This window comes from Phyllobates terribilis, unplaced genomic scaffold (assembly GCF_046119375.1).
Source record: "Phyllobates terribilis strain yellow unplaced genomic scaffold, ASM4611937v1 Scaffold_1__5_contigs__length_1240528914, whole genome shotgun sequence".
NCBI lineage: Eukaryota > Metazoa > Chordata > Amphibia > Anura > Dendrobatidae > Phyllobates > Phyllobates terribilis.
Genome location: NW_027362761.1, coordinates 110,063,882 through 110,640,597, shown reverse-complemented (window position 1 = coordinate 110,640,597; position 576,716 = coordinate 110,063,882). Strand labels below are relative to the sequence as shown.

The 576,716-nt window shown below is 44.5% G+C and overlaps 1 protein-coding gene across 4 annotated transcripts; it reads left to right on the top strand.

The window, feature by feature from the left end:
- Positions 1 to 126,173: 126,173 nt before the first annotated feature.
- SLC24A2 (solute carrier family 24 member 2) lies at positions 126,174 to 569,720 on the top strand. 4 transcript variants are annotated; one of them, XM_073665915.1, is made up of 12 exons: positions 126,174 to 126,319; positions 185,784 to 186,860; positions 335,617 to 335,739; positions 392,378 to 392,407; positions 393,816 to 393,924; positions 451,840 to 451,890; positions 530,080 to 530,178; positions 531,516 to 531,634; positions 533,427 to 533,570; positions 545,316 to 545,405; positions 568,003 to 568,169; positions 568,278 to 569,720. In XM_073665915.1, exons 2-12 carry the CDS (start codon positions 185,931 to 185,933, stop codon positions 568,525 to 568,527), a joined length of 2,112 nt encoding a protein of 703 aa, XP_073522016.1. In that variant the 5' UTR covers positions 126,174 to 126,319; positions 185,784 to 185,930; the 3' UTR covers positions 568,528 to 569,720. The 4 variants fall into 4 exon arrangements, with proteins under 4 accessions (XP_073522016.1, XP_073522035.1, XP_073522027.1 ...); XM_073665926.1 differs by lacking the exon at positions 126,174 to 126,319 and adding an exon at positions 126,705 to 126,935 and having other exon boundaries at positions 185,784 to 186,833; XM_073665907.1 differs by lacking the exon at positions 126,174 to 126,319 and adding an exon at positions 126,714 to 126,935.
- Positions 569,721 to 576,716: the final 6,996 nt, after the last annotated feature.

The window sequence follows — 576,716 nt, the reverse complement described above, 5'->3', positions numbered from 1 at the left end:
GCCAGACAAAAGTATTGGCACCCTCAGCCTAATACTTGGTTGCACAACCTTTAGCCAAAATAACTGCGAACAACCGCTTCCGCTAACCATTAATGAGTTTCTTACAATGCTCTGCTGGAATTGTAGACCATTCTTCTTTGGCAAACTGCTCCAGGTCCCTGATATTTGAAGGGTGCCTTCTCCAAACTGCCATTTTGAGATCTCTCCACAGGTGTTCTATGGGATTCAAGTCTGGACTCATTGCTGGCCACCTTAGAAGTCTCCAGTGCTTTCTCTCAAACCATTTTATAGTGCTTTTGAAAGTGTGTTTTGGGTCATAGTCCTGCTGGAAGACCCATGACATCTGAGCGAGACCCAGCTTTCTCACCCTGGGCCCTACATTATGCTGCAAAATTTGTTGGTAGTCTTCAGACTTCATAATGCCATGCACACGGTTAATTAGTCCAGTGCCAGAGGCAGCAAAGCAACCCCAAAACATCAGGGAACCTCCGCCATGTTTGACTGTAGGGACCGAGTTCTTTTCTTAGAATGCCTCTTTTTTTTTCCTGTACACTCTATGTTGATGCTTTTTCCCAAAAAGCTCTACTTTTGTCTCATCTGACCAGAGAACATTCTTCCAAAACGTTTTAGGCTTTCTCAGGTAAGTTTTGGCAAACTCCAGCCTGCCTTTTTTATGTCTCGGGGTAAGAAGTGGGGTCTTCCTGGGTATCCTACCATACAGTCCCTTTTCATTCAGACTCCGACGGATAGTATGGGTTGACACTGTTGTACCCTCGGACTGCAGGGCAGCTTGAACTTGTTTGGATGTTAGTCGAGGTTCTTTATCCACCATCCGCACAATCTTGCGTTGAAATCTCTCGTCAATTTATCTTTTCCGTCCACATCTAGGGAGGTTAGCCACAGTTCCATGGGCTTTAAACATCTTGATGACACTGCGCACAGAAGACACAGGAACATTCAGGTCTCTGGAGATGGACTTGTAGCCTTGAGATTGCTCATGCTTCCTCACAATTTAGTTTCTCAAGTCCTCAGACGGTTCTTTGGTCTTCTTTCTTTTCTCCATGCTCAATGTGGTACACACAAGGACACAGGACAGAGGTTGAGTCAACTTTAATCCATGTTAACTGGCTGCAAGTGTGATTTAGTTATTGCCAACACCTGTTAGGTGCCACAGGTAAGTTACAGATGCTGTTAATTACACGAATTAGAGAAGCATCACATGATTTTTCAAACAGTGCCAATACTTTTGTCCACCCCCTTTTTTAGGTTTGGTATGGAATTGTATCCAATTTGGCTTTAGGACAATTCTTTTTGTGTTTTTCCATTGAAGACAAATTAAATGAAGATAATAATACCAAAGAATTTGTGATTGCAATCATTTTCAGGAAGAAACTGAGTATTATCTGACAGAATTGCAGGGGTGCCAATACTTTTGGCCACCACTGTACATATATATTTACATATATATGTACATATACACTGTGTTCCAAATTATTATGCAAATAATATTTTCTCAGATTTTCCCAAATTACCTATACGAATTGCAGTCATTGTAATTTTCCAGTCAAATAACTATTACAGTACAATTGAAAGGTTTTTGTACAAACTGCCTATGATAACAGTATATTTTTTAAAAAATAAAACACCCAAACTGCACTCAAAATGCATGTTCCAAATTATTATGCACAGCAGAGTTTTCAACCTTTTCTTTTTAATAAAGAACAAAAAAATGGTAATTTTTGAAATTATAAGCATTAGCAGGTTATTACAAACTGAAATCAAACAGTTTTCAACTTTATTCTAGGTGATGTTACATTTGCACATAGGACCCCTTGTTCGAAAGGAGCTTCTGAACTCTCTCGTCCATTAAATTTGTCAGGTTTTGGATGGTTTCTGCTTCAATTGTTTTGCATGAGGACAGAATACCCTCCCAGAGCTGTTGCTTAGATGTGAACTGCCTCCAGCCATCATAGACACTCCTTTTGATGATGCTCCAGAGGTTCTCAATGGGGTTGAGGTCAGGGGAGCATGGGGGCCACACCATAAGTTTGTCCCCTTTTATGCCCATAGCAGCCAGAGATGCAGATGTGTTATGTGCAGCATGAGACGGTGCATTATCATGCATGAAAATGATCTTGCTGCGGAATGCACGGTTCTTCTTCTTGAACCATGGCAAGAAGTGCTGTTTGAGAAACTCAACATACATTATGGAGTTCATGGATCCTAAAGGGGCCAACAATCTCTCTCCCCATGATTCCAGCCCAAAACATTACTCCACCTCCTCCTTGTTGGCGCCGTAGCCGTGTTTGCATGGGGTGTCCATCAACCAGCCATCCTCCACTCCATCCATTTGGACCATCGAGCGTTGCACGGCACTCATCGGTGAACAAAACAGTTTTGAAGTCAGTCTTCATGTATTGTTTGGCCCACTGGAGCCATTTCTGCTTGTGTGCAGTGGATAGAGGAGGTCGACAGGATGGCTTACGCACAGCTGCAAACCTCTGAAGGACCCTGCATCTTGTTGTTCGGGGGACATTGGAGGCACCAGCAGCTTCAAAAACTTGTCTGCTGCTATGACAAGGCTTTTTTGCCGCTGCTCTTTTAACCTGACGTAATTGCCTGTAGGAAAGAGTCCTCAATTTCCCCTTATCAGCACGCACACGTGTGTACTGTGAATCAGCTACATACTTCTTGATTGTGCGATGATCAGGATGAAGTGTCTTGGCAATGTTGATTGTAGTCATGCTTTCCCTAAACACTCCACAATTTGTTGCTTCTCAGCAGCCGACACATCCTTTTTCTTTCCCATTTTGCTAGAAAATGTAGGCTGCTTAATAATGTGGGACAGCCTTCTTAAGTAGTCTTGCCTTTCATTGGACACACCTGCCAAACTAATTAGCACAGGTGTATGCAATTGCTTACAGTGATATAAAGAGCCCTGACATATATCACCATCAATGAGTCTAACTGACAAACAAAAAAATTCTTACCTTATCACTCCTAAACACTTTTTGCATAATAATTTGGAACACAGTGTACAGTACAGACCAAAAGTTTGGACACACCTCATTTTAAGATTTTTCTGTATTTTCATGACTATGAAAATTGTACATTCACACTGAAGGCATCAAAACTATGAATTAACACATGTGGAATTATATGCTTAACAAAAAAGTGTGAAACAACTGAAAATATGACTTATATTCTAGGTTCTTCAAAGTAGCCACCTTTTGCTTTGATGACTGCTTTGCACACTCTTGGCATTCTCTTGATGAGCTAAACCCATCTACTGTTTGAAGAAGTCTGGCTAAGGCTATGTGCACACAAACCGATTTTGATGTGTTTTCGTGGCGGTTTTTCCGCGATAATATTATACCTGTGGATTTGCTGCGTTTCAATTAAAGCCAATGGGCGCGAACTCGCGCCGGAAACACGGTGCGGGAGGTACCCGGGTCGGGAGAGGAGGACAACTACTCCTCTCATCTGACCGCTGCTCCCGCTGATAACAGCAAGAGAGGCGTGGCTGGGGGGAGAAGTAGTCTGCTCTGCCCAGCCCGCGTGCCCACAGTTAAAAAAAAAATTCAATTAAAAATAAAAAACAACTTATACTCACCTGTCCGGCGCCCCCCTCCCCGGTGTCCTCCTGGTCCCCGTCGGCGATCTGATGCTCCCGGCAGTGGTTTAGCTCCCAGCAGTGTACTGAGCTGCCAAGACCTGCAGTCACGTGAGTGATCAGCTGATCGGTCACGTGACCTCACCATGGGAACATTCTCAAGAACATTCCCATGGTGGTAAGTTTACCGGGACTGATCAGCTGATCTTCAGCTGATGAACCCCAGTGACCTCCTGCACAGCAATGTATACTGACAGGGGTGATTTTACACCCCTGTCAGTATATAGTGCTGTCTTCTACAGCAGTGACATCAGTGATTGTTGATGTCACTGCTGTAGAAGTGACCCAGATCACCGAGGGACAATCGTTGGCAGTACATGGACTGCGCCATTGACGGCGGACAGGTGAGGGATTTGGTTGTTTGTTATTTTACATTTTTTTCAGTAGATCGATGGCTTCACAGACAGAGGGTAATAAAAAAAATTGTAGAACCGTGTGTTTTTTATTTCATTAAAATACGTTATTCTGCCCATGTCTTTTATTGAAAAAGCGGCGACGATTTTACTATGCGGTTAGTAATGGGGCACTTTATAGACGCCCTCCATTACTAACCCCAACTCCATTACCCCACTCGCCACCACTACAGGGCAGTGGGAAGAGCGGAGGCTAAGCGCCAGATTTGGCGTATCTTATGGATGCACCCTTTCTAGGACTGTTGAGGGGTGATATCATTAGCCGTGGAGGGGGCTAGTATTCATGGACCCTTTCCTGGCTATTAATATCAGCCCGCAGCTGTCTGTTTAGCCTTTTCTGGTTAGATTTTATAAGGGGACCCTACATCAATTTTTTTCTGGGGTCCCACTGTAATCTAGCCAGTAAAGGCTGAACAAACAGCTGTGGGATGATATTAATAGCCAGGGAAAATTGTTGGCTAATAGCCCCTTTCCCGGCTACTAATATCAGCACCCAGCAGTCGGCTTTCCCTCTGCTGGTTATAAAAATTACACGTGAGCCCATGCCATTTTTTTTTTTAATTTTAGGCTCTGTGCTCATGATCCGGACGTAGCAGTGCTTTGGATGCATATTTTTTGCAGCGTCCAAAACGTGTGTTTACTGAACCATGCGGATTTACTGCATTCAATACATTCTAGTGGTCAAATTTCTGTTGCGGATACTAGCGACTCCGCAAGAGAATTTGACATGCTGCGGTCCTGAAAGGAACGCTGCATGTCAGTGTCTACAGGTGATTCGCAGCCTCTGATGCAGTGTACATGGGATTTTTAGAGATCCCATCCACTATACTGTAACATCTGGACACTGCGGATTTGACGCTTTATAAACATGCAACATCAAACCTGCAGCGGCTCCTGATCGTGGCCACGAACCCAAACTCACCCACAGCATGTCAAATTCTGTAGCAGACACACTAGTCTCTGCTGCAGATTTTGACCGATTGGAGTGTCATTATATGCGGTGGATTCACATGTATTGACAACAAAAGTGCGGATTAGAACACCACGTTTTGAAAGCAGCAAAAATATGCTGCATCCAAAGCGCTGCTGAGTGCTGATCGGGGGGACATAGCGGCTAACGAAACAGCTGTGAGCTGTTCATTATAGCCAGGAACCATGTTTGCAAATGGCACCTTCCTAGGCTAAAAATAGCAGCTCATAGCTGCCGCATAAATTACATGAATGTAAATGCTAATGAAGATTGGGTGTATGGGACTAGCTGACACCTAGCTCTTTTGTTTGGTTATGACAAGGTGTCAATCAGACCTTTTCATGACCAAACCTAATTAAAGTAAAGTAAAGAGTTAAATAAACACACAGACACAGAACGAACACTTTATTTGAAATACAACAGACACATTCTTTAATCATTTAAATTAACCAATATACTCATCCCAGTTCTGATGGTAATCCAAGGGTTTAAGCAATGTGCCACCAAATAACTTTATTTGGCTCCAAAAAGCATTCATTGATGTACAAAAACGCTTCAAAAAATGCTTCTAAAACCGCATCAAAAAACGAATCAAAAGCACTTCAAAATCACGTGGTTTTTCAGCATTGTTTTTCCTGCCAAGGAGATCCAGAAACACTCAGGAAATTTCTGTTTCAAATCCTGATCGTGCGCACATAGCCTTAAAGTGGTCATATGGAAGAACTGTGGTAAAAATCATACTATCGACATGAAACAGGGCCAAGTGACTGAACTATGCACAAAAACATAGGAACTGGGGTGCAGACAAATGGCAGAAGCTGCTCTGGACTAGTAAGTAAAAAATTTAAATATTTGGCTGAATGAAAAGGCAGTTTGGGCAGCACGGTGGCTCAGTGGTTAGCACTGTTGCTTTGCAGTGCTGGGGTCCTGGGTTCAAATACCACCAAGGACAACATCTGCAAATAGTTTGTACTCCCTGTGTTTCTGTTGGTTTTCCCCGAGTACTCCGGTTTCCTCCAAAGCCATACGCCATACTTATAGAGGATTTAGATTGTATGAGCCCCACTTGGAAAAGTGATGTGAATATCTATAAAGCGCTGCGGAATATGATGGCGCTAAATAAGCATCGCATAATAAATAAATAATGTTAGCAAAGAGCAGTACAATAATGAGTGTCTGCAAGCAACAGTGATGCATAGTGGAGGCTCCTTGGTAGTTTGGGGCAGCATTTCAGGAAATTGAGTTAGGAATTTGATCAAGATTAATGGATTAATGATGTCTTCAATACTAAAACATACAGGCAGATACTTTTCTATGATAAAGGAGTCTGATTGGCTCCAAATTTATTCTGCAGCAGGATAATGACTCCAAGCATATATCCAATATCATAAAGAACTATCTTCAGCATAAAGTCCTGGAAGTGATGATATTTCTCTCACAGAGCCCTGATCTCAACATCATTGACTCTGTCTGAAGAGGCAGAAGGATTTGCGCAAGTATCCATCTACAGAAGATCAGTAGTTAGGTCTCCTAGAAGAATTTAAGTTTTGATGCTGCTTTGAAAGCAAAACGTGGTCACATAAAATCCTGACGTGATTTAGATTTCTCTATTTCTCTCATTTTGCAATTTGTTAATTGATAAAAAATAAACTATTGACACTTCTATTTTTGAAAGCATTCTTATTCTGCAGCATTTTTCACATCTGCCTATAACTTTTGCACAATACTGTAGGTATATAATGACATGGAAATCAATGCAACAAATTAATAATCATCATTGCATTTTACTGCTATATCATTTTTTTTATCTATTATGTTGCCACACATAGGCTCATACTGTTGCAGCAGAAATCTGGCGTTACTTAGGTGCAACTTGATGGTCTAATATAAGTCAACTAACAAATGGGATTGAAAAAGTATGTAATTTATAGCAAGGTGAGACTGTAAGCTTGCGAGCAGGGCCCTCACTCCTTTCGATATGAGATATGTTTATTCTGTATTCTGTATTGTTTGTATAAGTCCCCACTAAAATTTGTTAAGTCCTGCGGAATATGTTGGCGCTATAAAAATAAAAATTATTATTATTATTGTATCACATGGCGATAAATGAGTTTAAAGGGGTTTTCCCCACGAAAAAAATAACATTTTAATAATAGCTCTTGGAATATTAATAATTTTCACAATTGTGGAAAATTGTGATTGCACAGATGAAACATTTAATTTAACACATCCAATTGTAGAACTGATTATTACAAGATGTTTTAATTAAAATTCACTATGTTCGTGGGACGACCCCTTAAGTTCTCAGCACAGAATTATATTTTCCAGAATATTAAGACTCGTAGAGCAAGCAATTATAACATATAGTAACAGAGTGTAAGGCAAGGCCCACACCTACAGTCATGAGAAATAATAAACTTTCCTTACAGCAATTGTTTTCTTTAGAAATTTCTGCAAAACTAATCATGTAAAGAAATTTAAAAATGGTAAAGTTATCACTGTTAAACGTGTAATGTGTAAGCTGTGTTTACGATGTGTTTTCTTTCACATAACGCGCTAGAACACAATGTTTTCTGAAAAACATTGCAAATGCATCATGTGATGCATCTAAGAGTTCAGCTTCACCAATTAACCAAGGATATTGAGAAAAAGGGGGATCCATTGAGGTAAGGTTTCCTGTTTTCCCCACAAATTGATTTCTCTTTATGTTGACATACAGGTCTTATAATCATTTCAAGATGTAAATAACAGTACATTACACAATTTAAAAAGCTTTTTCTTTACATAATTTATGAAACAGTTTTGTGGAAATTTCTAAATGGAAACAATTGCTGTAAGAAGATTGAGAAACAGTTTCCGCAATCAGGTTTAGACCAGTTCTTATCTTAATTATATTCTACTGCAATGAACTATAAAATCATGTCTTGTACTGGCAAAAATCATTACACAATTTTAGCGTAAAATTAAAATAGAAATGCAAAACTAGTTCTTAGTCAATGCAGTATTAAAAGTTTAAATTGGCATAAACTCTTTTATTCAAAGACTAATTTTGCACGTACATGTTCCCACAAAACTAACTTAACATTAATATACTGTAATTTATGCAGTAAAAGACAACTCTGAATCTTGTTTAAATAATCTTTTGCCATTTGTGTCTACAGCTCTTATAAATACTGCAAACACCCTGCAAAGTCTGACCCTAATTGAAATTCAACAAAAGTTGACACCTTACATTAACCTGTTTTCACCTTTATGACCAGGCCAAATTTTACAATTCTGACCACTGTCACTTTATGTGGTAATAACCACATCTCTACTTTACATCAGCACAATTTTTTAAACATATTTTTTTTGTTAGGAAGCTAAAAGAGTTAAAAGTTGACCAGCGATTTCTCATTTTTACAACAAAATTTACAAAACCATTTTTTTAAGGAATCACATCACCTTGAACCAACAGGTGGTTCACAGAATTTTACAACGTTGATTTGTGAAAATGAAAAAATATATATTTTTCACCAAAAATATTGTTTTAGTCCCAATTTTTTTATTTTCACAAGATAGGAGGAGAAAATAAAACCCAAAATTTGTTGTGCAATTTCTCCTGAGTACGTTGATACCCTGTATGTGGTCAAAAATGACTTTTGAGGCACAGTGCAAAGCTCAGAAGGGAAGAAGCACCATATTGGAGTTCAGATTTTGCTGGACTTTTTTTAGGGTGCCATGTCACATTGGCAGAGTGCCTAAGGTGCCAGAATAGCAGAACCCCCATAAGTTACCCCATTTTACAAACTACACCTCTCAATGAATTCATCTAGAGGTGAAATGATCATATTGACACCACAGGTGTGTCACATCATTTTATACTATTGAGCAGTGAAGAAAAATTATTACATTTTTACCAACAAAATTTAGTTTTAGCCCCAGATTTTACATTTTCACACTGGGAAATGGGTAAAAATGGCACCAGAAATTGTCACACAATTTCTGCTAAATGTAGAAATCCCCTATATGGGGCTGTACAGTACTGCTTAGCCATACGATTACACTCGGGAGGGACGGAGCGCTATTTGCCTCCTGGAGAGCAGATTTTCCTAGAATAGTTTGCAAAATCCATATGCAGAGCCCATAAGTGCTAGAAGAGCAGAATCCCCCCTCAAGTGACCCCGTTTTTTTAATTATACCCCTTTGGGAATTTATCTACAGGTGTAGTGACGATTTTGACTCCATGGGTGTTTTCCAGAAACAAGTAGCAGTGGATACTGCTGAGTGAAAATGGCAAATTGCCATTGTAGTGCTCAGAACGTTATGCCAAGCTTGTGCTTCTGGAGACATGCACCGGTAAATTAGGCGGGCTCTCATTACTACAGAAATACCAAATATGTGGATGCTAAATATGGTTTAGGCACACTGGGGCTCATAGCGGAGGGGGGCATTTGGATTTGGGAGCACTGAATTTGCTGGATTTCTTTTGGGGGGGGGTATGGAGTCATTTTAATTTTCCAGAACCTTTGTACTACGAGTGACATGGAAGCCTCCTATATTTCCATTAACAGATGATGGACCTGAGTGGGGACTTGCTTTTTTTGTGGATTGAGTCTATAACTGGAGTTGTGGGGGTCAGCCCTAGCGTGCCCATAGCCTGTGTGTATCTGGACTGGAGAGCAGGGAAAGAATTTAGGGAAGTGGGTGTATCAGACACTACCAATACAAATGTGTTGCTAGGCATGGATCTGGGCAGGATGGTATCCCACTATGTCCCTGCCTTGCAAATGGATGTCACGGAGAAGGTGAAAGCCACTGACCCACCTGAGAGCCTGTGTGATGCAGGAAAACGTACAGATGTGCAGGAACGTACTTATGTGGCAGCTGTGACTTGTTGCCAGGCTGCTGCTCAGACTCAACCCCAAGGATTATAAAGAAAAAACTGCCCGAGCAGGAGGGCCCTACTATGGCCCAGGAGCCTCCCCACATGGCAGACCTTCTGAGGTCCCCAGTAGCAGACTCAACATCTAACCAGGGTCTGGCATTCCCGCTAGGCCCGGCCCTACAGAATGGTAGTCAGAGCTTCCAGAAAGCCCTGCTAACAGATGCCAGTCTGGAGAAGCTCAGATGCCTTGCAGACCAACCCCCTGCTGGGTTTGACAAGGCAGAAAAATACTGGGACCAGGGAAGGCTGTATAAACAGTCCCTCCACCATGGCACAACAGAGCACTGGGACTGTGAGAAGCATCTGGTTGTCCCCTATCCATTCCGGGAACAGTTATTAAGAATTGCTCATGAAATCCCTCTCGTTTGGCACCTTGGAGTACAAAAGACTGAAGTCCATTTGACACATAACTTTTATTGGCCTAATATGGGGACGGACATAGCCAATTACTGTCGACCTTCCACAAATTGTCAAAAAGTTGGAAAGACTGGGAACATCCAAAAAGCCCCATTGATACCACTACCAGTGATTGATGAGCCTTTCCAACAAGTGGCTGCAGATATAATAGGGCCTCTTGCAATGGCTAGCCGCTCTGGCAAACGCTTCATTCTCACAGTTGTCAACTGTGCTACGCGATATCCAGAAGCAGTGGTACTGTCCTCCATACGAGCCGATAAAGTGACCGATGCACTACTGACTGTGTTTTCTCGTGTGAGATTCCCCATGGAGATGTTAACTGATTGGGGCACCCAATTCATGTCTAATCTGATGGAAAGTTTCTGCAAGAAAATACAAGTACAGTATCTTGTAGCCAGCCCCAATCATCCTCAGACCAATGGGTTATGTGAATGTTTTAATGGAGCTCTAAAACAAATGCTCAAGATGCTGGTAGAGACTGAAGGGAGAGACTGGGAATATTACCTCCCTCATCTCTTGTTTGCATACCAAGAGGTACCTCAGGTCTCTACAGGATTCTCCACTTTTGAAATTGTTTATGGGAGAAGGCTCAGGGGGCCTATTGATTTAATTAAGGACTGCTGGGAGGGTGACCCTAAAACTCCAGGAGTCTCTGTGGTGGAATATGTACTGAAACTCTGGGAGAGAATGCAGAAACTGAGCAACCTGGCTCATGAGAATGTGATCAAGGCCCAAATGAACCAGAAGGTCTGGTATGACCGTAATGCCAGACTGAGGGCCTATTAGTAGGGCCAGAAGGTTTAGGTGTTGGTTCCTATGTTGCAGAACAAATTACAGGCCGCATGGAAGGGACTGTATATAAGCGTTTAAATGATGTTAACTATATTGTGACCTTGGATGAACAGAGCATCAGAAAATTTCTCACATGAATATGTTGAAAGCCCATCACGACAGAGAGGCTTGTGTCTTACCAGTCTGCAGCATGCCTGAGGAGGGGGAGGGTGACCTTCTGCTAGACTTGGGGGCTGGGACTCAGTGTATGGAGTCAATGGAGTCGGCAAAGATTAACTCTGAGCTATCGCACAATCAGAAGTCAGAGCTACTTGGGGTGCTCAGGGAATCCATAGAAGTCTTCACAGGGAAGCCTGGGAGGACTCATTTAGCAAGTCACCATGTAGACACTGGTACTCATTCCCCTGAAAGGCAATCGGCATATCAGATATCAGCGGAGGTGAAAATAAACATGAAGGGACAGATAGAGGAGATGCTGGGCCTTGGTGTAATACAAAAATCCCAGCGTGCCTGGGCCTCACCTGTAGTTTTTGTCCTGAAAAAAGACCATACCACCCAGTTTTGCATAGATTACAGGAAATTAAATATACTTACAACATTTGATGCCTACCACATGCTGAGGATAGAGGAGCTGTTAGAACAGCTGGCTAGTGCGTCTTACCTGACCATTATGGACTTAAATAGGGGATTTTGGCAGATACCCATGACAAAAGAGGCACAAGAGAGGTCTGCCTTTTTTAACACTATTTGGTCTGTTTGAGTTATTGGTGATGCCATTTGGTATGAAAAATGCCCCTACCATCTTCCACAAGATAGAAACCATCACAGCCCGTCCTACCCCACAAACCAAGAAGCAGGTAATGTACTTTCTGGGTATGGCCAGCTATTATAGGAAGTTTGTGCCAAGCTACAGTTATCTGGTTAAGCCGTTACATGACCTGACAAAGAAGAAGCTTCACCAAATTATTTCCTGGACTTCTCAATGTGAGGAATCCCTTGGTGCCCTAAAATAAGCATTGGCTAGTTCACCCGTTCTTCAGGCCCCAGATTTCATTCGCAGTTTTGTGGTGCAGACTGATGCCAGCACTTATGGGCTATGTGCAGTTCTCAGCCAGGTGAACCAGCAAGGTGAAGAGCACTCAATTCTCTACCTGAGCAGGAAACTCCTGCCCAAAGAGATTGCTTATGCCACAATTGAAAAGGAGTGTTTAGTCATTGTGTGGGCTCTGCAAAAACTATAGCCATACCTCTATGGGTGCAACTTCACCGTGATCACAGACTCTGGCTCAACAGAGTGGTAGGGGATAATGGGAAAGTGTTCAGATGGAGCCTGATCTTGCAGCAATATGATTTTACAATTCAACATAAGAAAGGAATTGATCATGGCAATGCTGATGGTTTATCTTACCAAGGGGGGGCCAGAAGTGGATATGTGCTAGGTAGCTGATGAGTAAGTCAAACTCCCAAGCACGTTCAAAAGGGGGGAGGTGTGAAGGAAATATATACAGTAATTGTAAGGGAAACTATAATGTCAGTAAAATAACTAGTTAAGGCTGCATCCAAATGATTGTCTCTACACAAAGAATATAACTTCTGTCTACTCTTATTGCAGGAGCTCAGAACCACAGGGGGGGACTCCTGGGTGAATACTGAGAGGTGTCAAACTTGTTTCCTGGATCCTGAGCTTCGAAGGAGCTAGCAGATGGTTTGTAACTGGGCAGAATATTGACTGTATAGAGAGGGGGGGGAGACACAGGATATTTGAAATGCCACAACTTAGTCCATTGTCCATTCACAAACATAAACTTATAAATGGGCCAATCCGGGTTATCCTGAAAATATGAGTCTATGGTCAGGACTATAAAAAGCAGGGTGGCACAATAAGAAGTTGTTCACATGTGAGGGCTGCGTATGCTGGTGTGATCGATAATTCATTTCTCCTTCCCTCAAGGAAACTGAAGATAACTGTAGACGGAAACGTTTAGGTATTTCTGTTATTTCTCCCTTTTTATTTTATAACTGTTTCGTATATTTGTCTGTCGTTTTATTTTTATCTTTTTATATATTTTATTGTAAGCACTGTATACTTTTATATTAAAGCTTAAAATCTTTAATAAGTTTGATTCTTGTATGCTCTAAAGAATCCATTGGCTTTCAGAGATTGTGTGACCTTTGATTGTCTGACAGTAATATTTTAGAGACAAACCCCTGTATGTTTGATGAGTGGTGGCAGCAGCAGCGTTAAAAAATCAAGATGTGCTGAATGTGTTGAGGTGTGATGCTCACTTTATAGCCTAAAACGGAGGTTGAGAGCTGGATTGAGTGAGAGGAGATAAATTAACTCTTGCAGGCGCACCCCACTTCACGTGTTGAGAAGTGTGTACATGACTTTTTGTTTGGAACATTTTGGATCACATTTATCCTGCAGTTTATGCTGAGCACTTACTTTGGGGTTTCCATCTTAATCTCAGAGTGACATGATTCAGATAAAACCTCAGAGGGATCCATTCACTTATAATGAAGCAGCAAAGTTACTCTGGACTAGTGTTGAGCCACCCCCGTAGTGTTCGAGTTCGGTTCGGTTCGTCGAACACCCGTGTGTTCGCCGAACTGTTCGTCGAACTGTTCGTCGAACACCTTCGAACACCGTTAAAACCAATGGCAGGCAAACAAAAACACATAGAAACACATAGAAAACACCTTCAAAGGTGTCCAAAAGCTGACAAACTGCTCAGAAGACACAACTAACACATGGAAAAGTGACAAGTACATATAGTCATGCGAAAAGAAAAGAGGTGGAGGAGTAAAAGGAGGGGGAGACACAGATATAGGCATGTCATGCCCTTCTAAAATCCAAAAAGTGAGAAGCCGACAAGTTCAGTCCGCTCCTGCCCGTGCCACCTCCGCGTCGCCGGGTTTGTGCCAGAGCCGCGGTGAACCCTGACGGCCAGCCCCCCTCTCCCAATACTGGTGCCTGTCCGCTGGTGGGTCGAGCGAGCCCCCCTGTGGTGGAGGCAGCTCTAAGCTTTTTAATTTAAATTGTCTCTCTAATTTGAATGAATACACTTTAAATCCATTTACAAGGATCTATTGGAGGGCAAGTCTCATGCCAGCAGCCGCGTAATTCCAGCTCCAGTAGCGTCCACTAAAGCTGCTGCAGTTAAAAAGCTTTTATAAGGATCGAGCTCGGCTGTCCACCGCAAGGCATCCTACTGCCAGTCCCAACCCCTATGCCTTGGGGCGCCTCCTGATGCTCTTCACTGAGTATCCCGTGGTCCCGGAGCATTTCCTTTGAAAAAATTAAGTGTCCAAACTACAGGTGGTGTAGCTTGCTTAACAGCCGGGATAATCCGCTGACTAGCAGACACTGCTACTAGGCACAAAGTATTTCCTGGGCTAGATGCAGTTAAAAATTTGTAATTAGATACTCTCGTTGGATGCTGAGAAAGCATTCCATAGAGTCTCCTGGCACGCCATATATGATTCTCTTAAAAAGCTTGGGGTAGGGGTCTAGGGGACCCTTTTATAGCTAAAATCACGGCCCTGTATCGCAATACGTCACCTAGGCTGAAGATAAATGGAACTGTAGCACCCTGAGGGCTCGGTTGCTACAGAGGTATTGCACCTCACACAGAGGTGTGATATCTCACTCTCAGGTAAGGATGTAGTGTGGATCAGGACCTGACACCTGCATGCATTACACCACATTGCCGTGGGGCAGGGCGACCAATATGCCCCTGAGATGGGCACGACAGTCCCTGTCCCTGGCTGGAATGGGGGGAGGGAACACTGAGGAAGGGGAACCCTGTAGTGCAGGAGCAGGGAGGAAGCAGTTCCTGGGTGCATTGAGAAGGGAGTATAAAAGGTGGGCACCATCTTAGTTCAGTGCAGAGAAGTCTGAGCAGAAGTGGCAGGGAGCAGGGGCTCTGCATGAGCTCTGCTCCGGAGGCGGGCCTAGTAACAGAGGCCCAGGCCTGGAAGAGGGAGAAGGAAGGAAGAGGAGCGGAGAAGGCTCCAGGAATGAGGAACGAAGGGATCCCAGGGGTGCGGACGGGCGAGTCGCCACGGCACGCCCGAATCCACCTGCGTGGAGGGGTCAGGCCAAAGGGAGAGACCGGTCCCCGAAACTAGTGGAGGCAGGAAACGACCCTCAGCTAGACACAGGAGGCTGTGACATTTTATGTGGCGCAGCCCCTCGCTACACCCGCTAGGAAGGCACCACATAGGGTCAGGGAAACTGGCGCCAAGTTTACCAAGAGGAGGCCCGAGGCAGCCGGACAGAAGGGTTGGTAAGAAAGGCCAGACAAAGGACACACAAAGGGGGTACTGTGAAGTGCTCCAAAGTTATCTGGGAGTTGTCTGAGCTCCTCACCTGGTGAGCACAGTACGACGTGGGCAGCCGTTACCTGCAGACGTGGTCTGGATAATAAGAACTGTGAGTAAAGGCCCTGGACTGCATCACTGACTCCGTGTCGTTACTGCTGCTGCCCTGCACCATCACCCCCATCCTCCGCATACACTGCCCTGAGGCTATACTCCTCCCGTGGGGAGTTATGCTCTGCTGCACCCACAACACCAGCCTCAGCGGTCTGCCCTGGAGCGGCGGTTCACTCTGACCGCAATCCACGGGTGGCGTAGTCGGACATTTAAACATCAAAACCACATAAATAGTTCCGCCACTGGTTTGACCGCCCTGAGCCACGGAACCGGGTCGCCGCCACGGAGACTACAACCACCAGCATCCACCAAAAAGGGTCCGGCTCCGGGTGTCCCAAGGCCCAGGGGGCGCGTCAGAACATTTTCATCACCTTTCACAATCACCAATGGGACAAGGCAGGGATGTTCTCTGTCCCCTCTCTTATACATCCTAGTGAGGGAGCACCTGCTCTCATCAATTCGCCATAACCCCAATATTAGGTGGATTGAGGTGGGAGGCACCGAGTACAAGTGCTCTCTATTTGCTGATGATGTCCTAGTATATATCACTCAATCACATATATCCATCCATGCTGTTATGGCTGAAATAGATCACTTTGTTACATGGTCAAATTTTAAAATCAATGCAGCGAAGTCTGAGGCCCTCGATGTCTCCCTCCCCAAATCCATATAGGATTCCATCCAGTCCAACTTTCCCTTTGCCTGGCCCTCACAGGGTATCAAATACTTAGGAATTCCTATTCATAGAGACCTCTCCCATCTATGTTATCTTAATTTTGGGCCCTTTATTGAACAACTCCATACAGACCACGGTTGGCAAGTTAGAACTGTAAGATTCACTACGTGAACCACTGGTGTTTTGTGGAAAAGCACATGTACACTGTGTTCCAAATTATTATGCAAAAAGTGTTTAGGAGTGATAAGGGAAGAATTTGTTTGTTTGTCAGTTAAACTCATTGATGGTGATGTGTGTCAGGGCTCTTTATATCACTGTAAGCAATTGCAGACACCTGTGCTAATTAGTTTGGCAGGTGTGTCCAATGAAAGGCAAGACTACTTAAGAAGGCTGTCTCACATTATTAAGCAGCCTACATTTTCTGCCAAAATGGGAAAGAAAAAGGATGTGTCGGCTGCTGAGAAGCAACAAATTGTGGAGTGTTTAGGTCAAGGCATGACTACAATCAACATTGTGCGATGATCAGGATGAAGTGTCTTGGCAATCAAGAAGTATGTAGCTGATTCACAGTACACACGTGTGCGTGCTGATAAGGGCAAATTGAGGACTCTTTCCTACAGGCAATTACGTCAGGTTGAAAGAGCAGCGGCAAAAAAGCCTTGTCATAGCAGCAGACAAGTTTTTGAAGCTGCTGGTGCCTCCAACGTCCCCCGAACAACAAGATGCAGGGTCCTTCAGAGGTTTGCAGCTGTGCATACGCCATCCTGTCGACCTCCTCTATCCACTTCACACAAGCAGAAACGGCTCCAGTGGGCCAAACATTACATGAAGACTGATTTCAAAACTGTTTTGTTCACGGATGAGTGCCGTGCAGCGCTCGATGGTCCAGATGGATGGAGTGGAGGATGGCTGGTTGATGGACACCCCACGCAAACACGGCTACAGCGCCAACAAGGAGGAGGTGGAGTAATGTTTTGGGCTGGAATCATGGGGAGAGAGATTGTCGGCCCCTTTAGGATCCCTGAAGGCGCTAAAGATGAACTCCATAATGTATGTGGATTTTCTCAAACAGCACTTCCTGCCATGGTTCAAGAAGAAGAACCGTGTATTTCACAGCAAGATCATTTTTTTGCATGATAATGCACCATCTCATGCTGCACATAAAACATCTGCATCTCTGGCTGATATGGGCATAAAAGGGGACAAACTTATGGTGTGACCCCCATGCTCCCCTGACCTCTACCCCATTCAGAACCTTTGGAGCATCATTAAAAGGAGTGTCTATGATGGCGGGAGGCAGTTCACATCTAAGCAACAGCTCTGGGAGGGTATTCTGTCCTCATGCAAAACAATTGAAGCAGAAACCATCCAAAACCTGACAAATTCAATGGACGAGAGAGTTCAGAAGCTCCTTTCGAACAAGGGGTCCTATGTGAAAATGTAACATCACCTAGAATAAAGTTTTGAGTTGAAAACTGTTTGATTTCAGTTTCTAACAACCTGCTAATGCTTATAATTTCAAAAATGACCATTTTTTTGGTCTTTATTAAAATGAAAAGGTTGATCGAAAAGTTTGGGGGATCTAAGAGTGTGGCAACCCAGTAGTCATGATTACTTCGAATTCTGACAATATGAGGGTCATGCTGCAGGTAGTGCAGCAAGAAGGCACTTATGTGTCTTGCGCATCTCGGAGCCCCAAAATTATTTTCCGGGCTAGATGCAGCTAAAAATTATTACTAATTTTAAATCTGGTGAAGCTTTAATATAGATGGCCTAATAGGATTAGTGCTGCACACTGCTACAAAGCCCAAATTATTTTCCAGTCAAGATACAGATAAACATGATTAGTAATTTTAAATCTGGTGGAGCTTATTATAGATGGCCTAATAGAATCAGTGCTGCACACTGCTACAAAGCCCAAATTATTTTCCAGCCAAGATACAGATAAACATGATTAGTAATTTGAAAGCTTAAAACGGTTGGTAGGGTGATTTTAACCAATCATCAAGCTTTTACTCTCCCCAGGATGACACAGGGGTAGAAAAGTCGTTTCGGATCCATGATTTGTTCATCTTTATGAACGTGAGTCTGTCTACATTATCAGTGGAGAGCTGCGTGCGCTTATCTGTCAGCACACCACCAGCAGCGCTGAACACACGTTCAGACAGAACGCTGGCTGCGGGGCATGACAAGATCTCCAAGGCGTAAGTGGCTAGCTCCGGCCATTTATCCAGATTGGAAGCCCAAAAAGAGCAAGGGTCCAGTGACACAGTCATGGCTTCAATGTTTACTTGGAGATACATCTGTACCATCGTCTCTAGGCGTTGACTATGTGTCAGACTTCTTGTCTCCTGTGGCCTTGCAAAGGATGGGCTAAAAAAGTGGTGAAATGATTCCGCAAAATTGATGTTACCAGCAGATACTGTGGTTCTGTTACGGTTTGAGTGCTGAACACTTGACGGTCCCACGGTTGGCAAGTTGGAACTGTGAGATTCACTACGTGCACCACTGGTATTTTGTGGAAAAGCACATGTAAGATTCTGCAACAGTCTCTGCTGATACTACTGCATGCGTGCATCCCTTTCTATGGCAGGAATAATTTCTGCAAATTTACTTTTGTACCGGGGATCTAACAGTGTGGCAACCCAGTAGTCAGGATTATTTCTAATTCTCACAATTCGAGGGTCATGTTGCAGGTAGTGCAGCAAGAAGGCACTCATGTGTGTTGCGCATCCAGGAGCACCAAGTCCCTGTTGTGTTGGTGGCGAGGTAACAATCATGCTTCCTTCCTCTGTCCTCTCCCCCCAACCTCGCACAACAGAAATGTGATCAAGGTCTCCCTCATCTGATGAGTCTTCCATCAGTTCGTCCTCCACTTCTTCCTGGGCTCCTGCACCTTCCTCACTAGTTTGGCTGCTACCATGCGCCCTAGTAAAACCATCTCCCCCACCCTCACATGCCTGCCGCCTTGGTGCTGCCGACCGTCTGGACCTTGCAGATGTTAGCCCTTCCGCATACAACTCCTCCTCCTCTACTTCCTCCACCTCCTCTTGTGCCACCACCTGACTCCGAATTCTGTTTAACATGTGCTCCAGCATGTAAATCACCGGAATAGTCATGCTGATAATGGCATCGTCAGCACTAAACATCTTCGTCGCCATTTCAAAACTGTGCAGAAGGGTGCATAGGTCCCTGATCTGAGCCAACTCCTCCAGCGTGATTTGCCCCACCTCTGGATCTCGTTGGCCCAGGCTATACGTCAGAACGTATTGCACCAGGGCTTGTCGGTGCTGCCACAGTCGCTGCAACATGTGCAGAGTTGAATTCCACCGGGTAGGCACATCGCATTTTAGCCGGTGAAGTGGCAGGCCCAACGACTTCTGTAGAGATGTAAGTCGCTGAGCTGCGGGATGCGAACGGCGGAAGTGAGCACACAGCGACCGTGCCCTCTGCAGAAGGCCATCTAGTCTGGGATAGTGGGCTAAAAATTGCTGGACAACCAGGTTCAACACGTGAGCCATACAAGGCACGTGTGTGACATTGCCCCGGCGAAGGGCCGCACCCAGGTTTGCAGCATTGTCGCACACGGCCTTCCCTGGTTTCAGGTCCAGTGGAGACAACCATTCATGAAATTGGTTCTCCAGAGCTGACCACAACTCCTCAGCTGTGTGACTCACATTTCCCAGACATTTCAATGTAAAAACCGCCTGATGACGTTGAGCCCTACTGCCAGCATAGTAAGGAGGTGTGCAGGATCCCTTCTGCACAGTTAGAAAGCTTGTGGCATGACCAGACAGGCTTTGGGTGCAGGTGGAAGACCGAGAGGAGGTTGAGGAGGCAGAAGCAGTGGAGGAACTTTGACATAAAGAGGATTGACGCACAACTCGTGGGGACGGCAAGACTTGGACAGCAGCCCCTTATCCTGCTGTCACCATAGTTACCCAGTGCCCAGTCAGCGACATGTCACGCCCCTGTCCATGCCTACTCGTCCAAGTGTCTGTGGTGAAATGCACCCTGTCACACACAGAGTTTCCCAAAGAAGCGGTGATGTTGTGTGCGACATGCTGGTGGAGCGCAGGCACACCTTTCTTTGAGAAGTAGTGCCGACTGGGCATCTGGTACTGGGGCACTGTGACGGACATAAGGTCTCGAAAATCCTCTGTGTCCACCAGGCGGAAAGGCAGCATTTCTGTAGCCAAGAGCTTGCAGATGGTGAAATTCAACCTCTTAGCTTTCTCATGGCTAGGAGGAAATGGTCTTTTACTTGTCCACATCTGAGGGACCGAGGGCTGGCTATTGTGCTTAGACGGGTTGATAAGGGTGTCCCCGGCAAACTGCCGGTCTGTGAGGAAGATGCAGGCGGACATGTTAGGTTGCCTTGATCCAAAGGTGGTGCTATCGATGTCGGACAGCGCTCAACACCAGCTGGTGTTACCACCTCCAAAGAAAATGATGACCTGCCAATCACGCTGGCTGTTGCGGGTAAAGAGGTGGCAGGTCTGCGCCCCAAAACAGGTGTGACTGCTGTCCCCCCAGTCACAGAGGATGAAGAGGCCGCGGATGCACAAGATATGGCAGACGGTGGTTGGCCCGGCCGGCTAGGCCGCATTGTAGCACACTGAGCTTCCCACTGCAACTTATGCTTCATGTCCATGTGCCGGTTCATGCATGAAGTACTCAAACTATGTATTTTTTGGCCTCTACTTAGCTTTTGCTGACAAATGTTACAGATAACACGAGTTGGGTCATCTTTATCGATCTGAAAAAATGCCCAGGCTATGCAAGGCTTAGCACCCATGCGACCTGAAGAGCCACCACGACTTGTGGTGAGAGGCAGAGTTGTGTTTGAGGATGCAGTTGTTGACGTGCTTCCAGTACTACGTCTCTGTCCAGGAAGGCGCAACCTGACCTCGTCGTCACTAGCATCTTCCTCCACCTCCTCTGCTGACCTCATCTCTTGGCTGACTGTGGGTTGACAGTAAGTGGGATCTCCAACCTCATCATCATCACCCTGTGCGTTATCACACCCGTCGTCCTCAGAGCCAACCTGTTCCTGCCCTGACAAAAAACTAAAGTTGTCGCTCCAATCAGGTATTTGAGTCTTATCATCGTCTTCCTCATTGTCTCCACCAACAGGAGTTACAGTTTGGGAATGAGGGTCTACATTATGGTCAGAACCTTCTGCGTCTGGTCCTGGATCCGACTCATAAAGATTCTGGGCATCAGTGCAGATCATTTCCTCGTCTGGATTCACAGAAGCGCTGGAGTCGACCTCTGATTCCCAGGCTATAGTATGAGTAAACAGCTCTGCAGACTCAACCATCTGTTCTACCTCATACTCAGACGGGCAGCTGGAGATTTGGGAGCTGTGAGGAAGCAAGTGAGATTGGGGTGACACCTTTGAGGACTGGAGTATTTGTGATGTTGAAGTTGATGTGGAGGAGAGCCCACTTAAAGGAGCACTTGATATCCGTTGAAGCACCTGCTGTTTTTGTGCCTCATCTGGAATTTGTAGCGATTGGCGTGGCCGTAAGAAAGGGATCTTATCACATTGTCCGCTAAAAGAAGTAGACATTTTAGTTTGGCTGGAAGATGGTCTTTCTTCTGCAGATGTTACTGTTGCTTTAACACCTACCCCACGGACACAACCTTTTTTCCCCTTCCCAACACGCCTATTCCCCTTTCCACCAGCAGCAGGCCTTTTTCCACTCATTTTGGTGGTTAACTAATTCACAACTCTGGAGTTGTTTGCACAAAAAAACAATGGATGGGAACCGAGCAGAGCTGAGTGGCCAAACTGTGGTATTAGGCCAAAACTATTGGCTGGGTTAGATGCAGAAAAAAATTATATTCAATTTGCAACCTGATGGAGGTCAGTATAGATGGACTAATAGAACAAGTACCACACACAGCTAGAAGCCCAAATATTTTTTCAGAGGTAGATGCAGAATTTTTTTTTATTCAGTTTGCAAAGTGATGAAGGTCTGTATAGATGGATTAATAGAACAAGTCCCACACACAGCTACAAGCCCAATATTTTTTCAGAGGTAGATGCAGAAAAAAAATATATTCAGTTTGCAACCTGATGGAGGTCAGTATAGATGGACTAATACAACAAGTCCCACACACAGCTAGAAGCCCAATATTTTTTCAGAGGTAGATGCAGAAAAAAATATATTCAGTTTGCAACCTGATGGAGGTCTGTATAGATGGATTAATAGAACAAGTCCCACACACAGCTAGAAGCCCAATATTTTTTCAGAGGTAGATGCATAAAAAAATATATTCAGTTTGCAACCTGATGGAGGTCAGTATAGATGGACTAATACAACAAGTCCCACACACAGCTAGAAGCCCAATATTTTTTCAGAGGTAGATGCAGAAAAAAATATATTCAGTTTGCAACCTGATGGAGGTCAGTATAGATGGAGTAATAGAACAAGTCCCACACACAGCTAGAAGCCCAAATATTTTTTCAGAGGTAGATGCAGATAAAAATTATTTTTAATTTGCAACCTGATGGAGGTCAGTATAGATGGACTAATAGAGAAAGTGTTATGTTCTGCTACCAGAGCTAAGGAAAGAGAGGAAATCTGTCCCTACGATAGAATTCAGCTGAATCCCTACGATGTAACAGGGAACCTGATCCTGCGATCAGACCTGCTAAAGTCCTAAGCTAGTCTGTACGGAGACCTATAGATGTGGGGAAGGAATCCCTACAAGTACTAAGGACTGGGAGGAAAATGGGACACCTCCTAACAGAAATAGTAGCAGACAGACAAACAAACAAAATATATAGAACACTGAGGTCAGTAGACCAAGCAAACTAACAGAGTTAGATACAGAGCACAGGCTAGCTAGAAAGTAGTTATACAATGAAGTCCAGCAAAGCCAGAAGGGCGGAGCAGGATTAAATAGGCCAACAAGGTCATGTGACCAGCAAAGGAAAAAACCTAAGAGCAAGGTTCTAACAGTACCCCCCCTTCTAAGAGGATCCTCCGGATCCCCTAGGACCAGGCTTATCAGGAAATCTCCTGTGAAACGCTCTGATAAGTCTGGACGCGGAAACATCATCTGACCTCACCCAAGAGTTATCCTCGGGTCCGAAACCTTTCCAGGCCACCTCTATACCGTCTAGAGTTAAGGATGCGAGAAATTTCATATTCCCCGTCCTCCACCACCGGAGGAACAGAGGCAGAGGTGTCACCATCCGACACAACAGCTTTTTTTAACAGAGAGACATGAAATACCGGATTAATTCTCCAGGAGGTAGGAACCTCCAACCTAACAGCAGATTGGTTGACAACCTGAAGCACCTTAAAGGGCCCTACAAACTTGGGACCCAATTTCTTAGAAGGAATCCTCAACCGCAGATTCCTAGAGGACAACCAAACCATGTCACCAACAGCGAACAAAACCTCCTGTCGTTTCCTATCAAAGTAGTCTTTAGATTTTCTGTTGGCCTCCTGAAGATTACCACGCACATCCGTCCAAACTCTCTCCAAATCACCGGAAAAATTCTCCTCCTCAGGCACGGCAGATCCCAACTTGGAGAACGACCCAAACGACGGATGTCTCCCAGAACAACAAAAAAAAGGCGAACAACCAGCAGAAGAAGATGTATGATTGTTCAGAGCAAATTCAGCAAGTGGCAGAAACTCAGACCACCCCTCTTGATTGTCTGCCACAAAACAACGCAAGAACTGCTCAACATCCTGGTTTTTCCTTTCTGTCTGGCCATTAGATTCAGGATGATATCCGGACGAGAACGACAGATGAACTCCCAACCTGTCACAAAAGGCACGCCAAAAACGAGCCACGAACTGAGGACCCCTATCAGAAACAATGTCAGTAGGAACGCCATGAAGTCTGACAATTTCCTTGACAAAGGCCTTAGCGAGAGTTTTAGCGCAGGGCAGTTTGACGAAGGGAACCAAGTGACACATCTTGCTAAAACGGTCCACGACCACCCAGATGACAGTAAAACCCTCAGAGGGGGGAAGGTCAGTTATAAAGTCCATAGCCAAATGTGTCCAAGGAGCACTGGGAACCTCCAAAGGACAAAGCAACCCCGCAGCAGGAGTATGTGAGGACTTAGATCTAGCACATATAGTACATTGACGCACCCACTTAATGACTTCCTTCTGCCATCCAGGCCACCAAAAACTGCGACCCACCAGTCTCTTGGTCTCAGAAATTCCGGGATGACCTGCCAACCGAGATTCGTGACACTCAACAAACAAATCTCTCCTAAAGGTCCCAGGCACAAACAACCTCCCATGAGGAGTGTTAGATGGGGCATTCTCCTGTGCTTTAAGAATCTCATCTTCCAAAACGGAGTCCAAAGCAGCTATCACAACACCTTCTTGTAAAATGTTCTCCTCTTTCTCAGCACCGACTATGGGAGAAAAACTGCGAGACAAGGCATCCGCCTTAACATTCTTAGTACCAGGGATGTAAGTAACGGAGAAATTAAACCGCGAGAAAAACAGTGCCCACCTAGCCTGACGGGCATTCAGGCGCTTGGCAGCATCCAGATATATCAGATTTTTATGATCCGTAAGAACCTGAACGGGAAATTCCGCACCTTCCAAGAAGTGGCGCCAGTGTTCAAATGCGAGTTTAATAGCCAATAATTCCCGATTACCAATATCGTAATTCAGTTCAGTCTCCGAAAATTTTTTTGAAAAAAAGGCACAGGGATGTAATCCATCCCCGTTATCCTGAGACAATACTGCGCCAACCCCCACAGAGGAAGCATCAACCTCAACCAAAAACGGCTTAGTCACATCAGGCTGCATAAGGATGGGAGCAGAGGTGAACCTCTCCTTGAGATACACAAAAGCTTCAATGGCCTCAGAAGACCACTGAACCGCATCAGCACCTTTCCTGGTGAGATCGGTCAGAGGTTTGACAATACTAGAAATTTTTTTTATGAATTTTCTGTAATAATTGGCGAAACCTAAAAACCTCTGTATCGATTTCAAACCAATAGGCCTAGGCCATTCCTGTACAGCTTGAACTTTAACCGGGTCCATCTCAAAACCTTCGCTGGAGATAATGTAACCCAAAAAACTAATTCTCTGTACAGCGAACTCACATTTCTCCAGCTTAGCAAAAAGCGAATTGTCCATTAACAATTGTAATACCTCACGTACGCTCCGCCAATGAGACTCCAGATCCGGCGAATAAATCAAAATGTCATCCAAATACACAACCACATTTTTGCCGATCAAAGGTCTAAGGATGTCATTAATAAGATTCTGAAAAAATGCAGGAGCATTAGTAAGACCAAAAGGCATAACCAGATTCTCAAAATGACCCACAGGAGTGTTAAAAGCAGTCTTCCATTCGTCACCCTCCTTCATGCGCAACAGATTGTATGCCCCCTTAAGGTCAATTTTAGAGAACCACTTGGCCCCCATTAACTGGTTAAACAGATCAGGAATCAATGGCAGTGGGTAAGGATTGCGTACAGTAATTTTGTTAATCTCACGAAAATCCAGACAAGGACGTAAACCGCCGTCCTTTTTTTTTACAAAAAAAAATCCAACCGCCACAGGAGACTTAGAGGGCCTAATGTGACCGGCGGCCAAACTTGTCTGTATGTATTCATCCAAAGCCTTCCTCTCAGGAATAGTAAGGTTAAATAAACGACTTTTAGGAAGAGTCGCTCCAGGGACAAATTCAATAGAACAATCATAGTCTCTATGGGGAGGCAAAACCTGCGATTCCTTCTCGGAAAAAACTCTCCAAAAATCCTGAATAGGAACAGGCAATTCTCCCCTATCCAAAGCTGCAATACGCCCGTTACAACACTTGTCATAACATTTATGGCTCCAGGATTTAATTTCATTGGTAGACCAATCCAGTACAGGATTGTGAAATTTTAACCAGGGCAATCCCAATATTACTGGAGAAGGCAAGTTATTCAAAACTACCAAATCCAATTTCTCATGGTGAACACCATTAATAGTGAGAGGAAATTGACAGACCTTGAGAGTAATATTCTTCAAAGGGGAACCATCCACAGAAACCACAGCAATGGGGGATGATAAAGGTTCGGGTTTTAAATTGAGTCTTTCCAAGAATCCCCCATCAATTACATTCAGAGTAGATCCACAATCAACAAACACCCGAAATTCCATTAATTTTTCCTGAGCAATCGTGGAAGCAGCTAAAAATACACCCTTGGAATTTAAACAGGCAATACGGGCATGACTGACCATTTTTTTTTCTTTCTTCATACGAAGCTCACAGCCTTTAATCAAATGACCAGATTTTCCGCAATAGAAACACAAGCCTTCAGAAAATCGACGGTCTTTTTCTTGAGAGCGAGGTGCCACCGATCCAATCTCCATCGATTCACCACTGTTAGTACACACATTCTCATAACCAGAAACTGACATAGCAGAGGATTTGCTCTCATTAACCCTTGCACGCAGTCTCCTATCCACCCGTATAGCTAATTGCATAGCCTGTTGCAAATCTTCAGGTGTAGGATAAGCAATTAGCAGGTCTTTAACCCTTTCATTGAGCCCAGCAAGAAATAGACTTTTCAGAGCAGAATCGTTCCACCCTGTTTGAGTAGACCAACGACGGAAATGAGTACAATATTTTTCCACATTACCTGATCCCTGTCTCAAACGTCTTAACTCAGTCTCAGCTGATGCGACACGGTCAGGATCATCATATAATAGTCCCAAAGCAGAAAAAAAACTATCCACTGATCTGAAGCATGTATCACTAGGTTGCAAAGAAAAGGCCCACTCCTGAGGCTCTTTGCGCAAAAGTGACATTATGAACCCTATGCGCTGGGATTCATCCCCAGAGGACTTGGGTCTCAAACGATAATACAATAAGCAAGCATTTTTAAATGAAAAAAATTCTCGGTGTTCACCAAAAAATAAATCCGGCAAACATACCTTAGGCTCCAAGAAATGTGCTCCAGGACAGTTACTCACGTGCTGACGGAGCTCGGTCACCTCCAGAGAGAGTCCCTGCAGGCGATGAGCCAAATCCTGAACCGACACCATGATGGAACAGAAAAATCTTTCCTTAGAGAATTTGCAGGCTGGACTTACTGTTATGTTCTGCTACCAGAGCTAAGGAAAGAGAGGAAATCTGTCCCTACGATAGAACTCAGCTGAATCCCTACGATGTAACAGGGAACCTGATCCTGCGATCAGACCTGCTAAAGTCCTAAGCTAGTCTGTACGGAGACCTATAGATGTGGGGAAGGAATCCCTACAAGTACTAAGGACTGGGAGGAAAATGGGACACCTCCTAACAGAAATAGTAGCAGACAGACAAACAAACAAAATATATAGAACACTGAGGTCCGTAGACCAAGCAAACTAACAGAGTTAGATACAGAGCACAGGCTAGCTAGAAAGTAGTTATACAATGAAGTCCAGCAAAGCCAGAAGGGCGGAGCAGGATTAAATAGCCCAACAAGGTCATGTGACCAGCAAAGGAAAAAACCTAAGAGCAAGGTTCTAACAGAAAGTCCCACACACTGCTAGAAGGCCAAATATTTTTTCAGAGCTAGATGCAGATAAAAATTATATTCAATTTGCAACCTGATGGAGGTCAGTATAGATGGACTAATAGAGAAAGTCCCACACACTGCTAGAAGGCCAAATATTTTTTCAGAGCTAGATGCAGATAAAAATTATATTCAATTTGCAACCTGATGGAGGTCAGTATAATTGGACTAATAGAACAAGTTCCACACACAGCTAGAAGCCCAAATATTTTTTCAGAGGTACTGTAGATGCAGATAAAAATTATTTTTAATTTGCAACCTGATGGAGGTCAGTATAGATGGACTAATAGAGAAAGTCCCACACACTGCTAGAAGGCCAAATATTTTTTCAGAGCTAGATGCAGAAAAAAATTATATTCAGTTTGCAACCTGATGGAGGTCAGTATAGATGGACTGATAGAGAAAGTCCCACACACTGCTAGAAGGCCACATATTTTTCAGAGGTAGATGCAGAAAAAAATATATTCAGTTTGCAACCTGATGGAGGTCTGTATAGATGGATTAATAGAACAAGTCCCACACACAGCTAGAAGCCCAATATTTTTTCAGAGGTAGATGCAGAAAAAAATATATTCAGTTTGCAACCTGATGGAGGTCAGTATAGATGGACTAATACAACAAGTCCCACACACAGCTAGAAGCCCAATATTTTTTCAGAGGTAGATGCAGAAAAAAATATATTCAGTTTGCAACCTGATGGAGGTCTGTATAGATGGATTAATAGAACAAGTCCCACACACAGCTAGAAGCCCAATATTTTTTCAGAGGTAGATGCAGAAAAAAATATATTCAGTTTGCAACCTGATGGAGGTCAGTATAGATGGACTAATACAACAAGTCCCACACACAGCTAGAAGCCCAATATTTTTTCAGAGGTAGATGCAGAAAAAAATATATTCAGTTTGCAACCTGATGGAGGTCAGTATAGATGGACTAATACAACAAGTCCCACACACAGCTAGAAGCCCAATATTTTTTCAGAGCTAGATGCAGAAAAAAATTATATTCAATTTGCAACCTGATGGAGGTCAGTATAGATGGACTAATAGAATGATGCTATGCCCAAAAGATTTTACTTCACTAGGTGCAGTAAAAAAATTGGTATTCTATACACAGGTGGTATATCTTGCAACACAGATAGGCTACTCCACTGACTAACACACTCTGCAATAGGCCAAAAAGGATTAGCTTTGCTAGGTTCAGCCAAATGCTGTGAAAAAAACCTGCACAGCACTGGCACAGACCTGCCTGGCAAAAACTGATAGGAACTGATGTAACCTAGTCCTGAAAAGGACTCCAATTACAATTAGTCTTTACTCCCACAATCTATCTATTTAAGAGCACAGACCTGCCTGATAAAAGTCGTAGGAAATGCTGTAACCTAGTCCTTAAAAGGACTGCAATCACAACTATTCCCTATTCCCAAGCTATCTGTAGATTTGTGCGAAAATTGGCTTGAAATTAACAAGGTATAGCGCACACAGCAACAGCGGTGCCGTCTAACACGCAGCTGCAGCAGTGAGAAAATGGTGGCGACGGGGAAAATGGCTTGGTCTTATAGGGCAAGGACATGTGACATACACTGCCAATGACACATGCCCTTGCTTGTGTGAAAAAAAGCACTTCGCTCCGTGTGTGCGCTGCTGATAGGCTGACAGATTGCACCTCCCCACTGTAAATGCGGGAAAGAGAAAAAAAAAATGGAGATCTTCATTGTTCCTGCAGAGATCCATCCCCTGCCCCTCCCCCCACCCCGCTGTACACTCAAACTGCGTATTAACATTAATTTTCATCATTACTGAGAAAAAATCCAGTTATGATTTTGGTGCACGAACAGTTATCGAACATAACCTCGAACAGCCGAATTTTGCTCAAATTGTTCGTGTTCGCCGAACGGCTCGAACACCGCCCAAAACAGCTCGAATTTGAGATTGGGGAACAGTTCGAGTAGAACAACGCTCATCTCTACTCTGGACTCCGTCTGGCCTTTGTTCAGCGGTGTCCTTCTTTTCCGAAGTGCACAAAACTGTGGTGGACTGCGCTTTATGCATGCCTAGAAAGACGGACACCGCCAGATCATAGGACAGATGGCGTCCACAGTGCCTCCATCTGCCTCATTATAGGCAATCTTCTGCAGGGAGTTCTGTCCGAATCACGTATTTCAGAGAGTTACATGGAAACCCCGGTGTAAGCGTTCAGCATAGAGCATAGGATAAATGGGAACTTTGGGAGGCAGAAAGAAAAATCAACAGCAGATGAAGAATTGGTTTTATTTATTTTTTACGCCGTTACTCGTACGGTATAAGTGATTAGATGACTTTATTCTTCAGGTCGCTGCGATTAGAGCAATACCAGATTTATATTGTTTTTGTATGTTATGCTGCTGTCATACACTAAGGGCTCTTTCACACGTCCGTTTAGAGTATGTGTGGTGTCCGTTTCCACACGTACCGGAGACACTGACACACGTAGACCCATTCAAATGAATGGGCCTGTGCACATCAGTGTGTTTTCAAGTACTGCACGTCCATGGATGAAACACACTGAAACACTGACATGTCCGTTTTTTACCAGCAGCATGGGCAGCAAAATGTCCCACACACGTGCACACTGATGACACATGGATGATATCCATGTGTCATCCGTGTGACACGTACCAGTGTCTGGGAATCAGCAGTACTGTTTGAGCTGTTCCCAAGCCCCGGGTGCTGCAGGCATCTGTCATCATTGTCCCCTGCTGGCACTACGATCAGCACTAGCAGGGGACAATGTTGACAGTTGTATTCTGTCTCCGCTGTGTCCAGCAAGTGTAATATAAGAATAAAATAAAAAACATTATACTCACCTTTACACCTAATTTCCTGAAGCCATTGTCCCCTGTAAAAAATTAAAAATAAAAAACAACTATAATACTCACCTTTCCGATATACTGTTCCACGCTGTAATCCATCTGACCGACAATTCTGCATCAGCGTCTGCAGTGGCTTGAGGCGACCGCACACGCTGAAGAGCAGAGGAGAATGACTTGCTGCAGCAAGCATGTCCCTGAACTGCGCTGAGCTCAGTGAGTGACAGGACACATTTCATCTTCAGACAGGTGAGTATATGGATTTTTTTATTTTATTCTTATTTTTACACTAGGAGACAGCGGGAGCAGAATACTACTCTCAACATTGTCCCCAGCTGGCAATGATCACAGTGCAAGCAGGGGACAATGATGAGGGCAGCGCAGCGTTCAGCACCTGACGCTTGGGAACAGCACTGATTCCTAGGTGCCGTTACGTGTGATAGTGATGCGGCACACAGGTGGCACACAGTTGCCACACGTATGCCACATGTATCATACACACGGACACACGTACACACGGACAGGGATATCTCCTGTACTGTATTTTTCAGTACCAAAAATATCCGGACGTGTGAAAGAGGCCTAAAAGACTCTTTATTGCAAAACAAGTGAAAGAATCTGAATGATGTCAACACAGCCAATATGAAATTTACCTCGTCATTTGGTGGATCTTTCCTTAATTTTCTGGATGTAGAGATTTCCATCATAAATAGTAATATTTATACCAAAGTTTTTAAAAAACCTACAGCTTTTTGGCAAGGGATTACCCAGGTCGGGAATTGGATGCTGCTTTGGAGAGAGCAAAACAATTCTCTCAAATGACTTGCTCTATAAGAAAAAAACTAAGACTAATTATATGAATAGACTAATTTTTCATTTTAAACACAGTCCTCTTAATAACACTATCCGCAAAGCCATATATAACAACTGACACCTAATGGAGACAGACAAAGATTTAACAGAAACCGCTATGAATAAACCGCTTATTTCATATAAAAGATGCCACAATTTAGGTGACATAGTTAGTACACATAGACTAACAAATAAATCTAAAAATTGGTTACGAGATTTCAGACCAAAAGGAAACTTTAAATGTGGATCATGCTCTTTTTGCGACATCCATTTGACTACTAATCCATTACGCATTGGCCCTATTAACCATTTTGTTAAAGATTTTATTTCCTGTAGATCTAGATTTATTGTGCATGTGATGTTTTGTCCCTGTGGTTTCTTTTATATTGGAAAGACAATTCGCCAATATTGAGACACAGAAAGGTTCTCAAAGATTAATATCACATATGATTAATCATCACGGTGCAAATCCTAAACTTCTAAAATTTGCTGGGATTGAACAAGTAAATTTTCCTTCAAAAGGTGGTAACCATAATAAATTGCTCCTGCAAAAAGAAGCTAAATGGATTGCTAATGGTCCTTGGGGATTAAATGACGGTTCAGATTTCGGCATGTCTTTATGAATATGTAAATTTTGTTTTTAACATGTGACTTAGGCTGGTAGCCACCTATTTAAGGAAGTGATGTAGTGTCAATTACCTGGACCTGTGGAAGCGCTTGATTAAGCACGAAACAGCTGTCGTCCGTCCTCCTCCTCCCCGCACTCCCTGCACGCCATTATTTTTATATGGATATGAAATAAAGGATTATTTCTTTTAATGGTACGGCGAGTGCAGCTTTTCTTTTTTTCTCCATCTTTATTTCAAAAACTATCACCATATTTTGAGAGCTATAATTTTTCCATATTTGGCCGACAGAGTCATATGACTGCTTGTTTTTTGCGGGACGAGTTGAGGTTTTTATTGGTATCATTTTAAGGCAAATTACATTTTTTGATCGCTTTCTAACCCCATTTTTGGCAGGCAGAATGAACAAAAATCAGCAATTTAAGAATTTTTGGGGGGTAATTTTTATGCCGTTCTGCGTGTCGTAAAAATTGATAAGGCAGCTTTATTTTTCAGGTCAGTATGATTACAGTGATAGCACATTTATATAGTTTTTTTATGTTTTGGCGCTTTTACACAATAAAAACTATTTTCAAGAAAAAATAATTATTTTTGCATTGCTTTATTCTGAGAGCTATAACTTTTTTATTTTCCGCTGATGGAGCCGTATGGTGGCTTGTTTTTTTGCAGGACAAGATGTCGTTTTCAGAGATACCATTTTTATTTACATTTGTCTTTTTGATCGTGTTTTATTCCACTTTTTGTTCAGCGGTATGATAATAAAGCATCGTTGGGACAGTTTTATAGGTCAGGTCATTTCAGATACGTCGATACCAAATATGTGTACTTTTATTTCATAAAAACATTTATTTATGGATATAATATACAGTACAGACCAAAAGTTTGGACACACCTTCTCATTTAAGGATTTTTCTGGATTTTCATGACTATGAAAATCGTACATTCGCACTGAAGGCATCAAAACTGTGAATTAACACATGTGGAATTATATACTTAACAAAAAAGTGTGAAACAACTGAAAATATGTCTTATATTCTAGGTTCTTCAAAGTAGCCACCTTTTGCTTTGATGACTGCTTTGCACATTCTTGGCATTCTCTTGATGAGCTTCAAGAGGTAGTCACCGGAAATGGTTTTCACTTCACATGTGTGCCCTGTCAGGTTTAATAAGTGGGATTTCTTGCCTTATAAATGGGGTTGGGACCATCAGTTGTGCTGTGCAGAAGTCAGGTGGATACACAGCTGATAGTCCTACTGAATACACTGTTAGAATTTGTATTATGGCAAGAAAAAAGCAGCTAAGTAAAGAAAAACGAGTGGCCATCATTACTTTAAGAAATGAACGTCAGTCAGTGCGAAAAATTGGGCAAACTTTGAAAGTGTCCCCAAGTGCAGTTGCAAAAACCATCAAGCGCTACAAAGAAACTGGCTCACATGAGGACCGCCCCAGGAAAGGAAGACCAAGAGTCACCTCTGCTTCTAAGGATAAGTTTATCCGAGTCACCAGCCTCAGAAATCGCAGGTTAACAGCAGCTCAGATTAGAGACCAGGTCAATGCCACACAGAGTTCTAGCAGCAGACACATCTTTTCAACAACTGTTAAGAGGAGACTTTGTGCAGCAGGCCTACATGGTAAAATAGCTGCTAGGAAACCACTGCTAAGGACAGGCAGCAAGCAGAAGAGACTTGTTTGGGCTAAAGAATACAAGGAATGGACATTAGACCAGTGGAAATCTGTGCTTTGGTCTGATGAGTCCAAATTTGAGATCTTTGGTTCCAACCACCGTGTCTTTGTGCGACGCAGAAAAGGTGAATGGATGGACTCTACATGCCTGGTTCCCACCGTGAAGCATGGAGGAGGGGGTGTGATGGTGTGGGGTGCTTTGCTGGTGACACTGTTGGGGATTTATTCAAAATTGAAGGCATACTGAACCAGTATGGCTACCACAGCATCTTGCAGCGGCATGCTATTCCATCCGGTTTGCGTTTAGTTGGACCATCATTTATTTTTCAACAGGACAATGACCCCAAACACCTCCAGGCTGTGTAAGGGCTATTTGACCAAGAGAGAGAGTGATGGGGTGGGCTCCACAGTCACCAGACCTGAACCCAATCGAGATGGTTTGGGGTGAGCTGGACCACAGAGTGAAGGCAAAAGGGCGAACAAGTGCTAAGCATCTCTGGGAACTCCTTCACGATTGTTGGAAGACCATTTCCGGTGACTACCTCTTGAAGCTCATCAAGAGAATGCCAAGAGTGTGCAAAGCAGTCATCAAAGCAAAAGCTGCCTACTTTGAAGAACCTTGAATATACTGTAAGACATATTTTCAGTTGTTTCACACTTTTTGTTAACTATATAATTCCACATGTATTAATTCATAGTTTTGATGCCTTCAGTGTGAATGTACAATTTTCATAGTCATGAAAATACAGAAAAATCTTTAAATGAGAAGGTGTGTCCAAACTTTTGGTCTGTACTGTATATATATTTTTATTACTATTATTTTGTAATTTATTTTTAGATTTTTACAAAAAAAATTATTATTTTTTTAAACTTTTTTACTTAGTCCCTTTATGGGAATTTCACTTTTTTCACTTTGATCACTTATAAAGCATTGCAATGCACGAGCATTGCAATGCTTTATAAACTGTAAGTTATGCACTGACATACAAGCTTGTTACACCATGCTCTGAGCATGGTGTAACAAGCTTGCTAGCTCTGGTGACCCGGATGTCGTAATGATGACATCGGGTCACCATGGCAACAATCGGCCCCTTGAAATGACGTTGCGGGGGTGCTGATTGGAGGGCAGAGGGAGTACTTCCCAATCATGACGCATATATACTTCAGATGATGGAAAGGGTTAAAGATATTGTCCGGCCTAAGGTTCTATGTGACTGCAGTCTTGTGAATCCTCTACCACAAGAAACTTTTTTATTTTTTCATCGATGGAGCTGTGTGAGAGGTCGTTTTCTGCATGCCGAGTTGATGTTTTAATCAATAACCTTTTGAGCTACATATGTCATTATTGATCACTTTTTATTGCATTTTTGGAGGGAAACTACAGTGACTGAAATCTGGCATTTTTATTTTTCTTCAGTTTTTCGGCAGTCAACGTATTATTTAAACAATTTCATATTTTGATATATCGAACTTTTATGGACGTCGTGATATCAATTATGTTTATTATTATTTTGTATTTCTTTATTTTAAAACTGGGGAAAAGGAGATGATTTAAACTTGTTTTTTTCTTATTTTTCTTTAGTTTTAGATTTTTCTTATTTGTTTAATATTTCTTTTAAACTTTTTTTATTGGTTACTTTATTTTTTTAGTCTTTAACCTGTTAATTGTTTGATCATTTGTACTATATAGGGCAATACAACAATATTGTAGAATACAGTATAAATCATGACCTACTTTTAAGGTCAGGCTGTAGCTAAGCTTCAGAGGAGCACCAATATGATGTCAACAGGAGTCTGCAGCAGTCTGCTATGATAACACATCGGCTCCGTTTTATTGTGTCTTGTGGGGTATTCATTGGCGTTGACGCTAGATAATGCCACAGTCAGATTGACAACAGCATTTAAATAGTTAAACTCAGCAATCTTGCCTAGGGCTAATTGCTTCTGTTATGAGCAGATGCCTGCTATTTATTAACCCCTTCATGTACGTCATATGTTGTGTCAATGCCTTTGATGCGGGCTCGCAAGTAGAGCCTGCATCTTTCCCAGCAGATGATGGCTGATTTTATCAGCCATCATGTGCTTTAACAGCCACAGGTTGAGTGGAGTGGAGCCCACAGCTGTTAACCTTTTAAATGCTGCTGTCAATCTCTGACAGCAGCATTTAACACGCACTGGCAGGGGGGCGGGTCATTCCACATACCCATCAATGCGTCCGAGCCGAGATCTTGGGGTGTTGATAGGTTGTCATGACAGCTGGGGGTCTCCTGATTACCCCTCTGCCTGTCATCACAGTACTCCTGTGAAAGCCAGCCTGTAGCTGACGCTCATAGGAGATTGTGATTTTAGCTATATATAGCAGTGCTCATGCTATAGCGCTATAGTGATCAAGCGATCACAGCTTCAAGTCCCCTAAGGGGACTATTAAATACAGTAAAAAATTGAGGTGGTCACAGCAGGTGACGGCAGAGCCTCCAGGTAGGCTAGCAGGCAGGTAGCAGGCGGACGCTCCCAGGTGAGCGGGTAAGAGTCTCTGGACAGGCAGGTGGTCACAGCACGTGACGGCAGAGCCTCCAGGTAGGCTAGCAGGCAGGTAGCAGATGAGCGCTCCCAGGTGAGCGGGTAAGAGTCTCTGGACAGGCAGGTGGTCACAGCACGTGACGGTAGAGCCTCCAGGTAGGCTAGCAGGCAGGTAGCAGATGAGCGCTCCCAGGTGAGCGGGCAATCAGATCCATAGACAGACTGGCAGGGCTGGTAGGCAGACTGTCGGACCGCAGGAATGCAAGTAGATAGACAAGTAACAGGGAGGTATCAAGCAGGATTCTGGCAGGTAACTGGCAGGTATCTGGTAACGGGACCTGAGGGCTGAAGCAGAGTGATAAGCTATGCAACAACATTGCTCGGGCACCTCCATTTTGGAGGAGGTGCCTTATATATGGTGAGGTCCTCCGGCCATTGGCCGGGGACTCCTTAGGACGGCGCGCGCGGCCCCTTTAAGAGAGGGGGAGCACGCGCGCGCCCTAAGCACAGTGGCCGGGAAGCAGCGCGCGCTGCCAGCAGAGCGGGAGGAAGACGCCGGGCACGGAGCGGAGAGGTGAGGGGAACAGCGTCCCTGCCTAGCAGGAGGCAGGGACGCCGATGCTACAGTACCCCCCCCTTTAGGCCCCCCCTTTTTTAGGCCAGACAGAAATTTATCAAGGATGAGAGGGGCATGGATGTTCTCCCGGGGCTCCCACGTTCTCTCCTCAGGACCAAACCCCTTCCAATCCACTAGAAAAAAGGTCTTTCCTCTTACCCTTTTGGTGGCCAGAATGTTCTCTACCTCAAACTCGTTTTCAGCGGAAACCGGAGCAGGAGGCGTACCTGTAGACTTGGAAAAAGAGTTAAGTACCACGGGTTTGAGGAGAGATACATGGAAGGAGTTAGGGATCCGCAAGTTGGCCGGGAGTTTCAATTTATAGGCCACTGGGTTGATTTGTTTGATAACTTCCAGTGGGCCGATGAACCGAGGCCCTAACTTGTAGGAAGGAATCTTGAGCCGGACATACTTGGACGAGAGCCAGACTTTATCTCCAGGACGGAATTGTGGAGGATCCAGGCGTTTTTTGTCAGCGTGTCTTTTCATCCGCTCGGACGACTGAAGGAGTGCGGATCGGGTACTCTCTCAAATGGAGGAGAATTTGCTAACGAGAGATTCTGAAGCCGGATTGTCCACCGAGGTGGAGACGGGAAATGGGATCCGAGGATGCTGACCGAAGACTACAAAAAACGGGGATTTGGAGGAAGATTCGCTCTCGTGATTATTGTAAGAGAACTCGGCCCATGGTAGGAGATCCACCCAGTCCGAATGGTGGGCATTAACGAAGTGCCGGAGGTAACTGATCAGGATCTGATTGATCCGCTCCACTTGACCATTGGACTGTGGGTGGTAGGCGGAGGAGAAGTCCAGGGTGACGTCCAGCAGCTTACATGTGGCTCTCCAGAAGCGTGAGGTGAACTGAACCCCACGATCCGACACGATGTGGAGGGGCAGGCCATGGAGACGGAAGATGTGGCGGATAAAGTCTTTAGCCAGCTCGGGAGCAGACGGGAGGCCCGGCAGGGGAATGAAGTGAGCCATCTTGGAAAAGCAGTCAGCGACCACCCAAATAACCGCACAACCGGCAGAGACAGGGAGATCCGTTATAAAGTCCATAGCTATATGCTGCCACGGGGCAGCAGGTACTGGAAGAGGAAGGAGGAGACCGGCTGGCAGATGTCTCGGAACCTTGTTGCGGGCGCAGGACACACAGGCTGAAACAAAGTCTATTATGTCCTTGTGCAGGGTAGGCCACCAGTAATGCCGGGTAATAAGCTGGAGGGTCTTTTTCTGACCGGCGTGGCCAGCTAGCTTAGACGAGTGACCCCAGTGTAGGATCTTCTTCCGATCAGGTACTGTTACGAACGTCTTACCGGGAGGGAGACGATTTAGATTCACGGGGGCCACCTGCATTACTCTAGCGGGATCAATGATGTGCTTAGGCTCCTCCTCTAGATCAGACACCAGGAAGGATCGGGACAAGGCGTCAGCTTTGATGTTTTTGTCTGCCGGGCGAAAATGAAGAACGAAATCAAAGCGGGCAAAAAACAAGGACCACCGGGCTTGGCGCGGGTTAAGTCTCTGGGCGCTCTGGAGGTAAGCCAAGTTCTTGTGGTCTGTGTAAATAATTACCGGGTGAAGAGCCCCCTCGAGCAGGTAACGCCACTCCTCCAGTGCCAGCTTAATGGCCAATAACTCTCGGTCTCCTATAGAATAATTGCGCTCAGAAGGGGAGAAGAGTTTGGAGAAGAAGCCGCAAGTTACCATTCTTCCGGAAGACGACTTTTGGGTAAGTACCGCTCCGGCTCCAGAGGAGGAGGCGTCCACTTCCAGGAAGAATTGTTTGTTGCCGTCCGGACGATGCAGCACCGGGGCGGAAGAGAAAGCCTGTTTTAAGGAAAGAAAGGCCTCCTCTGCTTCGGGCGGCCATTCTCTGGGATTAGTGCCCTTACGGGTGAGCGCAGAGATTGGGGCAGTCTGGGAATAGAAGTGCGGTATGAAGAGGCGGTAGTAGTTAGCGAAGCCCAGGAACTGCTGAATAGCCTTCAACCCCTCTGGTCGGGGCCACTTCTGGATGGCAGACAGTTTCTCAGGATCCATTCGTAGGCCGGTCTGAGAGATTATGTAGCCCAGAAATGGAAGCGAGGTCTGCTCAAAGAGGCACTTCTCATATTTAGCGTAGAGGTGGTTCTGCCTGAGCCTGAGCAGGACCTGACGAACGTCCCTCCGGTGAGTGAGAAGATCCGGAGAGAAGACCAAGATGTCATCCAGGTACACCACCACGCAGGAGTAGAGAAGGTCACGGAAGATGTCATTGACCAACTCTTGAAAGACGGCGGGAGCGTTACAGAGACCGAAGGGCATTACCAGGTATTCAAAGTGGCCTTCCCGGGTGTTGAATGCCGTCTTCCATTCATCCCCCTGACGGATACGGACCAGGTTGTACGGCTTGGTGAAGATTCTAGCCCCCCTCAGATGGTCAAATAATTCCGGAATGAGCGGAAGGGGGTATTTATTCTTCACCGTGATCTGTTTAAGGCCTCTATAGTCTATACAGGGACGGAGTGAGCCGTCCTTCTTTTTGATGAAGAAGAAGCCTGCTCCCGCCGGGGAGGTTGATTTCCGGATAAATCCCCGGGCCAGCTTCTCCTCAATATATTCAGACATGTACCGGGTCTCAGCAGCGGACAAAGGGTAAATACGCCCACGGGGAGGAGTAGCGCCGGGCATCAGGTCGATTGGGCAGTCGTATGGTCTATGAGGGGCTAATGTCTCTGCCTCCTTTTTATTAAAGACGTCCGCATAAGACCAATAGGAAACCGGAAGACCAGGTAGATTGGCTGGGGTAGGAGAAGGACGGACAGGATGGACGGGAACTAAACAAGTCTTATGGCAGTCCTGTCCCCAGCGAAGGACTTCTCCGGTCTGCCAATCAAGCACGGGTGCATGTTTCTGAAGCCAAGGTAGGCCTAGCAAGAGGGCGTGAGAGAGTCCAGGCAGAACATGAAAGAAGATGCTCTCTGAGTGCAGCATTCCAACCTGCAGGGTTATGGATTCGGTGATGAGTTGGATGGGATGTGGTAAGAGGCCCCCATCTACGGCAGCGACAGACAAGGGTACAGCTAGAGGTTTGGTGGGAATGCGGTATTTCTCTACCAGGGACTGAGAAATGAGATTTCCGGCAGTTGGGCTAGTTCAAAATAACGGTTCTCCCCGCAGATGATAGAGACCGACAGCAACAGAGATGGAGAGGGTTTACTCTTTTCTAGGACGACCTCTCTGAGCGATCCTAGACACAGGCGTTTCCCGACCTCTCCGGGCAGGAACGGATCCGGTGCTCCTTACTGCCACAGTAGAAGCAGCTCCCCTCGGCTCGGCGTAACTCTTGACGGGTCTTGACCATCTTGGTCTGGTCGACCTGCATAGGCTCGGGTGAGTGCGCCTGGGGAGTAACAGGAGAAGTGATGGGTTTCTGGAAGGTAGGGGCTAGACGTGGAAACCTCCTCTCACGGGTGACCTCTTTGGCGCGCTCCTGGAACTGGATGTCTATCCGGGTGGCAAGAGTTATTAAGTCGTCGAGAGTGGTAGGAATGTCCCGACCGGCGAGTTCATCTTTAATACGGCCGGACAGACCCTCCCAAAAGACAGACACCAGGGCGTCGTTATCCCAGGCCAGCTCCGAAGCAAGGGTACGGAACCGTATGGCATATTGGCCCACGGTGAGATTTCCTTGACGGAGGCGTAGCAGAGATGATGCGGATGAGGTCTTCCGTCCTGGTTCGTCGAAGACTTTCCGGAAAGCCGTGAGAAAGGCTGGCAGGTTGGACACCAGGGGGTCTCCTCTCTCCCATAGAGGATTTAGCCAAGCCAGTGCCTCTCCCGTGAGATGGGACATGATGAAGGCTAGTTTGGCTCGGTCGGTGGAAAACTGGTGTGCCAACAGTTCAAAGTGCAGAGTGCACTGGTTAATGAAGCCCCGTGCCTGGCTGGGATCTCCGCCAAAAAGAGGAGGAGCGGAGAGGCGGGGACCGGGAAGAGATGCCATGGTGTTGATGGGCTGCGGCGGTGCCGGGGTAGTAAGTGTGCGTGTGGAGGCAGCTCCCGAAGAGGTAGACAATGTGTCCAAGCGGGAGTTAACACTACGCAGATGACTCAGGATGGACTCCTGTTGGGACCTCTGACGGGAAAGTTCATGACACAAGTCCGAGAGCGAGGGAGCTTGGGTGCCACCGGGTTCCATGGCCCGAGCAAACTGTAACGGGTCTGGGAGGTGGAACCTCTGAGCAACGATACAAAGGAGCAGTCCTTGTAAGGAAGCGGGTGGCTCCCAGGGTAGGCGGGCAGGTAGTCACGGCAAGTGACGGGGACAGTCTCTGGGTAGAAGGGCAGGAGGTCACGGCAAGTGACGGGGACAGTCTCTGGGTAGAAGGGCAGGAGGTCACGGCAAGTGACGGGGACAGTCTCTGGGTAGAAGGGCAGGAGGTCACGGCAAGTGACGGGAACAGTTTCTTGACAGGCGGGTGGTCACGGCAAGTGACGGCTAAGCCTCCAGATAGGCTAGCAGGCGGGTAGCAGGTGGACGCTCCCAGGTGAGCGGGCAAGAGTCTCTGGATAGGCAGGTGGTCACAGCAAGTGATGGCTAAGCCTCCAGGTAGACTAGCAGGCAGGTAGCAGGTGGACGCTCCCAGGTGAGCGGGCAAGAGTCTCTGGACAGGCAGGTGGTCACAGCAGGTGACGGCAGAGCCTCCAGGTAGGCTAGCAGGCAGGTAGCAGGCGGACGCTCCCAGGTGAGCGGGTAAGAGTCTCTGGACAGGCAGGTGGTCACAGCACGTGACGGCAGAGCCTCCAGGTAGGCTAGCAGGCAGGTAGCAGGCGGACGCTCCCAGGTGAGCGGGTAAGAGTCTCTGGACAGGCAGGTGGTCACAGCACGTGACGGCAGAGCCTCCAGGTAGGCTAGCAGGCAGGTAGCAGATGAGCGCTCCCAGGTGAGCGGGCAATCAGATCCATAGACAGACTGGCAGGGCTGGTAGGCAGACTGTCGGACCGCAGGAATGCAAGTAGATAGACAAGTAACAGGCAGGTATCAAGCAGGATTCTGGCAGGTAACTGGCAGGTATCTGGTAACGGGACCTGAGGGCTGAAGCAGAGTGATAAGCTATGCAACAACATTGCTCGGGCACCTCCATTTTGGAGGAGGTGCCTTATATATGGTGAGGTCCTCCGGCCATTGGCCGGGGACTCCTTAGGACGGCGCGCGCGGCCCCTTTAAGAGAGGGGGAGCGCGCGCGCGTGCGCCCCCTAAGCACAGTGGCCTGGAAGCAGCGCGCGCTGCCAGCAGAGCGGGAGGAAGACGCCGGGCACGGAGCGGAGAGGTGAGGGGAACAGCGTCCCTGCCTAGCAGGAGGCAGGGACGCCGACGCTACAGTAACTGACCGAATAGGGCAGGAGGACATGCAGAGGGAGGAGAGCAGCACACAGGGGGAGGGAGGCAGAGCATCCCAACAGGCAGGAAGAAGCAGTGTGGTGGCCGAAGAAAGAAGGCAGGCAACCTTTCCCCGTAACACCAACACGAAGGAAGTTGCCAGTCCAACTGTTAGGTCTTCCCGAGTCTGGTTATTTTTTAAAGACTGCCGATAACCGCAAAAAGGCCATTTGCACCACCTGCCAGGCCAGCATCAGCAGGGATGGCAAAACGACCAGCCTGACCACCACCAGCATGATCAAGCACATGGCAGCAAAATACCCGACTTTGTGGGCCAGACCCCAGGGTCCAGGAAGTGTCTGCGGGTGGCACCACTGCTTCTTCCGCTGTTGTGCATGCAAACCAGTCCCTTGTTCATGGTCCATGTGAAGATGCCTCCTGACCTGCACCTGTCATTGCACACTCTCAAGTAGCAGCATCAGCAAGCACGTCCACGTCCATGTCCCAGCGCAGCGTTCAGTTGTCCATACCCCAGTCGTTGGAACGCAAGCACAAATACGCAGCCAACGCCCCACAGGCCACACTACTAAATTCCCACATTTCGCTACTGCTTGCGCTAGAAATTTTGCCTTTTAGGCTCGTGGAGAAGGAAGCATTCCGCAACCTGATGGCGGCGGCCGTTCCTCGGTACTCGGACCCTAGCTGCCACTTTTTCTCCTGGTGTGCCGTCCCCGCATTACACAAGCACATGTCCCAAAACATTAGCCGTGCCCTCAACAACACAGTTACCGGGAAAGTCCACCTAACCACGGACACGTGGACAAGTGCTTGTGGGCAGGGACGGTACATCTCGCTGACGGCACACTGGGTTAATAAAGTGGAAGCCGGGACCCAGTCGGACCTTGGGACGGAACACGTCCTCCCAATGCCAAGGATCGCAGACCCTAGGTCAATAAGGGTTACCCCCACAGTCTACAGCTCCTGCACCTCATCCTCCTCAGCCTCCTCCTCCTCTTCAGCCTCCATCTCCGAAATGACCACATCAGTCACAAGCTGGAAGAACTGCAGCACTGCCTCGGCCAAGCGGCAACAGGCTGTGTTGAAGCTAATATGCTTAGGTGACAAACCGCACAATGCTGAAGAGTTGTGGACAGCTCTGAAAGTGCAAGCAGATCTGTGGCTTACACCGCTGAACCTACAGCCAGGCATGGTCATGTGTGACAATGGCTGGAACCTGGTGGCGGCTCTGAGACGAGGCGAACTCACACATGTACCATGCCTGGCCCATGTGCTTAACCTCGTGGTTCAGCGATTTCTCAAATCCTACCTGGAGCTGCCAGATCTGCTTGTCAAAGTACGCCGCCTGTGTGCCCATTTTAGAAAGTCAGCTACAGCTTCTGCCGACCTTGCTGTGCTTCAGCAGCATTGGAAGCTTCCGGCTCATAGACTGGTGTGTGATGTCCACACCAGTTGTAACTCTAGAGTGCAGACGTTGGGAAGGATTTGTGAGCAGAAGAGGGCAGTTGTTGAGTACCAGCATCAACAAGGTTGTCGGTATTCAGTTCAGACTCCACACATAAGACCTCAGGAATTGACATGGATGTCAGACATATGTACCATCCTCCAAAACTTTGAGGACTCCACCAAGATGGTGAGCGGCGATGACGCCATAATTAGCGTCACCATCCCGCTTCTCTGTCTTCTGAAACGCTCTCTGCTCACAATCAAAGAGGATGCATTGCAGGCGGAGCACGATGAGATGGAGCAAGGAACCATACAGGGTGATTACACACAGCTAGTGATGAGCGAGCATGCTCGCTATTGCTCGGTGCTCGCCCGAGCATCTCACTGCTCGAGATGCTCGGCGCTCGCCGAGTATTTCCGGGTTGCTCGGGCGGGAACTCGGGTCCCCTCCCTGCATGTTTGGCCCTCTTTAGAGAGCCAATTAACATGCAGGGATTGCCTGCCATGCACTGTAATGCCGTAGCCATGTTGGTTGTGGGCATTACAGTGATTGGCTGGCCGCACAGCGTCATCAGGTCTATATCAGACCTGGCGCCGCCATGCTCGTCACAGTCACTCCGGATCAGACAGTGTAGGGAGAGCTGCTGCTGTGTCAGGGACAGATTTGCTTGTGTATTAGGTAGTGTAGGGAGAAAAACCGTACATTACACATACGCATCTTAACAAACAGTCCTTCGGAGGACTAATCCATCTGCAGAGATATCAGGCAGGCAGGGTGTATAGGCAGGCAGTGTATATGGCAGATTGCAGTGCATATAGCACAAGAGGCTCCATTCCAATTCTGCCTTCTGCTGCTGTTAGATATATTTTTATACAAAGGCCCAGATCTCAGGGGCCAGGAATACTTTTCTTTGGATCTTAATCCACATTATTTGCTTAAAAAGCAATCCAGAGAACACCATTTTTTCTGCGCCATTTGCTTGCTGGCACTGCAGAATACAGCCAGGTTCTCCATCACACGGATCACGTATAAGTTCGTTCCAAACTCAGTCATTTATAGTGAGCGTGGAAGATACTGTCCTCCATTTAAAATGAGCAAGGCACGTGGCAAGGGACGGGGAACTGGACGTGATGGTAATGGTGCATGCAGAGGCCGAGGACAAGGCCGTGGGCAAGATGAAATTGTGCCACAACAAACACCCACATCTTCTCGCCTGACCTTCCTGTCCCAATTTCTAGGGGAGTGCAGCACACCACTATTGAACCCAGAGCAGTGTCAAAAGGTTGTTGGTTAGATAGCGGATAATGCTTCTAGTCACTTAGCCACCACCACCACCACCCTGTCTTCCACACGGTCAAGTCTCAGTAGCCGTGAGTCTGGACCGCATATTCCTCACCCTGATCATCCTTCTGCCCACCATGCCGAGTACCCAGAGACAACTGATCCCACACTTGGACACTCTGAAGAGCTGTTCACTTTTCCATTTATAGATTCGGGCTTCTCGCCCGGTCCACTTGAAGTGGGGCAAGAGGAGATTGCGTGCAGCGATGCCCAAATATTTGAGCTGCCACGGTCACACGAAGGCGACGGTGGTAAAGTGTCACAAGAGGTGGATGATGATGAGACACAATATCAAGAAAGTCAGGAGGAGGACCAGGGTGCGGAAGTGGAAGATGAGGTGGTGGATGATATAGTAACTGACCCAACCTGGCAGGAGGACATGCAGAGCGAGGACAGCAGCACACAGGGGGAGGGAGGCAGTACACCCCAACAGGCAGGAAGAAGCAGTGTAGTGGCCGCAGACAGAAGGCAGGCAACTGTTCCCATTAACACCAACACAAAGGAACTTGCCAGTACAACTGTTAGGTGTTCCGGAGTCTGGTTGCTTTTTAAAGACTCTGCCGATAACCCCAAAAAGGCCATTTGTACCACCTGCCAGGCCAGCATCAGCAGGGGTGGCAAAACTACCAGCCTGACCACCACAAGCATGATCAGGCACATGGCAGCAAAGCACCCGACCCTGTGGGCCGAAACCCAGGATGCAGGAACAGTGTCTGCGGTTGGCACCATTGCTTCTTCCGCTGTTGTGCATGCAAGCCAATCCCCTGTCCATAGTGCATGCGAAGACGCCCCCTGCCCTGCACCTGTCATTGCACACTCTCAAGTAGCAGCATCAGGAAGCACGTCCATGTCCTTGTCCCAGAGCAGCGTTCAGTTGTCCACACCCCAGTCCTTGGAACGTAAGCGCAAATATGCAGCCAATGCCCCACAGGCCACACTACTAAATTATCACATTTCACGACTGCTTGCGCTCAAAATGTTGCCTTTTAGGCTCGTGGAGACGGAAGCATTCCGCAACCTGATGGCGGCGGCCATCCCTCGGTACTCGGTCCCCAGCCGCCGGTGTGCCGTCCCCGCATTACACAAGCACGTGTCCCAAAACATTAGCCGTGCTCTCAACAACGCAGTTACCGGTAAAGTCCACCTAACCATGGACACGTGGACAAGTGCTTGTGGGCAGGGACGGTACATCTCACTGACGGCACACTGGGTTAACATAGTGGAAGCCGGGACCCAGTCGGACTTTGGGACGGAACACGTCCTCCCGACGCCAAGGTTTGCGGGCCCTAGGTCAATCAGGGTTGCCCCCACGGTCTACAGCTCCTGCACCTCATACTCCTCAGCCCCCTCTTCAGCCTCAATCTCCGAAATGACCACATCAGTCACAAGCTGGAAGCACTGCAGCACTGCCTTGGCCAAGCGGCAACAGGTTGTGCTGAAGCTAATATGCTTAGCTGAAAAACCACACAATGCTGAAGAGTGATGGACAGCTCTGAAAGAGCAGGCAGATCTGTGGCTCACACCGCTGAACCTACAGCCAGGCATGGTCATGTGTGACAATGGCCGGAACCTGGTGGCGGTTCTGAGGCGAGGCGAGCTCACACACGTACCATGCCTGGCCCATGTGCTTAACCTCGTGGTTCAGCGGTTTCTCAAATCCTACTCGGAGCTGCCGGGTCTGCTTATTAAAGTACGCCGCCTGTGTGCCCATTTTAGAAAGAGAGGTTAAGGCTTCAGACTGGTGTGTGATGTCCCCACACGTTGGAATTCTACACTGCAGATGTTGGGAAGGATTTGTGAGCAGAAGAGGGCAGTTGTTGAGTACCAGCATCAATAAGGTTGTCGGTATTCAGTTCAGACTCCACACATAAGACCTCAGGAATAAACATGGATGTCAGACATATGTATCATCCTCCAAAACTTTGAGGACTCCACCAACATGGTGAGCGGCGATGACGCCATAATTAGCGTCACCATCCCGCTTCTCTGTCTTGTGAAACGCTCTCTGCTCACAATCAAAGAGGCTGCATTGCAGGCGGAGCACGATGAGATGGAGCAAGGAACCATACAGGGTAATTACACACAGCCAAGCCTCATCTCATCCCAACGTGGATTGGGTGACAATGAGGAAGAGGAGGAGGAGGAGGAAGGACAGAAGCTAGTTTCATGCAATATAGACTGTACTACCTGCACAGCTGTCATACTGTCTGTTCAGCGTGGATGGCCAGAGGACAGAGAGGAGGAGGAGGACGAGGAGGAGGAGAGCATGGTCAGTCATCCTCTTGGTGAGGACACTGAAGTCTTGCCTGTTAGTAGTCTGGCACGCATGGCTGAGTTTATGTTACGCTGCCTTTCCCATGACCCTCACGTTCTCAAAATTTTGGGTGACAGTCATTACTGGTTGGTGACACTTCTAGACCCACGCTACAAGGAGAACTTTATATCTCTTATTCCTGAGGCGGACAGGTCTACAAAAATGGGGCAGTACCAGAAGGCCCTTATTGCGAAACTATTAAAGAAATTCCCATCTGAAAACGCTGGCGGCAGAGGGCATACTTCGTTGGACAACCAAGGAGTACAGGTGAGAGAGACACAACTTCAATCCAGCAGAGGCAGGGGAACACTGTCAAAGTTCTGGGAGAGTTTTCTCAGACCCTCCCATCGCAAAGGGCCTGAGGCGCGGGGTACTCTCACAAGGAGTGCAAAGTTTGGGAAGATGCTGAGGGAGTACCCTGCTGACCGTACCAACGTCCTCCGTGATTCCGCTGTGCCTTATAATTATTGGGTATCCAAGCTGGATACGTGGAATGAACTGGCTCTCTACGCCTTGGAGGTCCTGGCCTGCCCTGCCCCCAGCGTTTTATCAGAGCGGGTTTTTAGTGCCGCTGGTGGAATTATAACTGATAAGCGCATCCGCCTGTCAACTGAAAATGCACAAGGGCTGGATTGGGCCAGACTTATCAACACCACCGAATGATAGCAGCGTAACATAAACTCAAATCCAGTGTCTTTTCTTGGGAGGTGTATTCACAAGCACCTTTTCACACCCACACATGGATATACGCTTCCAGATTTTGGCTACTTGCTCTTGTCCTCCTCATTCTCCTCATCCTCCACCACTATATCACCGGGGTGACCGTGGTCCGTGATGCAACACCCACATAATTTTTTTAAAGGGTGTTTATGATGCCCGTAAAAAAAATTTTTTATACAGTATGTTCATGTATACCGCCCAGGGGTAAATGTTTGTCAGCCCATACACTTAGTGCATGGGCATTACAAGTTTAGGAGGCCCACTCCTTTCTAATGGGAACATTTTTTTATGAGGCCCTCCTCCACGTCTCTTCCAAGGGTCATTGAAGTGCCTCCAAATTTTTGGCAGCCCTTGCATTCACTGCATAGGCCAACACTATGGGAAACTCTCTCCTTTCTAATGGGAATTTGTCATTACTGTGGCCCTGCTCTCTGTGTCTTTAAATTCTTAGTGGGGTTTTTCCCAAATGTTGGCAGCCCTTGCAGTCACAGCATGGGCATTACCACCCGCTCCTTTATAATGGGAACATTTTTTTTGCTGAGACCCTCCTCTATGTCTCTTCAAAGGAGTATTGGGTTGCTTCCAAATTTTTGGCAGCCCTTGCAGTCACTGGATACGCAATAACAGTATAGGAGTCCCACTTGTTAATAATGGGAACAACAAAGCATAGCCGGCTGATGGCTCTCTAACAATAGCGAGGGCCGACTGCTGGCCTTTTAAGAATAGTAAGGGTCATCTGATGTCCGTATAAAAATAGGCTTTATGACTTTCAGAGTCCCTCCATCATAAATAAAACAGGATGTGTCTGATGATGTGTCACACACCACTTATCCATGTACTTACATACATGTTTATTAAACAACATGTATGTAAGTACATGGATAAGAATGAAGTGATTAACCAGAGTCAGCATGGGTTTGTAACTAACAAGTCATGTCAGACTAACTTAATTTCCTTCTATGACAGAATCACTGACTGGGTGGATCAGGGAAATGCTGTAGATATAGTATATCTTGACTTCAGCAAAGCATTTGACAAAGTATCTCACACCATCCTTATTGAAAAAATGACCAAGTATGCAATGGACCAGGCAACTGTTAGGTGGATTCATAACTGGCTTAGTGATCGGACTCAAAGGGTGGTTGTAAATGGCTTCACATCCAGCTGGATGAATGTCTCAAGTGGGGTACCACAGGGCTCCGTCCTGGGACCTGTATTGTTCAACATCTTTATCAATGATTTAGATGAAGGAATTGAGGGTAAACTGATTAAATTTGCTGATGACACAAAGCTAGGAGGGATAGCTAATACTAGAGAAGAGAGAGAGAGGATTCAAAAAGACCTAAATAAACTGGAGCAGTGGGCAGCAACCAACAGAATGGTTTTTAACAGGGAAAAATGCAAAGTACTACATCTGGGCAATAAAAATGAAAAAAGCATATACAGAATGGGAGGAATAGAGCTAAGCAACAGTACATGTGAAAAAGACTTAGGTATACTAATAGATCATAGACTGAACATGAGTCAACAGTGTGATGCAGCAGCAAAAAAGGCAAATACAATTCTGGGATGTATTAACAGAAGCATACAGTCTAGATCACGTGAAGTCATTATCGGTCTTTACTCCTCTTTGGTCAGACCTCATCTGGAATACTGTGTACAGTTTTGGGCACCACATTTTAAAAAAGACATAGACAAACTGGAGCAAGTTCAGAGAAGAGCGACCAGAATGGTGACTGGTCTGCAAACCATGTCCTATGAGGAACGGTTGCAGGATTTGGGAATGTTTAGCTTGCAAAAAAGAAGACTGAGAGGAGACTTAATAGCTGTCTACAAATATGTCAAGGGCTGTCACATTGTAGAAGGATCATCTTTATTCTCATTTGCACAAGGAAAGACTAGAAGCAATGGGATGAAACTAAATGGGAGGAGACACAGATTAGATATTAGAAAAAACTTTTTGACAGTTAGGGTGATTAATGAGTGGAACAGGCTGCCACGAGAGGTGGTGAGTTCCCCTTCAATGGACGTCTTCAAACAGAGGCTGGACAGACATCTGTCTGAGATGATTTAGTGAATCCTGCTTTGAGCAGGGGGTTGGACCAGATGACCCAGGAGGTCCCCTCCAACTCTACCATTCTATGATTCTATGATTGCCAGATAAGGTTGTAAAATGTTAAAATGACATTTCCTGGTGAATGCATTTGTCTTAAAAAATAACGTAAAAAAAACAAAACAATAGGATCTTTCTTTAGTATAAAAAACAGCGTCACCAATTTAACCTTAAAGTAATCACATTGTTCAGCTCATGCACCTCCTCCTCCATCTCCGAAATGACAACATCAGTCACAAGCTGACAGCACTGCAGAACTGCCTTGGCCAAGCGGCAACAGGCTGTGCTGAAGATAACATGCTTAATGCTTAATTGACAAACCGCCCAGCGCTGCAGAGTTGTTGAAAGCTGTAACACAGCAGCCTTATCTGTGGCTCTCACAGCTGAACATACAGCCAGGCATGGTCGTGTGTGACAATAAGCGGAACCTGGTGACGGAGAAATGACAGCAGGGGTAGATACGGTTTCCCTCTATGCCAGTCCTTTCACCAAGCTAAAGAAGATGGCTGTGGTGAAATACAACTCCCACTGAGAATCTGTTTCAGATTGAAAAGCACCAGAGGATTTGATTCTGAGGGATAACCTTTCTCACCCGCTCAAGAGCCCCATAGCATCTGCAAAGGTAGCGCTATCATGAACTCTCCTGAGGTAGAAGCCAAGGCACACCAAAGGATTCTCTGGTGGGACCGTTCAACCCTGCCGAGAAGCAGTCCTTGCTAAGAAAAGTGTGTGGGAAGGTTCCCGGACACTCTATTTTTACTGAGGAGGAAACACACGCAAACACGGGGAGAACATACAAAGTCCTTGCAGATGTTGTCCTTGCTGGGATTTGAACCCAGGATCCCAGCGCTGCAAGGCTTCAGTGCTAACCACTGATCCAATGTGCTGCTGTTCACCCTCTAATATCTAACAGGCTGGAGAAACTTGCACCTACTGCCACTCTATCTTCAGCTTCTTTGTGAGAAAATGTATTTGGGCAGCCACTCAGTCTACCAAATAAAATTCCTGAGAAGGAAATTGGTGATGGCTTCACTACTGGTACTGGGGGCAGTGCTAATACCATGGCGTTGTACCATAGTTTACTGGAAATATTCCAGGCTGGTAGGAGGCAAGCAAATTCATACAGAAAAGTACCAGCAGTAATGTTCAGGCCACATTTCAAGTGCAAGCAGCTCTAGAGGACTTCCTGGGAGAAATGACACGCAGGGTAGATACGGTTTCCCTCTATGCCAGTCCTTTCACCGAGCTAAATACAACTCTCAGCAAAAAGAGTTGTGGACAGGCTCCGTACCGTCTCTGGCCACATTCACCTGTCCACGTGTTTGTGGTTAGGCGGTCCTTCCCAGTAAGTGCACTGGGGAGGGCACGGGTAATGTTGTGGGACCCGTGCTTGTGGAATACGGAGACGATACCGGGAAATATAGTGGCGGCTGGGGACAGAGTATGGACACCCAGCCGCCGCCGGCATGAGGTTGCGAAATGCTTCCGCCTCCACGAGCTTAAAAGGCCATACTTCAAGTGCAAAGAGCTGCCCAGAAATCTGGCAGTTTAGTGTTGCGGTCTGTGGGTGGGTGGCTGGTTGCATACTTGCACTTGCATTCCAAGTAACAGAAAACTAAGCAGATGGTGGCCTCTATCATCATCATGGCCTCACCTCGGCACTATGAACTCTCTTGAAGGAGAAGCCAGGGCCTGCCTGAGGAGTCCCCGGTTCTCTGGTGGGCCCGTCCAACCCTGCGCAAAGAAAGATGTGTGTGTGTCAAAGCACCACCGACAAGTGCGAGTTGATGTTGGACGGGCTGCCATTGCTTCTGCAACAAGCTCAATTACAGGACTTCCTGGGAGAAATGACACGCAGAGTAGATACGGTTTCCCTCTATGCCAGTCCTTTCACCGAGCTAAATACAACTCTCAGCACAAAAAGTTGTGGACTGGCTCCGTACCGTCCCTGGCCACATTCACATGTCCACGTGTTTGTGGTTAGGCGGTCCTTCCTAGTAAGTGCACTGGGGAGGGCACGGGTAATGTTGTGGGACCCGTGCTTGTGGAAGGCAGAGGTGATACCGGGAAATATAGTTGCAGCTGGGGACCGAGTATGGACACCCGGCCGCTGCCGGCATGAGGTTATGAAAAGCTTCCGCCTCCACGAGCCTAAAAGGCCACATTTCAACTGCAAGCAGCTGTCAAAAATTTGGCAGTATAGTATTGCAGCCTGTTGGTGGGTGGGTGGCTGCCTGCATACTTGCACTTGCATTCCAAAGAATGGGGTAGGGACAACTAAACGCTGCATTGGGACAAGGACGTGGACGGCGATTGTTGCAAGTCTGCAATGACAGGTGCATGGCGGGAGGCATCTTCGCATGCGCCAAGGATCACTTATGATGGGCAGTGACCTGGGAGTCAGAGATGCTTTCAGGGGTCTTCCCCATGCTGTTCCCATGCCTTTTCAGCACTGTATGCATGTGTCTGATGATGTGTCACACACCACATGGCCAGATAAGGTTGTAAAATGTTAAAATGACATTTCCCAGTGAATGCATTTGTCTTGGTTGAAAGCAATGCAAAAGTGCAAAAACACATAAAAAATGCTAAGTGTGAACATAGCCCAAGGTGTGGAGGAGTATTTTTGGTTTTGGTTATTTATTTTGCCTTATGTACAAGTCATTACCCTGGAAAGGATGTTCCTTAACATATTTCCCAGGAAAATCCATTTTTGTTTCGTTTTTGTATGTTTTATTGTGAGTCCGTAAAAGTGGCGTAATACTCTGACCACGCTGCTGACAGCAGTGATCTGGGAGTCAGAGATGCTTCCAGGGGTCTTCCCCATGCTGTTCCCATGTCATTTGAGCACTGTTCCCATCGATTTGGGCAATTTTTAGGCCCTCTGCAGACCACCGGGGGAGCCGCCTGAAAAATGCTCGAGTTTCCCATAGACTTACATTGGGCTCATTGCTCGGGTCGAGCACTCGAGTATTCCAATTTGCTCGACCCGAGCAACGAGTACCCGAGCATTTTAGTGCCCGCTCATCACTACACACAGCCCAGCCTGAGGACAGAGAGGAGGAGGAGAGCATGGTCACTCGTCCTCTTGGTGAGGACACAGAAGTCTTGCCTGTTAGCAGTCTGGCATGCATGGCTGAGTTTATGTTACGCTGTCTTTCCCATGACCCTTGCATTCTCAAAAGTGTCATTACTAGTTGATGACACTTGTAGACACACGCTACAAGGAGAACTTTATATCTTTTATTCCTGGGGCGGGTAGGTCCACAAAAATGGGGCAGTACCAGAAGGCCCTTGTTGCGGAACTATTACAAAAATTCCCATCTGAAAACGCTGGCGGCAGAGGTCATAGTTCGTTGGACAACCAAGGACTACAGGCGAGAGAGACACAACTTCAATCCAGCAGAGGCAGGGGAACACTGTCAAAGTTCTGTGATAATTTTCTCAGCCCCTCCCATCGCACAAGCTCTGAAACGCGTGGTACTCTCACAAGGAGTGCAAAGTTTGGGAAGATGCTGAGGGAGTGCCTTGCCGACCGTACCAACATCCTCCGTGATTCCTCTGTGCCTTATAATTATTGGGTATCCAAGGTGGATACATGGAATGAACTGGCTCTCTATGCCTTGGAGGTCCTGCCCTGCCCTGCCGCTAGCGTTTTATCAGAGCGGGTTTTTAGTGCCGCTGGTGGAATTATAACTGATAAGCGCATCCGCCTGTCAACTGAAAATGCTGACAGGCCTACTCTTATAAAAATTAACAAGTGCTGGATTGGGCCAGACTTCTCAACACCACCGAATGATAGCAGTGTAACATAAACTCAAAGCCAGTGTCTTTTTTTGGGAGGTATATTCCCATGAATCTTTTCACACCCACACATGGGTATACGCTTCCTGATTTTGGCTATTCGCTCTTGTCCTCTTCCTTCTTCTCATCCTCCATCACCATATCACCAGGGTGACCGTGGTCCGTGATCCAACACCCACATAATTTTTTTAAAGGGTGTTTATGATGCCTGTAAAAAAATTTTTTTAGACAGTATGTTCATGTATACCCCCCAGGGGTAAATGTTTGCCAGCCCATACACTTAGTGCATGGGCATTACAAGTATAGGACACCCGCTCCTTTCTAATGGGAACATTTTTTATGATGCCCTCTAAGTCTCTTCCTAAGGGCATTGGAGTACCTCCCAATTTTTGGCAGCCCTTGCATTCACTGCATAGACCAACACTATGGGAGACCAACTTCCTAATAATGGGAATATTTTTTCATGAGGCCCTGTACGTCTCTTCCATGGGGCATTGGAGTGCCTTCCAAATTTTGGCAGCCCTTGCATTCACTGCATGGGCCAACACTATGGGAGACCCTCTCCTTGCTAATGGGAATTTGTCGTTACTGTGGCCCTACTCTATGTGTCTTTAAATTCTTAGTGGGATTTTCCCTAAATTTGGTCAGCCGTTGGACTCACTGCATACCCTATAACTGTATAGCACACCTGCTCCTTTCTAATGGGAACATGTCGTACTCGTTACTGTGGCTCTGCTCTATGTGTCTTTAAATTCTGAGTGGCGTTTTTCTTAAATTTGGTCAGCCGTTGGACTCACTGCATACCCTATAACTGTATAGCAGACTCTCTCCTTTCTAATGGGAACATGTCATACTCGTTATTGTGGCCCTGCTCTATGTGTCTTTAACCCCTTAAGCCCCGCGGGTGGTTTGCACGTTAATGACAGGGCCAATTTTTACAATTCTGACCACTGTCACTTTATGAGGTAATTACTCTGGAACGCTTCAACGGATCCCCCTGATTCTGAGACTGTTTTTTCGTGACATATTGTACTTCATGATTGTGGAAAAATTTCTTCGATATCACTTGCGTTTATTTGTGAAAAAAACGGAAATTTGGCAAAAATTTTGAAAATTTTGCAATTTTCAAAATTTGAATTTTTAAGCCCTGAAATCAGAGCGATATGTCACACAAAAGAGTTAATAAATAACATTTCCCACATGTCTACTTTACATCAGCACAATTTTGGAACCAAAATTTTTTTTTGTTAGGGAGCTATAAGGGTTAAAAGTTGACCAGCGATTTCTCATTTTTCCAACAAAATTTACAAAACCATTTTTTTAGGGACCACATCATATTTGAAGTGACTTGGAGAGGTCTTTTTGACAGAAAATACCCAAAAGTGACACCATTCTAAAAACTGCACCCCTCAAGGTACTCAAAACCACATTCAAGAACTTTATTAACCCTTCAGGTGCTTCACAGGAATTTTTTGAATGTGGAAGAAAAAAATGAACATTTAACTTTTTTCACAAAAATGTTACTTTAGACCCAATTTTTTTTATTTTCACAGGGGTAACAAGAAAAAATGGACCCCAAAATTTGTTGTGCAATTTCCCCTGGGCACGCAGATACCCAATATTTGGGGAAAAAACACTGTTTGGGTGCACAGCAGGGCTCGGAAGGAAAGGAGCGCCATTTGACTTTTTGATTGTAAAATTTGCTTGAATAATTAGCGGATACCATGTTGTATTTAGAGAGTCCCTGTGTGTCCAAACATTGGAGCTCCCCCACAAGTGACCCCATTTTGGAAACTAGACCCCCCAAGGCACCTTTATAGATGCATAGTGAGCACTTGGAACCCCCAGGTGCTTCACAAATTGATTCGTAAAAATGAAAAAGTGAAAAAAAAAACACTTTTTCATTTTTACGAATCAATTTGTGAAGCACCTAGGGGTTCCAAGTGCTCACTATGCATCTAGATAGGTGCCTTGGGGGGTCTAGTTTCCAAAATGGGGTCACTTGTGGGGGAGCTCCAATGTTTGGGCACACAGGGACTCTCTAAATGCAACATGGCATTCGCTAACAAATTGAATGGAAAATCGGCTCAAATTGTTAGCGGACACCACATTGCGTTTGGAGAGCCCCTCTGTGCCCAAACTTTGGAGCTCCCCCACAAGTGACCCCATTTTGGAAACTAGACCCCCCAAGGCACCTTTCTAGATGCATAGTGAGCACTTGGAACCCCCAGGTGCTTCACAAATTGATTCGTAAAAATGAAAAAGTGAAAAAAAAAACACTTTTTCATTTTTACGAATCAATTTGTGAAGCACCTAGGGGTTCCAAGTGCTCACTATGCATCTAGATAGGTGCCTTGGGGGGTCTAGTTTCCAAAATGGGGTCACTTGTGGGGGAGCTCCAATGTTTGGGCACACAGGGACTCTCTAAATGCAACATGGTATCCGCTAACAAATTGAATGGAAAATCGGCTCAAATTGTTAGCGGACACCACATTGCGTTTGGAGAGCCCCTCTGTGCCCAAACTTTGGAGCTCCCCCACAAGTGACCCCATTTTGGAAACTAGACCCCCCAAGGCACCTTTCTAGATGCATAGTGAGCACTTGGAACCCCCAGGTGCTTCACAAATTGATTCATAAAAATTAAAAAGTGGTTTTTTTTTTCACTTTTTCATTTTTACGAATCAATTTGTGAAGCACCTGGGGGTTCCAAGTGCTCACTATGCATCTAGATAGGTGCCTTGGGGGGTCTAGTTTCCAAAATGTGGACACTTGTGGGGGAGCTCCAATGTTTGGGCACACAGGGACTCTCTAAATGCAACATGGTATCCGCTAACAAATTGAATGGAAAATCGGCTCAAATTGTTAGCGGACACCACATTGCGTTTGGAGAGCCCCTCTGTGCCCAAACTTTGGAGCTCCCCCACAAGTGACCCCATTTTGGAAACTAGACCCCCCAAGGCACCTTTCTAGATGCATAGTGAGCACTTGGAACCCCCAGGTGCTTCACAAATTGATTCGTAAAAATGAAAAAGTGAAAAAAAAAACACTTTTTCATTTTTATGAATCAATTTGTGAAACACCTGGGGTTCCAAGTGCTCACTATGCATCTAGATAGGTGCCTTGGGGGGTCTAGTTTCCAAAATGGGGTCACTTGTGTGGGAGCTCCAATGTTTGGGCACACAGGGACTCTCCAAATGCAACATGATATCCGCTAACAAATTGAGCCGACAATTTGTTAGCGGATATCATGTTGCATTTGGAGAGTCCCTGTGTGCCCAAACATTGGAGCTCCCCCACAAGTGACCCCATTTTGGAAACTAGACCCCCAAGGCACCTATCTAGATTCATAGTGAGCACTTGGAACCCCAGGTGCTTCACAAATTGATTCATAAAAATGAAAAAGTGGTTTTTTTTTCACTTTTTCATTTTTACGAATCAATTTGTGAAGCACCTGGGGGTTCCAAGTGCTCACTATGCATCTAGATAGGTGCCTTGGGGGGTCTAGTTTCCAAAATGGGGTCACTTGTGGGGGAGCTCCAATGTTTGGGCACACAGGGACTCTCTAAATGCAACATGGTATCCGCTAACAAATTGAATGGAAAATCGGCTCAAATTGTTAGCGGACACCACATTGCGTTTGGAGAGCCCCTCTGTGCCCAAACTTTGGAGCTCCCGCACAAGTGACCCCATTTTGGAAACTAGACCCCCCAATGCACCTTTCTAGATGCATAGTGAGCACTTGGAACCCCCAGATGCTTCACAAATTGATTCGTAAAAATGAAAAAGTGAAAAAAAAAACACTTTTTCATTTTTATGAATCAATTTGTGAAACACCTGGGGTTCCAAGTGCTCACTATGCATCTAGATAGGTGCCTTGGGGGGTCTAGTTTCCAAAATGGGGTCACTTGTGGGGGAGCTCCAATGTTTGGGCACACAGGGACTCTCCAAATGCAACATGATATCCGCTAACAAATTGAGCCGACAATTTGTTAGTGGATATCATGTTGCATTTGGAGAGTCCCTGTGTGCCCAAACATTGGAGCTCCCCCACAAGTGACCCCATTTTGGAAACTAGACCCCCCAAGGCACCTATCTAGATTCATAGTGAGCACTTGGAACCCCAGGTGCTTCACAAATTGATTCATAAAAATGAAAAAGTTTTTTTTTTCACTTTTTCATTTTTACGAATCAATTTGTGAAGCACCTGGGGGTTCCAAGTGCTCACTATGCATCTAGATAGGTGCCTTGGGGGGTCTAGTTTCCAAAATGGGGTCACTTGTGGGGGAGCTCCAATGTTTGGGCACACAGGGGCTCTCCAAACGCAACATGGCGTCCGCTAACAATTTGAGCCGATTTTCCATTCAATTTGTTAGCGGACACCATGTCGCGTTTGGAGAGCCCGTGATGTGCCTAAACAGTGGAGCTCCCCCACAAGTGTCCCCATTTTGGAAACTATACCCCTCAAGGATTTTATTAAGGTGTATAGTGAACATTTTGAACCCAGAGGTACGGCACAGAATTTGTTTACATTAGATCATCATATTGAATAAGTTGTCATTATTCTTGAGCGCAAGTGCTCGCTACTTGAGTTTGCATCGGGTACTCAGGTATGCACCATGTACAGCGTGTGCTCGAGTGACATGCTCGAGTCCCTGCTCCGCATGTTTCACGGTTATTAGACACCCAAAAAAAAAAAACATGCGGGGATCGCTCGTGCATGGCAGGCAATCCCCGTAAAGTTTTTTGGCCGCGAAGCATATGGGGCAGAGACTCGAGCATGTCACTCAAATACCCACGATACTCAATGCATACCAGAGCACCCGATGCAAACTCAAGTAGCGAGCACTTGCTCTCAACACTAGTCGCCATATCGTCATCTTTTTTTCTTACTTTTGAAAAAAATCCCAACCCCAGCCCTAACCCTAGCACAACCCTAGCCCTAGCACAACCCTAGCCCTAGCACAACCCTAGCCCCAGCACAACCCTAGCCCCAGCACAACCCTAGCCTCAGCACAACCCTAGCCCCAGCACAACCCTAGCCCAATCCTAACCCAAGAGTTTATTTTTGACGCCGTTCCTTGTGCGGTATAAGTGATTAGACGACTTTATTCTTCGGGTCGGTGTGATTACAGCAATGCCAGAATCATATGGGGTTTTTATGACTGACAGCTGTCACACACTAAAAGACGCATTTTTTGTAAAATCTAGTTTTTGCATCGCCATATTTTGAGAGCTATAATTTTTCCAGATTTTGGCAGACAGTCATGTGATGGCTCGTTTTTTGCGGGATAACTTGACGTTGTTATTGGTGCCATTTTCAGGCACGTGACATTTTTTGATCGCTTTCTATTCCGATTTTTGGGAGGCAGAATAAACAAAAACCAACAATTCAGGAATTGTTTTTTTTTTTTTTTTTATTCTGTTCCGCGTGTGGTAAAATTGATGAGGTAGCTTTATTCTTCGGGTCAGTAAGTTTACAGCGGTACCACATTTGTATCATTTTTCTATGTTTTGGCGCTTATACACAATAAAAGCTATTTTATAGAAAAAAATATTTTTTAGCATCGCTTTATTCTGAGAGCTATAACTTTTTGATTTTTCGGCTGATGGAGCTGTATGGCAGCTTGTTTTTTGCGGGACAAGATGACGTTTTCAGCGGTATCATTTTTATTTATATGCGTCTTTTTGATCGCGTGTTATTCCACTTTTTGTTTGGCGGTATGGTGATAAAGCATTGTTTTTTGCTTCGTTTTTTTTTTTTTTTTTTTACCGTGTTCACTGAAGGGGTTAACTAGTGGGACAGTTTTATAGGTCAGGTTGTTCCGGACGCGGCGATACCAAATATGTGTACTTTTATTGTTTTTTTTTTTTTTTTTTTATAATAATATTTATTGATGGGTACATTATATTTTTATTTTTGGTGTATTATTTTTTTTAGTTTTTTATAATATTTTTGCACATTTTTTTTTTTCCACTTTCACACAGTTTATACACTTTATTACTTTGTCCCACTCTGGGACTTTCACTTTTTTTTTCTGATCGCCTGCATGGCACAGGAATGAAGCACCATCCCTATGCCATGAAGGCTGTCAGAAGTGCACAGTGTGAAGATTGCTTGGAGATGCACTGCGCATGCCCAAGCAATCTTCCTGCACTCTGGTGACCCGGATGTTGTCATGACGACATCGGGTCGTCATGGCAACACCCGGGAAGCCTTTGCAGACTGCGCTGGAAGCCGGAAGAGGAGGTGAGTATCGCCGATCACCTCCCCTTGCCCCCGCAATGCCGCGATCGACTTCGATCGCAGCATCGCGGGGGTTAATGTGCTGGGAGCGGTGCAGGACCGCTCCCTGCACATAGTACCGGGTGTCAGCTGTGACAATCAGCTGACACCCGGCGGCGATCGCGCCCGCACAGCCTGTGTGCGTGCGCGATCGCCATGACGTACTAATACGGGTCTGGCTCTTAAGTCCCAGGGCACAGACGTGTATTAGTACGTCAGATGTTATTAAGGGGTTAAATTCTTAGTCGGGTTTTTCCTAAATTTGGTCAGCCGTTGGACTCACTACATACTCTATAACTGTATAGCAGACTCTCTCCTTTCTAATGGGAACATGTCGTACTCGTTACTGTGGCCCTGCTCTATGTGTCTTTAAATTCTTAGTGGGCTTTTCCCCAAATTTTGGCAGCCCTTGCAGTCACAGCATGGGCATTACCACTATAGGAGACCCGCTCCTTTCTAATGGGAACATGTCGTACTCGTTACTGTGGCCCTGCTCTATGTGTCTTTAAATTCTTAGTGGGGTTTTTCCTAAATTTGGACAGCCGTTGGACTCACTGCATACCCTATAACTGTATGGCACACCCGCTGCTTTCTAATGGGAACATGTCGTACTCGTTACTGTGGCCCTGCTCTATGTGTCTTTAAATTCTTAGTGGGGTTTTCCCAAATTTTGGCAGCCCTTGCAGTCACAGCATGGGCATTACCACTATAGGAGACCCGCTTCTTCATAATGGGAACATTTTTTTTACTGAGACCCTCCTCTATGATCTCTTCAAAGGGGTATTGTGTTGCGTACGAATTTTTGGCAGCCCTTGCAGTCACTGCATACGCAATAACAGTATAGGAGAGCCATTCGTTAATAATGGGAACAACAAAGCATAGCCAGCTGATGGCTCTCTAACAATAGCGAGGGCCGACTGCTGGCCTTTTGAGAATAGTAAGGGCCGCCTGATGGCCCAATAAAAATAGGCTTTGTGACTTTCAGAGTCCCTCTATCATAAAGGTCCTGCACCTCCTCCTCCATCTCCGAAATGACCACATCAGTCACAAGCTGAAAGCACTGCAGCACTGCCTTGGCCAAGCGGCAACAGGCTGTGCTGAAGATAACATGCTTAATACTTAGGTGACAAACCGCCCAGAGTTGTTGAAAGCTGTAACACAGCAGCCTGATCTGAACATACAGCCAGGCATGGTCGTGTGTGACTATGGGCGGAACCTGGTGACGGAGAAATGACAGCCGGAGTAGATACGGTTTCCCTCTATGCCAGTCCTTTCACCGAGATAAAGAATATGGCTGTGGTGAAATATAACTCAGCAAAAAAACTGGCTCCGTACCGTCCCTGGCCACATTCACTTGACCACGTGTTTGTGGTTAGGCGGTCCTTCCCAGTAAGTGCACTGGGGATAGCACGGTTAATGTTGTGGGACCCGTGCTTGTGGAAGGCGGAGAAGATACCGGGAGAAATAGTGGCGGCTGGGGACCAAGTATGGACACCCGGCCGTCGCTGGCATGAGGTTGTGAAAAGCTTCCGCCTCCACGAGCCTAAAAGGCCACATTTCAAGTGAAAGCAGCTTTAGAGGACTTCCTGGGAGAAATGACAGCTGGAGTTGATATGGTTTCCCAAGTCCTTTCACCAAGCTAAAGAATATGGCTGTGGTGAAATACAACTCAGCAAAAAAAGCTGTGGACTGGCTCCATACCGTCCCTGGCCACATTCACTTGAACATGTGTTTATGGTAAGGCGGTCCTTCCCAGTAAGTGCACTGGGGAGGACACGGTAATGTTGTGGGACCTGTGCTTGTGGAAGGCGGAGATGACACCCGAGACAAATAGTGGCGGCTGGGGACCGAGTATGGATACCCGGTCGCCGCCGCCATAAGATTGTGGACAGCTTCTGCCTCCACGAGCCTAAAAGGCCACATTTCAAGTGCAAGCAGCTGTCAAAAGTTTGGCAGTATAGTATTGCAGCCTGTGGGTGGGTGGGTGGCTGGCAGCATGCTTATGCTTGCATTCCAAGGAATGGGGTATGGACAAGTGAACGCTGCACTGGGACAAGGACGTGGACTGTGATTGTTGCAAGTCTGCAACGACAGGTGCATGGCGGGAGGCATCTTCGCATGCGCCAAGGATCACTTATGATGGGCAGTGACCTGGGAGTCAGAGATGCTTTCAGGGGTCTTCCCCATGCTGTTCCCATGCCTTTTCAGCACTGTATGCATGTGTCTGATGATGTGTCACGCACCACATGGCCAGATAAGGTTGTAAAATGTTAAAATGACATTTCCCAGTGAATGCATTTGTCTTGGTTGAAAGCAATGCAAAAGTGCAAAAACACATCAAAAATGCTAAGTGTGAACATAGCCCAAGGTGTGGAGGAGTATTTTTGGTTTTGCTTATTTATTTTGCTTTATGTACAAGTCATTACCCTGGAAAGGATGTTCCTTAACATATTTTCCAGGAAAATCCCTTTTGGATTAGTTTTCGTATGTTTTATTGTGAGTCCGTAAAAGTGGCGTAATACCTGTGACAACATTGTTGACAGCAGTGACCTGGGAGTCAGAAATGCTTCCAGGGGTCTTCCCCATGCTGTTCCCATTTGAGCACTGTTCCCATCGATTTGGGCAATTTTTAGGCTTTCTGCAGACCGGCGAGGGGAGCCGCCTGAAAATGTTTGAATTTCCCATAGACTAACATTGGGCTCGTTGCTCGGATCGAGCACCCGAGTATTCCAATTTGATCGACCCGAGCAACGAGTACTAGAGAATTTTAGTGCTCGCTCATCACTAATAAAGACACATATGCATGTTTTTCTCAATATCTGACATGAAATCATAATAATCTTTTCCCGTTTTAGGTCAATTAGGATTACCATAATTTTTAATATTTGCCAAATGCCAGAATAATGAGAGAGAATGCTTTAAGGCATTTTTATTACTTACTGCAAAGTCAAAAGTTTACATACATTTCATTAGTATTTGGTACCATTGCCCTTAAACTGAATGACTTGGGTCAAACGTTTGGAATATCCTTCCACAAGCTTCTAACAATAGTTGGCTGGAATTTGGGCCCATTCCTCCTGACAAAACTGGTGTAACTGATCCAGGTTTGTAGGTCGCCTTGTTCGCACCTGCCTTTTCAGATTTGCCCATAAATTTTCAATAGGATTGAGATCAGGGCTTTGTGATGGTCACTCCAAAACATTGTGTTTGTTATCCTTAAGCCACTTTGTTACCATTTTGGCAGTATGCTTTGGGTTATTGTCCATTTGGAAGACCTATTTCCGCCCAAGCTTCCTGGCTGATGTCTTGAGATGTTGCTTCAGTATTGCCACATAATCTTCTTTTCTCATGATGCTATCTATTTTGTGAAGTGCACCAGTCACTTCTGCAGCAAAACAACCCCACAACATGATGCTGCCACCCCCGTGTTTCACAGTTGGTATGGTGTTCTTAGGCTTCCAAGCTTCTCCCTTTTTTCTCCAAACGTAACAATGGTCATTATGCCCAAAAAGTTACATTTTAGTTTCATCAGACCACAGGACATGTCTCCAAAAATTAAGGTCTTTGTTCCTGTGTGTATTTGCAAACATCAATCTGGCTTTTTATATTTCTTTTGGAGTAATGGCTTCTTCCTGGCAGAGTGGCCTTTCAGCCATGTTGGTACAGTACTCGTTTCACTGTGGATATTGACACAGTCTTACCAGCTTCCGCCATCATCTTCACAAAGTCTTTTGCTTTTGTCCTTGGGTTGATATGCACATGTCAGACCAAAGCACGTTCATCTCTGGGACACAAAACCCGTCTTCTTCCTGAGTGGCATGATGGCTGGACATTCCTATCTTGTTTTAACTTGAGTATAATTGTTTGTACACGCTATGTGAGCGCTGCCCATGGCGTCCTGGGTTATCGCCGGCCGGCCGATGCATTCTTAGCCTCCCGGCTCCGGCTATCGAGTGCCGCAGAGCGCATGCGCCGACAGACATCCAGTCTGATGGCACCATCGCAACTGTCTATAGCTCATGCGCTGCCTTCAGCCTGGATCCCTTCACCGAGCTCAAACTTCTCGGAATTCAAGCGCCAGCCAGCAAACACCGCCGGTAACTTTATCTGTGTCAGAGACTGCACTTCTAATGTAATGTCTTCTTTCTATATATAGATACATGATGGCACAGTCACATGCATCATCATGTATCTATATAAAGAAAGACATAAACAGTACAGACCAAAAGTTTGGACACACCTTCTCATTTAAAGATTTTTCTGTATTTTCATGACTTTGAAAATTGTACATTCACACTGAAGGCATCAAAACTATGAATTAACACATGTGGAATTATATACTTAACAAAAAAGTGTGAAACAACAGAAAATATGTCTTATATTCTAGGTTCTTCAAAGTAGCCATATTTTGCTTTTATGACTGCTTTGCACACTCTTGGCATTCTCTTGATGAGCTTCAAGAGGTAGTCACCGGAAATGGTTTTCACTTCACTGGTGTGCCCTGTCAGGTTTAATAAGTGGGATTTCTTGCCTTATAAATGGGGTTGGGACCATCAGTTGTGTTGTGCAGAAGTCAGGTGGATACACAGCTGATAGTCCTACTGAATAGACTGTTAGAATTTGTATTATGGCAAGAAAAAAGCAGCTAAGTAAAGAAAAACAAGTGGCCATTATTACTTTAAGAAATGAAGGTCAGTCAGTGCGAAAAATTGGGAAAACTTTGAATGTGTCCCCAAGTGCAGTTGCAAAAAACATCAAGAGCTACAAAGAAACTGGCTCACATGAGGACCGCCCCAGGAAAGGAAGACCAAGAGTCACCTCTGCTTCTGAGGATAAGTTTATCCGAGTCATCAGCCTCAGAAATCGCAGGTTAACAGCAGCTCAGATTAGAGACCTGGTCAATGCCACACAGAGTTCTAGCAGCAGACACATCTCTATGTAGCATCGGCGTCTCTGCCTCCTTCTAGGCAGAGACGCCGTCCCTCTCACCTTCCTGTTCAGCGCGGCGTCCTCCTGCACTCCTTCCCTCGCTGCTGCCGGCGCACGCTCCTTCCCGGGCACTGTGCTTAGGGTGTGTGCGCGTTCCCCCTCTCTTAAAGGGGCCGCGCGCGTCGTCCTAAGGGGTCCCCGGCCAATTGCCGGAGGACTTCCCATATATAAGGCACCTCCTCCAAAATGGAGGTGCCCGAGCAAAGTTGTTTGCACTGTGTTTCACCTGTGCTTCAGCCCTCAGGTTCCGCTGCTAGCCTGACTTCTCGTCCTGCCTGCCAGCCTGTTACTTGCCTTGTCTGTTTGACCGCTCACCTGGGAACGTCCACCAGTTACCTGCCTGTTACCTGCCTCGTCTGTCAGACCACTCACCTGGGAGCGTCCACCAGTTACCTGACTGTCACCTGCCTCGTCTGTCAGACCGCTCACCTGGGAGCGTCCACCAGTTACCTGACTGTTACCTGCCTCGTCTGTCTGCCCGCTCACCTGGGAGCGCCCACTAGTTACCTGCCAGTTTCCCGCCTCGTCTGTCTGCCCGCTCACCTGGGAGCACCTGCCTGTTTCCTGCCAGCCTGCCTGGAGACCCTGCCATCACTTGTTGTGACCATCTTCCTGGTAAAACCTATAGACTGCTACCTGCCCTGCTTTCTCGAACTGTGTCCACCTGCCAGCTACCAGAGACTTCCGCCTGCTTGCCGTGTCCATCCGCCATACCGGTCAGTCCCAGCCATCTGACCCGTGGGAGCCACCTGCTCTCTTACAAGGCCGTCCCCAGAGTAGCACCTGGTCCCTCAGCCCGGATCCTCCCTGGTCACGGTGTCGTTTGCTGCCGTACGACCAGGGTCGGTTCGGGTGGATACTTAGTCACACCCCTCTGGGTCCCTCCTTGCACCTCGGCACAGAGGTTCCACCACCCGGCCCCATAACAGTTTGCTCGGGCCATGGAACCCGGTGGCACCCAAGCTCCCTCGCTCTCTGACCTATACCAGGAAGTCTCCCGTCAGAGATCCCAGCAGCAGTCCATCCTGAACCACCTGCGGAATGTCCACTCCCGCCTGGACACACTGACTGCTCCACCAGCAACCACCGCTAGTTGCATGACTCGCACCCCGGCAGCGCCGCTGCCCATCAATACCATGGCATCCTGCTCCGGACCCCGGCTTTCTGCACCTCCTCGTTTCGGAGGCGACCCCACTCAAGCTCGGGGCTTCATAAACCAGTGCACCCTGCACTTTGAACTCTTGGCACATCACTTTACCACCGACCGGGCCAAAGTGGCTTTTATCATGTCCCATCTCACTGGAGAGGCACTGACTTGGCTAAATCCCCTGTGGGAGAGAGGGGATCCCCTAGTATCCAACTTGTCAGCTTTCCTCTCTGCTTTCCGGAAAGTCTTTGATGAACCGGGACGAAAGACCTCGTCAGCCTCCTCTCTGCTACGTCTCCGCCAAGGGAGTCTCACCGTAGGCCAATATGCCACACGGTTCCGTACCCTCACTTCTGAACTTGCCTTGGATAACGAGGCCCTGCTGTCCGTCTTCTGGGAGGGTCTTTCCGGTCAGATTAAAGATGAACTTGCCGGTCGGGACATCCCTACCACCCTGGAAAACCTAGTGTCACTTGCTACCCAGATTGACATCCGGTTCCAGGAACGTACCAAGGAAACCACCCGCGAGAGAAAGTTTCCCCGCCTTGCTCCTAACTTCCAGAGACCTGTCTCTTCTTCAGTCACTCCCCGGGCGCACTCACCCGAGCCCATAAAGGTCGACCAGACCAAGTTGGTCAAATCCCGCCAGGAGTCACGCCGGGCCGAGGGGAGCTGTTTCTATTGTGGCAGCAAGGAGCACCTGATCCGCTCCTGCCCGGAGAGGCCGGGAAACGCCGGTGTCTAGGATCGCTCGGAGAGGTCGTCCTAGACAAAAGTAAGTCCTCTCCCTCCCTGACTTTGTCTGTCTCTCTCTCGTAGGGAGAGGATCGGCACTTTGAAAACGCTCACCTGGACTCTGGAGCGGCTGGGAACCTCATCTCCCAGTCCTTAGTAGAGAGGTACCGTATTCCCACCAAGCCTCTCCCTGAACCTTTGTCAGTTGCCTCCGTGGATGGTAAACTCCTTCCAGTACCCATCCTGCTCGTCACTGAACCCTTAACTCTGCAGGTGGGAATGCTGCTCTATGAGAAGATCTCCTTCCATGTGCTATCCGGACTCTCTCACTCCCTGTTGCTAGGTCTACCTTGGCTCCAGACACATGAACCCGTATTGAACTGGCGATCCGGCGAAGTACTCCGGTGGGGTCCAGACTGCCATAGGACCTGCCTAGTTCCGGTCCGCCCAGCTCGCCCTCCGCCTACTCCAGCTAATCTTCCCGGTCTCCCGGCTCCATACTGGCCCTATGCAGATGTCTTCGGTAAAAAGGAAGCAGAGACGCTGCCACCCCATAGGCCATATGACTGCCCGATCGACCTGGTACCTGGCGCCACTCCTCCCCGTGGGCGTATCTACCCGTTGTCTGCGGCCGAAACCCGGGCCATGTCTGAATACATTGAGGAGAATCTGGCTAGGGGATTTATCCGAAAATCTACCTCCCCGGCTGGAGCCGGATTCTTCTTTGTCAAAAAGAAAGACGGCTCGCTACGTCCCTGTATAGACTACAGAGGACTCAATCTAATCACTATAAAAAACAAATACCCCCTGCCGCTCATCTCCGAATTGTTTGACCGTCTCAAGGGCGCCAGGATCTTCTCCAAGCTGGATCTACGAGGGGCATATAACTTGGTCCGTATCCGTCAAGGAGACGAGTGGAAGACAGCATTCAATACCCAGGACGGTCACTATGAGTACCTTGTGATGCCCTTTGGTCTCTGTAACGTCCCCGCTGTCTTTCAAGAGCTGGTCAACGACATCTTCCGTGACCTCCTGTACTCCTGCGTAGTGGTTTACCTGGACGATATCTTGGTCTTCTCTCCGGATCTCCCCACACACCGGAGGGATGTTCGTCAGGTCCTGCATAGGCTCCGGCAGAACCACCTCTATGCCAAATACGAGAAGTGCCTCTTCGACCAGACCTCCCTTCCATTCTTGGGCTATGTTATCTCCCACACAGGTCTACAAATGGATCCGGAGAAGCTCTCTTCTGTTCTAAAATGGCCCCGTCCAGAGGGTTTGAAGGCGATACAGCGATTCCTGGGCTTTGCTAATTACTATCGTCTTTTCATCCCACACTTCTCGTCCCGGACTGCTCCCATATTTGCGCTTACCCGTAAGGGGGCAAATCCCAAGGTATGGTCGCCTGAAGCCGAGGAGGCCTTCCTTTCCTTAAAGAGAAGCTTCGCCTCTGCCCCCATCCAGCATCGTCCGGACTATAATAAACAATTCTACCTGGAGGTTGATGCCTCCTCCTCCGGAGCCGGAGCGGTACTCACCCAAAAATCTTCTACCGGGAGAATGGTAACCTGCGGCGTCTTCTCCAAAATCTTCTCTTCGTCTGAGCGCAACTACTCCATAGGAGACCGTGAATTGCTAGCCGTCAAATTGGCACTGGAGGAGTGGCGCTATCTGCTAGAAGGGGCTCTCTACCCGGTAATCATCTACACGGATCACAAAAACCTGGCATATCTCCAAAATGCCCAGAGACTCAATCCTCGCCAGGCCCGGTGGTCGTTGTTTTTTGCCCGCTTCGACTTCATTCTTCATTTCCGCCCAGCGGACAAGAACGTCAAAGCTGATGCCTTGTCCCGGTCCTTCCTGTCCTCCGATCAAGAGGAGGAGCCTACGCACATCATTGACTCCTCCAAGGTGATGAATGTGGCCCCCTTGGATCTGACTCGTCTTCCACCCGGTAAGACGTTTGTAGCAGTATCAGATCGGGAGAGGGTTCTTCGCTGGGGACATTCTTCTAAACTAGCTGGCCATGCTGGCCAAAAGAAGACCTTCCAGCTCATTTTCCGGCATTACTGGTGGCCTACCCTGCGTAAGGAAGTTGTAGACTTCGTCGCGGCCTGTTCATCCTGTGCCCGTAACAAAGTCCCCAGACATTTACCAGCTGGCCATCTCTTGCCCCTGCCCGTACCTGCTGCTCCATGGCAGCACATTGCTATGGACTTTATCACCGATCTTCCTGTTTCTGCCGGTTGTACAGTCATTTGGGTGGTCGTTGACCGCTTTTCTAAAATGGCCCACTTCATTCCCCTGCCTGGTCTCCCATCTGCACCCGAGCTGGCTAAGGACTTTATCCGCCATATCTTCCGTCTCCATGGCCTACCCCTCCACATCGTGTCGGATCGTGGGGTTCAGTTCACCTCACGCTTCTGGAGAGCCACATGTAAGCTGCAAGACGTTACCCTGGATTTCTCCTCCGCTTACCACCCACAGTCCAATGGTCAAGTGAAGCGAATCAATCAGATCCTGACCAGCTACCTCCGGCACTTCGTTAATGCCCATCTTTCGGATTGGGTGGATCTCCTACCATGGGCCGAGTTCTCTTATAATAACCATGAGAGCGAATCCTCTTCCCAATCCCCGTTCTTTATTGTCTATTGCCAGTACCCCCGGATTCCAGTTCCTGTCTCCGCTTCTGTGGACAACCCTGTCGCAGAGTCTCTTGTCAGCGAGTTTTCTACTATTTGGGAGAGTACCAGGTCCGCTCTTCTTCTGTCCTCCGAGCGGATGAAGAGATATGCTGATAAGAGACGTCTGGATCCACCTCAATTCCGTCCAGGAGACAAGGTTTGACTCTCTTCCAAATAAGTGCGGCTCAAAGTACCCTCCTACAAGTTGGGCCCTCGGTTCATCGGACCCTTCGAAGTCCTCAGGCAAATTAACCCAGTGGCCTAAAAATTAAAACTCCCGGCCACCCTACACATTCCCAACTCCTTCCACGTATCCCTCCTCAAACCCATTGTCCTTAACACTATTTCCGACAATCCAGGTACTCCTCCTAATCCGGTTTCTGCTGAGGACGTCTTTGAAGTGGAGAGTATCCTGGCCACCAAGAGGGTAAGAGGGAGAACCTTTTTTCTGGTGGATTGGAAGGGGTTTGGTCCTTCTCATTTAAAGATTTTTCTGTATTTTCATGACTTTGAAAATTGTACATTCACACTGAAGGCATCAAAACTATGAATTAACACATGTGGTATTATATACTTAACAAAAAAGTGTGAAATAACTGAAAATATGTCTTATATTCTAGGTTCTTCAAAGTAGCCACCTTTTGCTTTGATGACTGCTTTGCACACTCTTGGTATTCTCTTGATGAGCTTCAAGAGGTAGTCACCGGAAATGGTTTTCACTTCACAGGTGTGCCCTGTCAGGTTTAATAAGTGGGATTTCTTGCCTTATAAATGGGGTTGGGACCATCAGTTGTGTTGTGCAGAAGTCAGATGGATACACAGCTGATAGTCCTACTGAATAGACTGTTAGAATTTGTATTATGTCAAGAAAAAAGCAGCTAAGTAAAGAAAAACGAGTGGCCATCATTACTTTAAGAAATGAAGGTCAGTCAGTCCGAAAAATTGGGCAATCTTTGAAAGTGTCCCCAAGTGCAGTTGCAAAAACCATCAAGAGCTACAAAGAAACTGGCTCACATGAGGACCGCCCCAGGAAAGGAAGACCAAGAGTCACCTCTGCTTCTGAGGATAAGTTTATCCGAGTCACCAGCCTCAGAAATCGCAGGTTAACAGCAGCTCATATTAGAGACCAGGTCAATGCCACACAGAGTTCTAGCAGCAGACACATCTCTACAACAACTGTTAAGAGGAGACTTTGTGCAGCAGGCCTTCATGGTAAAATAGCTGCTAGGAAACCACTGCTAAGGACTGCAACAAGTAGAAGAGACAAGTTTGGGCTAAAGAACACAAGGAATGGACATTAGATCAGTGGAAATCTGTGCTTTGGTCAGATGAGTCCAAATTTGAGATCTTTGGTTCCAACCACCGTGTCCTTGTGCGACACAGAAAAGGTGAACGGATGGACTCTACATGCCTGGTTCCCACCGTGAAGCATGGAGAAGGAGATGTGATGGTGTGGGGGTGCTTTGCTGGTGACACTGTTGGGGATTTATTCAAAATTGAAGGCATACTGAACCAGCATGGCTACCACATCATCTTGCAGCGGCATGATATTCCATCCCATTTGCATTTAGTTGGACCATCATTTATTTTTCAACAGGACAATGACCCCAAACACACCTCCAGGCTGTGTAAGGGCTATTTGACCAAGAAGGAGAGTGATGGGGTGCTACGCCAGATGACCTGGCCTCCACAGTCACCAGACCTGAACCCAATCGAGATGGATTGGGGTGAGCTGGACCGCAGAGTTAAGGCAAAAGGGCCACCAAGTGCTAAGCATCTCAGGGAACTCCTTTAAGATTGTTGGAAGACCATTTCCGGTGACTACCTCTTGAAGCTCATCAAGAGAATGCCAAGAGTGTGCAAAGCAGTCATCAAAGCAAAAGGTGGCTACTTTGAAAAACCTAGAATATAAGACATCTTTTCAGTTGTTTCACACTTTTTTGTTAAGTATATAATTCCACATGTGTTAATTCATAGTTTTGATGTCTTCAGAAAAATCTTTAAATGAGAAGGTGTGTCCAAACTTTTGGTCTGTACTGTATATTTCTCTGCTGTATCTCTGCATCATGAATCGTGGTATGTGTTAAAAGGGCCCACTGAGACTCTTTCGCCCGGGGCCCACAAAAAGCTGGAGCCGGCCCTGCAGGTGTGCATTAAAATACATCCACAGGTGTGTCTCTAATTAACTCAGAAATTTCCAAACACATGACATCATTATATGGGCAGTCCAGAATTGTTTAAAGGCATAGTAATCTTAGTGTATGTAAACTTTTGACTTTGCAGTAAGTAATAAAAATGCCTTAAAACATTCTCTCTCTATTATTCTGGCATTTGGCAAATAGTAAAAATTATGGTAATCCTAATTGACCTAAAATGGGAAATGTTTATTCTGATTTCATGTCAGATATTGAAGAAAAATATAATGTATATGTGTCTTTTTATATAGTGTATATAAACTTCTGGTTTCAACTGTACCTCAAAATGGTATCAATTAAAACAGCAGCTCAGGGTACAAAAAAGCCCTCAAACAGCCCCATATCCTGAAAAATAAAAAACATTACAGGTTTTGGAAAATGGCAACAAAAGCTAAATTATTATTTGATTTTTTTAAATTTCCGAACTTTTTTTCACCACTTAAATAAATAGAAAAACTATACATGTTTGGTATCTGCGTACTCTTACTGACCTGAAGGATCATATTGCTTGATCGCTTTTACTATATACTGAACATGGAATTGCATTTTTTTTGCAATTTCAATGCACATGGAATTTATTTACTGTTTTTCAGTGCACTATGTGGTAGAATAAATGGTGTCATTCAAAAGTACAACTTTTCCGCAAAGAAGCAAGCCCTCACACGGCTATGTGGCTAGAAAAATAAAAAAGTTGTCTTTTGGAAGGGGAGGAAAAAAACGAAAATGAGAAAGCAGAAAATCGCCATGGTATGAAGGGTTTAAAGCGGTCATCTGCCTTGTATGAGTATGCTCCATATATACGCATGCTGGTCATGACATACATGTCCGGCAGAAACTGTAAAGGGGTTAAAGTCAAATGAACGTGATAGGCAAATTTTAATACATATGGAGAAGTACAAACAAGATAGCGCAAACATTTTTTATATACATATCTTTTGCCCCTCTTTTGCTATCAGACTCCCCTTTCCACACGGAAAGCAAGAATAGAGTATACATGTTTACAGGGGGTCTGGAGACATACCTGTTCACTGAGCGAGTAGTGTCAAAGAGCAGCAGTATTAAATAGATTTACCTAACAAAAATGGAAAATAGACCCTAGTTAAGATTGTCATTGAAAATTTTACATTGGTCTTACATAACATTTTTATGTACCCACAGAATATTTTACTTTAAATATTTGATATATCATTATGCCTTTGATTTTGTAGCAGTCAATTTCCTTTGAAGCCAAAAAATTGTAATTACAGTTACCAATCACCAAGTATATTTTCTCCTTTCTAAAAGCTGGAATTACGTTCTAAAAAAGTGTTGAAACACATCAGGACAGCAACCACAGCTCCCTTGTCACTTACAGACACATCATGCCTCTTTCCTTCAAGAGGAAGACTGCTGGGTTTGAAATGAGATTAAAGTGCTTATATAGAATGGCACAGCAAAACCTGTCAAGACGGCACATCAAAGCAATTACTGCATGTCACTGGTCCTCCTACAATCTTGCACAAAAGCGAGAGTTAACAAAAGAATTCTTATTTACAGCAAAGAAAAAGAATGTTTTAGTTACTGAACTTGTCATTAAAAGGAAGCATAATTCTCATCTTTTTCTGAATTATAGATCAGCTTTTCCACTGCCTCCTGCTACATAAGATGGATAGGTTTGATTACATTTTAATAAAGCTTGATTTTTATAAAATTGTGTTTCATATATTTGGTAAACTGTAATTTACAACTTTAAAGGGTAGCTGACAGCAGGATTTACCACCATGAGGTATTACGAGTCAGGTCTAGAATGGGTCTGAAATTCAGCCGTGGCATTTCAAAACGCACAGGCCCATGCTGATGTCTTCTGTGCTGCCTCATGGCAATAATGTCTCCTTACAGTAATAATGTCCCCTTGCTCCTCCTTGTAGTAATAATGTCCCCTTTACTATGTTTTAGTAATAATGACTAGTGATGAGCGAGCACTAAAATGGTCGGGTACTTGTTGCTCGGGTCGAGCAAATTGGAATGCTGAAGTGCTTGGTCCGAGTAACGAGTCCAATGTAAGATTATGGGAAACTCAAGCATTTTTACGGCGCCCCCCTCCCCCCCCCCGATCCCCGGCGGTCTGCAGAGGGCCTAAAAATTACCCAAATCGATGAGAACAGAGCTCAAATGACAAGGGAACAGCATGGGGAAGACCCCTGGACGCATCTCTGACTCCCAGGTCGCTGCTGTCAACAATGTTGTCAGAGGTATTATTCCACTTTTACAGACTCACAATAAAACATACAAAAACTAAACCAAAATGGATTTTCCTGGGAAAAATGTTAAGGAACATCCTTTCTAGGGTAATGACTTGTAAAAAAGGCAAAATAAATATACAAAAACAGAAATGCTGCTCCACACCTTGGGCTATGTTAACATGTAGCGTTTTTGATGAGTTTTTGCACTTTTGCATTGCTTTCAACGGTGAGAAATACATTCACCGGTAAATGTAATTTTAACATTTTAATACCTTATCTTGCCATGTGGTGTGTGAGACATGATCAGACGCATCCTGTTTCATTTATGAAGGAGGGACTCTGAAAGTCACAAACACTATTTTTATAGAGCCATCAGGCAGACCTTACTATTGTTAAAGGGCCAGCAGTCGGCTATGCTTTGTTGTTCCCATTGTTAAAGAGTGGGTCTCCTATACTGTTATTTGGTATGCAGTGACTGCAAGGGCTGCCAAAATTTGAGAAAAACCCCAATAACAATTTAAAGACACATAGAGGTGCAACTCAGTAATGACATGTTCCCATTTGAAAGGAGTGGGTCTGCTATACAGTTATAGGGTATGCAGTGAGTCCAACGGCTGCCAAAACTTAGGAAAAACCCCAATACCAATTTAAATACACATAGAGCTGGGCCTCAGTAATGACATGTTCCCATTAGAAAGGAGAGGGTCTGCTATACAGTTATAGAGTATGCAGTGAGTCCAACGCCTGCCAAAATTTAGGAAATACCCCAATAACAATTTAAAGACACATAGAGCTGGGCCACAGTAACGACATGTTCCCATTAGAAAAGAGTGGGTCCCCCATACTGTTATTAGAATCATAGAATCATAGAATCATAGAATGGTAGAGTTGGAAGGGACCTCCTGGGTCATCTGGTCCAACCCCCTGCTCAAAGCAGGATTCACTAAATCATCTCAGACAGATGTCTGTCCAGCCTCTGTTTGAAGACGTCCATTGAAGGGGAACTCACCACCTCTCGTGGCAGCCTGTTCCACTCATTGATCACCCTAACTGTCAAAAAGTTTTTTCTAATATCTAATCTGTGTCTCCTCCCATTTAGTTTCATCCCATTGCTTCTAGTCTTTCCTTGTGCAAATGAGAATAAAGATGATCCTTCTACAATGTGACAGCCCTTGACATATTTGTAGACAGCTATTAAGTCTCCTCTCAGTCTTCTTTTATGCAAGCTAAACATTCCCAAATCCTGCAACCGTTCCTCATAGGACATGGTTTGCAGACCAGTCACCATTCTGGTCGCTCTTCTCTGAACTTGCTCCAGTTTGTCTATGTCTTTTTTAAAATGTGGTGCCCAAAACTGTACACAGTATTCCAGATGAGGTCTGACCAAAGAGGAGTAAAGACCGATAATGACTTCACGTGATCTAGACTGTATGCTTCTGTTAATACATCCCAGAATTGTATTTGCCTTTTTTGCTGCTGCATCACATTGTTGACTCATGTTCAGTCTATGATCTATTAGTATACCTAAGTCTTTTTCACATGTACTGTTGCTTAGCTCTATTCCTCCCATTCTGTATATGCTTTTTTCATTTTTATTGCCCAGATGTAGTACTTTGCATTTTTCCCTGTTAAAAACCATTCTGTTGGTTGCTGCCCACTGCTCCAGTTTATTTAGGTCTTTTTGAATCCTCTCTCTCTCTTCTCTAGTATTAGCTATCCCTCCTAGCTTTGTGTCATCAGCAAATTTAATCAGTTTACCCTCAATTCCTTCATCTAAATCATTGATAAAGATGTTGAACAATACAGGTCCCAGGACAGAGCCCTGTGGTACCCCACTTGAGACATTCATCCAGCTGGATGTGAAGCCATTTACAACCACCCTTTGAGTCCGATCACTAAGCCAGTTATGAATCCACCTAACAGTAGCCTGGTCCATTGCATACTTGGTCATTTTTTCAATAAGGATGGTGTGAGATACTTTGTCAAATGCTTTGCTGAAGTCAAGATATACTATATCTACAGCATTTCCCTGATCCACCCAGTCAGTGATTCTGTCATAGAAGGAAATTAAGTTAGTCTGACATGACTTTTTAGTTACAAACCCATGCTGACTCTGGTTAATCACTTCATTCTTATCCATGTACTTACATATATGTTGTTTAATAATTTGTTCAAAGATCTTTCCTGGTATAGAAGTCAGACTCACCGGCCTATAGTTCCCTGGGTCCACCTTCTTCCCCTTTTTGAAGATAGGAACAACATTTGCTCTTCTCCAGTCTTCTGGGACTTCTCCTGTTCTCCAAGAATTTTCAAAGATTATGGAGAGTGGTTCTAAAATTTCTTCTACGATCTCCTTCAGTACTCTGGGGTGTAATTCATCTGGACCTGGAGACTTGAACTCATTTATGTTAGCTAAATATTCCCTCACAATCTTTCTGTTTACAGATAACTTGGATTCCTCTATTCCTTTAAAAGGACAGTGAAGATCAGTTGATGTTACATTTTCTTTCTGAGAGAAAACAGATGCAAAATAGGAGTTAAAAAGTTCGGCCTTCTCAACATCCTCTCTTACCATTTCTCCATTTTCATCCTGTAAAAATCTTATAGCATCTTTGACTTTTCTTTTACTTTTGACATACCCCCAAAATCCTTTTTTATTGCTTTTGACATCTCTTGCAAGCCTTAATTCATTGTCAGCTTTAGCTAACCTGATACGTGCCCTGCAGGATCTGCAGACTGCATTATAATCTTCTTTAGATATGCCTCCCTCTTTCCATTTAATAAACATTTCTTTCTTTCTTTTTAGCACGTGTTTAAGTTCTGTGTTCATCCATCCTGGTTTCCTTAAATGCTTCCCATTCTTCCTACTTTTCGGGATTGTTAACGATTGTGCTTTGAGAATCTCATTTTTAAAAATTTCCCATCCTTCCTGGACATTTTTGTCCTTAAGGACATCCAGCCATTGGATCCCTCCTATTCTCTTTCTGAGTCTATTAAAATCTGCCTTTCTAAAATCTAACCTTGAAGTTTGAGTCTTCACATGTCTTCCTCCTCTAGTTATCCAAAATTCTATAATAGCATGATCGCTGCCTCCTAGGGTCCCAGCCACCTTTACCTCCTCAACCATTTCCTCCCTGTTTATAAGGATTAGATCCAAAGTAGCAGATCCCCTTGTTTTCTCCCCTACCTTTTGGAAGATAAAGTTGTCAGCAAGAGAGGATAAGAATTTGCTTGACCTGTTAGTTTTACTTGAGAGAGATTCCCAACAAATGTCTGGATAGTTGAAATCTCCCATGACCACTACGTCATATTTTTTGGAGAACTTGGTCATTTGATACATAAAGAGTTCATCCATATCTTCAGCTTGCCCAGGTGGCCTGTAGTAAATGCCTACAATGGTGTCCTTTCCGTTGTTCTCTCCTTGTATTCTTACCCAAACAGTTTCCACAGAACTCCCAGTCTCTGAAGCTTCAATCTCTGTGCAGATATACGCTTTTCTAACATACAATGCGACACCTCCTCCTCGTTTATCAAGTCTGTTTCTTGCAAATAAGTTGTATCCTTTTAGCCTTTTATTCCAATCATGTGTATCGTCCCACCAAGTTTCAGTGATTCCAATGACATCATATTTCTTTTCCTGAATTAGTAGTTCCAATTCTCCTTGTTTGTTGCCCATGCTTTGTGCATTTGTATAAAAACATTTTAGTTTGTGATTGGTTTCTCTTCCTCCCATATTTTTATTATTTAAATTGTTTTGTCTTTGTTCTTCCTTTCCACTTCCAGTAGCAGAGATCTCAATAGTATTTGTCAGCTGTATGGCTTTTTCTGGCCTTTTGCTTCCCTTCCCACATTGTTCTAGTTTAAAGCTCTCCTGATGAGTGTAGCAAGGCGACTTCCAAATACATGTTTTCCAGTCTTCGTAAGGTGCACCCCATCTCTAGCAAGTAGTCCATCGTATAGGTAATTCATTCCGTGATCCAGAAATCCAAATCCTTGTTGACGGCACCATCGACGTAGCCAGTTGTTCACCTGTAGAATCTTATTCCACCTCATTGTTCCATGGCCATCCACTGGGAGGATGGATGAGAAGACCACCTGCGCTCCCAATTCTTTCACTTTCTTGCCTAAGTCTTCAAAGTCACTGCTGATGGTTTCCAGGTCCTTTCTTGCGGTGTCATTTGTCCCCACATGTATTAGCAGGAATGGGTAGTGATCTGTAGGTCTGAAGAGTCTTGATATCCTGTCAGACACATCTTTAATTTTTGCTCCTGGAAGACAGCACATTTCTCTTGAGGTTATGTCTGGTCTGCAGATAGCGGCCTCTGTTCCTCTTAACAGGGAATCCCCCATGACCACCACTCTCCGTTTTTTCTTCACAACATTCTTCTTTTTCCATCCAGGAGGATTCTGAGGGCTTACAAGGTTATTCATTGCTGGCAAAGTCTTATTTTGCTGTATTTCTTCATGGTTCTCCTGCTTGAGAGCCTGGTACTGGTTCCTGAGCAGTATGGGTGCTGACTGCCTCTCGATCCTCCTGCTTCTGTGGGTCACATGCTTCCATTCCTCTGTTTCATCAGGTGCAGTTCGAATTTCTTCTCTTTCTGAATCATGAAGAGATAATTCTGCTCTGTCTAAGAACTCTTCACCTTCCTTAATGATTTTCAAGGTAGTTAACCTCTCTTCTAGATTTCGAAAATTTTCCTCCAACAGGGACACAAGCTTGCATTTCTGGCATGTGAAGTTTGGCTTTTCCACTGGCAAGTCTGTGAACATATAGCAGGATATGCAGCTCACCAAATGGCTCCTGGACTCTTCCATGTTCTTACTGTTAATGTTCTGAAAACAGTGAAAAAAGCTCAAAAATGCACGCGCCAGTAGGCGCGCGGTTTACCGATGACCTCTTTTCAGCTCCAACAGCCAAAATCCAGTGTTCTTTGAGCTCGCGGAGACTCTTCACTTACCCCAAAATGCAGTGGGAATATGCAAATTATCTCCTCAGGACTCCTCCCATGGTTTACCGATGTCCTCTTTTCAGCTCCAACAGCCAAAATCCAGTGTTCTTTGAGCTCGCGGAGACTCTTCACTTACCCCAAAATGCAGTGGGAATATGCAAATTATCTCCTCAGGACTCCTCCCCTGGTTATGCAGTGACTGCAACAGCTGCGAAATAATTTGGAGGAACTCCAATGTCTCTTGCAAGAGACGTAGAGGTTGGAGGGCCTCCTGAAAACAATTTTCCCATTATTAAGAAGTGGGTCTCTGTAACATACCTGGCGGCGTCTTTGCATAGTGGTCCATCTCCCACTGTGCAAGAGCGTGCACTTGATCTCCAGTCCAGTCTGCTAGCCTGGCTTCCCTCCATGCTGTCTGTTTACCTCTGTTTCTGCTGCTTAAGGGCGGCGCCCGATCACTTCCTGTTTCTTGTACCAGCTGCGGGCACACCCCTTGTGCGTCCTCAGCCTATTGCTGTCTGTCATCTGGTATTTAACCCAGCTCCTCCCAAGAAACCCTGCCTGAGCATTGTATTTCATTCAGTGTGCTCTTTCACTCTGAATGTGCCAGGTCCCTTTCTGTGTTTGCTTGCCTGCCTTTCCTGGAGGCTGTATTTCCAGGCCTGTCTGAACTCGTTCCTAGCCTGTTCGTTCCTCCTTCTAGGGGCCGCATACCTAGACCCGCTCCCGTATCTTGTCTGTCCTGTCTGAACACGCTCCTAGCCTGTTCCTCCCGCCTTCTAGGGGCTGCATACCTAGACCCGCTCCTGTATCTTGCTACTGTGTCTGTTCTTGTCTGTATACTCTTCTAGCCTGTTTCCTGTGTTTCTCTATGTCCGTACCTTTCCTTTTTCTGCAGAGTCTGAACTCGTACCTAACTCCTGTTCGTTGTCACTGTACTTCCGTTTGTGAGTTTGTGGTCCACTCGCTACTTCACTGCAAGTACCCTGTGGGTATCTGGTTCTGCCTTTCCCTTCCTGTCTGTTCCGTGTGAACAGAGCCCTGTCCCCCCTGCTCTGCCTTGCTCGCCGCTCTGGCGGTTCTTGCCTGCTCTGCCTTGCTCACCGCTCCGGCGGTTCTAGCCTGCTCTGTCTTGCTCACTGCTCCGGCAGTCCTGCTCCGCTCTGACCCTTTGTTCGCTGCTCCAGCAGTCTCGCTCCACTCTGTCCCTTTGCTCGCTGCTCCGTTAGTCTCGCTCCGCTCTGACCCTTTGCTCGCTGCTCCGGCAGTCTCGCTCTGCTCTGACCCTTTGCTCGCTGCTCCGGCAGTCTCGCTCTGCCCTGACCCTTTGCTCGCTGCTCCGGCAGTCTCGCTCTGCTCTGACCCTTTGGTCGCTGCTCCGGCAGTCTCGCTCTGCTCTGACCCTTTGCTTGCTGCTCCGGCAGTCTCGCTCTGCTCTGACCCTTTGCTCGCTGCTCCGGCAGTCTCGCTCTGATCTGACCCTTTGCTCGCTGCTCCGGCAGTCTCGCTCTGCTCTGACCCTTTGCTCGCAGCTCCGGCAGTCTCGCTCTGCTCTGACCCTTTGCTCGCTGCTCCGGCAGTCTCGCTCGGCTCTGACCCTTTTCTCGCTGCTCCAGCAGTCTCGCTCTGCTCTGACCCTTTGCTCGCTGCTCCGGCAGTCTCGCTCTGCTCTGACCCTTTGCTCGCTGCTCCGGCAGTCTCGCTCTGCTCTGACCCTTTGCTCGCTGCTCCGGCAGTCTCGCTCTGCTTTTACCCTTTGCTCGCTGCTCCGGCAGTCTCGTCCTGCTCTACTCTCGCTCACCGCTCCAGGCGGCCTCGTCCTGCTCTACTCACGCTCACCGCTACAGGCGGCCTCGTCCTGCTCTACTCTCGCTCACCGCTCCAGGCGGCCTCGTCCTGCTCTACTCTCGCTCACCGCTCCAGGCGGCCTCGTCCTGCTCTACTCTCGCTCACCGCTCCAGGCGGCCTCGTCCTGCTCTACTCTCGCTCACCGCTCCAGGCGGCCTCGTCCTGCTCTACTCTCGCTCACCGCTCCAGGTGGCCTCGTCCTGCTCTACTCTCGCTCACCGCTCTAGGCGGTCTCGTCTTGCCCTGCTCTCGCTCACCACTCTGGGCGGCCTCACTCTGCTGTGTTTGTCCGCCACATCTGTGGTTCTGTTCCTGAGTCCTAGTGTGTACTGGGTCCTATCCCGCCAGTGTTCCAACCTGCTAGTGCCTCCCTGTCTGCACTCTAGCCGTGCTTGCCTGTACCCCCCTGCCTGCATACCAGTCGTGCCTGCCTATACCCACCAGTCTGTGTGCCAGCCTAACCCGTCTGTTCCTGTATTCCCCTGTGTGGGTCAACAGCCGTGTCCGGGGTCTGTCCTGGAGTAGCACCTGGTCCCTCTGCTCAGTTCCTCCTTGGTGCACTGGCATCGTATGCCGTCGTGCGACCCTGGTCGGATCGGGTGAATACCTAGTTACGCCCCTCCAGGCATTCACTCCCCGGCACGGTCCAGTGGAATCACACGCACACGCCGCTCAGCCCGGGCGTGTGCATTACAGTCTCCCATACTGTTTGCCTATGCAGTAAATGCAACGACTGCCAAAAATTTGGAGGAACGCCAATGCCACTTGCAAGAGACGTAGATATGGTGATATGGTAGATGTTGTGGTGATATGGTGGTGGAGGATGAGGAAGACAAGAGCAAATAGACAAAAGTGTATACCCATGTCTGGGAGTGAAGATAGAGGTGCATGGGAATAGAGTTAGACCTCCCAAAGAAAGACACTGTATTTGAGTTTATGTTACGCTGCTATCATTCGGTGGTGTTGAGAAGTCTGGCCCAATCCAGCCCTTGTTCATTTTTATAATAGTCAGCCTGTCAGCATTTTCAGTTGACAGGTGGATGCGCCTATCAGTTATAATTCCACCAGTGGCACTAAAAACCCATTCTGACAAAACGCTACTGGCAGGGCAGGCCAGGACCTCCAAGGTGTAGAAAGCCTGTTCATGCCACGTGTCCAGCTTGGATACCCAATAATTATAAGGCACAGAGGAATCATGGAGGACGTTGGTACGGTCAGCAAGGTACTCCCTCAGCATCTTCTGAAACTTTTCCCCCCTTGTGAGAGTACCCCACGCCTCAGGGCCTGTGCGATGGGAGGGTCTGCGAAAACTGTCCCAGAACTTTGACAGTGTTCCCCTGCCTCTGCAGGATTGCATTTGTGTTTCTCTCGCCTGAACTGCTTGGTTGTCCAATGAACTGTGACCTTTGCCGCCAGCGTTTTCAGATGGGAATTTTTTTAATAATTCCGCAAAAAGGTCATTCTGGTACTGCCTCATTTTATTAGGCCTGTTCGGCGTGGGAATAAGAGACAGAAAGTTCTCCTTGTAGCATAAGTCTAGAAGTGTCACCAACCAGTGATGACTGTCACCTAAAATTTGGACAACACAAAGGTCACGGGAAAAGCAGCGTAACATAGTCAGCCATGTGTGCCAGACTGCTAACAGGCAAGACTTCCGTGTCCTCACCAAGAGGATGGCTGACCATGCTCTCCTCCTCATCCGCCTCCTCCCTGCCCTCAGGCCATCCACGCTAAACAGACGGTATGACAGTTGTGCAGGTAGTGCCGTCTATAGAGCAGGAAACTAGCTCCTGTTCTTCCTCCTCCTCCTCTTCCTCATTGTCACCCAATCCATGTTGGGATGAGATGAGGCTGGGCTGTGTGGAATCACCCTGTATGGTTCCTTGCTCCATCTCATCATGCTCCACCTGCAATACATCCTTTTTAATTGTGAGCAGAGAGTGTTTCAGAAGACATAGGTGGGATGGTGACGCTAATTATGGCGTCACCGCTGTTCACCATCTTGGTGGAGTCCTCAAAGTTTTGGAGGATGGTACAGATGTCTGATATCCATGTCCACTCCTGAGGTCTTATGTGTGGAGTCTGACCTGAATAACGACAGCCTTGTTGATGCTGGTAGTCAACAACTGCCCTCTTCTGCTCACAAATCCTTCCCAACATCTGCAATCTAGAGTTCCAATGCGTGGGGACATCACACACCAGTCGGTGAACTGTAAGCTGCACACGCTGCTGAAGCACGGCAAGGGCGGTGGAAGCTTTAGCTGACTTTCTAAAATGGGCACACACGCGGCATACTTTGACAAGCAGATCAGGCAAGTCTGGGTAGGTTTCGAGAAACCGCTGAACCATGAGGTTAAGCACATGGGCCAGGCATTGTATGTGAGCTCGCCTCGCCCCAGAGCCGCCATCAAGTTCCGGCCATTGTCACACACGACCATGCCTGGCTGTAGGGTCAGCGGTGTCAGCCACAGATCTGCCTTCTCTTTCAGAGCTGTCCTCAACTCTTCAGAGTTGTGCAGTTTGTCACCTAAGCATATTAGCTTCAGCACAGCCTGTTGCCGCTTGGCCAAGGCAGTGCTGCAGTGCTTCCAACTTGTGACTGATGTGGTCATTTCGGAGTTGGAGGCTGAAAAGGAGGAGGAGGTGCAGAAGCTGTAGAATGTGGGGGCAACCCTGATTGACCGAGGGCCCGCAATCCTCGGTGTCGGGAGGACGTGTAATGCGGGGACGGCACACCGAGAGAAATAGTGGTGGCTGGGGACCGAGTACCAAGGGATGGCCGCCGCCATCAGGTTGCTGAAAGCTTCTGTCTCCACGAGCCTAAAAGGCAACATTTCAAGTGCAAGCATTCGGGAAATGTGTGAATTTAGTAGTATGGCCTGAGGGGCGTTGGCTGCATATTTGCGCTTGCGTTCCAAGGACTGGGGTAGGGACAACTGAACGCTGCGCTGGAACAAGGACGTGGACGTGCTTGCTGATGGTGCTAGTTGAGAGTGTGCAACGAGACGTGCAGGGCGGGAGGCATGTTCACATGCGCCGTGGACAGGGGATTGGCGTGGACGCACAACAGCGGAAGAAGCAGTGTTGTCACCCGCAGACACTGTTTCTGGACCCTGGGGTTCGGACCACTTAGTCGGGTGCTTTGTTGCCATGTGCCTGATCATGCTGGTGGTGGTCAGGCTGCTAGTTTTGCTACCCCTACTGATGCTGGCCTGGCAGATGGTGCAAATAGCATTTTTGGGGTTATCTGCAGTCTTTAAAAATCAACCAGACTCGGGAAGACCTAACAGTTGTACTGGCAACTTCCGTCGTGTTGTGGTTGTACGCCTCCTTTCCCCTGTATGCTGCTGTCCTCGCTCTGCATGTCTCCCTGCCAGGTTGGGTCAGTTACTATATCATCTACCACCTCGTCTTCCACTTCCGCACCCTGGTCCTGCTTCTGACTTTCTAGCAATTGTGTCTCATCAACATCATCCACCTCTTGCGACAGTAATTGCACTTTCCCACCATTGCCTTCGTGTGACTCTGGCTGCTCAAATATTTGGGCATCGCTACATGCGTCGTTCTCCTCTTGACTCGCTTGAAGCTGGCCGGGCGAGAGGCCTGAATCTACACATAGAAAAGTGAACAGCTCTTCTGAGTGTCCAAGTGTGGGATCAGTTGTCTCCAAGCACTCAGCATGGTGGGAGAAAGGAGGATCAGGGTGAGGAACATGCGGTCCAGACTCACGGCTACTGAGACTTGACCATGTCGAAGACAGGGTGGTGGTGGCAAAGTGACTGGAAGCATTATCTGCTATCCAACCAACAACCTTTTTGACACTGCTCTGGGTTCAATGGTGGTGTGCTGCGGTCCCCTAGTAATTGGGATAGAAAGGTCGAGCGACAAGATGTGGGTGTTTTTGTGGCACAATTTCAGCTTGCCCACGGCCACGTCCTCGGTATCTTCATGCACCATCACGTCCACTTACCCGTCACTTGCTACACACCTTGCCCATTTTAAATGGAGGACAATATTTTGCACGTTCACTAGAAATGGCTGATTTTGGAACGCTGTTATATGTGACACATCTGACAGAGAACCACGGTTTTAAATAGCGGGCCTGTAGTTTACTAATACTATTCTTCACAGAGACCTAGTGTGAATAGCTTGATCGACACACTGCAACGAAATGGAAATGGAAGGCAGAAATAGCTGATTTTGGAACGCAGTTATATGTGATACGTCTGACTGAGAACCACAGTTTTAAATAGCAGGCCTGTAGTTTACTAATACTATTCTTCACAGAGACCTAGTGTGAATAGCTTGACCGACACATTGCAACGAAATGGAAAAAGAGGCCAATATTTTCCACGTTCAGTTCAAATTTCTGGATTTTTATATTTATGTAATATCGAAAAGATATGGCTGTATTCTGCAGTGCTAAAAATGGAGCAGAAAAATGGTGTACTCTGGATTGCTTTTTAAGAAAATAACCACGATTAAGATAAAAAAAAAATTTGCCCTGGCCCCTGATACCTCGGGCTATGTCTACAAATATCTGTAAGAACAGCTACAGCAGAAACGTGCTATGGACCCTCTTGCACTATATGCACTGCAGTCTGCCACATACACTGCCTGCCTGCCTAACTCCTGCTATCACCCCTGAATATATGCAGCTGGATTAGTCCTCAGAAGGACTGTTAGTTCAGATGAATATATATATGTTGTGGAATTCTTTTACTAATTATGAACAAGCAAATCTCTCCCTGACTCAGAAGCAGCTCTCCCTACTCTGCCTGTTTCCGGGGTATACTGTGACGAGCATAGCGGCGCCAGGTCTTATATAGACCTGATGATGCTGTGCGGCCAGCGAATCACTGTAATGCCCACAACCAACATGGCTATGGCATTACAGTGCATGGCAAGCAATCCCTGCATGTTCATTGGCTCTCTAAGGAGCGTCAAACATGCAGGGCCGGGACCCGAGTTCCTGCCCGAGCAACCCGGAAATACTCGCCGAGCTTGTCGAACACAGTGATGCTCGGGCGAATACCGAGCAGTGGCGAGCAGTTCGCTCATCACTAATAATGACCCCTTTTGCCTCCTTATACCGATAATGTTCCCCATGCTTCTTTAAAATAGTAGTGCCAACTCTGTGCCTTTCGATAGTACCACGGTAGTAACAATGCTCCCCTGTGCCACTTTATAATAATAGTAGCCATTGTTCTGGGCAAGGAGCAAAATAAACGTATACTCACCTGAATATTCAGGGTTAGGTTTATTAACTTTCTGGATTGGCAGCACTGTAGTTGTCCAATATGAATCATCAAAAATACAAATTGTCTAATAACTGTGTACACAGTGTAGTGTGTAATATTTTTGAAGGCTTTATAAGAAATGACCTGCAAAATTATGTTGCAGAGAATAATATATTAACTGACACCCAGCAAGGATTCATGAACGATAAGTCATGTCTGACCAACATGTTGGATTTATATGAGGAGGTAAGTGCAAATCTGGATGTTGGTAATGTGACTCATGTTATTTATCTGGACTTTGCAAATGCATTTGTTACTGTTCCCCATAAAAGCCTATACTGAAGCTCCAGAAGCAGGGGCTAGAGGACACTATATGCACATGGGTAAAAAACTGGTTAATGGACAGGAATCAAAGTCATGTTAAATGGTACATTCTCTAAATGGGATAGTCAGCAGTGGGGACCACAAGGTTCTGTGTTAGGACCAATTCTTTTTAAGCTCATTATCAATGACCTTGTGAAAGAGATTGAGAGTAAAGTCTTTACTGATGACACAAAACTTTATAGAATAATAATAATATAATAATAACTGGGTTTGAGAGTATAATATTATAAAACGATCTGGATAAGATGTCTGCATGGGCAAACACTTTGCAGATTAAGTTAATGTTGATAAAACTAAAATAATGCACCCAGGCCGAAGTAATTGTATTCTTGCATATACATGAAATGGAAATATGTTGGGCAGTATCACCCAATATCAAGCAGCAGCTGCAAAAGCCAACAAGATTTTGGGGTGTATAAAAAGATATATAAAATCCCATGATTCCAATGTATTATTACACCTCTAAAAATCACTTGTAAGGCCACATCTAAAACTGATGAAAGTAATGCATGCTGCAATTTTTTCCATGCGGAGCGTTGATCTGTGCAGGAAATCGTCCGTGTGAATTGGCACATTAGCTATAAAGCTTGCATAAGCGCTCTGTGTACTGTAATGCAGTGACTTGCTGGCATTACGGTAATGGTCCAGGATGTGTTTTACCTGACCATGTACCTTCCCCCTCAGGTGACTGGTCACATGACTGTGACATAGCACAGGTCCTGCACGCACAGAATGTCTGTCTGATTACATGACTGTGACATCAGCAAGGTCCTGTCAGTATGTGTGTGTGTGTGCACGGGATGCATATATAAACCCTGCTTGATGGGAGACAGGTGTGTTCTGTGAGAGGCATGAGGCCTGTTCCCCATGTGTGTGGGACACCGTTTGTGTGAGGCCTAGTGAGGCTGAGAGTGAAGCCTGGCAGCCTGAAAGGTCGAGCCTGGATCCTGTGCGTGGATGCCAGTGACCTTTGAGGGAGAGCCGGCTTGGCATACAAGAGTCCTGAAAGGCGCAGACTGGATGTGAGTGAAAACATACCAGTAGCCTTCGAAGGTACGAGGGCTGGAGACCCCCACCTGGGAAGCCTAAAAGTGAAAGTGGTGGCAAACTAAACCTGGAACCGTTAAGACCCTGCAAAAGGTAAAAGCGGTACGATATATGGACATTGTGATATATGGACATTGTTATCGTTTGCTGAAGCCAAGTGTTATAGTTTACCTGGAGCCAAGTGGGCATAGCTGCCACTGGAAAGGCTCGTGGACTTTATATGTGTGAACTGCGGTTTATGAAGTGCAATAATAAACTGCTGAATTGAGAAATACCGGAAGGACATTGCACGTGTGCTTAATTTACCCGGTGCAGCGAGTATCCCCCATTATGATGACTAGTGCTGCCTTACAGTACAGAGAATAGATCACACGGACAGCACACATCTATATAATATGCTCATCTCAATGAGCCCTTACAGTGAAGGTAGAAAAGTTGGGTTTGTTAAGTTTGGAAAATAGACATGTAAGAGGTGATTTTATTTACACATAGAAATACATGTGTGGACAATAGAAATAGCTTTTCCCTTCCAAGGATCTTATAAGGACTAGGGGCATTCAAGACATGTGAAAGAATGTACTGCTGCTCAGCTTACTTGTAACCAAAATTCCCACGTTCTTCTACTGTTCTGTAGTCCCAAGTATATTTCCATTTAATGTATATGCAGCAATAGGATTACTCTGTCCTAGGTGCATTACTCTACATTTACCTACATTAAACCTCATTTGCCAAGTGTATGCCCGTTCAGACATCTTATTCAAATCGTTTTCAATATTGTAATGTCAATATCAGATGTTAGTATCCTGCATAGTTTGGTGTCGTCAGCAAAGGCTGACACTTTACTCTCAATCCCATCCACAAGGTCATTAATAAAAAGGTTAAAAAGAATTGGTTCTAGCACAGATCTCTGCGGTACCATATTGCTGACTATATCCCATTTAGAGAACGTACCTGTAACATCTATGGAGGCGTGCTTGCATGGCTTACCATCTCCCACCATGCAAGACCGCAATCTTACCTATCAGGCCAGGCTGCACACTTTGCTCCAGTACCTGTTGTTTGTATGTCTCTTGTCTGCTGGCTTAGGGCGGCGGCGCTGTTGCTTCTTGATTCTTAAAGCTACAGCGTGCGCAGTCCTAATGCGTCCCCAGCCTATTGCTGTGAGTCACTGGATACTTAAACTCCCTCCACCCAGTAGGAGGTGACTGAGCAACACTTTCTTACAGTGTGTTTTGTGCAACTGTGAGTTGCCAGGTCCTGTCCTGAATCTAGTCTGTTTCCGCCACCCTGGGGGCTGAGTACCCAGGGCCGTTACCTGTATCTCTGGCTTCTAGTTTGTTTCTGCCACCCTGGGGGCTGAGTTCCCAGGCTCGTTCCTGTATCTTGTTCCTGGTTCAGTTCCTGTCTGAACAGTGTCCTAGCCCGTTACCTGTTTGTCTCTATGTCCGAACCTTCCCTTTTCCTGCAGTGTCTGAGCTTGCACCTAACTCCAACTCATTGTCTCTGTACTTCTGTTTGTGAGTTTTGTGTCCACTCGCTACTTCATTGTAAGTACCTTGTGTGTATCTGGTTCTGCTCGTCCCGTTTCCCTGCCTCCGTAGCTATCTCCTGAGTTCTACTATCTTCCTGTATCTTCCTGTCTGTTCCATGTGAACAGAGCTGTAGCGCTGGCGTCCCTGCCCTCTGCTAGGCAGGGACGCTGCTCCCCTCACCGCTCTGTTCCGTGCCCGGCGTCCTCTCCCCGCTCTGCTGTCGGCGCGCGCTCCTTCCCGGCGTCCTCCTCCCGCTCTGCTCTCAGCGCGCGCTCCTTCCCGGCCCCTGTGCTTAGGGCGCGCGCGCGCGCGCTCCCCTCCTCTTAAAGGGGCCGCGCGCGCCGTCCTAAGGAGTCCCCGGCCAATGGCCGGAGGACTTCATCATATATAAGGCACCTCCTCCAAAATGGAGGTGCCCGAGCAATGTTGTTTGCACCTGTGTCTCACCTGTGCTTCAGCCCTCAGGTCCCGTTGCCAGTTACCTGCCAGTTACCTGCCAGTTTCCTGCCAGTTTCCTGCTAGTTACCTGCCTGATTCCTGCCTGAATACTTGTTACCTGCCTGCCTGCCTGAGGTCCGACGGTCTGCCTTACAACTCCGGTCAGTCTGTCTAAGGACCAACTTGTCCGCTCACCTGGGAGCGCACATCAGCTACCTGCCTGCTTGCCTGAGGTCCGACGGTCTGCCTTACAACTCCGGTCAGTCTGTCTATGGACCAGCTTGCCCGCTCACCTGGGAGCGCTTCTCCGCTACCTGCCTGCTTGCCAGCCTGGAGGCTCCGTTGTCACGTGCTGTGACCACCAGCTATCTCAGAGACTCTTGCCCGCTCACCTGGGAGCGCTTCTCCGTTACCTACCTGCCTGCCAGCCCGGAGGTTCCGCCGTCACGTACCGTGACCACCTGCTATTCCAGAGACTCTCGCTTGCTCACCTGGGAGCACACGTCTACCATCTGCCTGCTAGCCTACCCGGAGGTTCTGCCATCACAGGTCGTACCTACCCCTTACCCAGAGACTGCCCTGATCACTTGCCGTAACTCCCTGTCCGTTCACCCAGAGACTGCCACCCGCTCCCTTACAAGGGCCGCCCCCTTGTATAGTAGCTCAGAGGTTCCGCCTCCCGGACCCGTTACAAGAGCCCTGTCCTGTCTGCTTGCACCTGCTCTGTTCTGCTCTGCTTGTTCGCCGCACCTGCGGTTCCGCTCTGCTCTGCTTGTTCACCGCATCTGTGGTTTTGCTTTGCTCTGCTTGTTCACCGCACAGGCGGTTTTGCTCTGCTCTGCTTGTTCACCGCACCTGCGGTTTTGCTCTGCTCTGCTTGTTCACCGCACCTGCGGTTTTGCTCTGCTCTGCTTGTTTACCGCACCTGCAGGTTTTGCTCTACTCTGCTTGTCTACTGCATCTGCGGGTTTTGCTCTGTTCTGCTTGTCTACCGCATCTGCGGGTTTTGCTCTGCTCTGCTTGTCTACCGCATCTGCGGGTTCTGCTCTGCTTGTCTACTGCATCTGCGGGTTTTGCTCTGCTCTGCTTGTCTACCGCATCTGCGGGTTTTTCTCTGCTCTGCTTGTCTACCGCATCTGCAGGTTTTGCTCTGCTCTGCTTGTCTACCGCATCTGCGGGTTTTGCTCTGCTCTCCTTGTCTACCGCATCTGCGGGTTTTGCTTTGCTCTGCTTGTCTACCGCATCTGCGGGTTTTGCTCTGCTCTGCTTGTCTACCGCATCTGCGGGTTGTGCTCTGCTCTGCTTGTCTACCGCATCTGCGGGTTTTGCTCTGCTCTGCTTGTCTACCGCATCTGCGGGTTTTGCTCTGCTCAGCTTGTCTACCTGCGGTTCCGTTCCTGTGTTCCAGTCTGTACTGGTCCCTATTCTGTCTGCGTTCCTACCTGCCAGTACCCGTCTGTCTGCATGCCAGTCATGCCTGCCAGTGCCCACCTGTCTGGATGCCAGCCGTGCCTGCCTGTGCCCACCTGTCTGCATACCAGCCGTGCCTGCCAGTATCCACCTGTCTGTATGCCAGCCTAACCTGCCTGTTCCTGCATTCCCCGGTGTGGGTCAACAGCTGTGACCGGGTTCTGACCAGCAGTAGCACCTGGTCCCTCTGCTCGGTTCCTCCCTGGTTCACGGAGCCGACTGAGCCGCCGTGTGACCTGGGTCGGACCGAGTTGATACTTAGTTATGCCCCTCCAGGCACTCCTCGGTTCATGGTACAGTGGGATCACTAATCATGCTCACGCCAGTCAGTTCGGGCGTGTGCGTAACAGTACCATTTATGACGACTCTTTGTTTCATGTCATTTAGCCAATTCCTTACCCATCTGCATATAGTTCCCCCAAGTCCCTGCTTGTGTAGCTTCAGTATAAGGCTGTTATGTAATACAGTATGAAATTCCATTGCAAAGTCCAGATAAATCACATCAGCCGCATTACAACATCCAGATTTGCACTTACCTCTTCAAAGAAACCCAACATGGTTAGACACAACCTATCTTTTATGAATCCGTGCTATTTATTATATTATTCTCTGTGATATATCTCTGCAGGTTATCTCTTATGATACCCTCAAAAACATTGCACACTACTGATGTCAGACTTACGGAACGGTAGTTACCTGGATCCACCTTCTTACCTTTCTTAAATATCGGTACCACATCAGCCATCCTCCTGTCCTGTGGCATCACTCCTGTTCCAAGAGAGTCTAAGAATATGAGATACAGCAGTCTGTCAATTACTGAGTTCAATTCCCTCAATATCCGTGGATGAATGCCATCTGGGCTGGGGGATTTGTTAATGTTTAATTTGCTCAAACACAGGCATACTTCTTTTTGTGTTAAACTAGTTATATCAGGTGGTGAACTTTGATTTTAGCCTTGTTGAAAGATCCCTGGAACAGACAGTTCATTGATAAACATGGATGAAAAGTGCCTGTTTAATATGTCAGCCTTTTCTTTGTCCTCTATAATTATCTTGTTATTATCGTCTTTTAAGGGGCTGATGCCAACTGTTTTTTTCTTTTTAGCATTGATGTATTTATAAAAAATTTGGGGATTTATTTTAATGTCGCTGGCGATTTGTTTCTCTGTAGATAACTTTGCTAGCTTGATTTCTTTTTTTACATTTCTTATTTAGATCTTTATACTCCTGAAATGCTATTTCTATATTCTCGGCCTTCAAGATTTTGCATGCCCTTTGTTTTTGTCTTATTAAACATTGTACTGTCTTATTTATCCATAATGGTTTCTTTGGCATTTTATTACCAAAGGGTATACGTTTTCTACAGGATTCTAGTAGTATTTCCTTAAACATATCCCATTTATGATCGGTGTCCCTAGTTACCATGACATGCTCCCAGTCTACATAATGAAGCTCTTCTCTTAATTTGTTGAAATCTGCTTTCCTAAAGTTCCAGGTTCTTGCATTTCCCCTTTTGAATGTTTGATTGAAAATTACATTGAAACATCATATCTTGGTCACTGCTTCCCAAATGCTCCCTGACCTGTAGATCTGAAATTGTATCTGGTCTATTTGTCAGAAACAGATCCAGCAAATTATCTTCCCTGGTTGGTTTATCTACCAGCTGAGAGAGGTAATTGTCCGGAACTGTGGATAAGAACTTGCAGCTTTTAGCACAACCAGAAGATTCTATGTCCCATTGAATGTCTGGATAGTTAAAATCCCCCATAATGAGGACCATATTATTATTTGCTGCATTTTTAATTTGTTGCAGCATTTTATTCTCTACCTGTTCAGCTATATTAGATGGCTTGTAGCAAACTCCAATTAGTAGCTTTCCATTGTTGCCATCCTCGTGTACATTTACCCATACTGACTCTACATTGTCGAAGCTCCCCCCAATGTCGTTATTGAGCACAGGTTTTAAGTTGGCTTTTTCGAAAATACACAACCCTCCACCTTTTTTATTTTTTCTGTCCTCTCTAAATGTAGTGTAACCCTCTACGTTTATCACCCAGTCATGGCTTTTATCTAGCCAGGTTTCCGTAATGCCCACCACATCGTATTCTGTGACTGACATAAGAGTCTCCAGTTCATTTTGTTTGCGAGACTTCTTGCATTTGCCAGCAGACATTTAATACTATTAGCACATTGGTTACTCTTACTCAGCTCCCTACTTTCCTTGCATATTCCATCCCACCCCAAATCCTCATTAACCCCTAATGTCTCAATCTCTCTGTCTACTCTATCTATCCCCTTATTAGCACAATTTCCCTCCCTCCCCCCGATCCTAGTTTAAAAGCTCCTCTATCCATCTGACCATTTTTTGCCCAAGCACAGCTGCACCCTCCCAATTGAGGTGTAGCCTGTCCCTGCAGTAGAGCCTGTAGCCGACAGAGAAGTCGGCTCAGTTCTCCATGGACTCAAACCCTTCCTTCCTGCAACAATTTCTAAGCCACTTATTTATCTCTCTAAGCTCCCATTGTCTTTCTAGTGACGTTCGTGGCACCGGCAGTGCTTCTGAAATCAGCACCTTGAGGTCCTGGCCTTCAGTTTCCTTCTTTCATGTGTACCATGACCGCTGGGTTTTCCCCAACCCCACCCAGCAACCTGTCTATCTGATCTGCAGTATCTGCACTATGTGATCTGCAGTATCTGCACTATGCACTATGTCGAACCCGAGCATCCGGCAGACAACACACTGTTCGGCATTCACGGTCTTGGCAGTAGATGACCCTGTCTGTCTGCCTAATTATAGAGTCCCCTACCACCAACATCTGTCTTGCCTTTGCTGCACTCCTATTCTTGTAACATTTTCCCAGCTACGTACTTCTCAGTCCTGATCTCCCCCACCTCCACCCTCCTCACTGGCCCCATCCAGAGCAAGCTCAGTGAGCTCTAAACTCCTCTCCAGGTTTGCAATGCTCCTGAGTGTTGCAAGCTGCACATTTAGATACAGTACTTGGGCTTCCAAACAAGTAACTTGCTGATATCGAGCGCAGACATATTCACCCTCAAACGGCTGCTCAAGGCATGCATACATCTCACAAGACGCAAACCTGGTAGCATTGTCCACGGAGCACATACTAAATGGGGATGAACAATACAGGTAAAAGCAGAAAAACCAATGGAAAGCTAGTATGGAAAACACCAAACTATGCTCTTGTGTTAAACTATGATAATGGGTTTAACTATGCACTTATCTGCCGCCTCCGCACTTAAAATGCAGCCTCGGCACTGCTCTGCTGCTGTGCTAAGAATCTCTGCATTTATAGTCCTCCAGATAGCACAACACAGGTGAATTGTCGTACTTTGACTATTCCTCCTCACCTCAGGTAGATATCCATCTCTGACTGTGTGGTGAGAAAACAAGCTTACAGTCCCAGTCATACGCTTATGTGCCAACTCCCACCTGATCAAGTGTCACGCCAGGTGTGGGAAAGACTTAGAGCAACACAGAGGGAAAAGGGAAAGGGAGCCCAGACACTAGGGAAAGGGGGAAGTGGAGACCTCCTAGTCTGGTCTAGTATCACCCTGTCTCAATTTCCGTCCCTATACTGGCTCTTCACCAATCGCCGCACGCGTGCCTCGCCCTGACTTTCCCTGGCGTATGCTAAGGCTAGGGAAGGAAGGAGATGAGCACTAGTCGATCTTCACTAAACTCTATAGACAACAAGGGTAGACAAACAGGGGGGAATTGCTTAGATTTAGACAACTCCAAAAAAATGCGCACACCGCCTCAAGCTCCAGAGAGGACGAAGTAGTGCTCTTGCTAAAGCCTCACAAGTAATAATGAATATCACTGGCACCTCCCTCTCAGACACACCAGGTATTTATACACCCAGGCCAGAGAGCTAATTAGCCAGAGGGAGGTAGCCGCTGGGTCATAGAGACAACCAGCCTCTAAGAAGATATCTGTAATGCCAAACGTAGAGATCTCCTGCAACCAACTGAAGGGCGACTGTCTGTCACCTCTGACACACACCTGACAGTATCCCCGCTCTACGAGTGGCCTTGGGACACTCAGGACCGGGTTTCTCAGGAAAAGAGATGTGAAAAGAGCGAACCAATCTGGGAGCGTTCACCTCTGACACTGAAACCCACATTCTCTCCTCTGGACCATAGCCTTTCCAGTGCACCAAGTATTGTAGAGAACAACGTTGGAGACGAGAATCTACAGTCCTCGAAATCTGTTACTCCAGATTACCATCAACCATTACTGCGGGCGGTGGTAGAGACGAGGGCTCAAGAGGTTCCACATATTTTTTAAGTAAGGACCTATGGAACACGTTGTGGACTTTAAGGGCCTGAGGAAGTTCAAGACGAAACTCTGCTGGGTTAATGACAGTGGTTATTTTATAGGGACCAATAAACCTAGGTCCCAGCTTCCAAGAAGGAACTTTCAATCTTATATTCCTGGTAGACAACCACACAAAGTCATTCACATTCAAGTCCGGATCTGGCAAGCGTTTTCTGTCAGCCATACGTTTATACCTGTCTACCATGATCTTTAAATTACTCAGCACAGGGGAGCGTGGCCTTGCTATGGAGGAGTGAGTACGTGCAGCAGTTCAGCTCCTGCCTGGGTGATGTCTGCAGACCCAATTAAGAAACACTATCTACCCCCAAATGTCAGCTAAGAAGCGTCCCAGCTCTGACCAAGCTAACAGACGTCCTTCAGTGGTGCATGCAACTGGTATTTCCCGATATCTGAGGAGTTCTGAGGGCCTCACACTGGAGCTAACATGCTCTCTGACTGGAAAAAAAATGGAGAATGGAGGAGCAGCATTATCTACATCAGGGACTGTGAGTTGCATAAATAATACTGTCGGGACTTACATGATACAGGCCTCTAAAGATGATAACCAGGGGCAGAAGGAGACATCTCATGTTTCTTATTCACAAGCAGAATAGCTCCTTGCACAAGCTGAGGGATTTGTCCTGTGGCATTCCTGAGAATTCAGAGGGCCTGTCAGGCAATGTATCTATTCAGGCACAGACTGTATGGGAGGTTCTTAAGGCTCATATATGTGCAATTCCCACAAAGGAAGAAATAGAGAACTATATCTCTGGGCTGGAAGCATCCTATAGGTCTGAGACTGCTGCTACCAGAGGGGAACTTCAGAAGCTGTCTGAAAGGGTGGCTAATGAAGAAAGCCATACAGAGGCCATTTCTCAGAGATTACACACAGAAGAACAGACGGCTGCAGCTCTCTATCAGCAATTGGAATACCTGTCTGATCTGGTGGACGATATAGAAAATATAGGGGGACGCAATAATATCAGAATTAGAGGCCTCCCAGAGTCCGTGGAACAGAATCAGCTGGAGGAATCTTTACGCTGCATCTTTAATTCTATATTAAATTTACCATGTGACTCAGACATAGAATTTGACAGGGCTCACAGATCCCTGTGTCCCAAGTCTGCTGATACAAACAGACCTAGAGATATCATATGCCCGATACTCAGATATAAAGTGAAGGAGAACATTCTTGCTAAAGCCCGCACATTGGAACCTATCATCTTCAATGAACATGTTATTCAGATTATGCATGACCTGTCCTGGTGCACACTTCAGAAGAGACGTGCCCTGAAGCCCCTGCTCGACATACTGAGACAACATAAAATCCATTATTCCTGGGGCTTTCCTTTTAGACTTCACGTGAGACAATCTGGAACTGTACATGTTTTGCGAAGTCTGGGAGATTTATCAACGTTCACTAATGGACTGGGAATTCCATTGGTCCAAGTGCTTCCATCAGAGTGGCCAGGTCTTCCTAGAGGCCTTGGAAGGAATGACACACCTAGCCCTCAAAAAAGGAAGACACACAATTTTGGCATGAGAAATGGAGGTAGCAATATGGAAGAAAGAGGAGCATCACCTCCGGATTGACTGGCTTCACTATTCTCACTCATTGTTCTCTTTGATACTGATTAATGCTTAGCAGTTGGGGAATCCTATACAAAGTTGATATAAGCACACATGCATAGATATTGTTATATTCGAGTTGGGCATTCAAGTTTTGGTAGATAGCATACGTTTCTCATAATAGTACATTTATTAAGTCATTATGGGTCTGCGGACCGAGCCTGGGGGGGAGCTACCCTCCATAGAAAGCGCATTTCCACTAAGGGTATCTACAAGTACATTCTGCTGGACGGGTGTAGAATTTTATATTTTTCCCTAGTATTCCTCCTCTTTGAGGACTTTCTTTGTGGTTGGGGAAGGTTCCCAACTGATTTCTTCTTCTCTCTTTTTGTGTTGTTTCCCTCCTTTCCTATATTTTTTTTTCCGAGATGAAGGAGTTATCATCATTATTCAGATAGAGAAACTGTCTTTCTCTTAAGTTTTTCCCCCTTTTTTTTCCTTTCTCTCTTTCACTAATATTCCCTCAGACGTAATCTCTGGTCCTCAAAATGAACACAGTCAAATTCTGTTCTCTAAATGCTTGAGGCCTCAATGTTCCTCAGAAACGTTCTCAGATTCTGTACTCTATGCACAAACAAAGGGTTCATGTCCTCATGTTACAAGAGACACATTTTAAATCTGATCAGGTTCCTAAGATGAAAGATAGATATTATAACAACTTGTTTCATAGTACAAATCCTGAAGCAAAATCCAAAGGGGTTTCCATCGCAATCCATAAATCATTAGCATTTTTCCTAATGGACACACTTATTGATACACAAGGCAGATACGTATTTCTCAAGATAAAAAATGTAGATTCAATATACACAATTGCTAATTGGTATCTGCCTAATAAGGGTCAGATTATTACATGCCGCACGTTATTAACCGCATTGTCTAATTTCTCAGAAGGTACAGTGATGGCAGGAGGAGACTTAAATTTTACCATGGCAAAGAAAAGGAGGAAAGAGACAATGCAAAATGGATATGCACACCGAGGGTCAAATCAATAGTATCAAAATTACAATTACTTCTTTGCCATAGATTATTATGTCAATGTAGGATTTAGCACCCGTTAAACTAGTATTATATTTTACGACTGGCACATGGTGCACCCCTACCCTCATCTATTTACCATTAAATTTTACCATAAACCCAAAAGTAGATACCTCTACGGGTAAGGGAACAGTCCTGGTGAGACAACTTCGATCTTTCAAAAGGGCCCTCCACGCCATCCGACTGACCGATGTTTGGCAGATAATGAACCCTCAGGGTAAGGATTACACGTATTTTTCGCATATACATAATTCATATAGTCGCATAGACCTCTTTCTTTTGTGCCATCACGCTTTGTCCTGGCAACCTGAAACCACAAACGGAGAAATTTTGAGGTCTGACCACGCTCCGATTTTTCTGACAATATCTCTTCCATCCCTAGCCCAACGCTCTTGGACTTGGAGATTGAATGATAACCTTATCAAAGATATTCTGTGTGAATCAGAGTTAAGGGAGTCTATCGACTCTTTCATTCAAATTCACGCTTCTGATCAAACTTCAATCCTGTTACAGTGGGAGACATTGAAATGTGTCATGAGAGGGATCCTGAAAAAGCATGGATCTAGGTTAAAGAAAGAGATGGATCGGAAAATAGAAGAATTATTAAATCAAATTCACTCGCTTGAAATTTTGCATAAAAAAACCTCTCTGCTTCCACTCTTGTTGATTTGACAAAGAAAAGAGACGAATTAAAAGAAATTTTAGATAAAAAATATTTGCAATCCAGGGAAAAATCAAAACGTTTCTTCTACGATTTTTCAGATAAATGTGGGAGACAATTGGCCAGATTGCTCCACCCACATATGACAGCTACCTTTACCCAAATGTTAAGGGGAAAGAGGGCAGGGATGAACATAATCCCCAAAAAATTGTAGATCTTTTTCGGTCTTACTATGAGAACTTATATAATATGGAAAATCAATTTGCAGACATGTCCCCCTTAGACCGATCCAATAAGATAAAAGAATATATCTAGGAAACACCTCTACCCATGTTGAGCAATTCAATGGTGGAAACTCTGGAAGAGGTGATATCCATAGATGAAATTGACTCTGCGATATGTGCCTCACCGTCAGGTAAATGCCCGGGCCCAGATGGCTTTATGCCGGCATTTTACTAACAGTTTAGAGAGCAACTCTCTCCAATAATGGCTAAAACCTTTTATGCAATTGATGGAAACACTGGATTTCTTCCCCAATCTCTAGAGGCACACATCAGCGTACTTCTCAAGCCAGGAAAAGATCCCTCAATAATTGCTAACCTTAGGCCAATCTCTTTATTAAATATAGATATTAAACTATTTTCAAAAATAATGGCTGACAGGTTAGCTCCCTTACTCCCCTCTATAGCCAACAATGATCAGGTAGGCTTCGTCAAAGGACGAGAGGCTAGGGACAATACCATTAAGACACTACTCATTATCTCCAAAGCAAGAAGTGGCTCCACTCCATTAGTTCTTCTATCTATACATGCAGAGAAGGCTTTAGATAGAGTTCACCGGAGGTTTATGGAGGAAGCCTTAAAACAGATAGGCTTGGGCCCTTGTTACCTTCAGACAATAATGGCCTTATATAAAAACCCAACAGCATGGGTAAGAGTAAATAATTCTCTTATCTGCCCCATTTGCAATTAACAATGGAACCAGACAAGGGTGCCCCTTGTCCCCATTGCGATATGTAGTGGTAATGGTGCATTTGGCCAATACCCTCAGAAACAATAGTAATATTCATGGATATAAAGTGGGATCCAAGTCTTATAAAGCAGCTCTGTATGCAGACGATTTGCTTCTTTACATATCCCAACCACAAATATAATTTCCAATGATCCTAAAAGAATTTGATAGGTTTGGAGCAGTTAGTAATTTTAAAGTCAATTACTCTAAAACAAAGGCCTTGAATATATCTCTTCCACAGACTGAAATCTCACACGTTAATGCTAAATTCCCATTTAAATGGCAGAGAATCATTGAAATATTTAGGGGTTCATATTCCCTCGGACCCTAATAAATTATTTGAGCTCAACCATCAAGCTTTATTGCCCAGAACATATGGAGATCTATTGAAATATGGTAAATTGAAGCTATCTTGGTTTGGAAGAATGAATGCCATAAAATAGATGTATTACCTCGTTTTTTGTACATTTTTCAAACAGTTCCGATCTCTTCACCTCATAGCTTCTTTCATAAACTAAGCTCAGCTTTAATCAAATTAATTTTGGGTAAGATTAAACCCCGCATAAACATACGGGTTCTCTCTCGTCACAAATCATAAGGAGGAGTGGGTTTTTAGAATTTCTATAGGTACTTTCAGGCTGCTGCCTTGATGAGGATTTTAGATTGCCACTTTCATGCAGACTCTAAACAATGGGTAAGGGTGGAACAGGAGGGCTCAGAAGTCCCTTTACGACATGTACCATGGTGCCAAGGAGATTCAGTGACCTTGGCCAAAAGCAATCTATCTAGGGAAACACTTAAAACATGGCATTCTCTGAGGAAAAAGATGTTTCCAGGTAGAACTATTAGCCCACTCACATCAATATTCTATAACCCTTCCTTCCTACCCGGATATTTGTGCAGATCTTTCCTCGGTTGGAGGGCAGTGGAGGACACCCGATTGCTTCAGATTCTGGAAAATGGCATGATACCTACTTTTCTATCTTTACAAAAAAATTCCCAAATGTTAGAATCAAGTGGTTTGAATATTTGCAAATGTGATCCTTTCTAGTAGCACACAACCTTAATGTAAATTCATTCTCAAACTACACCTTCTTTGAAAACATGTTCCTCAGGAAAGTGGTACGACTCACACTATCTCTGTGATATATGAGGGATTGGACAGAGAGGAGGGAACAGAGAAATTGGCATTTCAGTGAGCATGGGAGAGGGATTTGGGGGCTAGTTTGTCCCCTCTTGAGTGGGCAAAAGGGTTCACACATAAGCTTACTAATGCAGGGACTGCACAAGAAAAGAACTATAAAGTACTTACACGATGGTATCGCTACCCATCTAAATTACATGCAATGTTCCCTGCAGTTTCGGAAACTTGTTGGAGATGTGAAAGTGAAGTGGGTTCTATGATTCATATATGGTGGGAGTGTTCTAAAATTAAACCATTTTTGGGAGAAGATATTTGACAATTACCAACGTATCACAGGAAACAGAGTATTGGGGTCTCCTCAAATAGCCCTTCTGTCAATCCATCCAAAAACCTGAAGATGACAACAAGTACCCCAAAAACTGCACCCCCTGAACAGAGAAAACACATTTTTCTAGTTTGGCATAAAGTTTGTTATCCCTTAATATCTGGAGTACCTGCTTAACATGCCCCCGATGGGTACCAAAATCAGGTGAGTAAACCAAAATATTGTCCAGATAGACCACCACAAACCTCCCCACCAAATGATGGAAAATGTAATTTATGAAATGCTGGAATACCGCAGGTACATTGGTCAAACCAAAAGGCATAACCAGACTCTCGAAATGTCCTTACGGGGTATTGAATGCTGTTTTCCATTCGTCCCCTTCTCTGATTCTAACCAGGTTGTAGGCTCCCCTTAAATCCAACTTGGAGAATACCTTAGCTCCCACAACCTGGCTGAACAAATCAGGAATCAGAGGAAGAGGGTATGGATCACGGATGGTAAAGTTGATTTAATTCCTGGAAATCTAAACAAGGACATAGACTGCCATCTTTTTTCTTCACAAGGAAGAATCCTGCCGCCACGGGCAAAGATGAGAGTCTGATATGTCCCTTCTCCAGACTTTCCGCAATGAAATTCTTCATGGCTTGTCTCTCAGGGCCAGAAAGATTATACTTCGGTCTTCGGTAGCATAGCTCCAGGAGTCAGGTTAATAGGACATGATTATAAGAATCTGGCACTCCAAAATAGTGAGAAAAAAAGGATTTTATTTAATTAAGCGCTGCAGGAGAAAAAGCACGACCGTGCTATAGGGAATGCGCTATGTAACTGAGGAATATAGTGCGCTTATATATCGTTCCCACACTTCCGGGATGCGGCGCTGATACGGCACCCGGAAGTCACATGATGGACCCCTAAGCATGTCACCGGAAGTGACGCGGCGGTAGGAATTTGTCGCCGCTAGGTGTTGCATTGGTGGGAGTCACATGTTCACTACTCAAGCACGGACCAAGAAGCAGCGTGCTAGGGCGGACTCATAGTGAGAATAGGGATGTTCCCATAGGTTAGTAACAATGATAGAATATGGCTTAAAGAACTGCATAGAAACACTGCAGAGAAGTGTTAATAAGAGCAGGATAGAGGATGGGAACATGAGTATTAACAGAGACCCAATATAGAAATATGAAAAATATGAGGAAGGAGGATATAAAAATGAAGTAGAACAAAAAGGAAGAAAGAAAATATAAAAAAAGAAATAAGAATAAGAAAAAAATATATAAAAAATAAAAATAGGAATAAACAGGAAAAAGTAGGAAAAAAAAAATAAACAAATAAAAAAAAAATATATATATATATATATATATATATAAAAAATAAAAAATAATAAAATAAAAAAATAAAATGAAAAATAGAAAATAAAATATAAAAAATAAAAAATAAAGTAGAAAATAAAAAATAAAAAATGTATTATTAATACATTTTTTATTTTCTATTTTATTTTTCATATTCCTTCCGGTGACGCGCTTAGGGGTCCATCATGTGACTTCCGGGTGCCGTATCAGCGCCGCATCCCGGAAGTGTGGGAACGATATATAAGCGCACCATATTCCTCAGTTACATAGCGCATTCCCTATAGCACGGTCGTGCTTTTTCTCCTGCAGTGCCGCTATGCGTGGTCCCTCTCTCCTGTGACCCTGGTGAGTTGTGTATTCTGTCACTGAGGTAACCTCTGTATACGAGAAATGTGATTCCCTTGGCATATATAGTGATTCCCACTGTCCCTTTGTTTTGCAGCTATTTGATTGACTTCTCATCTATCTACTGGGCAGTTTCCTGGTAAACATGACTACTTTTGAGTAATTATATCGAGTTATTTAATGTCTGTGAATCACTCATAATTTATGCAGCCGTGCCATAAAACTGCTTGTATTGATACTCTGTATTTGCCCACATGGATTTTTCTTGCACCTATTATCCACGATTTGATTCTTGTATGAATTGACTGTTGTTACTTTCTGAATCATGGAGTTGTTACTCATAAGTGATTGTTTTAATTTGATTTACAGTTCTGATGAAGGCCATATGAGGCCGAAACGTCAAATTAATTCTGAAGAACTATGTAATTAAATAAAATCCTTTTTTTCTCACTATTTTGGAGTGCCAGATTCTTATAATCATTTACAATTGGAGTGGAATCCTATCTGAGCACCCAATTAAATAGGAGTGCCACGTAGTCCTTTTTTCTACAGGTTAATAGGACAGTCATAAGCACGATGAGGAGGGAAATCCTGACACCCCCTCTAAGAAAAAACATCCTCAAAACCAGACAGAAAAGCAGGTAATATTTCAGTAGAGACAGTAGCAAGGGAAATATCTAAACAGTTCTCATGGCAGTAATCTCCCCATTCAATAATCCCCCCGGCTTGCCAATCCACCAATGGATTATGTTTAACAAGCCAAGGGATACCCAAGACAATCAGTATGGGAAGATTGTCCAGAACATAGCAAGGGATTATTTCACAATGAACTGACCCCACTCTCAGTTTTACATTATGTACAATCTGCGTAAATGCTTTCTGTGCAAGTGGCGCTGAGTCGATGACGAAAATGAAAATAGGTTTATCTAAACTACAGCAAGCAAGCCCATGAGTTTTCACAAACTCAGCATCCACCATGCTGACTCCAGTTCCACTGTCAACAAACACAGAAATTTTTTGTTCAGTTTTGCTCTCTAGCATTCATTAAAACAGGCGATGAATTTAGGAGTGCTAGTAGTTTATCTATTCCAGTGCTTCTGTCCATATAATTATATTGGCAAAACTAAGAGGGAACTCAGGAGGAGAATGGGGACCATGTGGGAAGCATTAGGAATGCCAGGGATACCAAGATTTCCAGACATATACACTGTGTTCCAAATTATTATACAAAAAATATTTTCTCAGATTTTCCCAAATTACCTATATGAATTGCAGTCATTGTAATTTTCCAGTCAAATAACTATTAGAGTACAATTGAAAGGTTTTTGTACAAACTGCCTATGATAACAGTATATTTTTAAAAAAATAAAAAACTCAAACTGCACTCAAAATGCATGTTCCAAATTATTATGCACAGCAGAGTTTTCAACCTTTTTATTTTAATAAAGAACAAAAAAATGGTCATATTTGAAATTATAAGCATTAGCAGGTTATTACAAACTGAAATCAAACAGTTTTCAACTCAAAACTTTATTCTAGGTGATGTTACATTTGCACATAGGACCGCTTGTTCGAAAGGAGCTTCTGAACTCTCTCGTCCATTGAATTTGTCAGGTTTTGGATGGTTTCTGCTTCAATTGTTTTGCATGAGGACAGAATACCCTCCCAGAGCTGTTGCTTAGATGTGAACTGCCTCCCGCCATCATAGACACTCCTTTTGATGATGCTCCAGAGGTTCTCAATGGGGTTGAGGTCAGGGGAGCATGGGTGCCACACCATAAGTTTGTCCCCTTTTATGCCCATAGCAGCCAGAGATGCAGATGTGTTATGTGCAGCATGAGACGGTGCATCTCATCTCAAAAATGACCATTTTTTTGTTCTTTATTAAAATGAAAAGGTTGAAAACTCTGCTGTGCATAATAATTTGGAACATGCATTTTGAGTGCAGTTTGAGTTTTTTATTTTTTAAAAAATATACTGTTATCATAGGCAGTTTATACAAAAACCTTTCAATTGTACTCTAATAGTTATTTGACTGGAAAATTACAATGACTGCAATTCATATAGGTAATTTGGGAAAATCTGAGAAAATATTATTTGCATAATAATTTGGAACACAGTGTATATATATATATATATATATATATATATATATATATATATATATATATATATGTTTTAAATAACTGTGATCATATGGAGTTGTCCATTGGGATCTATTTCCATTGCTACCAATCCCCTTGACATATTCTTTAAGTTTGTGAGCGCAGGTCGACATGAGAAGCGAGCATATATGATTGAGCTCTGACTACGCCCATCCCCATCAATCTCTTGATGCGGGTGGAATGCACTGTGACCCGCATTAGTGGTCATGCAGGAGGTACTTCTGGTCATGCGCTCCAACTCACCATCTGATAGGGTATTGGAACACAACATGGAGCATGAGGGTTGCGCACTTCTGGTCATGCGTGGTGATGCGGTGACGCTGTGACTGGTGGTGCAGCGTCATAACCAGTTCCGGGTTATACTTCTGGACATGCGCAGTGCACAGCACTATATCCTTGGAACGCAATATGACACGCAGAAACACGGCGCATCAAGTCACCATTATGAGCAGGTTAGTAGTACTGGTATCTTTCCATGATTGACAGCGAGTGGGTACAGGCAGCGCCTGACTGGAGCACCTTGGGCCCACCAGAGAAAAATAATTCTTGGGGCCCACCATGCATTTATGTAAAAATACCACACAGAATAGATCATATATACTACTATATACTGCACCACACAGGAAAACTGACAGATCCTCTATATACTACAGTACACAGGAGAGCCGACAGATCATCTATTTGTGGTGGGCCACTGGGGAGGCGCCAGATGTTGCAGAAGGGCCAGCTGGGGTATGTAGTCTCACTGGCAGCAGATAATGATGTCACAGTAGCTGAAGTGGGTCGCTGGACCCCTCAACACTTCCCTTGTGTCCTCAACAATTTCAAAGGTGGGAGGTGGCACTTGTGGATGGTATAAGACCACCCCCCCTGGGGGCACTCCTGTAGCGGTGGTGTCTGGGTGTAGGTTTTGGAGTGCCCGTTATGTTTGTGCAATCTCAAGCAGCCAGACACGCAGGTGAACTTGTAAACATAACAACATAACAATTTTACCGAAGGAGGTAAAGGGGTACAGTCTCTCTTAAAGGCAAAGTTCACAGTATATTGTGCATATGAAAGTAATGGTTCTCTCCTCATGAGACAAGCAAGGTTATGGCCTCCCAGGGCGGCTGGAGCAGAGTTCTCTTCACTTGCTAGTAGAGGAAATGCTATGCGCAGTCCAAGAAATATTACACTGATGGAGGGACCTTCACAGATTGGCTCTCTGTGGAAAAACACTAAAGTGTGTCTGTACTCAGTTTTTAGCCCACCGTTCCCTCTTGCAGGTGGTATGTTTAAACAAAGTCGGTGGCGTGGCAGCCACGTGGATCTGGTCCTGACTAGAAGCAAAACAGGATAACCAGTGTGCAGGAGAGCACATGTGCAGCATTATCTCTCATGACTGGAAGAGGCTTCACTCTTTTTGTGAAGGAGATTATGTGAGGAAAAATGTCCCCCCAGCATGCACTGGAATTGAAAAACTCTTCTCTGAGAGCATAGTGTCTCTTCTATCTCTTCCTTATGGAAAACAAAAACAGTAGGAGCGCCAATGGTGAAGAGCCTGAGGTTTGGGGGGGGGGGGAATGAAGGGGGAGGATGTTGTGACCACTCACCTGGTCCTGTTGTGCAAAGGAGCCCCGCACAACAAGGGAAAAAGCTTCCAGGTGGGAGTCTGTAAGATGACCACAACTTAGCAGGAACTGCTGTAGGGACTCGGGAGCTTCTGTCTGCTTCAGCGGTCACATGACCAGGACCGTGTGACCGAAGTGGGTGCTCCACAATGACATCACGGCAGGTCCTGTAGTAGGCTAGTTGTAAACAGAGCAGCTTCCACCGCTCTCCACAAGGGAGATTAGCAATCAAGAAAGAAGGAATTGTGCGGTGTTAGTGAAGCGCTAGAACAACTAGACAGGGGATTAGGTTATAACACACAAACCTTTTATTGTTTAGTACGCTCTCTAACGCCACGACGCGTTTCGATAGCAGACGCTATCTTCCTCAGGTAGATTAGAGAGCAAATTAAAGAGCAACCATTATATAGGGTAGGTGCACCAATCAAAGGACACCAGCAATTATGACAACACAGGAAATACAAAACAGGAAGTTAAAAAAAAAATATATATATATATATATATATATAATAATAATAAGTAAAAGAAATGAATATCATATAAATATGAATATAAATACTACATTAAATCAGCAGGTTAAAAGAGAGGATAAAAGATGCCACAGTATACCCAATAATGTCATGATGTACTAAAAGCAGGGATTATGAATAAAATGTAAAATTAATAAAAAAATAAAAAATGAATAAAAACTAGTAATGCATGAATAAGAACCAAGAGAGAAATAGGGTTAATGAATCGCATTCTCAATTGTTAAATTAAGGCCCTCAGGGGACAGAGTGCCCAATCTAAAAATCCAATAACTCTCACGATTAATTAAACTGCCCAAGCGGTCAGTTGTGGTTTCAGCAATCTGATCAATAATTTTAAGCCTTAAGTCAGTAGGATCCTTATTATGTGCCACAGAAAAATGTTTAGAAACGCTATGTAGAAAGAAACCACTACGAATGTTAGACCTATGCTTATTCATCCGTGCATGCATGGCCTGTATTGTACGGCCCACGTATTGTAGGCCGCACGTACATTCAAGAAGATATACCACGAACATGGAGTGACAGTTTAAAAATTGTCTAATGGTATATGTTTTGCCAGTGGTATTCGAGGAGAAAGTCTTTGAACCACTCAAGATGCTCTGGCAACACATGCATTTTGGGGACCCACAAGAGAAACAACCACTGATCAAATTGCCCATGCCGATAGATTGGGTTGGAGAGGATTCACATAGCGTATTGCTAGGAGCCACCATATTGCGGAGGTCCTTACCCCTTATGAACACCACCCTTGGTTTATCAGGAAGGTGCCTAGATAGGACCGGATCGCTCTTAAGGATAAACCAAAATTTGTCTAGTAACTTCTGGATGTTCCTGTGAGACTGGTTATAAGTAGTCACCAGGCTCCAGTTACTCAACTCAGTAGCGTCATCAGGGTTTTTACCACTGGCCGAAGTCATACTCTTAACAATACTGTCTTGGGAACGGAGCTGGAGAGTATTGTTAAGAGTATGACTTCAGCCAGTGGTAAAAACCCTGATGACGCTACTGAGTTGAGTAACTGGAGCCTGGTGACTACTTATAACCAGTCTCACAGGAACATCCAGAAGTTACTAGACAAATTCTGGTTTATCCTTAAGAGCGATCCGGTCCTCTCTAGGCACCTTCCTGATAAACCAAGGGTGGTGTTCAGAAGGGGTAAGAACCTCCGCAATATGGTGGCTCCTAGCAATACGCTATGTGAATCCTCTCCAACCCAATCTATCGGCATGGGTAATTTGATCAGTGGTTGTTTCTCTTGTGGGTCCCCAAAATGCATGTGTTGCCAGAGCATCTTGAGTGGTTCAAAGACTTTCTCCTCGAATACCACTGGCAAAACATATACCATTAGACAATTTTTAAACTGTCACTCCATGTTCGTGGTATATCTTCTTGAATGTACGTGCGGCCTACAATACGTGGGCCGCACAATACAGGCCATGCATGCACGGATGAATAAGCATAGGTCTAACATTCGTAGTGGTTTCCTTCTACATAGCGTTTCTAAACATTTTTCTGTGGCGCATAATAAGGATCCTACTGACTTAAGGCTTAAAATTATTGATCAGATTGCTGAAACCACGACTGACCGCTTGGGCCGTTTAATTAATCGTGAGAGTTATTGGATTTTTAGATTGGGCACTCTGTCCCCTGAGGGCCTTAATTTAACAATTGAGAATGCGATTCATAAACCCTATTTCTCTCTTGGTTCTTATTCATGCATTACTAGTTTTTATTCATTTTTTATTTTTTTATTAATTTTACATTTTATTCATAATCCCAGCTTTTAGTACATCATGACATTATTGGGTATACTGTGGCATCTTTTATCCTCTCTTTTAACCTGCTGATTTAATGTAGTATTTATATTCATATTTATATGATATTCATTTCTTTTATTTATTATTATTATTATTATATATATATATTTTTTTTTTTAACTTCCTGCTTTGTATTTCCTGTGTTGTCATAATTGCTGGTGTCCTTTGATTGGTGCACCTACCCTATATAATGGTTGCTCTTTCATTTGCTCTCTAATCTACCTGAGGAAGATAGCGTCTGCTATCGAAACGCGTCGTGGCTTTAGAGAGCGTACTAAACAATAAAAGGTTTGTGTGTTATAACCTAATCCCCTGTCTAGTTGTTCTAGCGCTTCACTAACACCGCACAATTCCTTCTATCTCTTCCTTAGGCAGCTTGAACCGCCCAGAATTGGTGCTCAGTCAGTGTGTGCCCTGAACTGGGAGGCTCCTCCCAGCCATTTTTATGGCAGCTTGTTGTGAGGAGAATAATCACTTATCTTTCATATACACACATTGGCCAGTAGATGGCAGGAAAGTACAATTTACAATGCAATGTATTATATCCCCTAACTCAGTAACCACAATGGAACAAATCTACTGCCACATGACAACTGTATGATTTAGCAGCAGTAGAATGGGTACCGGAATGCCACATATATACTACTATACTACACGACACAGGAGAGCTGACAGATCCTCTATATACTACACGACACAGGAGAGCTTGTGAGAGTGTGAACTGTGATAGCAGCAGGAGAGCATTAGGACCTTGTGAGTTTTGCCTGGCTGAGCTCAGAGCAGGGGCAGATCACCCTGTGTGTTCTGAGGGTGTCTGCTGTGTGAGACGCTGGACGGGGCGTCTGAGGAGAACTGCGAGGACTGAACTGCAACAAGACTCTCTCTCTATAAGCTTTCCTGTGGGGGTTGATAACCCCTGGCCCTGGAGAAGCTGTGTCCCTTCTTAAGAACGAGTGCTGAGCTGGGGAAAGTTGTGTGGCTCTTTGGAGTTTTGTGGAAGTCAATTCTGAGTGACTAGAGACTTTGTGCTGAAGGAGCCAAGTGTCGAGTGAGAGGGAAAGAGACTGAGGATATCATCTCTGTGACGGAGCGTGTGGTCGGTGGTCTGGAAAACAGTGAGCGACTGCGAGAGAAAAGCAGGGGTCCGGTGCCATTCACATTGAGAGGATACTGACAAGCCTTGTGAAGAGTTCTTCCCAGACATTAACCTGAGGCTACAGGACTAAAGTCCCCGGCGTGTGGGCTCGGCACTGGCCGACAAGACTAGGTACCTTTGCTGTTTTTGTGAATGTTGCTTTTTATTTGGCACCAAAGTTTTCCCGGGACTAGCCGCAGCCACAGCGATTCACAGGCCTGTGATAGACCACATCTGAGGTTAACGGTACCGTAACTTTAAGATACCCGGGTATCCCTATACTAGGGGTATAAGAGCAATTGGTATAGTTTCATGCATTGTTATTGTTCATAGTGGTAGGATTGTACTCAGTGTGCCATCTCAGAGGTCCCTATAGAACCCCCTCACTAGATTGACACAGTGTTTAGGTAAAATTGTTCCAGATCTTTAGAATAATTCACATAAACTGGAAACCTTGAGATTGGCACATTGATTTCAGCTTTTGCTGATTGTGTGTATTTAGTAAAGACAGTGTCCCATGTAGAACCTGAGACTGATTCATGCAATACCGAATTTTAGTCTAATCCCTGTTTTAGTAACGAAAGTGTTGTTTATTTCTGTCTCTGTCTCAGTTTGTGACTCACTGGATCTCTCTCGGACCTCCGGACATTACATTTTTGGCGCAATCGGCAGGATCCAGTGCTTGTCATGGACGGAGGCGAGGGAAGAAATGACTCTGCCACACAAGCAGCCTGCCCGCTGGTAGCGGAACCCCTGACAGCAGCTTTACTCCAGCACATGCCGAAATACGACGGGCGTAACATGCCGTTGCAGGATTGGACTGAGAGGGTCCGGAGTGTTCTGCGGATGTGTAATCTGGCCCCCGCGTTACTAGCAGATTTGGCATTAAATGCACTAGAGGGCGACGCTAGGCGGATGGTGATGGTACGTCCAAAGTCAGAGAGGAGCACGTTGGAGAAAATCTTGGAGCTGTTTGAGGGGAGTTTGGGAGGCCGGGCTCGCGTGGCCCAGCTTCGTTCCTTGTTTTTCAATAGGCCCCAAAGGGAATGTGAGACCTTGATGCAGTACTCGAATACCTTACAGGAAACGTTGAATGAGGTGCAGCGACTAGACCCAGGGGCCATGGGGGCATTCCGAGAGGTAGACCGCTTGTTCCGGGATCAATTCATAACAGGGTTAGTCAATAAACTCCTTTGAGACAAACTGATGGAGATGACCCGAGCTACCCCGGAATTATCCTTCTGGCAGATTTATTGGGCCGCGGTGGAAAGGGAGGCGGAGTCTACTCTGGTGGTCGAAGGGGCAATGGACAGTGCACAGCTGGAGGGAGGTCGGGCACCAGTTTCAGGAGGGTGAGGACTGGTAAACGTTGTACAAGCTCTGCGTGCCGAACTGAAGGAGCTAAAGCTGGAGGTGTCTAAACTCAGAGCTGGGCCGGTCCCTACTCCCACAGAAGGGCCACCCGCCGCGTCCCCTGGAATGGTGGTTCCGCAGTCTGCCAGGTCGTCCTCATCGAATGATTCAAGTTCTCGTCCATGAGGAGCAGTCTTCTGCTGGAGGTGTGGGCGTCGGGGACACATCTCCCGATATTGCCGGATGTCTGCAGGATGTCTCCTTCGCCGGCGTTAAACTCCCAGCCGCTGCCATGAGAGGGCGAGCAGCAGCGGCCCACCCCCCACAAAGCCCTCGACGGAAGTAACAAGATTTGTTTGCATGCAGTCCAGTGCTGGAAGCAGAGTTTGAAGGGCGGAAGATGAGATGATTGATTGACACAGGATCCGAATGTACCATAATGCCCTTAGAGGTGTACGAAAGGCACTTCAGTCAACTAGTGGTTCCCGAGGACGGCCGAGTGATATGACTTACCGCCGCTAACAATGGCCAACTGACGGTGAAGGGGATCGTGTGGATGCAACTGAAAATGTTTGGTCAAGAGCTGGGTCAGAAAGGGATAGTGCTGGTAGACCTCCCTCCTAGAAGAGGGATGGAGGTGAGGCTCGGAATGAACGTTCTGCGAGATTTAAATCATCAGATGTATGCCAGTGAGGGACCACGATACTGGGCTCGTGCTACCCACCATCGACCCACACAGAGAATGTTACACCGTCTAGTGCTGAGCTGCGATCTCCTGAAGAGTGCGGTCCTTGGGGGTCAGGTAGGCCTGGTCCGAGTGCCATCGCGGACCACAATCTCGCTAGCGCCCCGACAAGAAGAACTGTTAATGCTACCAGTGGGGGCTGCGCAGAGACTGAATGGGCTTGAAGTACTACTTGAGCCAGCCCCAGAGAAGTCTTCGTTCGCCAAGGTGCATGTGGCCCGGTCTCCGGTGATTGTGAAGAATGGACGGGTGCCAGTCAGATGCATCAACACTCTAGATGAGGCTGTTACAATTCCTGCTGGGACCATTCTGGCTGAACTGTTCGTGCCAGCAGGGAAGGTGCCTGACAAGGCAGTGTTCGAACTGTGCCCAGATGAATAGTCTTCCTGGACATACGCGGTCGAAGTAGGCCGGACCGAACCTCCTACCAAAGAATGGAATGGTCGTGTGATCATGGACCAGATGGGATTGGATCGGGAGAAACTGACCCCCGTGCAATTGGAGCAGCTGGAGAGGGTCTTGTGGGAACATCAAGAGACCTTTTCACGACATGCGGAGGATTTTGGTTGTTCTCGGACGATTGAGCATGAGATACCCATGGGGGATACCCCTCCTATTAGGGAAAGTTATCGTCAAATTTCCCCAACTCTCTATCAAGAGGTGAACTGCATGGTGGCCAGTATGCTTGACAACCAAGTGATCCGAGAGTGCCAGAGCCCCTGGGCGGCCCCTGTGGTCTTGGTGCGGGTGAAGGATGGGACCCTTCAGTTTTGTGTGGACTATCGCAAATTGAATGCTCACATGGTATGGGACGCATATCCATTATCTCGCATAGAAGAGTCTCTGTCAGCATTGGGTTGGGCCAAATATTTCTCGACGTTGGATTTAGCAAGTGGCTATTGGCAGGTACCAATGGCCGAAAAAGATCGAGCCAAGACGGCGTTTGTCCTACCAATGGGGCTCTATGAATTCAACCAGATGCCCTTCGGGCTCACTAATGCCCCGGGAACTTTCCGGCGGCTCAGTTGTTACAGCCTAAAAATAAAACCAAAGAAGTGCCAATGTTACAGAGTCAGATTGAGTATTTAGGCCACGTGGTGACTCAGGATGGGGTGCTGCCCGCGACCAGTAAGGTCATGGTCATGCAGGAGTGGCCACCTCCCCGTACCCTGCGAGAGGTTCGGGCCTTCTTGGGTTTAGCGGGGTACTATCGGCGATTTGTACCTAAGTTTTCACAAGTAGTGAGTCCCCTGATTGAGATTTTAAGAGGGATGGCACAAGGCCCCCAAAATCGCCCCATCCCATGGGGACCCCAGCAGCAAAAGGCATTTGAGGAGGTGAAGGCCACCCTAATGAGTGCTCCGTTGTTGGCGTATGCCCGGTTTGATCCCCCTTTCCTATTATACACCGATGGCAGTCTTTATGGGCTTGGGGCGGTACTAGCACAAGTGCAGGATGGTCAGGAGTGAGTAATCGCCTATGGCAGCAGGTCTTTAAGAGACACTGAACGCAACACAGCTCGTTTCGCCTAGAGCTACTGGCCCTGGTGTGGGCGATGACAGAACGCTTTGCCGAGTATTTAACAGGAGCTGAGGTGCCAGTCATGACTGATAATAACCCTCTGGCTCACCTAGAAAACGCAAAACTGGGAGCGTTGGAGCAGCGGTGGGTCGCTCGCCTTGTTAAGTTTAATTATCAAATTACGTTTCGCTCTGGGCGGGAAAACGGAAATGCGGATGCACTCTCAAGGGTGCCCCTTGGGTCCTCGGGGGAAAATGTTGATGACCAGATTGAGGCCCCTGACTTGGGGCAGGTACTTATCTTCCGAAGTGTGGTACATTCAAGTGGGGTGGCGTCAGGGATGCCGTGTGTTCTGGGAAAAAACACCCTCGGATTGGGCGAAAGACCAGAACGATTGCCCTGATATTGCACTAGTGCGCAATTGGGTACAAAAAGGGGTCTGGCTGCGTGCAGAGGAAAAGGCCCAGCTGTCCGCGGAAGGAATGAAACTACTGCGACAGTGGAATAAGTTGTGTGTGGAACAGGGCCTCTTGTACCGTAAGGTGTACCTGCCATCTGAGCTGCAGCACCGGTACCAGCTAGTAATCCCTATGGGGATTGGTCCGGTGGTCGCTCGCGAGGTGCATGAGAGGGGGGCCCACTTTGGGAGTGAAAAGACACTTTGTCACATGGGGGGATGGTGACAGAGGCGTGTCGGCAGTGTCGGGTCTGTGGGCTCAGTAAGAGCCCTGAGCAGCGGGCGCCCACCCAATCTATTAAGACTTCCGCTCCTTTAGAGCTGCTCATGATTGACTATGTCCTGATAGGATACTCAACGTCTGGGTATTCCTATTGCTTGGTAATGACAGACCACTTCACCAAGTATGCTGTAGCAGTGCCGACAAGAGATCAGACGGCGGAGCCGGCGGCTGAGGCCGTGTGTTGTCATTTCATCCAGGTGTTTGGGTGTCCACAAAGAATACACTCGGATCAAGGGGCATGTTTTCAGGGGGCATTGATGAAGGAGCTGTACCAGCTGTATGGTATTGCACCGTCGAGAACAACACCTTACCATCCCAAAGGTAACGGAGCTTGTGAGCGCTTTAATCGGACTCTGTTGCAGATGTAGAGGATGTTAGAGGGTAAACAGCAGGTACGCTGGCCTGAGTATCTCCCCGAATTGATGTGGGCCTACAATAATAGAGTGCACAGCACTACTGGCTACTCATCCCACTTGTTGATGTTCGGGAGGCCAGGGCGGGACATTGGGGATTTGAGCATGCCAGGTCCCTCCTCCAATCCCCCTCGGACCGCATCAGAATGGGTTCAAGAACACCGGCGGCGATTAAGGGTGGTGCATCAGGTGGTGGGTGATCGACTCAGTCAGGTGACCCATAGGGACGCGCATCCCGTGCAAGCCGAGCCTTTCTCCCTGGGGGATAGAGTGTTGGTGAGAATCAAACGACGGTAAGGAAAGCTGAGCGAACGATGGGAGGCGACTCCGTACCTGGTAAAAAAATGGGTGAGCCCTGAAATTCCACTCTACGAGGTGGAGCCGGTAGGGACAGGGGGACCAACCCGTAATCTTCATACTAACATTCTACAACAGTGCTGGTTTGAAGATGCGGTCCCTGTTTCCACGGAACCACAGGCTGTGTCCCGAGGGGTGGGCATTCCTAATGCACTTGAATTTGATGGTGAGTCTGCCTCTATGCCTGATTACTTGCTCCCTGCGATCAATCTGTCCCCTTGTGGAGAGAGTGTTGAGAATGTGGTATGTCCTTCAGAGAACAGGGAATCAGGTCAGTTACCTGACCCGGATGATGTGGCACAGGGCGCCACACTTCAGGAGGGAGCAGCCTCATTGGCTCCCTTTGATGATACTGCTGAAAAGACTTCTGCCCCCTCGGGGACTAAGCCTGTTGGGGTGGGTCTCAGGAGAACTACTCGAGCTGCGGCAGGTATACCCCCACAGCGCTATGCACAAGACGACTTTGAGTGGAGAGGTGTGTCGAGGACGCCAACCTCTAGTGGGGTGGCATGTGAGAGTGTGAACTGTGATAGCAGCAGGAGAGCATAGGACCCTGTGAGTTTTGCCTGGCTGAGCTCAGAGCAGGGGCAGATCAGGAGACCCTATGTGTTCTGAGGGTGTCTGCTGTGTGAGACACTGGACGGGGCGTCTGAGGAGAACTGCGAGGACTGAACTGCAACAAGACTCTCTCTCTACAAGCTTTCCTGTGGGGGTTGATAACCCCTGGCCCTGGTAAAGCTGTGTCACTGCTTAAGAACGAGTGCTGAGCTGGGAAAAGCTGTGTGGCTCTTTGGAGTTTTGTGGAAGTCTATGCTGAGTGACTAGAGACTTTGTGCTGAAGGAGCCAAGTGTCGAGTGAGGGAAAGAGACTGAGGATATCATCTCTGTGACGGAGCACGTGGTCGATGGTCTGGAAAACAGTGAGTGACTGCGAGAGGAAAGCAGGGGTCCGGTGCCATTCACATTGAGAGGATACTGACAAGCCTTGTGAAGAGTTCTTTCCAGACCTTAACCTGAGGCTACAGGACTAAAGTCCCCAGCGTGTGGGCTCGGCATCGGCCGACAAGACTAGGAACCTTTGCTATTTTTGTGAACGTTGCTTTTTATTTGGCGCCAAAGTTTTCCCGGGACTAGCTGCAGCCACAGCGATTCACAGGCCTGTGATAGACCACATCTGAGGTTAACGGTACCGTAACTTTAAGATACCCGGGTATCCCTATACTAGGGGTATAAGAGCAATTGGTATAGTTTCATGCATTGTTATCGTTAATAGTGGTAGGATTGTACTCAGTGTGCCATCTAAGGGGCCCCTATAGAACACCCTCACTAGATTGACACAGTGTTTAGGTAAAATTGTTCCAGATCTTTAGAATAATTCACATAAACTGGAAACCTTGAGATTGGCACATTGATTTCAGCTTTTGCTGATTGTGTGTATTTAGTAGAGACAGTGTCCCAGGTAGAACCTGAGACTGATTCATGCAATACTGAATTTTAGTCTAATCCCTGTTTTAGGAAAGAAAGTGTTGTTTATTTCTGTCTCTGTCTCAGTTTGTGTCTCACTGGATCTCTCTCGGACCTCCGGTTATTACAAGCTGACAGATCCTCTATATACTACACCACACAGGACAGATTCTCTACATACTACACCACACAGGACAGATTTTATATATACTACACCATGAAGGAGAGCCGACAGATCCTCTATTTACTACACCACACAGGAGAGCTGACAGATCTTCTATATACTACACCACACAGGAAAAATCCTCTATATACTACACCACACAGGAGAGCTGACAGATCCTCTACTATATACTACATCACACAGGGGAGCCAACAGATCCGGGATATACTACACCACACAGGAGAACTGACAGATCCTCTATATACTACACTGCACAGGACAGATTCTCTATATACTACACCACACAGGACAGATTCTCTACATACTACACCACACAGGAGAGCTGACAGATCCTCTATATACTACACCATACAGGAGAACTGACAGATCCTCTATATACTACATCACACAGGAGAGCCGACAGATCCTCTATATACTACATCACACAGGAGAGCCGACAGATCCTTATATACTACTACACAAAAGAGTGCTGACAGATCCTCTACTATATACTACATCACACAGGGGAGCCAACAGATCCGGGATATACTACACCACACAGGAGAACTGACAGATCCTCTATATACTACACTGCACAGGACAGATTCTCTATATACTACACCACACAGGACAGATTCTCTATATACTACACCACACAGGAGAGCTGACAGATCCTCTATATACTGCACCATACAGGAGAGCTGACAGATCCTCTATATACTACATCACACAGGAGGGCTGACAGATCCTTATATACTACTACAGAAAAGAGTGCTGACAGATCCTCTATATACTACACCACAAGGGACACATCCTCTATATACTACACCATATGGGACACATCCTCTATATACTACACCATACGGGACACATCCTCTATATACTACACCACACAGGACACATCCTCTGTATACTACACCACACGGAATACATCCTCTATATACTACACCACACGGGACACATCCTCTGTATACTACACCATACAGGACACATTATCTATACAGTACACCACACAGGACACATCTTCTATATACTACACCACACGGGATACATCCTCTATATACTACACCACACATTCTTTATATACTACACCATACGGAACACATCCTCTATATACTACACCATACGGGACACATCCTTTATATACTACACCACGCGGGACACATCCTCTATATACTACACCACACATCCTCTATATACTACACCACACGGGATACATCCTTTATATACTACACCACAGGGGACACATCCTATTTATTTTGGGCCCCCTCCCCCACTGTGTCACCTCTGATTTACTGTGGGCCCCTTCCTCAACATCACACAGGAGAGCCGACAGATCCTTATATACTACATCACAAAAGAGAGCTGACAGATCCTCTATATACTACACCACACAGGACACATCCTCTATAGACTACACCACACGGAACACATTCTCTATATACTACAACACACAGGACACATCATCTATATACTACACCATAAGGGACACATCCTCTATATACTATACCACACAGGACACATCCTCTATATACTACACCACACGGGACACATCCTCTATATACTACACCACACATCCTCTATATACTACACCACAGGGGACACATCCTATTTATTTTGGGCCCCCTCCCCCACTGTGTCACCTCTTATTTACTGTGGGCCCCCTCCTCAACTGTCACCTCACTTAGGCCAGTTTCACACGTCCGGATATTTCCGGTACTGGAAAAACCAGTACCGGAGATATCCGTGTGCACCTGTGTGGCATACGTGTGTCAATCGTGTGACGCCCGTGTGCCGAATCAGGAGCACACGTACCGGCGCCTGGGAATCAGCGGTACAGTTAGCGCTGTTCCCAAGTGCCAGGTGCTGAACACTGCCCTCATCATTGTTCCCAGCCGGTGCCGTGATCAGCACCAGCAGGGGACAATGTTGAGAGTAGTATTCTGCTCCCGTTGTGTCCTGGTGTAAAAATAAGAATAGAATAAAAAATCCTTATACTCACCTGAAGACGTCCCCCGCTGTAAATTCATGTGACCACTCACGCTGAGGAGCCGGGGAGAGCCCCGAAGCTGCACTCAGTGAGCGGTGTCCTGTCACTCACTGAGCTCAGCACAGCTCCGGGGCCTGCTCGCTAGAGCGAGTCACTCTCCCCGGCTCCTCGGCGTGAGCGGTCAGGTGGATTACAGCAGGGGACATCTTCGGACAGGTGAGTATAAGGATTTTTTTATTTTATTCTTATTTTTACAGTTGGAGACAGCGGGAGCAGACTACTACTCTCAACATTGTCCCCTGCTGATCACAGTGCCGGCAGGGGACAATGATGAGGGCAGTGTTCAGCACCCGGCGCTTGGGAACAACGCTAACTGTTCATTGATTCCCAGGCGCCGGTACGTGTCACACTGATGACACACGGATGTCATCCGTGTGGCATCAGCATGGGACGTTTTGCAGCCTGTGCAGTGCAAAAAAATGGACATGTCAACGTGTTTTGCCCACGGACACACGGTCTGTGGAAACACACTGACATGTGCACAGACCTATTCATTGGAAACTGGAAAAGAGCTCTTACTGTGGGCCCCCTCCCACACTATCACCTCACTTACTGTAGCCCCCCTCCCCCACTGTCTCATTTTTTGTAGGCCCCCTCTCCCACTGTGTCACCTCTCATTTACTGTGGGCCCCCACCCCAATGTCACTTCTCATTTAGTGTGGGCCACTTCCCCCACTGCCATGTATAATTGTATGAGTCCTCCCCCTAACTCCCTGAGGGCACTTAATGGTAGTGCTGAGCTGGAGAACTTGTCAAGCACATAGTTTACTCACATATTCATGCAGCCAGTAAGCAGGGAGCTGAAAATTACTGTACATGATGGGACAGGCGTTTGACCAATCACAGCACAGCTCCTTGCCTGAGCTGTGCTGATGAGGTCACACAAATAAAACGAACACTGATTGGCTACACTGCAACCAATCAGTGTTAGGCTAAAGACAACAGCACCACTGCACTGAGTGTCCAGGGAGCAGGAAGAGGAGCCGGAGACTCACTGCACAAGTGAGTTGACAGCTGTGTTCAACAGCACAGTCAGCTGTGAGTGCGCACAGCTCTCTAAGCAGTGGTGCGTGCAATGATCATGATCAATATCGAAGGCTGCACACCATGTTAAGGAGCTCGGCTTCACATTAGGTGCCGCTGAGCAGTGCAGCCGGGTGCAGAATAAAGCACGTGGCGCACTGCTCTCTGAGGAGCGGTGCATGCGATCGCGATATCGGGCAGCCACAGCGAAGAAAGTACACCACAGATGAGCAGTGTTGTGGTGTGTTGGCCCAGGCCCACCAGAGGATCCTCTGGTTATCCGGTGGGCCAGTCTGGCCATGAGTACAGGTGATGTATTTAAACCTAATGATTTGAGGGCTATATAAGAAGTGACAGCTCACACAATTCCCTGAGCTATCCTGGAGAGCACACGCTCTCCCTAACCACAGGGGCCTTATCAACAGGTGTCCCAACATCTGATTAGATAGTATCAAGTTTATTTTCTTTTTGCTGAAATTTGATTTACTGACAACATCACTCTTGATGAACCCTGTTTAAAATGGGAAACGCGTCACGTTTTTTCTGGTAGTGAGCACTTTTATTCATGACTATGAACTTTACAACCCGGTTCATGGCGTTTGAAACTACAGTCATGGCCAAAAGTATTGAGAATGAGACAAATAGTAATTTTTCCAAAGTTTACTGCTTCATTTTTTGTAATGGCAATTTGCATATACTCCTGAATGTCAAAGAGTGATCAGCTTAACAGCAATTACTGTACTTGCAAAGTCAATATTTGCCCAGAAAATGATCTTTAACCCCCAAAACACATTTCAACTTCATTGCAGTCCTGCCTTAAAAGGAGCAGCTAACATCGTTTTAGTGATTGATCCATTAACACAGGTGTGGGTGTTGATGAGGACAGGGCTGGCGATCAATCAGTCATGATTAAGTAAGAATGACATCACTGGACACTTTAAAAGGAGGCTGGTTCTTGGTATCATTGTTTCTCTTCAGTTAACCATGGTTATCTCTAAAGAAACACGTGCAGCCATCATTGCACTGCACAATGCAAATGGCCTAACAGGGAAGAGTATCGCAGCTACAAAGATTGCACCTCAGTCAACAATCTATCGCATCATCAAGAACTTCAAGGAGAGAGCTTCCATTGTTGTCAAAAAGGCTCCAGGGCGCCCAAGAAAGACCAGCAAGCGCCAGGACCGTATCTTAAAACTGTTTCAGCTGCGGGATCGGACTACCAGCAGTGCCGAGCTTGCTCAGGAATGGCAGCAGGCTGGTGTGAGTGCTTCTGCACGCACTGTGAGGCGGAGACTCTTTGAGCAAGGGCTGGTTTCAAGGAGGGCAGCAAAGAAGCCACTTCTCTCCAGAAAAAACATCAGGGACCGACTGATATTCTGCAAAAGGTACAGGGAGTGGACTGCTGAGGACTGGGGCAAAGTCATTTTCTCTGATGAATCCCCTTTTCGATTGTTTGGGACATCTGGAAAATAGCTTATTCGGAGAAGAGGTGAGCGCTACCACCAGTCTTGTCTCATGCCAACTGTAAAGCATCCTGAAACCATTCATGTGTGGGGTTGCTTCTCAGCCAAGGGAATCGGCTCACTCACAGTCTTGCCTAAAAACACAGCCATGAATAAAGAATGGTACCAGAATGTCCTCCAAGAGCAACTTCTCCCAACCGTCCAAGAGCAGTTTGGCGCCCAACAATGCCTTTTCCAGCATGATGGAGCACCTTGCCATAAAGCAAAGGTGATAACTAAATGGCTCATGGAACAAAACATAGAGATTTTGGGTCCATGGCCTGGAAACTCCCCAGATCTTAATCCCATTGAGAACTTGTGGTCAATCATCAAGAGACGGGTGGACAAACAAAACCCAACAATTCACATGGCAGTATGATTCTCCAGGTCATTACGAGTTCGAATATACCAAACATGCAAAGGCACATGTTAAATGCAGATGTCAGTGATTGACAGCGGCATTTAACTTATTAACAGCAGCGGGTGACTCTCGGATCCACCATCGGCTGTTAGAGGCACATTACAACTGTTCAGATCAGCTGTCATGTGCAGTGAAAAAGGCGGGCTCAGCGTCTGAGCTTGCATCAAAAGCAGGGAGATGACCTTTAATGTACCGATACGTCAAAGGTCGTGAAAGGGTTAAAGTATGTTTTTCTTTGAAACGTCAAAGTGTTTCAGCGTCAAACATAACTGGCAGAGTCCATATATCCAGTGCCTGATGCATGCTGTTAAATCCACGGGCTGACAGGTTCACTTTAATGACCGCCGTAAAACAGTGTATCAGCTGTTGAGGGGTTAATCTAGGATTTTTTTTTTATAAAGGCACTGAATGTAACTGCTAAGGGTAGAATATGATAGGATGGTTTCTGGTATAACTGTATTAACCACATACTGAAACCATATATATTTATGTTGCCAATATCACAATCCCTCACTATGCAACTATTTAAGAATAGCAGATAAAACTTTCTGTTTTTCACTTGTGCCAGGATAGGGCATAAAATTGACCAGCAGGTGTCAGAAATGTTTCATAAATATGCCATTTGTGAGGAAAGTGACATTTTTATTCACTGGCAGACACAGACAGAAGAGGGCCCCTGTGCAAGAACAATAGATGGACCCTTTGCAGACAATAGCTCATCATAATGCAAAATTCCACCTGCTTCTGATGTGTAAGTGGCCCCCTAAACTCTTGGGCCCCTATGAGGCTGCACAGATTGCACCAATAATATGTCCGCCCATTTTTATTCTAACGTTGATATATGATACAAATTGTCCTACATTAAAGGGTTCATAGATGTCCACCTTCATAGATGGCCAATGTCTGATAATGGATGTACAAATAAGCACATTTACAATTTACTGCTTTTTAAAATTTGAAGTTGTTAATATATTAACACTTTTCTTCTGCTTTCAGCTCATTGCCTAGGAGACCGACCACTGCTGTTGTCTAGTTTATAATAACTGCGAGATTAGGAGATAACAGCACTCTCCTGTCCAGCTTGTAATGAGCTTGTAAGCACTGAGCATGTTCTGCTGTAAAGCAGTGTTGGTCGGTCTCCAAGGCAACGAGCTGCAAACAAAAGTGTTAATATCTCAAAAGGGGCTGAAAATTTCAATTAGCAGTACATTGCAAAATTGCTTGAGTTAGTAAGCACTCCATATATAAAGATGGGAGTCATCCTGTTAGTCAAATTTCACAGACTACCTCTAGTGATTTTACACCTATCCTATATAACCTAGTAGTCATCATACCAGAGGGGTATCTAGGGGGGGGGGCAGCCAGGGCATGTGCCCCGGGTGCAGCCAGCAGGGGGGCGCAGTCGGGCCGCCTAATGCGGCGGTCCGATGTGTCTCCTACGGAGGCTGCGTTCTGCCACCCCCCGGAATGGGAGTCGGCAGTTCTCTGAGCAGGGTGTCAAGCTGACACCCAGCTCAGAGAAGCTGCAGCTGCTGGCTCCCAACGTTGAAGCGCTGACCTCAGGGTCAGAGCGATACCAGCAGCGTGATCAGGTCATGTGATCACGCTACTGATGTCGCTCACCGGCGCTGCAGCTGCAGAGGCGAACATTGGTGGAAAGTGCTCTGTGCTTCAGAGCTCAAGACACCGAAGATGGAATGGAGGTGAAGATTCATTGTGGGGGGTGATTTATGGTATGGATGGGGGGTGATTTACTATGGGGGGGTGATTTATGGTATGGATGGGGGGTGATTTACTATGGGGGGTTGATTTATTGTATGGCTGGGGGGTGATTTACTATAGTGGGAGATTTATTGTATGGCTGGGGGTGATTTACTATGGGGGGGGTGATTTATGGAATGGCTAGGGGGTGATTTACTATGGGGGGTGATTTATGGTATGGCTAGGGGGTTATTTACTATGGGGGTGATTTATGGTAAAGCTAGGGGGTGATTTACTATAGGGGGGTGTTTTATTGTATGGCTAGGGGGTGAATTATGGTATGGCTAGGGGGTGATTTACTATGGGGGTGATTTATGGTATGGCTAGAGGGTGATTTACTATTGGGGGAGATTTATGGTATGGCCTGGGGGTGATTTACTATGGGGGGAGATTTATTATATGGCTGGGAGTGATTTACTATGGGGGGGGTGATTTATGGTATGGCTGGGGGGAGATTTACTATTGGGGGAGATTTATGGTATGGCTGGGGGGAGATTTATTGTATCGCTGGGGAAAATTTACTATAGGGGGAGATTTATTATATTGCTGGGGGAGGTTTATTGTATGGCTGGGGGAAGACTTAGTGTGGGGGTAGATTTATTGCATGGCTGGGGGAGATTTAGTGTGGGGGGAGGGCTGGGGGAGATTTTGTGTGTGGGTGATTGGTGCGGACACAGAATGGAGAGAATGGGTGTGTACGCAATATGGGGAGTGAAGGAGGGGAATGTATACGGACACAGTATGGGGAGCTAGGGTGATGTGATAGAAGACATTATGAGGAGGAGGGGGAAATAATGGGGGGATAAAAGTGCGAGTGGGCACAGGATAGAGACTGAGCAGTGTGTGTGTGTGTGTGTGGGGGGGGGGGGGGGGGCTGGCATGGGGTGACAGTGTAAGGTTACAGCCAGGAGGGGGCAGTATGCCAAGGAGGGGGAGTGTGATGAGGGGTCACAATATAGAGAATGGGCCCTATAGGGAGTACACAGTGTAAGATGACAGTGTGAAGAGCGGGTCCAGTATGGAAAGGAGAGGGTAGTGTCGAGAGCATGTACCATAAGAGGAACAGTGTGGGTCTCATATTTTGGGAAGGTAATATAGCGAGGGGCAATCAGTTATTCAGGGGCTCAGCATAGGTCAGATATTTTTACTCAGTAGCATTATAATAACTCTGCTATCTTTAAGGGCATCGTGTGAGGATGTGCTGCAGAAGACCAGAGAAGATGGAAGTCTGCAGAGACGAGAAAAGTCATCATGGCATCTGGACAAGATGGGAAGAAAGAGAACAACTCCAGAGACAACGTCATCCATAAGGTACCTGGATGTAAATGTTTTTTGTGATACTGACTAATTCTCATATTTTTATTTATGTTAGGAGCGTTAAAGGGGTTGTCCAAGTTTGTGATGAGTCTGCAGTCCTTCTATGTGACTGCAGATCTCTGAATTCTCACAGTGCGCACTGCACACTATCAAGATTCTCTTGTGCCGGCGATTTGTATACTTGCGGTCACATGCTGACTAGACAAGCGTGGCCTCACTCAATGACAATGAATTGAGCAAGGCCGGACACATCTAGTTGGAATGTGGCCAGAAGTGTACAAATCGCATACTTTTGCAAGGTTGAATCCTAAAAGTGTGTAGTGCATGCGCTGTGAGAATTCAGAAGCCTGCAGACACATAGAGAGACTACAGACTTTCATCTCAAACCTGGACGAGCCCTTTAATTATAAAATGAAGCCTTGTAGCCGATCCTAACAGCGTGTAATATCCTCACTGTCAGGATTCAGCTCTGCTTGCAGGTTCCATTAGTCATCACATGGATACCTCACTCATATGTGATTTTCATACTTACGGTCACGTGACAACGAGCTTCTCTGTTTTTCACTGAACATTGAGAGAATTAGGGAGAGCAGCTCGTCAGCACGTGACTAAGTGTGCAAATCGCATATGTGCTTGGGGGGCGCCAAACTGAACTCTTGCCCCCGGTGCCAGAAAGCCTAGATAAACCTCTGCATCATACAACTGACATTTTTTGCTTCTAACCTCAGCTAACTAGGAAATGAAAGCGTGGCGTCTATTTTGGCTCCTCATGTAAAACGCCAAATTCGCTATTCTGTTTTCTTTAGAGCTGAAATTGTATAGATGGTTTATCCTATTAGATGGTGTGATAATACATGGCCGCAATACTAAATGGAGGCACAGTTGTGAGACTGGTCACAACAAGCATGAATATTCCTCCTGTATCCTATTCAAACATGCCGCCATTGTAACTATGGCAACCTCGCCATTATCATTTCCTTCACAAGATGTACAGCCAGGCAATATGCTGTCCGAGGAGAACGGGGGCAGCGATTAGTCTACATGCGGAGCTCAATGTGACCTGCTGTTCACAGAGAGGAGGATGGAGGACTCAGGACCGTCACCCTGAGGTAACTCCTGTGTGATTCAGTGTAAGGACGACGGGGGAGAAGCTACAAGTGAGCGCAGTCCCCTGGAATAACGTCACATTGGAAATGGGCGGGAAAAGGAGAGTCTACTCTGCTGCTGACACAGGGACTGATAACCTCTGACAGGAAAGGACGCGCTCGCAGCCAGGGGCATGACTGGACGTGCAGTAATGTTACATGCCTCCCTGCTATACACAGCCATTACACTAATCTCTGTATACCTAGCTATATAGCACACTGGTTGTAGAGCCTCTCGGACAAGGCAGTCTGTAGTAGGTAGAGAACTCCTGCGAGGACGAGTTTGCCCATATGCATAGAGACAAGTCACAGAGGGAATGGCAGTGTGCGGCTCAGGAGGGAGGTGTATGGCTGATGCTCCATAATCAGGCTTGGAGCTGGACATACAGAGGGTGTGGCAGAGGGAGGGAGGGAGGCAGCCTCTACACATTCCCAGTGTAACTGGTGCTGAGGCTGCTCTCTTCTGTATGTATACTAGGCAGCTGGCGGACAACTCCTGGTTACAGCAGGGAGCCATGAGCAGCATCCAGCCCAGGCACACCTATCTGCCCTGACTTTCCAGGACTGGCATGGGTCACTGGTGAGTGTTGTCTTTCCATTGTTTGCCTGTCCTGATGAAGAGCTGTTTACTGGGATATATAACAATGAGCTGTAGTATGTAGGACTAACTCCGAATCAGCACATTCTCCCAACTTTTGTTATCGCCTGGATCTTACAAATGCAGCACAATAACGCATTGTGGACACTTTAAGAATATTTTATTTTCTAATTATGTATTTATATATGTATCTGATTGCCGTCTATGTTATTATCAGTATGTCGGTTTCAGATCTATTTATCATCTAGCTATCCATTTATATGTTATCTATCTCATATCTATTTTATCTATCTCTACATAATCTATATCATATCTATCTTTATATCATCTATCTATATCACATCTCTTTATATTTCTATATCATCTGTCTATATCATAGTTATCTAGCTCATATCAATTCTATCACATATCTATTTCACATCTATTTTTATCTTTATCATCCATATCATAGCTATCTATATCTATCTATCTTTATATCATCTATCTATAGCATATCTGTATAATATCTATTTATATCTATCTATAGCCATATTATAGCTATCTAGCTCATATCTATCCTGTCAGATATCTATCTATTATCTATCTCATATTTATGTATCTCATATCTATATGTAGATATCTATATCAAATCTATCTATAATCAATCTCGTTTTATCTCTATCAATATATGTATTATCTATCTATTTAATAACTATTATCTATTTATATATCTTTCTATTGTCAGTCTATTATCAGTCTGTCTATTCTCAACATAAAATTACTTCCATTACATTTTTTTAAATGACCATAAGCGGAATTTTGTTTTATTCTTGGTAGGCAGGGTCGTAAATATTAGTGGAAGTGATCTAACCAGCCATCTGCTTGTATGTATATTTTATAAAATGTTCTTCTGTGCCTGTGTGCTTTCACATGTGAACTTTGAATCTCAGGATTTACTTGTCCTGGATGTCCAACGAACGAATGACCTGAAGTGAATTAATAATCGTTTAATCCCTTACCTCAAAATATTTTTACCCTTGAAACCAAAGTTTTCATTGGTGGATTTGAGTCATGCGTGGTGAATATATCACAATGTATTCTCATGATATGTCAGCAGATTCTTTGATGAAAAAACAAACACGTTTTCATTAGAATTAGACTACAGTATTGTTATTGCTGCCTGAGAAAGAAAAGGAGTGTGTAGATGTAGTGAAAATGTACCCTCATGGGTGAGAAGCTTTGTGCGAGCTAAAAGTTAAACAGATGAAGATTAAACAGATTGCAGTCAATAAGTAGCTTACTGATTCTGTGCTCTGCAATCCACGTGAGATCAGAGAGGCTCCAGCACTGAATGTCAAAAATCCACCAATGAATGTATACATATTAATCTAATACTCCCTCTTATGCGCTGTAAAAAGAGATCATTTTCTAGTTATTATTCAGAAAGCAGTACATATATCTACTGTATCTATATTTTGACATTTTATTGTACATAAGTGCAGAGATTTGTGTAATGTACATATCATTGTACTACATTTCTATAGATCAAAGACTATTTGTTCTAATAATATATTTAAATAGAATCTTAAAATATGATTGTACACAAATATTATGACTATATAAGATATATTATCACAAATATTATCATAGAACAGGTCAACTACCATTCAGATAGTCTTTCATCTTTACTAAACAATAGTTAAAGAGGTTTTCCCATTAAATACACTTGTCAGGTCTCCACAGAGTAGTTATGATTGCTATAGGCTTCCACTGATCATGAAAATGGCAATCTCAAAGTCTACTGTTTGAATGGAAGGGTGAAGCTTATGGTGGTGACCACTGCTCTATTTGCTTCTATGGTACTGAGGGAGGTAGCCATTCTGTTAGCCCTAGAAAAGTGAAAAAAGCAATGGCCACATATGCACACCCCCACGCAGTTACACAGGAGTCTTTGGGTCCCCTGTTCTCAGGATAAGAGGGATCCCAGTATTCGGACTCCCACCTATCATATATTTTTTTATTTCGTGGGAAAACCCTTTAATAACCTTTAATAATGATAACTTTTCAAAATATAGCAAGAATATGAAGATGTGATCACTGTTACATCTGTGGTACTGCTGGTCAGTTCTCATTCATTTCAATGAGAGCTGACTTTTTGTTCTCGAGAACAGCCACTACACAGTGTATTATGGAGCTGTGGTATTTCACCTCCGTACCCTTCCAGCAGCCGAGGAACTTAATAACAGCTGATCATGTGGATGAAAGATGTCCAACACCCACTGATCTGATATTGATGACTTTTCCTAACACTCCCTATCCCAGACAACCCCTTTACATAAAACTGTTGTATTTTGCTTTCTAATGGACTGTCTACAACTAATGGACAAAAACTACTCAGTTCCCTCAGTTTTACAGGATCATATTCTTTTTCTATTGTCTGTGTTAAAAGTTCCTTTCTTAGCCTCTGTTGCATTTAATTTCGGTCATATGTGCTGTCTAGAATGGTGCTACATGTATCATTATTCCACCAAAACAACTGGAAACCAAGATAAAACCTCAATGGATCCCTTTCTAAGTCATTGGAACCCATCTGGTGTCAATGGTATGCATCATATGCTGGCAGTAACATACTATATTGTGGCTTCTGATATTAAGGACAATTGGTAACTGATTGAAAAACTGATGAAATATATGTCGGTTTATTACCTTTCTTACTATAAATTCAGATTAGCTGCTGAGCAAAAATTTTCAGAAAAAAACTAGGCAAGTGTAAAGCAAAGATTGTTCACGCCTGGGGTTTTGAATTCCATTTTTGTTCCATTCTAGGCACAAAGAAGCGAAATTCATGTGGGATATACAGTACCGACCAAAAGTTTGGACACACCTTCTCATTTAAAGATTTTTCTGTATTTTCATGACTTTGAAAATTGTACATTCTCACTATGAATTAACACATGTGGAATTATATACTTAACAAAAAAGTGTGAAACAACTGAAAATATGTCTTATATTCTAGGTTCTTCAAAGTAGCCTCCTTTTGATTTGATGACTGCTTTGCACACTCTTGGCATTCTCTTGATGAGCTTCAAGAGGTAGTCACCGGAAATGGTTTTCACTTCACAGGTGTGCCCTGTCAGGTAAAATAAGTGGGATTTCTTGCCTTATAAATGGGGTTGGGACCATCAGTTGTGCTGTGCAGAAGTCAGGTGGATACACAGCTGATAGTCCTACTGAATAGACTGTTAGAATTTGTATTATGGCAAGAAAAAAGCAGCAAAGTAAAGAAAAACAAGTGGCCATCATTACATTAAGAAATGAAGGTCAGTCAGTCCGAAAAATTGGGAAAACTTTGAAAGTGTCCCCAAGTGCAGTTGCAAAAACCATCAAGCGCTACAAAGAAACTGGCTCACATGAGGACTGCCCCAGGAAAGGAAGACCAAGAGTCACCTCTGCTTCTGAGGATAAGTTTATCCGAGTCACCAGCCTCAGAAATCGCTGGTTAACAGCAGCTCAGATTAGAGAACAGGTCAATGCCACACAGAGTTCTAGCAGCAGACTCATCTCTACAACAACTGTTAAGAGGAGACTTTGTGCAGCAGGCCTTCATGGTAAAATAGCTGCTAGGAAACCACCGCTAAGGACAGGCAACAAGCAGAAGAGACTTGTTTGGGCTAAAGAACACAAGGAATGGACATTAGACCAGTAGAAATCTGTGCTTTGGTCTGATGAGTCCAAATTTGAGATCTTTGGTTCCAACCACCGTGTCTTTTTTCGACGCAGAAAAGGTGAACGGATGGACTCTACATGCCTGGTTCCCACCGTGAAGCATGGAGGAGGAGGTGTGATGGTGTGGGGGTGCTTTGCTGGTGACACTGTTGGGGATTTATTCAAAATTGAAGGCATACTGAACCAGCATGGCTACCACAGCATCTTGCAGCGGCATGCTATTCCATCCGGTTTGCGTTTAGTTGGACCATCAATTACTTTTCAACAGGACAATGACCCTAAACACACCTCCAGGCTGTGTAAGGGCTATTTGACCAAGAAGGAGAGTGATGGGTTGCTACGCCAGATGACCTGGCCTCCACAGTCACCAGACCTGAACCCAATCGAGATGGTTTGGGGTGAGCTGGACCACAGAGTGAAGGCAAAAGGGCCAACAAGTTCTAAGCATCTCTGGGAACTCCTTCAAGATTGTTGGAAGACCATTTCCGGTGACTACCTCTTGAAGCTCATCAAGAGAATGCCAAGAGTGTGCAAAGCAGTCATCAAAGCAAAAGGTGGCTACTTTGAAGAACCTAGAATATAAGACATATTTTCAGTTGTTTCACACTTTTTTGTTAAGTATATAATTCCACATGTGTTAATTCATAGTTTTGATGCCTTCAGTGTGAATGTACAATTTTCATAGTCATGAAAATACAGAAAAATCTTTAAATGAGAAGGTGTGTCCAAACTTTTGGTCTGTACTGTAGGTTCGTGACATAGCAGATACAAAAGGACCTCATTGTTTTCTGTTATTCATTGGAATAAGAACTAATTCGCAGTACCTGAAGAACAAGCTAGACATTAAACGGAACTGTGCTGTCCAGCTCCATTCAGTGTTTTCATTTGGCTGCAACCGGAACTAATAACATATGATCAGTGGATATCCCAGGTCTCAGACCACCATCCGATATAAATTGCCAATCCTGAGTACAGGTCATCAATGTTTTATGCCAGGGCCACCATTTTAATTATCAAATCTCACAAATTTTTCCAAGACCTAGCTTTTTTGTTACATTTTTATTGTCACATTCAAGGAACCATAACGTTTTTATTTTTCTGTCTATTTAGCTATATGAGGTATTATTTTTGATAATAACTAGTATGTTTAGTAGCACTATTTTGGAGTATAAATAACTTATAACAATAAACTTTCACAGTATTAATTCTGGTGAGATGAGAAAAAGAGTAAAACTTAAAAAAATTGCACCATAAGGGTGCACTCATATCAGCGTTTAAACTCGGCGAGTGAAATGTGAGAAAACCTCGCATGTACTTGCTGCAATGTTATTCATTGAGGTAGGGCTCATCTGTGAGTTTTTTCTCACCTGGAATTGGGGTGAGGAAAAATTTGCAGCATGCTGCTTATGGCTGCCTAAAACGTCCGATACTCACCAATGAAAGTCAATGGGTGCTAGATTTTTACGCACCCATCTCATAGGAAATCCAACATTTCATCAGCCGAGTACAGTAAAATAACAATGTGAACCGTCAGAATAGAATACCGGATATACTCGAGTATAAGCTGAGGTGCCTAATTTTACCACAAAAAACTGGGAAAACTTATTGACTCGAGTATAAGCCTAGGGTGGGAAATGCAGCAGCTACTGGTAAATTTCCACATCCTGGTACGCATTGCTCCCTCATTCCCAATCCTGGTATGCATGACCCCCTCATTCCCAATCCTGGTATGTATGGCCCCCTTATCCAAATCCTGGTGTGCATGGCCCCCTCATCCCCCATTCCTGGTATGCATGGCCCCCTCATCCCCCAATCCTGGTATGCATGGCCCCTTTATCCCCAATCCTGGTATGCATGGCCCCGTTATCCCCAATCCTGGTATGCATGGCCCCCTCATCCTCATTCCTTGTATGCATGGCCCCTCATCCTCATTCCTTGTATGCATGGCCCCTCATCCCCAATCCTGGTATGCATGGCCCCCCTCATCCCCAATCCTGGTATGCATGGCCCCTCATCCTCAATCCTTGTATGCATGGCCCCTCATCCCCAATCTTGGTATGTATGGCCACCTCATCCCCAATCCTGGTAGGCATGGCCCCCCTCATCCCCAATCCTGGTATGCATGGCCTCCTCATCCCCAGTCCTGGTATGCATGGCCTCCTCATCCCCAATCTTGGTATGCATGGCCTCCTCATCCCCCAATCCTGGTATGTATGGCCCCATCACTGCACACATAAAAAAATAAACACTTATACTTACCTTCCTTCCTCACTTCCGCTCCAGCGCTGCGTCCTGTTCTGCTGCAGCAGCTCATTTCAGCATCTGAGCAGCATGGCATGGCGTCACTGATGTGAGCTGCCGGCATATTCACTCCTCTCCACGCCTGGACTATGGGCATGGAGAGGAGTGAATTATGCATTCTCTTTAGTAACAGGCACTGTCAGCAGGAGCTGCGGCTCAGCGCTCCTCTGTGCCCACTACTAAAGAGAATGAATATTCATTCTTCTCCACGCCCATGGGAGTGGAGAAGAGTGAATATTAATTTACCTTTAGCAGCGGGCACATGTGGTAGCTGCAGCAGCCGGCTACTGAGTGTGCCCCGCTCCTCCCCGGCTGCAACCCCCCCACCACTATCCACCACCAGAATTTCTATGTACTCGAGTATATACCCCAGTATAAGCCGAGGGGGGGCTTTTTCAGCACAAAAAATGTGCTGAAAAACTCGGCTTATACTCGAGTATATACGGAAGATAGAAAAGATATATAGATAGAATAGATAGAAAGATGTAATAATCAGCAAAGACAAGGCAGACAGCTGCGGACTGATAATAATAGCCTAGGAAGGGGCCATGAATATTGGCCCCCCTTCCAGACTAATAACATCAGCCCTCAGCCGCCCCATAAGTGGTGCATCCATTAGATGTGCCAATTCAGGCGCTTAGCCTCGGCTCTTCCCACTTGCTCTGGGGCGGTGGCAAGTGGGGTAATAGTATTAGGGTTGATGTCAGCTCTGTAATGTCATCTGACATCAAGCCCAGGGGACAGGTGTCTATAAGAATTTTCCAAAATTTTGACAAGACTGAGTTTCATAAAAAAAAAATTTAACCCAAAACATGAACGTAAGATTATTAGACCTTTCATTACAAAATCTTCAGCTTTACTCAAATTAGATGATGCAAAAATGAATACACCCTTCATCAAAAACAACTACATCTAGTATTTTGTATGAACTCAATGATTTTTAAGGACATTATCAAGTCTTCTAGCATTGGAATTAACAAGTTAGTGACATATTGCGACATCTATCTTTTTCCATTCTTCCAGGACGACCTCTTTTAGAGCCTGGATGCTGGATAAGAGTGATGCTCAACTTGTCTCTTCAGAACTCCCCACAGGTGTTCGATTGTGTTCAGATCAGGAGACATACTTGGCTACTGAACCACTTTCACCCTGTTTTTCAGAATTACATTTTCATGATGCCATCATTGAAGTGTGTAGCGCTGGCGTCCCTGCCCTCTGCTAGGCAGGGACGCTGCTCCCCTCACCGCTCTGCTCCGTGCCCGGCGTCCTCTCCCCGCTCTGCTGTCAGCGCACGCTCCTTCCCGGCGTCGTCCTCCCGCTCTGCTCTCAGCGCGCGCTCCTTCCCGGCCCCTGTGCTTAGGGCGCGCGCGCGCGCGCTCCCCTCCTCTTAAAGGGGCCGCGCGCGCCGTCCTAAGGAGTCCCCGGCCAATGGCCGGAGGACTTCATCATATATAAGGCACCTCCTCCAAAATGGAGGTGCCCGAGCAATGTTGTTTGCACCTGTGTCTCACCTGTGCTTCAGCCCTCAGGTCCCGTTGCCAGTTACCTGCCAGTTTCCTGCTAGTTACCTGCCAGTTACCTGCCTGATTCCTGCCTGAATACTTGTTACCTGTCTGCCAGTCTGAGGTCCGACGGTCTGCCTTCTACTCCTGTCAGTCTGTCTAAAGGACCAGCCTGCCCGCTCACCTGGGAGCGCATATCAGCTACCTGCCTGCTTGCCTGAGGTCCGACGGTCTGCCTTACTACTCCGGTCAGTCTGTCTATGGACCAGCTTGCCCGCTCACCTGGGAGCGCTTCTCCGTTATCTGCCTGCTTGCCAGCCCGGAGGCTCCGTTGTCACGTGCTGTGACCACCAGCTATCTCAGAGACTCTTGCCCGCTCACCTGGGAGCGCATCTCCGTTACCTGCCTGCTTGCCAGCCCGGAGGTCCCGTTGTCACGTGCGGTGACCACCAGCTATTCCAGAGACTCTTGCCTGCTCACCTGGGAGCGCTTCTCCGTTACCTACCTGCCTGCCAGCCCGGAGGTTCCGCCGTCACGTGCCGTGACCACCTGCTATTCCAGAGACTCTCGCTTGCTCACCTGGGAGCACACGTCTACCATCTGCCTGCTAGCCTACCCGGAGGTTCTGCCATCACAGGTCGTACCTACCCCTTACCCAGAGACTGCCCTGATCACTTGCCGTAACTCCCTGTCCGTTCACCCAGAGACTGCCACCCGCTCCCTTACAAGGGCCGCCCCCTTGTATAGTAGCTCAGAGGTTCCGCCTCCCGGACCCGTTACAGTTTGCTCGGGCCATGGAACCCGGTGGCACCCAAGCTCCCTCGCTCTCGGACCTCTGTCTTGAACTGTCCCGTCAGAAGTCCCAACAGGAGGCCATCCTGGGTCATCTGCGGAATGTTAATACTCGCCTGAACACCCTGTCTGATCCTGCAACTACGGCCAGTACCTTGGTATCCTTTTCCGGACCCCGGCTCTCTGCACCTCCTCGCTTCGGAGGCGACTCCGTCCTGGCTCGGGGCTTCATAAATCAGTGCACCCTGCATTTTGAACTATTGTCCCACCAGTTTAACTCCGACCGAGCCAAAATTGCATTCATCATGTCCCATCTCACCGGGGAGGCTCTGGCCTGGCTAAATCCTCTATGGGAGAGAGGAGACCCCCTGGTGTCCGACTTGCCTGCCTTTCTCACGGCTTTCCGGAAAGCCTTCGACGAACCCGGACGGAGGACCTCATCCGCATCATCTCTGCTACGCCTCCGTCAGGAAAGCCTCACCGTGGGTCAATATGCCATACGGTTCCGTACCCTTGCCTCGGAGCTGGCCTGGGATAACGAAGCTCTGGTATCCGTCTTCTGGGAGGGTCTGTCCGGCCGTATTAAAGATGAACTTGCTGGTTGGGACATTCCTACCACTCTCGATGACCTAATAACTCTTGCCACCCGGATTGACCTACGGTTCCAGGAACGTGCCAAAGAGGTCACCCGTGAAAAGGGGCTTCCACGTCTGGTTCCTACTTTTCTGAAACCCGTCACTCCTTCCGTTTCTCCCCAGGTACACTCTCCTGAGCCTATGCAGGTCGACCAGACCAAGATGGTCAAATCCCGTCAGGACTTTCGCCGTGCCGAGGGGAGCTGCTTCTACTGTGGCAGTAAGGAGCATCGGATCCGTGCCTGCCCGGAGAGGTCGGGAGAACGCCTGTGTCTAGGTTCGCTCAGAGGACTTGATCTAGACAAAAATAAATCCTCTCCATCCCTGCTGCTGTCTGTCTCAATCATCTGCGGGGAGAATCGTTATTCCGAACTAGCCCAACTTGACTCTGGAGCAGCCGGAAATCTTATTTCACTGTCCCTGGTGGAGAAATACCGCATCCCCACCAAACCTCTGGCTGTACCCTTGTCTGTTGTTGCCGTGGATGGGGGCCTCTTATCTCGCCCCATCCAATTCATCACCGAATCCATTACTCTGCAAGTGGGTATGCTGCATTCAGAGAGTATCTCCCTTCACGTTCTGCCTGGACTCTGTCACGCCCTCTTGCTAGGTCTGCCTTGGCTCCAGAGACATGCACCCGTGCTTGACTGGCAAACCGGAGAAGTCCTTCGCTGGGGACAAGACTGTCATAAAACCTGTCTGGTTCCCGTCCATTCCGTCCGTCCCTCTCCTATCCCAGCTAATCTACCTGGACTTCCGATTCCTTATTGGTCTTGTGCTGATGTCTTTGATATGGAGGAGGCAGAGACATTACCACCTCATAGACCACGTGACTGCCCCATCGATCCCGCCAGAGTAATGCAGGTGGCCCCCGTGAGTCTAAATTGTCTCCCTCCTGGTAAGACGTTCGTATCGGTACCTGATCGGGAGAGGATCCTACACTGGGGTCATTCGTCTAAACTAGCTGGCCACGCCGGTCAGAAAAAGACCCTCCAGCTTATTACCCGGCACTACTGGTGGCCTAACCTGCACAAGGATGTTATGGACTTTGTTTCTGCCTGTGTGTCCTGCGCCCGCAACAAGGTTCCGAGACACCTGTCGGCCGGCCGCCTTCTTCCTCTGCCAGCACCTGCTGCCCCCTGGCAGCATATAGCGATGGACTTCGTAACTGATCTGCCCGTCTCTGCCGGTTGTACGGTCATTTGGGTGGTCGCTGACCGCTTTTCCAAGATGGCTCACTTCATTCCCCTGCCAGGTCTTCCGTCTGCATCCGAGCTGGCTAGAGTCTTTATCCGCCACATCTTCCGTCTTCATGGCCTGCCCCGTCACATCGTGTCGGATCGAGGAGTACAGTTCACTTCTCGTTTCTGGAGAGCCACTTGTAAATTGCTAGACGTCACTCTGGACTTCTCCTCCGCTTACCACCCACAGTCTAATGGTCAAGTGGAGCGGATCAATCAGAACCTGACCAGTTACCTCCGGCACTTCGTTAATGCTCACCATTCTGACTGGGTGGATCTCCTGCCATGGGCCGAATTCTCGTACAACAATCACAAGAGCGAGTCTTCCTCCATATGGGAGAGTACCCGGTCCGCACTCCTTCTGTCATCCGAGCGTATGAAAAGGCACGCTGACAAAGGACGTCTGGATCCTCCTCAATTCCGTCCTGGGGATAAAGTCTGGCTCTCGTCCAAATATGTCCGGCTCAAGATCCCTTCCTATAAGTTGGGGCCTCGGTTCATCGGCCCACTGGAGGTTATCAGTCAGATCAACCCGGTGGCCTATAAATTGAAACTCCCGGCCAACTTACGGATCCCTAACTCCTTCCATGTATCTCTCCTCAAACCTGTGGTACTTAACTCTTTTTCTAAGTCTACAGGTACGCCTCTTGCTCCGGTTTCTGCTGAGGACGAGTTTGAGGTAGAGAACATTCTTGCCACCAAAAGGGTAAGAGGAAAGACCTTTTTCTTGGTAGATTGGAGGGGGTTTGGTCCTGAGGAGAGAACGTGGGAGCCCCGGGAGAATATCCATGCCCCTCTCATCCTAGCTAAATTTCTGTCTGGCCTAAAAAAGGGGGGGCCTAAAGGGGGGGGTACTGTAGCGCTGGCGTCCCTGCCCTCTGCTAGGCAGGGACGCTGCTCCCCTCACCGCTCTGCTCCGTGCCCGGCGTCCTCTCCCCGCTCTGCTGTCAGCGCACGCTCCTTCCCGGCGTCCTCCTCCCGCTCTGCTCTCAGCGCGCGCTCCTTCCCGGCCCCTGTGCTTAGGGCGCGCGCGCGCGCGCTCCCCTCCTCTTAAAGGGGCCGCGCGCGCCGTCCTAAGGAGTCCCCGGCCAATGGCCGGAGGACTTCATCATATATAAGGCACCTCCTCCAAAATGGAGGTGCCCGAGCAATGTTGTTTGCACCTGTGTCTCACCTGTGCTTCAGCCCTCAGGTCCCGTTGCCAGTTACCTGCCAGTTTCCTGCTAGTTACCTGCCAGTTACCTGCCTGATTCCTGCCTGAATACTTGTTACCTGTCTGCCAGTCTGAGGTCCGACGGTCTGCCTTCTACTCCTGTCAGTCTGTCTAAAGGACCAGCCTGCCCGCTCACCTGGGAGCGCATATCAGCTACCTGCCTGCTTGCCTGAGGTCCGACGGTCTGCCTTACTACTCCGGTCAGTCTGTCTATGGACCAGCTTGCCCGCTCACCTGGGAGCGCTTCTCCGTTATCTGCCTGCTTGCCAGCCCGGAGGCTCCGTTGTCACGTGCTGTGACCACCAGCTATCTCAGAGACTCTTGCCCGCTCACCTGGGAGTGCATCTCCGTTACCTGCCTGCTTGCCAGCCCGGAGGTCCCGTTGTCACGTGCGGTGACCACCAGCTATTCCAGAGACTCTTGCCCGCTCACCTGGGAGCGCTTCTCCGTTACCTACCTGCCTGCCAGCCCGGAGGTTCCGCCGTCACGTGCCGTGACCACCTGCTATTCCAGAGACTCTCGCTTGCTCACCTGGGAGCACACGTCTACCATCTGCCTGCTAGCCTACCCGGAGGTTCTGCCATCACAGGTCGTACCTACCCCTTACCCAGAGACTGCCCTGATCACTTGCCGTAACTCCCTGTCCGTTCACCCAGAGACTGCCACCCGCTCCCTTACAAGGGCCGCCCCCTTGTATAGTAGCTCAGAGGTTCCGCCTCCCGGACCCGTTACAAAGTGTAACTCACTGACACTAGCAGTACTCATGCAGTCCTACATAAGGACACTGCCATCACCATTTTTCATTGTAGGCCCTTGCGTTTTTCTTTGTGTTCACGTTTTTGCGACGCTACACAGTTTTGAAGTCATCAGTTCCAAAAATAATTATCTTGGTTTCATCACTCCAGGGTATAGAGTCATAGTAGTCTTCATATTTTTCTGCATGGGCCCTGGCAAAATGTATGCAGGCTTTTTTGTGCATGGGCTTCACGAGAGACTTCCTTCATAAATTACACCCATGCATGCCATTTCTCTGCAGTATACCTCATATTTTGTCATGGAAAACACTCGCCCTGGTTTGAGTTTCTACTTGTTTAACGGCAGTGAAATTACATGTTGTTTTTTTTTCAACCCATCTCATCAAAAGACGCTACTGATTCGAGGTTAACTCACGTGGTCAGCCTGGACGTCTCTGTGAGATGATATTAGTTCTATCTTTGTTACATTTTTGTGTCACTTTTGCTACAGTATCCTGACTTTTGAGTAAAGCTTTGTTGATTTTTCATCTAGCCTTCACCTTTCTTATGTAAAGAAATTATTTTCTTTCTCAGGTCTTGTGACATTTCTCTTCCATGTGGTGCTATTACTGACTGCATGAATTGGGAAAGGGTTTTCTTTGTTAAGTAGCAACCTTTTATAGTTAACTGTCTGCTGGACACCTCTTTAATGCATAATTTAGGCTTACCTGTGGTTGAATTCTTGTTAATTAGAATTTTGTAGTCTAAACTTTAGATGTGCTCTTAAGACTTTCATTGGGGTTTACTAATTTTTGCAACATGGTCTTCAATTTTATAAAATTACTTTTTTGGGTGTGCAAAATAACAAATTTTGTTTGCAATCAATTATTCACATTTCTGGGAGTATTTTGTAGTATGCTATCTAATAGAAAATTTCTATTTTGAAAGGAAACTAAAAGGTTTTCTGACAAATCTATTGGGGTGTACTCATTTATGCTGAGCACTGTTTATTTCTCAACATTAAATTCAACACCAAGAAGGAAAAGCTGTGGAAATTACAGGATCGACAGACATGTTAATAATGTACAAATCCCCAAAAAAATGGAAACAAAATTTTCAAAACATTGCGATTTATTCCGTATAAAGTATTAGAGCCACGTCCAGAAATATACACTCTTACACGTCTTGGAATACTATCAGTAAAGTTACTAATGGTTGTTTAAGGAATGTTCTGCCATGCTGAGTGCACTTGGCCATGCAAAATCATCAGTATTTGCAGCTGGTAACTCCCTTTGCAGTTGCTGGCCAATGAAATCCTAGATGTGCTTGATGTGAGACACTGCAGGTTATGGCAGAACATTTTAGCCAACGTGGACTGCTAACAGTAACATGAGCAACGGTGTTATTGTTTTGAAAAATGGCTTTTTGGACACTTTAGAGAAATATCTGTACCAATGAATACACACTCAAATCAATGTAATGCTGAGATATTAATGTACCTGAAATTAAGACTGTTGGGGTCCAGCTACCATACACTATGTCACCCCACACCATAATCCAAGGACTCGGACCAGTGTGATATTCCCTCTTGAGGGTCTCTTCATGGCATTGTCCTCGTCTCTAGACCAATCTTTGGATATCATTATGTCCAAGACAAAAGCGGCACTCGTTACTGAAAAGGATAGACCTCCATTTCAGCCTCTATTGCCTTTTTGCACTGCACCATAATCGCCTTTAAGAGCGGTGGTGTGATATCACAAACACCTTTTTATGATTTGAATAGCTTGCAGTGTCTCCTGACTTGTCTCTTGTAACGCCGGCATCCATGTATGGTATCCCTCCCCCACGTCAAGCAGGTCTCCCGGCAATATGCTTAGGGCACTTGCGCGCTTCCCACTTCTTAAAGGGACAGCGCTTTAGACGTGTCCACCGCCTATAGCTGGAAGTCATTAAAGGGGTTTTCCCACTAACAAAAATTCATTTTAATAATTGGCTGTGTCTGACCATGTACGGAACATACCACAGCTCCTGGTAGGGGGGGGAAGCAAAAGACTATACAGATATTACAGCAGGGGATCGCAGAGGATTAATTTTCTGAAGTAAAACATTTCCCTGCCGGGTTTTAAACAATATTTTACCTCACAAAATGAATCTGCTGTGATCTCCTGCTGTAATGTCTTTTGCTTCCTCCCCTGCCCAGGAGATGTGGTATGATCATACCTTGTTCTGTACACGGTCAGACACAGCCGTGGATTAAAATGATCTTTTGTTCGTGGAAAAACCCTTTAAGTATTTAAGGCACCCTCCCCTGTAAGGAGGTGCCTGAGCAACTTCTGTATCTAGTTTGTCTTTTACCTACTTGTCCGTTGTCAGGTCCCTGTTTCTGTATCCGATCTGTGATCCTGTACCAGTGCCAGTACAGAGATCCTGAACCCGTCCTGTCTGAAGCAGTCATTCTGTCTGAACCTGCTCTGTCTGAACCAGCACCAGTATCCATACTGCCAGTGATCCTGTCCTGCCTGACACTCTGAGTTTGTTCCTGTGGCCCTGACCCCTGGGGTCAGCTGCTGCAGTACCGGGGACTACCATGGAGTTGTACCTGTTGGCAACCTGCAGTTCAAACCTAACCTCACCATCAGAGGCTCTAGTGACGACCACATAGCTGCTTAGTTTTGCCAGGTAGCTGCTTAGGTGACCCACCAGTGTCACAGTTTGCTCAGGCCATGGACCCCGCTGACCCCAATACCCCTCCACTCTCTGAGTTGTTTCGGGAGATGACCCGCCAACAAAATCAGCAGGATCAAATCCTGTCCTAGTTATGATAGGTGAACGCCTGATTAGATGCTGTGATGCTGACTGCTTCATCCGCACAAGTCCAAGTTGCAAAAACCTCGGCAGTTACTACCCAGTTTGCAACTCATACACCTGGAGCTGGTTCACGTCTTTCTGCTCCTCCACGTTTTGACGGAGATCCCAAGCAGTGACATGGTTTTATTACTCAGTGTACCCTGCACTATGAACTGCTGATCCACCAGTTTCCCTCTGATTGGGCTAAAGTGGCATTTTTGACGCCCCACCTTGGAGGAGAAGCCCTCACATGGCTCAACCCATTAATGGGAGAGAGGGGTTCCTGTGACCTTGAATCTGCTGGTCTTCAATGAGCCGGGTCGTGTCACCTCAACTGCATGCTCTTTCCTCAGATTGCGTCAGAGAGGTCTGACTGTAGGCCAATATGCCATCCGGTTCTGCACCCTCTCTTCCAAACTTGACTGGAACGAGGCGTTGGTAGCCGCCTTCTGGGAGGGTTTGTCCGGAAGGATAAAAGGACACACTGGCAGGCCGAGACATACCCGCTACACTTGGAGATCTAATTTCCTTGTCTATCTGGATCAATCTCAGGTTCCAGGAATATTCCAGAGATTGAATGCGTGAGAGGAGACAGGCGTCTGGCCCTGTCCTATCAGAGACCGCTCATTCCCCAGCTTTCTGCAGCAGCTGACTCTCCTGAACTTATGCAGGTCGACCGCATTAAGCTGGCTGAATAACGGCAGGAACATCGTTGTGCCAAGGGTTGTGCTACTACTGTGATAGCACGGAACATCTTATCTGCGCTTTTCCCAAGAAGTCGGGAAATTGAAAAGCTTAGTGTCTGTAGGAGAGGCTACCCTGGACAAGAGTAATTCCTCTCCACTGTTGACTCTGACTATATCCATCTCATGTGGAGTTATCCGGTTCATTAAGACAGCCTACCTAGATTCTGGTTCGGCAGGAAACTTCATGCAGCAAGCCATGGTAGAACGATAACAGATTTCCATCTGAAGCCTCCAGAGTCCTTTGATGGTGTTGTCTGTCGATGGAAGGGCCCTGTCCGAAGTTGTTCAGTTTGTTACTGAGCAGGTGGACCTCCAGGTGGGTATTCTGTATACGGAAAAAATCGCCTTCTATGTGCTGCTTTGCCTGTCACATCCACTTCTCCTGGGCCGGCCATGGCTACGTATTCATGAGCCCGTCCTAGACTGGAGATCTGGTGAAGTGCTTCGTTGGGGACAGTCTTGCCACGAAAGGTATCTTGTCCCTATACGTCCAGTTCGGCTGCCAGTGACACCATCTACTCTGCAGGGCTTGCCACCGTATCTACCCACTGTCTCAGGTGGAGATCCTAGCCATGTCCAATTACATTAAGGAGAATCTGGCAAGGGGATTCATCCAGAACCAGAAGTCATCCTCACTGGCAGGAGATAGTTTCTTCTTCATTAAAAAGAAGCTGTTAGAACTCTCCTGTTAGGTTTTTTTTAGTTTGCTGGTCACATGACCATTTTTGCCTATTTAATCCGGCTCCGCCCTCCTGGTCTTGCTGGACTTCATTGTATTTACTACTCTTGAGCTAGCTTGGTGCTCTGTTGCCGTTCTCTGTTAGTTTTGCTAGGTCTTCTGACCTCTATGCTTTTTGTTGTGTGTTTGTCTTTGACTGCTACTATTTCTGCTAGGAGGTGTCCAAACTTATCCCAGTCCCTAGTTCTTGTAGGGATCCCTCCCTCACATCTATAGGTCTTCGTACAGACTAGCCGAGGACTTTAGCGGGTCTGATCGCAGGATCAGGTTCCCCGTTACATCGTAGGGATCTAGTTTAGTTCTATTATAGGGACAGATCTCCTGTCTTTCCTTAGTCCCTGTAGCAGATCATAACAGTAAGTCCAGCCCTAAAAGAAAAAAAAAAAAAATTTTCTCTAAGGAAAGACCTCCAGTTTTCCATCATGGTCTCGGTTCAAGATTTGGCTCAACGCTTGCAGGGACTCTCTCTGGAGGTGGCCGAGCTCCAACAACACGTGAGTAGCTGTTCTGGAGCGCATTTTGTGGAACCTAAGGTACGTCTGCCTGATCTATTTTTTGGCGAACAACAAGATTTTTTTTCTTTTAAAAATGCTTGTTTATTGTATTTTCGTTTGAGACCCGGATCCTCTGGTGATGAATCACAGCGCATAGGGTTCATAATGTCACTTTTGCGCAAAGATCCTCAGGGATGGGCCTTCTCTCTCCAACCTAGTGATCCGTGCTTTAGATCAGTGGATAGTTTTTTTTCTGCTTTGGGTTTGTTGTATGATGATCCTGATCGTGTCTCATCTGCTGAGTCTGAATTGAGACGTTTGAGGCAGGGATCAGGTAATGTGGAAAAATATTGTTCTCACTTCCGTCGGTGGTCTGCCCAGGTGGGGTGGAACGATTTAGCTTTGAAAAGCTTGTTTCTTGCAGGGCTAGGTGAAAGGGTTAAGGATTTACTAATTGCTTATCCCACACCTGGAAACTTGAAGGAGGCAATGCAATTAGCTATACGGGTGGACAGGAGACTGCGTGCAAGGGTTAATGAGAGCAAATCCTCTGCTATGTCAGCTCCGAGTCCTGAGAGGGTCTGTGCTGACAATGGAGAGCCGATGGAGATTGGGGCGATGACACCCCGCTCTCAGGAAAAAGACCGCAGGCTTTCTGAAGGCTTGTGCTTCTATTGCGGAAATTCTGGTCATTTTATTAAGAACTGTGTGCTTCGTATGAAGAAAGAAAAAAAAAATGGTCAGTTATGCCCGTATTGCCTGTTTAAATTCTAAGGGAGTATTCCTATCTGCCACTACTGCTGCTCAGGATGAATTAATTGAATTTCGGGTATTTGTGGATTGTGGTTCTACTCTGAATGTGATTGATGGGGGATTCTTGGAAAAACTTAGGTTAGAACCTAAAACTTTGTCATCCCCTATTGCTGTGGTTTCTGTTGATGGCTCTCCCTTGAAGAGTGTTACTCATAAGGTCTGTGAATTTCCCCTCACTATTAATGGTATTCTGCAAGAAAATTTGGATTTGGTGGTATTGGATAATTTGCCTTCTCCAGTAATATTGGGGTTGCCCTGGTTAAAATTGCATAATCCTGTACTGGATTGGTCTACCAATGAAATTAAGTCCTGGAGCCCTAAGTGTTATGACAAGTGTTGTAACGGACGTATTGCTGCTGTGGATAAAGGGGAATTGCCTGTACCTATTCAGGATTTTTGGAGAGTTTTTTCTGAGGAGTAGTCACAAATTTTGCCTCCCCATAGAGACTATGATTGTACCATTGAATTTGTCCCTGGAGCGACTCTTCCTAAAAGTCGTTTATTTAATCTTACTATTCCTGAAAGAAAGGCTTTGGAGGAATACATACAGACAAGCTTGGCCGCCGGTCACATTAGGCCTTCCAAGTCTCCTGTGGCTGTTGGATTTTTTTTTGTAAAAAAAAAAGATGGCGGTTTACGTCCTTGTCTGGACTTTCGTGAGATTAATAAAATTACTGTACGCAATCCTTACCCACTGCCATTGATTCCTGATTTATTTAACCAGTTAGTGGGGGCCAAGTGGTTCTCTAAAATTGATCTCCGGGGGGCATACAATTTGTTGCGCATGAAGGAGGGTGATGAATGGAAGACTGCTTTTAACACTCCTGTGGGTCATTTTGAGAATCTGGTTATGCCTTTTGGTCTTACCAATGCTCCAGCATTTTTTCAGAATCTTATTAATGACATCCTTAGACCTTTAATCGGCAAAAATGTGGTTGTGTATTTGGATGACATTCTGATTTATTCGCCTGATCTGGAGTCTCATTGGCGGAGCGTACGTGAGGTATTACAGTTATTAATGAACAATTCCCTTTTTGCTAAGCTGGAGAAATGTGAGTTCGCTGTACAGAGAATTAGTTTTTTGGGCTACATTATCTCCAGTGAAGGTTTTGAGATGGACCCAGTTAAAGTTCAAGCTGTGCAGGAATGGCCTAGACCTATTGGTTTGAAATCGATACAGAGGTTTTTGGGTTTCGCCAATTATTACAGAAAATTCATAAAAAATGTTTCTATTATTGTCAAACCGCTGACCGATCTCACCAGGAAAGGTGCTAATGCAGTTCAGTGGACTTCTGAGGCCATTGAAGCTTTTGTGTTTCTAAAGGAGAGGTTCACCTCTGCTCCCATCCTTATGCAGCCTGATGTGACTAAGCCGTTTTTGGTTGAGGTTGATGCTTCTTCGGTGGGGGTCGGTGCGGTGTTGTCTCAGGAAAACAAGGATGGAGTACATCCCTGTGCCTTTTTTTCAAAAAAATTTTCTGAGACTGAACTTAATTACGATATTGGTAATCGGGAATTGCTGGCGATTAAACTCGCATTTGAACACTGGCGTCACCTCTTGGAAGGTGCTGAATTTCCCATTCAGGTTTTCACTGATCATAAAAATCTGATCTATCTTGATGCTGCCAAGCGCTTGAATGTCCGTCAGGCTAGGTGGGCACTTTTTTTCTCGCGGTTTAATTTTTCCGTTACTTACATCCCGGGTACCAAGAATGTTAAAGCGGATGCTTTGTCTCGCAGCTTTTCTCCCATGGTCGGTGTTGTGGAGGAAGAGGAGAGCATTTTACAAGAAGGTGTTGTGATTGCTGCTTTGGACTCCGTTTTGGAGCATGAGATTCTTAAAGCTCAGGAGAATGCCCCATCTAACACTCCCCATGGGAGGTTGTTTGTGCCTAGGACCTTTAGGAGAGATTTGTTTGTTGAGTGTCATGAGTCTCGGTTGGCAGGTCATCCAGGAATTTCTGAGACCAAGAGACTTGTGGGTCGCAGTTTTTGGTGGCCTGGATGGCAGAAGGAAGTCATTAAGTGGGTGCGCCAATGTACTGTGTGTGCTAGATCCAAGTCTTCGCATGCTCCTGCTGCGGGGTTGCTTTGCCCTCTGGAGGTTCCTAGTGCACCTTGGACGCATCTGGCTATGGACTTTATTACTGACCTTCCCCCCTCTGAAGGTTTCACGGTCATCTGGGTGGTCGTGGACCGTTTTAGCAAGATGTGTCACTTGGTTCCCTTCATCAAACTGCCTTGCGCTAAGACACTCGCTAAGGCCTTTGTCAAGGAAATTGTCAGACTACATGGTGTTCCTACTGACATTGTTTCTGATAGGGGACCTCAGTTCGTGGCTCGTTTTTGGCGTGCCTTTTGTGACAGGTTGGGAGTTCATTTGTCGTTTTCATCTGGATATCATCCTGAGTCTAATGGCCAGACAGAAAGGAAGAACCAGGATGTTGAGCAGTTCTTGCGTTGTTTTGTGGCAGACAATCAAGAGGGGTGGTCTGAGTTTCTGCCACTTGCTGAATTTGCTCTTAACAACCATACATCCTCTTCTGCTGGGTGTTCGCCTTTTTTTTGTTTTTCTGGGAGACATCCGTCTTTTGGGTCATTCTCCAAATTGGTTTCGGCTGTGCCTGAGGAGGAGAGTTTTTCCGGTGATTTGGAGAGAGTTTGGACGGATGTGCGTGGTAATCTTCAGGAGGCTAACAAAAAATCTAAGAGGTACTTTGATAGGAAACGGCAAGAGGTTTTGTTTGCTGTTGGTGACATGGTTTGGTTGTCCTCTAAGAATCTGCGATTGAGGATTCCTTCTAAAAAATTGGGTCCCAAGTTCGTAGGGCCCTTTAAGGTGCTTCAGATAGTTAACCAATCTGCTGTTAGGTTGGAGGTTCCTACGTCCTGGAAGATTAACCCGGTGTTTCATGTTTCTCTGTTGAAAAAAGCTGATGTGTCGGATGGTGACGCCTCTGCCACTGTTCCTCCGGTGGTGGAGGACGGGGAATATGAAATTTCCCGCATCCTAAATTCTAGACGGTATAGAGGGAGTTTGCAGTATCTCGTCGCTTGGAAGGGTTTCGGACCTGAGGATAACTCATGGGTGAGGGCGGATGATGTTTCTGCTTCCAGACTTGTCAGAGCGTTTCACAGGAGGTTTCCTGGTAAGCCTGGGCATAGGGGATCCGGAGGATCCTCTTAGAAGAGGGGGTACTGTTAGAACTCTCCTGTTAGTTTTTTTTTAGTTTGCTGGTCACATGACCATTTTTGCCTATTTAATCCGGCTCCGCCCTCCTGGTCTTGCTGGACTTCATTGTATTTACTACTCTTGAGCTAGCTTGGTGCTCTGTTGCCGTTCTCTGTTAGTTTTGCTAGGTCTTCTGACCTCTATGCTTTTTGTTGTGTGTTTGTCTTTGACTGCTACTATTTCTGCTAGGAGGTGTCCAAACTTATCCCAGTCCCTAGTTCTTGTAGGGATCCCTCCCTCACATCTATAGGTCTTCGTACAGACTAGCCGAGGACTTTAGCGGGTCTGATCGCAGGATCAGGTTCCCCGTTACATCGTAGGGATCTAGTTTAGTTCTATTATAGGGACAGATCTCCTGTCTTTCCTTAGTCTCTGTAGCAGATCATAACAGAAGCATGTGACTCTCCGGCCTTGTAAAGATTATAGAGGTCTCAACCAGTGGCTCAGCGGCATCTCCTGCTTTGTCTCCTGCTGCAGTTCCCAGGTTCCAGGGCTCGTGCACGTCATGCAGGTCTCCCTGCTCCACGCTTCTTAAATGGACAGCACACACATTCTGTAAGTGTCCCCAGCCTATAGCTGGAAGGCATTAAGTATTTAAGGCACCCTTCCCTGTAAGGAGGTGTCTGAGCAATTTCTGTATCTAGTTTGTCTTCTACCTACTTGTCTGTTGTCAGGTCCCTGTTCCTGTACCCGCTTTGCGATCCTGTACCAGTGCCAGTACAGTGATCCTGAGCCCGTCCTGTCTGAAACAGTCATTCTGTATGAACCTGCTCTGTCTGAACCAGCACCAGTATCTATACTGCCAGTGATCCTGATCCTGTCCTGCCTGACACTCGGAGTTTGTTCCTGTGGCCCTGACCCCTGGGGTCAGCTGCTGCAGTACCGGGGACAATCTTGAAGTGGTACCTGTTGGCTACCTGCAGCTCAGACCTAACCTCACCATCAGAGGTTCTAGTGAAGACCAGGTAGCTGCTTAGTTACGCCACGCCTGGGTAAGCCCGATCCGTGGTGCAGTGGGTCCACACCCACCAGCGTGACATCTCCTATCGAGCACATCTGGGATGTTATTGGTTGGTAGTTGCAAAGAGAGCTGCTAGCAGTGTATCTTGATGCTTTGCATGACAGATCATTTCTCAGACAATCATTAATAACCTCATGTAAGTGCATGCATTTCTGCTTGTGATTCTCATACTAGATACTGAATAAATTGAGATATTTTAAAAACTTTTTTTTCCATTTTTTTATTATTTGCATTAACATGTCCTTCAATAGTGTGATTTCCATAATTCCATGACTTTTCCTTCTTGATGTTGGATTATTTCAATATATATTATATATACACATATATACAGTGGGGAAAAAAAGTATTTAGTCAGCCACCAATTGTGCAAGTTCTCCCACTTAAAAAGATGAGAGAGACATGTAATTGTCATCATAGTTAGACCTCTACTATGAGAGACAAAATGAGAAAACAAATCTTGAAAATCACATTGTCTGATTTGGAAAGAAATTTTTTTTAAATTTTGGTGGAAAATAAGTATTTGGTCAATTACAAACAAGCAAGATTTCTGGCTCTCACAGGCCTGTAACTTCTTCTTTAAGAGGCTACTCTGTCCTCTACTCATTACCTGTAAGTACTGGCACCTGTTTGAACTTGTTATCAGTATAAAAACACCTATCCGCAACCTCAAACAGTCACACTCCAAACTCCACTATGGTGAAGACCAAAGAGCTCTCGAAGGACACCAGAAACAAAATTGTAGCACCAGGCTGGGAAGACTGAATCTGCAATAGGCAAGCAGCTTGGTGTGAAGAAATCAACTGTGCAAGCAATAATTAGAAAATGAAAGACATACAAGACCACTGATAATCTCCCTCGATCTGGGGCTCCATACAAGATCTCACCCCATGGGGTCAAAATGATCTCATGAACGGTGAGCAAAAATCCCAGAACCACACGGGGGGACCTAGTGAATGACCTGCAGAGAGCTGGGACCAATGTTACACAGGCTACCATCAGTAACACACTACGCTGCCAGGGACTCAGATCCCATAGTGCCAAACGTGTCCCCCTGCTTAAGCCATTACATGTCCGGGCCCGTATGAAGTTTGCTAGAGAGCATTTGGATGATCCAGAAGAGTATTGGGAGAATGTCATATAGTCAGATGAAACCAAAGTTGAATTGTTTGGTAGAAACACAACTCGTCGTGTTTGGAAGAGAAAGAATGCTGAGTTGCATCCAAAGAACACCATACCTACTGTGAAGAATGGGGGTGGCAACATCATGCTTTGGGGCTGTTTCTCTTCCAAGGGACCAGGACTACTGATCCGTCCTTGCACATGAAAGAATGAATGGGGCCATGTATCGTGAGATTTTGAGTGCAAATCTCCTTCCATCAGCAAAGGCATTAAAGATGAAACGTGGCTGGATCTTTCAGCATGACAATGATCCCAAGCACACCGCCAGGGCAACGGAGTGGCTTCGTAAGAAGCATTTCAAGATCCTGGAGTGGCCTAGCCAGTCTCCAGATCTAAACCCTATAGAAAACCTTTTGAGGGAGTTGAAAGTCCGTGTTGCCAAGCGACAGCCCCAAAACATCACTGCTGTAGAGGAGATCTGCATGGAGGAATGGGCCAACATACCAGCAACAGTGTGTGAAAACCTTGTGAAGACTTACAGAAAATGTTTGACCTCTGTCATTGCCAGCAAAGGATATATAACAAAGTACTGAGATGAACTTTTGTAATTGACCAAATACTTATTTTCCACCAAAATTTTAAAAAAAATTCTTTCCAAATCAGACAATGTGATTTTTCAGGATTTGTTTTCTCATTTTGTTTCTCATAGTTGAGGTCTAACTATGATGTAAATTACAGGCTTCTCTCTCTCTCTCTCTATCTATCTATCTATATATATACACATTGTGGTAGATTGACTCACTCGGCTCTCACAAAGGTAGACACGAGAACACTTCTTGGGTTAATCTTCTGCTAGTTTATTAGGACACGGCATAAACCACTGCAGGGTTCCAGGAAATAAACACAGCCTTTCCGGCATAACGAGAAACAAAACAAAAGTAACGTATAGCACAGTTCATAAGTGAGCGGGGTTTCGCCTTCTCCAGGTAACATAGCAAAGTTCACCAAAAGTCCCTTTGTGGAGCTCTCTGGCTTCCACACACACAGTCTGGAGACTTCCTTCAACAAACAACACGACAGAGAAAAAAAAACAGTAGCTGAACATTTACTGTATCTCCTCCAGCCATACCCGTGGAGATGTGGTGAGCAGGCATCTCGCCCATCTCACACCTGCTCACAAGAAACTCAACCCAAGATGGCTGATTAACCTTTTCAGCACCTAACATGCTGGAGACATGCTTCTGGGTTTCACATCATGGAAGATAGCAACCTCCGTGACACATATCTCACCTCACATACATTGCCAGTGATCCTGTCACAACATATATATATATATGATGATATTTCTCATGATGCCATGTATTTTGTGAAGTGCACCAGTCCCTCCTGCAGCAAAACAACCCCACAACATGATGCTGCCACCCCCGTGTTTCACAATATACCACTTTTCTCCTGCAGTGTGATTGTACACTTTTTGCATAATATATGTTTTTTATGTAGATACAAAAAGCCCCCTCCCACTATCTTTATTAAATAAAAGGTTTTGATATAGATAGCTGTGTGCGTTTAGACACCTGATATGGTGAATTTAGCCGTGGCCGTGATTGATTTTGTAATGCGCTGTGAAACACACTTCCCCTGATTGAAAGCCCTATGACGCTGCAATCCGCGATGGCGTCTGGAATGCATATGGTTGAATGCCCAATGACTTCCGGTGATATGCTACCTGCCATGTGAGTGATGTAAGCGGCATCTGTAGCGCATTTGGTGGAATGCACCTATTCCTCTGGTTAGACGCTTCCGGCCATCTATGTGATGCAAACAGCGGCAGTGTTTGGAACGCATGTGGTGGAACGCACATTGGTTTCCGGTAATGTGCTTTCGGCTATTCAAGTGATGTAACTTCCGGTTGCACGTGGTACACTGAAAGCGGCACTGTAAAACGCATGCTAAATTCAAAGGGGCTTATAAAAGAAGGGATTACAGTAAAAAAAGTCTCCCATCTATCAGGATACTGGGACTGCGGGGGACTCTCCTCGGACTTCTAAAACACCCTATTATGAGGCTAGGTCTTTCAAAATCTGGGTAATAACAAGTAAAGGATCCAGAAAAGTAGCTTTTTGATACATATACTGTATATGAACTTTGCCTGACTAACTACTCCTGATGAACCTTGTAAAAGGAGAAACGCATCGAGTTGTTATGTGGGTTGGTTAGGCTACTGATCTATGCTTGGGATACGGTATTGGATATGAAATAACTTTGATTGTAATCATGAAATTTATAATCATGTTGTTAATTCAGACATCATATATCATTGAGCTTTATATGACATATTGATTATAATCATGAAGTTTATAATCATGATGTTAATGTGAATCTGACATCCTATATCATTGAGCTGTATATACAGTGGGTACGGAAAGTATTCAGACCCCTTTAAATATTTCACTCTTTGTTTCATTGCAGCCATTTGGTAAATTCTAAAAAGTTCATTTTTTCTCATTAAAGTACACTCTGCACCCTATCTTGACTGAAAAAAACAGAAATGTAGAAATTTTTGCAAATTTATTAAAAAAGAAAAACTGAAATATCACATGATCATAAGTATTCAGACCCTTTGCTCAGTATTGAGTAGAAGCACCCTTTTGAGCTAGTACAGCCATCAGTCTTCTTGGGAATGATGCAACAAGTTTTTCACACCTGGATTTGGGGATCCTCTGCCATTCTTCCTTGCAGACCAGTTCTGTCAGGTTGGATGGTGAACGTTGGTGGACAGACATTTTCAGGTCTCTGCTCAATTGGGTTTAGGTCATGGCTCTGGCTGGGCCAGTCAAGAATGGTCACAGAGTTGTTCTGAAGCCACTCCTTTGTTATTTTAGCTGTCTGCTTAGGGTCATTGTCTTGTTGGAAGGTGAACCTTCGGCCAAGTCTGAGGTCCAGAGCACTCTGGAAGAGGTTTTCATCCAGGATACCTCTGTACTTGGCCGCATTCATGTTTCCTTCAATTACAACCAGTCGTCATGTCCCTGCAGCTGAAAAACACCCCCATAGCATGATGCTGCCACCACCATGTTTCACTATTGGGATTGTATTGGGCAGGTGATGAGCAGTGCCTGGTTTTCTCCACACATACCGCTTAGAATTATCACCAAAAAGTTCTATCTTTGTCTCATCAGACCAGAGTATCTTATTTCTCATAGTCTGGGAGTCCTTCATGTGTTTTTGAGCAAACTCTATGTGGGCTTTCATATGTCTTGCACTGAGGAGAGGCTTCCGTCTTGCCACTCTGCCATAAAGGCCCGACTGGTGACTGGTAGAGGGCTGCAGTGATAGTTGACTTTGTGGAACTTTCTCCCATCTCCTTACTGCATCTCTGGAGCTCAGCCATAGTGATCTTGGGGTTCTTCTTTACCTCTCTCACCAAGGCTCTTCTCCCACGATTGGTCAATTTGGCTGGATGGCCAGGTCTAGGAATACTTCTAGTGGTCCCAAACTTCTTCCATTCAAGAAGTATGGAGGCCACTGTGCTCTTAGGAACCTTGAGCAATGCAGAAGTTCTTTTGTAACCTTGGCCAGATCTGTGCCTTGCCAAAATTCTGTCTCTGAGCTCCTTGGGCAGTTCCTTTGAGCTCATGATTCTCATTTGGTCTGACATGCACTGTGAGCTGTGAGGTCTTATATAGACAGGTCTGGGCCTTTCCAAATCAAGTCCTATCAGTTTAATTAAACACAGCTGGACTCCAATGAAGGAGTAGAACCTTCTCAAGGAGGATCACAAGGAAATGAACAGCATGTGACTTAAATATGAGTGTCTGAGCAAAGGGTCTGAATACTTATGACCATGTGATATTTCAGTTTTTCTTCTTTAATAAATTAGCAAAAATTTCTACATTTCTGTTTTTTTTTCAGTGAAGATGGGGTGCAGAGTGTACTTTAATGAGAAAAAAAATGAACTTTTTGGAATTTACCAAATGGCTGCAATGAAACAGAGAGTGAAAAATATAAATGGGTCTGAATACTTTCCGTACCCACTGTAAGATTACTTCTAGACTTCCAGCATAGATTTTTTGTCTCTCTTTTTTACTGGCATATCTGCAGCTAAATTGCACTGATCAGGGCTGCTGATATATTTGCCTACCATATACTAATGAAAAACCAGTACGTCTCTACCTCAATTTTTGCACTTTGTTGATCCTGATTTTTATTGTCACGATAGGGTAATATAGGGAAAGGAAGGTGAGTCGTCGAGGTGCGGGGGCTCCACTACGCAGGATATAGGGTGCCAACCTCCGCAGCAAGGTAGGGTCAGGTAGTGTCATCATAGGGTAAGGCACACCCCTCTTCATTTTTGAATTTTGCACTGATAATGTGGTTTGTTGTTGTTAGAAATATAATTTTAAGAGATATATATTAAAAGTTATTTTTTAAATTGGTCTAATAAGGTACAATTTCTGTCAGGTTCTAACTAAGTGATTTCTTCATTGATAACAGGTGTGGCAGTAATCAGGCCTGTGTGTGGCTAGGGAAATTGAACTCAGCTTCCCAAAGAAGTGATAAACCACAGTTAATTTATGTTTTAAGGGGGGGGGGGGGGTTATCACTTTTTCACACAGAGCCCTGTAGGTTTGGATTTCTTTTTCCCTTAATAATAAAGACCTTAATTTAAAAACTGCATTTTGTGTTTAGTCGTGTTATCTTTGTCTAATATTTCAATTTGTTTTGTGATATGAAACATTTAATTGTGACAAACATGCAAAAGAATAAGAAATCAGGAAACACATTTTCACACCACTGTATGGCAAGAAACAGGAGTGGGTAATATGAATTTATGAATATACATATGAATATATATATATATATAATATATGTGTATATGTATATATATATATACTGTACAGACCAAAAGTTTGGACACACCTTCTCATTTAAAGATTTTTCTGTATTTTCATGACTATTAAAATTGTACATTCACACTGAAGGCATCAAAACTATGAATTAACACATGTGGAATTATATACTTAACAAAATATGTCTTATATTCTAGGTTCTTCAAAGTAGCCACCTTTTGCTTTGATGACTGCTTTGCACACTCTTGGCATTCTCTTGATGAGCTTCAAGAGGTAGTCACCGGAAATGGTCTTCCAACAATCTTGAAGGAGTTCCCAGAGATGCTTAGCACTTGTTGGCCCTTTTGCCTTCACTCTGCGGTCCAGCTCACCCCAAACCATCTCGATTGGGTTCAGGTCTGGTGACTGTGGAGGCCAGGTCATCTGGCGTAGCACCCCATCACTCCCCCTCTTGGTCAAATAGCCCTTACACAGCCTGGAGGTGTGTTTGGAGTCATTGTCCTGTTGAAAAATAAATGATGGTCCAACTAAACGCAAACCGGATGGAATAGCATGCCGCTGCAAGATGCTGTGGTAGCCATGCTGGTTCAGTATGCCTTCAATTTTGAATAAATCCCCAACAGTGTCACCAGCAAAGCACCCCCACACCATCACACCTCCTCCTCCATGCTTCACGGTGGGAACCAGGCATGTAGAGTCCATCCGTTCACCTTTTCTGCGTCGCACAAAGACACGGTGGTTGGAACCAAAGATCTCAAATTTGGACTCATCAGACCAAAGCACAGATTTCCACTGGTCTAATGTCCATTCCTTGTGTTATTTAGCCCAAACAAGTCTCTTCTGCTTGTTACCTGTTCTTAGCAGTGGTTTCCTAGCAGCTATTTTACCATGAAGGCCTGCTGCACAAGGTCTCCTCTTAACAGTTGTTGCAGAGATGTGTCTGCTGTTAGAACTCTGTGTGGCATTGACCAAGTCTCTAATCTGAGCTGCTGTTAACCTGCAATTTCTGAGGCTGGTGACTCGGATAAACTTATCCTCAGAAGCAGAGGTGACTCTTGGTCTTCCTTTCCTGTGGCGGTCCTCATGTGAGCCAGTTTCTTTGTAGCGCTTGATGGTTTTAGCAATTGCACTTGGGGACACTTTAAAAGTTTTCCCAATTTTTCGCACTGACTGACCTTAATTTTTTAAAGTAATGATGGCCACTTGTTTTTCTTTCCTTAGCTGCTTTTTTCTTGCCATAATACAAATTCTAACAGTCTATTCAGTAGGACTATCAGCTGTGTATCCACAAGACTTCTGCACAACACAACTGATGGTCCCAACCCCATTTATAAGGCAAGAAATCCCACTTATTAAACCTGACAAGGCACACCTGTGAAGTGAAAAACATTTCCGGTCACTACCTCTTGAAGCTCATCAACAGAATGCCAAGAGTGTGCAAAGCAGTCATCAAAGCAAAAGGTGGCTACTTTGAGGAACCTAGAATATAAGACATATTTTCAGTTGTTTCACACATTTTTGTTAAGTATATAATTCCACATGTATTAATTCATAGTTTTGATGCCTTCAGTGTGAATGTACAATTTTCATAGTAATGAAAATACAGAAAAATCTTTAAATGAGAAGGTGTGTCCAAACTTTTGGTCTGTACTGTATATATATATATATATACATATATATGTGTGTATATATTGTGACAAAGTCAGTGGCAAAGTAAAGGAGGGTAGCTATACATAACTGAGGTTGTTAGCTTCAGTGGTATGGATGAAAAAATGCTCCAGCACACTAAGTGCTGAGAGGGGTTAATCAGCCATGGTAAGGGCAGGGTTTTCTTTGTGAACAGGTGAAGAGTGGGTGGGGTTTGGAAGGTAAATGGTTGGCTTCCTGAATCATTGTGTGTTGGAGTGTACCTGGAGATGCGAGCTCCAGAGCTGGATGTGTGTATTAAGGAAAGCTGAACCTTTATATATTGGCACTGGAGTGGGTAGATTCCCGCAACAACATGGTCTGTGCCAAACGTTATGTTTTTGTTTTCTTGTAAGGCCAGAAAGGCCGTGTTTAGTTTGCTACCGCTGCAGTGGTTTATGCAGTACGTTTAATAAACCAGTGGAAGATTTAAAGAGACAGCGTTCCTGTTTCTACCTCTATGTGCAGCCGAGTGAGCCGATGGGTAAGTTGCTCCAAATAGGTTGGAGAACTAACCACAGATCTTTTGTGAATGTAGGCTTGTGCAAATCCTTCTGCCTCTTCATGTAATTCTAGATCATGAATCTGTGGGGGCCATATCATTTTTTCTAGGACTACATGTTCTTTTTTATGCTAACGATAGTTCGCATGACATTGGCTGTATGTTTGAGCTCGTTGTTCTGATGCAGAATAAATTTGTAGTCAACCAGACACCTCCCTGATAGCATTGCATAATGGATAAGTATCTGTCTCAGCAATAAGGAAACCATTAATTCTGACTAAATCAGACACCTCCCTGATGGTCTTGCATGATGGATAAGTATCTGTCTTCAATTCTCAGCATTGAATAATCCTGACCAAATCTCCAGCTTAATTTGCTGAAGTGTAGACCTACCCTTGCCATGAACCTCCACCAGGCTTCACTGTTGCTTTCAGACACTAACTGCAATACTCTCTAACCTTTTGGTGAACAAGCTGACTTTTATTACCACCAGATGTTTTACTTATCAGTACAGAGCACCTAATTTCATTTGCCTGCACCCAAGATCATATGTTTTCATGAATAAGTTGCTTGGCTTTATTTGCAATTCAAAAGGTATGGCTTCTTGGCTGAAATTCTTCTGTGAAGACCACTTCTCTGAACAGAGATGGGTGTAGCTGGATCCCACTGGTTGCTGTCAGTTCTGAGCTGATGGCACTGCTAGACATCTTCCGATTTCGAAGGTTGTATCTTTCATGATGTGTCCTAACGCTGCCATATTAAGTTTCCTTGGCCAACCACTGCGTCTATATGGTCCTCAATAGTGTTCCTTTTTTGGTGCTTCTTCAAAAGAGCTTGAACAGCATATCTTAAAACCTAAGTCTGTTTTGAAATCTTTACCTGGGAGAAACCTTGCAAATGCAGTCTAACTACCTTGGGTCTTGTTGCTGCACTCAGTCTTGTCATAGTGAATGACCTGTGACATGAAACTATCTTTCACAGCATTACCTTCATAGCAGAGTTTGTTTGTTGCTCACACAATTTTAAAGGGGGTCTCTCTCTGCACAATGACTGTTCTAACCAAGTTCAGGTGCTCTGTGCACCCTTAGTCTGGCCAATCATTTAAGTGCACCTTCCCAGCTACTTGTTTTCCCTTTATTTCCATCCACCCTCTTCTTTGATTGGCAGCTCTGGCTTCAAAGAGGGCAGAGATGGAAAAGAAGTAGGTGGTAAGGTTCACATGAATATTTGGCCACACCAAATGAGCACCAAGCGTCTGTACTTGGTTTGAACAGTCACTCTGTGCTGACAGAGTCCCTTCAAGTCTCCGACACATCTGTTCTGTTTCAAGTTAACGACTGTGTTTGAGCCTACCTATGAAAATGGTCATCATTATCACCGGCTTGGTATAATTAGTTACTTATAGACCTGACTATAAGCCTACAAAATCCCTGACCTTGAGTTAGTGTATGTAGAAGAATTTAAGCTTTTAGAAGGCAAATGCTGGTCACATATTGATTTGAATTAGATTTCTCTTTTGTTCATTCACTTTGCATCTTGTAAATTGATAGAAAAGATAATAGTTTATTTTTATTTCTGCAACCATTCTTACTTTGCAGCATTTTTTCTACACCTGCCTAAAACATTTGCATAGTATTGGATAGTTTGAGATACAAAAATAAAAGCAGCACTTTTCCGTTCAAAGCCCCAAGGTACCCACCAAAACCTCTTTCATACAAAGACTAAAAAAATGTGGTCAACACTCCAAAGTCAGATGATGAAAAATTGAATTTTAATTAGCATATGCAATGTTTCGGCTCAAAGTGGCACAGCCTTTCTAAACCCAAAATGTTGCCTGGACTAATTAAAATCTGTTTTGTCATGATCTGACATTGGCGTGCTCCCAAATTTTTTTGAACTTTTAGATAGCTAGATATACAGAGAAATTATGAAAATATTACCTATAGTATGCTTTCTGTAAATTTAGAAATGCCCTCTTTCCATGCTGGGTGTTCTCGCAGCCCCTTCCTTTTTTGACTTGGTGAAAATTGAGGGAGGTTAGTCATTTTAATAAAACTGCAGCACCATTGAAATAGTGTGATTTGGGAGGACTCTGATGACACTTTCCTCACTCCATTGCGGACAATCCTTTGTGCATAATGACCCCACCAAGATGTGACGGGTCTCTCCCCACGTGTGTGTACAGGTAGAGAGACCTATGAGTTACTGGAAGCAGGCAACAAGAGCCGCTAGGGACCCATCTTTCTGACTACTCCGAATGGTTTGGTCCCCGGCAGCTTTTAACCCCTTTACCCCCGAAGGCTGTTTGCACCTTATTGACCAGGCCAATTTTTATAATTCTGACCACTGTCACTTTATGTGGTAATAACTCTGGAACGCTTCAACGGATCCCACTGATTCTGAGATTGGGCTCACAGCAGGCCTCAGAAGGGAAGGAGTGCCATTTTACTTTTTGAATGCAAAATTTGCTGGAATAATTAGCGTGCACCATATTGCGTTTGGAGAGCCTTTGATGTGGCTAAACAGTGGAAACCCCCCATAAGTGACACTATTTTGGAAACTAGACTCCTCAGGGAACTTACCTAGATGTGTGGTGAGCACCTTTAACCCCCAGGTGCTTCACAGAAGTTTTTAACATTGAGCTGTGAAAATAAAAATTTCACGTATTTCCCACAAAAATATTTTTTAGCTCCAAATTTTGCATTTTCATAAGGGTAACAGGAGAAATTGCACTGTACAATTTGTTGCGCAATGTTTCCTGACTACGCTGATACCTAAAATGAGGAGGAAAACTACTGTTTGGGTGCACAGCTGGCCTCAGAAGGGAAGGAGCGCCATTTGACTTTTTGAATGCAAAATTTGCTGGAATAATTAGCGTACACCATATTGAGTTTGGAGAGCCCCTGATGTGCCTAAACAGTGGCGATCCCCCCATAAGTGACACCATTTTGGAAACTAGACCCCTCAGGGAACTTATTTAGATGTGTGGTGAGCACCTTGAACTCCCAGGTGCGTCACAGAAGTTTATAACATTGAGCCATGAAAATAAAAATTTCATATTTTTTGCCCAAAAATGTTCTTTTAGCACCAATTTTTTTATTTTCACAAGGGTAACAGGTTTAAATGGAAAACAAAATTTGTTGTACAGTTTCTCCTCAGTACACAGATACCCCATATGTGGGGGTAAACTATTGTTTGGGTATACGTCAGAGCTCAAAAAAGAATTAGTGGCGGTTTCATAGAATCATAGAATGGTAGAGTTGGAAGGGACCTCCTGGGTCATCACGTCTAACCCCCTGCTCAAAGCAGGATTCACTAAATCATCTCAGACAGATGTCTGTCAGCCTCTGTTTGAAGACGTCCATTGAAGGGGAACTCACCAGCTCTCGTGGCAGCCTGTTCCACTCATTGATCAACCTGTCAAAAAATGTTTTCTAATATCTAATCTGTGTCTCCTCCCATTCAGTTTCATCCCATTGCTTCTAGTCTTTCCTTGTACAAATGAGAATAAAGATGATCCTTCTACAATGTGACAGCCCTTGAGATATTTGTAGACAGCTATTTAATCTCCTCTCAGTCTTCTTTTTTGCAATCTAAACATTCCCAAATCCTGTAACCGTTCCTCATAGGACAAGGTTTGCAGACCGGTCACCATTCTGGTCGCTCTTCTCTGAACTTGCTCCAGTTTGTCAATGTCTTTTTTAAAATATGGTGCCCAAAACTGGACACAGTATTCCAGATGAGGGAGGTCTGACCAAAGAGGAGTAAAGTGCGATAATGACTTCACGTGATCTAGACTGTATGCTTCTGTTAATACATCCCAGAATTGTATTTGCCTTTTTTGCTGCTGCATCACACTGTTGATTCATGTTCAGTCAATGATCTATTAGTATACCTAAGTCTTTTTCACATGTACTGTTGCTTAGCTCTATTCCTCCCATTCTGTATATGCTTTTTTCATTTTTATTGCCCAGATGTAGTACTTTGCATTTTTCCCTGTTAAAACCCATTCTGTTAGTTGCTGCCCACTGCTCCAGTTTATTTAGGTCTTTTTGAATCCTCTCTCTCTCCTCTCTAGTGTTAGCTATCCCTCCTAGCTTTGTGTCATCAGCAAATTTAATCAGTTTACCCTCAATTCCTTCATCTAAATCATTGCTAAAGATGTTGAACAATACAGGTCACAGGACAGAGCCCTGTGGTACCCCACTTGAGACACTCATCCAACTGGATGTGAAGCCATTTACGACCACTCTTTGAGTCCGATCACTAAGCCAGTTATGAATCCACCTAACAATTGCCTTGTCCATTCCATACTTGGTCATTTTTCAATAAGGATGGTGTGAGATACTTTGTCAAATGCTTTGCTTAAGTCAAGATATACTATATCTACAGCATTTCCCTGATCCACCCAGTCAATGATTCTGTCATAGAAGGAAATTAAGTTAGTCTGACATGACTTGTTAGATACAAACCCATGCTGACTCTGGTTAATCACTTCATTCTTATCCAGGTACTTACATACATGTTGTTTAATAATTTGTTCAAAGATCTTTCCTGGTATAGAAGTCAGACTCACTGGCCTATAGTTCCCTGGGTCCGCCTTCTTCCCCTTTTTGAAGATGGGAGCAACATTTGCTATTCTCCAGTCTTCTGGGACTTCTCCTGTTCTCCAAGAATTTTCAAAGATTATGGAGAGTGGTTCTAAAATTTCTTGTACGATCTCCTTCAGTACTCTGGGGTGTAATTCATCTGGACCTGGAGACTTGAACTCATTTATGTTAGCTAAATATTCCCTCGCAATCTTTCTGTTTACAGATAACCTGGATTCTTCTATTCCTTTAATAGGACAGTGAAGATCAGTTGATGTTACATTTTCTTTCTGAGAGAAAACTGATGCAAAATAGGAATTAAAAAGTTCGGCCTTCTCAACATCCTTTCTTACCATTTCACCATTTTCATGCTGTAAAAATCCTATAGCATCTTTGACTTTTCTTTTAGTTTTGACATACCCCCAAAATCCTTTTTTATTGCTTTTGACATCTCTTGCAAGCCTTAATTCATTGTCAGCTTTAGATAACCTGATACGTGCCCTGCAGGTTATGCAGACTGCATTATAATCTTCTTTAGATATGCCTACCTCTTTCCATTTGATAAACATTTCTTTCTTTTTAGCATGTGTTTAAGTTCTGTGTTCATCCATCCTGGTTTCCTTAAATGCTTCCCATTCTTCCTACTTTTTGGGATTGTTAACGATTGTGCTTTGAGAATCTCATTTTTAAAAATTTCCCATCCTTCCTGGACATTTTTGTCCTTAAGGACATCCAGCCATTGGATCCCTCCTATTCTCTTTCTGAGTCGCTTAAAATCTGCCTTTCTGAAATCTAACCTTGAAGTTTGAGTCTTCACATGTCTTCCTCCTCTAGTTATCCAAAATTCTATAATAGCATGATCGCTGCCTCCTAGGGTCCCAGCCACTTTTACCTCCTCAACCATTTCCTTCCTGTTAATAAGGATTAGATCCAAAATAGCAGATCCCCTTCTTTTCTCCCCTACCTTTTGGAAGATAACTTTGTCAGCAAGAGAGGATAAGAGTTTTACTTGAGAGAGATTCCCAACAAATGTCTGGATAGTTGAAATCTCCCATGACCACTACGTCATATTTTTTGGAGAACTTGGTCATTTGATACATAAAGAGTTCATCCATATCTTCAGTATGCCCAGGTGGCCTGTAGTAAATGCCTACAATGGTGTCCTTTCCGTTGTTCTCTCCTTGTATTCTTACCCAAATAGTTTCCACAGAACTCCCAGTCTCTGAAGCTTCAATCTCTGTGCAGATATACGCTTTTCTAACATACAATGCGACACCTCCTCCTCGTTTATCAAGTCTGTTTCTTGCAAATAAGTTGTATCCTTTTAGCCTTGTATTCCAATCATGTGTATGGTCCCACCAAGTTTCAGTGATTCCAATGACATCATATTTCTTTTCCTGCTTTAGTAGTTCCAATTCTCTATTTTTATTATTTAGATTTTTTTGTCTTTGTTTTTTCTTTCCACTTCCAATAGCAGAGATCTCAATAGTATTTGTCAGCTGTATAGCTTTTTCTGGCCTTTTGCTTCCCTTCCCACATTGTTCTAGTTTAAAGCTCTCCTGATGAGTGTAGCAAGGCGACTTCCAAATACACGTTTTCCAGTCTTCGTAAGGTGCACCCCATCTCTAGCAAGTAGTCCATCATATAGGTAATTCATTCCGTGATCCAGAAATCCAAATCCTTGTTGACGGCACCATTGATGTAGCCAGTTGTTCACCTGTAGAATCTTATTCCACCTCATTGTTCCATGGCCATCCACTGGGAGGATGGCTGAGAAGACCACCTGCACTCCCAATTCTTTCACTTTCTTGCCTAAGTTTTCAAAGTCACTGCAGATGGTTTCCAGGTCCTTTCTTGCAGTGTCATTTGTCCCCACATGTATTAGCAGGATTGGGTAGTGATCTGTAGGTCTGAAGAGTCTTGATATCCTGTCAGACATATCTATATTTTTGCACCTGGAAGACAGCACATTTCTCTTGAGGTTATGTCTGGTCTGCAGATATTGGCCTCTGTTCCTCTCAACAGGGAATCCCCCATGACCACCACTCTCCGTTTTTTCTTCACAACATTTTTCTTTCTCCATCCAGGAGGATTCTGAGGGCTTACAAGGTTATTCATTGTGGGCAAAATCTTATCTTGCTGTATTTCTTCATGGTTCTCCTGCGTGAGAGCCTGGTACTGGTTCCTGAGCAGTATAGGTGCTGACTGCCTCTCGATCCTCCTGCTTCTCTGGGTCACATGCTTCCATTCCTCTGTTTTGTCAGGTGCAGTTCGAATTTCTTCTCTTTCTGTATCATGAAGAGATAATTCTACTCTGTCTAAGAACTCTTCACCTTCCTTAATGATTAGTGATGACCGAGTATGTTTTGTTAACCCTGTCGCCGAGTATGCTCGGCTGAGTACCGAGTATTTATAGCGTGCTCGGGCTTTAAGTTTTCGTCGCTCCCGTAAACATTAGTGATGAGCGAGTATGTTTTGTTAACCCTTTCGCCGAGTATGCTCGGCCGAGCACCGAGTGTTTATAGCGTGCTCGGGCTTTAAGTTTTCGTCGCTCTGTAAACATGATTTGCGACTGTTTGACAGATTTAATACATGTGAGGAATGCCTGTTTTTCCAGCGTTCCTCACATGTATTAAATTTGTCAAACAGTCGCAAATCATGTTTACTAGTGATGAGCGAGTATGTTTTGTTAACCCTTTCGCCAAGTATGCTCGGCTGAGCACCTAGTATTTATAGCGTGCTCAGGCTTTCGTCACTCCCGTAAACATGATTTGCGACTGTTTGACAGATTTAATAAATGTGAGGAATGCTGGAAAAACAGGCATTCCTCACATGTATTAAATCTGTCAAACAGTCGCAAATCATGTTTACGGGAGAGACGAAAACTTAAAGCCCGAGCACGCTATAAATACTCGCTCATCACTATTAATGATTTTCAAGGTAGTTAACCTCTCTTCTAGATTTCGCAACTTTTCCTCCAACAGGGACACAAGCTTGCATTTCTGGCATGTGGAGTTTGGCTTTTCCACTGGCAAGTCTGTGAATATGTAGCAGGATATGCAGCTCACCAAATGGCTCCTGGACTCTTCCATGTTCTTATTGTTAATGTGTTATGAAAACAGTGAAAAACGCTCCAAAATTCGCAAAATTCGCTTGGAATGCAGACTTTGATGGAATGGTCTGCGGGTGTCATGTCGCTTTTCGTGAGCCCCTGATGTGTTAAACAATGGAAACCCCCCAAGTGACACCATTTTGGAAACTAGACCCCTTAGGGAACTTATCTACATATGTGGTCAGCACCTTGAACTCACAGGTGCTTCACAGAATTTTACAACGTTGATCTGTGAAAATGAAAAATATTTTTTTTTCACACAAATATGTTGTTTTAGCCCCCAATTTTTTCATTTTCAGAAAGATAGCAGGAGAAAATGGACCCCAAAATTTGTTGTGCAATTTCTCCTGAGTATGCCGATACCCCATAAGTGGTCGAAAACTACTTTTGAGGCACATGGGAAAGTTCAGAAGGGAAGGAGCCCCATATTGGAGTTCATATTTTGCTGGACTTTGACGGTGCTATGTCACATTGGCAGAGCCCCTAAGGTGCCAGAACAGCAAAATCCTTCCCATAAGAGACCCCATTTTACAAACTACAACACTCAGTGAATTCATCTAGAGGTGCAGTGAACATATTGACACCACATGTGCCTCAAAGAATTTTACACCATTGGGCGGTGAAGAAAAAATAATTACATTTTTACCCACCAAAGTTTTGTTTTAGCCCTAGATTTTACATTTTCAAACTGTGAAATGGGTAAAAATGGCACCAAAATTTGTCACACAATTTCTGCTGAATGTAGAAATACCCCATATGTGGCTGTGCACTACTGCTTAGCCACTCGGCGGGACTCCGGAGGGAATGAGTGCTATTTGCCTCCTGGAGCCCAGATTTTCCTAGAATAGTTTGCAGACTCCATATGCTGAGACCCTAAGTACTAGAAGAGCAGAATCCCCCCTCAAGTAACCCCACTTTGGAAATTATGCCTCTTTGGGAATTTAAGAACGAAAAATGGTCAGCTCACCCTTTTTCTGTAGACTCCAATGCACGAAAAACCTGCAATGCCGCAGGAAAAGCAATCAATCAGGAGAAAGGAAGATCCAGTTTCGGAAGACCATAAAATAGCACAATTTATTGAAAAAATTCTTTAAAAGATCACATAAAGCATAAATGTCACAGCCCCCAGTAAGAGGGGGGAAAGTGGAGGGTCTGTAAAGTGTCTGCCTAGTTTCCCCCCTCTTACTGTGGACTGTTACATGTATGCTTTATGTGATCTTTTAAACATTTTTTTCAATAAATTGTGCTATTTTATGGACTTCCGTAGCTGGATCTTCTTTTTCCCCTTTGGGAATTTATCTACAGGTGTGGTAGGATTTTTAACTACATGGGTGTCTTCCAGAAAAAAGCAGCAGCGGATGTTGCTGAGTGAAAATTGCAAACTACTGTTGCAGTGACCAGTACGTTGTAGTGACCAGTATGTTATGCCCAGCTCATGCTTCTGGAGACATGCACCCGTAAATTAGTCGAGCACTCATCGCTACAGAAATGCCAAACATGTGGACGCTAACTGCGGTTTAGGCACACTGTGGGGCTCAGAAGGGAGGGGGCATTTGGACTTGGGAACACAGAATTTGCTGAATTTCTTTTGGGGGGGAAAGGGCCATTTCGCTTTTCCTGAGCCTTTGTGCTACCACTAACGTGGAAGCCCCCTATATTTCCGTTAACAGATAATGGACCTGAGTTAGGATTTGCTTTTTTTTGGATTGTGTCAAAGCTTTTATTGTGATCCAAAATGTTATATAAAATGTTCCCACTACACTGAGCACTGAGCACTGATATCGGGGTTTCCATTTAAATCTCCGAGTGACTTAATTCAGATGAAACCCCCGAGGGATTCATTCACTATAATTAGGCAGCAGAGTTACTCTGGACTCTGTCTTGCCTCTGTTCAGCTGTGTCCTTTTTTTCAGAGGTGCACAAAACTGTGTCCGACAGCGCTTTTATGCACGCCTAAAAAGACGGATACCGCCGGATCATATGCCAGACGGCGTCCACAGTGCCTCCATCTGCCTTGTTATAGGTAATCTTCTGCCTGGGGTTGCGTCTGAATCACATGTTTTAGATATTTACATGGAAAACCGCTATTTAAGCACTCAGCGCAGGATAAATGTGAGCCGAGCCTTACTGCGATCTTTGGGAGGCAGAATGAACAAATCAACAGCAGGTTGATTGGATTTATTTATTTTTTACGCTGTTCCTCATGAGGTATAAGTGATTAGATGACTCTATTCTTCGGGTCGGTGCGATTACTGTGATACCAGATTTATATCTGTTTTTTATTTTTGGCTGCTGTCACACACTAAAAGACGCTTTTTTGTGGCAAAAACTGTTTTTTTGCATCGCCTTATGATGAGAGCTATAATTTTTCTATATTTTTGCCGACAGAGTCATGTGAGGTCTTATTTTTTGCGGAACGGGTTGATGTTTTTGTTTATTTCCATTTTCGGGCGCATGACATTTTTTGATCGCTTTCTTTTCCGATTTTTGGGAGACTGTTCATGGAATTGTTTTTTGTTTTTTTTTATGCCGTTCTGCGTGTGGTAAAATTGATAAGGCAGCTTTATTCTTCTGGTCGATACGATTACATATTTATATCTATTTTATGTTTTGGCGCTTCTAGACAATAAAAACTATTTTGTTGAAAAATTCTGAGAGCTATAACTTTTATTTTTCAGCTGATGGAGCGGTATGGCTGCTTGTTTTTTGCGCGACAAGATGACATTTTCAGCTGTACTATTTTCATTTACATTCATATTTTTGATCACATTTTGTCAGGGAAATATTGAGAAATATTGAAAATCTTTTCTTCTCCCCTGTCATAGATATTAAGAGGATATTAAGAAGTCTCTCTCTCCCAGACCCCTCATTCCCTCTCACCCCTCCCCTATAGTATTTGTCCGGAGATGACAATTTACAGTGTCCCCTACGCAAATTAACACTCCACGCAGCTGCCTGTATGCAAGTCTCAGCACACAGGATACCTGTCTAGGTAGACAAATGCTGGCACAAGAAATGTGCTACAGAACCCATTCAGCATGCGAATGTGTTTTCCTCTGACACAGAGCTCGTTAAGTTGAAAGGCACTCACAAATAATTAAGACAATTCCCCAGCTGCAGACTGCAGAATTTTTGGAGCCGATACGAAATATGGAATAACTTAAGTTCCATATGTCTGATAATAATGGGACCTATATTTTTAGTAGCAGGGTCAGCCAAGGAACTATATGCTTATTTTTCCATTGCTGTAAGCCCCTTCGGGGAGTGGTAATGCAAAAGCACCAGAATAACGGATCTCAGGTACACCATGCGTGGTCTCTAAACGAAGGTAAAATCATAATAGAAAATATGGTACCACTTTTGGGCTTCTGGGATCAACCAGCGATAAGTTATCCCAAAAAACAGATTTTTAACACAAACATGAAGGGTGGAGCCCAAGCCCACAAGATGTCATCACAAGGGTGTGTGGGCCGATCTTCCCCTTTGGCATAAGAGAGCTGACGGAAGATTGATCAATACTCATTGCCAGGGAGTATAGATACTATAAGCAATGGGTCACGTTCGATAACGTTCAAATCAAATAGGGGAGCCCCTCCTCCACCTATACTGAATTGTCTCAGCGATCTTATAGTAAGTCTCTTCCTTAATCCCTATTATTTTGTGTAACTGTTTATGTATTGTAATGTCTCCATTGTAAAATCCTTGTATATATTTTTTCAAAACACTGCCTCCCTTTTGGATTAAATATAAAATGTAATAGTTCTGTTTCTTTATTCCTGTAATTGTTCCCTTTCCCGAAGCCATACGCTACCAGAACACAGGCGTCCGGCCAGGCCTGTATTATATATCAAACTCGGCCGGTGGTGGCAGCGAATAATATTAATAACCGGGCTATCGTGAAGCTGACAGTGACCATACGGGGGCGTATACACATATTCCATGCGTTGGAATCCGGAGGTGTGACGCCATACGCTCACTGGTCGCTTGCTGATACCTACGTAGCGAGTAGTCAGGACCGTGTGCTCGCGTATCCCTGACGAAATCTTGACAGCAACGGCGAGATATTGTGTGGTCTCCCCGGTGTCGTCCCTGTGGACATTTTATTACACTTTTTTTTCGGTGGTATGATGATAAAGCATAGTTTTTTCCTCATTTTTTTATTTTTTTTTTAGCGGTGTTCACTAAAGGGGTTAACTAGTGTGACAGTTTTATAGGTTGGGTCGTTCCGGACTCGGCGATACCAAACATGTATACTTTTATTGTGTATTTTTTTTCATAATAATATTTATTTATGTGTACAATATATATATTTTTTCTATTATTTTCTAATTTTATAAAAAAATATTTTTACTATTTTATTTTTTACTTTTTTGTACTTTTTTACTTAGTCCCACTATGAGACTTTCACTATTAGCAGTCTGATCACAGTTATAAGGTATAGCAGTGCAAGATCACTGCTATACTTCATAACTGTCAGTTCTGCACTGCCACAAGTTAGTTAGATCATGCTCTGCACATGATCCAACTAACTTACTAATGCCTGGTGACCCGGATGTCGTCATGATGACATCAGGTCATTGGGTCACCATGGTAATGATCGGGACCCCGCGATGACGAAAGTGCCGGGAGTGTGATACGCCAGCTGTGAACTGCTTTAACCTTTCTGATGTCACCACTCATCACAGCCTCTGGATGTAGGAAGTCGGGGATCATCATGGGACTTCCTTATTAAGGATTTACGGCGGACCCTTATGGATTATTTTAATATTTAGTAATAAATAGGTAAAAGAGGGTAATTGTTAGGGTGTGCTTTTTTCAATGAAAGGACTTTTGAATGTGTTTATTCTGACTATGGTGTTAGTAATAGAGGTGTCTGACAGACGCCTCTCCATTACTAACCCTGGGCTTGAAGTCAGCGGACATTACACAGCTGACATCAACCCCAAAACCATTAGTCTGATTGCCACCTTACCAGGGCAATTGGGAAGAGCCGAGGCTAAGCGCCAGAATTAGCGCATCTAATGATATTAGTCTGGGTAGGGGCCAATATCCATGGCCCCTTACCAGCCTATTAATATCAGCCCGCAGCTATCTGCTTAGCTTTTGATGGTTATTAATAATAGGGGGGGACTTCATGTCATTTTTTTTTGGGTCCCGAATTTTTAATAACCAGTAAAGGCTACGCATACAGCTGTGAGCTAATGTTAATAGACTAGGAAGATACATGGATATTGGCCCCTTCCCATACTATTAAGACTGGCTCTCTGCTTTCTCTTAGCTGGTTATTAAAAATAAGGGGGACCCCACGCAATTTCTTTCTTTAATTTATTTAATTAGTAGCTAAATACAAATACAGAAAACTACACACGTAAAGCACCGACTATATATCTCACTGACATATTTCTATCTATTCTAACAGGTCGGGCTGTGAATTTACTGTATTTGGCTGATGAAATCTCGGGTTTCCTTTGAGATGTGTGCGTAAAAATCGGATGGCACAAGCATGGTCCGTGTGCCGTGCGATTTTTTTTCTCACATCCATTGACTTGCACTAGCGATTGTCGACCGATATACGTGGCCACTCGCAGCATGCTGCGATTTTTTTCTCAGTCCGATCCCCGCTGAGAAAAAAAATCACAGATGAACACTGAATCATTCAATATTATTAGCCATTGTGCAATCTGATTTTTTTTATCGGATTGCACTCATCCGATTTATACGCAAATGAGAATGAGCACTAACGCAAACATTTTGCTTTCCACTGCTTATGGAGCACACATGCACAGAAACATACATACTAATGAAGATGTCCCCACAGTACAAGAAAGTGAATACCAGAGAATACAATAAACCAATGTTACACCTAAACAATGTTTAACTATTTAGCAATAGACCTCTTATTCAGCAGAAATGTATTAAAAGTTAAAGGGTTTGTTCACTTTTGGGGACAATTTTTTTTAACTGAAATGCATGGACTTAGGGCTAAAAAATCATTTTTGCAGTTAGGTTTCAATAAATATTTTGCATTATTTTTCTTGTATAGCCTTTATGTTGCACTGTATATTGCTGGCTGCAGAATGCTTTCATTTAGATTCCATCAGTGAGCTAATTCTAACAATCTAATGGCAAAGTTCGTAACTCTTTTATCTGTCCCTAAAGGTGGACAACCCCTTTAAAGTATTTTACTTTCTAGTGCCAACTTTCTTATTACACTCATTCACAAGCAGTGATTTTCAACAAAATAAATTTTGTTCACTCTTAAATAGTCACGTGAGGAGCAATAGAATTACCAATGCAGAAAATACTGTTCAAGTCATTTTTATGCCACATTTCAATGCTTACCAGCCTATGCTGCAGATTAAAATTTTCCGACAGATTATGGTAGTTGAACAGATTATAGTGGTTTAAAAACAACTGCTTTCTTACTATACTGTACAAACAAAAGATTTTCAGTCAAAATGTTTGATTATACAATTATTATTTGCTTATCTATGGGAAATGTTACATTTCTACTAGATAGCTGCATCTAATGTAGGCTATTGTAGCACAAAAACAAATAATTCTGTACATTAATAAAACTAGTTGTTTGTCTTAAACCCTTTTTTTTCTTTAAAGGAGTTTTATGGTTTCAGAAAACCTCTGACCCCAACTACAGTTTATTTAAAAAACAAACTGCGCTTTACTCACCCTCCTCAGGTTCAGTGCTGAGTCTCAGTCGCTGTAGCCAATGTCTGTTATCATCTGCAGCACTGACATCACATCAACAGTGCTTCAGGCAATCACTGGCTCGTGCCATCTACTTGGGAATGCACACTTTTGCTCCTAACTGCTGAAAGTCTATTTTACGGCAGTAATTTATGCTCCATGTCCATGCCCCAGCTGTTAACTTAGTGCGGTGGACATGGGGACAAGAATAGAGATCAATTTCATTGGTTCCTTCAGCTGTAATAAGGCTGTGTGCCCACGATGCGGATTTAACACGTTTCTGCGGCGGCATTTCCGCCAGGGAAACGCATTAAAATCGCTTGTTAAGATGTCTGCCATGTTTCCAAATGATAATCCGCATGTGCTGTGCACATGCTGCGGAAATTTCTGCTGCGGGAATTTCCGCTGCGGATTATCATTGCGGAAAAATCCGCAGCACAACCAATTGGGGCGCTATTACGCCGTGAAATCGCGCCCATTGACTTGCATTGAACCGCATAAAATCCTAAAATACGCATGTATAGATTTATACATGCGGATTTTATGCGGTTAAATGTGCGGATGGTACCCGGGTCTGGAGAAGAGGAGACTTTCATCCGACCCAGGTACCATCATACCCGCAAGTTAAAAAAGGATTATAAAGTAAAAAAAAAAAAAAATTATTCATACTCACCTCTCCAGCGGCCCCTGGTCTCCTCCCAGCGCCGATCCTCTCTCCTCGGTGGCCCGCGGTGTACTGACAGGACCCGCGGTGACGTCATTTAATCAGCTGATGGTCACGCATCAGCACCATGATCGCTGCCGGGAGGAGACCGGGGGCTGCCGGAGAGGTGAGTACAAGGTTTTTTTTTTTATTTTTATTTTTTAATTCTTTTTTTAGTATAGATGCACCATTTGAAAGCAGAACTCTCCTCATAAGTTGGTCACACAATATAAATTCATACCAGTTGCATAGATTTATATTGTGTGACCAACTTATATTGTCAAGCCCTTTTCCAAATGCATTTGAGTGATGCTCAAAATCGCTTGGAAAACCGATTGAAAAAACGCATGTAAAAAACGCTTAAAAAACGCATGTGAAATACGCATGTATTTTTTCTGCCAGGGAGAGGAAAAAACGCTCAGGAAATTTCTGCTTCAATTCTGCATCGTGGGCACATACCCTAACTGTGACTGCTCCACTACTGGCAAATAGCGTCTCTGCTATTTTCTCGTGGCTTTTCCTCTCACTTGTGATTTTGTGAAAGAAGAGACTGAGACGTTCCTAATGTGTAAAAGTGTCAGTTGTAAAACATTTGCATTATAATACATTTTACATTTTTTCAGTCTTTTAGCTTAAAGAGGTGGTCCACTACTATTATATAATGCGACCATTGATTTATACCTTTTAAATAAGTCTTTTTGTAAATATCGCTGCTCACTCATTCCGCATCACGTGACCCCGGTGACATCCGCTGATGGAGTTTAAATAGAAACAGTTCCTGTGTTACCTCAGATTGCTCCCATGTGAGTAGCATTGTTACAGTTTTAACAGCTATGAACCCTAATAGTTACCCACATAACGGGTTGACCCAGAAGAGAGCAAAAAAGAGTGCCTCTGTGTAAGAACAATACATTATACCTTTGTACTCCAATTGCTCATCAAAATGGACAATTTTTCCTGCTTTGGAGGTGGAAGTGGACCCCCCTTACCTCTTAGGCCACTGTACGGCTGAACAGGTTGCATCCATAATATTTCCTTCACTGGTTTAACCCCATCAGAACAGGGCATGTTTTCATTTTTAGGCTTTTCATTTTCTACCCCCTTCCCCCAAGAGACATAACTTTTTAATTTTTCTGTCAACAAAGCTACAGTTGAAACCAGAAGTTTACATACACTATATAAAAAGACACATATGCATGTTTTTCTCAATATCTGACATAAAATCAGAATAAACCTTTCCTGTTTTAGGTCAGTTAGGATTACCATCATTTTTAATATTTGCCAAATGCTAGAATAATGAGAGAGAGAATGTTTTAAGGCATTTTTAATACTTACTGCAAAGTCAAAAGTTTACATACATTTCATTAGTATTTGGTACCATTTCCCTTAAACTGAATGACTTGGGTCAAATGTTTGGGATATCCTTCCACAAGCTTCTCACAATAGTTGGTCGGAATTTGGGTCCATTCATCCTGACAAAACTGGTGTAACTGATCCAGGTTTGTAGGTCGCCTCGCTCGTACCGGACTTTTCAGCTTTGCCCATAAATTTTCTGTAGGATTGAGATCAGGGCTTTGTGATGGCAACTCCAAAACATTGACTTTGTTATCCTTAAGCCACTTTGTTAACATTTTGGCAGTATGCTTCGGGTCATTGTCCATTTGAAAGACCCATTGCTGCCCAAGCTTTAACTTCCTGGCTGATGTCTTGAGATGTTGCTTCAGTATTGCCACATAATCTTCTTTTCTCATGATGCCATCTATTTTGTGAAGTGCACCAGTCCCTCCTGCAGCAAAAGAACCCCACAACATGATGCTGCCACACCCCATGTTTCACAGTTGGGATGGTGTTCTTAGGCTTCCAATCTTCTCCCTTTTTCCTCCAAACGTAACGATGGTCATTATACCCAAAAAAGTTAAATTTTGGTTTAATCAGACCACAGGACATGTCTCCAAAAATTAAGGTCTTAATTCATGTGTGCATTTGCAAACATTAATCTGACTTTTTTAAGTTTCTTTTGGAGTAATGGCTTCTTCCTGGCAGAGTGGCCTTTCAGCCCATGTTGATACAGTACTCTTTTCACTGTGGATATTGACACAATCAGACCAGCTTCCGCCATCATCTTCACAAGGTCTTTTGCTTTTGTCCTTGGGTTAATATGCACATGTCGGACCAAAGCACGTTCATCTCTGGGACACAGAACCCATCTCCTTCCTGAGCGGTATGATGGCTGGACATTCCCATCTTGTTTCTACTTGTGTATAATTGTTTGTACAGATGAATGAGGCACTTTCAGGTATCTTGAAATTGTACCCAAGGATGAGCCAGATTTGTGCAAGTCCACAATTCTCTTCCTGATATCTTGGCTGATTTATTTAGACTTTGCTACACAAAGAATCAGTGTGTTTCAGGTGTGCATTAAAATACATCCACAGGTGTGTCTCTAATTAACTCAGATGTTACCTATCAGATGCTTTCAAACAGAGGAAATCATCATATGGGCAGTCCAGAATTGTTTAAAGCATAGTAATCTTAGTGTATGTAAACTTTTGACTTTGCAATAAGTAATAAAAATGCCTTAAAACATTCTCTCTCTCAATATTCTGGCATTTGGCATATATTAAAAATTATGGTAATCCTAATTGACCTAAAACGGGTAAGGTTTATTCTGATTTCATGTCAGATATTGATAAAAACATGCATATGTGTCTTTTTATATAGTGTATGTAAACTTCTGGTTTCAAGTGTATATGAGACCTTCTTTTTTCCAAGAAAAGTTGTTTTAATAATAATAATCATAATAATAATCTTTATATAGCGCCAACATATTCCGCAGCGCTTTACAATTCAGAGGTTCATATACAACAGTCATAAGTAACAAAGCTAAAGATAATACAATAATTAAAGCAAAAATAATGATGACCCTGCTCGTAAGAGCTTACAATCTATAATGAGGTGGGGGTGATACAAAGTACAGGGGCTTATTTACAATGATGGTCCAGCCATCTTGAGGGGATGATGGATATATAAAGGCTGCATGAGCTCTTCACCAGCCAGTATTTGTAGTGCTTTTGGGTGTGGTGGAGTTTGGTGGAGACTTATGTTTGGAGAAATAATGAATGGGCTGTAATAATATAAAGGACTTTGATTAGGGAACGTGATAGGCCGCCCTAAACTTTGTGTGTTTTTAGAGAGCGCCTAAAACTGTATAAGTTGTTGTTCGTCCTAATTTCTTGGGGTAGAGCATTCCAAAGAATAGGTGCAGCTCGGGAGAAGTCTTGGAGCCGGGAGTGGGAGGTATGGATTAGTGTGGATGTTAGTCGAAAGTCGCTTGCTGAGCATAGAGAACGGGTAGGCCGATAAACAGAAATGAGGGAGGAGATGTAGGGGGGTGCTGCACTGTGGAGAGCTTTGAGGGTGAGAACAAGCAATTTAAATTGGATCCTATAATGTATGGGCAGCCAGTGCAATGACTGGCAAAGAGCGGAAGAGTCTGAGTGACGATTAGCCAGATAGATGACCCTGGCTGCAGCGTTAAGGATGGACTGGAGAGGGGAAAGTCGAGTGAGGAGGAGGCCAATTAATAGAGAGTTACAGTAGTCAAGATGGGAGTGGATCAGGGCAACAGTGAGGGTTTTTGTTGTTTCCAAGGTGAGAAAGGGGCGGATTCTAGGTATGTTCTTCAAGTGCAAGCGACAAGAGCGGGCAAGAGATTGGAGGAGGTGAAGGAAAGATTGGTGTCAAACACAACGCCCAGACAGCGCGCCTGCTGGCTCGGCGTTATTGTGGTGCCACACACGGAGAGGGAGATGTCAAATTTAGGGAGGTGAGTAGATGGCGGGAGCAGAAGAAGTTCAGTTTTGGAAAGGTTGAGTTTCAGATAGAGAGCGGACATGATGTTGGAAACTGCAGCCAGACAGTCACTGGTGTTCTGTAGTATAGTGGGGGTAAGGTCAGGGGATGAGGTGTATAGTTGTGTGTCATCAGCATAAAGATGGTACTGAAAGCCAAATTTGCTGAAGGTCTGTCCAATTGGTGCCATGTAGAGAGAGAAGAGAAGAGGGCGAAGGACTGAACCCTAAGGAACCCCAATAGTTAGAGGAAAGGGGAAAGAAGTGAAGCCAGCGAATGATACACTGAAAGAGTGGTCAGATAGGTAGGAGGAGAACCAGGAGAGAGCAGTGTCCTTTATTCCGATTGAGTGGAGCATAGAGAGTAGGAGGTGGGAGTCAGCGGTGTTGAAAGCTGCAGAGAGGTCAAGAAGAATGAGCAGAGAGTACTCGCCATTACGTTTTGCTGTCAGAAGGTCATTGGTTACTTTAATGAGTGCAGTTTCTGTAGAATGTAGGGGACTGAAGCCAGACTGATGGGTCTAGAAGAGAGTGAATGGAGAGGTAATGGGTAAGGCGGGAGTAGAGCAGGCGCTCCAAGAGTTTAGAGATGAAGGGGAGATTGGAGACTGGTCTGTAGTTGTTTGTGCAGGAAGGGTCAAGAGAGGGCTTTTTTTTAATAATGAAGTAATGATGGAGTGTTTGAAGGATGAGGGGAAGATACCAGAAGAGAGGGAGAGGTTGAAGATTTTAGTTAGGTGAGTAGTGACGACTGGAGAGAGAGACTGGAGTAGATGTGAGGGAATGGGGTCAGTGGTGCATGTAGTGGGATGAGAAGAAGAGAGGAGCCTGGAGACTTCTTCTGTGACTTGGTCAAATGTGGAGTGATTCAGAGGAGATGTGGGGAGGGATGGGAGTCACGGCACTTGGTGGCTGGGAGCCAATTTCCTGATGGATGTTCTCTATTTTCTCTGTGAAGTAGGAGGCCAAGTCCTCAGCACAAATGTCCGTGATAGGGGCCTGCGCTTTAGGACTGGGGAGGGAGTGAAATGTGTCGAAGAGTTTTTTTGGGTTGTTGGATAGTGAGCAGATCAGGGTGGTGAAGTAGGACTGTTTGGCGAGGTGAAGGGCAGAGTTATAGGTTTTTAACATAAATTTATAGTGGATAAAGTTTTCTAGTGTGCGAGTTTTCCTCCATAGGCGTTCTGCACTTCTAGAGCATCGCTGGAGAAGTCGGGTTTGCGGTGTGGGCCAGGGCTGTTTTACTCTGTGTTTAGAGGTTCTGAGGGTGAGGGGCACTACTTGGTCCAGGGTGCTTCTGAGAGTGTCATTGTAGTGATTTACAGCCAGATCAGGATAGGAAAAAGAGGAGATTGGGGACAGTGATGAGTGAAGGGAGTCTGTAAGTCTATGCTAAGTCATGTGATAAGGCTTGTTAAAGGGTCACAATTGATTTTTAGGATTGCTACTTCCTGTAGGAGGCACTAGAGTTCTAGTCCTCTTCCTCTCTGAAGAGACTATTTGCTTATTTCTCAGAGGAGCATTGCGGCTTTAAAAGTCTCCTCACCGTGACATGCTTAACATGTCGCTCTCCGCAACGAGAATGTTACCCCTTAGATGACATACAGGGACATGGTCTGATCATACCACAGCTCCTGGGCAGGAGGAGAGAAAAAAAAAGTTTATAAACATTACAGCACAGGTGTAATGTCGGCGTCTCTGCCTCCTGCCGGGCAGAGATGCCGTTCCCCTCACTGCCACGGTCCAGCTCCCCTGCTCCTGCTGCTGCTGTTGCGCACACTATGCGCAGCTTCCCAGGCACTGTGCTTAGGGCGCGCGCTCCCTCCCTCTTAAAGGGGCCGCGCGCCGTCCTAAAGAGTCCCCGGCCAATGGCCGGAGGACCACTCCTATATAAAGCAACTCCTCAAAAATGGAGGTGCCTGTGCAAGGTTGTTGTTTGTGTACTAACACTCTCCTCAGCCCTTAGGTTCCAGTGCCCGCCAGCCTGTCTGTTAGCCGTGCCCGCCAGCCTGTCTATCAGCCGTGCCCGCCAGCCTGTCTATCAGCCGTGCCCGCCAGCCTGTCTATCAGCCGTGCCCTCCAGCCAGTCTATCAGCCGTGCCCGCCAGCTTGTCTATCTGCCGTGCCCACCAGCCTGTCTATCTGTCGTGCCCGCCAGCCTATCTGCCGTGCCCGCCAGCCTGTCTATCAGCCGTGCCCACCAGCCTGTCTGTCAGCCGTGCTCACCAGCCTGTCTGTCAGCCGTGCTCACCAGCCTGTCTGTCAGCCATGTCCGCCTGCCTGTCTACCCGGATCACCTGTCTGGTTACCTGCTGTGTCCGCCTGCTTGCCTACCTGGATCACCCATCTGGCTACCTGCCGTGCTCAGCTTCAGCCATCTGACCCTTGGGAGTCGTCTGCTCTCACACAAGGTCGGCCCCAGAGTGGCACCTGGTCCACCTGCCCGGTCCCTCCTTGGTTCACGGAGTCGACTAAGCCGCCGTGCGACCGGGGTTGGTCCGAGTAGGCACTTAGTTATGCCCCTCTGGTCCCTCCTTGCATCCCAGCACAGAGGTTCCACCACCCGGATCCGTAACAATGGGATGGCAAATAATTCTTACTTTGAAGTAAAACATGTTTATAAACAGGCAGGGAAATATTTTACCTCACAAAAAGAATCATTTGCGATCCCCAGCTGTAATGTCAGTATACTCTTTTTATTTCTCCCCTGCCCAGGAGATGTGGTATGATCAGAGAAAGCAATCTTGCTTGCTATTTTTGCTCTGTTCTGTTTTTGTTTTCTGATTTCACCCTTTTAGTTTATTTTCTGTACATGATTATGATATGCTGTTATTAACAGCATTTAGAGATATGTTATACAGTAGACACATGGACGAGATGAGCAGAACATCCCATTGGTGCAATCTTTTCAGCGTCACAGGGGCCCAAGAGGAAAGGGGACCCATTTCCACCTCCAAAGCAGGTGGAATTTTGTATTATGATGAGCTATTGGACTGCAAAGGGCCCATATATTGTTGTTGCACAATGTCCCTCTTCTGTTTGTATCTTCTCCTACAAATGCGATGATATAGTAACATGAGGAGACAACTGAAAAGTGATAAATACAGAATAGGAAAAGGCCATCCTATTATCAACCTCAATTGCCAGAATGAAAACTGATAAATTTCAGGATTTTTTTTAATATAGATAGTGCCATTGAAAAAAAACATCTTAAGAAATATATGTAAAATAAAAACAGATAGTTATAATAATTAATTTAGCTGATTATACATTTCTTTTAATACAATAGTAATGAGCTTTTAGGATGAACTGAAATCCATAGTTGCTCCACTAATGACAATGTAAGTTTGTTTGTTGTCCACTTCTTTTATAATAATAAATAAATAATACGTATGTGGTATCAATCTTACTAACCTGTAACATGAACATAACTTATCAGCAGTGGAGCCAATATAATATGAAGAAAAACCATGCCAGCGTCCAAAATTTAATAAAATCAATGATGTTTATTTAAATCTTCTTAAAATAGCAGTGAGCCATATCAAACATGGTGGACAAAAAAAGAACCATCCAATTAAGCTTTTCGAGCCATTATGTCCTTAGTCATATCACCTGCCTGTTTGACTAGTCTATAGCGTGGTCCCTTGCTGGGCTGTGGAGTCGGAGTCGGTATAAAATGGACGACTCCGAAAAAATATAATAGATTGGGTACAGTAGTTCAATGCAGTTTGGGAGGAATATTTTTTCATAAGAATTTGGGAAAGTTATTGAAATGTCCTATAAATGTCTGTCCTATTCCTGATCTAAGGGTCTAGACTTTTAGCTGAGATAAATCTGTGCTACAGTAAATTTATCACTTAAACATGAGCCATGTATGAGGGATTCGGAGTCGTGGAGTCGCAGTCGGTGTCATGGAAATTGAGGAGTCGGAGGTTTGGCTTACTTACTCCAGAGCCCTGGTCTCTAGTAAAACTACCTAGCTGTGTTCATACAGCCAGTGCCTGATACTTGCTGCCCACGGATTGGGCAGCATGTATCAGGTGTCAGGTTCTCTGTAAGATGAAAAAAATGAACTTACTTGAAAGTGGACAGCTCCCAGCCATAACCAGAAAAAAAATAAAAGATAGTCGAACTGTAACCTGTCTCACAAAAACGTATGCCCCCATACGGCTACATCATCTCAAGAATAAAAATGTTGTAGCCTTCAGAATACACAGTCCAGAAATAGGCCGTTTGAGGGTTGAACCCCTTCTTCATGACATGTGACGTAAATGTACATTACATGTCGAGTGTGGGTATATGAAGCGGGCTCAGAAGCTGAGCTCACTTTATACATAGCAGATACCGGCTATGTTGTAAAAAAAAAAAAACACGGATATTTGATTTGTAGCTTTCATTCGTAGCCTTCATTCAATCTATTAAAACATTTTATTATTTAACCCATACTGTAAAGATTGTAAGAAAAAAATCAAACCATCAGTATTTGTAGTAGTTTTCAGTCACCCTGACTCCCCAAAAAGTGTAATTAAAAGCATTATGTACCTACTAACAAAAATCAAGACCTCTCAAAGCTCCATCAAAGAAAAGATACAAAAGTTATGGCTCTTGAAATAAACAAAGGGAAAAAATGAAATTGGAAAAATTAAAATTGGATCCTTCACCTTTTTTCCGTTTACACTGGTTTCACGATGTACATGATGATTTTCATTATAATGGAATTAGTTTGGGACAACAGGAACATAGTGAAACTTACCTTTAAAGAAAGCCTATGACATTTTGGAAAACTATATGAAACAAAAAGACATAAAACCTCTCTTAAATATGCATAATTAGAAATACTACAAAAATTCTGTTTAAAGGGAATCTCTCAGTAGGATCAACCCACCATTGCTGCATTTAAAAATTGGACAACCAGCTTGTTATATTACTTCATGCTGGATGTAGTAATATAAGAAGACATGCAAGATGAATTGTATATTATAGAGCAGCAGGAATAGGCTGGAGATAACAGCTGAGGTAAATCCTTCTAAGTGTGTTGTGGCTGTCTGTGTACAGTATTTAGTTAGAGACACAGATTAACCCTTTAGAAACAGCCGTCTCCTGCTTCTGAAGATTTACCCTTTAGGCCAGGGGTCTCAAACTCAGCTGGGCATATGGGCCGCACACGGAAAAACATTTAATTTGGGGGGGCCGCATTATTTGCATGACAAAGTGACATTTTTAGTGATACCATTTTATTTTCTATACACCTTTTTACTGGTCCTCATCTTGCAGACATGGTCTCCCATCCTGGTTCCCCATATTGCAGACATGGTCTGCCATCCAGGTCCCCCGTATTGCAGACATGGTCTCCCATCCAGGTCCCCCGTATTGCAGACATGGTCTCCCATCCAGGGCCCCCGTATTGCAGACATGGTCTCCCATCCAGGTCCCCCGCATTGCAGACATGGTCTCCCATCCAGGTCCCCCGTATTGCAGACATGGTCTCCCATCCAGGTCCCCCGTATTGCAGACATGGTCTCCCATCCAGGTCCCCCGTATTGCAGACATGGTCTCCCATCCAGGTCCCCCGTATTGCAGACATGGTCTCCCATCCAGGTTCCCCCGTATTGCAGACATGGTCTCTCATCCAGGTCCCCCATATTGCAGACATGGTTCCCCATATTGCAGACATGGTCCCCATATTGCAGACATGGTCTCCCATCCAGGTTCCCCATATTGCAGACATGGTCCCCCATATTGCAGACATGGTCTCCCATCCAGGTCCCCCATATTGCAGACATGGTCCCCATATTGCAGACATGGTCCCCCATCCCTGTCCTTATTTTGCTGACATGTCCCCCCCATACTGCGCACTGGGTCCCCGTCCCCCCATACTGTGCACATGGTCCCCGTCCCCCCATACTGCGCACAGGGTCCCCATCCCCCCCACACTGCGCACAGGGTCCCCATCCCCCCCACACTGCGCACAGGGTCCCCGTCCCCCCACATTGCACACAGGGTCCCTGTCCCCCCCACACTGCGCACAGGGTCCCTGTCCCCCCCACACTGCGCTCAGGGTCCCCGTCCCCCCATACTGCGCACAGTGCCCCCCCCACATACTGAGCACAGATCCCCTGTGCTTTATTTCACATGACAGAAAAAAAAATTCTCACCTGTCCTCCGTTCCCTCTGCGTCCTTTCTGCACCTGTGGCCCGCAGGCACAGACCCCATAACGATCGCGGCTCTCTCCAGCAGCCGCCGACATCAGCGCTATAGTGCAGTGTATTGCTGCGCAGAGACCAGCTCTCTGCAAAGCAATACCAGTGCCAGCCGCCGGCCTATCAGAGGCCAGCAGCTGACATCTGCGCATGGCAGTGACGTCATACGCCGCTACGCTGGGACGCAGATGTCAGCTGCTGGCCTCTGATAGGCCGGCGGCTGGCACTGGTATTGCTGTGTAGAGAGCCGGTCTCTGCACGGCAATACACTGCATTACAGCGCTGATGGAGAGAGCCGCGATCTTTACGGGGTCTATGTGCCTGCGGGCCACAAGATGCCGCCGGAATTTCTGCAGCATAAACGCTTGGGAAACGCTTGGTAATCCGCCCCCCATGGTTCCCAATGACAAGCCGCACTTTCAATGCCCATGTTGCGGATTTTTCCGCAGCGTTTATGCTGCGCTCAAAATCCGCAGCATGTCCATTAATTTTGCGGACAAGCAGCGTAATCGCCGCCATTGACTTGCATTGGACCGCTTGACATCCGCATCACTGCATTTGCACATGCGGATATCACACGGTTCAATATGCGGGTGGTACCCAAGTCTGGAGGAGAGAAGACTCTCATCCAGACCTGGGTACCATAGAAACTGTAAAAAAAAGAATTTAAAATAAAAAATAAAGTTTATACTCACCTACCGATGTCTTCCCGGTGTTTTGTCTGCTCCGTCCGGTGTCTTGCAATGTTCGCGTTGATGTGAAGGACCTGCCATGACGTCACTGAGTCATGTGACCCATCACATGGCTCAATAACATCACCGCAGGTCCTTCACACCCCCGCAAGCAGTGCAAGACACCGGACGGAGCAGACAAAACAACGGGAAGACATCAGAAGGTGAGTATAAACTTTATTTTTTTTATTTTTCACCATTCTTATTCTTTTTTTTAACTAACTTGGTCACACTACTATAAATCCATGCCGGTTGCATGGATTTATATAGTGTGACCAAGTTGTCAAGCACTTTTCCAAGTGATGCTAAAATCGCTTGGAAAGCGCTTGATAACCCGCATGCAGAAATACATGCAAAGACGCTTCACAAACGCTTCTACCTGGCGGGAAAACCGCATTTAAAATGCGCATGCGTTTTTCCTGCCAGGGAGAAGCATAAAAAAATATGCAGCATTTCTGCATCGTGGGCACTTAGCCCTATAATAAGTTATGTCCTCTTTCTTTACCTCGGCTGCATAATACACAGTTACTTTTTATTACATTGGTCAGAAATAACTATATTCCTTGTGAAGTAAAATGTAGGTTCAGATGGGAGATGAGATCAATTCTCACATTATTTGCGCTTTGCTGAGTTAGTTTCGATTGGGCTGCATTGATGAATTAAATCTGCATGAGTGCAAATTTTTTTAAATGAATTTCAGTTAGCTGATTTCCCCATGATATTCTATGGAACAGTCGATTAAAACTAAACAGGCCAAATCCTGCCAGATGCTGTAAAGATTCAGCTCTCCCCTCACATTTGGTACAAAGAGAATTTAACAAGATTTTGCGCTTACTGTGGTTAAGTGATACTAAAACCTGTACCCGATAATGCTGATGGAAATCATCTGATTTGACAATTTAAAGGGAACTTATCACATCCCAAAACTCTATTAACCTGCAGATATTTGGCTAATCTGCAGCTTAATAACTTTCCAATACTGCCCGGCCGGCTGCACTGAAGGCCCAATTACTGGGAGGAAATGACCTTTATTCTTACTGGCAGCCTTCGACTTTCATAGAGTTGCGGCCCGTGCAGCTTCAGTCACTGCTCAGTACATAGTGAGCGGCGGCTGTAACCACACTCCCGCACTGACTGACAGCTGGCACAGCAGCGCATCATTACAGAGCAGAGCGAGCTCTCAGTCAGTGCTGGGGCGTGGTTACAACTTCCTTTCACTATGTACAGAGGAGTGACTGAGGAGATGCTCTGGACATGACTCTGACTGAAAGCCCAAGGCTGAAGGGAGGAATAAAGTTAATTTCCACCCGGCAGCTGGGCTTTCAGTGCCGCAGCCACTCGGCTTTAGAATGCTATTAAGCTGCTGATTAATACCTTTTTGGGACGTGACAGGTTCCCTTTAAAGCACGCCAGTCAGCAGGATTGTGCTTAGTAATCCACATACACTTTCAGGTGGGCGCTGTTATACTGAGTAAAATGATTGCTCTCAGTGGGAAAAACAAGATAATCTTGTAGTTATGATACCTTTTAATGGATAACAAAAATAAAATAAATGATGTTACAAGGCAAGCTTTTGGGACAACTTAGCTCCCTTCCTCAGGCATGGTATGGTATAACATGATACTTTTGTTGATGAATTCCGTCCAGTGGTTCTTTTATAATCTTCATTTTCATTTCTGCCATAATGATATGCATATGCTCTGGTGCTCTCATTATGTATTCATGTATTCCTATCTGTGCCTTGTGACAGGTCACTGTGCTTTCAGTGACCTGCCTACTATTTTACATACTGGCTTTGTAATTCTGTGTCACATTGAAATTTACATTCCCCAAAGTGGCCGCGGCTGCCAGTGCATGCGCAGTAGCATCTCTCGTTTGCCAATAGATGCCACTGCGCACGTGCAGGCGCCATTTTCTTTTGGAAAAAGAATTTGGGTGCAGCAATATGGCGCCGCGCATGCTCACTAGCATCTCTCGGCAACCGAGAAGCACTACTGCACAAGCATGGGCGGCGGGGGCCATATTGCTGCAGGTAAATTTCTTTTTCCTCCAGCAACATGGCTATTGCGCATGCGCGGACGCCATTTTGCTAGAGAAAAAAGACATTTGCCTGAAGCAATATGGCCCCTGACACCTGCGCTTGCGCAGTAGCATTTCTTGGTTGCCGAGAGATGCTACTGCACATGCGCGGCGCCATGTTGCTGCACCCAAATTCTTTTTCCAAAAGCAAAAATGGCGCCCGCACGTGCACAGTAGCGTCTCTCGGCAAACGAGAGATGCTACTGCGCATGCGCTGGCGGCCGTGGCCATTTTGGGGAATATAAATTTCAATGTGACACAGAAATTACAAAGTCAGTATGTAAAATAGTAGGCAGGTCACTGAAAGCACAGTGACCTGTCACAAGGCAGATAGGAATGCATGAATACATAGCGAGAGCACATGCATATCATTATTGCAGAAATGAAAAGGAAGATAATAAAAGAACCACTGGATGGATTTCATCATCAAATGTATCATTTTACTCAGTATAACGGCGCCCACCTGTGTATGTGCTTTACTAAGCACAATCCTGCCGACAGGTGCACTGTAAATGTGAATAGAGTAGAAGAGAATCTTGTGTGATATGCTGTTCTTATAGCTGCAGGTCTGTGCTACTGATAAATTTTATATTTTAAGTCGGATAAAGTATGTGATCAGCCAAAGAACAAATTTTAGGTGATTACCGTCTTGCTTAATAATATTTACTCCTCTTTTCCTGTTTTTAGGCATGAATGAAAAATCTACAAAAGGAAATCTACGCAAGAAAAAGCTTTCACATCTATTAAAGAGCTAATAAAAGTGAAAAAAAGCATGTCAGTATATTGGATTTTATTTTTTTTTTAATTCCTAGCATTTTTTTAAGTAGATTGAAAATGGGCCTCCATGAAAAATCTGTTGACAATATCACTGAAAGCTGCTGCATGGGAAATACATTTCCTCGCCACAACCAGAAGCATCCATTTTTTCATAAGAAACTGAGACTTATTAGAATACTGGGTCTTTTATTCAGTATAACAGCCATAAGCACTTTGTCCACTTCAGTTGGTGCCTTTTTAAAGACAGAGCTTTACAGCAATGACGTGACCAGTGCTACAAATAGCCATACTCCGATGCAACGGCATCAACGAAATCTGATGGACTTTGCAGAGCAAAACCAGAATGATACCCCTGGTTCCACTATTTCCATGAACTATAAAAATGAAAAAAATAAATCTGCTTCCAAGGGGGAATACCCAGAAGACATTTTTTCTTTAGAAGACAGAAAGAGGGGTGCTGTTGTGCTCCATATATTTGGAATGATTTATATGTTCATAGCACTAGCTGTAGTTTGTGATGAATTTTTTGTTCCTTCATTAACAGTCATCACTGAAAAACTGATGATTTCTGATGATGTGGCAGGAGCAACTTTTATGGCTGCTGGTGGATCCGCTCCAGAACTGTTTACATCACTAATAGGAGTATTTATATCTCACAGCAATGTTGGTATTGGAACCATCGTTGGATCAGCAGTATTTAATATCCTCTTTGTAATTGGCATGTGTGCTTTATTTTCTAAGGAGGTGTTAAACCTCACCTGGTGGCCACTGTTTCGAGATGTGTCTTTTTATATTGTGGGATTGATTATGCTCATAACTTTTTTCTTGGACAATTTCATCCAGTGGTGGGAGAGCCTCATGCTTCTCATAGCTTATCTAACATATGTTACTTTTATGAAGTTCAATGTCCAAGTAGAAGACTGGGTGAAGAGGAAACTGAACCGGAACAAGGTTGTTAAGGTATCGTCTGCTAATTCTGAAGGAAAGGTTGGTTTTGTTTAAGTATTTGATTAAATATTGGATAATATCAGGGGCTAAAAGCATGAAATGTAATATAAGTTTAACAAGGACAGGTACAGTATCAAATAAATAGTATTTCAGGGTACTCATTTTTTTTTTTGCTATTGAAATTTATGCTCCACTATGAATTGTAAAATGATAAATGATCTTTTCTGAAACAGATTTTGCTGGTGTTCAACTACTGTGCTCAATACTAAACTGTGTATGATATGAATGCAAGTATATTAAGAATATGTTCTAATTAACATTGTTGTTCTAATATTGTCTACTGTGCAGCATTTTTAGTTGCAGGTTTATGTTCTGATCCTGTTGTGTAAGTTGACAGACACAGAAGGAGGTTTAAGAAGTGGTGATGGGTATATAATATAGTGAAGTGCCAGAAAGCCTATTTAGCAGGGAGACTATAGACAAGTTAATCCTTCACTGAGCAATGTTAAATAAAGTCAGTGAATTTGTAGCAGATTGCTTCAAATCTTTTTTAATATATTGGTTTTTTTTAGAGAAGCCATGTGCAGAAGCATGTGCATGGTGCCTTAACAGATTCACTCAAAGTCACCGCGACTCCATAATACAGTAGTGCAGTTAGTTACACTCTGTTCCTCCATATATTTGATATATTAATGCTTCTAGGGAATAATGCCCCTGTAATTTAATAATATGGCATCCAATTGAACATTAACTAATTCGCCCCTAAGCCCGTTTTCACTTTTCTGACCAGGCCAAATTTTACAATTTTGACAAGTGTCACTTTACATAACTCTGGAACACTTCAACGAATCCCAGTGATTATGAGATTGTTCTTCATGACACATTGTATTTTATATTAGCGGTAAATTTAGTTAGAAATTTTTGGCGTTTATTTGTAAAAATATCAGAATTTTGGTGAAAATTTCTCAATTTCTCAATTTTCAAACTTTCAATTTTTAAATCCTTAAACCAGTTAGTTATGTTGTACAAAATCGTTTATAAATAACATTTCCCATATGTCTACTTTATATCACCATCATTTTTTAAACTTTTCTTTTGTTAGGAAGTTAGAAGGGTTAAAAGTTTATCCGCAATTTCTCATTTTTCCAACAAAATTTACAAAACCGTCTTAGGGAACACATCAAGTTTGATGTGACTTTGAAGGGCCTATATGACAGAAAATACCCAAAATTGACACCATTTTAAAAACTGCACCCCTAAAAGTGCTCAAAACCACATTTATTAATCATTTTTGGTGCTTCACAGGATTTAAATCAATGTGGAAGGAAAAAATGAACGTTTTAATTTTTCCTACAAAGATGTTCATTTAACCTCAAATTTAGAATTTTTGCCGTGAAAATAAAAAATTCACGTTTTTCCCACAGCAATGTTTTTTAGCCCCAAATTTTGCATTTTCATAAGAGTAACAGGAGAGATTATACCATACAATTTCTTATGCAATTTCTTTTGAGTACACTGATACCCCATATGTGAAGAATACCACTGTTTGCTCGCACAGCAAGTCTCAGAAGAGAAGGAGGGCCATTTGACTTTTGGAGCGCAAAATTGGCTCAGATAGCGGACACCATGTCACTTTTGTATAGCCGCTGATGTGACTAAACAGTGGAAACCCCCCACAAGTGACCCCATTTTGGAAACTACACCCCTCTAGGTGCTGAGCACCTTGAACTCACAGGTGCGTCACAGAATTTTATAACGCTGAGCTGTGAAAATGAAAAAACACATTTTTTCCTCAAAAATTTTGCTTTAGCCCGAAATTTTCAATTTTCACATGGGTAATAGGAAAAATGGACCAAACTATTTGTTGTGCAATTTCTCCTGAGTATGCCGATACACCATGTGGTAAAAAGCTACTGTTTTGGTGCACGGCAGGGCTCGGAAGGGAAGGAGCGCCAATTGAATTCTGGAGCGCAATTTTGGCTGTAACAGATTGCGAATGCCATGTCAAATTTGAAGAGCCCCTGACATTCCAAAACAGCAGAAACCCCCACAAGTGACACCATTTTGGAAACTTCACCTCATGAGGAATTCATCTAGCGATGTAATGAACATTTTTAACCCTCAGGCGATTAACGGAATTGTATAACATTGGGTTCAGTCAATGGAAAATTACCATTTGTTCCACTAAAATGTTACTTTAGCCCCAAGATTTCAATTTTCAGAAGGAATAATAGGAGAAAATGGACCAAAAAAATGGACCAAAAAAATTGTTTTAGCACCAGATTTTACATTGTTACAAGGGGAAATGGGTAAAAATGGCACCAAAATTTGTCACACAATTTTTGCTGAATGTACCAATACCCCATATGTGGCTGTACAGTACTGCTTAGCCACACGGCGAGACTCGGGAGGGATGGAGCACTATTTGACTCTTGGAGAACAAATTATCGTAGAATAGTTTGCATACTCCATATTCAGAGCTAAGTGCTAGAAGAGCAGAATTCCCCCTCAAGTGACCCTGTTTTGGAAATTATACCCCTTTGGAAATTTAGCTACAGGTGTAGTGACGATTTTGACTCCATGGGTGTTTGCCAGGAACAAGCAGCAGAGGATGTTGCTAAGTGAAAATTGCAACTCTGCCACTGCAGTGTCCATACGTTGTGCCCAGCTTGTCCTTCTGGAGACATGGACCCTGTAAATTAAGCGGGTTCTCATCGCTACAGAAATACCAAACATGGATGCTAACTGCGGTTTAGGTACGCTGTGGGGCTCAAAGGGAGGGGAGCATTTGGATTTGGGAGCCCAGAATTTGCTGGATTTCTTTGGGGGCGGAGCCATAGTGCTTTTCCAGAGCCTTTGTACTACCAGTAACTGGAAGCCCCCTATATTTCCGTTAACAGATGACGGACCTGAGTGGGGACTCACTTTTTTTGTGGATTGAGTTGAAGCTTTCATTGTGAACATTTTACATAACATTTTGGATCACATTTATCCGGCGCACTACGTTGAGCACTTACTTTGGGGTTTCCATCTAAATCTCTGAGTGACGTGGTTCAGATGAAACCCCTGAGGGATCCATTTACTATAATAAGGTAGCAGAGTTACTCTGGACTCTCTTCAGCGGTGTCCATCTTTAAAGAGGTGCACAAAGCTGTGGTCAACCGTGCTCATGTGCACACTTAAAAAGACAGTCATTCTGGATCATAGGCCAAACAGCGTCCACAGTGTCTACATCTGTTTCATTATAGGGATTCTTCCACTGCAGTTTCCGTCTGAATGACGTATTTCCGAGATTTACACGGAAACTCCGGTGTAAGCGCTCAGCGTAGAGCGCAGGATAAATATGAGCCAAGCCTTACTGCTATCTTTGGAAGGCAGAATGAACAGATCAGCAGCAGGTGAAGAATTTGTTAGATTTATTTTTTACGCTGTTCCTCATGCGCGGTATAAGTGGTTAAACTACTTTATTCTTTGGGTCTGTGCGATTACAGCGATACCAGGTTTTTATGTTTGGCTGCTGTTGCTCACTATAAGATCCTTTTTTTTTTTGCAAAACAAAGTCTTTGCATCACCATATTTTGAGAGCTATAATTTTTGTATATGAGTCATATGAGGGCTTGTTTTTTGCGGGACGGGTTGACGTTTTTATTGGTACCATTTTCGGGCACATAACATATTTTGATCACTTTCTATTTCAATTTTTGGAAGGCAGAATGAACAAAAACAGCAATTCAGGAATTGTCTTTTTATTTTTTTTATGCTGTTCACTGTGATAAAAAGTGATAAGGGAGCTTTATTCTTCGAGTCAGTATGATTACAGCGATACGTGCCACATTTATATAATTTTTCTTTATGTTTTAACATTTTTACACAAAACTATTTTATAGAAAAAATAATTGTTTTTGTATCGCTATATTCTGAGAGCTATAGGTTTTTTATTTTTGCGTTGATGGAGCTGTATGACGTCTTCAGAGATACCATTTGACTTTTTGATCACGTTTTATTCCACTTTTTGTTTGGCAGTATGATGAAAAAGCATAGGGTTTTTTTTTTTTTTAGTGTTCACTTAAGGGGTTAACTAGTGTGACAGTTTTATAGGATGGGTCGTTCCGGACGTGGCAATATTAAATATGTGTACTTTATTTATTTGTTACATAAATATATGTATTTATTGGAATGATATTTTGTCTTTTTTGTGACCTTTTTTAACATTTTCAAAAACTTTTTTTTACTTTTTTTTATTTTGTTCCAGCATGTGATCTCAACATTCTGGTTCCATAAAAAATGCCCAAAGAAAAAATGGCCACAGAAAAAAGCCCACAGCCTTGAATGCCCACACGGAAAATTGCCCACGTGGACAAAATAACAACAGGTTATTAAAGCAGTTTATTAAAGAAGGCTAAGGCTGAATTCACACATGGAAAATTGGGCACATGGTACAGCCAGAGTCACACTGTACCCACGCTCCGGAGCAATATAACATTTTATACGTTGGAGGTGTGTGATAATAACGTTATATCTAATGTTGAGTGAATTTGTTCGGCATTTCAAATTCGTGTTCCGGCTTGTTTGCGTAAAAAAATCGGCTTCGCCTGCAAACATCCCTGATTTGCCAAGCTGTCATGCAGATGTTATCTGTGTGACAGCGTGGCAAATCAGGTGTGTTCGTAGGCGGAGCCGATTTTTTTGGCGCAAACAAGCCTGAACTCCGAACACGAACCTGAATTTGAAATGGCGAACAAATTTACTCAACACTAGTTATATCGGTACAGCCGGGGTCACATTGTACACAGGCTTCGTAGCAAGGCCAGCTTTAGGTTTTCGTGGGCCCCGGGTGAAAGAGTCTCAGTGGGCCCCTTTAACACATACCACGATTCATGATGCACGATACGGCAGAGAATTACTGGTATAGTACAATGCCAAAGATTTCACTTCTTAAATTACATGACTGATAAATTCTACAATAGCTGAGAAACTGGCAAATCCTCACAGTGCATACCCTGGGGAGACTCAAAAGTTTTCGTTTTTAGACAGGACAGTATAGTCTTCCATATAGTATTATGGCCACCACATAGTCCTCTATACAGTATTATGGACACTTCATAGTCCTCCATACAGTATTATGGGCACCACATAGTCCTCCATACATTATAATGGGCCCCATATAATGCTCCATATATAATAATGGACTCTATATAATGCTCCATACAGAATAATGGACCCCATATATTGCTACATACAGAATAATGAGCCCCATATAATGCTCTATACAGAATAATGGAACCCATACAATGCTCCATACAGAATAGTGGACCCCATACAATGCTCCATACAAGATAATGGACCCCATATAATGCTCCATACAGAATATTGGACCCTATTCAATGCTCCATACAAAATAATGGATCCCATATAATGCTCCATACAGAATAATGGGCCCCATATATTGCTGCATACAGTATAATGAGTCCCATATGTTGCTCTATACAGAATAATGGACCCCATATAATGCTGCATACAGAATAATGGATCCCATATAATGCTGCATACATAATAATGGACCCCATATAATGCTGCATACAGAATAGTAGAATTATAATCAAAAAAGCATATTTGTCCTACAAATATAAATGGAGTTGCTGACACAACATAACCATATACATCATATAATTCGGTCCAAATCTGATATATGCACAGAAGACCAAATTAATTCAGCAAGCACAAAACTTTATTAATATAAAATATACAAACACATAACAGCTAAAAAGCACCTCCGTACCGTGAGGGACCAAAGTTTGCATACGGGTGTAAGAGTGTATGTGTACCTATTACAAGTATACTACAACTACACAATAGTGCTGTAATGTAGCCAATGAGTTGTATGTTAAGCCATAATAGTACAGATACAGTGATCAGAAATAAAAGGAATTAGTATACCTAAGTCTTTTTCACATGTACTGTTGCTTAGCTCTATTCCTCCCATTCTGTATATGCTTTTTTCATTTTTATTGCCCAGATGTAGTACTTTGCATTTTTCCCTGTTAAAAACCATTCTGTTGGTTGCTGCCCACTGCTCCAGTTTATTTAGGTCTTTTTGAATCCTCTCTCTCTCTTCTCTAGTATTAGCTATCCCTCCTAGCTTTGTGTCATCAGCAAATTTAATCAGTTTACCCTCAATTCCTTCATCTAAATCATTGATAAAGATGTTGAACAATACAGGTCCCAGGACGGAGCCCTGTGGTACCCCACTTGAGACATTCATCCAGCTGGATGTGAAGCCAGTTTACAACCACCCTTTGAGTCCGATCACTAAGCCAGTTATGAATCCACCTAACAGTTGCCTGGTCCATTGCATACTTGGTCATTTTTTCAATAAGGATGGTGTGAGATACTTTGTCAAATGCTTTGCTGAAGTCAAGATATACTATATCTACAGCATTTCCCTGATCCACCCAGTCAGTGATTCTGTCATAGAAGGAAATTAAGTTAGTCTGACATGACTTGTTAGTTACAAACCCATGCTGACTCTGGTTAATCACTTCATTCTTATCCATGTACTTACATACATGTTGTTTAATAATTTGTTCAAAGATTTTTCCTGGTATAGAAGTCAGACTCACCGGCCTATAGTTCCCTGGGTCCACCTTCTTCCCCTTTTTGAAGATAGGAACAACATTTGCTCTTCTCCAGTCTTCTGGGACTTCTCCTGTTCTCTAAGAATTTTCAAAGATTATGGAGAGTGGTTCTAAAATTTCTTCTACGATCTCCTTCAGAACTCTGGGGTGTAATTCATCTGGACCTGGAGACTTGAACTCATTTATGTTAGCTAAATATTCCCTCACAATCTTTCTGTTTACAGATAACTTGGATTCTTCTATTCCTTTAAAAGGACAGTGAAGATCAGTTGATGTTACATTTTCTTTCTGAGAGAAAACAGATGCAAAATAGGAATTAAAAAGTTCGGCCTTCTCAACATCCTCTCTTACCATTTCTCCATTTTCATCCTGTAAAAATCCTATAGCATCTTTGACTTTTCTTTTACTTTTGACATACCCCCAAAATCCTTTTTTATTGCTTTTGACATCTCTTGCAAGCCTTAATTCATTGTCAGCTTTAGCTAACCTGATACGTGCCCTGCAGGATCTGCAGACTGCATTATAATCTTCTTTAGATATGCCTCCATCTTTCCATTTAATAAACCTTTCTTTCTTTTTAGCATGTGTTTAAGTTCTGTGTTCATCCATCCTGGTTTCCTTAAATGCTTCCCATTCTTCCTACTTTTCGGGATTGTTAACGATTGTGCTTTGAGAATCTCATTTTTAAAAATTTCCCATCCTTCCTGGACATTTTTGTCCTTAAGGACATCCAGCCATTGGATCCCTCCTATTCTCTTTCTGAGTCTCTTAAAATTTGCCTTTCTAAAATCTAACCTTGAAGTTTGAGTCTTCACATGTCTTCCTCCTCTAGTTATCCAAAATTCTATAATAGCATGATCGCTGCCTCCTAGGGTCCCAGCCACCTTTACCTCCTCAACCATTTCCTCCCTGTTTATAAGGATTAGATCCAAAGTAGCAGATCCCCTTGTTTTCTCCCCTACCTTTTGGAAGATAAAGTTGTCAGCAAGAGAGGATAAGAATTTGCTTGACCTGTTAGTTTTACTTGAGAGAGATTCCCAACAAATGTCTGGATAGTTGAAATCTCCCATGACCACTACGTCATATTTTTTGGAGAACTTGGTCATTTGATACATAAAGAGTTCATCCATATCTTCAGCTTGCCCAGGTGGCCTGTAGTAAATGCCTACAATGGTGTCCTTTCCGTTGTTCTCTCCTTGTATTCTTACCCAAACAGTTTCCACAGAACTCCCAGTCTCTGAAGCTTCAATCTCTGTGCAGATATTCGCTTTTCTAACATACAATGCAACACCTCCTCCTCGTTTATCAAGTCTGTTTCTTGCAAATAAGTTGTATCATTTTAGCCTTTTATTCCAATCATGTGTATCGTCCCACCAAGTTTCAGTGATTCCAATGACATCATATTTCTTTTCCTGCATTAGTAGTTCCAATTCTCCTTGTTTGTTGCCCATGCTTTGTGCATTTGTATAAAAACATTTTAGTTTGTGATTGGTTTCTCTTCCTCCCATATTTTTATTATTTAGATTTTTTTGTCTTTGTTCTTCCTTTCCACTTCCAGTAGCAGAGATCTCAATAGTATTTGTCAGCTGTATGGCTTTTTCTGGCCTTTTGCTTCCCTTCCCACATTGTTCTAGTTTAAAGCTCTTCTGATGAGTGTAGCAAGGCGACTTCCAAATACATGTTTTCCAGTCTTCGTAAGGTGCACCCCATCTCTAGCAAGTAGTCCATCGTATAGGTAATTCATTCTGTGATCCAGAAATCCAAATCCTTGTTGACGGCACCATCGACGTAGCCAGTTGTTCACCTGTAGAATCTTATTCCACCTCAATGTTCCATGGCCATCCACTGGGAGGATGGATGAGAAGACCACCTGCGCTCCCAATTCTTTCACTTTCTTGCCTAAGTCTTCAAAGTCACTGCAGATGGTTTCCAGGTCCTTTCCTGCGGTGTAATTTGTCCCCACATGTATTAGCAGGAATGGGTAGTGATCTGTAGGTCTGAAGAGTCTTGATATCCTGTCAGACACATCTTTAATTTTTGCTCCTGGAAGACAGCACATTTCTCTTGAGGTTATGTCTGGTCTGCAGATAGCGGCCTCTGTTCCTCTTAACAGGGAATCCCCCATGACCACCACTCTCCGTTTTTTCTTCACAACATTCTTCTTTCTCCATCCAGGAGGATTCTGAGGGCTTACAAGGTTATTCATTGCTGGCAAAGTCTTATTTTGCTGTATTTCTTCATGGTTCTCCTGTGTGAGAGCCTGGTACTGGTTCCTGAGCAGTATGGGTGCTGACTGCCTCTCGATCCTCCTGCTTCTGTGGGTCACATGCTTCCATTCCTCTGTTTCGTCAGGTGCAGTTCAAATTTCTTCTCTTTCTGAATCATGAAGAGATAATTCTGCTCTGTCTAAGAACTCTTCACCTTCCTTAATGATTTTTAAGGTAGTTAACCTCTCTTCTAGATTTCGCAACTTTTCCTCCAACAGGGACACAAGCTTGCATTTCTGGCATGTGAAGTTTGGCTTTTCCACTGGCAAGTCTGTGAACATGTAGCAGGATATGCAGCTCACCAAATGGCTCATGGACTCTTCCATGTTCTTATTGTTAATATTCTGAAAACAGTGAAAAAAGCTTAAAAAAAAAGTTTCAAACCTCTCCTGGTTTACCGATGTCCTCTTTTCAGCTCCAACAGACAAAATCCAGTGTTCTTTGAGCTCGCGGAGACTCTTTACTTACCCCAAAATGCAGTGGGAATATGCAAATTATCTCCTCAGGACTCCTCTCCTGGTTTACCGATGTCCTCTTTTCAGCTCCAACAGCCAAAATCCAGTGTTCTTTGAACTCGCGAAGACTCTTCACTTACCCCAAAATGCAGTGGGAATATGCAAATTATCTCCTCAGGACTCCTCTCCTGGTTTACCGATGTCCTCTTTTCAGCTCCAACAGCCAAAATCCAGTGTTCTTTGAGCTCGCGGAGACTCTTCACTTACCCCAAAATGCAGTGGGAATATGCAAATTATCTCCTCAGGACTCCTCTCCTGGTTTACCGATGTCCTCTTTTCAGCTCCAACAGCCAAAATCCAGTGTTCTTTGAGCTCGCGGAGACTCTTCACTTACCCCAAAATGCAGTGGGAATATGCAAATTATCTCCTCAGGACTCCTCTCCTGGTTTACCGATGTCCTCTTTTCAGCTCCAACAGCCAAAATCCAGTGTTCTTTGAGCTCGCGGAGACTCTTTACTTACCCCAAAATGCAGTGGGAATATGCAAATTATCTCCTCAGGACTCCTCTCCTGGTTTACCGATGTCCTCTTTTCAGCTCCAACAGCCAAAATCCAGTGTTCTTTGAGCTCGCGGAGACTCTTTACTTACCCCAAAATGCAGTGGGAATATGCAAATTATCTCCTCAGGACTCCTCTCCTGGTTTACCGATGTCCTCTTTTCAGCTCCAACAGCCAAAATCCAGTGTTCTTTGAACTCGCGAAGACTCTTCACTTACCCCAAAATGCAGTGGGAATATGCAAATTATCTCCTCAGGACTCCTCTCCTGGTTTACCGATGTCCTCTTTTCAGCTCCAACAGCCAAAATCCAGTGTTCTTTGAGCTCGCGGAGACTCTTCACTTACCCCAAAATGCAGTGGGAATATGCAAATTATCTCCTCAGGACTCCTCTCCTGGTTTACCGATGTCCTCTTTTCAGCTCCAACAGCCAAAATCCAGTGTTCTTTGAGCTCGCGGAGACTCTTCACTTACCCCAAAATGCAGTGGGAATATGCAAATTATCTCCTCAGGACTCCTCTCCTGGTTTACCGATGTCCTCTTTTCAGCTCCAACAGCCAAAATCCAGTGTTCTTTGAGCTCGCGGAGACTCTTTACTTACCCCAAAATGCAGTGGGAATATGCAAATTATCTCCTCAGGACTCCTCTCCTGGTTTACCGATGTCCTCTTTTCAGCTCCAACAGCCAAAATCCAGTGTTCTTTGAGCTCGCGGAAACTCTTCACTTACCCCAAAATGCAGTGGGAATATGCAAATTATCTCCTCAGGACTCCTCTCCTGGTTTACCGATGTCCTCTTTTCAGCTCCAACAGCCAAAATCCAGTGTTCTTTGAGCTCGCGGAGACTCTTCACTTACCCCAAAATGCAGTGGGAATATGCAAATTATCTCCTCAGGACTCCTCTCCTGGTTTACCGATGTCCTCTTTTCAGCTCCAACAGCCAAAATCCAGTGTTCTTTGAGCTCGCGGAGACTCTTCACTTACCCCAAAATGCAGTGGGAATATGCAAATTATCTCCTCAGGACTCCTCTCCTGGTTTACCGATGTCCTCTTTTCAGCTCCAACAGCCAAAATCCAGTGTTCTTTGAGCTCGCGGAGACTCTTCACTTACCCCAAAATGCAGTGGGAATATGCAAATTATCTCCTCAGGACTCCTCTCCTGATTTACCGATGTCGTCTTTTCAGCTCCAACAGCCAAAATCCAGTGTTCTTTGAGCTCGCGGAGACTCTTCACTTACCCCAAAATGCTCCACACGGAATGGGCCCCATATAATGCTCCATTCGGAATGGGCCCCATATAATGCTCCATAGAGAATGGGCGCCATATAATGCTCCATAGAGAATGGACTCCAGATATAGCTCCCTACAGTATGGGCCCCATATAATACTCCATACATTTAAAAAATCAAATACTCACCTTTCCTCGCTGGCGGCAGGTCAGGACTCCTCAGCATCTCTCGGCTCTCTGCACTGTCAGAGCCCAGAGTGTGCTGTAGTGAAGTCATCGCGCCCTCTGTCCTGACACATCACAGTGTCAGAAGACACGGAAGATGCCAGAACTGCGGTGGAACAGGGAGAGGTAAATATAGCAAGTGCCGGGGCCCTAAGCAAGGCGGGGGGGAAGCCCACTCACAGGCACCAGCCCCCCCCCGACTTATGGGCCCCATAGCATGCCTTGTCCATGACGGTGAGTGGACCACCCCTCTTGCTCAGGGCCCCGGCACTAGCTCAGGTGCGCCATGTGCCGATGCCGGCCCTACTCCATAGTGATATAAGATATTACAGGTCGGGGGGGAGGTGATAATGTCATATTGGTACAGCGGGGGTCACACTGTACTCAGCCTTTAGAACCAGGGGCGTACATGGAAATCATATACCATAGCAGAAGTTTTAATTAGGTTGACCCCCAACAAATAAAATAAATAATATTCGGCGGGGTCACAGAAGAGCATATCTCAACTTTGCAGCCCTTACAAAGTAATTTTCCTCCTACTGAAGCCCCTAGGTTCCCATTCATTGCACCCATAAAGTATGATGCCAACAAAAGTGCCCCCCAAACAGTTTGATACCCCCTCAGTGAATTCCTATATAGTATCCTCCACACACACAGTATGATGACCCTACTTTACCCACCTCAACTCCCCTGGCAAAGTATTGTGACCCCAGCACAGTATGATCTCCCAACTGTGACCCCCACACAGTCCTCCATGCAGTATAATGGGCCTACATTCAGTATAATGGCCCGCATCTCACTACACTGTATAATGGCCCCCACTAGCCCTAACAAACAGTATAATGACCCCTATCCCACACAAACCTTCACATTGTATAATTTAATTCATACAGTATAATGGCCCCCACATAGCCCGCCAAATATTATAATGGTCCAAACATAGCCCTCCATATAATATAATGGGCCCCATATACAGTACAGACCAAAAGTTTGGACACACCTTCTCATTTAAAGATTTTTCTGTATTTTCATGACTTTGAAAATTGTACATTCACACTGAAGGCATCAAAACTATGAATTAACACATGTGGAATTATATACTTAACAAAAAAGTGTGAAACAACTGAAAATATGTCTTATATTCTAGGTTCTTCAAAGTAGCCACCTTTTGCTTTGATGACTGCTTTGCCCACTCTTGGTATTCTCTTGATGAGCTTCAAGAGGTAGTAACCGGAAATGGTCTTCCAACAATCTTGAAGGAGTTCCCAGAGATGCTTAGCACTTGTTGGCCCTTTTGCCTTCACTCTGCGATCCAGCTCACCCCAAACCATCTCGATTGGGTTCAGGTCTGGTGACTGTGGAGGCCATGTCATCTGGCGTAGCACCCCATCACTCTCCTTCTTGGTCAAATAGCCCTTACACAGCCTGGAGGTGTGTTTGGGGTCATTGTCCTGTTGAAAAGTAAATGATGGTCCAACTAAATGCAAACCGGATGGAATAGCATGCCGCTGCAAGATGCTGTGGTAGCCATGCTGGTTCAGGCTGCCTTCAATTTTGAATAAATCCCCAACAGTGTCACCAGCAAAGCACCCCCACACCATCACACCTCCTCCTCCATGCTTCACGGTGGGAGCCACGCATGTAGAGTCCATCCGTTCACCTTTTCTGCATCACACAAAGACACGGTGGTTAGAACCAAAGATCTCAAATTTGGACTCATCAGACCAAAGCACAGATTTCCACTGGTCTAATGTCCATTCCTTGTGTTCTTTAGCCCAAACAAGTCTCTTCTGATTGTTGCCTGTCCTTAGCAGTGGTTTCCTAGCAGCTATTTTACCATGAAGGCCTGCTGCACAAAGTCTCCTCTTAACAGTTATTGAAGAGATGTGTCTGCTGCTAGAACTCTGTGTGGCATTGACCTGGTCTCTAATCTGAGCTGCTGTTAACCTGCGATTTCTGAGGCTGGTGACTCGGATAAACTTATCCTTAGAAGCAGAGGTGACTCTTGGTCTTCCTTTCCTGGGGCAGTCCTCATGTGAGCCAGTTTCTTTGCAGCGCTTGATGTTTTTTGCAACTGCACTTGGGGACACTTTCAAAGTTTTCCCAATTTTTCGGACTGACTGACCTTCATTTCTTAAAGTAATGATGGCCACTCGTTTTTCTTTACTTAGCTGCTTTTTTCTTGCCATAATACAAATTCTAACAGTCTATTCAGTAGGACTATCAGCTGTGTATCCACCTGACTTCTGCACCACACAACTGATGGTGCCAACCTCATTTATAAGGCAAGAAATCCCACTTATTAAACCTGACAGGGCACACCTGTGAAGTGAAAACCATTTCCGGTGACTACCTCTTGAAGCTCATCAAAAGAATGCCAAGAGTGTGCAAAGCAATCATCAAAGCAAAAGGTGGCTACTTTGAAGAACCTAGAATATAAGACATATTTTCAGTTGTTTCACACTTTTTTGTTAAGTATATAAATCCACATGTGTTAATTAATAGTTTTGATGCCTTCAGTGTGAATGTACAATTTTCATAGTCATGAAAATACAGAAAAATCTTTAAATGAGAAGGTGTGTCCAAACTTTTGGTCTGTACTGTAGTATACTCTACCCCATAATCCTCCATATAGTATACTGCACCCCATAGTCCTCCATACAGTATAATGCACTCCCCATACTCCTCCATTTAGTATAATGCACCACCCATAGTCCTCCAAATAGTATAATGCACCCCATATTCCTTCATACAGTATAATGCACCCCATAGTCCTGCATACAGTAAAATGCACCCAATAGTCCTCCATATGGTATAATGTACCCCATAGTCCTCCATATAGTACAATGCACTCCCCATAGTCCTCCGTACAGTATTATGCACCCCATAGTACTCCATACAGTATAATGCTCCCAATAGTCCTCCATACAGTATAATGCACCCCATAGTCCTCCATATAGTATAATGCACCTCATAGTCCTCCATATAGTATAATGCATCTCATAGTCCTCCATATAGTATAATGCACCACCCATAGTCCTCCAAATAGTATAATGCACCCCATATTCCTTCATACAGTATAATGCACTCCATAGTCCTGCATACAGTAAAATGCATCCAATAGTCCTCCATATGGTATAATGTACCCCATAGTCCTCCATATAGTACAATGCACTCCCCATAGTCCTCCGTACAGTATTATGCACCCCATAGTACTCCATACAGTATAATGCACCCCATAGTCCTCCACACAGTATAATGCACCCCATAGTCCTCCATATAGTATAATGCACCTCATAGTCCTCCATATAGTATTATGCACTACCCACAGTCCTCCAAATAGCATAATGCACCCCATAGTCCTCCAAACAGTATAATGCACCCCATATTCCCCCATACAGTATAATGCACTCCATAGTCCTCCAAATAGTATAATGCACGCCATAGTTCTTCATACAGTATTATGGCCACCACAATGTACTTACAGATTAAAAAAAAGAAATACGATACTCACCTCTCCTCGTTACCCCACTGCTCTGGTCTCTGCAGTGAGTGTTCTGAAGCACTTGCACTTCTCAGGGCGGCGCGCGACATGTAGTGACGTCATTGCGCCTGCTGCGCTAAGACATCAGACGCTGAGGGGGAACGATGGGAGAGGGTGCATCAGTTGACGTATCCTCTCTCATCATTGGTTTCAACCGTATAGGCATCCGTGATACTGATACAGTTGAACATGCGATGATGGGGCCCCCATGCTGGTTCTGTTACTAGGCTCCCCTTGCTCACAGACCCCATAGCGGACGCGTGGCATGCGGCCATTGGCAGTACGCCACTGACCGAAGCAATATAACATATTACAGGTCGGGGGGTTATAATAAGTTTATATCGATATAGCCAAGGTCACACTGTACACAGGTTCCAGAGCGATATAACATATTACAGGTCGGGGGAGAGGTAATAATAAGGTTATATTGGTACAGCCGGGGTCACACTGTACACAGGTTCCGGAGCGATGTAACATATTACAGGTCAGAGGGGCGGTGATAATAAGGTTATATTGGTACAGCCGTGGTCAAACTGTGCACAGGCTCTGGAACGATATAAGATATTACAAGTCGGGGGAAGAGGTGATAATGTTATTTCAGTACAGCCAGGGTCACACTGTACACAGGCTCCAGAGCGATTTAACTTATATCAGATCGGGGGGTTGGAGGTGATAACTGTTGTTATTTTGTCCATGTGGACAATTTGCTGTGTGGGCAACTTTCCATGAGGGCAATTTCTCTGCGTGGGCAACCTTCCTTGTGGGCAATTTTCCTGTGGGCATTTTTCTGGTCACCCAACTTTCCCTGCCCTGATCACTGATCTAATACTCTGTAACGCTTTTGCATTGTAGGGTATTAGATCAGTGCATGGTGCACAGGGAGGAGGCGTGTCAGCTACTGCTCTGAGCAGGAGCTTACAGGCCACTGTACCTGGATGACCATGTGGGTATCTTTCTTCCCGGGGTCACCATGGAGACCATCAGCACAACGTGATCGATGTCGCTGTCACTATTGAAAGCTGCATCAGAGGGGTTAAATTCCTACGATCTGTGCTAGAACCGATCATGGGCGCACGGAGTGAGCCCTCACGATTGTCACATCGTACATGTACAGTGGTTTGCTGGAATCCACCTCCCGAAGCACCGTACATGTACGGCGGATGTTATGAAGGGGCTAAACTATTTTTTTTAACAAAATCATATGTAATCCAATAAAAAATAATCTTTTTATTCGTCTTAATAAAATCTAAGGTGTACAGAAGTAGAGTAGGATCCAGTAGATGTTTCCGAGGCTGTATGGAGTTGGTAGTAAACATAATGTCTAAGATATATTTTAAATATTAGAAATATATTAAAAAATGACCTGAAGTGTGAATGCTTCTACCTTCAAAGCATATACAGTTATATGAAAAAGTTTGGGCACCCCAAATCTACTCAGGCATTCATGCAGAGGAACAATTACAATGTTCTGGAATGGCCATCCCAGTCCCCAGACCTGAATATCATTGAACATCTGTGGGATCATTTGAAGAGGGCTGTCCATGCTCGGCGACCATCAAACTTAACTGAACTGGAATTGTTTTGTAAAGAGGAATGGTCAAAAATACCTTCATCCAGGATCCAGGAACTCATTAAAAGCTACAGGAAGCGACTAGAGGCTGTTATTTTTGCAAAAGGAGGATCTACTAAATATTAATGTCACTTTTCTGGTGAGGTGCCCATACTTATGTTCCTGTCAAATTTTGTTTGAATGCAGAATGCACATTTTCTGTTAGTACAATAAACCTCATTTCAAGGCAGAAACATTACTGTGTCCAACAGTTATTACATATATCAAACTGAAATAGCTGTTGCAAAAACACCAATTTTTATAAAACATTAAGCTTAAGATTAATAGGGGCCCCAAACTTTTTCATATAACTGTAATTGTTATTTTTTTACTCCTTCCTGCCACTTCCACTTGTAATTTTTGCGGTCTCATATTTTTCCTCCCCACAATCCAAATGCCTTAATTTTTATGTTTTCATCAAAATAGCCATATGAGGGCTTGTTTTTTTTTTTCTTTGCTGGATGAGTTGTAGTTTTGAATGGCACTATTCATTTTACCCTGTTATGCATTAAAAAAATGGAAAAAAAAATTCAAAGTGGGGCAAAATTGTGAAAAAAATGCGATTTCACTATTGTTTTTTGAGTTTTGTTTTAACACCATTTATTGTGTTGAAGAAATAACCAGGCAACATGATTACTAAAGTCAGTACAATATGAAACTCATAAGTTATTTCTTATTTTAATTTAGTAGTTAAAATGGTCTATGGACCTGTGTGAAGGCTTGTTTTTGCTGTGGTGAACTGTCATTTTTTTTCTTACAATTATAGAGTACATATTACGTCTTGATCACTTTTTATTGCACCTTTTTTGGGGGGGAGGGAGTGCGCAAACCAAAAAAATGGCAATTCCAGAGTTTTAATTTTTTTTTCTTTACAGTGTTTAATTATTTTATATTTTGATAGATCGGACTTGTATGGACATTCCAATATTTAATTATTTATTTTTATGTCAATAAAATAAAAAACAAATATTGCATTTTTATGTAATTTTCATTTCTTTTTGTTTGGCAAACAGAGAGTGATTTAAACTTTATTTTTAAAAATCATTCTTTAAATACATTTTTCCTTTATTTTTTAGTTCACCTAGAGGACTTGAACCTGTGATCTTTAATCTCTCCTACTATATACAGCAATACCGCAGAATTGCTGTACATAGTAAAATTACTCCTATGGCTGTCCTTCAATAGGCCTTCAACTGCCTACAGGAGAGAGGGATGGAAGTGTTCCTGGACTGTCACTGTGTGTGTGCACATGCAAGTTCATCTCCTGCAGTGTCAGTGTGGAGATGCTGACTGTGGATTTGATTCCTGCAGCGCTTGCTCTGGGCAAGTGAGCACTGTAAGTCAAGATAAGGGAGGTGTGCCCTGTCTTCATTGAGGGGGCAGAATGGTGCACTGTTTCCTTGGCCATATCAAGGGTGCTCCAAAGACCCCTTATTTGCATATAAAATACAACCATTTTCTGTACAACTAAAAAAGGCAAGTCTATACTGAAGGTTTGAGGTTTATAGGGAGAAGTGCCCTAAAGTACTGTGTAGGTAGTTTACATTGAATTTTGAGAATGACAGACTCCTTTTGTGTGAAGGTGAATTCAATTAAGTTATCAAAATTAAATCTACATTGTTTTTTTTTCATATTAAATGTGTGATTCTGTCTATCAATTACAGAAAGATAATAATATATTGTACATTACACTGTATGGCCAGAATCATATGAACACTTTATTATGACACACATCACTAAACCAATGTACTTACTGTAAATGGTTGTTCTGTCTTTTGGTATGTCTGCAGTCACTATATTTGACTGCTGACTTCTGAATCCTTACAGCATGCACACCGAGCACTGTCAGGATTCTCTTAAGTTTCCGGTGAGAGAGGGTGGTCAGATGACTGCATGTCACATGGAGTGACTGAAGACTTTTGTCAGAAGACCAGACAACCCCTTTAATATTGTATTTGTCTCACTTTTTTGCCCATAACAGCTTTCTCACTCAAGTATGGCTTCCCACAAGATTTTGGAGTGTCTGTAGGAATTTGTGCTTATTCACAAAAAAAGAGGCCATATTCTCATGAATTCACAGCCAAATGTTGGGTGAAAAAGTCTTAGAGATATCCTCCTGTTTTGTCTACACAGTTCCTATGCACATTTGTGTGTCTTCATGGTTACAGACTACAAACAAGCTACCGTATGTGTCACCTGATATGAAATCATACTCTCTTCCAACTGGCTCTTACTTTTTTTTTAACATACAGTATGTATGTTAATAAAACGTTAGCATAGGCTTTAAAATTGTGACACGTTTTGCTTAGCAGATTTCTTCTGTTAGGCTAAGTGCCCACAATGCAGAAATGCTCCGGATTTTTCCTGAGCGTTTCTGCATCTCCCTGGCAGAAAGAGAACATGCGGATTTTACATGCATTTTTCCTGCCAGGGACAAGCGTAAGTGAAGCGTTTTGATCATGCGATTTCGCATGCAGGTTGTCAAGCGCTTACCAAGCGATTTTAGCATCACTTGGAAAGTGCTTGACAACTTGGTCACACTATATAAATCCATGCAAACGGCATGGATTTTATATAGTGTGACCAAGTTAGTTAATAAAAAGAAAAATGGTAAAAAAACAAAACAAAACATATACTCACCTTCCGATGGCCCCCGGTCTGCGTATCCGATGCGTCCGGTCTTCCCGGTGTCTCGCTTTTGTGTAACAGGACCTTCCATGACGTCATTTAGTCATGTGACAGGTCACGTGACCGTCGACGTCAGCGGTCGTGTGACCCGTTACATGACTAAATGACGTCATGGCAGGTCCTTTTAGACCATCGCGAGCTGCCGAGGAGCCAGGACGCATCCCTATGGAGACCGGGGGCCATCAGAAGGTAAGTATAATGTATATTTTTTATTTTAATTCTTTTTTTTACAGGTACTATGGTACCAGGGTCTGGAAGAGAGTCTCTTCTTCTCCAGACCCTGGTACCATCCGCACATTGAATTGCTTAATATCTCCATATGCACATGTAGTAATGCGGATATTAAGCGATTCAATTCAAGTCAATGGCGGCGAAAACGCAGCGATTACGCAAAATAATTGGTAGTGCTGCGGATTTTTCCGCAATGATAATCCGCAGCGGAAATTTCCACAGCATGTACACAGCACATGCGGATTGTCATTGGGGACCATGGCAGACCTTCTACCAAGCGTTTTTTAAGCGTTTCTGCAGCGGAATTGCCGCTGCAGAAACGCTTAAGAGACGCATAGTGGGCACACAGCCTTATATTTGAATTCATTTTTAAGTAGTATTCAAAAGAAAGTTCAGCTTGCTTTAGTTGTATAAATTTTGTGTTTTTCTTCCCTTAGACCTGGATCATTCCATTTCAAGTGATCCAAATCTGAATTTATTTTTACCTGACATCTTAGGATATTTATTTTCCTTGGGGGTTTTTGAAGTGCTACTTTAGTGAATTAACCCCTTCAGGACCCAGCCTATTTTGACCCTAAAGACCTTGGCATTTTTGTCAATTCTGACCAGTGTCCCTTTACGAAGTAAAAACTCTGGAACACTTCAACGGATCCTAGCGATTCTGAGATTGTTTTTTCGTGACATATTGGGCTTCATGTTAATATTAAATTTAGGTCGATAATATTTGCGTTTATTTGTGAAAAAATCAAAAATATGGGAAAAAATTTGAAAATTTTGCAATTTTCAAATTTTGAATTTTTATTCTACTAAACCAGAGTGATGTGACACAAAATAGTTAATAAATAACATTTCCCACATGTCTACTTTACATCAGCACAATTTTTGAAAAAAAAAAAAATTTTGGTAGGAAGTTTGAAGGGTTCAAAGTTCATCAGCAATTTATCTTTTTTCCAGCAAAATTTACAAAACCATTTTTTTAGTGACCACATCATATTTGAAGTCCCTTTGAGGTGTCTTTATGACAGAAAACATACAAAAGTGACACCATTCCAAAAACTGCACCCCTCAAGCTACTCAAAACTACATTCAAGAAGTTTATTAACCCTTCAGGTGCATCACAGGAACTAAAGCCACATGGAAGAAAAAAATGAACATTTTTATTTTTCTAACAAAAATTTTCTTTTAGCCTAAATTTTTTAATTTTCACATGGGTAACAGGATAAAATGCATCCTAAAATTTGTTGGTCAATTTCTCCTGAGTACACTGATACCTCATATGTGGTCATAAACCACTGTTTGGGCACACGGCAGGGCTCAGAAGGGAAGGAGCGCCATTTTACTTTTTGAATGGAAAATTAGCTCCAAAAGTCAAATTGCGCTCCTTCTCTTCTGAGCCCTGCCATGCGCCCAAACAGTGGTTTATGACCACATATGAGGTATCAGTGTACTCAGGAGAAATTGACCAACACATTTTAGGATGCATTTTATCCTGTTACCCATGTGAAAATTAAAAAATTTAGGCTAAAAGAAAATTTTTGTGAAAAAAAAAGTACTTTTTTGTTTTCACAGATCATTTTGTGAAGCACCTGGGGGTTCCAAGTGCTCACTATGCATCTAAATAGGTGCCTTGGGGGGTCTAGTTTCCAAAATGGGGTCACTTGTGGGGGAGCTCCACTTTTTAGGCACATTAGGGGCTCTCCAAACGCAACATGGTGTCCGCTAACAATTTGAGCCGATTTTCCATTCAATTTGTTTGCGGACACCATGTCGCGTTTGGAGAGCCGCTGTGTGCCCAAACATTGGAGCTCACCTACAAGTGACCCCATTTTGGAAACTAGACCCCCCAAGGCACCTATCTAGATGCATAGTGAGCACTTGGAACCCCCAGATCCTTCACAAATTAATCCGTAAAAATCCAAAAAGTGTTTTTTTTTTCACTTTTTCATTTTTATGAATCAATTTGTGAAGCACCTGGGGGTTCCAAGTGCTCACTATGCATCTAGATAGGTGCCTTTGGGGGTCTAGTTTCCAAAATGGGGTCACTTGTGGGGGAGCTCCAATGTTTGGGCACACAGCGGCTCTCCAAAAGCAACATGGTGTCCGCTAACAAATTGTCGACTCAAATTGTTAGAAGACACCATGTTGCGTTTGGAGAGCCGCTGTGTGCCCAAACATTGGAGCTCCCCCACAAGTGACCCCATTTTGGAAACTAGACCCCCCAAGGCACCTACCTAGATGCATAGTGAGCACTTGGAACCCCCAGGTCCTTCACAAATGAATCCGTAAAAATAAAAAAGTGTTTTTTTTTCCACTTTTTCATTTTTATGAATCAATTTGTGAAGCACCTGGAGGTTCCAAGTGCTCACTATGCATCTAGATAGGTGCCTTGGGGGGTCTAGTTTCCAAAATGGGGTCACTTGTGGGGGAGCTCTAATGTTTGGGCACACAGCGGCTCTCCAAATGCAACATGGTGTCCGCTAACAAATTGTCGGCTCAAATTGTTAGAAGACACCATGTTGCGTTTGGAGAGCTGCTGTGTGCCCAAACATTGGAGCTCCCCCACAAGTGACCCCATTTTGGAAACTAGACCCCCCAAGGCACCTATCTAGATGCATAGTGAGCACTTGGGACCCCCAGGTCCTTAGCAAATTAATCCGTAAAAATAAAAAAGTGGTTTTTTTCCACTTTTTCATTTTTATCAATCAATTTGTGAAGCACCTGGGGGTTCCAAGTGCTCACTATGCATCTATATAGGTGCCTTGGGGGGTCTAGTTTCCAAAATGGGGTCACTTGTTGGGGAGCTCCAATGTTTGGGCACACAGGGACTCTCCAAACGCAACATGGTTCCAATTTGTTAGCGGACACCATTGTGTAGTGCATGTCAGGTTGGTGTGCGGTGTGGTATATTGTAGTGCATACACCACACACACACACACACAATCTCATATACACTACAACACACACACCAACCTGACATAGCCTCCTCAGCTGAGTACGCCCTAGACTGGGATGAGCGGGACGGGCGGGACATTTTGTGTGCTTTGTACGTGTGTAAAAAAAAAAAAAAAAATCAAAACTTTATTATAGTGTGAGTGTACGTGTGTGTGCTTGGTGTAACCTTCTGCAGTCACGTGTGGGGGCGGTCAGGCGTAGGGGCCGGTCAGGCGTAGGGGGCGGTCAGGCGTATGGGGCGGTCAGGAGTAGGGGGCGGTCAGGAGTACGGGGCGGTCAGGAGTACGGGGCGGTCAGGCGTAGGAGGGGGCTGAGGAGATGGAGGAGCCAGCAGCAGCAGCAAGGGGGGTGATCACTGGGGCAGGAGTTGGCAGCAGCAAGGGGGGGTAGGAGGCCGACAGCATCGGGGGGTGATTACTGGGGCAGAAAGGGGAGCAGGAGCCGGCAGGAGCAGGGGGGTGATCACTGGGTTTGCGAGGGGGGGGATGATCACTGGGATGGGGGGGTGAACACTGAGAACAGGGGGGGGTGAACACTGGGGGAGGGGGTGATTATTGGGAGGTGGGGGGTGATATCACTGGGACTGGGGGATGGTGGGTTTGATCACAGGAGCAGGGCATTTACACTGAGCCTGCTGCTGCTGTGATCACAGTCCACCGGCTGTCAGAAGGAGAGCAGCAGCCGATGGATGAAGACGTGGCAGAGGGAGCGGAGGTCGGGGTGCAGGTATGAAAGTGGAGGGGGGCTGGAGAGGGGGGCTGGAGAGGGGGGCGGGGGGGGGGGTGGAGGGGGGAGGGGGGGTCGGGGGCAATACTACCTGCTGATCAGCGGCGGCGGCGGCAGACGCGATCCACAGGGTCCACAGCAGGGGGTCCGCAGCAGACGATCCAGGGTTGGGAAGGTGCTGGGAGGTTTCAGCCATCCCTCCATATCTGATTGGGGCTAGTATCCATTTGACGCTAGTCCCCCAATCAGATCTGGGGGGAGGGGGGGGACAGAGGTGACACTCCCCCCAGCCAATGGCTGATGCTGTAAGCATCAGGCCATGCCCAGATTTAAATATTACACCAATTTTCATTGGTGAAATATTTAATTCATACCGATTGGCAGTTTCACTAAAAGTGAAAATGAAACAGCCAATCGGAGGGGTCCCAGGCACGGGGGGGTTAATCCACCCCCCGGGGGGTCGACTTCAGGATGTCCAGTTGCAGTAGCAACTGTGACACCTGAGCGACCCCGCTCGCAGGCGCTGCAGGGGCTCTTTCCCTCCATGTCACAGACGGTGTGACACGGGTCGGGAACGAACTGTTTTCCATGTCACAAACGGTGTGACACGGGTCGGGAAGGGGTTAAAAATGATAAGTTTTGAATTTTTATCTTCATTGGTTAATTTTTATAGATTTCTAAAGTTTTGAAAAAACCTGAATTTTGGGCTTGAATGATTTTACATTTTTTATCATATACCGGGCTAGAATTAAGAATAAGAGATGGGAGAGGCACCATTTTGTTTAGAATTGTTCAGGCTTGATATGTCACAAGACTATGTTTGTTGATATTTTGTTTTGAGGGGTCAAATTCTAAATTTTGATGGGTGATTCCTGGAAAACTATAGGTTATACATTAACAATAGGTTAAAAAGCTCTTTAAATATACATGTAGCATTTTTTTTTATTAGTACATCATATGTTCTTTTTTAAAGCTTTGAAAAATAGTACAGTGGTCATCAAGCTATAAAATAAAACAATATGAACTAGTGTTAAACAATTAAGTCTTTACACTGACCTTTTATCATCAATTTGTCCCTTCTACTGGGTGAAATGTAATCTTGTCCACAAGCCCTTACCAACAGTGGCCGTTTCCCTTTGTGTCAGAGTATGTACTGCTGTTATGGGCTTTGGGTCCACCTGAGTTAATATCTGATTTTTGTTTACTTTTACAATGTCTGGTTTCCTTGTATATGAAAAGGATGATGATGGACCAAAAGGTGCAGAAAAGTCACTTCTGCTTCTTCATTATCATAATCTTTGGAGAGTACATTAGCCAGCCACCAGTGCCGATTATATTCACAGGTCACTTAACCTGTTATCTCATCCATTGCAAATCTTGTGCCACCTTTAATCACTCCATGGACTTCACTGCCTTGATGAATGAAAAAATCCTTGTTTTTATTTCTCTTTCGCTACATGGAATGGAAGTGTATTGTCGAGTCCCTTTGATGGGTTCTGCTTCCTGTTTTAATGTTTTAACCATCTTTCCTCTCCTTCGTAGTCCTGGTTTGTACAGTACATGAACTGGATGTTAGGACTATTTTTCTCACTCCAGTTGAAAAATGTTCCATGGGTGTTAAGATTTGGTTTGAATATAACCTCTGGAGGCTAGTTTGGACTGTAAGGAGTTTCATGGTGTCTCCTAAACCATCACATACACCTTTGCCATGAGCTGTGGCAAAAAAGTGCCATTCAGCTTCCACTCCAAAAACTTTCTTGTGATGGCATACATTTATAACATTTTCCCGCTTTTATACTGTGCAGAAGAGTCATCCAAGAATTAGAAGACCTTCCTTGCTCAAACTTGGTAGGATGTCAGTTTTTATCAATGAAATCAATCTTTTGGAACATTTTTCGTGATCCGGGGCTGGGTGAGGGCTTATTTTTTGCGCGCCGGGCTGACATTTTTATTGATAATATTTTGGGGTAGATCCGATGTTTTGATCGCCCGTTATTGCATTTTATTGCAATTTTGTGGCGACCAAAAAACGTAATTCTGGCGTTTAGAATTTTTTTCTCATTACACCGTTTACCGATCGGATTAATTCTTTTTTATATTGATAGATGGGGCGATTCTGAACGCGGCGATACAAAATATGTCTATGTAGGGTTTTTTTTATATATATATTTTATTTTGAATGGGGCGAAAGGGGGGTGATTTAAACTTTTATATTTTTTTTATTTTTTTTATATTTTTAAAAACTTTTTTTTTTCACTTGCTGCATGCTTCAATAGTCTCCATAGGAGACTAGAAGCAGCAGTTGTCTGATCGTCTCTGCTACATACAGGGGACGAGCAGATCCCCTGCATTGAGCAGAAATGGTCCTGTGCTATGAGCGCCGACCACTAGGTGGCGCTCATAGCGACCAGATCATGACAACCACAGGCGTCTGCGGCAGACCCTGGGTTGTCATGCCCACCCATCGGTGACCCGCGATCACGTGACGGGGTCACCGATGGGCGGGGCTTATGACGCGCAACCCGGAAGCGCACGTTAAATGCCGCTGTCGGAGATTGACAGCGGCATTTAACATGTTAACAGCCGTGGGTGGATCGCGATTCCACCCGCGGCTGTTGCGGGCACATATCAGCTGTAAGAATCAGCTGACATGTGCTCGGTTCAGTGAGGGCTCAGCGCAGCAGCCCTCACTGAACCGGGGATATGCAAATGTGCGTACTAATACGGCAAGGGTTGGAAAGGGGTTATTTTTTCTTGGAGACTCATTATTGGAGGGTATTTTTTGCAGATATTTAGATAACAGTTTGAACTCTTTTTTGGACACATTATTTGACACATATTTTGTAATCACCAAGGTTGGACTCACCAATTTGAATATCAGCTTACCTCCTTTAATCATAAGCTTAGTGTTCTGGTATTCTGTACATACGCATACTGATTGTGCACCACTAACACCAACCAGGACACAATTCTTAGGTCGTAGGTCAGCTCATTTTGAAAATCCTATTTTGTCAGAAGTAGATTTTTTTTTTTTAAATTCATAGGTCTCTTTCAAATTGGCAAGAACCAGCATCTTTTCGACATAGGTTTTCTTGCTGTTTACTTTCATAGACACACAATCTTTCTTGCCAGGCATAATTTGGCTCACTTCATCACTATTGTAAAAATCTTTCACTTTATCCATAGATTTATCTAATGATTTGCCTGGTTTAGGATCAGGACAAGACATGAAACCTCTTTTTTTCATTTGGAAAACGTAGACCCTACACTTTTAGACCAAAGGCTGAACAGATCTGAATTCAAGATTTTCAAATTGACATGTTCCTAGTGTTTTATATCATATTGATTTTTTGGAAATGCTTTTCAAAATTTTGCGTTTGAGTCCGCATGGGTAAAATATTAACAAAGATACTCTTGTGACATGTCGGGTGGAAGCCTGTACAGTTCTGAGTGTTATGGTGCTTCCCTGTTTCTCTGTCTTGGTTCTGCTCTGAGTTAGGAGGAGAAACGAAAAGGCATGCAACATAAAAATTTGCATCTTGTAAAAATGTTGAAAATTATTTTAAAAAAAACTAAAGTATATAGAAAAAAAATTTCTTCACATTTTACATTCTCTAATACACTATTACCAAAGAACAAAACCTCAAAAGAATTAAAAACATAGAGGAAAATTGCATTGACTAAGTTGAAATGGAATGACCCACCCTAGTTATTAAAAATAAATAGAAAAATGAAAGTGCAATATTTTGCATTTAGTGTTGCATTGTAGTTTTTGGTATGCCTATTGGCATATTCTTGAAATGTTTATTTTTTTTTCACTTTGTTTTGTAACCGCATTGCAAAACTCTATGATTTGTCATAAGTAGTGTTGAGCGAGCGTGCTCGTTTAACCCTTTAAATAAGCACGCTTAGGTACTCGCCAAGTAGTTTCTGCGTGGTCAGCATCTCTGTTTGAGCCGCCGTCGAGACTGTTAGACAGCTGTGACACATGCATGGATTGCCTAATAAACTCGGCGAGTAAACAGGCGTGCTCATTTAAAGGGTTAAATGAGCACGCTCGCTCAACACTAATCATAAAGTATTATTTTGATCATTAATAGATAGTAGCTGTAATGGGGGTTGGCAGAGAGCATGCAGGGATGGTGGATCAGTAAACAATTAAAAAAACTTTATTGGGTCACTTGGAGAATATTCAAAAGAATATAGCAAAAGAAACAAATCTGGAGGCGCCAATACAAATAACACATAATGATCCTTAGAACAGCTCCTCAAATCCAGCAGGGATGACAAGGCAGGTGTCAAATAATAAGCAGCAGAACATCCCCAGTCTCTAATCATCCATGCAGTGGTACTAGTATATAACCACAGCAGCAGATCTTAACCCTTTGAAGACACAATGATCCCAAATGTGTCTTTTCAGTTTTTGTCTCCCTTTTAGGAATCATTCCCTGTGTGGGCAGAGATGTACAAAACCCATCCCCATAAACATATTTTACATGTAACTGTAATGTGTGGTGGAAGGTCAACGAGGTCCTGTCTCCAGCCATTTTGCAGGGTTATGTATCATTGGAACCCCCTGAAGACAGGAAGTGTGACACACATCCTTCCACCAGATGCAGGACAGGAAATGCTAATGGAGGACATGATTACATTGTAGTGCATGAAGACAGACTCTGAATGATACACTGTTACAGCAGCTACTTGTTTTTTGTTAAAGTCACAAAAAGAAATGTGGAATCTCTAAATTGCAATCTGTTTGCTGCAGACTGGACTGAATGTGGAGTCTATAGAATCTCTTAGTCTTTATCCTTAATCTTCCAAGGAGGTGTACACTTGCTGCATGAGGATTTCTTCATCACAATCCCCAGAATATTACTGGATTGGTAGTAGTAATGCTATCATAATAGAGCTGAGAGACGTCACTAGCGGATCTATCAGAATCTGTCAAGCCAGAGAATATACACAGTCAAGAGATTTATTTCTCCCCTTAAAGGGAATCTGTCAGCAGGATTTCACCCCTAAGTATTTATATGTTGTAAGAAAGCAGGAGGTAAGGTTCTGGATGGCAGATATGTGCCACTGAGTTGGTTGGCATTAGTAATGTAAAAATATGTACCAGTAACACTAGGTTAATGAGACGGTTAATTTGACTGGATTTTGGGTCCAGGATTTAGGAGCAACCAAAAAAGTCAGGGTGAAAAAAGTTGTTCCATAATACAGGACCAGGTCTTACAGGCCTAATAACAGCAGCTGGGTTAGCTTAGCAGAGTGGAGTTGTGATGAAGCTGAACAGAGGTGTGTTTGTTTGGTGAACGTGTTTAATTCTACTTGGGCTAATTCTGCCTGGAATACCGAGATTGGTGAGGCTGCTACCAGTGGCGTAACTAGGGTCCAATGGGCCCCGGTGCAGGATTTGGACCGGAGCCCACCGTCCTGGTATATATATCCCAAAACCTGGTACATATGTCCCTTATCCTGCCTTGGTCCCATTCTGGTATATATATACAGGGTTGGACTGGCCCACCAGAGAACTGGAGAATCCTCCGGTGGACCCTGGCTTCTCCTTCAGGAGAGTTCATAGTGCAAACCTTGCAGCTGCTATGGGGCTTTTGAGTGGGCGAGAAAGGTGGGCCCTCAGAATCATATCCTCTGGTGGACCCAGTCTGACACTGTATATATATATATATATATATATAGCCCACATCCTGGTATATATGTCCCTTATCCTGTGTCCCATCCTGATATATATCCCCCATCTTGGCATATCTCCCTTATCCTGGGCCCGATCCTGTTAATATGTCCCTTATCCTGGGTCCCATCCTGGTATATATACAGTACAGACCAAAAGTTTGGACACATCTCATTTAAAGATTTTTCTGTATTTTCATGACTTTGAAAATTGTACATTCATACTAAAGGCATCAAAACTATGAATTAACACATGTGGAATTATATACTTAACAAAAAAAGTGTGAAACAACTGAAAATATGTCTTATATTCTAGGTTCTCTTGATGAGCTTCAAGAGGTAGTCACCGGAAATGGTTTTCACTTCACAGGTGTGCCCTGTCAGGTTTAATAAGTGGGATTTCTTGCCTTATAAATGCGGTTGGGACCATCAGTTGTGTTGTGCAGAAGTCAGGTGGATACACAGCTGATAGTCCTACTGAATAGACTGTTAGAATTTGTATTATGGCAAGAAAAATCAGCTAAATAAAGAAAAACGAGTGGCCATCATTACTTTAAGAAATGAAGGTCAGTCAGTCCGAAAAATTGGGCAAACTTTGAAAGTGTCCCCAAGTGCAGTTGCAAAAACCATCAAGCACTACAAAGAAACTGGCTCACATGAGGACCGCCACAGGAAAGGAAGACCAAGAGTCACCTCTGCTTCTGAGGATAAGTTTATCTGAGTCACCAGCCTCAGAAATCGCAGGTTAACAGCAGTTCAGATTAGAGACCAGGTCAATGCCACACAGAGTTCTAGCAGCAGACACATCTCTACAACAACTGTTAAGAGGAGACTTTGTGCAGCAGGCCTTCATGGTAAAATATAAAATAGCTGCTAGGAAACCACTGCTAAGGACAAGCAACAAGCAGAAGAGACTTGTTTGGGCTAAAGAACACAAGGAATGGACATTAGACCAGTGGAAATCTGTGCTTTGGTCTGATGAGTCCAAATTTGAGTCTTTGTGCGACGCAGAAAAGGTGAACGGATTGACTCTACATGCCCGGTTCCCACCATGAAGCATGGAGGAGGAGGTGTGATGGTGTGGGGGTGCTTTGCTGGTGACACTGTTGGGGATTTATTCAAAATTGAAGGCATACTGAACCAGCATGGCTACTACAGCATATTGCAGCGGCATGGTATTCCATCCGGTTTGCGTTTAGTTGAACCATCATTTATTTTTCAACAGGACAATGACCCCAAACACACCTCCAGGCTGTGCAATGGCTATTTGACCAAGAAGGAGAGTGATGGGGTGCTACGCCAGATGACCTGGCCTCCACAGTCACCAGACCTGAGCTCAATAGAGATGGTTTGGGGTGAGCTGGACCGCAGAGTGAAGTCAAAAGGACCAACAAGTGCTAAGCATCTCTGGGAACTCCTTCATGATTGTTGAAAGACCATTTCCGGTGACTACCTCTTGAAGCTCATCAAGAGAATGCCAAGAGTGTGCAAAGCAGTCATCAAAGCAAAAGGTGGCTACTTTGAAGAACCTAGAATATAAGACATATTTTCAGTTGTTTCACACTTTTTTGTTAAGTATATAATTCCACATGTGTTAATTCATAGTTTTGATGCCTTCAGTGTGAATGTACAATTTTCAAAGTCATGAAAATACAGAAAAATCTTTAAATGAGAAGGTGTGTCCAAACTTTTGGTCTGTACTGTATTTATCCCCGATCCTGGTAATATGTCCCTTATCATGGTAATATGTCCCTTATCCTGAGCTCCATCCTGGTAATATGCCCCTCATCCTGGTATATGTCCCTTATCGTGGGCCCCATCCTGGTATATATATCCCATATCCTGGTAACATGTCCCTTATCCTGGGCCTCATCCTGGTATATATATATCCCATATCCTGGTAACATGTCCATTATCCTGAGCCCTATTCTGATAATATGTCTCTTATCCTGGTATATGTCCCTTATCCTGAGTCCTATCCTGGTAATATGTCCCTTATCCTGGGCCCCATCCTGGTAATATGTCCCTTATCCAGTATATGTTACTTATCCTGGGCCCCATCCTGGTAATATGTCCCTTATACTGGGCCGCATGCTGGTGTATATCTCCGTTCTGCCGCTGTTCTTTAAAATAAACAAACAATTATACTCACCTTCCCTCTGCTCCTCCGCCATGCTGTGTCTTTTTCTTAAGATGGCAGCTGACTTCAGCATGCAAGCGATGTGAGCAAATGGCTTTACTGCCATGCTCACCCAGTCATGTGCACGCCAACATCAGCTGCTGGTCTCTGATTGGCTGGCAGCATCTAATGCCACGCACGACGCCGTTGGGATCATGTCCTACAATAGGCTTCAACTGGATGTGAGGAAACTTCTGGCGTCGGCAGGCCCCCACCTGCACGGGTCCTGTCGCGGTCGAAACTTCTGTGACCGCGGTCATTACGCCCCTGGCTGCTACATTTACTTTGTTCATTGTACCTGAAGAAAGGACTATTTATATTATGCATTTGTGCTGAAGGAAGGCCATTTTTGTTTTGGAGCTTTACAGTTTATGATGGACAGTAAACCTTATGCTGCTTTGATATAACAACTCTGCGCATGTGCGTATCCAAGTGGCTGCCAGAAAAATGAATCCCTACAATGTGCATGTAGATCTTTCAAAGACAAGTCCAGCAATACCTCCATTACTGAGAAATCAGAGTTTGAACTGATATGCAAATAAGCCTGTAGATCTGAAGCCTCTGTAACTCAAGCTCTATTCACCACTCAGCGCCTCCCCCTACTGCTTGACTGACGGCTCTTTTGCCTGAAGTCACACAGCATAAAGGCTGTCTGTGAAGCTGGAGGAGGCAAAGCTGGAAGGAGGGAATAAATCTTAAACGGGTTTTCCCACAAAAGAAAGTTCATTTTAATCAATAGATCTTGGAATAATAATAAGTTCCACATTTGGATGTGTTTAAATAAAATGTTCCTGTGCTGAGATAATCTTATAAATGTGCCCCTGCTGTGTACTGTGTAATGGCTGTATCTGACCGTACAGGAACATAGTCTGATCATACCACAGCTCCTGGGCAGGGGAGGACGCAAAAAAATATACAGACATTACAGCAGTGGATTCCAAATGATTCTTTCTTTGAGCTAAAACATTGTTTAAAAACAGGCAGGGAAATGTTTTACCGCACAAAAAGAATCAGCTGTGATCCCTTGCTGTAATGTCTGTATACTACCCCCTCCCTGCCCAGGAGATGTGGCATGATCAGACCATGTTCCTGCATGGTCAGACACAGCCATTACACAATACATTCAATTGTGAAACTTATTATTATTCCAAGATCTAATGATTAAAATGAACTTTTGTTTGTGGGAAAACCCCTTTAAGTGATAGAGGCTTCAGATCTACAGCCTCATTTGCATATCAGTTCAAATTCTGATTTCTTAGTTATGGAGTAACGGACTGGCCATATAAAGGTATTGCTGGACTTGTCTTTGAAAAAGCTGCATACGCATATAAATAGGGGGTTGAAATTCTGACATACAGTGGTGGCCAAAAGTATTGGCACCCCTGCAATTCTGTCAGATAATACTCAGTTTCTTCCTGAAAATGTTTGCAATCACAAATTCTTTGGTATTATTATCTTCATTTAATTCGTTTGCAAGGAAAAAACACAAAAGAGAATGAAGCAAAAATCAAATCATTGATCATTTCACACAAAACTCCAAAAATGGGCCAGACAAAAGCATTGGCACCCTCAGCCTAATACTTGGTTGCACAACCTTTAGCCAAAATAACTGCGAACAACCACTTCCGGTAACCATCAATGAGTTTCTTACAATGCTCTGCTGGAATTGTAGACCATTCTTCTTTGGCAAACTGCTCCAGGTCCCTGATATTTGAAGGGTGCCTTCTCCAAACTGCCATTTTGAGATCTCTCCACAGGTGTTCTATGGGATTCAGGTCTGGACTCATTGCTGGCCACCTTAGAAATCTCCAGTGCTTTCTCTCAAACCATTTTATAGTGCTTTTGGAAGTGTGTTTTGGGTCATTGTCCTGCTGGAAGACCCATGACCTCTGAGGGAGACCCAGCTTTCTCACACTGGGCCCTACATTATGCTGCAAAATTTGTTTTTAGTCTTCAGACTTCATAATGCCATGCACACGGTCAAGCAGTCCTGTGCCAGAGGCAGCAAAGCAACTCCAAAACATCAGGGAACCTCCACCATGTTTGACTGTAGGGACCGTGTTCTTTTCTTTGAATGCCTCTTTTTTTTTCCTGTACACTCTATGTTGATGCTTTTTCCCAAAAAGCTCTACTTTTGTCTCATCTGACCAGAGAACATTCTTCCAAAACGTTTTAGGCTTTCTCAGGTAAGTTTTGGCAAACTCCAGCCTGCCTTTTTTATGTCTCGGGGTAAGAAGTGGGGTCTTCCTGGGCATCCTACCATACAGTCCCTTTTCATTCAGATGCCGACGGATAGTTCGGGTTGACACTGTTGTACCCTCGGACTGCAGGGCAGCTTGAACTTGTTTGGATGTTAGTCGAGGTTCTTTATCCACCATCCGCACAATCTTGCGTTGAAATCTCTTGTCAATTTTTCTTTTCCGTCCACATCTAGGGAGGTTAGCCACAGTGGCATGGGCTTTAAACTTCTTGATGACACTGTGCACGGAAGACACAGGAACATTCAGGTCTTTGGAGATGGACTTGTAGCCTTGAGATTGCTCATGCTTCCTCACAATTTGGTTTCTCAAGTCGTCAGACAGTTCTTTGGTCTTCTTTCTTTTCTCCATGCTCAATGTGGTACACACAAGGACACAGGACAGAGGTTGAGTCAACTTTAATCCATGTTAACTGGCTGCAAGTGTGATTTAGTTATTGCCAACACCTGTTAGGTGCCACAGGTAAGTTACAGGTGCTGTTAATTACACGAATTAGAGAAGCATCACATGATTTTTCAAACAGTGCCAATACTTTTGTCCACCCCCTTTTTTAGGTTTGGTGTGGAATTATATCCAATTTGCTTTAGGACAATTCTTTTTGTGTTTTTTTCATTGAAGACAAATTAAATGAAAATAATAATACCAAAGAATTTGTGATTGCAATCATTTTCAGGAAGAAACTGAGTATTATCTGACAGAATTGCAGGGGTGCCAATACTTTTGGCCACCACTGTAGCTCCCTGTAGTTACATTTTAGAAGCAGTTGTATATTCTGTACTCCATAAAACAACATCACACCTTTTTCATCACAGATCTATCTAAAGCTTTTAATCTAAACTATATATAGAAATGCAGGTGACACACAGTTATCTTTAGACCTTAATATGTGATCGTTTCACACTTCACAAGCATGAATTTAAGAAATTGCATTTTGGTTTAGTGCCATGTCAGATGTAACCCTTCTTGTGCCTTTTCTCAGATGGTTGGATTTATTCCTCAATGTCCATATTAAATTCAATTAAAGCTTTTAGGTTGGATGCACATAAACCATTTTGTAGCATTTTACTGGAGTTTCCAATTAAAAATGCTGCGTGCTCTTTAAAAGTCTATATTCTACATAGTATCTTTCTTGTCGTTTTTTGGGTAATTATAATTAATATATATATTATAATTATCAGAGTTAGGAGTAGCTGTTGAAATTAGAATCCACCTGCTTTGCTGAATTAAAAAAAATAAAAAATTTCAGCAAATATATTTGCCACAAATTGCAATGCTGAAAAGCCTCTAATTTTACAGGGGGATGCCGTATAGTCCTCCTTGCTTACATTCTATAGATAAAGCATCCATAATCCACCAATTTCTATAATCTTCACATAAATCCCTTACCCGTTGAGCAGTCACAGATAATGTGCTGTTATATGTTGGTTTATTGCCACACCTCTTTCTCCTTCATTTTGGTTCATTTGGATAATTTTAGGATGTTGTCAAATTTAAAAGTAAGGCAGTCAAGTCAAAGGCCCTTAATGTATCTATGTTTTGAACCTAGCTGATGTCAGGCCATTATTGACCATTAAAGAGCATCCGATATCTGGGGATATGTATTCACAGTGACCTTAACCAACTATTTAAACTCAATGTCAGGTCTCTTTTGGCTTAGCTTTTTAAAGTTCTGGACATTTTTGTGATTTGGATGAGTAAATATGCCAAAAATGAATTACCTTACTACACTACACTTCTATACCTGCTTTCTGGCAAAGTAAACGCCACCACTTTTGTAAATTCATATGGTCAAGAGGGTATGTTCATCTTAGCTGTAACACATTGGTCACACCTAAAGAGGAGGATGGGTTGAGTTTCTTGGTCTACAGAAAATGGTGCTTAGCTGCTATACATGTGCAGATTCTGGTCTACTTCCAATGCCCTCAGAGGATGCCCTATGCCTAAATAGCAGAAACTATCTACCCTAAATGTATAAATTATATCCCTTAAGGGAAATTCATTAAGGCGAAGAGAATATGCTCAGCTGAGGAAACTTTCATCAAACAAAGTCAAATTATTAGGAACAAAAAAACTGTTGATAATTCTTTCAATAGAATACAAAATGTTACAAGGGGCAACACCCTTTAACCCATAAAGAACAAAGTTAAAAATACTGACAATAATGAACTAGTCACTATCAGTACCCCTTATAGCCTTCAATTTAAAGACATCAAACAGATTATATCTAGATATATCCCTGTCTTATACCAAGATGATATATTTAATCAAATAATTCTATTGAAAGGACACAGATGTGGTGCTAGAAAGGGTCATTCTTTGGGAAATATGCTTTCACTGAGTTTCTATCAAAAACAATCAGACACACCCATACTTGATTATCTGTAAAAGGTTGTTTAAATGTGCAGGCAAATAAAGGAACGTACAGGTATGCAAAACAAATGCAAAAAATTGATAATTTTTTGGAGTATAGATTCATTTATTAATTACAGCACACAAAATGTCATGTATTGCATTTTTTTTGCAACATTTGCAATGTCAAATATAGTTATAGTTATAGTTTGTAAAGCCGAATAAAGACTTGCGTCCATCAAGTTCGACCTGTTAGTTCTGTAATTGCTAAAGTTGATCCAGAGGAGGGCAAAAACCCCAAATGATTTAGCCAATCTTCACCTGAGGAAAAATTCCCTCCCGACTCTGAAACCAGCAGTCAGAATAAATCCCTGTATCAACCTACTATTTTATTTTATTTTTAAGTATACGCTGAAATCTGCCTGGTATCTAGAAATGCATCCAGTCCCCTCTTGAACTGGTGTAGTGAATCTGACATTACCGTCTCCTCACTCAGTGAATTCCATATTCTCACTGCTCTTACCGTAAAGAACCACTTCCTATGCTGGTGCTGAAACCTTTTCTCTTCCAGTCTTAGCGAATGCCCTCTTGTTACCGTAATATCCCTCCTTTTGAACAAATCCCGGGCAAGATCTCTATACTGTCCCCTAACATATTTGTACACATTTATTATGTCCCCCCTCAACCTTCTCTTTTCCAGGCTGAATAGTCCTAGTTTTGCCAACCTCTCTGGGTATTGCAGTCCCTCCATTCCCTTTATTAATTTTGTTGCCCTCCTTTGTACCTTTTCAAGCTCATTTATATCCTTTCTATATATTGGGGCCCATAACTGAGCACAGTATTCCAAGTGTGGTCTGACCAGTGCTTTGTACAGTGGAAGAACAATGTTCTCATCCTTTGCAGCTATACCTCTTCTGATACATCCCATTACCCTGTTTGCCCTTACAGCAGCGGCCTGACTTTGGGCACACCAATTTTGTTTGCTATCAATCAAGATACCCAAGTCCTTCTCCATCTCTGAATTCCCCAATGATTTCCCATTCAGTGAGTACTGGTGACTTCCATTTTTCCTTCCCATATGTATGACCTTACATTTCTCCTCGTTAAACCTCATTTGCCATTTAATGCTCCACCTACCCAGCTTATCCAAATCCCTCTGTAGGTCTGCACTGTCCTCTTTTGTATTAATTGTTTTACATAACTTTGTGTCATCTGCAAATATTGATATTTTACTATTTATCCCGTTGACTATGTCGTTAATAAAGATATTAAATAACATTGGGCCTAGTACAGACCCCTGTGGTACCCCACTAGTGACGCTTACCCAATCTGAGTATATTCCATTTATAAGTACCCTCTGCCTTCTATCCTTTAGCCAGTTAGCTACCCACTTGCAGACATTTTCCCCCAGCCCCATCATTCTCATTTTGTATACCAACCTATTATGTGGCACGCTATCGAACGCTTTTGAGAAGTCGAGATACACGACATCCACTGGTTCCCCCTGATCTACTCGAGAGCTAACCTCCTCGTAGAAGTCAATCAGGTTTGTTTGGCAGGAGCGATTCCTCATGAATCCATGTTGGTTCGGGATTAAAAGATTATTAGCATCAAGATGCTCCGTAATTGCCTCTTTAATGAAGCTTTCAAAAATTTTGCCCACAACGGACGTCAGACTCACCGGCCGATAGTTTCCGGCGTCACTTTTCGCTCCCTTTTTGAATATTGGCACTACGTTCGCCTGTCGCCAATCAAGTGGTACAGACCCAGTCTCAACAGAGTCCTTAAATATAAGATATAACGGTCTGTCTATCACATTACTTAGTTCCCTTAGTACCCGTGGGTGTATGCCATCAGGTCCTGGTGATTTGTTTATTTTAATGTTACTGAGGCGTTTCTGTACCCCAACTTGGGTTAGATTAGTCATACTTAGTGGAGGATTAAGCTTGTCACTTCTCATTTCTCCTGTTAGTTCTATTTCCTTTGTGAAAGTTGTCGAAAAAAAATTATTTAATAGATTAGCTTTATCCTCATCTTTCTCTATGATTTTGCCTTCCTCACTTTTTATCGGTCCAATATTATCCGATTTAATCCTTTTACTATTTATATACGTAAAGAACAGTTTGGGATTTGATCTACTTTCCCTAGCAATACGTTTCTCTGTTTCCTCCTTCGCTATTTTTATTTGTTTTTTGCAGGTTCTCGTTTTTTCCTTGTAACACATTAGTGCCTCCTTACTGTTTTCCTGTTTTAATCTCTTGAATGCCTCTTTTTTGCTATTTAACGCCCCTTTTACGTTCTTGTTCAACCATATTGGTTTCCTCTTATTTCTGGCCCTTTTATTCCCATACGGTATATACCTCTCGCACTGAGTATTCAGAATTCTTTTGAAGGTTTCCCATTTACTATTCGTATTCCATTGATTAAGAACTTTGTCCCAGTCAATAAGTTGAAGGTTTTCTATCAGCTGATCAAACTTCGCCCTCCTAAAGTTTAATGTTTTTGTTGTTCCCTTATTGATAACCCTACTGAAGGGCATTTTGAAATTGATAATATTATGATCGCTATTACCTAGGTGCCCCCCTATCTGTACCTCAGTTATTCTATCAGGCCTATTAGTCAATATTAAGTCCAACACGGCCTTCCCTCTCGTTGGTTCCTGCACTAGTTGGGAGAGATAATTATCCTTAATATTTATCAAGAACCTTTTTCCTTTCTGAGATCTACAGGTTTCTGTTTCCCAGTCAATATCCGGGTAGTTGAAATCCCCCATTACAATCACTTCATTATGTTTTGCTACTTTGTCTATTTGTCCTAATAGCAGATTCTCATTCTCCTCTGTTATATTTGGTGGCTTATAGCAGACCCCCAGTAATATTTTATTATTATTTTTTGCCCCCTCTATCTCTACCCACATGGACTCGACCCCCTCTTCTCCCTCTCCTATATCTTCCCTTAGTCTGGGTTTTAGACATGACTTTACATATAAGCAGACTCCTCTGCCTTTCCCCTGTTTCCGGTCCCTTCTAAATAAACTATAGTCTAATAAATTTACCGCCCAGTCGTAGGTATCGTCTAGCCAAGTCTCTGTTATACCTACGATGTCATACCTCTCCTCCGATATAAGCGCCCGCAGCTCATCCGCCTTATTGGTCAGGCTTCTTGCGTTGGTCAGCATGCAAGATAAAACTTTGGGGTTATTTAGCATCCTATTCTTCTCTAACGATCTAACTGTACTATCCCCACCCCCCTCTCCACCCTCATTATATTCACTTCTCCCTTTCCCCCTTTCTTGCCTCACATCCCACCTATTTCCTTGGTTCCCCCCCCGTCTTTAGTTTAAAAACTCCTCCAACCTATTAGCCATCTTCTTCCCCAGCACCGCTGCACCCTCCCCATTGAGGTGCAGCCCGTCCCTACGGTAGAGCCTGTAGCCGACCGCGAAGTCGGCCCAGTTCTCCATGAACCCAAACCCTTCTGCCTTGCACCAACTCTTTAGCCACTTATTCACCTCCCTAACTTCCCGTTGGCGCTCCTGTGTGGCTCGCGGGATTGGTAGTATTTCTGAGAAAACTACCTTGGAGGTCCTTGCCCTAAGCTTCCTACCTAGGTCCCTGAAATCATTTTTAAGGACCCTCCATCTACCACTCACTTTGTCATTGGTGCCGATGTGGACCATGACCGCTGGGTCCTCGCCAGCTCCACCGCTGGGTCTTCGCCAGTGTTGAATGCACTAGTTGAAAATTAAAAAAAGAGGATAGATGAACATTTAAAAAATATTGACATCAGAAATAGAACATATTCCGGTGTGATCAAACATTTTTTAGATGCACATAATAGAAATACTTATCGTTTCTCCTTTTTTGGTGTTGAAAGAGTTAATCCTCCAGCTAGGGAAGGTGATTAGCAAAAGAAGTTCTTTCTCAGGGAAGCCTTTTGAATTGTCAGGTTGGATACCAAACAACCAAAAGGTATAAACTATAGAAATTACACTATGTTATTATATTGTATGAATATTTTGTCGGTCTATATGTAGTTTGTACGGAATTTTGCATAATCTTGTTCTAGGAAATTTGTTTGTTAAAATTTGTGTCTTGCATCATTGATGGATTAATCTTTTAAACAGATATCCCATGATGCCTAGGTATATTCTATGACTAAGGGCGGTAACGCCAGAAACGCGTCAGAGTAACAGCGTGGTTTTATACACCGCCATGATGGATCCGTGTTTTTAATCCAATGCAATAAAGATTGAGGATTTTATTTTGGATGTTCTGATCCTCCTTCTCTCCACTCACTGATCCACTTATATCTACCCTAAAGCGCTCACAACCCTCCCTTAGGCTCAATATACCTTTTTCTACAAAATCCATTTAATTTAGCATATATCAAACTATCCTAACCCCAAAATATAAAAATAAAAATATTTCTGTAATCAATCTCAAACGTCCTTTAGTCCCATCCCTTTCCCCTGCTTCACTGGCATCCTTGAGTTTCAGATCTCGAGTAGAGAAGGTACCAATGTGAAACATATAGTGGGCTTGCCTACTCTTGCAAAGATTCTAGAGACGGGTTACTCAAATGATTACATTCATTCAGCAAAAACCATTCTTGTCATTGGAAGAGCTAAGATTCTATTACTCCAGAGGAATGGTTTGCTGAATTCTCCCTTCATAACCTTATGGAAGGACTAATAGCCACAACCCCTGCTGCTTTAGATAGATATTAAAAGATATGGAGAGACTGGATAGAGTTTCAGGGCTCTATTTATACAGCTCCAAATTAAACCTTTTTTCACCATCTCTAACAAGGCACCTTCTTTAGTGCTTATTGAAAAACACGATTTTCCATCCATATGTCCATTTTACATGTATCTGTATGTCATCTGTCTGTCGTTTTTACATGCACAATTAAAAATGTAAGAGACTAGTGTATGCTGCCGTTGATTTAGCCAAAATGAGAACTAACTTATTCACTTACATTTTTCAGTGTTCTATCTGTTTTGCACACAATGCCATATATTTTTGAAAGGTTCCTAAACTATAACATTATTTAGAAGACTATCAAGTTGTGCAGGATCCTAAAAGAGATGGAGCACTGTGGCTAGCTAGAATTATGCTACCAGAAGGGTTTTTTGTTTATAATATACTCATTCATCATTTGTATCTATTAAGTTTTCTAATTTGATGTGCTTTTAGTCTTGCGTTCCTTGTCATATTTTTGATTACTTTTAACACCAGTCTATTTATGGTGTGCAGATGTAATTATTTTTGTGATTTTTCTCTAAAAAATTACATGTTATAGGGGTTGTTTGGCGTTGCCCTATTCACACTATAAGAGAGCATTGCTGATGATGTTTTGACCCCACATACCTGCTGAGACACATGCACGAATGGCAGGTATTGTGCATGTTATCTGTTCATTAGAATATGTAAGTTGCCTTACAGCAGGAGCCGCGCTGCGGCTACACAGTGTGCTTCTGTTAAGGAGCATGAATATTCCCCATGGGCGTGGGGAGCACTGAATATTCATTTTCTTTAGCAGCGGAGACAGTGTAGGCTGCAGCGGGCGGCTGCTGCCTCCTGTGCCCCGCTCCTCCACCGCTACCGCTCCCCCCACACCCCACACAGCATATACATATAACCCCTCCCACCCAAACATTCGGACTATAAGACGCACCCCCCATTTTCCTCCAAAATTTTGGAGGAAAAAAGTGCGTCTTATAGTCCGAAAAATACGGTAATTGTGTATACCATAGGTATTAGTTATTTGTACTCATAGATATATACCTCTTGCAGTGGTACTGTATATACCTTATGTAGTTTCAACCCCACAGTCTTATATACACAGATATAGCACGTATAGTATAATGGCCCCTGTTATATAATCACCCTTGCACTAGTATCACTTGTTTTAGTATATTTAAATACATCCCTTGTAGAACAGTAAATCACCCTCTTATTAAAGCATACATATATACATTGGTAGCAATATATTGCCCCCCAATCACATATGCTCCTTGCAGTATAATGAGCCCCGCAGAATAATCACATGTACGATTTGCAATTATCACCCCCCCTTGTAGTATAATAATTACTCACCCTCCCCTGTAATAAATGCAAAATACACCTTCTACAGAATAATACCTTCCAGCATCAGAACATGCATTTAGTACCCTAGACAGATGAGGAATATGGTGCTTCTACTATCCCCCCTTAAATAAAAGTCCTAATATCTTGCCCACATAGTGGTTAAAAACGTTCTCTGTACACAAACTGATTCAGGAATACTTGTCAGACTGTGATATTAAATTACATAAACCTTTATTTCAAAGAGCTCTGCTTCTCTCTATTATGTTCTGTTCTCAGATAGGGCAGGAGAAATAATCTGTAATGTTCACTTTACAGAGTATAAATAATAGAGCCGTACAGTGCCCCAAAAATACCTTGTACAGTCAGCTACATACTTTCATGCACACATATGCAGGAGTTTCCCAGTTTCAGAAATCCCTGTCCGAAAACAAACTATGCTTCACTCCTCCTACCTAGGTTCAATGCTGAGTCTCCACTGTTGCTTCTGATACCTGTTATTGCCTGCAGCACTGATATCACGTCAACAGTACTGCTGACAATCTGTGAGCTCAGCGGTTCTGCCCAAATTGATGGCACAGGCCATTCGGAGCCACTGAACTCATTAATTGACTGCAATGGTTTTGACATGACATCAGTGCTGCAGACAATATCAGATACAGTGAGCAGCGGCGGAGGCTCATTGCCGGACCCAGGGTGGATGAGTAAAGTTTTTTTTAAAAACAAACTGCAGCTGGAGAAGAGTAGTTTTCCAAAATTTGAAAACCCCCTTACAACTAAAGACACTAAGGGTATGTACACATGTTAAAGAAACACTCCCATCAAAGTTTTTATACTATTACAGGGGTTGTCTGGTCCAAATCGATAAGTCTGCAGTCACTCTGTGTGACTGCAGACTTCTGAATCCTCACAGCGCACGCAGTGTATGCTGCAAGGATTCGCCAGTTTCTGAGCCGGGACCGGAGGGTATGTACAAGTACAGACCAAAAGTTTGGACACACCGTCTCATTTAAAGATTTTTCTGTATTTTCATGACTTTGAAAATTGTACATTCACACTGAAGACATCAAAACTATGAATTAACACATGTGGAATTATATACTTAACAAAAAAGCGTGAAACAACTGAAAATATGTCTTATATTCTAGGTTCTTCAAAGTAGCCACCTTTTGCTTTGATGACTGCTTTGCACACTCTTGATGAGCTTCAAGAGGTAGTCACCGGAAATGGTCTTCCAACAATCTTGAAGGACTTCCCAGAGATGCTTAGCACTTGTTGGCCCTTTTGCCTTCACTCTGCGGTCCAGCTCACCCCAAACCATCTCAATTGGGTTCAGGTCTGGTGACTGTGGAGGCCAGGTCATCTGGCGTAGCACCCCATCACTCTACTTATTGGTCAAATAGCCCTTACACAGCCTGGAGGTGTGTTTCGGGTCATTGTCCTGTTGAAAAATAAATGATGATCCAACTAAACGCAAACCGGATGGAATAGCATGCCGCTGCAAGATGCTGTGGTAGCCATGCTGGTTCAGTATGCCTTCAATTTTGAATAAATCCCCAACAGTGTCACCAGCAAAGCACCCCCACACCATCACACCTCCTCCTCCATGCTTCACGGTGGGAACCAGGCATGTAGAGTCCATCCGTTCACCTTTTCTGCGTTGCACAAAGACACGGTGGTTGGAACCAAAGATCTCAAATTTGGACTCATCAGACCAAAGCACAGATTTCCACTGGTCTAATGTCCATTCCTTGTGTTCTTTAGCCCAAACAAGTCTCTTCTGCTTTTTGCCTGTCCTTAGCAGTGGTTTCCTAGCAGCTATTTTACCATGAAGGCCTGCTGCACAAAGTCTCCTCTTAACAGTTGTTGTAGAGATGTGTCTGCTGCTAGAACTCTGTGTGGCATTGACCTGGTCTCTAATCTGAGCTGCTGTTAACCTGCGATTTCTGAGGCTGGTGACTCGGATAAACTTATCCTCAGAAGCAGAGGTGACTCTTGGTCTTCCTTTCCTGTGGCGGTCCTCATGTGAGCCAGTTTCTTTGTAGCGCTTGATTATTTTTGCAACTGCACTTGGGGACACATTCAAAGTTTGCCCAATTTTTCGGACTGACTGACCTTCATTTCTTAAAGTAATGATGGCCACTCGTTTTTCTTTACTTAGCTGCTTTTTTCTTGCCATAATACAAATTCTAACAGTCTATTCAGTAGGACTATCAGCTGGGTATCCACCTGACTTCTGCACAACACAACTGATGGTCCCAACCCCATTTATAAGGCAAGAAATCCCACTTATTAAACCTGACATGGCACACCTGTGAAGTGAAAACCATTTCCGGTGACTACCTCTTGAAGCTCATCAAGAGAATGCCAAGAGTGTGCAAAGCAGTCATCAAAGCAAAAGGTGGCTACTTTGAAGAACCTAGAATATAAGACATATTTTCAGTTGTTTCACACTTTTTTGTTAAGTATATAATTCCACATGTGTTAATTCATAGTTTTGATGCCTTCAGTGTGAATGTACAATTTTCAAAGTCATGAAAATACAGAAAAATCTTTAAATGAGACGGTGTGTCCAAACTTTTGGTCTGTACTGTATGCGGTATACATACTCCCGTCCAGAGCCCATCCAGTGGATGCAGCCTTGCTCCATACACTTGTATGGCTGCGTGACTAATCGAGGCACAGCCTCGCTCACTTGTATTGAGTGCATGTGCTGGGGGGGATTCATAAGTCTGCAGTCGCACACTGTGACTGCAGACTTATCAATCTGGACTGGACAACCCCTGCAATCATCGTATTTTATAGCACTGTATACTTACAATTGCTCATTTTGCCTTTCTACCCAGCTCATTTTTCTCTTTTCTCTGCTCTATGTAGAAACAGGAAGTATATTGTCTCTGCAGAAATCATTCCCCTCTTCAACTCCTGACCCAGCTGCTCCACCCCTCCTCCCTGCCAGATACAGTTATATGAAAAAGTTTGGGCACCCCTATTAATCTTAAGCTTAATGTTTTATAAAAAATTGGTGTTTTTGCAACAGCTATTTCAGTTTGATATATGTAATAACTGTTGGACACAGTAATGTTTCTGCCTTGAAATGAGGATTATTTTACTAACAGAAAATGTGCAATCTGCATTCAAACAAAATGTGACAGGTGCATAAATATGGGCACCCTTATCATTTTCTTGTTTTAAATACTCCTACCTACTTTTTACTGACTTACTAAAGCACTTTTTTTGGTTTTGTAAACTCATTGAGCTTTGAACTTCATAGCCAGGTGTATGTGACGCGCCCCCTGGGCCATATTCTTTAGGGGGAATATCCGGAGCCGGATCAGATGGGAGTTGTAGTCTTCCGAGTGGCTGTGACCCGGTCCGTGCCCAGGGTGTCAAACTCAGTTGTATGTGGCAGTCCTACAGATGTTAATAAGTTCTTTATTGTCGACTACGCCACCCGTTGTATTGCGGTCACTATGGCCGCCGCTGCAGCAGGGTCCGCTGAGGCTGATGGTGTAGGTGCAGCTTTGGTGATATAACCCCCCAACGGGTGGGGTATAGCCTCAGGGGGATCAGGTGCAGAGGATGGGGGTTGTGGTGATGCAGTGTAGACGGCAATCAGAGACAGAGTCGGGAAATGCAGTTTAGGATGTTTACTCACTGCTGATGTTCCGGTCACTCCAGCTTCGAGTGACCTCCCGAGCCGTGCTGCGTCCACCAGGTTCTGGATCCAGCCAACCCCCAAATAAGTCCAGAGCGTGACCCTGAGCTCTCCTTCTGTCCTTTCTCTGGCCGTCCCCACTATTGATCCACCCAGGTCCAGCTCCCTCGGGCCTTCTGTTGGGAGACCCTTGGCCTTGGGTTCCCTGACCCTCCACGTGGTATGCCTTCATGGTGGATGTGGTGGGTGGCCGTGGCAGACGCTGCCCACGGCCTCCGGTCTCTGGCTGGGGTGTGTTTTTGCCCCCACCAGCTTGGGTTCCGGTACCCTGATGCCGACTCTTCACCCGGGGATTTAATTTGGGTTCTTAGAGTCCTCTCTTCTGTTTCCCTCTCTGGGTCTCTCTTTCTCCTCTCTCACTCTGGGTCTCTCTTCTCCTCTGCTCGCTGACTTTCTCTCTGCAACTGACCCTGTTCTTAGTTGGTGCCCACCTTATATACACCCTCTATGTGTGAGCTCAGGTGACCAGCACCCAATGAGCTCCTATCTTTACCCAGGCTGCTCCCCCTATCTGCCCCTACACTACTTGGGATGTACCACCCCCCTCCCACTCCAGCCAGGAACAGACTCGGTCGTACCTGCACATTTCTAAGTGGGAGTACCGTCGGTCTGCTCCTCGGAAATGGGATGTGTGTAGTGCATGCAGCCTACCGAGCTCAGTTCCACACTCCATCCTTACCTGGGAGTGGAATATCACACCTCTGGGTTGAGGTGCAATACCCCTGTAGCAGCCGAATCCTCAGGGTGCTACATTCCCCCCTGGTAAATCACAGCACGTCCTCGGGCTGTAAGACAAAACACCAAAAACATACAAATTTTTGCATAACCATATAAAACATATAAAACAACATATATTAGCATAAAACTTTTCATATAAAACATTCTCGTCGCCTCTGGCTCCTCCTCCGGTCACTGTGCAACGTGTGACCGGGTAAAGTGCGACAGTCTTTCTAGACAAATGGTTTTCCTATAAAACCGGTAGGGGGCGCTTTAGGACGCGCAACTATATACAAAAGGGAAGGTGGCCGCTCTCAGTCCTCGGCCAGGTATTGGGGAGGAATGACCGCTCTCAGTCCTCGGTCAGTGGGATTAAGGGAAATACGGGTAACAGTTCACACATGCTGGTCCCAACGGGGACTATATTAGCAACAGCAACAGTTTCAGTTTCACGGTTTCAGTTTCAGTTTCAGTTTACGGTGCCCCGACGGGCAACTATATACAGCTTCTGCTTCGCTGTCCTTAGCGACGGCGTCCTCCTGCTCTTGCTTTATGGTTACCTTTGGCTTCAGACCCGTCCGGGTCCTCTTGCTCTTCCCAGATGCGGCACTCTTGGTCTTATGGGCGCGGTGGTGGTGGCGCCCGGGTTGCCCGGGCCTTGCGGCCAGGCCTGGGGTATCTGGAAGGTAAAGGGCACCGTAAGGACGGCGGCGCCCTGGGCTACTTGGCCCTGCGACCAGGCCGGGGGCTCCGCGGAGGTAGGGGGCGCTGTTGGTATTGCGGCGCCCGGGGGTACTAGGCCTTGCGACCAGGCTGGTGGTACTTCCTGCTTGGTCACGCTCGGGGTCGAGGCGTGTGACGTCACAGGGGTCGCGGCTCCCGTTTGAGGCCTAGTCTGCGGCGGTGACGTTGCAGCGACGGGCACGGCAGGATAGACTTCGGGCTCTGCGACGGGGAGCTGGGGCAGGCACGCGGTTTCCCGGTCTGGGGTGTAGACGTCCCCTTTACCTGCCTCCACTCGTTCGGCTCCCTTCTCGGCGCCGTCTCCGGCCTTCAGTCCTCCCGCGCCATCCTCAGAGGCGGTCTGTCTCCTCGTCTCGGGTGGCGTGCTCCGCTGACAGGTCTCGGTCTGCTGGGCCATCTCACGGCTCCACTCCGCCAACGTCTCTCGCTGTACCCGGGCCATCCTCCGTGCGAGGCCCTCCAGAGCGGTCTGTGCACACTCCCGGTCTCGGGGGAGCTGTGCGAGGACCTCCACTAGGCCTAGTGGGGTCGTGGTTTCCAGCAGGCTCCTGACCAACGGGTCGGTGCTGCTCTGCTCTTCTTCCAGCAGGCTCCTGGCCAGCGGGCCGGTGCTGCTCTGCTCTCCTTCCTCTGTCTCTAGCAGGCTCCTGGCCAGCGGGCCGGTGCTGCTCTGCTTTCTCGCCATCTCCGGGTAAGCTCCTCCGCTACTCTTCTCCAGGCTTCTTGCCTCCGGGTGCGCTCGCTCTCCACTGCTCCAGGCGGCACCCATCTTTGTTCTCTCCTTTCGTCTCCTCCCCCTTCGAGGGCGGTCCCGGGGCCACTTGGTGATTGTCAGCTCCAGGGGCGGTTCTTTCACGCTGACAGACACCTCTAGCATCACAGTCTCTGTTGGTGGGGGCGGTTTCCACTTTTGGCGCCATTTTCGGTCCTGGCCCACGATGGGAGGTGGCCTCTTGCCACCCTCTGGCACGCCCATAATGGCGTCCGCTCTGACAAGGCGGGAAACCTTTGGAAATGGCGGGAACCGCTTCCCAGTGGCGGGAAACTCTGCAGATGGCGGGAAAACGCTGTTAATGGCGGACAACCGGCGGGAATCGACCTGTGATGGAGTCCGATGGCGGGGACCCTCCGGAACCGGCGGGAGACTTCTTTTTGAGGTAAACTTGCACTTTTCTTCAGGCACGCAGTACCCGGTGGTTGTGGGCACGTAATCCTGCCGACTACGCCAAAGTTGACGCGCCCCCTGGGCCATATTCTTTAGGGGGAATATCCGGAGCCGGATCAGATGGGAGTTGTAGTCTTCCGAGTGGCTGTGACCCGGTCCGTGCCCAGGGTGTCAAACTCAGTTGTATGTGGCAGTCCTACAGATGTTAATAAGTTCTTTATTGTCGACTACGCCACCCGTTGTATTGCGGTCACTATGGCCGCCGCTGCAGCAGGGTCCGCTGAGGCTGATGGTGTAGGTGCAGCTTTGGTGATATAACCCCCCAACGGGTGGGGTATAGCCTCAGGGGGATCAGGTGCAGAGGATGGGGGTTGTGGTGATGCAGTGTAGACGGCAATCAGAGACAGAGTCGGGAAATGCAGTTTAGGATGTTTACTCACTGCTGATGTTCCGGTCACTCCAGCTTCGAGTGACCTCCCGAGCCGTGCTGCGTCCACCAGGTTCTGGATCCAGCCAACCCCCAAATAAGTCCGGAGCGTGACCCTGAGCTCTCCTTCTGTCCTTTCTCTGGCCGTCCCCACTATTGATCCACCCAGGTCCAGCTCCCTCGGGCCTTCTGTTGGGAGACCCTTGGCCTTGGGTTCCCTGACCCTCCACGTGGTATGCCTTCGTGGTGGATGTGGTGGGTGGCCGTGGCAGACGCTGCCCACGGCCTCCGGTCTCTGGCTGGGGTGTGTTTTTGCCCCCACCAGCTTGGGTTCCGGTACCCTGATGCCGACTCTTCACCCGGGGATTTAATTTGGGTTCTTAGAGTCCTCTCTTCTGTTTCCCCCTCTGGGTCTCTCTTTCTCCTCTCTCACTCTGGGTCTCTCTTCTCCTCTGCTCGCTGACTTTCTCTCTGCAACTGACCCTGTTCTTAGTTGGTGCCCACCTTATATACACCCTCTATGTGTGAGCTCAGGTGACCAGCACCCAATGAGCTCCTATCTTTACCCAGGCTGCTCCCCCTATCTGCCCCTACACTACTTGGGATGTACCACCCCCCTCCCACTCCAGCCAGGAACAGACTCGGTCGTACCTGCACATTTCTAAGTGGGAGTACCGTCGGTCTGCTCCTCGGAAATGGGATGTGTGTAGTGCATGCAGCCTACCGAGCTCAGTTCCACACTCCATCCTTACCTGGGAGTGGAATATCACACCTCTGGGTTGAGGTGCAATACCCCTGTAGCAGCCGAATCCTCAGGGTGCTACATATGCAGTCATGAGAAAAGCTACTTAAAGTGGCCACTTTTAAGTTGTTCTCCTGTTTGAATCTCCTCTGAAGATTGGCATCATGGGCTCCTCAAAACAACTGTCAAATGATCTGAAAACAAAAATTATTCAACATAGTTGTTCAGGGGAAGGATACAAAAAGCTGTCTCAGAGATTTAACCTGTCAGTTTCCACTGTGAGGAACATAGCAAGTAAATGGAAGAACACAGGGACAGTTCTTGTTAAGGCCAGAAGTGGCAGGCCAAGAAAAACATCAGAAAGGCAGAGAAGAAGAATGGTGAGATCAGTCAAGGACAATCCTCAGACCACCTCCAGAGAGCTGCAGCATCAACTTGCTGCAGATGGTGTCACTGTGCATCGGTCAACTATACAACGCACTTTGCACAAGGAGAAGCTGTATGGGAGAGTGATGCGAAAGAAGCTGTTTCTGCAAGCACGCCACAAACAGAGTCGGCTGAGGTATGCAAAAGCACATTTGGAGAAGCCAATTTCTTTTTGGAAGAAGGTCCTGTGGACTGATGAAACCAAGATTGAGTTGTTTGGTCATACAAAAAGACGTTATGCATGGCGGCAAAAAAACAGCATTCCAAGAAAAACACTTGCTACCCACAGTAAAATTTGGTGGAGGTTCCATCATGCTTTGGGGCTGTGTGGCCAATGCCGGCACCGGGAATCTTGTTAAAGTTGAGGGACGCATGGATTCCCCTCAGTATCAGCAGATTCTTGACAATAATGTTCAAGAATCAGTGACAAAGTTGAAGTTACGCAGGGGATGGATCTTTCAGCAAGACAATGATCCAAAACACCGCTCCAAATCTACTCAGGCATTCATGCAGAGGAACAATTGCAATGTTCTGGAATGGCCATCCCAGTCCCCAGACCTGAATATCATTGAACATCTGTGGGATCATTTGAAGAGGGCTGTCCATGCTCGGCGACCATCAAACTTAACTGAACTGGAATTGTTTTGTAAAGAGGAATGGTCAAAAATACCTTCATCTAGGATCCAGGAAATCATTAAAAGCTACAGGAAGCGACTAGAGGCTGTTATTTTTGCAAAAGGAGGATCTACTAAATATTAATGTCACTTTTCTGGTGAGGTGCCCATACTTATGCACCTGTCAAATTTTGTTTGAATGCAGATTGCACATTTTCTGTTAGTACAATAAACCTCATTTCAAGGCAGAAACATTACTGTGTCCAACAGTTATTACATATATAAAACTGAAATAGCTGTTGCAAAAACACCAATTTTTATAAAACATTAAGCTTAAGATTAATAGGGGTGCCCAAACTTTTTCATATAACTGTACTTTTGCAGTGACCTATGAATCATACAGGAAAAATTGACTTCCTGTTTCTACATAGAGCTTAGAAGGATTCAGCTAGTCCATTTAAAATCACGTGATCTCATAGACCTGATGGAAAAGAGAAGAAGTAGCTGGGTAGAAAGTCAAAATGAGCAATTGTAAGTACACAGTGCCATATAATATGATGATTGCAATATATTAAGAGGATAACAATTTTGATTGGAGCCCTTCTTTAAGTATTTGCTGTAGAAATTTCTGCACTATTCCTGCATCTCTTGCTTGGAAAAACACAGCGTAAAATATGCACGTTCTTGCTCTGTTTTTTATGCATTTTTGCTGCATTTTTACTGCAGATTTTTCCCCACTCATTAGTATCAGTGAAATCTACAGTAAAAACGCTGCAGATTTACATCTGCAAGTCAAAAATAAGTAACTATATAGATATACACACTCGCAAATCGCTGCTATATGCATAAATGCAGCTGCTTTGTACACATGTTTCCTACTACTAACATGTACACATAGGCACACATAACTGTAGTCTGTTCAATACAATACGAGGGACGTGGTATCATATGCTCAGATATAATGGTATGTTATGTGTTTCAAGCTGGGAGAAGATAGGTGGGCTCAAGTGCCTAGGACAGTGCTGGCGAACCTATGGCACGCGTGCCTGAGTGGACACGCAGAGCTCTCCCTAAGGGCACGTGCGCGATAGACACAGCACTAGCGCTCTTAGACTTGGATCGGGCCCTGCGGGTGAGGACTCTGAGCGCGCTGAGTACCGACATCAGCCCCTACTTCAGCTAGATGTGTGTTCTCAGACACACATCTAACTGAGGTGTATTGCAGCGCACGAACTTGCCAAACCCGTGAGCTGAAATACACGCTGCTGGCCAATCAGAGGCCAGCAGCTGACGTAAACGAACACGCGACTGGGCGCATGGCAGTGACGTCATGCGCCCCCTTCGCTAGGACGCTGAAATCAGCTGCCGGCTACTGGAGAGGACGCGGCGTGGGAGAGGAAGGAAGGTGAGTAGGAGTGTTTATTATGTTTTTTTTTTTGCTTGTTTTTAGATGCGATGAACAGGAACAACAGCAGCGGCGGGGGTGTGTGTGGAGGCAGCAAAAATACATGGATGGGGGCTGTGGAGGCAGCATATATGCATGGAAGGGGGTGTGGAGGCAGCATATATACATGGAAGGGGGTGTGGAGGCAGCATTTATATACATGGAATGGGGTGTGGAGACAGCATATATACATGGATGGGGGGTGTGGAGGCAGCATATATACATGGATGGGGGGTGTGGAGGCAGCATATATACATGGATGAGGGGTGTGGAGGCAGAATATATACATGGATGGGGGTGTGTGTGGAGACAGCATATATACATGGATGGGGGTGTGTGTGGAGACAGCATATATACATGGATGGGGGGTGTGGAGGCAGCATATATACATGGATGGGGGGTGTGGAGGCAGAATATATACATGGATGGGGTGTGTGTGGAAGCTGAATATATACATGGATGGGGTGTGTGTGGAGGCTGAATATATACATGGATGGGGGTGTGTGTGGAGGCTGAATATATACATGGATGGGGGTGTGTGTGGAGGCAGCATATATACATGGATGGGGGTGTGTGTGGAGGCAGCATATATACATGGATGGGAGTGTGTGTGGAGGCAGCATAGATACATGGATGGGGGGGTGGAGGCAGCATAGATACATGGATGGGGGGGTGGAGGCAGCATAGATACATGGATGGGGGGGTGGAGGCAGCATAGATACATGGATGGGGGGGTGGAGGCAGCATAGATACATGGATGGGGGGGTGGAGGCAGCATATATACATGGATTGAGGTGTGGAGGCAGCATATATACATGGATTGAGGTGTGGAGGCAGCATATATACATGGATGGAGGTGTGGAGGCAGCATATATACATGGATGGGGGTGTAGAGGCAGCATATATACATGGATGGGGTGTGTGGAGGCAGCATATATACATGGATGGGGTGTGTGGAGGCAGCATATATACATGGATGGGGTGTGTGGAGGCAGCATATATACATGGATGGGGGGTGGAGGCAGCATATATACATGGATTAAGGTGTGGAGGCAGCATATATACATGGATGGGGGGTGGAGGCAGCATATATACATGGATGGGGGGTGGAGACAGCATATATACATGGATGGGGTGTGTGTGGAGACAGCATATATACATGGATGGGGGTGTGTGTGGAGACAGCATATATACATGGATGGGGGTGTGTGTGGAGACAGCATATATACATGGATGGGGGTGTGTGTGGAGACAGCATATATACATGGATGGGGGTGTGTGTGGAGACAGCATATATACATGGATGGGGGTGTGTGTGGAGACAGCATATATACATGGATGGGGGTGTGTGGAGGCAGCATATATACATGGATGGGGTGTGTGTGGAGGCAGCATATATACATGGATGGGGGTGTGTGTGTGTGGAGGCAGCATATATACATGGATGGAGGTGTGTGTGTGGAGGCAGCATATATACATGGATGGGGGTGTGTGTGTGGAGGCAGCATATATACATGGATGAGGGGTGGAGGCAGCATATATACATGGATGGGGGTGTGAGTGGAGGCAGCATATATACATGGATGGGGGTGTGAGTGGAGGCAGCATATATACATGGATGGGGGGGTGGTGGCAGCATATATACATGGATGGGGTGTGTGTGGAGCCAGCATATATACATGGATGGGGGTGTGTGTTGAGACAGCATATATACATGGATGGGGGGGTGGAGACAGCATATATACGTAAGTGGAGGTGTGTGTGGAGCCAGCATATATACGTGGATGGGGGTGTGTGTGGAGGCATCATATATACATGGATGGGGGTGTGGAGGCATCATATATACATGGATGGGGGTGTGGAGGCATCATATATACATGGATGGGGGTGTGTGTGGAGGCAGCCTATATACTTGGATGGGGGTGTGTGGAGGCAGCCTATATACATCGATGGGGTTGTGTGTGGAGGCTGAATATATACATGGATGGGGGGTGTGGAGGCAGCATATATACATGGATAGGGGTGTGTGTGGAGCCAGCATATATACATGGATGGGGGTGTGTGTTGAGACAGCATATATACATGGATGGTGGTGTGGAGGCAGCATATATACATGGATGGGGGGGTGGAGACAGCATATATACATGGGTGGAGGTGTGTGTGGAGCCAGCATATATACATGGATGGGTGTGTGTGTGGAGCCAGCATATATACATGGATGGGGGTGTGTGTGGAGGCAGCATATATACATGGATGGGGGTGTGTGTGGAGGCAGCCTATATACATGGATGGGGGTGTGTGGAGGCAGCCTATATACATCGATGGGGTTGTGTGTGGAGGCAGAATATATACATGGATGGGGGGTGTGGAGGCAGCATATATACATGGATGGGGGTGTGTGTGGAGGCAACATATATACATGGATGGTTGTGTGGAGGCAGCATATATACATGAATATGGGGGTGGAGGCAGCATATATACATGGATGGGTGTGTGTGTGTGGAGGCAGCATATATACATGGATGGCGAGTGTGGAGGCAGCATATATACAGTACATGGATGGGGGTGTGTGTGGAGGCAGCATATATACATGGATGGGGGTGTGTGTGGAGCCAGCATATATACATGGATGGGGGTGTGTGTGGAGCCAGCATATATACATGGATGGGGGTGTGTGTTGAGACAGCATATATACAGTACAGACCAAAAGTTTGGACACACCTCATTTAAAGATTTTTCTGTATTTTCATGACTATGAAAATTGTACATTCACACTGAAGGCATCAAAACTATGAATTAACACATGTGGAATTATATACTTAACAAAAAAGTGTGAAACAACTGAAAATATGTCTTATATTCTAGGTTCTTCAAAGTAGCCACCTTTTGCTTTGATGACTGCTTTGCACACTCTTGGCATTCTCTTGATGAGCTTCAAGAGGTAGTCACCGGAAATGGTTTTCACTTCACACGTGTGCCCTGTCAGGTTTAATAAGTGGGATTTCTTGCCTTATAAATGGGGTTGGGACCATCAGTTGTGTTGTGCAGAAGTCAGGTGGATACACAGCTGATAGTCCTACTGAATAGACTGTTAGAATTTTTATTATGGTAAGAAAAAAGCAGCTAAGTAAAGAAAAATGAGTGGCCATCATTACTTTAAGAAATGAAGGTCAGTCAGTCTGAAAAATTGGGCAAACTTTGAAAGTGTCCCCAAGTGCAGTTGCAAAAACCATCAAGCGCTACAAAGAAACAGGCTCACATGAGGACCGCCCCAGGAAAGGAAGACCAAGAGTCACCTCTGCTTCTGAGGATAAGTTTATCCGAGTCACCAGCCTCAGAAATCGCAGGTTAACAGCAGCTCAGATTAGAGACCAGGTCAATGCCGCACAGAGTTCTAGCAGCAGACACATCTCTTCAACAACTGTTAAGAGGAGACTTTGTGCAGCAGGCCTTCATGGTAAAATAGCTGCTAGGAAACCACTGCTAAGGACAGGCAACAAGCAGAAGAGACTTGTTTTGGCTAAAGAACACAAGGAATAGATATTAGACCAGTGGAAATCTGTGCTTTGGTCTGATGAGTCCAAATTTGAGATCTTTGGTTCCCACCACCGTGTTTTTGTGCGACACAGAAAAGGTTAACGGATGGTCTCTACATGCCTGGTTCCCACCGTGAAGCATGGAGGAGGAGATGTGATGGTGTGGGGGTGCTTTGCTGGTGACACTGTTGGGGAGTTATTCAAAATTGGAGGCATACTGAACCAGCATGGCTACCACAGCATCTTGCAGCAGCATGCTATTCCATCCGGTTTGCGTTTAGTTGGACCATCATTTATTTTTCAACAGGACAATGAGCCCAAACACACCTCCAAGCTGCGTAAGGGCTATTTGACCAGGAAGGAGAGTGATGGGGTGCTACGCCAGATGACCTGGCCTCCACAGTCACCAGACCTGAACCCAATCGAGATGGTTTGGGGTGAGCTGGACCCCAGGCAGAGTGAAGGCAAAAGGGCCAACAAGTGCTAAGCATCTCTGGGAACTCCTTCAAGATAGTTGGAAGACCATTTCCGCTGACTACCTCTTGAAGCTCATCAAGAGAATGCCAAGAGTGTGCAAAGCAGTCATCAAAGCAAAAGGTGGCTACTTTGAAAAACCTAGAATATAAGACATATTTTCAGTTGTTTCACACTTATTTGTTAAGTATGTAATTCAACATGTGTTAATTCATAGTTTTGTTGCCTTCAGTGTGAATGTACAATTTTCATAGTCAAGAAAATACAGAAAAATCTTTAAATGAGAAGTTGTGTCCCAACTTTTGGTCTGTACTGTACATGCATGGGGGTGTGTGTGGAGACAGCATATATACATGGATGGGGGTGTGGAGGCAGCATATATACATGGATATGGGGTGGAGGCAGCATATATACATGGATGGGGGTGTGGAGGCAGCATATACAGTTAGGTCCATATATATTTGGACAGAGACAACATTTTTCTAATTTTGGTTCTAGACATTACCTCAATGAATTTTAAACAAAACAATTCAGATGCAGTTGAAGTTCAGACTTTCTGCTTTCATGTGAGGGTATCCTCATTAAAATTGGATGAAGGGTTTAGGAGTTTCAGCTCCTTAACATGTGCCACCCTGTTTTTAAAGGGACCAAAAGTAATTGGACAGATTAAATAATTGTAAATAAAATGCTCATTTCTAGTACTTGGTTGAAAATCCTTTGTTGGCAATGACTGCCTGAAGTCTTGAACTCATGGACATCACCAGATGCTGTGTTTCCTCCTTTTTGATGCTCTGCCAGGCCTTCACTGCGGTGGTTTTCAGTTGCTGTTTGTTTGTGGGCCTTTCTGTCTGAAGTTTAGTCTTTAACAAGTGAAATGCATGCTCAATTGGGTTGAGATCAGTGACTGACTTGGCCATTCAAGAATATTCCACTTCTTTGCTTTAATAAACTCCTGGGTTGCTTTGGCTTTATGTTTTGGGTCATTGTCCATCTGTAGTATGAAACGACGACCAATCAGTTTGGCTGCATTTGGCTGGATCTGAGCACACAGTATGGCTCTGAAGACACCAGAATTCATTCGGCTGCTTCTGTCCTGTGTCACATCATCAATAAACACTAGTGACCCAGTGCCACTGGCAGCCATGCATGCCCAAGCCATCACACTGCCTCCGCCGTGTTTTACAGATGATGTGGTATGCTTTGGATCATGAGCTGTACCACGCCTTCGCCATACTTTTCTCTTTCCATCATTCTGGTAGAGGTTGATCTTGCTTTCATCTGTCCAAAGAATGTTCTTCCAGAACTGTGCTGGCTTTTTTAGATGTTTTTTAGCAAGGTCCAGTCTAGCCTTTTTATTCTTGATGCTTATGAGTGGCTTGCACCGTGCAGTGAACCCTCTGTATTTACTTTCATGCAGTCTTCTCTTTATGGTAGATTGAGATATTGATACGCCTACCTCCTGGAGAGTGTTGTTCACTTGGTTGGCTGTTGTGAAGGGGTTTCTCTTTACCATGGAGATTATTCTGCGATCATCCACCACTGTTGTCTTCCGTGGGCGCCCAGGTCTTTTTGCATTGATGAGTTCACCAGTGCTTTCTTTCTTTCTCAGGATGTGACGCGCCCCTGGGCCTGTGTCGCGCTGCGGTGCGCACGCGGGAGCTTACCCGGAGCCGGATCCGTGGAGGGTTGTAGTCTCGTGGCGGTGACCCGGTCCGTGCCCAGGGAGTCAAACTGGACGGCAGTCTACTAGTAGTAAATAGTTGATGACTACGCCACCCGTTGAGTGCAGCCAGGGAGCTGCTGCTGCGGGGCAGACCGCTGAGGCCGATGGTAGGATTATGCAGCGTGATAGTATAACCCCCAACGGGAGGGGTATGGTCTCAGGGCAGCCGATGTGGATGATGGGGGTAGCAGGAACCACTCAGAGACGGTACGGTGTAGTTCAGGGTCTTTACTGGTAACAACGATAGACCCTCCCGGAGTACTTGCTAGCGAACGGGGCCTGGTCAGTCCTTGAGCAGATGGGATCTCCCCTGGCCAGGCGTAGTTGTAGGCCTCCCAAACTGACTGTACTCTTCTGGCTACCTTGCTAGAAGCTGATGTAAGTAGCCCACGTCCCTGAGTGTACCGTGTGGTGCTCACCCGTATGGCCGGTGACTCGGGGCCTTCTAATGGCTTCCGCTCCACGATGGCGGTGCTGGTCCCACGCGTGTGACCGTGCCTTCGGGCTTCTGGGCCAGAGGACCTGAAATCCCCTGCCTGACGGATTCTGCTGCTGGGTAGGAGTTAGTCCCCACAGCCTCGGACTCCGGGTCCGGAAAGAAGTCTTCTTAGTCAGGGCGAGCTCTGCAGCTGCCAGCCCCTGACTCCTTGTAACTCTGCTGTTTCCTATGCTGCTTCTTGTCTCTACTCCACTTGTCTGACTCACCCTGCCTCAGCCCAGGGTTTATACAGGGGAAGTTCTTCCCCTCCCAAGACTGGGCAGGAGGTGTGGCATGCACAGGATCCCTGACCAAAGGACCTCCCACCTGCTCTCAGACATAACATTACATTACTGTGGAAAACCAGACCCCTGGGGTGCCACAGATGTACCAAACTGTAGATTTTGCCACTCCTAATATTGTAGCAATTTCTCGGATGGGTTTTTTCTGTTTTTGCAGCTTAAGGATGACTTGTTTCACCTACATGGAGCGCTCCTTTGACCGCATGTTTACTTCACAGCAAAACCTTCCAAATGCAAGCACCAGACCTCAAATCAACTCCAGGCCTTTTATCTGCTTAATTGAGAATGACATAACGAAGGGATTGCCCACACCTGTCCATGAAATAGCCTTGGAGTCAATTGTCCAATTACTTTTGGTCCCTTTAAAAACAGGGTGGCACATGTTAAGCATCTGAAACTCCTAAACCCTTCATCCAATTTTAATGTGGATACCTTCAAATGAAAGCTGAAAGTCTGAACTTCAACTGCATCTGAATTGTTTTGTTTAAAATTCATTGTGGTAATGTCTAGAACCAAAATTAGAAAAATGTTGCCTCTGTCCAAATATATATGGACCTAACTGTTTACATGGATGGGGGTGTGTGTGGAGGCAGCATATCTACATGGATGAGGGTGTGTGTGGAGGCAGCATAGATACATGGATGGGGGGTAGAGGCAGCATATATACATAGATGGGGGTGTGGAGGCAGCATATATGCAAGGATTGGGGGCAGCATATATGCAAGGATTGGGGGCAGCATATATGCAAGGATTGGGGGCAGCATATATGCAAGGATTGGGGGCAGCATATATGCAAGGATTGGGGGCAGCATATATGCAAGGATTGGGGAGGGGAGCATATATGCAAGGATTGGGGAGGGGAGCATATATGCAAGGATTGGGGAGGGGAGCATATATACTTGGATTGGGGGAGGGCAGCATATATACTTGGATTGGGGGAGGGCAGCATATACACATGGTTTGGAGGAGGGCAGCATATATACATGGTTTGGAGGAGGGCAGCATATATACATGGTTTGGGGGGGGGCAGCATATATACATTGATTGGGGGAGGGCAGCATATATACAAGGATTGGAGGCATATACCAAGGTAGAGGTTAGCACATTCTTTATTTCTGCAGTGTCATACCCCTGCTCCTTTCTGTGGCTGCTCTCTGCTCCCCCTCTACTCCCCTCCACTTTCCCCCCACCCGCCCGCTCTCTGTATGAGTTGCTTTTTTTAAGCTAAAACCTCTGTATTCAGGTTAATTTGCCGTGTTGGCACTTGGCGATAAATAAGTGGGTTTTGGGTTGCAGTTTGGGCACTAGGTCTGTAAAAGGTTCACCATCACTGGCCTAGGAGATGTCAGTTGTGTTATACCCCCAGTACCTGCCTGTAATAGCAACTGTAGCTCTGATTATTGCTGTTTACTCACTTATCTGCCGCTCTCAATAACTGACAGTGGCACCTAAAAAGTGCAATTGCGGGGAGCTGATGGGTTATCACTAGTGTTGAGCGAGCACTAAAATGCTCTGGTGCTCAAAGCTTGGGCCGAGCTCACCGTGATACTCAGGTGCTCGACCCAAGCAACGAGCCCAATGTTAGTCTATGGGAGACCCGAGCATTTTTGCGGCGGCACCCCCGGCAGTCTGTGGAAAGCCTGAAAAGTGCCCAAAACGATAGTGACAGTGCTCAAATGACATGGGGACAGCATGGGGATCGCCCCAGGAAGCATTTCTGACCCCCAGGTCAATGCTGTCAACAACGTAATCAGAGGTATTAAACCACTTTTATGGACTCACAATAAAACGTTCAAAAACTAAACTGAAACTGTTTTCCTGTGAAATATGTTAAGGAACATCCTTTCCAGGGTAAAGACTTGTGTATAAGGTAAAATAAATAACCAAAAACAAAAATACTCCTCCACACCTTGGGCTATGTTCACAAGTAGCATTTTTTATGCATTTTTGCACTTATGTATTGCTTTCAACCGTGACAAATGCTTTCACCGGGAAATGTCATTTTAACATTTTACAACCTTATCTGGCCATGTGCTGTGTGACACATGCATACAATGCTGAAAAGACATGGGAACAGCATGAGGAAGACACCTGGAAGCATCTCTGACACCCAGGTCACTGCCTAAAAGTGTTTCCATCAAAAGTGATCCTTGCCGCATCAGAAGATGCAGACTTGCAACTATCCCCGTGGAAGTCCTTGTCCCAGGGCAGTGTTCAATTGTACCTCCCCCATTCCTTGCAATGCAAGCGCAAATATGCAGCCAACCACCCACCCACCCGCAGGCTGCAGTACTATACTGCTAGCTTGCACTTGAAATCGGGCTTTTTAGTTTGGAGGAGGCCGAAGCTGGCCACTACCTCATGACCGCGTCGGCGGCCAGGTCTCCATACTCAGTCCTCAGCCGCCACTATTTGCCCCGGGAACCTTCCCCACACTTTTCTTAGCCTGGCCTGCTTTAGGGCAGCATTGGACGAGCCCACCAGACAACCAGAGACTCCTCCGGTGGGCCCTGGCTTCTCCATCAGGGGAGTTGAGAGTGCCAAGGTGAGGAGCATGATGATGATGATAGAAGTTAGCATCTGCTTTGTTTTCTTGGAAAGCAAGCGTAAGTGTGCAGCCTGCCAACCACCCACCCCCAGTCTGCAATACCATACTGCTAGCTTGCTTGCACTTGAAATGAGGCCTCTTAGGCTTGTGGAGGCAGACACCGGCTACTATGTCATGGCTGCGTTGGGGGCCTGGTATCCATACTCAGTCCCCAGCCACCCGGCGGCCGGGTGTCCACACTCGGTCCCCAGCCACCAGGGGGGCGGCCGGGTGTCCATACTCGGTCCCCAGCCGCCCCTATTTGACCCGGTGCGCCTTATACACAAGCGCGCATACCAAAACATTACCTGTGCCCTCCTCAGTGCATTTAGTGGGAAGGACAGCCTATTCCGCTGTAGTGTGTGCACGCCAACCCCCTGTTCATAGCACATGCGAAGATGCCTCCCTCCCTGCACTTGTCGTTGCAGACTTGCAACTATCCCCGTTCAAGTCCTTGTCCCAGGGCAGTGTTCAATTGTACCTCCCCCATTCCTTGCAATGCAAGCGCAAGTATGCAGCCTGCCACCCACCCACCCCCAGGTTGCAATACCATACTGCTTGCTTGCACTTGAAATTGGGCCTTTTAGGAATGTGGAGGCGGAATCTGGCCACCACTTCATGGCTGCGTCGGCGGCCTGGTATCCATGCTCAGTCCCCAGCCGCCCGGCGGCCGGGTGTCCATGCTTGGTCCCCAGCCGCCAGGGGGCCGCCGGGTGTCCATTCTCGGTCCCCAGCCGCCCCTATTTGTCCCGGTGCGCCTTATACACAAGCGCACATACCAAAACATTACCTGTGCCCTCCCCAGTGCATTTAGTGGGAAGGACAGCCTAACCACAAACACGTGGACAAGTGAATGTGGCCAGGGATGGTCCATCTCACTGACGCCTTCACACTGGGTTAATATTGTGGAAGCCGGGACACAGTTGGACACTGGGATGCATCACGTCCTCCAGACATAGAGGATTGCGGGTACTGGGTCAAGTCAGGCTTCAACACAAAGTTTAGAAGGTAGACAGCAGCAGTGGTCGGCCTCCTACACGGCGAGTAAATTATTCATGATCATGAGGCCATCCATCTCCTTAGCTTTCTGTTCCTTGGAATGCAAGCGCATGTATGTAGTAGCGGCTAGGCCTGAGGTGGTCAGCGTTTTGGCGAATGTCCTACCTCTTCTGAAGATTGCTGGATGTTTTCCTGCTACTATCCCAGTTCTATGACTCCCGTTAAAACAAAGCTTCAGGTGATGAATGATGGATGAGGTGGTGGCAAAGGAGAAAGAGCAGGAGGAACAGGGGCCGTTCACATCAATATCAGGCCAGTCAACACACATGTCTTGTAGGATATGTTTCTGTACCAAAAGGAGCGGTTCGGTTACACAGTTATAGGGCATGTAGTGAGTGCAATGCCTACCAAAAATTTCGAGGCACTCCAATGCCCCTTGGAAGTGACATGGAGGTCAGAGGGCCTTAACTAAACCGTTTTTTCCATTTATAGCAACTGGGTCTCCTGTACACTGTTGGCCTAAGCAGTGAATGGAAGGCTTTCCAAAAATTATGAGGAACTGCAATGCCCCTTGAAACTGATGTGGATTACAGCATGCTAAAAACGTTCTACCCATTATTGGGGACTGGATCTCCCTTAGTGTTTACCTATGCATTGAAAAGCAAAAGCTGACTAAAATTAGGAGGAAATGCAATGCCCGTTGGAAGAGTCGTGGAGGTTAGAGGTAATTAAAAACAACATTTCAATGCCCCTTGGAAGAGCTGTGGAGTTGAGAGTGGTTTAACAAGACGGTTTTAATGCCCCTTGAAAGAGACGTGGAGGTCACAGTAGCTTAACAAGACGGTTTTAATGCCCCGTGGAAGAGACGTGGAGGTCGCAGTAGCTTAACAAGACGGTTTTAATGCCCCTTGAAAGAGACGTGGAGGTCACAGTAGCTTAACAAGACGGTTTTAATGCCCCTTGGAAGAGACGTGGAGTTCAGAGTGGTTTAACAAGACGGTTTTAATGCCCCTTGGAAGAGACGTGGAGGTCACAGTAGCTTAACAAGACGGTTTTATTGCCCCTTGGAAGAGACGTGGAGGTCACAGTAGCTTAACAAGACGGTTTTAATGCCCCTTGGAAAAGTGGTGGAGGTCACAGTAGCTTAACAAGACGGTTTTAATGCCCCTTACAAGGGCCATACAGTACAGCATCTTAAAAATATTATTCCCATTATTGGGGAGTGGGTCTCCCACAGTCTTTGCTTATGCCTTCCAAGCAAAAGCTGACAAAAATAAGGACAGAGGAACTGTCAATAATGGCAACACGGACTACGGTCACCCTGGTGGTATAGTGGTGGTGGAGGCTGAGGATAAGGAGAAGAACATAAAACAGCCGAAATGAGGAAGCGTATACCCATGTGTGGGTGTGAAGCGGTGCATGTGAATACACCTCCCGAAATAACACAGTGAATTTGACTTTATGTTACTCTGCTGTCATTTGGTGGTGATGAGAAGTCTGGCCCAATCCAGCCCCTGTTCATTTTGATAAGGGTCAGCTTGTCAGCATTGTCAGTTGACAGGTGAGTGCGCTTATCAGTTATAATTCCCCCAGCGGCACTAAAAACACGCTCCGATAACACGCTAGCGGCAGGGCAGGCCAGGACCTACAAGGCGTACAGAGCGAGTTCATTCCAAGTGTCCAGCTTGGATACCCAATAATTAAAAGGCACAGAGGAATCACGGAGGACGCTGGTACGGTTGGCAAGGTACTCCCTCACCATCTTTTGAAACTTTCCACTTCTTGTGAGAGTACCCCGCTCCTCAGGGTCTGTCCGAAGGGAGGGTCTGAGAAAACTGTCCCAGAACGTTGACAGTGTTCCCCTGCCTCTGCTGGATTGGAGTTGCGTCTCTCTCGCATGTACGCCTTGGTTGGGCAACGAACTGTGACCTCTGGTGCTAGCGTGTTCAGATGGGAATTTTTTTTTAACAGTTCTGCAGCAAGGGTCTTCTGGTACTGCCCCATTTTTGTAGACCTCTCCACCTCAGGAATAAGAGAGTGAAAGTTCCCCTTGTAGCGGGGGTCTAAAAGTGTCACCAACCAGTAATGACTGTCACCCAACATTTTGACAACGCGAGGGTCACGGTTAAGGCAGCCTAACATAAAGTCAGCCATGCGTGCCAGACTGGTAATGGGCAAGACTTCCATGTCCTCACCAAGATGACGACTGACCATGCTCTCCTCCTCCTCCTCCTCCTCCCCCCTGTCCTCAGGCCACCCATGCTGAACCGACGGTATGCCAGTTGTACAGGTACTACAGTCTACAGCGCATGATACAAGCTCCTTTTCTTCCTCCTCCTCCCCCTTATCCTCTCCCTCATTGTCCCCCAATGCACGTTGGGATGAGATGAGGCTGGGCTGTGTGTAATCGACTGCTACAGCTTCTTGATCCATCTCATCATACTCTGGCTGCAATGCCTCCTCTTTAATTCTCTACAGAGAGCGTTGCAAAAGACAGACAAGTGGAATGCTGACACTAATGATGGCATCATCGCCACTCACCATCTTGGTGGACTCCTCAAAGTTTGTCAAGATGGTACATATGTCAGACTCTGTGGAGTCTGACCTGAATATCGACGGCCTTGTTGCAGCTGGTACTCCACAACTGCTCTCTTCTGCTCACAAATCCTTTGCAACATGTGGAGGGTAGAGTTCCAACGTGTGGGGACATCACACACCAGTCGGTGTGCCGGAAGCTGCAAACGCTGCTGCAACACAGCAAGGGCGGCGGAAGCTGTAGCCGACTTGTGAAAATGAGCTGACAGGCGGCGTACTTTGACGAGCAGATCTGGCAACTCGGGGTACGATTTAAGAAACCGCTGAACCACGAGGTTAAGCACATGAGCCAGGCATGGTACGTGTGTGATCTCGCCTCGCCTCAGAGCCGCCACCAGGTTACGGCCATTGTCACACACGACCATGCCTGGATGTAGGTTCAGCGGTCTCAGCCACAGATCTGCCTGCTCTTTCACAGCTGTCCACAACTCACAAGCAGTGTGAGGTTTCTCACCTAAGCTTATGAGTTTCAGCACAGCCTGTTGCCGCTTGGCGGAGGCAGTACGGCAGTGCTTCCAGCTTGTAACTGGTGTGGTGATATCTGAGATGGAGGCTGAACATGAGGAGGAGGAGGAGGAGGATGATGCGCAGGAGCTGTACACTGTGGGGGCAACTCTGACTGACATAGGGCCCGCAATCCTCTGTGTGGAGAGGATGTGTTCCGTCCCAAGGTCCGACTGGGTCCCGGCTTTTACTATGTTTACCCAGTATGCCGTCAGGGAGATGTACCGTCCCTGGCCACAAGCACTTATCCACGTGTCCGTTGTCAGGTGGACTCTCCCAGTAACTGCGTTGTTGAGGGCACGACAGATGTTTTGAGACACGTGCTTGTGTAGTGCGGGGATGGCACACCGGGCAAAATAGTGTCGGCTGGGGACAGAGTACCGAGGGACGGCCACCGCCATAAGGTTGCGGAAGAATTCTGTCTCCACCAGCCTAAAAGGCAGCATTTCCAACGCAAGCAGTCGTGAAAAGTGCGAATTTAGGACTGTGGCCTGTGGGGTGTTAGCTGCGAATTTCCGCTTTCGTTCAAAGGTCTGGGATATGGACAATTGAACGCTGCGGTGGGACGTGGACGTGGACGTTGATGCTGTTTCTTGAGAAACTGCCATAACAAGTGAAGACTGAGAGGAGGGGGCATCTTTGCATGAAGTATGGACATGGGATTGCCTTGCACACACAACAGGGGGTTCTATTGCACGCACAACAGCGGAATAAGCAGTGGTGACACCCGCTAACACTGATCGTGGACCCTGGGGTTCGCCCCACAAAGTCGGGTGCTTTGCTGCCATGTGCCTGATCATGCTGGTGGTGGTCAAGCTGGTAGTTTTGTCACCCCTGCTGATGCTGGCATGGCAGGTGGTACAAATGGCCTTTTTGGGGTTATCAACAGAGTCTTTAAAAAAATTCCAGACTCTGGAAGACCTACAGGTTGTACTGGCAACGTCCCTCGTGTTGGGGATCTGTTGCCTGCCTTCTGTGTGCGGCCACCACACTGCTTCTTCCTGCCTGTTGGGGTACTCTGCCTCCCTCACCCTATGTTCTGCTGGCCTCGCTCTGCATGTCTTCCTGCCACTTTGGGTCAGTTAGTAGATCATCCACCACCTCCTCCTCTTCCACTTGCGCACCACGATCCTCCTCCTCACTTCCTGGCAATTGTGTCTCGTCATCGTCCACCTCTTGTGACAAATTGCCAGCGTTGACTTCCTGTGGCCGTGGCGGTTCAAATATTTGGGCATCGCTACATGAGATCTCCTCTTCCACCACTTCAAGCGGTGCAGGCAAGGGGCACAAATCTGGAAATGGACCGGTGAACAGCTCTTCAGAGTGTCCAAGTGTGGGATCAGTTGCTGTCTGACGACACTCGGCATGGTGGGAGGAAGGAGCATCAGGGTGAGGAGGAGTATGCGGTCGAGACTCACGGCTACTAAGATTTGACCGTGTGGAAGACAGACCGGAGGTGGTGGTGCCCAGGTAACTGGAAGTATTATCTGCTATCCAATTAATAACCTGTTCACACTGATCAGTTCGCAATACTGGTGTTGTTCTGTGCTTCCCTAGTAATTCGGTCAAGAAGTGGGAGCGAGAAGATGTGGCTGTTGGTTGTGGCACTTTTTCACCTTGGCCACGGCCCGTCTTCTGCACGCACCATCACCAGAACGTCCAGTTCCACGTCCCTTGCCACGCGCCTTGTCCATTGTAAATGAAGTAAAATAGCTTACACTCGCGCTATCAATGGAAAAAGGATAATAAAAAGTAGATTAGAACCGTGGAAGAGGAAAACCACAGTTCTATTTCTCTGGCCTACACCCGACTCTTTTAAACAATCTGAACAATCAGGGAGAAACTATTACTGTTTTTCTTTACGGAAAAAATATCAAAAGCTGGATAATAGAGATTTTTTACCATGGAACGGCAAAACCAGTTATAATTTACTGGTGTATACCAGACTTTTTTAAATATATATATTTGCGGCTGAACAGTGAGCGACACACTCAAACTGTTTTTTTTTTATACAAATGGCCCAAAAGTGGATAATACAGAGGTTTGAACCGTGGAACTGCAAAACCACACTTCTGTTTCTCTGGCCTACACCAGACTATTTTCAACAGATATATTTGTGTCTGAAAAATCAGGGAGACACTATTAGTTTTTTTTTTACGGCAAAAAATGCCAAAAGCAGGATAATAGAGATTTTTTACCGTGGAACAGCAAAACCACAGTTATAATTTACTGGTGTATACCAGACTTTTTAAAATATATATATTTGCGGCTGAACAGTGAGCGACACACTCAAACTGTTTTTTTTAGATACAAATGGCCCAAAAGTGGATAATACAGAGGTTTGAACTGTGGAACTGCAAAACCTCTCTTTTGTTTCTCTGGCCTACACCAGACTATTTTCAACAGATATATTTGTGTCTGAACTGTCACACACACTTTTTTTTTTTTTTTGGGGGGGGGGTGTGGGGACACCAAAAGGTTAATAAGACGGGTATTTGTACAGTGTGAAGGAGGAAAAAAAAAAGAGGATTTAGATGAAAAAAAAGGATTTTTCCTGGCCCCCGAGACCTGGAGCTAAGTCCTGCCTGCCTGCCTGATATCTGGGATGGATATTAGTCCTGAGAAGGACTGTTTGTTTGATCTGGCAGCCTTTACAGACCCTACACTAACTATTTTGCAGTATATATCTCTCCCTAAATCAGCAGCGCTGTCCCTACACTGTCTGATCCCAGCTGTCTGTGTCCAAGATGGTGGCGCCCGATTTTAAATGCTCGAGGTGATGCTGTGCGGCCAGCCAATCAATGTAATGCCCACAACCAACATGGCTGCGGCATTACAGTGACTGGCTGGCAATCCCTGCATGTTCATTGGCTCTGTAAAGAGCGCCAAACATGCAGGGCGGAGACCCGAGCTCCCGCCCGAGTAACCCGGAAATGCTCGGTGCTCGCCGAACATCCCGAGTAGCGTGATGCTCGGGCGAGTACCGAGCAGTGTCGAGCATGTTCGCTCAACACTAATCATCATACCACCAAACAAAAAATGGAATGAAACACAATCAAAAAGACGAATGTAAATAAAAATGGTACCCCTGAAAACATCATCTTGTCCCTCAAAAAACAAGCCACCATACAGCTCCAACGGCTGAAAAATAAAAAAGTTATAGCTCTCAGAATAAAGCGATGCAAAAACAATTCTTTTTTGGCCTGGCTATGGAGGAGTGAAGTCGCATGGCTGTCTGCTCCCGTCCCTAGACCATCTTCAGGGCATGCCTATCACCTCAAATCAGGCCAAAACACTGCCAATGCCAGCAAAAAAGAAAAGGAATACAGCGCAGACCAGTGTGAGTACTCAGCAGGCCCCTCCAACAAATATTACCTGCTATTTGAGAAGTACAGCATCTGCCTCCTGTACGAGTGGGATCTAAGATGGCGTCGGCTGTCCCTGCCCAGCACTCCTCGGCTCCTACATCAGAGGTCCATAGCTCCCGGGGTGGATGCTCCCCCACATCAACACCAGCAGACCGGACGGTGCCTTCATCGGCGGAGGACGCGGACCTGGCTCCTCGGACTTGGGGAGCCGCGGGAGGCCTTGTTGCTGCTGCGGGGGATCTCCCTCAATCCAAGATGGCGGATCCCAGTTTCGCGGCTCAGGTGCGTGGTAGAGGATAGCTTGGTGCCCCGGCCCCTGGACACACCGGACTCAGCAGTACTTACCTCTGCTGCGGGTCCGGACCTGCAGAGGCCCCAGTCGCGCACTAATGCCCGGAGTTCCCCTGAGAGAGTCTCCTTCCCTGCATTATTATGTTCTTCTTCCCCTGGCTGCTCAGAGGAGAGCCAACAGGATGGCTCATCACAATGTGAGGCAGTATGAAGAGAACTCAGAGCCCGAATACGAACTATTCCAACCAGGGAGGATATGGAGACTGGAGTCCTCTTACAGGGCTGCAGCAGCCGCCATTAGAGGGGACATGCAAGAGTTAACAGAAAAGTGTCTGCTGCTGAATCACATACAGCATCCATCACTCAACAAGTAAAATCTCATGAACAAACTTTGTCCTCTCACTCATGATAGATGATATTGAAAACAGAGGAAGGCGCAACAATATTAGGATTAGAGGACTTCCAGAGACAATTGAACACCATAAACTGGATGAGACACTACGTCATTTGTTTAACTCTATTTTGGGTCGGCCCTTGGAGAGTGAGCTGATAGATAGGGCTCATAGATCCCTGGGCCCTAGATCCTCTGATGTGACAAAACCTCGTGATGTGATCTGCCGGGTTCATAAATATAAAATCAAAGAAAGCATCTTAATTAAGGTCAGAAAAATGGACTCTATTCTATATCAAGAATATCTTTTACAACTCATATCTGATTTATCGCGTAACACACTACAGAAGAGGAAGACATAAAAGCCTCTATTAGAGGTTCTGAGACAGCAGAACATTTTATACTCTTGGAGTTTCCCTTTCCGTCTACAGATCCGCCATTCAAATGCTTTACATGTGATATGTTGCCCTTGAGACATTCCGGCTTTTGTTACAGGTTTGGGGATCCCCCATGTACCTATATCAACAGAGGATTGGCCGAGTCTCCCGGGAGGCCCCAAGCCAGATCTCAATCCACGACCACAAAGAGTGACAAGAAACAAGTCCAGAGAAGAATTCAGGAGAGGGAACAATGGAAAACATGTCCCTCACCCCCCAGATTGAATCGTCTATTACAAATGGACCCTGTGGTCAATTCGCTAGCCATCAGCGCTAGTCAATCTTGTGAAGGATATTAGAGTGTTATATTCCTCTAAAATGTTTTCAGTAATGAGTATAGTTGATATTACTAATAATTCATTTATTTGACTGGTTTTCAATAATAAGAATTGATTGTATTATGTCAATAATATTCCATTCTTGGACGGTATAGATATTATTCCATAAGGATATGTGATATACTGATTTAAAGTTTAATATAGTGATAAGTAGATGCTAATCTTTGACAGCTTTTGGCTGCTTTTCTCTCATAGGTTTTAAGGCAAAAAGGTACGGCCTGATGTCTGGTTTGGGGGGGGCTCCTCGGTAGAAAGCCCGTCCACCCAGGGGGTTTACACTCTGCAGGTGTAAAATATACCTATTCCCCCTCATCAGATTGCTATTCTTTCATATTGTTATATAATTTCTTTCTCGTTTTTTTTTATTTTTTTTTATTTTATATATTCCATACTTTCTTCTTAGTCTTCTTTGTATTTCCGTTTCCCACCTTGCCCCACTTCTTTCCTCCCCCTTTGTAATCATGTCCTCTATTAAGATAGGCTCATTGAATGTAAGAGTCTTTAATGTCCCACAGAAACGTTCACAAATTCTGTACTCTATGCACAAACAAAGAGTTCAGGTTCTTATATTACAGGAAACGCACTTTAAAACTGGGCATATGCCTGTTTTTGGAGATAGTTATTACTCTCGGTGGTTCCACAGCACTAATCCGGACTCACGCTTTAAGGGTGTTTCCATAGCCATACACAAGTTGTTGGCCTATACTCTCATAGATTCTCTCATTGATGATCAAGGCAGATATGTGTTCCTAAAACTCAAAATAGCAGAATCAACATGTACAATAGCAAGCTGGTATCTCCCTAACAAAGACCAGATCTCCACATATAGGTCCTTTTTAACATCCCTCTCTGATTTTGCAGACGGAGTTCTGATTGCAGGTGGAGACTTCAATTTCACATGGGATCCCGCGTTAGACTCCTCCTCAGGAAGGGGTGCTGTCCCTCTGATACAGATTCGTTCATTGAAACGGGTCATCCATGCCCTCAGGTTGACAGATGTCTGGCGCATTTTAAATCCTCAGGGTAAGGATTACACATATTATTCTCCTACCCATGGCTCATATAGTCGCATTGACTTCTTCCTGTTGAGTCATCATGCTCTCTCTTGGAACCCATCTTGCTACTATAGGTGACATATTGTGGTCTGATCATGCCCCAATCTTCCTATCTATATCCATTCCCTCTCTTGTCCAGCGTTCATGGACATGGAAAATGAATGATCACCTTCTAAAAGACAATATCTGCATGACAGAATTAAAGGATTCTATTAATTCTTTCTTACAGATTCATAAAGCAGATCAGACCTCAATACCTCTGCAATGGGAAACTTTAAAATGTGTTATGAGAGGCGTGTTGATTAAGCATGGTTCAAGACTCAAAAAGGAGAGAACTCTAAAGGTAAATGACCTTTTGAGACAGATACACACGCTTGAGGTCTCGCATAAACATACTTTGTCTCCTAACACTCTTGCAGAATTATCCAAAAAAGGAATGATCTCAAGATCTTGCTAGACCAAAAATATCTAATGCACAGGGAGCAAATTAAAAACTTTTTTTATGAATCGTCAGATAAGTGTGGACGGGCACTCTCAAGGTTGCTTCACCCTCGTTCTGTGGCGGCATACATACCATATATCAAAAAACAAAATGGGGAGGAAGCTCATAATCCTACAGATATCATTGACATATTCCGTTCATACTATGAGAAGTTGTACAATATTAAAGGGCAATACTCTGATCTCTCTCCTTCTGATCTATCTGCCCGAATTAAGGAGTACATACAAGATACTTCTTTACCCTCTTTAGACAGTCAGATTTCTGAGGCATTGGAAAAAGACATTACAGAAGAGGAGGTCAATCTTTCAATTCAATCTACACCGTCTGGTAAAAGTCCTGGCCCAGATGGATTTACTCCAGCATTCTATAAGTCCCTTAAAACTCAGAAACTCAGCTATCCCCTGTTATGAACAAAACCTTTAATTCATTAAATGATAAGACATGTTTTGTCCCCGAATCATTGGAAGCTGATATCAGTGTTCTCCCTAAACCAGGAAAGGATCTTACAATTACGGCTAATTATAGATCCATATCATTAATAAATGTGGACATTAAAATACTCTCAAAAATATTAGCAGAAAGACTTACCCCATTGTTGCCCTCTCTTATAAACACTGATCAAGTAGGATCTTTTCAGGGCCGAGAGGCAAGAGACAACACTATTAAGACCATGTTACTAATCTCCAAAGCTAAAAGCAGCTCCATACCTATGGGCCTTTTATCTGTTGATGCAGAAAAGGCCTTAGATAGGGTTTATTGGGGGTTTATGAAGGAGGCATTACGTCAAATAGGCATCGGACCACGTTTTCTACAGTTGATTTTTTCCCTGTATTCAAGCCCCACTGCTAGAGTCAGGGTCAATGGAACCTTGTCCTCACCTTTTGTGATACGAAACGGGACTAGACAAGGGTGCCCTCTGTCCCCCCTTCTGTACGTGATAGTGATGGAACATTTGGCCAATGCAATAAGGGAAAACTGCAATATTTGTGGGGTTAAAATAGGTACCGGGACTTATAAGACAGCATTATATGCAGATGACCTCCTCCTCTATGTGTCTCAGCCTCAGACATCTCTTCCTTCTTTAATGAAGGAGTTTGATAGATTTGGGTTCCTGAGTAATTTTAAAGTTAATTATTCAAAATCGGAAGCATTAAATGTATTGTTGTCACAGAGAGAGGTTGAACATGTAATAGATAACTTCCCTTTTAAATGGAAGTCGAAAGCGATAAAATACTTAGGTGTGCTCATTTCTCCTGACTTTTCAAAACTTTTTGTACTAAATTACCAGTCGCTATTGGATCGTACATATAAAGACTTACTAAATTACAGTAAACTGAGAATGTCCTGGTTTGGGAAAATGAACGCGGTAAAAATGGATATATTGCCCCGCTTTTTATACATTTTTAAAACTGTTCCCATTTCTCCCCCATGCAGTTTCTTCAGCAAACTACGTACAGCATTAATTAGGTTTGTGTGTGGTAAATATAGACCCAGGATAAGTATGCAGACATTAAACCGCCCTAAAATAGCTGGTGTAGCTGGATTTCCAAATTTTAAAGTATACTTTCAAGATTCTGTTTTAGGTCGCTTTATAGACTGCCATTTCAACTCTCTGACAAAACAATGGGTCACTATTGAGCAGGAAGGAGTGTGTTTCGTTGAAGCACCTTCCTAGGCTTTTTGCTTCTGATGTTTTCTCGATAGGAGGCTTGACCGAACTGACTAGGGGAACAATTAAAGTTTGGCATGCAACTATGGAAACACACCATCCCTCTAGAACATTCAGCCCTCTTACGCCACTGTTCTCTAATCCTTCCTTCCCAACTGGATATCTACGAGAATCTTTCTTAGGCTGGAGAGCTATGGAGGACATTCGCCTCCTACAGGTATTGGAAAATGGTAAAATACCATCATTTAATACATTACAGGATAGGTCTCCATCTAGAAAATTGCTATGGATGGAATATTTACAGTTACAATCGTTCTTGTCTTCTCAGAGGACGGCACCCCCATTCCAGGGTATACCATCTTCTTCTTGAAAGGTTGTTCTTGCAGAAATCTCCCCCCAATCATATAATATCCCTGCTTTATAATTGTTTGATAGGGGAAAATATCACAAGAAAGTTACATTTTCAACACATATGGGAACAAGAATTGGGGGAAGTCATATCTTCGTCAGATTGGGAAAAAGGTTTCTTGTTTACACACAAAATGTCGGTCACAAGTTATGTGCAGGAGAAAAATTTCAAAATTCTGGCAAGATGGTACCAGTATCCGGTAAAACTTCACTCCATATTTCCGGCAGCCTCAGACTTATGTTGGCGTTTTAAAATGGAAAAAGGATCTATGCTTCACATATGGTGGGAGTGTAGTAAGATCAAACCTTTGTGGGAAAAAATATTTTCCAATTATAATCTAATCACCGGAAGAAGGGTTGAAAATCGCCCTGAGATAGCTTTGCTTTCCATCCTGCCTTCATCAATAGGATCTCAAAAAATATATATCTTAAGATTCTGTTTAACAGCAGCTCGCACGGTGATCCCACGATACTGGAAATCACCTCAAATCCCCCAAATTTCAGAATGGTATAATGAAATGGTTAATATCTGCAGAATGGAGGAACTTTCTGCTGACTATAATGGTTGTGCTGATAAATTCAGGAAGATCTGGAGTGTCTGGATCCTGTTTCAGGACTCACCGGAATTTAAGAGACTGATGAATTTGCAAATTGGATCCGGATTGGTGCTGTGAACTAATTAGAGAGTCTAAAAATGAGCCTTAGTTTATGTTTCCCATCTCCTTTTTCATTCCCTAACCCTTCCCTCCTTTCTTATCCTTCCTTTTCTTTTTCCTCTTCTCCCCCCCCCCCCACTTATTTTTCTTTTTTCTTCTTTTTGTTTTTATACTGTTCTATTGTTGATTTATGTAATGGTTTGTAATGTTGGATACGATACGTTAAAAAGTAATGTTTACATTATTAGATAAGAGGTGTAGGAGTCTTATCAGAGAAGTGTTAGAGAATACATGAGTATATGTTATTTGGATCACATGACTAAACACCGACATTTATTAATGTATGTTTTATATGTTAATGTCTATTTCTATTTCAATAAAAAGAGATTATACTAAAACAATTCTTTTTTCTATAAAATAGTTTTTATTGTGTAAAAGCGCCAAAACAAAAAAAAACAATATAAATGTGGTACCGCTGTAAACGTACTGACCCGAAGAATAAAGCTGCCTTATCAATTTTACCACACGCAGAATGGCATAAAAAAAAAAACAGAATTGTTAGTTTTTGTTTATTCTGCCTCCCAAAAATCAGAATAGAAAGCAATCAAAAAATGTCACCTGCCCAAAAATGGTACCAATAAAAATGTCAACTTGTCCCGCAAAAAACAAGCCATCACATGACTGTCAGCTTAAATATGGAAAAATTATAGCTCTCAAAATATGGCGATGCAAAAACTATTCTTTGCAAAAAAATGTTTTTTTTTAGGAACGGCGTAAAAAAATAAATTCTAGGGTTAGGGTTAGGGTTGTGCTAGGGTTAGGGTTAGGGTTGTGCTAGGGTTAGGGTTGTGTTAGGGTTAGGGTAGGGTTGAGGTTAGGGTTGGGCTAGGGTTAGGGTTGAGCTAGGGTTAGGGTTGGGGTAGGGTTAGGGTTGGGCTAGGGTTAGGGTTGGGGTAGGGTTAGGGTTGGGCTAGGTTTAGGGTTGTGCTAGGGTTAGGGTTCTGCTAGGGTTAAGGTTCTGCTAGGGTTAGGGTTGTGCTAGGGTTAGGGTTGAGCTAGGGTTAGGGTTGTGTTATGGTTGTGCTAGGGTTAGGGTTGTGCTTGGGTTAGGGTTGGGCTAGAGTTAGGGTTGGGATTGTATTAGGGTTGGGGTTGAGATTTTTTCAGAAGTAAAGAAAAAAAATGACCACGATATGGCGACTAATGTTGAGTGCAAGTGCTCGCTACTTGAGTTTGCATCGGGTGCTCGGGTATGCACTGAGTATAGCGGGTGCTCGAGTGACAAGCTCGAGTCTCCGCCCCATATGTTTTGCAGCTGTTATACAGCCAAAAAAAACTCGTGGGGATTTCCTGCCATGCACGGGCGATCCCTGCATGGTTTTTTTGGGTGTCTAAAAACCGTGAAACATGCGGGTGGGACTCGAGCATGTCACTTGAGCCCCTGCGATACTTGGTGCATACCCGAGTACCCGATGCAAACTCAAGTAGTGAGCACTTGCACTCAAGACTAATGACAACTTATTCAATATGATGACCTAATGTTATCAAATTCTGTGTCGTACCTCTGGGTTCAAAATGTTCACTCTACCCCTTGATAAAGTCTCCTTGAGGGGTGTAGTGTCCAAAATGGAGTCACTTGTGGGGGGTTTCCACTATTTAGACACATCAGGGACTCCACAAATGCAACATGGCGTCCGCTAATTATTCAAGCAAATTTTACATTCAAAAAGTCAAATGGCGCTCCTTCCCTTCTGAACCCTGCTGTGTGCCCAAGCAGTGGTTTTCCCCCACATATGGGGTATTAGCGTGCTCAGGAGGAATTGCACAACAAATTTTGGGGTTCATTTTGTAATGATACCCTTGCGAAAATAAAAAAATTGGGGTCTAAAGTACCATTTTTGTGAAAAAAAATAAATGTTCATTTTTTTCTTCCACATTCCAAAAATGCCTGTGAAGTACCTGAAAGGTTAATAAACTTCTTGAATGTGGTTTTGAGCACCTTGAGGGGCGTAGTTTTTAGAATGGTGTCACTTCTGGGTATTTTCTGTCATAAAGGCCCCTCAAAGTCACTTCAAATGTGATGTGGTCCCTAAAAATAATGATTTTGTAAATTTTGTTGTAAAAATGAGAAATTGCTGGTAAATTTTTAACCCTTATAGCTGCTTAACAAAAGAAATTTTGGTTCCAAAATTGTGCTGATGTAAAGTAGACATGTGGAAAATGTTATTTATTAATAGTGATGATCGAGCATACTCGTTGCTCGAGATTTGCAACAGACCCTGTAGGTTTGGATTTCTTTTTCCCTTAATAATAAAGACCTTCATTTAAAAACTGCATTTTGTGTTTAGTTGTGTTATCTTTGATATAATATTTAAATTTGTTTTTTGATCTGAAACATTTAAGTGTGACAAGCATGCAAAAGAATAAGAAATCAGGAAGGGGGCAAACACTTTTTCACACCACTGTAAATTTAGATACCTTGATTTAGCAGCATAATATCACACATGATGAACTTAGGTCCACCAGCTAAGCAGCATAGTACCAGCTTTTTTTAGATAAGTTACACTTATGCTGCAGCATAGTATTATCCATGATCAACTTAGAGATTCAGCAGTACAATTTCTCACTTGATAGGCCCAGATGCCCAGGTTTATCCTCCGATTTTGAAACATTATGGACCCTATTCATCAAGGCTGTAGTTTTGAACACCGGTCTTGGCAAACAGTGCTCTGGGGGTAAGATGCACCAAACCCCTTAATGACCAGGCCAAATTTTTTAAATATGACATGTATGTAGTGTAATGCAGCAGCTTGCTAGCATTACTGTAAATGGTCCAGGATGTGTTTACCGGACCATGTACCTTCCCCTTTAACTGACTGGTCACATGACTGTGACATCACACAGGTCCTGTGTGCACAGTAAAGCTCTGCACACATGACTGGGACAGCACACAGGACCTATACACACAGCTGACTGATCACATGACTGTGACATCAGCAAGGTCCTGTCAGTATGTGGCTGTCTGTGCACAGCATATATAAACCCTGCTTAATTTGAGACAGGTGTGTTCGGTGTGAGAGGCGTGAGGCCTGTTCCCCATGTGTGTGGGATACCGTGATACCGTGAAGCCTGGCAGCCTGAAGGCAAAGACTGGATCCTGTGCGGATGCTAGTGGCCTTGGAAGGCAGCGGCTTTGGAGTGAAGCCTGGTACCTGAAAGGTCGAGCCAGGATCCTGTGTGGATGTCAGTGGCCTTTGAGGGAGAGCCGGCTTGAGTAAGAGTCCTGAAAGGCAGAGCCTGGATCCTGTGTGGATGTCAGTGGCCTTTGAGGGAACGACGGCTGGAGACCCCCACCTGGGAAGCCGCAGAGCCACAGTGGTGGCAGAGTAACGGACTGAGACAGCTAAACCCGGCAAAGGTAATACCCTGTGCTATATGGACATTGTGATATGAACATTGCTATTATTACCTTGCCGTAAGCTGTAACCTGGAGCAAGTGGGCCGGTGTGCCACTTGGCTCATGAATAATGTAGATATGTGTGTCGGCGTGCCACGGAGTTGGACCCGATGAACTGTGTGGACTTGTGGCTTATGAAGTGCCATAATAAACTGCATTGTGGTGAAAAACGTAAAGACATTGCACGTGTGCATTGATTGATGCAGCGAAGCGAGTTACCCCCAGTATGATGACTAGCGCTGCCTTACAGTAGTAATGACTCTGGAATGCTTCAACATATCCCATTGATTTTGAGATTGTTTTTTGTGGCACATTATACTTTATGATAGTGGTAAATTTAGGTTGTTATGTTTTGTGCTTATTTTTAAAAATATCAGAAATGTGACAAAAGTTTAAAAAAATTAGCAATTTTCAAACTTTGAATGATTATCCCTTTAATCCAGCTAGTCATGCAACACAAAAACATTAATAAATGACTTTTGCCTCATGTCTGCTTTACCACTTGTAAAATGTTGTTTCATTTTATTAACATTTTAGAAGGTTTAAAAATGTAACAGCAATTTTTCATTTTTTCAAGAAAATTTACAAAACTTATTTTTTTATTTACCTTTCCAGTTTTGAAATGAATTTGGGGGTCCTATATGTTGTAAATCCCCAAAAGTGATACCATTTTAAAACAGCACACCATAATATATTCAAAATGGCTTTCAGGTAGTTTATTAACCCTTCTGGTGCTTTTCAGGAATTCATGCAAAGTGACATGACAGGAATGAAAAAATGTATTTTTGCCACCTAAATGTTTCTAACTTCTGAACAGGCCCCTATAGCTGAAAGACTTTAAGGACGCTATTTGGCTATGAATTGCCATGGCAAACATCAGGACCACACGATCAAGATCTCCGATGGGGTTAAAGAGGGCGCCCGCACACTCTGTTAACCATCTAGATTCTGTAGTCACTGTTGCCAGCAGTGTTTAAGGGGTTAAACGGCCATGGTTGGTGCCAACACTGATCGTGGCTGATGCAGCAATTTGTCAGCTATAGTGTACAGCTGATAGCTGCTGGATTGTCACCCGCCAGAGGATACTAGTCTCTTATATGGCAGGTCAGTTTTAAGTCATATTGGTGGTCGGGGTTAAGAGGTATGCGCCTTTTAATGAATTTGGTGCATTTTTCTGCTAAGAAATGTACTCCAGTTAGGTACTTCAGCACATTACTGTCATAATTTACACCACTAGTCATCTATACCCACTCTTAGCAAAGCTCCCCACATGTTTCATAAAGTTGCCGCAGCTGGCCAGAATTGGTTTAAAAATTTCAAAAGTCACAAAAAAATTGACATAGATAACTGGCATAAACTGCTTGACGAACCAGGGCTGCTTAGTTTAGCTATAATGGATAAGTTACACTATCTGTGCTATTGTGGGATTAAATACAAGCTGATACAGTTAATAATTGCTGTTGCTGAAGTTTTGCAAACTCTGTAAGCCTTCACACTGCTTCTGATGAGACTTTTACTGCAGTGCATACCAACCTGGAGCTCACAAGCTTAAAATCTGGGCATGTCCTACATGTGCACAGCATGCTGAACTGTCAATTACATGATGGCTTCTGTCACAAACTGTTCTCTCACACAGTATGCTCAGTGGTGATAGGTCCTCTTCAAGGGGTTAAACGTTCTTTTGTCTTAACTCCTTCCTGACATGCTGTGTATATACAGTGGATGTCTGGTGCAGGTGTATGGTGTTGTACAGCCAGCACCTGCCTCTAACATCAGCTATCAGATCTAGCTGCTGTTTACATGCTGCTGTCAGTTTCTGACAGCGGCATTTAAGTGGCATTGTTCAGTGTTGGTGTGTATTCTAGGGCCCAATAGTTCCACCACTACACAATCGCTAGGGGCATACCGAAGGCTTCCATTGCTGCCATCTTTGTACTAATATGAAGCCTACCCTGAGGAAATTGTTAATGTCACTATTTCAAATGATTGTGTGTTCCCCTAAAGGTATATAGCTCAGATACCTGTTAATATCTACAGGATCTAATCTCTCAGGATATATAATCTAAACAGCATAGAAATATTCCTTAACCCTAGAATGCATACCTGGGGCCTCGCAGGCCCGCCCTGTTAATTGTTTTCTATTTTCTGCAAGATTACTTTACTTAGAATTTTGAAACTCTAGGTATTCCTCAGGTATATAGTTGTTTGTCATTTTTGTTTGAGTTATTCCATGTTATTTGCACACGGGCCTAAAAGGCCCCAGGTATGTGAAAAAGTAGATTTTTATGGTCATGCGTTCTAGGGTTAAAATGTAACCTTTAATTGTAATCATAAAAATCAGTATAAACCCAGGCAAGACAAAGCAGAACAAAAACAGTGACCCACAATTAGGGCCTATATCAGTACTCCAGTAATTGATAAACCTATGTTAGTAGGTGCCATTCGAGTATAGGACAAAGTCAAATACAAGGTGCCATAGTGCACAAAAAAGTGTAGATCTCACCCATTTGAACTGTAGGGATCTAAAATTCCATGGGGTTCCATGGGCAGCAAATTCAACTGTTAAATCTATCTATCCTGTCATGCCTCATGTATGTGCTCCTGCCCTAAAAAGGGCAGTACCCAAGTATAGCTCTCATGATATTGACCCCAGAAAAAAACCCTCCCGATGTGTTTCTTTTTCAGTAATGAGATGTCATCAGGGGAGTGTACTTGCAAAGGGAAAAAAAGAAAGGTAAGGTGAGGCCTATATTGTTCAAAAGCCCATGGGTCAAAAAGTGCCTCAGTGTCTATAAAGTGCAAAATGTCAAAAATAAATGAAGACATATTCCACAACGGTGGGTATTTTCCTTTGGAGGTACAGAGTGAGTGCTGACACCTCACTGCAAAAAATAAAATGGAGACACACCTTACACAAGTCTGCAATGGTGGCCCTAAAAAAGCTGAAGAAGCCTCAACTTCAATATCGTCATAAGAAGTGTTAGCTCGAGTTTGCAAAAAAGTATGAAGAGTGAACTGCAGAAGATTGGAAACGGGTAATGAGACGAAAGTCAATAGACTAGGCTCTGATGGGTGCAAATGGGTCTGGAATAAACAAGGGCAAAAAAAATGCTAACGGATCGAGAAATTGAAGGAACTGTCAAGTTTGGTGGAAGAAGCCTGATGATATGGGGTTGTTTCACAGCCAAAGGCGTTGGATACTTGACCAGATTCTATGGTGGTCTTAATGCTGAGCTATATATGAGTATACTACAAGATGAGTTACTTTGTACACTCGAGTACTATGTATATGAAAAAGACAACATAGTGTTCCAGCAGGACATCAATCCAAAGCATATGTCGAGATTAGTGAGTAAATGGTTCAATGACAATGAAGTAGAGGTGCTGGATTGGCTCCCACCCACAGTCCCCAGACCTCAACCCAAGAAAAAAGTATACATTCCCAACTTTGAGAATGTGTAGAAGAGACCTGGGATCAGATTTCAGTCGAGACATGCTTGAATCTGATCTAGAGCCTGCCTAGTAGGATTCAGGCCGCGTTGAAAGCCAAAGGTGGATTTACAAAATAATAAAAATAATAAAAATTTTGATTTTTAGGAGAAAAACAGTAACAATGCAGTGACATGAGAAGAATCTGCATAACTAATTATATGCTAAATAGTTGCAAGTCAAATTTATGTATGAGATAGCCAAGATGATTGTCTATAAAATGATGGTAGTTTCATGTTCAAAGCAGTAGTGGATGATGAGATATGGAGCCTTAAAGTTAGAAGTTCAAAACATTGTTACCCTTTTGCTCGTCAGTGTATGTTGTCATGCTAAAAGGTGAAATTCATCTTCAGCTTTTTATCAGAGGCCTGAAAGTTTTGATACAGAATTGACTTGGAACTGTTCATAATTCCCTCTACATTGACTAAAGCCCAATTCCAGCCTCCAAAAACAGTCTTAAAGCATAATGCTGCCTCCACCATGCTTCACTGTGAGTTCTTTTGGTGATGCACAGTGTTGGCTTTGCAGCAAACATACCTTTTCAAATTATGCCAAAAAGTTCAACTTTGGTGTCACCAGACCATAAAACATTTTCCCACATGCTTTTGGCAGATTTGATGTAGGTTTTGGCAAAATATAACAGGGATTGGATGTTTTTCTTTGTAAAAAAAAGGCATCCTTCTTGCCACCTTACCCCACAGGCCAGACATATGAAGAATGTAGGAGATTGTTGTCCCATGCAGTACACAACTAGTACGTGCCAGAAATTCCTGCAGCTCATTTTCATTTACTGTTGCTGTAAGCCTCTTGGCAGCCTCTCAGACCAATTTCTTGTCTTTTCATCAATATTTTAGAGAGGTCCAGTTCTAGGTAATATTACTGTTGACCAAATTTAAGCCACTTCCTAATGACCTTCACAGTGTTCATGGTATACAGTTTTTTGTACCCTTTTCCTGACTGATGACTTTCAACAATGAGATTCCTTTGCTGTGTTGTAAACTGTGTATGGACCATGGTTTTTGCTGTCAAATGCAACTCATAAAATGTCAGGGAAATTCTACTAGAACAGCTACACTTTATATGGGGACATTCAGAATAACTTTAAATGATGACAGCTGTGTACTGACTACTATTTATCTTGAGTGTAAATGTGATGGGCTATTTCTGAACACAACCACATCCTTAATTATAAGAGGATGTTGTAAGCAAAAAATAATGGTAAAGTTATGGATTTCTTTTCAAATTCTATCCAAATTTTTCAGTTTCCAGTATGTCATATGATAATATAAAAGGTGTCATTCAAAAGTATAACTCATACTGGAAAAAAACATGGCTACAGGAAAAAAAAAGTGATGGCTGCTGGAAGAAGAGTAAAAACTTTAGTATAAATATTGGTCACATCAGGAAGGGGTTAAAGGAACTAGCATAATCAGAAATAAAGTGCAGTTATTTTGATGTACTGTATACTGTATCAATAACAAGTGGAAAATCAAGTAGTGTAGCATATACTTAGTTCCTGCGTTCTTAAGCAAATCTCACAGGAGCTTTGAATAAACGTCAAGATGATGCAATTGTTGTCATGGCAAAAAATTATAATATCTTTTAATTTTATTATGCTTAACTTTGGTTGCCCGCTTGCCCGATTATGAGATTTATGGGAGTTTTGTCATTTGCCTGTTAGAACATAGTAATAAAGCAAGACTGGTTTGTCTTTGTATACTTTCTTTCTTCTGTAGACGTTTCCCTCTGAGGAACGAGAGAATTAAATATTTGCACTTGGGAAATATTAGATTTGTTGGCTGCTGCTATTTCAAACCATCCTAAAACGTCTTCTCAGATTCATTGGAAATTTTTTTTTGACATTTTCTGATGAAGCCGAAAAAGGAATATGTAGTACTGTTCTATAATAAAAATGAATAAAGGGAATGAGCTCTTTAACGCCTTTGGCACACTTTGATGAATATGTACTTCTCTGTGGTTCTCAGAAATTGGTGACATAAAAGCATGAATTTCTAAATGATCACTGTCATTGCAAGAAAGTTATTTCCATTTGATAGCCAGCATGCATAGCAAATTTGTAAATCACTCGATTTACAGGAAATATCTTTCCCCCTATACTGCCTATTTCACACCACGTTTTGTGATGTACTTGACTCACTTTTGAAGTGTAAAAAAACGTATTTAAACAAATTCTTTTTTATTTACATATATCATAATGGGAAAAACGTATGACAAATTGGCATCAATTTGACATATGTTTGTGCACATATCCGTTTCAATACATTTTAAACAGAATGCAAAAAAAACTGCAGCACTTTTTTAGTCTTTAAAGTGAACCTGTAACCTTATTCAGTGCTTGTGCTGCATTCCATAATTGGTTATATAACCCCCTGACTCCCCCTGTATAGCCCCCAAAAACCTTTTGAAGTTCTCCCGCGCTGTATGTTAATCCTGTCAGTACGGTCCGATAGGCGCCCATTCTGTGCTCTCTATCCCTCCTCCCGACTGCTGCTCGCCATCCTCCTGCTTTAATTGACGTAGATGACGCCTCCTGTGTCATCCACATAGCCAGGCAAAATCTTGCGCCTGTGCAGAGAAATCGCCTGCTCGTGCCTGCGCACTATGCTCTGTCCTACTGCGGTCATGCGCACTTATGTTTTCGGCTCTGCACACGCGCTGAATAAGATGATAGTTTTAACTGACACATAACAAAACTGATGACAGGTTCCCTTTAAAAAAATAGATGAAAAAAGAATCCCCTTTTTTCTACATTGCAGTACATGGGAGACTGGTGCAATCATATCGTCATTTGTTTGCATCCATTTTTTTCATCCGTTTTTTCCATTTTTAGTTTTTGTCTTCAGAAAACAAGTCACAGGATATCCGGAAACACCCCTCTCGATGTTATTTAAAAAATAGATTTGTTTGTTAATAAATAAAAAACATGCAAACAGATATAATGCAGGTTTTAAAAAAGGGATATACAAATCTGATATTTTTCATAATTTATGAGCAAGTCTCTCTATTCTGTCTCCGTGGGAAGATATCCAAAATTTTATATGTCTCACCTGCTAAATTTCTTACTTTGACCCTAGAGTGGTCTATTTTTATTATCAAGCACTGATATCCTTTAATCCCTTCACCCCCAAAGGTTCTGACCACTGTCACTTTATGAGGTAATAACTCTGGAACAGATCCCACTGATTCTGAGATTATTTTTTCATGACAAATTGTACTTCATGATAGTGGTAAAATTTATTTGCTATCACTTGCGTTTATTTAGGAAAAAATCGGAAATTTGCCGAAAATTTTGAAAGTTTTGTAATTTTAAAACTTTGAATTTTCATACCCTTAAATCAGAGAGATATGTCACATAAAATAGTTAATAAATAACATTTCCCACATGTCTACTTTACATCAGCACAATTTTGGAACCAAATTTTTTTTTCTTGGGAAGTTATAAGGGTTAAAAGTTGACCAGCGATTTCTCATTTTTCCAACAAAATTTACAAAACCATTTTTTTAGAGACCACATCACAATTTAAGTGACTTTGAGGGGCCTTTATGACAGAAAATACCCAAAAGTGACACCATTCTAAAAACTGCACCCCTCAAGGTGCTCAAAACCACATTCAAGAAGTTTATTAACCCTTCAGGTGCTTCGCAGGAATTTTTGTGGAATGTGGAAGAAAACAATGAACATTTAATTTTTTTTCACAAAAATGTTACTTTAGACCCCATTTTTTTTTATTTTCGCAGGGGTAACAAGAAAAAATGGACCCCAAAATTTGTTGTGCAATTTCTCCTGAGCACGCCGATACCCCATATGTGGGTGAAAAAAGGAAGGATTGCCATTTGACTTTTTGAATTTAAAATTTGCTTGAATAATTAGTGGACGCCATGTCGCGTTTTGGGGAGCCCCTGATGTGCCTAAACAGTGAAAAACCCCCACAAGTGACACCATTTTGGAAACTAGACCCTTCCCGGAACTTAACTAGATGTGTGGTGAGCACCTTGAACCCCCAGGTGCTTCACAGAAGTTTATAACATTGAGCCGTAAAAATAAAATTTTCACATTTTTCCCACAAAAAATAGTCCCCAATTTTGAATTTTGCTTTTTCATAAGGGTAACAGGAGAAATTGCACCATACCATTTGTTATGCAATTGGTCCTGAGTTAGCTGATACCCCATATGTGGGGGAAAACCACTGTTTGTGCGCACAGCAGGGCTCAGAAGGGAAGGAGAGCCATTTGACTTTTTGAATGTAAAATTTACTTTAAGAATTAGCCGACGCCATGTTGCGTTTGGGGAGCTCTTGATGTGCCTAAAAAGTGGAAACCCCCCACAAGTGACACCATTTTGGAAACTAGACCCCTCAAAGAACTTATCTAGATGTGTGGTGAGCACCTTGAACCCCCAAGTGCTTCACAGACGTTTATAATGTAGAGCCGTGAAAATAAAAAAATCAAACTTTTTCCACAAAAATTATCTTTTAGCCGAATTTTTTTATTTTCACAAGGGTAAGAGGAGAAAATGGACCCCAAAATTGTTGTGCAATTTCTCCTGAGTACACCGATACCCCATATGTGGGGAAAAAGCACTGTTTGAGCGCACGGCAGGATCAGAAGGGAAGGAGCACTGTGTGACTTTTTGAATGCAAAATTTGCTGGAATCAAGAGGGGAGGCTTGTCGCATTTGGAGAGCCCCTGATGCGCCTAAACAGTGGTAACCCCCCCCCACAAGTGACCCCACTTTGGAAACTACACCCTTCGAGGATTTTATCAAGGGGTATAGTGAACATTTTGAACTCAGAGGTACGACATAGAATTTGATAACATTAGGTCATCATATTGAATATGTTGTGTAAGGCGGCGGTGTTCACACCGTGCAGAAACTGAGGCAGTGACCCAAGCAAGTCCAACATAAACAGCTTTTATTCAGTAACTCACGGGTAAACAAAAAGTCCTCCGGTTCGCAGCCGGGTTAACATGAGTCCAGAAACAACGGTTGCCGGGTGCAACGGCCGCGCCGGGCCGCTCAGAGCCTGACAGGTGCAGAGCCTTCCCAGGCGGTGGTTCAGCCACACTCAATCCTGCTGAGCTATCCTGCTATGCTCCTAGCAGGTTCCAACATAGAACCACACTAATCCTTAGTGCAGGGGTTTTAAAGGACCTGTGGCAAGAGCCACTGGAAAACCCGGTTGGAGGGAGGAGGCCGCCCCACTGCCTCCTGTGACCTCCTCCAAGAAATGAAGGCCCTGCCGGGTTTTACTTAATCTGCCTTAGCCAGGTAGTCTGATCAGGTCATTGCTCACCTTCATTCCTGCATTGCAGCCGCAGCTGTGTCTGTGACTGCAATGCACTCCAATGGATTTAATAGGTCTCTGTACACATTCTGGGGGATATATAACGTCCCTCGTATACGATCCCGGTCACTGCCTCACATATCCCCCCCCCTCTGTTCAAACTTGTGGGGTTGAACATTTGCCACCATACAGGGTGCCCGGGACAGGGCATCCGCGTTTGCTTGCAACTTCCCAGGGCGATGTTCTACAGAGAAACTCAAATTTAGCAGTGACAAGAACCACCTGGTGACTCGTGCATTACTCTCCTTGGCATTCCTCATCCATACCAAGGGTGAGTGGTCCGTCACCAAGCGGAACTGACGCCCGAGTAAATAATAACGTAGTGATTCCAAGGCCCACTTAATAGCCAAACACTCCTTCTCTACCATGCTATAGTTTTTCTCTGCCGGGACAAGTTTTCTACTCAAGTAGGTGACCGGGTGCTCTTCACCATTCACTTTTTGTGACCATTGTTATGATCTGCAACATAAACTAAGGAAACATAAGGAAAAGCTGTCCCTACAATAAGACTAAGCTGAATCCCTACGATGTAGCGGGCTGCCTGTTTCTTGTGAACAGACCTGCCTTCGTCCTCGGCTAGTCTGAACGGAGACCTATAGAATTAAGGGAGGGGTCCCTAAAAGAACTAAGGACTGGGACAAAAAAGGGACACCTCCTAAACAGAAGTTGTTGCAGAGCAAAAAGGACAAACTGACAAAAAGTACTAAAGGTCCCAGAGGACCAAGAACTGACAGAGATAGGCACCGAAGCACCTGGCTAGAGAGACAGTCAAAACAACACAGAAGTCCAGCAAAGCCAGCAGGGCGGAGCTGGAATATATAGGCAGCTGGTCACGTGACCGCAAAACACAAGATAGCAAAAACTAACAGGAGGGTTCTAACAACAATACCGCCCCTAGGCCTACCTCCGAGGCATCTGTCTATACAATGAAGGTTTCCTTGAAGTTGGGGCTGATGAGGACCACCTGTCCACACAGAGCCAACTTCATGGACTGAAAAGCTTCTTCTGCCTGAGGGTTCCACCGAACCATTACCGATTTTTTTTTTCCTTTCAAGAGATCGGTCAGGGCCGCCTTTCGCCCAGCAAAATTAGCTATAAACCAGCGGTAATACCCAAGGATGCCAAGGAACGCCCTCACCTGTTTTGTACTTGACGGTTTAGGCCAGTTTTTTATGGCCTCATCTTTATTGATTTGGGGCTTGATAGCTCCTCGGCTTATCACATACCCCAAGTATCGGGCTTCCTCTAGCCCTATCTCTCATTTTTTGGGGTTTGCCGTTAACCCTGCGGCTCTGAGAGAATCCAGCACCGCTTGTACCTGTGATAGGTGCGTATGCCAGTCGGTGCTAAAGATGATAATATCATCTAGATACACGGACGCGTACTCCTGATGAGGCTTGAGCACTATGTCCATCAACCTCTGGAATGTAGCCGGGGCCCCATGTAACCCAAAAGGTAAGACCACATAGTGGTATAGACCCTCCGGAGTTACGAAGGCGGTCTTTTCCTTCGCCGAATCTGTGAGAGGTACCTGCCAGTAACCCCTGGTGAGATCGAGCGTGGTAAAGTACTGGGCCTGCCCCAGTCTCTCAATCAGCTCGTCCACCCTGGGCATTGGATAGAGGTAAAACTTTGACACTTCATTCAATTTCCGGAAATCATTACAGAAGCGTAACGATCCGTCTGGTTTTGGAATCAGTATGATGGGGCTAGCCCACTCACTCCGTGATTCCTTTATGATGCCTAACTGAAGCATTTGTTTTACCTCAGCCGTGATGGCTTGCCTCCAGGCTTCGGGTACCCGGTACGGTCTTATTCGCACCCTTACCCCAGGTTCGGTGACAATGTCATGTTGGATAACCGTAGTCCTACCCAGTAGCTCTGAGAACACATCGGTATTGTGCTGCACCAGCGAGCGAGCCTCCCATCGCTGCTGTTTAGTGAGGGCATCACTTATCCTGACCTCCCCCTTGGATGCTTCCCTGGCTGAAGGTAGAGAACTCTCTGGCGATATGCCCGGGGTGACGTCTGTAACTAAACACTCTCGATCTTTCCAAGGCTTTAGCAGGTTTACATGGTAAAGCTGCTCAGGTTTCCTCCTTCCGGGCTGATACACCCGGTAATTTACCTCCCCCACTTTTTCTCGAACCTCATATGGCCCTTGCCACTTGACCATGAGCTTACTCTCGGCTGTGGGTACCAGTACTAACACCCGATCGCCCTTGTTAAAAGACCTGACTCTGGCTCTTTTATTATATGTGCGCCTCTGGGCTATCTGGGCATCTAACAGATGTTCTTTCACGATGGGCATGACCGCCGCGATCCGGTCCTGCATACTAGCCACGTGTTCAATTATACTCCTATGTGGAGTCGGCTCTTGTTCCCATGTCTCTTTGGCTACGTCCAACAGACCCCTAGGGTGTCTGCCGTACAATAACTCAAAGGGAGAGAACCCTGTGGAAGCCTGGGGTACCTCACAGACGGCGAACATCGAATAGGGTAGCAACATGTCCCAATCCCTTCTGTCCTTAGAAACCACCTTTTTTAACATGGACTTGAGGGTTTTATTGAACCGTTCTACTAGCCCGTCGGTTTGAGGGTGGTACACCGAGGTGCACAAATGTTTAATTTTTAGCAATTTGCAAAGTTCCCTTGTCACTTTGGACATAAAAGGGGTTCCCTGATCCATCAGGATCTCCTTAAGTAGTCCAAGGCAACAGAACATGGTAAACAGCTCCCGTGCAATTAGTTTTGCTGAGGTGAGGCGTAGTGTTATAGCCTCCGGGTACCGGGTGGCATAGTCGACGATCACCAGTATATGTTGGTGGCCACAGGCGGATTTTACAATGGGTCCTACCAAGTCCATTGCAATCCGTTCAAAAGGTACCTCTTTCACTGGCAGGGGTACCAATGGGCTACGGAAACTTGCGGTGGGTGTGGTTAGCTGACATTCGGGGCAGGATTTGCGGTACCTTTTGACCTCCGCGTAAACCCCAGGCCAAAAGAACCGCTGCAAGATACGTTCTTGCGTCTTTTTTACCCCTAAGTGTCCACCCAGCAAGTGTGTGTGTGCCAAATCTAGAACCACCCGACGGTACGACTGAGGTACCACCAACTGTTCCACAACCTCGTCCCTGATCTTATCTATCCTATAGAGCAACTCACCGTTGACTACCATGCGTGGAAATTCACTATCTGCATCGGGTTGTTGGAGTTCACTGTCCCGGGGGTCGGCGCTCGCTGTGCAGATGGTCTGGGCATACATTGAGACCTGGCGGCTATATCCGCAGTCCATGGGTTCCGTAGTCAGGGGACAATTAGCAACCAAATGTCCCGGCCCCTGACACCGCCAGCAGCTAAGGGTGGAGGTACTGTTAGGTCTTATGACAGTTTGGGAGGGAATCGGTCTCCTGCCACTCTCACTCCGAGGTTCCCCTTCAGCACGGGTACGGTGCTGACTGTCCCCAGCAGAGGGACGCGACCCCTTTCCCGACTCCTGGGTTGGCAGGGATCGGCGTGACAGCCGAGAGGGGGCAGAGTCTCGAATGAAGTCCTGAGTGGCCGAGTAGCGCTCTTTCAGACTGACCACCTGGTCGAGGGTGCCGGGGTCCCCTTGCCCCACCCAACGTTGGATAGCGGCCGGCAGAGTCCTTACCAGCCGGTCAACCACCACCCTCTCCACCATCTGGGCCGGAGACAAAGTCTCAGGCTGGAGCCACTTCTTTACCAGCTGCAGGAGGTCATAAGCCTGAGACCGGGCGGGTCGGGTCTCCACATAGTCCCACGTATGAGCCCTCACGTATGTATTGACCCCTAGTCGGGCAAGGATCTCACCTTTGAGCCTCTGGTAGTCCTGGGCGTCCTCCCGACTGAGGTCAAAGTAGACCTTTTGGGCATCGCCGACCAGAAACGGAGCCACCACTTCTGCCCACTGGCCGGCTGGTAGGTTTTCCCGCTCCGCTGTGCACTCATAAGCGGTCAGGAAGGCTTCTACGTTGTCCTCCGGTCCCATTGTGTCACCCAGGGGGAATATAGGGGACTCGGTACCCGGGCCTTTTACCTTGTTTAGGAGGTCACGGCAGTCGGCTCCTGGGCCCGTACTCTGGGTCTCTCTTTAAAAAGGTGTTTTAGTGTACAGTTTGTCTCGTGACACCACCTGTGGTTTCCGGTAATGGTTACCGGCGCTGCTGCAGACCTCCGGGGGTGATGGGATGGCAGCTGGGATGTTTCTGCTCCCCACAGGCGGAGCGGGCCCCCGGGGCAGTGTAGGTGCAAATGGTGGTGATGCTGGGGCTTGCAGTGCAGGAGAGATGGCGCAGCAGGAGTAACTGACAGAGACAGGGGATTCACTTCAGTACCTTTACTGGTGCGGATGTCAGGTACGGTCCAGGGTACTCGGTAGAAAGGGTGCACTTCAGGACTTCTCCCCGGTGAGCGGGTCTAAGGCCTCCTGGTCCGTGTCTCCCTCTCTCTAAGCTCTTGGCCAGCCTGCAACTGGGCCTAGCTTCTGTGTCATGGTGTTCCTTCACCTGTCGCTTGGTAGTAGGACCTTTTTCTGGAAACCACTATCCCTGGACGCCGGGGCCTTCATGGTTCCTAGTCCTGTCAAGGGTTTAGCTTCAGGTTGACCAGGGACTTGCCGGTGATCCCTTCTGGGTATAAAGGACCCTGTAGGCGCGGACCCGGTGTCCGGTTTGTGTCTTGGCGTGAGCCTATGATGCTCCTCTGCCCCCTCAACTCCTCTCTCCTCTCCTCTTTGCCTCCGGCCACACTCGGGGCCCTCAATACAGCAGCAGACGTGCTGCGTCTTCACTGCTCTCAGTGGCAGCACACTCTCTGACTCTCTGACTGAACTAACTGCCTAACTCCACCCTCCATATATATATATATATATATATATATCCCTATCCGGGCTCCCTCTGGTGGTATGAGGTGGAAGGGTGGAGGTGTTTGTTTGTAATGTGGGCCTCTTGTGGAGAAGTCCATCCATGCACCCTTTTGGGTCCTGTGGTACCTGTGAACAGCAGGGTGCCACACCATCTTCCTCAACCTTGTCCCGGGCCTCGCGACGTTCCGAGGCTGGTGCCGTCGGCGTCTCCCGCAGGGCAGCAATCTGTTGCAGCAACAGTTCGTTTGTTTTTTGCTGCTGCTGGTACAGTAGCTGCTGCTGTTGATTGTGCTGCTGTTCCCGTTCCTGCTGTTGCCGTTCCCGCTCCTGCTGTTGCAGATCCCGCTCCTGCTGTTGCCGTTGGAGACTTTGGTACTGCTCCTGCTGTTGCCACTGAGACTGCAGCTGCTGCTGCTGGGTAAGTACCAGCTGCTTTAACAGCTCGTCCATTTTGTCCACAGGGTGGAACTGAAAGATGGCAGGTCGGATTGTGGTCATGCAGCTGCCGGTGGGGGTATGCCTCAGTCACTCTGCCCGCATTCTCCACCAAACTGTAAGGCGGCGGTGTTCACACCGTGCAGAAACTGAGGCAGTGACCCAAGCAAGTCCAACATAAACAGCTTTTATTCACCAACTCACGGGTAAACAGAAAGTCCTCCGGTTCACAGCCGGGTTAACATGAGTCCATAAACAACGGTTACCGGGTGCAACGGCCGCGCCGGGCCGCTCAGAGCCTGACAGGTGCAGAGCCTTCCCAGGCGGTGGTTCAGCCACACTCAATCCTGCTGAGCTATCCTGCTATGATCCTAGCAGGTTCCAACATAGAACCACACTAATCCTTAGTGCAGGGGTTTTAAAGGACCTGTGGCAAGAGCCACTGGAAAACCCGGTTGGAGGGAGGAGGCCGCCCCACTGCCTCCTGTGACCTCCTCCAAGAAATGAAGGCCCTGCCGGGTTTTACTTAATCTGCCTTAGCCAGGTAGTCTGACCAGGTCATTGCTCACCTTCATTCCTGCATTGCAGCCGCAGCTGTGTCTGTGACTGCAATGCACTCCAATGGATTTAATAGGTCTCTGTACACATTCTGTAGGATATATAACGTCCCTCGTATACAATCCCGGTCACTGCCTCACAGTTGTCATTAGTCTTGAGAGCAAGTGCTCGCTACTTGAGTTTGCATAGAGTACTCGGTTATACACCAAGTATCCCTGTGTTCGAGTAACATGCTCGAGTCCCCATCCCGCATGTTGCTCGTGTATGGCAGGCAATTCCCGCATGTTTTTTTTGGCTGTATAACAGCCGCGAAACATGCGGGGTGGGGACTTGAGCATGTCACTTGAGCACCTGCAATACTTGTTGCATACCCGAGCACCCAATGCAAACTCAAGTAGCGAGCACTTGCGCTCAACATTAGTCGCCATATCGTCATCATTTTTTTTTTATTTACTTTGGAAAAAATCCCAACCCCAACACAACCCTAACCCTAACACAACCTTAACTAGAATCCTAACCGTAACCCTAATCCTAACCCTAACATAACCCTAACACAACCTTAACCCTAATCCTAACCCAAACACAACCCTAATCCTAACCCTAACACAACCCTAATCCTAACCCTAACACAAGCCTGACCCTATCCCGAGGGACCCATTCAATATAATGAGGCAGCAAAGTTACTCTAGACTGCGTCTGGCCTCTGTTTAGTGGTGTCCTTTTTTTTTAAGAGGTTCATAAAACTGTAGCCGACGGCACTTTTATGCACGCCTAATAAAAAGACGAACACCTTGGAATCACAGGCCAGACGGCGTCCACGATGCCTCCATCTGCCTCATTGCAGGGAATCTGAGGGTTCCATCTGAATCATGTATTTCAGAGATTTACATAGAAACACTGGTGTAAGTGCTCAGCGCAGAGCGCAGGATAAATGTGAGCCGAGCCATATGGCGATCTTTGGGAGGCAGAATGAACAAACCAACAGCAGGTGAAGAATTGCTTTTATCTATTTTTTATGCTGTTCCTTGTGCGGTATAAGTGGTTAGACGACTTTATTCTTCGGGTCGATGTGATTACAGCAATACCAGATTTATATCAGGTTTTTATGTTTGGCTGCTGTCACACACTAAAAAAATGCTTTTTTTTGCAAGGACTAGTTTTTGCATCGCCATATTTTGAGAGCTGTAATTTTTCCATATTTTGGCTGACAGAGTCATGTAAGGGCTAGTTTTTTGCGGGACAAGTTGACGTTTTTATTGGTACCATTTTCCGGCACATGACATTTTTTTAATCACTTTTTGTATTTTGGGAAGCAAAATAAACAAAAACCAATTCAGGAATTGTTTTTTTTTTGTTTTTTTTTATGCCGTTCTGCATGTGCTAAAATTGATAAGACAGCTTTGTTCTTCGGGTCAGTACGTTTACAGCGATACTATATTTATATTGTTTTTTTTGTTTTGGCGCTTTTACGCAATAAAACTATTTTATAGAAAAAATAAATTTTTTTGCATCGTTTTATTCTGAGAGCTATAACTTTTACTTTTCTGCTAATGGAGCTGTATGGCAGCTTGTTCTTTTGTGGGACAAGATGATGTTTTCAGCGGTACCATTTTTATTTACATTCGTCTTTTTGATCGCTTTTTATTCCACTTTTTGTTCAGCGGTATGATGATAACGCATCGTTTTTTGCTTTGTTTTTTTTTTTTACCTTGTTCACTAAAGGGGTTAACTAGTGGACAGTTTTATAGGTCAGGTCGTTCCGGATGTGGTGATGCCAAATATATGTACTTTTATTGTTTTTTTTCCCTAATAATATTTATTTATGGGTACAATATATACAAGTATATGTGCATTTTTTTTATTATTTAGTGATTTTTTTAAAAAATATATTTTTACAACTTTTTTCTCACTTTTTTTTTACTTAGTCCCACTATGGGACTTTCATTTTCTGCAGTCTGATCATAGTTATAACACCGGACTTTCAGTGTCTCCCACACACCACCTCCTCATCTCGCCCCCTATCTGTCGGTGTCCCCCAAGGTTCAGTCCTAGGACCCTTGCTCTTCTCAATCTACACCTTTGGCCTCAGACAGCTCAGAGTCCCATGGCTTTCAGTATCACCTCTATGCTGATGACACACAGATCTACCTCTCTGGACCCGATATCTCCTCCATACTAACCAGAATCCCACAAAGTCTGTCCGCTATTTCATCCTTCTTCTCTGACAGATTTCTAAAACTTAACACAGATAAAACAGAATTCATCAACCCCCCCATCTGACCTATCCATCATAGTCAATGGCTGCTTACTCTTCTCAGTCCCGCAAGCTCGCTGCCTCGGGGTAACCCTGGACTCTAATCTCTCCTGCAAACCACATATCCAAGCCCTTTCCACTTCCCGCCGACTCCAACTCAAAAATATCTCCCGGATCCGCACATTCATCCACATCAACCACGAATCTGCAAAAACACTAGTGCACGCCCTCATCATCTCCCGCCTCGACTACTGCAACCTCCTGCTCTGTGGCTTCCCCTATTACACTCTGAGACCCCTCCAATCCATCTTAAACTCTGCAGCCCGACTAATCCACCTGTCCCCCCGCTATTCCCTAGCCTCTCCTCTCTGTCAATCCCTTCACTGGCTCCCCATTACCCAGAGACTCCAGTTCAAAACCCTAACCATGGCATACGAAGCCATCCACAACCTGTCTCCTCCATACATCTGTGACCTAGTCTCCCGGTACTTACCTGCACGCAAGTTTCAATCCTCACAAGATCTCCTTCTCTACTCCCCTCTTATCTCCTCTTCCCACAATTGCATTCAAGATTTCTCCCGTGCATCCCCCCTACTCTGGAACTCTCTACCCCAACACATCAGACTCTTGCCTATCGTGGATATCTTCAAAAGGAACCTAAAGACCCACCTCTTCCGACAAGCCTACAACCTGCAGTAACCATTGCACCATCATACCTGCACGACCAGCTCTACCCCGACCTACTGTATCCTTACCCATCCCTTGTAGATACCCATCCCTTGTAGATTGTGAGCCCTCGTGGCAGAGTCCTCTCTCCTCCTGTACCAGTCGCTGACTTGTTCAAAATTATTGTAATTGCTTGTGCTTTGTATACCTGTTTCACATGTAAAGCGCCATGGAATAAATGGCACTATAAAAATAAATAATAATAATAAGTTATAGCAGTGCAGGATACTGCTATGCCTTAGAGCTGTCAGCCCTGCAGACACAAGGTAGTTAGATCATGCACTGCACATGATGTAACTACCTTGCTAGTGCCTGGTGACCCGGATGTCATAGGGTCACCATGGCAACGATTGGGACCCCGCGATGACATCGCAATGTCTACGATCCAAGAGTAGAGGGGCTTTTGTCCCTCTGCTCGCCTGCTAAATGCTGCGATCACATCATTTAGGGGGTTAAAGAAACAGGAGCGGTGGGGGCACCGCTACTGGCACTCAGTGCCTGGTGCCAGTTGTCAAAATCAGCCTCTGTGCGGGCGCGATCGCCTAGACGTATCTATACGTACCTGGTCGTTAAGGCCCAGGCCACAGGGACATATAGAAACATCTCACGTCAGAAAGGGTGTAGCGTCGGCGTCCCTGCCTCCTGCTAGGCAGGGACGCTGTTCCCCTCACCTCTCCACTCCATGCCCGGCGTCCTCCTCCCGCGCGCTGCTTCCCGGCCACTGTGCTTAGGGCGCGCGCGCTCCCCCTCTCTTAAAGGGGCCGCGCGCGCCGTCCTAAGGAGGCCAATGGCCGAAGGACCTCACCATATATTATGCACCTCCTCCAAAATGGAGGTGCCCGAGCAATGTTGTTGCAAAGCCTTCACTCTGCTTCAGCCCTCAGGTCCCGTTGCCAGTTACCTGCCAGTCACCTGCCAGATTCCTGCTTGATACCTGCCTGATATCCGTTTACCTGCTTGCAAGCCTGCGGTCCGACGGTCTGCTTTCCGACACCTGTCAGTCTGTCTATGGACCAGCCTGCCCGCTCACCTGGGAGCGCTCATCTGCTACCTGCCTGCTAGCCTACCTGGAGGCTCCGCCGTCACTTGCCGTGACCACCTGCCTGTCCAGAGACTCTTGCCTGCTCACCTGGGAGCGCTCACCTGCTACATGTCTGCTAGCCTACCTGGAGGCTCCGCCGTCACTTGCCGTGACCACCTGCCTGTCCAGAGACTCTTGCCTGCTCACCTGGGAGCGCTCACCTGCTACCTGTCTGCTAGCCTACCTGGAGGCTCTGCCGTCACTTGCCGTGACCACCTGCCCGTCCAGAGACTCTTGCCCGCTCACCTGGGAGCGCTCACCTGCTACCTGCCTGCTAGCCTACCTGGAGGCTCTGCCATCACTTGCCGTGAGTACCCGTCCTTCTACTCGGAGACTGTCCCTGTCACTTGCCGTGACTACCTGCCCTTCTACCCAGAGACTGTCCCTGTCACTTGCCGTGACTACCTGCCCTTCTACCCAGAGACTGTCCCTGTCACTTGCCGTGACTACCTGCCCGTATTCCCCGGGAGCCACCCGCTTCCTTACAAGGACCGCCCCCTTGTATAGTTGCTCAGAGGTTCCGCCTCCCAGACCCGTTACAGTTTGCTCGGGCCATGGAACCTGGTGGCACCCAAGCTCCCTCGCTCTCGGACCTATGTCATGAACTGTCCCGTCAGAGGTCCCAACAGGAGTCCATCCTGAGTCATCAGCGGAATGTCAACTCTCGCCTGGACACTCTGACTGCTCCACCAGCAACCACCGCTAGTGTCATGACTCGCAGCCTGGCAGCGCCGCTGCCCACCAATACCATGGCATTCTGCCCCGGACCCCGGCTTTCTGCACCTCCTCGCTTCGGAGGCGACCCCGCTCAAGCTCGGGGCTTCATAAACCAGTGCACCCTGCACTTTGAACTCCTGTCCCACCAGTTTATCTCCGACCGGGCCAAAGTAGCCTTCATCATGTCCCATCTCACGGGGGAGGCACTGGCTTGGCTAAATCCTCTATGGGAGAGAGGAGACCCCCTGGTGTCCAACCTACCAGCCTTTCTCACGGCTTTCCGGAAAGTCTTCGACGAACCCGGACGGAAGACCTCATCCGCATCATCTCTGCTACGCCTCCATCAAGGAAATCTCACCGTGGGCAAATATGCCATACGGTTCCATACCCTTGCTTCGGAGCTGGCCTGGGATAACGACGCCCTGGTGTCTGTCTTTTGGGAGGGTCTGTCTGGCCGTATTAAAGATGAACTCGCCGGTCGGGACATACCTACCACTCTCGACGACTTAATAACTCTTGCCACCCGGATTGACATCCGGTTCCAGGAACGCGCCAAAGAGGTCACCCGTGAGAGGAGGTTTCCACGTCTAGCCCCTACCTTTCAGAAACCTGTCACTTCTCCCGCTACTCCCCAGGCGCACTCACCCGAGCCTATGCAGGTCGACCAGACCAAGATGGTCAAAACCCGTCAAGAGTTACGCCGTGCCGAGGGGAGCTGCTTCTACTGTGGCAGTAAGGAGCACCAGATCCGTTCCTGCCCGGAGAGGTCGGGAAACGCCTGTGTCTAGGATCGCTCAGAGAGGTCGTCCTAGACAAGAGTAAACCCTCTCCATCTCTGTTGCTGTCGGTCTCTATCATCTGCGGGGAGAACCGTTATTTTGAACTTGCCCAACTTGACTCTGGAGCTGCCGGAAATCTCATTTCTCAGTCTCTGGTAGAGAAATACCGCATTCCCACCAAACCTCTACCTGTACCCTTATCTGTCGCTGCCGTGGATGGGGGCCTCTTACCACATCCCATCCAACTCATCACCGAATCCATAACCCTGCAGGTGGGAATGCTGCACTCTGAGAGCATCTTCTTTCATGTTCTGCCTGGACTCTCTCACGCCCTCTTACTAGGCCTACCTTGGCTTCAGAGACATGCACCCGTGCTTGATTAGCAGACCGGAGAAGTCCTTCGCTGGGGACAGGACTGCCATAAGACTTGTTTAGTTCCCGTCCATCCTGTCCGTCCTTCTCCTACTCCAGCCAATCTGCCTGGTCTTCCGGCTCCTTATTGGTCGTATGCGGACGTCTTTAATAAAAAGGAGGCAGAGACATTACCCCCTCATAGACCATACGACTGCCCAATCGACCTGATGCCCGGCGCTACTCCTCCCCGTGGGCGCATTTACCCTTTGTCCGCTGCTGAGACCCGATCCATGTCAGAATATATTGAGGAGAATCTGGCCCGGGGGTTCATCCGGAAATCTACTTCCCCGGCGGGAGCAGGCTTCTTCTTCGTCAAAAAGAAGGACGGCTCACTCCGTCCCTGTATAGACTATAGAGGCCTTAACCAGATCACGGTGAAGAATAAATACCCCCTTCCGCTCATTCCGGAATTATTTGACCGTCTGAGGGGGGCTAGAATCTTCACCAAGCTGGACCTCCGTGGGGCGTATAACCTAGTCCGTATCCGTCAGGGGGATGAATGGAAGACGGCATTCAACACCCAGGACGGCCACTATGAATACCTGGTAATGCCCTTCGGTCTCTGTAACGCTCCTGCCGTCTTTCAAGAGTTGGTCAATGACATCTTCCGGGACCTTCTCTACTCCAGCGTAGTGGTGTACCTGGACGACATCTTGGTCTTCTCTCCGGATCTCCCCACACACCGGAGGGATGTTCGTCGGGTTCTGCTCAGGCAGAACCACCTCTACGCTAAATATGAGAAGTGCCTCTTTGAGCAGACCTCGCTTCCGTTTTTGGGCTACATAATTTCTCAGACCGGCCTACGAATGGATCCTGAGAAACTGTCTGCCATCGAGAAGTGGCCTCGACCAGAGGGGTTGAAGGTTATTCAGCGGTTCCTGGGCTTCGCCAACTACTACCGCCTCTTCATACCGCACTTCTCTTCCCGGACTGCCCCTATCTCTGCGCTCACCCGTAAGGGCACTAATCCCAGAGAATGGTCGCCCGAAGCAGAGGAAGCCTTTCTTTCCTTAAAACAGGCTTTCTCTTCCGCCCCGGTGCTGCATCGCCCGGACGGCAACAAGCAATTCTTCCTGGAAGTTGACGCCTCCTCCTCTGGAGCCAGAGCGGTACTTACCCAAAAATCGTCTTCCGGGAGAATGGTAACTTGCGGCTTCTTCTCCAAACTCTTCTCCTCTTCCGAGCGCAACTATTCTATAGGAGACCGAGAGTTATTGGCCATTAAGCTGGCATTGGAGGAGTGGCGTTACCTGCTCGAGGGGGCTCTTCACCCGGTAATAATTTACACGGACCACAAGAACTTGGCTTACCTCCAGAGTGCCCAGAGACTTAACCCGCGCCAAGCCCGGTGGTCCTTGTTTTTTGCTCGCTTTGATTTTGTTCTTCATTTTCACCCGGCTGACAAAAACATCAAAGCTGATGCCTTGTCCCGATCCTTCCTGGTGTCTGATCTTGAGGAGGAACCTAAACACATCATCGATCCCGCCAGAGTAATGCAGATGGCCCCCGTGAGTCTAAATCGTCTCCCTCCCGGTAAGACGTTCGTAACGGTACCTGATCGGGAGAAGATTCTACACTGGGGTCACTCGTCTAAGCTTGCTGGCCACGCCGGTCAGAAAAAGACCCTCCAGCTTATCACCCGGCACTACTGGTGGCCTACCCTGCACAAGGACGTAATAGACTTTGTTTCTGCCTGTGTGTCCTGCGCCCGCAACAAGGTTCCGAGACACCTGCCAGCCGGTCGCCTCCTTCCTCTTCCAGTACCTGCTGCCCCCTGGCAGCATATAGCTATGGACTTCATAACAGATCTCCCTGTCTCTGCCGGTTGTACGGTCATTTGGGTGGTCGCTGACCGCTTTTCCAAAATGGCTCATTTCATTCCCCTGCCAGGCCTCCCGTCTGCACCCGAGCTGGCTAAAGACTTTATCCGCCACATCTTCCGTCTCCATGGCCTGCCCCTCCACATCGTGTCGGATCGTGGGGTCCAGTTCACCTCACGCTTCTGGAGAGCCACATGCAAGCTGCTAGACGTCACCCTGGACTTCTCCTCCGCATACCACCCACAGTCCAATGGTCAAGTGGAGCGGATCAATCAGATCCTGACCAGTTACCTCCGGCACTTCGTTAATGCCCACCATTCAGACTGGGTGGATCTCCTGCCATGGGCCGAATTCTCTTACAATAATCACGAGAGCGAATCTTCCTCCAAATCCCCGTTTTTTGTAGTCTTCGGTCAGCATCCTCGGATCCCATTTCCCGTCTCCACCTCGGTGGACAATCCGGCTGCGGAATCTCTCGTTAGCAAATTTTCCTCCATTTGGGAGAGTACCCGATCCGCACTCCTTCAGTCGTCCGAGCGGATGAAAAAACACGCTGACAAAAAACGCCTGGATCCTCCACAATTCCGTCCTGGAGGTAAAGTCTGGCTCTCGTCCAAGTATGTCCGGCTCAAGATTCCTTCCTACAAGTTAGGGCCTCGGTTCATCGGCCCACTGGAAGTTATCAAACAAATCAACCCAGTGGCCTATAAATTGAAACTCCCGGCCAACTTGCGGATCCCTAACTCCTTCCATGTATCTCTCCTCAAACCCGTGGTACTTAACTCTTTTTCCAAGTCTACAGGTACGCCTCCTGCTCCGGTTTCCGCTGAAAACGAGTTTGAGGTAGAGAACATTCTGGCCACCAAAAGGGTAAGAGGAAAAACCTTTTTTCTGGTAGATTGGAAGGGGTTTGGTCCTGAGGAGAGAACTTGGGAGCCCCGGGAGAACATCCATGCCCCTCTCATCCTTGATAAATTTCTGTCTGGCCTAAAAAAGGGGGGGCCTAAAGGGGGGGGGGTACTGTAGCGTCGGCGTCCCTGCCTCCTGCTAGGCAGGGACGCTGTTCCCCTCACCTCTCCACTCCGTGCCCGGCGTCCTCCTCCCGCTCTGCTGGCAGCGCGCGCTGCTTCCCGGCCTAAGGAGTCCCCGGCCAATGGCCGGAGGACCTCACCATATATAAGGCACCTCCTCCAAAATGGAGGTGCCCGAGCAATGTTGTTGCAAAGCCTTCACTCTGCTTCAGCCCTCAGGTCCCGTTGCCAGTTACCTGCCAGTCACCTGCCAGATTCCTGCTTGATACCTGCCTGATATCCGTTTACCTGCTTGCAAGCCTGCGGTCCGACGGTCTGCCTTCCGACACCTGTCAGTCTGTCTATGGACCAGTCTGCCCGCTCACCTGGGAGCGCTCATCTGCTACCTGCCTGCTAGCCTACCTGGAGGCTCCGCCGTCACTTGCCGTGACCACCTGCCTGTCCAGAGACTCTTGCCTGCTCACCTGGGAGCGCTCACCTGCTACCTGTCTGCTAGCCTACCTGGAGGCTCTGCCGTCACTTGCCGTGACCACCTGCCCGTCCAGAGACTCTTGCCCGCTCACCTGGGAGCGCTCACCTGCTACCTGCCTGCTAGCCTACCTGGAGGCTCTGCCGTCACTTGCCGTGACCACCTGCCTGTCCAAAGACTCTCGCCCGCTCACCTGGGAGCGCTCACCAGCCACCTGCCTGCTGTCCTTCTACCCAGAGACTGTCCCTGTCACTTGCCGTGAGCACCCGTCCTTCTACTCAGAGACTGTCCCTGTCACTTGCCGTGACTACCTGCCCTTCTACCCAGAGACTGTCCCTGTCACTTGCCGTGACTACCTGCCCTTCTACCCAGAGACTGTCCCTGTCACTTGCCGTGACTACCTGCCCGTCTTCCCCGGGAGCCACCCTCTTCCTTACAAGGACCGCCCCCTTGTATAGTTGCTCAGAGGTTCCGCCTCCCAGACCCGTTACAAAGGGGTTAAATAGAGCTGCACATAATTGACTTCTGCACCATTTAAACAACCTTAGTTTCAGTCTTGCTGCTGGAGAGACTGGGTTCTTTATTATACTGATCTATGGGGTTCCCGTGGTCAGACGCTTACTAATTTAACATTGATCACCTATTCAGTGGTTACGTGATAACTGATTTTGTCTTGCATCTCCATTTGTTCTTTTTAAGTTTTTTCAGCCTTCTTTTTTTAAGCTGTGGCCAGATATAGCATTATTCAAACAACATCGTTTTTTCATGTATGTGTTCTATTTGTGTTCTTTTTTCTTTTATGGTGGGGGGTGAAGGAGTGCTTAAGGGAGTCTTAAAACACAAAAAGTTCTGGAAATTGTGATTTTTCAGGTATTTTTCAAAGTGCTTTTGTATAGGACCTTAAGGCCAGGGTTGGACTGGGGTGTCTGGGGCCCACAGGAGGAACTGACCCTAGGGGCCCACCCTACAGCTATATGCAAATACCTGTTAGCTGTTATCCCCGTTATAGTGAAGTGTCGACTATAAAACACAGGTGGCTCCTGCACATCTACTGTGCACACACTATAACTGAGATGTACAATTACGGTAGTTTGCATTAAAGGGGATCTTTGCGAAAACAATTTATCACCGATTCACAGGTTAGATAATTGATAACTTATTGATTGGTGGAATCTGACCATTGGAAACCACACTGATCAGAAGAATAGGGAACTTTTATCCCTGACAGGGCACTTTTATCCCCATTTTAAAATGGAGTGGCAGGTCAGATGTCTGACTGCAGCTCCATTCATCCTTTTTGGGGCTTCCAGAAAAAGCCAAGTGAAGCACTCGCAGCCACTGAGGGAATCAATGGATCAGTGGTCAAGTCGCACATGCTGCTCCATTCTAATGGGGATTAAAGTTCCACATTCTACCGATCGGCCAGGTCCAAGCAGTAGTCCCCCACAAATCAATAACTTATCCTTAGGCCACGTTCGTTTAGTATTTGGTCAGTAGTTTACATCAGTATTTGTAAGCCAAAATCAGCAGTGGAACAATCAGAGGAAAAGTATAATAGAAACACATCACCACTTTTGCATTTATCACCCACTACTGGTTTTGGCTTACAAATACTGATGTAAAATACTGACCAAATACTGAACATGTGAACTTGGCCTCAGGATAGGCGATTACTTGTTTTCACCGGACAACCTCTAAGTGCATATTTTCTACTGTGTAAAAGACGTAGGACAGGGAAGAGTTAAACGTTCAAGTAATTCATTTCTAATAAAGAATCTTCCACTTACTTGATATCAGAGAGAACAAGTGGCTTCTATACACAACACAATCCACTATACCAAGACCAATAATACCACATACAAGAGACAAATACAGCCACACCATGACCAGACCATATATTACCACCACATAGTGACCGAGTAATACCACATACAAGGAACAAATACCATCACACCATGACCAGACCACATATTACCACCATATAGTGATAGAATAATACCACATATAAGGGACAAATACCACCACACCATGGCCGGACCACATATTACCACCACATAGCGACCAAATAATACCACATGCAGGGGACAAATAATGTCACACCATGAGCAGACCACATATTGCCACCACATAGTGACCGAATAATACCTTATACAAGGGGCAAATACCGCCACACCATGACCAGATCACATATTACCACCACATAGTGACCAACTAATACTAAAATAATGATCATGACTAAAAACCACAATACTAATAACACAAATATTACCACTGGTGATATTATACACAGGAGCTCGGTATATAGTGTCAGTGTACAGGTAATACAGTGATCACCAGTGATATTACACTATGTACAGAGCTCCTATGTATATGGTCAATGCTGATCCCCGTATTACCTGTACACTGACACTACATACAGAGCTCGTAATCGTAGGGAAGAGGAAGAGGGAGATTTGAAAGCTTACCACGCTGCCTGTAATCGTTTCAATTTTCCAGCTGGAGTCCGTCCTGTGTGTGCGGCACCCGCTGGTGATCACAGACATGAAGCGAAGGAAGGAGGGTTAATTCGGCACATCCAACCAGGATAATTAAAAAAATAATACTTTATTGAAGAATAAGGTTAAAACATGGTAAAAGAAACCTCCGAGAAACCTGACGCTTTGTAGATAACATTTAGATAACATGTAGTTAACTGACTACAGGTGAAGCGAATATTGCAGTTGTTAGAATTTAAATACAAAACAAAATCATGGTATGTGGATGTGTTCCCCTTCCAGACCAGGAGTATATCATCCACATACCTACCAAACCATACTAATTGTATGGTGAATGGATTATTGATGGTAAAAATATAAATTTCCTCCAACCAAGCCACAAAGAGTATTGCAAGGGACGGGGAAAATTTAGACCCCATTGGCGCCCCCAACGTCTGAAGAAAAAATTTAGACTGAAACATAATTTTTTTTATGTTTAAGTAAGTATTCCAGTGATAACAAAATAAAGCGCTTCAAAGATGAAGAATACGCACTATACAGTGGTGGCCAAAAGTATTGGCACTCCTGCAATTCTGTCAGATAATACTCAGTTTCTTCCTGAAAATTATTGCAATCACAAATTCTTTGGTATTATTATCTTCATTTAATTTGCTTACAAGGAAAAAACACAAAAGAGAATGAAGCAAAAATCAAATCATTGTTCATTTCACACAAACCTCCAAAAATGGGCCAGACAAAAGTATTGGCACCCTCAGCCTAATACTTGGTTGCACAACCTTTAGCCAAAATAACTGCGAACAACCACTTCCGGTAACGATCAATGAGTTTCTTACAATGCTCTGCTGGAATTGTAGACCATTCTTCTTTGCAAACTACTCCAGGTCCCTGATATTTGAAGGGTGCCTTCTCCAAACTGCCATTTTGAGATCTCTCCACAGGTGTTCTATGGGATTCAGGTCTGGACTCATTGCTGGCCACCTTAGAAGTCTCCAGTGCTTTCTCTCAAACCATTTTATAGTGCTTTTGGAAGTGTGTTTTGGGTCATTGTCCTGCTGGAAGACCCATGACCTCTGAGGGAGACCCAGCTTTCTCACACTGGGCCCTACATTATGCTGCAAAATTTGTTGGTAGTCTTCAGACTTCATAATGCCATGCACACGGTCAAGCAGTCCAGTGCCAGAGGCAGCAAAGCAACCCCAAAACATCAGGGAACCTCCGCCATGTTTGACTGTAGGGACCGTGTTCTTTTCTTTGAATGCCTCTTTTTTATTCCTGTACACTCTATGTTGATGCTTTTTCCCAAAAAGCTCTACTTTTGTCTCATCTGACCAGAGAACATTCTTCCAAAACGTTTTAGGCTTTCTCAGGTAAGTTTTGGCAAACTCCAGCCTGGCTTTTTTATGTCTCGGGGTAAGAAGTGGGGTCTTCCTGGGTATCCTACCATACAGTCCCTTTTCATTCATACGCCGACGGATAGTACGGGTTGACACTGTTGTACCCTCGGACTGCAGGGCAGCTTGAACTTGTTTGGATGTTAGTCGAGGTTCTTTATCCACCATCCGCACAATCTTGCGTTGAAATCTCTCGTCAATTTTTCTTTTCCGTCCACATCTAGGGAGGTTAGCCACAGTGCCATGGGCTTTAAACTTCTTGATGACACTGCGCACGGAAGACACAGGAACATTCAGGTCTTTGGAGATGGACTTGTAGCCTTGAGATTGCTCATGCTTCCTCACAATTTGGTTTCTCAAGTCCTCAGACAGTTCTTTGGTCTTCTTTCTTTTCTCCATGTTCAATGTGGTACACACAAGGACACAGGACAGAGGTTGAGTCAATTTTAATCCATGTTAACTGGCTGCAAGTGTGATTTAGTTATTGCCAACACCTGTTAGGTGCCACAGGTAAGTTACAGGTGCTGTTAATTACATGAATTAGAGAAGCATCACATGATTTTTCAAACAGTGCCAATACTTTTGTCCACCCCCTTTTTTAGGTTTGGTGTGGAATTATATCCAATTTGGCTTTAGGACAATTCTTTTTGTGCTTTTTCATTGAAGACAAATTAAATGAAGATAATAATACCAAAGAATTTGTGATTGCAATCATTTTCAGCAAGAAACTGAGTATTATTTGACAGAATTGCAGGGGTGCCAATACTTTTGGCCACCACTGTAGCTATTAAGGTGGTACTGTCAAAAATAATTGTCAAAACATTGTCAAAGCATAAATGTCAAACATTGCTTAAACATAATTTTTTTATGTTTCTGTCTAAATTTTTTCTTCAGACGTTGGGGGCGCCAGTGGGCTTTAAATTTTCCCCGTCCCTTTCAATACTCGTTGTGGCTTGGTGGGAGGAATTTTATATTTTTACCATCAATCCATTCACCATACAATTAGTATGGTTTGGTAGGTAAACAGTCCTCTTATTATTATTTTTTGTCCACAGAGATGCAATAAATAATTGATGTTCGGATGTTAACTGATTTATTGTCATTTTGATTGATTTATGTTCATGTTATTTGAGATCGCTTTATTTTGTTTATTCATGTTTCTTTTCTGCTGTAGGTACTAATGTTGCACTGGTTTCACACCTGATGCATTTGTTTCACTCCAACCTATTTTTTATGTTAATTAGAGTAAATTGACTATAAATGTTAGCATATTCTACTCTACCTCTTTATCCTATGAATAAGGGTGCTTGGATGCACCAAAAACGCTTCAGGTTTCTCTGAGGTTTCTTTTACAATGTTTTAACCTTATTCTTCAATAAAGTATTATTTTTTTATTATCCTGGTTGGATGTGCCGAATTAACCCTCCTTCCTTCACTATATACAGAGCTCCTGTGTATAATGTCACTAGTGATCTCTGTGTTACCTGTTCACTGACACTATATACAGAGTTCCTGTGTATATAGTATACAGGTAATACAGGGATCACCAGTGACATTGTACACAGGAGCTCTGTATATACTATATAGTGTATAGTGTATATGTACATGTAATACACTGACTCACCAGTGATGTCTCTAGGTGAAGTTCTTCATCTTTGCTTTTCTTCTTCATCTGGCCCAGACCATCAATCACTTCTACCAGCCAGGACTCGTCTCTGCAGAAAATAAGACACAGTTATCTATAGCTGATCATGCACAGTAACAGGGCCTCCCTTTTGTTCCTCCATGGAAGACAGTATCATCAAAAGTAAATTATAATACAGCATTAATAATGTCCCCTAATTGGCCCCTACAGTAATTATGTCCCCACTTGACACCATAAACTAATAATGTACATACCTCATTCTGGCCCCCATACTGTAATGGTCACCCATCCTGACCCCCTTTATTTAATATCTACCATCCTGTGCCTATATATACCCCCCAATATCCTGGGCCCATATGTATCTCCCCCATATCATGGGCCCCTATGTATCCCCCCATCCTGGGCCACTATGCTGCCCCATCCTAGGTCCCTAGGTCCACTGCCCTGCCCATTCACATAGGGGGAAAAAAATTCTTCTCACCTTCCTGCGCTTCCTCCAACAGCATCAACAGCGCATAGCAGTGACATTTAAGGGCCACCAGCTGAAGACCATTTGACATCACTGCTATGCGCTGTGCACTGACATCAGTCAGGCCACTGAGGGCCCCACCTTCCTGGCTCACAGACTAGGCCCCTTTTCCAGTTGTAGAGCAGGGGAGTACCCCTGCAGAGCCCGTAGGCCGGGAGGGCCCCTCACCACACCCTCAGGGCGCATAGAACACTGGATGTGTGGTCCCCGCAATCAGCAGTTGCCCCTGGGCCCGGCTCCTGACAAAGCACAATCCTGGGTTGTGAGGAGACCAGGCCTCAGCCTCCCAAAGCCACCACACAGCGCCCCTCCGTGGCCAAGTGAACCCCATCCTGCTCTGCCAGGCCACCGCCGCTCCCTCCCGGGGCCCCGTCCTCTGCTCACAGGCCGCTTCCTCCCCGCTTTTCCCCATCGCGCCTGAGTCTGTTGTGGCCGCCATGTTTCTGCCCGTTCGGCGTTTAACCATCTCTGCTATGCGCCACATGATGACATCAGTGCGAGGTGCATAGCAGTGACGTTTCTGGTGGCCATCACGACAGTGACCTATTTTAGGCCCGAGGTCTTCTAAAGACCACGGTTACTGGCGGGCCCCCACTATATCCGGCATGGTGGCCCACCAAGGACCCGAGGCCCACCAAAGGATCATCCGGTGTCCCAGTGGGCCAGTCCAACGCTGCTTATGGCCAATTGCACACGTTGCACTTTTTACCTCAGTATTTGTAAGCCAAAACCAGGAGTGGAACAATCAGAGGAAAAGTATAATAGAAACATGTGTACCACTTCTGTATTTTTTTACCCACTCCAGGTTTTGGCTTACAAAGACTGACGAAAAAAAATCACCAAATACTCAACGTGTGTACGTGACCTAAGACTGGCAGGGAAAATGCATGAACAAAATGCCACTAAATAAATGTCACCACAAAAAAACTTGTTACACATACAAAAATACAAGTGTTTGAAATGCCAGAAAAGCAAGCGTCAGGTGACCATATGGCTAGAATGACCTATGCTTTTGTGACATATGTCTTTGTGACAATTTTTGTATATTGTTTTATGAGCCGAAACCAAGAGTTGATCTAAAAAAATCTATAAAAAAAACGTAGATTATTCTTTTGTATCCACTACTGACTTTAGCTCTAAAACTGCAAATACTTCCATAAGACTGTATGTGTGGTTCCAGCCTAAAGGTATTTTGTATATGAGATTTCAGTGTTCCCAAAAAGTTTCCAACACAACTTCCTATATTTAGAACTGATTTGATAAAATAAGAACACTTTTCTCTGTGGACCATTTCTTGTGTGTTCATTAACGCTGAATACCTCAGCGGAAATAGCTAGTTTCCAAATACATTGATAGAAAATAATCCCTTGTGTACTAATAGGACAGACCAAGGGCAGACACAGACTGAAGAAGGCTCTTATGTAATATGTATTACTTGTTACTTTGGAGGTGGGCACCGATACCTCCTGGTCCCATATACCATATTAAACTAATTAAAATAAACATTAATAAACTACACCCTTCTGACCCTAAAGAAATGCAGCTAGCCACTCCTACATTGTGAATCTTTTTGTTTTAATTTAATACCTCTACTGAGCCAATCTGTTGTTCTCTGACTGAAAAATTGCTGTTTTTATTTATTTGCAAATGAGGCTTCAGTGCTCTGGGCACATAGTACTACATACGAGTATAATGACCTCGTATAGTGCTCCATACAGCATAATGGCCCCACATAGTGCTCCATACAGTATAATTCACCCCACATAGTGCTTCATACAGTATAATTGGCCCGCATAATGCTCCATACAGTAATAGGCCCCACATAAAAAATAAATAATAATACTCACCTCTGCCCGTTCCCCCACTGCTCGATCTCTTCATGGTGCCTTCAGATCCTCTACACATCCCACTACAATGGGTTCATTGTAATGGCGTCATCATGCCCGCTGCTCTGAGATGTCAGACGTAGTCAGCTGACGCTCCCTCCTCCATCACTGCTTTCAACTGTATCGACATCCAGGATGAAATTGAGATGCTGGGCGGAGGACCCGCCCAGAGTTGTGGGCCAAATATACTCACCCTGTGGGCCAGAGTTTGACATATGTGCTTTAGGAGCTTCACTGGAATTAAAGCAATGTAGAAGGACAAAAATTTAAATTTTATATTTTTTCCACAAAAAAATTGCTTTAGCCCCAAAGTTTGCATTTTCAAAAGGGTAATAGGAGAAAATGGATCTTATAAATTGTTGTCCAGTTTCTCCCGAGTAAGCCGATACCCCATATGTGGTGGAAAACTACTGTTTGGGTGCACGGCAGGGCTCGGAAGGAAGAAGCGCCTTTCAACTTTTGGAGCTCAAAATTCACTTGAATAGATAGTAGACACCATGTCGCGTTTGCAGACCCCCTGATGTGCCTAAACAGTGGAAACTACACCCCTCAAGGAATTTATCTAGAGGTGTGGTGAGCACCTTGAACCCGCAAGTGCTTCACAGAATTTTATAACGTTGAGCCGTGATAATAAAAAAATAAAAATTTTCCCTCAAAAATTTTGCATTAGCCCCAAAACTACTGTTTGGGCACACGGCAGGGCTCAGAAGGGAAGGAGCGGCAGTTGGACACAATCTTGCTGGGAATAAATTGCCATGTCACATTTGAAGAGCTCTGACATGCCAAAACAGCAGAAACCCTCACAAGTGACCTCAATTTTGGAAACTAAACCTTTTGAGGAATTCATCTAGGGTGAGCATTTTAAACCCTCAATCGATTCACAGAATTGTATAATATTGGGCTACGTCAATGGAAAATTACTATTTTTACCACTAAAATGTTGCTTTCAATTTTTAAAAGGGATAATAGGAGAAAATGGACTGTACAATTTGTCACGCAATTTCTCAATTTCTCCTGAGTACGCCAATACCCCATATGTGGTCAAAAAATACTTTTGAGCCACATTGCAAAGCGTAGAAGGGAAGGAGCGCCATATTGGAGTGCAGATTTTGCTGTAATGGTTTGAGGGTGCCATGTCTCATTGGCTAAGCCCCTGAGGTGCCAGAACAGCAGAATCCCCCATAAGCGACCCCATTTTAGAAACTAAATATCTCAATGAATTATGGTGTCAACACCAGGGGTGTGTCACAGAATTTTATACCATTGGGCAGTGAAGAAAAAATAATTACATTTTTACCACAAAAATTTTGTTTTAGTCCCAGATTTTACCCATTTGGGGAAATGGGTAAAAATGGCACCAAAATTTGTCACACAATTGCCAATACTTCATATGTGACTGTACAGTACTGCTTGGCCACACGGTGAGACTCGGGAGGGAAAGAGCGCTATTTGACTCTCGGAGAACAAATTATCGTAGAATAGTTTGTGGACTCCATATACAGAGTCCCTAAGTGCCAGAAGAGCAGACTCCCCCCTCAAGTGACCCCATTTTGGAAATTACACCCCTCTACAGGTGTAGTGACAATTTTGACTCCATGTGTGTTTTTCAGAAACAATCAGCAGTGGATGTTGCTGAGTGAAAATTGCAAACTGCTATTGTAATGCCCAGTATATTGTAGTGCCCATACATTGTAGTGCCCAGCTCATGCTTCTGGAAACATGCACCCGTAAATTAGGCGGGCTCTCATCGCTATAGAAATGCCAAACATGAGGATGCTAAGTGTGATTTAGGCACACTGAGGCTCAGAAGAGAGGGGGGTGTTTAGATTTGGCAGCGCAGAATTTCCTGGATTTCTTTTGGGGGGAGCCATTTTGCTTTTCCAGAGCCTTTGTGCTACCAGTAACGTGGAAGCCCCCTATATTTCCATTGACAGATGATGGACCTGCGTGGGGACTTGCTTTTTTTGTGGATTGAGTTGAAGCTTTTATTGGGAACATTTTACATAACATTTTGGATCACATTTATCTTGTGTTCTACGCTGAGCACTCACATCGGGGTTTCCATCTAAATCTCAGAGTGACGTGATTCAGATGAAACACCTGAGGGATCCATTCACTATAATGAGGCAGTAGAGTTACTCTGGCCTCTGTCTAGCGGTGTCCTTCTTTTCAGAGGTGCACAAAACTATGGCTGACCGCTCTTTTATGCACGCCTAAAAAGACGGACACCGCTGGATCATAGGCCAGACAGCATCCACACTGCCTCTAGCAGGTGAAGAATTGGTTTTATTTATTTTTTGCTCCGTTCCTTGTGCAGTATAAGTGATTAGACGACTTTATTCTTCAGGTTGGTGCGATTACAGTGATACCAGATTTATATAGTTTTCTTTATTTTTGGCTGCTATCACACATTAAAAATTGCCCATTTTGCAATAACAAGTTTATGCATTGCCATATTTTGAGAGCTATAATTTTTCCATATTTTGGCCAACAGAGTCATGTAAGGGCTTATTTTTGCAGGACAAGTTGACGTTTTTATTGGTACCATTTTTGGGCACATGACATTTTTTGATCGCTTTCTATTGCAATTTTTGGGAAGCAGAATGAACAAAAAACAGCAGTTCTGGAACTTTTTTTTTATGCCGTTCCCCTTGTGGTAAAATTGATAAGACAGCTTTATTCTTCAGGTCAGTACAATTACAGCGTTACCACATTTATATAATTTTTTTATGTTTGCTGCTTTTACACAATAAAAACTATTCGATAGAAAAAAGAATTGTTTTTGCATTGCTCTATTCTGAGAGCTAAAGCTTTTTTATTTCTCCGTTAATAGAGCTTAATGGCAGCTTATTTTTTGTGGGACAAGATGACGTTTTCAGCTATCCCATTTCTATTCGACTTTTTGATTGCGTTTTATTCCACTTTTTGTTCAGCAGTATGATGAAAAAACAATTTTTTTTATGGTGTTCACTATAGTTGTTAACTAGTGTGATAGTTTCATAGGTCAGGTCTTTCCAGACGCGGTGATACCAAATATGTACACTTTTTTTTGTTTATTTTTGTTTTTACATAAATATACCTATTTATTGGTATAATATTATTTTCTTTTTTTTTTATTTAGTGATATATTTTTAAAATAATTGTACAATTTTTTCTCCTTTTTTTAAATTATTAACTTAGTCCCTCTATGGGACTTTAACTTTTATTAGATTGATTGCTGGTGTAATGCATTGATGGTAAAACTGACTCCCTGACCAAACACAGATGAGAATCTGATCAAGCACACAGATGAAAATTGGTAGATTTTTAAATATAAACAGACTTCTGAAGAAGTCCTGTGGGTCTTGCCACAATGTGTTACAGGACAACAGTTTCATCCGCAATTCACATATCTGTTACAATCAGCCACCCAGTTTCATTTACCAATCAGTGTAACAACCCCAGCCGCCCTGCTCTGCCTCATCCTTATAAAACAGTTCTGCTACAAAGCTAAGTGTAAGTGCACACTGCATTTTTACATTTAGCCCATAGTATACATCTTTTCCCGACATTTACTGTAAAGTCATCATATGAAAAAGTGTGTTCTTTTGGTCCTGGTTTGGTTTGTGTGCATCTTTGTTTGTTTTACTGTATAGGAAAGTGCAGCAGACTACATTTTCCTTTTCACATTGCAAAGAAAGGTATACCATATGCTTCTTTGCAGCTCTGGCTGCGTGGTGTTCTTTTCTATCCAAAGCAGAAAGCACACCCCTGTTGGCTTCCTGCTCTCCCCTATTTGATAATAAAGAAAGTTAAAACATAATAATTAGTGATGAGCGAGCATGCTCGCTACTCCTCGGTGCTCGCCCGAGCATCTCACTGCTCGAGATGCTCGGCGCTCGCCGAGTATTTCCAGGTTGCTCGGGCGGGAACTCGGGTCCCCTCCCTGCATGTTTGGCGCTCTTTAGGGATTGCCTGCCATGCACTCTAATGCCGTAGCCATGTTGGTTGTGGGCATTACAGTGATTGGCTGGCCGCACAGCGTCATCAGGTCTATATCAGACGTGGCGCCGCCATGCTCGTCACAGTCACTCTGAATCAGACAGTGTAGGGAGAGCTGCTGCTGTGTCAGGGAGAGATTTGATCGTGTATTAGGTAGTGTAGGGAGAAAAAACATACATTACACATATCCATCTTAACAAACAGTCCATCTGAGGACTAATCCATCTGCAGAGATATCAGGCAGGCAGGGTGTATAGGCAGGTGGTGTAAATAGCAGACTGCAGTGCACATAGCACAAGAGGCTCCATTCCAATTCTGCCTTCTGCTGCTGTTAGATATTTCTATACAAAGGCCCTTGTCTCAGGGGCCAGGAATACTTTTCTTTGGATCTTAATCCTCATTATTTGCTTAAAAAGCAATCCAGAGAACACCATTTTTTCTGCGCCATTTGATTGTTGGCACTACAGAATACAGCCAGGTCCTTTCCATATTAGAGCGCTAGAAATCCAGCTATTTAAAACTGTGTTTTCTCCGTCAAACGGATCACATATACGTTGTCAGAAAATACTGCCATTTCTGGCCTCCATTAAAAATTTCCTTTAGTGTGTCATTGAAGCAATTCACCGCAGTTTGCTGTTTAAACTACTTACCTACAGGCCAGGTATTTAAAACTCTGTTTTCTCTATCACACGGATCACATATAAGTTCGCTCCAAACTCAGTCATTTGTAGTGAGCGTGGAAGATACTGTCCTCCATTTAAAATGGGCAAGGCACGTGGCAAGGGACGGGGAACTGGATGTGATGGTAATGGTGCATGCAGAGGCCGAGGACAATGCCGTGGGCAAGCCGAAATTGTGCCACAACAAACACCCACATCTTTTCGCCTGACCTTCCTGTCCCAATTTCTAGGGGACCGCAGCACACCACTATTGAACCCAGAGCAGTGTCAAAAGGTTGTTGGTTGGATAGCGGATAATGCTTTCAGTCACTTAGCCACCACCACCACCCTGTCTTCCATACGGTCAAGTCTCAGTAGCTGTGAGTCTGGACCGAATATTCCTCACCCTGATCCTCCTTCCTCCCACCATGCCGAGTACCCAGAGACAACTTATCCCACACTTGGACACTCTGAAGAGCTGTTCACTTTTCCATTTATAGATTCGGGCCTCTCGCCCGGTCCACTTGAAGCGGGGCAAGAGGAGATTGAGTGTAGCGATGCCCAAATATTTGAGCCGCCACGGTCACACGAAGGCGACGGTGGGAAAGTGTCACAAGAGGTGGACGATGATGAGACACAATTGCCAGAAAGTCAGGAGGAGGACCAGGGTGCGGAAGTGGAAGATGAGGTGGTGGATGATATAGTAACTGACCCAACCTGGCAGGAGGACATACAGAGCGAGGACAGCAGCACACAGGGGGAGGGAGGCAGAGCACCCCAACAGGCAGGAAGAAGCAGTGTGGTGGCCGCAGACAGAAGGCGGGCAACCGTTCCCCGTAACACCAACACGAAGGAAGTTGCCAGTACAACTGTTAGTTCTTTCCGAGTCTGGTTGTTTTTTAAAGACTCTTCCAATAACCCCAAAAAGGCCATTTGCACCACCTGCCAGGCCAGCATCAGCAGGGGTGGCAAAAAGACCAGCCTGACCACCACCATCATGATCAGGCACATGTCAGCAAAGCACCCGACTTTGTGGGCCGAACCCCAGGGTCCAGGAACAGTGTGTGCGGGTGGCACCATCGCCTCTTCCGCTGTTGTGCATGCAAGCCAATCCCCTGTCCATGATGTATGTGAAGATGCCTCCTGCCCTGCACCTGTCATTGCACACTCTCAAGTAGTAGCATCAGGAAGCACGTCCATGTCCCAGTCCTTGGAATGCAAGCGCAAATATGCAGCCAACGCCCCACAGGCCACACTACTAAATTCTCACATTTCTCGACTGCTTGCGCTCGAAATGTTGCCTTTAGGCTCGTGGAGACGGAAGCATTCCGCAACCTGTTGGCGGCGGCCGTCCCTCGGTACGCGGTCCCCAGCCGCCACTATTTCTTCTGGTGTGCGGTCCCCGCATTATACAAGCACATGTCCCAAAACATTAGCTGTGCTCTCAACAACGCAGTTACCGGTAAAGTCCACCTAACCACGGACACGTGGAAAAGTGCTTGTGGCCAGGGACGGTACATCTCGCTGACAGCTCACTGGGTTAACATAGTGGAAGCCGAGATCCAGTCGGAACACATCCTCCCGACGCCAAGGATTGCGGCCCTAGGTCAATCAGGGTTGCCCCCACGGTCTACAGCTCCTGCACCTCAGCCTCCTCCTCCTCTTCTGCCTCCATCTCCGAAATGACCACATCAGTCACAAACTGGAAGCACTACAGCACTGCCTCGGCCAAGCGGCAACAGGCTGTGCTGAAGATAATATGCTTAGGTGAAAAACCGCACAATGCTGAAGAGTTGTGGCAGCTCTGAAAGAGCAGGCAGATCTGTGGCTCGCACTGCTGAACCTACAGCCAGGCATGGTCGTGTGTGACAATGGCCGGAACCTGGTGGCGGCTCTGAGGCGAGGCGAGCTCACATACGTATCATTCCTGGCCCATGTGCTTAACCTCGTGGTTCAGCGGTTTCTCAAATCCTACCCGGAGCTGCCGGATCTGCTTGTTAAAGTATGCCGCCTGTGTGCCCATTTTAGAAAGTCACCTACAGCTTCCGCCGCCCTTGCCATGTTTCAGCAGCGTTTGCAGCTTTCGGCTCACAGACCGGTGTGTGATGTCCCCACGCGTTGGAACTCTACACTGCAGATGTTGGGAAGGATTAGTGAGCAGAAGAGGTCAGTTGTTGAGTATCAGCATCAACAAGGCCGTCGGTATTCAGTTCAGACTCCACACATAAGACCTCAGGAGTGGACATGGATGTCAGACATATGTACCATCCTCCAAAACTTTGAGGACTCCACCAAGATGGTGAGCGGCGATGACGCCATAATTAGCGTCACCATCCCGCTTCTCTGTCTTCTGAAATGCTCTCTGCTCACAATCAAAGAGGATGCATTGCAGGCGGAGCACGATGAGATGGAGCAAGGAACCATACAGGGTGATTACACACAGCCAAGCCTCATCTCATCCCAACGTGGATTGGGTGACAATGAGGAAGAGGAGGAGGAAGAACAGGAGATAGTTTCATGCACTATAGAGGGTACTACCTGCCCAGCTGTTATACCGTCTGTTCAGCGTGGATGGCCAGAGGACAGAGAGGAGGAGGAGGAGAGCATGGTCAGTCATCCTCTTGGTGAGGACATGGAAGTCTTGCCTGTTAGTAGTCTGGCACGCATGGCTGAGTTTATGTTACGCTGCCTTTCCCATGACCCTCGCGTTCTCAAAATTTTGGGTGACAGTCATTACTGGTTGGTGACACTTCTAGACCCACGCTACAAGGAGAACTTTATATCTCTTATTCCTGAGGCGGACAGTTCTACTAAAATGGGGCAGTACCAGAAGGCCCTTGTTGCGGAACTATTAAAAAAATTCCCATCTGAAAACGCTGGCGGCAGAGGGCACACTTCGTTGGACAACCAAGGAGTACAGGCGAGAGAGACACAACTTCAATCCAGCGGAGGCAGGGGAACACTGTCAAAGTTCTGGGAGACTTTTCTCAGACCCTCCCATCGCACAGGCCCTGAGGTGCGGGGTACTCTCACAAGGAGTGCAAAGTTTGGGAAGATGCTGAGGGAGTACCTTGCCGACCATACGAACATCCTCTTTGATTCCTCTGTGCCTTATAATTATTGGGTATCCAAGCTGGATACGTGGAATGAACTGGCTCTCTATGCCTTGGAGGTCCTGGCCTGCCATGCCGCCAGCGTTTTATCAGAGCGGGTTTTTAGTGCCGCTGGTGGAATTATAACTGATAAGCGCATCCACCTGTCAACTGAAAATGCTGACAGGCTGACTCTTATAAAAATGAACAAGGGCTGGATTGGGCCAGACTTCTCAACACCACCGAATGATAGCAGTGTAACATAAACTCAAATCAGGTGTCTTTTCTTGGGCGGTGTATTGCCATGCACCTTTTCACACCCACACATGGGTATACGCTTCCTGATTTTGTCTATCTCCTTCTCCTCATCCTCCACCACCATATCACCAGGGTGACCGTGGTCCGTGATGCAACACCCACATAATTTTTTTAAAGGGTGTTTATGATGACCATGAAAATTTTTTTTTATACAGTATGTTCATGTATACCCCCCAGGGGTAAATGTTTGTCAGCCCATACACTTAGTGCATGGGCATTACAAGTATAGGAGGCCCGCTCCTTTCTAATGGGAACATTTTTTTATGAGGCCCTCCTCCACATCTCTTCCAAGCGGCATTGAAGTGCCTCCAAATTTATGGCAGCCCTTTCATTCACTGCATAGGCCAACACTATGGGAGACTCTCTCCTTTCTAATGGGAATTTGTCGTTACTGTGGCCCTCCTCTGTGTGTCTTTAAATTCTTAGTGGGGTTTTTCCTAAAATTGGTCAGCCGTTGGACTCACTGCATACCCTATAACTGTATAGCAGACCCTCTCCTTTCTAATGGGAACATGTCGTACTTGTTACTGTGGCCCTCCTCTGTGTGTCTTTAAATTCTTAGTGGGGTTTTTCCTAAAATTGGTCAGCCGTTGGACTCACTGCATACCCTATAACTGTATTGCAGACCCTCTCCTTTCTAGTGGGAACATGTCGTACTTGTTACTGTGGCCCTGCTCTGTGTGTCTTTAAATTCTTAGTGGGGTTTTTCCTAAAATTGGTCAGCTGTTGGATTCACTGCATACCCTATAACTGTATAGCAAACCTTCTCCTTTCTAATGGGAACATGTTGTACCTTGTTGCTGTTGCCCTGCTCCGTGTGTCTTTTAATTCTTAGTGGGGTTTTGCCTAAAATTGGTCAGCCGTTGAACTCACTGCATAGCCTATAACTGTATAGCTGACTCTCACCTTTCTAATGGGAACATGTCGTACTTGTTACTGTGGCCCTGCTCTGTGTGTCTTTAAATTCTTAGTGGGGTTTTTCCTAAAATTGGTCAGCCGTTGGACTCACTGCATACCCTATAACTGTATAGCAGACCCTCTCCTTTCTAATGGGAACATGTCGTACCTTGTTACTGTGGCCCTGCTCCATGTGTCTTTAAATTCTTAGTGGGGTTTTTCCTAAAATTGGTCAGCCGTTGAACTCACTGCATACCCTATAACTGTATAGCAGACCCTCTCCTTTCTAATGGGAACATGTCGTACCTTGTTACTGTGGCCCTGCTCTATATGTCTTTAAATTCTTAGTGGGGTTTTTCCTAAAGTTGGTCAGCCGTTGGACTCACTGCATACTCTATAACTGTATAGCAGAACCTCTCCTTTCTAATGGGAACATGTCGTACCTTGTTACTGTGGTCCTGCTCTATGTGTCTTTAAATTCTTAGTGGGGGTTTTCCCAAATTATGGCAGCCCTTGCAGGCACAGCATGGGCATTACCACTATAGGAGACCCGTTCCTTTATAATGGGAACATTTTTTGTACTGCGACCCTCCTCTGTCTCTTCAAAGGGGTATTGGGTTGCGTCCAAATTTTTGGCAACCCTTGCAGTCACTGGATAAGCAATAACAGTATAGGAGACCCACTTGTTAATAATGGAAACAACAAAGCATAGCCGGCTGATGGCTCTCTAACAATAGCTAGGACCGACTGCTGGCCTTTTAAGAATAGTAAGGGCCATCTGATGTCCCTGTAAAAATAGGCTTTATTACTTTCAGAGTCCCTCCATCATAAATAAAAAAGGATGTGTCGGATGATGTGTCACACACCACATTGCCAGATAAGGTTGTAAAATGTTAAAATGACATTTCCCGGTGAATGCATTTGTCTTAAAAAATAACGTAAAAAAAACAAAACAATAGGATCTTTCTTTAGTATAAAAAACAGCGTCACCAATTTAACCTCAATGTAATCACATTGTTCAGCTCATGCACCTCCTCCTCCATCTCCGAAATGATCACATCAGTCACAAGCTGACAGCACTGCAGCACTGCTTTGGCCAAGCGGCAACAGGCTGTGCTGAAGATAACATGCTTAATACTTAATTGACAAACCGCCCAGCGCTGTAGAGTTGTTGAAAGCTGTAACACAGCAGCCTGATCTGTGGCTCTCACCGCTGAACATACAGACAGGCATGGTCATGTGTGACAATGGGCGGAACCTGGTGACGGAGAAATGACAGCCGGGGTAGATACAGTTTCCCTCTATGCCAGTCCTTTCACCGAGCTAAAGAATATGGCTGTGGTGAAATACAACTCCCACTGAGAAGCTGTTTCAGATTGAAAAACATTGTGCCCACCAGAGGATTTGATTCTGAGGGCTAACCTTTCTCACCCGCTCAAGAGCCCCATAGCAGCTGCAAAGTAAGCGCTATCATGATCGCTCCTGAGGTAGAAGCCAAGGCACACCAGAGGATTCTCTGATGGGACCGTTCAACCCTGCAGAGAAACAGTCCTGGCTAAGAAAAGTGTGTGGGAAGGTTCCCGGACACTCTATTTTTACTGAGGAGGAAACACACGCAAACATGGGGAGAACATAGAAAGTCCTTGCAGATGTTGTCCTTGCTGAGATTTGAACCCAGGATCCCAGCGCTGCAAGGCTTCAGTGCTAACCACTGATCCAATGTGCTGCCGTTCACCCTCTAATATCTAACAGGCTGGAGAAACTTGCACCTACTGCCACTCTATCTTCAGCTCCTTTGTGAGAAAATGTATTTGGGCAGCCACTCAGTCTACCAAATAAAATTCCTGAGAAGGAAATTGGTGATGACTTCGCTACTGGTACTGGGGGCAGTGCTAATAGCATGACGTCGTACCATAGTTTGCTAGAAATATTCCAGGCTGGTAGGAGGCAAGCAAATTCCCACAGAAAAGTACCAGCAGTAATGTTCAGGCCACATTTCAAGTGCAAGCAGCTTTAGAGGACTTCCTGGGAGAAATGACACGCAGGGTAGATACGGTTTCCCTCTATGCCAGTCCTTTCACCGAGCTAAATACAACTCTCAGCAAAAAAAGTTGTGTACTGGCTCCGTACCATCCCTGGCCACATTCACCTGTCCACGTGTTCATGGTTAGGCGGTCCTTCCCAGTAAGTGCACTGGGGAGGGCACGGGTAATGTTGTGGGAGCCGTACTTGTGGAAGGCGGAGGCGATACCAGGTAATATAGTGGCGGCTGGGGACCGAGTATGGACACCCGGCCGCCGACGGCATGAGGTTGTGAAAAGCTTCCGCCTCCACGAGTTTAAAAGTCCATATTTCAAGTTCAAAGAGCTGCCCAGTTTAGTGTTGCGGCCTGTGGGTGGGTGGGTGGGTGGGTGGCTGGCTGGCTGCATACTTGCACTTGCATTCCAAGTAACAGAAAACTAAGCAGATGGTGGCCTCTATCATCATCATGGCCTCACCTCGGCACTATGAACTCTCCTGAAGGAGAAGCCAGGGCCCGCCGGAGGAGTCTCCGGTTCTCTGGTGAGCCCATCCAACCCTGCCGAAAAGCAGCCCTGGCTAAGAAAAGTGTGGGGGAAGGTTCCCGGACACTTTATGGCTGCTTTTTTAATGTGGATCGACCATGCTTATGCATGTTATTTCTCAAAACACATTACAGATCAGGTCATTGTCCAACTCTGTATTCAAGAAATTCAATGCGCAAAGAAAGATGTGTGTGTGTGTGTCAAAGCACCACCGACAAGTGCGGGTTGATGTTGGATGGGCTGCCATTGCTTCTACAACAAGCTCAATTACAGGACTTCCTGGGAGAAATGACATGCAGGGTACATACGGTTTCCCTCTAGCCAGTCCTTTCACCGAGCTAAATACAACTCTTAGCAAAAAAAGTTGTGGACTGGCTCCGTACCGTCCCTGGCCACATTCACCTGTCCATGTGTTTGTGGTTAGGCCTTCCTTCCTAGTAAGTGCACTGGGGAGGGCACGGGTAATGTTGTGAGACCCGTGCTTGTGGAAGGCGGAGGCGATACCGGGAAATATAATTGCGGCTGGGGACCAAGTATGGACACCCGGCCGCTGCCTTCATGAGGTTGTGAAAAGCTTCTGCCTCCACGAGCTTAAAAGGCCATATTTCAAGTGCAAAGAGCTGCCCAGAAATCTGGCAGTTTATTGTTGTGGCCTGTGGTTGGGTGGGTGGGTGGCTGGCTGCATACTTGCACTTGCATTCCAAGTAACAGAAAACTAAGCAGATGGTGGCCTCTATCATCATCATGGCCTCACCTCGGCACTATGAACTCTCCTGAAGGAGAAGCCAGGGCCCGCCGGAGGAGTCTCCGGTTCTCTGATGAGCCCGTCCAACCCTGCCGAAAAGCAGCCCTGGCTAAGAAAAGTGTGGGGGAAGGTTCCCGGACACTCTATGGCTACTTTTTTAATGTGGATCAGCCATGCTTATGTTTGTTATTTCTCAAAGCGCATTACAGATCAGGCCATTGTCCAACTTTGTATTCAAGAAATTAAATGCGCAAAGAAAGATGTGTGTGTGTGTCAAGGCACCACCGACAAGTGCGAGTTGATGTTGGACGGGCTGCCATTGCTTCTACAACAAGCTCAATTACAGGACTTCCTGGGAGAAATGACACGCAGGGTACATACGGTTTCCCTCTATGCCAGTCTTTTCACCGAGCGAAATACAACTCTTAGCAAAAAAAGTTGTGGACTGGCTCCGTACCATCCCTGGCCACATTCACCTGTCATCGTGTTTGTGGTTAGGCGGTCCTTCCCAGTAAGTGCACTGGGGAGGGCACGGGTAATGTTGTGGGACCCGTGCTTGTGGAAGGCAGAGGCGATACCGGGAAATATAGTAGCGGCTGGGGACAGAGTATGGACACCTGGCCGCCGCCGGCATGAGGTTGTGAAAAGCTTCTGCCTTCACGAGCTTAAAAGGCCATATTTCAAGTGCAAAGAGCTGCCCAGAAATCTGGCAGTTTAGTGTTGCGGCCTGTGGGTGGGTGGGTGGCTGGCTGCATACTTGCACTTGCATTCCAAGTAACAGAAAACTAAGCAGATGGTGGCCTCTATCATCATCATGGCATCACCTCAACACTATGAACTCTCCTGAAGGAGAAGCCAGGGCCCGCCGGAGGAGTCTCCAGTTCTCTGGTGGGCCCGTCAAACCCTGCCAAAAAGCAGCCCTGTTTAAGAAAAGTGTGGGGGAAGGTTCCCGGACACTCTATGGCTGCTTTTTTAATGTGGCTCGGCCATGCTTATGCATGTTATTTCTCAAAACTCATTACTGATAAGGCCATTGTCCAACTCTGTATTCAAGAAATTAAATGCGCAAAGAAAGATGTGTGTGTGTGTCAAAGCACGACTGACAAGTGCGAGTTGATGTTGGACGGGCTGCCATTGCTTCTGCAACAAGCTCAATTACATGACTTCCTGGGAGAAATGACACGCAGGGTACATACGGTTTCCCTTTATGCCAGTCCTTTCACCAAGCTAAATACAACTCTAAGCAAAAAAAGTTGTGGACTGGCTCCAAACCGTCCCTGACCACATTCACCTGTCCACGTGTTTGTGGTTAGGCAGTCCTTCCCAGTAAGTGCACTGGGGAGGGCACGGGTAATGTTGTGGGACCCGTGCTTGTGGAAGGCGGAGGCGATACCGGGAAATATAGTGGCGGCTGGGGACCGAGTATGGACACCCGGCCGCCGCTGGCATGAGGTTGTGAAAAGCTTCCGCCTTCACGAGCTTAAAAGGCCATATTTGAAGTGCAAAGAGCTTCCCAGAATTCTGGCAGTTTAGTGTTGCGGCCTGTGGGTGGGTGGCTGGCTGCATACTTGCACTTGCATTCCAAGTAACAGAAAACTAAGCAGATGGTGGCCTCTATCATCATCATGGCCTCACCTCAGCACTATTAACTCTCCTAAAGGAGAAGCCAGGGCCCGCCGGAGGAGTCTCCAGTTCTCTGGTGGGCCCGTCCAACCCTGCCGAAAAGCAGCCCTGGCTAAGAAAAGTGTGGGTGAAGGTTCCCGGACACTCTATGGCTACTTTTTTAATGTGGATCGGCCATGCTTATGCATGTTATTTCTCAAAACGCATTACAGATCAGGCCATTGTCCAACTCTGTATTCAAGAAATTAAATGCACAAAGAAAGATGTGTGTGTGTGTGTGTCAAAGCACCACCAAGAAGTGTGAGTTGATATTGGACTGGCTGCCATTGCTTCTGCAACAAACTCAATTATAGGACTTCCTGGGAGAAATGACACGCAGTGTACATACGGTTTCCCTCTATGCCAGTCCTTTCACTGAGCTAAATACAACTCTTAATAAAAAAAAGTTGTGGACTGACTCCGTACCGTCCCTAGCCTCATTCACCTGTCCACGTGTTTGTGGTTAGGCGGTCCTTCCCAGTAAGTGCACTGGGGAGGGCACGGGTAATGTTGTGGGACCCGTGCTTGTGGAAGGCGGAGGCGACACCGGGAAATATAGTGGCGGCTGGGGACCGAGTTGTGAAAAACTTCCGCCTCCATGAGCCACATTACAAGTGCAAGCAACTGTGAAAAATTTGGCAGTATAGTATTGCAGCCTGTGGGTGGGTGGGTGGCTGCCTGCCTGCTTGCGCTTGCATTCCAAGGAATGGGGTAGGGACAGCTGAACGCTGCAGTGGGACAAGGACGTGGACAGTGATTGTTGCAAGTCTACGACGACAAGTGCATGGCAGGAGGCATCTTCACTTGCGCCAAGGATCACTTATGATGGGCACACTTTTAGGCAGTGACATGGGAGTCAGAGATGCTTCCAGAGGTCTTCCCCATGCTGTTCCCTTGTCTTTTCAGCACTGTATGCATGTGTCTGATGATGTGTCACACACCACATGTCCAGATAAGGTTGTAAAATGTTAAAATGACATTTCCTGGTGAATGCATTTGTCTTGGTTGAAAGCAATTCAAAAGTGCAAAAACGCATCAAAAACGCTACGTGTGAACATAACCCAAGTTGTGAAGGAGTATTTTTGTTTTTGGTTATTTATTTTGCCTTATATACAAGTCATTACCCTGGAAAGGATGTTCCTTAACGTATTTCCCAGGAAAATCCATTTTGGTTTCGTTTTTGTATGTTTTATTGTGAGTCCTTAAAAGTGGTGTAATACTCTGACCACGTTGCTGACAGAAGTGACTTGGGAGTCAGAGATGCTTCCAGGGGTCTTCCCCATGCTGTTACCATGTCATTTGAGCACTGTTCCCATCGATATGGGCAATTTTTAGGCCCTCTGTAGACTGCTGGGGGGAGCCGCCTGAAAAATTCCCGCGTTTCCCATAGACTTACATTGGGCTCGCTGCTTGGGTCGAGCACCCGAGTATTCCAATTTGCTCGACCCGAGTAACGAGTACCCGAGCATTTTATTGCTCGCTCATCACTAATAATAATAAAAAAACATATTTGGTATCGCCAATTATCTTAGAGAAGTTAGAGGCATTAGAAAATGGCAACACAAAACTTTTTTTTTTTATTAGTGAAGTTCAGAATTTTTTTAACCGCTAAAATTGTATGCTACTGCAGAAATTTGTTACTGCTAAAATTGTATCGACGTGAAGACTTTTTCTCAGCCACAATGAATACCATGAAAATGAAACCCCAAAAGACGATGACAGAATTGGCATTTTTTCACCATTTTACCCCATTTGGAATTTCTTCCTGTGTTTCAGTACAATACATGATAAACCAAAGGGCAATGACCTTTGGCAGGAAATACATCCAAATGCACATGTATTAATATAAAACTGGAAAAAAGGTGTTCATGGTATAAATATGCTCAAGAGCAATATATAACTTTTATTAGGCAACATTAAAAAAAAAAGATAAAAAACGTCAGAATACACAAACTCAACAGTGAAATGCGTGGTGGGTGAGCTAGCTTTGCTTTCTATAACTATGCTATATATTGAATCAGTTTTCTTAAAAGTGTGACTGTTGGTCCACTGTGACTTGTATTGTTCAACATTTTCCCTTCTCTTAATTAATATTTTGTATATATTTTGCATATATTGTATAGATATATTGTATATATTTTGTATATATTTACTGAGGTGATTAATTTGCCTTATACATACTTATAAACCTTTTTGCATGCATTTTTCTGCTGGCTGAACCACCATTCTTCCATATTTTTATGTATTCTGGCATTTTCCCATTTTAAGCTATGTGCTCACGATCAGGATTTGAAGCAGAAATTTCCTGAACGTTTCTGCATCTCCTTGGCAGGAAAATCGCAGTGCATTTTTGACGTGTTTTTTTTATGCTTTTTTGAACATCAATGAATGCTTTTTGGAGCTAAATTAAGTTATTTGGTGAGACATTGCTTAAACCCTTGGATTACCGTCAGAACTGGGTTGAGTATATTGGTTAATTTAAATGATTAAAGAATGTGTCTGTTGTATTTCAAATAAAGTGTTTGCTCTGTGTCTGCATGTTTATTTAACTCTTTACTTTACTTTAATTAGGTTTGGTCATGAAAAGGTCTGATTGACACCTTGTCATCACCAAACAAAAGAGCTAAGTGTCAGCTGATCCCATTCACCCAATCTTCATCTTCATTTCTATTCACGTAATTTATGCGGCAGCTGTGAGCTGCTATTCTTAGCCCGGGAAGGTGCCATTTGCAAACATGGTCCCTGGTCATTAATAACAGCTCACAGCTGTTTTGTTAGCCGCTATGTCCCCACAAACAGCAACAAGCATCGCTTTGGTCGCAGCGCATTTTTGTTGCGTACAAAACGCTGTGTTCTAATGCCGTACTTTTGTTGTCAGTACATGTGAATCCACCGCATATAATGACACTTCAATCGGTCAAAATCTGCAGCGGAGACTTCAGTGTCCGCTACAGAAATTGACATGCTGCGGATGAGTTTGGGCACGTGACCATGGTCAGGAGTCGCTGCAGGTTTGACACTGCGTGTTTAAACAGCATCAAACCCGCAGCGTCCAGGTGTTACAGCATAGTGGATGGGAGCTCTAGAAATCTCATGTCCACTATGCGTGCATCAGGTCCTGTGAGTCACCTGTGGACACTGACATGCGGAGCGTGTTTCTGGACCGCAGCATGTCAAATTCTCTTGCGGAATCGCTAGTGTCCGCAACAGAAGTTTGACCACTAGAATGTATTGAATGCGGTAAATACGCATTGTTCAATGAACACATGTGTATATACCTGCGTTCAATAGAATGAAACGTTTTGGACACAGCAAAAAATATGCATCCAAAGCGCTGCTATGTCCGGATCGTGAGTCTAAATTTAAAAAAAAAATGGCGTGGGCTCCCGCTTCATTTTTATAACCAGCAGAGGGAGAGCCGACCGCTGGGAGCTGATATTAGTAGCCGGGAAAGGGGCCATTAGCCAACAATGTTCCCTGGCTATTCATATCAGCCCACAACTGTTTGTTTAGCCTTTACTGGCTATATTACAGGGGGACCCCAGAAAAAAATTGACATTGGGTCCCTCTATAAAATCTAACCAGCAAAGGGTAAACTAGACAGCTGCGGGCTGATATTAATAGCCAGGGAAGGGGCCATGGATACTAACCCCCTCTGCAACTATTAATATCACCCCTCAGCAGTACCAGAAATGGCACATCCATAAGATACGCCAAATATGGCGCTTAGCCTCACTCTTCCTACTGCTCTGTAGCGGTGGCGAGTGGGGTAATGGGGTTGGGGTTCACGTCAGCCTTGTATTGGCGGCTAACGTGAAGCCCAGATTAGTAATGGAGAGCGTCTATAAGACACCCCCATTACTAACCGCGTAGTAAAGTTGTCAGTGCTTTTTCAATAAATACACGGCCAGAATAAAGTATTTTAATAAAATAAAAAACACACGTTTTTTTAAAAAAAAAATTATTGTACTGGGTCCGCGAAGCCATCGATCTTCTGAAAAAAAGGTAAAAAAACAAGCAACCATATCCCTCACCTGTCCGCCGTCACGACGCAGTCCACGATTACCGCCGATTGTCCCTCTATGATCCGTGTCACTTCTACAGCAGTGACATCAGCCATCTCAGATGTCACTGCTGTAGAAGACAACAATGTATACTGACAGGAGTGTAAAACCACTCCTGTCAGTATACATTGCTGCAGGAGGTCACTGGGTTCATCAGCTGAAGATTAGCTGATGAGCCCTGGTGAGCTAACCACCGTGGGAGCATTCTTGAGAATGTTCCCACAGTGATGTCACGTGACCGATCAGCTGATCGCTCACGTCACCACAGGTCTTGGCAGTACAGTACACTGCTGGGAGTGAGCGCGCTCCCGCAGTGTACTGCCGGGAGGAGAGGATCGCCGCCGGGGACCAGGAGGACACCAGGGGGGGCGCCGGACAGGTGAGTATAAGGTTTTTTTGTTTTTTTTCCTTTTTCTTTTTTTTTTTACTACCGCAGGCACACGCGATGGACAGATCAGACTACTGTTCCTCCCAGCCACGCTGTTCTCGCTGTTATCAGCGGGAGCGGCGGTCGGATGAGAGGAGTTGTAGTCCTCCTCTCTCAACCCGGGTACCACCCACAGCGCGTTTCCGCAGAGAATTTGCGCTTATTGGCTTTAATTGAAACGCAGCAAATCCGCAGGTATAGATATTATCCCTGTGGGTTTGCTGCAGTTCAATGCAAATTAATGGGCGCAAATTAGCGGCAGAAACGCCCTAACAATGACCATGCTGTGTTTTTTTTCCCGCAATGGTAATCCTGGGCGGAAATTTCCGCATCATGTGCACAGCACATCATGATTGCCATTGCTATAGCTGGCAGACCTATTAACAAGCGTTTTCGCAGCGTTTCCGTGGCGGGAAAAATGCCGCGAAAATGCATCAAAAACGCTCCATGTGCACATAGCCTTATAGATTATATTATTAGTATATTATTCAGTACAGTATATGGGAAAATGTCATCTAAAACTACAACCCCTCCCTCAAAAAAGCAAGACGTCATATGGCTATGTCGACTGAAAAAAAGAAGTTGCAGCTCTTGAAAGAAGGGGAGAAGAAAATGGAAAACACAAACACCAACATTTGTAAAAGAGGAGTTCATGGTCTGTGAAGTGTAATCAGACCTTTTATTTGCAGAGCTTCAAATGAAAACTGCACTATATTGCAGTGCAAAATTTTTATTTTTGTAATCTCCCTAGTTTGTTCTACCAGGAAGACTCTGGATGTTCAGCAGAGGCTAATTTTGCTCAGGGAAGCAGTGGCCTGTCTAGCATTTCCCTGCTTTAGACTGGTTGTTCAATGCAATAAAGGGACCATTTGAGTCTGCCAAACTCTCAAATGTAGGAACCTTGTTTTTGACGTCCATATTTCTTAGTAGGGCAAGTGTACAAGGGTTATGTTTATGAGACAACTGCAAGCCATAATAGTAGTGCCACAATTGCTGATGGTAAAATGCAAGATTTAAGCTCAAAGGTTTTTATATTACTTTTTGCACAATGCTGGCAGATGTTACTTACCTCTGATAGGCTCCCTGCCAATGAATGGAAGCTTTCAGGTACCCAGGTGGCTAACTGCCATAAAAATAATTAGAAAGAAATGCTGCTCTGTGATTTGCTTTATCAGTTGATTAAACGAGCAGTGTTTCATCTTTCCTTTTTCTTACTCCGCTTCCATGTTAAAAAATGTACTGCGCTTCCATGTTACAAAATGTATGTTCTCTATATATATTGATTGAAAAATGGAAATGTAAAATAAGTGCAAAAATAATCTATTACTTAAAAGCAAAACTGTCTCCACCCTCAAAAAGTTTAATACTGTTTCCAGTGCATACAAATAACAAATAGAGCTGAAATTACCCACTATGGTTCCTGCAGCAGATCATCACCTCCAGAGTTTGTTGATGTGGCTGCAGTGGTGATATCACATTGACATAATGTGTGTGCTGCAGTGAATGATTTGTCTAAGTGGTCTGGTAATGCCTAGATCAGTATAAGCACAGGGATCTGTTTCAGCCTTCACGTGATGTCGACTTGCCGTCACCGTTGCAGCCACATCAACAAATCCCGGATGCAGTAGCAAATGCCTAGTGCTGAAGCATCAGTAAGTACAGCTCTATTTGTTATATAGAGAAAAAACAAAAACAAGCAAAATACCCAACTAACTGGAAGTAAATGGATAAATCGCACAGTGCAAAAATAATGATAAATAAAGGGTATTTAGTTAACATAAATTTGATCAAAATAATGTAAAAGCCATCCCACCACGTCACGGTAACCCTTATGGGACAGTCCTAACTCTAGTTACCGTGACGTGGTGGGATGGCTTTTACATTATTTTGATCAAAATTATGTTAACTAAATACCCTTTATTTATCATTATTTTTGCACTGTGCGATTTATCCATTTACTTCCAGTTATTTGGGTATTTTGCTTGTTTTTGGTTTTTCTCTGTCTAGTGGTAAACATGCATTTACATTTTGCATGCACATCAATTTGTGTGTTGGTGACTTTTATCTCACAAGCATTTCAGTACTTCGTGATGCCACTCTGCAACTTTGATGATAAGTTCTTGTGGTTTATAAACCCTTCAACTTTTTAATAACATCATTAGCAATTGTTCTTGAAATTTTGGGGAGGGAACAATTTCACATATTGACTTTTTTGCAATGGTGGCATCCTATTACAGTACCACGCTGGATTTCAGGGAGCTCTTTAGAACGACCCATTCTTTCACAAATGTTTGTAAATGCTGACTAGACTGCATAGCTAAGGGCTGAATTTTATGCACCTGTGATAAAGGGACTGATTGAAAAACCTGAATTCAATGACTGATGTGTGTCCCAATACTTTTGTCCATATAGGGCCCGATTCATTATTGCATTTGAGCCTTTTTTTATAGTTTTAATTTTGTTTTAGATTAACACAAAAATCCTTTCTAATTTGCACCTTTTTTGTTTGTTTTTTCTGTTCACCAGTGTGGTTGTGGCTTTTATTTTCCACAAGTTTTAAGCTTATTCTTAAATTGTGACTTTTAAAAAATTCACTAAATTTTTTTGCAAATGTACTCCAGTCTTCCCCAAAGTGATTTTTTGTACACCTAAAATTTTTGCCCAAATTTTGCGACAATTTATCAGTATACAGTACAGACCAAAAGTTTGGACACACCTTCTCATTTAAAGATTTTTCTGTATTTTCATGACTATGAACATTGTATATTCACACTGAAGGCATCAAAACTATGAATTAACACATGTGGAATTATATACTTAACAAAAAAGTGTGAAACAACTGAAAATATGTCTTACATTCTAGGTTCTTCAAAGTAGCCACCTTTTGCTTTGATGACTGCTTTGCACACTCTTGGCATTGTCTTGATGAGTTTCAAGAGGTAGTCACCGGAAATGGTCTTCCAACAATCTTGAAGGAGTTCCCAGAGATGCTTAGCACTTGTTGGCCCTTTTGCCTTCACTCTGCGGTCCAGCTCACCCCAAACCATCTCGATTGGGTTCAGGTCTGGGGACTGTGGAGGCCAGGTCATCTGACGTAGCACCCCATCACTCTCCTTGGTCAAATAGCCCTTACACAGCCTGGAAGTGTGTTTGGGGTCATTGTCCTGTTGAAATATAAATGATGGTCCAACTAAACGCAAACCGGATGGAATAGCATGCCGCTGCAAGATGCTGTGGTAGCCATGCTGGTTCAGTATGCCTTCAATTTTGAATAAATCCCCAACAGTGTCACCAGCAAAGCACCCCCACACCATCACACCTCCTCCTCCATGCTTCACGGTGGGAACCAGGCATGTAGAGTCCATCCGTTCACCTTTTCTGCGTCGCACAAAGACACGGTGGTTGGAACCAAAGATCTCAAATTTGGACTCATCAGACCAAAGCACAGATTTCCACTGGTCTAATGTCCATTCCTTGTGTTCTTTAGCCCAAACAAGTCTCTTCTGCTTGTTGCTTGTCCTTAGCAGTGGTTTCCTAGCAGCTATTTTACCATGAAGGCCTGCTGCACAAAGTCTCTTCTTAACAGTTGTTGAAGAGATGAGTCTGCTCCTAAAACTCTGTGTGGCATTGACCTGGTCTCTAATCTGAGCTGCTGTTAATCTGCGATTTCTGAGGCTGGTGACTCGGATAAACTTATCCTCAAAAGCAGAGGTGACTCTTGGTCTTCCTTTCCTGGGGTGGTCCTCATGTGAGCCAGTTTCTTTGTAGCGCTTGATGGTATTTGCAACTGCATTGGGGACACTTTCAAAGTTTTCCCAATTTTTCGGACTGACTGACCTTCATTTCTTAAAGTAATGATGGCCACTCATTTTTCTTTACTTAGCTGCTTTTTTCTTGACATAATACAAATGCTAATAGTCTATTCAGTAGGACTATCAGCTGTGTATCAACCAGACTTCTGCACAACACAACTGATGGTCCCAACCCCATTTATAAGGCAAGAAATCCCACTTATTAAACCTGACAGGGCACACCTGTGAAGTGAAAACCATTTCCGGTGACCAGCTCTTGAAGTTCATCAAGAGAATGCCAAGAGTGTGCAAAGCAGTCATCAAAGCAAAAGGTGGCTGCTTTGAAGAACCTAGAATATAAGACATATTTTCAGTTGTTTCACACTTTTTTGTTAAGTATATAATTCCACATGTGTTAATTCATAGTTTTGATGTCTTCAGTGTGAATGTACAATTTTCATAGTCATGAAAATACAGAAAAATCTTTAAATGAGAAGGTGTGTCCAAACTTTTGGCCTGTACTGTATGTTGTGACAGAGTCACTGGTATGATATATGAGGGGAGGTATGTGTCACGCAGGTTGCTAGCCTATGTGAACTGAAACTAGTAAACTTTCTGCCAGCATGTTATATGCTGGGGGTTAACTCTTTTAAAGGGTGTGGTTTTATGGGAATGACATAGAGATGGGAGGGACGTCATTCCCCATAGCTCCACCTCAGGGTGTGGCTGAGCATGGGTTAAATGTTCAGTCCTGTTTTTTTTTCTCTGTTGTGGTTTGGAGAGGCAAGGTCTCCAGACTGGGAGAGCTTCAGCTTAGGACAGAGCTGAAGGCTGGGACTACGGCCTGTGTGGGCGATTCCCATACGCATATGGACTCTGCAATCGTTTATTCTTTTGTTTTGTCGTTTTGCCAGTAAGGCTGTGTTTATTTTCCTGGAGTGCAGGGCTTTATGCTGTTTAATAAAGCCTGCAGAGAAAACCCGGGTTCCTGAGTCTACTTCCGGAAGCGGCCGAGCGAGTCGTCTTAGCACAATGTATAATATGTGTATATGTCCATTTGAAAATTATATATTTTGCCATTCAACTTGAAGCATAGGAAATATATCTCTATGATTTTTCCTTGCAGGATTGTTCTTTTGTACTAGATTGAAAATGGGGGTTGTGAAAATCGAAAACTACAAAGAAAATATTTCACAGACTGTTAGACATCAACAATTGATGGAAAACCCTTTAATCTTTTTGACTTTGTATGAAAATAGAACCTTTTGATTTTTTTTACTGACAAAACCTACACTGAATATCCCATGATTCAGCAAGGTTAAGGTTTCTTCATTCATCCAAAGTAAAAACTGTACAAACTACTTTCTTTTGAAATCCATCTGCTCAACATAGTGCACTTACTTATAATTAAAAGGAAAAAATGTCCAGAAGATAATTTCAGTTTAATTGACCTGCTGCTTTAAATTGTGTTGATGTACGCAGCTGCAATTATCTAATCTGTCTAATGGAAAAAAATAGGTACATGCATTTTGATTAACCATTTAGTTACACCAGTTGAATGAGCTTATAATAGAAAATAGACTACGGAATAGAAAAAAGCAGCACTTTAATAAAAATAAATGACTTTACTATGATGAAAAGTACTATTTAATATACACATACTTATAGCAACTTGCATCACGTGGCAGAGAATTGCACTTCAAAACTGCATGTGATTTTACCGTGAATCTTAAATAGGGCCTTTCACCATTTTGAAATGGTCAAACTGGCTACAGAGCGGAATGAATCAGTTTTTCTTCTTTAATTTCTCATCTCCTTTGCAGAGATAATGGATTGTAAAGTTTAGGTTATAATTTATGTTATAGTTCATATTGGTGTTACTAGAGATTTGTCTCTGGAGGCTTATACTTCCTACTCTATATGAGGTTGACCAATCATAAGAAGACAGCAACACACAGGGGAAAAAGTACATACCTTCCTCTCCTCACTGATCTCTGCTACTACTGTGTAGAGATAAAGCAGTGCAGAGTTGTGTATAGTTACACACCCTTCCAGATTTCATCTCTTAGCAGCCAGTGTGGGGTGCGGGCAAATGCTGGAAGCAATTTGAGATGATATCTGGAAGTGTTTGTAATTATATATAGCTCTGCAGCTACTGTTTAGAGTTATGTATCTTTCAAACACTACTAGATCTCATCTCACACTGCTGTCAGCTCTGACCCTCCCCCACACTGACTGCCATGAGATGAGATCTGGAAGTATTTGTGATGATACATAACTCAGCTCAGCTGTATCTCTACATAGTAGCAGAGATCTCTGAGAACAGGATATGTTCTTTTCTTCCTGCCTGACTCTGCCTACTTATGATTTGTCGACCTTATGAGGGGGACGAAGTACATGCCTCCAAAAACAAATCTTTGGCAACACCCAATTGAAGTATAACATAAATTATAACCTAAATTTTACAATGTAATATCTCTACAACAGAGAGGAGAAATTAATAAATAAAAACTGTTTTACTCAGCTCTGCAGCTACTAATTGGTGAAAGATCTTCAAAGAGAAGTGTTTTTAGGGCATATTTAAAATTGTGGATGCTGTGAATTAACCAAATTGTCTGGGTTACTGCATTCCAAAGAACTGGCGCAGTATGAGGGAAGTCTTGAAAATGGGAGAGGGAGGTGCAAATTACAGAGGAAGTTAATCTTAGATTATTTTCATAACGGTGAGCACGAGTAGAATGGTAGTAGGAGTTGTTGTAGAAGATGTAAGGTAGAGCAGAACTGTATAATGCTTTGTGTGTGAGCGTGATAAGATTATGTTGCATTCTATAATGGATGCGAAACCAATGCAATGATTGGCACGGGGGGAGTCTTCAGTATAGCCACCAGACTAAAATATGAGTCTGGATGTTGTATTCAGGATAGATTGGTGAGGGGATGGTTTAGTAAGAGGGAGACCGATAAGTTGCAGTAGTATTGACGAGAATTAATAAGAGCCATAGTAAAAGTTTTTGTATTTTCAATGATAAGAAAAGAATGAATTACAGAGATCTTTTTGAGATGCAGGTGACATGAGCAAGTTAGTGATTGGATAGTGAAGGAAAGATCTCACTCAAATATAGCACACAGACAGCATGCATACTCTTCTATCTGAATTTGATCAGAGTTTGTTAGTCTCCAACAAACCCTTTAAAGTCAATAGAATGGATTTGGTGATCTACAGTGTCAATCTCTGTAGAGTGATTGAGAATATCATTTGGCTTTGTCATAAAGTTTTTAAGAATACTTCTTTAAATGTTATATATTGTGTTTTATTTGTATTACTGAACTGGTGGAGTCCCACATGTAGGCAAAACTAGATTATCACCTAAACATCTGTCATATCACCAATGAAAATAATTTCTACCATTTGTAGCGTATCAATAAAATTTGGATAGATAATGTGTCTTTTCATGTTAATAAATTTGTGTGATGTTCTCTATGTTATGAAAACCAAGGTTATAACTTTACATCATCCTTTTTGAATTACCCATTATTTAGTCATTCAGTGGTTGCCAAGTATTAAGTTGCTCAATAAGCGTTATCTATCTTGTTCTCTACAATGAGCTACCGGAATATGCAAATGTGACCATCTCTTGATCACAAACACCATTACACTTCTAACCTACATTTTTTTCCCAAATATCTTGCTTAAAAATAAATAGGTATAGATTTTATTTTAATGTTTCCATATTTTCAATCTTCATAGATTTCCAATATCCCTATCATGTTTTAAAGCCCTAAACCCTTAAAGAGGATCTGTCACCAGATGTTCAGATGTAACAATATAATCTGTATGCATCATGGAATAAATCACCTGGCCCTGATGAAGACGGTTTACTTTGCAAATCCATCTCAGAATGACTCTTTAATCTCTTCTGAACATTCAGCTTTTATGAGTCTAGTTATACACTGCCATATAGTCCAAGTGTACAGTACTTAACCCGTAAACTATTTCCACCTACCTAGTTTGATTTCCAAGCTTTTTTCACTGTCCTCCTGTCCTGGTGCTGAAATAACAAAAGCCTCCCCACCCCTCCACTGACACCTATAGAGAAAGCCACAGCAGCAGTGAAACATATCGGAAGTGGGATGCTTATGTAATTTCAATTTAAATTAGCAGCTCTTCTCACCAAAGTTTGTTGGATGTACTGCAGAGATATAATGTAAATCAATCAATATACAGTATCTCTCTGATTTAAGGGCATAAAAATAAAAATGTTGAAAATTGCGAAATTTTCTAAATTTTCACCAAATTTCCGATTTTTTTCACAAATAAACGCAAATGATATCGAAGAAATGTTACCACTATCATGAAGTACAATATGTCATGAAAAAACAATCTCAGAATCAGGGGGATCCGTTGAAGCGTTCCAGAGGTATTACCTCATAAAGTGACAGTGGTCAGATTTGTAAAAATTGACCCGGTCATTAACGTGCAAACCACCCTCGGGGGTGAAGGGGTTAAGTTCTGGAGACAAGATCTTGTCCTTATTAAAGTGTTGTGAGCTTTAGGTTATATAATTTTTAAAAGCTTACATTTTAGTAAAAGTGTTACAAAGCTTAATACCCTGCAGTGAATATGGACCACTGATGTTAGCATAGGAGGGCAGAAGAGTGTAAGAATTTCAGAGCATAAGAAAATTATACAGGTGCATCTCACTAAATTAGAATATCATCAAAAAGTTAATTTATTTCAGTTCTTCAATACAAAAAGTGAAACTCATATATTATATAGAGTCATTACAAACAGAGTGTGTTACGCTCGCGCCCGGACTGACTGGCGTGAGCATGATTAGTGATCCCACTGTACCATGAACCGAGGAGTGCCTGGAGGGGCGTAACTAAGTATCAACCCGATCCGACCAAGGTCGCACGGCGGCTTAGTCGACTCCGTGGACCAAGGAGGAACCGAGCAGAGGGACCAGGTGCGACTCCTGTCAGACCCCTGTCACAGTTGTTGACCCACACCGGGGAATGCAGGAACAGGCAGGTTAGACTGGCATACAGGCAGGTGGGTATTGGCAAGTATGGCTGGTATGCAGACAGGTGGGTACTGGCAAGTACGGCTGGTATTCAGACAGGTGGGCACTGGCAAGCACGGCTGGTATGCAGACAGGTGGGCACTGGCAAGCACGGCTGGAGTGCAGACAGGGAGATACTGGCAAGCACGGCTGGAGTGCAGACAGGGAGATTCTGGCAAGCACGGCTGGAGTGCAGACAGGGAGGTACTAGCAGGTTGGAGCGCAGGCTGGATAGGGTCCAGTACAGACTGGGAGACAGGTACAGAGCCGCAGATGCGGTAGACAAGCGGAGTAAAACGAAACCGCCGGAGCGGAGGACAAGGCAGAGCAGAGAGAAACTGCTGGTGCGGTGAGCAAGTAGAACGGAGCTAAAACCGCAGGTGTGGTGGGCAAAGCAGAGCAGAGCGGAACCGCTGGAGCGGTGGACAAGGCTGAGCAGAGAGAAACCGTCGGAGCGGTGGGTAAGTCAGAGCAGAGAGAAACCGCTGGAGCGGTGGGTAAGTCAGAGCAGAGAGAAACCGCCGGAGCGGTGGCAAGACAGAGCGGAGCGAAACCGCAGGTGCGGTGGACAAGGCAGAGCAGAGCGGAACCGCCGGAGCGGTGGGTAAGTCAGAGCAGAGAGAAACCGCCGGAGCGGTGGGCAAGTCAGAGCAGAGAGAAACCGCCGGAGCGGTGGGCAAGACAGAGCGGAGCGAAACCGCAGGTGCGGTGGACAAGGCAGAGCAGAGCGGAACCGCCGGAGCGGTGGGTAAGTCAGAGCAGAGAGAAACCGCCGGAGCGGTGGGCAAGACAGCAGAGCGAAACCGCAGGTGCAGTGGACAAGGCAGAGCAGAACAGGGCTGAAGGTGCAGGCAGAGAGGACATGGCTCTGTTCACATGGAACAGACTGGAAAATGCAGGAAGATGGCTAGAACACAGGAGGTGGATAAGGAGGAAGGGAAAAGGGACAAGCAGAACCAGATACACACAAGGTACTTACTATGAAGTAGCGAGTGGACACAAAACTCACAAACAGAAGTACAGAGACAACGAGTTGGAGTTAGGTGCAGGTTCAGATACTGCAGGAAAAGGGAAGGTACGGACATAGAGAAAAACAGGTAACAGGCTAGGATACAGTTCAGACAGGAACTGCTACTGCAATGAGATACAAGAACGAGCCTGGGTATACAGCCCCCAGAGAGGCGGAACAGACTAGAAGTCAGAGATAACAGGACTGGGTATACAGCCCCAGAGATGGCGGAAACCGACAAGAAGTCACAGATAACAGGTCTGGGTATGCAACCCCCAGAGATGGCGGAAACAGACAAGAAGCAGAGCTGGACCTGGCAACTTCAGAGTCAAGTAGCACACTGAATGTTAGTGTTGCTCAGGCACCTCCTACTGGGTGGAGGGGGATTAAATATCCAGAGACTCATAGCAATAGGCTGGAGACGCATTAGGGGTGCGCTCACAGCAGCTATAAGAATCAGGAAGTAACCGGGCCGCCGCCCTAAGCAGTCAGTCAAGAGAAAAGCACACAGCATGAACTGGAGCAAGATTTGCAGGCTGGACTGACAGGTAAGATTGCGGTCTTGCATAGTGGGAGCTGGTGCACTATGCAAGCACGCCACCAGGGATGTTACAGAGTGATCTGTTTCAAGTGTTTATTTCTGTTAATGTTGATGATTATGGCTTACAGCCAATGAAAACACAAATGTCATTATCTCAGAAAATTAAAATAATTAACAAAAAACACCTACAAAGGCATCCTAAGCCTTTGAAAGGGTCCCTTAGTCTGTTTCAGTATGCTCCACAATCATGGGGAAGACTGCTGACTTGACAGATGTCCAGAATGCAGTCATTGACACACTCCACAAAGTCCCAGAGTTCCAATTTTCATTTGGAAATCAAGGTCCCAGAGTCTAGAGGAAGAGTGGAGAGGCACACAATCCAAGCTGGTTTGGGGAGCCATGTCATCTGCTGGTGTAGGTCCACTGTGTTTTATCAAGACCAAAGTCAGTGCAGCTGTGTACCAGGAAATTTTAGAGCACTTCATGCTTCCCTCTGCCGACAGGCTTTTTGGAGATGGAAATTTCATTCTCCAGCAGGACTTGGCACCTGTCCACACTGCCAAAAGTACCAATACCTGGTTTGAAAACTACAGTATCACTATGCTTGATTGGCCAGCAAACTCGCCTGACCTTAACCCCATAGAGAATTTATGGGGTATTGTCAAGAGGAAGATGAGAGACACCAGACCCAACAATGCAGATGAGCTGAAGGTTGCTATCAAAGCAACCTGGGCTTCCATAACACCTCAGCAGTGCCACAGGCTGATCGCCTCCATGCCACGCCGCATTGATGCAGTAATTGATGCAAAAGGAGCCCCGACCAAGTATTGAGAGCATTTACTGAACATACATTTCAGTAGCCCAACATTTAGGATTTTAAAATAATTTTTCAAGCTGTTGTTATAAAGTATTCTAATTTACTGAGATAATGCCTTTTGTGTTTTTATTGGCTGTAAGCCATAATCATCAACATTAACAGAAATAAACACTTGAAATAGATCACCCTGTTTGTGATGACTCTATATGAGTTTCACTTTTTGTATCGAAGAACTGAAATAAATTAACTTTTTGATGATATTCTAATTTAGTGAGATGCACCTGTATATAATAGCACAGCAATCCTTACTAGTCTTTGATTTATTGTACTAAACTGGGAGCAGAACAACGTCTTCAAGAAAAAGACAGAACTCTGTGGGAAGTACTAACGTTTTGATTTCTAGATCTGAGTTTGTAGATGAAAGCTGTGTGCATTCTGTTATTGTTTCTGTCTCTAAAATAGTATGGCTATACTGTTTGTGTTGCTGGAATTATGCAACAAGAATTTTTCCAGATTTATGAATAAGCAAAATAGCAGCTCAGTCTCTTGTTTATAGGTATACATGTATTCTGCAAACATGGTTCTGTGGGGTATCTTGTGGTTCTGATTGCCTTAAATACAATGGAATTAACAAGAGCATACATAAATGTGAAAAATATAAAATAACTAGTTACCAACTTTTATGAGCAATGGAATTAACTCAAGCAAAGTAGTTCTCTCTGTGTCTTCTAAGCAACATCGCTCAAATCAGCTGCATGGAACCAAATCCTTGTCTCTGAAATTAAAGAAGCACTCCCATGAAAGTTTTTATCCTTCTAATAGATTGCAGTCATCATATTGTACTTACAATTGCTCATTTTGCCTTTCTAACCAGCTAATTCTTCTCTTCTTTGCTTTATGCAGAAACAGGAAGTGTAGTGTCCCTGCAGAAATCATTCCTCTCTTCAACTCCTGACTAGAGATGAGCGGTGTTCGACTAGAACTGTTCGCCAATCTCAAATTCGAGCTGTTTTGGGCGGTGTTCGAGTTGTTCGACGAACCCGAACGATTTGCAAAAAATTCGGCTGTTCGAGGTTATGTTCGATAACTGTTCGTGCACCAAAAGCGTGTCCTGCATGTCTGGCGCTATTTAGAGCACCAATCATGCAGGGATTGTCTGCCACTCACTGTAATGCCACAGCCATGGTGGTTGTGGCATTACAGTGATTGCCCAAATCGATGGGAACAGTGCTCACAGTGAAACATGAAAAGCCGGCAATTCAGCAGCGGCATACACCGGTACCCGACAATTTAGAACAGAAAGAATAGAGAATCACACATAGATTAGATAGATAGAAACATGTCAGTCACACATATAAGAAGCACAGTGACAGTGTTGCTTACTGTACTTGTCATTTAGTGTAAAGGATTTATCAAAAAAAATAATAGTGTTTTCATGCACCGTCTCTTTAAAAAAGCCGGCCGGCAATTCAGCATCTGTACCCGACAATTTAGAATAGAAGGAATAGAGAATCACACATAGATTAGATAGATAGAAACATGTCAGCCACATATATACGAAGTACAGTGACAGTGTTGCTTACTGTACTTGTCATTTAGTGTAAAGGATTTATTAAAAAATATAATAGTGTTTTCGTGCACCGTCTCTTTAAAAAAGCCGGCCGGCAATTCAGCAGCGGTACCCGACAATTTATAACAGACAGAATAGAGCTTCACACATAGATTAGATAGATAGAAACATGTCAGTCACATATATATGAAGTACTGTGACAGTGTTGCTTACTGTACTTGTCATTTACTGCAAAGGATTTATTAAAAAAAATAATAGTGTTTTCATGCACCGTCTCTTTAAAAAAGCCGGCCGGCAATTCAGCATCTGTACCCGACAATTTATAACAGACAGAATAGAGCTTCACACATAGATTAGATAGATAGAAACATGTCAGTCACATATATAATAAGTACAGTGACAGTGTTGGTTACTGTACTTGTCATTTAGTATTAAAATAAAGGATTTATTATTAAAAAAAATTGGCGTGGGGTTCCCCGTAATTTTAGTCTCTAGCGGAGGTTAAGCAGACAGCTGGGGCAGATGTTTGAAGCCTGGGAAGGGGGTAATACCCACGGAGCTTCCCAGACTACTAATATCAGCCCCCAGCTGAATACCTAGCCTTTACTAGCTATTAAAATGGGGGACCCCCCAAAAAAATGACGTGGGGTCCCCCCTAATTTAATAGCTAGCAAAGGCTAGGCAGACAGCTGGGGGCTGATATTAATAGCCCAGGAAGGGAACCATGAATATTGGCCCCCTCCCAGGCTAGAAACACCAGCCGTCAGCCGCCCCAGAAATGGCGCATCCATAGGATGCGCCAATTCTGGCACTTAGCCTCGCTCTTCCACGCTGCCCTGGTGCGGTGGCAGGGGGTAATAGGGTTGGGGTTGATGTCAGCTTATAATGCCAGCTGACATCAAGCCCAGGTTAGTAATGGAGAGGCGTCTATAAGACACCCCCATTACTAACCCCATAGTCAAAGTTAAAAGAAAACACAAACACCCAGAATAAAGTCCTTTAATTGAAATAAAGACACATTCCTTTATTGTTCTAAATTAAACCATACTTACCGTCATGCCCATTCCAGCTGAAGCCAACGATCTCCTGCAATAAAAGAAAAATAATAAAGCAACCTCATCCTTACCTTTCCATGGTTCCCACGACAGCTTCAGCTCTGCTACATCGAGATAACAGGCTGGACCGCAGCAGAACGCTGCCATCCAGCCTGTCATCCCGCAGACACTGAGAAGCGCAGGCATGCTTGCGCTCTGCAGTGTCTGGCTGTGACGGCATAAAGATGAGACGAGTTCATGTCCAATGAACTCGGCGCACCTCATGCACGTCACTGACAGCGTGGGAGAATTCTCCTGCACTCAGCACTTCAGCGTGAGAATTCTCCCACGCTGTCAGTGACGTGCATGAGGTCAGCTGAGTTCATTGGACATGAATGAGCTCACCTCATGCACGTCACTGACAGCGTGGGAGAATTCTCACGCTGTAGCGCTGAGTGCAGGAGAATTTTCCCACGCTGTCAGTGACGTGCATGAGGTGAGCTGAGATCATTGGACATGAATGAGCTCACCTCATGCACGTCACTGACAGCGTGGGAAAATTCTCCTGCACTCAGCGCTTCAGCGTGAGAATTTTCCCACGCTGTCAGTGACGTGCATGAGGTGAGCTCATTCATGTCCAATGAACTCAGCTGACCTCATGTACGTCACTGACAGCGTGGGAGAATTTTCACGCTGAAGTGCTGAGTGCAGGAGAATTCTCCCACGCTGTCAGTGACGTGCATGAGGTGCGCCGAGTTCATTGGACATGAGCTTGTCTCATCTTTATGCCGTCACAGCGAGACACTGAGGAGCGCAAGCATGCCTGCACTTCTGAGTGTCCGCGGGATGACAGGCTGGATGGCAGCGTTCTGCTGCGGTCCAGCCTGTCATCTCGATGTAGCAGAGCTGAAGCTGTCGTGGGAACCATGGAAAGGTAAGGATGAGGTTGCTTTATTATTTTACTTTTATTGCAGAAGACATTGGCTTCAGCTGGAATGGGCGTGACGGTAAGTATGGTTTAATTTAGAACAATAAAGAATTGTGTGTTTATTTCAATTAAAGGACTTTATTCTGGGTGTTGTGTTTTTTTAAATACTTTGCTAGAAATTCATGGTGGTCATGTCTAATATTGGCGTGACCCCATGAATTTCGGGCTTAGGGCCAGCTGATAATGCCAAGCTGGCCTTAACCCCTTTATTACCCAGTGAGCCACCGCACCAGGGCCCTGGATGAGTTGGGTACAGCGCCAGAAGATGGCGCTTCTATGAACGCGCCATTTTCCGGGGCGGCTGCGGACTGCAATATGCAGCGGGTGGGGTCCAGAAAGCTTGGGCCTCCCTGCGCTGCAGATTCCAGCCCCCAGCTGCCTAGTTGTACCTGGCTGGGCACAAAAATAGGGCGAAGCCCCACGCATTTTTTTTTTAAATTATTTCATGAAATTCATGGAATAATTAAGAAAAAAAGGGCTTCCCTATATTGTTGTGTCCAACCAGGTACAAATAGGCAGCTGGTGGTTGGGGGCAGCCCGTCCCTGCCTGCTGTACCTGGCTGGACACAAATATAGTGCGAAGCCCCACGTCAATTTTTTTTTAATTATTTCATGAAATAATTTTTTTAAAAAAGGGCTTCCCTATATTGTTGTGTCTGGCCAGGTACAAATAGGCAGCTGGTGGTTGGGGGCAGCCCGTTCCTGCCTGCTGTACCTGACTGGACACAAATATAGGGCGAAGCCCCACGTCAATTTTTTTTAAATTATTTCAGGAAATTCATGAAATAATGAAAAAAAAATTGATGTGGGGCTTCGCCCTATATTTGTGTCCAGTCAGGTACAGCAGGCAGGAACGGGCTGCTCCCAACCACCAGCTGCCTATTTGTACCTAGCCGGACACAACAATATAGGAAAGCCCTTTTTTTCTTAATTATTCCATGAATTTCATGAATTTAAAAAAAAAATACGTGGAGCTTCGCCCTATTTTTGTGTCCAGCCAGGTACAACTAGGCAGCTGGGGGCTGGAATCTGCAGCGCAGGGAGAACCAAGCTTTCTGGGCCCCACCCGCTGCAAATTGCAGTCCACAGCCGCCCCGGAAAATGGCGCGTTCATAGAAGCGCCATCTTCTGGCGCTGTACCCAACTCATCCAGGGCCCTGGTGCGGTGGCTCACTGGGTAATAAAGGGGTTAAGGCCAGCTTGGCATTATCAGCTGGCCCTAAGCCCGAAATTCATGGGGTCACGCCAATATTAGACATGACCACCATGAATTTCTAGTAAAGTATTTAAAAAAAACACAAACACCCAGAAAAAAGTCCTTTAATTGAAATAAACACACAATTCTTTATTGTTCTAAATTAAACCATACTTACCGCCACGCCCATTCCAGCTGAAGCCAATGATCTCCTGCAATAAAAGTAAAATAATAAAGCAACATCATCCTTACCTTTCCATGGCTCCCACGACAGCTTCAGCTCTGCTACATCGAGATGACAGGCTGGACCGCAGCAGAACGCTGCCATCCAGCCTGTCATCCCGCAGACACTGAGAAGCGCAGGCATGCTTGCGCTACTCAGTGTCTGGCTGTGACGGCATCCAGATGAGCCGAGGTCATGTCCAATGAACTCGGCTCACCTCATGCACGTCACTGACAGCGTGGGAAAATTCTCACGCTGAAGCACTGAGTGCAGGAGAATTTTCCCACGCTGTCAGTGACGTACATGAGGTGAGCCGAGTTCATTGTCGGCTCATCTGGATGCCGTCACAGTCAGACACTGAGGAGCGCAAGCATGCCTGCGCTTCTCAGTGTGTGCGGCATGGCAAGCTGGATGGCAGCGTTCTGCTGCGGTCCAGCCTGTCATCTCGATGTAGCAGAGCTGAAGCTGTCCTGGGAACCATGGAAAGGTAAGGATGAGGTTGCTTTATTATTTTTCTTTTATTGCAGGAGATCGTTGGCTTCAGCTGGAATGGGCGTGATGGTAAGTATGGTTTAATTTAGAACAATAAAGAATTGTGTCTTTATTTCAATTAAAGGACTTTATTCTGGGTGTTTGTGTTTTTTTTTTAACTTTGACTATGGGGTTAGTAATGGGGGTGTCTTATAGACGCCTCTCCATTACTAACCTGGGCTTGATGTCAGCTGGCATTATAAGCTGACATCAACCCCAACCCTATTACCCCCTGCCACCGCACCAGGGCAGCGTGGAAGAGCGAGGCTAAGTGCCAGAATTGGCGCATCCTATGGATGCGCCATTTCTGGGGCGGCTGAGGGCTGGTGTTTCTAGCCTGGGAGGGGGCCAATATTCATGGCTCCCTTCCTGGGCTATTAATATCAGCCCCCAGCTGTCTGCCTAGCCTTTGCTAGCTATTAAATTAGGGGGGACCCCACGTCATTTTTTTGGGGGGGTCCTCCATTTTAATAGCTAGTAAAGGCTAGGTATTCAGCTGGGGGCTGATATTAGTAGCCTGGGAAGCTCCGTGGGTATTACCCCCTTCCCAGGCTTCAAACATCTGCCCCAGCTGTCTGCTTAACCTCCGCTAGAGACTAAAATTACGGGGAACCCCACGCCAATTTTTTTTAATAATAAATCCTTTATTTTAATACTAAATGACAAGTACAGTAACCAACACTGTCACTGTACTTATTATATATGTGACTGACATGTTTCTATCTATCTAATCTATGTGTGAAGCTCTATTCTGTCTGTTATAAATTGTCGGGTACAGATGCTGAATTGCCGGCCGGCTTTTTTAAAGAGACGGTGCATGAAAACACTATTATTTTTTTTAATAAATCCTTTGCAGTAAATGACAAGTACAGTAAGCAACACTGTCACTGTACTTCATATATATGTGACTGACATATTTCTATCTATCTAATCTATGTGTGAAGCTCTATTCTGTCTGTTATAAATTGTCGGGTACCGCTGCTGAATTGCCGGCCGGCTTTTTTAAAGAGACGGTGCACGAAAACACTATTATATTTTTTAATAAATCCTTTACACTAAATGACAAGTACAGTAAGCAACACTGTCACTGTACTTCGTATATATGTGGCTGACATGTTTCTATCTATCTAATCTATGTGTGATTCTCTATTCCTTCTATTCTAAATTGTCGGGTACAGATGCTGAATTGCCAGCCGGCTTTTTTAAAGAGACGGTGCATGAAAACACTATTATTTTTTTAAATAAATTCTTTGCAGTAAATGACAAGTACAGTAAGCAACACTGTCACAGTACTTCATATATATGTGACTGACATGTTTCTATCTATCTAATCTATGTGTGAAGCTCTATTCTGTCTGTTATAAATTGTCGGGTACCGCTGCTGAATTGCCGGCCGGCTTTTTTAAAGAGACGGTGCACGAAAACACTATTATATTTTTTAATAAATCCTTTACACTAAATGACAAGTACAGTAAGCAACACTGTCACTGTACTTCATATATATGTGACTGACATGTTTCTATCTATCTAATCTATGTGTGATGCTCTATTCCTTCATGTCTAAATTGTCGGGTACCGGTGTATGCCGCTGCTGAATTGCCGGCCGGCTTTTTTAAAGAAAGCGTCTTCTGAGCAGTTTGTCAGCTTTTGGACACCTTTGAAGGTGTTTTCTATGTGTTCCTATGTGTTTTTGTTTGCCTGCCATTGGTTTTAACGGTGTTCGACGGTGTTCTAAGGTGTTCGACGAACAGTTCGACGAACAGTTCCTCGAACATCCCGGTGTTCGACGAACCGAACCGAACCCGAACACTACGGGGGTGGCTCAACACTACTCCTGACCCAGCTGATCTGCCCCTCCCCCCTGCCATTGACTTTTGCAGTGACTGATGGTCATACCGGGGATATTGACCTCCTGTTTCTACATAGAGCTTAGACGGATTTAGATCGTCAGTTTTTAATCACGTGATCTCACAGACCTAATGGAAAAGAGAAGAATTAGCTAGGTAGAAAGGCAGAATGAGCAATTGTAATACACAGTGTTATATAATATGATGATTGTAATATTAAGACGATACAAATTTTAATGGGAGTGCTTCTTTTTTAGACAGACAACAGAAACCTCATATTGTATTCTATCAACTTATACTGATCTTTTCAGTAGATATTTGATTGGCTATTTCCCAAATGGCTACATACCGTAAATTGTTATTGGCAGAAGCAAGCATGCAAATTCAGCAGCAAATCTGTGTTTATTTTATGAGTCATTTCAGCAGATACTCTTCTTTACATTTCTGTTGCTCGGAATAGTCAAATGTTGAACATGCATTACGTAGATAGTACAAAAACCAGAGCCACAAGGATTATCTGTTCATGGCATTCGTTGGGGTCCCAATTCTCTCCCACCATTTTCATTTTCTGAAATAGTTTAAAAACAGAGCAAAAAATCTGAAATCTGCAAAAGTCTTTTGAAGCAGGCAAAACCTTTCTAAAGCTATTTACAGAGGTTGTTATTTTAGGCTTCAACTTTTTGATGTTTCCATCTATACAAAATCAGCAGACTTGCTTACAAGCAAGGTATTGTCTGCATGTTTGGACATGTTAAGTCATTACTGTATGTTGCATGCACAGCACTGCCTAAATGAAGAGGTCAGCATTTACCAAAGACCTCTGTAGAATTCTTATTGTTACCATTTTTTGCTGCCTATGTTTATTTGTTTAATTACTCACTATAGAAAAAGACATTTTAGTCCACTAGGACTTTCCATTTTCCAAGTTTGCTGTATTTGGAAGATATATGTTTTATTTGGTTGTCCCAAGCCCCTTGTTCTTTCATATCCATTTGATTTATGGAAGTTACAGAAACAATGAGATGAGTGATAACTAGACAAATTTGGAGCCAATTCATTCTGCATGAAAAAAAAGGATCGATTTGTTTAATGCCAACCTGTCTAACCAGTTTCCCTAGTTTAAGATATCAGGGACTATCAGGTTGTCTTCACCGCCAGATAATGAAATTCTGCCTAAACACATGGAACATCTTTGTCATAGTGGGGGAGATTTACTAAACTAAATGCTCCAAAATTATTCCGCAGTTTGTGCTAAAAAAAAACGTGCACATGCGATTTATAAAAATATTTCCATCTTGTTGGACATGGGGGCTTGGCTTAATGGAAATAGGGCATGATTTAACAATGAAGGAGTCTGAAATGCAACACCATGTGCCAAAATTGCGCCAAAATGTTCACACATATTACCAGAGCAATGCAAGCTGGCTAGCAGTGTAAAGTTACACAAAAGTGTAGAATTAAGACGTGACAGACCAGTGAAGTCTGCAATCTGGGTCTGTCACTTCAAGAAAACAGATTACACAGAAGCTGTCCATAAAACACATTTCACAATGTGTTAAAAGTTAAGTCAATATGTCAATTGATAAACAAACAACCTGACAAGAATGGAATAAAGTTAAGAAGGAAAGAATGGTCGGTGTTTATTTACCGTTAGAGGGGGCTTTTAAGCCATAGATCCTATGCTTTGCTAATTTTAGGGATTGAGTGTTGTTAGCTTGTGAATTTTAAAGAGATTGTCCACTGCTTTGTCCTTAGGATAGGTCTTAGGAGAGGTTGTACTTAGGATAGGTCATCAATGTCTGATCGGCTGGGGTCCGACACCCAGCACCCCCGCCGATCAACTGTTATCGGTGACGGCGGCCGGCAGCAGGAAGTACTCACCGAGCTGCTCCGTCTACTTGTAGTGGGCGGGGCTTGGTACTGCACTTCCGCCTCCTATTCAAATCAATAGGAGGCGGATGTGTAGTACCCTGAGGCGGCCATTACAATTAGCAGCTCAGCAAGAGAGTATTTCATACCAGCAGCTGCCACCACTGCCACCAATAACAGCTGATCGGTGGGGGTAAGGTGTCAGACCCTGGCCGATTAAACGTCTTTAAGTTCTGATGGTTTATAACATTGTAAAAGAGTAGACATAAATTTTCATTCTGGACGGACTGTACCTGCACAGGCTGGTCATATAAGGATTGATACAAAAGGCGTTGGAAGTGGGTAAAGCCTGAAAATGATCATATGTTCCATATGTCTATTACTGTATAATACTGTCATTTTATGTTAGAGGTTACTACTGAATAACATGAAATGTGCTTGATCCTTAAGATATTTTCCATTTTATAGATATTACTTTATTATTTCCCACAGGAGCACAGAGAGCAACCAAACATCCTTGTGTTGCAAGAAGAGTCAAGAACTCCACAAGAGCATGAAGGGGTAGCAATGAACATTCGTCAAGGAGACGTTAATGAAAGTGCAGGTTTAAAAGAGGTAGGAGAATTTGCTTGTAATTATACAAAGATACTGACAACTGTAGCCGTGAATAGTGTCTGATTATAATTTAGAGATGTTACTTTCCAAGGCAGATGAAGAAGCTGCATGCATAATATAATGTTTTTGGTTGTTTTTTTTAATCAATTCTGTTTTATTGACACAAAGGAAAAGTACACTTGTAGTATCTTGAATAATATAGACATTATACAAATGGTTTAAAACATATTCAATGTGGAAAACATTTTAGACTGAGCTGAAGTATTTAAATTCATTATGGTTCCCTTTCCACCCCACCATTATATACTGTCAGTCTAATAATTTTACAGCCTTTGAGAATATAACTGGTGGAATAAGGGGGAACAAGAGGAGGAGACGTGGAATCGGGTGATGGGGTAGTAGAAAGGAATGGGAGAAGAAAGGGAAAAGGACAACTACCAAGCAGTGAATCTAGGTTGTCCACTATTCGGACAAGCCATTCTCAATCACTATGTTTCTCCCAAGTAAAATATTAACGGCTATACTCACTTCTAGTGCCGGCTTCATTCCAGCTTTGTCAGCACTGACTCTCCTGGGTTTCACATGACATTGTTGAAAAAAATAAATAAAATACAAAGCTTATCTTATCCATTACAATGTTGAAAACAGACAGCACATGGATTGCACCCAGATGGCATCCGTGTGCTTTCAGTGATTTTTCACGGGCCCATAGACTTGTATGGGTAATTTTGATTCAGTTCACAAATTAACATGTCTCCATGATTTTGTGCTGGACCACTCGGTCTGCAAAAAAAATATGGACATGTGAACAGCTCCATAAACTATAATGTTCTATTTGTGAAAAAGACTAAACACTAGTGTTGAGCGATCATGCTCGACACTGCTCGTTACTCGCCCGAGCATCTCACTACTCAGGATGTTCGGCGAGCACCGAGCATTTTCGGGTTACTCTGGCGGGAGCTCGGGTCTCCGCCCTGCACTTTTGGCGCTCTTTACAGAGCCAATGAACATGCAGGGATTGCCAGCCAGTCACTGTAATGCTGCAGCCATGTTGTTTGTGAGCATTACAGTGATTGGCTGGCCGCACAGCGTCACCTCGAGTATTTAAAACCGGGCGCCGCCATCTTGGACACAGTCGCTCCGGATCAGCCAGTGTAGGGTCATTGCTGCTGAGCTAGGGAGAGATTTATACTCCGAAATAGTTAGTGTAGGGTCTCTAAAGCCTGCAAAATCAAACAAACAGTCCTTCTCAGGACTAATATCCATCCCAGATATCAGGCTGGCAGGCAGGCTGTGTGGGAGACGCAGTGGTTATACCAGCAAACGCTGCATTACAGTCCTGTGTGCTCCTGTTGGTCAAATTGCTAGACTTATTCCCCGGTCTCAGGGGCCAGGAAAATTCCTTTTTTTTTTCATCTAAATCCTTTTTTTTTTTTTCTTTTCCTCAGTCAGACTGTACAAATACGCGTCTTATTAAACTTTTGGTATTTCCCCCCCCCCAAAAAAATTGAGTGTGTCTGTGACTGTTCAGACACCAATATATCTGTTTAAAAGAGTCTGGTGTAGGCCAGAAAAATAGAACTGTGGTTTTGCAGTTCCACGGGTCAAATCTCTGTATTATCCTGCTTTTGGCATTTTTTGCCGTAAAAAAAACTGTAATAGTGTCTCCCTGACTGGTCAGACACCAATATATCTGTTTAAAAGAGTGTGGTGTAGGCCAGAGAAATAGAACTGTGGTTTTGCAGTTCCACGGGTCAAATCTCTGTATTATCCTGCTTTTGGCATTTTTTGCCATAAAAAAAAACAGTAATAGTGTCTCCCTGACTGGTCAGACACCAATATATCTGTTTAAAAGATTCTGGTGTACGCCACATAACTATAACTGTGGTTTTGCAGTTCCACGGGTCAAATTTCTGTATTATCCTGCTTTTGGGATTTTTTGCCGTAAAAAAAAACTGTAATAGTGTCTATAGTGTCTCCCTGACTGGTCAGACACCAATCAGGGCCGGCTCCAGGTTTTTCTGGGCCCCGGGCGAAAGAGTCTCAGTGGGCCCCTTTAATACATACCACGATTCATGATGCACAGATACCACAGAGAAATATATATATATAGTACAAAGCAAAGATTTCAATTCTTACATTACATGAGCGATATCTATTGTAAATTCCACAATAGCTCAGAAACCGGCGAATCGCTCCACACAGAATACTGGCCCCCATATAAGGCTCCATACGGAATACTGGCCCCCATATAAGGCTCCATACGGAATACTGGCCCCATATAAGGCTCCATACGGAATACTGGCCCCAATATAAGGCTCCATACGGAATACTGGCCCCCATATAAGGCTCCATACGGAATACTGGCCCCCATATAAGGCTCCATACGGAATACTGGCCTCCATATAAGGCTCCATACGGAATACTGGCCCCCATATAAGGCTCCATACAGAATACTGGCCCCCATATAACGCTCTATACAGGATACTGGTCCTCTTATAAAGCTCCATACAGGATACTGGCCCCCATATAACGCTCCATACAGGATACTGGTCCCCTTATAAAGCTCCATACAGGATACTGGCCCCCATATAATGCTCCATACAGGATACTGGTCCCCTTATAACGCTCCATACAGGATACTGGCTCCCATATAATGCTGCATGCAGGCTGTTACCCCCCACATAATGCCCCATACAGGCTGTCCCCCCCCCTTATAATGCTCCATGCAGACTGTTACCCCCCACATAATGCCCCATACAGGAAGTCACCCCCTCTCTCTATAATGCTCCATGCAGGAAGTCACCCCCCCTCTCTTTATAATGCCCCATGCAGGATGTCACCCCCCCTCTCTTTATAATGCCCCATGCAGGATGTCACCCCCCTCTCTTTATAATGCCCCATGCAGGATGTCACCCCCCCTCTCTTTATAATGCCCCATGCAGGATGTACCCCCCCTCTTTATAAGGCCCCATGCAGGCTGTCACCCCCTCTCTCTATAATGCCCCATGCAGGCTGTCACCCCCTCTCTCTATAATGCCCCATGCAGGATGTCACCCCCTCTCTCTATAATGCCCCATGCAGGATGTCACCCCCCCTCTCTTTATAATGCCCCATGCAGGATGTCACCCCCCCTCCCTTTATAATGCCCCATGCAGGATGTCACCCCCCCCATATTATGCCCCATGCAGGATGTCACCCCCCCATATAATGCCCCATGCCTCCACACATTAAAAAAAAAAATCCAATACTCACTTCCCTCCTCCTCACCTGCTGCAGCTGCTCGGGTCCGGACTCCAGCGTTGCCGGCGTCTTCCCGCTCTGCGCTCCCTGTGACGGCTCAGGGGAGCGTGCGGTGGAAAGACGTCACCGCGCCCTCTGACCTGAGACGTCACAGGGAGCGCAGAGCAGGAAGACATAGGATCTGCGGAGGCACGGGGAGGGGTAAGTATCCGGCTGCCGGGTCCCTGAGCAAGCGGGAGAGAGCGGGCGCTGGCACCGCTCTCCTCCGCCCACAGCCCAGCGGGGTGCGCGACCGCCAGTGGGCCCCCCTGCCTGCTCAGGGCCCCGACACTTGCCCGAGTGCTGACGCCGGCCCTGACACCAATATATCTGTTTAAAAGATTCTGGTGTACGCCACATAACTATAACTGTGATTTTGCCGTTCCACGGGTCAAATCTCTGTATTATCCTGCTTTTGGCATTTTTTGCCGTAAAAAAAAACTGTAATAGTGTCTCCCTGACTGGTCAGACACCAATATATCTGTTTAAAAGATTCTGGTGTAGGCCAGAGAAATAGAACTGTGGTTTTGCAGTTCCACGGGTCAAATCTCTGTATTATCCTGCTTTTGGCATTTTTTGCCGTAAAAAAAAAACAGTAATAGTGTCTCCCTGACTGGTCAGACACCATTATATCTGTTAAAAAGATTCTGGTGTATGCCACATAACTATAACTGTGGTTTTGTAGTTCCACGGGTCAAATCTCTGTATTATCCTGCTTTTGGCATTTTTTGCCGTAAAAAAAACTGTAATAGTGTCTCCCTGACTGGTCAGATACCAATATATCTGTTTAAAAGAGTCTGGTGTAGGCCAGAGAAATAGAACTGTGGTTCTGCAGTTCCACGGGTCAAATCTCTGTATTATCCTGCTTTTGGCATTTTTTGCCATAAAAAAAAACTGTAATAGTGTCTCCCTGACTGATCAGATACCAATATATCTGTTTAAAAGAGTCTGGTGTAGGTCAGAGAAATAGAACTGTGGTTTTGCAGTTCAACGGGTCAAATCTCTGTATTATCCTGCTTTTGGCCTGTTTTACGTGAAAAAAACAGTAATGGTGTCTCCCTGTCTGTTCAGTCACAAATATATCTGTTTAAAAGATTCTGGTGTAGGCCAGACAAATAGAACTGTGGTTTTCCTCTTCCACGGTTCTAATCTCCTTTTTATTACCCTTTTTCCATTGATAGTGTGAGTGTAAGCTATTTTACTTCATTTACAATGGGCAAGGCGCGTAGCAAGGGACGTGGAACTGGACATTCTGGTGATGGTGCGTGTAGAGGACGGGGCCGTGGCCAAGGTGAAACTGTGCTACAACCAACAGCCACATCTTCTCGCTCCCACTTAGTGACCGAATTACTAGGGAAGCACACTACAACACCAGTATTGCGAACTGATCAGTGTGAACAGGTTATTAATTGGATAGCAGATAATACTTCCAGTTACCTGGGCACCACCACCTCCGGTCTGTCTTCCACACGGTCAAGTTTTAGTAGCCGTGAGTCTCGACCGCATACTCCTCCTCACCCTGATGCTCCTTCCTTCCACCATGCAGAGTGTCGTAAGACAGCAACTGATCCCACAGTTGGACACTCTGAAGAGCTGTTCACTGGTCCATTTCCATATTTGTGCCCCTCGCCTGCTCCGCTTGAAGTGGTGGAAGAGGAGATCCCATGTAGCGATGCCCAAATATTTGAACAGCCACGGCCACAGGAAGTCAACGCTGGCAATTTGTCACAAGAGGTGGACGATAACGAGACACAATTGCCACGAAGTGAGGAGGAGGATCGTGGTGCTCAAGTGGAAGAGGAGGAGGTGGTGGATGATCTAGTAACTGACCCAACGTGGCAGGAGGACATGCAGAGCGAGGCCAGCAGCACACAGGGGGAGGGAGGCAGAGTACCCCAACAGACAGGAAGAAGCAGTGTGGTGGCCGCACACAGAAGGCAGGCAACATTTCCCCGTAACACCAACACGAGGGATGTTCCCAGTACAACCTGTAGGTCTTCCAGAGTCTGGAATTTTTTTAAAGACTCTGCTGATAACCCCAAAAAGGCCATTTGTACCACCTGCCATGCCAGCATCAGCAGGGGTGACAAAACTACCAGCTTGACCACCACCAGCATGATCAGGCACATGTCAGCAATGCACCCGACTTTGGGGGGCGAACCCCAGGGTCCACGACCAGTGTCAGCGGGTGTCACCACTGCTTCTTCCACTGTTGTGCGTGTAATAGAACCCCCTGTGGTGCGTGCAAGGCAATCCCCTGTCCATACTGCATGCAAAGATGCCCCCTCCTCTCAGTCTTCACTTGTTATGGCAGTTTCTCAAGAAACCGCATCAACGTCCACGTCCATGTCCCACCACAGCATTCAATTGTCCATATCCCAGAGCTTGCGTTGGAAATGCTGCCTTTTAGACTGGTGGAGACGGAATCCTTCCGCAACCTTATGGCGGTGGCTGTCCCTCGGTACTCAGTTCCCAGCCGACACTATTTTGCCCGTTGTGCCATCCCCGCACTACACAAGCACGTGTCCCAAAACATCTGCTGTGCCCTCAACAACGCAGTTACTGGGAGAGTCCACCTGACAACGGATACGTGGACAAGTGCTTGTGGCCAGAGACGGTACATCTCCCTGACGGCACACTGGGTAAACATAGTGGAAGCCGGGACCCAGTCGGACCTTGGGGCGGAACACATCTTCCCCACACTGAGGATTGCGGGCCCTATGTCAGTCAGAGTTGCCCCCACAGTGTACAGCTCCTGCGCATCATCCTCCTCCTCCTCCTCATGTTCAGCCTCCATCTCAGATATCACCACATCAGTTACAAGCTGGAAGCACTGCAGAACTGCCTCAGCCAAGCGGCAACAGGCTGTGCTGAAACTCATAAGCTTAGGTGATAAACCTCACACTGCTTGTGAGTTGTGGACAGCTGTGAAAGAGCAGGCAGATCTGTGGCTGAGACCGCTGAACCTACATCCAGGCATGGTCGTGTGTGACAATGGCCGTAACCTGGTGGCGGCTCTGAGGCGAGACGAGATCACACACGTACCATGCCTGGCTCATGTGCTTAACCCCGTGGTTCAGCGGTTTCTTAAATCTTACCCCGAGTTGCAAGATCTGCTCGTCAAAGTACGCTGCCTGTCAGCTCATTTTCGGAAGTCGGCTACAGCTTCCGCCGCCCTTGCTGTGTTGCAGCAGCGCTTGCAGTTTCCGGCACACCGACTGGTGTGTGATGTCCCCACACGTTGGAACTCTACCCTCCACATGTTGCAAAGGATTTGTGAGCATAAGAGAGCAGTTGTGAAGTACCAGCTGCAACAAGGCCGTCGATATTCAGGTCAGACTCCACACATAAGACCTCAGGAGTGTACCTGGATGTCTGACATATGTACCATCCTGACAAACTTTGAGGAGTCCACCAAGATGGTGAGTGGCGATGACGCCATCATTAGCGTCAGCATCCCACATTCCAAGAGGCATTAAAACCGTCTTTTAAGCTTCTGCGACCTCCACCACTTTTTCAAGGGGCATTGATATTGTCTTTTTATTCCACTGCGACCTCCACCATTCTTCCAAGGGGCATTAAAACCGTCTTGTTAAGCTACTGCGACCTCCACCATTCTTTCAAGAGGCATTAAAATTGTGTTGTTAAGCTACTGCAACCTCCACCACTTTTCCCAGGGGCATTAAAACCGTCTTGTTAAGCTACTGCGACCTCCACCACTTTTCCCAGGGGCATTAAAACCTTCTTGTTAAGCTACTGCGACCTCCACCACTTTTCCCAGGGGCATTGATATTGGCTTTTTATTCCACTGCGACCTCCACGTCTCTTTCAAGGGGCATTAAAACCGTCTTGTTAAGCTACTGCGACCTCCACCACTTTTCCAAGGGGCATTGATATTGTCTTTTTATTCCACTGCGACCTCCACCATTCTTCCAACGAGCATTGCATTTCCTTCTAATTTTAGTCAGCTTTTTCTTTTCAATGAATAGGCGAACACTAAGGGAGACCCACTCCCCAATAATGGGTAGAAGGTTTTTAGTATGCTGTAATCCACGTCTGTTTCAAGGGGCATTGCTGTTCCTCATAATTTTTGGAAAGTCTTCCATTCACTGCTTAGGCCAACAGTGCACAGGAGACCCAGTTGCTATAAATTTAAAAAACGGTTTAGTTAAGGCCCTCTGACCTCCATGTCACTTCCAAGGGGCATTGGAGTGCCTCGAAATTTTTGGTAGGCATTGCACTCACTGCATGCCCTATAACTGTGTAGCCGAACCGCTCCTTTTGGTACAGAAACATATCCTACAAGACATGTGTGGTTGACTGGCCTGATATTGATGTGAATGGTCCCTGTTCCTCCTGTTCTTTCTCCTTTGCCACCACCTCATCCATCATTCATCAACTGAAGCTTTGTTTTAACGGGAGTCATAGAACTGGGATAGTAGCAGGAAAACATTCAGCAATCCTCGGAGGAGGTAGGATATGCGCCAAAACGCTGACCACCTCAGGCCTAGCCGCTACTGTCAGCCCTCCAGCTCGCCAGGCAGATTGGAGTAGGAGAATTCTGCAGCGGGAGTCCAGATGGATTTTCTGGCTTGAATCCCTAACACCCGGAGGTATTAATGAACAACTGAACTTCTCTAGTTTTGTGTAGCCTTTTTCTTTAAATTTGCCCTAACGGATGAAATCATTTTTGGCCCCTTTATTGGATTGACAGTTGATTTTAATCCCAGTAACTATATCTTTGTTACTGGTTGATTGGGACTATTTCCTCATATTCTGTATATTATGATTAATATTGGACTGAAATTGGATTTTCTAATAGGATAATGCGGTGTTCCGTATAGACATTCACACACAGATTTTTAATTGTGGTGGGCTATCTAGCATATTTAAATACTACCCTCTTAAATGGGGTAGGATTTCCTCGCCCCATGATGTAAGCGCCTCAAGATTTATTTCTTTATCTGACATGATGTGTGTTTTCAATTTTGCTTTATGAGACACCTGGATGACTGAAAAGTTTGAATCTGCCACTTTGATACTCAGGTCTTTACCCAATGACTATTATGTTGTTAAAACGAGAGAGACCATTAGACGTACACTGACATTACCATTTACATATCTAATAATTTGTTGTTATGGGGCATTAAAAGATCCTGGATGGTCTGTCAGTTAATATTTTAGAGCGTTTTTTGTTCTCCATTCTTATTTGAGCGGTCTCCCGAATAAGGGAGGCTTCCGGTTCATCTCCATGGTGTTTCTGGAAGTGACGTAATTTGCATCACAGTCTGAGTCACGGGGTGCAGCTTGCGCTTTGGGAACGCGTGCGATTGCGCAACCGGAAGTGACATTAGACAAATTAATGCGCGAGTGTGGGTACAAACAAACAGTTCCATGCCTAGGGGAATACCGGAAATTACCACGAGTACGCAACCGGAAGTGACATAAGGCAGATTTATGCGTAACTATGGTGCGTTCCACGCTCAGGACTTTCCCGGAAATGACCGCAACTAATTGGGATCTTTCGGGGGAGTTTGAATCAATTGGCGCACATCATTGGGAGAGGAGGTATAAATACATGGTGTTGTGTGACTCTCCATGCACGGCTATTTTACAGGATTGAAGCACTTATTATTGGTGCACCAACTATGGTCTTTCTACTCTAATGACTTTTTGTCCCCTGATGAGCCCCGGATTGAGTAGGGGGTGAAACGCGTTGGTACTATTTTGGACTATATCTAAGGGACACTTTTTTGCTTGTGGGTCTATACCACCTTGAAGGACCAGGAAGTGGGAGTCCGGTTTGATCGGAAATTCTATGTGAAGTCTTAATTGTGAACTTACATTGTGTTTGGAACTATATAGCCACTTATTGAGTGACCAAAAGAAATACTATCTAAGACGCCTGCTGGGACCTTCGAATGGACTAGAGACCAGATAAGTCCATTCCATTTTGACCAATTTATATTTGTTTAAATGTTTGGGGTTTTGTGTGCGGTTTTCTGTACGGCCCCCACCTATGTGCACTAATGGTGGAGGACTGGCTACGATCCCACTGGTAATATTCATTGGATACATCTTCTTCTGTTTTCATCTCTTCCCCCATTAACATAAATATTTAGCATGTCAATTAAGGCATTTCATTTTGGTCAATTACTTATTAAAATATTTGTGTGTCTGTTTAGGGAGATTTAGGGTCAGACAAGGGACAGCCTTCGTGGAGTGGGGACACCAAACCGTTCGGTAGGGTGAAAACACTCCGCTGTTAGGTAGGGTATTTACCCCATAAGGGCCATATAGGGCAAGCTTGTCTGTATATCCTGGTATCCTTATAATTTCTCCCCCACATGATGTTTTTATCTGATATGTTTAGGTATGATGTGTCCCATTTGGACTATTAAGGACAATTTTAATGGTAATTAATAGAGATGAGCGTTGTTCTACTCGAACTGTTCGCCAATCTCAAATTCGAGCTGTTTTGGACGGTGTTCGAGCCGTTCGGCGAACACGAACAATTTGAGAAAAATTCAGCTGTTCGAGGTTATGTTCGATAACTGTTCGTGCACCAAAATCATAACTGGATTTTTTCTCAGTAATGATGAAAATTAATGTTAATACGCAGTTTGAGTGTACAGCGGGGTGGGGGGAGGGGCAGGGGATGGATCTCTGCAGGAACAATGAAGATCTCCATTTTTTTTTCTCTTTCCCGCATTTGCAGTGGGGAGGTGCAATCTGTCAGCCTATCAGCAGCGTAGACACGGAGCGAAGTGCTTTTTTTCACACAAGCAAGGGCATGTGTCATTGGCAGTGTATGTCACATGTCCTTGCCCTATAAGACCAAGCCATTTTCCCCCGTCGCCACCATTTTCTCACTGCTGCAGCTGCGTGTTAGACGGCACCGCTGTTGCTGTGTGCGCTATACCTTGTTAATTTCAAGCCAATTTTCGCACAAATCTACAGATAGCTTGGGAGTAGGGAATAGTTGTGATTGCAGTCCTTTTAAGGACTAGGTTACAGCATTTCCTACGACTTTTATCAGGCAGGTCTGTGCTCTTAAATAGATAGATTGTGGGAGTAAAGACTAATTGTAATTGGAGTCCTTTTCAGGACTAGGTTACATCAGTTCCTATCAGTTTTTGCCAGGCAGGTCTGTGCCAGTGCTGTGCAAGTTTTTTTCACAGCATTTGGCTGAATCTAGCAAAGCTAATCCTTTTTGGCCTATTGCAGAGTGTGTTAGTCAGTGGAGTAGCCTATCTGTGTTGCAAGATATACCACCTGTGTATAGAATACCAATTTTTTTACTGCACCTAGTGAAGTAAAATCTTTTGGGCATAGCATCATTCTATTAGTCCATCTATACTGACCTCCATCAGGTTGCAAATTGAATATAATTTTTTTCTGCATCTAGCTCTGAAAAAATATTGGGCTTCTAGCTGTGTGTGGGACTTGTTCTATTAATCCATCTATACAGACCTCCATCAGGTTGCAAACTGAATATATTTTTTTCTGCATCTACCTCTGAAAAAATATTGGGCTTCTAGCTGTGTGTGGGACTTGTTCTATTAATCCATCTATACAGACCTCCATCAGGTTGCAAACTGAATATATTTTTTTCTGCATCTACCTCTGAAAAAATATTGGGCTTCTAGCTATGTGTGGGACTTGTTGTATTAGTCCATCTATACTGACCTCCATCAGGTTGCAAACTGAATATATTTTTTTCTGCATCTACCTCTGAAAAAATATTGGGCTTCTAGCTGTGTGTGGGACTTGTTGTATTAGTCCATCTATACTGACCTCCATCAGGTTGCAAACTGAATATATTTTTTTCTGCATCTACCTCTGAAAAAATATTGGGCTTCTAGCTGTGTGTGGGACTTGTTCTATTAATCCATCTATACAGACCTCCATCAGGTTGCAAACTGAATATATTTTTTTCTGCATCTAGCTCTGAAAAAATATTGGGCTTCTAGCTGTGTGTGGGACTTGTTCTATTAATCCATCTATACAGACCTCCATCAGGTTGCAAACTGAATATATTTTTTTCTGCATCTACCTCTGAAAAAATATTGGGCTTCTAGCTGTGTGTGGGACTTGTTCTATTAATCCATCTATACAGACCTCCATCAGGTTGCAAACTGAATATATTTTTTTCTGCATCTAGCTCTGAAAAAATATTGGGCTTCTAGCTGTGTGTGGGACTTGTTCTATTAATCCATCTATACAGACCTCCATCAGGTTGCAAACTGAATATATTTTTTTTCTGCATCTACCTCTGAAAAAATATTGGGCTTCTAGCTGTGTGTGGGACTTGTTGTATTAGTCCATCTATACTGACCTCCATCAGGTTGCAAACTGAATATATTTTTTTCTGCATCTACCTCTGAAAAAATATTGGGCTTCTAGCTGTGTGTGGGACTTGTTCTATTAATCCATCTATACAGACCTCCATCAGGTTGCAAACTGAATATATTTTTTTCTGCATCTACCTCTGAAAAAATATTGGGCTTCTAGCTGTGTGTGGGACTTGTTCTATTAATCCATCTATACAGACCTCCATCAGGTTGCAAACTGAATATATTTTTTTCTGCATCTACCTCTGAAAAAATATTGGGCTTCTAGCTGTGTGTGGGACTTGTTCTATTAATCCATCTATACAGACCTCCATCAGGTTGCAAACTGAATATATTTTTTTCTGCATCTACCTCTGAAAAAATATTGGGCTTCTAGCTGTGTGTGGGACTTGTTGTATTAGTCCATCTATACTGACCTCCATCAGGTTGCAAACTGAATATATTTTTTTCTGCATCTACCTCTGAAAAAATATTGGGCTTCTAGCTGTGTGTGGGACTTGTTGTATTAGTCCATCTATACTGACCTCCATCAGGTTGCAAACTGAATATATTTTTTTCTGCATCTACCTCTGAAAAAATATTGGGCTTCTAGCTGTGTGTGGGACTTGTTCTATTAATCCATCTATACAGACCTCCATCAGGTTGCAAACTGAATATATTTTTTTCTGCATCTAGCTCTGAAAAAATATTGGGCTTCTAGCTGTGTGTGGGACTTGTTCTATTAATCCATTTATACAGACCTCCATCAGGTTGCAAACTGAATATATTTTTTTCTGCATCTACCTCTGAAAAAATATTGGGCTTCTAGCTGTGTGTGGGACTTGTTCTATTAATCCATCTATACAGACCTCCATCAGGTTGCAAACTGAATATATTTTTTTCTGCATCTAGCTCTGAAAAAATATTGGGCTTCTAGCTGTGTGTGGGACTTGTTCTATTAATCCATCTATACAGACCTCCATCAGGTTGCAAACTGAATATATATTTTTTCTGCATCTACCTCTGAAAAAATATTGGGCTTCTAGCTGTGTGTGGGACTTGTTGTATTAGTCCATCTATACTGACCTCCATCAGGTTGCAAACTGAATATATTTTTTTCTGCATCTACCTCTGAAAAAATATTGGGCTTCTAGCTGTGTGTGGGACTTGTTCTATTAATCCATCTATACAGACCTCCATCAGGTTGCAAATTGAATATAATTTTTTTCTGCATCTAACCCAGCCAATAGTTTTGGCCTAATACCACAGTTTGGCCACTCAGCTCTGCTCGGTTCCCATCCATTGTTTTTTTGTGCAAACAACTCCAGAGTTGTGAATTAGTTAACCACCAAAATGAGTGGAAAAAGGCCTGCTGCTGGTGGAAAGGGGAATAGGCGTGTTGGGAAGGGGAAAAAAGGTTGTGTCCGTGGGGTAGGTGTTAAAGCAACAGTAACATCTGCAGAAGAAAGACCATCTTCCAGCCAAACTAAAATGTCTACTTCTTTTAGCGGACAATGTGATAAGATCCCTTTCTTACGGCCACGCCAATCACTACAAATTCCAGATGAGGCACAAAAACAGCAGGTGCTTCAACGGATATCAAGTGCTCCTTTAATTGGGCTCTCCTCCACATCAACTTCAACATCACAAATACTCCAGTCCTCAAAGGTGTCACCCCAATCGCACTTGCTTCCTCACAGCTCCCAAATCTCCAGCTGCCCGCCTGAGTATGAGGTAGAACAGATGGTTGAGTCTGCAGAGCTGTTTACTCATACTATAGCCTGGGAATCAGAGGTCGACTCCAGCGCTTCTGTGAATCCAGACGAGGAAATGATCTGCACTGATGTCCAGAATCTTTATGAGTCGGATCCAGGACCAGACGCAGAAGGTTCTGACCATAATGTAGACCCTCATTCCCAAACTGTAACTCCTGTTGGTGGAGACAATGAGGAAGACGATGATAAGACTCAAATACCTGATTGGAGCGACAACTTTAGTTTTTTGTCAGGGCAGGAACAGGTTGGCTCTGAGGACGACGGGTGTGATAACGCACAGGGTGATGATGATGAGGTTGGAGATCCCACTTACTGTCAACCCACAGTCAGCCAAGAGATGAGGTCAGCAGAGGAGGTGGAGGAAGATGCTAGTGACGACGAGGTCAGGTTGCGCCTTCCTGGACAGAGACGTAGTACTGGAAGCACGTCAACAACTGCATCCTCAAACACAACTCTGCCTCTCACCACAAGTCGTGGTGGCTCTTCAGGTCGCATGGGTGCTAAGCCTTGCATAGCCTGGGCATTTTTTCAGATCGATAAAGATGACCCAACTCGTGTTATCTGTAACATTTGTCAGCAAAAGCTAAGTAGAGGCCAAAAAATACATAGTTTGAGTACTTCATGCATGAACCGGCACATGGACATGAAGCATAAGTTGCAGTGGGAAGCTCAGTGTGCTACAATGCGGCCTAGCCGGCCGGGCCAACCACCGTCTGCCATATCTTGTGCATCCGCGGCCTCTTCATCCTCTGTGACTGGGGGGACAGCAGTCACACCTGTTTTGGGGCGCAGACCTGCCACCTCTTTACCCGCAACAGCCAGCGTGATTGGCAGGTCATCATTTTCTTTGGAGGTGGTAACACCAGCTGGTGTTGAGCGCTGTCCGACATCGATAGCACCACCTTTGGATCAAGGCAACCTAACATGTCCGCCTGCATCTTCCTCACAGACCGGCAGTTTGCCGGGACACCCTTATCAACCCCGTCTAAGCACAATAGCCAGCCCTCGGTCCCTCAGATGTGGACAAGTAAAAGACCATTTCCTCCTAGCCATGAGAAAGCTAAGAGGTTGAATTTCACCATCTGCAAGTTCTTGGCTACAGAAATGCTGCCTTTCCGCCTGGTGGACACAGAGGATTTTCGAGACCTTATGTCCGTCGCAGTGCCCCAGTACCAGATGCCCAGTCGGCACTACTTCTCAAAGAAAGGTGTGCCTGCGCTCCACCAGCATGTCGCACACAACATCACCGCTTCTTTGAGAAACTCTGTGTGTGACAGGGTGCATTTCACCACAGACACTTGGACGAGTAGGCATGGACAGGGGCGTTACATGTCGCTGACTGGGCACTGGGTAACTATGGTGACAGCAGGACAAGGGGCTGCTGTCCAAGTCTTGCCGTCCCCACGAGTTGTGCGTCAATCCTCTTTATGTCAAAGTTCCTCCACTGCTTCTGCCTCCTCAACCTCCTCTCGGTCTTCCACCTGCACCCAAAGCCTGTCTGGTCATGCCACAAGCTTTCTAACTGCGCAGAAGGGATCCTGCACACCTCCTTACTATGCTGGCAGTAGGGCTCAACGTCATCAGGCGGTTTTTACATTGAAATGTCTGGGAAATGTGAGTCACACAGCTGAGGAGTTGTGGTCAGCTCTGGAGAACCAATTTCATGAATGGTTGTCTCCACTGGACCTGAAACCAGGGAAGGCCGTGTGCGACAATGCTGCAAACCTGGGTGCGGCCCTTCGCCGGGGCAATGTCACACACGTGCCTTGTATGGCTCACGTGTTGAACCTGGTTGTCCAGCAATTTTTAGCCCACTATCCCAGACTAGATGGCCTTCTGCAGAGGGCACGGTCGCTGTGTGTTCACTTCCGCCGTTCGCATCCTGCAGCTCAGCGACTTACATCTCTACAGAAGTCGTTGGGCCTGCCAGTTCACCGGCTAAAATGCGATGTGCCTACCCGGTGGAATTCAACTCTGCACATGTTGCAGCGACTGTGGCAGCACCGACAAGCCCTGGTGCAATACGTTCTGACGTATAGCCTGGGCCAACGAGATTCAGAGGTGGGGCAAATCACGCTGGAGGAGTGGTCTCAGATCAGGGACCTATGCACCCTTCTGCACAGTTTTGAAATGGCGACGAAGATGTTTAGTGCTGACGATGCCATTATCAGCATGACTATTCCGGTGATTTACATGCTGGAGCACATGTTAAACAGAATTCGGAGTCAGGTGGTGGCACAAGAGCAGGTGGAGGAAGTAGAGGAGGAGGAGTTGTATGCGGAAGGGCTAACATCTGCAAGGTCCAGACGGTCGGCAGCACCAAGGCGGCAGGCATGTGAGGGTGGGGGAGATGGTTTTACCAGGGCGCATGGTAGCAGCCAAACTAGTGAGGAAGGTGCAGGAGCCCAGGAAGAAGTGGAGGACGAACTGATGGAAGACTCATCAGATGAGGGAGACCTTGATCACATTTCTGTTGTGCGAGGTTGGGGGGAGAGGACAGAGGAAGGAAGCATGATTGTTACCTCGCCACCAACACAACAGGGACTTGGTGCTCCTGGATGCGCAACACACATGAGTGCCTTCTTGCTGCACTACCTGCAACATGACCCTCGAATTGTGAGAATTAGAAATAATCCTGACTACTGGGTTGCCACACTGTTAGATCCCCGGTACAAAAGTAAATTTGCAGAAATTATTCCTGCCATAGAAAGGGATGCACGCATGCAGGAGTATCAGCAGAGACTGTTGCAGAATCTTACATGTACTTTTCCACAAAATACCAGTGGTGCACGTAGTGAATCTCACAGTTCCAACTTGCCAACCGTGGGACCGTCAAGTGTTCAGCACTCAAACCGTAACAGAACCACAGTATCTGCTGGTAACATCAATTTTGCGGAATCATTTCACCACTTTTTTAGCCCATCCTTTGCAAGGCCACAGGAGACAAGAAGTCTGACACATAGTCAACGCCTAGAGACGATGGTACAGGAGTATCTCCAAGTAAACATTGAAGCCACGACTGTGTCACTGGACCCTTGCTCTTTTTGGGCTTCCAATCTGGATAAATGGCCGGAGCTAGCCACTTACGCCTTGGAGATCTTGTCATGCCCCGCAGCCAGCGTTCTGTCTGAACGTGTGTTCAGCGCTGCTGGTGGTGTGCTGACAGATAAGCGCACGCGGCTCTCCACTGATAATGTAGACAGACTCACGTTCATAAAGATGAACAAATCATGGATCCGAAACGACTTTTCTACCCCTGTGTCATCCTGGGGAGAGTAAAAGCTTGATGATTGGTTAAAATCACCCTACCAACCGTTTTAAGCTTTCAAATTACTAATCATGTTTATCTGTATCTTGGCTGGAAAATAATTTGGGCTTTGTAGCAGTGTGCAGCACTGATTCTATTAGGCCATCTATAATAAGCTCCACCAGATTTAAAATTACTAATCATGTTTATCTGTATCTTGACTGGAAAATAATTTGGGCTTTGTAGCAGTGTGCAGCACTGATCCTATTAGGCCATCTATACTAAAGCTTCACCAGATTTAAAATTAATAATAATTTTTAGCTGCATCTAGCCCGGAAAATAATTTTGGGGCTCCGAGATGCGCAAGACACATAAGTGCCTTCTTGCTGCACTACCTACAGCATGACCCTCATATTGTCAGAATTCGAAGTAATCATGACTACTGGGTTGCCACACTCTTAGATCCCCCAAACTTTTCGATCAACCTTTTCATTTTAATAAAGACCAAAAAAATGGTCATTTTTGAAATTATAAGCATTAGCAGGTTGTTAGAAACTGAAATCAAACAGTTTTCAACTCAAAACTTTATTCTAGGTGATGTTACATTTTCACATAGGACCCCTTGTTCGAAAGGAGCTTCTGAACTCTCTCGTCCATTGAATTTGTCAGGTTTTGGATGGTTTCTGCTTCAATTGTTTTGCATGAGGACAGAATACCCTCCCAGAGCTGTTGCTTAGATGTGAACTGCCTCCCGCCATCATAGACACTCCTTTTAATGATGCTCCAAAGGTTCTGAATGGGGTACAGGTCAGGGGAGCATGGGGGTCACACCATAAGTTTGTCCCCTTTTATGCCCATATCAGCCAGAGATGCAGATGTTTTATGTGCAGCATGAGATGGTGCATTATCATGCAGAAAAATGATCTTGCTGTGAAATACACGGTTCTTCTTCTTGAACCATGGCAGGAAGTGCTGTTTGAGAAAATCCACATACATTATGGAGTTCATCTTTAGCGCCTTCAGGGATCCTAAAGGGGCCGACAATCTCTCTCCCCATGATTCCAGCCCAAAACATTACTCCACCTCCTCCTTGTTGGCGCTGTAGCCGTGTTTGCGTGGGGTGTCCATCAACCAGCCATCCTCCACTCCATCCATCTGGACCATCGAGCGCTGCACGGCACTCATCCGTGAACAAAACAGTTTTGAAATCAGTCTTCATGTAATGTTTGGCCCACTGGAGCCGTTTCTGCTTGTGTGAAGTGGATAGAGGAGGTCGACAGGATGGCGTATGCACAGCTGCAAACCTCTGAAGGACCCTGCATCTTGTTGTTCGGGGGACGTTGGAGGCACAAGCAGCTTCAAAAACTTGTCTGCTGCTATGACAAGGCTTTTTTGCCGCTGCTCTTTCAACCTGACGTAATTGCCTGTAGGAGAGAGTCCTCAATTTGCCCTTATCAGCACGCACACGTGTGTACTGTGAATCAGCTACATACTTCTTGATTGCCAAGACACTTCATCCTGATTATCGCACAATGTTGATTGTAGTCATGCCTTGACCTAAACACTCCACAATTTGTTGCTTCTCAGCAGCCGACACATCCTTTTTCTTTCCCATTTTGGCAGAAAATGTAGGCTGCTTAATAATGTGAGACAACCTTCTTAAGTAGTCTTGCCTTTCATTGGACACACCTGCCAAACTAATTAGCACAGGTGTCTGCAATTGCTTACAGTGATATAAAGAGCCCTGACACACATCACCATCAATGAGTTTAACTGACAAACAAACAAATTCTTCCCTTATCACTCCTAAACACTTTTTGCATAATAATTTGGAACGCAGTGTACATGTGCTTTTCCACAAAACACCAGTGGTTCACGTAGTGAATCTTACAGTTCTAACTTGCCAACCGTGGTCTGTATGGAGTTGTTCAATAAAGGGCCCAAAATTAAGATAACATAGATGGGAGAGGTCTCTATGAATAGGAATTCCTAAGTATTTGATACCCTGTGAGGGCCAGGCAAAGGGAAAGTTGGACTGGATGGAATCCTATATGGATTTGGGGAGGGAGACATCAAGGGCCTCAGACTTCGCTGCATTGATTTTAAAATTTGACCATGTAACAAAGTGATCTATTTCAGCCATAACAGCATGGATGGATATATGTGATTGAGTGATATATACTAGGACATCATCAGCAAATAGAGAGCACTTGTACTCGGTGCCTCCCACCTCAATCCACCTAATATTGGGGTTATGGCGAATTGATGAGAGCAGGTGCTCCGTCACTAGGATGTATAAGAGAGGGGACAGAGGACATCCCTGCCTTGTCCCATTGGTGATTGTGAAAGGTGATGAAAATGTTCTGATGCACCCCCTGGGCCTTGGGACACCCGGAGCCGGACCCTTTTTGGTGGATGCTGGTGGTTGTAGTCTTCGTGGCGGCGACCCGGTTCCGTGGCTCAGGGTGGTCAAACCAGTGGCGGAACTATTTATGTGGTTTTGATGTTTAAATGTCCGACTACGCCACCCGTGGATTGCGGTCAGAGTGAACCGCCGCTGCAGGGCAGACCGCTGAGGCTGGTGTTGTGGGTGCAGCAGAGCGTAGCATAACTCCCCACGGGAGGAGTATAGCCTCAGGGCAGTGTATGCGGAGGATGGGGGTGATGGTGCAGGGCAGCAGCAGTAACGACACGGAGTCAGTGATGCAGTCCAGGGCCTTTACTCACAGTTCTTATTATCCAGACCACGTCTGCAGGTAACGGCTGCCCACGTCGTACTGTGCTCACCAGGTGAGGGGCTCAGACAACTCCCAGATATCTTTGGAGCGCTTCACAGGACCCCCTTTGTGTGTCCTTTGTCTGGCCTTTCTTACCAACCCTTCTGTCCGGCTGCCTCGGGCCTCCTCTTGGTAAACTTGGCGCCAGTTTCCCTGACCCTATGTGGTGCCTTCCTAGCGGGTGTAGCGAGGGGCTGCGCCACATAAAATGTCACAGCCTCCGGTTTCTAGCTGAGGGTCGTTTCCTGCCTCCACTAGTTTCGGGGACCGGTCTCCCCCTTTGGCCTGACCCCTCCACGCAGGTGGATTCGGGCGTGCGGTGGCGACTCGCCCGTCCGCACCCCTGGGATCCCTTCATTCCTCGTTCCTGGAGCCTTCTCCGCTCCTCTTCCTTCCTTCTCCCTCTTCCAGGCCTGAGCCTCTGTTACTAGGCCCGCCTCCGGAGCAGAGCTCATGCAGAGCCCCTGCTCCCTGCCACTTCTGCTCAGACTTCTCTGCACTGAACTAAGATGGTGCCCACCTTTTCTACTCCCTTCTCAATGCACCCAGGAACTGCTTCCTCCCTGCTCCTGCACTACAGGGTTCCCCTTCCTCAGTGTTCCCTCCCCCCACTCCAGCCAGGGACAGGGACTGTCGTGCCCATCTCAGAGGCATATTGGTCGCCCTGCCCCACGGCAATGTGGTGTAATGCATGCAGGTGTCGGGTCCTGATCCACACTCCATCCTTACCTGAGAGTGAGATATCACACCTCTGGGTGAGGTGCAATACCTCTGTAGCAACCGAGCCCTCAGGGTGCTACAGTTCCATGTATCTTCAGCCTAGGTGACGTATTGTGATACAGGGCCGTGATTTTGGCTATAAAAGGGTCCCCTAGACCCCTACCCCAAGCTTTTTAAGAGAATCATATATGGCGTGCCAGGAGACTCTATGGAATGCTTTCTCAGCATCCAACGAGAGTATCTAATTACAAATTTTTAACTGCATCTAGCCCAGGAAATACTTTGTGCCTAGTAGCAGTGTCTGCTAGTCAGCGGATTATCCCGGCTGTTAAGCAAGCTACACCACCTGTAGTTTAGACACTTAATTTTTTCAAAGGAAATGCTTCGGGACCATGGGATACTCAGTGAAGAGCATCAGGAGGCACCCCAAGGCATAGGGGCTGGGACTGGCAGTAGGATGCCTTGCGGTGGACAGCCGAGCTCGATCCTTATAAAAGCTTTTTAACTGCAGCAGCTTTAGTGGACGCTACTGGAGCTGGAATTACGCGGCTGCTGGCATGAGACTTGCCCTCCAATAGATCCTTGTAAATGGATTTAAAGTGTATTCATTCAAATTAGAGAGACAATTTAAATTAAAAAGCTTAGAGCTGCCTCCACCACAGGGGGGCTCGCTCGACCCACCAGCGGACAGGCACCAGTATTGGGAGAGGGGGGCTGGCCATCAGGGTTCACCGCGGCTCTGGCACAAACCCGGCGACACGGAGGTGGCACGGGCAGGAGCGGACTGGCCGTGTCGGCTTCTCACTTTTTGGATTTTAGAAGGGCATGACATGCCTATATCTGTGTCTCCCCCTCCTTTTACTCCTCCACCTCTTTTATTTTCGCATGACTATATGTACTTGTCACTTTTCCATGTGTTAGTTATGTCTTCTGAGCAGTTTGTCAGCTTTTGGACACCTTTGAAGGTGTTTTCTATGTGTTTTTGTTTGCCTGCCATTGGTTTTAACGGTGTTCGAAGGTGTTCGACGAACAGTTCGACGAACAGTTCGGCGAACACACGGGTGTTCGACGAACCGAACCGAACTCGAACACTACTGGGGTGGCTCAACACTAGTAATTAATAAAAGTTATTTTTTATTGGGTATACTCTTCTCTGTCTGGTTCTCTTAACATTGTATACCCCCCCCCCCTTGCCGACTTGGTTTGGCTTGGCTTATTTTGGTTTTCTCTAGCCGCTACTACATACATGCGCTTGCATTCCAAGAAAACAAAGCAGACGCTAACTTCTATCATCATCATCATGCTCCTCACCTTGGCACTCTCAACTCCCCTGATGGAGAAGCCAGGCCGGGCTAAGAAAGTGTGGGGGGAACTTCCAAGGAGAAATAGGGGCGGCTGGGGACCGTTTATGGACACCCGACCGCCCCCAGGCGGCTGGGGACCATGTGTGAACACCCGGCCGCGGGGCGGCTGGGGACCGAGCGTGGACACCCGGCCTCCGGGCGGCTGGGGACTGAGTATGGATACCTCGCTGCCAAAGCAGCCATGAGGTAGTGGCCTGCTTCGGCCTTCTCCAAACTAAAAAGCCCCATTTCAAGTGCAAGCTAGCAGTATGGTATTGCAGCCTGGGGGTGGGTGGCAGGTTACACACTTACGCTTGCATTCCAAGAAAACAAAGCAGATGCTAACTTCTATCATCATCATCATGCTCCTCACCTTGGCACTCTCAACTCCCCTGATGGAGAAGCCAGGGCCCACCGGAGGAGTCTGGTTCTCTGGTGGGCTCGTCCAATGCTGCCCTAGAGCAGGCCGGGCTAAGAAAAGTGTGGGGGGAACTTCCAAGGAGAAATAGGGGCGGCTGGGGACCGTTTATGGACACCTGGCCGCCCCCAGGTGGCTGGGGACCGTGTGTGGACACCCGGCCGCGGGGCGGCTGGGGACCAAGTATGGACACCCGGCCGCCCCCTGGCGGCTGGGGACCGAGCGTGGACACCCGGCCGCCGGGCGGCTGGGGACTGAGTATGGATACCTCGCTGCCAAAGCAGCCATGAGGTAGTGGCCAGCTTCGGCCTCCTCCAAACTAAAAATCCCCATTTCAAGTGCAAGCTAGCAGTATGGTATTGCAGCCTGGGGGTGGGTGGGTGGCAGGCTGCATATTTGCGCTTGCATTGCAAGGAATGGGGGAGGTACAATTGAACACTGCCGTGGGACAAGGACTTGCACGGGGATAGTTGCAAGTCTGCATCTTCTGATGCGGCAAGGATCACTTCTGATGGGCACACTTTTAAGCAGTGACCTGGGTGTCAGAGATGCTTCCAGGGGTCTTCCCCATTGTGTTCCCATGTCTTTTCAGCACTGTATGAATGTGTCACACAGCACATGGCCAGATAAGATTGTAAAATGTTAAAATTACATTTCCCGGTGAATGCATTTGTCACGGTTGAAAGCAATAGAAAAGTGCAAAAACGCATAAAAAATGCTACTTGTGAACATAGCCCAAGGTGTGGAGGAGTATTTTTGTTTTTGGTTAATTATTTTACCTTATACACAAGTCTTTACCCTGGAAAGGATGTTCCTTAACATATTTCACAGGAAAACAGTTTCACTTTCGTTTTTGAACATTTTATTGTGAGCCCGTAAAAGTGGCTTAATACCTCTGACCACGTTGTTGACAGCAGTGACCTGGGGGTCAGAAATGCTTCCTGTGGCGATGCCCATGCTGTCCCCATGTCTTTTGAGCACTGTCACTATCGTTTTGTGCACTTTTTAGGCTTTCTATAGACTGCCGGGGGTGCCGCTGCAAAAATGCTCGGGTCTCCCATAGACTAACATTGGGCTCGTTGCTCAGGTCGAGCACCCGAGTATCACGGTGAGCTCGGCCCGAGCTTCGAGCACCCGAGCATTTTAGTGCTCGCTCAAGACTACTAAACACTAGAGCACGTATGTGATTCATGGAAGTCTGAATGAGGCCTTCATTCATTTTATGGTTGGATTACTTTACACCAGTCCATTACACAGAAAACGGTGCAGGCCATAAATAAATCTGCAGCATTGTACAACTTATCTTAGGCTAACTCCTTTTTTACTGTTTTTTTCAAAATTGTCCAAAAGCTGAACCTCAGTTTGTGTGCCTGAATTCTTTAATTTTTTGCTTACTAAATCATCTCTTCTATAATTTAGAGAATTTGTTTTGTGTGTCCTTCAGAATATAAGAAATATTCCAAATAGTAAAATGCATGTAGTGTTAAAGGGAACCTGACAGTTTATACAGCCATGGGCAGCATGTATCAGACCATGGCTGTATGAATAAAGAGAAAATTTCAGCTCACCCCTGAGATGTAATCCCAGTCTGGCATGGAGCACGGAGTCCTCGCTGCTGCACAGCGCCTGGGTCAGTGAGGAAGTGAAGATGGATCCGATGGATCCAGCTCAACACACCGGGCAATTAATTAAAGTTCAACAATCTTTATTGGCAAATCCTTTTAAAAACTTGTAGAAAAGACAAAAAATGGACATCTCAGATGACAAAGCATATATTATGGGGTGGTGTGCATAAAAAATGCCACACGCGTTTCGAGTGAAAAACTCTTGAAGACCACCCCATAATATATGCTTTGTCGTCTGAGATGTCCATGTCCGGTGTGTTGAGCTAGATCCATCTTCACTTCCTCATCAGGCCATGGCTGCATGATTTACACCATATATGTTTAATTCTAAAAATGCTGCGGTGTTTAGTCGAGTAGGCGGGTAACCCGGCATATTTTCACTGTCCGCTGCCCTGTACTGGCAGATCTCTACCTAGAAGCACTCAGGGAAAGACCTGTCACACCAGAGTTTCAGAATTAAAGAGTAACCATCATTTTCATTTTTGTTTCATAAATCAGAAATGATCAGTCATAATCAAAATTTTCAATTCTGAAGTAAAATCTATATTAGACTTTCCCATTACTGACACAGGAGATGGCAGCTGCTACTGATAAGATTTTATCTAGATAGGAGGGGGAAGAGGAGCTCTGTCTCTAGCTTCTCCCTCCTCCCGTCTACATAGAATCTTATCAGTAGCAGCTGCCATCTCCTGTGTCAGTAATGGGAAAGTCTTCACTGAATACAGCTTTTACCTCTGAATTGAAAATTTTGATAATGACTGATCATTTCTGGCCGCACATTCTAGTCGGATGTGCCCACTGGCCGTCTGCGTCACTAGATGAGGCGTGGCCTTGCTCAATACAAGTGTAAGAAAGCGAGGCGGCGCGGACTGGCCAGGGGTATGTATAACCAATACATACCCTCCGGTCCCGGGTCTGAAACAGGTGAATCCCCACAGCGCACAGTGCGTGCGCTGGGGGGATTCATAAGTCTGCAGTCACACAGAGTGACTGCAGACTTATCACTTTTGACCAGACAACCCCTTTAATACGGTTCTTTCCTTTTGGCTGGAATTACATGTAATTATTTTTAGCCAAACACAGGAATAGATACAAAAGAGAGAAGTATTAATCCTTTAATTCTTTATATTTTTTTTTTATTTTATTTTGTATATTTGTTTTTTTCTGGCATTTTATTAGTCCTGTAGAGTAGATGATGTAGAAAACGATAGAAAAAAAGTCCTATAAACAAAAATACATATACAGTGGGTACAGAAAGTGTTCAGACCCCTTTAAATTTTTCACTCTTTGTTTCATTGCAGCCATTTGGTAAATTCTAAAAAGTTATTTTTTTTCTCATTAAAGTACACTCTGCACCCCATCTTGAATGAAAAAAACAGAAATGTAGAAATTTTTGCAAATTTATTAAAAAAGAAAAACTGAACTATCACATGGTCATAAGTATTCAGACCCTTTGCTCAGTATTGAGTAGAAGCACCTTTTTGAGCTAGCACAGCCATGAGTCTTCTTGGGAATGATGCAACAAGTTTTTCACACTTGGATTTGGGGAACCTCTGCCATTCTTCCTTGCACATCCTCTCCAGTTCTACCAGGTTGGATGGTGAACGTTGGTGGACAGCCATTTTCGGGTCTCTCCAGAGATGCTCAATTGGGTTTAGGTCAGAGCTCTGGCTGGGCCAGTCAATTATGGTCACAGAGTTGTTTTGAAGCCACTCCTTTGTTATTTTAGCTGTGTGCTTAGGGTCATTGTCTTATTGGAAGGTTAACCTTCGGCCAAGTCTGAGGTCCAGAGCACTCTGGAAGAGGTTTTCATCCAGGATATCTCTGTACTTGGCCGCATTCATGTTTCCTTCAATTGCAACCAGTCATCCTGTCCCTGGAGCTGAAAAACACCCCCATAGCATGATGCTGCCACCACCATGTTTCACTGTTGGGATTGTATTGGGCAGGTGATGAGCAGTGCCTGGTTTTCTCCACACATACCACTTATAATTATCACCAAAAAATTATATCTTCATCTCATCAGACCAGAGAATCTTATTTCTCATAGTCTGAGAGTCCTTCATGTGTTTCTGAGCAAACTCTATGAGGGCTTTCATATGTCTTGCACTGAGGAGAGGCTTCTGTTGGGCAACTCTGCCATAAAGGCCCGACTGGTGGAGGGCTGCAGTGATAGTTGACTTTGTGGAACATTCCCCCATCTCCCTATTGCATCTCTGGAGCTCAGTCACAGTGATCTTGGGGTTCTTCTTTACCTCTCTAACCAAGGCTCTTCTCCCACGATTGCTCAATTTGGCTGGGCGGCCAGGTCTAGGAAGACTTCTAGTGGTCCCAAACTTCTTCTATTTAAGGATTATGGAGGCCACTGTGCTCTTAGGAACCTTGAGTAATGCAGAAATTCTTTTGTAACCTTGGCCAGATCTCTGCCTTGCCACAATTCTGTCTCTGGGCTCCTTGGGCAGTTCCTTTGAGCTCATGATTCGCATTTGGTCTGACATGCACTGTGAGCTGTGAGGTCTTATACAGACAGGTGTGTGCATTTCCAAATCAAGTCCTATCAGTTTAATTAAACACAGCTGGACTCCAATGAAGGAGTAGAACCATCTCAAGGAGGATCACAAGGAAATGGACAGTATGTGACTTAAATATGAGTGTCTGAGCAAATGGTCTGAATACTTATGACCATGTGATATTTCAGTTTTTCTTTTTTAATAAATTTGCAAAAATTTCTACATTTCTGTTTTTTCCATCAAGATGGGGTGCAGAGTGTATGTTAATGAGAAAAAAAATTAACTTTTTAGAATTTACCAAATGGCTGCAATGAAACAAAGAGTGAAAAATTTAAAGGGGTCTGAATACTTTCCGTACCCACTGTAAATGCCACTGACTAAAAACGCTACAGGCTTTAAGCCTTTTTATATTTTATTTAAAGGGGTTTCCCCACGAACAAAGTTCATTTTAATCAATAGATCTTGGAATAATAATAACTTCCACAATTGGATGTGTTTAAAAAAGTGTTCCTGTGCTGAGATAATCTTATAAATGTGCCCCTGCTATGTACTCTGTAATGGCCGTGTCTGACCGTGCAGGAACATGGTCTGATCATACCACAGCTCCTGGGCGGGGGAGGACGCAAAAGAGTATACCGACATTACAGCAGGGGATTCCAAATGATTCTTTCTTTGAGGTAAAACATTTTTTAACGACAGGCAGGGAAATGCTTTACCTCACAAAAAGAATCAGCTGTGATCTTATTCTGTGCTATCTGTATACTCTCTTTTGCTTTCCCCCCTGCCCAGGAGCTGTGGTATGATCAGACCATGTTCCTGCATGGTCAGACACGGCCATTACACAGTACACAGCAGGGGCACATTTATAATATTATCTCAGCACAGGAACATTTTTTAAACACATCCATTTGTGGAAACGTATTATTATTCCAAGATTTATTGATTAAAATCAACTTTAAAATTAACTTTGTTCGTGGGAAAACCCCTTTAAACTTTAAAGGAATATCCGACCACAATGTTTTTGAAAACAACAAACCAACCCTAAAAAGGCCTTAAAAAACACCCCCAAAAATGTGAAAATGTTCTGTGTGAAACCAACCTAATGGTATACAAAGAGGGTGCATCGTGCACTTGCATGCTATAGAATGTTCTAGGCTTATTGTTTCCCAGATGTATTATACCCTTTTCCTTTTTTTATTATATTAATCGGTTTCTTTTGTTTATATTTTTTATCTGTTTGCTAAACATTATTTTATCACTTTAACATTAGCATGCACCAAGAATAGTTACATATAAGCCATACTGAAAACAAATAGCAGTCTTTTTTGGACATCTTAATAGCTTAATTGGCCTTAAGGATTGCTATTCTTACAAGCCCTTTTGAGCTTGTCAAATCCTCCAGCATGTGCTTTTCACAGGAGGGATCTCCCCTAGGAAACCTGTGCAGGTCATGAGTCCTGACCTATGTAGTCACTGTGCTAACTAGGTTGCGATGCACAGAAAAGCAAATATATTAACATTTTGCCCACTTCAAGAAAATTATAGATACCCCAGATACATTTACGTGATATCAGAAGACAGGATTGGTCACTTTTTTAGTCATATAACTAAAGATATATTATCTGATTATCACTACTATTCCTGTCTTGCATGAACAACATTTTTACATTTTCAATGGTACATTTAACATATGATTGCTGAAGATATTAATGCTAAATATTATTTATGGCTTTATGTGGTAATAACTAGTGTTGAGCGAGCATGCTCGACACAGCTCGGTACTCGCCCGAGCATCTCACTACTTGGGATGTTCGGCGAGCACCAAGCATTTTCGGGTTACTCGGGCGGGAGCTCGGGTCTCCGCCATGCATGTTTGGCGCTCTTTACAGAGCCAATGAACATGCAGGGATTGCCAGCCAGTCACTGTAATGCCGCAGCCATGTTGGTTGTGGGCATTACAGTGATTGGCTGGCCGCACAGCGTCACCTCGAGTATTTAAAACTGGGCACCGCCATCTTGGACACAGTCGCTCCGGATCAGACAGTGTAGGGAGAGTGCTGCTGAGCTAGGGAGAGATTTATGCTGCAAAATAGGTAGTGTAGGGTCTCTAAAGCCTGCAAAATCGAACAAACAGTCCTTCTGAGGACTAATATCCATCCCAGATATCAGGCAGGCTGTATAGGAGACGCAGTGGTTATACCAACAAACACTGCATTACAGTCTTGTGTGCTGCTTCTCAAATTGCTAGACTTAGCCGCAGGTCTCAGGGGCCAGGAAAAATCCTTTTTTTCATCTAAATCCTCTTTTTTTTTTTTCCCCTCTGTCAGACTGTACAAATACCCATCTTATTAACCTTTTGGTATTCCCCCCCCCCCCCACAAAAAAAAAAATTGAGTGTGTCTGTGAGTGTTCAGACACAAATATATCTGTTTAAAAGAGTCTGGTTTTGGCCAGATAACTAGAACTGTGGTTTTGCAGTTCCACGGTTCAAATCTCTGTATTATCCACTTTTTTTGCCTTTTTTCCATAAAAAAAAACAGTTTGAGTGTCTCGCTGACTGTTCAGACACAAATATATCTGTTTAAAAGATTCTGGTGTAGGCCAGAGAGCTAGAACTGTGGTTTTCCTCTTCCACTTTTCAAATCTGGGTGTAATCCACCTTTTTGCCTTTTTTACATAAAAAAAACAGTTTGAGTGTCTCGCTGACTGTTCAGACACAAATATATCTGTTTAAAAGATTCTGGTGTAGGCCACAGAACTAGAAATGTGATTTTCCTCTTCCACGGTTCAAATCTGGGTGTAATCCACCTTTTTGCCTTTTTTACATAAAAAAAAACAGTTTGAGTGTCTCGCTGACTGTTCAAACACAAATATATCTGTTTAAAAGATTCTGGTGTAGGCCAGAGAAATAGAACTGTGATTTTCCTCTTCCATGGTTCAAATCTGGGTGTAATCCACCTTTTTGCCTTTTTTACATAAAAAAAAACAGTTTGAGTGTCTCGCTGACTGTTCAGACACAAATATATCTGTTTAAAAGATTCTGGTGTAGGCCAGAGAAATAGAATTGTGGTTTTCCTCTTCCACGGTTCAAATCTGGGTGTAATCCACCTTTTTGCCTTTTTACATAAAAAAAACTATTTGAGTGTCTCGCTGACTGTTCAGACACAAATATATCTGTTTAAAAGATTCTGGTGTAGGCCAGAGAAATAGAACTGTGGTTTTCCTCTTCCACGGTTCTAATCTCCTTTTTATTACCCTTTTGCCATTGGGCAAGGCACGTGGCAAGGGACGTGGAACTGGACGTTCTGGTGATGGTGCATGCAGAGGACGGGGCCGTGGCCAAGGTGAAAATGTGCAACAACCAAAAGCCACATCTTCTCGCTTCCAGTTCTTGACCGAATTACTAGGGAAGCACACAACAACACCACTATTGCCAACTGATCAGTGTGAACAGGTTATTAATTGGATAGCAGATAATACTTCCAGTCACCTGGACACCACCACCTCCGGTCTGTCTTCCACACGGTCAAGTCTTAGTAGCCGTGAGTCTCGACTGCATACCCCTCCTCACCCTGATGCTCCTTCCTCCTACCATGCCGAGTGTCGTCAGACAGCAACTGATCCCACAGTTGGACACTCTGAAGAGCTGTTCACTGGTCCATTTCCATATTTGTGCCCCTCGCCTGCTCCGCTTGAAGTGGTGGAAGAGGACATCCCATGTAGCGATGGCCAAATATTTGAACAGCCACGGCCACAGGAAGGCAACGCTGGCAATTTGTCAAAAGAGGTGGACGATGACGAGACCCAATTGCCACAAAGTGAGGAGGAGGACCGTGGTGCGGAAGTGGAAGAGGAGGAGGTGGTGGATGATCTAGTAACTGACCCAACGTGGCAGGAGGACATGCAGAGCGAGGCCAGCAGCACACAGGGGGAGGGAGGCAGAGTACCCCAACAGGCAGGAAGAAGCAGTGTGGTGCCCGCAGACAGAAGGCGGGCAACAGTTCCCCGTAACACTAATACGAGGGACGTTGCCAGTACAACCTGTAGGTCTTCCAGAGTCTGGAATTTTTTTAAAGACTCTGCTGATAACCCCAAAAAGGCCATTTGTACCACCTGCCAGGCCAGCATCAGCAGGGGTGACAAAACTACCAGCCTGACCACCACCAGCATGATCAGGCACATGTCAGCAAAGCACCCGACTTTGTGGGGCGAACCTCAGGGTTCACGACTAGTGTCAGCGGGTGTCACCACTGCTTCTTCCGCTGTTGTGCGTGTAAGAGAACCCCCTGTTGTGCGTGCAAGGCAATCCCCTGTCCATACTGCATGCAAAGATGCCCCCTCCTCTCGGTCTTCAATTGTTATGGCAGTTTCTCAAGAAACAGAATCAACGTCCACGTCCCACCGCAGCATTCAATTGTCCATATCCCAGACCTTTGAACGAAAGCGCAAATTCGCAGCCAACGCCCCACAGGCCACAGTCCTAAATTCGCACATTTCACGACTGCTTGCGTTGGAAATGCTGCCTTTTAGGCTGGTGGAGACGAAATCCTTCCGCAACCTTATGGCGGTGGCCGTTCCTCGGTACTCGGTCCCCAGCCGACACTATTTTGCCCGGTGTGCCATCCTCGCACTACACAAGCACGTGTCCCAAAACATCTGCCGTGCCCTCAACAACGTAGTTACTGGGAGAGTCCACCTGACAACGGACACGTGGACAAGTGCTTGTGGCCACGAACGGTACATCTCCCTGACGGCACACTGGGTAAACATAGTGGAAGCCGGGACCCAATCGGACCTTGGGACGGAACACATCCTCCCCACACCGAGGATTGCGGGCCCTATGTCAGTCAGAGTTGCCCCCACAGTGTACAGCTCCTGCGCATCATCCTCCTCCTCCTCCTCATGTTCAGCCTACATCTCAGATGTCACCACATCAGTTACTAGCTGGAAGCACTGCCGTACTGCCTCAGCCAAGTGGCAACAGGCTGTGCTGAAACTCATAAGCTTAGGTGATAAACCTCACACTGCTTGTGAGTTGTGGACAGCTGTGAAAGAGCAGGCATATCTGTGGCTGAGACCGCTGAACCTACATCCAGGCATGGTCGTGTGTGACAATGGCCGTAACCTGGTGGCGGCTCTGAGGCGAGGCGAGATCACACACGTACCATGCCTGGCTCATGTGCTTAACCTCGTGGTTCAGCGGTTTCTTAATCGTACCCCGAGTTGCCAGATCTGCTCGTCAAAGTACGCCGCCTGTCAGCTCATTTTCGGAAGTCGGCTACAGCTTCCGCTGCACTTGCTGTGTTGCAGCAGCATTTGTAGCTTCCGGCACACCGACTGGTGTGTGATGTCCCCACACGTTGGGACTCTTCTCTCCACATGTTGCAAAGGATTTGTGAGCAGAAGAGAGCAGTTGTGGAGTACCAGCTGCAACAAGGCCGTCGATATTCAGGTCAGACTCCACACATAAGACCTCAGGAGTGGACCTGGATGTCTGACATATGTACCATCCTGACAAACTTTGAGGAGTCCACCAAGATGGTGAGTGGCGATGACGCCATCATTAGCGTCAGCATCCCACTTGTCTGTCTTTTGCAACGCTCTCTGCAGAGAATTAAAGAGGAGGCATTGCAGCCAGAGTATGATGAGATGGATCAAGAAGACGTAGCGGGCGATAGCACACAACCCAGCCTCATCTCATCCCAATGTGCATTGGGGGACAATGAGGGAGAGGAGGAGGAGGAGGAGGAAGAACAGGAGCTGGTATCATGCGCTGTAGACGGTAGTACCTGTAGACCTGTCATGCCGTCGGTTCAGCGTGGGTGGCCTGAGGACAGGGGGGGTGGAGGAGGAGGAGGAGAGCATGGTCAGTCGTCATCTTGGTGAGGACACGGAAGTCTTGCCCGTTACCAGTCTGGCGCGCATGGCTGACGTTATGTTACTCTGCCTTAACCGTGACCCTCGCGTTGTCAAAATGTTGGATGACAGTCATTACTGGTTGGTGACACTTTTAGACCCCCGCTACAAGGAGAACTTTCACTCTCTTATTCCTGAGGTGGAGAGGTCTACAAAAATGGGGCAGTACCAGAAGGCCCTTGCTGCAGAACTGTTAAAAACATTCCCATCTGAACACGCTAGCGGCACAGGTCACAGTTCGTTGCCCAACCAAGGCGTACAAGCGAGAGAGACGCAACTCCAATCCAGCAGAGGCAGGGGAACACTGTCAACGTTCTGGGACAGTTTTCTGAGACCCGCCCAGCTTACAGGCCCTGAGGTGCGGGGTACTCTCCCATAAAGTGGAAAGTTTCAAAAGATGGTGAGGGAGTACCTTGCCGACCGTACCAGAGTCCTCCGTGATTCTTCTGTGCCTTTTAATTATTGGGTATCCAAGCTGGACACTTGGAATGAACTCGCTCTGTACGCCTTGGAGGTCCTGGCCTGCCCTGCCGCTAGCATGTTATCGGAGCGTGTTTTTAGTGCCACTGGTGGAATTATAACTGATAAGCGCACTCGCCTGTCAACTGACAATGCTGACAAGCTGACCGTTATCAAAATGAACAAGGGCTGGATTGGGCCAGACTTCTCATCACCACCAAATGACAGCAGAGTAACATAAAGTCAAATCCACTGTTATTTTGGGAGGTGTATTCCCATGCACCTCTTCACACCCACACATGGGTATACGCTTCCTCATTCGGCTGTTTTTTGCTCTTATCCTCAGCCTCCACCACCACTATACCACCAGGGTGACCGTGGTCCGTGTTGCCAGCATTGCAAGTTCCTCCGTCCTAATTTTTGGCAGCTTTTGCTTGGAAGGCATAGGCAAAGACTATGGGAGACCCACTCTCCAATAATGGGAATAATGTTTTTAATATGCTGTACTGCATGGCTCTTGTAAGGGGCATTAAAATCGTCTTGTTAAGCTACTGTGACCTCCACGTCTCTTCCAATGGTCATTGATATTGTCTTTTTCTTCCACTGGGACCTCCACGTCTCTTAAAAGGGGCATTGATATTGTCTTTTTATTCCACTGGGACCTCCACGTCTCTTCCAAGGGGCATTAAAACCGTCTTGTTAAACCACTCTGAACTCCACGTCTCTTCCAAGGGGCATTAAAATCGTCTTGTTAAGCTACTGTAACCTCCACGTCTCTTCCAAGGGTCATTGATATTGTCTTTTTATTCCACTGTAACCTCCACCACTCTTCCAAGGGTCATTGATATTGTCTTTTTATTCCACTGGGACCTCCACAACTCTTCCAAGGGGCATTGATATTGTCTTTTTATTCCACTGGGACCTCCACGTCTCTTCCAAGGGGCATTAAAACCGTCCTGTTAAACCACTCTGAACTCCACGTCTCTTCCAAGGGGCATTAAAATCGTCTTGTTAAGCTACTATGACCTCCACGTCTCTTCCAAGGGTCATTGATATTGTCTTTTTATTCCACTGGGACCTCCACCACTCTTCCAAGGGGCATTGACATTGTCTTTTTATTCCACTGCGACCTCCACCACTCTTCCAAGGGGCATTGATGTTGTCTTTTTATTCTACTGGGACCTCCACGTCTCTGCGAAGGGGCATTAAAACTGTCTTGTTAAGCTACTGTGACCTCCCCGTCTTTTCCAAGGGGCATTAAAACCGTCTTGTTAAACCACTCTGAACTCCACGTCTCTACCAAGTGGCATTAAAATCATCTTGTTAAGCTACTGTGACCTCCATTTCTCTTCCAAGGGTCATTGATATTGTCTTTTTATTCCATTGGGACCTCCACCACTCTTCCAAGGGGCATTGACATTGTCTTTTTATTCCACTGCGACCTCCACCACTCTTCCAAGGGGCATTAAAACCGTCTTGTTAAGCTACTGCGACCTCCACCACTTTTCCAAGGGGCATTGATATTGTGTTTTTATTCCTCTGGGACCTCCACCACTCTTCCAAGGGGCATTGACATTGTCTTTTTATTCCACTGCGACCTCCACCACTCTTCCAAGGGGCATTAAAACCGTCTTGTTAAGCTACTGCGACCTCCACCACTTTTCCAAGGTGCATTGATATTGTCTTTTTATTCCACTGCGACCTCCACCATTCTTCCAACGGGCATTGCATTTTCTTCTAATTTTAGTCAGCTTTTGCTTTTCAATGAATAGGCGAACACTAAGGGAGACCCACTCCCCAATAATGGATAGAAGGTTTTTAGTACGCTGTAATCCACGTCTGTTTCAAGGGGCATTGCTGTTCCTCATAATTTTCTGTTCAGACACAAATATATCTGTTTAAAAGATTCTGGTGTAGGCCAGAGAACTAGAACTGTGGTTTTCCTTTTCCACTTTTCAAATCTGGGTGTAATCCACCTTTTTGCCTTTTTTACATAAAAAAAACAGTTTGAGTGTCTCGCTGACTGTTCAGACACAAATATATCTGTTTAAAAGATTCTGGTGTAGGCCACAGAACTAGAAATGTGATTTTCGTCTTCCACGGTTCAAATCTGGGTGTAATCCACCTTTTTGTCTTTTTTACATAAAAAAAACAGTTTGAGTGTCTCGCTGACTGTTCAGACACAAATATATCTGTTTAAAAGATTCTGGTGTAGGCCAGAGAAATAGAACTGTGATTTTCCTCTTCCATGGTTCAAATCTGGGTGTAATCCACCTTTTTGCCTTTTTTACTTAAAAAAAAACAGTTTGAGTGTCTCGCTGACTGTTCAGACACAAATATATCTGATTAAAAGATTCTGGTGTAGGCCAGAGAAATAGAACTGTGGTTTTCCTCTTCCACTGTTCTAATCTCCTTTTTATTACCCTTTTGCCATTGGGCAAGGCACGTGGCAAGGGACATGGAACTGGACGTTCTGGTGATGGTTCGTGCAGAGGACGGGGCCGTGGCCAAGGTGAAAATGTGCCACAACCAAAAGCCACATCTTCTCGCTTCCAGTTCTTGACCGAATTACTAGGGAAGCACACAACAACACCACTATTGCCAACTGATCAGTGTGAACAGATTATTAATTGGATAGCAGATAATACTTCCAGTCACCTGGGCACCACCACTTCCGGTCTGTCTTCCACACGGTCAAGTCTTAGTAGCCGTGAGTCTCGACTGCATACTCCTCCTCACCCTGATGCTCCTTCCTCCTACCATGCCGAGTGTCGTCAGACAGCAACTGATCCCACAGTTGGACACTTTGAAGAGCTGTTCACTGGTCCATTTCCATATTTGTGCCCCTCGCCTGCTCCACTTGAAGTGGTGGAAGAGGACATGCCATGTAGCGATGGCCAAATATTTGAACAGCCACGGCCACAGGAAGGCGACGCTGGCAATTTGTCAAAAGAGGTGGACGATGACGAGACACAATTACCACGAAGTGAGGAGGAGGACCGTGGTGCGGAAGTGGAAGAGGAGGAGGTGGTGGATGATCTAGTAACTGACCCAACGTGGCAGGAGGACATGCAGAGCGAGGCCAGCAGCACACAGGGGGAGGGAGGCAGAGTACCCCAACAGGCAGGAAGAAGCAGTGTGGTGCCCGCAGACAGAAGGCGGGCAACAGTTCCCCATAACACTAACACGAGGGACGTTGCCAGTACAACCTGTAGGTCTTCCAGAGTCTGGGATTTTTTTAAAGACTCTGCTGATAACCCCAAAAAAGCCATTTGTACCACCTGCCAGGCCAGCATCAGCAGGGGTGACAAAACTAACAGCCTGACCACCACCAGCATGATCAGGCACATGTCAGCAAAGCACCCGACTTTGTGGGGCGAACCTCAGGGTTCACGACTAGTGTCAGCGGGTGTCACCACTGCTTCTTCCGCTGTTGTGCGTGTAAGAGAACCCCCTGTTGTGCGTGCAAGGCAATCCCCTGTCCATACTGCATGCAAAGATGCCCCCTCCTCTTGGTCTTTACTTGTTATAGCAGTTTCTCAAGTAACAGCATCAACGTCCACGTCCTACCGCAGCGATCAATTGTCCATATCCCAGACCTTTGAGCGAAAGCGCAAATTCGCAGCCAACGACCCACAGGCCACAGTCCTAAGTTCGCACATTTCACGACTGCTTGCGTTGGAAATGCTGCCTTTTAGGCTGGTGGAGACGGAATCCTTCCACAACCTTATGGCGGTGGCCGTTCCTCGGTATTCGGTCCCCAGCCGACACTATTTTGCCTGGTGTGCCATCCTCGCACTACACAACCACGTGTCCCAAAACATCTGCCGTGCTCTCAACAACGTAGTTACTGGGAGAGTCCACCTGACAACGGACACGTGGACAAGTGCTTGTGGCCAGGAACGGTGCATCTCCCTGACGGCACACTGGGTAAACATAGTGGAAGCCGGGACCCAGTCGGACCTTGGGACGGAACACATCCTCCCCACACCGAGGATTGCAGGCCCTATGTCAGTCAGAGTTGCCCCCACAGTGTACAGCTCCTGCGCATCATCCTCCTCCTCCTCATGTTCAGCCTCCATCTCAGATGTCACCACATCAGTTACAAGCTGGAAGCACTGCAGTACTGCCTCAGCCAAGTGGCAACAGGCTGTGCTGAAACTCATAAGCTTAGGTGATAAACCTCACACTGCTTGTGAGTTGTGGACAGCTGTGAAAGAGCAGGCAGATCTGTGGCTGAGACCGCTGAACCTACATCCAGGCATGGTCGTGTGTGACAATGGCCGTAACCTGGTGGCGGCTCTGAGGCGAGGCGAGATCACACACGTACCATGCCTGGCTCATGTGCTTAACCTCGTGGTTCAGTGGTTTCTTAAATTTTACCCCGAGTTGTCAGATCTGCTCGTCAAAGTACGCCGCCTGTCAGCTCATTTTCGCAAGTCGGCTACAGCTTCCGCCGCCCTTGCTGTGTTGCAGCAGCGTTTGCTGCTTCCGGCACAGCGACTGGTGTGTGATGTCCCCACACGTTGGAACTCTACCCTCCACATGTTGCAAAGGATTTGTGAGCAGAAGAGAGCAGTTGTGGAGTACCAGCTGCAACAAGGCCGTCGATATTCAGGTCAGACTCCACACATAAGACCTTAGGAGTGGACCTGGATGTCTGACATATGTACCATCCTGACAAACTTTGAGGAGTCCACCAAGATGGTGAGTGGCGATGACGCCATCATTAGCGTCAGCATCCCACTTGTCTGTCTTTTGCAACGCTCTCTGCAGAGAATTAAAGATGAGGCATTGCAGCCAGAGTATGATGAGATGGATCAAGAAGACGTAGCGGGCGATAGCACACAACCCAGCCTCATCTCATCCCAACGTGCATTGTGGGACAATGAGGGAGAGGAGGATGAGGAGGAGGAAGAACAGGAGCTGGTATCATGCGCTGTAGACGGTAGTGCCTGTAGACCTGTCATACCGTCGGTTGAGCATGGGTGGCCTGAGGACAGGGGGGGGTGGAGGAGGAGGAGGAGGAGAGCATGGTCAGTCGTCATCTTGGTGAGGACACGGAAGTCTTGTCCGTTACCAGTCTGGCGCGCATGGCTGACTATATGTTACGCTGCCTTAACCGTGACCCTCGTGTTGTCAAAATGTTGGGTGACAGTCATTACTGGTTGGTGACACTTTTAGACCCCCGCTACAAGGAGAACTTTCACTCTCTTATTCCTGAGGTGGAGAGGTCTACAAAAATGGGGCAGTACCAGAAGGCCCTTGCTGCAGAACTGTTAAAAACATTCCCATCTGAACACGCTAGCGGCAAAGGTCACAGCTCGTTGCCCAACCAAGGCGTACAAGCGAGAGAGATGCAACTCCAATCCAGCAGAGGCAGGGGAACACTGTCAACGTTCTGGGACAGTTTTCTGAGACCCGCCCAGCTTACAGGCCCTGAGGCGCGGGGTACTCTCCCAAGGAGTGGAAAGTTTCAAAAGATGGTGAGGGAGTACCTTGCCGACCGTACCAGCGTCCTCTGTGATTCCTCTGTGCCTTTTAATTATTGGGTATCCAAGCTGGACACTTGGAATGAACTTGCTCTGTACTCCTTGGAGGTCCTGGCCTGCCCTGCCGCTAGCGTGTTATCGGAGCGTGTTTTTAGTGCCACTGGTGGAATTATAACTGATAAGCGCACTCGCCTGTCAACTGACAATGCTGACAAGCTGACCCTTATCAAATTGAACAAGGGCTGGATTGGGCCAGACTTCTCATCACCACCAAATGACAGCAGAGTAACATAAAGTCAAATCCACTGTTATTTTGGGAGGTGTATTCCCATGCACCGCTTCACACCCACACATGGGTAAACGCTTCCTCATTCGGCTGTATTTTGCTCTTTTCCTCAGCCTCCACCACCAGGGTGACCGTGGTCCGTGTTGCCAGCATTGCAAGTTCCTCCGTCCTAATTTTTGGCAGCTTTTGCTTGGAAGGCATAGGCAACGAATATGGGAGACCCACTCACCAATAATGGGAATAATGTTTTTAATATGCTGTACTGCATGGCTCTTGTAAGGGGCATTGCAAGTTCTTCCGTCCTAATTTTTGGCAGCTTTTGCTTGGAAGGCATAGGCAAAGACTATGGGAGACCCACTCTCCAATAATGGGAATAATGTTTTAATATGCTGTACTGCATGGCTCTTGTAAGGGGCATTAAAATCATCTTGTTAAGCTACTGTGACCTCCACGTCTCTTCCAAGGGTCATTGATATTGTCTTTTTATTCCACTGGGACCTCCACGTCTCTTCCAAGGGGCATTAAAACCGTCTTGTTAAGCTACTGTGACCTCCATGTCTCTTCCAAGGGGCATTAAAACCGTCTTGTTAAGCTACTGTAACCTCCTCGTCTCTTCCAAGGGTCATTGATATTGTCTTTTTATTCCACTGTAACCTCCACCACTCTTCCAAGGGGCATTGATATTGTCTTTTTATTCCACTGGGACCTCCACCACTCTTCCAAGGGGCATTGATATTGTCTTTTTATTCCACTGGGACCTCCACGTCTCTTCCAAGGGGCATTAAAACCGTCTTGTTAAACCACTCTGAACTCCACGTCTCTTCCAAGGGGCATTAAAATCGTCTTGTTAAGCTACTGTGACCTCCACGTCTCTTCCAAGGGTCATTGATATTGTCTTTTTATTCCACTGGGACCTCCACCACTCTTCCAAGGGGCATTGATATTGTCTTTTTATTCCACCGCGACCTCCACCACTCTTCCAAGGAGCATTGATATTGTCTTTTTATTCCACTGCGACCTCCACCACTCTTCCAAGAGGCATTGATGTTGTCTTTTTATTCCACTGGGACCTCCACGTCTCGTCGAAGGGGCTTTAAAACCGTCTTGTTAAGCTACTGTGACCTCCCCTTCTTTTCCAAGGGGCATTAAAACCGTCTTGTTAAACCACTCTGAACTCCACGTCTCTACCAAGGGGCATTAAAATCATCTTGTTAAGCTACTGTGACTTCCATGTCTCTTCCAAGGGTCATTGATATTGTCTTTTTATTCCACTGGGACCTCCACCACTCTTCCAAGGGGCATTGATATTGTCTTTTTATTCCACTGCGACCTCCACCACTCTTCCAAGGGGCATTAAAACCGTCTTGTTAAGCTACTGCGACCTCCACCACTCTTCCAAGGGGCATTGATATTGTCTTTTTATTCCACTGCGACCTCCACCATTCTTCCAACGGGCATTGCATTTCCTTCTAGTTTTAGTCAGCTTTTGCTTTTCAATGAATAGGCGAACACTAAGGGAGACCCAGTCCCCAATAATGGATAGAAGGTTTTTAGTACGCTGTAATCCACGTCTGTTTCAAGGGGCATTGCTGTTCCTCATAATTTTTGGAAAGCCTTCCATTCACTGCTTAGGCCAACAGTGTACAGGAGACCCAGTTGCTATAAATGGAAAAAACGGTTTAGTTAAGGCCCTCTGACCTCCATGTCACTTCCAAGGGGCATTGGAGTGCCTCGAAATTTTTGGTAGGCTTTGCACTCACTGCATGCCCTATAACTGTGTAGCCGAACCGCTCCTTTTGGTACAGAAACATATCCTACAAGACATGTGTGGTTGACTGGCCTGATACTGATGTGAATGGTCCCTGTTCCTCCTGCTCTTTCTCCTTTGCCACCACCTCATCCATCATTCATAACCTGAAGCTTTGTTTTAGAACTGGGATAGTAGCAGGAAAACATCCAGCAATCCTCGGAGGAGGTAGGATATGCGCCAAAACGCTGACCACCTCAGGCCTAGCCGCTACTACATACACGTGCTTGCATTCCGAGGAACAGAAAGCTAAGGAGATGGATGGCCTTATGATCATGAATAATTTACTCGTTGTGTAGGAGGCCGACCACTGCTGCTGTCTACCTTCTGAACTTTGTGTTGAAGCCTGATTGACCCAGGACCCGCAATCCTCTATGTCTGGAGGACGTGTTGCATCCCAGTGTCCATCTGTGTCTCGGCTTCCACAATATTAACCCAGTGTGAAGGCGTCAGTCAGATGGACCATCCCTGGCCACATTCACTTGTCCACGTGTTTGTGGTTAGGCTGTCCTTCCCACTAAATGCACTGGGGAGGGCACAGGTAATGTTTTGGTATGCGCGCTTGTGTATAAGGCGCTCCGGGACAAATAGGGGCGGCTGGGGACTGTTTATGGACACCCGGCCGCCCCCAGGCGGCTGGGAACCGTGTGTGGGCACCCGGCCGCAGGGCGGCTGGGGACCGAGTATGGACACCCGGCCGCCATGGGGACCAAGCTTGGACACCAGGCCGCCGGGCGGCTGGGGACTGAGTATGAATACCATGCCGCCGACACAGCCATGACGTGGTGGCCAGATTCCGCCTCCACATGCCTAAAAGGCCCAATTTCAAGTGCAAGCAAGCAAGCAGTATGGTATTGCAGCCTGGGGGTGGGTGGGTGGCAGTCTGCATACTTGTGCTTGCACTGCAAGGAATGGGGGAGGTACAATTGAATACTGCCCTGGGACAAGGACTTGCACGGGGATAGTTGCAAGTCTGCATCTTCTGATGTGGCAAGGATCACTTCTGATGGGCACACTTTTAGGCAGTGACCTGGGTGTCAGAGATGTTTCCAGGGGTCTCCCCCATGCTGTTCCCATGTCTTTTCAGCACTATATGCATGTGTCACACAGCACATGGCCAGATACTGTTGTAAAATGTTAAAATGCATTTCCCGGTGAATGCATTTGTCACGGTTGAAAGCAATAGAAAAGTTCAAAAACGCATAAAAAATGCTACTTGTGAACATAGCCCAAGGTGTGCAGGAGTATTTTTATTTTTGGTTATTTATTTTACCTTATACACAAGTCTTTACCCTGGAAAGGATGTTCCTTAACATATTTCACAGGAAAACAGTTTCAGTTTCATTTTTGAACATTTTATTGTGAGCCCGTAAAAGTGGCTTAATACCTCTGACCACGTTGTTGACAGCAGTGACCTGGGGGTCAGAAATGCTTCCTGGAGCGATCCCCATGCTGTCCCCATGTCATTTGAGCACTGTCACTATCGTTTTGGGCACTTTTTAGGCTTTCTACAGTCTGCCGGGGGTGCCGCCTCAAAAATGCTCGGGTCTCCCATAGACTAACATTGGGCTCATTGGTCGGGTCGAGCACCCGAGTATCACGGTGAGCTCGGCCCGACCTTCGAGCACCCGAACATTTTAGTGCTCGATCAACACTAGTAATAACGATTGATTTTTCGTGACATATTGTACTTTATGATAGTGGTAAAAAAATAATTATTTGACTTGTGTTTATTTGTGAAAAAAACAGAAATTTGGCGAAAATTTTGCAATTTTCAAATGCTATTTTTTATGCCCTTAAACCCGAGAGTTATGTCACACAAAATAGTTAATAAATAACATTTCCCACAAGTCTACTTTACATAAGCACAATTTTGAGATATAATTTTTTTTTGTTAGGAAGTTAGAAGGGTTAAAAGTTGACCAGCAATTTCTCATTTTTCCAACAAAATTTACTAAACCATTTTTTTAAGGACTACAACACATTTGAAGTGATATGGGTTTATATGACATAAAATACCCCAAATTGTCACCATTCTAAAAACTGCACCCACCAAGTTGTTCAAAAGCACATTCAAAAAGTTTACTAACCCTTCAGGTGCTTCACATGAATTAAAGTGGTTGTCCAGCTAAAAGTGATAATCTTCTTCTTTTCTTTTTATTATTTACATAGGCGTGGCCTTACTCTCCATACACTTGCATTGAGTGAGGCCGCACCTTCTAGTCAGACGCGCTCACTGGCCGTCTGCATGACTAGACAGAGCGTGGCCACGCTCAATACAAGTGTATGGAGCGAGGCGGCGCCGACTGGCCGGGGGTATGTTTAACTCATACATACCATCCGGTCCCGGGTCTGAAACCAGCGAATTCCTGCAGCGCACAGTGCGTGCGCTCGGGGAATTCATAAGTCTGCAGTCACACCGACTGACTGCAGAATTAGCACTTTTGACCGGACAACCCCTTTAATGGAATGTGGAAGGAAAAAATTAACATTTAACTTTTTTTCACAAAAATTTTACTTTAGACGCAATATTTTTATTTTCACAAGGATAACAGAAGAAAATGGACCCCAATTTTTTCGTGCAATTTCTCCTAAACATGCTGATACCCTATATGTGGAGGAAAACTACTATTTGGGCACACAGCAGGGCCCCGAATGGGAAGAAGCACCATTTGACTTTTTGAACGCAAAATTGGCTGGAATCGAGAGCGGACGCCATGTCACCTTTGTGACAGAGCCCCTGATGTGCCTAAACAGTGGAAAACCCCCGCAAGTCACCACATTTTGGAGACTAGATCACTCAATGAACTTATATGGATGTGTGGTGAGCACCTGGAACCCTCAGGTTCTTCACACACAGAAATTTGTAACGATCCATGAAAATAAAAAAATCACATTTTTTCCACAGAAATGTTTTGTTTGTTTTTTTAGCCCCAATTTTTTTTATTTTCATAAGGGTAACAGGAGAAAATGGACCACAAAAATTGTTGTGCAATTTCTCCTGAGTATGCCGATACCCCACATGTGGGGGAAAACTACTGTTTGGGTGTATGGCAGGGCTCAGAAGGCAAGGAGCACAGTTAGACATTTTGAATACAAAATTGTCTGGAATCATTAACAGACACCATGTTTTGTTTGGAGAGCACTTGATGTCCCTAAACAGTGGAAACCCCCCACAAGTGATGCTATTTTGGAAACTAGACCCCTCAAGGAATGTATCTTGATGTGTGGTGAGCATCTTGAACTTCTGAGTGCTTGACAGTCTTTAGACTAGCTTATCGCATCACTTCACTTATGTAACTTTTCCAGTTTTGCCCTTCCAAAATTTTCTTCCAATTCTGATTCCTCATAACATCATAACACGCCGTCTACTCACTTAATAGCACTTTGTGTCTGTATTTATTCAGATACTGGTTGGTGACAAGTTCATGCAACGTGTAGTGAATACCCTATTTATTATAGTGATGGCTGGAACATACAATATAAACACTTTTTATCATTTACCTTTCCTCATAGATTGTAAGTCTGCGATGAGCGCCCTCATTTCTCTTGGTATCTTTTAAATTAGGTTTTACTCTGAAATGTTTTTATTGTCTGTACATGTACCCTCTGTAATGTAAAGTGCTGCAAAATTTGTTGGTGCTATAGAAATATAAATTATTATTATTATTATAACACAGTATCCAAATTTGCATACCAAAAATTAAATAGTACCCTTTGCTTTCCAAGCTTTACCATGTGCCCAAGCATTAGTTTTTGACCACATATGGGGTATTGCTGTGTTCGGGAGAAATTGCATATCAAATTATGGGGTCTATGTTCTCCTATTACCCCTCGTATAAATTTGTTGCTAAAACAGTATTTTAGTGAAAAAAAAAAAAAATTTAACATCTAAATGTTATAAAGTTTTAAGAATCAGAAGCTGTAATTTTAAAATGCTCAATAGACCACTAGATGAATTCCTTGAGGGATCTAGTTTCCAAAATGTGGTCACTCATGGGGGATTTCTGCTGTTTTGGCATGTCAGGGACTCTGCAAAAGTGACATGGCATTCACAAATCTATTCCAGATAAATTTAAGATCCAAAAATCAAATAGCTCTCTATCCTTTCCGAGCACCGCCATGTGCCAAAACAGCAGTTTTTGACCACACATGGGGTAGTTTCGCATAACTGCATGACAAATTATGGGGTCTGTTTTCTTCTATTATCCATTGTGAAAATTGCAAATTTGGGGTTAAAACAACATTGCAGCAGAAAAAACATAATTTTCGTTTTCACATGCACATTTTAAAAATTTTTGTAAAGTCCCTACAGGTTTAACATGCTCAAAACAACCCTAGATTAATTGTTTAATGGGTCTAGTTTCTAAAATGGGTGCACTTGTGTGGGTTTCTGCTGTTTTGGTACCTCAGGGGCTCAGCAAATGAGACATGGCATCTGCAATCTATTGTAGCCAAATTTACATTCCAAATACCAAATGTCACTTCTTCCTTTCCAAGCCCTGCCATGTGTCCAAACAGAACTTTTGACTACATGTGGGGTATTGCCACGGTCATAGGAAAATGGATAATAAACTGTGGGTCCACTTTTTCGTGTTACCTCTTGCAAAAGTGAAAAAACCTGAATAAAATCCTTGAGTGGCGTAGTTTCCACTTTGAGTGGTCACTTGTGGCGGGGGTTTCCTGTTTAGGCACCTTAGGGACCCTGCCAATGCTACATGGTTCCCACAATATATTTCAGCCCAATTTGTGTTCCAAACTTCAAATGGTGCTCCTTCCTTTCCGAGCTCTGCCATTTGTCCAAACAGAGGTTTCTGACTACATGTGGGGTATCAACAATCTCAGAAGAAGCTGGGTAACAAATAGTGGGGTACAGTTTTTTGTGCTATCCCTCCAGAAAGTGAAAAAATTGGGGCTAAAGCAACATATTAGAGGAAGAAAAAATGTTAAAAATGTTTCATTCTGCATTGCATTAAAGGCGTTAGCCACTACTTTATATGATTCCCCAATGTATTCCCCCAGGGCCCTAAATACCTTGTGGTGCCTTTTCTGCCTGTGAGTGGCGCTATCACTGACCACTCACAGGCATCACGTGACCCCCGGCTACAGCCGACTCTGACATCCGCTGATGTCACGACAAGTTCAGGTCCCTCTTCCGCGTTCCACCAGTGGCTGCTAGGTTGTGGGCGGGGTTACCCCACGTGTCACACCCGGCATCCACCGCGTGCTCTCCCTCTTCTCATTCACTGGGTAAAAGCGCGGTAGATGCTGGATGTGACGCACGGGGTAACCCCGCCCACCGCGGGGAGCGCGTCACTGATGTCACGCCTCACTTGACATGACATCAGTGATGGGTCTCGTGACAGAAACGGTACTGCAAGGTATTTGCAAAAACACTTCTGGGCCCCGGGGGGATACATTGAGGGGTTCATATAAAGTAGTGGACAACTTCTTTAACCCTTTCACCCCTGAGCCTGTTTTCACCTTCATGACCGGGCCAAATTTTACAATTCTGACCATTGTCACTTTATGAGGTAATTATTCTGGAACACTTCAACGGATCCCACTGATTCTGAAATTGTTTTCTCACGACATATTGTACTTCATGATAGTGGTAAAATTTCTTCGATATGACTTGCGTTTCTTTGTGAAAAAAACAACAGAAAATGTTGCAATTTTCAAACTTTAAATTTTTATGCCCTTAAAACAGAGAGTTATGTCATACAAAATAGTTAATAAATAACATTTCCCACATGTCTACTTTACATGAGCACAATTTTGGAAACATAATTTTTTTTGCTAGGAAGTTAGAAGGGTTAAAAGTTGACCAGCGATTTCTTATTTTTCCAGCAAAATTTACAAAACCATTTTTTTTTAGGGACCACACCACATTTGAAGTGACTTTGAGGGGTCTATTGTCTATTGTGGGGCTCAGAAGGGAGGGGGGCATTTGGATTTGGGAGCACAGAACTTGCTGAATTTCTTTTGAGGGGCGAGGAGTCATAGTGCTTTTCAAGAGCCTTTGTGCTACCACTAACGTGAAAGCCCCTATATTTCCATTGACAGATGACAGACCTGAGTGGGGGCTTGCTTTTTTTGTCGATTGATTTGTGCAGCTTTTGTTAGGAACATTTTACTTAACATTTTGGATCACATTTATCCGGTGCTCTACGCTGAGCACTTATATCAGGGTTTCCATCTAAATCTCAGAGTGACATGATTCAGATGAAACCCTCCAGGGATCCATTCACTATAATGAAGCAGCAGAGTTACTCTGGACTCTGTCTGGCCTCTGTTCAGCATTGTCCTTTTCAGAAATGCCCAAAACTTTGGTCGACAGCACTTCTATGCTAAAAAGACGAACCCTGCCAAATCACAGGTCAGACGCGTCCACAGTTCCTACATCTGCCTCATTATAGGGAATCTTCCACCGGGGGTTCCGTCTGAATCATGTATTTCAGAGATTTACATGGAAAACCCGGTGTAAGCGCTCAGCACAGTGCGCAGGATAAATGTGAGCCGAGCCTTACTGCAAATGAATAAATCAACAGCAGGTCAAGAATTGATTTTATTTATTTTTTACGCCGTTCCTTGTGTGTTATAAGTGATTAGACGACTTTATTATTCGTTATACAAACAGGGACCAACATATCTTAAAGAAACAATGGCTGAGGCCCCGGTAAATCTAGGGTCAGCCAGAATAGCCTACTCATATAGCATTTAAAACAAAAGAAACCATGAGTACAAAATAGCATAGAAGATTAAAGTTTTATTTAGTCAATCAGTAAATAATTTACATTAATATATCCATAATATAAATATAATACATGACAAGAAAGTGCAGTGTGCTGGAAGAAAAACGCAGTCCCACCTGCAAAGGCATATCATACCCAAGCTAAAAAGATAGAGTCCATATACATAGTGAGCTATCTTTCCAGAGATATACTGGATAGAATAAGGCTATATATTCCAAGTGGAGCATGAGAAAAAAAAATGTTCAAACTAAACCCAGATTCACCAGATGCTTACCACAATTGTATATGGGGGACGCGGAGGACAGGTGGTAAAGATGTCTCGACGCGCATTTCGCTTGCAAAGAGCTTTATCAAGAGACAGGTAAGTGAAAGAGAATGAACAGGATCTTTATAAATACACCCACAATTGGTCACATGGTGAGTCATGTGATTAAAAACACATAGCTCAAGATGAATGCGGATCTTAAACAAATACACCCACAATTGGTCACATGGTGCGTCATGTGATTGAAACACATAGCTCAAAAGGAATAAGGAACTGAGACAAATAAACCCACAATTGGTCACATGATGCATCATGTGATTGAAACACATAGCTCAAGATGAATGAGAATCTGAGACGGAGTGTGCGTGGTAGTATTAAACCCACTCCGCCCCATGAGTGCTAGACGTCATCATGCAACCCAGGATCAATGAAGGCCTCAAATGGCGCATGCGCAGCAGCACCAAACCCGATCAGCCCCATGGATAATGGCCATCAAGCCCCCTGTATGCGTCTCCAGCACATGCAATCACGTATCCAGAGACCACACACAGGGGATAAAGATAGCCAAATCCATGCGCAGAAATCGGGGGTAGCGGCGCAGGCGTACATCGGCCCATAATAGCGCATACAATCACCGAAAATCAAGCATATGTCACCAACAAATACTACCTCAGCTGGTGTATACAGTAACTAGTACAGTGCAAGAAATACACAAAAATGCAAAAAAAGCCATGTAGAAGCATAACATGTAACGCACCTGCAAGATAATACACATATATAAATATTTATATCTAAAGACAATCCAACAGACATGTTTCCAATGCAGTCCCATGAAATTCCAAATGGCATCCAATAGGAAAAGACGAATGTTGATATTTAATAGGAAGAGCCCAGGAGAACTGCAGAAGATGGAAGGTGAGGTGCATCGAAAGGTAATCCTGTTAAATTCAATGATATAAGATGAAAACAGAATAGTTAGAGAAGCAAATTTTAAAAACAATTAAAATTAAAAAAACAAGTTCCCAACATCCCAAATAGTCCATAAGGGATAACGGAAAGTATGGGAGAGCACTCAAAGCAGACTCAATTACAAGAATGATGAAAGAAACAGAATCTCATTCAGACCCCGCGGAGCCATGGTATCAAGGGTCACAATCCTTCTGGCCTCTTTCTGGGCCAGAATTTGCTTCCCATTACCTCCCTGGGAGCCCAAATGTAGGACATCAATGCCGCGCACCCTCAAGGAACTCGGGTCACAATTATGCACCTTGAGGAAGTGACACGGCAATGTCCTCAGCTCCCAGGGGTCAGTCACCGTGCTGGCCGCACGAATGTCCCGCACGTTCTCCCGAATTCTCACCCTGAGCTCCCTAGTGGTCAGACCAACATAAATTAGTTGGCAACCACAAGTAGCATAATAAATAATGTGAGTAGAACTACACAAAATGTATTTCAAGATTTTAAACTCACGGGAGCCATCAGAGGAAGAGAAGGAAGCAGAGTGCAGGATATTCGCGCAGGCAGCACAGTGACCGCATGGAAAACACCCTACCCCTGGCGTGAATTTATCCTCGAGCTCCTTTACTTTGTCCTTTCACATAATTATTTTTTGTTTAAGGATGTGTACCTGCAGAGAAGCGGCACGGCCATGGGGGTGGCTTGTGCGCCCTCCTACGCCAACATTTTCCTGGGTGTGTGGGAGAGGGAGGTGTTTGGGCATCGGATGGTGAGGGAGCTTGAAGAATTTATGTTGCAGCTCAACTCTAACACCTGGGGCATTAAACTGTCATATGTGTACCATCAATACCAGACGTATTGAGTTTCTGAACGTCGTGTTGGAGGTAGACTCATCTTTGTCTCTCCAGACCGACGTCTTTAGAAAGCCAACGGCCGTTAATGCCCTTTTACACGCAAAGTCTGCACATAATATTTCCACTATTTGGGTCGTCCCGGTCGGCCAATTCCTGAGGATGAGGCACATCTGCTCCTCAGATTCATCCTTTGAGAGACAGACCACAGATCTGGCTGAACGCTTCAGAAATCGGGGCTACAGCAATAGATTCATCATTCTTGGCTTTGAGAGGGCGAGAAGGACACCTTGTGACCGTATTCTCTACTCCACCTCTCCCAAAGGTAGGGAGGAGCCTGAGAGGGTTCGCTACATATCCACCTTTAATCACCAATGGGGTGAGATGCGAGCATTGGGTTGCTGGTCTTCCTCTTTGCCTTGTTCCTTCTATTCTTCTGACCATGATGTCCTTCTCCAGTGATTGCTCTCTTCTTATGATGTGTCCAAAGTAGGAAAGTCGTAGCTTGGTGACCCTTGCTTCGAGTGACATGTCTGGCTTGATTTGTTCCAAAATTGATTTGTTTGTTCTTCTTGCCATCCATGGTATTGACATCATCTTTCTCCAGCACCACATTTTGAAGGTGTTGATTCTTCTTCTGTCTTGTTTCTTTATCGTCCATGTTTCGCATCCATATGTTACTACAGAAAAGACCAGCCGTTTCTTCGTCGCCAGTGAAATGCTCCTTGATTTGAAGACCTTGTCCAGTGACTTCATTGTTAATTTGTCCATAGCTATTCTCCTATTTTCTTCCAGTGTCATGTCTACATCTTGAGTGATCATTGATCTGAGTAGGTTGAAGTCCTTTACAACTTTCAGTTCGTCGTCTGTCTCAAATGTGTCCCGGTCGTACTTGGCAGTGGTCAATATCTTTGTTTTCCTTGTATTGAGTAGGAGTCCTATGTTCGAGCTTTCCATCTTGACACTCCGTAATAAGTCATTCATTCCATCTACGATTGTTCCCATCAATGTTGTATCGCCTGCATATTTAAGATTGTTGATAATTCGTCCTGCAATTTTGATTCCTTCTTCTTTTTCGGCAACTCCAGCCTTCCTGAAAATAGCTTCTGCATATAAATTGAAGAGAAATGGTGACAAGATGCCACCTTGTCTGATGCCTTGCTCTACTTTGAACTATGCCGTGTCGCTGTATTTCATTCAGACTGTTGCTTTTGGTCGATGTAAGGGTTCCTAATGAGACTGATCAGATGGTTCGGCACACCCATATTCTTCATGGTATTCTAAAGTTTCCGGTGATCAAGACAGTCGAAGGCTTTGCTATAATCGATGAAGCAAAACAAAAGATCTCCATGTTGTATTCTATGGCCTTTTCCATTATCCATCTAATGTTAGCAGTTACATCTCTTGTTCCTCTGCCTTTTCTGAATCATGCTTGTTCCTCTGGCAGCTCATTGACAAAGTAAGGCTGTAGCTGTCTTTGTAGGATCTTCAGTAGTAATTTGCTGGCATGAGGTATGAGCGCAATAGTCCGATAGTTTCCACAGTTGGTAACATCTCCCTTCTTCGGAATAGGAATAAACATGGATCTTGTCGAGTCCTTGGGCCACTTACCAGTTGTCCATATCTGTTGACACAGGTATGTGATGACATCAACTGCTGCTTCAGAAGATTTTATTACCTCTATTGAAATATTGTCACATCCAGGTGACGCGCCCCCTGGGCCGGGTGTGCCCGTGTGTGGGATACCCGGAGCCGGGTCTCTGGGGGTTGTAGTCTCCGTGGCGGCGACCCGGTCCCGTGGCTCAGGGTGGTCAAACCAGTGGCAGTCCTTTATAGGTTTTAGGTTAATTGTCCGACTACGCCACCCGTGGATTGAGGTCAGGGTGTACCGCCGCTGCAAGGCAGACCGCTGAGGCTGGTGTTGTATGCGCAGCAGAGAATGGGACGACTCCCCATGGGAGGAGTATAGCCTCAGGGCAATGAGTGTGGATGATGGGAGTGATGGTGCACGAGCGCAACAGGAACGACTCAGAGTCTTTGCAGTGCAGTTCAGGGTCTTTACTGATGATAATAAGGCAGACCTTCCCGGGAGTACTGGCTAGCATAAGAGGCCTGGTCAGTCTGTGAGCAAGCGGGAGCTCCCGTGGCCAGGTGGAGTTGTAGGCCTCCCCGTCTGTCTGCACTCTTCCTGGCTACCTTGCTATAAGCGGGTGATAGTATCCCACGTCCCTGAATGTACCGTGTAGTGCTCACCCGTATGGCTGGTGACTTGGGGCCTTCTGTTAGCCTCCGCACCTCGATGGTGGTGCTGGTCCCTTGCTTGTGACTGAGCCTCAGGGCTTCTATGGCCAGAGGACCTGAAATCCCCTGCCGGCTGGTTTCTGCTGTTGGACTTAGAGATCCTTACAGCCTCGGACTCCGGTGTCTGGTACTTAGATTCTTCTGCCAGGGCAAGCTCTGCTTAGCTCCAGCCCCTGGCACTCAGCTCCTGCTCCTACAGAGCTCCTGCTGTTTCTTGCCCTGTGTCTGGAACTTCACTCCAGGCTCTCACTGACTAATCCCGCCCCAGAGCCAGTTTATAAGGGCAGATTCCTCCCCTCCCAGGACTGGGCAGGAGGTGTTGCATGTTTAAGGACTCCTAACCAGGAAACCTCCCACTTGCTCTCAGACGTAATATTTCTATTACTGTGGTAACCAGACCCCTGGGGTGCCACACAGGCGCTTTGTTTTTTGACAGAAGCTTTATCGCAACAGCGACATTCGTCTATCAAGATGTTCGGTTCGCTATATTTTCCAGTCTCAGTTTTTTCCCGTATCACTGAGTCATTCTTGTAGAAGTTCTGCGTGTATTCTTTACATCTTTCCTTGATTTGTTTTGTCTCAGTTAGTTTGTTCCCTTTGGCGTCTTTCAGCATTCCCACTCTTGGTTGAAACCTTCAGGTATGTTGGTCAAATCGAAGTTGGAAACGAGCTGTTGTCTAGTAAGAGCGTTAGTGTTAATGAGAGTGTTAGGACTAAAATATTCCATTATTTGTCCTGCTAATTTGAGATGGGTGTCTATGGGTACTACTAAATTTTTTGAATCTTCCAAGGATGCCCTTAGATGGCTGGACACTCATGAGCAGCAGATAAGACAAGATAGGAATGGCGGAAGAGATTGAGCTTCAGGAGTTTCTGATGGAAGAAGTCTGAAAGAACTTGACTCCTGGCTTACTGGGTATTTGGTCATCTGAATCCCAGACTCCTTAAGTGTGGGGGGGGGTTTCAGTAATGGATCAATCTCTGTTTTAGAGGTTCATGTATCGTTTTTTTGTGTGTGTGTTTTTTTTTCTTGTTGGGTTTTCCTACAGCAAGGGAGCATATTGGCTGACTAAGTGGTCTTATTGGCCCCAACCATTATGTGCAAGAGCAGGTTTACATTACTTTGAGTTGGGGGTTTGTTGGTGGGAGGGATAAAGGAAATGGGTGTTCTTGGTGCGTCTGAGTCTTAGTACCTGGCTAATTTTAGGAGCGTTCATTCTGTTATATACTGCTCAGTCATTGTTTCTTACACATATATTTGATCTCACAAAATGCGTTTAATGACTATATTCATTTCTTGGAATATGCATGGTTTGAGGGACAGCTCTAAATGACATGCAATTTTTGAATATATTAGGAAATCCAACCCGGCGATTGTAGGATTGCTAGAAATGCATATGACAAAAGACTCTTAATTTGTTACATAGGTCCTGGATGGGTTATAGTCTGCATTTTTTGCACACTAATTACTCTAGGGGGTGAGTCTCCTGGAGCATAAGAGTATCCCTTCTAAATGCTTAGACTCCTTTAGAGGCGATAAAGGCAGGTTCGTTGGTGTCCGATGTTTTTTATCCCACGTTGAATGCATTATTGTATTGATTTTTGTCCCTCCTCCATACTCCAGCATCCCGCTTAAAATTATAATAGTGAAAATTGTTGGCTGGCCAGTAGTGTTGAGCGAGTATGTTCTATTAACCCTTTCGCCGAGTATGCTCGGGCCGAGCTCCGAGTATTTACAGCTGCTCGGTGATGTGTTTAAATCGCTCCCGTGTGCATGATTTGCGACTGTTTAACAGTTTTACTACATGTGAGGAATGTCTATTTCTTACACATTCCTCACATGTAATAAAGTCAAACAGTTGCAAATCATGCACACGGCAGCTGTAAATACTCGGAGCTCGCCCGAGCATACTCGGAACAGAACATACTCGCTCAACACTACTGGCCAAATATTCCTTTAATTATTATGGGTGGCTTTAATAATATCTGTAATCCTTTAAAAGATAAATTTCCTGGGGGGACGATAACTTATCTCCTTTTGGTCGGCTTATTAACAAATTGAGCCTGGTGGATGTCTGAAGGCAAAGGTATCCCATTTCAAGGATTTTCTCATGTGCTTCATCAACTTACCAGTCCCCTTCTAGAATTTATATGGTTTTCCGTAATCCTGTTATGGTACCGTTCTTGTTGAATATTGGATACTCTCCCAGATCCCTATCGGACCATTCTCCTATATTATTCCAAATACAGTGAACCCTTTAAGAGCCAGGTTTTCCATGAGCTGGAAACTTAATCCATTCTGGCTCAAATTTATTGATTGTAACAATGTTAAAGGGAAACCGGTGGAATTCTTTGATATTAATCTGGGCTATCCCCCATTAGTGTGGTTGAATGCTTTTTGAGGGGGGTGTTCATAAAAGAAATACAGACGGTAAAAGATAATTCCTGAAAAAAAGGAGAGGGGCTAGAAGATAGCGTAAGAGAAACAAAACTATTGTTTATTCAAAAAAACAAGCAGACCATAGACGTATGTTTTTGAAACATTGTCCAATATTGAATTTTTTTCAGCCAAAAAATCTAAGATGCTCGGTCCATGATTTGAACGATGATGAATGTTCATTGGTTGGCACACATGATCATTCATTATGGCTGAAAACTGGCCTTTATCGCCAATATTAAAGGGGATGTCTCTTCTTCAGTTGGTAAATTTGGAAAGTGCAGTTAAAAATCCACTCAAACAGATGGCTTTTTCATTGTACTGCTCGTTGCCTAGTTTCCCAGCCACCGCTGAAGCATATAAGCTGTGGCCTTTTTTTAGGCATGAAGTGTAGTGCTTGCAGAGTCTTTACGTTAAAGCTTGTAAGGGCTGTTGTGAAGCTGGCTGCATCACTGGCTTAAACTAACTTTAGTGTCTGTGCACTCCTCCAATTCTGCAGAGGCAAAGAGCCTTTGCTTGCATCATCAGAGAGCTCACAGTTTGGGCCAGGCAAGTTCTGATGCTGCGGGTCCAAACTTTCAACTGCCAGCTTGTTTTGCACCCAGGCAAGTGTAAAACCAGGACTCAGCAATGCACTCCAGAATCTGTTTCAATTGTAGGCTTGCGAGCAGGGTCCTCATTTTGGTATCTAAATTATGTGTTATTCTGTAATGTCTTTATTGTCTGCACAAGTCCCCTCTAAAATGTAAAGTGCTGCGCAATATGTTGGCTCAATAGAAATAAAAATTATTATTATTATGTTTATAGATAGCTAACAGTACAGTCCTTTAAATCTATTGTGTAAATGTATACGTAGGTAATAGTACACTGCTTAGACCTACCTCTCAATCAGCATGCAGTTTTCACTTGTAAAATGCCTACTAATCAGCTCTTGATATAGGGACTGGTAGATCTATGTACTATACGGTTATCTACCTATCTAGAAGAGATGTTACATTGGAAACTAGGTCAGGTTAGCTCAATTTTATTTTTATTGTATACTAAATTTACTGTTAGTGCCCTTAAGAATCCAAAGTCCAGCATGGCATAGTATTAGTTACCAGTTTTCAGCCTTTGGAACGCTATTATTTTTTTATAGAGTGACAATGATCATCTTAGAAGAAACTTATATTGTAACATGAGAGACCCTTGAATGCTCAAATGTACCCATGTCCTCTAAAATAGCATTTAGTTGATAAGTAGGGATTGATTTAGTATTACTGTTAATGGTCAGGTTTATGGGCCTGACTTTTAACTTCACTAAAATGATTGATAAAATGAGCAAATACCCTGCAATAAGTTAAGGAATAAATATTAATAGTACATAGTGGTGTCAGTTAGTTGACACTATTTTGATCAAAAGATGAGGGATGGCTTTTACGGTCTTTTGATCAAAATAGTGTGAAATAAGTACCATATGTTATTTACATGTACTACTACTATTTATTTATTTATTCATTTACTTAACTGCAAAATGTTTGTTCATTTTTTGTTAACCTAGATTCTGATTGTCAATTAAGGCAACATATATTAAAAAACAATTCTGAAAAGTCTTAGAGACAGGGCCAAAGTTGTGATCAGTGGCAGTCTGAGTGTTGAGATCTTCACCAATAACATGAATGAAAGGTCAATGTGTCCAGCTTCATACACCTTTTGTCTCCAGTTGGTTTTACCTGAGAGCTTACAGTGTACTCTCCTTGGCCTTTATTCAGGGGATGGCTAAAAGTGGGGGAGGTCTGTATGACATGTCAGAAGTTTTTCTGCCATTGAAATATTAAAGAGATTTTCCATTTTGGGGACCATTTGTCTTACTTAAATAAATGATTTTGGGGCTATAATCATTATTGATATGTGGTTTCATTAAAAATGTTGCATTATTGTTATAGGCTCCTCATTTCCCTGCAATTTTAACTTTGATGTGGTCTGAAGTTACAAACTCTCCATCAGAATAAGATCACCAACAGATTCTCTGTTAACTCAATCGGCAGCCAGGAATAGACAATGTAATACAGAGGAAAAAAAAACACAAAATTTGAGCTTGGTTTAAAATGGTATACATGCAGCACATAAATGCATGTTTCACAATGGCCATGAATCAGAAAAACCTACAAGAAGCAAAATGAAAATAAACCCTGCTGTAAATAAATAAAAAGCTAGTGCATTTAAATAAAATAGGGGTCTTAGTAACACTGTTTATGATCAAAAATAGTATGAAAGCCATCCCACCAGCTACAAGGTGAACCCGGTCGGGATAGAACCTACTCTGTCTAATATTGAAAACCTTATCATGTGTCAAAGTTGACCTCTGTGTGAACAAGGGCAGACTGAGGCTTCGTTCGGGTTAGGTTCTAACGATTTTCATTTTGCTTCTTGTAGGTTTTTCTAATGTAATACAGAGGCTATAAAATGCAAATGGTTCAAATTTATGTTATGGAACTTAATTGCAAAAATGATTATTAGCCCCAAATAAATGTATTTAAGTAAATAAAAATGTTTCCAAAGTGGACAGCCTATTTAATGTAATTCTATTGTTGACAAATTAACAGGTGGTAATTAGTGATGAGCGAGTATGTTCTGTTAACCCTTTTGGCGAGCATGCTCAGGTGTTTTCCAAGTATCTTCAGCGTGCTCGGATGTTATGTTTCAGTCACGCCGTGCGCATGATTTGCGACTGTTTGACAGCTTTAATACATGTGAGGAATGCCTATGAAACAGGCATTCCTCACATGTATTAAATCTGTCAAGCAGTCGCAAATCATGAGCACGGAGTGACTGAAACATAACACACGAGCACGCTGAAGATACTCGGAAAACACCCGAGTATGCTCGTAAATCTCGAGTAACGAGCATGCTCGCTCATCACTAGTGGTTATATGTAAATAGTAAATGTGGGTTATCAATAGTGCTGCTAAAATATGGAACATCTTATGTAATTGAGTAGGTTATTTAAGCAGTTTTATGTCATGTCTCAAAATGTGCAAAAATGATGTTCTACAAATGATTAATATTAATAAACAAAGCATATTTTTTTCTTTTCATGCAGACTTTGTCTGAGACTATCACAACGCCTAAGGTTAGTAGCTAACATTACAGATTATGGTATACTATGTGTCATGAGGATAAAAGAATCCCCATTATATCCTTGCTGTTAGTCACCATGTATCCTGCACGTAAATCAACATACACTTTCATAAAAAAGATTCTGCCGCCACCAGCACTGAGAAAGGCTGATTGATTGGGGTCCCAGTTATTGGAACCCCACGATTTGCTAACCTGTTTTATGGATACGTAATCAAAATAAGAGTAGTGGAATAACCCTTTAAAGGGGTTGCCTAAAGTTCTTAGATGGTACAATTGCAACGTGCTGGTAAAAACAAGTAAGCTTGCCATTTACCTCTTATTAAAAATCCTCTCTATTTTCAGGAACAGACTGATTTTTAGTTTTACTGTGTACAGATCGTTTCCTAGGCTTTTGGCCGCCATGCAGTTTCAGAGTGGCAGGCTACCTAGCCAAGGAGAGGTCTAAGCTTTAGATCATGCTCACGTCACTCAGAAGCTGGCCAGATCTTTGGATGGAGCCCATGCGCTTCTCCCAGCTTTGCCTCTGCTTGCTGCAAGGAAGAGTGCTCAGTTCAAACCTGTTTTGCGACCATACCGCTGTCCTGAACTGTCAATCTTTAGGTGCGTTCCACCCCGGCAACCAGAAAACATCGTGACAGAGGAGTGGTGTGCTTCTGATGATTGAAGCTGCGAACACTTCTTTAATGTTGCAGTAGTGGAAATCTATATGGTTTTATAAGCAACTGATTCAATAAACATTTGGTGAACAACTCAAGGTTTCCCTTTTAAAAATGGTTGAATATACTGAATTACTCCTAAAACTAAATTGAACATTTTTACATTATACAAATTCCTATATTTAGTTTGCTATACTTGTCCTAGTAAGGCACATATAAGCATTATATCAAAATAGTTTTCTGTAGTGTGTACAAAAGTGATGGTAAAACTACTCTTTAGTTTCAGGATTATCAAAATGTGCAACGTTAGGGTAAACATTTACACTGGACCACTATTGGGCAATGCCACTCCCAGTTACCAGGCAAACAAACAAAATGCTTCTTTATTGGGTGAAATTATTTTTGAGCAAGCCTAAAAATCATCTTTCTCGGCAGCACATCATGCTGTATAGTGTGCTGTTTAGAATAATGATTCTCTATGCACACAGAATGATCGTATCAACAATCATGTCTAAACATGCTATAAACCAGCCACCAATTGGCCTGCTTTTAGCTAATCAGTGGTCATTTGACAGCCACAGTCATTTAGTGTAAATGAACCATATGATATAAAATTGATGAATTGTTAATGGAAGTAAAACTGCAAATAGAAATTTAGGGAACAATTCAAGAGTTATACATCTTTGGGTGCTACTGACTGACAGAGTAGTCCTATTGGCTATGTTTTCGTTATTGTTTTCACAGACAAGACCAAGATTACAGCGTGGTGGCAGTTCAGCCTCTCTACATAACAGTCTCATGAGGAACAGTATATTCCAGCTAATGATACACACACTTGATCCTCTTTCTGAAGGTAAATCAGATTTATATACTTTCGATGAGATATATATGCCTTTTACCATTGATTTCAAGGGACTCTGTCGCAAGATAATGACTGTTCAAACCAAGTACAGACACTCAGTTCATCATGGTGTGGCCAAACATTTAAAGCGTAACCTTTGTTTTATTTTTTATTTCATGAATCAATAGTACATGTGAAAATAAGAACATTGATCAGTCAGTATCAAAATTCTCAATTCTGAGGTGAAATCTGTATTCAATGAAGACAAACTTTCCCATTACTGAGATAGGAGATGTCAGTTGCTACTGATACAATTCTGTCTAGATAGGAGAGGGAGGAGCTCGGTCTCGAGCTCCTCCCTCCTCCCATCTATATAGAATTGTACCCATAGCAACTGACAATCTCCTCCTATCTCAGTAAAGCAATTTTTTTCTGAAATATTACAAAGTTGCTTATTTTCAGGTGTACTTTCAGATTTATGAAATAAAAATTAAAACGGCGGTTATGCTTTAAGTGCACTTTCCAACCTGCTTGTTTTCCCATCTATCTCCGCTTCTCTCACTCTATTAAGCCAGAAAGTGGGAAAGTGCACTTACATGTTTGGCCACGATGGGATACACTGAATTCCTGTACTTGGTCTGAACAGTCAATCTGTGCTGATAGTCTCTTTTAGTCCACAGTCCCACTATCAGTATTTGGTCAGTATTCGGGCAGTATTTTTTCTCAGGAGTGGGAGCCAAAACCAGGAGTGGGTGATAAATGCAGAACTGGTGACTTATTTCTATTATACCTTTTCTCTGATTGTTCCTCATCTGGTTTTAGCTCCCACTCCTGAGAAAAATACTGACCAAATACTGATCAAATACTGATAGTGGGGCCGTGGCCTAACTGCAGTATAGGTATTGTTGCACAAACTATTGTTCATTGACCTCATATTCACATACAAATATTATAGGTTTGATTACTGCAAAGTTTTTCAGTAGATAATTATGAAAGGTCTTATATTTGTTCCTTTTTTGTAGCCACCTATGGTTTTTACTAAAATATGCAGCAAGAGCTGCAATGTGTAAATCCAGTCTAAATTTGGTGAACTGTCAGAATGATTTTTGGTCCCTTTATTTATATATAGTGCCTTAAAAAAGTATTCATACCCTGTGAACTTTTCCACATGTTTTGATGTTACAACCACAAACTTAAAGCGCACCTGTCAGCAGAATTTATCTGTATGCTCTTATGACCGCTCACTGTGCCTTCACTGACCCTCCTCCTATTTTACATAATGCATCTAGTAGTGCGGGGCTAGGTAAAATAGGAGGCAGGTCAGTGAAGGCACAGTGATCTGTCATAAGAGCATGCAGATGAATACGTAAGCAGAGCGCCCCCCACAGGCCGCCCCGGAGCATGAGCGTATCATTATCTCCAAACTGAAAGTAATGATTACACAAGAACCACAGGACGGATTTAATCAACAAAGGTATCATTTTAATCAGTGTGATGTCGCACACCTGACAGTGTATGTAGTTTACTGAGCTCAATCCTGCTGACAGGTGCGCTTTAAATGTATTTTATTTGGATTTTATGTGATATACCAACCAAGTATCAAGTATTTGTGAAGTGTAAAGGAAAGGATACATAGTTTTTTTAAATACTTTTAAAATATAAGTCTGGATATTGTGATGCTTATTTGTATTCACACAACCTCACCCCGAGTCAATTTATAGGACTGCCTTTCGCTGCAATTACTGCTGCAAGTTTTATGGGGTATTTCTCTACTAGCTTTGCACATCTAAAGGCTGAAACTTTTGCCCATTCTTCTATGCAGACTAGCTCTAGCTCAGTGAGATTGGATGGAGAGCGTCTGTGAACAGCAATTTTCAAGTCTTGCCACAGATTCTCAATGGGATTTTTGACTGGACTTTGACTGGGCCATTCAAGCACATGAATATGCTTTGATCTAAACCATTCCATTGCAGCTCTGGTAGTATGTTTGGGGTTGTTGTCCTACTGGAAGGTGAACCTAAGCCCCAAGTTTTTTTTCAGGATCTCACAGGTTTTCCTCCATGATTGCCCTGTATTTAGCCCCTTCCGTACCCTGCTGAAGGTAAGCATCTCCACAGCATGATGTTTGACGGTGGGGATGTGCAGCATTCGTTTTCCGCCACATTTAACATTTTGTATTTAGTCCAAAAAGTTCTACTTTGGTCTCACCTGACCCGAGCACCATCTTTCACATGCTAGCTGTGTCCCCTACATGTTTTTTGCAAACTACAACTGGACCTTTTTATAGTTTGCTTTAAAAATTGGCTTTCTTCTTGCCACTCTTCTAGAAAGGCCAGAATTGTGGAGTATAGGACTAATAGTTGTCCTGTAGACAGATTCTCCCACCTGAGCTGTGGATCTCTGCAGCTCCTCCAGTGACCATGAGCCTTTTAGCTGCTTCTCAAGTTAGTGCTCTCGTTGCTTGGGATGTCAGTTTAGGTGGACAGCCGTGTCTTGATAGGTTAGCAGTTTTGCAATACTCCTTCAGTTTTTGGATGATGGATTGAACAGTCCTCCGTGAGACGTTCAGAGCTTGGGCTATTTTTTGTTAACTTAACCCTGCTTTACTTTTCCACAGCTTTACCCCTGACCCATCTGTGTGTTCCTTGGTTTCCTGATGCTGTTTGAACCCTAATGTTCCTCTGAGACCTTCACAGAACAGCTGTAGTTATACTGAGAACTTATGTGACTTCTGGCGGCAATTGGTCACTCAGGATTTTATTTAGGTGTATCGGACTACAAGGGGCTTAATACAAATGCACGTCACAATTTTTAGATTTATATTTTTTAAATATTTAGAAAACCATTTATCATTTTCTTTATATTTCACAAGTATTTGCTACTTTGTGTTGGTATATCACATAAAATCCTACTAAAAGTTTGTGGTTGTAGCATGAAAAAATGTGGAAAAGTTCACAGGGTATCAATACTTTTTCAAAGTACTGTATTCACTGGAAATAATGTTTAACCACTTGCCTGCTATTTAATGACAATATATGTCACATTAGGCTGTTAACTGTGAAGCCCTGCTTTAAAATAGTTGATACTTTATTGGCTATGACATGGAAAAAATGATTTATACATATGTTAGTTGCATCTTTAGGCTACATTTTTATGGTCTTCCCACTATTTCCCTACACAATCATTTAATTTTGCTGGGATACGAGTTTTTCAAACTGAATGCTTATTATGATCCGCTGCACAGTCTTGCAGGTGAAACAGCTGTTTCCCTGCATGATTAATGGTTGTGATTGTGCAGGGAAACAGTGGAAAGACCGCAGCAGCACATGGCTGCTATGATGTAAAGCTGCTGCATGACCACTGTGTGTGAACGTAGCCTAAGTTAAGTTTCAGACTGCAATCTTCATTCCTTTATTTTCAGACACCCTGTTATGCAGTTTGCAGTTTGATACCAGTTTTAGATGTTGTTCTTGTGGGAGTGTCCCTCCTAGTAATATAGGTTGGATGTGAGGTCTGTGTGTATCAAAGGTACTGCTGTCTTCACTGACTTTCATGTATCAGCACAGCTACACTACTGTAATTTTTCTACATGTGCTTCCCTCCTTATCTGTAGCATGGTTTCTCTTTCTTCATTGAAATAGTTTTCCCTCTTGCCCCTGCACATCTGTGTAAATGTAGTGCAGCTGCCTCTAACAGTTAAGAGAATGGAGGGGAGAGCAGGAAAGCTTTTAGAAGCAGGGGCTCTGAAGGATATATACAACCCCTGACAAAAATTATGGAATCACCGGGCTTGGAGGATGTTCATTCAGTTGTTTAATGTTGTTGAAAAAAAGCAGATCACAGACATGGCACAAAACTAAAGTTATTTCAATATGGCAACTTTAGGGCTTTAAGAAACACTAAAAGAAATCAAGATAAAAAATGTGGTACTCAGTAAGGGTAATTTTTTTCAGACTAAGCAGAGGGAAAAAATTATGGAATCTCTCAATTCTGAGGAAAAAATTATGGAATCATGAAAAACAAACAAACAAGAACACTCCAATACATCACTAGTATTTTGTTGCACCACCTCTGGCTTTAATACTAGCTTGCAGTCTCTGAGGCATGGACTTAATGAGTGACAAACCGTACTCTTCATCAATCTGGCTCCAACTTTCTCTGATTGCTGTTGCCAGATCAGCTTTGCAGGTTGGAGCCTTGTCATGGATCATTTTCTTCAACTTCCACCAAAGATTTTCAATTGGATTGAGATCCGGACTATTTGCAGGCCATGACATTGACCTTATGTGTCTTCTTTCAATGAATGTTTTCACAGTTTTTTCTCTATGGCAGGATGCATTATCATCTTGAAAAATGATGTCATCATCCCCAAACATCCTTTCAATTGATGGGATAAGAAAACTGTCCAAAATATCAATGTAAACTTGGGCATTTATTGAACATGTAATGACAGCTATCTCCCCAGTGCCTTTACCTGACATGCAGCCCCATATCATCAATGACTGTGGAAATTTGCATGTTCTCTTCATGCAGTCATCTTTATAAATCTCATTGGAACGGCACCAAACAAAAGTTCCAGCATCATCACCTTGCCCAATGCAGATTCGTGATTCATCACTGAATATGACTTTCATCCAGTCATCCACAGTCCACGATTGCTTTTCCTTAGCCCATTGTAAACTTGTTTTTTTCTGTTTAGGTGTTAATGATGGCTTATGTTTATGTAAATCCCATTTCCTTTAGGTGGTTTCTTACAGTTTAGTCACAAACATTGACTCCAGTTTCCTCCCATCCGTTCCTCATTTGTTTTGTTGTGCATTTCCTGTTTTGAAGACATGTTGCTTTAAGTTTCCGGTCTTGACGCTTTGATGTCTTCCTTGGTCTACCAGTATGTTTGCCTTTAACAACCTTCCCATGTTTGGTCCAGATTTTAGACACAGCTGACTGTGAACAGCCAACATCTTTTGCAACATTGTGTGATGATTTACCTTCTTTTAAGAGTTTGATAATCCTCTCCTTTGTTTCAATTGACATCTCTCGTGTTGAAGCCATGATTCATGTCAGTCCACTTGGAGCAACAGCTCTCCAAGGTGTGATCACTCCTTTTTAGATGCAGACTAACGAGCAGATCTAATTTGATGCAGGTGTTAGTTTGGGAAATGAAAATTTACAGGGTGATTCCATAATTTTTTCCTCAAAATTGAGTGATTCCATAATTTTTTTCCTCTGCTTGGTCTGAAAAAAATTACCCTTACTAGGTACCACATTTTTTATCTTGATTTCTTTTAGTATTTCTTAAAGCCCTAAAGTTGCCATTTGAAATTACTTTAGTTTTGTGCCATGTCTGTGATCTGCTTTTTTCAACAACATTAAACAACTGAATGAACATCCTCCGAGCCCAGTGATTCCATCATTTTTGCCAGGGGTTGTAACATTTTTGCAAAAGCAGGCAGCTAGATGAAGGATTAACTTCTTCATGGTAGAAAATGGTAGAGAATTTTAGAAAGTTGCTAAACTTTGCATTTTGGAAGAAAAGCAAATGCACAGCCTTTAACATTTTGCTGTGGCCTATATTGCTGTAAAGTTCTGTGACATCACTGAAACTATACCGCAGAGTTCACAGGAATGACCTTGAAACAGTACTTTGTTGTTAACCCTCTAGATAATGAAGTTAATAACAATTACTGCATCTTGGTTAGACATGGTGGATGGGTGCTTCCACTGTTGCCCCATGCATAATGATGGAAAATGACAGGGAATGTCAGAAAAATTTGTTGGAATGGTGCAAAATGACATTTTTTCAGATAAATATGCTATCGTGCAAACTTATTACAATATAAAAGTGTACATAATTGGTATTGCCACAATCGTATCAACTTATGTAATATAATAAAATATGACATTACTTGGATATGCTGTGAACAGCATAAATTTTAAATGAAAAACAAAACAAAACAATAAAAACACCTTTTTTTTCCTCTCCCCTAAATAAAGTCAATCAATAAGTTAGTTATATGTACTTTGAATTGGTGCTATTGTATAATGCATCTCACTGCTGAAAAAAAAATCAGCTCTCCCATTGCTATGACCATGGAAACAAAAGTTATAGCTCTCTGAATGAGCAATGCAGCAACAAAAAAGAAAACTCACAAAAGTGTGCCCGGTAAGAACGCCCCAGTGTTGACATGGTTATATTAAAATATAGTATTATTACTCTATAATCACAAGTAAAAAAGTAAATGACAAAATGCTGTTGATGCCCATAACACTGTCAATTTAGTTTGTTTGCATTTATTTCAAGCCCTACATTTACTCTTTGGGTCTTGGACGTTAAACTGCATGAGTTTACAGCTAATACAAATTCTGGAATGAGAAAAAGTATAATTTGGCTAACCAAAATGTATCAAATATAAACATAAATGACTATTTTGTTTAAAATGTTTGAAAAGGCAACTAGAAATAAAACTCTGCTTACAAATCATGTTGTAAAAATCAAATATAGAAACAGTTATTTATGTCTCATTAAACACTAAAATTATTCAAATATCTCTGCTAGATACTAAATGTACTTGTACAGACTTATAAACAGGTGATCTATGGATGGCTGGTTAAATCAACATTACATAATTTGGGTAAAGGTAGTTTAGGTATGGATTATATGATTTTAGACTAGTATAAATAGACGTTAAAGGGAACCTGTCAGTCGATTCATGCTGCCCAAATCACAGGCAGCATGGAGTCGTAGTTGGTTCACACTTGCAGTCAGGTATATTTTTTTCTGAAACACTCCAGTGTTTAAGAGAAAGCATAATTTAAAGTCAAGACTAGTCCGGCACTACCACCGGCTAACTTCTCCCTGCTCCACTCCAAGTAATTGACAGGTCTTTTTCTATTGTGCACACATGGGAGAGACCTGTCAATCAAGTAGAGCGGTGATGTGAGAAGCTTTTCAAAACTATGCATTTTTTGCCAGTCTTGATGAGGGTTCATGTAGGAGTTAGATGCTCCTGATTAATTAAGATGCACAATGAATGAATCAGGAGCATCTGATGAGTGACATGTGTCTCTGTGCACTTCACCACACGGTTCACTGCTGTCAGAGTAAGATTTCTGGCTTAAGAAACTGTTGCATCACGCCCATGCTGTACCGCAGTCATGACTTGCTCTACTCGTTTTGTCGGAGCTGGGAGAAACTGGAGTGAAAACGCCAAAAGTCACAAAATTTTTGCGCACCTTACACCAAAGTTTTGCAACTTTTCAACTCAATTTATGCCAGAATTCTGGCAAAATTGCTTTGAGGAATCGGGGCCTTTATTTTCTTTGAAACACCTGAGCGTATCAGAGAAAAACATACCTGGCTGCAATCGTGCAACCAGGCTCTGGCTCATGCTGCCAGTGATTGGGGCAAAATTAATGAACTGACTGATTCCCTTTACAGGAACACTATGGCAACATTGATCAACTCTATTATGCTAAGCCCAGGATCTGAGGGGTGATGAAAGTCTATTTGAGTCCCTGTGTAATACACTGCTGCCGGACCCTGCCCTAGGTATAGCATGATAATTTTTTCCCAGACTGGCCCTTAAAAGTGTATCTTTAATTTACTTTTAAGCATAAATCACTAATTTGTGGGATACACTTTTTATCACTATATTTTAACAAGAGAAACATGCATCTTCCTCATTTCGAGAAAATTCAAGTTGGCTTTTCCTTGTTTGAAAGTTGTAAATGTTTAGAAACCTCAAAATCTAGAGAAAAGGGTTGGGTATTCAGCTTTTCACTATTTAAAATACAACGCTGGGAAATGATGGAAGGAACCTACATTTTAAATTGTTCAGAAGTGAGAACATTGTGACTTACAGATATAGCATTTGCTAAAGGAACATGTGTCTGCGTGAAAGAATATTTGCATGAAAGTTGAGTTACATGGCTGTACCAATGCAAATTAATTGAGCCGCTTTCAGCAGCAAACTACGTAGATGCACTTCATTAACACCATCGTTCACCTCACATGTTCATTTACTTTGAGTACCCCCTGATTCTGATTTGTTTCATTGTTGTAAAGTGTTTCTTTTACATGGAAACTCCACTCAGAAGTTATTATATTAAAGATTTCTGTTTAAGCCTCATATATTTTCTTGATGCTTCTATAACCATATTGGGACTATTGTATAGCAGTATAGCAAAAATCTGAATTCCTTTTGGATGCCATATTTTCTTTTTATAATTGGAGAAAAATTAGTGTAACTCAGACTTTAGCCATTCCTGTATCATAAACTACAAGTTTTAGCCTTTGTATTACATGGACTGTTCCACAAATGTCTCCACAGGCATAACACAAACTTCTATCATAGTTATCGATTGTGATAGGACAGATTTCTGTTAGATATATTGAAGATGACCATAGGTCAGCCTTTTTAACTGTATACTTAGAATCTGTTTTATTATTATGGAAAATGTGTAAGTTATTCAGTGTCCACTCCTGGCTTAGACAGAAATGACACTCGACCCACATCCTACATTGCAAATGAAAATACAAAATTGTGTAGAATTAGTTGGTGGCATAGGTGAAAAGTTCTACTCAATGTCATTTTTTAATAATGACTGTTTAATTCATAAAAAGAATTTGCTACTGTCAGTATAATAAAGCCTAAAAGAAGCGTGTGAAAAAAATGTGTGAAAAAAACATTCATACATTACCATACTTTGGTGCTTTTCATTTTACATTTTCTTATGGCAGATCTCTTGTGTTTGATTAGTATCATGGATGGATACCATATGACCTGATAGTGTTGCTCCATATTTAGTGTATTTTGATGGAATTAAAATCTGTGCTCATCCCTGCAGTGCACAGATTTCTGTGAAAACGGCTAGATGAAAGTATAGAAAGGTCTGATAAAGACAGATGGCTTATTTTTCTGATAAACCATGAGTGCATATACAAGTTCAACTAAAATTACAATTGTCATCTTTCCAAGATGTCTATTTGGTGGCCATTAGGAATGCCTTTTTTGATCTTGGCATTACTAATATGTGTGTTTGTTTGGCACAAACATTCAAACTTTATGGCCTCAATCTATATCTGTGATACTCCTTCAGTTTTCACACATGTTCAAATAAATTTTTAACCCCTTTACGACCTATGACTTATAGGTATGTCATAGGTCGCCTCACCCTCTTTGATGCGGGCTCCAACGCTGAGCCCGCATCTTTTCAGGCACATGACAGCTGATCTGATCAGCTGTCATGTGCCCCTAACAGCCGAGGGTGGAATAGTGATCCACCCGTGGCTGTTAACATGTTAAATGCCGCTGTCAATCTCTGACAGCGGCATTTAATGTGCCCGCGCTGGAAGCGCTTCACTAACTCCGCCCATCAGCACCCCGTCACATGATCACGAGGTGCCAATGGGCTGGCTTGACAACCTGGGATCTGCAGAAGACCCCCATGCTTGTCTTTGCCAATCTGCTATGAGTGCCGCCCAGCGGTCGTCATTCATAGCAGATGGCATCTCTGCTACACACAGCAGGGCTCAAGTCCTGCCATGTGTAGCACAAGTGATCAGACGATCTCAGCTTCAAGTGTCCTAGACTATTGAAGCAAGTAAAAAGTAAAAAAAATGAGTTTTTAAAAAATATAAAAGTTCAAGTCACCCCCCTTTTGACCCATTCAAAATAAAAAAAATAAAAAAAATATCAAACATAAACATTTGGTATTGCCGCATTCAGAAACGCCCAATCTATCAAAATATAAAAAGAATTAATCCAATCGGTAAAGGGCGTAACAAGAAAAAAAATCAAAACACCAGAATTACCGTATGTTTTTGTGGTCGCCACAACGTTGTAATAAAATGCAATAACAGATGATCAAAACATCGTATCTAGCTCAAAATGGTATCAGTAAAAACGTCAGCTCAGTACACAAAAAATAATCCCTCACTCAGCCCCAGGTTGTGAAAAATGGAGACGCTATGTGTCTCAGAAAATGGCACCTTTTTTTTTTTTTACAAACTTCAGATTTTTTTTTACCACTGAAATAATGAAAAACTATACATGTTTGGTATTTGCAAACTTGTAATAAACTGGAGAATCATACTGCCAGGTCAGTTTTAGCATTTAGTGAACATGGTACATAAAAAAAAAAAAATAATAATTGTGGAATTGCACTTTTTTGCAATTTCACCGCACTTGGAATTTTGCTTCCCATTTTTCTATACACTACACTATATGGTAAAATCAATGGTGTCATTCAAAAGTACAACTCGTACCAGCAAAAAACAAGCCCTCACATGGCCATATTGATGGAAAAATAAAAATGTTATAGTTTTGGGAAGAAGGGGAGCAAAAAACGAAAACGCAAAAATGGAAAATCCCAAAAAGGTGAAGTTAATAATAAAAACACAACAAAAACATGTATGTAATTTCCCACATCGATAACATCATTTTTTATTGTTAAATTCAGCAAATTATTTTCATTTGAGCATTTTTATTTTTATTCAGGAATAAAATCAATTTTCAATCTGTAGTTCTTTCTTAAAGTGTATCTGTCACTGGATTCCACAATACAAACTGCATACTATACATTATTAAATACATTTCTTACATCTGATGAGAATAAAATAAAAATTTGGATTTTTATGATGAGGGAAAATTTTCAATACGGATTGTGACATAGATTTTCAAAGTAAGTGCTCCAACCTCTTCAGGTCTCTCAAGATGAAATGTAGACAACTTACATTTGAAATAGACATAAAAATGGCTATACCTTAATTTATCAATTAGGATATCAGATTAATTTAACCATACAGACTTAAAAGGAGTTACAAATGGAATTCCACATTTTCCGACGAGATAAATATAAATTGTGTTAAAGGGCTATAATTTTAATATATTTTTATATTATTTAATATAATTTTAATGATAACAAGAAAACATGTGTAGGAAGGAGTTTTATTATACTGCGTTAGGGCCCATTCAGACATCAGTGATTTCTCTCGTAGGAAAATCAAGATTTTGCTATGGTTCATAGTCTATGGCTTAGATTCATATGAGGACAAAAATGGCAGTTACGGGGGAGTTCAGAAGCCCCCTAGCTACCATGTTAACCCATCGGTTCCCTGTAAGCGGTTGATGGAAGCCGGTACGTACACTCACCTTGAATTATGTCATTTAATTGCTGCTGTCAGCGATTGACAGTAGCATTTAAGAGTTTCAACTGCAGTAATCGGTTACAGGCAGATGTCAGATATATAACATAGGAGGTGGCATGTGCCTGGTATGAAACAGGCTCAGGCTCCTGGCTCTTTAGCTGGCTTCATACTTTCCTTAGTGACCTATGACGAAAATGTACGTCATAGGTCGTTAAATATTACTTTTACCCTTTATGAACTACAAAATATAGTTAATTATGGATGGAAAGTGTAGTTGCTTCCTGTTTTAACAAGCCCTTCAATTTCCAAAGAGCTTTGACCAACTAGTCCTCATGCTAGCCAAATATTACAGAACCATACCTTAAGGAGTAACCGTTGTTTTAATTTATATTTGATAAATCAATAATACACATGAAAATAGTCAACTTTGTAATATACATTTTCAGGGAAATCTGCTTTTCTCCACCTGGACTAATCATTCATTTTCAAAATTCTCAGTTCATGGGTGAAATCTGTATTCAGTGAAGACAGACTTTTACATTACTGAGATAGGAGTTGGCAGTTACTATTGATAAGATTATATGTAGACCGAAAATAGAGAAGCTCCTCCTCCCCCCTTCTTCTTCATCTCATTAGTAGCAACTGTATCATCTGTTCTGAAAAAAATATTATTGTCTATTTTTCAAGGCCTACAGTGTTTAGAAAAAACATTTTTATATTATTTTTCTGACCTACAGTATGTAAGTGAGCTAATATACTGTAGTAAAGCCAGGCAGGACAGGATTTAATACAAGCTGAATGGTTTTCACCTGCCTATTCTTGTCTAGAACCAGAAAATAGGTTCACTTGATGTTCAGTGCGCAGGGGAACAGAGCAGTGTGTGGATTCTTCTGGGAGCTGCAGAGTATTACTTGTTGCTGACTAAACTGAACCAGGGGAAGTGCCAAGATTGCCGCACAGGTGAGAGACCGTGGTCTGTGTCTGAAAGGAGAGGTTAGAGACCTCTTGGTGCTAGTTTCTTTGACAGGACTTGACAGACAGCTGGACATTTATCTGAACGGGTGAGCCTGCATTTGTCTGTATATGGACTGTTTATTTTGTTCCTTTATGCCGGAGAAAGGCCTAAAAGTTTGTTTTCTGTTCTGCTGGAAGTTTATGCTCTTCAATAAACCTTCCTGTTTGACCAAGTAAGTGTGGTGAACGCTACTGTGGCACCCCAGGGGTCTGGTTTCCACAGTAACAGCAGTGTTATGTCTGAGAGCAGGTGGGAGGTCTCTTGGTCAGGAATCCTATGCATGCCACACCTCCTGCCCAGTCCTGGGAGGGGAAGGACTTCCCCTATATAAACCTGGGGCTGAGGCAGGGTTAGAGAAGAAGAGTAGAGAGAAGAAGAGAAGCAGTGATAGGAAAGAAAGATCAGGAGCTCTGTGGGAGTCGTGCTAAGAGGAGATCAGGGCTGGAAGCTGTAGAGCTCGCCCTGATTGAAGATTTCTTACCGGACCCGGAGTCCGAGGCTGTGGGGACTAACTCCTACCCAGCAGCAGAAACCGACCGGCAGGGGATTTCAGGTCCTCTGGCCCAGAAACCCGAAGGCTCGGTCACACGTTTGGGACCAGCACCGCCGTCGTGGAGCGGAAGCTACTAGAAGGCCCCGAGTCACCGGCCATACGGGTGAGCACCACACGGTACACTCAGGGACGTGGGCTACCTTTACCCGCCTCTAGCAAGGTAGCCAGAAGAGTACAATTAGTTGGGGAGGCCTACAACTCCGCCTGGCCAAGGGGGATCCCATCTGCTCAAGGACTGACCAGGCCCCGACCGCTAGCCAGTACTCCGGGAGGGTCTATCTTTGTCACCAGTAAAGACCCTGAACTACACCGTATCGTCTCTGAGTGATTCCTGCTACCCCCATCATCCACGTCGGCTGCCCTGAGGCCATACCCCTCCCGTTGGGGGTTATACCATCCACGCTGCACCATCCTCCCACCGGCCTCAGCGGTTTGCCCTGCAGCGGCAGCTCCATAGCTGCATTCAACGGGTGGCGTAGTCGTTCTACATCTACTGCTAATATACCGCCACTTAGTCTGACTCCCTGGGCACGGACCGGGTCACCGCCACGAGACTACTACCCCTATCAGATCCGGCTCCGGGTAGTCCCTGCGTGCGCAACGCTACATCACATAGGCCCAGGGCACGTCAACTTTTGGCATAGTCGGCAGGATCTCGTGCCCGCAACCACCGGGTACTGCGTGCCTGAAAAAGACTGTTCAAACTTACCAGTGGTGAAGATTCCCGCCATCCGGCGCCATCTTCTACCTTCTTCCCGCCATCCGCGAAGTTTTCCCGCCATCCGGCGCCATCTTCTGCCTTCTTCCCGCCATCCGTGGAGTTTTCCCGCCGTTGGACGCCATCTTGAAGACGCCGCGCGGGAAGAAGAGGGGCGTGGACTCCGAAAGCGCGCGAGAACTGAAGCCCCGCCTCACGTCCGGACGTTGCGTAAGGTCCTGGAAGGAGCCCAGCAGACGCCGACGTCACAGGAGCGCGACGGAAGGTCCTCAACCCTGACGATCCACTGCGGAGCCGCGGCCTACGGAAGAGGATCATCGCAAGGTAGGCCACGGTCCACTAGGGGGGAGGAAGATGTCGGATACGGAGGAGAGCTTCACTGCCTCAACCCCCGCCAGCGCCACCGCTGCTGCAGTCATGCCTTTCACCATGCCCTATATCCCGGGAGCGGCCTGGCTACCCCAGTACTCAGGGGAGTCACATACTCTGCATGACTTTAGAGAAAAACTGGATAGCCTCTTCCAGGTGTACCCCCTCACAGAAGAGCAAAAAGTGAGCATCCTGGTGGCCCAATTAACTGGGGCAGCCCAAAGGGAGGTAAAGTCCTGGCCACCTGGGGGAAGGACTGTCGCAGGGATACTAACCCGGCTGAAGGATACCTTTGATACCCGCACCTCAGCCGAGATCAAGCTTAGATTCTACGGGTGCAAGCAGCGAGCACAAGAGAGTATAAGGGACTATGCACTAAACCTACAAGAGGCCCTGAGAGCCATTAAGCAGACCGACCCTGACGGCGTGGGAGACGAGGACCGGCTGTTGACTGAACAATTTATAGAGGGTTTATATTGCAATGCCCACCGAACCCAGTTGCGGGCAATGGCCTTACAGGACCCTCATCTGGGATTTGCACAGTTCAAGGACAGAGCCATCCGGGTGCTCCGAGAACCGGCACCAGGTGGCGTTGTGACCCACAGACGCCCCACTACCACTTACCACCAAGAGGCGGCGCCCTTGTCGGCAGGGCCTGTGGGAGCTGATGCGCAGGCTTTGAACAATGACCCGGCTCCCGACCTGCACCATCAGGTCCAAGAGCTAGCTAAAAGCGTTGCTGCGCTAACCCGAACTGTGCAGTCTCTACAGGTTTCTACTCCAGGGAAGATCCAGCTGGCATCCGGACCGGAGGACATCCCGTGGCGCCGACCAAGGAGGACCCCACCGGCCAGAGGAAGACCCAGCGACCGATACAACGAGGACGGACAACCTATCTGCCGCCGCTGCAATCAACCCGGACATATGGCAAGGTACTGTCCTTTAAACTGGCACAACCTAGGGTAGAGGGCCAACCCCTAGGAAAAAGATCATCAGGCCCATCAAACTGGCGTGACAAATATGTGGGAGGACGTCCAGTCTTGCCTGTGGTACTGGATGGCATTCCTATGAGTGCCCTACTGGACACTGGGTCACAGGTCACCACCATCCCGTACGTGCTCTTCAAGCAGTACTGGAATGACTCGGATATAACCCGCTACCCTGACGACGACTTGAGTATCATCGCCAGCAATGGTCAGCCCGTGCCACAGATCGGATTTAAAGAGGTGACCATTAAAATCGGTAGAGTCGAGCTGGCAGCCCAGGGACTGATCATTGTGGACATTGATAAGCGCGAGAGTCACCCTAAGATAACTCTAGGAACTAATGTAATTGAAAATTGTCTTGCAGAGGTGATTTTTATTTTCCAGCAGGTTGCCAAGAACGCCAGCTCCGGCCAGCAGCGAGTGCTCCAAAAAGAGATCCGGGCACTGATGCGACGGCAACAGGTGGAACTCTCCGGCGGTGAGATTGGTAGCGTGAGAATGTGTGACCCTTTCCCTATTGCCATGCCCCCAAAAAGTGAAATGATGATTTGGTGCCGGGCGGCTATTGGTCTGAGAGGTAGAGATTACCAGGCAATGGTAGAACCAGTTTACTCAGACAGTAGGCCCACCATTTTGACAGCACGGGGGGTGGTCAATGTATGCCATGGGAGGGTGCCCGTTCGCATAATAAATATCGGGAAGAGGGAAGTGTACCTGCCCCGGTATGCCACGCTAGCCAAATTGTATACCATCAATCAGAATTCTATACAGTCCGTAGAACCCTTGCCTCCATCTTCTCCGGAGGAAGGTAATGGCTCTAAACAACAAATGGAGGATTGGTGTCAGCAACTACATTTGGGTACTGACTCCACTCCCTCCCACCAGAAACAGGGAGTCTACCGGGTGGTTCAAGAGTACGAGAGAGTGTTTAGTAAACACCCGTTAGACTTCGGGCGAGTCAAGGGGGTAGAACATCACATCCCCACGGGAGACCATCCTCCCATAAAAGAGAGGTATCGACCCGTACCCCCTGCACACTACCAACACGCCAAGGGGATGCTTAGAGACATGAAGGAGGCTGGGGTAATCAGGGAAAGCTGTAGCCCCTGGGCAGCTCCACTAGTCTTGGTCAAAAAGAAAGACAACACCATGAGAATGTGTGTAGATTACCGGAAAATAAACCGTATCACACACAAAGATGCGTACCCCTTACCAAGAATAGAGGAGTCTTTGGCTGCTTTAAAATCTGCTAACTTCTTCTCCACCTTGGATCTCACTAGCGGGTACTGGCAGGTTCCTGTAGCAGAGGCGGATCGGGAAAAGACCGCATTCACCACCCCGATGGGACTTAGTGAGTTTACCTGCATGCCGTTTGGACTCTGCAACGCACCAGGAACCTTCCAGCGATTGATGGAGTGCTGTCTGGGACACCGGAACTTTGAGACGGTCCTGTTATACCTGGACGATGTCATCGTCTACTCCAAAACCTACGAGGACCACCTGAAGCACCTGGCGGAAGTGTTTGAAGCTCTGGCAAGTTACGGCCTAAAGGTGAAACCCTCCAAGTGTCACCTCCTGAAGCCAAAGGTGCAGTACCTGGGACACGTGGTGAGTGCTGACGGAGTGGCTCCCGACCCTGATAAGATCACCGCAATTAAGGAATGGCCAAGCCCCTCCAGTGTAAAGGATGTGAGGCAGTTCCTCGGGTTGGTAGGCTACTACCGAAGGTTCATACCCGGTTTCACCAAAAAGGCAGCTCCTATGCAGGACCTCCTGATAGGCCAGTCCAGGAAGGCCAAGAACCAGAAGCCGCCCTTCAGATGGGAGAAGTTGGAAGAAGAGTCCTTCCGCCAGCTGAAGATGGCCCTCACGGGGGATGAAAACCTGGCGTACCCTGATTATAGCCAACCCTTTATCCTCTACACCGACGCCAGTAACATCGGGCTAGGAGCCGTACTATCCCAGATCCAGCAGGGGAAAGAACGGGTAATTGCTTACGCCAGCCGAAAACTGCGACCCACCGAAAGAAATCCTGAGAATTACAGCTCATTTAAGCTAGAGTTCCTGGCAGTGGTGTGGGCAGTCACCGAATGCTTTAAGCACTACCTCGCTTCTTCCCGGTTCACCGTGTACACGGATAACAACCCGTTGACACACCTGGACACTGCAAGACTCGGTGCCCTAGAGCAGAGATGGATGGCCCGCTTGTCCAACTATGAGTTTACAATCAAATACCGGGTAGGACGCTCCAATACCAACGCGGACGCCCTGTCCAGGATGCCAAACCTACCGGACGAGGGTGAGGATTCAGAAGATTTGGAAGAGGTCGAACTCCCTGCGTTCCACCGTCATGGGACTATCCAGTATTCCCACCGTGTAAGGGGTAAGCAAGCCGCTACGTTCAACCCCTTACCTCACTACAACTGGGCGGAAACGCAAGACAGTGACCCTGCCGTCCGGCTGGTGAAGGAGATGCTGACTCAGCCAGAAGCTCGCCTTGACCTAGACGCTCCGGAGGAGGCCAAGCAACTGTGGGCAGAGAAGAGTCGACTGTTCCTTTACAAGGGGAAGTTGTGCCGCAGAATGGTTAACTCCCGGACGCATGAACTGATCTGGCAAGTAGTGGTGCCAAGAAGGGACGCAGCTATGGTGATGGAGGCATACCACGACGGGGCTGGGCACTTCGGATGGAAGAAGCTGGAGTTCCTGCTGCGCGGGCGGTTCCATTGGGTAGGCATGAGAGGAACCATCGAGAGGTGGTGCAGAGACTGTGGCCCATGCAACCTAAGAAGGAAGGACCGTGCCAGCCAGAAGACCCCCCTTCAGTCCATCGTCACCCGGCAGCCGTTGGAACTGGTAGCCTTGGATCATGTAAAACTGACCCCAAGCAGAAGTGGCTACGTCTACGCATTAACCATCGTGGATCACTACTCCCGGTTCTTGGTTGTCGTCCCCGTCAAGGACTTAACGGCTCAAACAGCAGCTAGAGCCTTCCAGCAGCACTTCTGCCGTCCACACGGCTACCCAGAGCAGGTGCTGACGGACCAGGGACCTGCCTTTGAAGCGGAGGTCTTCCAAGAGTTCTGTACTCTGTATGGCTGCCGGAAGATCAGGACGACACCCTATCATCCGCAAACTAATGGACTTTGTGAGAAAATGAACCAGGTGGTGATAGATCTTCTAAAAACATTGCCCCTGGAAGAACGCAGTCTGTGGCCTGAGAAGCTGCCCGACCTGGTGGACCTATACAACTACATCCCTGTAGGTTCCACCAACTGTACCCCGGCTTACCTAATGAGGGCAAGACCCGGTAAGCTACCTGTTGACCTGGAGATGGGAGTCCTGACACCCGAGGACACTTCACCGGAAGCAGACTGGGACACAGAGAGGCAGCAGCAGTACCGGAAAGTACAGGAGAGCGTGGAGCGAAGTCTCTGTCTAGCTAGGGAAAGACAAGAGAAAACTTACAACCAGTATGCTCCCGCTGTTCCCTTGGTACCCGGAGAGCAGGTCTTGAAGAGGAAAAGACGGCTCCACAAGTTGGACGACCAGTGGGAGAAGGACCCGTACATCGTACTGCCCTCAAGCCACGACAACCCGAAGGTCTGTACCATCAGTAAAGACGGAGGGGAAACCACAACCATTGTATCCCGGGATCACCTGAAGAAGTGTCCCGAACAGCTACGGAATCCTGAAGAGGAACAAGAAGACCCTCGACCCGTAGAGGAAAGGGAAGATGTGGTTAGTACTGTGCTCGGAGACTTCCCTTGGTCCTGGACTCAAGTCAATGGTGCAGTTGTGGTACCCGTCCTCACGTTCCTCGAACCAGCATCCCAAGTACTCACGGAGCAACCGGTAGAGCTGGAAGAACAGCCGGTCCAGGAGGTAGAAGACTCCACACAAGCAGATCAGGAGGATCAACCCTCTGCTTATAGTGAGCCTGCCATACCCCTAGTTAGCCAAAGAGCCTGTAGACAGCTGCCCAGTTTACCCTTGACAGCTCCTACACCCTGTAGTTCAGGGCCAGACAGTCAGGTCCGTAGGTCCACTAGGGCCACTAAAGGCCAGTTACCCGCACGTTGGAGAATTTGAAGTGTTTAAATTGTTTTATTTGTGGTCACCTGTCTGTTACTTGTAAATAATTATGTGTTTCTAGTTATTTTTAGGAGTCCTTGGTGGATTTACCGGGAATCCTTGTACAATTGGTTGGAGCGTAACTTAGGAATGGACTAAAGACTGTTAAGGACTCGGGGCAGGACAGACCCCTACCTGGTTACGTCTCCCTGTTTTGGTGAAATGGACACCTTGCTTTTCTTCAAAAACTGCACCCGGTTGCGGACACGCCGTGACCATTCTAATATGTTTTTTTTTCTATTGTATCGTTTCTGTTTGTATTGGTTATGTTTTTCTAAAATATGTTTAGTCCCGGAGTACTAAATTTCACTAGGGGGGAATGTGGCACCCCAGGGGTCTGGTTTCCACAGTAACAGCAGTGTTATGTCTGAGAGCAGGTGGGAGGTCTCTTGGTCAGGAATCCTATGCATGCCACACCTCCTGCCCAGTCCTGGGAGGGGAAGGACTTCCCCTATATAAACCTGGGGCTGAGGCAGGGTTAGAGAAGAAGAGTAGAGAGAAGAAGAGAAGCAGTGATAGGAAAGAAAGATCAGGAGCTCTGTGGGAGTCGTGCTAAGAGGAGATCAGGGCTGGAAGCTGTAGAGCTCGCCCTGATTGAAGATTTCTTACCGGACCCGGAGTCCGAGGCTGTGGGGACTAACTCCTACCCAGCAGCAGAAACCGACCGGCAGGGGATTTCAGGTCCTCTGGCCCAGAAACCCGAAGGCTCGGTCACACGTTTGGGACCAGCACCGCCGTCGTGGAGCGGAAGCTACTAGAAGGCCCCGAGTCACCGGCCATACGGGTGAGCACCACACGGTACACTCAGGGACGTGGGCTACCTTTACCCGCCTCTAGCAAGGTAGCCAGAAGAGTACAATTAGTTGGGGAGGCCTACAACTCCGCCTGGCCAAGGGGGATCCCATCTGCTCAAGGACTGACCAGGCCCCGACCGCTAGCCAGTACTCCGGGAGGGTCTATCTTTGTCACCAGTAAAGACCCTGAACTACACCGTATCGTCTCTGAGTGATTCCTGCTACCCCCATCATCCACGTCGGCTGCCCTGAGGCCATACCCCTCCCGTTGGGGGTTATACCATCCACGCTGCACCATCCTCCCACCGGCCTCAGCGGTTTGCCCTGCAGCGGCAGCTCCATAGCTGCATTCAACGGGTGGCGTAGTCGTTCTACATCTACTGCTAATATACCGCCACTTAGTCTGACTCCCTGGGCACGGACCGGGTCACCGCCACGAGACTACTACCCCTATCAGATCCGGCTCCGGGTAGTCCCTGCGTGCGCAACGCTACATCACATAGGCCCAGGGCGCGTCACTACCAGCTGCCTATAAGTGAGTGAATCCCTACAATACTCACCGATCATCATCTACCCTGGTCTCCAGTTCTGTTCAAGTCCACTTCTGTTGTTAGCACAGATTGTCTCAGTAGTCCTTGCTTTTATATGCAACCGCAAATAAAGACTTGAATTTAGCAATAAGTGCTGAATGCCCCTTTTCATTCTTCAATTGATACCCTCACATTGTAAGAGTGACTTCCGGCTTACACATAGCTCAATGCAATCTGTGCATCTGTGGAAAACACCGTCACGTGACTAAGAAGAGGACTGAAGTGGTGCTGGAAAATGAGGAAGACAGCGATCAGTGACTATATTAACACACTTACACTATATGACACTAACATTTACACAGGTTTAGGAAATTTAAAAAAACGGAGGGGCTTAGCACGGTGAATGGATTGGACTTAGTCAATTACATTAGGGGCTAAGTAAAGTTGCCTGTGGTTTACGTGCTGAAGAGAGGACTTAAGTGAGAGGACTTGAACTCTATAGTGCCACCTATTGAAAGCAGCAATCCTACAAGCCACAATCAACCCTTTAACAAGTCTTGCAATATGACTTGGGATAATAGCTCATTAACCCCTTTACAGCCTGTGGCGTATTAGTACGCACCAGGCTGTCACCCCCTGTTCAGCGTCGGAGCTGAGCCCACACTGAACCGGGCACATGTCAGCTGATTATTACAGCTGACATGTGTCCGCAACAGCCGCTGGTGGAATCGCGATCCACCCGCTGCTGTTCACATGTTAAATGCCGCTGTCAATCTCTGACAGCGGCATTTAACATTGCTGCGCCTGAAGCGCGTCACTTACCCCGCCCATCGGTGACTCCGTAACGTGATCGTTGGTCACCGATGCGTGGGCATGACAACCCTGAGTCTGCAGCAGACCCCAGTGGTTATCATGTGCTGATCGTTATGAGCGCCACCTAGTGGTTGGCTCACATAGCACAGGACCATTTCTGCTACACAGAGGTGATCTGCTCATCACCTGTATATAGCAGAGGCGATCAGACAAGTGCTGCTTCTCCTATGGAGACTATAAAAGCATGCAAAAAGTGAAAAAAAAATGTTTTTAAAAATATTTAAAAAATATAAAAGTTTAAATCACCCCCCTTTCGCCCCATTTAAAATAAAATAATGAAAAAAAAACACATACAAATATTTAGTATCGCCGAGTTCAGAATCGCCTGATCTATCAATATAAAAAAGAATTATTCCGATCAGTAAACGGCATAACGTGAAAAAAATTCTAAACGCCAGAATTACGTTTTTTGGTCGCCGCAACATTGCAATAAAATGCAATATCGGGCGATCAAAACATCAGATCTACCCCAAAATGGTATCAATAAAAGCTTCAGCTTGGCGCGCAAAAAATAAGCTCTCACCCGGCCCCAGGTCCCAAAAAATGGAGACGCTACGGGTCTTGGAAAATGGCGCCTTTTTTTTTTTAAGCAAACTTTGGATTTTTTTTTCACCACTTAAATAAAAAAGAACCTATACATGTTTCATGTCTATGAACTCGTAATGACCTGGAGAATAAGAATGGCAGGTCAGTTTTAGCATTTAGTGAATGTGGTAAAAAAAATAAGAAAAAAACATCTGTGGTATTGCACTTTTTTTGCAATTTCACCACAGTTGGATTTTTTTTCTTGTTTTCCCATACAATATATGGTAAAACCAGTAATGTCGTTCAAAAGATCATCTCATGCCACAAAAAATAAGCCCTCACATGGCCATATTGACCAAAAAATAAAAACGCTATGGCTCTGGGAACATGGGGAGCAAAAAACGAAACTGCAAAAAACGGAAAATCCCAGGGTTGTGAAGGGGTTAAAGGGTTGATTGTGGCTTGTAGGATTGCTGCTTCCAATAAGTGGCGCTATAGAGTTCAAGTCCTCTCTCTAGCTGAAGAGGCAATTTGCATATTAAATTTCCCAGAGGAGCATTGCACTGCGTATAAGCCTCCTTACCTTGGCATGCCAGAGCCAGTATGTCACTCTCCACAAGGAGAAACGTTACCCCTTAGACCTCAGTCCAGAGCCTCTCACCTAGCCAAGTCAGTTCTCATACTTTGCACTGATGAGGGCCAACAGCCCGAAACACCATGTCTGCAAATTGAGATTCTGATTTGGCTATTATCCTAAGTCATATTGTAAGACTCATTAAAGGGTTGATTGTGACTTGTAGGATTGCTGCTTCCAATAGGTGGCGCTATAGAGTTCAAGTCCTCTCTCTAGCTGAAGAGGCAATTTACATATGCTGTATATGTGGCGCTTCTACTGTGTGTATGTGGTATGTGGCTAATGTGTGACTGAAGTGTCTAGCAAGTGACTGGTATGTATTTAATATACATCTAGTTTGTGACTGGTATGTATGTGATATGTGTCTATTATGTAACTGGCATGTATGTGGTATGTGACTAGTGTGTGACGGCTGATATGTCTGTTGTGCGACTGCTGTGTATGTGATCTATGTCTACTGCTTGACTGTCATTTTTGTAGCATATGTCGAGTGTATTTCTAGTATGTACAGTATGTGATATGTGTCTAGTGTATGATTGGTATATAAGTGATATGTGTCCCGTGTGTGACTGGTGTGTATGTAATATGTGTCTAGTGTGTGACTTGTGTCTATGTAATTATTGTCTACTGTGTGACTGATGTGTATGATATGTATATGATATATATCTTAGTGTGTTACTGGTGTGTATGTGATATGTCTCTTGTGTGTGACTGATGTGTTTGACTGGTGTGTATGTGATTTGTGTTTAGGGTTTTACGGTGTCTAGTGTGTGACTGGTGTATATCTGATATACACATCAGTCACACACTAGACATATATCAGATATACACCAGTCACACACTAGACACCATAAAACCCTAAACACAAATCACATACACACCAGTCAAACACTAGAAACATACCATATACACATCAGTCACACTCTAGACATATATGGTATGTATCTAATGTGTGACTGGTGTGTGTAATATATGACTAGTAAGTGACTGGTGTGTATATGATATGTCTCAAGTGCATACATGTCAAACTCTTGCCCATAGGCCAAATCTGTCATGCAGGGTGGTTTTATTTGGCCCTCGACACCAGTACCACCACCCCTATGGGGCCATTATACTGTATAGAGAACTATGTGGGGCCCTTTATTATATATGGAGGAATTTATGGGGCCTTTATTCTGTATGGAGGACTATCTGGTGCCCATAATATTGTATGGAGGACTATGTGGGGCCCATTATACTGTATGGAGGACTATGTGGAGCCCATTATTCTGTATGAACGACTATGTGGGGCGCATTATTCTGTATGGACGACTGTGTGGGGCCCATTATTCTGTATGGACGACTATGTGGGGCCCATTATTCTGTATGGGCGACTATGTGGCACCCATTATTCTGTATAGACGACTATGTGGGGCCCATTATTCTGTATGGAGGACTTTGTGGGGCTCATTACACTGTATACTGGTTGGCCCGCGATTTTGTCCAAGTTTTTCATTTTGGCCCTCTATGTGTTTGAGTTTGACATCTCTGCTCTAGAGTGTGACTGGTCTATACATCATTTGTGTTTAGTGTCTGACTAGTGTGTATGTAATCTATTCTGACATTGGATGGGACACTGAGCTGACAAAATTGTTGGTACCCTTCTGTTAAAGTAAGATAAAAACAATGATAACTGAAATATCTTAAAACTGACAAAACGAATTGTCTATTTAAATTTACTGAATAATCAACTAATGAAAATCAGACAGTGATATTGAATTGTGGCTAATGAAAATGGCCTAGAAAAAAATAATGGTACTCTAGAAAAGTTTGAAAATAATTTGACCATAGGAACATGTTAAACTATGGTGCATCCTGTAATTAGCATCACAGGTGTTTACAAACTTGTAATTAGTTAGTATGCCTATTTGTAGGATAAAGAGTAGTCACTGTGCTGTTTGGTATCATGCTGTTTACTACACTGAACATGGACCAAAGAAAACATGTAGAAAAACATGTTAAAGGTAAAGGCAATAAGACCACCTTCAAACAGCTTGATGTTCCCGTTAGTATGGTTGTAATATTATTCAGAAATTTAAGGTCTATGAGATTGTACCCAACCTCCCTGGAAAATTGATAACAAATTGAAGAAATGGAAAATACGAATGATGACCAAAGTGTCCAGAACAACTTCCAAAAGAATAGAGTTAAACTCCAAGGTCAAGGTATGTACATCAGTGTCAGATCGCACCATCCATAATTATCTTGACCAAAGTGGACTTCATGGAAGATGACCGTGGAGGAAACCACTGTTGAAAGCAAATCTTAAAAAAGCCATACTGGAATTGGCTAAAATGCATATTTACAATCCAAAAAGCTTCTGGGAGAATGTTCTTTGGACAAGACTGGAGTTTTTTAGTAAGTTACATCAGTTCTGTGTTCACTGACTTAAAAATAAAGCACACAAAGAAAAAAACATAGTACCTAATGTGAAACATGGAGGAGGCTCAGTTATATTTTAGGGCTGCTTTGCTGCATCTGGCACAGCGTGTCTTGAATTTGTGCAGGGTACAATGAATTCTCAAGACTATCAAAACATTCTAGACGTAGATGTGCTGCGCAGTATCAGAAGGTTTGGCCTGAGTTGCAGGTCACGGGTCCCCCAACAGGATAATGACTCAAAACACACAGCTAAAAACATCCAAGAATGGCTAAGAGCAAAGCATTGACTATTCTGAAGTGACTTTCTATGAGCCCTGATCTAAACTGAACATCTGTGGAAGGAGCTGAAACATGCAGTCTGGAGAAGCAAACCTTAAAACCTGAGATAGCTGGAACAATTTTATCTTAAGGAGTGGGCTAAAATACACGTGGACAGGTCCAGATGTCTCATTGAGAGTTATAGAAATTGTTTGATTGCAGTGATTGCCTCAAAAGGTTGTTCAACAAAATATTAAGTTAAGGATACCATCATTTTTTTCAGGCAATTTTCATTAGTTGAACCAAATTTTCTGTTAAACCACAACTCAAAAGCAATATCTGATTTTCATTAGTTGATATTCAGTAAATTTACATAGAAAATTACTTTTGGCAGTATCAGGTCATTCCAGTGATCATTGTGAGTTTTTCTTATTTATTTATATAAATGTATGTGTAGCTTTAAAAAAGAGAGGGGCACATAAATATTTTTTTGCACAGGGGCCCGAAGCTGTCTGTGTCTGCTCATGGTTGAATGCATATTACTATTCATCTTCACTCGAGGCGCCTTTGGCTCTAATTATATCCTTAAGCATGTGGAAAAGGACTCATTCAGACATCGGTGCCGATTGGACATTTCTATGAAGCTGCCATGCTCAGATGACTCCCGGCTATCATCCTCACCACTCTCTCACTTCCGCTTGTGCTGTGCTTCCCTGTCAGGTAATTACCCCGCTGTTTGTAATATGATTTTGGCTTTGGAGATGGGCACATAGCTTAATACTAAGAACATTGTTTCATTCCCATCCCCCTCCATTCAGCAGTCAGTGGGATTATGTCATATTGTTGATCCTGTGATCTTTATCCAAGTCCACTTGCCTAAATTTATTATTATTTATAATTTAATTATCATTGTTGGCAACGTGTAATTGGGTAATTTCATGGAGTTACCACAAGCATATTACAATGTATTTACCAAACCTGTAAGCACTTTACTATCTGACACTACCTCATTGTCTGCATTTCTACTTGTATTTTTATTATGCACTATTTAATAAATACTTTTTGCAATAAATGCTGAATTGTTCTCCTCCTTTGTTTATGCTGCTTTCAGCATGCATGTGGACAGGCATCTGTAACACAGGTGGCTGCCCACTTTTTTGTAAATGTGGCACCCCAGGGGTCTGGTTTCCACAGTAATGTAATGTTATGTCTGAGAGCAGGTGGGAGGTCCTTTGGTCAGGGATCCTGTGCATGCCACACCTCCTGCTCAGTCTTGGGAGGGGAAGAACTTCCCCTATATAAACCCGGGGCTGAAGCAGGGTTAGCAGTCAAGGAGAGTAGAGACAAGAAACAGCAGAAGCAATACTACTACGAGTCAGGGGCTGGCAGCTGCAGAGCTCGCCCTGACTGAGAAGCTTTCTTACCGGACCCGGCGTCCGAGGCTGTGGGGACTAACTCTTACCCAGCAGCAGAAGCTGACCGGCAGGGGATTTCAGGTCCTCAGGCCCAGAAACCCGAAGGCACGGTCACACGCGTGGGACCAGCACCGCCATCGTGGAGCGGAAGCCATTAGAAGGCCCCGAGTCACCGGCCATACGGGTGAGCACCACACGGTACACTCAGGGACGTGGGCTACTTATATCCGCTTCTAGCAAGGTAGCCAGAAGAGTACAGTCAGTTTGGGAGGCCTACAACTCCGCCTGGCCAGGGGAGATCCCATCTGCTCAAGGACTGACCAGGCCCCGTTCACTAGCAAGTACTCCGGGAGGGTCTATCGTTGTTACCAGTAAAGACCCTGAATTACACCGCACCGTCTCTGAGTGGTTCCTGCTACCCCCATCATCCACATCTGCTGCCCTGAGGCCATACCCCTCCCGTTGGGGGTTATACCATCTACGCTGCACCATCCATCCACCGGCCTCAGCGGACTGTCCTGCAGCGGCAGCTCCATAGCTGCATTCAACGGGTGGCGTAGTCGTCCTGCATCTACCGCTGTTACATCGCCGCTCAGTTTGACTCCCTGGGCACGGACCGGGTCACCGCCACGAGACTACAACCCTCAAGAGATCCGGCTCCGGGTAAGCTCCCGCGTGCGCAACGCAGCGCGACACAGGCCCAGGGGCGCGTCAACTTTGGCGTAGTCGGCAGGATTTCGTGCCCGCAACCACCGGGTACTGCGTGCCTGAAAAAGAGACTTTTCAAACTTACCTGTGGTAAAGATTCCCGCCATCCGGCGCCATCTTCTGCCTTCTTCCCGCCATCCGTGGAGTTTTCCCGCCATTGGACGCCATCTTGAGGACGCCGCGCGGGAAGAAGAGGGGCGTGGACTCCGAAAGCGCGCGAGAACTGAAGCCCCGCCTCACGTCCGGACGTTGCGTAAGGTCCTGGAAGGAGCCCAGCAGACGCCGACGTCACAGGAGCGCGACGGAAGGTCCTCAACCCTGACGATCCACTGCGGAGCCGCGGCCTACGGAAGAGGATCATCGCAAGGTAGGCCACGGTCCACTAGGGGGGAGGAAGATGTCGGATACGGAGGAGAGCTTCACTGCCTCAACCCCCGCCAGCGCTACCGCTGCTGCAGTTATGCCCTTCACCATGCCCTATATCCCGGGAGCAGCTTGGCTACCCCAGTACTCAGGGGAGTCACATACCCTGCATGACTTTAGAGAAAAGCTGGATAGCCTCTTCCAGGTGTACCCCCTCACAGAAGAGCAAAAAGTGAGCATCCTGGTGGCCCAACTAACCGGGGCAGCCAAAAGGGAAGTAAAATCCTGGCCACCTGGGAGGAAGACTGTCGCAGGGATACTAACCCGGCTGAAGGACACCTTTGATACCCGCACCTCAGCCGAGATTAAGCTTCGATTCTACGGGTGCAAGCAGCGAGCGCATGAGAGTATAAGGGACTATGCACTAAACCTACAAGAGGCCCTGAGGGCCATTAAGCAGACCGACCCTGATGGAGTGGGAAACGAGGACAGGCTGTTGACCGAACAGTTTATAGAGGGACTGTATTGTAATACCCACCGAACCCAGTTGCGGGCAATGGCCTTACAGGATCCCCATCTGGGCTTTGCACAGTTCAAGGACAGAGCCATCCGGGTGCTCCGAGAACCGGCACCGGGTGGCGTTGTGACCCACAAGCGCCCTGCTATCACTTACCACCAGGAGGCGGCGCCCTTGTCGGCAGGGCCTGTGGGAGCTGATGCGCAGGCTTTGGACAATGACCCGGCTCCAGACCTACACCATCAGGTCCAAGAGCTAGCTAAGAGCGTTGCTGCGCTAACCCGAACTGTGCAGTCTTTACAGGCTTCCACCCCAGGGAAGATCCAGCTGGCATCCGGACCGGAGGACATCCCGTGGCGTCGACCAAGGAGGACCCCACCGGCCAGAGGAAGACCCAGTGATCGATACAGCGAGGACGGACGACCCATCTGCCGCCGCTGCAATCAACCCGGACATATGGCAAGGTACTGTTCTTTAAACGGGCACAACCTGGGGTAGAGGGCCAACCCCCAGGAAAAAGATCACCAGGCCCATCGAACTGGCGCGACAGATATGTGGGAGGACGTCCAGTCTTGCCTGTGGTACTGGATGGCATTCCCATGGGTGCCCTACTGGACACCGGGTCACAGGTCACCACCATCCCGTACGTGCTCTTTAAGCAGTACTGGAATGACTCGGATATTACCCGCTACCCTGACGACGACTTGAGTATCATCGCCAGCAATGGCCAGCCCGTGCCACAGATCGGATTTAAAGAGGTGACCATCAAAATCGGTAGAGTCGAACTGGCAGCACAGGGACTGATCATTGTAGATATTGACAAACATGAGAGTCACCCAAAGATAACTCTAGGAACTAATGTAATTGAAAATTGTCTTGCAGAGGTGATTTTCCTTTTACAGCAGGTTGCCAAGAACGCCAGCTCCGGCGAGCAGCGGGTGCTCCAGAAAGAGATCCGGGCACTGATGCGACGGCAACAGGTGGAACTCTCCGGCGGTGAGATTGGTAGCGTAAGAATGTGTGACCCTTTTCCTATTGCCATGCCCCCAAAAAGTGAAATGATGATTTGGTGCCGGGCAGCTATTGGTTTGAGAGGTAGAGATTACCAGGCAATGGTAGAACCAGTTTACTCGGACAGTAGGCCCACCATTTTGACAGCACGGGGGGTGGTTGATGTACGCCATGGGAGGGTGCCCGTTCGCATAATAAATATCGGGGAGAGGGAAGTGTACCTGCCCCGGTATGCCACGCTAGCCAAATTATATACCATTAACCAAAATTCTATACAATCTGTGGAACCCTTGCCTCCATCTCACCCGGAGGAAGGTAACGGCTCTAAGAAAAACATGGAGGACTGGTGTCAGCAACTACATCTGGGTACTGACTCCACTCCCGCACACCAGAAACAAGGAGTCTATCGGGTGGTTCAGGAGTACGAGAGAGTGTTCAGTAAACACCCGTTAGACTTCGGGCGAGTCAAGGGGGTAGAACACCACATCCCCACGGGAGACCATCCTCCTATAAAAGAGAGGTATCGACCCGTACCCCCTGCCCACTACCAACACGCCAAGGGGATGCTTAGAGACATGAAGGAGGCTGGGGTGATCAGGGATAGCTGTAGCCCCTGGGCAGCTCCACTAGTCTTAGTCCGAAAGAAAGACAACACCATGAGGATGTGTGTAGATTACCGGAAAATCAATCGTATCACACACAAGGATGCGTACCCCTTACCATGGATAGAGGAGTCATTGGCTGCTTTAAGATCTGCTAACTTCTTCTCTACCTTGGATCTCACTAGCGGGTACTGGCAGGTTCCTGTAGCAGAGGCGGACCGGGAGAAGACCGCATTCACCACCCCGATGGGACTTAGCGAGTTCACCTGCATGCCGTTCGGACTCTGCAACGCACCGGGAACCTTCCAACAACTAATGGAGTGTTGTCTGGGCCACAGAAACTTCGAGACGGTCCTGTTGTACCTGGACGATGTCATCGTATATTCCAAGACGTATGAGGACCACCTGAAGCACCTGGCGGAAGTGTTCGAAGCTCTGGCGAGTTACGGCCTAAAGGTGAAACCCTCCAAGTGTCACCTCCTGAAACCAAAGGTGCAGTACCTGGGACACGTGGTGAGCGCTGACGGAGTGGCTCCCGACCCTGATAAGATCACCGCAATTAAGGAATGGCCAAGCCCCTCCAGCGTAAAAGAAGTGCGGCAGTTCCTCGGGTTGGTAGGCTACTACCGAAGGTTTATTCCCGGTTTCACCAAAAAGGCAGCACCTATGCAGGACCTCCTGATAGGCCAGTCCCGGAAGGCCAAGAACCAGAAGCCGCCCTTCAAATGGGAGGAGCTGGAAGAAGAGTCCTTCCGCCAGCTGAAGATGGCCCTCACGGGGGACGAAATCCTGGCGTACCCGGATTATAGCCAGCCCTTTATCCTCTACACCGACGCCAGTAACATCGGGCTAGGAGCCGTACTGTTCCAGATCCAGCAGGGGAAGGAACGAGTAATCGCCTACGCCAGCCGAAAGCTGCGACCCACCGAAAGGAATCCCGAGAATTACAGCTCATTTAAGCTAGAGTTCCTGGCCGTAGTATGGGCAGTCACCGAGCGCTTTAAGCATTACCTCGCTTCTTCCCGGTTCACCGTGTACACGGATAACAACCCGTTGACACACCTGGACACGGCAAGACTCGGTGCCCTGGAGCAGAGGTGGATGGCCCGTCTGTCCAACTACGAGTTCACAATCAAATACCGGGCCGGACGCTCCAATACCAACGCGGACGCCCTGTCCAGGATGCCCAACCTGCCGGACGAAGGAGAAGATCCGGAGGGACTGGAAGAAGTTGAACTCCCTGCGTTCCACCGTCATGGGACTGTCCAGTACTCCCACCGGGTAAGGAGTAAGCAGGCTGCTACGTTGAACCCCTTACCTCACTACAACTGGGCGGAAACGCAAGACAGCGACCCTGCCGTCCGACTGGTGAAGGAGATGCTGACTCGCCCGGAGGCTTGCCTTGAACCAGACGCTCCGGAGGAAGCCAAACAACTATGGGCAGAGAGGAGTCGACTGCTCCTTTACAAAGGGAAGTTGTGCCACAGAATGGTTAACTCACGGACGCATGAACTACTCTGGCAAGTAGTGGTGCCACGAAGAGACGCAGCCATGGTGATGGAGGCATACCACGACGGAGCTGGACACTTCGGGTGGAAGAAGCTGGAGTTCCTGCTGCGCGAGCGATTCCACTGGGAAGGCATGAGGGGAACCATTGAGAAGTGGTGCAGAGACTGTGGCCCGTGCAACCTAAGAAGGAAGGATCGTGCCAGCCAGAAGACTCCCCTGCAGTCCATCGTCACCCGGCAACCGTTGGAACTGGTAGCTTTGGATCATGTAAAACTGACCCCAAGCAGAAGTGGCTACGTCTACGCACTAACCATCGTGGATCACTACTCCCGGTTCTTGGTTGTCGTCCCCGTCAAGGACTTAACAGCTCGAACAGCAGCTAGAGCCTTCCAGCAGCATTTCTGCCGTCCACACGGGTACCCGGACCAAGTGTTGACAGACCAGGGACCTGCCTTTGAAGCGGAGGTCTTCCAAGAATTCTGCACTCTGTATGGCTGCCGGAAGATAAGGACGACACCCTATCATCCGCAAACTAATGGACTTTGTGAGAAAATGAACCAGGTGGTAATGGATATTCTAAAAACGTTGCCCCTGGAAGAACGCAGTCTGTGGCCTGAGAAGTTGCCCGATCTGGTGGACCTATACAACCACATCCCGGTAGGTTCCACCAACTGTACCCCGGCTTACCTAATGAGGGCAAGACCTGGTAAGTTACCTGTTGACCTGGAAATGGGAGTCCTGACACCCGAGGACACTTCACCAGAAACAGACTGGGACACAGAGAGGCAGCAGCAGTACCGGAGAGTACAGGAGAGCGTGGAGCGAAGTCTCTGTCAGGCTAGGGAAAGACAAGAGAAAACTTACAACCAGTATGCTCCCGTTGTTCCCCTGGTACCCGGAGAGCAGGTCTTGAAGAGGAAGAGACGGCTCCACAAGTTGGACGACCAGTGGGAGAAGGACCCGTACACCGTACTGCCCTCAAGCCACGAGAACCCGAAGGTTTGTACCATCAGTAAAGACGGAGGGGAAACCACAGCCATTGTATCCCGGGACCACCTGAAGAAGTGTCCCGAACAACTGAGGAACCCTGAAGAGGAACAAGAAGACCATCGACCCGTAGAGGAAAGGGAAGATATGGTTAGTACTGTGCTCGGGGACTTCCCTCGGTCTTGGACTCAAGTCAATGGTGCAGTTGTGGTACCCATACTCACCTTCCTCCAACCAGCATCCCAAGCACCTACGGAGCAACAGGTAGAGCTGGAAGAACAGCCGGTCCAGGAGGCAGAAGACTCCACACAAGCAGAACAGGAGGATCAACCCTCTGCTTATAGTGAGCCTGCCGTACCCCTAGTGAGACAAAGAGCCGGTAGACAGCTGCCCAGTTTACCCTTGACAGCTCCTACACCCTGTAGTTCAGGGCCAGACAGTCAGCTCCGTAGGTCCACTAGGGCCACTAGAGGCCAGTTACCCGCACGCTGGAGGATTTGAAGTGTATAAATTGTTTTATTTATGTTTATCTGTGTATTGTTGCTTGTGTATAATTTTGTGTTTCCAGTTATTTTTAGGAATCCTTGGTGGATCTACCGGGAATCCTTGTACAATTAGTTTAGAGATGTCACAGTTAAACTGGTTGTTCCCTTTTAGAAAATGTTCAACCACAGCTGCAATTTGTTAAAAATAACAAACTGTGTAATACTCTCCTTGGCCTGGTCCACCGGTGAGTATCCACCTTCACTGTTAGCAGTGTCTGACATTGGATGCTGTGCTGACGTCACAACTACAGCACGGCAGCCAGTCAGTGAGGTCAGCAGCTCTGCCAATGTAAGTAAAATGCCCCCTTCAGAGCCGCTGAGTTCACTGATTGGCTGTTGATGTGGCATTAGTGCTGCAGCCAATGCCAGACACTGGAAGCAGCGGCGATGACTCACTGATGGACCTGGGGAAGGGGAGTATGGTGCACTTTGTTATTTTTTAACCAACTGTAGCTGGTGTCGAACATTATCTGAAAGGGAACAACCCCTTTAAAGACCAACTAGTCTTGACAGAGTTACACATCTGCATGGATCTGTTAGACCCAAAATCTACCTGACTCTCTATCACAACCACAGACATATAGATTTATTCAAATAGGTAATACAGTAGATATGCACATTGTTAGGAAAAATGGTACAAAAGAAACACCTTTAGATGAAAATTAAAATGATAATTTTTTGAATGCCATGTGATTGCAGTGGAGAATTTGCAGGGATTAAAATAAAGACTAAAGACCTCTGTAGACTGTTTTCAAAGCAAAGACTGTTTTTACACCAGAAGAAATAGAAATGGAGAGTAATATACTGTGGTGGCCAAAAGTATTGGCACCCCTGCAATTCTGTCAGATAAAACTCAGTTTCTTCCTGAAAATGATTGCAATCACAAATTCTTTAGTATTATTATCTTCATTTAATTTGCTTGCAAGGAAAAAACACAAAAGAGAACGAAGCAAAAATCAAGTCATTGATCATTTCACACAAAACTCCAAAAATGGGCCAGACAAAAGTATTGGCACCCTCAGCCTAATACTTGGTTGCACAACCTTTAGCCAAAATAACTGCGAACAACTGCTTCCGGTAACCATCAATGAGTTTCTTACAATGCTCTGCTGGAATTGTAGACCATTCTTCTTTGGCAAACTGCTCCAGGTCCCTGATATTTGAACGGTGCCGTCTCCAAACTGCCATTTTGAGATCTCTCCACAGGTGTTCTATGGGATTCAGGTCTGGACTCACTGCTGGCCACCTTAGAAGTCTCCAGTGCTTTCTCTCAAACCATTTTATAGTGCTTTTGGAAGTGTGTTTTGGGTCATTGTCCTGCTGGAAGACCCATGACCTCTGAGGGAGACCCAGCTTTCTCACACTGGGCCCTACATTATGCTGCAAAATTTGTTGGTAGTCTTCAGACTTCATAATGCCATGCACACGGTCAAGCAGTCCATTGCCAGAGGCAGCAAAGCAACCCCAAAACATCAGGGAACCTCCGCCATGTTTGACTGTAGGGACCGTGTTCTTTTCTTTGAATGCCTTTTTTTTTTCCTGTACACTCTATGTTGATGTTTTTTGCCAAAAAGCTCTACTTTTGTCTCATCTGACCAGAGAACATTCTTCCAAAACGTTTTAGGCTTTCTCAGGTAAGTTTTGGCAGACTCCAGCCTGGCTTTTTTATGTCTCGGGGTAAGATGTGGGGTCTTCCTGGGTATCCTACCATACAGTCCCTTTTCATTCAGATGCCGACGGATAGTACGGGTTGACACTGTTGTACCCTCGGACTGCAGGGCAGCTTGAACTTGTTTGGGTGTTAGTCGAGGTTCTTTATCCACCATCCGCACAATCTTGCGTTGAAAACTCTCGTCAATTTTTCTTTTCCGTCCACATCTAGCGAGGTTAGCCACAGTGCCATGGGCTTTAAACTTCTTGATGACACTGCGCACGGAAGACACAGTAACATTCAGGTCTTTGGAGATGGACTTGTAGCCTTGAGATTGCTCATGCTTCCTCACAATTTGGTTTCTCAAGTCCTCAGACAGTTCTTTGGTCTTCTTTTCTCCATGCTCAATGTGGTACACACAAGGACACAGGGCAGAGGTTGAGTCAACTTTAATCCATGTTAACTGGCTGCAAGTGTAATTTAGTTGTTGCCAACACCTGTTAGGTGCCACAGGTAAGTTACAGGTGCTGTTAATTACACGAATTAGAGAAGCATCACATGATTTTTCAAACAGTGCCAATACTTTTGTCCACCCCCTTTTTTAGGTTTGGTGTGGAATTGTATCCAATTTGGCTTTAGGACAATTCTTTTTGTGTTTTTTCATTGAAGGCAAATTAAATGAAGATAATAATACCAAAGAATTTGTGATTGCAATCATTTTCAGGAAGAAACTGAGTATTATCTGACAGAATTGCAGGGGTGCCAATACTTTTGGCCACCACTGTAGGTCCAGTAAACAAATGTCAATGTGTTTAGAAAATGTATTCTTTTATTTTCCACTGCATCTGATTGCCATTTATTATCTTTCACTAGTCCGAACCTTGTGTTTTACAATTTGAGCACTTCACTAAAATTATATCAGAGAAAGAACGGCTTACAGTACTTGCACTATTGTATTTAAATGAAAGGGGACAAGAGGTTTGATCCCACCATTTAGAAAGCAATTACATTTCCTATAGATATGCCATCACTTTATTGATTGGAATAACATTATAATCTGACAAAAAAAAAAAAAAATTTAAATTAGTTCTAGTCTGACATCAAAAATATTGATGTCCTCAGTGGTTGATACATTTTCAAATCTTAATATTTTTATATCTACTGGCTAACGCGATAAAAAGATATATATTTTTAATGTATCAATCTGACATCACCAACTTCACTGTTGTGTGTTGTGATTATCTCACATGTATGGCTCAGTGCTTAGCCCTGTTGCTTTGCAGCGCTGGGGTCCTGGATTCAAATCCCACCAAGGACAACATCTGCAAGGAGCTTGTATGTTCTCCCTGTTGCGTGGGATTTTCTACCACACGCCAAAGAGATAATGAAAGGGAATTTAGATTGTGAACCCCAATGGGGACAGCGATGATAATGTATGTAAAGCACTATATAAGCAAAGCATAATAAATAAATAATTACCAATAACCTATCAGTTAATTCAGAATTTCCCATTAAGAACATGCAATCATTACTGATAAAGCAGTTTGTTTTGATATCTGTATTAAAGCCCTGGCTAATGAATATTTGTATAACAACATGAAGCCCTTCATATAAAATTATTTTGGATACAAGTTACCAAGTTACTTCTATTTGATCTTTTTTTTTTTAAATTGATAATTAGCCACTGATCAAAGAGGACTCTTCATGTGATCCATGGACTGTATAATAGCTTGAGCGGGATTCTTGGGAGAAACAATATTCACTGAAATTCATTCTATGAAATTTATTCTATCTAAAATCACATATTTTTGTATTTTTTACATAGATAAATTGTAGTTTTAAGTAAAGTTTGTGGAATTGTCTTCCTAATGTTAATTGCAATCCCATATGTTTCCAAACATATGTATAAAACACGTATAATGTCATCTGTGTTATTTTGTGCCTTGTTTTGTTGATCTTAGTGGAAAATGTGTTCACTATGCCATTGGATATCATGATAATGAAATATTTAATTTCACAACAGGTATAGTATCCTGTTTGAAAGGATTTGACAGTAATGCCATAAATGACTGCATTGTCAAATAAAAGAAGAGGATTAAATATACATGACAGAAGGGATACATTAGTATTTTGCAGGGTTCTTTCACCCCAGGTGTTCTTCTCAGCCTGGGTTATCTCATTCACTTATGTTTGCTGACCTTTCTACTGCACCTTACACACCCGTATTCTTATCATTAAAAATTAATAATTTCAGGTCCTATTTTTGATATACTTATGTGTATAATTGGCTAAATGCTTTTAGCGGTTCCTGCAGAGCTAGAGCAGCATGAACAACAAATGCAGGAAATTGTTGACTGTGAAAATGCTCCTTCACAATTTAAGGGAGAAAATAGCAGCTGTGACGCAGTTAACTTAAAATACCTTTATATATGTATGTCAGGCATGGTGAGTCTACTGATTATACTGTTACTCAATGCAGAGTTTCCATTATACCAAGCAATCTATTTTGGAACAGCTCTTGTTTCTATGATAGAATCCAATATGTATGTAAGCTTATCAAGGAGTAGTCAGGAACATGTTTTTTGTTTGATTATGAGGCTAAACAATCAGAACTCTGATGAAACTGTATTAAGAATGTCACCGTAAGGTTATGTCCTATTGTCTTCAAGGTATGATGAATAGTTGTATAGAAGGTGCAACTAAATTGTTCAAAGGTGTGACTGATACCGGAAAACAGTAAAATTCTGTTCTACAGTATACCTATGTGGGTGGTAGTTGCCAATTGCCTTATGTTGCTTTGTATTAAGGGTCAAAGGATTTTGTCCACTGCCCAGGGTTTTTTTTTTACATTTTGCAGCTATTGTAGCTAGGATTATTTTCACACTTTTTATATATATATAAATAAAATGTAAATTAAAAAATAATAAATTACTATTAAACCCCACACTTATAAATATTCTGAAAGTAGACACCTGACACATTGTCAAAATGTCACTCAGCATTTTATACACGCAGACATTTTTTTAATAAAAATGCATAAATATTGATGTTAGTGGCTAAAGGTGTGACCTAACCAAAAAATTGGATATAACACATCTCCTTAACCCCTTCATGCCGCGGCCCTTTTCCATTTTTGCGCTTTCGTTTTTTTACTCCTATTCTTCCCAGAGCCATAACTTTTTTATTTTTTGGTCAATATGGCCGTGTGAGGGCTTGTTTTTTTTAGGACGAGTTGTACTTTTAAATGACACCATTGTTTTTACCATATCACGTACTGAAAAACAGGAAAAAAATTCCAAGTAGGGTGAAATTGCAAAAAAAGTGCAGCTTCACAATTGTTTTTTTGAGTTTTTCTTTTACCACGTTCACAATATGGTAAAACTGACCTGCCATTATGATTCTCCAGGTCATTACGCGTTCGTAGATTCCAAACATGTACAGGTGGTGAAAAAAAATCCACTGTCGTCTTTGGGGACGGGGATGTCGTCTGGGGCCCCCACATCCATTATTGGGGTCGCTCCATAGATGACATACTCATCCTCTGGACCGGGGTCAGGAATCCTTCATTAGATTCATACAGTGTCTCAATGAGAATAATCTAGGTTTAAGAGTTACCTATGAGATTGGGGGCAAAAGGATTGCCTTCCTGGACGTGATGACCTTGATTGATGAGTCTGGCTCAGTAAGATCATCAATTTTTCGAAAACCTACAGAGGCCAATAGTTTATTGAGATGGGGAAGTTATCACCCTATTCCATCAAAGCAAGGAATCCCCACAGGCCAATTTCTAAGATTAAGAAGGAACTGTTCCTCATTTTCTGATTTCCGTAACAAAGCGATTGATCTTAAGGAAAGATTCATCGATCGCGATTATCCAGACGACAGATCTGTGGTTTGTCCTGAAGAAGAAGTTTGGTGTAACTTCGAAATGTGTTGACAATAAACTATATTCCCATTTCATCAACTTTTCTGGCTCCATACATCTACTCAGCAGAACAGTTTTAACCCCTTCTCTATTTTAACCACTCATTTACATAATCAATCCGATTCTTTTGCATGAGAACATCTACGCTCATGCGACCCCTGCCTAAAGCTGAGAAACTCAGCTTTATTGAGCCTCAAATAGCTTCTGTAATCCTTTCTGAGATGTGGCCATTAGTAGCCAGGAAGTATCTCATACGTCCTTAGATAATAAGTTGCCACACCAGGAAGGACATATGAAATACGTACTTGGCAGAAAAGGGTTAGATGCTAAAAGGGCTCCATTAGATTAAAAAAAAGAAAATACTCTCACTATTAGACAACCCCTTTAATATTTATTTTCAAACTCCCAAATAAATTCCTATATTAATGACATATCTACATCAGTGTACTTTTCATAACATGAATTAATACATCATGTAAGACAGGCATCCAAACTTTCCATTAACTTTTTCAATCAGTTACCATCGATCACAGTATTGTGTTACAAAAAGCTCTTTAGTCATGCTGCTCTTGCTGTTAAAAAAAATCTCTTCTTGCTGAGATATAGTAGATGTCTCAATTTTATAGTTGCAGTACAAAATATAAATAAATCATTAGACACATCTCTGTACTAAATAACTTCAAATTTGTCATTTTCTTGGAATTGCATGCTATCAATTTCCTTAATTACTTTGGTTGCCATCCTCTGCACTCTCTACTATTCAATCCATATCTTTCCAGTGGCCACCGGAGATTGATTCTTTTGGCTTACAGGACACCTGACCTTTGTAGCCAATCAGTGACTGTAGCAGCAACACAGAGATGAAGGGACTGACGGTGAGCACGGGTAGCAATAGAGAGGAATAGCTTGGGTCCAGTAGATGAGTACATGTTGCTGTTTTTTTTTGTTTGTTTGTTTTTCAAACGACTATGTCCCCTTAAAAAAAAAAAGTGGGCATTCCCTTTACTAAATTAATGCAAAGCAAAGTTTTTGTAAAGTTACTCAACTTTACACCTATGTAGAAGATTTGGGGCTGTGCAACAGAAAAAAGAAACATCAACCACTATGAAGATATATAAAGAAATTAACCCCTTCACTACGAAGCCAATTTTCACCTTCCTGACCAGGCCAATTTTTTTCAATTCTGACCAGTGTCACTTTAGGAGGTACTAACTCTGGAATGCTTCAACGAATCTCAGTGATTCTGAGATTGTGTTTTTGTGACACAATGTGCTTTATATTAGTGGTAAATTTAGGTCAAATTTTTTTGCGTTTATTTGTGAAAATATCGGAATTTTGGTGAAAATTTGGAAAGTTTTTACATTTTCAAAATTTTCAAATAATTTTTATATCCTTCAATCAGTTAGTCGTGCTGTGCAAAATAATTAATAAATTACATTTACCACTTGTCTACTTTACATCTGCATTATTTTTGAAACATAATTTTTTTTTGTTAGAAAATTAGAAGGGTTAAAATTTGATCAGCAACTTCTAATTTTTCCTGCAAAATTTACAAAACCGTTTTTTTAGGGACCCCATCACGTTTGAAGTGACCTTGAGGGACCTATGTGGCAGAAAATGCCCAAAAGTGACACCATTCTAAAAACTGCACGCCTCAAAGTGTTCAAAACAACATTCAAGAAGTTTATTAACTCGTTAGGTGCTTCACAAGAATTAAAGCAATGTGGAAGGAAAAAATTAACTTTTTAACTTTTCCCACAAAAATGTTCATTTAGCTCCACATTTTGCATTTTAGAAAGGTTACAGGAGAAAATTAACTGTACAATTTGTTGTGCAATTTCTCTTTAATACGCCGATACCCCACATGTGGTGGAAAACTGCTGTTTGGGCACACGGCAGGGCTCGGAACAGAAGGAGCACCATTTGACTTTTGAAGCACAAAATTGGCTGGAATAGATAGCGGTCACGTTTGCAGAGCTCCTGAGGTGCCTAAACAGTGGAAACCCCTCACAAGTGACCACATTTTGGAAACTACACCCCTCAAGAAATTTATCTAGAGGTGTGGGGAGCACTTTGAACCCACAGATACTTCACAGAATTTTATAACGTTGAGCCGTGAAAATTAAAAAATACATTTTTCTCACAAAAATGTTACATCAGCCCCAAATTTTTCATTTTCACAAGGGTAACAGAAAAAAATGGACCATACAATTTGTTGTGCAATTTGTCCTGAGTACATCGATACCCCATATGCGGTTGAAAACTACTGTTTGAGTGAACGGTAGGGTTCGGAAGACAAGGAGCGCCAATTGAATTTTGTAGAGCAATTTTGGCTGGAACAGATTGTAAATGCCATGTCACATATGATGAGTCCCTGACATGCTAAAACAGCAGAAACCCTGACAAGTGACCCCATTTTGGAAACTTCACCTCTTGAGGAATTCATCTAGTTGTGTAGTGAGCTTTTTTAACCCTCAAGTGTTTCACATAATTGTATAACATTGGGCTGACTCAAAGAAAAAGTACAATTTTTTCCACTAAAATGTTACATTGGCCTCAAGTTTTAAGTTTTCAAAAGGGATAAAAGGAGAAAATGGACCACAAAATATGTTACAAAAACTACTTTTGAGGCACAGTGCAAAGCTCAGAATGGAAGCAGCGCCATATTGTAGTCCACATTTTGCTGGAATAGTTTGAGCGTGCCATGTCACATTGGCAGAGACTCTGAGGTGCCACGAATGTGTCACAGAACCTTATACTATTGGGCAGTAAAGAAAAAATAATGACATTTTTACCACAAAAATTTAGTTTGCCCCAGATTTTACATTGTCACACAAGGAAATGGGTAAAAAAGGCACCAAATTTGTCACACAATTTCTGCTGAACGTGGCAATACACCATATGTGGCTGTAGAGTACTATTTAGCCTCATGGCGAGGCCAGAAGGGAAGGAGCGCTATTTGACTCTTGGAGAACAAATTATCGTAGAATAGTTTGCTCCATAGTACTCCAGATACAGAGTCCCTAAGAGCTAGCAGAGCAAAATTTACCCTCAATTGACCCCATTTTGGAAATTACCCCCCTGGGAATTTATCTACAGGTTCAGTGACGATGTTGACTCCATGGATGTTTGCCAGAAACAAGCAGCAGTGAATATTGCCGAGTGAAAATTGCAAATCTGCCAGTGTAGTGCCCATTCATTGTAGTGCCCAGTACATTGTGCCCAGCTTGTGCATCTGGAGACATGGACCTGTAAATTAAGTGGGCTCTCATCACTACAGAAATGCCAAATGTAGATACTAACTGCTTTTTAGGCATACTAAAGGGAGGGTTAATTTGGATTTGTGAGTGCAGAATTCGTTGGATTACTTTTGGAGGAGCGATAGCGCTTTTCCAACTTTTCCAGAGCCTTTGTACTACCAGTAACGTGGAAGCCCTCTATATTTCTATTGACAGATGACGGACCTGAGTGGGGATTTGCTTTTTTTGTGCATTGGGTTGAAGCTTTTATTGGGAACATTTTACATAACATTTTGGATCACATTTATCCTACGCTGGGCACTTACTTTGGGGCTTCCATCGAAATCTCCGAATGATGTGATTCAGATGAAACCCCCGAGAGATCCTTTCACTATAATGAGGCAGCAGAGTTACTCTGTACTCTGTCTGGCCTCTGTTCAGTGGTGTCCATATATTCACAGGTGCATTAAGCTGTGCTCAACCGCGCTCATGTGCACTCTTAAAAAGAATGACATTCTGGATCATAGGTCAAACAGCATTCACATTGTCTCCATCTGCCTCATTATAGGGAATCTTCCACTTCGATTTCCGTTTGAATCACATATTTCCGAGATTTACACGGAAACTCCAGTATAAGCGCTCAGCGTAGAGTGCAGGATGAATGTGAGCCGAGCCTTACTGCGATCTTTGGGGGTTAGAGTGAACAAATCAACAGCAGGTGAAGAATTGGTTTTATTTATTTTTTATGTCATTTTTTGTGCAGTATAAGTGATTAGACGACTTTATTCTTTGGGTCGGTGCGATTACAGTGATACAGATTTATATTTTTTTTTATGTTTGGCCGCTGTCACACAATAAAAGTTTGTGTTTTTATCGGTACCATTTTCGGTCACATAACATTTTTTTATCGCTTTCTATTCCGATTTTTGGGAGGCAAAATGAACAAAAAACAGCAATTTATTAATTGTTTTTTTTTTTTATGCCATTCGCCATGTGGTAAAAGTGATGAAGACCACTTTATTCTTCGGGTCAGTACGATTACAGCAATACCACAATTATTTGATTTTTTTTATGTTTTGGCACTTTTAAACAATGAAAACTATACTGTTTTTGCGGGACAAGATAACGTTTTCAGTGATACAATTTTTATTTACATTCGAATTTTTGATCGCGTTTTATTCCGCTTTTTGTTCAGCGGTATGATGAAAAAGTATAGTTTTTTGGCATGTTTTTTATTTTTTTTACGGTGTTCACTGAAGGGGTCAAGTAGTGGACATTTTTATAGGTCAGGCCATTCTGGACATTGCGATACCAAATATGTGTACTTTATTTGTTTATTTTTGTTTTTACATGAATATGTGTATTTAAGCCAATTATGTCCTTAATGACCGGGCATATATAACGGTAGTAAGGACGCAATTAATAATATAATATGTATAATAAAAGCCTTATCTCACCCTATTTGTAGCCTATACTGATACTACCTGCCATGGGGCTTGGCACCCTAGATAACGAATTTGGCGCCCCCGTTCCTTGGTGGCTGTCCCTCTTTCCCTGTTCCGCCCTATTGGGTGAACTATACACAGCAAAAGAAGTGACTGCCTCCTCTAATACATGGAACAACACTCAACTAAGATACATATAGATAAATATAAACAAAACCTGATATTGTAACTTATCTCGTATTGCCTCAATGCTTTTCTCCGTTTCATAGGTTCATCAAGAGGCTAGATGTAAAAGTACAGATGCAAGCTGGATAAGGGCAGGCTATGCTTATTCATTTTCTGGCTGTTTTTATATCAAAAGCCATCCATTAATCCCATACGCCCCCTCCCCTCCAAAACATCCATTCTAACAAGTGTGTCTCCTGTCCTCCGGTTCATAATGCGCTTGCCCTGGTCTATCATTCCCTAGAGGTTGCACTTACCATCCATCATATTATGGATGATGTATGCTAATACCTACTGCGTTCCATAGTGATAATAATAAGCCTGAGGCGCCGCCTGACCAGTTATAACGTATGCACATATGTGTATTGATTTTCGCTGCGTTCCACTGTGAGACACAGCTGATTGCATATTTGCACTCCACAACAAGCTATAATATGCGCTGCCTGACCAAATGTGGATGTGACTTATGCGCACATGCGCATTGTTCCCTATAGCGTTCTATTGTGGAACGCAGCCGTCATTTCCGGTCCGGACATCTTTCCGGACATCAGACCGGACTGTATATTCGCGATCTATAATACACAGTATGCGCCGCCTGACCGGACGTGACGTATGCGCAGTGGGTTCTACAGCATTCCATAGTGGAACGCAGCCGTCCTCATCGGCCTGGAAGGGACATACATATGCGCGCCAACTTTTTCTAATTGGTAAGTGCGACCTCTAGGGAATGATAGACCAGGGCATGCGCATTATGAACCTGAGGACAGGAGACACACTTGTTAGAATGGATGTTGTGGAGGGGAGGGGGCGTATGGGTTTTGATATAAAAACAGCCAGAAAATGAATATGCATAGCCTGCCCTTATCCAGCTTGCATCTGTACTTTTACATCTAGCCTCCTGATGAACCTATGAAACCGAGAAACGCGTTGAGGCAATACGAGATAAGTTACAATATCAGGTTTTGTTTATATTTATCTATATGTATCTTAGTTCAGTGCTGTTCCATGTATTAGAGGAAGCAGTCACCTCTTTTGCTATGTATAGTTCACCCAATAGGGCGGAAAAGGAAAGCGAGGGACAGCCACCGAGGAACGGGGGCGCCAAATTCGTTATCTAGGGTGCCAAGCCCCATGGCAGGTAGTATCAGTATAGGCTACAAATAGGGTGAGATAAGGCTTTTATTATACGTATTATATTATTAATTGCGTCCTTACTACCGTTACATATGTGCTGAAATAGTCCCATAGGGACACTAGTTTCTAAGTAACTCACTATTGGGTGATAATTCTTCTAGTCTGAACATATGGGACTTTGGTTTTTTAAAAATATTGGATTAAAGTTTATAAATTGTAGAGGTTTTTTGTATGTTTACACAGAAGCTATCTACCTCTTTGTAGAAATTTTCTTTATACTTCCTTTGATTTCAGAGTATGGCAAGTTCCCTCTCAGGCCCCATAAATACTCAGATATGGGCAGAGGAGGCTAATCAGGTATTTTCAATGAGTGGAGCCCCCTATGATAATACGAAGAATCCTTCCCTAAAAACCTGTTTAAAAAGATCTGTACTCACTATATAAAGCAAATATAAAGGCTTGGTGGGAAATTAAAGGCCTGGAGAATTACAACAAAAATAAGATAGTACCTAAGGGCCTTAGAATCAATATTCAGCCATCACCCCGTACGGCTATCCCACAATTATTGACTGCATGGGCTAAAGAATCGATTGAGTCATCACTTAGATTTATGGAAATCCTCCTGAGGGAGGAAAAAATGCTTCTGGAGGAATCAACCAAAAAATGTAATGAATTGAGAAAGCCCAAAAATACAAGGCAGACTCAGACTTCAATAGAAGAGAAAATAGCTTACAATCCTCAGTTGAGAAATTTCAATCTATTCTCAAGCAGAGAAAATAGAATCAATTTGTACGGGATCTGGCTGAATGTAAGAATAATCAGGCATACAGTTTTGCCCCAAACCGCCCTACTGATATTTCATCATCGGATATCGATATATCGAACACCGAGAAAGGGGAGGATAATAGGGGAGGATTGTCACAAAATCGAGGTAGACCATATAAGTCTAGATGGCAGGGGAGGAATCAATTTAGACAGGCCCAAACATGGAGGGATTCTTATCAAAATACGGACACAGGCACAAGGCCAGTATCTCCTTCTTCTTTGGCCTCACATTCATCCTCTCTTTTAGGGAGGAGACCATCTCTCAGTTACGATCTGAGAAAAAGATTATAAGTACTGGTCAAATCAATCTCACTTCATTCATACATCCTTTCTATGGAAGAATATTCAGTTCTACAAAAGGGTCTCAATTTTGTACCTACCAATTCATTTTAATGTTTTAATTGGGTGAAGGACGTTAACCTATTTGGACGCAAGTTAAAATGGAAATTGTTTTTCCAACAACACGACAGAGAACAGTGCCATCAACTGGGACTGATGGATGAGGATATTGAAGCCTGTCGGGCACTCTCAAGGCTTATGCAGGAGGGTATACAGGAAGAGACTAGAGTAAGGGGGCAAGGCCCTTTCACAGACCTGAAAAAGAGAAGTACTAAAACTCCGTTAAATAATGAGATCACCAGTATTGATATTTTTATGTATTTGGTGGAACAGGATTTATGTAAAGTTTCAAAGAATAATGGCCATGGGCCTAATCTATCCAGTGAGGAGCAACAAGCCCTGGATAGGCTAGAGAAAAATAAGGAGCTGATTATAAAAAAAATCAGACAAGGGAGGGAATCTAGTTTTACTCGATCATACAAATTATCTTACAATATGTATGGCCATTTTGAATGACAAAGATGCATATCAAATTTTACCAAAAAAGCTGACTGCCGCCTATACTCTGAAGCTGGTAGATATTTTGGAAAAAGGGAGAAACAGTGGTGTGTTATCAAACAATGAATTCCAGTATCTAAAACCTGAAACACCAACAATACCCATTTTTTACGCCTTACCGAAGGTTCATAAAGGCCTTAGCCGGTTGAAAGGTTGTCCGATAGTTGCAGGTATCAATTCACTGTCCCAGAATATTGGTATATATATCAATAGAATATTGCGTCCTTTTGTTGTTTCCCAGCCTTCGTATGTCCAGGACACAGTTCATTTGCTTACCCAGCTTGAGGGTATTGTTGTGGAGGAGGGTACTTTTCTGGCCTCATTCAATGTGGAGGCCTTGTACAGCAGGATCCCTCATGAGGCGAGTATATATGCAGTTGGCCATTTTCTGAAGACTAGAGCAGTAGAATTCTGTGACCACAACAGGTTGGTGGAGGAATTGTTGCACTTCACACTTATTCATAACTACTTCCTCTTTGATGATAAGTACTTCCACCAGCTCAGGGGCATGGCTATGGGGAGCCCTTGTGCCCCCAGTTATGCCAATCTGCTCCTGGGCTGCGGGGAGGAAACTGTCATATTTGGAGAGGAGGAGAGATGGTGGCACTCACGTATTGGCCTCTGGGCCAGATACATCGATAAAATCTTGGTATTTTGGTCTGGCCCAGAGTCCGATTTTAAGTGGTTCACTGAGGCCATCAATATAAATTCCATTAGGCTTGAGGTTTACATCTGAATTTCAGAGGAACAGTATTGTGTTCCTGGACATACAGATTAATAAGGAGAAGGACGGGTCTATCAGTACATGTACATATTGAGAACCGACAGCAACAAACAGTCTATTGAACTGGAATAGCCACCATCCTGAGTCCCTGAAATGTGGAATTCCTAAGGGCCAGTTTTTGAGAGTTAGGAGAAACTGCACTAATATCGGTACCTTTAGGAAACAAGCTGGTGACCTGTATCAAAGGTTCCATAAAAGGGGTTACCCCTCCCAGATTCTGGACAGATCCAATCATGAAGCCCTGAGGAGAGATAGACGGTTGTTTCTAGCTAACCCCAATAGAAGAAAACAGAAGGAAGACACTATGAGAATAATAGGTACCTTTGACAATCAGTCTGGAAGAGTGTCACATATTCTGAAAAAGCATTGGGATATTTTACTGGCAGATCCAAACATCAAGAAGTTGATTCCTCCTACTCTGAGTATTACATACAGACGGGGGAGGTCTATTGGTGACCGTTTGATGCATAGTCTGTATCAAAGACCTATTAAACCAGGGATCTGGTTGGATAGAAGACCCTGTGTTTTTTTCAGATGTGGCAATTGCAGCAGGTGTGAGTGGATGAATGTATGTAAAACCTTTTCCAGCTCAACAACAGGCAGACTCTACTCATTAAGGGATTTTGGATTTTGGCAACTGTAGAACAACGGGGGTGGTGTACAAGGCGACATGTACCTGTCCTAAAGACTATGTAGGGAAAACTATAAGAGAAATACATATACATGTGGGTGAACATCTAGGAGACATTAGAAACAAGCGGGACACACCCATTGCTCGACATATCAATGAGGTCCATGGGGGCCGTATTAAAAAGATATAATTTAATATGGTTGAGCACATAAGACCTAAGACTAGAGGAGGAAACCTAGACAAAATACTTTTGCGGAAAGAATCTGAATGGATATTCAGACTTCAGTCTGTGGCTCCAAAAGGACTGAATGAACAGTTATCCTATACATGCTTTTTCTAAACACTGTCTCTAAATGTTCTTTCCCCACACCTTTGTCTCTTCTAATAGGAAGGTATGGACACGAGCATGTGAGCCAGTTAAAATCCTGGGCTCTTTAAACAACCCCCCCACCTGGATAATGTGATATATGATGTGCCTCCTTTGCTCATTTTTTCAAAATGGTTATATCCCTGAAGAGATGCTTTTCTCTGGTCCTCTCTTTGTTGAGGACTCCCCATTGTAGGATACATTGTTATATCAGAGTGACTTAGTGGCACAAGGTATATTTTGTATGATTTGGCAATAATCTGCCACCAGTTTCCTTTGTGGAAGATTTTCCAAGACTCTTTTACTCTTCCAGACATTCATTCTGACACTTACCCTTATCCTGTAATAAAAACAGCGGTTTGATTAACGGGATCTTTTGTGTATATATAGACCCAATAAATGGTGGGGTCCGGATACATGATGAGCAATAATTTATCTTTTACCAAGCGTTGATTAGCTAGGGTCTTTCTGTATTTATATTTATATATTTATTTTGTATAGATGGACCCTTAAGTACAATCATATAAGATATTTTATAGGCATATGTAGTCCGGATTATACTGAAGATAACATTTTGGCAGCCCTTGGGGTGGTACACATGTATTTGAGTGGACTACAAGTGAGTGGAATCCTGTAATCACTTCATATTATGGATGATGTACTGTATGCTAATACCTACTGCGTCCCATGGTGATAATAATAAGGCTGAAGTGCCGTCTAACCAGTTATAATGTTCCACTGTGAGACGCAGCGGACTGCATACTTGCGATCCACAACAAGCTATAATATGGGCTGCCTGACCAGATGTGACATATGCGCAATGATCCCTATAGCGTTCCATTGTGGAACGCAGCTGTCATTTCCGGTCCGGACATCTTTCCGGACATCAGACCGGACTGTATATTCGCGATCTATAAGACACAGTATGCGACCCCTGACCGGACGTGACGATACGCCGTGGGTTCTACCACGTTCCATAGTGGAACGCAGCTGTTCTCACCGGCCCAGAAGGGACATGTGCCCGCCAACTTTTTCTAATTGGTAAGTGCGACCTCTAGGGAATGATAGACCTGGACATGCGCATTATAAACCTGAGGACAGGAGACACACTTGTTAGCATAGATGTTTTGAAGGGGAGGGGGCGTATGGGATTAATGAATGGCTTTTTATATATAAAAAAAAAGAAAATGAATATGCATAGCCTGCCCTTATCCAGCTTGCATCTGTACTTTTACATCTAGCCTCCTGATGAACCTATGAAACCGAGAAACACGTTGAGGCATTACGAGATAAGTTACAATATCAGGTTTTGTTTATATTTATCTATATGTATCTTAGTTCAGTGCTGTTCCATGTATTAGAGGAAGCAGTCACCTCTTTTGCTGTGTATAGTTCACCCAATTGTGCGGAACAGGGAAAGAGAGGGACAGCCACCAAGGAACGGGGGCGCCAAATTCGTTATCTAGGGTGCCAACCCCCATGGCAGGTAGTATCAGTATAGGCTACAAATAGGGTGAGATAAGGCTTTTATTATACATATTATATTATTAATTGCGTCCTTACTACCATTATATACTGTATTTTTCAGACTATAAGACACACTTTTTTCCTCCAAAATTTTGGAGGAAAGTGGGGGGTGCATCTTATAGTCTGAATACTATATTACTGTACGTGCATTGTGGTGGGTGTGGGGGAGCGGCAGGAGGGGATCAGCGTGGCACAGGAGGCAGCAGCCGCCTGCTGCAGCCTACGCTGTGGCCGCTACTAAAGAAAATGAATATTCCCTGCTCCCCATGCCCATGGGCGTGGAGAGCAATGAATATTCATTTTCCTTAATAGCCGGCACACTGTAGCCGCAGCGCGGCTCCTGTGGCCACTCTACGGTCTGTGTGCCCGCAATTAAAGCTCATGAATATTCCCTACAATCCACTCCCATGGATTGTAGTGAATATTCATGGTCTTTAATAGCAGGCACACAGACCGCAGAGCGGCAGCAGAAGCCACGCTGCTGTACAGTGTGCCGGCTATTGAAGAGACTGAATGGTCACTGCTCCCCACGCACAGAGACCCGGCGTGGGTAGCAGTGACTATTCCAGCACAGCGTCTCACACTGTGTGAGGGCGCATGGCAGTGACGCCATGCGCGCCCTGCAATGCGTGGCTCACACAGTGAGACTGTCAGCAGCAGAGCGGGACAGCGCTGGAGGAGAGAGGAGGTCAGCATGATTGTTTGTTTATTTTGTTTTTGTGGGCAGCATGATGGGGGCTCAAGGGGTGCCATGCATTACCAGGATGGGGATCAGGTGGGGCATGAATACCAGGATGGGGAATAAAGGGGTGCCATGCATACCAAGATGGGGGATCAAAGGGGTGCCATGAATACCAGGATGGGGGATCAAGGGGTGCCATAGATACCAGGATGGGGGATCAAGGGGTGCCATGAATACCAGGATGGGGGATCAAGGGGTGCCATGCATTCCAGGATGGGGATGAGGGCCACGTATACCAGGATGGGATGGGGGCTACGTATACCAGGAAGGAGGGGCCATACATACCAGGATGGAGGATATTAACAGAATTGGGGGACATTACCCCAATACCAGTGTCAGCAGCAGACCCCCTCCCCCATAACAGAGCATCATGACCACATTTTTTGCTTAAATTTTTTTTCCTATTTTCCTCCTCTAAAACCTACGTGCGTCTTATGGTCCGGTGCGTCTTATATTCCGAAAAATACGGTATGTGCTAAAATAGTCCCATAGGGACACTGGTAGGTCACTATTTGGTGATAATTCTTCTAGTCTGAACATATGAGACTTTGGTTTTTAAAAATATTGGATTAAAGTTTATACATTTTAGAGGTTTTTTGTATGTTTACACAGAAGCTATGTACCTCTTTGTAGAAAGTTTCTTTGTACTTCCTTAATGACCGGGCCAAATTTTACAATTCTGACCAGTGTCACTTTATGAGGTAATAACGCTGGAACGCTTCCACGGATCCCACTGATTCTGAGATTGTTTTTTCTTGACATATTGTACTTTATGATAGTGGTACAATTTCTTTGATAACACTTGCGTTTACTTGTGAAAAAAAACGGAAATTTGGCGAAAATTTTTAAAATTTTTCAATTTTCAAACTTTGAATTTTCATGCCCTTAAATCAAAGAGATATGTCACACAAAATAGTTAATAAATAACATTTCCCACATGTCTACTTTACATCAGAACAATTTTGGAACCAAATTTTTTTTTCTTCGGAAGTTATAAGGGTTCAATTTGACAAGTGATTTCTCATTTTTCCAACAAAATTTGCAAACCCATTTTTTTAGGGACCACATCACATTTAAAGTGAGGGATCTACAGGTGCATCTCACTAAATTAGAATATCATCAAAAAGTTAATTTATTTCAGTTCTTCAATAAAAAAGTGAAACTCATATATTATATAGAGTCATAACAAACAGAGTGATCTATTTCAAGTGTTTATTTCTGTTAATGTTGGTGATTATGGCTTACAGCCAATGAAAACACAAAAGTCATTATCTCAGTAAATTAGAATACTTTATAACAACTGCTTGAAAAATGTTTTTAAAATCTGAAATGTTTGCCTATTTGAAATGTATGTTCAGTAAATGCACTCAATACTTGGTCGGGGCTCCTTTTGCATCAATTACTGCATCAATGCGGCGCGGCATGGAGGCGATCAGCCTTTGCCACTGCTGAGGTGTTATGGAAGCCCAGGTTGCTTTGATAGCAGCATTCAGCTCATCTGCATTGTTGGGTCTGGTGTCTCTCATCTTCCTCTTGACAGTACCCCATAGATTTTCTATAGGGTTAAGGTCAAGCAAATTTGCCGGCCAATCAAGCACAATGATACTGTTGTTTTTAAACCAGGTATTTGTACTTTTGGCAGTGTGGAGAGGTGTCAAGCCCTGCTGGAAAATTAAATTTTCATCTCCAAAAAGCTTGTCGGCAGAGGGAAGCATGAAGTGCTCTAAAATTTCCTGGTAGACGGCTGCACTGACTTTGGACTTGATAAAACACAGTGGACCTCCACCAACAGATGACATAGCTCCCCAAACCATCACTGATTGTGGATAACGCACACTAGACCTCAAGCAGCTTGGATTGTGTGCCTCTCCACTCTTCCTCTAGACTCTGGGACCTTGTGGAGTGTGTCAATGACTGTCTTCTTGACATCTGTCAAGTCAGCAGTCTTCCCCATGATTGTGGAGCCTACTGAAACAGACTAAGGGACCTTTTTAAATGCTTAGGAAGCCTTTGCAGGTGTTTTTTGTTAATTATTTTAATTTAGTGAGATAATGAATTTTGTGTTTTCATTGGCTGTAAGCCATAATCATCAACATTAACATAAATAAACACTTGAAATAGATCATTATGTTTGTAATAACTGTATATAATATATGAGTTTCATTTTTTGTATTGAACAACTGAAATAAATGTACTTTTTGATGATATTCTAATTTAGTGAGATGCACCTGTATATGACAGAAAATACCCAAAAGTGACACCATTTTAAAAACTGCACCCCTCAAGGTGCTCAACCCACATTCAAGAAGTTTATTAACCCTTCACGTGCTTCACAGGAACTGAAGCCCAAAATGTTTACTTCAGACCCAGTTTTTTTATTTTCACAAGGGTAACGAGAGAAAATGGACCACAAAATATGTTGTGCAATTTCTCCTGAGCACGCCGATATTCCATATGTGGGGGAAAACCACTGTTTTGACGCACAGCAGGGTTCGGAAGGGCAGGAGCACCATTTGACTTTTTGAATGTAAAATTTGCTTGAATAATTAACGGACGCCATGTCACATTTTGGGAGCCCCTGATGTGCCTAAACAGTGGAAACCCCCCACAAGTGACATCATTTTGGAAACTAGACCGCCTCAGGAAACATATCTAGATGTGTGGTGAACACCTTGAACCCCCAGGTGCTTCACAGATGTTTATAACATTGAGCAGTAAAAATTAAATTTTCACATTTTTCCCACAAAAATGTTTTTCAGTCCCCAATTTTGCATTTTCATAAGGGTAACAGGAGAAATTGCCCCATACCATTTTTTGTGCAATTTCTCCTGAGCAAGCCGATACCCCATATGTAGAGATAAACCACTGTTTGGGAGCACGACAGGGTTCGGAAGGGAAAGAGCACCATTTGACTTTTTGAATGTAAAATTTGCTTGAATAATTAGCAGATGCCGTTTCGTGTTTGGGGAGCCCCTGATGTGCCTAAACAGTGGAAACTCCCCACAAGTGAACCCATTTTGGAAACTAGACCCCTCGGAACTTATCTAGATGTGTGTTGAGTACTATGAACCGCCAGGTGCTTCACAGAGAGCGCAGAATAGACGTGAGCCGAGCCTTAGGGTATGTGCCCACGATGCAGATTTGAAGCACAAATTTCCTGAGCGTTTTTGTCTCTCCTTGCCAGAAAAAATGCATGCGGTTTTTACATGCGTTTTTGACGTGTTTTACATGCGTTTTTTTTAAGCATTTTTTTAAGCGTTTTTGAGCATCAATGAATTATTTTTGGAGCTAAATAAAGTTGGTGGGACATTGCTTAAGCCCTTGGATTACCGTAGAACTGGGGTGAGTATATTGGTTCATTTAAATGATTAAAGAATGGGTCTGTTGTATTTCAAATAAAGTGTTTACACTGTGTCTGTGTGTTTCTTTACTTTGCTTGGTCATGAAAAAGTCTGACACCTTGACATCACCAAAACAAAAGAGCTGGGTGTCAGCTAGTCCCATTTACCCAATGTTCATTAGCATTAGCATTTCTATTCACGTAATTTACGCGACTGCTGTGAGCTGTTTTTTTTAGCCTGGGAATGTGCCACTAGGCAAACATTTTCCCTGGCCATAATTACCATCTCACATCTGGTTCCTTAACCCCTACATCCCCCCTCCCCGATCAGCAGTCAGCAGAGCTTTGGACACAACATATTTATGTTGCGTCCAAAACGCGGTGTTCTAATGCCACACTTTTGTTTATAATGACACTTCAATCACTCAAAATCTGCAGCGGAGACTAGCGTGTCCGCTACAGAAGTTGACATGCTGCGGGTGAGTTTGGGTACGTGGCCCTGGTCAGGAGCCACTGCAGGTTTGACGCTGCGTGTTTATGCAGCGTCCAGATGTTACAGCATAGTGGATGGGATCTCTAGAAATTCCATGTCCGCTATTCGTGCATCAGAGGCTGCGAATCACCCACGGACACTGACAAGCCATGCGTCTTTCAGGAACACAGCATGTCAAATTCTCTTGTGGAGTCGCTAGTCTCCACACCAGAAATTTGACCACTAGAAATTATAGAATGCGGTAAATCCGCATGGTTTAGTGAACACATGTGGATTTACCTGCATTCAATAGAATGTAACGTTTTGGACGCAGCAAAAATTTGCATCCAAAGCACTGCTACATATGAATTATGGGCACAAAGCCTAAAATTAAAAAAAAAATTGGCGTGGGCTCCCGCATAATTTTTATAACCAGCAGAGGGAAAGCCGACCACTGGGGGATGATATTATTAGCCGCGGAAGGGGCCATTAGCCAACAATGTTCCATGGCTATTAATATCAGCCCACAGCTGTTTGTTTAGCCTTTACTGGCTAAATTACAAGGGGACTCCAGAAAAAAACTGACATTGGGTCCCCCTATAAAATTGAGCCAGCAAAGGTTAAACTAGACAGCTGTGGGCTGATATTAATAGCCAGGGAAGGGGCCATGAATACTAGCCCCCTCTGCGGCTATTAATATCACCCCTCAGCAGTCCCAGAAATGGCGCATTTATAAGATGCGCCAAATCTGGCTCTTAGCCTTGCTCTTCCACACTCTCATGTAGCGGTGGCAGGGGGTAATGGGGTTGGGGTTCACGTCAGCCTTGTATTAGCAGCTGATGTGAAGCCCAGGTCAGTAATGGAGGGCCCCCATTACTGACCGCGTAGTAAAATGGTCGGCGCATTTTCAATAAAAGACACGGCCAGAATAAAGTATTTTAAAGAAATAAAACACATACGGTTCTACAATTTTTTTTATTCCACGCCTCCTCGAAGCCATCGATCTCCTGAAAAAATCATATAAAAACAAACAACAATATCCCTCACCTGTCCATCGTCAACGACGCAGTCCACGATCATGGCTGTCCCACGACGATCCGGATCATTTCTACAGCTGTGACATCAGCCATCACTGATGTCACAGCTGTACGTTACAGCACTGTATACTGACAGGGGTGTAAAATCACTCCTATCAGTATACAGTGCTGCAGGGGGTCACTGGGGTTTAACAGCTTCAGATCAGCAGATTCTTGTGAAGGTTCCCACGGTAAGCATTAGCTGATTGGTCATGATACCGATCAGCTGATTACCGGCTTCAGCAATCAGCTGATGCTCACGTGATGTGAATAACCGCCGTGGAAACCTATTAAAACCGCATTGTGTGCACTCAGCCTTATTCAGATTTTTTTGGAAGCAGAATGAAGAAATAGACAGTAGTACCAGAATAGTTCTTATTTTTATTTTTTCGCGGTTCACCGTACGGTATAAGTAATAAGGCGGATTTATTCTTCGGGTCGGTGCGATTACAGCGATACCAGATTTATATGGTTTTTTTTTAGGTTTTGTTGCTATCACATAGTAAAAATGCTTTTTTTTTATATAAAAAGTAGTTCTTTTCATTGTCATATTCTGAGAGCTGTAACTTTTTTATTTTTTGGTGAACAACGCTGTATGATGGCTTGTTTTTTTTGCTGGATGAGTTGTAGGTTGTTTTGGTACCATTTTGGGGCACAAAGTAATTTTTGATTGCTTTTTATTCACATTTTTCAGACACAGAATGAACAAAAACCAGCAATTCAGTTATTGTTTTTATTTTTTGCCCGTTCACCGTGCGGTAAAAGTGATAAGACCGATTTGTCCGCCGGGTCGGTACGATTACGGTGATACCAGATTTATATATTTTTTTATGCTTTGCTATTTTTACAGACTATAAACAATATTTTACAAAAAAGAATTTGATTTTGCATCTTCGCATCCTGAGAGCTGTAACTTTTTTATTTTTTGCCAAATGAGCCATATTATGGCTTGTATTTTGCAGGACGGTTTGGCGTTTTTTTTTTTGTATAATTTTTTCTTACGACTTTTTGATTGCTTTTTATTCACTTTTTTGTTAGTCAGTATGATGAAAAAGCGTCATTTTTGGCGTGTTTTTTTTTTTTTTTTTTACGGCATTCGCCAAACAGCCTAAATAACACAACAGTTTTATAGAGCGCGTCGTTCCAGACGCGGCGATACCAATTATGTGTACTTTTTTTGTTTATTTTAGTTTTATCACAAACGCTGCGTTTTGAGCGGCGAAACGGATTTTAGAGATTTGTGTGCACTTTTTGTGGGTTTTTTTTACACATTTTATTTTACTTTTTTTTTACTTTTTCACCAAGTCCCACAGTGGGACATGTGTGATTGTCACTTTGATAGCTGGTCTCATAGTATGAGACCAGCTATCTGGGACATGTGTGATTGTCACTTTGATAGCTGGTCTCATAGTATGAGACCAGCTATCATGTCTGACTCACTGACTCTGCCTGTGAGATCCAGCTTACTGCTCGATCTCACAGGCCACCGTACCCTGGGATCATCACATGATCTCAGGGTACCATGGTAACCATCGGGACCTGCAATTCTCATCTAGGGGTCCGATGGTTACTAAGGGGGTCACAAGACCCCCTGGTAACCACTTAAATACCGCTGTCACCGCTGTTGGCATTGAGACCGGCCGGGGCCGATACTGCAGGGTGTCAGTTGTCACACACAGCTGACAGTCGCAGGAATCGCCGCCGCCGGGCCGCGCTATTTACTTATTCCACAGCGATGCATTTTAACAGCGCTGTGGAATAAGTACCCTTAAGGTAAAAATGCGTTACGGCGGTCGTTAAGGGGTTAATATATTCTTTTTCTTTTTTTTTTTTTGTTCTTTATTTTATTATTTTTTTAAAAAATATTTGTACAATTTTTAAAAACTTTTTTTAAACTTTTTTACCTTGTCCCAGGATGGGACATCAACTTTCCCCTGCACTGATTGCTGATCTAATACTCTGCAATGCTCCTGAGCAGGAGCTTATAGACCACAGTGCCTGGGTGACCTTGCGGCCATCGGCGCAACGCGATTGCAATTGCGTAGTGCAAATCTTTTAACACTGAAATTGGATTGCTCCCAGAGAGAAGAGACATTTAGAATGTATCCCTTGTCCAGTTTGAAGTCTATGATGAAAAGCAAGCAGAAAGACAGTAACTTTTTAAAAAAATCTTTAAGGCTGTGCATAAATCTGTATTATGGCTCTATGCATGTATTTAGTGCCAAGCAGGAGAATGAAACCTAACTTGGGAGCTGAGGAAAGATTTACTCCAAGGAACCTATTGCCGTACAGCTAGAAAATGTAAGCTAACATCTTATGTGTCTTTGAGCATGGTGATCTTAGACTTGTGTGTAATTTACTGTATTGCAAGTACCTGAACATAAGAAACCTCAGTTAGAAAACAATTTTACGAATTGACTATTGTTGATAGAGTGATCCTATGTTATTTGCCTCCAGCTGTCATAGCAGTGTTTGACCTTTTCATTGTAATACTGCCCTGTTAAGAGTTGACTGCTGAAAGTAATTTTTACAAATCACCAAAAAAACGAGGCACAGTGGACAGTGTGATTTTTTAATGTGTCAGTGGCAGTGTTAAAAAGTGGACATTTTCCTTCATTTGACTTTCAAGGCCAAAATTGGGAGACATAAGGGACATCTAAAAAAAATCTATAAAAAAAAAATACGCTAATCCAAAAAGTTGATTCAAACAATCAATAAATTCCCCACAATATAGTCCTCTTAACAAACGCTACTTTTGCTGAAATGATTTATATTAGTTCTACACAATACTTAAGAGACTATTCCAATTAATTACATACTGAAATTACCACGTCAAGTCCTACTAACACCACCAGCCAGAAACAGCAGTGTTTGCATATATTCTTATTGTGAAGTAGAGAACTAAGTTAGTAATTGTCTCTAAATCAATACTAGCCATTACATGGGGCATTTTTACTTCTTGTGTTCATTTACCTGCACTATCTTTATTTCTGGAGCCTTAATCTTTTGTTTTTTTGCTGTGATGTTGTAGAACTTGGATCATATGGAAAACTAAAATATTATGACACTATGACTGAAGAAGGTAAGATTTTTTTTGGAAATTTTCTAGCATCTTGTTGTTTGTAATGGCTTATCTGTACCTTTTTATTTTTGTGATTATTCTTCATCCCTGCATGGTTCACCAAGGCTTCTGCAGATGTTGGTGTTTGCCTGGTTTGATGTTGTTTGCCTTCAGTTGTGTTTCTTGTGTTGTACAGATATTTGGATTAACTTTAAGGATGCCAAATGTGTATTAACATGTTTGGCTATAAATATATGTTTATTATGACATTTATGTTGCTCCATTTTAGGGTAGGAAGTTTCTCGAAGGAATTCATATTCAGGATATGTATTGTATAATTATTATTACGTTTGACTTACTGCCATTTGATGACAGAAAACTGATCAGTAATTACAGTGCATGGTCTATTATACTTTTGTGAAATAGATCTAAGTGCAATTCCATGTTTCCATGTCTTGTTCATTTATGTTCTGTGACAAAAGTGTGACATGCATTTATAAATAGCTTTCAACATACTCTTAAGAGAATCTCAGATTAAAGGACTGAACTTTATCATTATTTCAGGAACACTGCTCGTCACCCAAAGTAGAATTTTTCTTAAGGGTGGTTATTAACGCTGAGCTAAACATTGTACAAAAACATAAGAAATCATGAAAAACAAGAGTATATATGGAGATTCCCAACTGCATTTAGTGCAGGTTAACTTAAGGTTCAATGGGCCAGTGGTTCAACTAAAGAGGCTGCACAAGTGCCACGGCTCCTTCAGAAAGCTAATCAGTATTGTGATCCCAGAAAACCTCTTTAAGGGTATGTGCACACGATGCAGAAATGAAGCAGAAAATTTCTGCATCATTTCTGCATCTCCCTGGCAGAAAAAATGCATGCAGATTGTGCATGCGTTTTTCCTGCAGAATACATGCGGATTCACATGCGTTTCCACATGCGTTTCCGCATGTGGATTGACAAGCGCTTTCCAGGCGATTTTAGCATCACTTTGAAAGTGCTTGACAACTAGGTCACACTATATAAATCCATGCAACCGGCATGGATTTATATAGTGTGACCCGAGAGAGTGGTAAAAATAAAAAATAAATGTATACTTTACCCCTCTGATGGCCCGCGCTGTCCTGCTCAATCCGTTCTCCCTCGCCGGCAACTTTGAATTGAAAGACCTGCCGACGTCAGCGTCACGTGACCCGTCACATGACTCTGACGTCAGCGCAGGTCCTTTAACTCACTGCAAAGTGCCGGGAACCAAGCAGGAGCGGTGCGCAGGCCGACAGAAGGTAAGTATACATTTATTTTTTATTTTTTTCTTGTTTTTACAGCTTTTTAATGGTACCTGGGTGTGGAGGAGAGTCTCATCTTCTCCACACCCGGGTACCATCCGCACATTAGAACGCGCCAATAGCGCAAGTACAAATGCAGTCTTGCGGAATTGGCGCGTTCTAATGGAAGTCAATGGCGGCGAAAACGCCGCGTTTACGCAAAATTAATTGACATGCTGCGGATTTTTGAGCGCAGCGTTTACACTGCGGAAAAATCCGCATCATGGGCACAGCACATGCGGATTTCAATTGGGGAACATTGCTGCCCTTCTACCATGCGTGTTTAATGCGTTTCCGCAACTGCAAAAACGCTGCGGAAACGCATTAAAAACGCATTGTGTAAACTCAGCCTAAAGATAAGCTGTCACCATGTAAATATTGGTCAATCTAGTAGCATCATGTTATAAAACCGAATAACCTGTGAATTATTGATTAACACCTTTCCTCATTCTGGGCTTACTGTAGGAATCCAGTGGGTGGTGTCACTCAATGATTGATTACCTTCTTCCTTGTATGACCAAACATACAGATTTTAGTGACTCCCAAGCCCAGAATGAGCAATGATTTACAGTGCTGGCCAAAAGTATTGGCAGCCCTGCAATTCTGTCAGATAATACTCAGTTTCTTCCTGAAAATGATTGCAATCACAAATTCTTTGGTATTATTATCTTCATTTAATTTGTTTGCAAGGAAAAAACACAAAAGAGAATGAAGCGAAAATCAAATCATTGATCATTTCACACAAAACTCCAAAAAAGGGCCGGACAGAAGTATTGGCACCCTCAGCCTAATACTTGGTTACACAACCTTTAGCCAAAATAACTGCGAACAACCGCTTCCGGTAACCATCAATGAGTTTCTTACAATGCTCTGCTGGAATTGTAGACCATTCTTCTTTGGCAAACTGCTCCAGGTCCCTGATATTTGAAGGGTGCCTTTGCCAAACTGCCATTTTGAGATCTCTCCACAGGTGTTGTATGGGATTCAGGTCTGGACTCATTGCTGGCCACCTTAGAAGTCTCCAGTGCTTTCTCTCAAACCATTTTATAATGCTTTTGGAAGTGTGTTTTGGGTCATTGTCCTGCTGGAAGACCCATGACCTCTGAGGGAGACCCAGCTTTCTCACACTGGGCCCTACATTATGCTGCAAAATTTGTTGGTAGTCTTCAGACTTCATAATGCCATGCACACGGTCAAGCAGTCCAGTGCCAGAGGCAGCAAAGCAACCCCAAAACATCAGGGAACCTCCGCCATGTTTGACTGTAGGGACCGTGTTCTTTTCTTTGAATGCCTCTTTTTTTTTCCTGTACACTCTATGTTGATGCTTTTTCCCAAAAAGCTCTACTTTTGTCTCATCTGACCAGAGAACATTCTTCCAAAACATTTTAGGCTTTCTCAGGTAAGTTTTGGCAAACTCCAGCCTGGCTTTTTATGTCTCAGGTTCCTGGGTATCCTACCATACAGTCCCTTTTCATTCAGATGCCGACGGATAGTACGGGTTGACACTGTTGTACCCTCGGACTGTAGGGCAGCTTAAACTTGTTTGGATGTTAGTCGAGGTTCTTTATCCACCATCCGCACAATCTTGCGTTGAAATCTCTCGTCAATTTTTCTTTTCTAGGGAGGTTAGCCACAGTGCCATGGGCTTTAAACTTCTTGATGACACTGCGCACGGAAGACACAGGAACATTCAGGTCTTTGGAGATGGACTTGTAGCCTTGAGATTGCTCATGCTTCCTCACAATTTGGTTACTCAAGTCCTCAGACAGTTCTTTGGTCTTCTTTCTTTTCTCCATGCTCAATGTGGTACACACAAGGACACAGGACAGAGGTTGAGTTAACTTTAATCCATGTTAACTGGCTGCAAGTGTGAATTAGTTATTGCCAACACCTGTTAGGTGCCACAGGTAAGTTACAGGTGCTGTTAATTACACGAATTAGAGAAGCATCACATGATTTTTCAAACAGTGCCAGTACTTTTGTCCACCCCCTTTTTTAGGTTTGGTGTGGAATTATATCCAATTTGGCTTTAGGACAATTCTTTTTGTGTTTTTTCATTGAAGACAAATTAAATGAAGATAATAAGACCAAAGAATTTGTGATTGCAATCATTTTCAGGAAGAAACTGAGTATTATCTGACAGAATTGCAGGGGTGCCAATACTTTTGGCCAGCACTGTAGATAAATAAAATACATATTACATTAAAGCACCACACCAGCATTTTTTTTATTTCAGCTGGAGTAATGCCACTAACGTAAGTTCCCTGACCCTAGTATTATACTCACTAGCTGCTGTCTTTAGCTGTTACTGGTGCCACTCTGTTCCCTCGCCACCATCTTGTGACTACAACTTCTGACTGACCAGAAATTAAAGGAAAGGGTCACAAGTAGAGATGAAAGAACCCGAATTTAAAAGTTCGGACTCGTACCAGACTGTTATTGTCCGGTGCCAAATGCCGAACACGGACTTCTCCGTTGCAATGTTCGGAGTTCTGGGGAAAGTCCATGAGAGAGAGAGAGAGAATTTCCAGCTCAAAAGTCTGAGTCCCGATTGTTTTCAATGGGTTTTGGGTTCTGGTTCAAGTCAGGGTACAGTTCTGGTACCCGAACTTTGGAATACAATTCGGGTTGGGTACCAGAAACCGAAGTTCCACGGGTCTGCTCATCCATAATCACAAGCTTTCGATGTAAGTCTATGACCCTTGTTTTGGCTCTCATAGACTTATAATGAATAGTGATTTCCAGATCACCCAGCAAGCACTGGTTCGATCCGGCAGCTCACAACCTGCACAAGTCGACCTGAGCAGTGCCGATAACAGATGAAGACAGTTGCTGTTAAGTATAATACTATGGGCAGGGAACTTAGATTAATGACATCACTCTGGCAGTAAAATAAAAAAAAAAACATAATAAGAGATAACAGTACAGTTATAGATAGTGATTTACAGGCCTTCTTTCTGATGGAGTCCTTCACTTTTATTTTCTATCGGGCCCAGACAACTTCTTCCAGCCTTGATTTGTCTGCAGAGTTTACAAGGACACATTTGTCGTCTCATGTTTTCAGCACCATTCTCATATATTCGCAACCTGCACAAACTCCCCATCTTACTGATATCCCAATGCTGAGCCACTACTGCTGTAAGTGTCACTATTACTGCACCTGCTGTGTGGCATGATGACCTGTTAGTGCCCCACACAGTAATAATGCCCAACACTATGCCCATTGCATAGTAAAATGCCTCCTTTGGGCCATCTAGATGGTAAAATCTCTCCAGTGCACCTAAAGGTAATAATGTCCCTGATGCCCACACAGCCTCCCCAGACCGTATGATGGACTCCAGAGCCCCCCACAAAGAGTATAATGGCCCCCACAGCCTCTGACACAGTATGATGGCCCCCACAGCCTCCAAAAAAATTATAATAGCCCCAGAGCCCCCACACACACAGTATAATATATCACAGCTTCCTGCACATTGTATGATGGCCCCTACAGCTTCCCACACAGTATCATTATGATGGCTCCACAGTAGTCCACACCCCACTAAGTATGATGCCCTCAAATCAACCTACAAGTAATGACTCAAAAACTGAAAAAATAAACACTATATACTCACATAATCACAGATCCTGGAGAGTTCACCAGCACAGTCAGCGTCTCGGCGCAGGCAGAGTGACTGTGATGTCCTGTGCATGCCCCAACTGTTGTGTAGGCCACAGTCCTAAAGCAACCTGCAGATTACAGAATGGAGAGTGGTGGGGCAGGAGACCATGGCTCCCTGCTTTACTGCAGAGTGACTGTATCGGTATGCTGTGCATGCCAATACTGTTAGGAGTGGTAATTGATTCGGGTTGGCCCCACCATGTGTGCCCACTCTGTCACCCTGGGAACTATGCTACTGCATGTGGAACAAATGGCAAAATGCGCCAAATAAATAGGTATGCTTTCCAATTCAAATGAGATTGGAATTTAGCACAGATATGCTCCATCAAAATCCTTGTTATAAAACTGTTTGTGAACGTACCCTCAAGGTATGTTCCCACGGTCAGGAGCCGCTACGGGTTTGATACTGCGTGTTATGCAGCGTCATACCCGCAGCAGCCAGCTGTTACAGCAGTGGATGGGAGTTGTAGAAATCCCATGTCCACTATGCGTCTCCGTGCACCCGCGGACACGGACATGCAGCGCATTTTTCCAAACCGCAACATGTCAATTTCTCTTGCGGAGTCGCTAGTCTCCACAAGAGAAATTAGATTACTGCAGTGTATTGAATGCGTTGAATCCGCATGGTTCAATGAACACATGCTGATTCATCTGCGTTCATATAGCGCAGTGCTTTTGATGCAGCATATAGTATACTGCGTTCAAAGCGCTGCCTGTACGGATCGTGTGCACATACCCTTAAAGGCACAAAAATCCTGCATCCTTGAGGTATTAAAGGGGTAATCCATGTTACTTTATAGGTATTCTCTCAGTAACAATAAGAAAATGTTTGCCACTTCAGCACAAACCATCCACCACTACATTAACATTACGGCCACAGCCCCACTATCAGTATTTGGTCAGTATTCAGTCAGTATTTTTTCTCAGGAGTGGGAGCCAAAACCAGGGAGTAACAATCAGAGAAAAGGTATAATAGAAACAAGTGCACAAATTCTGCATTTATCACCCACTCCTGGTTTTGTCTCCCACTCCTGAGAAAAAATACTGACCGAAAACTGACCAAATACTGATAATGGGGCTGTGGCCTATTACTGATCCCAGTTATTGACTGCAGCGGTCACGTGCTATAGTTGTGGCGTCACCTCTGCCGCCATTTCAACAAAGATTGAGGGAAAGCACATATTTTATTTTGCCTATAAAATAAAAAAATTGGGCCATGAAATAAAAAATAAACTATTTTCAATATTCAGTTTCTCTTTATAAATATTAATTATGTGTAGCTTACTTAAAAACATCTTTCACTATATTCTGAATTACATACAGGGTGGGCCATTTATATGGATACACCTAAATTAAATGGGAATGGTTGGTGATATCAACTTCCTGTTTGTGGCACATTAGTATATGGGAGGGGGAAAACTTTTCCAGTTGGGTTGTGACCATGGTGGCCATTTTAAAGTCGGCCATTATGGATCCAATTTTACTTTTTTCAATGGGAAGAGGGTCATGTGACCCATCAAACACATTGAGAATTTCATAAGAAAAACAATGATGTGCTTGGTTTTAACGTAACTTTATTCTTTCATGAGTTTTTTACAAGTTTATGACCACTTATAAAATGTGTTCAAAGTGCTGCCCATTGTGTTGGATTGTCAATGCAACCCTCTTCTCCCACTCTTGACACACTGATAGCAACACTGCAGAAGAAATGCTAGCACAGGCTTCCAGATTCCGTTGTTTCAGATGCTGCACATCTCGTATCTTGATGGTATGGTGTGGTATATGGGGTACAAAGATAGTGGGGCCATTCTTCATCAATGGAAACCTCAATGCCACTCGATATCTGAAATTGCTACATGATGATGTGTTGCCCTCTTTATGCACTGAAGATGGCACATTCCCGGAGTTTTTCCAACAAGATGGTGCACCACAACATTATGGGTGTCAGGTCCGAGCATTCCTACATGAACAGTTTCCTGGAAAGTGGATTGGTCGTCGTGGGCCAGTTGAATGGCCACCAAGGTCTCCTGATCTGACCCCCTTAGACTTTTATCTTTGGAGTCATCTGAAGGCAATTGTCTATGCTGTGAAGATAAGAGATGTGCAGAATCTGAAACAACAGATACTGGAAGCCTGTGCTAGCATTTCTTCTGCAGTGTTGCTATCAGTGTGTCAAGAGTGGGAGAAGAGGGTTGCATTGACACTCCAACACAATGGGCAGCACTTTGAACACATTTTATAAGTGGTCATAAACTTGTAAAAAACTCATGAAAGAATAAAGTTTCGTTAAAACCAAGCACACCATTGTTTTTGTTATGAAATTCTCAATAAGTTTGATGTGTCTCATGACCCTCTTCCCATTGAAAAAAATAAAGTTGGATCCAAAATGTCCGACTTCAAAATGGCTGACATGGTCACCACCCATCTGGAAAAGTTTTCCCACTCCCATATACTAATGTGCCACAAACAGGAAGTTGATATCACCAACCATTCCCATTTAATTTAGGTGTATCCATATAAATGGCCCACCCTGTATTTTCTCTTTGCAACAAATACAAAACATCTGCAGAACATCACTATAATAAACATTTGATTCTCTCTCAATCTATGAAAAAAAACGTAACCCTGCAGAATTTACCATATTTCTGCATAACTTTGGCCTAAAACAATTTTCACAGACTTTCACGCAATACATTGTTTTATTCCAATCATTATTTGTCGCCTTGTGTAAACAGACCACTGAACGAATGCTGAATGACTTGTGTATAGTCGATCGTTCTGGGCTCGTTAATAGTTCATTGACAGGCTGAAATTGGAAAGTCAAAATGTTAACACAGACAGGAAGACCTAATTTAAGTAAACACTCCCAAGAGGATGTTTTCTGACATAATATAAGTTTTCACTCTAAAAATTGTGAGAGATGCTTTGTAAGTGTTAGTATGTTGTACATGTTTCTGATTCTGTATTTTAACATCAAATGCAGAATACATCAGGGCATCCACATTTAATTGCTCTGTGCAATCTCTGATTAAGGCCGGTTTTCTAGTTAATAAGTCACCACATCTGAAACATCTGTGCAGACTGGAGGTTCACAGCTTTCAATTCTGGCAATATTCCACTTACAGCGTTACCCTTCTGTTTAACCTTCATATAGAAATTAAACAAACTGAGAGGGCAGAAGGGAAAGGACAGATGTCAGTGTTTAATACTATGGGGGAGGGTGTTAATGAATTTTATGGAAAGATTATTTGTTACACAAAATATTACCTGATTACTATAAGCATGTATACTCCTCACCATTGAAATTGCAACAGCAAGAAGGAAAAGTTGTGAAATTATGGAAATCATAGGATGGATATATACATTAATGATATGCAAATGACAAAAAAATATAAACAAAATTTTCAAAGCATCTCGAGTTATTCAGTATTAAGTATGCGAGCCACACAGAAATACACACTCTTACATACCTTGGCTGCTATCAATGAGGTTATTAATGCGTGAGGATTATTTTGCCACGCTGAATGCACTTGGACACGCAAATCATCAAGATCCACTGCTAGCAGCTTCCTATGCAGTTGTTATCCAATGACTTCCCATATGTTTTGGATGTGAGACAAGTCCAGCACTTATACTCAATACTGAATAAATTGAGAAGATGTTTAGAAAATGTTGCTTCCATTTTTTCATCATTTGCATATCATTTGCATTAATATCAATCCTGTGATTCCCACAGTCACCCTACTTTTCTTCTTGGTGTAGCAGTTTCAGTGGTGAAAAGTGTAAAATAGTACTGCTTGTCATTGCCTCTGGTAAATATCAAGTTGGGGCTACATCCAGATATGCAGTGTAATAGCTGTGATATTGATTGCTTCATCAATGTCAGACTGTCAGTGGTCATGTCACTTCATAAATGTGAAACAAAGATTTACGGTAGGTTTTTAAAGCAAGCACAAAATTTAGGGGCCAAGTTTTAGTACTAAAGCAAAGTGATTGTAGTGAATGATTTTGCAGTATAATAATCTTCCCGTTACTTTATTTAATTCATGCACTGTAATTGTGGATATTTTATATTTGAACACAGAAATTTGATTTATCATTTAATTATTTTTCTGCACTCACGTTTTGAGTGCCGTTAAGGTTAAAGGCTCACATGGATTCAGTATGTATCGATCTTTAATAATTATATAGGGACACATCATTTTTTTCTCTCAAGGATTCCGCATACAGTAACTCTGTGAAAAAAAAAACCTGTGGCATACACTGTCTCATGCTATATTAAATATGCTCAACTTTATTTGTACATTGTATTTGTATGTAAACTAAAAATGTGTGTTTAAGGGTAAGCATACACTAAAAAATAAAATTGCACAGCAACAAAAATGTTACATTAGGAAAGTACAAGCATGTTCAACATTTTCCAAAAAGAACAATGTAAGATTGTACTACTCCCAATGACTGCAATTCCCTTAAGTGCACTAAATATGCTCTAATTTCTTACATATAGGGGCTCTAATTCTGGCACTTGTTCAAACTGCAGTGTGAATGCCGGTGCAGTGTGTTGTGGTACATGCTAGACCTGAGAAGGGTGCATGAAACAGCGATACAAAGAGCTCCAAAGCAATCATCTCAGTCATATACCATGCAAATTTGGCTTGGTTGTGAATAACGGCAAGCAGACATAGAGAGTTCCAATGCTGCAAAATGTGTACTTTACTCAACCAGACACAAGCACATCTAGCATAGCAGTCACATCAGTATTCATATTTGTGGTCACAGCCTCTGGATATGAGGTGTAAGGTGGCAGCTGGACAGGTCGTGGACGGGAGGTATGTGCCCCGAGGTTCCAAGCCTCGGTGTTATATGGACTGGTTGTTTTATTCCATTTTTGTGCTATTATACCTTTTTGCACCTGGAAGAGGCTATTTGACATTGTTAACCCTGACGATTTATGCATTTTTAATAAACCATCTGTTTATTTTGAACCAACGAACTGAATCCTGTGTGTGAACCAGCGTCTACCACAGAGCCGATCCCTCACAGTTGGTGTTTCAAATGCGGGCCACGTTCCAGGAAAATGTGTAGCTGCTACAGAAAACTGCATGTCCTGGGTAAAGGCGGCTATAGGAATGGAACAGCAGTCAGACAAAATGGAGGAGCTAATCAAGCACCTTATCCTAAGCCAACAGCCACAGCACCAACAGCAGCAGCTACAGCAGCACTGAGAGCAGCAGCAGCTACAGCAGTACCAAGAGCAACAGCAGGCCTAGCAGGAGACAAATAAACTCTGGATGCAGCAGATGAAACTCCTAGCAGGGAATATCAACAGCAGAGGAACCGCCCCTCCCCAAGTCCAGGTGACGACATCGATGTCCGGAAGGCCGTAAGACAGGCCATGCAGAAGATGAACTCGGGGAATGATATAGAAGCTTTTCTCACAGTTTTCGAGAGGGTGGCAGATCGGGAGAGACTGGTGCCAGAGTCTTTCACTCCTGCCCAAATGGTTGAGCGTGTGGTGATGGACAGATTCATCCACTCCCTTCCAAGGCTGGTGCAGTGTTGGGTTGCCCAGGGTGACCCTCGCAACGCGGACGACCTAGTTGGCCTAGCGGAGAGATACCAGGTTCCTATAAATCCCTAGGGAAACAGGGCACCATCACTTCCCCATACTGGAATGCCCTAAAGGGGATGGGCTCACCACGGAGGGGGTCTAGAGCCACAAATGGGGAGCGTCCAAATTACGCTGAGGGTCCGCCAAAGGCTGTTGTGAAGGACGTAGTCTGCTGGCGATGTCACAATCCTGGACACATAGCCGCCCAGTGTCATATGTCCCTGGAACCGATGGACTGCAACATGGAGTGGCCTGTAGTGTGGACTGTCAACTCGACGAAGGGCCACAGGAGTGTGCCGTGTCACTTAATGGAGTAATGGTACTTGGTCTTTTGGACTCGGGAAGTCTGTTGACCCTGATCAGCGCTACACTTTCCCACCAGTTGATCCCTGACAAATTTGTGGGCTTTCATTGTATACACGGAGACGCCAAGTACTACCATATGGCCAGAGTGACCATGGGAAAAGACTGTGGTACCAAGTCCCATGAGGTCGGAGATCAAGGACTTTTTACACCCCATAATAATCGTACGGGACTTAGCATTGTTCTGGGACATGTGAGGGAAAACAGGGACACCTGGTTGCTCGGACGACAGCCAGATCACCCCTAAAGAAACCTCGCCGCACACTGTAGCGGAAGAGTTTCCCTTGTGTGTGCTTATTGGCGACTTGGATGAAGTAGCATCCCCTGAGGCCAACATCCCTGAGTTGGAGGTGTACGAGGGAAACTTTGAAACTGCCCATCTCAGGGACTTCACTCTTAAAGGGGCGTTTGAAAATGTGACCGTATTAAATGGAATGCCTCAGGAGTTGGTTCCTTCATTTTGCTATGAATGGGGATCTGCTTTATAGAATAACCAAGCCAACGGGTAAGGTGATAGAGCAGTTACTGTTGTCAGGGCCCTATAGACGCAGGGTGTTAGACATGGCTCATTCCCTTGTATTGGGCGGTCACCTGGGGCAGATAAGACCCAGTAACGGACCCTCCAGAGATTGTACTGGCCAGGGTGTGACAAAGAAATTATGAGCTATTGTCGTTCCTTCTCCACATGCCAGATAACTTCCCTGGTAGCCCACTTCCGCAGTCCCCTTGTACTGTTACCAATCATTGAGGTTCCCTTCGAACGCATAGCGATGGATTTAGTGGGATGCCTGGTGATGTCCACAAGAGGACATCAATATACAGTACAGACCAAAAGTTTGGACACACCTTCTCATTTTAAGATTTTTCTGCACTTTCATGACTATGAAAATTGTACATTCACACTGAAGGCATCAAAACTATAAATTAACACATGTGGAATTATATACTTAACAAAAAAGTGTGAAACAACTGAAAATATGTCTTACATTCTAGGTTCTTCAAAGTAGCCACCTTTTGCTTTGATGACTGCTTTGCACACTCTTGGCATTCTCTTGCTGAGGTTCAAGAGGTAGTCACCAGAAATGGTTTTCACTTCACAGGTGTGCCCTGTCAGGTTTAATAAGTGGGATTTCTTGCCTTATAATTGGGGTTGGGACCATCAGTTGTGTTGTGCAGAAGTCTGATGGATACACAGCTGATAGTCCTACTGAATAGACAGTTAGAATTTGTATTATGGCAAGAAAAAAGCAGCTAAGTAATGAAAAATGAGTGGCCATCATTACTTTAAGAAATGAAGGTCAGTCAGTGTGAAAAATTGGGAAAACTTTGAAAGTGTCCCCAAGTGCAGTTGCAAAAACCATCAAGTGCTACAAAGAAACTGGCTCACATGAGGACCGCCCCAGGGATGGAAGACCAAGAGTCACCTCTGCTTCTGAGGATAAGTTTATCCAAGTCACCAGCCTCAGAAATTGCAGGTTAACGGCAGCTCAGATTAGAGACCAGGTCAATGCCACACAGAGTTCTAGCAGCAGACACAGCTCTTCAACAACTGTTAAAAGGAGACTTTGTGCAGCAGGCCTTCATGGTAAAATAGCTGTTAGGAAACCACTGCTAAGGACAGGCAAGAAGCAGAAGAGACTTGTTTGGGCTAAAGAACCCAAGGAATGGACATTAGGCCAGTGGAAATCTGTGCTTTGGTCTGATGAGTCCAAATTTGAGATCTTTGATTCAAACCACCATGTCTTTGTGCGACGCAGAAAAGGTGAAAGGATGGACTCTACATGCCTGGTTCCCACCGTGAAGCATGGAGGAGGAGGTGTGATGGTGTGGGGGTGCTTTGCTGGTGACACTGTTGGGGATTTATTCAAAATTGAAGGCATACTGAACCAGCATGGCTACCACAGCATCTTGCAGCGGCATACTATTCCATCTAGTTTGCGTTAAGTTGGACCATCATTTATTTTTCAACAGGACAATGACCCCAAACACACCTCCAGGCTGTGTAAGGGCTATTTGACCAAGAGGGAGAGTGATGGGGTGCTACGCCAGATGATCTGGCCTCCACAGTCACCAGACCTGAACCCAATCGAGATGGTTTGGGGTGAGCTGGACCGCAGAGTGAAGGCAAAAGGGCCAACAAGTGCTAAGCATCTCTGGGAACTCCTTCAAGATTGTTGGAAGACCATTTCTGGTGACAACCTCTTGAAGCTCATCAAGAGAATGCCAAGAGTGTGCAAAGCAGTCATCAAAGCAAAAGGTGGCTACTTTGAAGAACCTAGAATATAAGACATATTTTCAGTTGTTTCACACTTTTTTGTTAAGTATATAATTCCACATGTGTTAATTCATAGTTTTGATGCCTTCAGTGTGAATGTACAATTTTCATAGTTATGAAAATACAGAAAAATCTTAAAATGAGAAGGTGTGTCCAAACTTTTGGTCTGTGCTGTATATTGGTGGTCCTGGATTATGCTACCCAGTACCTTGAGGCTTTACCCCTAAGAAATTCATCCGCCAGGTGTATCTAGGGAGCTGCTCCATATCTTCTCTCGAACCGGACTACCGATGGAGCTACTGATAGATCAAGGGACCCCCTTCATGTTGAAGGTCATGAGGGAATTGTGCAAGGCACTGCAGATTTCACAACTCAGAACCTCAGTGTACAATCCCCAAACGGAAATACTAGTGGAGAGGTTTAACAAAACCTTGAAGGCTATTTTGAGGAAAGCAGTGGAGAAGGACAGCCGAGACTGGGACTGTCTGCTTCCCTATCTTTTGTTCTCCATCAGGGAAGTTCCCCAAGCTTCCACAGACTTCTCCCCATTTGAACCACTCTATGGCCGACATCCTCAAGGACTCCTGGATGTGGCGAAAGAGTCCTGAGAAGCTGAGACTACACCCTATAGAAGTATCAGGAATTCTGTTGCTTTCTACAGTTTGACCACTAGTGGCCGCTATTGTTCACTTTAATAATTGTGCTGCAGTTTCACGCCTTAAAACTGGAGGCTGCTTTTGTGTTCTGCAATTGCCCTTTTCCAAGATGGCGGATACTGAACCTATGGAATCCATCTTGTTTCCTGTTTGGGCCTACTTAAAGCCGCATTGATCTCTCACTTACTGCTTGAGTATTATGTCTAGCTGTTAGCTTAACTTCAGTCTCCAGCTCCTGAACATTCTTACCCAGTCTGTTCTAATTTATCTACAGATTGTTTCCTACAACTCCTTGCTATCTCCAAGAACTTCTACTATCGCTTGCTGTTACTGCTTGTGCTCCTTCGGCCACTGGTTTCCAGCAGTACTACTCTAGTATCGCAACAAGAAGTGTAATGGATCATGTTGCCTAGATGCCAGAAAGGATTGCCAACGTGATGCTCATTATGAAGGAAAACCTCCACCAGACACAGGAAGCGCAGTCCAGGGTGTATAATAGGTAAGCCAGGGTGAGACTGTTCAACCCAGGGGATCAAGTACTTGGGTTGGTGCCCACGGTGGAGAGCAAGTTCCTGGCTAAGGGCAGGGCCCCTATGAGGTGGCAGAGAATATTGGTGAAGTCAACTATAAAATCCACCAACCAGGGAATTGGAGGCCCTATCAGGTTTACCATGTCAACCTGATTAAACCATGGCAGGACAGAGAACCCATTGAAGCTCCTTGTCTGGTGGCCAAGTCCGAAGTCAGCGTGGAAGATGTTAAGGTGATGGACACATTGTCTCGCTCATAGAAACAGCAATGTCAGGAGCTGTTGCAGCGGAATAAAGACCTGCTTTCTGAGTTACCTGGTCTCACTCAGGTCATAGAGCATGAGGTCACAGAGCTTCATGTTCACATCAACCTGAAACCATATCGAATTCCAAAGGCCCATCGAGAAGTGATCTAGAAAGAGGTGCAGCGAATGCTGATCCTAGGAGTTATTAAAGAGTCCAAGCGTAACTGGTCCAATCCCATAGCCTTGGTGCCAAAACCAGATGGGGAGTGGTGGTTCTATAATGACTACAGGAAGCTCAATGAGGTCTTGAAGTTCGACATCTACCCAATCCCCAGGGTAGATGAATCAATTGAAAGGCTAGGGCCTTCCAGATACATTACCACCCTTGACCTCACAAAAGGGTATTGGCAAATTCCCATGTCCCAAGATGCCAAGGAGAAGACGGTCTTCTCAATGCCAGACGATTGTTTCCATTACACAAGGATACCGTTTGGGTTGCAAGGAGCTACGGCTACCTTCCAGAGAGCCATGGACCGAATCCTAGCTCCCCACAAGAAGTACGCAGCAGCCTACCTGGATGATATAGTGATCTACAGGCAGGATTGGGGAAGCCATCTGAGCAAAGTCCAAGCGATACTTGATGCTCTACGGAAGGCAGGGTTTCCATAAACCAGAAGAAATGTACCATGGGCATGGAGGAAGCCAAATACTTGGGCTATGTCACAGGCAAAGGCAAAATAAAGACCCAAATAAATAAAGTTGACGCGGTCCAGAGTTGGCCACTACCTCTCTTAAAGAAGAGAAGCAAGTCAGCGCATTCCTAGGCTTTGTGGGCTACTACCGCCATTTCATCCCTAACTTTGCAATGATAGCCGCCCCTCTGATGGACTTCCTTAAAGAGACAAAGGCGGCTATGGCTAAGTGGTCTCCAGAAGCTGAGATGGCTTTCCAGGAACTGAAGTTAGCCCTGTGTAAACAGTCAGTGCTGGTGGCACCGGATTTCTGATTGCGTGATTGTGGTACAGACGGATGCGTCAGATGTCTCATCACAAGAAGTGAACGGGGAAGAGCACCCCATAATGTATCTAAGTCGGAAGCTGTCATTCTGCTAGAAGAATTATTCTATAGTAGAGAAGGAATGTTTGACCATCAAGTGGGTATTGGACACTCTAAGGTACTACCTCTTAGGCAGGAAATTCAGGCTAGTGTCAGACCATACCCTGCTGAGGTAGATGAGGGAGAAGAAAGGGAGCAATGTCCAAGTGACCAGGTGGTTCCTAGCACTTCAGGACTTCATATAGAGCATAGGCCCGAGAAATTGCATGACAATGCTGACACTCTGTCGAGGGTCCATTGTTTAATGGCGGAAAGTGCCCCCCGGCTTTGGGCAGATGGGGTAGTAAGTAAGGTGGCAGCTGGACAGGTTGTGGATGGGAGGTATGTGTCCCCAAGGTGCCAAGCTTCGGTGATGTAGGACCCGGAGAAGCAGGCTCCAGCACACGTAGTGCTGAGTGGTGTTTAATGGGCCTGGATTATGGGTCCGGGTTTTACGAGCAGCTAAATGAGCTGAGTGGGATCAGCTGCTCACTTACCTCCAGTAAAGGTATTGGAATGTCTGATTTAAGGCAGCTGTTGCTGTCTCACTCTGCCTTTGTCTTTGCAAGGTGAGGAGGCCTTGCATGTGCTGCTCAGACCTGCTGGAGTCTGAGAGAAAAGGACTGACATTTAAATGTCTGAGCCCGTGTTAGGGCTCTTTCACACATCAGTGTGTCCAGTACATGTGGTGACAGTTTTCACGCATACCGGAGACACTGACACATGTAGACCCATTCAAATGAATGGGTCTGTGCACAGTGTGTTTCCACGTATCGTGTGTCCATGTGACCCACACATAGACATGTCCATTTTTGGCCAGCAGCACGCATCACACTGACCCATTCAAGTCAATGGGTCCGTGTAAACGCGTACCGCACAGGGATGCCATCCATGTGACACGTACTCGTGCTTGGGAATCAGCGGTACAGTTAGCGCTGTTCCCAAGCACCGGGTGCTGGACGCTGCCCTCATTATAGTCCCCTGCCGGCGCTGCGATCAGCACCAGCAGGAGATAATGATGAGAGTAGTAGTCTGCTTCCGGTGTCTCCACCAGTAAAAATAAGAATAAAATAAAAAAATCCTTATACTCACCTGTCCTAAGTGTCCCCCACTGTAATGCATGCAACCACCAAGGAGCCGTGGAGAATGACTCCTGCAGCGAGCGGGCCCCGGCCCCGGAGCTACACTGGGCTCAGTGAGTGACAGGACACCGCTCACTGAGCACAGCTTCGGGGCCCGCTCGCTGCAGGAATCTTTCTCCCCGGCTCCTCTGCGTGAGCGGTTGCATGGATTACAGCGGGGGACACTTAGGACAGGTGAGTATATGGAGTTTTTTATTTTATTCCTATTTTTACAGGTGGACACTGCGGAAGCAGACTACTACTCTCATCATGGTCCCCTGCTGGTGCAGGGGACAAAGATGAGAGCAGCGTTCAGGCTTGGGAGCAGCGCTAACTGTACCGCTGATTCCCAGGCTCCGGCACATGTGCTCCTGATGCACCACACAGGTGCACACGGACACGGATATCTCAGGTACCGGTTTTTCCAGTACCGGAAATATCCAGACGTGTGAAAAAGGCCTTATATGGACTTGTTTTGTTCCATTTTTGTGCTGTTATACTTTCTCTGTCTGTTGTGGCAACTCTCGTAAATCTCCAGCTTGCTGCCAGATACCTCTAGTATTGGCTTATCTCCACTGGAAATTAAATGATCAGTAACTGAAATTTCAACTGACTTATCCGGAACTCCCCCAACATCATTTGTCAGAGAGAGTCTGGAGACCATCATTTACATGTGGGTTCGTCTGAGTTTTATGAAATGTGAATAGAGAATTGTATACAAAAGTGTCTAAGCAGTTAAATAGTTTTAGTAAATCTGCCTTAGGGTATGTGTCCACGATAAGGAGCCGCTGCAGCCCCGACGCTGCTGAACAGCTGCGCGGCTTCCAACCTCATTATGTAAATGAGCGACCACGATTTTTTTTTCGCATGCGGACTTTCCTCATTGATGTTAGTCTATAGAGAAAGTCCACATGCGGACGCGCAAGAGAAATTGACATGCTGTGGGTCTCAAAGATGCGCCGGTGCACAGAGACGCATAGTGGACATGGGATTTCTAGAAATCCCATCCACTATTCTGTAACATCTGGTCGCTGCTGGTTTGACGCTTCGTAAGCACGCAGCGTCAAACCCGCAGCGGTTCCAGATCGTGGACACGTACCCTTATAGTGCACCCCATTCCTGCGCAAGACTGAGCATGTCCTCATTAGAGCTAGTTAAATAGTACTCTTTAGTAGTTTAGTTTACTAGGTAGACTGTGCCCTCCCTTTACTAAAAGCCATAGTCAACTCCATTAGTTCTCATATGTATATTATTATTATTATAGCGCCATTAATTCAATAGCACTTTACATGTGAAAAAGGGGTATACATAGCAAAAAACAAGTACAATAATTTAAACAAAAACGAGTTACCAACTGGTACAGGACCCTGCCCGCGAGGGCTCACAATCTACAAGGGATGGGTGAGGATAGAGTAGGGGATGGCAGAGCTGGTCGTGCAGCGGTATGGTGGAGCGAGGGTTACTGCAGGCTGTACGCTTGTCTGAAGAGGTAGGTCTTCAGGTTCCTTTAGAAGGTTTCCATGGTAGGCGAGAGTCTGATGTGTTGGGGTACAGAGTTCCCGAGTAGGGGGGGTGCACCGGAGAAATCTTGTATGTGATTGTGGGAAGAGGAGAGAAGAGGGGAGTAGAGCAGGAGATCTTGTGAGGATCAGAGGCTGCTTGCAGGTAATTACCAGGAGACTAGGTCTCCGATGTATGAAGGAGACAGGTTGTGAATGGCTTTGAATGCTGCACTGCTCCTCTTACAATTATGGTAACATGAACAGCAAGCAGAGGCTTTTTTAATAAGTTCATATCTGTGCATCTATTTTCCTAATAACAGTGACAGAATCCACATATGAAGAACACCAGGAGCGTCCAACAGACCCTCTTGTCTATTATGTGGTCTGATAGATTTTAATGTCAGCAGTCATTTTACTGCGAAGAAATGATGCAGCATGCTGGGCAATATTGTCCTGCACTTTTTGCAGAATCGGCAATAAAAGCTACAAACCACCAAAGCCTCTGACATTTATGTGAATATAGTGTTATATGTGTGTTCTATGCCCTGCACTGATTCATATGATCAAAGAAATAATTGAAAATAGAGCTTCTGTCAAATATATTTTTTTATACAGGAAACTCATGAACACATACTACATACAGTAAAAGCTGAAGAAATTACCTTTGTCTCAGAATCAAATATTTGTCAACCTATTTTCCAAAATATATGCTATATAAAATGGACAAAAAATCATCACCCTTTTTCCCTAAATTTGTTTTGTCATTATTTTTATTTTAGATATTGATTGTTTCTTAAGACTACTATGCATGATAAAAGAAGAAATGGGCATGCATCCAAGATCACAGTAGTGTCACATTTTATTTGGCTGATTGTAAGTCATTACTTGTCTGAGTAGTATTCTGATTGCCTCTCCGCTCCCATTGTACTGGGTCATGATGAAGCAATCAGACTCGGTTGTAATCAGCTGGATTGTTCTATTTGCATACTCAGCTTAGAGAACAAGTACAAGAGATCAGCACGGCTTTATGATCTCATGGGGAACATCAGAGCTACAAAATATCTATTTCACACATTGTTCAAGGACACTTAAATTTAAATTTAGCAGATAACTGCATTTCACTATTTTCAATGATATATATAGAGAAAGGTAGATTATTTGTGTTTTTGTATATATATATATATATATATGTATATTGTGACAAAGTCACTGGCAAAGTGCTGGAGGGGAGGTATGTTTCACTGAGGCTATTAACTTCAGTGATCTGAAACCCAGAAGTTTTGATCTAGCACACGAAGTGTCTAGAGGTTAATCAGCCATTTTAAGGGCTAGGTTTTTGAGAACCACCATAGAGCTGGTAGGAGGTTGTTCTCTATATCTACACCCCAGGGTGTGGTCTGGGGTTTAAAAAGGCATTAGTTGTTCAGTAAAGCTGGAGAGAGGAACTCCAGTGCTTTGTGTCCTGATAAGGAAAAGCTGATCCCTGTGTGATTTGCTAACCTTGTGCCGGCGGACCCCCACAGGCCTCTGGACTGTGTTATCTATTTTTCTTTTGCTTACCCCTTTATGCCAATAAAGGTCTTTTTGTTTTGATGTACTTGACAGTGGTTTATGCTGTGCTTTAATAAAGCACTGAGAAATTTAAAGCAACAGCGTTCCTGTGTCTACCTTCGTGTGAAATCGAGAGATTAAATCTACCACAATATATATATATATATACACTGCTCAAAAAAATAAAGGGAACACTCAAATAACACATCCTAGATCTGAATGTATGAAATATTCTCATTGAATACTTTGTTCTGTACAAAGTTGAATGTGCTGACAACAAAATCACACAAAAATCATAAATGGAAATCAAATTTATTAACCAATGGAGGCCTGGATTTGGAGTCACCCCCAAAATTAAAGTGGAAAAACACACTACAGGCTGATCCAACTTTGATGTAATGTCCTTAAAACAAGTCAAAATGAGGCTCAGTATTGTGTGTGGCCTCCATGTGCCTGTATGACTTCCCTACAACGCCTGGGCATGCTCCTGGTGAGGTTGCGGATGGTCTCCTCTGGGATCTCCTCCCAGACCTAGACTAAAGCATCCGCCAACTCCTGGACAGTCTGTGGTGCAACGTAATGTTGGTCGATGGAGCGAGACATGATGTCCCAGATGTGCTCAATCGGATTCAGGTCTGGGGAACGGGTGGGCCAGTCCATAGCTTTAATGCCTTCATCTTGCAGGAACTGCTGACACACTCCAGCCACATGAGGTCTGGCATTGTCCTGCATTAGGAGGAACCCAGGGCCAACCGCACCAGCATATGGTCTCACAAGGGATCTGAGGATCTCATCTCGGTACCTAATGGCAGTCAGGCTACCTCTGGCGAGCACATGGAGGGCTGTGCGGCCCTCCAAAGAAATGCCACTCCACACCATTACTGACTCACTGCCAAACCGGTCATGCTGAATGATGTTGCAGGCAGCAGATCGCTCTCCACAGCGTCTCCAGACTCTGTCACGTCTGTCACATGTGCTCAGTGTGAACCTGATTTCATCTGTGAAGAGCACAGGGCGCCAGTGGCGACTTTGCCAATCGTGGTGTTCTGTGGCAAATGCCAAGCGTCTTACACGGTGTTGGGCTGTGAGCACAACCCCCATCTGTGGACGTCGGGCCCTCATACCACCCTCATGGAGTCGGTTTCTAACCGTTTGTGCAGACACATGCACATTTGTGGCCTGCTGGAGGTCATTTTGCAGGGCTCTGGCAGTGCTCTTCCTGTTCCTCCTTGCACAAAGGCTGAGGTAGCGGTCCTGCTGCTGGGTTGTTGCCCTCCTACAGCCCTCTCCATGTCTCATGGTGTACTGGCCTGTCTCCTGGTAGCGCCTCCAGCCTCTGGACACTACGCTGACAGACACAGCAAACCTTCTTGCCACAGCTCGCATTGATGTGCCATCCTGGATGAGCTGCACTACGTGAGCAATTGCTATGGGTTGTAGAGTCCGTCTCATGCTACCACGAGTGTGAAAGCACAACCAACATTCAAAAGTGACCAAAACATCAGCCAGAAAGCATTGGTACTGAGATGTGGTCTGTGGTCCCCACCTGCAGAACCACTCCTTTATTGAGTGTGTCTTGATAATTGCCAATAATTTCCATCTATTGTCTATTCCATTTGCACAGCAGCATGTGAAATTGATTGTCAATCAGTGTTGCTTCCTAAGTGGACAGTTTGATTTCATAGAAGTTTGATTTACTTGGAGTTATATTCTGTTGTTTAAGTGTTCCCTTTATTTGTTTGAGCAGTGTATACATTACAGACCAAAAGTTTGGACACACCTTCTCATTTAAAGATTTTTCTGTATTTTCATGACTTTGAAAATTGTACATTCACACTGAAGGCATCAAAACTATGAATTAACACATGTGGAATTATATACTTAACAAAAAAAGTGTGAAACAACTGAAAATATGTCTTATATTCTAGGTTCTTCTTGGCATTCTCTTGATGAGCTTCAAGAGGTAGTCACCGGAAATGGTTTTCACTTCACAGGTGTGCCCTGTCAGGTTTAATAAGTGGGATTTCTTGCCTTATAAATGCGGTTGGGACCATCAGTTGTGTTGTGCAGAAGTCAGGAGGATACACAGCTGATAGTCCTACTGAATAGACTGTTAGAATTTGTATTATGGCAAGAAAAAAGCAGCTAAATAAAGAAAAATGAGTGGCCATCATTACTTTAAGAAATGAAGGTCAGTCAGTCCAAAAAATTGGGCAAACTTTGAAAGTGTCCCCAAGTGCGGTTGCAAAAACCATCAAGCGCTACAAAGAAACTGGCTCACATGAGGACCGCCCCAGGACAGGAAGACCAAGAGTCACCTCTGCTTCTGAGGATAAGTTTATCCGAGTCACCAGCCTCAGAAATCGCAGGTTAACAGCAGTTCAGATTAGAGACCAGGTCAATGCCACACAGAGTTCTAGCAGTAGACACATCTCTACAACAGCTGTTAAGAAGAGAACACAAGGAATGGACATTAGACCAGTGGAAATCTGTGCTTTGGTCTGATGAGTCCAAATTTGAGATCTTTGGTTCCAACCACCGTGTCTTTGTGCGATGCAGAAAAGGTGAACGGATGGACTCTACATGCCTGGTTCCCACCGTGAAGCATGGAGGAGGAGGTGTGATGGTGTGGGGGTGCTTTGCTGGTGACACTGTTGTGGATTTATTCAAAATTGAAGGCATACTGAACCAGCATGGCTACCACAGCATCTTGCAGCGGCATGCTATTCTTTCCGGTTTGCATTTAGTTGGACCATCATTTATTTTTCAACAGGACAATGACCCCAAACACACCTCCAGGCTGTGTAAGGGCTATTTGACCAAGAAGGAGAGTGATGGGGTGCTACGCCAGATGACCTGACCTCCACAGTCACCAGACCTGAACCCAATCGAGATGGTTTGGGGTGAGCTGAACCGCAGAGTGAAGGCAAAAGGGCCAACAAGTGCTAAGCATCTCTGGGAACTCCTTCAAGATTGTTGGAAGACCATTTCCGGTGACTACCTCTTGAAGCTCATCAAGAGAATGCCAAGAGTGTGCAAAGCAGTCATCAAAGCAAAAGGTGGCTACTTTGAAGAACCTAGAATATAAGACATATTTTCAGTTGTTTCACACTTTTTTGTTAAGTATATACAGTGCCTACAAGTAGTATTCAACCCCCTGCAGATTTAGCTGGTTGACACATGCGGAATTAACTTGGCATTGTGACATTTGTACTGTAGATCAGCCTAGAAGTGGGAAATGCACTGCAGCAAATTTTGTTTTTTTTGTTTTTCTTGTTTTTTTTTTAAAACGTTAAAAGTTAATTCAGAGTGTCATTTATTATTCAACCCCTCAAACCACAAGAATTCTGTTTGGTCCCCCTAAAGTATTAAGAAGTAGTTCAGGCACCAAGAATAATGAGCTTCACATGTGTGGATTAAAGATCTCTTTTGCCAGCCTTTTCTGACTATTTAAGACCCTCCCCAAACTTGTGAACAGCACTCAGACATGGTCAACATGGGAAAGACAAAGGAGCATTCCAAGACCATCAGAGACAAGATCGTGGAGGGTCACAAGGCTGGCAAGGGGTACAAAACCCTTTCCAAGGAGTTGGGCCTACCTGTCTCCACTGTTGGGAGCATCATCCGTAAGTGGAAGGCTTATGGAACTACTGTTAGCCTTCCACGGCCAGGACAGCCTTTGAAAGTGTCCTCCCGTGCCGAGGCCAGGCTTGTCCGAAGAGTCAAGGCTAACCCAAGGACAACAAGGAAGGATCTCCGGGAAGATCTCATGGCAGTGGGGACATTGGTTTCAGTCAATACCATAAGTAACGTACTCCACCGCAATGGTCTCCGTTCCAGACGAGCCTGTATGGTACCTTTACTTTCAAAGCGTCATGTCAAGGCTCGTCTACAGTTTGCTCATGATCACTTGGAGGACTCTGAGACAGACTGGTTCAAGGTTCTATGGTCTGATGAGACCAAGATCGAGATCTTTGGTGCCAACCACACACGTGACGTTTGGAGACTGGATGGCACTGCATACGACCCCAAGAATACCATCCCTACAGTCAAGCATGGTGGTGGCAGCATCATGCTGTGGGGCTGTTTCTCAGCCAAGGGGCCTGGCCATCTGGTCCGCATCCATGGGAAGATGGATAGCACGGCCTACCTGGAGATTTTGGCCAAGAACCTCCGCTCCTCCATCAAGGATCTTAAGATGGGTCGTAATTTCATCTTCCAACAAGACAACGACCCAAAGCACATAGCCAAGAAAACCAAGGCCTGGTTCAAGAGGGAAAAAGTCAAGGTGTTGGAGTGGCCTAGTCAGTCTCCTGACCTTAACCCAATTGCAAACTTGTGGAAGGAGCTCAAGAATAAAGTCCACATGAGACACCCAAAGAACCTAGATAACTTGGAGAAGATCTGCATGGAGGAGTGGGCCAAGATAACTCCACAGACCTGTGCCGGCCTGATCAGGTCTTATAAAAGACGATTATTAGCTGTAATTGCTTGCAAACAAGGGTTATTCCACAAAATATTAAACATAGGGGTTGTATAATAATTGACCCACACTTTTATGTTTAAAATTTAATAAAATTCAACTGAGCAACATAACTTTTTGGTTTGTAAGATTTATGCTTCTGTTCATAAAACCTACTCTCGTTTGCAGTTTGAAGGCTCTAACTTATTTGCATCTTATCAAACCAGCTAAATCTGCAGGGGGTTGAATACTACTTGTAGGCACTGTAATTCCACATGTGTTAATTCATAGTTTTGATGCCTTCAGTGTGAATGTACAATTTTCATAGTCATGAAAATACAGAAAAATCTTTAAATGAGAAAGTGTGTGCAAACTTTTGGTCTGTACTGTATATATAAAATTTATTTTTTGAGCAACAGTTTTAGGTAGGTGTGGAACAATGGCTGCAAATAAAGAATGCTTTAAAAATAGAATTGTTAATAGTTCGTTTTTTATCAAATAACAATATTCAAAGTGAATGAACAAAGGAGAAATCTAAATCAATATTTGATATCACCACATGTTGCCCTCAAAACAGGATCATTTCTTCTAGGTACTCTTAAAAACAGTTTTTGAACAAACTCGGTAGGTAGGTTGTTCCGAACAACTTGGGGAAACTAACCACAGATCTTCTGTGTATGTTGGCTTGTGCAATTCATTCTGTCTCTTCATCCCAGACAGACTCAGTTATGTTAAGATCCGGGTTCTATGGGGTCATATCATTACATCTAGGACACCTTTTCCTTGTATATGCTGAAGATAGGTTTTTAATGACATTAGCTGTACAGTGGGGAAAAAAAGTATTTAGTCAGCCACCAATTGTGCAAGTTCTCCCACTTAAAAAGATTAGAGAGGCCTGTAATTGACATCATAGGTAGACCTCAACTATGAGAGACAAAATGAGAAAACAAATCCTGAAAATCACATTGTCACAATTGGTGGCTGACTAAATACTTTTTCTCCACTGTATGTTTGACATCATTGTCCTGCTGCAAATTAAATTTGGAACCAATCAGATGCCTCCCTGAATGTATTGCTTAATGGATAGGTATCTACCTGTATTTCTCAGCATTGAGGAAGCCATTAATCATGACCAAATCCCCAACTCCATGTGCTGAAATGCAGCCCCATACTTGCAAGGAACCTTCACCATGCTTCACTGTTGCCTGCAGATACTCATTATGGTACTCCCCATTCCAAAGCACCTGCCATTTTTCTCTAACCTAGTCCTGATATTTTTATGCACAGTTGAGTCAGTTGGCCTTGTTTCTATGTCGAAGGTATGGATTTTGGCCGCAATTCTTCCATGAAGCCCTCTTTGGGCCAAAATTTTCTGAACAGTAGATGGGTGTAGATGGGTCCCACTGCTTGTTGCTTATTCTGAGTTGATGGCACTGCTGGACATCTTCTGATTTTGAAAGGAAGTAAGCATGATGTGTCTTTTATCTGTTGCACTAAATTTATTTGGCTGACCACTGTGTCTATGGTCCTCAACATTGCATATTTCTTGGTGTCCTCAAGGCTGAGAAATACAGGCAGATACTTATGCATTGTGCAATACATCATCTGATTGGCTCCAAATAGCAAATATCATTACGAAATATCTTCAGTTTATAGAAGAACAAGGGTTCTTGAAAGTGATAATATGGACCCTGCAGAGCCCTGATTTCAACATCATTGAGTCTGTGAGGGAATAATTGAAGTGACAGATAGATTTGTGCAAACCTACACCCACAAAAGATCTGTGATTATTTCTCCAAGATGTTTGGAACAATCTGAGTTCCTTAAACACTGCATTCCTTAATCCCTTTAAAGCCCATGACGTATTAATACGCGTCTGTGCCCTTGGCTTTAAGAGCCTGACCCGTATTAATATGTCATGGCGATCGCACGCGCACACAGGCTATACGGGAGCGATCGCCGCCGGGTGTCAGCTGATTGTCACAGCTGACACCCGGTACTATGTGCAGGGAGCGCTCCCGGCACATTAACCCCCGAAGTCGATCGCAGCATTGCGGTGGCTAAGGGGAGGTGATCGCGATACTCACCTCCTCTTCTGGCCTCCAGCGCTGTCTGCTGCGGCTTCCCGGATGTTGCCATGGCGACCCGATGTCGTCATGACAACATTCGGGTCACCAGACAGCAGGAAGATTTTTTGGTCATGCACAGTGCATGACCAAACTATCTTGTCACTGTGCTGCGCTGACAGCCTGCATGGCACAGGGATGGTGCTCCATTCCTGTGCTATGCAGGCGATCAGAATAAAAAAAGTGAAAGTCCCATAGTGGGACAAAGTATAAAAAAAAACTGTCAGAAAGTGAAAAAAAAAAATTGTAAAAATATTTAAAAAAAAATAAAAAAAATAATCCACCAAAAATAAAAATATAATGTACCCATCAATAAATATTATTATGAAAAAAAAAACACAACAATAAAATTGCACATATTTGATATCGCCGCGTACGCAACGACCTGACCTATAAAAGTGTCCCACTAGTTAACCCCTTCAGTGAACACGGTAAAAAAAAACAAAAAAAAACGAAGCAAAAAACAATGCTTTATCATCATACTGCCAAACAAAAAATGGAATAACACGCGATCAAAAAGACGAATATAAATAACAATGGTACTGCTGAAAACGTCATCTTGTCCCGCAAAAAACAAGCCGCCATACAGCTCCATCATCCGAAAAATCAAAAAGTTATAGCTCTCAGAATAAAGCGATGCAAAAAAAAATTTTTTCTATAAAATAGCTTTTATTGTGTAAAAGCGCCAAAACATAGAAAAATGATATAAATGTGGTACCGCTGTAAACATACTGACCCGAAGAATAAAGCTACCTCATCAATTTTACCACACGCGGAGCAGAATAAAAAAATATAAAAAACACAATTCCTGAATTGTTGGTTTTTGTTTATTCTGCCTCCCAAAAATCGGAATAGAAAGCGATCAAAAAATGTCACGTGCCTGAAAATGACACCAATAAAAACGTCAACTCATCCTGCAAAAAACAAGCCATCACATGACTCTGTCGGCAAAAATATGGAAAAATTATAGCTCTCAAAATATGGCGATGCAAAAACTAGATTTTACAAAAAAATGCGTCTTTTAGTGTGTGACAGCTGTCAATCATAAAAACCCGATATGATTCTGGTATCTCTGTAGTCGCACCGACCCGAAGAATAAAGTCGTCTAATCACTTATACCGCACTAGGAACGGCGTAAAAAATAAACGCTAGGGCTGGGGTTGGGGGTAGGGTTGGGGTTAGGGCTGTGCTAGGGTTAGGGTTGTTTTTTTTTTTCAAAAGTAAAAAAAAAATAAAAAAATGACGATATGGCAACTAGTGTTGAGCGCAAGTGCTCGTTATTTGAGTTTGCATCGGGTGCTTGGGTATGCATTGAGTATCGTGGGTGCTCAAGTGACATGCTCGAGTCTCCGCCCCATATTCTTCGCGGCCAAAAAAACCTCGAGGGGATTGCCTGCCATGCACGAGCGATCCCCGCATGTTTTTTTGGGTGTACTTAATAACCGCGAAACATGCGGGCGGGGACTCGAGCATGTCACTCGAGCACCCTTGATACATGGTGCATACCTGAGTACCCGATGCAAACTCAAGTAGCGAACACTTGCGCTCAAGACTAATGACAACTTATTCAATATGATGACCTAATGTTATCAAATTCTGTGTCGTACCTCTGGGTTCAAAATGTTCACTATACCCCTTGATAAAATCCTTGAGGGGTGTAGTTTCCAAAATGGGGTCACTTGTGGGGGGTTTCCACTATTTAGGCACATCAGGGGCTCTCCAAACGCGACATGGCGTCCTCTCTCGACTCCAGCCGATTTTGCGTTCAAAAAGTCACACAGTGCTCCTTCCCTTCTGAACTCTGCTGTGCGCCCAAACACTGTATTTTCCCCACATGTGGGGTATTGGCGTACTCAGGAGAAATTGCACAAAAGTTTTTGGGGTCTATTTTCTCCTCTTACCCTTGTGAAAATAAAAAAATTGGGGCTAAAACATAATTTTTGTGGAAAAAGTTAGATTTTTTTTATTTTTAGCGCTCCATGTTATAAACTTCTGTAAAGGACTTGGGGGTTCAAGGTGCTCACCACACATCTAGAGAAGTTCCCTGAGGGGTCTAGTTTCTAAAATGGTGTCACTTGTGGGGGGTTTCCACTGTTTAGGCACATCAGGGGCTCCCCAAATGCAACATGGCGTTCGCTAATTATTCAAGCAAATTTTACATTCAAAAAGGCAAATGGCACTCCTTTCCTTCCGAACCCTGCCGTGCGCCCAAACAGTGTTTTTTCCCCGCATATGGGGTATCTGCGTGCCCAGGGGAAATTGCACAACAAATTTTGGGGTCCATTTTTTCCTGTTACCCCTGCGAAAATAAAAAAACTTGGGTCTAAAGTAACATTTTTGTGAAAAAAGTTAAATGTTAATTTTTTTCTTCCACATTCCAAAAATTCCTGTGAAGCACCTGAAGGGTTAATAAAGTTCTTAAATGTGGTTTTGAGCACCTTGAGGGGTGCAGTTTTTAGAATGGTGTCACTTTTTGGTATTTTCTGTCATAAAGACCCCTCAAAGTGACTTCAAATATGATGGGTCCCTAAAAAAATGGATTTGTAAATTTTGTAAAATTGCTGGTCAACTTTTAACCCTTATAGCTCCCCAATAAAAAAAAATTTTGGTTCCAAAATTGTGCTGATGTAAAGTAGACATGTGGGAAATGTTATTTATTAACTATTTTGTGTGACATATCTCTCTGATTTAAGGGCATAAAAATTCAAATTTTGAAAATTACAAAATTTTCGCCAAATTTCCGTTTTTTTTCACAAATAAACACAAGTGATATCGAAGAAATTTTAACACAATCATGAAGTACAATATGTCACGAAAAAACAATCTCAGAACCAGGGGGATCCGTTGAAGCGTTCCAGAGTAATTACCTCATAAAGTGACAGTGGTCAGAATTGTAAAAATTGGCCTGGTCATTAACGTGCAAACCACCTTGGATTGTAAAGGGGTTAAACACCGCGGTCGGAGGAAAAAAAATCGCTAAATACCCGAATTTGATCTGATATTTGGATCGTATAAGCCCATTCAAGTCAGTTAGCCCATGTAAACAATCAGATTGCACTCGGATGATATCTGAGTGCAGTCCTATTTCCACAAACTGACAGAATGGAAAAGATGGAGAAATTATCTTTTTCTCCATTTTCTCCTCATCCAAAAGAATTGAACCACCTTATGCTCAACACTTTGATTAAACTCTGATTAGAGTTTGATCAGTGTGATTTGCATAATCAACCCGATTTTCTGGGAAACTTCTTTAATAAATCCGTTATGTCTGAAGATACTCTTATAGTTTTTCATGTCTTCTATAGTATTTGACTTGCATATGCTAAAGCATTGTGCTAAGATGCAACAACGATGGGAGATACAGTCCTGCTCATTGTTATTAGCACCTATGAAGTTTAAGTACATAATGTGGAATATCTCCTGTAAAAAATTAATCAAGTGAAACAGTTTTTTGTATAGAGCACTCGTGTTAAATACAAAAGAACAAATGATAAACATTAATTCAAAACAAAAAACAATAGGAAGGAAAAATAGAAAAACCTAAAGCTTCCTGTTTCACTGGTATTGGCACCCTTTTGCATTAATTTAGTATGGAAACACATTTTGATTCGCCTGTGGTAAATCACAAGAGATTCACCTGTGATTAATTGTCGGTGCCCATTTCACCTGAATTAGCCAATGAATGATGACTTTAGTGTTTTAAAAAGCCACATGATAGGCCCTGTTACTTTCTCACAATGGTGAAGACAAAAGAGCTGTCTGAGGACATCAGAACTGCTATTATTAGCAAACACTAGACTTCCAAAGGGTATAAGGCCAACTTCAAAGACCTTGGTATCCCAGTTTCAACAGTGCACAATGTTATTTAGAAGTGTGCCAAGCATGGAACAATCAAGAACCTCCCTGGACGTGCGGGAAAGAGGAAAGTTGACAAGAGATGTCTTTGAAGGTTGGTGCGAATGGTGGAAAAAACACCACGTCAAACATCCAAAGACCTGAAGGCCAACCTGGAACAGTCTGGGGTCATGGTTTCAACAAGTACCATACACCGCACACTAAACTAAGTAGAGCTTTATTGTCGAAGGCCAAGGAAGAAACCACTGCTGAAGAAAAGACATAAAAAGGACCGACTGATCTTTGCTAAAGAGTACCTTGACAAACCACAATCCTTCTGGGAAAATGTTCTGTGGACAGATCAAACAAAAACAAAGCTTTTTTGCAATGCAAAGCAACAGTTTTTTTTACAGACTTTGCAATGAAGCTTATAAGGAAAAGAACACTTACCAACAGTTAAGCATGATGGAGGATCCATAATGCTGTGGCTTTGCTGCGTCTGGTACTGGAGGCCTTGACCGTATCACAGGAATCATGAAATCATAGAATTATCAAGATATTTTAGAGCAAAATGTCCTACCCAGTGTAAGAAAACTTGGTTTGAGTCAAAGATCATGGGTCCTCCTGCAAGACAATGACCCAAAGCACACATCCAAAAGTACACAGGAATGGTTGAAAAGAAAAAATGGACTGTTTTAAAATGGCCAGCAATGAGTCCTGACCTCAATCCCATTGAAAATCTTTGGGGTGAGCTGAAATCTGCCATTGGGAAAAAGAACCCTGATAACATTCAAGAGCTGCAACAAACTGCAAAGGAAGAGTGGGAGAAAATTCCTGCTGTGAAGTACAAGAAGCTAATAGATGGCTACAAGAAACGTTTGGAGGCTGTCATCAATGCCAAAGGGTGTGCAACCAAGTATTAATTAGGGGTGCCTTTATTGCTGCACATGCTGTTTATTCTGTTTCTTCTTTGAAATTGCAACATGGAAATTGAAAAACAATGTTTTATTGTTGTATTACTTTGGACCACTAATTAAAAAATTCTGAGGATATAACTGTTATGATCTGCAACAGGTACTAAGGAAAGATAGGGGAAAGCTGTCCCTTCAGTAAGACTAAGCTGAATCCCTACGATGTAGCGGGCTGCCTATTCCTAGTGAACAGACCCGCCTTAGTCCTCGGCTAGTCTGAACGAAGACCTATAGAATTAAGGGAGGGGTCCCTAAAAGAACTAAGGACTGGGACAAAAATGGGACACCTCCTAAACAGAAGTAGTTGCAGAACACAAAAAGACAAACTGACAAAATGTACTAGAGGTCCCAGAGGACCAAGCAAACTTGACAGAGAAAGGCACTGAAGCACCAGGCTAGAGAAACAGTCAAACACTGAAGTCCAGCACAGCCAGAAGGGCGGAGCTGGAATATAAAGGCAGATCCTCCAGGCCCAGGTCTATCCGGAAACCTCCTGTGGAAAGCTTTAACAGATGGTCACGTGACCGCAAAACACAAGATAGAAAAAACAAACAGGAGGGTTCTAACAATAACTTTGGTACATTTCCATTTATTTCTGAAGATATTGTACAGTCTATGAAAAAAATGAAGGGGTGCCAATAATTGTGAGCAGCACTGTAAACCGTATAGTGTATGTTATACAGTGCTATTGCCATAGATCTTTAAAGCTAACTGCTTTTCAGCTCCTTTGGCTATTCTTTGACACACCTTTACTCTTTATGAGTGTAAACGGCTGTGTTTATAGTTCTTACACAGGTCAGGAGGAGCACAATGCAGCTTATTTATTCTCTCCTTTAGTGGGGTTGTCCAAAGTTAGAAGTTGACGAAATATGGAGTGATCTACAAAGAAGCAAAAACTAACTAGCACCTTCTACTAGAATGAATCAAATGTGAACAACTGCAAGATCCATTGACTGTAATATACAGTGGGGAAAATAGGTATTTGATACACTGTCGATTTTGCAAGTTTTCCCATCTACAAAGGATGGAGAGGTCTGTAATTTTTATCGTAGGTACACTTCAATTGTGGGAGACAAAATCTTAAAAAAAAATCCAGAAAATCACATTGTATCATTTTTACATAATTAATTAGCATTTTATTGCATGAAATAAGTATTTGATATAATAGAAAAACAGAACTTAATATTTGGTACAGAAACCTTTGTTTGCAGTTACAGAAGTCTGACTTTTCCTGTAGTTCTTGACCAAGTTTGCACACATTGCAGCAGGGATTTTGGCCTCCTCCTCCATACAGATCTTCTCCATATCTTCCAAGTTTCATGCTGTCACTGGGCAACATTGAGTTCAACTCCCTCCAAAGATTTTCTATTGGGTTCAGTTGTGGAGACTGGCTAGGCCACTCCAAGACCTTGAAATGCTTCTTACAGAGCCACTCCTTAGTTGCCCTGCCCTTGCTGTGTGTTTCGAGTCATTGTCATGCTGGAAGACTCAGCCACGACCCATCTTCAATGCTCTTACTGACGGAAGGAGGTTGTTGGTCAAAATCTTTTGATACATGACCCCATCCATCGTCCCTTCAACACAGTGCAGTCATCCTGTCCCCTTTGCATAAGAACACACCCAAAGTATGATTTTTCCCCCACCATGCTTAATGGTTGGGACAGTGTTTTTGGGGTTGCACTCATCCTTCTTCTTCCTCCAAACACGGCGAGTGGAGTCGATACTAAAAAGTTCTATTTGGGTCTCATCTGACCACATGACCTTCTCCCATGACTCCTTTGGATCATCCAGATGGTCATTGGTGAATTTCAAACGGGCCTGGACATGTGCTGGCGTGAGCAGGGTGACCTTGCGTGCCCTGCATGATTTTAATCCATGACAGTGTAGTTACTAATGGTAATGTTTGAGACTGTGGTTCCAGCTCTCTTCAGGTCATTAACCAGGTCCTTCCGTGTAGTCCTGGGCTGATTTCTAACCTTTCTCAGAATCATCCTTACCCCACGAGGCGAGATCCTACATGGAGCCCCAGACTGAAGAAAATTGACAGTCCTCTTGTGTTTCTTCCATTTTCTAATAATTGTGCTAACAGTTGTTTCCTTAACACCATGCTGCTTGCCTATTGTCCTGTAGCCCATCCCAGCCTTGTGCAGGTCTACAGTTTTGTCCCTTGTGTCCTTAGACAGCTCATTGTTCTTGGCCATTGTGGAGAGGTTGGAGTGTTATTGATTGAATGTGTGGACAGGTGTCTTTTATACAGTTAACGAGTTCAGTTAGTGAGTGCAGTTAATGAGTGCACGGTAGGAGGGCTTCTTAAAGAAAAACTAACAGGTTTGTGAGAGACAGAATTCTTGCTGGCTGGTAAGTGATAACATACTTATTTCATGGAATAGAATGCAATTTCATTATTTAAAAATCATACAATGTGATTTTCTGTTTTTTTTATTTTTAGATTCTGTGTCTCACAGTTGAAGTACGCCGCTAGGTTCAGATAGGGCGAGAGGGCGAGTCTGAGTTCCTTGAGCAACCGGCTCCAGTAACAACGCAGTAGTTTCTTCACAAGGCACAGTATTACAGTCTCCTCAGAAGCATAATTCAGCATAGATTAGATCTCTTAGCAGCACACTTCTATGCATACAAAATCACAGGCTTTTCCTTCACAAGGACACAATAGTACACAGCATTCTTTATCCTGCATGGAGATGGAGGGGCGGAGGGTTTGATGAGGGAGATGATCCCTGTGACACAATTCCTTCCAGCCATTATCTTCCTGCCCTATAATACTCTGCACTGTTAGTTCAGGGAGTTTATCTGACCTGTGTTTAGTTTGTCTCCTGATCTGAATCCTGTTCAGTTGCCTTCTGTCAGATCCAGATAACACACCACCTTTCTTTTCCGCTTCAGCCAGACTACAATAACAAGTTCCCCACAATCCCCCTGGGGCTCTGCTAAAACACTCCCTGTCTCCTGTGACTGTGTTAACCCCTCTAGTTGCTGGATGCTGCTGAAGCAATAGCACTACTTCTGCATGTCACACTCTTCACTCCTTTTTGAATGTCGTCCTCGACATTCGTATTAATTGGTCAATCTGACCAATTGTGAGACAGTGGTGAAAGTTGAGTAACCTTATATACAAATTGGCATAACATTTCTAAACATTTATAACAACCTATTCTGCGACCTTTTTCTTGTAGCACTCCTGTAGGAAATAAACAATTAAAACAATTAACACAATCAGCGTCTTTTCAGCTGGAGCTTTTCGTACGTCTTCAACCAGCTCTCTCTCTCACTAGGCCTTAAAAGTTCTTTGTTTCTACAAAGTCTTTTAAGGAAAATCAAAGCATGAAAACAAGTCTTTCCACATCTTCCATACTGCCTCTCGGTGGTGAATACCACTCCAATGGGCTTACCTGGTCCATAGGCAGAGATACCTGTTTCCAGTCAACAGTCCTTGGCACTTGACTCGGTTCACCAAGTGTCTCATATGTCAGCATCACGGGCCTCCTCACTTCTCGAGTCGACATCCTCCTGGTGGGTTGTTCCTCAGATACCACGGGTTCTTTAGTCACAGGAGTTTCTTCCACCGGACTCATTTCCCGTGCTTCCTCAAATGCTCCTGGAACTGCCTCTGTAAGTTCCTGTACTTCTCCGGAATCGCCTGGTTCCACATGGTCTGGTAATTCCGCTTGTCCTGAGTGTCGATCGGTCTCTCCAGTGACCGGTGTTTGATCATCAGATCTGAATTTGAATTCATCTGTACTCCTTGTTACAAACTCTGGAGCCTCGGGACTTAGTTCACTCTCCTGAGGATGGCACATCCCTCTCCTTGCCGGTCCGAGAAATACAATGGTGTGCTCTTCTTCATCGGAACTTTCAAGGTCACTATCCACCACCAGAGCTTCAATCTGTGGTGGTCTCTTTGTCGATGTCGGTTGATGTCGGTCTGCTTTTGGGAAATCTTGTTGTGGTGGGAGTTAATCACAGGGTAGTAATAAATTCCGATGGACTATTCTGGTTTTCTTGTCCCCTCTTTCCAGTTGGATTTCATATACTGGACTGTCATCGGCTTTCCTCTTTACGACCACATATACCTTGTCTTCCCAGTACAAACGAAGTTTTCCTGGACCACCTTTCTCACGTACGTTCTTGACTAGCACCCGGCTTCCCGGTGCCAATTCTGCTCCATAACATTTTCGATCATATTACTCCTTACTCTTGCTCTGTCCTTGCGTAACCACTTTGGACGCTATGTTGTATGCCTCTGCCATCCATTCCTCCCATTTCCGAACATACTGCGGATACGTTCTGTAAGTCTTTGACACCGGAGTATCGAACATGATGTCGATTGGCAGTGTTGGCAATCGTCCATACAATAGGAAGAAGGGTGAGTAACCCATTGCGTCGCTTTTTGTACAGTTATACTCATGTACCACTTTTGACAGAGAACTCTTCCAGTCTTTCTTCTCGTCAGCTGTTAAAGTGCGCTACAATATTGTCTGGTCAAAACATTCCTCTTGTCCACTACTCTCTAGGTGATAGGGCGTTGTGTGGGATCTCTGAATTCTATAGTACTTTCCTAGCTTGGCAAAGAGCTGGTTCTCAAATTCTCTTCCTTGGTCGTGGTGTAACCTCATAGGGAACCCAAACCTCAAAGCAAAATCATTGAAGATCTTCTCTGCCGCTGTTCGACCAGCTTTATTGGTGGTGGCATATGCTTGGGCAAATCAAGTAAAATGGTCCATCACCACCAATATGTATTCGTAACCACCCTTACACATCTCGAGATGTAGAAAGTCTATTGAGACCATCTCAAACAGATACGTAGTTTGGATGTTACCCATAGGTGCCCGGGATGATGTGTTGGGACATTTATCTTTCAGACACCCTCACTCCCTGGTCACATACCTCTCAATATCTCTCTGTATGTACGGCCAGAAGAAACGTTCACGGATCAAGTTTGTTGTCCTTTCCACTCCCAGGTGTCCCATATTTTCATGGAGTTCTTTGAAAACCAACCTACGGAATATTCTGGGTTGTACCAACTGCCGGTTTTGTCCTCCTTTACGATGCAGAATGCCGTCTTCAGTGAGGTAGAGCTTCATCCATTCTTTAACTAAAACAGATACTGCTGGTGACTCATTATCTCTCTCCCTTTTACTTGGAAACCGATTTTGGTCCACATAAAGTAGTATTCTACCAATTATCTGATCTTCCCGTTGTGCTCTATGGATTTTACCTTTTGGTAGTTGTTGAATGGACAGGGGGTGATCTTGTTCTCTTGCTTTTATGGTGGTTTCCACCGTCAACGGACACCACAATGGTGTGTCTTCCTCTTCATAAGCTTGTAGTTCTTGGATAGTGCTGTCAATTGCTTCCAGACTGACTTCCTCCGAGCATTCTTGCATGAACTCCTCAGGCTCTAGTGGCATTCTTGACAATTCGTCAGCATCCGCATTGCATTTTCCTGGCCTGTACTTGATGCAGAAATTGAAGTCAGTTAGTTCAGAGACCCATCTCTGACCCGTTGCATTCAGTTTGGCTGTAGTGAGGACATAGGTCAAATGGTTCTTGTCAGTGTATGCCTCAAACTCTTTGCTGTGGTAGAGATAATCTCTAAATTGTTCACCGATAGCCCATTTCAATGCCAGGAATTCCAATTTTCTGGAATGTAGATGGTAATTCTTCTCAGCGTCTGCCAACATTCTAGAACCATAACCGATGACTCTCAATTTTCCATCTTGATGCTGATACAGGGCAGCTCCCAGTCCAACTTGAGAAGCGTCACAATGAAGAACAAATGGTAAGTTGAAATCAGGATATCCCAAGATGGGTGGTTTTACCAGGTAGTCTACTAGTTCTTCCAATACGTCCTGGTGGTCTGCTGTCCAGAGAATGGGCTGTTGGGATGAAACGGTGTTATTTCTTTTAAGCCCGGTCCTACCCGCGTTCTTTTTTTCTCCATGGGTGTGGTTGACTCTGTCGTCCATGGCCTGCTAGTGATAGGTAGTGGAAGAAGAGTACCAGACGGACTGGTGTGCTAAACTTTGGAACGCGCGCAAATACTACAAGAAGCTACGTGTTCAATTACATCCCGATGCAACCCCGGCCACCAAAAACAATGAGAGAGGAGGTCCGCGGTTGCCTTACCACCTGGATGCCCAGCAAGCACAGAATTATGATGTTCCTTGATTACTTTACGGCTCAGATGCAGATCAGTTGGTACAAATAACTTTCCTGAAGGGCAAGAGGCAGGGGTGTCCCCCTGAGCCTCCAGCACCTCCCCCTCCAATTCAATAAAAAGAGCCGAAATAACTACCCCTTTCTGTAATATCGGGGCAGGGTTCTCATGGTCACCACCACCAGGGAAGCTCCGGGACAAAGCAGCAGCCATGATGTTTTTGACCCCTGGACGAAAAGTGACAACAAAATTGAACCTAGTAAAAAACAGGGACCATCTGGCTTGCTTAGGGTTGAGACGTTTAGCTGATATGACAGGTTCTTATGGTCAATAATAACAGTAATAGGATGGACAGCCCCCTCCAGCCAGTGTCGCCTTTCCTCGAACACCAAGTTGATCGCCAAAAGTTCCCTATTACCCACGTCATAATTTCTCTCAGCTGATGTCAATTTTTTAGAAAAGAAGGCAAGGGGATGAACCCTGAGACAACACAGCCCCAACCCCGACATCCTAAGCATCGACCTCCACAATAAAGGGTTTAGAAAAATTGGGTTGACTGCGTATAGGTGCAGTGGCAGAATGATTTTTTAAGGAAGAAAAAGCCTGGAGGGAAGCATCCGACCATTTGGAAAAATCAGACCCCTTCTTAGTCATGTCAGTAAGGGGTTTCACTGCAACATAGTAATTTTGGATGAATTTCCTTTAAAAATTAGTAAAGCCCAGAAAACGTTGTAGGGCCTTCAGGTTCTCAGGATGTTCCCAGTCAAGGACTGCACGGATCTTCTCCGGATCCATCCGAAAACCTTAAGGTGACAACAAGTACCCCAAAAACTGCACCTCCTGAACAGCGAAAACACATTTCTCTAGTTTGCCATAGAGTTTGTTATCCCTTTATATCTGGAGCACCTGCTTAACATGCCCCCGTTGGGTCTCAAAATCAGGTGAATAAACCAAAATATCATCCAGTTAGACCACCACAAACCTCCCCGCCAAATGATGAAAAATATTATTTATGAAATGCTGGAATACCGCAGGTGCATTGGTCAAGCCAAAAGACATAATCAGACTCTCGAAATGACCTTCCGGGGTATTGAACGCTGTCTTCCATTCGTCCCCTTCTCTGATTCTAACCAGATTGTAGGCTCCCCTTAAATCCAACTTGGAGAATACCTTAGCTCCCACAACCTGGCTGAACAAATTAGGAATCAGAGGAAGAGGGTATGGATCACGGATGGTAATTTGATTTAATTCCCGGAAATCTAAACAGGGACGTAGACCGCCATCTTTTTTCTTCACAAAGAAGAACCCTGCCACCACAAGCGAAGATGAGGGTCTGATATGTCCCTTCTCCAAACTTTCCGCAATGAAATCCTTCATGGCTTGTCCCTCAGGGCCAGAAAGATTATACAGTCTGGACTTGGGCAGTTTAGCTCCGGGGGTCAGGTTAATAGGACAGTCATAAGAACAAAGAGGAGGCAAATCCTGACACCCTTTCTCAGAAAAAACGTCCTCAAAACCAGACAGAAAAGCAGGCAGAATCTCAGTAGAGACAGCAGTAATGCAAACATTCAAACAGTTCTCATGGCAGTAATCTCCCCATTCAATAATCTCCCCAGTTTGCCAATCCACGAATGGATTATATTTAGCAAGCCAGGGGATACCTAAAACAATCGGAGTAGGGAGATTCTACAAAACATAGCAAGGAATGATTTCACAATGAACTGACCCCACCCTCCGTTTCACATTATGTACAATCTGAGTAAATTCTTTCTGTGCAAGTGACGCCGAGTCAATGGCAAAGATGGAAATAGGTTCAGCTAAAGCACAGCAAGCGAGACCATGAGTTTTCACAAACTCAGCATCAACCATGCTGACCCCGGCTCCACTGTCAACAAACACAGATTTTTTTTCGATTTTGCTCTCTAGCACCACCTCTGCAGTCAGGACAAAGCGGGAACTGCAGTTTGGCCACAAATGCACCCCTTGTTATCCAACTACAGACTACCGAGAGTTAATCAAGTCTCATTTTGTTTAGGAATTGAAGGACAGGTCCCAACAAAGTGTCCCTTTTTCCCACAAAAAAAACATACGCCTTTTTTCTTGTGAATCTCCGGGGAGATGTATCATGTAGAGACACCCCCTAACTGCATAGGTTCCTCCACCTTCCCCAGTACTGGTTCACCCCCAGACCTCTCCCTTGGCAAAAGTACACAACCCCGACAAGAAGGCCCCAGAGAAGGAGGTCGCACCCGTCTATCCCGAAGGCGCCTATCCAGACGTATGGCCAAAGACATGGCAGCCTCCAAGGACTAAGGGGTATCATATACAGCCAAGGCATCTTTCAACCTTTCCGTTAGTCCCTCACAAAATTGACTTTTAAATGCTGAATCATTCCATTTGGAATCCGTTGCCCATCTACGGAATTCCGAACTGTACGTTTCCACTGACCGAATCCCCTGCTGTAGGCGACGTAGCTTAGACTCAGCCAAGGCGACTCTGTCAGGGTCATCATAGATGAGGGCTGACCGAGTCCACAGATTGGAGACAAACCGAATCCTGCGGTAACGAAAACGCCCACAACTGAGGATCTCCCTTCAGTAGAGAGATCACAATGCCAACCCGTTGCTCCTCATTACCAGAGGAGTAGGGACAAAGTTTGAAATACAATTTGTATGCCTCCTTAAATACAAAAAACCTGTCCCTACCTCTTGAAAACCTGTCTGGGAGGGCAACCTTGGGTTCAGGCTGGACAGGCCTACCTGCTGAGACCCCCACATTGGCGGCCTGTAACCGCTGATACTGCTGCTCAACCTCACAGCGGAGGTGATTCACCTCCAGAGACAGACAGCGGAACTGCTCTGCGAGCTCTGCCACTGATCCCATACTAAAGGGAGTAAGGAAAAAAAAAGGTGCATGCTCAAAGACACACAGAGAAAAAAAAATGTCAGTCTTGTGTCGTTTTTTTTTTTTTTTTCTTCCTCAAAACGGTTATAATGTCACGTCAGGTGTGAGTGCAACACAGAGAGTCACACCGGGTGTGAGTGCAACACAGAGGGGAAAGGGAAAGGGAGCCCAAACACTAGGGAAAGGGGGAAGAGGTGACCTCCTAATCTGGACTAGCATCACCCTGTCTCCCCCTAACATCCCTATATAGCCTCCGCAGCTGTCACCGATCATGTGCCTCGCCCTACTATCCTTGGCGTAAGGCTATAGCTGGGGGTGGAAGGAGGTGAGCACTAGTCAACCTCTGCTATCACTCTAAAGACAAAAGGGGAAGACAACACAGGGGAACAACAGCTTAGCTTTAGAAGAACTCCAATAGGGCACACGACCTCAAGACTCCAGAGAGGACGTGATGCTGCTTCAGCCAAGTTCCAAGTATAAATGAGTATAACCGGCAACGCCCACCTAGAACACCAGGTATATATACACCTAGACTAAAGGGAGGTAGTCGCTGGGTCCTAAACACAGCCTCCTATGTAGGCAGCTGTCTGCATTGCCAAACGTGGAGACCTCTTGCAGACCACTACAGGGTGACTGTCTGTCACCTCTGACACACCCATGACAGCCACGTTCTGATCACTGGTCACGAGAAAAGGTACCAAAAGCTCAATGGCGTTGCTGTTCTTCATGGCCCTCAGTTGGAAACTCACTTCCACCCAGCCTATGAAAAGGATTTCGGTCTGGTTGACAGCTTTGCTGTAGAGTTCCACTAGTCCTAAGAGTTCTTTTATCGACCAAAGGCAGGTATGTGGCAGGTATCGCCTTCTCTTCTTCATTCGCTTGGGCTCCTGTGTCCCACAGTGCTTTTACCAGGAGTCCATCTAGCTGGCACTGTATAAAGCACCTTTCACCGATTAGGCTGATGAGGCCATCTTTACTGACCGACGAATCCCCCTCCCAGGATTACATCGTTTGACCTCCACACTGGGCATTAAGTAGCTGATGCCCCTGTCTCTTTTGCAGCTGTTGTAGATGGGAACACACTTGGGGATAGTACTGACGCAGCCGTTTTACCTCATGCACCGTTCTGGGGTTTAGTGAGATTTGGATTTGCTTCTGGGGCCTCCTCCGTGTCGCGGTTACCAGTCGCCCCGCACTGGCAACCTCCTGTCCAAACGACCATGACCATTGGCATTCCTTGGCATAATGTCCTTCCTCACCAAATCTTAGACAGTGGACACACACCGTACTCTGATTTGATGAACGGCACGCTTCACAAGCTGGGTATCTTCTGTTTTGGTACCCACTCCTGGGTCTGAGGGATACAGGTTCTGGCCTGGAACGAATCAAGTTTTTCACCTCAATCAACTCGGCTCACAGTTCTCTTATTACTTCCTCACAGTCAGAGCTGGCGGTCCTCTCTTTTGTTGGTGATTTAAGGTTCCCTCTCGGAGGTGGCACTGGAGGGTCTCCATGATAATCTTCGTACTGGCCAGTGGGTGTCCCCAACTACAGCTGACTCATTTTGGTGATTTTAGAAGCAGAGCCTTTCTTTAACTTCTGTTCACTCTCTGACTCCAAACTAGCTGCCTCATTAATTTTTTAAATTAGGACTTCGTTCAGAATGCCAGGATCTTCCAGGTACTGTTTCAGCTGCAACTTGGTGTCTTTGCTGATTAACCCTGTTCCCAATGACCTCAAGAACTTCTTCTGGACTAGTCCAGCATCAAACTTCTCCTCCGCTTCTACATCTCTGGATGCGAACAACAGTCTATCCTTCAGTTCAATTGCTCTGAACTATAAACTTTGGGGTGATTCATTATTTTTCTGTGAGAGGTTAATGAGTCAGTGGAACAATTCTGAAGTCCTCTCTTCTTTATAGTTCCCTTTTAAAATCATCTTCAGCTGTTGCAAGGTCAATTGACTCTTCATTTCTAGCATACTACGGAGGTTCAATCCTGAGCTGATCGCTTTCACCACCCCCTCAACAATCTCATCTGGCTGGTAGCCTTTTTGTAAGCCTGTATCGATCTGGTGCAACAAGTTCATATAAGACAGTTTCTCTTTGTGTTCACACTTGCCAATCTGCCCCAGGATCTTGAATTTTTTCCTTATGGTGATTTGTGGTGTTAGAGAGGACTGTCTTCCTGATTTATCTAACCCGAGCAGGGTAAAGGTTCTGTCTGAGTCTGTCACCCGTTCAGAGGTTTTGGTTGATTCCTGCAGGGCTGTTGTTAGGGCTTTGAATTGTTCTTTCAATTCCTGTAATTCTGTCTGCAAACAGAGATTCCTGCTTTTGGTAATTGGTGCCGCCCCTGCATCCTCCAACTTCAACCTGGTTAGAAACTGTGTTAGCTCCTGGAGGAACGTCCCCATGACGTCTTCAGCTTCTTTCTTCCCCAGCTCATCCATTTTTGCATTAATAGCAGCTAACAGTTGCCTGCGGTTGTGTGCTTTAGAAATCTGTTCTTCTGACATCTTTATATGTTCTGCTACTGTTCTCAATTCTTCACAGGTTAACTGAAGAAGCAGCTCACTAATTCTGTCCATTTGTATTTCCACATCCATTGCTGCTAGTGAGTTTTCTTTTAGGGCTTTAACTGTTGTAGCAGAGTTGAATTGAGGTGCTGTGCTGCTGTGTTTTTCCAGACATTTTTCCTCATCTCCCTCTACACGCTAATTCCCGCTCAGGATTCCCCCTACGGGCCACCAATGTTACACGCACGCCGCTAGGTTCAGATAGACGGGTTTCATGAATTCTTTGGAATCTTGCGGGAACCATTACTCAGAGCGACCATAGGCTGCAGCTTCTTTCAGGCACACAATAGATTCAGTTACTGACCAGACACATCTGACAAGAGTCTTTTTCAACAGTTTAAAAGTGGAGTTTATTCTGAAGCACGTCCAGTGCAATTCAAGGATATTACAGCAACAATCTTCATTACAGTACAGTCTGAGTTTCTTGAGCAACCGGCTCCAGTAACAATACAGTAGTTTCTTCACAAGACACAGTATTACAGTCTCTTCAGTAGCATAATTCAGCATAGATTAGATCTCTTAGCAGCACACGTCTATGCATACACAACCACAGGCTTTTCCTTCACAAGGACACAGTAGTACACAGCATTCTTTATCCTGCATGGAGATGGAGGGCGGGTTTGATGAGGAAGATGATCCCTGTGACACAATTCCCTCCAGTCTTTATCTTCCTGCCCGTTAATACTCTGCACTGTTAGTGTCACGGGTGTGTCAGAGGTGACAGACAGTCATCCTGCAGTGGTTTGCAGGAGATCTCCACATTTGGCAATGCAGACAGCTGCCTAGATAGGCTGTCTTTAGGACCCAGCTACTGCCTCCCTCTGGCCTGGGTGTATATATATATGATCTCTCCAGGTGGGCATCACTGGTTATACTCATTTCTACTTGGAACATGGCTGAAGCAGCATCACGTCCTCTCTGGAGTCTTGAGGCCGTGTGCCCTGTTGGATTTCTTCTAAAGCTAAGTTGTAATTCCCCTGTGTTGTCTTCCCCTCTTGTCTTTAGAGAGCTAGCGGAGGTTGACTAGTGCTCGTCTCCTTCCACCCCCAGCTATAGCCTTACACCAGGGATAGTAGGGCGAGGCAAGTGATCGGCGACAGCTGCGGAGGCTGTATAGGGACGGTAGGGGGAGACAGGGTGACGCTAGTCCAGATTAGGAGGTCACCTCTTCCCCTTTCCCTAGTGTCTGGGCTCCCTTTCCCCTCTGTGTTGCACTCACACCTGGCGTGATTCTCTGTGTTGCACTCACACCTGGCGTGACATTATAACCGGCCGAGTACGTTTTGGGAAAAGAAAAAAAAAAAACGACACAAGATTGACATTTTGTTGTTTTTTTCTTTGTGTGTTTTTGGGCGTGCACTTTTTTTTTTCCTTACTCCCTTTAATATGGGATAATGTGCAGAGCTCGCAGAGCAGTTCCACTGTCTGCCTCTGGAGGTGAATGACCTCCGTTGTGAGGTTCAGCAGCAGTATCAGCGGTTACAGGCCGCCAATGTGGGGGTCTCTGCTGGTAGGCCTGTCCAGCCTGAACCCAAGGTTGCCCTCCCGGACAGGTTTTCAGGAGGTAGGGACAGGTTTTTTGTGTTTAAGGAGGCATACAAATTGTATTTCAAGCTTCGTCCCTACTCTTCTGGTAATGAGGAGCAACAGGTTGGCATTGTGATCTCTCTACTGCAGGGAGATCCTCAGTTGTGGGCGTTTTCGTTACCGCAGGATTCGGTTTGTCTCCAATCTGTGGAGGTTTTTTTTGGAGCTCTTGCCCTCATCTATGATGACCCTGACCGAGTCGCCTTGGCTGAGTCTAAGCTACGTCGCCTTCAGCAGGTGATTCGGTCAGTGGAAACATACAGTTCGAAATTCCGTAGATGGACAACGGATTCCAAATGGAATGACTCAGCTTTTCAAAGTCAATTTTGTGAGGGGCTAACGGAAAGGTTGAAAGATGCCTTGGCTGTATATGATACCCCTGAGTCCATGTTGTTGGCCATGCGTCTGGATAGACGCCTTCGGGATAGAGTAGGAGGAACCTATGCAGTTAGGGGGTGTCTCTACATCATATATCTCCCAGGAGATTCGCAAGAAAAAAGGCGTATGTTTTTTTTTTGTGGGAAAAAGGGACACTTTATTGGGACCTTCCCTTCAATTTCTAAACAAAGAGATTTGATTAACTCTCGGTAGTCTGGAGTTGAATAAACAAGTGGTGCATTTGTGGCCAAACTGCAGTTCCCGCTTTGTCCTGACTGCAGAGGTGGTGCTAGAGAGCAAAATCAAACAAAATTCTGTGTTTGTTGACAGTGTCTGAATGTTTCCATTGCTAATGACTCTGCGGACATGCTGCCTGCTTTTCTGTCTGGTTTTGAGGACGTTTTTTCTGAGAAAGGCTGTCAGGATTTGCCTCCTCATTGTTCTTATGACTGTCCTATTAATCTGACCCCCAGAGGTAAACTACCCAAGTCCAGACTGTATAATCTTTCTGGCCCTTAGAGACAAACCATGAAGGATTTCATTGCGGAAAGTCTGGAGACGGGAAATACTGTATCAGATCCTCATCTTCGCTTGTGGCAGCAGGGTTCTTCTTTGTGAAGAAAAAAGATGGTGGTCTATGACGCGCCCCTGGGCCTGTGTCGCGCTGCGTTGCGCACGCGGGAGCTTACCCGGAGCCGGATCTCTTGAGGGTTGTAGTCTCGTGGCGGTGATCCGGTCCGTGCCCAGGGAGTCAGACTAAGTGGCGCTGTATTAGCGGTAGATGTTGGACGACTACGCCACCCGTTGAGTACAGCTAAGGAGCTGCTGCTGCAGGGCAGACCGCTGAGGCCGGTGGTAGGATTGTGCAGCGTGATAGTATAACCCCCAACGGGAGGGGTATGGCCTCAGGGCAGCCGACGTGGATGATGGGGGTAGCAGGAACCACTCAGAGACGGTACGGTGTAGTTCAGGGTCTTTACTGGTGACAACGATAGACCCTCCCGGAGTACTGGCTAGCGATTGGGGCCTGGTCAGTCCTTGAGCAGATGGGATCTCCCCTGGCCAGGCGGAGTTGTAGGCCTCCCAAACTAATGATACTCTTCTGGCTACCTTGCTAGAAGCGGGTATAAGTATCCCACGTCCCTGAGTGTACCGTGTGGTGCTCACCCGTATGGCCGGTGACTCGGGGCCTTCTAGTAGCTTCCGCTCCACGACGGCGGTGCTGGTCCCACGCGTGTGACCGTGCCTTCGGGTTTCTGGGCCAGAGGACCTGCAATCCCCTGCCGGTCGGTTTCTGCTGCTGGATAGGAGTTAGTCCCCACAGCCTCGGACTCCGGGTCCGGTGATAACTTCTCAGTCAGGGCGAGCTCTGCAGCTGCCAGCCCCTGACTCCTTGTAGCACTGCTCCCACAGAGCTCCTGATGTTCTTTCCTATATCTGCTTCTCTTCTCTGTCTCTACTTCTTCTCTACTCCCTAACCCTGCCTCAGCCCTAGGTTTATATAGGGGAAGTTCTTCCCCTCCCAGGACTGGGCAGGAGGTGTGGCATGCACAGGATCCCTGACCAAGAGACCTCCCACCTGCTCTCAGACATAACATTGCCGTTACTGTGGAAACCAGACCCCTGGGGTGCCACATTCCCCCCTAGTGAAATTTAGTACTCCGGGACTAAACATATTTTTAGAAAAACATAACAAGGTATAAACAATAATAATACAATAAGAAAAACACATAAAGATGGTTACGGCGTGTCCGCAACCGGGTGCAGTCTTTGAAGAAAAGCAAGGTGTCCATTTCACCAAAACAGGGAGACGTAACCAGGTAGGGGTCTGTCCTGCCCCGAGTCCTTAACAGTCTTTAGTCCGTCCTGGGTTACGCTCCAACTATACACAAAGGATTCCCGGTAAATCCACCAAGGACTCCTATAAATAACTAGAAACACATAATTATACACAAGCAACAAGAAAAACAGGTAACCACAAATAAAACAATTTATACACTTCAAATCCTCCAACGTGCGGGTAACTGGCCTCTAGTGGCCCTAGTGGACCTACGGAGCTGACTGTCTAGCCCTGAACTACAGGGTGTAGGAGCTGTCAATGGTAAACTGGGCAGCTGTCTACCGGCTCTTTGACTCACTAGGGGTACGGCAGGCTCACTATAAGCAGAGGGTTGATCCCCCTGTTCTGCTTGTGTGGAGTCTTCTGCCTCCTGGACCGGCTGCTCTTCCAGCTCTACCTGTTGCTCCGTAGGCACTTGGGATGCTGGTTGGAGGAACATGAGGACGGGTACCACAACTGCACCATTGACTTGAGTCCAGGACCGAGGGAAGTCTCCGAGCACAGTACTAACCATATCTTCCCTTTCCTCTACGGGTCGATGGTCTTCTTGTTCCTCTTCAGGGTTCCGTAGCTGTTCAGGACACTTCTTCAGGTGATCCCGGGATACAATGGCTATGGTCTCCCCTCCGTCTTTACTGATGGTACAGACTTTCGGGTTCTCGTGGCTTGAGGGCAGTACGGTGTACGGGTCCTTCTCCCACTGGTCGTCCAACTTGTGGAGCCGTCTATTCCTCTTCAAGACCTGCTCTCCGGGTACCAGGGGAACAGCGGGAGCATACTGGTTGTAAGTTTTCTCTTGTCTTTCCCTAGCCTGACAGAGACTTCGCTCCACGCTCTCCTGTACTTTCCGGTACTGCTGCTGCCTCTCTGTGTCCGAGTCTGCTTCTGGTGAAGTGTCCTCGGGTGTCAGGACTCCCATTTCCAGGTCAACAGGTAACTTACCAGGTCTCGCCCTCATTAGGTAAGCCGGGGTACAGTTGGTGGAACCTACCGGGATGTGGTTGTATAGGTCCACTAGATCGGGCAGCTTCTCAGGCCACAGACTGCGTTCTTCCAGGGGCAACGTTTTCAGGAGATCCATTACCACCTGGTTCATTTTCTCACAAAGTCCATTAGTTTGCGGATGATAGGGTGTCGTCCTTATCTTCCGGCAGCCATACAGATTGCAGAATTCCTGGAAGACGTCCGCTTCAAAGGCAGGTCCCTGGTCCGTCAGCACTTGGTCCGGGTACCCGTGTGGACGGCAGAAGTGCTGCTGGAAGGCTCTAGCTGCTGTTTGAGCCGTTAAGTCCTTAACGGGGACGACAACCAAGAACCGGGAGTAATGATCCACAATGGTTAACGCGTAGACGTAGCCACTTCTGCTTGGGGTCAGTTTTACATGATCCAAGGCTACCAGTTCCAACGGCTGCCGGGTGACGATGGACTGCAGGGGAGTCTTCTGGCTGGCACGGTCCTTCCTTCTTAGGTTGCACGGGCCACAGTCTCTGCACCACCTCTCGATGGTTCCCCTTATGCCTACCCAGTGGAACCGCCCACGCAGCAGGAACTCCAGCTTCTTCCATCCGAAGTGTCCAGCCCCGTCGTGGTATGCTTCCATCACCATGGCTGCGTCTCTCCGTGGCACCACTACTTGCCAGATTAGTTCATGCGTCCGGGAGTTAACCATTCTGCGGCACAACTTCCCCTTGTAAAGGAACAGTCGACTCTTCTCAGCCCACAGTTGCTTGGCTTCCTCCGGAGCGTCTGGGTCAAGGCGAGCCTCTGGCCGAGTCAGCATCTCCTTCACCAGCCGGACGGCAGGGTCACTGTCTTGCGTTTCCTCCCAGTTGTAGTGAGGCAAGGGGTTAAACGTAGCGGCTTGCTTACTCCTTACCCGATGGGAATACTGGATAGTCCCATGACGGTGGAACGCGGGAAGTTCGACTTCTTCCAGTCCCTCTGGATCTTCTCCTACGTCCGGTAGGTTTGGCATCCTGGACAGGGCGTCCGCGTTGGTATTGGAGCGTCCTGCCCGGTATTTGATTGTGAACTCGTAGTTGGACAGACGGGCCATCCATCTCTGCTCTAGGGCACCGAGTCTTGCAGTGTCCAGGTGTGTCAACGGGTTGTTATCCGTGTACACGGTGAACCGGGAAGAAGCGAGGTAGTGCTTAAAGCGTTCGGTGACTGCCCAAACCACTGCCAGGAACTCTAGCTTAAATGAGCTATAATTCTCAGGGTTTCTTTCGGTGGGTCGCAGTTTTCGGCTGGCGTAAGCGATTACTCGTTCTTTCCCCTGCTGGATCTGGGACAGCACGGCTCCTAGCCCGATGTTACTTGCGTCGGTGTAGAGGATAAAGGGCTGGCTGTAATCAGGGTACGCCAGGATTTCATCCCCCGTGAGGGCCATCTTCAGCTGGCGGAAGGACTCTTCTTCTAACTTCTCCCATCTGAAGGGTGGCTTCTGGTTCTTGGCCTTCCGGGACTGGCCTATCAGGAGGTCCTGCATAGGAGCTGCCTTTTTGGTGAAACCGGGGATGAATCTGCGGTAATAGCCTACCAACCCGAGGAACTGCCGCACTTCCTTTACACTGGAGGGACTTGGCCATTCCTTAATTGCGGTGATCTTATCAGGGTCGGGAGCCACTCCATCAGCGCTCACCACGTGTCCCAGGTACTGCACCTTTGGTTTCAGGAGGTGACACTTGGAGGGTTTCACCTTTAGGCCGTAGCTTGCCAGAGCTTCGAACACTTCCGCCAGGTGTTTCAGGTGGTCCTCATACGTCTTGGAATATACGATGACATCGTCCAGGTACAACAGGACCGTCTCAAAGTTTCTGTGGCCCAGACAACACTCCATTAATCGTTGGAAGGTTCCTGGTGCATTGCAGAGTCCGAACGGCATGCAGGTAAACTCGCTAAGTCCCATCGGGGTGGTGAATGCGGTCTTCTCCCGGTCCGCCTCTGCTACAGGAACCTGCCAGTACCCACTAGTGAGATCCAAGGTAGAGAAGAAGTTAGCAGATCTTAAAGCAGCCAAAGACTCCTCTATCCTTGGTAAGGGGTACGCATCCTTGTGTGTGATACGGTTGATTTTCCGGTAATCTACACACATCCTCATGGTGTTGTCTTTCTTTTTGACTAAGACTAGTGGAGCTGCCCAGGGGCTACAGCTATCCCTGATCACCCCAGCCTCCTTCATGTCTCTAAGCATCCCCTTGGCGTGTTGGTAGTGTGCAGGGGGTACGGGTCGATACCTCTCTTTTATGGGAGGATGGTCTCCCGTGGGGATGTGGTGTTCTACCCCCTTGACTCGCCCGAAGTCTAACGGGTGTTTACTAAACACTCTCTCGTACTCTTGCACCACCCGATAGACTCCCTGTTTCTGGTGTGAGGGAGTGGAGTCAGTACCCAAATGTAGTTGCTGACACCAGTCCTCCATTGTTTTCTGAGAGCCGTTACCTTCCTCCGGGGAAGATGGAGGCAAGGGTTCTACGGACTGTATGGAATCTTGATTGATGGTATACAATTTGGCTAGCGTGGCATACCGGGGCAGGTACACTTCCCTCTTCCCGATATTTATTATGCGAACGGGCACCCTCCCATGGCGTACATTGACCACCCCCCGTGCTGTCAAAATGGTGGGCCTACTGTCTGAGTAAACTGGTTCTACCATTGCCTGGTAATCTCTACCTCTCAGACCAATAGCTGCCCGGCACCAAATCATCATTTCACTTTTCGGGGGCATGGCAATAGGGAAAGGGTCACACATTCGCACGCTACCAATCTCACCACCGGAGAGTTCTAGCTGTTGCCGTCGCATCAGTGCCCGGATCTCTTTCTGGAGCACTCGCTGCTGGCCGGAGCTGGCGTTCTTGGCAACCTGCTGTAAAAGGAAAATCACCTCTGCAAGACAATTTTCAATTACATTAGTTCCTAGAGTTATCTTTGGGTGACTCTCGTGTTTGTCAATGTCTACAATGATCAGTCCCTGTGCTGCCAGTTCGACTCTACCGATTTTAATGGTCACCTCTTTAAATCCAATCTGTGGCACGGGCTGACCATTGCTGGCGATGATACTCAAGTCGTCGTCAGGGTAGCGGGTGATATCCGAGTCATTCCAGTACTGCTTGAAGAGCACGTACGGGATGGTGGTGACCTGTGACCCGGTGTCCAGTAGGGCACTCATAGGAATGCCATCCAGTACCACGGGTAAGACTGGACGTCCTCCCACATATTTGTCGCGCCAGTTCGATGGGCCTGGTGATCTTTTTCCTGGGGGTTGGCCCTCTACCCCAGGTTGTGCCAGTTTAAAGGACAGTACCTTGCCATATGTCCGGGTTGATTGCAGCGGCGGCAGATGGGTCGTCCGTCCTCGTTGTATCGGTCGCTGGGTCTTCCTCTGGCCGGTGGGGTCCTCCTTGGTCGACGCCACGGGATGTCCTCCGGTCCGGATGCCAGCTGGATCTTCCCTGGAGTGGAAACCTGTAAAGACTGCACAGTTTGGGTTAGCGCAGCAACGCTTTTAGCTAGCTCTTGGACCTGATGGTGCAGGTCTGGAGCCGGGTCATTGTTCAAAGCCTGCGCATCAGCTCCAACAGGCCCTGCCGACAAGGGCGCCGCCTCCTGGTGGTAAGTGGTAGTGGGGCGTCTGGGGGTCACAACGCCACCTGGTGACGGTTCTCGAAGCACCCGGATGGCTCTGTCCTTGAACTGTGCAAATCCCAGATGAGGGTCCTGTAAGGCCATTGCCCGCAACTGGGTTCGGTGGGCATTGTAATATAAACCCTCTATAAATTGTTCAGTCAACAGCCTGTCCTCGTCTCCCACGCCGTCAGGGTCGGTCTGCTTAATGGCTCTCAGGGCCTCTTGTAGGTTCAGGGCATAGTCCCTTATACTCTCATGTGCCCGCTGTTTGCACCCGTAGAATCTAAGCTTGATCTCGGCTGAGGTGCGGGTATCAAAGGTGTCCCTCAGCCGGGTTAGTATCCCTGCGACAGTCCTCCCCCCAGGTGGCCAGGACTTTACCTCCCTTTGGGCTGCTCCGGTTAATTGGGCCACCAGGATGCTCACTTTTTGCTCCTCTGTGAGGGGGTACACCTGGAAGAGGCTATCCAGCTTTTCTCTAAAGTCATGCAGGGTATGTGACTCCCCTGAGTACTGGGGTAGCCAGGCTGCCCCCGGGATATAGGGCATGGTGAAAGGCATGACCGCAACAGCGGTGGCGCTGGCGGGGGTTGAAGCGGTGAAGCTCTCCTCCGTATCCGACATCCTTCTCCCCCCTAGTGGACCGTGGCCTACCTTGCGATGATCCTCTTCCGTAGGCCGCGGCTCCGCAGTGGATCGTCAGGGTTGAGGACCTTCCGTCGCGCTCCTGTGACGTCGGCGTCTGCTGGGCTCCTTCCAGGACCTTACGCAACGTCCGGACGTGAGGCGGGGCTTCAGTTCTCGCGCGCTTTCGGAGTCCACGCCCCTCTTCTTCCCGCGCGGCGTCCTCAAGATGGCGTCCAATGGCGGGAAAACTCCACGTATGGTGGGAAGAAGGCCGAAGATGGCGCCGGATGGCGGGAAAACTCCACCGATGGCGGGAAGGAAGCGGAAGATGGCGCCGGATGGCGGGAATCTTCACCACAGGTAAGTTTGAACAGTCTTTTTCAGGCACGCAGTACCCGGTGGTTGCGGGCACGAAATCCTGCCGACTACGCCAAAGAGTTGACGCGCCCCTGGGCCTGTGTCGCGCTGCGTTGCGCACGCGGGAGCTTACCCGGAGCCGGATCTCTTGAGGGTTGTAGTCTCGTGGCGGTGATCCGGTCCGTGCCCAGGGAGTCAGACTAAGTGGCGCTGTATTAGCGGTAGATGTTGGACGACTACGCCACCCGTTGAGTACAGCTAAGGAGCTGCTGCTGCAGGGCAGACCGCTGAGGCCGGTGGTAGGATTGTGCAGCGTGATATTATAACCCCCAACGGGAGGGGTATGGCCTCAGGGCAGCCGACATGGATGATGGGGGTAGCAGGAACCACTCAGAGACGGTACGGTGTAGTTCAGGGTCTTTACTGGTGACAACGATAGACCCTCCCAGAGTACTGGCTAGCGATTGGGGCCTGGTCAGTCCTTGAGCAGATGGGATCTCCCCTGGCCAGGCGGAGTTGTAGGCCTCCCAAACTAACGATACTCTTCTGGCTACCTTGCTAGAAGCGGGTATAAGTAGCCCACGTCCCTGAGTGTACCGTGTGGTGCTCACCCGTATGGCCGGTGACTCGGGGCCTTCTAGTAGCTTCCGCTCCACGACGGCGGTGCTATTCCCACGTGTGTGACCGTGCCTTCGGGTTTCTGGGCCAGAGGACCTGCAATCCCCTGCCGGTCGGTTTCTGCTGCTGGATAGGAGTTAGTCCCCACAGCCTCGGACTCTGGGTCCGGTGATAACTTCTCAGTCAGGGCGAGCTCTGCAGCTGCCAGCCCCTGACTCCTTGTAGCACTGCTCCCACAGAGCTCCTGATGTTCTTTCCTATATCTGCTTCTCTTCTCTGTCTCTACTTCTTCTCTACTCCCTAACCCTGCCTCAGCCCTAGGTTTATATAGGGGAAGTTCTTCCCCTCCCAGGACTGGGCAGGAGGTGTGGCATGCACAGGATCCCTGACCAAGAGACCTCCCACCTGCTCTCAGACATAACATTGCCGTTACTGTGGAAACCAGACCCCTGGGGTGCCACATCTACGTCCCTGTTTAGATTTCTGGGAATTAAATAAAATTACCATCCATGATCCATACCCTCTTCCTCTGATTCCTGATTTGTTCAGCCAGGTTGTGGGAGCTAAGGTATTCTCCAAGTTGGATTTAAGGGGAGCCTACAATCTGGTCAGAATCAGAGAAGGGGACGAATGGAAGACAGCGTTCAATACCCCGGAAGGTCATTTCGAGAGTCTGGTTATGTCTTTTGGCTTGACCAATGCACCTGCGGTATTCCAGCATTTCATAAATTATATTTTTCATCATTTGGTGGGGAGGTTTGTGGTGGTCTATCTGGACGATATTTTGTTTTTTTCACCTGATTTTGAGACCCATCGGGGGCATGTTAAGCAGGTGCTCCAGATATTAAGGGATAACAAACTCTATGGCAAACTAGAGAAATGTGTTTTCGCTGTTCAGGAGGTGCAGTTTTTGGGGTACTTGTTGTCATCTTAAGGTTTTCGGATGGATCCGGAGAAGATCTGTGCAGTCCTTGACTGGGAACGTCCTGAGAACCTGAAGGCCCTACAACGTTTTCTGGGCTTTACTAAGATTTAAAGGAAATTGATCCTAAAATTTTTGACTCATCTGATAATAGAATACTAGCTCAAACTATCAACATTGTGTTATTTTTTATTTTAATAATATAGTTTCATAATCTGTAAGTTTGAAGGTAAACATGCAGCGGGTGAAACAAGTATTGAACACGTCATCCAATCCACACAGGCAAATAAATCAAACCATAGATGTCCATAAATTCAGTTTTGTAATAATGAAAAATGACACAGGAAAAAATTATTGAACACATGAAGAAAGAGAGGTACCAAAATCCATAGAAAGTCATGAAAGCAACTGAAATCTATCAGTAATAATTAGAAAGCAATCCTGCCACTGAAAAATAATATCAGCTGGTTTAACTGATGGTCTATAAAAAAGTGTCTCATTACCAAGAGGTCACACCAGAAAGATCTCATGATGGGTAAAACCAGTGAGCTGCCTCAAGACCTTCGCAACCTTATTGCTGCAAAACATACTGATGGCATTTGTTACAGAAAAATTTCTAAACTACTGAAGGTTCCAGTGAGCACAGCTAGAGCCATAATCTGGAAGTGGAAAGAACATCATTTCACCATAAATCAGCCATGGCCAGATTCTCCTCGCAAGATTTCAGACAGAGGAGTGAAAACAATTATCAGAAGAGTTGTCCAAGAGCCTAGGACCACCTGTGGTGAGTTACAGAAAGACCTGAAATCAACAGATACAATTGCTTCAAAGAAAACAATAAGTAATGCACTCAACCTCCATGATCTGTATGCACACTGACCACGCAAGACTGAACAAAAAGCATGTTCAAGTGCCTTTACACTTTGCTCAACATCATTTAGACAAGCATGTGATATACTGGAGGAATACAGTCTGGTCAGATGAGACCAAAATTGAACTCTTTGGATGCCATAATACACACCATGTTTGGAGTCCAAAAGACACAACATATCAGCCCAAAAACACTATACCAACAGTGAAGTTTTGAGGTGGGAACATCATAGTGTGGAGCTTTTTTTCAGCATACAGAACTGGCAAACTTCATGTAGTTGAAGGAAGGATTAATGGACAAATGTACAGAGACATTCTTGATAAAAATCTTCTGTCATCTACCAGGATGATGAAGATGAAATGAGGGTGGACATTTCAGCAAGACAATGATCCCAAACATACAGCTAAGGAAACTCTCAGTTGGTTTCAGAGAAAGAAAATAAAGCTGCTAGAATGGCCCTGCCAATCACCTGACCTGCATCCAATAGAAAACGTATGAAAGGGATTAAAGCTCAGAGTTCATAGAAGGAGACCACGGAAGCTTCAGGATGTGAAGAGTGTTTGTGTGGCAGAATGGGCCAAAATCACACCTGAGTAATGACAGTGACTAGTTTCTCGAAACAGGAGGCATCTTGAAGCTTCATCTCCAACAAGGGCTTTTGTACGAAGAATTGAATTTCAGTAAGCGTATTCAATAGTTTTTCCCTGAGGTGTTGAGGTTTGTAACTTTTAATGGACTTTTAACTTGATTTAATAAACTTAGAATTTTTATCCAGCTGTTTGTGCCAGAAACTACCCTTATTTTTTTCTCTGTCAGCTGCAATCACCAGTAGGTACTGCACCCATTGGTTTCTCCCATTCCTTCCCAACTTTACATATGACAATCAGACTAGTTCAGTGGATTAACACTTAATCACAGAGTGTATTACCCATAACCAACAATATCATATTTTTCAAGAAAGACATATAGGCCCTCCTTGAACTTTTGTAGTGAATCAGCCATTACAACATCACGTGACAGAGAGTTCAATGATCTCATTGCTTTAACAGTAAAGAATCGCCTTCTGTGATTAGGATTAAGGCTATGTGCCCACGATGCAGAAATGAAGCAGAAAATTTCTGCAGCATTTCTGCATCTCTCTGGCAGAAAAAACGCATGCGGATTGTACATGCGTTTTTCCTGCGGAATACATGCGGATTCACATGCGTTTCCGCATGCGGATTGACAAGCGCTTTCCAAGCGATTTTAGCATCACTTGGAAAGTGCTTGACAACTAGGTCACACTATATAAATCCATGCAAACAGCATGGATTTATATAGTGTGACCTTTAGAATGGTTAAAAATAAAAAAAATAAACCATACTTACCTTCCGATGGCTCAGGGTGTGCTGCTGCGCTCGGGATATCGCGGGACACTGCACTGAAGAGCCTGCGGTCACATGACTGTGACGTCACCGCAGGTCCTTCAGTCCTGCCCGCAAGCACAGAGGAGGAGACCGGGGGCCGTCGGAAGGTGAATATAATCTTTATTTTTTATTTTATTCTTTTTTTTTACAGTTTCTATGGTACCTGGGTGTGGAGCAGAGTCTCATCTTCTCCACACTCAGGTACCATCCGCACATTAGAACGCGCCAATTACGCAAGTACAGATGCAGTCTTGCAGAATTGGCGCGTTCTAATGCAAGTCAATGGCGGCGAAAACGCTGCGTTTCCGCAAAATTAATGGACATGGAAAAATCCGCAGCATGGGCACAGCACATGCGGATTATCATTGGGGAACATTGCTGCCCTTCTACCATGCATTTTTAATGCGTTTCCGCAGCTGCAAAAGCGCTGCGGAAACGCATTAAAAATGCATCGTGGACACACAGCCTTAATCTTATTTCTACTAGATGTAGAGGATGCCTCCTTATCATCATTGTAGACCTAGGTGTAAAAAGATCATTAGAAAGATCTCTGTACTGCCCCTTTAGTATTTGTAAATTGTAATAAGATTTTCCCTTCATTTTTCCAAACTGAATAACCCTGAGTTGGATACCCTTTCTTGGTACTGCAGTTCACACATTCTTTTAATAACCTTGGTTGCTCTTCTCTGCACCCGCTCTAGTTCAGCCATGTCCTTTTTATACACTGGAACCCAAAATTGTACACAGTATTAAAAGTGTGGCCGCAATAGTGACTTGTATAGAGGCAAACCATGTTCTTACCTTGGGCATCTATGCTTCTTTTAATGCATCCCATTATCAACTATCGAGCAGTCATTAAGTTTAGTTTGCCATCCACTCATAAGCCCAAGTGTTTTTAAGTGACAGTTTTATCCAGTGTTTTACCATTTAGTACATAATTATACCTTTCATTTTCTCTGTCCAAGTGCATGGCTTTACATTTATCTACATTAAAGGGAACATGTGACCATGAAAATGCAGTCAAATCTGCAGACATCATGTAACAGGGCAGGAAGAGCAAAGCAGATCATTAATATGCTAAAAGAAGAGGGCCCAATACTGACCCATGTGGTACCGCACTGTTAACTGTGACCCATTCGAATTGCGTTCCATTAATAATCACCCTTTTTTCCTGTCACTGAGCCATTTCTTAACCCAGTTACAGACATTTTCCCCTAGTTCCATTTTTCTCATTTTATGTACCAACCTTTTGTGTGGCATCATATGAAGCACCTTTGAAAAGTTCAGATAGACAACATCCAGGGTATATCCCTGGTTCAGTCTGGAATTTATGCCTTCATAGAAGCTGATCAGATTAGTTTGACCAATCCCTCATAAACGCATGTTGATGTTGGGTCATTCTTATTGAGATACTCCAGGATAGCATCTCTTAGAAAACCCCAAAGGATTTTCCCCACAGTAGAGATTAAATTTACCGGCATATAATTTCCAGGCTCACATTTTGTCCCCTTTTTGAATATTGGCACATTTGCTATGCACAAGTCCTGTGGTACAGACCCTGTTATTAAAGAATCTTTGAAAATTAAAAATAATGGTCTGTCTGTCACTGTACTTAATTCCGGCAGTGCTCGGGGCTGTATGCCATTCAGGCTCGGTGTTTTGTTTACTTTACTGATTTTGAGACGGTGCTGTACTTCCTGATGGGTTAAGCAGGTGACATTTAATGGAGTATTTCTGACATACCTGATCATGTCATATATCATGGGAATTTCTTGTATAAATACTGTAGAGAAGAAGGCATTTAGAAGACTGGCCTTTCCTTCCGCCATTTCACCCAGACTATTTTTGAGGGGGCCAACACTATCATTTTGAGTTTCTTACTGTTTATGTAGTTGAAGAATACTTTTGGATTATTTTTATTTTCTTCACCAAAGAGCCTCTCTGTCTCAATCTTTGCTGCCTTGAGTTGCTTTTTACACAATTTTTTTTCTATAATTATTTAATGCCTTGAAACCACCCTCCTGCTCTAATTCTCGAAACGCTTTCTTTTAGTCATTTTTTGGGCCCCTTATTGCTCTACTTAGCCATAGTGGTTTTCTCCTATTTCTCGCTTATTTATTTCCATAGGTTATATGTTGTGCACAGGTCCTATTCAGGATGCTTATAAAAGATTCCCATCAGGGAACTGTACTGTAGTATATAGCGTGGAATCCACACTATATACACTGGCACATCCCTACACTATATAATATATAGTATATACACAGCTCCACTCTATATTCTTTTACACAGTATATAGTGTGGAGCTGGGTATATAATTGACTGCAGCATATATTGTGGAGCTGTGTATGATGTGTATACTTCTCCTGCCCTATATAAATGGTGCCATTCTCAGTATCTGATCTTATTATGTTTGCGCGCGCGTGTGTGTGTATATACATACATACATACAGTACATACATGCATAATATATATATCTCAACACTGATTAATTGTCAGAAAAAGTGGAGGAGTCTTTATTAGCCCATGTGGTAATGTTTCGGATTCATAACAGAACATTTCTGTTATGGAACCGAAATGTCGTCACATGGGCTGGCTTCTGCGGGGTACACATGTATATATACACTGCACAGTACCACTCCTCCTGTCCTGTATATATACACTGCACAGTACCACTTCTCCTGTATATATATGACTCGCCCCCTGGGCCGTGGGACACCCGGAACCGGGCTTCTATGCGATGCTGGGGGTAGTAGTGGCAACCCGATCCCGTGGCTCAGGGTGGTCAGACCAAATTGTCGCAGTCTATTTATCAGTGTTTTGAATGTCCGACTACGCCACCCGTGGATTGCGGTCAGAGATAACCGCCGCTGCAAGGCAGACCGCTGAGGCTGGTGTTGGTGTGCAGCACAGGGGTAGGACAACTCCCCACGGGAAGAGTGTAGCCTCAGGGCAGTGTAGGAGGATGCTGGGGGTGATAGTGCAGGCCGCAATAGTAAGAGTTCAGCGTCTGCTTCAAACAGTCCAGGGTCTTTATTGAGATGTTATTACTGACCCAACAGGAGTACCGGTTAGGAATGGGCCTGGGTATCTGAGAGCATTCGGGCGAGCCCCACTGGTCAGGGTGAGTGTGTAGGCCTACCTTTCTCTCTCTATGCTCTTGCTGACTATCCCCCATTTCGTGGTGTAATAGCCCACATCCCTGAGCTGGCCGTGTACTTTGCCTGTATGGCTTGCGACTCGGGCCTTGGGTACCTTTTGCTTCTCCTTGCTGTACTGGTCCCTCTGTGTGGCGGAGCCTCCAGGCTTCTTAGGCCAAGGGACCTGAAATCCCTCGAGGGTTGGTTCTCTGCTGCTGGGCTTGCAACCCTGACAGCCTCGGACCCCAATGTCCGGTGGTGATTCTCTCAGCCAGCACCGGCTCTCGTCGCCTCTGTCCCTGGCTCGCAGTTTCTCCTCTGCCTCACGGACTCCTCAGCTGCTGCTGACCTGTCCCTCTTCTCTGAGAACCCTTCTGGACACTTCAGAAGTGGGTTCTGGTCTCTCTAACCCTGCCCCAGTTCCAGCTTTTATAGGGGCAGCCTGCTCCCCCTACTGGCCTGGGACAGGAGGTGCTGCATGCTAATGGTCCCTGACCAGGGAACCTCCCTCCTGCTCTCAGACACAGCCTTTAATATTTGTGGCATCCAGGCCTGGGGTGACACATATACACTGCACAGTACCACTTCTCCTGTCCTGTATATATACACTGCACAGTACCACTCTTCCTGTCCTGTGTATATACACTGCACAGTACCACTCCTCCTGTCCTGTGTATATACACTACACAGTACCACTTCTCCTGTCCTGTATATATACACTGCACAGTACCACTCCTCCTGTATATATACACTGCACAGTCCCACTTCTCCTTTCCTGTATATATATACACTGCACAGTACCACTTCTCCTGTATATATACACTGCACAGTACCACTTCTCCTGTCCTGTATATATACACTGCACAGTCGCACTTCTCCTTTCCTGTATATATACACTGCACAGTCACACTTCTCCTGTCCTGTATATATACACTGCACAGTACCACTTCTCCAGTCCTGTATATATACACTGCACAGTACCACTTCTCCTGTCCTGTATGTGTGTATATATATGCATGTGTATGTATATATATATATATATATATATATATATACATACATATATACATATACACACTGCACAGTACCACTTCTTGTTTCCTGTATATATATATATATATACACTGCGCAGTACCACTTTTTGTGTCCTTTTGTCGGAGAGGCAACATTAGACTTTGGGAGGATTAATATTGGTTTATTATTTTCAATATTCCTATGGGAAAATATGAATAAAGATTGGAAAACCAGTTTAAACGGATCATCCCAAGTAATCCCCTATCGTGAGAACTTTCCAATCACTGGGGGTCCAACCACTGAGACCCCCATGATCCCGAGATCCAGAGCTCTGAAGAGCACCATGTAAGTGGGGCTATGGTGGATCATACACACTGCTGCGCCTTTCACATGTGGCTCATCAAATAACTCCTTAAAGGGAGTGATGAGGGCACGACAAAGTACAGTCAAATTTACTGATCGGGGGTAATGAGTGTAATAGTATGTGGGCTGGTGGAGTTTTTGTGGCAGGGCTACTTTTTTGTCCCAGTCCGGCCTTGATTCCCATCTACTTTGTGCATTTTATTTTCAAGAAAATTATACAAATTTATGGTACTAAGAGCATCTCTTAGCCATCCTTGTAACCCCTCTACTATACGTCTTATTAAAGAATGACAAAAGTTTTTATTTTGTGATCACTTTTACCCAAGTGATGCCCATCCTTTACAATGGATATTTTGTCCACCCCCCTATTATGCTTCAGTTGTGAAAGATAATTGTCTTTCATTATTGTCAAAAACTTGCAGGTTTCTGTTCTCCAATTTATATCAGGGAAGTTGAAGTCGCCCATATAATAATTTTGTAAAATAACAAAAGCATCAATACTAACCTACAATCAAGCCAGTAATTCGGAGTTGATCCTCCTACAGAGCTCCCTTTCTTTATTTAGAAGTGGCCAGCACTTCTAAACAAAGTAAGTAGTGATCATTTTGTTATTGTACAATATTGATTACTGTTTTGAAGACATTTGATAATCATGTTTGAGGCCATTAGTGATAGGCGAGCACTAAAATACAAATTGGAATGCTCGGGTGCTCGACCCGAGCAACGAGCCCAATGTAAGTCTCTCCCCGGCGGTCTGCAGAGGGCCTAAAAATTGCCCAAATCGATGGGAACAGTGCTCAAATGACATGGGAACAGCATGCTTTCAACCGTGACAAATGCATTCACCAGGAAATGTCATTTTAACATTTTACAACCTTATCTGGCCATGTGGTGTGTGAGACATGATCAGACACATCCTGTTTCATTTATGAAGGAGGGATTCTGAAAGTCACAAACCCTATTTTTATAGGGCCATCAGGCTGCCTTTACTATTCTTAAAGGGCCAGCAGTCTTCCCTCGCTATTCTTAGAGAGCTATGCTTTGTTGTTCCCATTACTAAAGAGTGGGTCTCCTATACTGTTATTGCGTATGCAGTGAGGGGCAGGGCTGCCCAAAATTTGGACGCACCCCAATACCCCTTTGAAAATTTGGATGCACTCCAATACCCCCTTGAAGAGACTTAGAGGAGGGCTTTCTGAAAACAATGTTCCCATTATTAGGAAGTGGGTCTCCCATTGTGTTTGCCTATGCAGTGAATGCAAGGGTTGCTGAAAATTTGGAGGCACTCCAATGCCCCTTGGAAGAGACGTGGAGGTCAGAGGGCCTCCTGAAAACAATGTTCCCATTATTAGGAAGTGGGTCTCCCATTGTGTTTGCCTATGCAGTGAATGCAAGGGCTGCCAAAAGTTGGGAGGCACTCCAATGCCCCTTGGAAGAGACATAGAGGACCTCATGAAAAAATGTTCCCGTTATTAGGAAGTGGGTCTCCCATAGTTTTAGCCTATGCAGTGAATGCAAGAGCTGCCAAAAATTGGGAGGCACTCCAATGCACCTTGGAAAAGATGTGGAGGAGGGCCTCATAAAAATATGTTCCCATTAGAAAGGAGTGGGTCTCTTATACTTGTAATGCCCATGCACTAAGTGTATGGGCTGTCAAACATTTACCCCTGGGGGGTACACATGAACATTTTTTTTACGGGCATCATAAACACCCTTTAACCACTTCGCGCCAGAGCCTGTTTTTGCCTTCGTGACCGGGCCAATTTTTTCAATTCTGACCACTGTCACTTTATGAAGTAATTACTCTGGAACGCTTCAACGGATTCCCCTGATTCTGAGAATGTTTTTTTGTGACATATTGTACTTCATGATAGTGGTAAAATTTCTTCTATATCACTTGCATTTATTTGTGAAAAAATCGGAAATTTGGCGAAAATTTTGAAAATTTAGCAATTTTCAAACTTTGAATTTTCATGCCCTTAAATCAGAGAGATATGTCACACAAAATAGTTAATGAATAACATTTCCCACATGTCTACTTTAAATCAGCACAATTTTGGAACCAACATTTTTTTTTGTTAGGAAGCTATAAGGGTTAAAAGTTGACCAGCGATTTCTCATTTTTCCAACAAAATTTACAAAACCATTTTTTTAGGGACCACATCTTATTTGAAGTGACTTTGAGGGGCCTTTATGACAGAAAATACCCAAAAGTGACACCATTCTAAAAACTGCACCCCTCAAGGTGCTCAAAACCACATTCAAGAAGTTTATTAACCCTTCAGGTGTTTCACGGGAATTTTTGGAATGTGGAAGAAAACAATGAACATTTAACTTTTTTTCACAAAAATGTTACTTTAGACCCAATTTTTTTATTTTCACAAGGGTAACAGGAAAAAATGGACTGCACAATTTGTAGTGCAATTTCTCATGAGCATGCTGATACCCCATATGTGAGGGAAAACCACTGTTTGGGCCCACTGCAGGGTTTGGAATGGAAGGAGCGCCATTTGACTTTTTGAATGTAAAATTTGCTTGAATAATTAGCGGACGCCATGTCGCATTTGGGGAGCCCCTGATGTGCCTAAACAGTGGAAACCCCCCTCAGCTGACACCATTTTGGAAACTAGACCCCTTAGGGAACTTATCTAGATGTGTAGTGAGCACCTTGCACCCCCAGGTGCTTCACAGAAGTTTATAATATTGAGCCATAAAAATAAAATTTTCACATTTTTCCCACAAAAAATGTTTTTCATCCCCTAATTTTGCATTATCATAAGGATAACAGGAGAAATTGCACCATTAAATTTGTTGCGCAATTTCTCCTGAGTACGCCGATACCCCATATGTGGGGGAAAACCACTGCTTTGGTGTACGGCAGGATCTGGAAGAGAAAGGAGCGCTATGTTGGCTGGGATAGGTTGCAGACACCATGTCACATTTGAAGAGTCGCTGACATGCCGAAACAGCAGAAACCCCCACAAGTGACCCCACTTTGTAAACTACACCTCTCAAGGAATTCATCTAGGGAAGTAGTGAGTATTTTTTAATTTTTAAATTTATACCATTGGGCAGTGAAGAAAACATAATTATATTTTTACCACAAAAAATATTTTACCCTCAGATTTCTCATTTTCACACAGGGCAATGGGTAAAAATGGTGCCGAAATGTGTCACACAATTTCTTCTAAAAGTGGCAATACCCCATATGTGGCTGTATCGTACCGCTTAGCCATACGGCGAGATCTGGGAGGGACGGAGCGCTATTTGACAATTGGAGAACAAATTATTGTAGAATAGGCATTTGGATTTGGGAGCACAAAATTTTCTGAATTTCTTTTGGGGGGCAAGGGCCATTTTTCTTTTCTAGAGTCTTTCTGCTACCAGTAACTTGGAAGTCCCTTATATTTTTAACAGATAACGGACCTGAGTGGGGACTAGCTTTTTTTGAGGACTGAATTGAAGATTTTATTGGGAACATTTTATGTAACATTTATCCAGCGCTCTAGGCTGAGCACTTACATCGGGGTTTCCATCTAAATTTCCAAGTGATGTAATTCAGATGTAACCCCTGCGGGATCCATTCACTATAATGAGGCAGCAGAGTTCCTCTGGACTCCGTCTGGCCTCTGTTTAGCGGTGTCCTTTTTTTCAGAAGTGCACAAAACTGTGGCCAACCGCACTTTTATGCTCGCCTAAAAAATCTGACACCATGGGATCACAGGCCAGATGGCATCCACAGTGGCCTATATCTGCCTCATTACAGGGAATCTTCCGTCATGGGTTCCGTCTGAATCACGTATTTCAGAGAGTTACACGGAAACTCTGGTGTAAGTGCTCAGCGCAGAGCGCAGGATAAATGTGAGCAGAGCCTTACTGCGATCTTTGGGAGACATAATAAACAAATCAGTAGCAGGTGAAGAATTGGTTTTATTTATTTTTTACGCCGTTCCTCGTGCTGTATAAGTGATGAGATTACTTTATTCTTCGGGTCGGTGCGATTACAGAGATACCAGATTTATATCGGGTTTTTATGACTGACAGCTGTCACATACTAAAAGACCCTTTTTTTTGCAAAATCTAGTTTTTGCATCACCATATTTTGAGAGCTATAATTTTTCCATATTTCAGCTGACAGAGTCATGTTACAGCTTGTTTTTTGCGGGACGAGTTGACATTTTTATTGGTACCATTTTTGGGTACGTGACATTTTTTGATCGCTTTCTATTCCGTTATTTGGGAGGTAAAATTAACAAAAAACAACAATTCAGGAATTGTTTTCTGAGGTTTTTTTTATGCCGTTCTGCGTGTGGTAAAAGTGATAATGCAGCCTTATTCTTCGGGTCAGTACGTTTACAGCGATACTACACTTACTGTATATTTTTTTTATGTTTTGGCGCTTTTACACAATAAAACAATTTTATTGAAAAAATATTTTTTTTGCATCGCTTTATTCTGAGAGCTATAACTTTTTTATTTTTCGGCTGATGGAGCTGTATGGCGGCTTTTTTTTTGCGGAACAAGATGACGTTTTCAGCGGTACCATTTTTATTTCCATTTTGCTTTTTGATCGCATTTTTTTTCCACTTTTTGTTTGGCGACATGATGAAAAAGCATAGTTTTTTGCTCCGTTTTTTATTTATTTTTATTACGGTGTGCACAGAAGGAGTTAATTAGTGTGAGAGTTTTATAGATCGGGTTGTTTCGGACGCGGCGATACCAAATATGTGTACTTTTTTTGTTTTTGTATAAATATACTGATTTATTGATTTAATATTTTATTTATTTATTTTTATTTATTTTGTGATTTTTTCTTAACAGTTTGAAAACATTTTTTAGACTTTTTTTTACATTTTTACTTAGTCCCTGTATGGGACATTAATTTTTATTTTTCTAATCACTGTTCTCATGCAATGCAATAGACATGTATTGCATTGCATTGGAGCTCTGCTGACAGTTTTACACTGTCTGTCTCCTGCTAGACTTCAGCTGCAGGCTGAGCCTAGCAGGACACCATATATGGCAGATCCGGAGGCAGGCAAGTGACCTCCGGCTGCCATGACAACGGCAGGTCCTGTAAGACATCAGGGGGCCGTCGGAGAGGTAAGTGGACGACCCCCTCTCCTCTCACTATCTTCTAAATGCCGCGATCACTATAGATCGCGGCATATAGAAGATAGCAAAGGGTTAACATCATTGGGACCTGATCCAATCAGATCCCGATGATGTCCCCTGTCAGAGCTGTCGCTCTGAACCGCAACCGCAGAACTTGCAGGACCCTGGGGTCCTGAGGGCTGCGGGACCACCAACCGTTCATAAATGTCGGCGCTGCACAGAGCCCAGGTAGCGCCGACGTTTATGTACAGTGGGCGGTCTGGAAGCGGTTAAAGCAATTATTTGGTCACCCTGGTGATGATGAGGATGAGGAGAAGGAGGGGGACAAGAGCAAATAGCCAAAATCCGGAAGCGTATACCAATGTGTGGGTGTGAAAAGGTACGTGGGAATACACCTCCCAAAAAAAGACACTGGATTTGAGTTTGTTACGCTGCTATCATTCGGTGGTGTTGAGAAGTCTGGCCCAATCCAGCCCATGTTCATTTTTATTAGAGTCAGCCTGTTAGCTTATCAGTTATAATTCCACCAGCGACACTAAAAACCCGCTCTGATAAAACGCTAGCGGCAGGGCAGGCCAGGACCTCCAAGGCATAGAGAGCCAGTTCATTCCACATGTCCAGCTTGGATACCCAATAATTATAAGGCACAGAGGAATCACGGAGGACGTTGGTACGGTCGGCAAGGTACTCCCTCAGCATCTTCCCAAACTTTGCACTCCCTGTGAGAGTACCCCCCGACTCAGGGCCTGTGCGATGGGAGGGGCTGAGAAAACTCTCCCAGAACTTTGACTGTTCCCCTGCTTCTGCTGGATTGGAGTTCTGTCTCTCTTGGCTGTACTCCTTGGTTGTCCAACGAACTGTGACCTCTGCCGAAAGCGTTTTGAGATGGGAATTTTTAAAATAGTTCCGCAACAAGGGCCTTCTGGTACTGCCCAATTTTTGTAGACCTATCCGCCTCAGGAATAAGAGATAGAAAGTTCTCCTTGTAGTGTGGGTCTAGGAGTGTCACCAACCAGTAATGACTGTCACCCAAAATTTTGAGAACGCGAGGGTCACGGGAAAGGCAGCGTAACATAAACTCAGCCATGCATGCCAGACTGCTAACAGGCAAGACTTTCGTGTCCTCACCAAGAGGACGACTGACCATGCTCTCCTCCTCCTCCTTGTCCTCAGGCCATCCACGCTGAACAGACGGTATGACAGTTGTGCAGGTAGTACCATCTATAGCGCATGAAACTAGCTCCTGTTCTTCCTCCTCCTCCTCTTCCTCATTGTCACCCAATCACCCTGTATGGTAACTTGCTCGCATCGTGCTCCGCCTGCAATGCATCCTTTTTGATTGTGAGCAGAGAGCATTTCAGAAGACAGAGAAGCGGGATGGTGACGCTAATTATGGCGTCATCGCCACTCACCATCTTGGTGGAGTCCTCAAAGTTTTGGAAGATGGTACAGATGTCTGACATCCATGTCCACTCCTGAGGTCTTATGTGTGGAGTCTGAACTGAATACCAGTGGCCTTTTTGATGCTGGTAGTCAACAATTGCCCTCTTCTGCTCACAAATCCTTCCCAACATCTGCAGTGTAGAGTTCCAACGCGTGGGGACATCACACACCAGTCGGTGAGCCGGAAGCTGCAAACGATGCTGAAACACGGCAAGGGCGGCGGAAGCTGTAGCTGACTTTCTAAAATGGGCACACAGGTGGCGTACTTTGACAAGCTGATCCAGCAGTTCCGGGTAGCTTTTGAGAAACCACTGAACCACGAGGTTAAGCACATGGGCCAGGCATGGTACGTGTGTGAGCTCGCCTCGCCTCAGAGCCGCCACCAAGTTCTGCCCATTTTCACACACGACCATGCCTGGCTGTAGGTTCTGCGGTGTCAGCCACAGATCTGCCTGCTCTTTCAGAGATGTCCACAACTCTTCAGCATTGTGCGGTTTGTCACCTAAGCATATTAGTTTCAGCACAGCCTATTGCCGCTTGGCTGAGGCCGTGCTGCAGTGCTTCCAGCTTGTGACTGATGTGGTAATTTCAGAAATGGAGGCTGAAGAGGAGGAGGAGGAGGCTGATGAGGATGAGGTGCAGGAGCTGTAGACTGTGGGAGCAACCCAGATTGACCTAGGGCCCGCAATACTTGGCGTCGTGAGGATGTGTTCCGTCCCAAGGTCCGACTGGGTCCCGGCTTCCACTATGTTAGCCCAGTGTGCCGTCAGGGAGATGTACCGTCCCTGCCCACAAGCACTTGTCCACATGTCCGTGGTTAGGTGGAGGTTCCCTGTAACTGCATTGTTGAGGGCACGGCTTATGTTGTGGGACATGTGCTTGTGTAATGCGGGGATGGCACACCGGGAGAAATGGTGGCGCCTGGGGACCAAGTACCGAGAGATAGCCGCCGCCATCAGGTTGCGGAAAGCTTCCGTCTCCACAAGCCTAAAGGCAACATTTCGAGCGCAAGCAGTCGCGAAATGTGGAAATTTAGTAGTGTGGCCTGTGGGGCGTTGGCTGTGTATTTGCGCTTACGTTCCAAGGACTGGGGTATGGACAGCAGAACGCCGTGCTGGGGCAAGGACGTGCTTGCTGATGGTGCTAGTTGAGAGTGTGCAATGACAGGTGCAGGGCAGGAGTCATCTTCGCAAGCACTATGGACAGGGGATTGGCTTGCATGCACAACAGTGGAAGAAGCAGTGGTGTCACCCGCAGACACTGTTCCTGGACCCTGGGGTTCGGCCCACAAAGTCGGGTGCTTTGCTGCCATGTGCCTGATCATGCTGGTGGTGGTCAGGCTGGTAGTTTTGCTACCCCTGCTGATGCTGGCCTGGCAGGTGGTGCAAATGGCCTTTTTGGTGTTATCGGCAGAGTCTTTAAAACACAACCAGACTAGGGAAGACTTAACAGTTGTACTGGCAACTTCCGTCATGTTGGTGTTACGGGGAACGGTTTCCCGCCTTTTGTCTGTGGCCACCACACTGCTTCTTCCTGCCTGTTGGGGTGCTCTGCCTCCCTCCCCCTGTGTGCTGCTGTCCTTGCTCTGCATGTCCTCCTGCCAGGTTGGGTCAGTTACTATATCATCCACCCCCTCGGCTTCCACTTCCGCACCCTGGTACTCCTCCTGACTTTCTGGCAATTGTGTTTCATCATCGTCCACCTCTTGTGACACTTTCCCACCATCGCCTTCGTATGGACCGTGGCTGCTCAAATATTTGGGCATCGCTATATGCGAGCTCCTCTTGCCCCGCTTCAAGTGGACCAGGCGAGAGGCCCGAATCTATAAATGGAAAAGTGAACAGCTCTTCAGAGTGTCCAAGTGTGGGATCCGTTGTCTCTGGGCACTCGGCATGGTGGGAGGAAGGAGGATCAGGGTGAGGAATATGTGGTCCAGACTCACGGCTACTGAGACTTGACCGTGTGGGAGACAGGGTGGTGGTGGTAGTGCCTAAGTGATTGGTAGCGTTATCTGCTATCCAACCAATAACCTTTTCACACTGCTCTGTGTTCAATAGCGGTGTTCTGCGGTCCCCTATTAATTGGGACAGGAAGGTCAAGCGAGAAATTGTGGGTATTTGTTGTGGCACAATTTCAGCTTGCCCATGGCCTTGGCCTTGGCCTCTGCATGCACCATCACCATCACGTCCAGTTCCCTGTCCCTTGCTACGTGCCTTGCCCATTTTAAATGGAGGACAATATTTTCCACGCTAACTACAAATGGCTGAATTTGGAGCGAACTTATATGTGATCCGTGTGACGGACAAACCACAGTTTTAAATAGCTGGCCTGTAGGGAACTATTTTTCACAGCGCTGACCTCGTGTCAATAAGTTCACTGACACACTGCAACAAAATTTCAATGGAGTCCAGAAATGGCAATATTTTCAGCACAATTATAGTACAGACCAAAAGTTTGGACACACCTTCTCATTTAAAGATTTTTCTGTATTTTCATGACTTTGAAAATTGTACATTCTGACTGAAGGCATCAAAACTATGAATTAACACATGTGGAATTATATACTTAACAAAAAAGTGTGAAACAACTGAAAACATGTCTTATATTCTAGTTTCTTCAAAGTAGCCACCTTTTGCTTTGATGACTGCTTTGCACAGTCGATCGCGGACACATATAACAGTGGGCTCAAAGGACAGCCCTGGCGGAGGCCAGACTTCACCTCAAAAGGGTGTCCGACCCAACCGTTCACGAGCGGAAAGTCTCTGCCCCATTGTATAACACTCTCAACCAATCAACAAACCTCCCGGGCAGACCGTACCTCAGAAGGACGGACCAGAGGTACTCATGGTTAACCCGGTCAAAGGCTTTCGCCTGGTCTAAGGATAGCAAATACCCCTTCCACTGACCTTCTCCACTGCCTCCCGGACACTGAGCACAGCACTAAATGTACTGGAACAGAGCAGTGCTTGGCCCCCGAAAGAAGCCGGGTGCAAATTTCACCAACCGATTAAAAAGCACCTTTGCCAGAACCTTTCGGTCCATATTGAGAAGCGCTATGGGACGCCAATTCTCAATACGGGACGAGTCTTTACCCTTTGACAGAATAATCAAGGCTGACTTCCTCATTGAGCTGGGCAGAGCGTCCGAGGAGAGACACTCATTAAACACCAAAGTCAAGAGGGGGACCAATGAGTCCCTAAAAGTCTTGTAAAACTCAGATGTTAAGCCATCCGGACCAGGCGATTTTTTTGGGCCGAACCCATCAATCGCCCGCCTCACTTCCTCTTCCCTGATTGCTTCTGCCAAAACATGATGAGAGGGGTCATCCCCTGGCTCAGGGATGGTTTCAGCCAGGAAAGCCGACATCTCATCCCGATCAGGTTCCCTCCTCCCCAAGAGGTGTGAGTAGAAGGATCTGACCTCCTCCAGGATCCCTGATTTGGATCTGTTCAGGGACCCCATACTGTCGATCAGTCCTGTTACCACCTTACAACTCACTGACATCCTGCAGTTCCTGTAAGGGTCGGGCGAGCGGTACCTCCCGAAATCCCTCTCAAAAACCAACGATGTGTGCCTATCATACTGACACCCCTTGAGCAAGGTCTTCACCCTGGAGATTTCCTCACGGTCCCCTCCAGTCGAGACAAGCTGCTTGAGTTTCCTCCCCAGATCCCGATACAGGCGGTACCTGTTCAGGGCCCTGAGGCTTGAGAGCTGATGGAAGAACCTTGCAACCCTTCTTTTGAAGATCTCCCACCACTCAGACTTAGTGCTACAGAGACCCAAGAGACGTACCTGGCTCTGAAGAAATTCCTCAAAGGATTGTCTTACATCCGCTTCTTCCAACAGGGACGAATTCAGCTTCCATAGGCCCCTCCCCATCCGGGGGGTCTCTGTAGCATTCAAGGAAAAGAAAAGAAAACAGTGGTCGGAGAATTCCACCTCAACAGCGGACACTGCAGAAGAGACGGCTTCCTCCTTTAAAAAAAACCTAGACCTACTGCTACCCCTATGAAAGGTGAAACCCCCGTGCCGGATGTGGACATCCACCAGGCAAGCTTCGCTTGCTATGCTATTAAGAGTATTACTATCATAAGCCAGCCAGTCTGTGAGGCCTCCCCTATCACGGGATCTAGTTATAGTATTAAAATCTCCACCGAAGACCACCTGCCGGCTTGTAAAAAGATAGGGCTTGACCTTCAGGAAGAGACATTTACAGTCCCACTTAGACTGCGGGCCATAGACATTAATGAGCCGGAGCTCGTGTCCCCTCATGAAGATGTCTAGAACCAAGCACCTCCCCATTTCTACCTCAATCACCCGTCTGCATTCCACCGAAGCGGCCTTAAAAAGGACCACTACCCCGCTATACGGCTCGGCCACAAGAGACCAGTATGAGGGCCCACTCCTCCACTCCCTTTTTGCTTTATAAATGGCCCCAGTGTCCGTTAGTCTGGTCTCCTACAAAAATAAAATGTCAGCCTCAACTCGGGTGAAAAAATCAAAGGCCGTAAATCTGTCCGCATCTGACTTTATGCTGGCGACGTTAGTCGACGCCAGAGTCAACGGGGTAGGCTCCGCCATCATGGGTGATTGAGTTAGATGGCCTTCTTCTTCACCGTACCCCCCTTTTTCCTCTCGCCGTCTGAGGAGGAGCCCGAGTCACCCCTCCTCTTCAGCGACACTGAGGTGTCCATGCTACCCCCTCCTGCATCGGACACCTCCTTCCCAGGACAAGATTCCTCACCTCTGGACCCCGGGGCAGTCCCCCCCCCCAGGAGAATGTGAGTCCCCCGGAGGACAGACCCCGCCGCTCCCCGAAGGCACCCCAGATGTTACCACCGGCTCCTCACCCCCGACCTCCGACACAGCAGAGTCATCGAGGGCTTGGAACCGGTTGGAGAGGGGGATCAGAGGGGAGACGGTAAGCCCTTCCGTAGGCACCATAGCAGTCAGGGGGGGGGCTTTAGATTTTTTTACCCTCTTCCTGTTCTTTTTCCTCCGACTACTGGTACTCTTGTCACCCGTTTTTTTGGCTGCTCCACCACCTCCTCATCCAGACTTTCATACTGGGAGGAGTTATCAGAATCAGCCGCCTGCTCCCTCTCCATCCTCCTGTTCTCCTCGCTCACCGCTTTCTCCCCCAGGGCCTCAGAGGCTTCGGCTGCAGCCTCCGGGGAGGGGACAGTCATCACCCCAGTCGCCTGAGGCTTATCCTGCCCCCTGTCCCTTCGGCGCCCCACCTGTTGCCACTGGTGGGCAGGTGTTCTCGCCTCGCCTTTCCTCACTGACCCCTCAGCTCCCCTCCCGCCCCCACCTCCAGTTCCAGCAGAAGATGCACCGCTGGGGACCCCCCCACGGCTCTACCCCGCCTGACCAGAGATGGTGTTGGAATAGGAACGTGGGCAGCGGCTATACAAGTGACCTAGATCACCACACAGGTGACACCTAATGTCACCACAGGCCGTGGCCAGATGACCTACCCCACCACACAAGGCACATTTCTGCACCTTGCAGCCCGCGCTGAAGTGGTGGGGGTCACCGCACCTGTGGCAGACCTTCGATTGACTCTGGTAGAAGATCAGGATCCTGTCCCTCCCCAGGAATGCCGAGGAGGGGATGTGGGTGACAGTACCACCTGAAACCTTCAATTTCATCATGATGGTCCAGCCCCCTGACCAAATGCCGAACTCGTCCCTGTTCTTTTTTGGGACCTCCGTGACTTCCCCATAGCGAGAAAGCCACGTCATGATATCGATCCCAGAGAGTGACTCGTTACTTGTCAGAACGGTCACCTTCTTTACACCATTTTGGCGAGACACCGCCTGCACGGCGAAGTCTTTCCAGCCGGGCTCCCCCTTCACCAGCTCAAAGTTCGACCAGAAAAGCTCTAAGCCCTCTGGCCGAACAAAACTGATGTCAAAGATGGAGGTACCAAAAGGATGGATCAGGGCAAAGATGCCAATTGCCCTGAAGTCCATCTTCAGGAGGAGCTCCACGACCTTCTCTGTAGGCGGGCACGCTTCACTGCCCCTCCACCGAAGACAGACCACATTCCTCCTGGCCACCCCCTGCCCGGCTGTCGGGAGGGACCATACTGTCTCACCCTCCCTTTTATCTTGAAAGGCAGACTGGCCGTGTCTATCCAGCCAAAAGGCCAGGTCCACCTCTCTTCCCTCCGTGATCGTCCGTTCCCCCTTTTTGAGGGCCTCCAGGAAACGGCGTCGCAAGTCACCATCCCTGAGGTCCAGAGGCGAGGAACCCCCCCGAGAAGACCCCGAGGCCCCGGCCACCACCCCCGCAAAATTCCGGTGGCTCGCGGCCAGGTGGGCAGATGGACCAGCCCCCTCCCCGTGCTCCCCTCTACCAACAGACACTCCATTCATGCACCCTACTGCAGACACACCACCATTTGCATCCTCAACCACAGACACATCCATACCCACACCATCCCCATTTGTGTCCACAATCACCCCACTCGCCCTGCTCTCACTCCCATGCGTACTGGGGTCGATGTTTTTTGTTTTTTGGGCACACTTTTTATGCACCATTTCACTATTTCCACCGGTGCTATTGGCACTGACTTACCAGGCCACCAGATGGCGGGTAGGGCGCCACCTCCTCTTCGCAGTCCTCTTCCTCCACCACCGCCACCTGGCTGGAGCTCCGTGATCCCTCCAGAGATCCACCGGCCATGGCTCTGAACCGGTCATCGTTCTCGAGCTTTTCCCTGAATGGCCCGCTTCTGGCCAGGATGGCACACCGTCGGCTCTCCACCTCCTGAATGGCCTTCTTGATCCTTCTGACCGCGGCGGATAGCTCAGGCTTTTTGCTGTTAGAGGCCCTGTCGGACCTCTCCTGAGCTACCCTCAACTCCCCCCAGAGGGATTTTAGCTTCTTTGAGGCATCCTCATACTCGCAGAGGTGCGCATGGATGCGGGAGCCATAGTTAACAGTGGACTCCTTCGCCACCTTGGTGCCCCACTCAAGGGGCACCACTGCAGCACCCCTGCTTGTACTCGACCTACCTCCGGGGGGAGGAGCCGCCGCGGCCATGGCCTCTGGGGTCCTTCTAGTCTTCATGCCGGACCCCTTGCCTTGTCCGGACCTGGTCATCCTAGCCGGGGTGGTACTCCTCCCGCCCCCCGCCGGAGGCCAGTCACAGAACAAGCCTGCTTTCCTGGGAAGGGGGCAGACAAAAGTCCCAGATGGAAAAAAAAACCTCCCTTCCCAGGAGCTCTCTCCACACGCCAAACACAGCCCTCGCAGCTCACAGCAGGCTCCTCCTCTTCCTGTCTGGAGCTGCAGCAGACAGAACTGGAATGAACCCTCTTGCTATGTGCACTGCAGTCTGCTATATACCCTGCCTGCCTAGCACTGATATCTCTGCAGATGGATTAGTCCTCAGAAGGACTGTTAGTTGAGATGGATATGTGTCTCTAATATAGTCTGGTATACCTACACTAACTAGAAACAAGCAAATCTCTCCCTAGCTCAGCAGCAGCTCTCCCTACACTGTCTGATTCTGGAATGACTGTGACGAGCATGGCGGTGCCAGGTCTGATATAGACCTTATGATGCTGTGCTGCCAGCCAATCACTGTAATGCCACAACCAACATGACTGCGGCATTACAGTGTGTGGCAGGCAATCCCTGCATGTTCATTGGCGCTCTAAAGAGCGCCAAACATGCAGGGAGGGGACCCAAGCTCCCCCAGAGCAACCCCGAAAATACTCAGCGAGCGCCGAGCATCTCGAGCAGTGAGATGCTCGGGCGAGCACCAAGCAGTAGCAAGCATGCTTGCTCATCAATAGAGGCCATGTCAGGCTTCATGATTATTTTTCATATGTTCAATACTAATGAAGCAAGTCTTCATAAAAAAATTGTACTGTGTCTATAGTTCTAATGCAGATCTATGTGTCTCCATAGTAGCAAAGAAACTTGTGAATTCTAATCCTACAGTCATACTCTCCATATCCCCTCTCCATTTCCCTATATATATTTGGTAAGTTACCAAGAAGTTGGGGAGAGATAGGAGAGAGTACTGAACGACTGCAGGATCTGAATGAACATTTAACTATACAGGGTTTGTTTGTAGTCTGTTACCATGACTATATTTAAATCTGAATAGGTGTTATACAAACAAAACAGCAAGAACTTTAAATTATTTTTTTTTAAGGTTTGCAATGATCTTCTTTTATAATATATTGGAGCAATACGAATGGTTTTGAAGGTTATTATAACAATCATAAAGAAGAATCACGGGTTAGCACAACATCTTGTAGAATCTCACAATGGCTCCTTTTTAAAGAGTAACCGTTGATTTAATTTTTATTTGATAAAATAGTACACGTGAAAATAAGCAACTTTGTTATATATTTGCTTCTTTCTCCACCAGGACTGATCATTAGTGAAGACAGATTATTACATTGCTGAAATAGGAGATCACAGTTACTTCTGGTAAGATTCTATATAGATGGAAGGGGTGAGGAGGAGGGAAGAGCTCCACTTTTAGCTCCTCCTTTCACCTTCCCCCTCCCTGCTACATAGAAGATGACAGTTGCTACTAATGATTATGCCTCATTAATTGAAAAATCTGTCTTCACTGAATACTGATTTTGCCCAGAAATTGAGAATTTTGAAAATAAGAATCAGTCTAGGGGAAGAAAGAAGCGCATTTCTCTGATAAAATATATTAGAAAATTACCTATTTTCATGTGTACTATTGATTTATGCAAAAAAAATTAAAACAACGGTTACTCTTTAAACTCTAGCTCTAAACACCTGGATTAGAGCCAGGGCCTTATGGGGTCTATCTCTAGTGCTCTACTTTACTCACAGTGAACAGTCTACAATTCATTTTTTATTGATGGCCTATTCTTAGAAAAGGCCATCAATACCTAATTGGTGAAGGTACGATACCTCACTGATCAGTTGTTAGCGGTGGTAGATGGACATTCTCGGATGCTACCAGAACATAGCAGCTCCATCAAAACTTTAGTGGCCACGGCCAGGTACTACAGATCCTTATTTATTTGAATAGGGGTTGGATCCACAGTACACGCTCGTGGCCACTATAGAATAGGGGGTGGATCTACAGTACTTGGCTGCGGCCACTATAGAAATGATGGAGCTGCTGTGTTCCGGTAGCATCCAAGAACTTCTGGACGTTGTCGGTGTCAGTAACAGCTGATCAGCGGTGATGTCTGATTTATCACTCCAACTGATCTGATATTGATGGCCTATACAAGGGATAGGCCATCAGTAAGAAAATAATGTCCAAACCCTTTGACAGCGTTCGCTGAGGACTATTCCACAGCTTTAGTGTTTCCACACTGTATTGGGAGTGCAAGGTACAGTCAGCATCAAAGCAACGACTGTTTCGCTTGTAGGAGAAATTCATCAGTCTAAGAAGATCATCGTACCAGTGTGTCATCCATATACATACTGTGAGTAATCACTGTAGTAACAGTGCTTTAAAAACATATGTACGCTAGGTGAACAAAGCATTAAAGGACATACATTTTGGGCCTGATTCACCAAGACCAGCGTTGTTCATGCCAGTCTTGATGAGGGGGCATGCAGGAGTCATACACTCCTGATTCTTGAAGAAGTGGGCACATCTTCAAGAATCTGGAACATCTGACGAGTGGTAAACGACTCGTGCACCATGCCAGAAATCTGTCAGTTAGTCAGGTACTGGATTGAGATTACTGGCGTAGAGAACGCCACTGACTGTCATGAATAAGACGAGCTGTGACGTCCCACCTCAGCTCCACCCATTTTGGCTGAGCTGAGAGAAACTGTTTTGAAAATGGCAAAAGTCACAAAATTTAGGCACAACTTGGAAGTTGCGCCTACTTTTTGTGATTTCAATCCTTTTACGACAGAATTCTGGCTTGAAAGCTTTGATGAATCGTGTCCGTTGAGTTTTCCATCAGTTTTATAATGAACATGTCATGATTTAAGGTTAAAGAGGACCTCTCACTTGTCATAAATATGTAATTTTTCTTTTTAATCAGAGCTTAGCGATTGCTTTGTCTTCTGTGTTGGGTGTATGTCATCAATAAGACAAAACTTGGATTGTTCAACCACATAGACATAAAAATAATTGGCTTTTGCTTAAGAATGTGTAACTGACACTAACGTGTTATAATGGATATACAAAGGATCAAAAGAGCATTGTAACTAACAAATTATGACTTCAGACTTACACGTCTGAAAATGCTACGCAAATGCTATATTCTCCACTTGTGATGGGCTGAATGAACTATTAATTATATACTATCCATATTTCAAGATATTTATTCCTAATAGATACCCTTGTGTATACTAAAATAAGCAGATGTTTTTGTTTTATTCTGATATTTATATTTTTTTCAGAACTTGTACTTCATGTATTAGCTACAATATAATAATTTAATATATGATTACGATGTCTATCACATTTACTAGGTTTTTTGTCCTTTTGAAGTCTTTGTTTTGGAATCATTAGCAGCACGTCTTGTTTATGCTTTTGGAAAGTTAATCTGCTGGTACCAAACATACATAAAAACCAAAGCATCCTAAAATTTGCTGAATGCACTTATTGTAAATGTTCAGGTGATACAGGAATTCCTGAGGCAGGACTAAAGAGGTGTTTGGTAATAAGCAATTAAAACCGCCTAAGGTACAGTTACCTATGTTCTCTTATTATCCATGCTTATCTGTTATGTCAGTGAGTAAGAAGTGGAGAGGTTTTTTGTTGCCCCAACTAAAATGCTAGTGTGGCTATAGATTAGCTAAGTAATTAAAATATTAGAATACCAAAAATCTTTGTAAATTTCCATATTGCATTATTCCAGTAATTCTTGCTTTTAATACATTGATATACAAATAGCTATAATGATGATTTTTTTTGTAAATGTTTGAAGGAAAATTTAAAGAGAAGGCTTCAATTCTGCACAAAATGGCCAAAATGAAATGTCAAGTGGAAGACAGCGAAAGACTAAATGGAGCAGCCAATTATGAAGGTAAGTCTTACTTTTAGGAATAACTAAAACCAATATGTATGATGTGTGCATGTGTATCCAGATGTTGCAATGGCCTAACAAAAAAAAAATAGATGATCAAAATATATCAATTCAGTTTTCTAATGGACAAACAAATGTAAAATAACCATTTTATTTTAGACTGTGTAATTACCCTTTGTATTGTACCACATTGTAGCTCATGTGTTATCAATAACTTTACTTAGGAATTAAATAGAGAGCCGGATGCAGTCAAAATAAAAAAGCAGACAGCTTTGAAGTAGCTCAGAACATCTTGAGGTTCCGTATAAGACTTTTAGATAAAACTGAATATTGAGCCCAACACAGCAATTGTATTTGAGGCACAGGTCTTAAAAAGATCCATGTTACATGAAGAATAATTTGCAAAGCAGATACATTTTGTTGGCAGAATTCCTACAATGTCAGGCCACAGATATCCAACAATTTTTGTTATTTTTCTAACAAGCCCAATGTCCAGCACTTGCTCTTGTTTCATCTAATATACATTTTGCTCAATTCTTAAAAAAGGTTTTTACAATCTTCCTAGCTAGTACGTTTTTAAATCTCCCTAAAATTATAACATTTCTGTGTAGGTCACAAATAGACATCACCTGTAGTGGGTGAGTAGTTAGTAGTTGAGGACAGCGTTAAAAGCCCAACTGCTCCCAGTATCTTCTATCAGAAGTAAAAATAATTCCTTTGGTTAGGTCATAAGCTTTAATGGTGCCCTCTGCAATTTCCTGTATTGATTTTCTCCCTATGATGTACCCTACAGTATCTATCTAGTACAATGATACAGTGTACAGATGACACTACCAGACAGCTGCTGTACAATCAATAAACTAGGATTGTAGCTTTATTCAGTGCATGCGGTGGCACCACATTCAGTTGCGACAAGTGATGTACCCTGTGCAACTACGAATGTTACACATGTGTGGGGTGGTTTTACCTTGGATTATATGGTCTAAATTTTTGGTCGCCATTTAAACCCCTCCCCAGGCCAGTACTAAAGCTTCTTATTTATGGGGAGACAGTAAGAAGAAACTCACAGAAGAAATGCCGCTCATTTTCTCACAGGTGCCTCAATTTCAGTACTGTGGCTGGGCACCTTCATAGCACTATTATCCTGCAGATTAACTGTATATATGCAGGTTAATAGCGTTATCGGACAAGATAAGTTCTCTTTAAGCCCAGAATGAGCCTGCATGATAGCTTCCATCACTTTTGACATCTATCTTATATGTATGAACAGCTGCTGTTAGCATGTGTATTTACAGAATATGCTATGTAATATTTATTTGCAAATCCTTTCATTTTAGAAAAAAATGATCTTCCAAACAGTACAAATGTTGAGGTTGAAGTGACACCACCCAAAGAATCTGCTGGTCCAGTTCAAAATGGAAATGTCACTCATAATATAGAGGCTGCAGAAACACAGGTGATACCTCATCCTATGTTTCATTCTATATTACTTATCAAATGAGTGTTTGTTTTTACATCCTAGAAATTCTTTTTAGCCATTAAGTTGCATTCAATACCACATTCTGGACAATTCAATTTGCCCATCCTAAATCGCTTTTTACTAAACATTTTATGTAGCTGATACCTTTACATGACAGTTACTAGAAAGTTACCATCTCTATTGTAGCAAACTACAAACATCAAAATGTGAAAGTGGTTCCCACATAATAACATACATTTAGGTCCCTGGCTCTTTAATCCTCTATGTAAATGCCATGCTCAATAGCGATCACAGTATCCAGAGGGTTGTAAGTGGGAGGGGGCTCCTTCTCTCACCCCACCGCCACCTCCCCAACGTAATAGTGGCTTGTTGATGGTTGCCATGGCAACCAGAGGTCAAAGGATGATCTCAGGGGTCTGACAAGTACTGTGGCTTGTTAGGCCCTATCAAGCATCCTGTCAGTGTAACATTTTAGTAAAAGAATAAATAATGAGGAGTTAACAAACTTCAAGAATGCATTTTTGAATCCCTTGAGGGGATACAGTTTTCAAAATGAGGTCTTGCTTGTTTTTTTTTTCACATATAGGCCCCTCGAAGTCACCTGAATTTCATTAAAAAAAATTTTTTAAGCCTTCTAACATCCTAAGACAGAAAAATACATCTTAAAAATGATACTGATGTGAAGTAGACATATGGTTAATGTTATTATTATTATGACGATCTGTTTTAAGGGCATAATAATTTAAAGTTTGAATATTGTGATTTTTTTCTACATTTTTGACAAACTTCTGATCTTTTCATAAAAGTAATAACAAATTTTATCCACCTAAATGAGACAAATATAAAGTACAATGTGCTGCAAAAAAAAAAAAAAAGTCTCAGAATCACTGTGATATGAAGAAGCATTTAAAACTTATTACCACATAAAGTGACACAAGTCAGATTTGAAAAATTTTGTTTGGTCAAGAAGGTAAAAACTGGCTTCAGCAGGAACTATATAATATTTTTTAACAAAAACAAAGACATTGCAATAAAATAGAAAGTAAACATTTGTATAATATTACGTAAAACAGCATAATGACACTTTCAGAGACAAAGATAGCAAAGAACATCATTAAATAACCCCATCAAAAGAATAGAGATATCAAAAATATTAAAATTTGATGTTAATATTTGCACTATTCCTGTGTCCTGATGTGTATAAATATGTGATTCTTCAGATTTTGTGTTATACTGAGCCTGATGGAGACCTGAGTAGTCTCAAAAGCTGCCATTTGTTACCATCTTTTCAGTTAGTCATTAAAAGGTATTGTAATATTTTTCTATCTATTGGCTAACACGGTACAAAGATATATTTTTTCCTGGAGAAATCAAAAATATTTCACACAGTGACAAACAACAAAATAGAAAAAGTCTGAAAAAGCAAATGTTTTTTAATATAGAAAAATAGTTGTAAAGAAAGAAAGGAGTGGAAAGAAGCATATAGGTCTAAGGCAAAAGTAAAAAGTGGGAGGGAGTATACAGTCATCCAATGGAAGTTTCTTTAAAAAGTTATAAAAAGTTAGCAGACAGTAAATCACAGATGGCCAACCAGTAATACCAGCATTTAAGGCTCCCTCAAAACCCCGAGAATCATGCACAAACTGTTCCTTAGTATACCTAAGTTGATTTAGGTTGAGAATCATTGTGTTTGATAAGTTTTCTTGATAAGTTGAGGCACGTTCAAAGTGATGCACCCGACTCACTTTATTCACTTTCTCTTCCCCAGGTAGCAGATGCAGACTCTTCTGAAGAAGGTGACCAACCTCTAAGCCTAGCATGGCCTTCTAGCAGCCGTAAAATACCTGTGTATCTTGCTGTGTTACCAATTGTATTTCCTTTGTGGGTTACATTGCCTGATGTCCGAAATCCAGTAAGTATTGTGTTTTGCTATACACAAGCGTGTGCCTTTAAAGGATATAGAGCTGGGAGAAAAAAAAACAAGTGAACAACTGAACTGCCTACAGTGGCAGCCAAAAGTTTTGCATTTTTTTTTAAAGTGTGATTACTTCTGTCTGATTGTTGCTATGCCATTTTCCTAGTCATTTTAGTAAACCGGAAGCAAATGGTTGTCAGCTATAAGGACCAAAATTGTGTTTGACATTGTTTTATCCCTTTATGTGTTAGTTTTCAACATTTGCAGGGCCAAATGTTTTTCAGATTTTGTCATGGGTAGTCGAATTTTGCCTAAAAAATTTTTTTTATGTGTGTGTTTTTAGGTTAAAACATGACAAAGACAAAGCCAAATTTATCACCAGATGTCAGAAAGCTTATTATTCTGAGAGTGAAGTCAGGCAAAAGCCAAAAAGAGATAGCTATGGAATTCAACTGTTCTCAGAGTCAAGGGTCACGTATATTAAAGAGATAAAAAGAAAGTTATGGAACAGCTGACAAATCTAGAAGTGGACGACCACGGAAAACTTCCTCCAGAGTTGATCACATTATTAAGAAAAAGTCAGTTTCTGATGTCCATAAAAGTGCTGTACGGATTTCGCACAAAATGAACGAAGAACATGGGGTCAAAGTGAGTCGCCAAACTGTGGTGCGATGGCTAAGAGCAGTAGGGTTGAATGCACGAGTTCCAGTCAAGAAGCCTTTCATCTCTGCTAAGAACCAAAAGGTCCGACTTGAGTTTGCCAAAGAACACAGCCAATGGAAAGAGACAGATTGGTCTAAGGTGTTGTGGTGGGATGAATCCAAGTTCAATCTGGTAATGATAGCAAGCACTATATATACCGCGCTGTTGGAAAACGTAATTATGTAAGGTACCAAACACCTACAGTGAAACATGGTGGTGGCAATGTCATGGTTTGGGGCTGCTTTTCTGCATCTGCTATTTATTTATTTATTTTACTCACTTCTCGTATATAGCGCCATTAATTCCACAGCACTTTACAGACATTATGGGCACTGTCCTCATTGGGCCTCACAATCTACATTCCCTATCAGTATGTCTTTGAAGTGTGGGAGGAAACCGGAGAACCCAGAGGAAACCCACGCAAACATGGGGAGAACATACAAACTCCTTGCAGATGTTGTCCTTGGTGGGGTTTGAACCCAGGACCCAAGCGCTGCAAGGCTCTATTGGCTCTCTGCATAGAATTGATGGAAATGTGAATGCTACCATGTACAAGGATACACTGGAGAATGTAATGCTGCCACATGGTAAAACCAAAGTAGGCATGGGATGGAAATTCCAGCAAGACAATGATCCTAAGCACACATCCAATTTAGTCAAAAATTGGTTAACAAAGAAAAATGTTCGCCTGTTGCAATGGCCAAGCCAATCACCTGATAGAGAACCTTTGAGATGAGTTGGGGCCCGTACCCATAGCAATAAAGATGAATTGTTTGTGGATTTTCAAGTGGAATGAAGCAAGATCCCTCAAGATGTCTTGAATATCCTAGTGGCTTCAATGCCCCGTCGGTGTGGTGCAGTAATTAAAGCAAGAGGTTATGCTACAAAGTACTAAGTTATGGCATTGTAAACAATGAATTACTCTCTATATTGTGATCAATAAATAGTATATGCAAAACTGTTGGCAGTCAGTTTTCTTTAATTAAATGACCATACCTATATTCAAAAGTATTTTGGTTAAAATTAAGGTCTTGCATGGTGACAACTTCATGCACTTTCAATTCATCACCAGGGAAATGGTATCACAACAACCAGATAGAAGTAATCACACTTTTAAAAAAAAATGCAAAACTTTTGGTTGCCACTTTATATTCCTGTAATGTGAGAAAATGTAACTGTTGTCTAAGTCACAATTCTAGACAAACAATATAATTAAGCTAATAAAATGTTTTGATACAAATTTAAATTCATTGCTGCCCATTGAAGGAAAAGTTACTTCCACATAAACTGCTGCACATACATCATCTTATAAAAAAATATGTATCAAGGCGGCTCAATACAAGAGACATCCAAAAACACAAATTGCCAAAAGGCATGAAGCTCTTGGTCTTGGCCCCAAAAGATATATTTATGCTATAGACCTCCCCACACACATGGCTAATGTGATAATGTGTTGGATGCAATCATAATGCAAATATAGAAAGTAGCTACCAGCTGCATCCAATGTACAAAATAGAGCAATATATAAATAGGTGATAACACTGCAGTAAATAGTAAATTAGTGCATAATAATATTGAACACTGGGAAGCTATTACCATATTGACAAAAAATTATTCTAGCCTGGAGCTACAAATAATGAAAAGGATCATACGGATATGATTCCAAATGCGGACTGCGGAGAAAAGACTACACCATGCGTATATTCAAGGATGGCTTCCTCAGGGTTGTGGTTTTGTTATTGGTGTTCAGCTCTATTTTTTTCCAAAAATAGCACTTTGCATTTGCACAAAAAAAATAATCATTTTTTTATCTCATTTGTCCAAAGAACAGTATCTCCAGAGAGATTGTGGAATATCCAGTTGGCCTCACGTAAACTTGAGACAGGCCACAATGTTTTTTCAGACAGTAGTGGCTGCCTTTCGTGGTGTCATTTTATAAATCACATTGTTGTTCAGTGTTTTTTTTTGCCAGTTTTGATCTTGGGTCTACTGAAGTTAAAAGCACGCACCATGACCAACTTGCTCCTAATGATTTTGTCATATCTTCCAGCTACCAAAAGCAGAATAGGAAATGTACATCAGTCATCTACTGGAGTTCATTTCTGACCTCATTTATGCCACTTTTAAATTATGATTATTTGTCAGATCACTTTGGGCCACAAACCTCCCAATAACTGTGCCCAAAAAGCAGCCTGAGCTATCATAAAAAAGCAAAAGTAGCTAAATGTTTACAAGTTATGCAAAAATTTGACAATATTTCAAACTGTTTTACAACAGTTTTTTTTAGTTCGAGCTGTTCAATAAATAGTTTAAAAAATAGCTACTTATCTATTGCTTATAAAATACCATAATACAACTATTTCTGATTTTCATGTTTTGTTTTTTTCTCTGCACTACTTTAAAGCAATGATTTTTAGTCAAATGTGTTGCATTCTTTGAAAATTTCACCTTCTCAAGTCATGAGAAGTCACTTTCTCATTAGTATTTGTTGCTCTACTGTGCAATTTGTTTTCCAGTGTTCCCTTTGGATGGAATATATCACTTCTTATCACTTTTGCATTTTATGTGAAAAATAATAAAAAATGTTTAAAAAATGTAACAGATGCAAATGATGAAAACAGTTCTGTCAATATGTAAATGACTAGATCGATGACAGTGTGTGATAGTGTTAGCAAATGCAGAACTTATAGGAATTGCCAGAAGTGCTTGTTAACTAGGGGTTAGAACCTATACACATAACAAACAAAATAGATCATGCTGACTTGCTGTCATCCTCCGAGATCCAGAGCAGGCTGCTCCATGGTCTATACTAGCTCAAGAAGCGATGATTGAGCTGTTTAACCAGCCACGGGTCTTCTGTAGCTTGTGGTATGCTGTAGCGGTCAGGTGACTTGAATCAAATGTCATCAGAAAATCATACAAGTCACTTCACAGCTGAGGCTTGCCACAAGCCACTGCGGTCTTATGGCTGGTTGAATGGTAACATGATCGCTCCCCGTGCCAGTGTGGATTACAGAGAGGTCTGGATCCAATGTGACAGTACATGAGTGATTTATTTTGTTATTTTAACAGAATCCAACTCCCAGGTAGCAAACATCTTTTGGACATCCTTTTTAAGTTGGTTGAATTATAAAGTAATACAAAATTTCTCCATTGCTATTTTGTTCAAGTAGTTTTCTGAAATTTAAAATTGATAACTAGCTAACAGTGTTCCCACTGATCAACTGAAAACACTCATCAGTGTATTATATGTGGGTGTCAGACCTCTGAGATCACTACAATTAGGAAGAACAAAGCTAATAGCTCTTCACCACAGTTTCTGACACAATCCAAATATAGAGTGTCAATATTATATTAAACCCTTTCTGACATCTACCGTACATGTACGGTGCAAGTCGGGCGCACAAGCTGTGTGATAAATAGTATAAAAAAATGTGAAAAATTAAAAACACATACAAATCGCACCCATTTCCCCCACAAAAAAAAAATACACATTTTTGGTATCACCGCGTCCTGAAAAGTCTGATCTTTCGAAATATAAAATTAATCAACCTAAATGGTAAACGCTGTAAATAGAAAAAACACCAAAATTGCTGTTGTTTGGTCGCGGCCATGCCACAAACGAAATGCAGTAAGAAGAGATAAAAATTTCATATCTATCCCCAAATGGTATGAATAAAATTGCCGATTCACCAAGCAAAAAATGAGCCCTCACTAAGCCCTCACACAGCTCCATCGACCAAAAAATGAAAACGTTATGGGTCTCGGAAAATGGCAATACAATTCATTTTTTTTTAGAAATTTCCGATTTTTTTAACTATTAAAATAAAAGACCCTGGACATCCTAAGGAGTTTGTCACCTCCTGGGACATTTGTACCTATTAATATGGGCATACAGGTAACAGAATGGTTAAACTAGTCTTACCTGTATGCCCATATCTGTTTTTTTGATGTGCAGAAATCGTCTTTTATTCTGTTATGCTAATGATTTCTTCCAGGCCCTGGGGCGTGAGGTGCCTGGACGAAATCTCTGCCTCCTGTCTCCATTTGAATAGCACCCCCCTCCATTGCATTTCTGGCCTCGTAATCCCGCTCCTGCGCACTGCCATCATGCAATTATACTTGCCTATTCCTCCCTTGTTTGGGTATTGGCAGAAGAACGATGAAGCCACTGTCCATAGAAGGGAGCAATAGGCAAGTATAATTGCACGATTGCAGGGCGCAGGCGTGGGATTCCGGGGTCACCACTACATGTCACTGATGAGAGGGATGTGCTATTCAAATGGAGACAGGAGGCAGAGATTTCTTCCAGGCACCTCACGCCCCAGAGCCTGGAAGAAATCATTAGCATAACAGAATAAAACACGATTTCTGCACATCAAGACCACAGATATGGAGATACAGGTAAGACTAATTTAACCATTCTATTACCTGTATGTCCATATTAATAGGTACAAACGTCCCAGGGGGTGATAGATTGCCTTTAAAGGGGTTTTCCCACGAACAAAGGTTAATTTTAATCAATAGATCTTGGAATAATAATGACTTCCACAATTAAATGTATTTAAATACAATGTTCCTGAGCTGAGATAATCTTATAAATGTGCCCCTGCTGTGTACTATATAATGGCTGTGTCTGACCGTACAGGAACATAGTCTGATCATACCACAGCTCCTGGGCGGGGGGGGAGCAAAAGAGTATACACAGATATTACAACATGGGATCACAGATCATTCTTTCTTTGAAGTAAAACATTGTTTAACCGCTTCCAGACCGCCCACTGTACATAAACATCGGCGCTGCCTGGGCTCTGTGCAGCGCCGACGTTTATGAACGGTCGGTGGTCCCGCAGCCCTCAGGACCCCCAGGGTCCTGCAAGCGCTACGGGTGCGGTGCAGAGCGACAGCTCTGACAGGGGACATCATCGGGACCTGATTGGATCAGGTCCCAATGATGTTAACCCTTTGCTATCTTCTATATGCCGCGATCTATAGTGATCGTGGCATTTAGAAGATAGTGAGAGGAGAGGGGTCGTCCACTTACCTCTCCGACGGCCCCCTGATATCTTACAGGACCTGCCGTTGTCATGGCAGCCGGAGGTCACATGACCGTCTCCGGATCTGCCATATATGGTGTCCTGCTAGACTCAGCCTGCAGCTGAAGTCTAGCAGGAGACAGACAGTGTGAAACTGTCAGCAAATCTCTCATGCAATGCAAAACATGTCTATTGCATTGCATGAGAACAGTGATTAGAAAAATGAAAATGAATGTCCCATACAGGGACTAAGTAAAAATGTAAAAAAAAAGTCAAAAAAATGTTTTGAAACTGTTAAAAAAATCACAAAATAAATAAAAATAAATAAAATATTAAACCAATAAATCCGTTTATTTATGCAAAAACAAAAAAAGTACACATATTTGGTATCGCCGCATCCGAAACAACCCGATCTATAAAACTCTCACACTAATTAACTCCTTCTGTGCACACCGTAATAAAATAATTAAAAGAGGGAGCAAAAACCTATGCTTTTTCATCATATCGCCAAACAAAAAGTGGAAAAAAATGCGATCAAAAAGCAAAATGGAAATAAAAATGGTACCACTGAAAACGTCATCTTGTTCCGCAAAAAAAAAGCCGCCATACAGCTCCATCAGCCGAAAAATAAAAAAGTTATAGCTCTCAGAATAAAGCGATGCAAAAAAAATATTTTTTTTATAAAATTGTTTTATTGTGTAAAAGCGCCAAAACATAAAAAAATATACAGTGTAGTATCACTGTACATGTACTGACCCGAAGAATAATGCTGCCTAATCACTTTTACCACACGCAGAATGGCATAAAAAAAACTCAAAAAACAATTCCTGAATTGTTGTTTTTTGTTAATTTTACCTCCCAAAAAACGGAATAGAAAGCGATCAAAAAATGTCACGTACCCAAAAATGGTACCAATAAAAATGTCAACTCGTCCCGCAAAAAACAAGCCGTCACATGACTCTGTCAGCCGAAATATGGAAAAATTATAGCTCTCAAAATATAGCGATGCAAAAACTAGATTTTGCAAAAAAAGCGTCTTTTAGTGTGTGACAGCTGTCAGTCATAAAAACCCGATATAAATCTCGTATCTCTGTAATCACACCAACCCGAAGAATAAAGTAATCTCATCACTTATACCGCATGAGGAATGGCGTAAAAATAAATAAAACCAATTCTTCACCTGCTACTGATTTGTTTATTATGTCTCCCAAAGATCGCAGTAAGGCTCTGCTCACATTTATCCTGCGCTCTGCGCTGAGCACTTACACCAGAGTTGTTTTAGGCGTGCATAAAAGTGCATTTGGCCACAGTTTTGTGCACTTCTGAAAAAAAGGACACCGCTAAACAGAGGCCAGACGGAGTCCAGAGTAACTCTGCTGCCTTATTACAGTGAATGGATCCCGCAGGGGTTTCATCTGAATTACATCACTTGGAAATTTAGATGGAAACCCTGATGTAAGTGCTCAGCCTAGAGCGCCGGATAAATGTTACGTAAAATGTTCCCAATTAAAGCTTCAACTCAGTCCTCAAAAAAAGCTAGTCCCCACTCAGGTCCGTTATCTGTTAAAAATATAAGGGACTTCCAAGTCACTGGTAGCAGAAAGGCTCTGGAAAAGCGAAATGGCCCTTGCCCCCCAAAAGAAATTCAGAAAATTTTGTGCTCCCAAATCCAAATGCTTATTCTACAATAATTTGTTCTCCAATTGTCAAATCCCTCCCAGATCTCGCCGTATGGCTAAGCGGTATGATACAGCCACATATGAGGTATTGCCACTTTTATAAGAAATTGTGTGACACATTTCGGCACCATTTTTATCCATTGCCCTGTGTGAAAATGTAAAATCTGAGGGTAAAACATTTTTTGTGGTAAAAATATAATTATGTTTTCTTCACTGTCCAATGGTATAAATTTAAAAATTAAAAAATACTCACTACTTCCCTAGATGAATTCCTTGAGAAGTGTAGTTTACAAAATGGGGTCACTTGTGGGGGTTTCTGCTGTTTTGGCATGTCATCGACTCTTCAAATGTGACATGGTGTCTGCAACCTATCCCAGCCAACATCGCGCTCCTTTCTCTTCCGAACCCTGCCGTACACCAAAGCAGTGGTTTTCCCCCACATCTGGGGTATCGGCATACTCAGGAGAAATTGCACAGCAAATTTCATGGTGCAATTTATCCTGTTACCCTTATGATAATGCAAAATTAGGGGATGAAAAACATTTTTTGTGGGAAAAATGTGAAAATTTTATTTTTACGGCTCAATATTATAAAATTCTGTATAGCACATGGGGGTGCAAGGTGCTCACCACACATCTAGATAAGTTCCCTAAGGGGTCTACTTTCGAAAATGGTGTCACTTGTGGGGGGTTTCCACTGTTTAGGCACATCAGGGGCTCCCCAAATGCAACATGGCGTCCGCTAATTATTCAAGCAAATTTTACAATCAAAAAGTCTAATAGCGCTCCTTCTCTTCCGAACCCTGCAGTGCGCCCAAACAGTGGTTTTCCCTCACATATGGGGTATCAGCGCGCTCATGAGAAATTGCACTACAAATTGTGTATTCCATTTTTTCCTGTTACCCTTGTGAAAAGAAAAAAATTGGGTCTAAAGTAACATTTTTGTGAAAAAAAGTTAAATGTTCATTGTTTTCTTCCACATTCCAAAAATTCCAGTGAAACACCTGAAGGGTTAATAAACTTCTTGAATGTGGTTTTGAGCACCTTGAGGGGTGCAGTTTTTAGAATGGTGTCACTTTTGGGTATTTTCTCTCATAAAGGCCCCTCAAAGTCACTTCAAATATGATGTGGTCCCTAAAAAAATGTTTTTGGAAATTTTGTTGGAAAAATGAGAAATCGCTGGTCAACTTTTAACCCTTATAGCTTCCTAACAAAAAAAAGTTTTGGTTCCAAAATTATGCTGATGTAAAGTAGACATGTGGGAAATGTTATTTATTAACTATTTTGTGTGACATATCGCTCTGATTTAAGGGCATGAAAATTCAAAGTTTGAAAATTGCTACATTTTCGCCAAATTTACAATTTTTTTCACAAATAAACGCAAGTGATATCGAAGAAATTTTACTACTATCATGAAGTACAATATGTCACGAAAAAACAATCTCAGACTCAGGGGAATCCATTGAAGCGTTCCAGAGTAATTACTTCATAAACTGACAGTGGTCAGAATTGAAAAAAATGGCCTGGTCACGAAGGCAAAAACAGGCTCTGGCGTGAAGTGGTTAAAAACAGGCAGGGAAATGTTTTACCTCACAAAAAGAATCAGCTGTGATCCCCTGCTGTAATATCTGTGTATACTCTTTTGTTTCCTCCCCTTCCCAAGAGCTGTGGTATGATCAGACCATGTTCCTGTACGGTCAGACACAGTCATTACACAGTACACAGCAGGGGCACATTTATAATATTATCTCAGCACAGGAACATTTTATTTAAACACATCCAGCTGTGGAACTTATTATTATTCCAAGATCTATTGATTAAAATCAACTTTCGCTCATGGGAAAAACCCTTTAAGGAGATAAGGAGAATCATATTGCCAGGGCATTTTTTACCACGCAATGTATGCCGTAACAACAATTCCTAAAAAGCAATGTCAGAATTTCCTTTTTTGGCAAAACTTTCACACTTGGATTTTTTTTCCAGTTTTCCAGCAGACTAAGCTGTTAGGTGTCATTCAAAATTACAATTTGTCACGCAAAAAAGCAAGCCATCATACATCTATGTGGATGGAAAAATAAATAAGTTATGATCGTTTGAAAAGGAAAAGTGAAAATGCAAAAACTGAAATTGGACATGTTGTGAAGGGAAAATCGCTTTAACATAATCCGGGGAATTGAAAGATGCTTTCACTGACATTGAGGTGATATGCCAATACTATTATTAATACTACTACTTAAAAGTACTAGTAGTGATAATAGTATATGAAAATTATATGTGAGGTCCATTCCATTATAATAATAGCATGCAATTAAAAAGTACCTTACAAATATCTCCCTACCTTCCTCATGTAGGTCATAAGATCTGAAAGGCTAGGAGACAGCTACCCAAATGCTTCAAGCACACAGATATACTAGGGACTACAGAACAGGAGAAGGATTTGGGTATTCTGTTAACAAGTAAGCTGAGCTTACTTCGTACTCAGAGTCAAGCAGCAGCTGCAAAAGCAAGCAAGATTTTAGGGTGTATAAAAAAGAGATAAAATCCTGTGATCCCAATGTATTGTTACCCCTCTATAAATCCGTTGTAAGGCCACATCTAGAATATGGGATCCAGTTTTGGGCTCCACATTTTAAAAATAATATTTAGACGTTAGAGTCAGTCCAAAGGGGGCAACTAGATTATTACAAGGGATGGAGGGCCTCTGATATGATAAGAGGTTGGAAAAGTTGAGCTTGTTTAGCTTTTAAAAAAACATCTCAGAGGAGATCCCATTTATATACACGTGTGGTCGATACAAAGTCTTGGCACATGACTTATTCCTTCCAAAGATCTTACAAAGGACCAGGGGGCACTCATTACGGTAGAGGACAGGCGATTTCGGCAGAGAAATAGGAAAGGGTTCTTTACAGTTAGAGCAGTCAGACTGTGGAATGCTCTACCACAACAAGTAGTAATGGCAGACACTATAGCAGGATTTACAAAAGAGCTAGCTGCTTTTCTCACAATAAATAGCCTTGTGGGTTATAGATCATCTAATGATAGTGAATGTATAGCTGGTGGAGAAAGTTTGAACTTGATAGACCTAAATCTTTTTTCCACCTATACAATTGTGTAATTATGCTGCAATTTTTTTATGCGGACATTCGGCCCATGTAAAAAAAAATGTCATCTGAACATTGAATAACATTGGTCCAAGTGCAGTCAATTTTTTCCAAGGACAACACTCGGACTGAAAATACGGTTGTGTGAACATAGCCTTACAATCAGGCACCCAGGAAAAAATGCTTACTTTTTTACTATTGAGACAAGTGGGCCAGACATTCAGTGCCAAGTGTTCACTTACTTTCTCATTCGAAGGTCACGGCCCCACTATCAGTATTTGGTCAGTATTCGGTCAGTATTTTTTCTCAGGAGTGGGAGCCAAAACCAGGTGAGGAACAATCAGAGAAAAGCTATAATAGAAATAAATCACCAATTCTGCATTTATCACCCACTCCTGGTTTTGGCTCCCACTCCTGAGAAAAAATACTGACCAAATACTGATAGTGGGGCCGTGGTCAAACACCTATGGTTATAGGCTCACTAATTTTGTTCAATTCCAGATGCTTCTTTTGCCTACTCCCTTGTCCACACATCACAGTCATGAAACATTTCCTTTACTCTATTGTAAAACCCTTCCCCCCACACTAAAAAGACACACTACTTATTTTTATGGAAACAAATCAGAGCCATTTTTGTTCAGTTCACAAACTATTGGGCCAGATTTTAATTTTGTTCTGAAATTACCCTCTGCTGACTGCAGCAAGATATTCAGTGTCCCACAATAAACATGAGAAGAGCAATGCTAGCCATATGCTCTTTGTGTATATTCATTGCCTAGCACAAGAAAATCTTCTCCTTTCAGAATGAGAATCAAAAAAGGATGAGGACATCAAAGGGATAATTGTGCGCACACATGGGTACAGCTACAGATGCACAACAAAGATGAACATTTTCCACATTAGTCTATCCATATTGTACATACGGCCTGCCTGGCACATCCCTGAAATGACTACAGCTTCTAGAACATTTGGAGAGCTGTTACACTTATGTGAAGGACTAATTGTTATGGAGATCATGCCAGGAAAAGTGCAGTGGAGATAAATATCAGCTGATAAATGTGTGAGCTATCTAGATTGGCGGTATATTTACATATTGTAAATATTCATTATTTCATGTTGCTTGAGTTTTCAGACTAATGAGGATGCAAAGTTACTGTGCTGTTCTCTGCATGTGAAAAGCATAGTCTTATTCATGAAAATATTTCACTTGTTTCTTGTCATACAGTCATCAAGAAAATTTTTCCCAATTACCTTCTTCGGATCGATTACCTGGATTGCAATATTCTCTTACCTAATGGTATGGTGGGCACATCAGGTGAGCATATATTTAAGGAACGAAAAATAGCTTATTTAGCTAGGCAGCATAAAAATTCCTAGTCCACTAACACTATTAAGACACTTTCTAGACCTTATTCAGACATCTATGATTTTTCAAAAAAATGTTCAAGTGTCATCTCTGTTTTTGACCTGAGTTTCACCAGCAGGTCAATATGCCCCTTTTCACCATCAGTGATTTTCTCGTATGGATAAATACAAAACATCTCCTTTACATTGTATACTGACTGTACACTAATGACATCCGTGTGTGTGATTTTCCATAGACTTGTATGGGTGATTTTCATGCAAGACACAAATAAAAAACGGACAGGTTTCTATGATGTTTTTTAGCAGACCTAGACACAGTAGCTCGCAAAAAAACACGGACACAGCCCCATAGACTATGATAGGAATGAGTTCTACCTGTGAAAACCATAATATAGAACACGTAAGTGGAAAACAGGCATCTAAATGAGGCCTTAGACTAACCTATCTCACTATTTTTTTTGCTAATATCTTTGCATGAACTTGTATTCATCACAATTTGAGTTAATAATGTTTTATTGTTGCCATCTTATATATAATTTACATTCATTGTGCATTTTTACCAAGTATGCAATACTACAAATTAATTTCTTTCAACAAAATTGTGGTTTATTGTTCAAAGTGCTTTAGGGTATGTGTATTTTCCAGTGGTCAATAACGTCCATTTTATAAGCTTAAAACCCCTTAGGAATCACTCCTTTTTTCTGGGGTTTTCTCAGTATTTTGTAAACCTGAGCATTTTTGTTAGTTTTTTTGGTCATTTCCTGAAGCGTTTTTTTTTTTTTTTCTCTCTCCCTCGTTGTTTAAGCGTTTTTTACGTGTCTTTTTATTGGCGTTTTCCTTTCGTTTTATTAAATCCTTTAAGCAATGAATAAACTGCTTAGGTTTTTTGAAGTGGAAGAACTGAAAAACAGTTAATAGATGCCCTAGTGTCTTCTGGGTGTTTTTTTTTTAGCCTTCACTTTGACTTGAAAAGTATTTAGCATCTTCCTAGTCGGAAACTCCAAAAGAATGTACATGTCACTTCTTTTAACAAATCCAAGTATGATAAAATAGTAAAAAAAATACAATTCTGCCATTATATTTTGGGATTTATTTTTATGGTTGCAGGACGAGTTTTGAATAGCACCATCCATTTTACAATACAATGTACTGAAAAATTTGAAAATAATTCCTAGTTGAATGAAATTGTGAAAACTTCCATAGAATTTTTTTTGTTATATTTAAAGGGAATCTGTCATCGGGTTTTTGCCATCGAATCTGAAAACAGCGTGATGTAGACACAGAGACCTGGATTCCAGTGATGTGTTACTTACTGGGCTGCTTGCTGTAGTTTTGATAAAATTACTGTTTTATCAGCAGGAGATTATCACTAGAGGACTAGTAAACCTGCTGCCATGTAGTCCTGCATATTCATGAGCTCTGTATAACCCTGCCCACACCACTGATTGGCAGCTGTCTGCTTATGCACAGTGTACCCAGAAAGCTTCCAATCACTGATGTGGGTGAAGTTATACACAGCTCAGCATTCAAAGAACTGGCAGATCTGCTGCAGGTAAAACAGTTATTTTATAAAAACTGCTGTGAGCAGCCCAGTAAATTATACATAGCTTGAATTCAGGATCTCTGCCCCTGCATCATGCTGCTCTTAGATAGGTTAGCAAAAACCTGGTAACAGATTCTTTTTAAGTGGTGAAAAAAAAATCAGAAGTTGTAAATATAAAATTTTGATTCTGTTGCCATTTTGTGAGATAACATTTTTATTTTTCCGTCTATGAAGCTGTATGAGGGCTTTATTTTTGGGTGACAAGCTGACTTGTATATTGATACTATTTTGTGGTACATGCAACATTTTGATTGCTGCTGTTAAAGACAAGATGCCACCTGTGTAACCTAGCCAGTATCTATCGCATGTGGAGGGAACTCCACTCTTTAGTCACCTCCACACACTGTGACCTCAGCGCTAATATACATGTATGTCATTACGCCTTAGTAGGTTAATGGGGGAGAAGGAAAGTAATAACAATTTTTATGTTTTTTTAATTTTTTTTATATTTTAACTTTTTTTTCTTATTTTTTACTATGATTATCTATATTGAAATCTGGTGTAAAACACCTTGATAAGTCGCAAAACATTTTGCGACTTTTGGTGTTTTCACATCAGCTTTTCCCAGCTCTGCCAAAATTGGCAGAGCTTGGGCAGGAGGATGAGGATGGGGGGGGGGGGGGGTGTGAAGCCACAGATTGCAACATTTATTACACCAGAAATCCTACTCCAGTCCCTGGGGCACACAGCAGGATAACCCCTTAATAAAATTGGTGTGAACAACGTCCATCTTGACAAATTGGTGCCTGTGTCTCACTCAAACATGGGCCCTGACTGGACAGGGTAAGGTGTGGCTTAGTGAGAAAAAGGGCATATCTTAAGATGGTCTAAGATGCACCTTATTTTCGATGAAAAATTTGATCTAAAAATAAGCAGTGATGTAAAGTTAGACCAAAGTGTCTAAAGATGTGACAGATTTATCATTCAGCATGAGTTATTGCAACCAATTTGGTGTATTATCAGAATATCCAATCTAGGTTTACACTATATAATGCACAAGATTAGTCAATGTCCCCCAATGTTTGTTTAACCACTTTTAGGGTATGTGTTCACAGCGTCTTTTTCAGGCAAGTATGCACAGTAACCCACCTGAAAAAACGCTAAATATTAAAAACAAAGAACATATGTACTGCAATCTAAAATTGACTTCTTGTGCATATATTTAGTCTTGAGCTTCTTTTAACCACTTCACATTTCCAAAGATGCAAGTCGATTAAAAGAAGTGACCTAGCCAGTCTCACTATTTTATGCATATAAATTAAAAAGAAACACTGAAGATAAAGAATGACAGCAAAGACTACAATAAAAGACCCTTCAGGAAAAGCAACGTTGGTGACTTCTGCATGCGAAAGTTAGCCGGTACACGAGTTTCTAAAAGCACAATGTGAACATACCCTAAGGCTGAATTCAGACATCTGTGAAACATTGTCCTTGTACAGACCATGATATACAGACTGGCCATGGTTTCCTGAACTCAACAGCCACATATACAGTGGCATGTAAAAGTTTGAGCACTCCTGGTCAAAATTTCTGTTATTATGAACATTTAAGCAAGTTGAAGATGAAATGATCTCTAAAAGGGCTAAAGATGACACATTTCCTTTTTATTTTAGGCAAAAGTATGTACCGTATTTTTTGGACTATAAGACGCAGCGGACCATAAGACGCACCTAGGTTTTAAAGGAGGAAAATAGGAAAAAAAATTAAGCAAAAAATGTGGTCATGATGCCCTGTTATGGGGGAGGGGGTCTGCTGCTGACACTGGTATTGGGGTAATGTCCCCCAATTCTGTTAATATCCTCCTTCCTGGTATGTATGGCCCCTCTTTCCTGGTATAAGTGGCCCCCATCCCATCCTGGTATGCCTGGCCCTCATCCCCATCCTGGTATGCATGGTACCCCTTTATCCCCCATCCTGATATGCATGGCACCCCTTTATACCCCATCTTGGTATTCATGACACCCCTTGATTCCCCATCCTGATATGCATGGCACCCCTTGAACCCCCATCCTGGTATGTATAGCACCCCTTGAGCCCCCATCCTGGTATGCATGGCACCCCTTGAGCCCCCATCCTGGTATGGATGGCACCCCTTGAGCCCCCATCCTGGTATCCATGGCACCCCTTGAGCCCCCATCCTGGTATGCATGGCACCCCTTGATGCCCCTATCCTGGTATGCATGGCACCCTCTGAGCCCCCATCCTGGTATGCATGGCACCCCTTGAGCCCCCATCCTGGTATGCATGGCAACCCTTGAGCCCCCATCCTGGTATGCATAGCACCCTCTGAGCCCCCATCTCGCTGCCTACCAAAAAAATAAACAATCATACTCACTTCCTCTCTCCTCCAGCGCTGTCCCGCTCTGCTGCCGACACTCTCACTTTGTGAGCCGCGCATGGAAGGACGCGCATGGCGTCGCTGCCATGCGCCCTCACACAGTGTGAGATGCTGTGCTGGAATAGTCACTGCTCCCCACGCCGGGACTCTGTGCGTGGGGAGCAGTGACCATTTAGTCTGTGCAATAGCCGGCACACTGTACCACATCGCGGCTTCTGCTGCCGCTCTGTGGTCAGTGTGCCTGCTATTAAAGACCATGGATATTCACTACAACCCATGGGAGTGGGTTGTTGGGAATATTCATGAGCTTTAATAGCGGGCACACAGATCGCAGAGTGGCAGCAGGAGCCGCGCTGTGACTACAGTGTGCCGGCTATTAAGAAAAATGAATATTCATTGCTGTCCACACACATGGGCGTGGGGAGCAGGGAATATTCATTTTCTTTAGTAGCGGGCACAGCATAGGCTGCAGCAGGCGGCTGCTGCCTCCTGTGCCCCGCTGATCCCCCGCTGCCGCTCCCCCACACCCACCACCACGCACAGCCATGTATATAGTATTCGGACTATAAGACGCACCCCCCACTTTCCTCCAAGATTTTGGAGGAAAAAAGTGCGTCTTAGGCTGCGTGCCCACTATGCGTTTTTCAAGCGTTTTTGCCGCGGAATTTCCGCAGCGAAAACGCTTAAAAACGCTTGGTAATACGTGCCCCATTGTCCTCAATGATAATCTGCATGTGCTGTGCACATGCTGCGGAAATTTCCGCTGCAGATTATCATTGCGGAAAAATACGCAGCATGTCCATTAATTTTGCGGACACGCAGCATAATTGCCGCCATTGACTTACATTGAAACGCATATTATCCGTGTCAGCACATTTGCACACACGGATAATATGCTTTTCTATGTGCGGATGGTACCCGGGTCTGGAGAAGAGGAGACTCTCCTCCAGACCCAGGTACCATAGAACCTGTTAAAAAAAGAATTTAAAATAAAAAATAAAGATTATACTTACCTTCCGATGTCCCCCGGTGTTTTCTCTGCTCCGTCCGGTCACTTTTATGGGTCGTGGTGGTGTGAGGGCCTGCCATGACGTCATTTAGTCATGTGACAGGTCATGCGACCGCTGACGTCGGCGGTCACGTGACCTGTCACATGACTCAATGACGTCATCGCAGGTCCTTTCACACCACCGTGACCCATACAACAGACCGGACGGAGCGGAGAAAACAACGGGGGACATCGGAAGGTAAGTATAATCTTTATTTTTTACCATTCTTATTCTTTTTTTTTTTTAACTATTACTTGGTCACACTATATAAATCCATGCCGGTTGCATGTATTTATATAGTGTGACCAAATTGTCAAGCACTTTTTCAAGTGATGCTAAAATCGCTTGGAAAAGCGCTTGATAACCCGCATACAGAAATGCATGTGACGCGCCCAGGGGGATATGGGGGAAACTCGGTACCCGGGCCTTGACCTTCTATGGGATGTCACGGCAGTCGGCTCCCGGGCCCGTACCCTGGGGTCACTCTTTAAAAAGGGGGTTTTGTTAACAGTTTTTGTCTCGTGACGCCACCTGTGGTTCCCGGTAATGAGTACCGGCGCTGCTGCAGACCTCCGGGGGTGATGGGATGGCAGCTGGGATGTTTCTGCTTCCCACAGGTGGAGCGGGCCCCCGGGGCAGAGTTGATGGAAGGGATGCAGGTGAGAGGTGTCCCAGCTGGGCCAGGGGAGAATAACAGACACGCACACAGGGGGTTCGCTTCAGTACCTTTACTGGTGTAGATGGCAGGTACGGTCCAGGGTACTTGATAGGAAGGGTGCACTTCTGGACTCTCCCCAGTGAGAGGGTATAAGGTCTCCTGATCTGTTTCTTCCTCTCTCTCTGAAGCTTCTGACCAGCCTGAAACTAGGCCTAGCTTCTGTACTCTTCTTCCCGCGCGGCGACGCGGTAATAGCGGCGATGTTCACCACAGTTTAAACACTTCAAATACAGCACACAGTACCCGGTGGCAACGGGCACAAAATCCTGTTCGTGATGCCAGGAAGAGTTGACGCACCCAGGGGGCTATGGGGGAAACTCGGTACCCGGGCCTTGACCTTCTATGGGATGTCACGGCAGTTGGCTCCCGGGCCTGTACCCTGGGGTCACTCTTTAAAAAGGGGATTTTGTTAACAGTTTTTGTCTCGTGACGCCACCTGTGGTTCCCGGTAATGAGTACCGGTGCTGCTGCAGACCTCCGGGGGTGATGGGATGGCAGCTGGGATGTTTCTGCTCCCCACAAGTGGAGCGGGTACCCGGGGCAGAGTTGATGGAAGGTATGCAGGTGAGAGGTGTCCCAGCCGGGCCAGGGGAGAATAACAGACACGCACACAGGGGGTTCACTTCAGTACCTTTACTGGTGTAGACTGCAGGTACGGTCCAGGGTACTTGATAGGAAGGGTGCACTTCTGGACTCTCCCCAGTGAGCGGGTATAAGGCCTCCTGATCTGTTTCTTCCTCTCTCTCTGAAGCTTCTGACCAGCCTGAAACTAGCCCTAGCCTAGGCATCTTTCACTCTCCTAACCTGTATACTTGGTGGTAAGAACTTTCTTCTGGCTACCACTATCCCTGGACGCTGGGGCCTTCGTGGTTCCTAGTTCTTTAAATGATTGTAGCTTCAGGTTGACCAGGGGTTTAGAATCCTCCTGGTATACCGGTTATTCCTACTGGGCGTAGAGGACCCTGTAGGCGCGGACCCGGTGTCCGGCTTGTGTTCTGGGGTGAGCCTAAGATGCTCCTCTGCCCCCAAACCTCCTCTCACTCCTATCCTTGCCTCCGGCCCTGCTCTAGGCCCCCAGGGCTTCAGCACGTGCTTTAGGCCCTGGCTGGCCCTAAGCCCAGCAGCTCACATGCTGCTTCTTTACTGATCTCAGTGCCAGCACACACACTGACTGCCTAACTCCACCCTCCAGTATATATATCCCTAACAGGGCTCCTTCTGGTGGTATGAGGTGGAAGGGTGGAGGTGTCTGTTATGTAATGAGGGCCTCTTGTGGAGAAGTCCGTCCATGCACCCTTTTGGGTCCTGTGGTACCTGTAATAGCTGGGTGCCACACATGCAAAAATGCTTCACAAACGCTTCTACCTACCTGGCAGAAAAAATGCATGTAAAATCCGCATGCGTTTTTCCTGCCAGGGAGAAGCGGAAAAAATATGCAGCATTTCTGCATCGTGGGCACATATAGTCTGAAAAATACGGTATATATTTTCATCTTTTACATTTTAAAAATTGCAAAAAGGAAAATGGGCCAATACAAAAGTTTGGGCACCCCTCATGATTAGTACCTCGTAGCACCCCCTTTTGCAAGTATCACAGCTTGCAAATGTTTTTTGTAGTCAGCCAAGAGTTTTCAATTCTTGCTTGAGGGATTTTCCATACTTCCTTGGAAAATTCTTCCTGTTCTGTGAGATTCCTGGGTCTTCTTGCATGCACTGCTCTTTTGAGGTCTAACCACAGATTTTCAATGATGTTCAGGTCAGGGGACTGTGAGGGTAGTCTAGATCATTATCCACTTGTAGAAGCTATCCTCTTTTCAACTTCAGCTTTTTTACGTTTGGATCAAGAATTTGTTGAAATTTCATTGAATCCATTTTTCCTTCTACCCTTGAAATGTTCCCCATGCCATGGGCTGCAACACAACCCCAAAGCATGATTGATCCACCCCCATGCTTAATGGTTGGCAAGATGTTCTTTTCCTGAAATTCTGTGCCCTTTTTTCTCTACACATACCTTTGATCAATGTGGCCAAAGAGTTCTACGTTAACCTCATCGGTCCATAGGACTTGTTTCCAAAATGCATCAGGCTTGTTTAGATGTTCTTTTACATACTTCTGATGCTGAATTTTATGGTGAGGACACAGGAGAGGTTTTCTTCTGATTAATCTTCCATGAAGGTCATATTTGTGCAGGTGTCTCTGAACAGTAGAACAATGTACCTCAACTCCAGAGTCTGCTAAATCTTTCTGAAGGTCTTTTGCAGTCAAGCGAGGGTTCTGATTTACATCTCTAACAATCCTACAAGCAGCTCTCACTGAAATTTTGCTTGGTCTTCTAGACCTTATCTTGACCTCCACTGTTACTGTTAACTGCCATTTCTTAATTACATTTCGAACTGAGGAAAGAGCAACTTGAAAATGCTTTGCTATCTTTTTATAGCCTTCTCCTACTTGTGGGCCTCCACCATTTTCATTTTCAGAGTGCTAAGCAGCTGCTTAGAAGAACCAATAGCTGATGTTTTTGGCACAAGGTTAGAGGAGGCTGGGTTTTTATAAAGCTGGGAAATTTGCATCACCTGGCATTTCCTATCAATGATGGTGAACAAGCCATAACCCTAACCGGCTAATTAAGGTCTGAAACCTTGGTCAAAGTTATCTGAGCACACAAATCTCCAAGGGTGCCCAAACTTTTTGCATCCACCTATTTTCCTTTTTGTAATTTTTAAAATGTAAAAGATTAAAATATATATATAATTTTTTGGCCTAAAATACAAATAAAATGTGTCATATTTAACTTTAGGCCTTTTAGAGATCATTTAATCTTCAAATTGCTTAACTGTTCACAATAACAGTAATTTTGACTAGGTGTTCTCAAACTTTTACATGCCACTGTATGCTGTCTCTAGCTCTTCCCTCCTCCCGTCTACATAGAATCTCATCAGTAGCAACTGACATCTCCTATCTCAGTAATGGGAAAGTCTGCCTTTATTGAATACAGATTTTTCCTAAGAATTGACAATTTTGATAATGACTGATCAATTTTGGCAGAGAGAGAACCAAATTTTTCTGATATACTACAAAGTTGCTTATTTTCATGTGTACTATTGATTCATGAAATCAACATTTAAACAATAGTTACACTTTAACTACTGCTGTCAGTGCTACCTCTAATGATGGCAGTTTAACACCTAGGGGAGTGTACACACACACAGTTTTTTGAGGCAACCAAAAATAGCAAGTTTTGTATTAGAAACCATTTCAGGAAACACTTCTTCATAGGGGAGCATTTAGAAATGTTTTTCGGCATCCTGAAGCGGCTTTGAAGACTTTTTGAGGTGTTTTGGAAAGTTGTTTTTTTTCCTGAAGAATTTTTGAAGCCTTTTGATTTGAATGTGCCACGTTTGAAGCGGATTTCATCAGGAGCCACTTCAAAGAAGTGACATGCACTTTTGTTGTTTTACATCAGGCATTTTTAAAAGCCTGAAGTGGAAGAAAAAACGCTCAATGGACTGAACATATGAACTATAAAGTGGTTTTACAGTAGAAATGACCAGACAAAACCTAAGACAGAAACAAAATAAACAAATGCCCTACTGCAAATAAGTATACGCAGTAGTGCATATAAACAACATTGGGTACTTAGTAAAAAACGTTTTTGATCGAAAAAGTGTAAAAGCCATCTCACCAGCGTCAAGGTGTATCCAAATTCAGGATGGTCATAACCTCTAGTATTAAAACCTTACCATGTGTCATAGTGATGTCTGTGCGGATAACTGCTGAGCAGGACCGGGTCCCGACCATGAACACACAGCAAATGGGAAGCTCTTTAAATGTAGTGTCCAGCTCAAAGGAAGGGAGGCCACACCATTACCTGCACTAAATGCAGAAACCGGAAACTTAAAGGGTTATTCCCATCTCCAAGATCCTATCCCAATATGTAGTAGGTGTAATAATAATAATATTAGCAAATACCTCCAATTAGAAATGTAGTATAGTTCTTCTGATTCACTATGTCTTTTTCCTCATGTGCTGGCATTGCAGGACCTTAGGTATCCATGGTTACATCCACTGATAAAGTGACAGTTAGGTAGCTGCTAGTGGTCATAACTATGGATACTTAAGGTCCTGCAGTGCCAGCACATGAGGAAAGAGACATGGTGAATCAGAAGAACTATACTACATTTGCTAATATTATTATTATTACACCTACTACATATTGGGATAGGATCTTGGAGATGGGAATACCCCTGCAACCCCCCAAAAAAAGAACTGGAGTATAAGCTGGTATGCATGCAAAATAGGAGCATGTTCACAATGGCCATAAAACAGACAAAACTCAAGAAAGAAACAAAATAAACACATACCCTGCTGCAAGTAAATAAGTAAAAGCAATAGTGCATATAAACAACATTGGGTTCTTAGTAAAGTTTTAATATAAGAGGTCAGGACCATCCCGAATTTGGGTACACATTGAAGTTGGTGGAATGGCTTTTATGCTTTTGTTAATCAAAAACTGTGTTTACTAATACCCAATGTTGTTGGTCACACAACCACACCAGGTGAGTACCATTGCCTTTGGTCTCTCCATTGTGACTCCGATAAGACCCTATTGCTCTTATTGTTGTTCCAGCTTTTTCTACCTCATGTTTTAAATAAAGCTGCTTTGTTTTTCATAGTTCTTGGTATTTGGCTTTGACAAAACCTTATTGATACAGACAGTCATTTGTAGATTATATGCGGTTTTTGTGCATTTCCACAGCATTTTTTTACCTTCAAATTTTCTACATCTAATGCAATGCACAAAAAAGTCACCATAGTCGGAAGATAAATTGTCATGTTGCGTATTTTAAACAGGCACTGCAGATAAGTTTACACAGTGTAAAAAGAAAAAACAGAGTGGGCATGAGATTTCTATATATCCCATCCACTTTGCATGAACTTTGAGTCACTATATTTTTTGCTCAGCGAAAATACATAGTGTCAAAAACTTATCATGGGAATTTAACCTTAAATGCTGCTCACAAAAAAATTGTGAGCTTACCACATTTCAATAACACTTGGATCAGCCTTTTATCATGGGTGCCGGATCCCACTGGTGAAGTTCAGCAATCATGGTAACATAGTGCCACTGATAAAATGATAAATCTTTATTTTGAATGCATTAAAAAAGTATTCTCATGTGGTAGAAAAAAACTGACGTGTTTCTGGCACTAAGTTCGCCCTTAAGCTATGTGCACACAAAGCGTTTCTGATGCGTTTAAACGCTTGTTAATAGGTCTACCAGGTATTGCAATAGTAATCCTGATGTGCTCTGCACATGATGCGAAAATTTCTGCTCAGGATTACCATTGCAGTAAAAATCTGAGCATGACCACGGTGCGGGCGTTTCCGCCACAAATTCGCACCCATTGACTATAATTGAACCGCATCAAATCCGCAGGTATAATATTTATACCTGCGGATTTGATGCGTTACAATTAAAGCCAATGGTCGCAAATTCGCGGCGGAAACGCGCTGCGGGTGGTACCCGGGTCGGGAGAGGAGGACTACTACTCCTCTCATCCGACCGCCACTCCCGCTGATAACAGCGAGAGCGGTGCGGCTAGGGGGAGCAGTAGTCTTCCCAGCTAAGCCGGCTACCACTCAGTGTAAAAAATAAAAAATAAAGTACAAATAAAAATAAAAAAACCTTATACTCACCTGCCAAGCGCCCTTCGGTGTCCTCCTGGTGTCCATTCTAAAGAATGTTCCCAGGGTGATGGTGGTGACAGCTCACCGGGGCTGATCAGCTGATCTTCATCTGATGAACACAAGTGACCTCCTGCACAGCAATGTATACTGATAGGAGTGATTTTACTCTCCTGTCAGTATACATTGCTGTCTTCTACAGCAGTGACATCAGTGATTGCTGATGTCACTGCTGTAGAAGTGACGCGGATCACCGAGGGACAGTCGTTGGCGGTACGTGGACTGCGTCGTTGACGTCGGACAGGTGAGGGATATGGTTGTTTATTTTTTTACTTTTTTTTTCAGAAGATCAATGGCTTTGCGGAACCAGTACAATAAAAAAAATTAAAAACTGTGTGTTTTTTATTTCATTAAAATACTTTATTCTGGCCGTGTATTTATTGAAAAAGCGGCGATAACTTTGCTACGTGGTTAGTAATGGAGGGCGTCTTATAGATGCCCTCCATTACTAACCTGGGCTTCACGTCAGCCACCAATGCAAGGCTTACGTGAACCTCAACCCCATTACCCCACTCAACACCGCTACAGGGCAGTGGGAAGAGCGGAGGATCTTATGGATGCGCCATTTCTGGGACTGCTGAAAGGTGATATTAATAGCCGCGGTGGGGGCTAGAATTCATGGCCCCTTCCCTGGCTATTAATATCAGCCCGCAGCTATCTAGTTTAGCCTTTGCTGGTTAGATTTTATAGGGGGACCCCACGTCAATTTTTTTCTTGAGTCCCCCTGTAATCTAGCCAGTAAAGGCTAAACAAACAGCTGTGGGCTGATATTAATAGCCAGGGAACATTTTTGGCTAATGGCCCCTTCCCCGGCTGCTAATATCATCCTCCAGTGGTTGGCTTTCCCTCTGCTGGTTATAAAATTGACGCAGGAGCCCATATCATTTTTTTTTTTTATTTTAAGCTCTGTACCCACGATTCAGACTTACCGTGTTTCCCCGAAAGTAAGGCCCTGTCTTACATTAATTTTACCCCCAAAAGTCCCACCCTGCCTTACTTTCGGGGGAGGCCTTACATTGGGAAAAAAAACAGGCTGAACAGTATGCAGCCTCCCCATACAGTGGTTCTGCCCCCCACTCTGCCACCACACACACACACACACAGCCCCATACGGCACCCATACACATACCGTACACATATCGTATACACACACACACACACACACAGAGAGAGTTTCGGAACTTACCGTTACTTTCCTTCTGTTTCGATCTCCTCTGCGGTGCCGGGCTGACGATTCGGATGCCGGGGAAGCTGGACCAATCGGAGCGAGCCTGCAGGCGGTGACGTCGCAGCTGATTCGGCCAATCAGCTGCGAGCCGGCTAGGGAGCCTGTGACGAACAGGCTGATCGGCCAATCAGCTGCGAGCCGGCTAGGGAGCCTGTGACGAACAGGCTGATCGGCCAATCAGCTGCGAGCCGGCTAGGGAGCCTGTGACGAACAGGCTGATCGGCCAATCAGCTGCGAGCCGGCTAGGGAGCCTGTGATGAACAGGCTGATCGGCCAATCAGCTGCGAGCCGGCTAGGGAGCCTGTGACGAACAGGCTGATCGGCCAATCAGCTGCGAGCCGGCTAGGGAGCCTGTGACGAACAGGCTGATCGGCCAATCAGCTGCGAGCCGGCTAGGGAGCCTGTGACGAACAGGCTGATCGGCCAATCAGCTGCGAGCCGGCTAGGGAGCCTGTGACGAACAGGCTGATCGGCCAATCAGCTGCGAGCCGGCTAGGGAGCCTGTGACGAACAGGCTGATCGGCCAATCAGCTGCGAGCCGGCTAGGGAGCCTGTGACGAACAGGCTGATCGGCCAATCAGCTGCGAGCCGGCTAGGGAGCCTGTGACGAACAGGCTGATCGGCCAATCAGCTGCGAGCCGGCTAGGGAGCCTGTGACGAATCAGCCTTACATTCCCCGGCCCCCCCCCCGCTACCCTGCCTTACAATCGGGGGGTGCCCTACATTGGCGGACCCCCCCGAAACCCCCCACCCTGCCTTACTTTCGGGGGGGTCTTACTTTCGGGGAAACACGGTAGCAGCGCTTTGGAGACATATTTTTGCTGCGTCCAAAACGCTGCATTCTATTGAACGCAGGTAAATCCACATGTGTTAACTGAAACATGCGTATTTACCGCATTCAATACATTCTAGTGGTCAAATTTCTGTTGCGGAGACTAGCGACTCTGCAAGAGAATTTCACATGCTGCGGTCCTGAATGACGCGCCGCATGTCAGTGTCCCCGGGTGATTCACAGCCTCTGATGCACGCATAGTGGACATGGGATTTCTAGAGATCCCATCCACTATGCTGTAACATCTGGACGCTGCGGGTTTGATGCTGTATAAACACGCAGCATCAAACCTGCAGCGGCTCCTGATTTTGGCCACGTACGCAAACTCACCCGCAGCATGTCAATTTCTGTAGTGGACACGCTAGTCTGCACTGCAGATTTTGACCGATTGAAGTGTCATTATATGCGGTGGATTCACACTTAACGACAACAAAAGTGTGGCATTAGAACACCGTGTTTTGGACGCAACAAAGATACGCTGCGTCCAAAGCGCTGCTGAGTGCTGATCGGGGGGACATAGCGGCTAACGAACCAGCTGTGAGCTGTTAATTATAGCCAGGGACCATGTTTGCAAATGGCACCTTCCCAGGCTAAAAATAGCAGCTCACAGCTGCTGCATAAATTACATGAATAGAAATGTTAATGAAGATTGGGTGAATGGGACTAGCTAAAACCTAGCTCTTTTGTTTGGTGATGACAAGTTGTCAATCAGACCTTTTCATGACCAAACCTAATTAAAGTAAAGAGTTAAATAAACACACAGTCACAGAGCAAACACTTTATTTGAAATACAACAGACACATTCTTTAATCATTTAAATTAACCAATATACTCACCTCAGTTCTGACGGTAATCCAAGGGTTTAAGCAATATCCCACCAAATCATTTTATTTAGCTCCTAAAAGCATTCATTGATGTACAAAAACACTTAAAAAATGCATCAAAAACGCATCAAAACCGCGTGGAATTTCCATATTGTTTTTCCTGCCAAGGAGATCCAGAAACACTCAGGAAATTTCTGCTTCAAATCCTGATCATGCGCACATAGCCTTACTAGCACCAGAAACGCGTCAGTTTTTTCTACCATATGGGAATACTATTTTAATGCATTCAAAATAAAGCTTTATTATTTTACCAGCGGAAGTGCCGACTTTTCTCACTTTTATTCTTAAATGCTGCAGACAACAGTAACCATGGTATCTTAATGGTCTAACAAGGTGGACGCCCCTCCTTGTCACCTAATTGCTTCACCCACCCCAAGTGAAAAAAAATGGGAAAAAAAAGTTATGAAATATTTGTAAAAAAAAATCAAAAACGAATGTTCAAATCCCCTTCTTCCTATGCTTGTAAAAAAAATATTTAATTAGTATCACTATGGGCGCCTTAACATGCAAGCAGTAAATGTCCGTGTGCTGTTTGTATGCAAAAGTGATAGCATATGGGCAGACGGACACCACACTGACCAATATGTTAACATGATAGTTTACATGAACGTTGTTATCACACATGGATCGATGGTCTGCATGTAAAAAATCACAGCATGCATTATTTTGATCCTTATTCGTGATCATACTTGCCCATTGTAAATCAATTGGTGCGTAAAAAAACATCACAGGTTACCATCTGTATGTCATGCCTTTTTCATAGATACATTACAGTTATACAGATAGGAAACTTAATTTCAATTATATTATTTATAAAATTGTTGATGTAAGAAACGGATGCCATAAGGATGTGTAGCACCCTGAGGACTTGGCTGCTACAGGGGTATTGCACCTCAGACCAGAGGTGTGGTATTCCACTCCCGGGTAAGGATGGAGTGTGGAACTGGGCTCAGATAGCTGCATGCACCACACTCACCCCATTTCCGGGGGACAGATCAACGGTACTCCCACCAGATAGATGTGCAGGTACGACAGCTTCTGTCCCTGGCTGGAGTGGGGAGGGGGGAGGAACATCCTAGTGGTGTAGGAGCAGACAGGGGAGGGACACTGGGCATAGGTAGGAGCCCATTGGTTGCTCGTCACCTGGGCTCGGGTGTCAGAGGGAGTATATAAGGTGGGCACCATCTTAGGACAGGGTCTGTTCTGTGCAGAGAGGAGCTCAGCCAGAGAGGGCTGACAGGGAGCTGTGGCTCAGTCTGGGCCCAGCTCCAGAGTCAGGCCTGGAGTGGAGGCCTGAAGCAGAGAGAGAGAGAAGTAAGAGGAAGAAGGAACAGAAACACTAGGAAAGGCCCAGAGACGCAGGAAAAGAGGGAACCCTAAGATCCCACGGAATAACGGGTGAAGGGTTGGCAGAACAGGGTGCCGGATCCCAAACTGGTGAAGGCCAATTATCCTTAGCCAGGAACCGGAGGTCGTGGACAAGTTTTGGCGCGACCCCTTGCCATATCTACCAGGAAGGCATACCATATAGGGTCAGGGAAACCGGGAAAGGTTTCACCACCAGAAGGCCCGAGGGAGCTGGACAAAGGTGGATCCCTGGTGGGGATGGCCAGTAGAAAGGAAGAGAGGGGAGCTCAGGACCACGCTCTGGAACTGCCTGGGAGTTGGCCGAGTCCCGCACCTGGTGGACGCAGCACGGCTCGGGTGGTCCTAGCTGTACACAAGGGACCTGATAAAGAACTGTGAGTAAAGCTGTGAAAACTGCAATTGCACGTCTCTGAGCTTCCTTGTCACACCACCACTACCACTATCATCTTTTCCTGCTTCATCAGCTGCCCTGAGGCTATACCCCTCCCGTTGGGGGTTATACCATCCACGCTGCACATCCGTACCACCGGCCTCAGCGGACTGCCCTGCAGCGGCGGCTTCATAGCCGCATTCAACGGGTGGCGTAGTCGGACACTAATACCATCATACCAATAACTGCCACTTAGTTTGACACCCTGGGCACGGACCGGGTCACCGCCACGAGGACTACTACCCCTATCAGATCCGGCTCCGGGTATTCCCCGCGTGCGCAACGCTACACAACATGGCCCAGGGGGCGCGTCAGATGTACAAGACTATCACATAGATTTCATACGGACCTTGCCCTATCCTGGATCTCCTTATACCTTTCCAACCACACATTTAGCATCTCCCACTCCTACAGTACCTCCTCATCCCACCCTCTCTTTTGGAGTCCCTCAAGGCTCAGTCCTAGGACCTCTACTCTTCTCCATGTATATACCCTTGGCCTGGGACAACTCAAAGTCCCATGGCTTCCAGTACCATCTATATGCTGATGACACTTAGATCTACCTCTCTGTCCCAGATGTCACCTCTCTGCTATCCAGAATCCCAGAGTGTCTATCAGCCATATCCTCCTTCTTCTCCTCTCGCTTTCTCAAGGTAAATGTGGAGAAATCTGAACTCATTATCTTTCCTCCATCTCACGTATCTTCCCTACCTGATTTATCTATCAAAATAAATTACATCACACTTTTCCCTGTATTGGAAATCCACTGCCTTGGAGTAACCCTTGACTCTGCTCTGTCCTTCAAACCACACACCCACGCTCTCGCCACCTTCTGTTGCCTCCAGCTCAAAAAAAATTCCAGAATCCGTCCTTTCCTCGACCCTCAATCTACTAAAATGCTGCAAATCCCTTAATTGGCTCCCAATTTTCCAGCATATTCAGTTCAAACTACTAACACTGACCTACGAAGCCATCCATAACCTGTCTCCTCCGTACATCTCCGAACTAATCTCCCGATATCTTCCCTCACGTCATCTCCGGTCCTCCCAAGACCTACTTCTCTCCTCCACACTTATTCATTCCTCACCCAATCGCCTCCAATACTTCTCCTGAATATCCCCCATCCTCTGGCATTCTGTGCTCCAACACGTCCAATTACCCACCACATTCGGATCCTTCAGACAGAACCTGAAAACACATTTCTTCAAGAAAGCTTACAACCTGCTATGACCAAGCTGTCACCTCACCACCACCGGAACCCTCCAGCCTACCATCTACTTTCCCATCATCCTGTAGAATGTAAGCCCGCAAGGGCAGGGTCCTCTTCCCTCTGTACCAGTCTATCATTGTTAGTTTGTTTACTGTAAGTGATATCTGTATTTTGTATGTAACCCCTTCTCATGTACAACACAATGGAATCAATGGTGCTATATAAATAAATAATAATAATACGGATGTAAAAAAACGGACACGCTGTTGGAATATGGATTTCATATGGATCACAAATAGAGATGGAAAAAAAATCTTTTTTTCTGGATGTAAAATGGATGATTTTGCATACTTTTGTGTGAACCCAGCCTATGTCTGTTAAAGTCTGAACTATTTAAATACAGTACAGACCAAAAGTTTGGACACACATTCTCATTTAAAGATTTTTCTGTATTTTCATGACTTTGAAAATTGTACATTCACACTGAAAGCATCAAAACTATGAATTAACACATGTGGAATTATATACTTAACAAAAAAGTGTGAAACAACTGAAAATATGTCTTATATTCTAGGTTCTTCAAAGTAGCCACCTTTTGCTTTGATGACTGCTTTGCACACTCTTGTCATTCTCTTGATGAGCTTCAAGAGGTAGTCACCGGAAATGGTTTTCACTTCACAGGTGTGCCCTGTCAGGTTTAATAAGTGGGACTTCTTGCATTATAAATGGGGTTGGGACCATCAGTTGTGTTGTGCAGAAGTCAGGTGGATACACAGTTGATAGTCCTACTGAATAGACTGTTAGAATTTGTATTATGGCAAGAAAAAAGCAGCTAAGTAAAGAAAAACGAGTGGCCATCATTACTTTAAGAAATGAAGGTCAGTCAGTCCGAAAAATTGGGCACACTTTGAATGTGTCCCCAAATGCAGTTGCAAAAACCATCAAGCGCTACAAAGAAACTGGCTCAGATGAGGACCGCTCCAGGAAAGGAAGACCAAGAGTCACCTCTGCTTCTGAGGATAAGTTTATCCGAGTCACCAGCCTCAGAAATCGCAGGTTAACAGCAGCTCAGATTAGAGACCAGGTCAATGCCACACAGAGTTCTAGCAGCAGACACACCTTTACAACAACTGTTAAGAGGAGACTTTGTGCAGCAGGCCTTCATGATAAAATAGCTGCTAGGAAACCACTGCTAAGGACAGGCAACAAGCAGAAGAGACTTGTTTGGGCTAAAGAACACAAGGAATGGACATTAGACCAGTGGAAATCTGTGCTTTGAACTGATGAGTCCAAATTTGAGATCTTTGGTTCCAACCACCTTGTCTTTGTGTGACGCAGAAAAGGTGAACGGATGGACTCTACATGCCTGGTTCCCAAGGTGAAGCATGGAGGAGGAGGTGTGATGGTGTGGGGGTGCTTTGCTGGTGACACTGTTGGGGATTTATTCAAAATTGAAGGCATACTGAACCAGCATGGCTACCACAGCATCTTGCAGCGGCATGCTATTCCATCCGGTTTGCATTTAGTTGGACCATCATTTACTTTTCAACAGGACAATGACCCCAAACACACCTCCAGGCTGTGTAAGGGCTATTTGACCAAGAAGGAGAGTGATGGGCTGCTACGCCAGATGACCTGGCCTCCAGAGTCACCAGACCTGAACCCAATCGAGATGGTTTGGGGTGAGCTGGACCGCAGAGTGAAGGCAAAAGGGCCAACAAGTGCTAAGCATCTCTGGGAACTCCTTCAAGATTGTTGGAAGACCATTTCCGGTGACTACCTTTTGAAGCTCATCAAGAGAATGCCAAGAGTGTGCAAAGCAGTCATCAAAGCAAAAGGTGACTACTTTGAAGAACCTAGAATATAAGACATATTTTCAGTTGTTTCACACTTTTTTGTTAAGTATATAATTCCACATGTGTTAATTCATAGTTTTAATGCATTCAGTGTGAATGTACAATTTTCAAAGTCATGAAAATACAGAAAAATCTTTAAATGAGAAGGTGTGTCCAAACTTTTGCTTTGTACTGTACATTAAGCATTACACTGTGTTCCAAATTATTATGCAAATAATATTTTCTCAGATTTTCCCAAATTACCTATATGAATTGCAGTCATTGTAATTTTCCAGTCAAATAACTATTAGAGTACAATTGAAAGGTTTTTGTTCAAACTGCCTATGATAACAGTATATTTTTTAAAAAATAAAAAACTCAAACTGCACTCAAAATGCATGTTCCAAATTGTTATGCACGGCAGAGTTTTGAACCTTTTCATTTTAATAAAGAACAAAAAAATGGTCATTTTTGAAATTATAAGCATTAGCAGGTTATTACAAACTGAAATCAAACAGTTTTCAACTCAAAACTTTATTCTAGGTGATGTTACATTTGCACATAGGACCGCTTGTTCGAAAGGAGCTTCTGAACTCTCTCGTTCATTGAATTTGTCAGGTTTTGGATGGTTTCTGCTTCAATTGTTTTGCATGAGGACAGAATACCCTCCCAGAGCTGTTGCTTAGATGTGAACTGCCTCCCGCCATTATAGACACTCCTTTTGATGATGCTCCAGAGGTTCTCAATGGGGTTGAGGTCAGGGGAGCATGGGTGCCACACCATAAGTTTGTCCCCTTTTATGGCCATAGCAGCCAGAGATGCAGATGTGTTATGTGCAGCATGAGACGGGGCATTATCATGCCTCTAACAGCCACTGTTGGAGCGGAGCTCCTCCCCACCATTATTAACCTGTTAAATGCCAGTCTCTGACAGTGACATTTACAGTGAGTGGCGTGGGGGTGCGCTGTTCCACACGCCCATAGGCACCCATCACGTTGCATTGCCATGATAGCCTCCTATTTGATGAAGACCATGTGCATATCATGATGCCACTTCTATGAAAATCAGCCTATGGCTGGCGGTAATAATGGATCATGATTTTTACTGTGGTGTTGCAGTATATAGTATAAGCGATCGGGTGATCGCAGGTTCATGTCCCCTAAAAGGGACTAGAAGAATAAGTTAAAAAAACTTTTAAAAATATAAGAAAATGTAAAAGACATCAAAATTTGAATCACCCCCCTTTTTCCCAATGAAATAAAGATATTAAAAATATCTAAAAAAAACAAAACAACATATTTGGTATTTCCATGTTCTTAAAAATCTGATCTACCAAATATAAAATGAATTAATCTTATCAGTAAATGACATAACGAGAAAAAAACAACAGTAGAACGTCCTATCTATACCAAAATGGTATCAATAAAAACATCAGCTCAACATGCAAATAACAAGCCCTTACATAGTTTTATTGACCAAAAAATTAAAATGTTATAGATCATGGAAAATGATGACACACGTGAAGACATTTTTTAACGAATTTCTGAAATTTCTCACTATTTAAATAGAGAAAAAATTGCAAGTTTGGTATCGCCGTAATCGTACTAACCTGAAGAATCATATTGCCAGGTCATTTTTATTGAACAATGAGTGCTATAAAAACAAAACCTCAGGCTGTGTGCCCACGTAGCGCTTTTCAAGCGTATATGCTGCGGAATTTCCGCAGCGTAAACGCTTGTAAAACGCATGTATATCCGCACCCCATGGTCCCCAATGGCATTCCGCAATGTCAATGCCCATGCTGCGGATTTTTCCGCAGCGTATATGCTGCGGTCAAAAATCCGCAGCATGTTCATTAATTTTGCGCAAGCGCTGCGGAATCAATGTGCTGATGGTACCCAAGTCTGGATGAGAGGAGACTCTCATCCAGACCTGGGTACCAAAGAACCTGTAAAAAAAAGAAAAAATAAAGTTTATACTTATCTTCTGATGTTTTCCCTCCGTCGCGCTGTTGTCTGAAGGACCTGCCACGTCATTGAGTCATGTGACCCATCACATGACTCAATGACGTCACTGCAGGTCCTGCACACAACAGCGTGAGCCGCTCAAGACTCCGGACGGGGCAGAGAATGAATCTGTAGGTGAGTATAAACTTTATTTTTTTATTTTTTACCATTCTGATTCTTTTTTTTTAACTATTACTGGTCACACTATATAAATCCATGCCGGTTGCATGGATTTATATAGTGTGAACAAGTTGTCAAAGCACTTTTCCAAGTGATGCTTAAATCACTTGAAGAAGTGCTTGATAACCCGCATGCGGAAATGCATGCAAAGACGCCTCACAAACGCTTCTACCTGGCGGGAAAACCGCATGCAATATCCGCATGCGATTTTCCCGCCAGGGAGATGCGTAAAAAATATGCTTCAGGTCCGCAACGTGGGCACATAGCCTCAAATACAATTGCGGAATTGCATTTCTTTTTTCACAGTTTCACCACACTTGGAATTTTCTTCCCGTTTTGCAGTACGTTGCATGGTAAAATGGATGGTGACATTCAAAACTATAACTCGTTCTGAAAAAGAATGCTTCAAGTTTTCAGAACCCTGAAGTGGCATAAGACGGAAAGTTCACAGCAATGTAGTTTGGACATTGGTGTGCATTATGTTCATTTTTTGCCGCAGTTTCTCAGTGCTTTTTCAGGTGGATTCCAGATAGAATCCACCTGGAAAAGGTGTCGAGTGCACATACTCTTATGTGGGTCTTACATGGGTCTTTTTTACCAGTTTGTGAATTCATCCAAAGTAATGTAGATACAATAGTGCCACAATAAAGCATAGCCTTACAAATGAGACTTTCTAGTGCTCAGTCGCGGGTGATAGGACAATAGCTAGCGGGGTCTTCTGTTCTCGAACAAGTGATGCCAGTTGCTCCACACAGAATTGAACAGCACATACTCTGTGCTGGCTCAGTGGCATAGCATAATATTCAGATATTGGAATAGAGTCAAGTTGTACAGACCTACTATACAGTGTTTGTCAGTATGAAATGTCTTGTGACCTACTGCTAGTATGTCTTATTTCTAGTAACTCAATAAAACACCATCCAGTTTGTGATGACTTCTGAAATTGTGGTGTAATGACCTTTTAGCCAAAAGGCAAAGCTTAAAATTAACAACCAAGTAACTCTACATCCAGTTGGCAGACTGTGCCAAATAAAAGTAGCAGCCTTTGAATTTGTGAAGAAAATATGATAGCACTGGTAATAATATAGTCACTGGGATATTTAAGCATATTATTTATTGCAGGTAGGAGAAACTATGGGCATAACAGAAGAAATCATGGGGCTCACGATATTAGCGGCTGGTACTTCTATTCCTGACCTCATAACAAGTGTCATTGTTGCCCGCAAAGGCCTAGGGGATATGGCAGTATCCAGCTCTGTGGGGAGCAACATCTTTGACATCACAGTTGGGTAAGTATTTGTTGTAACTTTTTTCTTTGCTGCAGCTACTAAAGAAATGTAGACATTGTGTTGATACTATTTCATTCACTGTTTTTTTTTTTTTTTTTTTTACTACAGTCTCCCCATGCCGTGGCTCATGTTTTCCACAATTCATAACTTCACCCCTGTGAGAGTCAGCAGCAATGGCCTCTTCTGTGCTATCGTCCTCCTTTTCATTATGCTGCTGTTCGTAATTTTATCCATCGCTTTGTGCAAGTGGAAAATGAACAAGATCTTAGGATGCACAATGTTTGCTCTTTATATTGTTTTCCTGATCATCAGCGTCCTTCTTGAGAACCGCATTATCCTATGTCCAGCTTCTCTCTAGTGTTTGTATGTTGAAAAACACTGAAACTGATGTTCACGAGTTCATGAATTTAAGGGGCAACAGCATGACTTTAGCCCAAGAAAGCCAAAAGCATTGTCAAGCTGGCATCCTGAAATAATTTCATCAATGACTATAAAGTCAACTTGTGGCTCTTTTACTGGAAGTTTTAGAATCTATAGAAGCTGTAAATTTTTCTAATGCACAATGTATTCCTGTATTACTCTCTTTATATATAATATATATATACAAACATATATTAATATGCAGGTAATATTCAACAAAGAGAGACATTAGATAAAAATGGGATCTACATATAGTGAATAATATCAGTGCATTGCAATTCATATTTGTCCTTTAGGTTTGAATAGAATGAGAACATAACTCCATCACCATGGCTGTATTTCAACACTTCTCTGCCCGTAGAATAGTCTGGAAGAAGTGTTGTGGAACAACGGATGTATTTAACTTTACTCAGTAGTATAGGAAACTATTGTAAAATGAGTACAATGAAATTGTGGCAATCTGGATGCTGGGCATGAAGTGAACACAAAAGCTTTTGGCTTACACACTGTGTAGAATCATCTCTTTATACTATATATATATATTTATGGACGGCAGTATTGCAGCACTTCACTTAACAGAACAAAATGAGTGTCAGGTAACTTAGCCGAGAAGCACTTACAATCAAATCTGGTCTTTTATGGGAATGGTAAGACTGTCTTGGTAATATATCGGACTTATCAAAAATTTCTGTAACATGGTCTTGTGATTTTATGTACCAACTCAAGGTAACAGTTTGTAGTTCTGTTCTAATTGCAAGGCTGAAGAATATCTATAAAATAATAAAGATATATATTAACTCTTAGCAGTGAGTGATATATTATTTTTATTATGTATCATTCTTTTGGGAAAGACCTCCCTGTAGAATACTAAACAACTAAATTAGCACTGATTTACCCTTCAGTTGGTTGGTGGCCTTTCCTTAAGTTTGGTTAATACAACAGAATATAATCTGATTTTTTTTCCTCTACATTATTTATTGTATAACCAACTTTCATATTATTGTTTTTTCTTACCTAATGGGCATCACCCACAAAATTATATTTGGGGAGCCTACACTATATTTAGGAACTGCATATAAAATAGAAGTGTCATGTAACTTATACCACCTAATAAAGCAGTTCTTCACTTTCTAGTGTTTACATCTTATTCATGACAAGGTAGTTGAACTTTCATATCAATATTTCATAATCATGTGCACATGATGGTGTAATTCCAAGAGAAACAGTAACATTTCTAGAATATGTTATGACTCAAATAGATTTGCAAACAAAATTATTCAACCTCCAATGCAAATTAGGTTTATTCCCAAATGTCTGCTTTTTGCAATTAACCAATTAAACAAAAATTATTTAAATACCTCAACACAACTAATAGAACAAGCGAATTTTTTAAATTCAACACAAAATGCCACTTGTAATGACTACTGCATTCTCAGAATTAATGACCCCTTCATAACAATGAATGTAAATGTGATGCATAGTTAAGACACCATCTTCTGGCAGCTATCAGTGGCTGCCACCAGATTCCTGAGGAGGCAAGAGGGCCAAAACTGTTGAGTGGCAAAAGATGTGCTGCAAGATTTGGTGAGAGCAGGCACTGAAGTTTCAGTTTACACAGGTGAATACTAAACACTGAAGGTCTCCATGATCTACCTCCAGGATCCAAGACGTATAACTCTAATGACCCAAAATCACAAGAAAATTTGGCACTAATATTCTCAAACCATATAAATAAGCCACAGAAGTTCTGGGATTCTGTTCTGTGGAGCCATGAAAGAAAACGGAAACTTTTCGTATCAATGGATCAGCAGTATGTCTGGAGGAGGAAGAATGAGGCATATGCTGAAAAGAACACCCCATGTAAGGTAAAATATGATGGTGGCTTGATGATGCTCTGGGGCTGCTTTGCTTCCTCTGCCACTGGAAATCTGCAACATGTGAAGAACAAGATGGATTCAATCAATTATCAGGAAATCCTAGGAGAAGTTATTATGCCGTTTGTGAGGAAGCTTAAACTTGGCAGTCATTGGAGCTTCCAACAGGACAACAATCCCAAGCAGGGACGTCACTAGTGTCTTAAATAATCGGGAGCCCAGGCCTCAAAGTACAGAGTGTTTCATAAAGGATGTTGCAAAATTATAGCATCAGTATTCATAATAGAGAAAACATAGCACAAATTTATTACCATGAAAAGACACATTATTCTAGTTTTATCTATATACTACAAATGTTCAAAGTGATGTCCATTGGTGACTTGGCAGATGTCTAGCCAGTAGTCCAGTTCTGTCTAGACGTACTCCAATATATCTTCAAATATGGATTCCACTGTTTCAGTGATGTGTAGTCTCAGGTCAATTCACCAATGTTGCGCTGGTCTTCACAATTTCCAGATCTAACACCTTGTGACTTCTTTCTTTTGGGCTATATCGAAGACTCAGTGTATTTGCTCCACTACCACGCCAGCCACTGGATCTGGACTACCTGAGACAATGCATCACTGAAACAGTACATATCCGAGGATATTCTGACATGCCTATGGGCAAAACTGGACTACTGCCAGACATCTACCATGTCACCAATGAAAATCACTTTGAATATTTAATGTGTATAGATAAAACTTGAATAGATAATTTGTCTTTTCATGTTAATATATTTGTGTTATGCTTTCTAGGTTATGAAAACCGAGACTACAATTTTCCACTATTCTTTTTGAATCCCACCGTATATGTCTTCCCATATGCCCCTTCTGCCACTTAATGGCGCTACTTAAGTACAACTAACATTACTACTACATAGTAAATACATATTGTAATATTGCTATAACTCTACAACACAACAAACCTTACAACGACTAATATTACCAATATACAACCACCACTACATAATCACTGAATTGCTCCACCAAATTGTTACTTAATGAAAAAAAAAGTACAATTAAAAAGACCAATATTACCACTCTACTGTGACCATATAGTGGGAGATACCAGTCCTGCCAACCATAAGTTATTAAAGTACAGATATATTCAATGCAGTGACTTACAGGCGTTGTTCTTTCTGATTGGTTTTGTTCACTTTTCTCATCTTTTCCATATGGCCTGGACCAACGCGATGTTAATTTTTTCAGCCTTGACTCAGTGTTTATAAGAAAGAAACATTTGACTTCTCACATTTCCAGCACCGTACCGACCTATTCCCAACCTAAACAAGCTCCACATTTGCTATGTCATTAATATAATTACCACCTCCCCTCCAAAAAAGTTATACAAACATTCTGTAAGAAAGATAGTGCACATAAAAATAGTAGTGTCCAATAGAAAATAATAATGCCCCCACTGTGCTATCTAGAAAATAAGCCCCTTTTTGTTGCTGGACATTAATAATGTCCAGTGTGCACCTTTGAAGGTTATACTACCCAATTGACCCCTAGGTGTCTCATAAAGGTTACAATGCCCCTGAGTGCCCCCTTAATAATTTATAATACCCCAAGTGTCCCCTTAAAAAGTAATAATACCCTGAGTACCCCCTTAATAAACTAATAATGCCCTCTGAGTGCCCCAATCTAAAGTAATAATGCCCCCATTTGAATCTAATTAGGTCACTTGAGTGCCCCATTCAGAACTTATAATGCCCCTGAGCTATCTAAAAACTAATACGGCTCCCTTTTTGCCCTGCACAGTAATAATGCCTTCTTTGAAGGTTATCTGCACCAAGCGCCTTCTTCAAGTAACTGTTATGTTCTGCAACTTATAACTAAGGAATAGGAGGGAAAAGCTGTCCCTGCACTGAGACTCAGCTTTACCCTATGCTGGGGTGGGTTCCCTATTCCTTATGAATAGCCCCACCGAAACTCCTGCACTGAATTCAAACAAAGACCTGTAGGAAAGGGAAAGGGGTCCCTAAAAGATCTAAGGACTGGGAGCAAAAGCAGGAGACCTCCTAACAGAAAAGTTAGTTGCAGAAACGAAAATAAAAGGAAACAAAACTGGTGGAACAAGAAGTCCCAGGATAACAATAGTCAAAAGCAAGAAGAACTAAACCAGGCTACTTAGCCAGAGCACGAGCGAAACAACACTGATGTCCAGCAGGGAATGGGGGCCAGGTGCTGGGTAATAAAGAGTGCAGAGATCACGTGACCAAGAAACCCAGCACCCGAGGAAAAGACTAGATGCCAGCAAACCACAACAAGATGGCCGATAGTAAAACAACATAGATTCTAACAGTAACAATGCCCCCGATTGCATCATTAAAAAGTAATAATGTCCAAGTGCCCGATATAAAAGTAGCCCTAATCAAAACTAACATTGCCCCCATTAAAAACTAATAAGGTGCCCTGAGCGTCCGCTTCAAAAGTAATAATACCCCTGAGTGATTTTAAATGTTAAAAAAAGCATGTATCACCTTATTAATCTATGTCCATCACTATATCCATGTCCTCTTGTAACTTGTATAAAAAGTGGGCAGGTGCAGGTGGCGCAATGCAGTGATGTCTTGTAAGCTGCAGGCCTACAGCAGCCTGTGGAACTTATGGCTCCCTGCTCTTCCACTGGATTGAACTGCATCTTGTTGACTCTGACACAGTTCAAAGTGGTGTTCGCCAGAGATGCAGGGTACCAGGCAAAAAATTGGGGGCCGGGGCCCTGACTCTTTGACGCTAGTGACACCACTGCTCAGTTTATGAAGAAGTCCTGGAAGATTCTGTAGTGGCCATCACAGTCACCCCATAGAAAATGTTTGGTGAGATTTGAAAAAGGTGGTTGCAGCATGCAGACCCAAGAATACTTATGAACTATAGGCCATTGCTCATTAGGAATAACATAAGATTACTCAAGAAAGATGCTAAAAGCTGTTGTCTGGTTATGTATCATGTTAGAAGCAAGTCATAACAGCCAAAGGTACTCTACTAGGTACTAAACACACTTGTGATGAAGGGGTTGAATAATTCTAATACTGCAGTGCACCCTATCAGGATTTGCCGCCGCTGTGAGTGCGCTTTCATGTGACTGTAAGAATGTGATTTGCATACTTCCGGTCACATTCCGACTAGACATGTTCAGCCTTGCTCAATCCACTTGTCTTGACCAAGCCCGCTCATGTCCAGTCAGCACATGACAGCATGTATGCAAATCGCATACTTGTTGTCACACTCCCACCACCAGCACCGGAGAGCATGCACCATCCACTATGAAATAACAATTTTGGAGTGTCTTGTCTCATAACTTGGTATTACACTATCTCTCACTTACTCCTTACTGGAGTGCATTTCTTGCAGCAGCGTATGGCAGCTGAAAGTTGTGCTAAATTCTTTAAGAGACACAATGATTATTAATGATTTTGGCATATTTTATTCCAACTCACAGTTCATCAAGACTGACATACAAAATACCAGTTTTGGTGTATCTGGGCCTTAGTTCTAAGAAAAGGTTCTCCAGAATAGTTATATTATAAGGGATACAATTATTTTATAAGGCATAATTCACACATCAGTTTTTGTCAGTAATTCATCAGTATTTATGGTTGAATAAGTTTTTATTAAACACATATCTTTGTACCGTGTTAGCCAGTAGATAGAAAAATATTTAGATTTGAGAGTCGTCAGTGATTTATACCTTTTAATGGCTAACTGAAAAGATGGTAACAAATTGCAAGCTTTCTAGACTACTCAGGTCTCTTCATCAGGCATAATATAACACAAAATCTGAAGAGTCACATATTTATATCTTTATTTCTATAATAAATATCTAGATTTATATCTTTCTATATCAACTAAGGAATGTGCTCCTCAGACCTGTGGGGGCATCAAAACCATGGACCAGACTTCAATCACAGGACAATAAAACTTTCGCACTACTTATCTATGAACTGTTCCAATATTTACGGCCACAACTGTTTATCCCTCTCCCATAAAGATAGTTCTGCTTCACGTCACTTGTCTCATCTATTGCATTATTTCTGTGTCCTGTTGTGTATAAATACAGTGGTGGCCAAAAGTATTGGCACCCCTGCAATTCTGTCAGATAATACTCAGTTTCTTCCTGAAAATGATTGCAATCACAAATTCTTTGGTATTATTATCTTCATTTAATTTGTCTTCAATGAAAAAACACAAAAAGAATTGTCCTAAAGCCAAATTGGATATAATTCCACACCAATTGGCAATAACTAAATCACACTTGCAGCCAGCTAACATGGATTAAAGTTGACTCAAACTCTGTCCTGTGTCCTTGTGTGTACCACATTGAGCATGGAGAAAAGAAAGAAGACCAAACAACTGTCTGAGGACTTGAGAAACCAAATTGTGAGGAAGCATGAGCAATCTCAAGGCTACAAGTCCATCTCCAAAGACCTGAATGTTACTGTGTCTTCCGTGCGCAGTGTCGTCAAGAAGTTTAAAGCCTATGGCACTGTGGCTGACCTCCCTAGATGTGGACGGAAAAGAAAAATTGACGAGAGATTTCAATGCAAGATTGTGCATCCAAACAACATCCAAACAAGTTCAAGCTGCCCTGCAGTCCGAGGGTACAACAGTGTCAACCCGTACTATCCGTCGGCGTCTGAATGAAAAGGGACTGTATGGTATAATACCCAGGAAGACCCCACTTCTTACCCCGAGACATAAAAAAAAACCAGGCTGGAGTTTCCCAAAACTTACCTGAGAAAGCCTAAAACGTTTTGGAAGAATGTTCTCTGGTCAGATGAGACAAAAGTAGAGCTTTTTGGGAAAAAGCATCAACATAGAGTGTACAGGGAAAAAAAAGAGGCATTCAAAGAAAAGAACACGGTCCCTACAGTCAAACATGGCGGAGGTTCCCTGATGTTTTGGGGTTGCTTTGCTGCCTCTGGCACTGGACTGCTTGACCGTATGCATGGCATTATGAAGTCTGAAGACTACCAACAAATTTTGCAGCATAATGTAGGGCCCAGTGTGAGAAAGCTGGGTCTCCCTCAGAGGTCATGGATCTTCCAGCAGGACAATGACCCAAAACACACTTCCAAAAGCACTATAAAATGGTTTGAGAGAAAGCACTGGAGACTTCTAAGGTGGCCAGCAATGAGTCCAGACCTGAATCCCATAGAACACCTGTGGAGAGATCTCAAAATGGCAGTTTGGAGAAGGCACCCTTCAAATATCAGGGACCTGGAGCAGTTTGCCAAAGAAGAATTCCAGCAGAGCATTGTAAGAAACTCATTGATGGTTACCGGAAGCGGTTGTTCGCAGTTATTTTGGCTAAAGGTTGTGCAACCAAGTATTAGGCTGAGTGTGCCAATACTTTTATTTGGCCCATTTTTGGAGTTTTGTGTGAAATGATCAATGATTTGATTTTTGCTTCATTCTCTTTTGTGTTTTTTCCTTGCAAGCAAATTAAATGAAGATAATAATACCAAAGAATTTGTGATTGCAATCATTTTCAGGAAGAAACTGAGTATTATCTGACAGAATTGCAGGGGTGCCAATACTTTTGGCCACCACTGTATGTGACTCTTCAGATTTTGTGTTATACTAGGCCTGATGAAGAGACCCAAGGACTCTCAAAAGCTTGCAATTTGTTACCATCTTTTCAGTTAGAAATTAAAAGGTATCAACCACTGAGGACTCTCAAATCTAAATATTAAACACAAAAAAAATAAATAACGTAAGATGCAGTCTACAAAGCAAATGTAGCATCGGCGTCTCTGCCTCCTGCCAGGCAGAGACGGCGTTTCCCTCAACGCCGCAGTCCAGGTCTGGCAGGTCCGACGTCCTTCCGCTCCCCTGCTGCTGTGGAGCACACCGTGCACAGCTGGGAAGTGTTCACTCCCTCCCTCTTAAACGGGCCGCGCACGCCATCCTATAGAGTCCCCGGCCAATGGCCGGAGGACTTCCCCTATATAAGGCACCTCCTCCAATATGGAGGTGCCTGTGCAAGGTTGTTGTTCCGTGTGCTAACACTGGCTCCAGCCCTCAGGTCCCGCTGCCTGTCAGTCCTGCCTGCCAGTCTGTCTCTCAGTCCAGCCCGCCAGCCTGTCTAACAGTTCTGTCCTCCAGTCTGTCTACAGTTGTGTCCGTCAGCCTGCTTACCTGCAGCACCTGTCTGTTACCTGTTGTGCCCGCCAGCCAGCCTACCTGAAGCACCTGCCTGTAACCTGCCG

Excerpts from the sequence above, each read along its gene's own strand:
- SLC24A2 (XM_073665915.1), top strand. The coding sequence starts at position 185,931 with ATGGGCCTCCATGAAAAATCTGTTGACAATATCACTGAAAGCTGCTGC. Across the intron at positions 392,408-393,815 it reads AGACTATCACAACGCCTAAG|ACAAGACCAAGATTACAGCG; the intron begins GTTAGTAGCTAA and ends TTGTTTTCACAG. Across the intron at positions 568,170-568,277 it reads ATCTTTGACATCACAGTTGG|TCTCCCCATGCCGTGGCTCA; the intron begins GTAAGTATTTGT and ends TTTTTACTACAG.